This window comes from Bos javanicus, chromosome 10, assembly GCF_032452875.1.
Source record: "Bos javanicus breed banteng chromosome 10, ARS-OSU_banteng_1.0, whole genome shotgun sequence".
NCBI classification, from domain to species: Eukaryota; Metazoa; Chordata; class Mammalia; order Artiodactyla; family Bovidae; genus Bos; species Bos javanicus.
This window is the reverse complement of record NC_083877.1, coordinates 42,707,311-43,268,431: the sequence shown is the minus strand read 5'-3', so window position 1 is coordinate 43,268,431 and position 561,121 is coordinate 42,707,311. Positions and strand designations below refer to the sequence as shown.

The 561,121-nt window shown below is 39.0% G+C and overlaps 8 protein-coding genes, 1 non-coding gene and 1 pseudogene across 22 annotated transcripts; 7 read left to right on the top strand and 3 right to left on the bottom strand.

The window, feature by feature from the left end:
* The first annotated feature begins 19,996 nt into the window (after window positions 1–19,996).
* Window positions 19,997–127,666, top strand: NIN (ninein). Of its 10 annotated transcripts, none has more exons than XM_061430949.1 (32): window positions 19,998–20,169; window positions 20,661–20,713; window positions 29,452–29,655; window positions 40,759–40,840; window positions 54,924–55,093; window positions 71,658–71,697; window positions 73,196–73,386; window positions 77,589–77,735; window positions 78,216–78,383; window positions 78,847–78,983; window positions 79,305–79,445; window positions 79,699–79,873; window positions 83,081–83,191; window positions 83,568–83,657; window positions 85,674–85,812; window positions 87,806–87,927; window positions 89,022–89,527; window positions 90,620–92,764; window positions 94,038–94,163; window positions 94,272–94,341; window positions 97,503–97,718; window positions 100,861–100,974; window positions 103,615–103,737; window positions 105,010–105,123; window positions 105,917–106,063; window positions 110,023–110,202; window positions 111,298–111,447; window positions 112,378–112,425; window positions 113,399–113,500; window positions 118,051–118,251; window positions 121,726–121,839; window positions 123,973–127,666. In XM_061430949.1, the coding sequence occupies exons 3-32, from the start codon at window positions 29,473–29,475 to the stop codon at window positions 124,180–124,182; spliced, it is 6,462 nt and encodes a 2,153-aa protein (XP_061286933.1). In that variant the 5' UTR covers window positions 19,998–20,169; window positions 20,661–20,713; window positions 29,452–29,472; the 3' UTR covers window positions 124,183–127,666. The 10 variants fall into 10 exon arrangements, 9 of the variants coding, with proteins under 9 accessions (XP_061286933.1, XP_061286936.1, XP_061286937.1 ...); XM_061430950.1 differs by having other exon boundaries at window positions 20,001–20,169; window positions 20,576–20,713; XM_061430952.1 differs by lacking the exon at window positions 112,378–112,425.
* A 36,386-nt stretch (window positions 127,667–164,052) lies between these two features.
* Window positions 164,053–195,253, top strand: SAV1 (salvador family WW domain containing protein 1). The gene is made up of 5 exons (XM_061430946.1): window positions 164,053–165,032; window positions 167,285–167,728; window positions 178,575–178,845; window positions 182,145–182,288; window positions 193,841–195,253. The coding sequence occupies exons 1-5, from the start codon at window positions 164,939–164,941 to the stop codon at window positions 194,040–194,042; spliced, it is 1,155 nt and encodes a 384-aa protein (XP_061286930.1). The 5' UTR covers window positions 164,053–164,938; the 3' UTR covers window positions 194,043–195,253.
* A 1,048-nt stretch (window positions 195,254–196,301) lies between these two features.
* Window positions 196,302–270,099, bottom strand: ATL1 (atlastin GTPase 1). 3 transcript variants are annotated; one of them, XM_061430943.1, is made up of 14 exons: window positions 269,850–270,099; window positions 239,813–240,060; window positions 237,680–237,814; window positions 237,131–237,235; window positions 233,065–233,115; window positions 230,782–230,838; window positions 213,253–213,345; window positions 212,050–212,188; window positions 206,334–206,461; window positions 205,167–205,223; window positions 204,087–204,158; window positions 202,582–203,013; window positions 198,496–198,510; window positions 196,302–196,685 (listed from the first exon to the last, which is right to left on the bottom strand). In XM_061430943.1, the coding sequence occupies exons 1-14, from the start codon at window positions 269,881–269,883 to the stop codon at window positions 196,575–196,577; spliced, it is 1,677 nt and encodes a 558-aa protein (XP_061286927.1). In that variant the 5' UTR covers window positions 269,884–270,099; the 3' UTR covers window positions 196,302–196,574. The 3 variants fall into 3 exon arrangements, with proteins under 3 accessions (XP_061286927.1, XP_061286928.1, XP_061286929.1); XM_061430944.1 differs by lacking the exon at window positions 198,496–198,510 and having other exon boundaries at window positions 269,850–270,098; XM_061430945.1 differs by lacking the exon at window positions 198,496–198,510 and having other exon boundaries at window positions 196,614–196,676; window positions 202,558–203,013.
* LOC133256142 (proline-rich proteoglycan 2-like) lies at window positions 269,934–281,004 on the bottom strand. Its single transcript, XM_061430947.1, has 2 exons — window positions 280,192–281,004; window positions 269,934–270,019 (listed from the first exon to the last, which is right to left on the bottom strand). The coding sequence occupies exons 1-2, from the start codon at window positions 281,002–281,004 to the stop codon at window positions 269,993–269,995; spliced, it is 840 nt and encodes a 279-aa protein (XP_061286931.1). The 3' UTR covers window positions 269,934–269,992.
* MAP4K5 (mitogen-activated protein kinase kinase kinase kinase 5) lies at window positions 280,973–407,545 on the top strand. Its single transcript, XM_061430948.1, has 32 exons — window positions 280,973–281,080; window positions 308,452–308,509; window positions 334,158–334,248; window positions 334,700–334,764; window positions 336,921–336,976; window positions 341,193–341,240; window positions 341,617–341,659; window positions 342,048–342,120; window positions 343,996–344,127; window positions 346,050–346,112; window positions 348,115–348,196; window positions 349,373–349,489; window positions 361,914–361,992; window positions 372,708–372,766; window positions 373,973–374,040; window positions 375,723–375,765; window positions 376,389–376,542; window positions 377,450–377,547; window positions 377,714–377,755; window positions 378,626–378,710; window positions 381,390–381,469; window positions 381,768–381,828; window positions 385,006–385,008; window positions 385,092–385,206; window positions 385,540–385,598; window positions 386,660–386,763; window positions 388,455–388,632; window positions 393,102–393,170; window positions 395,803–395,895; window positions 398,534–398,604; window positions 403,175–403,230; window positions 405,931–407,545. Exons 1-32 carry the CDS (start codon window positions 280,973–280,975, stop codon window positions 406,016–406,018), a joined length of 2,541 nt encoding a protein of 846 aa, XP_061286932.1. The 3' UTR covers window positions 406,019–407,545.
* Window positions 407,546–434,401: 26,856 nt separating this feature from the next.
* Window positions 434,402–487,356, top strand: CDKL1 (cyclin dependent kinase like 1). Of its 2 annotated transcripts, XM_061429795.1 has the most exons (10): window positions 434,402–434,730; window positions 435,283–435,556; window positions 461,437–461,558; window positions 474,131–474,203; window positions 477,433–477,523; window positions 478,083–478,283; window positions 478,676–478,758; window positions 481,643–481,699; window positions 482,858–483,013; window positions 484,861–487,356. In XM_061429795.1, exons 2-10 carry the CDS (start codon window positions 435,386–435,388, stop codon window positions 484,966–484,968), a joined length of 1,062 nt encoding a protein of 353 aa, XP_061285779.1. In that variant the 5' UTR covers window positions 434,402–434,730; window positions 435,283–435,385; the 3' UTR covers window positions 484,969–487,356. The 2 variants fall into 2 exon arrangements, with proteins under 2 accessions (XP_061285779.1, XP_061285780.1); XM_061429796.1 differs by lacking the exons at window positions 434,402–434,730; window positions 435,283–435,556 and adding an exon at window positions 458,776–458,882.
* Window positions 487,357–487,463: 107 nt separating this feature from the next.
* DMAC2L (distal membrane arm assembly component 2 like) lies at window positions 487,464–499,127 on the bottom strand. Its single transcript, XM_061429799.1, has 5 exons — window positions 499,039–499,127; window positions 492,047–492,158; window positions 490,952–491,160; window positions 490,214–490,385; window positions 487,464–488,147 (listed from the first exon to the last, which is right to left on the bottom strand). Exons 2-5 carry the CDS (start codon window positions 492,151–492,153, stop codon window positions 488,033–488,035), a joined length of 603 nt encoding a protein of 200 aa, XP_061285783.1. The 5' UTR covers window positions 492,154–492,158; window positions 499,039–499,127; the 3' UTR covers window positions 487,464–488,032.
* Window positions 499,128–499,133: 6 nt separating this feature from the next.
* On the top strand, window positions 499,134–552,203 carry L2HGDH (L-2-hydroxyglutarate dehydrogenase). 2 transcript variants are annotated; one of them, XM_061429785.1, is made up of 10 exons: window positions 499,134–499,413; window positions 504,668–504,783; window positions 505,783–505,934; window positions 516,620–516,751; window positions 529,280–529,442; window positions 530,669–530,703; window positions 538,224–538,391; window positions 539,639–539,796; window positions 540,905–541,036; window positions 550,191–552,203. In XM_061429785.1, exons 1-10 carry the CDS (start codon window positions 499,274–499,276, stop codon window positions 550,384–550,386), a joined length of 1,392 nt encoding a protein of 463 aa, XP_061285769.1. In that variant the 5' UTR covers window positions 499,134–499,273; the 3' UTR covers window positions 550,387–552,203. The 2 variants fall into 2 exon arrangements, with proteins under 2 accessions (XP_061285769.1, XP_061285770.1); XM_061429786.1 differs by lacking the exons at window positions 504,668–504,783; window positions 505,783–505,934 and having other exon boundaries at window positions 499,225–499,413.
* On the top strand, window positions 534,818–536,296 carry LOC133255465 (histone PARylation factor 1-like; annotated as a pseudogene).
* A 44-nt stretch (window positions 552,204–552,247) lies between the features above and the next one.
* On the top strand, window positions 552,248–552,408 carry LOC133256315 (U1 spliceosomal RNA). The gene has a single exon (XR_009739186.1). It is a non-coding gene; the product is annotated as a U1 spliceosomal RNA (small nuclear RNA).
* Window positions 552,409–561,121: the final 8,713 nt, after the last annotated feature.

Sequence of the window (561,121 nt, the reverse complement as noted above, 5' to 3'; positions counted from 1 at the left end):
GCCCAACTGGGGTGGAATTCAAAGGGTCTGTAAACTCTTATGGGAGAAGCGTTTCATCATTTTTTCTGTTATTTCACCTTTTTACATTACGTTTTGTTTCACTATTTCACTTTTATGTTACTAAAAGTGAAATAGCCTTCGATTATTAATGTGAGAAAATTGCCATAGTAATATTAACATTATCCATGGCTTTGTCCCCAGTAGAAATTACTGGTTTTCTGCATCACATTTCAGTTATTGCAAGTTTCTCCAAGTATCATTAAATCTTTAAGTACTTTAAAATCATGGTAGTTAGACCTGAGTAGTTAGGCATGGAGTCTGAGTAGTTAATGCTATATCAGTGCATTATTGCTGCTGCTGCTAAATCGCTTCAGTCGTGTCTGACTCTGTGTGACCCCATAGAAGGCAGCCCACCAGGCTCCCCCGATTACATGCATTATTATATCAAAATTTTTATATGTTTGGAATTTATGCTTCCAAAAATGTCCTTTGCATGAAAACATTTTTTCAGATTATTTTCTTTTGTATATTATTACAATATATTGAATATAATTCCCTGCGTTGTACAGTAAATCCTTGTTGTTTATCTATTTTATGTATAGTAGTTTAAATCTGTAATCCCATACTCTTATTAATTTATCCCTCCCCCCAACCTTTCCCCTTTGGTAACCATAAGTTTGTTTTCTTAATCTGTAAGTATATTTTGGCTTTGTATTTAGATTCATTTTAAATGTTTTTTAGATTCCACAAATAAGTGATATCATATAATATTTGTCTTTGTCTGATTTATTTCACTAGGTTTAATATTCTCTAGGTCTGTCCATGTTACTGCAAATGTAAAATTTCAATCTTCTATGGCTGAATAATATTCCATATATTCTTAAACCAATTGTCTTGATGAGCATTTGGTGTTTCTATGTCTTGGCTATTGTAAATAGTGGTGCTGTGAACATCAGGGTGCAACTGTCTTCTTGAACTAGAGTTTTCATCTTTTCTGGATATATACCCAGGAGTGGGATTGCTGGATCATACGGTGGTTATAGTTTTCTTTTTTTTTTTTTAAGAACCTCCATACTGTTGTCCACAGTAGCTGCACCAATTTTCTTTCCCACCTTAGTGAAGGAGGGTTCCATTTTCTCCACACCCTCTCCAGCATTTATTATTTGTAGACTTTTTGTTGATAGCCATTCTGAACAGTGTGAAGTGATACCTCGTTATGGTTTTGATTTGCATTTCTCTAATATTTAATACTGTTAAGCATCTTTTCATATCCCTGTTGGCCATCTGTATGTCTTCAGGGAAATGTCTATTTAGGTTTTCTGCCCATTTTTTGATTGGGTTGTTTGTTTTTCAATGTTAAGTTGTATGTGCTGTTTGTATATTTTGGATATATATATCAGTCACATCATTTAAATTTAAAATAAGATCATTAGGGCATACCTGGTGGTCCAGTGATTAAGACCTCATGGTTAATGCAGGTGGTGTGGGTTGAATTCCTGCTCAAGGAACTAAGATCCCACATGCCAGGCGGCCAAAAAAAGGAAAAAACAAAACCTCAATAAAATCATTGACAGTTATGTAGTACTTGCCAGGGGAAATATTATGTGTGGATTAAGTCCTTCAATCCTCATAAAAACTCCATGATGTTTGCATTATGAAATTCTTCATTTTACAGGCAGGGAAACTGAGTCATGGAGAGGTTAGGTAACTTGCCCAGGGTCACCTATGTAGTAAGTACCAGCCGCGGGATTTGAACCCAGGCAGTCTGCACAGAGCAGCCTCTCCACAGTGTGCCTCCCAGCAGGCACCACCAATCCAGGACTCTGTAGTTCCACCTGCTGCTTTATGACACGGTATAACTTTACTGATTTCCTATTTTCTGTCCCTTGCTACTAAAATATAGACTATATGAAGACAGAGTTGTTTATTTTGCTCACTGCTGTATCACCAGTGCCTAAAATAGAGATGGGCACCTAGTAGGTCTATAGTAAATATCCTGTGATCATCTTAAACTCTTTAATATTCCCCTAAACTCTTTAATCACTCCAAGAAGTGATCTATTTGTAAAACTGTGAAAGAAAATGAAAATAAGAGGAAACACAAAAATGGGGAAAATTTGGCTCACATAAAATCCAGGAGGAGAAAATAAACTTTATATATTTTGAATAAGAAGTTAGTATTATTTTAAGTGTTTGTAATTCATGTTATCCAGTCCTACATGTCTCAGATCTGGTAGATTATACTGGGAACCATTTAGGAATGATCAAAGGACTCCAGATGGTGTTGTATACCCAGTTGAGATTTGAAATAAAATTTGTGTTAGCACCTGACTACATAATTATGTGTTATGTGATCTTCTCCTGTAATGCTCAGGGGCCAAAGAAAACAGATAGAGGGGTGGGTGCAAGACTGAGGATTTGTTGATTGGCTGTGCCAGCATGTCAAAGGAATAAGGGGGTTGTGTCTAATGAGAAGAGTGTCTTAAATCCATGAAGACTGGGGGCTACTATACAGGAAGATTGAAGACCAATGCTTTGGTAGGACTGAAGATGGGTGGGATGAAGGTGAAGAGGGAGGAAATGTATAGAGCTGAGGTCACAGTGGAATTTCCAAGTTCAGGATTTCAGAGGTGAAGCAGTTCTAAGTGAAGACAAGGTCTTGTAACAGGATAGGAGATATTGATAGCAAGTGAGTAGAGCTCCCAGATGAGTCACAGGACATGAGAAAACTTGATATTATGTGGGTTAGGCACTGATAGATACATTTATCATCTTGGGCAATGATTTGGAGACTGCAAAGCCAGCTTTAAATATCACATGATGTTTAAGTATCACCTTCTCCAACAGTCACCTTTTGCTCAAAAATACTTTACTTACAATAATTCTAAAATAACAATCCTCCCCAAAATAACAAGCTAATTCTAGCATCATTTCAATTTAGTAGGTTCATAATGAGTTTGTGAATTTTGCTTGCTGAAGATTTGATTCTGTTCAAAAAGTTATTTGCAGATAAATGCACACCAAAGGAGGATCCCTTTATAGCTTCAGATTAAAGTCCCTTTTGAGAAGATACTGAAGAATCCATATTTTATTTGATGCTACACACATCATAAAAGATCCTTAGTCTCCAGAAGTCCACGTTCTAAGCCTACAAGACTCTCAGTAAACATGTGAATATCATGCTAAACAATAGCCGGATGGAAAAAAGCACTTAGATCTCCTAGACACCCAATCCATGAAGTGCTCCAGTTACAAATATAATAGGCCAATTTTCAGAGAAACAAAATCTTCACTAAGTATTCTCTAATGGCTTTTGATAAAGATAATAGAAGCTTGAAATTTGATGTAACGTCCAGTGAAGAGTGAGATTTCAGCTTCTTTCACTGTCAGGCGCAGCTGGGGATAGGCTAAGAAATGCTTTGTTTTTCAAGTTTTTCATCCAGTACTAAGCCTGAAACAGTACAGAAAGATATCAGAAATCCTAGATCAACTGTAGCCAGCAAGTAAATAGATTATATTCTTGTTTAGGGAATATTCATAATAAGAGAAGCAATCCATGTGTTTCATTAAAGTCACCTAAAATGATAAGAAATTTTACTGAAGTTGTGCAAAATAGAGATTGTGCAAAAGGTATTCAACCTTGCAAACTTTCTAACCAGGGAATAACTAAACAATTCCTCCTTTCCCCGCTTAAGAAGGCAGAGGGCCGGGCACCTGGGTAGTGTGGGGAAGTTTGAAGTGGAGGAATCCATACTCTAGCTTTTACATGTGAAGTCATTTTTAGACATTTTGTAAAGCTAAGGAAGCAATTTTGCCCTTCCATCTTTCTCCTACTGAATTTTCCATATCTCCAAGACAGATGGAGCACACGCAACAAAACTAACTCAGTGCAGAGGATGCAATCTGGGATATTAAAAATAAAATCTTTTCCAAATCTTCACAAGCTCCTTTAAAAACGCTTCCATCCAAGTGTTAAAGAAGCTAACAGAGGTGTCTAAAAATGGAAAAAAGAAGAGGTGCTCCAAAGGGTTCTTTTTTCAAAACCAGTCAGCATTAATATTTACTTCTCAGAAAGAGCTCTTTGCACAATCAGCAGATATGACCAAATTTAGTCATATGTGGATTGAAAATGATTATATCCCAGAGGGCTCTCCATTAACAATCTTTAAAAATGTTGTAACAAATCCAGAAATAAGACAAATAGTCAAATGTGATTATAGAGTATAATGTTAATATTTTAACAGACCTCAAATAAGCATTCATTTCCATTGCATTATTCAAAAAAATCAGTAAAGAAAATATGGTTAGGTAGATTTTGACATTGTATTCTTTACCCTTACTAACTTTAAACCCTTTATTATAGAAACATTGTAGCTTATATTTTACATTTTCATAATATTTAAGTTTTATATTTTCATAATATTTAAAAATAGGAACCTATCAGTCGTGGCTCCTGGGTTTTTAATTTTCTATGTAAAACTAATTTATTCTGAGCCATATGTAATTTCAAATTTTCTAGTAGTAGATTATCCCCACAAAATTGTGTTCAAATATGGCTATCCCTTTGCCATCATCTGAAGAATGCATCAATATTCAATTAAATGTAAATAAAATAAATTTTTCTTCTTTTCCCCACTGGGACATATAAGTAAATTGTTTGAAATGTATTACTAATGGAAATTAAATGTAAATTACTTATTTCTTAATTTATGGAGTCTCAGAGCACTGGGAACGGATCTAGTTGCTGGGGATACTGCCACGATCGAGGCAGACAAAGCCCATTCAGACTAATAGGGGAGACTGCTAACAGCCCCAGCAGCCCTATAAACAAGGAAATGAACAAACAAGACCGTTTCAGATAGTGATGAGTGCTATGAGTAAGAGGGATCCTGCCAATGGGATGGGGGGTGACTGAGAGAGTGCGAGGGCCAGGGGACAGTGTGGTCAGGAAATCAGAGAAGATGATGTATGGATCAAGAACAGGGTAACCAAAGGAGCCAGCTATGCAAAGAACAGAGGGGAAAGCATTGCAGGTGAAGAGAGCAGCTAATGCAGGAAGGAGCTTGGTGTGTTTGTATGTCAAAAATGTGGCCCCGGGGTGGGGCACATGCGGAGCATGCCGGTGGTGGTGAGAGATGAGATCCAGGTGTTAGGCAGGTTGATTATGGAGTCAAGATTTGGAGTTTATTCTAAGAATAGAAAGAAACCACAGGAATTTACTGCATTTTTTAAAAAGATAACTTTGTTTTCTGTGAGGCACATGGAAGGAACCAGAATGGAGGCAGGGAGATCAGGTAGACTGCCAGGAGTCTTGCAGAGACACCCCTAAGTGGCCCTTAGTAGGTGCTAGCAGTGACCACAGTGGGGATGGTAAGAAGTGTTCAAATTTTGAAGTAAAATTTAGAAATACAGCCTAAGGGGCTTTCTGACAATTCATTGCAGCTCCCCAAACTAAGTTCTCTCTCCTGAGCTACATTTCCCAAGTTTTTCTGAAACAGTTTTAGATCCCAGCACCTTGTTCTCCCCTCCGTAGCCCTCTGCACATTTGTGTGCCCCTCTCAGTGCTCAGGAAAATGCCCCCTCAACTCTCTCAAATCACAGCTGATCCCAGTGGCTTATCCCGTTATCCGTCCCAGGGCGCTGGATGCACCTCAGCTGCTATTGTGCCTGCAGGCCTCAGAAGTGACTCTCCAGACAGCCTTCCCCTGGTCCCATCACCTTACAATGCATACCCTCCAATGGACTCCTACAGAATCCCCAGATGTCATTTCACACCTTTACATAACTCTCCACATACCCAAGACTTCTGCACCCTCTGGGGATCTGTCCTTAGAATGCGACGGCAGCCCCAACCACACTCAGCTGGTGGTTTTGCAGGCAAGCTCAATACCAGGATCTCTGCATGTCTCAGTTACCTTGCAGAGGACAGAGCTACCAGCAGCACGATCATGTAGCTGAGGAAACCAGGATGTAGATGTGTTTTTGCAAATTGCAAAACAACACCCTGGAATTCTCTGGCAGTCCAGTGGTTAGGACTCCATGTTTCACTGATGAGGGCATGGGTGGGATCAATCCCTGGTCAGAGAAGTCAGGCAAAACTCAACTGGTCTCTTAACCTTGTGCTTCTCCAAGAACTGCTACCCCTAAAAGAGTACTCCTCCCCACCCACTCTTGGTAAAGCATTATTTTTAGAACAGGACTCTGGAGCCAGATTGCCTACAATAGGACTCAAGTATCATTACATTTTAGTTTACATGACCTTGAACAAAACATTTAACTTCTCTGTGCCTCTGTTTCCTCCTCTATAGAGGAGAGATAACCTGCTTCATAAGGTGAGGATTATGTGAGTTACTCTGTATAAAGTGCTTTGAATGACATCTGATGTAGAACAAGTGCTACATAAATATGAACTACTAATATCATGGTCATCATTTTCCTGTCTCCCACTGACACATCACCTTCTTATTTGTGCTGCATAACTCCAGCTATATGATCATTGACCTGTTACCAAAAGCCCCTGGGCAGATGTCTAGGTAGGGGAAGATGTTAGGGGAGTGCATAGTGAGGTCATTATTTAAAAAAAAGTTGATGGGCAGACTGATGAGGCAAGTGTCAGGGATGCTAAAGAGACACTTAATACGTTGTGATTAATTTACTCTGAATAATGCATTGAAGTGAAGACATTTTTAAAGCAGTATTTAGATTAAATTACTTACCATTCTGAGGCTCATCTCACTATCCAGGAAGTGTGTGGAGCAGGCAGAGGGGAGCCCGTTCTTTCTGGTTACTGTTGATTTACCTGGGGTTAAAGGTCTGTATCTCAAGCTCTTGCTTTAACCTCATTGTTTTTAGTCACTGCAGTATTTAGGATGTTTACCAGTTTAAGTAGGCTGGCTTTATCTGTGGTAACAACAGTAACATTACATTTCAGCAGCTCAGTGACAAGGTTTATTTCATATATATACATACTCTTTTAGTTGCTTTAAAAAATATTTATTTTCATTTATTTGGCTGCACTGGGTCTTGGTTGCAGCACATGGAGTCTTTGATCTTTAGTTGCTGCCTGCAGGATCTTTAGTTGAAACATGCAAACTCTTAGTTACAGAAAGTGGGATCTAGTTCTCGACCAGGACTTGAACCTGGACCCACTGCACTGGGAACCCAGCGTCTTAGCCTCTGCACAACCAGGGAAGTCTGATAAGGTTTATTTCTTCATCATGCCACAACTTGTCACAGAAGACTTACTTATTGTATTCATTGAGGAACCAGGCTGGCGGAGGCTCCATCTCAGCCTGCTTCCCTGATTATGGGGGCAGGAGTGAGGAAGCCAGGTAAGCCACACACAGGCTTTAAGAAATGCCCAGAAATACCCACATCATGCTGTTCATATTATATTGGTCAAAGCAAGGCATATAGCCATGCCTGGGCTTGAAAGGGAGAGAGTGTATAATCTTCCTGCAGGGAGGTACCCCCAAGTACTCAGGGACAAGCTTCCATAAGGAGTTAACTGAACGTGAACGGAAAACCCATCTGAAATTAGCTGAAACAGTAAAAGGAAGGGGGGATATTTCCTCACCCAACAAGAAGTCTGGAGGTGGATCAAGGCCCAAGTCTGCAAATCCAGCTGTACAAGGAGGTCTTTAGGGGCTCGCGTTGTTTCCATCTTTCTACTTTGCTATCCCCCATCATTATCACAAAATGGCTGGAGCAATATCAGCCATCACATGCCATTCCAATGACATCTGGAGAAGAATAATGATGCTTCCTTCCACTAGCCTCACATTATTGAGAAAATGTTTTCCAGAACCCCCCTCAGCTTCCCTTGGGTCCCATTGGTCAGAATTAAATCTTATGGCCATGTCTTAGTCAGTCACTGACAAAAAGAATTAGACCACCTCCTGGCATGAGGAAAGGCTTATTTTCCCTTCGCACAAACAAGTCTGATTTATATAAGAAACATGCCACTAAACTTAAGAAATCAGAAAAATGTAGTCTAGTTTCACCAACTATGGCAAGCTCCTTTATTCAGAGTGTAAATAAAGAGGGACCACAGTGTCCCCCCGTGAAAAGCTTTCATTTGTGCTTACATAATTATCACAGTGGAATAACTAGGGGCAAATAAAGCAAGCAAAACAGGCATTTAATAGGAAAGGATCATTTACCTAAGGGTCAGGGAAATAAGACACTACTTTGGATTGATATTACATCCGTCTCAAAAGAGTTGACCAAAAGAATTCACCACTCCCTTCTTTGTGACCCCCCACCATAGTCTAAACATACTTTCTTCCTCATTTCACTCACCACACATTATTTGCCTTTATCTGTATACCTGTCTGTCTCCACCTGCAAGACTGTAAGCTCTTTGAAAGATACAGTCTGTTTCAACTATTTACTTTCCTGTGTGTGCTAAAAATAACAATGGATAACATCAGTTAATTGTTCACCAAGTACCAGAGCCCGTTCAGATTCTAAATGAATTAATTCTTAAAATGTTCACAACTGTCTTATGAGGTCTGTGCTGTTATTATCGATATTTTATAGATGAAGCAGCGGAGGTTCAAAAGGTCAAGTCACTTGACCAAATGTACACAACTATTAAGTGAGAGAGTTGGATTTCAAATGGAGGCAGCCTAGCTAGGTCATGCCTCACACACGAGCTTGACAAATGGGCCAACCTAACATACATTAATAAGCAATTTGAAGGTGAGAGAGCATAGGAGGGAAGAACAAGTGCTATTATCTTTTATTGACATGTAGAATCTGAAATCAAGCGTGACAGATGTAAATTCCCTGAGGGTAGAGATCATGTGTGTTTCCCTCATTCAGTATGGTTTCTCTGGCTCTTAGTACAGTCCTGGCACACAGTAGGTCCTCAAATATTCCTGAAAGTGGGGGAGAGAGGAAGGGGGGACTGAGCCAGGGAGGAAGGAAGAGAGATTGAATGAATAAATACAACGAATCCCCTCCTTCCTCTATATTTTCTACTGACTCTTCCTCTTTCTTATTTCCAGGGGTAACTTGGCTTCTGAAATTTACAGCCTCCTATGAAGGAGAGGAGGAAGTCTTGTTCCTAAGTATTAAATGCTCTCAAAGAGAAGAGTTTAAATGGAACATTGTTGCAGGGTACCCAGGCCTATCTGCTGCCCTAAAATTCACTTGGCTTTTGAAACAATGTATCTTATATACAGTAGAATTTTCCTCAACTGAAACATTTTTTTGGAAACATTTTTAAAGAGTTTGGACTTGTGTTTTTTCTTCTAATTGTGTGCTGCTTGAAATGTCAGTGCAACACAGGAATGGCAGTTCCCACGTGGACAAACTGATTAATTTTTAAAAAACCAATGCAAGGCCATAAGCAAATGAGCAGCAATAATTAAGGGCCAGGAAATGGCCACTGTCAGTTAGTGGAATTCTTACTCCAGTAGCCCCTCCACCAGCAATGTGTCCCACTGGGTAATGGGCTGTGAATGCTCAAAGCACTATTTTTCTTCTTTCAGCACCATTATCATAAGACTGTTTTCATCATTCATAGAATTTCATAGTCCATAGAAACAGCCCTACAAATTTGATACATGAGATCTAATTTTTAGATTGTATAGACTCCCCACCCTAGTTTTAATCAGCAAAGTAAAATCATACTGAAACCGAAGTATTGCACTTCTGTCACAAGTGAATTTCAAGTGTTCTTATTCCTAAAAGGTGTCCAAGTTTCTGTCATTGATTTTCTTGTTTTGATTCCTATCCAGAAAGCTAATTTTTAAAAGTGACTCTTTGGTCTAACCTTGAACTAGAACTTCATGAGTCTCTGAATATGTGTTTGTTTGTTCTTTATTCTCAGATTACTTTCTGATTTCATTCAAATGTCTGAGCTATTAGGGTTCTCTAGTGTCTCCTTCAATTTCAGCATATCTAAAAATGAACTCATTGATTTCTTTTCCATCTGGATTTTTCTTCTTGATTCTTTTACTTTGCTGATGGTACCATACCATTCTTCACCCTCTGATCCAGTGCAACACTTTGACCACTTCTGATTGCTCTCATTTTCCCACCTACATCCAGTTAGTTTACAAGTCCATTTGCTTTGATCTCTGGATCCATCCTTTCCTTTCTATTACCACACCCACTGCTCTAAGTCAGTCGCTTATCATCCCCTTGTGGAATATTGCAGTGACCCCCAAACTTACTTCTATTGTTTGTCTCTTATCCCTCCAACCCATCCTTTACATTTCTGCTCAATTATTTTCTAAAAGAGAAGTGTATCATTTCTCCCCTGCTCAGACATCTAAGATGAACAATTTTTTAAAAGCCCAAACTCTTTAATGACATTCAAGACTCTTCTTCATTTACTCCCAGCCTACCTTGGTGGTCTCATCACCTTTCACACCCCACCATTACCCTCATTATCCCTGCACATGTATGCATTTTCCCCAGATTTATTGTGACCTCCCTCAATTCCATCTGTCTGGTAAAATCCAAATAACCCTTCAAGGCCTAGTTCAAATACCCCTCCTTTTATGGAAAGGTGCTCGAACACCAGGCAAAATCAATCACTCCTTCCTGCTCTCGTAACATTTTGTTTATATCATTATATCGTTGTCCTCAGTCAGGTTCCCAGAAGAAGATTCTGAGAGGAAGGTTTGTAGAGTCGGGTTTTACTTAGGGGGTGTTCCAGAAGAGAGAGACTGGCAAGTGAATGAGGGGAGTGGGACAGGGAAAGAGAAGAGACAGAGCATGTGCGAGACTGTGTGAGACCAGGCAAGAGTCCAGGAGCAGCTGCTCAGCCTGATCTGGTGGGATATTAACTGAAGTCCTTCTCCAAGGCAAAGGGAACTGAGCTTTTGTATTCCCACATCGAGCACTCACTGCTAGGAATTAGGCTCCCCAGCGCTTGCTGCTCTCTCAATATGTACCTTGTACCCAGGGGCAGCCACTAAAGAAGAGTCATAGGTGCAGACCAGTGGAAGCAAAACCTGTCAGCTGGTGGAGGGGCACAGAAATGGAGAAAGGGATCCCTGAACGCGCGGGAGGAGGGCAGACGGCGCCAGCTCCTCTTTGTATAGGCTGCCTTGTTTCCACCTAAGTGCTTCCCAGCCCCTGGATGGTGGACCCTAAGGAGTGGAGACCCCTTCTTAGTCATCCTTTTGTCCCCACAGCACAGAGAATATGACTTTGCACCTAGAAGGTGCTTAAATAGCATTTGTTGTTTCAAATTGAATATTCCTTTCCTAGGTCTTATGGAACATTTTGCTACTACTAATCATATAGCTGAGATTTTTTTTCCCCTCCTAGCTGGTTTTAGCTCAATAATAGAAGATATGACTTCTGGGGTTTCAAAACCTAAGGTTCAACTTTTCACCTTGTGCTTTTCTTCCTGGAGCAACAACTTGCTCAGCATATCTCTCCCTAAATTCCAAGACAGGCTGCTTGCTCTGCTCAGTCAAGACTGCCAACCCAAGAAACATTTTTGAAAGATCACAGTCAACATCACTGCCAAGAGAAGAGGTTCTTGGCACACAAAGAACCTGGTTCAATATGAGATGCCAGATGGTGATTTCAACTTCAGCTAAATTCCTGCTGAAAAAAAGTGTTCGAACTGCAGATGAGAAAAGCTTCTATGACAAATTTCTAAGTGCTAGAAGCTTCAGAGGGAAATGGCAAGTGTTGATACAGCCCCCTCCCAACCACATGCACACACACCATAGAACTACTACCTGCATCTGGTAACTAAGATTCCTACAAAGATGGCTTTGCTTAAGAAGACTATCAGCCCTGATATGATTTTTATTTACTAATATTAAAGTATATTATCCAAATCCATTAAAAGAATATACTGTCTGTCTATATGCAGTGTTTTTTCAAAGGAGGTGTCCCTTTAGCATCTGCTGTGAGCTTTTTTGGTATCTGGAGACAATTCTTTCCTCTCCACCAGTAACTCCATTATTAAGCCAATTAATAAACAGTATGTCTCCCCTCTCTGAATGCTTTCACATTAGGAAGGATGTGTGTGAAGTATAAATTGGTGGTGCTCTGCCTGGATGCCCTTGGGTCTCTGACTGACTGCTGCAGGAGGTGGAAAACCCAGCACCTCTGACTCAAGTCAGGGCTAACTCTGAGGTGCAATTTATGCTCCAGAACTTCACTCAGGATTAGGCTGAGGCTGGGACTTTGCCTGCAATTGTACCCTTGGCTGACTTCTCTTCTACTCTCCCTGTCTTGTTCTTCTTTTCCTCCTAACCCTCCCCTACAGGCTTCTCCTAGAGCATTTCTTTAATAAGACTCATGCACACAAATCCTTATCTCAGGGTCTGCTTTTGGGGAACTGACCTAAAATTCTGGGCAGTAGAGAAGTACAAGGCATTTGTGCAAATAGAGGGAAGACAGTTTTTGTTTTTGTCTGGAACAAGGAATGTATGTATGCATACTTCCTTTATTAATCCAAGTCTCAGAAGGAAATAGTGGATAAACTACAATTAGGTATTTGGAGAACAGTTAATAAAGGGACTACTTACAAAGGGGTGAGCTGAGTGCACAGAAGCAAGGGTAGTACCTGCCTGGAAGCTGATACCAGAGGGCACCATTACCAACCCTTGGCTTCACTGGCAGAACTGGTGACAGAGCATTGTGTAGAGTTGGCTGTGCCACAGAGGCTGTGATCTTAAGGGATGCAGCCAGCCTGTAGAGACCCTAGAGGTGGTAGCAGGTGGAGTAAATACCCCAACCTCATATTCTTTCCTCCATCCAATCATTTGCCATTGACCCCGTCAGCCAAACCTAACGGGATGCTAGGTGCAAAGGAGACCCTTAATACAGCACATCTCAATACAGCACATCTCGGTTGGCTTCTTAGGGAATAGAGCAAGTAGAGGAGGCAAAGGGGGCATTTGGAAGGACAAACAGGCACATCTACCTACCCATTCTCTCTTTCTCTCTCTCTCTCTCTCTCACACACACACACACACTTTGCTGTGTGACCAGATACATATAAACAGGCACTCATTTTTTTCTCCCTGTTGACTTCTAGTCCCCCAATCCCCTTTTATTTGTACTTTGGGGGATCCAGAAACAGGTTGCATGATGTGGAGGGGAGGCAGTAGAAAACTTCTCAATAATACAGAAATCAGACAAAGTGCTTTTTTGTTAAAGCTTTGAGCATGGCATCTGGACATCTCATCATAATCCCAAAACCTCATCTCCAAGATGGCTTTTTTTTTTTTTTTTTTTGCAGATTGAAATATGACTCCTAGAACTCACTGCCAAAAGATTTATCATCACATTGACCTCAGTATTCTGGTGTGAAGAGGTCTAGATTATATCTTTAGAGAACCATGCATATTTGGTCCAAATTGAAAACAAAATGCAAATCAAAGATTTATGTTGTTTTTGGTAATGAAGGATCGCATTGCTCTCTCATCAATCCAGGTGCAAAAAATGCCCTCGTTATTCGGTTTACTCCCAAATGTTCTCATTATTGGAGGCGACACTCTCTTCCTATTGGTCTCATTTTCTGTATTTGAAATGGTCATTTTCCCTGCATTCAGCTTTGACTTGGTTCCAAATATAAAACACTGCAAAATGTGCAGAGTGGAAGACAAAAGTCACCCAGTTGTTCCAAAGCCTTTGAGATTAATCATGGAAAACAACACAGCTCCTTGGGATGCCGGCAGGAGCTGATGTGGGCAGGGTGAAGGCTGGAGGATGGAGTGCACCCCTCCCACTCATCCCTGGAGGACAGGCACACACAGCAGCGATTACCTTCTGGGCCTCCAGCCCTCCCTCTCAGAGTCCCCTGCAGGTGGAGGCACAGCTGAGCACAAAACAGGCAGGTGGTGGGGCGGGTGTCAGCAAATGGCCTACAAGGTTGTCATCTCCAAGTGTTAGAAGAGGGCGCACTGGGCTATTGTCTTCTGAAATTTTGTTTTTTTAAATACTTTCAGGTGTTCAAAGGTTTTAGAGGGTGGTAGTTTTTAAGAATATTTTAAAACTGTGTTTCATTCCAAGAAGGTGGTTTGCATCGCCCATGAACCTGCATAGGAGGGTGAGCATAGGTGTGGATGAGCCCAGCCCAGGGGACTGATACGTGATCTTGAGCAAATCGCCAAGCCCTCCTGAACACAGGCTGCTCATCACAACAAGGTGTTGGGTGGGATGAATAAGAACCCTCTTCCTGTTCTAACATTGCACTCCCTGAAACAGCAACCACCAGCCATAGGCAGCTAGTCTGAGTGGAGACGAGCTGCAAAATACACACTAAATTTCAGACTTAGTACAGCCACTTACGTAAATCAGATCATATTGACTACATGTTAAAATGATAATATTGAGCATATATTGAGTTAAATAAAATATAAAAATTTTACTTGCTCATTTTTACTTTAAAAAATATGACTACTAGAAAATTTTGAATTACACATGTAGCTCACCTTCTTTCAACAGAACTGTTTTATTTATTTAAAAACTTTTTTTTTTTTAATGTTTCTGGATTCTCATTTCTTTTGTGTGTGCCTCAGATCTAGAAAACTTAAAGTATTCTTGCTTGGGGGAAAATGCTGTATCATTTTCCATTCAAAGGTCTCTTTCTTTAAAGAAAAAAAAACTGTAGAGATTTCATGTCATGATGACTGAATGTTTAAGAGAGTGTGAGGTGAAGGAATACCAATGGTTCTTAAATTAGAATTTTAATCTCTTCTACTTTGAAGGAAACTGTGTCAGTCTTTAGATCTTACATCTTTAGAACAGTAGAGTATTTCCAGATCCCAGACACATAAAAAAAATATATTTTTCAAGAGTGAAGACCAGCCTCCCTACCCAACCATGCACACACAGGAGACATCTCTTCTTCACGTGAGGTTCAAGTATTTGGAAAGCACCTCAAAATTTAATCTGTGGGCTCCCAAGGATACATGTTCAATAACTACTTCCTTCTGTGCATGAACTGCTGGGTCAAACAAAGAACCGTGGACAGAGACAGGGCATCACATGTGTCTTTGAACTGATGATCTGGGCAGAAAGAGTAGCAGAGGGGAGCTGCCGGGACACTCACGAGCACAGCGGGAGGAGGGTCGCTTGTCTGGGGACAGTGAAGATACATACATTTGTGTGGATCAAGTAGTGTCTTGAATATCAGGAAGAAGATCTAGGACTTGATATGAAAGGCAATGGGTTGAAGGACTTGATAGAAGACACATTTTAGGGAAATCACTCCTCTCTTCTCTGTTATGCTATATACATGTGTGTCCCCGACTCCAGGACCTGACTAGAATCCAGTACCACCTCACAGAGTCCCCTCACTCTCTTCTGTGTGCATAGTTTTGCTTCCCCAAGGCACGGTAACACATTCCTCAAGGGTAAGGACCAAGGCTGAGGTTTCTTTTGAACACCTCTTGACTCCCAGGAGAGTAGTGGACATGGCTGCTGCTGCTGCTAAGTCACTTCAGTCGTGTCCAACTCTGTGCGACCCTATAGATGGCAGCCCACCAGGCTCCCCCGTCCCTGGGATTCTCCAGGCAAGAACACTGGAGTGGGTTGCCATTTCCTTCTCCAATGCTAAAGTGAAAGTGAACTCAAATAGGTGTTTAATGCCTACTTTTTAAAAAATAGTCTTTACAATAGCCAGGACATGGAAGCAACCTAGATGTCCACTGACAAATGAATGGATAAAGAAGTTGTGATACATATATACATACAATGGAATATTACTCAGCCACAAAAAGAAACGAATCTGAGTCATTTAAACTGAGGTGGATGAACCTAGAGCCTGTTATATAGAGTGAAGTAAGTAAACAAAACCAAAAACAAATGTCGTATATTCACGCATATATATATGGAATCTAGAAAAATGGTACTAATGAACTTATGTGCAGGGCAGCAATGGAAACACAGACATAGAGAACAGATTTGTGGACACAGTGGGGAAAGGAGAGTGCGGGATGAATTGAGAGGGGAACACTGAAACATACACATTACCATATGTAAAAATAGACAAGTAATGGGAAGTCGCTGTATAACACAAGAAGTTCAACAGAGTCCTCTGTGACAACTTAGAGGGCTGGGGCGGGTACGGTGGGGTGGCAGGAAGGCTCAAGAGAGAGGGGGTATATGTATACTTCTGGCTGATTCACGTTGTTTTATGGCCGAAACACAACAACACAACATTGTAAAGCAATTGTCCTCCAATTAAAAATAAGTTATTTTTGCTGAATGAGGAAGATAAAGAGAGCATCCTAATTCCTAAGGTACAAATTAGGAAATGTAAATGTAAGTCTGTTTGCTTTCTTTAGAGCACAAATGGGCACAAATGTAAATCTGTTTGCTTTCTGTCTCTTTCCCATCCCTCTTCTGTGTATCCCTTGTTTCTTGCTGGCATATTCTTGGGTTCTTACCATCAATATTTTGTCATGCAAACTCGTGGTCTGGAACCCAGATTTTCCCCTTCCTCCTTTCACCATCCATTTCTTTAGGCCTTTTGGGAGAGAGTGATGTCCTTTTCACCCAGACAGTCCCTGGCTTGGATAATTACTGATAATCTGCTTTATGTACTTGGCTCTCCTTGATGCAGCTCTACTGCTTACACAAACACTGTCCTGATTAGTTCAAACCATCAGAGAAATAAGAAAGACACTAAGTATAGGAGCTGGGAGTTACCACAGTGACAGGAGAGTTTTAGTTTAGGTTTTTTGTTTGTTTTTTACTATTCTGCAATTATGAAATAACATAAAGCCAACTATGACTTTAAGGGAGAGTACACAGTTTGGTTAGAGCTGTAGCCTTTCCTTAATCAGAGAAAGATAACTGCAGATTCCAAGACATTTACGAAGTTTGAATCTCCCACCCTCACTCCCTCTTTTAATTAACTGCTGTTATCTTGACTCTAAATTAATCATTACAGAGTTACTGCAGGAAGACACAAAGAATAACTTTCTTTTCCCTGGACTATTTTTTTAGTTAACTTTTTACAGCTTTTTAACAATCTAAGAAAGCCAATCCAGTACTGGAAAATATAGCAGAAAGCCATTGGGAGGTGTTGACTACAAAAACTTTAAGGCTACTAGGTCCCTGAACAAGGCTCTTCTTAAAGTGAGAACTGGTATCAGTGGAGACAAACTGCAAGAGATAAGGAATGTGGGTTGTGAAGGGCATTAACTCTGGGTAAACATTTACATTTCTTTTAATTTTTTTCTTACATTGCATATAGAGTTGATGCTTGGCCGCTATTTCTGCTGTTATCTTTATTTTTTGTTGAACAGAGAAAATCTCAAGTGATAGCTTCTAAGGTAATTCCCTGCTTTCTTCCAGTGACTCAGTCTGGACCAAGACTAACCTTTCACCCTGTGCAACCTAAATTGCAGGCACATTGTGTTAAATGATTTTCATTGGCAGGATTGTTATTGCAAAGCTACACCACGAAGTAGCCATGCTGCACACTTCCCCCTCCTTTGTAGCAAAGCTGGAAATTGTGTGTAATTTTCAGCATTAACTCCACTCCATTGACTCCCCTTGTGAAAGAGTATATTGTGGTTTTGAAATGACACAATTCCTGCCAATTCTGAGTTTTGTCCATAGGGAACATCTCCTCAACCCCAAGAATCACTGCTGGAAATGAATCAAAGTCTCATCCTTAAGGATTCTTGCAAGTTAAAAAGTGGTGCCTGGGGAGAAAAAAAACAAACAAACAAAGTGATGCCTGGGGAGAGAACTTGTATGGTGAGACTCTCATGGCAGAAACTAGATGAAACAAGAAAAAAAAAAAAAATTTTTTTTTAATCTTATTTTATCGCATAGTTGATTTACAATGTTGTGTTAATTTCTGCTGTAAAGCAAAGAGATTCAGTTATACATACACATATATATATATGTTTTACATATGTATATATGTTCTTTTTCATATTCTTTTCCATTATGGTTTATCACAGGATATTTAATATAGTTCCATGTGCTATACTTAGGACCTTGTGTATCCATCCTGTATATATTAGTTTGCATCTGTTAATCCCAAACTCCCAATCCTTCCCTCATCTACCCACCTCCCCCTTAGCAACCACTAGTCTGTTCTCTATGCCTGTGGGGTTGTATCTGTTTCATAGATATGTTCATTTGTGTCTTATTTTAAATTCCACATATAAATGATATTATATGGTATTTGTCTTTCTCTTTCTGACTTACTTCACTTAGTATGATAATCCCTAGGTCCATTCATGTTGCTGCAAATGGCATTATTTCATTCTGGAAAAAACCCAAAAAACTCTTCATTCTTACCTTCTAGGACTGTTGGCTGTTTTAGTCCCCAGTGAACATATTCTCTTATTTATAACATGATATTTATGTAAGGATTCTGATAACAGGTTAGCTCTTCCCATAACAAACAGTGAATATGTATTTGTATAATTACTACTGAACAGTCATGCATAAAGTAGATGAATGTGTGTGTGTGTGTGTGTGTGTGTGTGCATGTTTGCCCAAGACTATTAAAGAGTGGGGAGAGAGCATGAACCTCTCCTTTTTCTTATTCTCCATGTCCATGTGTTGAGGGAATAGTATTTGGTTTCTAAAATAAAGCTGATCTGCATAAAACAAACCCCAAACTTTATTTTCAGTTATCTGTCAATTCATATTGAGTTGTAAGAAATAATACAAGAGAGGTTCCTTATAGACCTTTCCCCCAATTCTCCCCAATGATAATATTTTGCATAATTGTAATATAATGTCACAACCTGGAAAATGACATCAAAACAATCCTAGGGCCTTATTCAAATGCCAGCAGTTTTATGCTCACTTGTTCCTGTGAGTGTATATTTAGTTCTGTGCAATTTTGTCACAAATGTGATCTGCTTTTGAAGCCTAGCTGTGCCAACTAGCTGTGTGGCCCTGAGCAAGCTCCTTAACTTCTCTGAGGCCTGGTTTCCTCATTTGCAAATGGATGGAATAAGGTTTGGCTCCTAAAGGTGCTGTGAGGATTAGATAAAATCATTCCTGTCAAGTTTCCAGCACACTGGATTCTCAGAAAATGCTAGTTTCTTCCTGTTTACCCCTTGTTCTTTCAGTAGCAAGGGAACATTCTCCAGTTTGCAGCTGAAATGACCAGGCTGGTGGGTTATACTAAATCAGGCGGCTCCTTCTTCGAGATCAACGCATTGAACTCTGCAGCCCAGAGAGAAAAGTGGTGTCACCGCCGGCCCATAGCCAACGCCTCTAGGCCCGGACTGGAGTCGGGTTTGCCTCCAGATCAGAAGTGTAGAGATGGGGGAAGTGAGAAGCAGAGACTCTGGGGGAGCCGGTGGAGTAAGGGTAGGAGGGAAGAGGCTGTAAATACCAAGCAATCACAGGCCTGAGAATTTCCGACTCCAAGGAGTTTCCCTCCGGTGTGGCTAGTGGCAGAGGGTTGGATGTAGCCACAGAAGGAGGGTTGGATGTAGCCACAGAAGGACATGGTGGGCAGGTGCGGAAGCCAGTCTAGATTGGTAGGAGGGTCGCACTCACTGGTAGGGTTCAGGGTCAAGCCTGGAGCTCTTCAGCCTCCCGGGACCCTCTTCTAATGACCGCCAATGGGCGCTCGAGGGCCGAGAAATCCAAGGCCGCCTGGGGCAAAAAAGGCACCTGAATCCCCATTTCACGGTTCCACGGGCTGGAGGCGGGCCCTTTCCCCGACCCGGAGACTTTGCTGGCCAGGTGTCCTCGGCACGGAGGGGTGTGTGCACGAGTTTCTGCAAGGAAGGAAGGGGCAGAGGGTCGACTTCAGGTCGCTGACCTCCCCCACCCGCGTCCCAGCAAGCCCCGGACTTTCAGAGTTCAGATCTCCGAGGCGACCGCCCGAGCGGTCGGGACCCAGCTCCTCCGGGCTTCGGCCGCACGAGGAGCGGTCCCCGTGGAGGAGGGTGGGGGACTGACTCCGAGAGGGCCCGGGCGGTGCCCAGCGCTCCTCCCTCAGCGGCCCCAGCTGCGCGGGCCGCGTAGGAGGAGTCGCGCCCGGGCCGGCGTCGCCCTGGCTCCTCCTCCCCGCGCGGGCCTGGCCCTTCCTCCCCGCCGTCCAAGGCTTCGGGTGGCCGCGGCAGAGCCCGGAGCCGAGCGCGCTGGGTGCGGCCGTCCAGCTGCCACCGCCGCCGCCGCCTCCGAGTCCCGAGTGCCCCCGCGGTCATGGCACCCGCGGCGGCACCGGGCGCCTGAGCTCCGGCACGCGGTAAGCGCGCAGCCGGCTCCCGGGGACCCCAGTCCCGCGGCCTGGGGGTGCTTGGAGGCCTCGTGCTGCCCCCGCGCCGTCGGCGAGGCCCTGCGCGCCCGGGCAGCCCCGGCATCGGGACAGGCTGGGGATCCCCCTCCGGGGCTGCGGCCGGATGGTGGCTGTCGGCAGCGAGGAAGCGGGTGGCCAGGCGGCCGGTGGACCCGGGCGTTAGCGGAGAACCAGGCGGAGAGGGGGCGGCGTGGGAGGCGGAGGAGGGGCCGGTCCCGGAGCGCGGGCGGCGGGGGCGGGTCGGCGGGCGCGGAGGATGCGCGCCGCAGTCCCCGGGAGCCGGGCTTTTGTGAGTGCTGGCCCCTTACATATGGAAATGACGCTCGCTCTGGTCCCCATTCGCGTCCTTTTGAAGGACGCCCGCCCGGAACCCCGGCGCCGGCTGCGAAGTATTGTCCGGCTTCTGGAGCCCTAACAAAGCGTCCCTCCCCGCTTTGCAGAGCACTGGAGGCAGCGGCCGGCTGTGCGGGCGCAACGGAGTGGCCGACTGAAGGTAAGCGAGAACAGCGGGGGCCTAGGTAGCTGCTGCTTCGAGACACAATGGGGTGCCCGAGGTGTCCGGGGGTAGCGATAGGCAGGCGGTCGGGGGCGCATCTGCATCACGAGTTGCGGGGCACCTGGGCGGCGCACCCGCGCTCCGCCCTCGCCTCGCCCTCCGCCGGCGCCGCAGCTCAGCCGGGGCTGGGCACCTCCGCACCCCGCAGGGTCCCCTCCCGCACCGCCGGCTGAAAGCGGCTACTGTGTGCAGGTCCAGGAGCGGACCTGAATCCTGGAGGTAGCAGAAAGGGTGGTGGTTCTGTTGCCTTGTGCCACCCAAGCAGCTCTGTGACTGAGAAATTGAAGGGAAACCTGCCTGGGGGAGCCCGAGGTGTTAGTCTGGACTGAGTCGCGGAGAGCTCTTTAGTAAAGTGGGCATTTTAGAAGGTGTGAGTGATCAGTGCATAGAGAAAGACTTCCCCGTGCGACTGTTAAGAAAACGGGAAGAACAAAATGACGCTCGGTTTATTGCCTGAAACCCTTGACCGCCAGACCCACGGAATGAAGTGTGGAGTGTAGCCGGAGAAGCTTCCAGGGTTCCAGAGTGTGGGCTTCTGCAGCTACCAAACCGGCCCCTGACAAAAGGACAAGGCTGATGGAGACAGTTTACTGCTGAAAGCTCGCTCTGTGAAGTTGAAAGAGAGAGATAGGAAAGGGCGATTTCCCAGCCTCAACCCTGACAAACCCAGGCTTAAGTGTAAATGAAATGCGAGCTGGAAAGATTGTGCTACCGTGTACCTTGTTTCTAGACAGCTTAGCTGTTATGGGATCTTCTGCTTTCTTTACTTGACTGGGGCAGATCCCTTCCTGGTGTCGAGGAACTCCTGACATAAGCTTGTCATAGAAATTAACTCTTGGATTTGTGAAATCAAAATCAATCACCGTCATTGTCTGTTGTGACTGAGGTGATAGCTTTTTTAGGATTAGAATCCCAATAAAGTCCACAGAGGCACTCAGGCTAAGCTTCTGAGACCAGGGAGGGTTCTCAGTCTAAAATATATTAACATAAATTTATGTGTTTACTTGTTTCCTGAGGCTTGACAGTCTGCAAGGACATATTTGTTTGTTTCAGTGTCAGTTTAATTTTGAGTCTTCTTTGGTGGCTAGCGTGTTGGTAATTGACCTGAAATATTGGCAGGTTTTGCTCTTGAGTTGAAGAGGGCTGTGAAAATTCCCAGACTGTTTGTAACACTGACATGACAGGCTGGCTGACAAAACAGTTTATTGTGGTCTCCTCAGCTGTTGTCAGTGTCCTCAGAGAGGTGAAGTGAACTGCTGGGGAGTTTCTTGGCAGATTTGTTTATTTTCAGCTGGTTTCTGGTGATTCCTTAGAGGAAAGCACTCTAAATTGCAGTGTAGATAAAGGGTAGGAGTTACAGATGTTCCAGATGGATTGGACATCAGCAAAGGTATTGCCAAGGCAGGAAGAGGCTTTATAGGGAGCCATCACAGGCATGGTCTTTGCAGTCAAATGTCAGGATCAGTCATTTTTATAATAAGGCACTTGCTCAGAATGCCATGGGTGTCTTTTTTCTTGTTCTTTTTTCATTTTAGATATGTGATGAGCCTTACTATCAAAAGATGTTAACTGTCACAGAGGTGGAGAATAGGGCGCCAATGAATTTTGAACAGCCAGTCTTAATAGGCAACATTTTTATCATAAGTCAAATGTTATTCACATAAATTGTTTTAAATGTCACTGCAAATGACTTTCTAAACTAACATTTCCCCAATCTTGATGCTTCTGTTTTATGTTGATAATGAAAATACATTTTATCACTCTTATACTGATAAAGGGTTGGCATATTTAGTCAGAGCATTTTAGAATGACTCAATCAGCCTGCAGCCTCTTCAGGAGGTTTATTTTTATAGATGTCAATTCATTTGTAAGCCAATAAATTATGTGGTTTGAATTCTGGCTATTGAACTTACATCTGTTGGGCAGGGGCTTGTGGAGAGATTTACTGAAGCTTGCAAGAAGATATTTTTGTCCTATTCACAAATAAAATATAAATTTGAAAGATGGGAATATGCGAATGAGCAACTTTATTTGAAATCAGGACTTTTTTTATTGCAGTTCATAACAGCAATTAACCATTCAAGCTTTTATGGAAAAATTACAAACTATTTATGATCTAATGCTCACTTAAAAAACAAAGCTAGGAAAATATTGTTTATAGATATGAGAAGACAAGAACAAAATGAGGCTATACTCCAGGGAGCCATAGTCAGAGCTGCAGACATTCTAAATTAATTTAAATAAAAGTGGCTCAAGGAGTGAAAGTTGTTACAAGCTATCTCTTTTAGGGGAGTAACAAACATGAACGTCTGTTTTCTACTTCTGAAATTTTACTTAGTAGCTGATTACAGGTTATTGAAGCTACCCTGTGCCAGGCTAATGATTTTATTCCTCCAGCCATCCTGAGTTAAGACTTGATTGGGTAATCCACCTAGCTACTAGGTTTAACAAAAGCTTGGGTTTGTTACATCATTTCAGCAAAGTAAAATACCAAAGCCTGTTATGCTTTAGAATAAATGCTAGTGGGATATCCTTAGTTAATTTTTTTTTTATTGTAGTTAGCAAAGTTTGTTATTTTCTTTCAAATTTAATGTGATTTTTTGCGCTCTGTGGTGACATTTAAGTTTTTGTGTTATATTTTTACATTTCGATTTTATTCTTGCTGATACTCTTCTGCTTTTAGTATCCAGCTAGAAGTGAGGTGCTATCCGAGCTGAGAGGAGACTCTCTGACAGTAATAGGTTTGATGAGCAGCAGTTTTTGGCAGAAATATTCTACATCAATACATAAATGGGGGATGGGGGCGCATTGCTTTTTCTGTTAAGCTTCTGCTAAACTTAAATTTATTCTTATCACTGTGTCATTTTATGCTGAAATTGGTCCAAAATGGAAATCTTTGCAACAAATTAAAGTGTTTGCAGAAAAGAGTGAAGAAAAAGAAGCATTCTAGTTTGACCATTGGTATTATGAGGCTCTGATGTGGCAAACAGTGAAAGCAAAAGGCATGAATGAAAAGCTTAGCCAAAGCAGAGCTGGTCTATGTTCATCACTTTAGTTATAAAATAACTAAATTGGTCACTTAGTGGTCACTGCCTGGGCTATGGACCCCCAACAGCTATGTCTGAACACAGATCCAAAAGCATCTATTATGATACTCAGGGAAAGCTGCTGAGCCAAGAGGGCCATCCAGACATTCCTTGTAGCTGTTCAGCTGCTGAACCATCTGGAGGCGAAATAAAAGGCCTGGGCTAGGGACTCTGGCATTGTGCTCATTTATTATTTGGTTTTCTCTTGCCAGACTTTGTCCCCTTTTCATCCTTTTGGCCAGAGCAGACATTCCCTTTGGCTGGTCTGCCATTCTTACAAGCTCCTTTCTATACCTTGGATGCTGGAAAGTTCACAAGTTCACGGCTCTACTTCATGCTGGCCTTATATTAGGGACTTCATTGTCCCACCCGCACCTCCACCTCACTCTTTTCCAATCCCAGACGGCACTGTGATTTCATCAGCTGGGGTTGCCGAGGGGAGCACAGTGACAGCGGTCTCTGATGGACATCCCTATCAGGGACAGCACATCCTGGCAGCCTTGTTTTGAGTTATTTGGAAGGAAAATGCTCTGAATCGCTCTCATTTTGGGTGGTTGTTGGGTGGTAAATGTTATGATTAATAGCTTGGTGCATCTGCCTCTTATTTAACCATCCCTGGTTAGAACTCCAAAGTATTACCCACACTGGCTGTTTAATTCTAAAGGTGTCATAAGGTTTCTGGCAATTTAATTGAAAAAGTATATGGTAGAGGTCCAGGCTTGTGGCAGCCTTTGTAAAACTGAAATTGTCCTTGGAAATTTGAGGGATGATTTATTACTCAAAACCCAACTTCCTTCATCTCTAAGTAAGATTCCTGTCACTGATGAGTGTCAGCTGGGCTCTCACTCTGGAAAGCATTGAATTACACAGATTAGACATACTTAAGTGTTAACAATTATCTGTTTCTGGACTACGCCCGTTATTGAAGACACAGTGAACATTTTGTGTAAAAATGTATTTCTTCTTTGCCATAAATCCCAAAGCTCCTTTAGAAGATAGAGAATGCTTAGTCTGTGCATCCTTAGAGCCTCATGGGCTATGTGGTTGGTGGTGTTCAGTCGCTAAATTGTACCTGACTCTCTGTGACCCCTTGGACTGCAGTACGCCAGGCTTCACTATCTCCCAGAGTTTGCTCAGATTCATATCCATTGAGTTGGTGATGCTATCTAACCCATAGTTATTCAATAAATGAATCAAAGGATGTAGGGAGGAAGGCACCCCATTCCTCCTCATTCCAATTTGGAGGAGTCTGTGGCCACCAGGTATTATATGATGGTTTCTGGTGCTTGGTACCATACAGCTGGTTAATACATGAAAGTGGAGATGAGAGATTTGTCAATGGTACTGTACCAGAGGTCCCATTCGTGTGCTCTGTGTGCATGTGTAAGGTTGACAGATAGTATAATTTAGTCATACCAGAGTTCAAGTCCTGGGCCCATGGCCATTTTTAGTGTTAAATCATCGGACAAGTAGCTTGACTTTGCCAGGCCCCAGTTCTACATATTAAATGGGAATATGATAGCTACTTTAAAGAATTAGGAGGATTAAATGAGATCATTTATGTGAAGTACTCAGCATGGGCCAGACTTATAGTAAATTCTCAGAAGTTAAAAAGAAAAACAAAAAGTCTTCTGAGCTCTCAACTATAGTTCAGCCTTTCTGCTTTTGTTTGACATTAAATTTATCAAGAATCTGCCTTTGAAAATTGAGGATGCCCTGAACATTACCTACTGCTGTTACCATTTAGTAATATGATATTGCTTATATGCATAATACGCCCCCCACCTGTTCTTGCTTTCTAGAGTATTCCACAGCTCCTGTTTTGATTTTTGGAAGGCAGGACTATGGCTGGTTGATGTATATAAGTTACTCCTCTTCAGTTTACCTCTCCTTTGTAAATTGCAGGTATTTTCTTGGTTGTTTGTACCAATTTCCTCTGGGATTAGCTGCTCTTGCTTGCCATATTTAACACTCAAAACAACCTTCCAGCTGGGTATTATTATTCTCATTCTCTAGACAAGGGAACTTGGGAAAGTATTTTAATAGATTTTCCTCCAAAATCATATTCTGTAGCAACAACAAAATGCAGCTGAAGTTTGTGAATCCTTAATTACTAACTTGTAGAATCAAACTTAAGATGGTCTCCATGGCGCAGTTTGACAGTGAGTGCTTGCCTTCGACGTATGCTTGGTTATGTCTTCTTGTGGAAGAAATAGGTGTTTCAAAGTCTTCGTATGCTGATTTCTATAATGTTCATTCAGGGTAAGTTTCCTTGCAAGGTATCTCGTATACTAACTCCATGATGTTTACTGAGTCCCTGGTATGAAGAATAGACTGTACGAAGCATTGGGAAGCTAGAAAAGAAACTGAAATCATGGACCTTGCTGTTAAAGAAAATTCTGCCAAATGAGGAGAAAAATAATTCTTGCACATGAAATAACTGATGAACATTTGGGGAATAATATCCACCAGTAAAAACCCCTTTTGTGCCAGAAGAGTACTGACAACTTGTCACCATACGTAACATCTTTTGGATGTTTCCATATGATCATTTGTTCTGCAAGGGGGGGGCTGTTTTTCCTGTTAAGTCTAAAGAATGTTTTACGGAGCACAGTTCTTGGGAAGGAGGGAGATGAAATAAAGAGATAAAAAAGGAAAATTGCCATGAGATGAAAGGTTTGAATTAGTGAAAATCCAATGGCCTTGTAAAGAGCAGGATGTGGTAGTTTATCAGGTTCAAAGCCATGAATAAGATTGAGACTTCTTAGTACATTGTGAGGTGTTTTTTCTTTTTAAATTGAAGTACAAATGAATTTATTTACAAAACAGAAACAGACTCACAGACTAGAAAACAAATACGGTTACAGTTGCCAGTGGGTGAATATACTCAAATACACATAACTGTTGTGATTTTTATGGTTCTCTTTCATTGGTTTAGATAGACAAGTTTCCAGCCCTTAAAAGTAATTTTTAAAAGGGGAAGTGTTAGAGTTCTTTCACTTTTGCATTTTAAAAAAATATGCAAAATCAGGAAGAAGCAGAATAGTCTAACTTTTATGAAGTTGATCAGATTCTAGCCTAGGGACTTCCCTGGCAGTTCAGTGGTTAAGACTCCACACTTCCGCTGCAGGGCTCTTGGGTTCAATCCCTGCTTGGGGAACTGAGACCCCATGTGCCACGGGAACTAGCCCCTCGACTATAGAAAGCAGCACCTTTAAAAAAAAAAGTGTATCTTGCCAATATAATTTTTCTTAGGATAAAAAAAGATGTCCAAAAAAATTAAAAATAAATAAATTTTTTAAAATTCTAGCCCAGGGGACTATAAAACGCAGAGACTAAGTCTGAGAGCTATGACAGCCTTGAAAATCCCAGAGCATCTTGGGGATTCTCAACAGATCTTAGTTGATGATGAGATGGGCAGACGCTAAGTGAATTTCATTAGCCAAGCCTTGGCATTGTCTAAATTCCTAACTTTTGTGCTCAGTTGTGTCCAGCTCTTTTGCAGCCCCATGGACTGTAGTCCGCAAGGCTCCTCTGTCCATGGGATTTTCCAGGCAAGAATACTGGAGTGGGTTATAGCTTTGCCTAACACCTTGGTTGTTCCTTTCTGGTGTTTTGATGTTTATGTCACACTCTCAAGTTATTTTGTAAACATTTACGTGGTGATTAGTTAAGCCAACAGACCAACCCTGGGAAGGCAGCCAGAGCTAGCAGCACCATAATAGAGAAACTGATAATTAGGAGAGGAGACCTTGGAGACCAGGAGCCTGCAGCTGAACATTACCTCTATCCCTTTAATGAGCAGCCTAGCTGTTTGATCCATCTTCTGAGTTCACTCAGTTCTGCTGAGACCCTTGGGATGGTCGTTCGCTCTATGTTAGCTTGTCATGTTTTGAACAGTTGTCTGAGGAAAGAAGGCAACCCAGCCTAGAGCAGCACTGATGTGTTCTGGAAGGCTTGTTTATTTTCAGGTCTGGCTGTGTACAACATCTTAATGTGTGTGGTCCCCGTGATTGTAAAGATCTGCCCTATAACATCGCCTCTAAATTACAGTTTTCTGATCCAGGACTTGTTTTACTTAAATGTGTGCTTTTAAAAGTAGAATATTGGTGTGCCGTGGGCTAGCAGAGTAGACATAGAGGGTTACTGGGGAGTGAGTGCAGAGTTTCAGTCATGCAAGATGGAAAAGTTCTAGAGAGCTGCTGGATAACTGCATATATAGTGAACAATACGGTACCATACACTCAAAATTCTGCTAATAGAGTGGATTCCGTGTTATCTTTTTTATCCCAAGAAAAATTATATTGGCAAGATAAATACTTTATTTATTTATTTACTTTTTTAGGGTGCTTTTTATAGTCAAGGGGCTAATGCTACAAGTCGTTTTTGAGATGGCTGAGGTCACCCTCTCAAGGGTATTATGTCTGTCATGTTTGGCTTCCATTGCGTCATGGTGAAGGTACCTTCAGATGCAAATGTTTCAGGCTTTCACTGGAAATCCCAACACAATAGAAGTGAATGATTATGCAAGCAAAAAACAAATTTCCTTCTTCAACTGGAAGGGACCTAGAATTTTACGATATATATTTTAACAAAAATGATTCTGAGAGTTATTGATAACTCTGTGTTTTCATGAATCCCGTGAAAGATGGAAAAATGGAAAGGCTGGAATTGGGGTGGGTCAGAGAGATGGAAAACCTCTTCACCAGGAGTACAGAGGTGAGATGGTCTAGATTGTAGAGGGTCCTAAGATTCTGCATGATTCACTTGCGGTCTATGGTTCTTTCGAATCTCACTGTCTTTCTAAAAGGCTGAAGTGGTGTTTTCCTCTTTCTCTAGGCAACTAGGCCTTACCTAAAGCTCCCTGGGGCTAAAGCAAGCTTCAGGGAATACTCTTCCGGTCACACCTCATGTAATTGCAGCAGTGAAGTTAATTGAGTTGCCATTTTTGAGGAACTCATGTAAGAGGCATTTGGTCTCATGTAAGCAGGGGCAGTTTTGTATCAGACATGATCACCCAGTGCCTCTTTGCTGCAGCCCTCTGGTCTGACTACAAAGAGGGGCAGCTAGGCTGGATGGAGAGAAACAGTTTGGCAGATGGCAACATCTGGCAGGTCTTCTGGAGCTTGCTGTATCGCATGGAGCTCTGCTGTCACTAACAGTCACTTCATTTGGAAGGACTGGATGGCAGGAGTGGCTTTTCACCTTCTCTGAGTCCTGACCACTCTCAGTCTTGCGTTTGACACACTGGCTGCCTGCCTGAGGCTGGGCAGGAGAGAAAGACGCCTTTCTGCCCAGGAGACTCCTTCCTTCTGGTGACCCTGCCAGGACCCAACCTCGTGGGTATGCACCTGGTGTGAGTGTGTGCGGGAGCTCCCCTGGCCTGGCCTGGAGGCCCAGAGGCTTCACTGGGAGGTGTGCAGTGTTACCTCCCTCCCCCGCTGACCCTCACAAGGCCCCGATTGACCAAAACGAGGGGCCCAGGACACACCCAGCGTTCCCAAGGGACTGGCAAGTGTGTGGGCAGCGTGTAAGGGGCGGCAGGACTCCAGCGCTGCGATGATCAGGCCTTGTCTCTGTCCTGTGCAGGTGAGCGCTGCGGGCGATGGGATGGATGAGGCAGAGCAGGACCAGCATGAGGCCCGACTCAAGGAGCTGTTTGACAGTTTTGACACGACGGGCACCGGGTCCCTGGGACAGGAGGAACTCACCGACCTCTGCCACATGTTGAGCTTGGAGGAGGTGGCCCCAGTGCTGCAGGAGACGCTGCTTCAGGACAACCTCCTGGGCCGGGTAAGGCCCGCGGAGAGGCGGGCGGTGGGAAGTGGGTGCGGTTTCTGTGGGGGGAAGGGGTGTGGAGCAAACCACAGGCGCTGCAACTTGTTTCTAACATTCGGCCGTGTGTGCTCTTAGCTGTTAACCTGATAAACAGCGGGGGGCGGGAGGTAGGGAATAGAGTGGAAGCCACACAGCAGTGCAGTTTGCTGCGGTGACCAGGGCCTGCTTTAATTTGTGCTCTGGAGCGCAAGTGTACACTGAGCATCTTAGATGAGAAGAGAAAAAGGTACCGAGGATGTTTTCCAACTCTTTGTGGTGCATTTTATGGACTCCACACTCATCAAGGGAGGGGGCTGAGATTTCCACTGAAGTGAAGGAACTTACAGGGAGAAAACTGCCGTCCCAGGAAGAGCAGCTCACTGTTAGGATGTTTATAAAGTATAAACATAAAGCTCTTTCTTGTGAGGACTGTTTGTAGAATAAAGTATTAATTAAACCTTTCACCCAGGAAATAAGACAGGAAGGTAAATAAATACTGTGCAGATTCATTTAAAACCCAGCATGACTTGCTTCCAGCAGGGCTGTGCATATGTGCTGATGTTAAGTTTTACCTATGAAAACAAATAGTCATGTTCTCCCTGTAGATCAGGTCACAGAGATGAGTAAGAGCCGAAAAGGGTTTCCTCTTGCTATTAGTGGGAAGGATGTCATGACCTGCTAGTGTCCTCCATTCTCATAATTAAAATTGAAAGCATCATTTGTTTGGCTTTGGGTTGAATCTTGCTATTGGTTTTTTGAATGGGTAAGAAGGAAAAATGGGCAGTACTTTCTGAGCTCTGTTGCTGCCATTGCTGACACTTTGTAGATGTTTGTTTTTATCACATGGTATAAATCGAGGAAGCAACTGTGAAGCTCAGCTTTATTCTAGTGACCAAACTTCCTTTTCTTCATTTCATTTTCGCTCTTAACTGAAACATTGGGCAGGTGACCTCAGACACTGGGCAGTGTATTGGCTCTCTGTGATGGGAAATAGGAGTGGTGAGCATCCTGAAGTTAATGTACAGGGGATGATGTTCTTGGGGGGCTTGGCACCATGAAGGTGGCATCTAACAGGACTCATACTTAAAGAAAGGATTAGATTTTTGCAAAAGTGAAACCATTTTTGGTAACTTTGGGGGAGGATTAGCTGCTTATAAATACATGTGATCCCTAAAAAAAAAAAAAAAAAAAGGCAAAAATCTTGCTTTGAAAGCAACCAAAATGGGAACTTTGAGAATTAAACCACTTGCTCCTCATCGTATAAGGCATTCAACTATTTTCTTGTTTTTTTCTCCATCTCAGACACTATTGGAAGCCAACAGAATCTCATTTCCCACTGTGGTTCTTAGGGATCTGAGTCCTTTTGGTATCTGAGGGATAATATCATGCTTCTTAAAGCCAGAGAAGACAGAATATGACTTCAGGTTTCCTTGAGAGCCAGTGAAACACAGAACCCTCTGCTGTAAACAGATTGCTCCTTGGCAGCAGACTGACAGCCCACTCTCCAGATGTTGTGCATCTTTGCCCTCATTTGGCAGACTAAAGCAGTGGACCAGTTATTGATTGATTCGTTAACAACTTGACACTACCAACCCACTTTTAAATTTGCTCTTGGCCTGTGAATAATGAATACCTAAGTGGTCTATAGTGTGATATTTACTTATCCAGTGATAAAAGTTAAATAGATGTATGCATATTGATTTCATGGGGAAGGTCCCTGGTGGTTGTCTTGAGAGCAGAGTTGGCATGAATTAATGCACTACTGTTAAATTTGCATTTTTTATGAAACTGAATTATTCTCAGATGATCACATAAACTGCACCATATGCTGTTAAGATACTCTATATGGTCTACAATTTTAAATTGTAAGGAAAAAAATTCCTTAGACTTCACTGGAGAATTCTAAGTTCTACCATCATGATATATTAAATACAGATCATAAGTTGTAGAATTATAATATTATAATTGTTTCTAATGCCAGCATCTTCCCTCTCTTTAGATGGTATTTATAGAAAAATATGTCAGAGTTAGCAGTGTGGCTTAATAAAAAAGGAGAAAGAATAATAGCATGACAAACCTCTATATATTCCTCTATTCATTAATTTGACAAATGTGTATTGTATGTGTCCCATATGTCAGCACTCTAATGGCCTTTTGGTATGGGTGCAACTTATGTTTATTGTAAACTTTTCCATTAAATTGGCTTTTGAGTACATTAATATCCAGCTTCCTGCATGCTCGTGGTTTTAGTTTTGTCTTTTATATCATAACAAATATAATTTCTTTTTTAAAGAACTGACGCATTTACTCCTTTTTTTTGGCTGCACTGCCTGACTTGCAGGATCTTAGTATCCTAATCAGGGATTGAACCCAGGCTCTTGACCATGAAAGTGCAGAGTCCTCCCCACTGAATCGCCAGAGAATTCCAAGTATAATTTTTAAACAAAACAAAGTAAATAAGTTGTACCTCCTTTGGTATTAGGCTGATTTAATCTTTTTTCTTGAAAAAGAAATATGGTAAAAACATTTCCCCCCTCACCTAAGAATATGAATATTATCTGTTTATTTTTTATCTTAAGATCCATCTTTTGTAACTTCTTGTTCTTTTTTTTTTTTTAAGCCTAATGTTTCTTTTGACCGTTATTAAGGAAACTAACTTAAATCAACTTGCCATTTCTATATACTTTATTAATTGGCCCTCAGATTGCCCTCTTTGCTCTTGCTTTATAACTTGAAGTCTTGTTCCCCTGACCACGGTGGGTGGGCTTCACAGGTGGCGCTTGTGGTAGAGAATCTGCCTGCCAATCCAGGAGACCCAAGAGACGTAGGTTCAGTCCCTGGGTTGGGAATATCCCCAGCAGGAGGAAATGGCGACCCACTCCAGTATTCTTGCCTGGAGAATCTCATGGACAGAGGAGCCTGACAGGCTATGGTCTGTAAGGTCACAAAGAGTCGTCCATGACTGAAGCAACTTAGCGTGCATGCACTTGGTAGTTATCTTGTAAGTGTTTGAAATGCCCAGAGATTGTGGATCCCTGATTTAAAGGAAAGAGGACATTGCTGGTAGGCGTTTCCTACTAGATTATCAAAAGAGCTCTGCTTGTATCTGTGTTATCAGGTAAGCACCTGTCAGGCGGGTCAGACCCCAAGACAAGGGATTCCTCAAGATACTGAGGAAATTACGGACTGATTAGGTAACATTCCTAGTAGGTGAATAGTACTGGGAGTAAGTGCTACAAACATTTAAGAAAGAGAACCATATTAGCTCACTTATTAACCAGGTTTTCATCCAAGCAGTTGATTCCAGTTGTAGGTACTTCCTGTTTATTGTCTTTTAAATGAAGAGTTTCCACATACCTCTCTCCTCCTTTATTAGAAATCAGAACATAAAGATGATAATTTACCTTGCTTTTGTTGAAGCCTTTAGTTAGTTCCAGTTTTAAAAATACATTTTCTTTTCCTCATGGAACATTTTAACTTTAAGACCAAGCTGCCTCCTGAGTTTCCCTGATGTCTTCTTTAATATGAATGTGGATGATAAAGAATTAGCATCTCACACCCTTGACACTCTCTAGAATCAGAACAAACCATATGGCAGCAGAACTTACCCCTGGTCTCCAAAGAATGCCAGACGTATGTGGACTTTGGTCATCAAAGGCACTTTGGAACTTTTGTATTAAAATTTGATAACTGTACAAATGTATAATTCCACCCAGTTTCCCCACTTTTCATTTTCAAGTGCCTGGAGTTCTTTTATAAACATCATGTTTAATTTTATATGTTGATCTGCTGGTTTGCTTCATTGAGCTTTTTAAGATTTCTTTCACTGGGGCGGCAGAGGATGAGATGGTTAGATAGCATCACCGACTCAACAGACATGAATTTGAGCAAACTCCAGGAGATAGTGAAGGATGGAGGAGCTTGGCATGCTGCAGTCCATGGGGTTGCAAAAAGTCAGACACAACTTAGTGAGTGAACAGCAGGAACAATACACATTTTAACCATTTGAAAAGTGGATCAGAAGTACGGCAGTACTTTCTGGTGGTGGTAATTTGTACTTCTGAGGGATATTTTCTGGTTCTATTTTGGTCTTGCGACTTTATGTAAACCATCACTCCATTCCTTTACAACCATGTCATCTGGGGTTGATTTGAACTCCTAAGGATCTATAATTCACATTTATAGACAAGAAGACTTGATTAAGAGATTACAAGACTTGCTACTTTTCTTTATTAATACTTTCTTATCAACCTCACTGCAAAATAGCCTTTGGTATTGCGTACTGTGACCCTCGCAAGGCAGTAATCTGATAAAGTAAGAGCAAAGGGAAGCCCGTTGGAAGGACCTTCCATTCTCAACAAAAGGCAGGAGCAAGTGCTGAAGAGCTGTTCTTTCCTACCTACTCTGTTTCAGTAATGGCCGTCAGTCTCACCAGAGAAAATAGTGATATGATCTGGAATGGTCATTAGGTTTCTACAGTATTCCATTTATACTTTTATGAGTAGCTTCTTGTTTGGATGGAGGGGACTGAAAGTTCTTCAGTGTCCAGCACAGATTTTACACTTCAGTGTCCATCTGTATGACAGAGAAACCTAGAACCCAGAACTTGGAAAAAAGATGATGACTTGTCCAAGGTCAGGCAACTCATTTGAAGCAGCGCTGAGATGGGAACCCAGATTTTCCAGTCCCTGAGTTTGAATGCATCTCTCCTCAGACTGCACATATACAGATATGGATCTCTTTCTCCATCCCCTGCAACTTGCCCTCACCCCCCACCTCCCACCCCTCACCTTCCACCTCTCATGACCTCCACCTCCCACCCCTCACCCTCACACCTACCACATGGAGACCATATGCTGTAGAAGCAGTCTTTGAATCAGACCTGAATTCAGGTACTGATTCCTGCTGCTTTTTAGCCATGTATACCTGTTATCTTAAATACTTTGAGCCTCAGTTTCTTCATCTGTATAATGGAGAAAATAATATCCTCCTTATTAGATTGTGATGAAGTTGCCTTAGATTGTGTGTGTCAGAAGCTGATTTTGGAGCCAGGCAAGTAGATAACTACTGTGTCCTGTGTCTCTCTGTACACTCTCCTCCTCTATCCCTTACACACTGAGAGTAGGTTTTTAATATATGATGATTTCCCAGGAATGGTTTTCTGAGAAAGCTCATTCAAGTGGAGAATGGAATCGCTAGCAACTCTCTTGAGTGGCGGTGGCTTGTATCTATTTCCATCTGTAGGCAGAACTCCTTGGAACTGTCTTGGAGTACAACTTTATATGGTTGCTTTAGGTTTTACAAACCCACCTTTGAAAATGGCCTTGGCCTCTTTCCACGTTGTTTTCAGTAAATGACTTTTAAGCTGCAATAACCCAAATGCTGTATTTAGGAGAAAATATTTTGTAACTGAATCTTTCATTACGAAACCAGGTCTCTCTGTTCTTCTGTGTCATTTCTCTTTGCATAATGTTGTCAATGGTTTTTTCCTCTACATCAACCTTCTGGTGAGTCCGTATTTCTATACCCATTTCAGCTAACATTTAACGTTTTGAGAGTCCTTTCTTTGATTCCTCCTCGTATTAATAGATGTAAATCTCCTACGTGTGATGAGAGTTACGTAGGCCTTTGGTCCAGTAAGTGCACTATGTTGAATCTGGCTTAAGCCCTCTCATCTCGGGTCTGTTTGAAGTGCTGCCTGCTCACATGGGGAACCCTGTGTGCATCTGGTCTCCATGATTGCACGAGACGATTTCATGCAATTTAAGTTCCTCCTTCTGTTTCCTGTTGCAGGGTTTTGTGTGTGTGGTTTGAAATAGCATCTGTTTATTATGCCATGCTTAAATTCTTTTTTTCAGAGAGGCAAATTGTGTTTCTCAAAAAGCATTCCTATGAAATTTGGGGAGGAAGAAAGATGAAGTAAATTTCTATTAAGCATTGGTGACACATGACAGAAAATATCAGACTTGACTAGTCTTCCTGTTAATTTAGTTTGAATGTCATGGTGTTTTTAGTCAGTCAGGTAATTTTCCCATTGCTGCAAACTGCCCTTTGAGGCATACAAGGCATAGGGATGCTTATAAAATGAATGGCAGCAGTTATTATTCAAATGAGGGGGTACCTACCAAGGTATGCATGGCTACCAAAGCTGGTTACCGTTTGAGATTGAATTACATTGAATATTTCTGAAGACTTCTAAATTTTAACAGAACACAATAGTAAAGCTCCCTGGGAGGATAAAAATGGTACTTAAAAATTTCAGGGACTGAACTGAGTGAGCCCTTGGATGCGCATTTCTTCACAATAGAGGGCGTTTATTCACGTTTTTTGGTTCTGAGTTGTGCCCGGAGGGGCTTTTCCACCCCATCAGTAATCATGAGTGCAGATGAAAAATAGCAGTCACCTGCCTCTATTAGAGAATTCTCTTGAAAGATGTGGAATTTACTGCTGTTTAAGGCAGAGGGTCCAATGTCTCTGTCCTCACAAGAAGGAAAATAAAGATCAATTTAAGACTTACAGCTGTTCCAGTTGTTTAATCAGCCTGCCAGGGACTTGTTTTAGATCTGTAGGTTCTTCTTGTGGAGGAAGAAGAGGTTATCCAGGTAGACCATGTTGGACTATGAAGAACCCCTGAGTTAATAATCATGTTTAGTCTTTTATAAACTTTTTTCCTTCTAAAATGTAGCTGATTTAATACATCCTAAGTCCATTTTGGAAACTTTTAAATTCTGCCTGTGAATATCTTGGAGAAGTCAGATGTCAAAAAACTGTCCTTCTTTTCCCTGTTGGCCTACTAGGACCTACTCTTTTATCAGAGCCCCCTACCAGCTTTTTTTTTTTTTTTAAGAGCTGCTGATTGTTTATTTGTTTGTTTTTTTAGCTGGAGGATAATTGCTTTACAGTGTTGTGTTGGTTTCTGCCATACAGCAACATGAATCAGTCATAGCTACGTGTCTATCCGCTTCCTCTTGAGCCTCCCTCCACCCTTCCATCCCACACCTCTAGGTCATCACAAGGTGCCAGGCTGGGCTCCTAGTGTGGTATAGCAGCTTCACGCTAGCCATTTTACACAGTATATCTGTCAATGTTGCTTTCTCAATTCGTCCCAGCCTCTTGCCCCCCAACTATGTCTCCAAGTCTGTTCTCTATGTCTGCATCTCTATTCCTGCCCTGCAAATAGGTTCATCGGTACCATTTTTCTAGATTCCACATATGTGTGTTAATATATGATATTTGTTTTTCTCTTTCTAACTTCATTCTGTATAATAGGCTCTAGGTTCATCCACCTCAGTTCAACTGATTCACATTTGTTCCTTTTTATGGTTGAATAAAAAGGGAACACTTTTGCACTCTGGGTGGGGATGTAAGTTGATAACAGCCATGATTATGGCTGGAGATCCCTTAAAAAACTAGGAATAAAACTACTGTATGACCCAGCAATCCCACCACTGGGCATATACCCTGAGAAAACCGTAATTCAAGAAGACACGTGTACCCCAGTGTTCACTGCAGCACTGTTTACGATAGCCAGGACATGGAAGTAACCTAGATGTCCATGGATAAAGAAGTTGTGAGATAGATAGATAATATATATATTTATATATATATATAAAATCACGCACATACACAGTGGAATTATTTTTTCTTTTCATTTTTTTGTGTTTCAAAACGTTTGCCAGTTTCAGCCTTGTAGTTGCTAATCGACTTTCTTCCCTCGTCCCCCCTCCCACCCTCTAGAATCTGGACTGTAGCTGGTAAACCACTTGAGGGCAGAGGTTATGTATACTCTTGCCTTCGTGTCCTTAAGGACAGGCTTCGTGTCCTGAAGCCTCAGTGTCCGGCTCTACACCTGGTGACATTGTGTAAAGTTGAGGATGTGACCTGGACCAACAGAGGGATCTCCCTGAGAGGTCAGACCAGGAGTGAAGGGGGCGCTGGGACGGGCAGGGGCTGGACTTTGATGAGTCCTGGCAGAAGGTCTGAGTTCTCCTGGTACTCTGTCACTTCAAGACGAGCAGCCTTGGGATAGGACATGCCTTCTCTGAGCCTCTCTCCTTTCAATTTAGCGGAAGGATGCCTGCCTTGAGATAGGGCAGTAAAATTCATCTAATCGCAGGAGCAAAAAACAGGCATAGAGAACAGAAGGGACTTATGGGACACTGTCAAACAGACTAATAACACACTTATAGGGGCCTGTCTGTCCTGGATATTGTGAGAGTCAGCTGGCTAAATGTCCAGGAGAGAATGAACCTACAATAGTGCCCCCAGGACTTGCATTAATATAACTTTCTAGTAACTGAATCTCTTTCCCATTTAGCAGTGGGGGTTGGGGGAGTAAATTTGAGATACAGAGACCCCTGAGTCATCTGAGTGGCTAGTCCTCACTGGGTTGAACTATATTAGGACAAAATTCTGAAGGGTTCTTTCCAATGACTTCTATCAAAACTGCCACCTTGAGAAGACCCAGCGGAGGCCCACAGAATCAGGTATAAAGGATGTGAAAGTCTCAAATCAGGAACCACCCTTTTGAAACAGGAGCCTCCTTCTCTTCAGCTCATTAACTAACTGTGGCAACGAGGGACTCCAGTTTCATTCGGTCATGCCTACTGATTCCCTAAGAGAGAGTAGAATCAAGGAGTTGGGGTCCCCGAACACAGCAGACCAGATCTGCTTTTCTGGTGCTGGGCAGCTGCACAGATCCTGGGGGAGGCAGGCTCCCAGATCTCCTGCTCTCACCCCACCCTGCACTTGGTTGGCTGGGTCACTCTCATGGTCAGTCACTTTGCTTGGCCATTTCTCTGTGAAAGTGGTGAAAATAGTCACCCCATTACTGCCTATTGGTAGTGGCTAGCTTACTGAGTACCTAGCAAGCTCTGGAAGTTGGTGATGGACAGTGAAGCCTGGTGTGCTGCAGTCCATGGGGTTGCAAAGAGTTGGACACGACTAAGTGACTGAACTCAACTGCACAAGTGTTAGGAAGTTTGAGCCACTTTATATAACTCTCATTTTATCTCCCTAAAGCTGTTATGAGGGAGGTGGTAGCAAACATAACATAAAATACATGCAATGCTTTTGGCAAAGTACCTGCCTGACTCCCTGTGACCATTCCTGAGAATATGGAGGCTCTATCACCAGGGCCTAGGATAGGGCCTGGCACATAGCAGTGGCCCAATAAATATGCTGAATGAATCATAAAAATTAGTTGTTCCATAGCCCCACTTTTCAAGAGGAGCAGATTAAAGCTTGGAGAGGTTTAGTAATTGAGCCATTTCACAGAAGCAGGTGAGTGGCTGAGCCAGAGTCAGAACCTCTGGCCAGCTGGCTCCAGCATATAGAGCCTTCGCTCCTCACCCTTCTCCTGCCTACCCTGAGAGGAAGGCATGATCCTGGTAGGAAGTAGTAGATGCCAGTGTGGGAGATGCCCTGAGTAGGAGGGGCTTGGGTATGAGATGTCTGTGAGCTGGCTGGTTGGGAAGATGGTCTTGCCCCTGGCTAACCGAGGCTGGATGCCTCAGTGCCTGAAGCACAGCTGCCACTGGCAAAAGCTGGCCCTCTTTCCTCTCCCCGGTATTTCTGTGATTTGTCAGCTATGAAACCTAATGAGCACAGTTTATAATTCTATGATCTTTTAATCCTTCACTGGCTCCTTAGCAGATGCCCGCCCTTCCTTAATGGACTTCTGCTCTGGCTCCATAAATATGCCGACTTTTAGTCTGTGTGATCTAAAGGAATATGATTTAGAAAGCAATTTCAAGTAATCAAAATGAATGTGGTAGAGAAATCACATGTCCTTTGGGGGAGCGTGGTGAATTGCAAGCATATACAGTTTTATGACACATGAATCTCAGTGGATTCCTCTCCTTTGCATTGATTTGCATGAATAAGACATATGATTTGTTTCCTTTATTGTTTAGATAACTAATGAGGTTTGCCGCTTTTCCACATTTAATTCAGAAGTGGTTTTTATCTGTCACCTATATTTAAACTCCTAGGCAATGTTTTGTAATGATGTCCCAAAGAGACCCACAGCAGCACACATTATGAATTTATCAACTTTGTATTTACATATGGGCTTCTGTATAAATAGGTACCATGTTATTAAACTATAATTATGGTGGGAAGAAATACCATCTCTTGCTTCTGCCCCATGGTGAGATCATGTGAATTTAAGTTATAGAATAATATACTTGGCTATAAAGAAAACCATTTTACTCCTTTAATATCCCAGTTCTGAGTTTGTTTTTTTTTCAAGCATTGTTCAAACCTCCCGCCTTTTTTCTTTTTAATAATGAAAGTTCCGAATGATACCAGCAGTCCCCGTTGTGGACCACACCGAGAGAAGAGGGGCTCTCCCTTATGTGCCAAGGAAACTGATAAGGGTATTTGCAAAACTGTGCTCACAAAACACTAGGTAAAGCTTCAATAACCAATTCTGAGGATTTACTTGAGTAAAACTCAGGTTCCGTCCTACTTCAGTCAAGGTAATTGTATTTTTAAGAATTCGGGAGCATGCTTCCCAAGGTTCTTTTATCCTATGTGTATGCTATTGATTTCTACTTGTTTATAGAATTAGGGGCCTTGGGAGACAAATATCATCTACTTGCCTGAGGCAAGACTGTATTTCAAGTCATCCTTGAAAGGTAGTTTACTCTCTTGTAGAATATCTTAAGAGATGAAAGCGTTTTTGGCACATTGTTAAAAAGGGTCATTTACTTGGAAAATTTTTTCTAGTGTCTAACCTAACATCTTTCTTTTCTGGTCTTGTTCAGAAAAATAAAAGGAACTGAGTTCAAAACCTACCTTCTTCTGAGTTTATAAAGAGGATTTTGCTGTGCAATTTTCCCCCTCAGGGTTGAACAAACGTTGATATTGGTGTTGGTGACACTGGTGTGTAAAATGATCATCCCATTTTCCCTTGAGTGCTTTAGAGAAAAGAAGAAGCGGGAACAAAAACAGGTTCTAGGACCCCCTTCAAGGCTGTCAGGATGCTAACAAATGGTTCTGGAACCTTGTACATGGGTTTGCTTCCTTAAGGCTATGGAAAAGATTTTTAATTGATTTTGAATGGTTTATTTTCAGGTGCATTTTGACCAGTTTAAAGAAGCATTAATACTTATCTTGTCTAGAACGCTATCAAATGAAGAGCACTTTCAAGAACCAGGTAAGGACGCTGACTTTTCTTCTCTTCCTTCTGCTTTAAAATGTGTCCAGGGGAGAATCTGGGGACTTTGAGGCATGTGTGTGAAAGCTTCAGAGTATCTGCCTCCCCCAGATTGAGCAGCTATTTGGAGTGACTTGTCTTTTGACGTGGTCATAAAAGGCGTGCAGCTGTCGCACACTAGGAAGAGCCTCCTCTACCACAGCAGCGAATTAGGGAAGAAATCACTGGATTGTTCCCAGATCTGTCAGATGGTGTGGCAGTAACTCATTCCTGGAATGAGCAGAGTGGAACTGAATGGTCCTTCTTCCCTCCTCATTGCCTGTGAACATGAAACAATATGAACTGGGGCAGAATTTTGTCTGAAAGAAGGGTGGGTAATTTTATTTAGTCCCCGTGAGTGGATAGCCCTGTGTTACAGACAGGACCACATTATAACTGTTTTTCTCTCTCCTCTTGAGTGATCGTTCTTTATGGTCCATGTTGTTCATATTTGTACTTTTAGTGCCCAGTAGGATGCTTAACACACAGTAAGTATTCAGTGAAAACTTAATATTATACTTCATTGATTTTCTTAAGGCACATCATTATTTTATATACTCCTAAAAAAATTTTTTTCTCAGTTATAATGGTAAAATGCCATTGATTATAAGACACATCATAATTTGAGAATGTTCAAATCTAGGAGTGTGTGTGCTGGGGGTAATGTCTTGTAATAGTTAAGGCGAAGTCTAAACAGTGTTGAAATTTAAATTATAATACAGTCTGTTTTTTTTTTTTAATTAGAAGCTAGGGTTAGAGGTTGATTATAAAGGGGCACACAGGGGAATTTTGGGGGTGATGAAACCATTTTTATATCTTGATTGTGATGGTGGCCACAAATTTTGTAAGTTTTTTTCTAACCCACAGAATTGCTCTCTAAACAGGTGAAACTTACTCTGTGTAAATTAGACCTCAATAAACCTGAAAGAGAACACTAAAAATATAGTCCAGTTTTGAGAGTGAGGAGAGATCACTAACATTTTGTTGCTACAAGCAGTCATTCAGTGTGACCTACTTGGAAGCACAGGTGGGAACTCTTGTCTTATCCTCACTGGTGATCCAGGTCATCAGACCTTCTGAAATGCTCCAGATTTGTGTCATATGTATGAACTCTGCGGTTAGCAGTGTTTCGGGTTTGGATTGAGTCTCCCCCTTTTTATTAAGGTTATTGTTAATTCTGACGCTTGCCAGAGCTCTCTTCAAGCCCCTAGCGAGCCTGGGAGGGAGTTTATTGCATCCTAGAGGTTTTCCAGACTAAAAATAGAATTTCTGTAGGTCACCCAGTGCTGGAACCTGGACTTTTGTTCTTACGGGGTCTCACATTTTGTTAGTAGTTTTACTTGTTTAAGGTTGTCATCTTGATAAAAATAGTGTAAGATCTAGGGACCCTAACTAGAGCTATCGTGACATCACCCCATCTATTGTTGTTCATGCGAGCATAGGTAACATACACTTAAACTCAGTGTTCTCTTTGCCCATAATGGGTGTTTATGTCAGTTTGGAATAGGCTGCCCCGATTCTCGTCCTTTTGCTGCTCTTTCTTCAAAACCTGTTCTTGATACCTGCCAGAAAATTGTCATAATAAATAAACAGACCACAAATGTGGAGGGTTCCCTGTAGAACTGTACCATCTTGGGATCTGAATCATAGGATGAGGAGGTAGACAGAGTCTGGTTGAGCTTGGTAACAGTTTGAAAGAAAGGTTTGTAAGTCCAACTCCAGTCAGTGGTTTCAGGTTTATACGTGCGCCTCACTGCTGGGCAGGAGGAGGCATCTTTGGACAAGTCTTCCAGAGGGGTTTTTAATAGCTGACTGTTCCATTCTTTGGGTGGACCACAGCAAACCTTTGTTACAGAGCTGCCCCAAGTCAGTGCAATAAAGCATCAAAGTACTTACTGACAGCATTTCCTCCAGCATGGATGTGACTTCCCGAACATTTGATCTGGAAGGATAAAATCTAGGGGTGAGCCTGTGCCTTAAGAGTGTTTTATCTCATATGAGGCTGAGTCATTCCTTCTTTGTTCCTGAGCATCTCTGCTTTTTCTGACTTTTGCCTGTCACTCCCCGGCCCTTCCAGTTGTTTCTGGGGATCATGCCTTTCTTTTCACTCAAACATTCTCCCACCCACTCAAGTATGTGACTCCACTCCTACAGCCTGCCTGGCTTGGCTAGAGAGAGGCAGAGAAAGAAGGATCAGGACTTAAATGCCGTATATCAAGAGGCCACCTGGGTTCACCCCTTCTTTCCCCTTTATTAACATGGTTCAGTTCAGTCAGTCATGTCCAACTCTTTGCGACCCCATGGACTGCAGCACGCTAGGCTTCCCTGTCCATCACCAACTCCCGGAGCTTGCTCAAACTCAGTCCATCGAGTCGGTGATGCCATCCAGCCATCTCATCCTCTGTCGTCCCCTTCTCCTCCCACCTTCAGTCTTTCCCAGCATCAGGGTGTTTTCTACTGGGTCAGTTCTTTGCGGCAGGTGGCCAAAGCATTGGAATTTCAGCGTCAGCATCAGTCGTTCCAATGAATATTCAGGACCAATTTCCTTTAGGATGGACTGGTTTGAACTGTTATCGACATAACAATCCCGTAAGTCATAGACTGTATGACTGCAGGGCTAGAGTGAATGCTGCCATTTTATCCATGAGCAAACACATTCAAAGAGGGATGTGGATTACGTCTCACAGAGCGGGGCAGAGAGGGATGCTAACCTGTTATCACCAACGGATGGGAGTCCAGGAGGCTTTGGTTTAGGGTGTTCACCCTCAGACGCATGAGCTAAGGGCACCACAGTCTCAGTCAGTGCAGCCTGGCCAGAAAGACTCTCACACGTGGCCAGCAGCAGAAGGAAGGAGCAGAGAAGAGCAAGTTCCACCTAATCGTCAGAGACAGGGGTGTCTATGTCCTCAGCATTACTTGGCTGTTCAGCACTTAGTTCATCTTCCACTGTAAGGGGCCAGGGCTGTGGTCTTTTTGTCTTACATTTTGAGATCAATGGACCTACTGGACTTTGAGAGGAAAATTACTCTTAAGTTAGTAAAAATAGGAGGGCCATAGTGCACAGCCTTTGACACTGATGAGTCATGAATTGGTATTTTGTAACATCCAAAATTTTTATAAATTAAAAATATCTAGTGCTGTACCTGACTATAATATAGAAAATCCAGTGTGATATAGTAGAAAGACCCTTGAACCAGGAATTATGTAATACTGGCATGTGTGTTCAGTGGTGACCAACTTTATGCCACCCCATGCTCCCCTAATTGGGTGGCCTTATATCACTCACCTAGAGACAGACATCTTGGAATGTGAAGTCAAGTGGGCCTTAGAAAGCATCACTACGAACAAAGCTAGTGGAGGTGATGGAATTCCAGTTGAGCTATTTCAAATCCTGAAAGATGATGCTGTGCAAGTGCTGCACTCACTATGCCAGCAAATTTGGAAAACTCAGCAGTGGCCACAGGACTGAAAAAGGTCAGTTTTCATTCCAATCCCAAAGAAAGGCAATGCCAAAGAATGCTCAAACTACTGCACAATTGCACTCATTTCACACACTAGTAAAATCATGCTCAAAATTCTCCAAGCCAGGCTTCAGCAATATGTGAACTGTGAACTTCCTGATGTTCAAGCTGGTTTTAGAAAAGGCAGAGGAACCAGAGATCAAATTGCCAACATCTGCTGGCTCATGGAAAAAGCAAGAGAGTTCCAGAAAAACATCTATTTCTGCTTTATTGACTATGCCAAAGCCTTTGACTGTGTGGATCACAATAAACTGTGGAAAATTCTGAAAGAGATGGGAATACCAGACCACCTGACCTGCCTCTTGAGAAACCTGTATGCAGGTCAGGAAGCAACAGTTAGAACTGGACATGGAACAACAGACTGGTTCCAAATAGGAAAAGGAGTACATCAAGGCTGTATATTGTCACCCTGCTTATTTAACTTCTATGCAGAGTACATCATGAGACACACTGGGCCGGAAGAAGCACAAGCTGGAATCAAGATTGCCGGGAGAAATATCAATAACCTCAGATATGCAGATGACACCACCCTTATGGCAGAAAATGAAGAGAAACTAAAAAGCCTCTTGATGAAAGTGAAAGTGGAGAGTGAAAAAGTTGGCTTAAAGCTCAACATTCAGAAAACGAAGATCATGGCATCTGGTCCTATCACTTCATGGGAAATAGATGGGGAAACAGTGGAAACAGTGTCAGACTTTATTTTTTGGGGCTCCAAAATCACTGCAGATGGTGATTGCAGCCATGAAATTAAAAGACACTTGCTCCTTGGAAGGAAAGTTATGACCAACCTAGATAGCATATTCAAAAGCAGAGACATTACTTTGCCAACAAAGGTCTGTCTAGTTAAGGCTATGGTTTTTCCAGTAGTCAGGTATGGATGTGAGAGTTGGACTGTGAAGAAAGCTGAGCACCAAAGAATTGATGCTTTTGAACTGTGGTGTTGGAGAAGACTCTTGAGAGTCCCTTGGACTGCAAGGAGATCCAACCAGTCCATTCTGAAGGAGATCAGTCCTGGGTGTTCATTAGAAGGACTGATGCTAAAGCTGAAACTCCAACACTTTGGCCACCTGATGTGAAGAGTTGACTCATTGGAAAAGACCCTGATGCTGGGAAGGATTGAGGGCAGGAGGAGAACAGGATGACAGAGGATGAGATGGCTAGATGGCATCACTGACTCAATGGACATGAGTCTGAGTGAACTCCAGGAGTTGGTGATGGACAGGGAGGCCTGGCGTGCTGCGATTCATGGGATCACAGAGTCGGACATGACTGAGCGACTGAACTGAACTGAACTATACATTAAAACCTCTGAGGTCTTTGGTCACCTCATATGTGAAGGTAATTATACTAGAAAATACTTAAAATCCATTCAACTCCAGGATTCAGCTGTGTTGTCTCCTAATATCTAAATGACATCTACGTGTATGAAAAAGCTAGCTCTGTGTTTCTGTAAAATTTCACCCAAAATAAACAAAAGACAGCTATATATAAATAATACAAAAACAAAGCTATAATAGGAATTCAGAGGAAATGGAATTAAGTCATGATTTCCACAGTCTTGGGTTCTGTCATTTCTAACACCTCTAAGGTACAGTGTCTTTATTTTTAAAATTAGAGGGCGTAGATATTTGCAGCATCTTTTTAATTCTGATGTTTATGATTCTAAAACACTTAACAGAGAGTTTTTCCCTTAAAAACTCAACAATGCAGTGAAGGTACTAAAATTCAGATGGAGTCAGAAAAATGGATTGGGGATGTAGGGAATCCTTTGTGGATTCCAAGCTGATTAACATCACCGGTGGCAGAGCTCCCCTGCATCTATGTGTGCAGCTTAATTTTCAAGTTATTTTCCTAAAGTGAGAGAGGGACACCTTCATTATTATTTATGGATTATAGGGTTTGGGTAACGGGCTCCAAGCTACACAACTATAAGCTACATAGTTACATGCCTGCGCTGTCCGGATCCGTTCTCCAGAGACTCCTGTCCTTGTCTGCTGCCTCTTGCAGTAGGTTTCTGTTCTGTGGTAGATGTAAGCATGACGCAGCAAGCGCTTCCTCCCCTCACACTGTTAATGGAAATATATCTTTCCTTTGTTTACCTGGTGAGGGAAATCTCAGGTTTGGAAAAGCTAAACCCTTAGAAAAATAAGGTAAGGCAGATGATTGGGTTTTTGTTTTTTGTTTTTGTTGGTAATAAACATTCTTCACTCCAGAAACTGCCCTATTTCTAATTATTTTCCTTGTACTTTGGAGAAGCTGTGACTATAATAAACCTCCTCATTCACTTGGCAAGTGTGCACCGAAGCAGACAGCAGGCTAGATCTCGGTTTGCAGGGCTTGAAGATTTGTGCTTGCAGCTGTATTCGGGGGCCGGGCCCAGGCCCTGAACTCTGGCTGAGGGCCCTGTGTTTAGAAGATACGCACAGATGGCCAGCAGGAGTGTCCTCTCGTCCTCTCTTCAGTTAAGAACTTAGCCCCTGGTTCCCTTGGTATATATGGGATGCTATCAGCGAGGACCAAAAAGATTTCTTCAAAAGTTAAAAGCAACATAAAGGCACTACCACTAACCACCACCACCATCAAAAGACCGTGTGAGGACTCATTTCCTGAGATCAGAGGGAACTAGAAATGTTAACATCCACTGGTGGTCATGTAAAATAGTGGGACATTCCTGGATTTTTGTAAAACAATAAGCATCAAAAACTATAAAAGTGTTTTTGGCCAATCAATGCCAGATTCAGGTTTTATGCTATGGAAATAATTATGTGTGTGTAAGGATAGTCATTTAAAATAGTTAAAATACTAATATATATATATATATATATCTTGAGCAGAAATTTTTTTGAAAGTAATTTTATTGATTTTTGGTTACACTAGGTCTTCATGGCTACAGCGGCTTTTCTCTAGTTGCAGAGAGCGGGGTCTACTCTCTAGCTGTGGTGTACAGGCTTCTCACTACAGTGGATTCTCTTGTTGCGGAGCACAGGTTCTGGAGCACAGGCTCAATAGTTGTGCCTCATGGGCTTAGTTGCCCTGAGGCGTGTGGGACCTTCTTGGATCAAACCCATGTCTCCTGCACTGGGAGGCAGATTCTTTACCACTAAGGCACCAGGGAAGCCTCAAGCAGAAATTTTTGACCGTGTATTTTGGTTAGGCAAGCTATGATGTACCTGTATAATCAAAGACTAGGCAGCTATTCAGTTGTCCTCTAGAAGAATACTTATTGTTATGACTTTGCAAGGAGCAGGAAGGCACTTAAAAAATATGTGTGTGTGTGCAAAAAGGATATTACTGTTATTTACAGTTAAACAAGTCTGGTGAGAATTTTGGTAATGAAACAGTTTGTTTGGAAGTTGTGCTGACCTAAGTTTATTTCAGTTCCAGTGTATGCGATGCTTTCCAAAGCAGGGACATGAAAATGGTAGTTTTCTGCAGGGAGTCCTAGAGAATTGGCGTGTCCTTTCATGTCAGTGGTGCTAGTGGTAGAGAGCCAGCCTGCCAGCGCAGAAGATGTAAGAGGCTCGGGTTCGATCCCTGGGTCACGAAGATTCCCTAGAGGAGAGCATGGCAACCCACTCCAGTATTCTTGCCTGCAGAATCCCCACGGACAGGAGCCTGGTGAGCTACTGTCCATAGGGTCACAAAGAGTCGGACACGACTGAAGTGATTTAGCACGCATGCCTTCATGTCAGCGCTGTGGTGAAGGGAAAGGAGATGACAAGGAGGAGAAAATGAGGGCACAAATGAGATGAAGGCGGCTTCAGTTCCTGAGACAGACAGGATGCCGTCACTGTGCGTTTGCCAGTAATCTTAGCCTGTCACAACACATGAGGAGAAGGAATGTGCTGCAGGACTGGGGGCTGTGAGGCCTTCCCTGAGCCTGCTCCGTGGGCTCCAGCACCCTGGGTGGGAGGACCCAAGCCCCGGCAGAAGCTACCTGACAGAGTAGTGCCCTTGCCCCACAAAGCTCCTGTGGCTTTCCCTAAACCTCGGGATGTTAGGTACTCCTCATCTCAGTGAGGACTAAGGATCCAGGTCTCTGACTCTAAAGCCCATGGGCTCTTTCCATGAAGCACTGCTGCCCTGGAAAGCATGCAGTCCAGCTGGGCAGGTAAATCTAACAAGTAAAATGTTTGTAGAAAAATATGACCATGGTCAGTATTAAGCATGGAACAATCAGTATATGGGTTGCACTGAATTCACAGGAGAAAAAAGGTCCCATGAAAGTTGTACCAGGTTTGAAAGAAGTCAGTTTTGAGCTGAGCCTTGAACAATGGGGAGGATTCAGTTAGATGATCTGTGAATCTCTGGCTTCTTCCCCCAAATGGCTCAAGAAGCAGGGCCTTCTAACAAGAATTAGTAGGCTGAGCCTCCCAGGAGAAGGTTGGGGAACAATCTCATCATCATTTTCAACTCAAAGAGTTTTTCCTATTGACAGGTCTTCACCTGCTTTAGGGCTTAGATAGATCATCTGGTCAGACCAGTCAGCCCTGGGGGTTAGGCCACACCTATCCACCATCCTCAGCACCCTTGGGCAGAGTGCTAACCTTCCCCTTGACATTTCCCTTCCAGACAAAGCTAATCAGAGCCACCCCATTTTGTGCCCAGAAGACCCTGTGTTCCAGCAGGAAGCATCACTCAGATTGCTAAGAACTGAGTGGAACTGTGGAGACTGAACTGCTAAGAACTTGTGGAGACTGCTCCTAATGTCTTTGCATTCAGCTGTTTAGTTGCTAAGTCATGTCTGACTCTTTACAACCCCATGGACTGTACCCTGCCGGTCTCCCCTGCCCATGGAATTTCCCAAGCAAAAAGACTGGAGTGGGTTGCCATTTCCTTCTCCAGGTTTGCATCTGGGGAGGGGACACTAAAGCTCCAGTTGGCACCTGGAGCTTGTGTGAAGATGCTGGAAGAGAGGCGTGATTGGGGAGTGGGGTGCTAGGGTTCAGGAAGCAGCTGCCTTGGAAAGGGCTGTGTGGACACAAAAATGGGGGTGAGGACCCTGCCTGCAGATAGATGGTCTCTGCAGAGGTGGGGTTGCACTGGGAGGCAGAAGGAATGGATATAATGTCCCAAGGCTTTCCAGGTGTATTTTTTCTCCCCTCCCTCCTTGGAACATCTCCCTCTCCATCCCTTTTCTTTTCCCACCTCTCCCGCTGTACCCTTGTTTCCACTTCTTCTTGGCCTCTCACTCATTCTTCCTCTGCCGGTTGGACCCCAACCCATCAATTCTTCCTGCTTCCCCTCTCCCAGCCCTCCGTCAGCCTCTAGCTCTCTGCCCTGCTTCTGTCTCTCACCCACTTCCTTTGCTGTTGGTTTTCTTTCTGTCTCTGTGTCTTCCTCTGTCTGGGTTTTTCTCCACTTTGCTTCTTCTCTTCCCTTTTCTCTTATTTAGTATCGGGTGTGCACTTACTTGCTCTCTGACTGTGTGATCCCTGTGCAGCAGTGTGTCAGAGTGGGCGAGGAGGTGGGTTGCACAGTGGGGGTGGGAGTGCTCATTTGCTGCACGACTGCCTCTTCCTGGGAAGCTTTGTGGGGTAGAGTGGTAGGGGGAGTCTTGTCCTGAGGTTTACACCTGCTTTATTTTCAAAAAAGTTTCAGGAATCCCGTGAGGTCAGCAGAAATGAAGTCTAGAGGGTCTCAGACGACCCCCTGTCCCCAGGCCCATTAGAAGGGGTGGGGTCTCTGGGAATGAATTCCTAGGATAAGGAGGCAGGAAGCCATGGATTGCAGAAGCAATTCCAAAATAAGGAGATCAGCACCACAAAGGTGTAGCTTTCTTCTTCATCCTGGAAATATCCTCAGGTCATTTCAGGGGAAAGGGAAGTTTGAATCAAAAAGTGATAAAATAGCCATCTTATCCCTCAACGATAACCTCAGATATGCAGATGACACCACCTTTATGGCAGAAAGTGAAGAGGAACTCAAAAGCCTCTTGATGAAAGTGAAAGAGGAGAGTGAAAAAGTTGGCTTAAAGCTCAACATTCAGAAAACAAAGATCATGGCTTCTGGTCCCATCACTTCATGGGAAATAGATGGGGAAACAGTGGAAACAGTGTCAGACTTTATTTTGGGGGGCTCCAAAATCACTGCAGATGGTGATTGCAGCCATGAAATTAAAAGACGCTTACTCCTTGGAAGGAAAGTTATGACCAACCTAGATAGCATATTCAAAAGCAGAGATAGTACTTTGCCAACAAATGTCCATCTAGTCAAGGCTATGGTTTTTCCAGTGGTCATGTATGGATGTGAGAGTTGGACTGTGAAGAAAGCTGAGTGCTGAAGAATTGATGCTTTTGAACTGTGGTGTTGGAGAAGACTCTTGAGAGTCCCTTGGACTGCAAGGAGATCCAATCAGTCCATCCTAAAGGAGACCAGTCCTGGGTGTTCATTAGAAGGACTGATATTGAGGCTGAAATTCCAATACTTTGGCCACCTGATTCGAAGAGTTGACTCATTGGAAAAGACCCTAATACTGGGAGGGATTGGGGGCAGGAGGAGAAGGGGACGACAGAGGATGAGATGGCTGGATGGCATCACCAACTCGATGTACGAGTTTGGGTGAACTCCGGGAGTTGGTGATGGACAGGGAGGCCTGGCATGCTGTGATTCATGGGGTTGCAAAGAGTTGGACATGACTGAGCAACTGAACTGAACTGATCCCTCAACAACTATAACAGAATGCTCTGCCATGGCTGGTGTCTGGTATTTAATACTGGAGTGCGCCTCTGAAACTCTCCTTTAACTTCCCATGTGTGTCCTATGGATGGCACTTCATCCCAGGTCCTAAGCTTGTGTTTTTCATGAAAAGTACTGATGGAATAAATAGTGTTTAGGCTTTGGGGTAACCATTTCAGCTTCCTCTTGTGTCCTCGTTGCTTTGTCTTTGGCCATTGCAAGAACTGAGTGTTCCAAGTGGCCATTCTCATCACACAGGTGCCTGGGGCAGTTCTGGGAGACAGCAGAAAGTGTACACTGCCCTGCTCAGTTAGAGGGAGAAGGGAGAGGAGGTGGGTGGCTGTTGGTTGTTTTCCCTGCCTGCAGCTAGCCTATTCCAAGTGGTCATTCTCATTAACTTTGTATTTCAATTTTTCTTTTATTGTGAGCACAAGATCTTCTGGTCACTTTAAACGTGTGCACTGTGGTTCTTCCTGATTCTGGAAGGTGAACATTGTCACAGCTCTGGAGTCTCTCTTGTTACATCTCATCATGAGCTCTCCAGGAGTCCAAGACTCCTCTAGGCAGTGTGGGCTTGTCTGCTTTCCTTCAAAGCTCACTTGTATTTTTATGTAGTGATGCCAAATAGGGGAAATGGAAAATAGGAAAGAAGGGAAAATGGCTCACAAGCTTGACACTCCAGGTAGAATCATAAATATACATTCAAAGAACTGAAACACTGAAAGTAAAAGCAGTCCTTTATCCACCCCCCCACCACTGATATTTCATGTCCCTCCTTGGAGCTCATGATTGGAGCAGTTACTTAGACTTAGGTTAAAGGAAGCTATATGTACATAATTTCATTTCTTAATAGGTTAAATGACCATGTATTATCTGACATAGAAAAGATTATGTACATTACATCCAGATGTGCTCCTAAAGTAAAGAAACTTTGCCCCAGGGCTGTGATTTGGCAAGTCTTTCTTGGGCATGGTAAGGAAGGGGCAAGGTGTTCTTTAGTTTCAGTGAGCAAGAATGTCTTGAAACCCCCACTGAGGCCTCCTTTTTGGTGGACTGCTGCTGAACACTTGTAAAGCCCTGCTTGAGATGAATAAGGAGAATATTGGAGTTTTCAAACCCTTAACACAGCAATGACTGTTGGCCATGAATGTTCTCTCTAGACCTTACATTTAATGTCTTTCTTCCCCTTCTTATTTTGTAAATATAGTGAGGTTGATGCTCTAAACAGAAAAAAGATATGTGAGTATGTAAGTCTAAAATGTAACTATTTTTAATTGATGTGATTAGTCTGATACTTTATTGTATGATTTGTGAAATTTCTTATGAGGAAACTTTAATACTTCATTTTTCCTTTGCTGTGTTAATATCTTTATTCCTAAAAGATTTTATATTTAATCGATTTCTCTAGAAATTGACTTTGTGATGTATGTACAGTCTGTGAAAGATATTAACTTAGAGTTTACTCAGAATTGGTTTTTATAATTAAAATATAAAGTTAACTTAAAAATTAAAGTTTCTGGCAATGCAAAAATAAGTACGTGTATAAATAAAACAACAAAGGATCCTAGTGTTTCACAATATACGTATTACCTTTCATTGTGTAGGGAAAAAAACTGTTTCAAATCTACCACCGCTCCCTACACAGCATGAGATATTTAGTGGTAAATAACTAGGGCTTCCCTGGTGACTCAGATGGTAAAGGATCTGCCTGTAATGCAGGAGACCCAGGTTCGATCCCTGGGTCATGAAAATCCCCCTGGAAAAGGGAAGGGCAGCCCACCCCAGTATTCTTGCCTGGAGAATCCCATGGACAGAGGAGCCTGGCAGCGTACAGTCCATGGGGTCGCAAAGAGTCATACACGACTGAGCGACTAACACTTTCACTAACTAGGGAACCATTTTATCCACAGATGGGTTTTAGATTAAATCACAGTGGGATTTTTTTTTTGGTTTTTGGTTTGAAACAGTGGCTTTGTCCCACTGCTTTTTTTTCCTCTGAAAAAGTACAGCATATATTAAGAGTTCCTTTGTCACTTCCTTCCCCAGACTGTGACTATCTTCTCACAGTGGGAAAATCCCATGTTCCATTTTCTGATGTTTTATGTTTTCCCTTTAATTTTTTCTAAGCCCCCATCATCACTAAATGGTGTATCTTGTTGTCCTCCACTAAAATTTAAGAATATGTAATAAATTAAGGATGGTTCTACATTGCCTCTTATCTGACTAGCATCTGTGGGTGTCAGCTGCCAACAAGCAGCTCGGGTGTCTGGGCCACTCCTGAACGCTCACAAGCTGACACACTCTCTTCTGATAAAAGGTACCTTCAAATATGCATGTGCCTTTCAGTATACATTTTGTATGCTTGAACACTTTCTGTAAGAGAATCACTCGACCTAATAAAGTGGCTTGACTGGGACTTTGAAAAAGCTGGATATAAATATCGCTAGAATTTATAGAACAAGCATAAATACTTCACTCTGAGCTCTGCTGAGCATTTTCAGGATGTTTCTGAGCACATTTGTGAAATCAGAGCTTATCCCAGAAAAAGGGCCTGGAGGAGTGAGGACAGTTAGTCACATAGGGTCACCAGTCCTCCCGGGGAAGCTTCAAAGTAACCGCTACCCCTTAACACTTTCATGTTAAGGGGTAGGGTTTTATTTTCTTAGTTCTTATCTAATCATCTACCCTAGTTTTGTTGATATGTGTACAGCCCTTACTTAAAAATATACATGTCTGAGTTCAGACATACCTTGTTAAGACTGTCTTTGCAAACAGAACACATATGTTCTCCAGAGAGACAGTATGTCTGTATGGGTGATAAGAACTGAAATCAAAGTCTTGCCAGTCTTATATTTAATGGAATATTTTATTCTCCTAATTCTGTTCAAGATGCTAAAAAAAAAAAGTATCTCTAATTTGACATTCGTAATGAGTGAAGTATTATTGCTTTAAAGCTACCATTATAGAGGAAGATTAGTGTGTGGTGATGGTGGTGGTGGTGGTGATGGTTGGTGGTGGTGAAGGTGGTGGTGATGGTGAAGGTGGTGAAGGTTGAACCTGAGACGTGGTCTGCACAATGCTGAAGCCCTTCTTCAAGGTCAGGAGATGACTCTCCCCTTATATGCACATTCTTTTTTATTTTGCAATGCACAAAGCTCATGAAGAGAAAAACTATATATAATCTTCTTAATGCAGTTTTGCAGTTGCTGTTTTATTCCACAGCTTTTAATTTTATAATGAGATTTTGATGCCAAGTTTCGTGTAAGCAATGAGCTGTCATTAATTGATGAGGATGCACTGTGTCAGTTTCTTTGTTCTCTCATCTTGCTTGTCTGATGGATCAGAAAGTGGGATGGTAACAAAGGAGTCACTGACGTACAAGAGGGGTATGGTCCAGACTAATTGGTGTGAATGCTACCTTTACAGTGCTGATAGAGTGTTCATTTTATCATCATTTTCCAACGTGTCTCTTTGGTGGTATGATCCCTTCCTCTACCTTCCCCTGTGTCTGTGAACAGAGCTTGATAAACAGAAGAACAGATATGACTGCTTGCTTTGTCCTGATCTTAATTCCATAGTTTTAAGCAAATTCCTCACTGTGGGCTCTGCATCTCTCCCACCATATGCTGAGATCTACTCGGGGCACTATAAATCATTTGGAATTAAAGGCTGTGCTGTGCATCTGACCTGCTAGCTCACGGACGCCCACATCCACTGCAACTGGCGAATGGTGGTGGTTTATTTTGGGGCTGGTATATAAGAGGCTGTGTCCGAAGGCTGGGAGTTGTCAGATAGGGACTGAGATTGTCTTGTAATGTGGCCTCAACTCTTGTCTCCTTGCCCAGACTGCACTCTCGAAGCTCAGCCCAAATATGTTAGAGGTGGGAAGCGTTATGGACGCAGATCTTTACCTGAATTTCAAGAATCCGTGGAGGAATTTGCAGAGGTGACTGTCATTGAGCCACTTGATGAAGAAGCACAGCCTTCACACATCCCAGCCAGTGAGCGCAGCGAGGTAAGAAATTGGACCACAGGTGTGGAGACTTGGGGTTACCCACACCCTTGTGGCACAAACACAAGAGGACTGAGGGGCTGATGGCTTTTCTCAGCCACTTTTTTTTTCAACTACATGCTAATCTTCTTACTTGCCTTTTGGATATCTATGACTGCTTTTTCTATTGTTTATATGTTTCATCTCTGTTTCAGCTTTTGAAGAGCTGATGTTTCTGTGCATGTTTTATGTATATAGTTTTTAACACAGTTATTTTTGTATTTATCTGAGGTCTGCCACTTCTAGCTCTTCTTGGGAATCTCTCTCTCCTCCATGGCAGTGTCATTTTCAGTTATGTAAAAAGCTCATCAGCTCCCTCCCCGCAAACTATAAAACAGCTGCAGTGACAGGTAAGAAGTGAAAGCCGTTCTCAGGCATTTCAGGAGCCAGCATCTTATCTTTTGTGGTGGGATAAAGCAGCTTTGCAACTTTGTCCTTGTCACAAGGCTCAGCAATTGCCAGGATTCTTACCAGTTCTGTCGCCCCCAGGCGCATCTGACTCCCCAGCAATCAGATATCCCTCTGCTTCCCTCATCTCCCTCTTTTCATTTTACATTTTGCTATACTCTACCAATAAGGAAGAAACAGTAGCATTTTCTTTTTTTTTTTTTCTTTATGGCTCATTTACCAGCATCCCATTTATAGAACATGATTGAAAGTGCCATGCTGAGCAAGCTCTAAATATTTCTTGCAAATCCCAGCTTAGTCTGGGGATGCAGATATTTCAGATGCTCATATAAGCTGGGAAAGAGACAAAAGAGCCTCAACTTCCTTAAAGTCATCTGTAGATCATAGTTTAAGCAGGGAGCATGTGTGTGTTGCCATTAACTTTCATGTTCAGCTTGCTGATATATCTATGAGAAGCTTGCTCCAATAATGTCCCCTGCAAGCAGATACCCGGCATCTTCAACTTTCTAGAATACCCACAAACCCAAAGGTAACCAGAGAGAGTCCCAGTATTGAGCAGAAATGAGACCAACCACAAGGGCTGCAATTTAGAAGACACATGACTGGTCTGCTAACCAGAAGAGGCTCGCACTGCTTTTTAGAATCAAGTGATACCTGTCCTCACAATAGAAGTGAAGGAGCAGTGGCAGAAATGCGAGTGAGAAGAGAGGAAGAAAAGCAGCTAAAGGGGGTAAGATAGATAGAAGCCACAAAAGTGGTGTGAATAGTGTGGGTGAGCGGTGATGGCTAAAAATGGAAAGACTTTGAGAAGCAACAAGGATGCTACTAAAATGTCACAGCACTGGGGGCCCATGGGTCTGGGGCAGAGGCCTCTACCCATCTTGGTTCAGTCGGTTTCAGACCCTTCCTTGGGTCACTGAGAATTTAGATAGGGCCCTTTCCACAGTAAAGCACATAGGCTCGCACTCACAAGTGCTCCATTTACTATTTCAGGTGAGCAGGTGATCTGCATACTTCAGTCACTGCAGTGTCTGTACTATTTATCTTGCTGACAGGAAGGGTATCAAAATGGCAACAGTAAACCTGTTTCATAGCCCTAACTAGTGTGGAATGTATCTGAGACATGTCTCTGTGAAAAAACTAATTGGTTAAAATAGGGCTTCACACTTGATGGGGGAAGATTTTCTTATTTGGAAAACACTTTTAAGTTGAGTATCTCCTTTCTCCAACTGTTTTCAGTGCTGAGGTACTGTTATTTGGTGCTAAGAAATGAAATGGTTACTTATTTTTTTTGTGAGGCGAGTTTCTAATTACCACCTGGGGATACCCAGAAAGTTCTTGGGCAGAACTGATTTTGTGGCTGGTAGGATATTTCTTATGTCTTTATTTAATTTCATCTACCGATTTCCAATGAGATTTACTGTTTAAAAAGTGCGACTTTGGCTTTATGTGTAAATAAAGTTAAGGGTTGAGGCCAGAGTCTGGGTAAAATCTTGCTGCTTATACTTAGTACAAGGGTATATTGGGAGAATCATTTCACCCCTGATAAACTTCAGCTTCTCTAACTCCTCTAGAAACCTCTTAGGTGTGACCTTTTGACACTATATAGTGTCAAAAGGCTTTGGTGTAATAACCCACCATCAAAGAGCAGCAAATAGAGGACTGGAGAACGTCATTTGTCTCTGTCTGCTCTCCCCAAGGACTCTACTGACTTGACTTCGAGAGTCTGTTATAGCCCAACCAGAAAACCTGTAGCAAATCAGATAACACGTTTTTACCTCCCTCTTTATTTATTGCTAAAAGTGGACTCAAAGTTCATCCCGCTGCTTTCTTATCTAAAAATGAAGTGTTTTGTGAACTAAATGGAGCCTGTTGGTTTTCAGATCGATTCATCACAACATTTACAGCATGATGCATGAGGTTTTTGATGTGCCTGTTGGCAGTAAGACGGGCCGGCTTCCGCTTCGTGCAGTAACCTTGGCTGTGGATCACACGCGCTGCCCTCACGATCTGCAGCATAGTTTCGTCACCATTGGTTTTAACTGCATCTGGTTGTGTCAAGATGGCACTCTGGTTTCCTGGCCAGTTTCTGTGGTCATTTCAGCAATGGAAAGCCACTCTGTTGGTCAACTCAGTTCATCCTCTGGTCAGCACTGGCTTGCTCTAGACACCCTTGTCTCTTCTACAGAAGCTATCTGGGGCTCCTCAGAGTACTGGGGCATCTTCCCTATTCTAGAGTGGCCCTCAGGTGGGGAAGATGGGGAGGGCAATGTTCTCAATGAACTGTGGGGTTTATTTATTCTTAACTTACAAGTTCAGTATCTGTCAGGAGGTCTCTATTTTTTTTTTATACAAACAGCCAGATTGCAGATTTTTGTATGAATAAATGGGGTTTATTACATCTCAAGCTACCAAGTCACTTCTTTCCAAACTAAAATTTTTATTTTGTATTGAGGTATAGCTGGTTAACAATGTAGTTAACAATGTAGTTTTAGGTGGACAGTGAAGGGACTCGGCCATACATATGTATGTATCCATTCTCCCCTAAACCCCGCTCCCATCCAGGCTGGCACATACAATTGAGCAGAGTTCCATGTTCTATACACTAGGTCCCCCATTGGTTATCCATTCTAAATATAGCAGTGTGTCCATGTCCTTCCCAAAGTCCCTAACTATCCCTTCCCCCTGGCAACCATAGTTTGTTTTCTAAGTCTGTGAGTCTCTTTCTGTTTTGCAAGTTCATTTGTATCATCTCTTTTTAGATTCCACCTATAAGGGATGTCATAGGATAGTTCTCCTTCTCTGTCTGACTTACTTCACTCAGTATGACACTCTCCAGGTCTGTCCGTGTTGCTGCCAATGGCATTATTTCATTCTTTTCAATGTCTGAGTGATATTTCATAGTATATATGTACCACGTCTTCTTTATCCTTTCCTCTGCAAATGGACATTTAGGTTGCTTCTGTGTCTTGGCTTTTGTAAACAGTGCTGCAGTGAACACTGGGGTGCATGTTTCCTTTCAGATGTTTTTCTCCAACTATATGCCCAGGGTTGGAATCGCAGGGTCATATTGTAGCTCTATTTTCAGTTTTTTAAGGAACCTCCATACTGCTCTCCATAGTGGCTGTACCAGTTTACATTCCCACCAGCAGTGTAGGGGGGCTACCTTCTCTCCACACCCTCTCCAGCATTTGTCGTTTGTGGATTTTTTGATGATGGCCATTCTGTCAGGAGTTCTTTATTGTACTGCTGGTTTCTTTTTTCTTCCTCTTGGTTGCTTCTGGCCCTTTTGTCTCCTGCCCTTGGGTGTTAAGAATTTCTTCCTTGGGTGTGTTTGTTATCAGGGACTCATATTTCCATGTGGCTTTGCAGTATTAAAGGCAGGAGCGGGCTGGGTCTCCTGTGACATGACTATTTCATGAGGAGCAGTCAGATGGGAAGCTAGAGACAAGTCTGCTTGGTTTGGTTCTAGGTTTCTTTGACTCCTGGGCCCTGGCTCAGGGGTTCCTAGCTTGCCCATAGACTGAAGTTTTTCCTGTCCTCAGACAAGCCTCATTTTTTCTTCTAAAGTGACTTGAGAGTTTTTCTTTTTTTTTTTGATGAAGACCACAGGACCTGAATCTGTTATCAGAAGTTCAATAATGAGGAAGTCCGGCTGTTATTACCCAACAGGAGAATAGTTTTCAGCTCTAGGATGAATCAAGTAATAATCCTCTTTATTTAAGGAGTTTGGAGAGGTGGGCAATAGAATGGAATGGTGTCACAGTTCAGTTCAGTCGCTCAGTCGTGTCCGACTCTGCGACCCCGTGGACCGCAGCATACCAGGCCTCCCTGTCCATCACCAACTCCCGGAGTTTACCCAAACTCATGTCCATTGAGTCCCACCTCATCCTCTGTTGTCCCCTTCTCCTCCAGCCCTCAATCTTTCCCAGCATCAGTGTCTTTTCAAATGAGTCAGCTCTTCACATCAGGTGGCCAAAGTATTGGAGTTTCAGCTTCAGCATCAGTCCTTCCAATGAACACCCAGGACTGATCTCCTTTAGGATGGACTGGTTGGATCTCCCTGCCATCCAAGGAACTCTCAAGAGTCTTCTCCAACACCTCAGTTCAAAAGCATCAATTCTTTGGCACTCAGCTTTCTTTATAGTCCAACCCTCCCATCCATGCATGACTGCTGGAAAAACCATAGCCTTGACTAGATGGACCTTTGTTGACAAAGTAATGTCTCTGCTTTTTAACATGCTGTCTAGATTGGTCATAACTTTCCTTCCAAGGAGTAAGCGTCTTTTAATTTCATGGCTGCAGTCACCAACTGCAGTTATTTTGGAGCCCAAAAAATAAAGTCAGCCACTGTTTCCACTGTTTCCCCATCTATTTCCCATGAAGTGATGGGCCTGGATGCCATGATCTTTGTTTTCTGAATGTTGAGCTTTAAGCCAACTTTTTCACTCTCCTCTTTCACTTTCATCAAGAGGCTCTTTAGTTCCTCTTCACTTTCTGCCATAAGGGTGGTGTCATCTGCATATCTGAGGTTATTGATATTTCTCCCAGCAATCTTGATTCCAGCTTGTGCTTCTTCCAGCCCAGCATTTCTCATAATGTACTCTGCATATGAGTTAAATAAGCAGGGTGACAATATACAGTCTTGTACAGACAATATATAGTACTTCTTTCCCGATTTGGAACCAGTCTGTTGTTCCATGTCTAGTTCTAACTGTTGCTTCCTGACCTGCGTACAGATTTCTCAAGAGGCAGGTCAGGTGGTCTGGTATTCCCATCTCTTTCAGAATTTTCCACAGTTTATTGTGATCCACACAGTCAAAAGCTTTGGCATAGTCAATAAAGCTATGGTGTCACAAGTCACCTCTAAATGTTAGCCTCAGGGTAACTTGTTTCTTTCTAGGAACTCATCCTGTAGAGATACGTTAGCAAACAGTCATCTGAAGGGATAAACAACAATCCCTACCCTGTTTCCCTGGTGGCTCAGATGGTAAAGAATATGCCTGCAAGGCAGGAGACCTGGGGTCAGTCCTTGGGTTGGGAAGATCCTCTGGAGAAGGAAATGGCAACCCACTCTAGTATTCTTGCCTGGAGAATTCCATGGACATGGGAGCCTAGTGGGGCCCCAGTCCATGATGTTGCAAAGAGTCAGATAAGGCTGAGCAGCTGACATACACACAACACACACACACAGAGTTTCCCTCTAGGGTTGCTCCAGAGTAGGGGTGTTGCTAAGGGGGGACATTTCATTCCTAGGCTCTTGGTCTAGTTATGCACAGTGTCCTTTCTGCATCCTTATTTGGAAGGCCTTCTCCCATATATTCCACAGATTACAGGTAATTCTCAGTGGCCACAATTCTCTGAGGTCTACCTGTAACTTCACCATTTTCCTCCCACCCAAGAAAACAGAGATGCTGGCAAGTGAGAGTGATGTGGTGTGTGTGTTAGTCGCTCAGTCATGTCTGACTCTTTACAACCCCGTGGACTATAGCCTGCCAGGCTCCTCTGTCCATGGAATTTTCCAGGCAAGAATACTGGAGTGAGTTGCCATTTCCTACTCCAGGGGATCTTCCCAACCCAGGGATCGAATCTGGGTCTCTTACATTGCAGGCAGATTCTTTAAGGTCTGAGCTACCAGGGAAGCCTGATGTTATGGTAGAGATTGCTTTCAAGCACGTAAAGTTTTTAATATAAGTTACATGCAAAGATCCAAATTGCCCCCATGACCATTCATTGTGTACCAACCATTGTGTGTCATGCTTTGGGTGAGAACCCATGTTATGACTGTGGGATCACATTTTGGCCTCATCCTTTGAATAGAATACATGAGTTCTGTGAGTTATAACACCTTGTTATGAGGTGTTTGGGGTTGTGTTTGACTTTTGTTTCAGTTCACATAAGGTAAAACCCTAACATAAATTGTCAACATTTTAATCATCGCCATCCTACCTTCCCCAGCTTTATTCAGGCAATTTGATTCTTTCCTGATGAAGCAGAAAATACCTAACCTAACTGTTAAGCATGCCTCCCCTACCAAGTTTACTTTACAAGGCCATAAAGCCATTGCACAGGGAAAGACCACTTTAATCCTGCTAAGTTTTTTAGCACTAAAATGATATTTTAGAATTTCAGTTAGAAACCCTGAAGGCAAAATGTGCTAGTTTACAAGTGATGGAAGGTTCCAGCATCAGGTTGAGATGTGCATTCACCTTTCAATTTAGTGTGTTTATCTGACAAATAGATCCCTTGGGAGTCTGACATCTCCTCTGGGGTATTGAAGGGAAAATAGTGACTTTTCTTTGTTCGTAGGATCATTTTCACTCAAGGCAGTTCAGTTGGACATTCTATTCTGAATTAATCCAGACTAACAAAGGACACTTTCTTGATTCCAACGTAAGGTATGATTAATGAGAAGGTTTTGGTGGTGGTAGTTTTTGCTTTACTTTGTGAAGAAACAGGTGAGTTTTTAGATTCCAAGAGTACATACCCAGCCCACCCCCCTTATATGCACATATGCAGTGGCTACTGAACTAACCTTGAATTTTATATTCACTTTTCTCCTAAGAGTAGCTGAAAGTGGGGGAGAAAACTAATTCTTGGTTCTATTCTGTATTATTCAGATGTAGTGGAAAAGGTTGACAATGAATACAGTTGGAGCAGGGCCACTTTGCTTTCTGCCCTCATTCCAAACACGGGACACCTTGTTAACTGTTTTCCTCCACAGGGTATAAATCGGGTCTAGTAAGATTCTTATCGTGAGCCAGAGGCTTTAAACAATGGTTTCTTCCAATTGCAGACAATAGGAGTGTAAGTCAAAGCCTTGCAGTTTAAGTGAGGACCTGAGAGAAAAGTTAAAGCCAATTGCTTCATTCAGCCGAGAATGGACATTAAATCAAGCCTTTGTGTCAGGACTGTGGGAGTGGGAGGATGAGTGGTGGTGGTTGTTTAAAACCAAAAACAGAAATGAAGAACCCCAACACTGATTTTACTGCCCTCCGTAAAATCAAACTTCTTCAAGAAGTGTGAAACTGACTTAAATTCTCCTTATGTTCATTTTCATATATGCATAACTTTGTAGCTGAACTTCATGAATTATTCATTTGTGTTGTATAGAGCAGATATTTAATTTTGGAGCAAACTTCTTAGTAACTTGGAGAAGTTCTGCTAAGAGCTTTTGTAGTCAAACCTGTTTTTCAGTTCCTCGCCTGTTACATTGTTTGTTCTGGTCTTAGATAAAATAAGCAGTTGCATTACTGATGCCATTTGCTTCCATCAAATGATGTGAGATTATCAGGAGAGGTTTCCTTATTCATGGAATTCCAGTGATTCCCTTCATATTTCTTGAGTATTATTAGATCTGGCTATTCTCAGAGATGAAACACTCATTCAAGATGCAAATATAGATCATAAAAGTGATATAGAGACACCCCTTCAAAGCTAATAAGTTGCTTTCATTCTAACATAGACACAGCTCTCAGATTTTCAGGTTTGTTGTTCTGATAAGTCCTCCTGTCTTCATCACAGAGGAGGTTCCTTTGGAATCCAGCCCTCATTCTCACTTCTTTCCAGGTCAACAATTTCTAATACTTATTTTCTAACTAGAAAACAGAATCAACAACACTTCAAAAAAAAATTAACAAGTCAATTTAAGTGATAATAGTAACATTTTTCCAACTATAGCATTAGAAAGTATTTTTCAAATAGGAAAGCAGTATCCACTGTCTGAGAGTGACTCGGATGAGCAGGATACCACAAGCAGATGTATGAAAGAATCCTCTTCCTTTAAGGACTTTAAAATCCAGTGAACTGAAACCAGTCCTCAAACTTGGTAGAAAAGGCTTAAGGCTCAGACTCCTTTAAATTCAGCATTTCTTCACACTGGCAGTACCGCAGGGTGTTTGGCATTGCAGCAGGACTTATCTAAATGTGCATGCATTTAAAAATCATACATTAACTCTTGTTATCCCCAGCACTTACTTGTAGCTTTTAATTGCTTTTAGAGATAAAGGAACTGATTTGCATTCTAGTTGTGACAGCCCTGCAATTGAGCAGCTTGTCCCTGGGTTAAGAGATTAGAGTGTGGGGCTGTCAGGGCGCCCTTCATCGCCCTTTCACCTTCAGATTCTGGAAAGCTAGAGATGAAGTTCTCAAAAGTGTGTCCCTGCAGGGATAGTAGCAGCCTGGCTGGGCACACTTAGCTTCCAGTACCTGCCCAGACCATGGCTTTATAAATATTTAGAGTTGTTAAATAGGCCATACCATAGATGCTAACTTTTAAAAGTGCTAAGGTTTCCATCATAAATATTCTCCTAAACTGATCCTGTTTTTGTGTAGAGACTTCCTGTGCTTTCTTAAGTGTGCTCTTCTTGTAAAATGGATACTATGGCTCAGTTTGTTGGGGGAGCTTTGTTACTTTAATAAATTTCCTTTCTCTTCTCTCTGGGCTTGCAAGACTTTCCCCTTTCCAAAAATAAAAAAATAAAAATCTGCTTAAGTCTGCTGAAATCAGCTCAGCTCAGCAACCTTTGCTGGGAAAGAATAGCCCCATGTGTGCGCCATAATCGTTTTAATTAGCCGTACATTCTGAGGGGCACAGAGGTCTGCACTCAAGCAGATGGCTGCTGGGGGCTGAGGTTGGGCTATTGTGGCCAGGGGCCATGCCAGGCCCACGGGCTGCAGATGCTAGCCCAGCCTCGGGGCTAGCAGCTCCTGGATCCCAGAGGCTTGGGCCATCTGCTCTGCAGTCCAGCAAAGCAGGTGTCCCTCCAAAAGAAACATTCCTGAAAGCAGGGCCGCCTGTATGGCCCGCATGTGCGGACACCCTTGTCCAGCTGTAGGACAGCCTGAGAGCTGACCACAATGACCAGCGTGACTGAGCTACGCAGCCCACAGGGTGGGTGCGGGACTCCCTTTGTCTGCTTAAGTGTGTGGGGGGCGTGGGGGGAGCTGCTTTCTGCAGCAGCCGTTTAGGGCCAGGCAGCTTCTGACCATCTCCCCTCTGTCCACTCTCACAGAGGCTGTTGGCCAGCACACATGACATGCTGAGCCCTGCCAGCTGTGGGGACACTGTTCAGAGTGCGGAGGCCCCCCAAGGAGGCCTCGCTCCTATGCTGAATCAAAGGTTGATTGCTTCATCACAACTAACACGCTCAAAGCTGTCATTTCTACAGTCTCTTCTGTGTTTGTTCTTAAAGCCGATGCTGGTCTGTCTGCTGTTTCTTTCCTCTGCCTTTGTCCTAGTGTTGCACACGCAGGTCATAGGAATAATAACTATAACATTTATTTACTTAACAGACACTTAGGACTTAATTTGTAGCATTCACTGTTTTAAGTACTTTCCAAATACTAGCACACCCTTAGAGGTAGGTACCATTGTTCACTTACCCCTAGGGAAACTGCACGCAGGGATTAAGTAACTGGCCCAGGCTTGCATAGCCCATAAGTGAAGAATCCATCTCTGGAGCCTAAACCCTTTACCACATCATTGTTCTTGCTGAAATATTAACAAGAGCTAACATTTCAAAATCACTGCACATGGTGATTGCAGCCATGAAATTAAGATACTTACTCCTTGGAAGGAAAGTTATGACCAACTTGGATAGCATATTGAAAAGCAGAGATATTACTTTGCCAACAAAGGTCTGTCTAGTCAAGGCTATGGTTTTTCCAGTGGTCATGTATGGATGTGAGAGTTGGACTGTGAAGAAGGCTGAGCGCTGAAGAATTGATGCTTTTGAACTGTGGTGTTGGAGAAGACTCTTGAGAGTCCCTTGGACTGCAAGGAGATCCAACCAGTCCTGCCGGGGTCCAGCCCCGGTGGATCCAGGGGTTTCGAAGGGGAGACGGCATCGACGAGGATCAGGAAACAATTGCTTAATTAAACGTTAATTAAGGATATAAAGAGTGGTTAAATAAGGATAGCTCAGTGAGGAAATTCAGTGGAGAAAAGAGGCTGAAATAAGGATAGCTCAGTGAGGAAATTCAGTGGAGAAAAGAGGCTGAATAATTCAGCCAGAAGGTGAGAGAAAGAACGACATGGGGAGACCAAGTTTCGGTGAACAAGGCCCGCACTTTATTTTCCAAAGTAGTTTTTATACCTTAAGTTATGCATAGAGGATAATGGGGGAAGGGGTAGAGTCATGCAGTAAGCCAGGCTTTCTTCCTGCAAACTTATCATATGCAAAACTTTAGGTGATTTGCATCATCTTCTGGCCTGGAGGCCTGTTAACATTTTAAGAAACTTATTTTTCTCTAAAGGTGATTATTCTAAAGTCAGGCGCCACCATCCAAAAGCATTAGATAAAGTTGCATTCCTATAGGGCAAAGGTGTGGTGGGCTATAACAAGAAAAAGAATTAACTCAAGGGTCCAAGATTACAAACATTAAAGCTACTACTTACACCAATTATATTAATCAATACACTGCCAGGGACACAGCAGGTAAGGGATATGGAAACTTAGCAGCAAACATTGGCCCAACAAGTGAAAAAAACCTTCACCAATACAATTTCTAATCAATCTTTTAACTGCTCAAAGGAATCTGTATTTATACAGTTTAGAACATCTCATCCGCCTCACAGTTGGGAGGCTCTGAGCAATCACATGTGGCCGGAAAAACGTATTCAGGCAGGCTAGAGGACTTCCAAAGGAGTTTATAGGTTGAAACACTATCACACCCAGGAACTTTATTAACTGGAGCTGTAAGTTAACTCTTTTTTCAGAGAGAGGTAGTGGGGGACAGGTGAGAGCACAAAGCAGAAAGTAGGCAGACTCTGGTTTTGGGGGTAGATGCTCGAGAATTTCCAGGGGGACTCCTGAGGCTCGATCCCGCCTTTGCGTATGCTGAGCCTCCTTCCTCATAACCTTTGCTATGGGCGGAGCTCCTGCTCCCAGCACAGTCCATCCTAAAGGTGATCAGTCCTGGGTGTTCATTGAAAGGACTGATGCTGAAGCTGAAACTCCAGTACTTTGGCCGCCTCATGCGAAGAGTTGACTCATTGGAAAAGACCCTGATGCTGGGAGGAATTGGGGGCAGGGGGAGAAGGGGACAACAGAGGATGAGATGGCTGGATGGCATCACGGACTCGATGGACATGAGTCTGAGTGAACTCCAGGAGTTGGTGATGGACAGGGAGGCCTGGCGTGCTGCGATTCACGGGGTCACAAAGAGTCAGACAAGACTGAGCGACTGAACTGAACTGAACTGAACATTTCCTAAGACCCAGGCAGTGCCTCCATGTCCCTATGGGAGGGGGTGGTCAGCCCCATTCTGCACACAGAGCAGCAGAGCTTCACCCTGGCAGTCTCCCCCAGCTACCATTTTGCCTCCAGAGTCAGGAATAGCTGGGCTCCCACAGGACGATTTTTTTTTTTTATTAATATCCATTTGTTCTCCAGGAAGAGGCTATTATAAGATTTCAAGGAAAGAAGTTAAAAATCCTTTTTCATTAATTAGTATGGAGAATACATCCCAGCAATTGCCACCCCTTCCTCTCCCACTTTTCTAGAGGTGTTTATGATTACCTCCCTTCTAACACTCAGGGCAGACCAGTGTCTGGAGGCTACCTGCCAGGCTTTACTGCTGGGGAAACCATCAGCAATTAAAGGACCTGGTTCCAGAGTGATGGCTCTTTTTATTGGTGGTATTCCGGTAGTCCAGAGATCTAATCCCTCTCTCCCCCACCTTCTAACCTGCCTTCCCCTTTCTCTCCCCCTGCTTTTTAATTGGAACTACTGGTTCCAGGCAGTGAGAATGAAAATAAATGAGCTGTGAATGAATTGGATCTGTTCCATCCCACCCTCACCCCCTGAAATTGCAATTTAATAACAAACATTCAGCCACTGTGTGATGTGCTTATCTCCCCTTAAAGGAACAGACCTGTGGGGGAGACTGGGAAGAAGCATAGCAAAACATCTGGGTGGTGAACTCAATCTCCAGTTGAAGTGGTCTTGGGATGAAAATATAGCCCTTAGGATAAGTTTGCTTCCCCTTCTAACAGGGCTGGTCTTAGCTGGATCTGTGCTTCTTACACAGGGCTGTAGAGAAACGCTTGGAAAATCGTTACCCCTGGAGATATTAAAATAAGTTATTCCTTACCTTGTCACCACTCACCCTGAATTTGCGTGAAATCACTTAAATTGCTGTACCTGATGCCATTGGTTAGGCTGAATGAGGGGTGCCTCTTTGGATGACTCTGGTCACAGTCCCCAACGCATGTCTCAGATGAGTGTCCCTGATCTTCCTACACTCTGCTAAATTTAGGAGGCATTGGCACCAGCAGCTTTTGCCCTCCTGGAAGCACCTGGGCCTCCCACTGAGCCTGTTCTCTTGATCACGAGTCATAGTGCAGGAGGACCTTGCTGACTAGCAGAGTGGTACATACCCAGGGGGCAGAAGTTTCCCTTTCCCCCACCCCCAGGTCACAGGGAATTCATTCAGTGAGAATTCGAGGGCAGGTGGGCAAAAGAAGTTGTGAAGTTGTACCTATTTATATGGTATAAACAACATTTATAACAGTAAAGGAAATGAAATTGTTTCCCACATTCCCTCAACTAAATATATATTTATTGTCTCTGTTTCCTTCCAGTCTTTGTCTAATTGTATAAATGTTTTTTTTCCAGTGGCATAGTGTTGATGGCATTTTTGTTGTGGTCTTTCATTTAACATTTCATCAGATGTATTTCATGCTCCAAAATGGTTTTATAATTATATAATGACTATATTATGATGTGTTATTATACTTTATGCCCCACTGTTTTTAAATTGTTTTCAATACTTTTCTTTTACCATCAGAAATCATATGAAATTGGATCAGAAAGCATGAACATTTTCATGGCTTTTGATACATAAAGTCATTTCCTTTAGTAAAAAGTAATATCCATTTGTATTGTTTCCAATAACATTAATAGGTCTATTTTATTTTCTTTCCCAAACAGGCCTATTTTAAATCATAACCTTGTTGGTAATAGGAGTCATATCTTAAATACTTGGCTAATTTAATGGGAACAAAATGATTGCTTGGTTTTAATTTATGCATCTCTGAATGCTACTGAAATGAACCTTTCCCCATATTTAATTGGGTTGCCTCTTATGTGAATTGTCTGTATTCTTTGCATATCTGCTGGAGACTTGGCATTTTCTTACAAATTTTTATAAATAACCAATACCTCCCGAGGACAATCAAATTAATCCTTTAAGTTTAAACATGGTAATGAAAAGAAACTGCAAATGTAAATTTAACATGTGCTACATAAACACATGTCCAAGAAAAATAATATCAAATTTTATTTGCTTATTTAGTGCCAGGCACAATTCTAGGCATTTTTACCCAGCTCTGTGAAATATGTACTACTTTATTCCCATTTTATAGATGGAGAAACTGAGGCAAGAGAGATTAAGAAATTTGCTCAAGCTCAAACCCAGTAGGTAAGCCTGGGTTCAGAGCGAGGTGGCAGTCTGATTCCCACCCTCAATAGTCAGACGTGAGAATCGGGGAGCAGGGGTGGCAGGGAAGTGGGAATCAGATGAGGCACCCAGTTGCATAGATTCATGAGATTTTGGAAATAGTACATTGAAGCCTCTTGCTCCTCTGAACTAATTCATTGTTCACTATTTTTAATGAGTTGAGAAGTGAGAAAATGTAAGAAATATATTTTTCTATAGCAAGACACACACCTTGTTGTGTTGGGAATTGTTGCCAAGCATTTTTTGAAGGTGTGTGTTTGCATTTTTCCAACTATTGTCCCGGCGGCGGCTTGTCCAGTGGCACCTATTCTGCCATGTCTCATTTCATTTCTGCTGTTAAAAAGTCATCCCCTGCATGTGATTCGATAGGTTTTATTTTGACCGATGGTTCTTAGATCACAGAAACCTACTTTATTTTTTTCAGGTGGACTGAATGGATTTCATTTTAGGGTGTTTCCAACTTACATGCTGAATGATGAATTTTCACCATTTTGGGTGCTGCAATAATATGAGCATTTGCTCTGTTGGTTGAGGAAATAAATGTGCAGGGATAGACAGGCAGGATGCTTTTATTAGGAGGCATAAAAATGTATACTTTACAAATAAAAACAATTGATTTCTTCCTAGAAACAATAGTGTAAGAAAAATCTATGGACGTCTATTTCCTCCATTGCTCCCTCCCCACCCCCCAACACATCATCCATTCGTCAGGTTTGCAGTGTGGAAATGTGGGCCAATAAAATTATAATCACAATCAAGTAAAAATCACCTTGTGCCACAGTCCCTAGACTTACCATCCCTTTTAGTGACCTTTAGTTGTAGCCTGTGAGTTGTAGTGAGCTTTTATATTTTGAGTTACAGCCTTTGAATGTCTCTCTATGGCAAGGATAACTTAGCACTGGCAGTTTGGGGTTTCAGGTTAGTGTGGCAAATCTTGGTGAGCTCTTTGAATCGGTGCTCTATGCTGTACCTTTCTGAGTGAAATACAGAGCTGTGAAATCCTGGTAGATGGTTACCCTTCAGTTAAGAAGAGAAGAACAAAATAGATGTGCCTAGGTTGGCTGTAGGAACTTGAACTCGTATCAACTTGAACAAGTTACTAAAAGAAATCAACATTTCACCTAAGAATTGTAGATTGCTCACTGCCGCCATGAGGAATCCAAGCTCCGGAGACGGGAGTTAATTAGGTTTGTTTTCCTGTTCGTTTCAAGAATCTAAGAAATAAGTTCCCCTTGTGCAGTTCAGCCACCAAGGAGAGTGGACTGGTTATTTATGTGTTATCAAAGGCTGTGGTTCAGTCATTAAGTTGTGTCCGACGCTGCGACCCCAGGGACTGCAGCACGCCAAGTTCCTCTGTCCTCCACTATGGAGTTTGCTCAAATTCATGTCCATTGAGTTGGTGATGCTATCTAACCATCTCATTCTCTGCTGCCCCTTCTCCTTTTGCCTTCAATCTTTCCTAGCATCAGGGTCTTTTCCAATGAATCAACTCTTTGCATCACTTATCAAAGGTACCTTCATTCATAAAGCTGGATCTTTGCCGAGACAGCAGGAGGTTTTAAAAGGGGGATACACCTTTCTCAACAGGGTTACCTGACTGCGGTGGTTGTAGAACCTCCTAACAAGAGTAATTAGGAAGCTTACTGATGAGGCCAAAGATCACTGTGTACCTACTCATAGCCACTGGTTGGAAGCAGATTTGTACCATGCTTGGCTCATGGAGCAAGGGCTAGATTTTGGTTCTGACGGGTGCCCTGGGCTGGGTGCTTTTGTGTAATACACAAACTACACCTGTATGCTGTGACTTGGAAAAGACTCAGTAGAACATAGCATGATAAGGGGCAAAATGATCCAGTGCAGATCAGTTCCACTGCTTTTAATGTAGTAATTCACTGATAGCGTACATTTTAACTTGAGCTTTCTAGCCTAGCTGTTCGGGGCTGCACCTCTGTCTCCTTTGTGCCACAAACACACCTGTCTCATTCTTGTCTCATGGGTCAGCAAACAGTCTCTGCTCCTTTCTTTCCACTTGGCTGTCTCCAGCCTACCCCTCAGGTCTCAGTCAGATCTTGCTTCTTTCAGGAAGTCTACCCTGAACTTCCAAGGCTGAAGGATACCCAGTTAGGTACCCATTCTTGAACTCCTCCACAATAGCACTTAATACACTACAATGTTGTTCTTTCTGTTTTCTTGTCTGCATGACTTTGTCAGCATATAATCCTCATGAGAGAAGAGCTATGCTTGTCCTGTTCATGGTTGTTTTCCAAAGATGTAGCGTGATACCTCACACCTATTAAACATTTACTGAAGAACAAACTCATAAATGCATGTGTATAAACTCTTTTCAGTTGATGGATTCTGAATATTGGCTTTGGCCTGATTTTATTGGTTGTGCTAGGTTTTGCTATTGAATAAGTGATGTCAGCTCACAGGCCAAATCCTTGGTGAGATGCTGCAGAAGGCGGTGTGGTGTTTCTTAGGCCTCTGCTCTCTATTGGCTCACTGATTGAGGAGAGCCTGCCTGGATAAATGCACTAGAGGGTCCTGAATCATGCGACTTACTCAGATGATGACATCAGGGCCAGAGAGTGATCTGGTCTTGGAAGAGCAGGCTTAGTTCTGAAGCACACTAACCTCCTCCTCTTGCCTCCTCTAGCACTGGAAGACGCAGCGCAGCGAGGAGTATGAAGCAGAAGGTAGGAACTGAGGGTATGCCGGGCCGGCCTGGGAGGGAAGGGCTGCATTCACAGGGCATTCTCCACAACCCCTTCCCAAAGCCCTTCCCTTCTTCCTAATAGCCCTACCTGCTGGAGGCCAGCTAAGAAGCAACCTGAAGTACAACAGCAACAAAAAATTAATTCCCAGTTGATAGCTCATAGTTTTAAATCATTGCATTTAACATCATGCAAGATATGGCAACTGAGATGTGGAATTTCACTTATAGGTTAATTACTGTCTTATATAGACTTTCACATTAGTCTATAAACCATCCCAAACAATTTACTGGTTAAATGCATCCCTTGACAAGTTTCATGGTGATCTCCTCACCAGCAGATGGCACTGTGGTTCAGCTGACAGATCTCCACCCACTTCACAGCCTACCCTGGATTAACTGTACTTAAGTGTAATTACAAATTCTCTAGGCCTCCAACCTGTAAAGACACAGCAGTAATGGGCTTAATGCCTTTAATAAATAGTAGGGGTAGCACTAAATACTCTTCTCAACCCTCCAAGGTTCTTGGAGGCACACAGTATCATGCCAATAATTAGCTCACGTTTAAGTAATGACTTGACAGAATCTCTAATGTGAAAGTAGAAATCTTAACTAGAAGTGAGAACTTTTCATGGAGAATAAATATTTATTTTTAAATAAGTAGGTTGATCCTTGTATCCTCAAATAGAATTTATCCTTAATATGTGCTTAGTCGCTCAATTGTGTCTGACTCTTTGCTACCCCATGGAAGCCCACCAGGCTCCTCTGTCCATGGAATTCTCCAGGTTAGAATACTGCAGTGGGCAGCCATTCTCTTCTCCAGAAGATCTTCTCGAGCCAGGGATCAAACCCAGGTCTCCTGCATTGCAAGCAGATTTGTTACCCACTGAGCCACCAGGGGATCAACTATCCTTAATATACAGATAATAACTTGTAACCATTTATTTTTTAAGTTAGGTTGCTTGTAGGTCAGAATATTCATGTGTAAAGATTTAGAAACAGTCTACTCTTGAGACTTTTATCATTATTTAATGGTATTTACCATGAAATTATTTCCTTCTCAGTAAAACAGTGCTTAGACTAGAAAGAGAGTAGAGATAATAAAGTCTGGTAGCTATAGTTGAGGTAGGATGTATAAAACTCTTTAGAATGGCTCTCAACCAGCCTTCTCTTTCAATCACACCAAAGCCTAAGCCTGTGCACATTTTTCTTTGAAATAAAACAAACCTAGAACCTTGACGTGACTGCCCTGGAATATTTCTTATAGGGATATAACTGCCAGTGAACGAAAGAGTGCCTGTTGGCCTTCTTTGCGGCCTAAGAACCAATGGTTCTGCTTCATTTGAACTTCCGGATCAAATCAACACTTGGTAGTCTCTTTTCTATAGCATTTATTTTCAAAAAGCGTATTTTTCTTTGAGTATAGATGCTATCTCTGTGCAGTTCTTTTAGGGACAATATAATATATGCTTTTATTTTAGGCCAGTTAAGATTTTGGAACCCAGATGATTTGAAAGCCTCACAGACTGGGTCTTTGGCTCCCCAAGACTGGATAGAAGAGAAACTGCAGGAGGTTTGTGAAGATTTGGGGATCACTCGTGATGGTCACCTAAACCGAAAGAAGCTGGTCTCCATCTGCGAGCAGTATGGTTTGCAGAATGTCGATGGAGAGGTGAGCGTTGCGTTGTATTTTTATTCAGGGATAGTAATCGTGATACAAGCTAACCTGGCCACAGGCTGGACACAGCCATGTTTTGGTTTCCTGCCGCAAGTTACAGAGACTCCATTCTCTTTTTTTCCTGGCAAGTCAGCCATCAGGTTTGTGTCTCTGAGGAGCTCATGTTTGTCGTGGGAAATAAGAACTGACAATAGCTGATAATTACTGAACCCAAACTGTGTGTGCCTCACTGTGCTAAGCATGTTACCCCACATCATTGTCAGACCCCAGCTCAGTGTAGCCATGATGTCAGTCTGTAGCTGTGGCACTCACAGAGTCAGAGGTGAAAAAGCTGTGGAGGCAGGACAAGGCAGAGAGTTCGGGAGAGTTGAGTTGGGGAAATACTTTGAAGCCCAGGCTGATAAGTTTAGTCTTTGGAGAGACAATCTCCATATCATCCCTGGGTTCTTTAGCAGATTACATAATACATGGGAAAAACTTACTTGCTAAGGGTGGTCTGAACTTCTTTTATGGTATATATTGGTGTAAAGAGAGCCATAGATTAGGACACCAGCCAGGAGTCATCACAATAATCTGGTCATGAGGAAATGGAAAAGGGTAGGTTGGCGGTTTTGAAAACGTACAACAGAAGAGTCTTGAAGCAGCCCCCAAGATGCTCTTGCTTGGTAAAATTCTCAACTTTACATTTTCTAAAAAATTAAGAGGGGTGGCAGGACTGGGTGCATGAACAGCCATGAAACAAAAGAATATAATTAATTCAAAGACACGTCTTTCAAAGAGTTGAAAATAAGGATTGAAGGGACTTAGAGGTTAGGGCTACAGTTGTACAAGCTTTGGGAAACTTTGATTATAATGATATTCAAAACCATGTTATCTGCTTGCTCAGAGGATAAGTGGTATTATTTTCCTAAACCAGAATGAGATTTATTATCAAAAGCTTCCAAGTAGCCTAGCTTGCAGGAAAGTTCTCCCTCCTCCTTCTCCCTTGCGTATGTGCCCATTACACACTCTCTGACTACCTTTTAATGGCTCCGCAGTCATTTATTTATCAGTGGTGACTGTTGAGTCATAAAATTAAATTCGTCCTCCTAAATTATAAACCAGTGCAGTGTACAGAACCTTGGGTTGTTTTTGCCAAGAAATATTGCACAAACTTGGAATATTTATCTAAGAACGAATCTTGGAATAAACTGTAGCTGTTTATGGGGAGTTGCTTTTTCTTCTGTGGCCGAGTTTCCAGAATCCAGGAAAAGCAGCAGCACATTTATTCTCCTCTGCTGTGAGGATGAGTGAAGGATTGCTAATTGAATGTAGCTTTTACTTAGTATTTTTCCTCCCTGCCAAAATTATGAAATACTGTGGTGCTTTTGTGCTACTAGCTCTAGGCCACAGCGGAGCTGAAAGTTCATGATGATCTCACCAACACACAGCTTGGAATCCTAGAATTTTACAACTGAAAGCAATTTTAGATTTAGTCACCCCACATTTTATAGATAAAGAAGTCACTGCTGCATGTTGCCATCAGCATGAAGGGAAACTAGATGGACTGTCTTATAGCCGAAGATAGTGCCTGCCTTCCAGAAGCCAAGACGGCTGTAGGGCAGTGAAGGCAGACTATCCCCCTTGTTGTTTCGTCACCAAGTCATGCCTGACTCATGCAGCCCCGTGAACTGCAGCCCACCAGGCTCCTCTGTCTGTGGGATTTCCAGGCAAGAATACTGGAGTGGGTTGCCATTTCCTTCTCCAGGGATCAAACCTGGGTCTCCTGCTTGGCAGAAGGATTCTTTACCACTGAGCCACCTGGGAAGTCTAGAGGCCTGATATGACCCAAAGGCCATGTGACCTACACAATGTTTAAAAATTGAACTATTCGCTATACTTTTTAAAATCAGGAGATTTTTTTCTGAAAATCAGAAGATTTGGCTCCATTTTTCTGGTAATGAGAAACAGCTAGCCCCTTTGGACAGGGCATGCACTCAAATGTTCTGTTCACTGCTTTAAAAGGCTTCCAAGTAGCCTTTTAAATGTCTCAAGACCATCCTGCCTCATTCATTTATATCACCTTCCTGGCACCTCTGGCTATTTCCCAGCTTACACATTGGGAAATCAGCCATCTAAAGACCTGGCTGGTGATAGGGAGGAAGAATGTCCTCAGGGGTCTAGATTCAGTCCTGCATAGGCTGCAGGGTGTGTCCCAGTTGCCCACTGACTAGCATTCTTATCAGGCCAACCCAGTCCATCCGTCCTCTTCTGAATCCACGTTCATTTACTCACCACTTGCCCACACCCCCATGTCTAGATAACTGGCAGGACTCGCTTACTCCACCACTTGGAATGGATCCGGTGATGGGTGTTTAGGCAGTCAGGAAGCTGTACATTGATTTGGCCAAGGTCACAGGGCTAACCAATGTGGAGCAAAATGTTAAAATGTTAAAGGCAAATATGTTGGAATGTTCCAATGTTAAAGGCAAAATATGCTGGTTAGCTTCAGTCATCACTGCTGGATTTTACTGTGACTTCTGGCTTGACAGTCCTGAAAGCCTAGTCCTCTAAGACAGTGTTCTGTTTGATAAAAATGAGACAGAGAATCTAAGTGAGCTTGGCAACCTCTGAATTTTGCCCAAAATATCTTTCCATCTGTTTCTTCCTATGATTCTCTATAGGAACTATTGCTTCTTCCAAAGATTTCCACCCTTTAAAATGGTTTTGTTTTGGAATCCTCTCCAGAGGAACTGGTAGAAAAACAAGAATAGAGACAGATGTTTCCCATTGGATATGGATTGGGAAAAAAAGCATTCAAGATAAAAGAAATGCCACAAGGACTTAGCTGAGGGATAGAATCAACAGTTAGGAGATGACAGGAGTCCCAGCAATAGTCCAGACTTAGGAAATAAATATTGAAAATTTGAGGATTTGTTACAAAGAGGCTTTTGTTAGAAGGGACCCAGTTGCAGGCACTAATGGTAAGTTTGTTGCTTATTCGGTTCCTTGCTACTCAGCAAATTAGGCATTATCTTGTTAGAAATGTAGAATTCCCAGGCCTCAGCCCTAGATTTAACTACATCAGAGTCTGCACTTTAACAAGACCCTCAGGTGATTTCTGCTTTGTACATTGGGGTCATGTCCTATAGAAAAATTTCAGCCCCCCAAATAGGAAGCTGACTGTGAGAATGGAGGGCTTTGCTTTCTTTCCCTGTTTTGTGGTATCTGTGATTCATGTTGCTTTATTCCCTTTTCCATTCCTCTGTGAGTTAGGGAACAAACCATCTCCCAGGCACGCCTCTAGAAGGGACTCTATATGATGAGGACCACTTGATTACTGTCAGAGGGGGCAAAGTAGTCAAGCAGAATTTCCTTCTCTTCACATCTCTCGGAACACTTCTATTGCACACACGTGAAATTCTTCCTATCCAGTCTTCATTTTGATTGTGCAAAAGTATTAAAAGAAATTAAAAACCCCAAACACCACAGTGTGGTTCCAAGTAATGTTCTAAATTCCAAGGCATGGGTTTCAGACCCAAGCTCTTAAATCATTGCAATCTGTCCCAGACCCATTTATGCTAGTTTACAAAATTTCATATAAGCAAAATACCATGTGGAGTCACTATAATATAATGGCTTAATGAATGTCTGTTTTCTGCTGTTACAACACTGGGAAGCTATATCTTTATATTTTTCAGTAATTCTTTAACTCACAAGATAGTGCATAGTAACGTTGAAGATAACCTGTTCTAAGAGTATGAGCAAAAGAGAAAACAGTTAATTTCTAAATTGCAGAAAATTATGAAGATGTTGAAAATGAATTTTGTTTAGTTTATGTGAGGGGGAAGGACAGATTACTAGAAAGGAAAATATATTTAGTGAAGTGAGAATAAAGGGACATGTCATATTTCTGGAGTCCTGGGATCAAGAGTGGTGCCAGTATCTGTTGGCTTTGTTGTTTAATCACTAAGTCATGTCCGACTCTTTGTGACTCCATGGGCTGTAGCCTGCCAGGCTCCCCTGTACATTGGATTTCTCAGGCAAGAATAACTGGAATGGGTTGCCATTTCCTTAGACCCAGGAATCAAACCAGCGTCTCCTGCATTGGCCGGTGAATTGTTTACCACTGAGCCTCTTGGGACTAGAAGTGCGCTTGGGGCTTTGTGGGGTTTTTTTGAGAGAAATAGTTAAGATATATGGTTACCCTTTTCTAGATGCTTGAAGAAGTCTTCCATAATCTTGATCCTGATGGTATGATGAGTGTAGAAGATTTTTTCTATGGCTTGTTCAAAAATGGAAAACCTCTTACACCATCAGCATCTACCCCATATAGGCAATTGAAAAGGCACATCTCCATGCAGGTAAGAAATAAATAGGAAGTGGATTCTTTGGGAGTAAAGTTAAAATTCATTTGAATAATTTCCAGTGAGTTAATCTGCTGTCTGAAGAAAAATACTGAGGAGAAAGAGAAGCAAAAGAAGAGCAGAAATGAAAGACTAAACCACTGGGGAAGTTGGGTTTGAGAAATGACCATAAATTACAGTAGGAAGACCACTAATTATGCCCCTTCCTGTTAGCTGTGGGCCAGAAGGAACCTGATGTTGAGTAGAGATGCATCTCATCTGTATGCAGGATCTGTCTGCCAGGTCAGCTGTTGATCAGTTTTGCATTCTTGACTGACTTGGGAAAGGAAGATCAAAGGGGCCACTTGGCTTTTTATCCTAGCAGTATAAATGAGAGAAGCATGCCTCTGCCCCTTGTGGTCAGGACTGACTGCTTTTGGTCTCGACCAGTATCATGTTGCAACGCCTGAGCTTGCTCAAGTCTCTTTCTTCTTCTAGTCTTTTGATGAGAGTGGACGACGGACCACAGCCCCATCTGCAATGATGAGTACCATTGGTTTTCGGGTCTTCTCCTGCCTGGATGATGGGATGGGCTATGCATCAGTGGAGAGAATACTTGACACCTGGCAGGAGGAAGGCATTGAAAACAGCCAGGAGATCCTGAAGGTGTGGCAACTGAAATGGGAAGCAAATGACAAATTGGGAAGGGTTGAAAAATTCTGTTTGTGATTTGATTTGATTTGATTTCTCCTTAATGATTCTTCTGTTCCCAAGATCTCAGACATAAGAGATAACTTTTCCTACCCCCTTTAACCAGGAGTGTTGCTGACTTCATGTTTTTAACCCCTAAATTATTCACAAGAAATTTCTTAACCGATCTCTTGTTGGTAAAGATTAGAGTTTTGCCATTGTGTTTATTTACAATGCCAGACAGCATTTTTTAAAAACACGTAAATAATCATGTTTTCCTTAGAGAGACCTTAGTTGAATATTGTTCCAAGGCAGCCATTAAATGTAAATATCCAGTTTGTAGATTATAAATTCAGTTCCCCAGGTCTGTATAACCTTCACATTTTCTGCTTTCTGAGGATAGAACTTGTGATTATCTTGAACTTGTTCTGATTTCTAGGCCTTGGATTTTAGCCTTGATGGAAATGTCAACTTGACAGAGTTGACACTGGCTCTTGAAAACGAACTTTTGGTCACCAAGAACAGCATTCACCAGGCAGCTCTGGCCAGTTTTAAGGCTGAGATTCGGCATTTGCTGTGAGTTGAGCAGAAAGCTTACCTGCTCTGTTCCCTTTCCTACTTGTTGAGCAAGTGCTCAGATGCCTGTGGCATGTATTCTTCCCTTCTGAAGGCAGTGGTGGCTAATCGCCTATCATCTCGCTTCTGTGAAAGTGAGGTGGAGCTTAGAGCTGCAATGTAGGCTTTTGAAAAGGGCTGTGGAATGTCTTTGTGTTTTGGAAGGGTTCTGGTTGTCTTGGTTTTGTTTTTGTATAGGAGTAAGCCAGATGAGAGTTTTTTTGGGTCTACTTGTTGCCTAGTAACAGTCTCCCTTATAACTTTGTTTCTTTCTGATTCTAGGGAGCGAGTGGATCAGATGCTCAGAGAAAAAGAGAAGCTACGGTCTGATCTGGACAAAGCTGAGAAGCTGAAGTCTCTAATGGCCTCAGAGGTGGACGATCACCATGCAGCCATAGAGCGGCGGAACGAGTACAACCTCAGGTGTGACGGGCGGGGCCAGGGCCCTCCTTTCCCACCATCCTGGCCCAGAACAGTGGGGTTTTGCCTGCCTGTCCGCCTGCTTGGCCACACCTGGCTGGGGTGACTTAGGTGTGGCCAAGCCTACAGGAAAGCAGGGCTCACTGGCCACTTTCTCAAGGAGCTTCCATCTCTATGACTCTTTCCATTTTTGGTGGCTCTACAGAGGGACCTCTGAGGGACTTGATGGCAGCCTGTCAGTCTTTCCTTCTCACAGGAAACTGGATGAAGAGTACAAGGAGCGAATAGCAGCCTTAAAGAATGAGTTTCGAAAGGAGAGAGAGCAGATCCTGCAGCAGGTGGGCAAGCAGCGTTTGGAACTTGAGCAAGAAATCGAAAAGGCAAAAACAGAAGAGAACTACGTCCGGGACCGCCTCGCACTCTCTTTAAAGGTAATTATCCTCTTAGTTATGTGGTCTGTGTGCCTTCTGGGAACACCACATGAAAAACCACAGCTCTGTAAGAGGACAGGTCTACACAGGGCTCATAAGTCTGGGTCAACACCCGGACATGGTAGAGCCCCAGGTTTCAGGGGTGTCCAGGCTTCTGGTTTGCCAACAGCATATCTTGTTCTTACCTGCTGAAGTGGCAGTGAGTCCTCAGGGCTGTTTGATACCTGGTTGATGGTGTCCCCTTCCTCATCCTTAGCAGATGGCTTTTTTTTCCTTCCATGCCGAGGCCATCCACTTTGTTTCTCTGCTCGCAAATCTACCTTTTCCCTTGCACATCCTCCTCCTCTTTTTTGTGCCTCAGTAGAGGAAGTGATGCTTCTCTTTATGGAGCTCTGACACTGGGTAATGTAGTAGTGTCAGCTGGAGCTGAAGGTGGGCGGGACCCTCTCAGGTCTTGGGAGGGGTCTGGACTCAAGACTGCCTGGTTCCAATCTGGATACCACCACTTACAGAAGACCTTCATCAGGTTACTCAAGCCTGTTTCCTAATATACAAGAGAGTCACCATCATAATACCTACCTCAGAGCATTGATGTGGAGATTGAGTGAGTTGCTACATATACAGTATCTGAAAGTAATAAGAACCTATGGAATAGTTAGTTTTGTTGAGGTTATGAAAGATTCCTGAAACTCCACAAATCAGAGACTGAGCCAATTCTCCCTCCCTAACCATCAAACTGCTTCCTCTCCTGAATTTTCACCCTAATCTCCATCACCACCCTGTGCTGTAAGTCATAGAAGTCACTGTCCTTGGTCATCCTGGATTCTCACTTTCTGAGTCCTGCTGATGCTCTGAAAGTCTTCTCAGATTTATCCCATTTCTCCATTCCCACAGCCTCTGAACAGGTTCGGAATTCATCACAATTTCTCAACTGACGTATGTGCATTCTTTCTTCCATCTATCCAACCTCCCTCCGCCTGGTCACCAGAGTTATCTTACTGCCGCTGCTGCTGCTGAGTCGCTTAAGTCGTGTCTGACTCTGCGACCCCATAGATAGCAGCCCACCAGGCTCCCCTGTTCCTGGGATTCTCCAGGCAAGAACACTGGAGTGGATTGCCATTTCCTTCTCCAATGCATGAAAGGAAAAGTGAAAGTGAAGTTGCTCAGTCATGTCCGACTCTTAGTGACCCCATGGACTGCAGCCCACCAGGCTCCTCCGTCCATGGGATTTTCCAGGCAAGAGTACTGGAGTGGGGTACCATCTTACTGAAGAACACTTAAGAATCATACTATACCCTTTGTAAAAGTGCGGCATGGAAGCCTGAAGGGCCCTGAAAGGGGGTTCATGCTCCTACCTTCCTGATCTCAGGTCTTGCCAGCAACCCCCAAGTCCACGCCCAGCCTCTGCTGCGCCTGCTGCCAGTGATTTCAGTTTCTCAGTGGGCTTGTAGGCTCCTTCACTGCTTTCTCCAACACTGCAGGGCAAATTGCTTATTCGTTTTCATTACACTTACTTTTTTTTCTTGCCAAAAAATAGCATATTTTCTGTCACATCTTAGGTAATTGTATCCATATCTGTCTCCCCTGCCATGGCCCCAGTTGTATGTTCCCTGTGGTCGGCAACAGAAGCTGACTTCTCAGTTTCCAAAGCACGAACACAGGCCCAATTCATAGAGATTGCTCCTGATTGTTTTAACATCTAAATTTAGACATACTTTGAAAGATTAGAATTCTAGAGTTGTCATTTGAGGGGAAGGTAGTTTTCTTTTTTAAACACTTCAAGCACATGCTTTTTTACTCCATGTTAACTGCATAAGGGTGTGAACAAGAATATATGTAAAACATATTGGCTCTACTTAAATGCCCAATGACAGAGGAATGGATAAAGAAGATGTGGTACATATATACAATGGACTATTTCTCAGCCATTCAAAAGAATGAAATAGTGCCGTTCGCAGCAACATGGACGGACATAGACAGTATCAGACTGAGTGAAGTAAATCAGAGAAGGAAAAATATCCTATGACATCCCATATATAGAGAATCTAAAAAGAAATGGTATTAATACAAATGAACTTACAAAACAGAAACAGACTCACAGACTTTGAGAATGACCCTATGGGTGCTGGTGGGAAGGATCGGGGAGAAAGGATAGTTAGGGCGTTTGGGATGGACATGTATACACTGCTGTATTTAAGATAGATAACCAACAAGGACCTACTGTATAGCACATGGAACTCTGCTCAATGTTATGTGGCAGCCTGGATAAGAGGAGAGCTTGGTGGAGAATGGATACACGTATATGTGTGACTGAATCCCTTTGCTGTGTACCTGAAACTACCACAGCATTGTTTGTTAATTGGCTATACCCTAATACAAAATAAGAAATTTTCTACAAAGAAATATATCATCTCTGTATTTTGGCAAGATACGCTTTGAAAATACACAGAAAAAACCCACATTTTGTGGACTTAGGTTGACATGTTATTATAATAATTTAAACATAAATTATGAAAAAACTGTATGTGTAGCTTTTATATCTTTAAACCAGAATCAAATTGTAAATTAAATATAAACGTGTGTATATCATCATTAAATGAGAGTTGTTGGAGCTATTCTGCTTTTTGCAGTTTCTCTGAGTTCTCTTTTGCTGTCAAATAAACATGGCATTCTGCAGCCAGTCTTTCATTTGACATCCTAATGAGAATGCTTTTCATGTCATTAAATTTTCAATTGCAAAGCTGTCAGATAGAAGTACAATGCAAGTCATATATGTAATTTAAAATTTTCAGACAGCCACATTAAAAGGTAAAAAGAAACAGGTGAATTTAATGTTAAATCATTTTAATCTGTAATCTCTAAAACATTCTCATTTTGACTTGTAATTAATATAGAAAACCTGTTTTTGAGCTTTTTTTTTTTTTTCATTTTTGTTCTAAATCCTCAAAATCTGGCGAGTATTTCGTACTCACAGCTCCTCTACCTGGGACTGCTAGTGCCTGCTGTTGGATAGCATGGTTCTGTAGGATCAAGAAAAAGAAGAGGCACGCTTTGGGGTTATAAGATAAACATTGGGTTTTTTTAATATTTACTTTTTCTCCTCTAACGTACTGAAACTTTCTCAATCTAGAGCATTGATTTATGCATGATATAAAATAGTACAACAGCTTCCTTTTCAATCCACGTGATTTCCCCAAATTTCTTCAGGAAAACAGTCGTCTAGAAAATGAGCTTCTGGAGAATGCAGAGAAGTTGGCAGAGTATGAGAGTTTGACAAACAAACTTCAGCGAAATTTGGAAAATGTTTTGGCAGAAAAGGTAAATCTGTTTAAATGTGATTTCCTGAAAGGTAACCCCGAAATGTAATTTACTCAAAAGACCAGAAGCAATGCCACTAAGAAAATGTCTATTATGGAATTACTTATGTGACTAAAGGAAGTTGTCAACTTTTGCAGGGATTTAATTTATACGAGGAAAACTTTGCATAGCACTGAGAAAGGATCTCTGCTTTAGTTGAACACATCACTCTAGAATGTTCTTTCCATCTTCCAGTGGATGGTGTTTCTGTTCAAAAGTCACATTCCTTTCATACTCAAGAGACTGAGTGAACACCAGAAATTGGGGCCTTTGGTATTTTATAGGTCAAAGAAGGACACTTGGGAAAAATGACAACTTTGCACTTTCCATTTTCTAGTTTGGTGACCTTGATCCCAGCAGTGCTGAATTCTTCCTGCAAGAAGAAAGGCTGACGCAGATGAGAAATGAATATGAGCAGCAGTGCCGGGTGAGTGACTGAAGAGAACTTAGTAAGTGGAGGAGTGCCCAACTCAGATCCTGCTTCACCGTTCACCAGCCAAGCGACTGGTAAACGTAACCTGTGGGTATCTCAATTCCTCATCTACAAGGTGACAAAAATAAATGAACCCACAAAATAGAGTTGTTGTGGGGAGTCAAGAAGTACACGTGAAGTGCTTAGAACAGAGCCTGAGACACAGAAAACACTTAACCTAAGTGCTTGCTATTAATGTCATTTAGTATCCTGACATATGAGAGAGTTGTGCAAACTGCAGTTGTCTGTTTTATCTGAGTCAGAAATTGCCAGTAATTAGAGGAAAATAAAGTTTTATTCTAAGAGAAGGAAACTGTGATCATGTTGATATGCTTTTTCCAAAACCAGCCTTTCCTGAGTACAGGCTTACTCTGATATAATTTGCTTTTGTTCTGTGGGGTTTTTTCCTGAATACATTCCTTACTTTATTTACAAGATACAAATAGAGCAGAAAACGCTCAAGTCTTTAAGTAGTAAGTCATTACTACTAGAAGACACAAAAACATCCTAATAAATAAGAATCTTTGACTTTTTTAGAAAAGTAACTCTTCTAAGCTCAGGAATCTGGGATTTTTTTTTTCTTAAACCACAAACACTTGTGTATTTTAACATGGTGAGCATAACTGAGGTCAGCCTGCTTTAGATGAACATAGTACTTGGGCAAAAATGAAGAAAATAATCACCTCCTTATGAGGCTCTTCATAGTCTGCCTTCTCAGGAAATATACACGCAGACTTTGAGAAAAGAAATGAAATATTTGTCACTCTTACAAATACATTTTGGCTCTTGTCTCTAATCTCCTATACTTTCAGTTATATAGATTTTTTTTCTCCTATGCTTTCAATTATTTCATCAGTAAAATCTGTCAGCTCCACCTCCAAAAATTCCCCAAATTCATCCACTTATTTATTTTTTAATAGCTTTTCATAACCATACAGTTCACCAACTTAAGGTATACAATTCAGTCTCTTTTAGTATATTCACAGAATTGTACAACCATTACCATAATAAATTTTAGAACATTTTCATCACCCGCAAAGAAACTCTCAGTCCACCTAGCTGTAATCTCTCCCGTGACCTCCACCCCTAGGCAACTAATGATCTGTTTGCTGTCTGTTTGGTTTTGCCTATCTTTTACATTTCCTATAAATGGACTTATACAATATATCGACCTTTGTGACTGGCTTCCTCCATTTAGCATGTTGTTTTTGAGCTCCATCCATGTAGTACCGTGTATCAGTACTTTATTTCTATTGCTGCATAATATTCCATAACATAGCCATACCACATTTTATTTATCCATTCCTTAGTTGATGGACATTGAGTTGTCCAAATATTGTGAATAATGGGCTGCTGTGAGTAATTTGTGTGTGAGCTCTTCTGTGGACATAGGCTTTCATTTCTCTTGGGTATGTACTGAGGAGTGGAATTGAATCACATGATCACTGTATGCTTAACCTTTGAAGAACTGCCAAATTTTTTGCAAAATATTTGCACCATTTTAATTCCCACCAGCAAGAGAGTTTCCGTTTCTCTCCATCCTTGCCAACAGTTGTTACTGTATGTCCTTTATTTTAGCCATCCTAGTGGATATGAAGTGGAATCTCATTGTGGCTTTGATTTGCATTTCGCTGATGGCTAATACCATTGAGTATCTTTTCATGTGCTTGTCATATATCTTCCTTGGAGAAATGTCTCTTCAGATCCTTTGCTGAATATTTAAATGTGTTATTTGTCTTTTTATTATTGAGTTGTAATACTTCTTTATATATTCTGTGTACAAGTCCCTTATCAGATATATATGGTGCAAAAACTTTTTTTCCATGCTGTGGATTGTCTGTTTACTTTCTTGTTGGTATCCTTTGAAGCACAAAAGTTTTTAGTTCTGATGATGTACAGTGTATCTGTTTTTTCTTCCGTTGCTTGTTTTTGACATCACATCTAAGATTTATATTGGTTTTTAAATTCCAGCTATTACAAGACCAAGTAGACGAACTCCAGTCTGAACTGCAAGAATATCGTACACAAGGCAAAGTATCCAGGCTTCCCTTGCAGAACTCACTGTCAGAAGAACTTGATATTAACAGTGGTTGCATAGAGCCTGACCAGGGTAAGCCATTCAGACACCATCTTTTCAGAGTCTGTGCCTTTGACTTTTGATTTTAAAACCATGGTTGAATGTAAAATTGCAAAATGTTGGCAACCCTGCCTTCTCCGCCCCCACAGCACTACCCCACCCCCACCACCCCAAAAAAGACTTTGGCAATGCTATTTTCTTGAGCTGTTTCACTTGTGGTATGTTTTTTTCATTTGTCCTGAAGTCTTTGTGAGAATACTTCCATCTGATTTTGATACACATCAACAAAGAAATGGAAAAAATCAAACCACAAGGATATTAAAAAAAAAAACAAAACTGGCTACGAGTCTGCGAATCCAGGCCTTGGGAGTGTTAGAATTCAGTCACTGAGTTATTGCTGAATCCTCCCTTTCTAAAAGAGTGCCTGACTGGTATGACAATGTTTTGCAGAGTGAGCCAGCCAGAAACCCCAGAATTTGGTTTCCTTATGCTGGTTGTGCTAAATGCCTGCAAAACAACAAATAAGATAAATAAATGTTGGTGCCTGTGCCTTGGGGAGGATTTTGAGTAATACAGCTGGAAGGCAGAGCTGTTTGGGAACCTCCTATGTTCATTATCAGCTCTTTTCCTCCCTCCTCATATCCTGCCTCTTTCCTCCAGGGTGTTGAATATGAATTTCAGAAAGGATTTATGATAAATTCTTCATTACAAATAGTTTTCCCCACTGCTACTTGGAACAGGAGTACAGGTTCTCACAATGGTTGTTTATTCTTCTCCTTACCTATTTATTCTACAGTAAATAAGGGAGTGAGGACGGAACAGGAAGAGGCTTGAATCTTTTCCTCTAAGTCTGTACTCTGTAACCTTACTGTGGTAAAAGGATGGAGCCCAGCTGATAGGATATATCTCAGAAGCTTTTCTGGGCTTTTCCGTAGATGACCAAGGGCTGGGAGTTCTAATCATGGGTACATGAGGCTGTGCCATCTTGGGATGGTTTATACCCCAGGTATTACTTCTCAGATGGGGAATGCCATGACAGATGTAGAGAAAGCCCAAAGATTGTCAATTCCAGCTGTTAGACTTACACTATTTCTTGCATCTGCCTGTGTCCTTCCACATGAAAACTTTTTTTGAGTCCCCTGCCTTAATATTAGTCCCCTGCCTTAGTATTGGAGAAGGAAATGGCAACCCACTCCAGTGTTCTTGCCTGGAGAATCCCAGGGACGGGGGAACCTGGTGGGCTGCCATCTGTGGGGTCGCACAGAGTCGGACACGACTGAAGCGACTTAGCAGCAGTAGCAGCAGCAGCCTTAGTATTAGATGTAATCATTTCATCTGTGTACTTGCTCAGCCCTCAGCTTATGCTTCACATTTCAATGTCCGTCCCAGTCACCATCGTGGGCAGTTGCACAGGTGGACTCCTATGGAATGAGTTGATAGTTTTCTACCGAATCTGCCTATATCCAGGTTCCTAACCTATGCTCTATTCTTTTTAATAACTTTAGCTGATAATTTAAGATGAGGCCCCACCTGCACTACAGGAAATTAGCATGGTAGTGCTCAATCTTCTGTAATGTTGAGTGGTGGGTTGGATATCTTGATCCATGAAGTTAACACCTCAAAGTGTAGCAAGTATGCTGGCCATTCACCCTCCTGCCACGTTCCTTTCTGCTGATTTGTCACCCAGTATTTGTTGGATGGAAAGAAGGCTGGTTAGTTTGATCATACTGCCTCACTCTGTAGCATTTTCATTAGCAGGAGGTCACTTTTAAGAAACATTTTCCCCATCTGCTCCCACCTCCTGTCCTATTGATTTCTATTAAGGTTTGATACACTGCCTGTACATAAAAAATCTGTTGTCTTTGTTTTTTCTCATTTTCTCTTATGCTTGAAAACAAGAGACCACTCTTGGATTCTGCTGTTTCCTAGTAGGTATCATCTGTTGCAATTTAGGATTCCATAATTAATGCCAGTTGTGTTATTGAAAGAACCTGCAGCCGGGTCAACAGATCCCATGTGTTTTCAGGGCTTGGTTCTGAAGAATGCAATCCACTGAATATGAGCATCGAGGCAGAGCTGGTCATCGAACAGATGAAAGAACAACATCACAGGGAGTTGTGTCACCTAAGACTGGAGCTTGAAGATAAAGTAAGACCTTCTTCTCAATCCTGTTCTCTGATTTCTTTGAGCTCTGACAAGCTTTTGCATGTACGACACTCTCCATTCTTTTTTCTCCCAGAGCAGCACTTTCTGTACATTTCCTCATGCGTCTGGGTGGCTACCAGGAACTCACTTCCTCAGGGTGCTTTCACAGGCCAAGGGGCCTTTGAGGGCTCTTCTTCATAGGAGATTCTTAAAAATGGAATATCTTCAGTCCTAGCCAGCATGGAGCTTAAAGGTCATTACATTATTTCCAACTCATTAAAAAAAAAAAACTTAAAAAAACCCAAAAAAGTACTTTGATACAGCATTACCTCCTAAATTGGGTATAAGTTCTGAATCTTGGTTTTCAAAACCCTTTACCGTATTGCTTTAGGTTATATTAGCAGTCTTCTCTTTTATCATCCTTTGAGTTACTTCATCTTCCAGCCAGACCAGATGGTTTGCTGCTCTTCATCAAACTGTCCTCTTTTGCTCATGCTATTCCATGCTATGTTATTATTTCTTTCTACCTCTTGAAAGTCTACTTAACCTTCAGAGCTTACATCAAATGATACCTCTTATATTCCTGAATTCTCCCAACCAAACATGATTTTTCCCTCCTTGGAGTCCCCAGGTTACATTGTAGGTATTTTTCCTATACACGTTTTTAAATGTTTTATTCTAACTGGTAGTACACTTTCTTTATATTTGTCATAACCATGTCTAGAGAGGGGGCTATGTCTTATCCGACTTGTGTCCCCATGAGGCCTGCAGAGTCGAATACTTGAATATAATTATCTATGTTAAGACTTTCAGTTTGCAGTTGGAAAGGATGCCTGTGAAGAAATACAGTGTCTATGTGAAGGTCTAGTTAGTTTTAACAGAGTTGTTTAGAAACTAATAAAATTCAACCAATTTACAAAGGAAATCAAACCATGCCTGACTTAAACATATCTTATTTAATGTGTTTGAATTGTTACTTTAAAACAAAAATAGGAAAACTGAGAAATGTGTTGTAAGAAAAAAGTCTTTACTGCCCCATCGCCTTTCCATGGCCTTGAGTTGAATAACACTGTGGTGGTTTCACTTTCTGGCTTTAGGTGAACTATTATGAAAAGCAGCTAGATGAAACCAAAGTTGCCTTTGAAAAGGAGCAGGAGAACATGAAGCTCAAGTGTGAGAATGAAGTACACATCTTAGAAGAACAAATAAGTGACCTTAAAAATAAAATTGCAGAACTTCAGGGCCAGACAGAGGTACTCAAGGAGGCACAGCACGTGGCTATCTGCAGACATGAGGAGGAGAAAAAACAGCTGCAAATGAAGTGGGATGAGGAGAAGGCTCACGTGCAGGAGGAGCTGCGGCTGGAGCATGAGATGGCACTCAGGGCTAGGCTGGAGCAGGTGGAGGAAGGCTTTAACAGAGAGAGGGAAAGACTCGTCCAAAATGGCGCCTGGACAGAGGAGAAGGTGAGGGGCTTGACTCAGAAACTAGAACAAGTTCACCAGGAGCAGCTGAAAAGCCTGGTGGAGAAACACATTCTTGAGAAAGAGGAATTGCAAAAAGAGCTCTTGGAAAAACACCAAAGGGAACTACATGAGGGAAGGTAAGAAAGTGGGGAAAGGAGAGGAGGGGACACCAGTCCTCAGGGGCACCACAAGTCCCAGTTAATAAAGGAGACTTTGAAAAACCAGGTGTAAGCGCCCACTTACTGACTAGAATTCTTTTTTAGTTTTTCAACTTGTTTTGTCCTTGTTTAGATATAAGCCTACCTTGGGATTGTTGAAACTTTTTTTTTTTAAGAGGAAAGTTTTTCATTTTTTTTTTATCAGACATATACTTTTTAAGGTTCTGGATGAGGATAAGATTATCACAAATGTGATTTCTTCTTCGTTTAGTCCTGTTGTTTTCTGAGAAAGGCCTTTTATAAGTTATTAGATTCGGGCAAAGTTACATTTTCTCTCGGAGTTATGAAACACTATTTTGTGCTTACTTTCCTCAAGTGAAACCTCAGATGCTTTTGAGGGCTTTGGTGCTTCATACTTTATCTCGGTGGTACTTCATTAAATAGAAAGAAAAACATATATGTATGGTTTATATAACTACATATAGACAGGCAGGGAGTCACTCAGTCTTGTCCAACTCTTTGTGACCCCACAGACTGTAGCCTGTCAGGCTCCTCTATCCATGGAATTCTCCAGGCAAGAATACTGGAGTGGGTTACCATTTCCTTCTCCAGGGATCTTCCTAACCCAGGGATCAAACCTGGATCTCCTACATTGCAGTCAGATTCTTTACCATCTGAGGCACCAGGGTATACATAATTAAAATGAAAGAATTTTATGTATTTCCCATTTAGGGTTTAGGGTAATATGTATTTGAACATTTAATGAGAAAGCATTGTAAGTTTTTGGCTAAAACTCCATAAATATCTGGGAATATGCCAGAGAATTTGGTTTCTAAATCTTCTTTTTAAATGCAGAGAGAGGTAAGTGAGTCTTTTAAATTAATTATGGCCGCCATTGTTTGGCACTCAGAAATGAGATCCCTTCTGAGTATAGAAATAAGTGAAGACCATTTTTTAGAAAACATTTACATTGTTTGCTTGGCTGCTTCTTCTATGCATGGGAAAATGTTTTTATGTTTGCTTCTGGAGTTGATGACAGTTTCAGTAATGCTGTATGTTGACCACATTTAGGGAAAAAATGGAAACTGAGTGTAATAGAAGAACCTCTCAGATAGAAGCCCAGTTTCAGGCTGATTGTCAGAAAGTCACTGAGAGATACGAACACGCCCTGCGGAGTCTGGAGGTGCACTACCGCCACCAGCTGAAGGAGCTCCTGGATCAACAATGTGAGGAGAGGTCCCAGTGGGAGTTTGAGAAGGACGAGCTCACCCAGGAATGTGCGGAAGCCCAGGAGCAGCTTAAAGAGACTCTCCAGAGGGAGAAAGCAACCTCTTTGGTCCTCACCCAGGAGAGAGAGATGCTGGAGAAAACATACAAGGAGCATTTGAATAGTATGGTTGTTGAGAGAGAGCAGCTACTACAGGACCTGGAAGATCTGAGAAAAGTGTCTGAAAGTCAGCAAAGTCTCCTGTCCAACCAGATACTTGAGCTGAAGAGCAGTCATGAAAGAGAGCTGAAGGACCGTGAGCAGATCCTGTGCCAGGCAGGCACTTCAGAGCAGCTGGTCAGCCAGAGGCTTGAACAGCTGCAAAGGGAACATGACCAGGAGAGGCAGGAAATGATGTCCAAGCTTCTGGTCATGGAGAGTGTCCACAGAGCAACCTGTGAGAAGGCAGATCGAGAGAGGGCTGAGATGAGCACAGAAATCTCCAGGCTCCAGAATAAAATCAAGGAGATGGAGCAGGTAGTGTCTCCTCCCTCCAGGCTTCAGAATAGCTGTCAAGTGATAGAAGGGGAGGAGGCAGAAGAAAATGGTGCCATGTCCCTGCTTCAGCAAGGAGAACAGCTGTTGGAAGAGAATGGAGATGTTCTCTTAAGCCTGCAAAGAGCCCATGAACGAGCAGTGAAGGAAAATGTGAAAATGGCAACTGAAATTTCTAGGTTGCAGCAGAGGCTGCAAAAATTAGAACCAGAGTCAGTAATGTCTTCTTGTTTAGATGAACCAGCTACTGGGCTCTTTGGAAATTCAGTGGAACAAACAGAGCCATTTTTACAGCCAAACCGAATCAAACAAGCAGAAGGTGGAACCACACAGCGTATTCTCAGTGACCTACAAGGTGATGAGGTCCGTGACCTCGAAAGTACAGAGACAAGCTCTGGGCAGAGACAGGTCAGAGTGGAGGAGTCTGATGCATCAATAGAGAGTTTTTCTGAGCTTGAAAATAGTGAGGCGACCAGAACTGAAACCTGGGACCTGAAGAATCAGGTCGGCCAGCTTCGGGAACAGTTAATGATCTTACGTGCAGACTGCGATCGAGCGTCTGAAAAGAAACAGGACCTACTGTTTGATGTTTCTGTGCTAAAAAAGAAACTGAAGATGCTTGAAAGAATTCCTGAGGCTTCCCCCAAGTATAAAGTGTTATACGAAGATGCCAGTAGAGAAAATGAATGTCTTCAGGAAGAGCTGAGGATGATGGAGACGCGCTATGATGAAGCACTAGAAAGTAACAAAGAGCTCACTTCAGAAATGTTCAGATTACAGGATGAGCTAAAGAAGGTTGAAGAAATGACTGACACATTCCTTAGCCTGGAAAAGAGTTACAATGAGATCAAAAGAGAAAATGAGGAACTGCATGTTCTGGTTTTGAGACTTCAAGGCAAGATTGAGAAGCTACGAGAAAGAGCAGCGCTGCAGTGTGACTGCTTCTCCTTATGGGAAGCCCATTTAGATAATCTGGAAGTCGGACCTGATGAAAAGGTCTTTGAACTGAACCAAACACTGGATGAGCGTGTACCAAATGTTATGAGCGTGCACCATATTATAGAAGAACATTTGTATCAAGAAAACCAGTACCTAGAACAGGAGAATACACAGCTCTTGGAGAAAGTAAAAGCACATGAAATTGCCTGGCTACACGGAACACTCCAGACACATCGAGACAAGCTTGGAGCACAGAACCGAGTTGTACTGGAGGAAAACACTGCTCTCCTCGGCCTTCAAGACAAGCATTTTCAGCACCAGGCCACCATCGCAGAGTTAGAACGGGAGAAAAAAAAGCTGCAGGAGCTGACTAGAAAGTTGAGGGAAAGAGTCACTGCTTTAGTCAAGCAAAAGGATGTACCTTCTCAAGGAGAAAAGGAGGAAGAGCTGAAGGCAATGATGCATGACCTGCAAATCACATGCAGTGAGATGCAGCAGAAAGTTGAGCTTCTGAGGTAACGTATGCACCTTCTGCACTTCACGGAGTCTCACAGAGCACCTCACCAAATCTAACTCCTGCTGCTTGCGTGCCTAGAGAAACTAACCTGTTAGTCTTCACAAAGAGAGCAGTACTTTAGACTCCTTCTGCTTCTGTGTTGTATTAACAAGTAGAATAACCCAGCCTAGGAGGCATTCCTTCCTCTATAAGAAATCAGTGTTGTTCATTTGGGGGTGAAGGTTCATAATGGAGAGTGTTCGCTGTTTAACCATGTGCATCATTATTGTTTGTCGTCTTTAACTCTTTCCTAGCACTTCATTTGGATGGACAGACTTTTTTCCTTTGGCTAAATGTTATTTTCCTCATTTTGATGAAACAAGTTATGTGAGAATGAATGCCTTTTGTGTATTATTAACTCACTTGGTAGATAAGAACTTTCTTCTTATACTAATATGGGGAAAAAATGTTGTTTCATGGCCTATAGTTTTTCACTTACATCACTTACAGTGCATGCTGATATTCTATAGATATTGGAAATTCATCTTAGAACATACAATTTTTTGAGGAGCTATCAGATTTTAATGTGCTGAAAGAACAAAGACAAATATGATACTAATTTGAACCACTGCTCACTTGACTTTATAAAATATAACAATAGTCTTCTAACAAATTTGGTTCAAAAAAATTGTAGAATTTACATCATGTCTGAAATATCTTAATGATATGGGGGAAAAAAAACAAAATAATTCTAGGTGTAGTCTTTCCTCTTTTTATTTTAGACCGTTCTTAGTTCCAAAAATCATAATGAGATGAAAGAAATTAGAAGGTAACCGTTAGCGTACATGTTTTGGTATGTCCCTTTCATTTATGTAGTGAATTTTCTTTCTCTAGGTACCTTGGGGTTTAAAACTAAAGCTCATACAGCTTAGTGATATGGCTTTTGTCTTTGAGGAGCAGGGAGGACTTGAGACTGAAATACAAAGAGTTATTTGCTCAAAGCAGTATGAGAAAGTCAGCAAGTAGGATGGGTACTGAGTTTCTTTTCTGTCTCAATGCTTAAGTGTTTTGGTCACACTTCCCTAATGTTTTTTAGTAAAATTCTTACTCCCCAAAAGGAATGAGTCACTGTCATAGCTTGATTTCCAAGTACCAAGAGACATACTAATTTAGGCTTTTCTTTTTAACTGGTATGGAATATGGATTTAATTGGAAGTTACTAGAAAGTGTTTTCCAAAGATGCCAGATGATGGCCTTTTTATAACTATTTTTTTAAAATCTCTGTACTGCAGATATGAATCTGAGAAGCTTCAAGAGGAAAATTCTATTTTGAGAAATGAAATTACTACTTTAAATGAAGAAGACAGCATTTCTAACCTGAAATTAGGGAAATTAAGTGGATCTCAGGAAGAAATGTGGTAAGATATATACTTAAATATTCTAAAGGCATTTTTGCAAGCACTGAAACTGTGGTACTTCAGTGTTTAAAGCCTAACTCTTAAGTTATATTTTCATTGTCCCTTTAGGCAAAAAATAGAAACTGTAAAACAGGAAAAAGCTGCAGTTCAGAAGATGGTTGAAAATTTAAAGAAACAGGTAAGAGGTATTTCTCAATGTTTCCTGATTCTAAAATTTTCTTTTTTTAAATTTGAAATTTATAGCACATGCCACTGGAAACGTAGCCAATAACGGTAAGGTTGTAACTCTGAGTTTCAAAATGGAAACTTACCTCATGCTAATTCTAAATTCAGTTTCTATTTTTTGAAAATATATTTATTATTTTCAAAATGTATATACATTATTTCTAGACTCTGGGTGTTTAATACAAGCCATATAATCAGTGGAAATGGGGAGATGATAACCTCTAAACCAAACCTATGAAAAACTAGCTCTATCCCTTATGTGTTTGTTTTTTTTAATTGGTGGAAAATTGCTTTACAATTTTGTCTTGGTTTTTGCCATACAGCAACATGAACCAGTCATAATTTTATATATACATATATATCCCTTCCTTCTTGAGCCTCTCTTCCCTCCCACTATCCCACATCTCTAGGTCATCACACAGTACCAGGCAGGGTCCCTGTTATTTAGCAACTTACCACTAACTATCTGTTTTACACATAATAGTGTATATGTGTCAATGCTATTTTCTGAGTTCATCACACCCTCACCTTCTCCTGCTGTGTCTACAAGTCCATTCTCTACTAGGTTCATTGGTACCATTTTTCTAGATTCCATATATAAGTGTTAATGCACGATATTTGTTTTTCTCTTTCTGACTTCACTCTGTATAAGAGGCTCTAGGTTCATCCACCTCACTACAACTGACTCAGATTTGCTCCTTTTTATGTCAGAGTTATATTCCATTGTGTAAATGTACCACAACTTCTTTATCTGTTCATCTGTCAATGGACATCCAGGTTGCTTCCATGTCCTGGCTATTGTAAAGTGCTGCAGTGAACATTGGTATACATGTGTCTTTGAGAATGGTGGTTTTCTCAGGGTATATGCCCAATAGTGGGATTGCTAGGTCATATGGTAGATTTAGTCTTTTAAGGAATCTCCATATTGTGTTCCATAATGGCTGTATCAGTTTATATTCCCACCAACAGTGCATAAGGGTTCCCCTTTCTCTACTTCCTCTCCAGAATTTATTGTTTGTAAATTTTTTGATGATGACCATTCTGACTGGAGTGAGGTGATAACTCATTGTAGTTTTGATTTGCATTTGTAATAATGAGTGATGTTGAGCATCTTTTCACGTGTTTATTAGCCATCTGTATGTCTTCTTTGGAGAAATGTCTGTTTAGGGCTTCTGCCCATTTTTTGATTGGGCTTTTTGTTTTTCTGATATTAAGCTATATGAGTTGCTTATATATTTTGGAGATTAACCCTTTGTCAGTTGCTTCATTTGCAATTATTTTCTCCCATTCTGAGGGTTGTCTTTTCATCTTGTTTATAGTTTCCTTTGCTGTGCAAAGGCTTTTAAGTTTTATTAGGTCCCATTTATTTACTTTTGTTTTTATTTCCATTAATCTAGGAGGTGGGTCAGAGAGAATTTTGCTCTGATTTACATCAAAGAGTGTACCGCCTGTGTTTTCCTCTCAGAGTATTATAGTTTCTGGCCTTACATTTAAGTCTTTAATCCATTTTGAGTGTATTTTTGTATATGGTGTTAGGAAGTGTTCTAATTTCATTCTTTCACATGTAGCTGTCCAGTTTTCCCAGCACCACTTCTTGAAGAGGCTGTCTTCTCTCCTTTGTATATTCTTGACTCCTTTTTCAAAGATAAGATGCCCATAGGTGCTTGGGTTTATTTCTGGGTTCTCTATCTTGTTCCATTGGTCTATATATCTGTTTTTGTGCCAGTACCATACTGTCTCAAGGACTGCAGCTCCTCGTGTGGTTTTCATTTAGGTTAGCCCCTTCCTCTTTCTTCAGCATGATTAAAAGCAGTAGGTTAAGAATAGAATTTTACAGATATAGAGTACTAGTTAGTCCATGTATATTTTCACAGAATTATGATTTATTTAGATAGTATGTGCCATTCAATGCCCAATTTGTATAATCTCAACAATGTGCAATTGTGTGAAGAAAGGCCATTTGAGAATCAGTCTGAAGCAGTCAAAAGACAAGGACATTCTGGGAAAAGAGTATTTTCAGCATTTGAAATAGACAAGGTGTTAACATCCAAAATATATTTTGTACTCTTACAAATTGCAAAACCCAGTTGAAAACGGATAACTGATATGAATGGTCAAGACAGAAAAAAGGGCACATATAAAAAGAAAGTTAGCCTAATTATTCATTATGGAAGGGCAAATTAAATGTTTCCTGTTTTTGCATATCAGATCAGTAAAAATTAAAGATTGATCTTGTCTGGTATTAAAAGGGAGTGAGAAAATGAATCTACTTATACATTGTTGATAGAACTATAAGTTGGTAGTGCTATGAAGAACGCATTTTGGGGATGTCAATCAAAACAGTAATATATAAACATGCCTTCTAACCCAGCAGCCCCACTTCCAAAAATGAGATGCTAAATACAAAATGCCACCATGTATAAATGAATTTTCCAAAAGATTGTTTTTTTATCAATATGAGAATGGATAAATGCAGTATGGAATGTCTTGCTACATGGAATACCTCATAGCCACATAAAAATATAGCATGTGCCAGTTTCTGAATGCACCGATTTGGAAAGATAAGAGTCTGTTAGATATTATAAGTGGAGAAAGCAGAGTATCCAAACATCTGAAATTATGCAAATTTTCGATCTAAAGAAGAAAAACACTGTGTGTATATGTGTCTGTGAACGTGAAAGTCGCTCAGTCATGTCTGACTCTTTGGGACCCCGTGGAATTCTCCAGGCCAGAATACTGAAGTGGGTAGCCTTTCCCCTCTCCAGGGGATCTTCCCAACCCAGGAATTGAACCCAGGTCTCCTGCATTACAGGCAGATTCTTGACCAACTCAGCTATCAGTGAGGCCCTCATATGGGTTTGTATATGTATCGAAAACAATCTGGAGGGGGATGCATCCCTGTGGACAGTGGCTACCCCTGTGGAGTGGGATTGGACAAGAGTGTCTAATTGACTTTGTCATAATGAGTATGTATTGTGTCTGCTATTAAACGTGTATGTGTGTGTATATATATAAACTATGTACATAGACAGGGTAAAAGAATTAATCTCTAAATAAGCTTTTTTAGCAGAAGTAGGATAACAAATTTTAAACACTTATTTCAATTTTAATTAGATTTCAGAATTAAAAACCAAAAACCAGCAGTTGGATTTGGAAAATATGAAGCTTAGCCAAAAGAACTCTCAGAATCAGAAAGAGCTGCAAGAACTTAATCAACGTCTGGCAGAAATGCTAAGTCAGAAGGACAAAGAGCCAGGGCACAGTGCATGTGAGGAATGGGAACAAGAAAAGTCTGATCTCAAAGAAGAACTGGAACACTGTAAATTGCAGGTATGGTCTACAGCTACTCTATAGCCTTTCTGGACGAAATCCCAATTAAAAAAATAAATGCTTATATTTAATTTCTTATACATTTAAGTCCTAATAATTAAAACAGTGTAGTGTTGGCACATGAGTAGAGAGATGAATAGAAAGTCTAGAACTAGACCCAGATACAAATGAAAACTTAGTATATAGCAAAGATGGGTTCTCAAATCACTGGGGTACAGGTGGACTTTTTAGTAAGTGGTACCTGGACAACTCAGTAGACATTCAGAATTAAAGTCAAAAGACAGCTCATAAACTGGGGGGAAAAATATTTGCATCATATGCCACAACTGCTGCTGCTACTGCTAAGTCGCTTCAGTCGTGTCCGACTCTGTGTGACCCCATAGACGGCAGCCCACCAGGCTCCCCCGTCCCTGGGATTCTCCAGGCAAGAACACTGGAGTGGGTTGCCATTTCCTTCTCCAGTGCATGAAAGTGAAAAGTGAAAGTGAAGTCGCTCATAAACTGGGGAAAAAAATATTTGCATCATATGCCACAACTGCTGCTGCTACTGCTAAGTCGCTTCAGTCGTGTCCGACTCTTCGAGACCCCATGGACTGCAGCCTACCAGGCTCCTCCGTCCATGGGATTTTCCAGGCAAGAGTACTGGAGTGGGGTGCCATCACCTTCTCCGCATATGCCACAAACAGTGGGGCTAATATTCCTACTATGTAAAGAACTCTTAAAAATCAAAGGACTTAGGATCAAAATCTGATAGCAAAATGGGGGGAAATGCATGAACAAAATAGTCACACACAAAGAAAAAGAGATAAAAATGGCTGTCAAACCTATGAAAAAATATTCAAAGTTACTCAGAATTAGAGAAATGCAAATAAAGCAACACTGATATCTCATTTCTCACCTATGAGATTGGCAACAATTTAAAAATATAACAACACATTCTGTTGGCACAAGTTTGGAAAATCAGGCACTTTCATACATTGCTGGTGGGATATAAACTGGTACCATATTTCTGGAAGGAAATTTGGCAATATCTAAGGAATGATGCTAAAGCTGAAACTCCAGTACTTTGGCCACCTCATGCGAAGAGTTCTCATTGGAAAAGACTCTGATGCTGGGAGGGACTGGGGGCAGGAGGAGAAGTGGACGACAGAGGATGAGATGGCTGGATGGCATCACTGACTCAATGGATGTGAGTTTGAGTGAACTCCGGGAGATGGTGATGGACAGGGAGGCCTGGCATGCTGTGATTCATGGGGTCGCAAAGAGTCAGACACGACTGAGTGACTGAACTGAACTGAACAAAATTATATATGTACTTAATTGTATGCTAGCAATCTTATTTCTAGGAATTTACCCTAAAGATATTCCTCCAAAAATATGAAATTCACATGCACAGGGTTGGTTATTCATTGCAGCATTGTTTGTAACTGCAAAGTATTGGAAACAACCTAGATGCCCACACATAGGAGAGTTGTTGGATAAATGCAATGGAGTCACACCATGGAGGAGTATTATACAGGTTTAAAAAAAGAAAAAGAATGAATGAGAAAGATCTCTTGGTATGAAATTATTTCCAGGACACACTAGAAATAGGTGAAAAAGGAAAAGCTGAAAAGCATATCTAAGAGTCTCTCTAGTATGTCTCCAACCATGTAAGAAAGAAGGGGATATTAGACAACACACATGTATTTGTGTAAAAGAAATACAGAATTTTTGGAAAAGAAATACAGAAATGATAAACCAGGTAACTAAAGAGATGCTTCCATATAGGGGGCAAATGGGAAAGGAATGCAAGAGAGGTATGGGAATGTGATAGCAGGGATGAGGAAGGGAGTGACACTTCTGAGAACTTTTTCATATAGTCCGACGCTTAGAACCATAGTCATGTTTCACACTGTCTTCACATAGCCCCTCAAATAAACAAGCAAAACGAATCCAGAAAATAAAGATCAGGGGAGGGGGAACTAAATGGAACACAAACACTAACAAGTGAACCTAACAGTGTTATGAGTGGATAACAACCATGATGTGGAAGAAAATAAGCAATTTAGAAATTAGTATCTTGACTGTACATGGTAAGGTTAAGACAAAAGGAAGTGTACATATATGCTACAATAGTCACTAAATGTATTTCTCATGAGGGTGTATGTTAGTGATTCTGGAACTACTCTGTGTATACCAGAATTGAACAAATAAGTAAATATATGGTAGATAGTAAGAACTGAGTTTCTCATTTTGGGGCAAGGAGGTTGGAAGTGGGGAAACTAGGAAGGCTAAAATGAACCTTCTGATGTTGGATTGGAATTTGAGTTAATAGAATAAACTCATTATTTGTTTAGTGTATAGGCAGATACAGAAATGTAGATGTGTATATATGAATGGAGCACCCAAATATTGGTTTCTGAACCCTGTTCTCCTATATGAGAAACCCGGGCTTCTTGGAGAGATGATTAATCCCAAGGCTGGTGAAGGGTCAATTCAAAATGAGCCTGGAACATCTCATGGTGCCAGAAAGAAAAAGGTACCCCCGAAAAAAATGGGGCATGTCAAAAGGACAGGACGCAACCTGAAGAAGCTCCTAATGGCCAGAGCTGAAATAATTTGATCAACAAAATAAAGCATAGCACAAAATAAGCATAATTATAAAATACAGAATGAAATGAGTATCTGTAGGTCTGTACTGTTAGAATAGGTAAGTAAAGGGGAGAGAAATAACAGCTCTTCCTTACAATAGAATTCCAATTAATAAATGTAGAAGGAAGGAAGGAAATAACAAGTCTTCATTAAGCAAATACCAAAGTAGTAATTGTCAATAAAATCCACTGATAGACACTAAAATTAATAAGCAAATGCTTAAGAAAAAACAGTTTGCATGGTCTCAAAGCATCTGCTCCCCAGAGAAAGATAGTAACTTTACAGTGGAGAATCTTCAAAAATAAACTTAAGAAATCATGTTTATACCATTTTAGTGGAAAGTTTGTTAAAAGATAGTTTTGGTTAGTTCCATTGAGTACAAATAATCTTAAAACAGTATGTCATTGAGTATGTACTATTTTTTCCTTAATGCTGCCTTTTGTGACCTTATTAAGTTTCTCTAGGCTGAATGAGTGTGTTATTTGACTTTTCAATTTTTTTTTCTTAGTCTTCCACTTTAGTGTCTTCTTTGGAGGCAGAACTTTCTGAAGTTAAAATACAGACTCACATCGTGGAACAGGAAAACCTCCTTCTCAAAGATGAATTGGAGAAAGTAAAACAAGTAAGACTGTGTGCAGCTTAGGTGGGGGCAAGGAGATACGTGTGGGAGTCATAGAATAACATGCACCAGATTGTCTTTTTAATTTTAGCCGTTGAGAGTCCCTTTTACTGAATCCTGTTAACTAGCTTATTGCTTAGTGAAGTTCAGGACTTGCAATACAAGTCTAATTTATAAGAGCTCCTATCACTAATTCTCCAAATGTTGTTCTAGTTATATAACTTACGTGTGTTGTAGGCTGACATTCTATTAATTTACTATAAATGAATCCCAGCCATTTCAGTTTAAGAAATGTGTTGCTCTACCTTCGCCCAGCCAGGTGTTAAGGTAATATAAATTTGCCTAAAAAATTGGTGACTTTCTTGCTAATAACTTTAATAACTATTCACCCAGATTTGTGAGACCCAGGTTCTCCCTTTTTCTCATAGTGAGTTTGAGGCATCTATCTTGGGCAGAAGAATAGATTCTAGAGCATTATGAGGGATGTGGTCTCACCTATGAATTTGGCTTTAAAAAGCATATTTCAAAGTTTCAAGCAAAGACCTAATTTTAAGTCCACCTTAAAATTTATATGCTGAACATTGTCCAATTTTATTCTTTATTCTGAATTTTTCAGTGAGTACATGAATTTATCAGTTTATGCAATCTTGATATATAATAGGAGAATTTAGTTTTTCCATTTTATTTGTTTCACCAAAGGAGTACTTTAATACCATGATATCTTTAGATTATAAAATTCTCTTGTGTCTATCCAACCTATGAGCATAAAGGTGTCCTTCTCTGATGCTGAAATAGAGTCTGTACCACTGGGTGTGTTATATTTGCGTTGATCCCTAATTGACAGCCATAAGTCTTGATTTCCTAATAAGATTTTAGACTCAGGGAATTTGTATCTCTTCCAGTGCCTAGTAGAGTACGGGTATCTATTAGGTGCTTTATAAGAACCTTTTCCAGTCAGATGCTGCTATGCAAGGTATAGCTGTCCTGCCATAGCAGAAGCTGTCCGCCCATATAAACATTCCAGAAGTTAAAAGGCCCTTCTGTGTTATATAAGTATTCCAGGACTGTTATTACCAAATTTATCCTAATTAACTTGGGCATGCTTTTCTCCTTTTTCTTTTTCTGTTGTTCAACCTTTCGGACGATAATGATGGGTCCCGTGTCCAAGCATGGGAAATGTATGTGCTGTGATTTTGCCAAGTTATGGATCAAAAGAAAAGGAGCAGAGTTGAGAGTAAAGCAACATGATCAGGACATCATTTTGGCACATTTTTCTTGCATGTGAGCCCTTTTGCTCTTGGTAGGAAGTTGTTCATGGTCCCTGGACTCTTGGATCACAGAAGTAGGATGGTGTCAGCCCATTGTTGCTGCCATACAGCTTGGACCTAGAAAGCACATGCTGCTCTGTATGACATAATCATTTCTTGTTCACAATAGTTTTGTTGTTATTATCTGTTGCACTGAAAAGAAACATGAGTAGCACATGACAGTCTGCAGACACCCAAAATGGTACCAGGCTTTGTGAGGGTCTGGGGATAGGGAGGCAAGGTAGTGAGTAAAGGACAAAAGTCCTTTATTAACCAATGCCCAGGTACATAGATTTTCCTTCATCTTTCTAACTTGTTTAGATTTGTAAATTATGCTGAATTTGTTGCCAGTTGAAGACAAGATTCAATCCTTAACGTCTGTTTTGTTATACTGTTCCAAAAGACCTTCAGGTAAAACGATAAAGGTGGCCATAAAATCATGACAGTAAATAATTGAAAATTGAAAGCCAGGTGAAGCAGAGGGAGATGGAAAACATATGAACTCCAAAAGTGTAAGAAACAGTCTCTTTAAGGCAGTGTTTGTGGGGGGTGGAGACTGCTCCTGCACACCAAGCTGTTTAGCAGTATCTGGGGTCACATTTGGTTTCCACACTGGGTATACGAGGCAGGGAGTGTGTGCTATTGGAATCTAATAGGTAATGCCTGGGATGTTGTCAGCCATCCTACAGTGCATAGGACAGTCCCCCATGACAAGAAATTACCTGGCCCTGAGGGTCAGTAGTGCTAAAGTTGATGATGAAAAGGAACAAAAAGTTTTTGGTTAATCGTGATTCCATAAAATGCAGAAGAAGCAACTATGTCCGTACCAGCAACATTTTCCTAAGCCAGTCAATTTAAGCATCTCCCAAAGTGAAGGGTATGTAAAATGAGCTGAAAAAGACTGGTTGATTTATCTTTAAACTTGCCTTTGTGTTGGTTGATACATTATATGTGGTTGATGCCAATTCTGTATTCTTGATTGAAAAAAGATTTTTTTTCTAGTTAAAAAAGAATGGGGAAAATGTTTTGTCATATGTACCCAAGTTAAATTGATGACAGAATGGCAATATGTCATTTATTTTATACTGAAGGTAAAACAGAAGGCTGGGACCATTGCTTAACAATGTCTGGTAGATTTTTGCCTGAGCAGACATTTCGGCAGTCAATTGGAGAATTGAGAGAAGCAGGGAACATTTTTGTCAAAGTTAATTATAGTCCCCTGGAGTGTATATGTCCTTGGAAATAGATAGGGAAATGGCAACAGCCATGAAAATGTCCTGTCTATAAATACGTTCATGAGATGTGATGGGTGGGCTCATTTGTTTATCCCTTGCAGCTCTGCAGATGTCCTGATCTCTCTGACTTCCAGCAAAAAATTTCTAGTATTCTAAGCCACAATGAAAAACTGCTGAAAGAAAAGGAAGCTCTAAGTGAAGAATTAAATATCTGTGTTGATAAGGTAATAAAAATAAGACTTTACCATCATCATATGGTATGTACCGTAATGAACATTTCTGTAATGCCAGGGGCATATGGGCCCACTGTGTTAGCCTAAAAGTCTCCCGGAACAGCATTTTGCTGGCATTTTGTGACCTTAGAGCTCCTGAAGCCATTAGTTTTTTTTATTTTATTGAAGTATAGTTGATTTACAATATTGTGTTAGTTTCAGGTATACAACAAAGTGATTTGGCTGTGTGTGTGTGTGTGTGTACTTCTTTTTTTGGATTCTTTTCCATTATAGATTATTACAAGATATTGAATATAATTCCCTGTGCCATACAGTAAATCCTTATTTATTTTATATATAGCGGTGTATATCTGTTAGTCCCATACTCCTAATTTATCCCTCCCACTCTTCCTCTTTGGTAACCGTAAGTGTGTTTTCCATGTGTGTGTCTGTTTCTGTTTTGTATTAATAAGTTCATTTGTATTATTTTTTTAGATTTCACATATAAGTGATATCATGTAATATTTGTCTTTGTCTGTCTGACTTGCTTCGCTTGGTATGATAATCTCTTGGCCCATCCCTGTTGCTACAAATGGCATTATTTTACTTTTTTGATGGCTGAGTAATATACCATGGTGTATTTGTATACCACATGTGTATTTATAATCCATAAACATTTTAGGATTATTTGTTCTAGTTCTGTGTAAAAAAGTCATCAATAATTTGATAGGGATCACATTAAATCTGTAGATTCTAAAGCCATGATTTTAACAGGAATCTAGATTAGTTGTTTAATAAATGTTAAATACAGTAATATAAAGATTGTCTCATTTTAATAATTATTGCTACTTGATGTATATTACTTAAATATATCACTAGTTTACTTACATATAACATGAATATTATGTATTTAAGGATCTGAAGCCCATTACATAGTTACTTTTTTTTCTACTAGATTTTCCCTGCCAAATCCAGAAACACTGCTTTTGTTACGTTTGCCTTAATAGACACTCTCTGTTTTCCTATTGTGGCACACTCTTGGGATTTCTAATTGCCTTCCAGCCCTTCATGTCTCACCCACAAAGCATGAGGCAATGAGAAAGAAAAATGGAAATCCCCAAAGAAAAGAGACTTCAAAATTAAAGAAAAGAGAGTCAAGGAAACGTTTGTCTTTTACCTTGCCCCAATCCACTATGTAAAGAGATGGTACTTGATGGAGGCATATGAATTGAGGCTAGACATATTTGCAAAAATGCTGTTACCTCTTTTCTTTTCGTGAAACAGTTGGCAAAATCAAGTCTTTTAGAGCACAGAATTGCTACTATGAAGCAAGAACAGAAGTCTTGGGAACACCAGAGTGAAAGCTTAAAGTCACAACTAGTGGCTTCACAGGAAAAGGTATGTGGACAATTCTTGTTTCATCCACATAGTTAATTTTTTCCTATATCTTCCAGCAGAACTCCAAGTGGAAACAATGTTCTAAGTGGATGTGGTCTAAAAGGGTTCAGAATGATTCAAGTTAACTAATATTTGACACATGTTACAGTATAATAAAATAAGTTGAACAGTGTTTCCTCCAAAGTTCATTATTATGAAATAATCATGAGATTGTCTCATCACTGTGAGATTATTTATTTATGAAAGCTCAAGAATAGTGCACAAAAATGACTTCTTATTTCTAATTTAGAATTAGCATTTCTCAGGCATGTTCATGCCCTATTATAGTTAAAGATATCTATTGACATTCCATTTACCAATTTAAATTTTTAAAAATTGAAATATAAATGAGATATTAGCATGGAGTAGGGTTCTACAAAGATATGGTTTTATTTTAAACTGAGAGGTCCTTTGCAAAACAACACCACAGTCTAAAATGTAACTTCTACAATATTCAGTAAAATTATCTATTGTGATGCCAGCTGGTACTCCTTAGTTCTGTAAGATATCACTTGGTAATACACCAGATGACTGGACCAGCAGTACCTTGCTCAAGGTATATTTCATTATTCTCTTAAATATAACATAACATCCTGTAAAGATACATAATATCCTGGTTTGCCCTGAGCAACTGAAAAGAGCTGGATGCAGGAAGTAGAAACAGAAGGGACTTTGAAGTTCTTTGTCTTAGTTCATTCATACATGCACATGCTATAGCTGAGACCATGAGGATTTGTCATTTGTTCTGACATAGGTTCAGAATTTAGAAGACACTCTCCAGAATGTAAACCTACAAATGTCCCGAATTAAATCTGATCTACGAGTGACTCAGCAGGAAAAGGAAGCTTTAAAGCAAGAAGTGATGTCTCTACACAAGCAACTTCAGAATGCCAGTGACAAGGTAATTTCTTTTCTTTATTGAGGTATGACTTTATACAGTAAAAGGCACACAGTTTTAGTTTATAACTTATTTTTACACATATATATGTACCTATATGTAAATGTGTATTTTACCTAGAATGTGTGTATGTATGTTTGTGTAACCACCTCCTAGCTCAAAATAAAGAACATTTCCAGCACCCAGTAGGCTCTCTTGTGTCCTCTTCAGTTGACAACCCCAAGGGAACGACTTCTCTACCTTCTGTCACCATAGGTTAGGGATGCTTGTTTCTGAACTTCACATAAATGGAACCATCAGTTCAGTTCAGTTCAGTCACTCAGTTGTGTCCGACTCTTTGTAACCCCATGAATCCCAGCACGCCAGGCCTCCCTGTCCATCACCAACTCCCGGAGGTCACCCAGATTCACGTCCATCAAGTCAGTGATGCCATCCAGCCATCTCATCCTCTGTCGTCCCCTTCTCCTCCTGCCCCCAATCCCTCCCCGCATCAGAGTCTTTTCCAATGAGTCAACTCTTCCCATGAGGTGGCCAAAGTACTGGAGTTTCAGCTTTAGCATCATTCCTTCCAAAGAAATCCCAGGGCTGATCTCCTTCAGAATGGACTGGTTGGATCTCCTTGCAGTCCAAGGGACTCTCAAGAGTCTTCTCCAACACCACAGTTCAAAAGCATCAATTCTTCGGCACTCAGCCTTCTTCACAGTCCAACTCTCACATCCATACATGACCACAGGAAAAACCATAGCCTTGACTAGACGGACCTTTGTTGGCAAAGTAATATCTCTGCTTTTGAATATGCTATCTAGGTTTCAACTTTCTTTCCAAGGAGTAAGCGTCTTTTAATTTCATGGCTGCAGTCACCATCTGCAGTGATTTTGGAGCCCAAAAAAATAAAGTCTGACACTGTTTCCACTGTTTACCCATCTGTTTCCCATGAAGTGATGGGACCGGATGCCATGATCTTCGTTTTCTGAATGTTGAGCTTTAAGCCAACTTTTTCACTCTCCACTTTCACTTTCATCAAGAGGCTTTTTATTTCCTCTTCACTTTCTGCCACAAGGGTGGTGTCATCTGCATATCTGAGGTTATTGATATTTCTCCCGGCAATCTTGATTCCAGCTTGTGTTTCTTCCAGTCCAGCGTTTCTCATGATATACTCTGCATATAAGTTAAATAAGCAGGGTGACAATATACAGCCTTGATGTATTCCTTTTCCTATTTGGAACCAGTCTGTTGTTCCATGTCCAGTTCTAATTGTTGCTTCCTGACCTGCATACAGATTTCTCAAGAGGCAGGTCAGATGATCTGGTATTCTCATCTCTTTCAGAATTTTCCACAGTTTATTGTGATCCACACAGTCAAAGGGTTTTGCATAGTCAATAAATCAGAAATAGATGTTTTTCTGGAACTCTTGCTTTTTCCATGATCCAGCAGATGTTGGCAATTTGATCTCTGGTTCCTCTGCCTTTTCTAAAACCAGCTTGAACATGAGGAAGTTCACAGTTCACATATTGCTGAAGCCTGGCTTGGAGAATTTTGAGCATTACTTTACTAGCATGTGAGATGAGTACAAATGTGCGGTAGTTTGAGCATTCTTTGGCATTGCCTTTCTTTGGGATTGGAATGAAAACTGACCTTTTCCAGTCCTGTGGCCACTGCTGAGTTTTCCAAATTTGCTGGCATATTGAGTGTGGCACTTTCACAGCATCATCTTTCAGGATTTGAAATAGCTCAACTGGAATTCCATCACCTCCACTAGCTTTGTTCGTAGTGATGCTTTCTAAGGCCCACTTAACTTCACATTCCAGGATGTCTGGCTCTAGGTCAGTGATCACACCATTGTGATTATCTGGGTCATGAAGATCTTTTTTGTACAGTTCTTCTTGTATTCTTGCCACCTCTTCTTAATATCTTCTGCTTCTGTTAGGTCCATACCATTTCTGTCCTTTATCGAGCCCATCTTTGCATGAAATGTTCCCTTGGTATCTCTAATTTTCTTGAAGAGATCTCTAGTCTTTCCCATTCTGTTGTTTTCCTCTATCTTTGCATTGACCACTGAGGAAGGCTTTCTTATCTCTTCTTGCTATTCTTTGGAACTCTGCATTCAGATGCTTATATCTTTCCTTTTCTCCTTTGCTTTTTGCTTCTCTTCTTTTCACAGCTATTTGTAAGGCCTCCCCAGACAGCCATTTTGCTTTTTTGCATTTCTTTTCCATGGGGATGGTCTTGATCCCTGTCTCCTGTACAATGTCACGAACCTCATTCCATAGTTCATCAGGCACTCTATCAGATCTAGGCCCTTAAATCTATTTCTCACTTCCACTGTATAATTATAAGGGATTTGATTTAGGTCATACCTGAATGGTCTAGTGGTTTTCCCTACTTTCTTCAATTTAAGTCTGAATTTGGCAATAAGGAGTTCATGATCTGAGCCACAGTCAGCTCCTGGTCTTGTTTTTGCTGACTGTATAGAGCTTCTCCATCTTTGGCTGCAAAGAATATAATCCATCTGATTTCAGTGTTGACCATTTGGTGATGTCCATGTGTAGAGTCTTCTCTTGTGTTGTTGCAAGAGGGTGTTACAAGGTAATTTTTTATATTTTGCAAGTCAAAAGACCATGGGTAAAAACATTTTGATATATAGAAAGTGTCTGATTTTAATATATCACAATGCTGCATCTGTTTGCAAATAAATTAAGAATATATGTAGACAGCATATCAAAAAGCAGAGACATTACTTTGCCAACAAAGGTCTGTCTAGTCAAGGCTATGGTTTTTCCAGTAGTCATTTAAGGATGTGAGAGTTGGACTATAAAGAAAGCTGAGCACCGAAGAATTGATGCTTTTGAACTGTGGTGTTGGAGAAGACTCTTGAGAGTCCCTTGGTTGCAAAGAGATCCAACCAGTCCATCCTGAAGGAGATCAGTCCTGAATATTCATTGGAAGGACTGATGCTGAAGCTGAAACTCCAATACCTTGGCCACCTGATGCGAAGAGCTATCTCATTTGAAAGGACCCTGATGCTGGGAAAGATTGAGGGCAGGAGGAGAAGGGGACAACAGAAGATGAGATGGTTGGATGGCATCATTGACTCAAAGGACATGAGTTTGAGTAAACTCCAGGAGTTGGTGATGGACAGGGAGGCCTGGCGTGCTGTGGTTCATGCCGTCGCAAAGAATCGGACATGACTAAGCGACTGAACTGAATTGCTTTTGTCCTACCATAAAAATTGGTGCTAAATTCAGCTACTTTATCTCCTGCTGATACTTTTTTTTAACTGTGGTTTTTTAAAAAAAAACATAATAGTTTCCATTTTAAAAAATTACTTTGGGGCTGAAATGTTTTTCAAAATGAGACTGTACCATTTTTTTTCTTTTTCATGTTTTGGCTTGAAAAGCAAAAGGCTTATCTAGTTGTGATACCTTAAAAAAATTTTTTTAAAGCATCTTTCAGGATCAAAAAAAAAAAACCACTGTGGTAGCTTAAAGCATATTCCTGAGTTCAGGTCTCAATTATATGGATGATACGTGCTTTGGATTCTAAAAAAAGGATATGATTGCATATGTGAAAATGAAAGTAGAGTTTGGCATGTGAACCCTTTCAAGTTAGCTGTGCAATTCAGAGTTCTCTTTGTGTCCTGTGTTTACCAAAAGAATGCTTATATGGATTCAAAGCATAACTTCATAAGAATGAGGTAATCTTTAAGGACACTAGTCTCTGTGCACTTGGGTCCTATGTGGAACTGGGCATTGCCCTACAGTCAGCTTTGCTATTAGATTTGATAGAGCTGTTTTGCCAAAGACCATTTAAAACAGAATTTCCGAACCTTTTTTTAAAATAAAAAACTCAAGAATATTGTTTTACTTTTATCTATATATACCTGTGCTCACTCACATTAGAAGACACTCAAAAAAGAAATCAGCTTGTTTTTTAAGGCTTAACTCTGTTAATTCTCTCTTAAGAACTGGGCCCCAGAAATAGGCATCCATCCATCAGGATTCCATAACCAACAGCAAAGGCTGTCCTGGGACAAGCTGGATCACCTGATAAATGAGGAACAACAGCTACTTTGGCAAGAGAATGAGAGAGTCCAAACCATGGTACAGAACACCAAACCGGAACTCATACACTCCCGGGAGAAGGTAACTTGAAAAGTTGCACGTGGTAGCCTAGGTTTGTAAGTCAATGTTTGATATGATGGCAGTGATTCTAGGGTATGGATTTGAGTATTCTGGTGTGGCAGGCTTATTTTAAGAATGTATAATTTATCATTTACTTGCAATATAATTTTATCATGATATGTTTGTATACTATTTTTTGTATAAGCAGTTCTATATTAAATCTGTGATTTTATAAATGGAAGTGATGTAACCATACATTCCTCCCTCATTCAAATAGGCTAGCCACCAAGACTGGTAGTACAAAATGGCAAAACTAAACTCAAATCTTGTTGGTCTAACTCCTTGTAAGAGGAAAAGTTGCCCCTCTTTAAAGACTCAGCATTTCAAGGTTAAAATGATATTTAAAGATCATTTTTTCAGGGGATGTTTAAATGCTTTACCTCTGCTGAGCAGTCAAGCAATTGTTTTTTTATTTATTTTTAATTGAAGGATAATTCCTTTACAATATTGTGTTGGTTTCTGCCATACATCAATATGAATGAGCAACTATTTTTAACCTATGCTTAAATAAATCTTTTGAGAAAGAACTCTTAGGAGTCAAAGATATTCACTAGAACTCCTACCCTGTGCCAGAAACTGCTATCACTAAAGTTGCAGTGTTAAACAAGACTAAACATGGTTGCTGTCTTCATGGAACTTAGCTGATGTAAATGTACTGTTCAGGTGTGAACAGTCCAATACAGACTCAGAGGAACTGTCACCCCCTTCACTCCTAAAAGTTATGCTCATGTCAGGCACACAGGTGCCTACAGATTATATCTGTTTGCTTGGTGGCCACATTGCTCTATTGACTCTTAGTGCTTTGGCTGAGCCAGAAGTCCCCTCTTCCCTGTCTGATGCTTAGTGTTGGATCAGGCTAAAAATAGATTAACCTAGAAAGGATCTTTTGAAATCCAAAAAAGTAAGCTTCAAAAATTGGCAGACTTGACTGGAAAAAGCTTTTTTAATACAACAAAACCCAAGCACTGAATAAAAACTTGCATTATGTTAGCTTTTTGTTTTTCCTGGCTGGGTGATTATATTAGCATTTCTTCCCCTTATACTGGTTCTTGTTAGGTCCGTCAGCTGGAATCCAACCTTCCTTCTCCTAAGCACCAAAAACATCTAAATTCATCAGGTACTGTGAAGCCCACAGAGCAGGAGAAGTTGAGCTTAAAGAGAGAATGTGAACAGTTTCAAAAGGAGCGATCTCCTACTAATAGGAAGGTGAGTTTTTGAGTTAATACCACGTGGCTATATGCTGACTCTGATGCATCCCTAAATGTATGTTTCTTCCCCCGAGTGCTTCCAAAGAAATGACTAATGGCCTATTTTGCTTCTTCCTTTTATCTGCACTTTTGTCATCTTGTCAAAGCAGTATCATAGTTCTTTTTGATTGAATGATCGCTAAAAAGGAGCAATTTAAGTTTTCATAAAGAAGATGGTTAATCATCTTCAAGGTATATAAACTTTTATAAGTTAGTAAAACATATATACCTGAATATTAGGAACATTTTAATTTGGTTAACTACTGCTGTATAATAAAAAGACAAAACATTCATGTCTCGGTTTCTGTAGGTCAGGAATTTGGAAGCAGCTTAATGGAATGATTTTGGCTCAGGGTCTTTCCTGAGGTTGCTGTCTAGATATTAGCTGAGGCTGCAATATCCGAAGGCTTCACTGGTGCTAGAGATCATCCACTTCCAGATTTACTCAGATAACGTGTTAGGAAGAGGCTTCTGTTCTTTGCTGGCTGATTGCCAGAGGCTCAGGTCCTCCCTACCTGGGCCTTTTCTCAGGATGTCGCAATGAGTGATACAAGAGAGAAATTCCAGAAGACCACGATGGAAACCGTAATATGTTTTATAAACCAATCTCAGAAGTCACACAACATCACTTCTGTATTCTATAAGTCACACAGACTAACTCAGGCATAGTGGGGGGAGGGGACCAGGCAAGGGTGTGACATAGAGATCACTGGGGACCTGCTTAGAGGCTGGCTACCACATGGTTAAACCTCTGTAACATGATTCCCTTTGCTTTGCATTCTTTGTTACATTAAGTTTGAGTTCTAGACCAGTGTTACTGTGGGAGTTCTTGGTATTTGTTTTCCTTTCTTTCTTTTTCTAAACTAAAACTCAAGAGTTTTCACTACAGGCACACCTTGGAGATATTCCGGGTTCAGTTCCAGACAACCACAATAAAGTGAGTCACACAAATTTTTTAGTTTCCCAGTGCAAATAAAATTATGGTTCCATAATTATGTCATTTAAAGTCTAGGTTATATTCAAGTAAACTTTTCAAAAAGATGTTGGGTTTCATCCAGCTGCTCACCAAGGGGAAAGTCAAATGATAGGTTTTAAAATAACAATGAATTTAAGTGTGCCTGGAAAGCATACACCCGAATTCCATTTAACAGTTCTTGCTACTCTCTCAGCTCTTTTGATGGAGGCAAAGATCAGCATTCTAGAATTGTGTCATATGTTTTCTACTTAGCAATATTCTGAATCCTTGAGTGTCCTCTAACTCATTAGATTCTCATAAGATTCTGTACCAAAGAGAATTCCAAAAGTGGATCCTCATAAAACTTTCAAATTTCTTCTTTAAAATTGAGAAAAGAGTTAAATAAATCAGGTTTTGTGTACTCTGTTTTCAGACGTTTTTCCCTACTGCAGATCCATAGTAGATGATCATGAATTCAGTTTAGTGAAATACCAGCATTTCAAAAATTTTTATTATAGTTTCTTTACAATGTTGTGACAGCATCTTTAATAAAATATACTATAAAATATCAAAGTGCATGGCTTGTAGTAGGGATAAATATTATTTCATGGAAGTTTTCTTTTAGTGATGTATACTTACAACTGATTATGCATGCATATGTACTTGTGGGGGGGTGTGGGTGTACTGGGTTGCAAGATAAAATGTATTTCCTACAGTGAGTGGCACTGAAATTTGAAAGCTACCTGCCTTAGGACTCTGTTCTATGTGAGGAGTGGTGATTTAAGCTAGACTAAAATATAATCAATGCACTGAATTATTTGTTGTTTTCCCTTGATGAATGAACTCAGCTTTCTTCCAAGAGTTGAGATTTCTGATTAGTGTAAATTTGTCAAAAAAAAGTAGAGAGATTCAGGTTGTTTTCTTTTTTTTAAGGAAGTTTTATGTTTTTCAACAGGTTAGTCAGATGAAATCCCTTGAACGAGAATTAGAAACAATTCATTTGGAAAATGAAGGCCTGAAAAAGAAACAAGTAAAACTGGACGAACAGCTAATGGAGGTAAGTTTTTAAGGGAAATGACCTTACTGATCTGATCTGATGAAGAATATTTTAATCCATGAATGACCCATTTGTTGAGAGAGGCTAACATAGCATTAAATTCCTATTACGAAAACAGTGAAAATCTAAGTACATTGCCAGGCTGGACTCTTTGGTTTGTCTTACCAAGTTTGATAGATATTTTTGCTAATTACACAGCCAGAGAGATATATACTCCTTCACAGAAGAAGGAATAATAATAATAATGTTGACTATCCTAAAATGCAAGGATTTGTGCCTCAACAAATTCAAGTGGCAGGGACTCTCTGTCCAGTACTGACCAAGAGGCTCAGAGCTCTCTTGCCAATGCTGTGGTTTTAATAGTTTCCTGATACCTCCCCCAGTGTAGTGTTTTATAGATGTGATGTGCTCTGTTACAGCCTATTCGGTTAGGAAGTACATTCCGGGAGTTTAAGAGCATTAGCATTTAGACAGTTAATTTTCAAGTGCAAAGTTGCCATTGTTCATTTCTACATTTGTAACTCAGCACTGCCTTGGAAGAGGTACATCTGTTAAATATAAAAGTGGATTTGTAAAACTTGTCAGCTTGGACATTGAGTTTCTAGTCTAATAGATTGCTTTCTGAACACCGAGTGCAATTATAAAGTTCTGTGTACATTTGAAAAGACCCTGATACTGGGAAAGATGGAAGGCGGGCGGAGGAGGGGACGACAGAGGATGAGATGGTTGGATGGCATCACCAACTCAATGAACATGAGTTTGAGTAAACTCCGGGAGTTGGTGATGGACAGGGAAGCCTGGCATGCTGCAGTCCTTGGGGTCGCAAAGAGTCGGATACGACTGAGTAACTGAACTGAACTTTCATTTTTTAAAGCCCAACTCAGCTGTATTTTTGGAAGCAAACAAGTGAGAAAGAAAAGAAGAAAAGAAATTTAAATCAGCAAGGGTGTAATTATTATCCAAATAGATTGTAAATGTTGATATGTCAAATAAGGCATCTGAATAGTGTCTGGCTCATGAAGACACTTAATAAAGAAATGAATGAATGAAAAAAAAAAAGTTCTGTGTATACAAATATTTTAAAGCCAGAATTATAGGAAGAGAGATATATAAATATTTTCTTTCATGAAGCTGGACACATGCAAAGGTAATTACATTTCAATAGATGCTTGGTTTTTAAATATGAAATATGGGCAAACATATCGCATTTACATTTAAATGACCACTAAGGTTTCTGTCAATTTTATGTTCTCTGATTTATCTACTAATAGGGAGATTAGTGAAACTATATAAAGAATGAATTCCAAACCATATTTGCTTTTCCTTCTGCATATAATAAATGAATTTATTAAAACTCTGAGCTGCAGGCTGTGTTTAGATGTAGATATGCTTTTCTGATGAAATACTTATATACTCTAATGAATGAGATATCTGAAGCCACACATGACATGTCTAGTACCCAGCTGAAAAGTAACAGGGTGTACTTAATCACTGTTAGATCCTCTGCAAATGTCCTTCCAACAGGCTGAGTCTTCTCCCACCTGCTCTCTTTGGCCTCATATGCCCCCTTCTCTCCCAATCATACTTTACATGATTAGTCATCATAAGCAATTTCCCCTCATTACTTTTCTCCCTGATCTAGTAGTAAATATTTGGTAATGGATGAGGGAAATTAAGTGTTCTTGGCACTGGAGCTGAAAAAAGAAAAAGCATGAATTTTTAATTGGAACACTGTAAAGAACACCTCATACACTATTCTAATGAAACTTCCATTGAAATAAGACTGAGCTGTGAACTCTGTGCAGACATATAATTCTTTAGCAGTTTTATTAAATGTAATTCACACACTGCACAATTCATTCATTTAAAGTGTCTAATTCAGCGGTTTGGGTATATGACATTGTGTTTTAAATTATACTAAGTGTGTGTGTGTGTGTGTGTATATATATATATAGAAATATATATATACATGAACGATTAAAATGGCAAATTTTGTTAAGTGGCATTCAGTGGCATTAATTACATTGTCACCATGTCACCACTACTTCTAAAACCTTTCATCACCCCAAACAGAAACTAAACATTAAGCAATAACTCTTCATTTCCCCTTCCCACTGGACCTATAAATTGGATTTTTATTTATGCTGTGATATCTAAAGATTAGGCCAAATTTGAGGATGTACAGTGGTTTTTCACACCATTTTTTTTGCCCAGCTTACCTGGGGATAGGTACATTCCTCTCACTCCAGCATGGATTCTTATCAGGTTTGGGGGAGGGGCAGTAGGCAGTCAGGGAGATAGTCCTACATCAGAATCTTTGGTATCAAGGAATTTAGGGAAAGCTTTCTAGGTGATTCTATCTGATGTATACACTCCCTTGGGGGAAGGAATTTTTTCTCACCCCTATATGATAGTTTAAAATCACTGATTAATATAACACATACCCTTGCTGCTGCTGCTGCTGCTGCTAAGTCAATTCAGTCGTGTCCGACTCTGTGCGACTCCATAGACGGCAGCCCACCAGGCTCCCCCATCCCTGGGATTCTCCAGGCAAGAACACTGGAGTGGGTTGCCATTTCCTTCTCCAATGCATGAAAGTGAAAAGTGAAAGGGAAGTCGCTCAGTCGTGTCTGACTCTTATTGACCTCATGGACTGCAGCTTGCCAGGCTCCTCCGTCCATGGGATTTTCCAGGCAAGAGTACTGGAGTGGGGTGCCATTGCCTTCTCCGACACATACCCTTACCCCAGGGCAATTAAAGATCCCAAATTATTAGACAAGGAAATGGAAGAATTTGCCTCCCACTCCATGGTTTTTTCAACTATATGAGGCAATGTTCCATAAACAATTTGTTTTGAACACTTAAAAAGTTAAAGACTGTTAGCAGTTCTTATAGTTTGGTGTGTACCTCTGATAGCCAATAGTTCAGATACTTTAACAATAAAAATGTTTTATGGTTTATATCCTGCATCTCCACAAGGCAAGGTATTTAACATCAGGTCTATTCCATACTGCACTTGAAATCTTCTGAATTATTGTATTGGAATGAATTGAGGTAAAGAAGCAAGCTCATAAACCAACCAAATTACAATAGATGAGGAAGTGGCTACAAAATTAAGAGCTGTTTGACATTTTAATATCTGTAAAATTTATATACAGAGAAATGTAAATGTTAGTCAAATTAAGTTCCTACTGACTGGAGCATATGTGTTAAGGTATATAATATACCCTGTTTTATACTGTTCTTTCTCTTTATAACTCATATTTTCTTTCTCTAACTCCTGTAATTCTCTTTTGTTTTTGTTTTATCTGTGGCTAACCTGTACCTAGAACTCTGTGGTTGGAACTAGCAGAGAAGGGTGCAGTTCTCTGCCTGAGATAGTGTGTGAAGGTAGAACATTCTCTTTCAATGAATTTCATAGCATGGAGACATCTCATTAAACCCCTTTTTCATGTAATCATTTCTACTACTATGACAGTTAATAAATACTTAAGAGCCAATATTCAATTTCATTTAACTCTGAAATACATCTGTTTACATTTCCATCAGGATTTTCCTCAGTATTTAAAGATGTAGTGAAGAAAATCATCCCACTGATACAAAATCAGGGGATCATAAAGTGGTGGGTTTTCTAAATCTATAACTAGCAATATTTCAAAATGGGTAATAACCCACCTCAGAAATTTAAATTTAAGGAAATGGATAGTGGCTCTGAAGTTTCATGATAACATTTAATTCTAGTTGTGTCTTAGAGGGCCTTTTTCCCTTCTCACATGCCTGGGGGTGCTTCCTCATGAGTTTAGTACTTGGTCATATTTGTTGCATGTCTTCCATTGAGCTCTGTGTCTGCTGAATGTGTCCACAGATGTGAAGTGGCATGCTTCACTGACCAAATGCAGTGCTTTCTTTCCCTTGCCCCACATTTGATTGGCATGTGGTACACGTACCATTTCCTCATTGTCTTGAATAAATCCTTTCATTCCATGTACTTCGATTCCCAAATATTCTAGAATATCACCTATGTCCCAGAATTGCCTGTCTGATAAACTAAGATAGATTAAAATAATTTGAGATGCAAGATGAGATTTTCAAAACAAATTGCTAACTTAGAAAAAAAGTAGTCATTGAACTGCTTTTAAGAATCTTTATGAATGGTAAGTGGCAAAACCCTAGAGCATAACCTCTTTCTGCCCTTTGCCTATTCCACCATTTTTTTTTTAAAAAGAGGGATAATTAAATGTTCTAGTGTGGGAAGGAAAGAGGAAAATCCAGACATATGTGCACCATGTGCCTCATGTTTAATTGTTGCTTAAGATTGAGAAGTACAGTGTAAGTCTAAAACTTTTAAGGCCTGCTTATTCATTAAATGTATTAAATGATTTTTTATTCTTACTTGGGATCATGTGCTGCCTGTTTTCAAGTTATCAGTAAGTCTGAGAGGCCATTAATATGAATCCATAGACTTCCTTTCTCTCTGCCTGCTACTTTCAAGGCAGCTCTGTGACTGAAGGCATGGTAGCTGACTAGGGCTTTTTGCTCTTATTGTCCAGATGCAGCACCTGAGGTCCACTGTGATGCTTAGCCCATCCCCTCATGCTTGGGAACTGCAACTGCTCCAGCAGCAAACCTGTCCAGTGGTTCCCAGGGAGCAGTTTCTGCAGCTTCAACGTCAGCTGCTGCAGGCAGAAAGGATAAACCAGTGCCTGCAGGAGGAACTTGAAAATAGGACTTCTGAAACCAACACACCACAGGTATGACGATCTTTTTCTAATAGTAAACGCAGATCACCTAATTCAATTTTACCTATTTGGAAGTTACACCAGTTCAAAGGTGGGGATGAAGAACCTCAATCTTTTGTCAGTTACACCTTACCTGTATTACAAACCCACAGAACTGCAGTGCTGTTTTGGCTTTGGTCTTGGTTTTTGTAGTGCTACTTTTGAGCTCTCAGCTTCTAAGCCGGGTAATTAAGAGTTCTGGGTCTCATGCAAGTTGCTAAGCGATGATGAAGTGTCAGGCTCACTTGAGCATACTGTGCAATTGACCTAACATTCTTGTCTGATGCCAAAAATATTACAGAATTCAAGTGCAACTCTAGGATATGTATTACTAACAAAGCATCCTGCGTTTTCTTGTACTAGAGGGTGTGGCCTGCTGAGTTCCTTGGAATTCACAAATGGGGACTTTTCACAACTATTAAAGTAGAAAGTGTCATCAGTGACTTTTTTAAGTTGACAAAGTTCATTTAACTTATTTTTTAAATGATCTAGTTTGAAAAACTATTTTTAAGAAAATAAAGTTCTTCTTCCTCTTCCCTTTGAAGTAGCATTATCCCAGCTCACTACCAGACACAATCTTATATTACCTAAGTTTTCAAATAGTTAAATTTTCTTTTTAGTGCTTCATTCACGATCCTCTTCTTTCAGAAGTCTCTTAATTCTTCCTTAGAATTAGGAATAAAATTAAAAACACTCCTTAATTTGCAGAATTCTAGATTAGTTCCTTCTAGTTTGAATAACTCTTCTGTTTTCAAAATGTACCTTGCCTTTCAGGTGACATTTGACAAGGAATTTCCTAACTCTTTTCCTGTAATCTGGTCACAGTGGCTTTGCAAAGTCATATTAGCACCATTAATTATACATTGGAGCAATTTTGTTTTCTTTGCCTACTAGTATATATCTATGCTTTTGCATGATGTAGTTATCATCTATTCTTTCTAACAAGGGCTTAAAATCCATGTTTTTCGAAGCTTCCTACATTCAGTTTCCAAGTACTAAAAGTTAATTCCAGAAGTAAAATTGTGATGGTAGGTACTGGACAGATGCTTCATTATAGAAGTGAATCATAAAACTTGACCTCAGTTTTTAATAGACATTTTAAATCAAATGATCAAAGATCCTACTCATTACTCTCATATATACTACTTTAAACACATGCTCCTCCCAACCCACCTACCAGTGTTTAAAAGTAAAAAGTATCCCTTTACTTCAATTACTTGAGGATTAGATAGACAAAAACTGTTAAGACTTTTGAACTTAAAAAGAGAGAGAATTTCTCCAGCCAGATGGCAGAGTGGACTGCTTATTGCTCTCATGAGAAGGTGACAGCAGGCTCTCTTTGTTTCTGGTAACTGAGCTGACACCGATTTTAAGAATACAGAATGTTGTTAGAATCTGCATGTTGTCTCTGTGTGTGGAGTGATATGATTTCTTCTGCCTTGTGTTGCTTCGCTTGCATATGTAGTATTGATGTGTGCTTTTAAAAATTGTTTGCATTATAAACGTGTGAATTTAGATTCCCCCCAAAAGCATAATCTTGACATCAGGGTGAAGTGTACCACTTGCCTTCTTTCTCTAGGCCTTGCTACCGGAGCAGCGAGCAGTGCATGCAGATTCCTACAGAAGGATTGGGCACCTGTGAAAACTGGGCTGTTATTGATGGCATTTCTTACCATGGCAGATACTCAAATGCACACACCCACACACACCACGCAAATATAGACATAAGCTGAGAAATGTTTTGGAATCAAGTGCTCTTTTAAGTTTTATTATTAAGCCTTTGCAGTATTATGTTTCTTATTTATGTGAATCAAATTCACAAATTTCAGCTTGTTAATTATACCATTTAAAGAGTATGAATTTGAGATTCTTGAAAGGATGTGAATTTCGTGAATCAAATTCACAAATCTCAGCTTGTTACACTTAATTATTTATACTATCTAAAGAGTGTAGCTTTGAGATTCTTGATGTATTCTATATATTTTCTCATCCCATACATTGTAAATATTTTTAACAAAAGGTACTGCTTTTATATATGGAATTTGAAGAAAATCTGGATTATTTATACTGTTTTATATAAGATGTATAATACTTTTTTGACAGGAAAAAGGAAATTTTTGATGGAATAAAATAAATTTTAAATATATGACTGCTTTTGTTTTTCCTCTTTCCCCACTCTTTTGCCATGCCCCATGTTCTTTGAATTAATTATCCAGGTTTTTTGCTTTGTTTTGCTTTTTCTTTTTTTTAAGGCAAGTCGAAATCTGGCATTTTCCATTTATGTTTGAATTTTAAAAAGCCATTGTACCTTTTAAAATATAGGATTTTTAGATGCTCTTAGGACCTGGTTTCTTAAAAATTCTGCGTTAGTCTTTTCCCTACTACAGTTTTTATCTTTAAATTAGTTGCATGGCTTAGTTGTTTCTTTTATGTTTGAATAAATGCTATTGTTTAATACACAAACTGTTGGCTTTCACCTCACATTTGGTCATTCTTTGTGCTTTTTAAAGGACACTTTGGGGTATATTTTTAAGGACAGGTTATGCCATCAGCTACTAACACCTGAGTCTTGCTTAAACATTTGAAGAACCTTTTAATTTAAAGCTTTTAAAGAATCTGAAATTCTTTATGTGAACATTTTGGTAGACCGGGAGAAGGGGTAGTCAGTTGCACTCTAAATCTTGTTCTAGGTCCCTTTGCACTCCAAAACCCACACACACCTTAATCCATCACTGTTGTATAAGGAGAGGAGGAGAAGCCAGCGTCCTTTTTCTGCCCTATTGTTTCATCTAGGAGCTCTTTATGGGGAGAAAATTTTCAGTTTTAAATATGTTCTAATGATAAGTCCATCCTCCAATTCAGGTATTTGCTCCACATTGACAAGTCAAATTAGGAAACCAATAATTAGAAGAACTAGTGGGAAGAGGCTACTAGACACACTAACACCCTCACAGTAACCAGCCATTTCAAAGATAAAAACAGACACACATACTGCAAGCTGACTGGAAATGTTAGGTGATCCTGAATAAACTCAGTTTTTATTCATTTTGTTGTTGAAAGTGCCACAGTATTGCAAAGACCCAAATCACAGATGAAAGGTTGATAACCATATTTTAATTTACTTTGGATACCTATTTTACTATAATAAGTACACATAGATCTTAAAGTATTGGTTTTAAGAATTTTGCTTTATCTCGGGGGAAGATGGTAGCACAGGTAAGAGTCTTTTTTTTATCTTTGATTTCTTTCTCTGATAGGGTTACCTTTCTAACCTGTGCAACCCATGCAGTGTTCAGAACTCCCATTTCATCAGAAATCCACCCTTGCTATTCAAAAGCAAACATTTGCTGTCCTTTCTCTAGGCATCTTATGGGGAAAATTAAATACTAGTGCTTTCTCATGGCATGATTTTCAAATAACAATACAATTTTTTTTCTTTTCCTTCAGGGAAACCAGGAATACCTGGTAACTGTCATGGAGGAACGAATGTTGGAAGTTGAACAGAAATTGAAACTGGTGAAAAGGCTTCTTCAGGAGAAAGTGAATCAGCTCAAAGAACAAGTGAGCTTCCCAGGTCATATCTGCCCACCCATCTCACCTTCTGCTTTAACTCCAGTTTTAAATTCCTTTATTGTTACTAACTTGCTAACTTTTATTGTCTAATAAAGGCAAACTCTATTATAAACTCCTAAATTAGAAGAATTTCTAAAGCATTTCTAATGAGGTTCAAGCCAAATTGAATTTTTATAGATTTTTTTTCCCCAAATAAACAGAAATTTTATGTTTGTAAAAAATGGGGGATAATAAATGTAACTTTAGCTTTTTTGTTTGCAACAACTACGACAACCTCAAAATCTAACTTGTGGCTATAGCCAGACCCCAAAAGGCTCTGTTTTGAATAAAAATCTGGACTCTCAAATTCAGGACCACCAAGTAGGCTGATCCTTCTTTCCTGCTGGCAGCAGGTGTGGCCCGAGTGCTTATAAATTATTTGTGCATCCACTGAAGAGACATAACAGAAAGACTACTTTCTAGGGAATGTTATAACCTCTCTGAAATCTGAGATTGAGACAAACTGTGGCAGGGGGTAGGAGGGTAGAAACTGCCAAGCCTGGATTTTTAGACATGTAGAATCTGAGAAGAATGGTGGACAGGAACTTTCCTGTGTCCTAAATCTTAGTACACAGAATGGAGAGAAAGAGAAAGTCCTGTTCTTACATTTATTGATTCAGTCCCTTAATCATTTATTCAACACATAGTCACTACATGCCAGGTTCTGTTCCAAGTACTAGAAATACTAGCAAAATCCCTGCCCATATGGAGTGTAGTTCACCTACATGGTACTAACCATTTGGCAGTACTTCCAGTAGCAGTTCAAAAACAAAGAAAATGGGTAACATGGGGTGTGGACATCTACAAACACTTTGGCATTAACAGTACATCCTATTCTGGGAGAAGCAAAAGAAACTAGAGAAGGAAGAGTAGACAGTAGAGGGTCTTAGTGCTAAACCACAAGAGTTTGGATTTTGTTGTGTAGTGGATAAGAGTCACTGAAGTGTTTTTTAATAGAAGGGAAAGAGGAAAGGTTATACACTAAAACAGTTTAATAGAAAATAATGTTAGTTTTATGTTAAACCTGCCAGTCACCTAGGTCCTGGGCTTCCATGTGATAGTCTTTAGCATTGCTGTTTGAAATGATATTATGTAAATTAGCCATGCCTTAAGTTTTCTTTATTACCTTAAACCTTCATACTTGTGGATGCATTGCCTGAAACTGGGTGTAAAATGAGGAGTTAAAGGTATAATAAGGGAAAGGGGATTGGAAGATATTAACTAAGGAGACCAAAGATCAAATTATCCTATTCTGCTGAAGAGTGTTCCCACCCTAACCAAGACTATATATTTTAACCATAAAGATTAGAATATCTCTTCTAGACAAGGTTTTATTTTAAAAGGAAGTAACTGCTGAATCTTTGTGTTACAATGCTGCTAAGTCACTTCAGTCGTGTCCGACTCTGTGTGACCCCATAGACGTCAGCCCACCAGGCTCCCCTGTCCCTGGGGTCCTCCAGGCAAGAACACTGGAGTGGGTTGCCATTTCCTTCTCCAATGCATGAAAGTGAAAAGTGAAAGTGAAGTCGCTCAGTCGTGCCTGACTCTTAGCGACCCCATGGACTGCAGCCCACCAGGCTCCTCCATCCATGGGATTTTCCAGACAAGAGTACTGGAGTGGGGTGCCATTGCCTTCTCCATGTGTTATAATACATGAGCTACATTTTAAAATAATCAGTAGGTTGTATGTAGTTATGAACGGGAGACAAGCATCTATTGTTAATAACAGGTAAACAGTTCACAGCCTCAGAAATTTAAATTATAAAAGTATTGTGATATTTTTAGAGAATGAATAAAGAAATAATACCTAGGCTGAAAAATACCTTCACGTTTGAGCCCTCAAATATCAATTTGTTCTTTTATTAGTGATTTCTACAAACAAATTATGCAAAGAAACAGTCTGGAATAAGTGGATTTGTTTTACCTGTATACCTGGTACCAGGTCTGATATTAAAGCTGTATTGTAAAATAAAAGAATATAACTGATAGAAGCCATTTGCCTTTATAAACAACTGTCCTTATGTCAGATCTTTTAAAAGAATAACAGAAATGGAGTCAAGATGTTTCTGGTTCTGTTTCCAGCTCTGCAAGAATACTAAAGCAGACGCAATAGTGAAGGATTTGTATGTGGAAAATGCCCAGTTGTTGAAAGCTCTGGAAATGACTGAACAGCGACAAAAAACAGCAGAGAAGAAAAATTACCTCCTAGAGGAGAAGATTGCCAGCCTCAGTAATATAGTCAGGAATCTGACACCAGCACCACTGACTTCTACACCTCCCTTGAGGTCATAGCCAAGCCAAAGGATGAACAATTGTGCACTTTACTGAAATGGATGGGACATTTCAGATGTTCTCTCAACTGTTGTTGTTGTTGTTGTTTTCTTAGAAACCTTTAGTGGCTTAAAGTTAAGCCTAACCTAAAACTTCCAGGAACAGAATTAAAGTCTCTATTCACTGTAATTAGTTTTTATAAATAGACTGTAATGGAAGTTGCAAACAAATATTTATTTCACTGAACTATTCCCAAGGTTTGAATTTTAAAAAAATATTTTAATAACCAAGAAGGTGATATGAAAACAATTCAAGAATTTTAAAACCCCAGTTTTGAATGAGTTTTTGAAAATTACTATTATGTATAAATTACTATTATGTATATGTTATTATATAAATTGCAGATTTTTAAAAATTGAGATATTATTAATTGATTGTTTTGATCTTTATTTTAAAACCAAATGTATGTCTTCTCATACACTTAAATATGGAAGAGTCATTCTGTTTCTAGTAGTTTGGATTTTTTAATTGTTAGACTTTCTGTTTGGTAACAGAAACTAGAGTCAATAAACACTGAGGTCAGAAAAGGCAGAATTCATAGAACTCTACCTTCTAATACCTATGACAGTATTACCACTCTTGATGTATTACAGATATAAAACTCATTTACTCAACTGCACTGTAAACTAATGTTAAAACTTTACTTTCTTTAAACAATCTTTTTTTTTCCTTCTTAGAAGTTTCTTTGGGAGTTTGTCTTCTAAGAAATGGATAAAGCCACATTCTTAAAACATTTGAACTATAGGGTAAGCACTGAACAAACTGCTTTGGAGTAAACAGCTAATCCTAAAAGAGAGGAAGCAAACCATGTGGATTTTTCTCTCTTTAAGGTCTTGGAGTTGGTGAACTTATATTTGGGGTTTCATCAAAAACTCAGGGAACAACACTTTAAGTCATCTTCCTGAAATACTGTAGGGCTCTTTAAAAATTTGAAATGTATAAAATACGTGACTATTTATTTGTTGTATATTTAGAGCCATAATGGGATTTTTATTTCTACATTTTTAATGAATTTAATTTTCTGGGGAAAGGGCCTTGCTTTTAGAGTTAAAAACCTTTTAACTTATGGAAGAGTTGTTATTTGCTTGTTTGTTTAATGTGGGTCAAAATCTCCATGCTTCCTATTCCTCTGTACCTTGAATCTGATCATAGAATTTCATACTGTAATAAGAACTGGCATGCCATCTGAGGTAAAGGAGCACCAAATAGAATTTTCCAATCAGTCTCAAGACTAGAACATTATAGCACAGTAAACGTTCTGAGTAACTTTTTTCCCCAGGTAAAATCCCGGCTTCTAGCCAGGAATTGGTTGGTAAAGAACTTACTGTGTGTGGGACGCAAACAGAGCTTATCACAGCCACCTATTTGTTTTTGTGGAAGAGTAATTAGATCACAAAAATTCACTCTGCTGTATTAGAGGAAAGTCAAGTCCATCAATTTTTTATAAGAGGTATCACAGCAAAATCAAACACTACCTTATGGGCAGGAACAAAACATGAAGCAAACTGCTAAAGAAAGCTCTATTATCAGAAATCCCCGATTTCCCCCGGAAAAGAATTAATTTTAATCCCTCCCTATAGTTATATTTAAAAACATTTGATATCTGCTGTCATACTTTCCATAATCATTTTTCTCCAGTGCACACATTACTAGTAAACTCAACTACTTGTATGGCATTGACTAACACTTAAAAACTGTGGATAGGCCTAGGTTAAGATCGTAAATAAACTAAGATAGTAAATAAAAAAACACCTGTGGTGTTTTTATGTGATATGCTTTAAGTTATTCAAGGCTTTTGCCATCAGAACTGAAAACCAAGCATATTTCTCAAATAGATGGCTTACCATATGATCACATATGTTGTATTTTTATCTTTATTTTTTACATTATGAAAAGTGTAGGTTAATTTGTTTATTTCTTATAAGTCTGTATTTATATGTATATAAAGTGCTGTACAATGCGTGTAAATATGACTTCTGGAAAGTTTGACTACATTTAGAATCCCTTTATCTAAAATCAAAACGCTGCTCAAATGAAAGTTAATTTAATATCTAGGTGCTTACTTTTTGTTTTACTGAACTTAAAAGACTGGAAAAAAGATCAACACAAGAAATAGAGTTACCTTAAATTTATATATTTGTGCAGCAGATTATTTTTGTAGACTAGAGTGGGAATTTAACTGGCAATTTATAATATAGCTTACAGCTTTTAAAAGAATTTAAAGAAATTAAATTTAAACTATTAAATATTTAGATTTTGCTTTCAGACTTTATAATAGAACTCCTTAAAATCATGTTATATATTTTATAGTCATTTAATTCCTAGTTTATTAAAAGTACTGGTTGTTAAATTCACTTGATTTCTTAAGAACAGTTATTTAAATTAGTTTTAGGAGATAAGATCTTCATTTCAAGGAAGGAGAATCAAGTTTGCCATTATGATAATGTTACCCTTAGAAAGGAGAAATGTGAATAATAAAATCTACATTGTTCTATTTTGCTTTCTTCTGCTTTTTAGAAGCCTGAACTCTTAAGCTCAAATTTGTAAGGGGAGAAAAGTAGATGGGGAGGGTAGAACCAACCACAGTATTTATTTTTCTAAAACTTAATAAACCCAGATTTTTAAAAACTATTGTAAATGTGAATTCTTCCCAGATGCTTCAAATGCATTGTTTATATATTTAACCTTAAACATATGTAGATCACAAAGTCATAGGCTTTCAAGGTATAGGAGGAGTTCTTACAGGTCTAGCATTTTGATAATGTACCAATACCCAGAGTAGGTATTATGATGAGGAACTTTTGGTTTTTTAAGAATGAGTAAAACTTCAATGTGTGAAAATGAATTTTTTATTTTTGTGATTTCTTTTTTTCTGAGTGAAGGAAAAGAGAAATGTGTTGCTATTGTCAGAATCTTAAAGATATTCCCACTCAAGGTAAGGCTAAGTGCTTTGTGATAGTATTAAACAAGTCTTGTTTTGAACGGATTACCAAGTGACTAACTAAAATGGTATAAATTATGCAAGCAATGCCAAAACTAAGTCAAAACCTAATAGCCAAAGCATTCCTTACTTAAAAGTTATTAATTATATCATGTTTGGACCTATTTGAACATCTCAGCCCTGTAAAACATTTTTGGTTTTATGACATATGGATAGCAGTTTAACAATAAATCTATCCCAAGTCAGCTTTTTGTTTCTCAGATTTTTTTTGAATGATATACATTAAATCTGTTCTTATTGGAAGACATTATCACAGCATGATTGAAAGGAACATTAGTTTTGTAAAGGAAAACCTGAGTTCATCTATAGCCATCGCTAGAATTCTTTGCATGTAAAGATAAATATCTGTATGTTTATATTGACTTGGTATATTTCATCTTAGCCATTCTATCCTAGAATTATTTTACCATGAGCTTAAAATGTAAATAAATAATTTTGCAAATATGGCCCTTGTTTTCTATACACCATGAACTTTTGTAAACAGTTTCATATGTTTATCATCGGTTTTTAGAGTGAAAGCATCCAAACATTGCACTAAACACATTTTACAAATGCAGAATCTCTGGAGCTCCCACTCCAGACCTACTCACTCAGAGCCTGCATTTAAACCCCCCTGCTGCCCCGAGTCCCAGAATGATTTGTATGTGATCTAGAGCACTGCTTCTCCATTTCTGTCACAGAATCAACGACCATCACACCAGCCAGTTTGAGATCCCTGTGGTGCTTCATAATTTACTTCTAAAATCCTGACAACCTTGGGTGAGGCCCTACTTGAGATTTTGGTTGCTTCAGGCATGCCTTTATTTCACTTGGCCATATTTATGGGTGATTCATAATTTTCAGTTATTTGCCACTACTGGAAAAAAAAATTGACCTAAAAGCACATTAAGTTAATAATACTGAGTACTGAAATATAGAATGGAAATATTGGCCAAATGAGACCTCACAAGCCATGTTTTATTTATGAAGCTTTTATACCAATCTCACACTGCCTTTATGTTACAGGAACTATTATTAACCCCATTTTACAGGTGAAAAAACTGAAAATTAGCAAAGTTATGACTTACTCAAGGCCACACAGCCAGCTCAGTAAGGAACTCAGGACTCACTAGGCAGGTTTGTCTGTTCTAGTATTTTGCAGTGTAACAGGTATCCATTTCTCCTTCTGGCAAACAACATTTAATTGGTTCAATTAATTGGTATAATTAACAATTAAACCTACCATGCACACTACTCTCTAAAGAAAAACATAAAAATTATTGATTTTCTGTTTATAAACTGGGGTAGTGTAGTGAAATTTATACACACACAAAATAAATAGAAAAAAATTAGATCAGTATGAGAAAACAATCCAGTTTTCTTGATGGACTCAGTGCTACAGGCACCAGGATAAGCAAGATTAGTGTCCTCAGGTATTTTAACACAGAAAATGGGGGAAGTTCTTAACCTAGCATTAAATATAACTGTACTTCATTGTTTTGTAGTCTCTTTTATTCATGTTGCATTGAAAAAAGTCTTACTTTTCTAATATATACCTAATACACATTTTCCCATAATAATGATTGAATTTTGTCCCAAAGACCAATGGTTACTACAAGTCAAAAAAGTGTTTATTCTTTGTTTCGTTTTGCCTCATTTGCAATCAGGAAAAATGACTAATTTTGAAAAATGGACATATTAAAAAATTAAAACTTCAAGAAAGGAACTATAAACTGAATCAGTGAAATAAAGAATAGGTAACAGTGTAAAAATAGAACAGGATACCCTTATGTTAAAATAATATTTAATTCTGAGAAATGATGACATGAGATGTACTTTATTAGCTAAGGCAAAGCAAACACTCTGAATAGTCCTTACAGCCCAGATGAACGTTTACCAATCATTTTTCTTTCCTGTTTGAGTATCTGTCTTTAAGATCTCAAGCAATAAAGATATTAGAATATAGATAGAAGATTATAAAATAGTATTGTATCAGTGTTGATTTACTGAAGTTTATAAGTACTGTGTTTATGTAACAGTATATTCTAAGGAAGTACACACTGAAGTATTTAGGTATAACCATAATGTATGCAAATTATTCTCAAATCATTCATAACAAAATTACATAGAAACAAATCAAGGAAGCAAAATGTTTTTTGAACATAGGTAATGGGTATGAAAGCATTATTTGCATTATTCTTGCAATCTTGAGTTTGAAATTATTTCCAAATAAAATTTGGAAATGTTATCTATAACATTTAAAGTGTTACAGATAGAAATGTTATCTATAACATTTAAAATGCTATAGAAATTTATGAAGTGTGGTACTAGGCACTTTACCTTCCTTACTCATAGCAGCTCTGAAGAGTAGATGATATTTTAATGGTACAGAAGAGGAAACTGATTAGAAACCATCCATAGCAGCCTGTCCACATGTCTGGGGTCCTGAATGTTCATTGGAAGGACTGATGTTGAAGCTGAAACTCCAATACTTTGTCTACCTGATGTGAAGAGCTGACTCATTTGAAAAGACCCTGATGCTGGGAAACACTGAAGGCAGGAGGAGAAAGGGATGACAGAGGATGATGAGATGGTTGGATGGCATCACCAACTCAATGGACATGAGTTTGAGTAAACTCCAGGAGTTGGTGATGGACAGGGAGGCCTGGCATGCTGCAGTCCATGGGGTCGAAAAGAGTCAGACGACTGAGCGACTGAACTGAACTGATGAAAAGCTCGGCATAATCAGATACTTTTCTACTTCCCTGGGCACATAGAAAATGGGGAAACAGGCAGTTGGGCAGACATAAAAGCCAAAAGGAAGCATTAAGAGGGCCTATAAGGTACAGGAGGGGCTGTTGAGCAAATGAATCCCCCACACACACCCACACAAATGACCATCATGAAACAACACATAAAGGTCCAGTGGAGGCTCAGGATCTCTAGTATACAGTGCCCCCTCCTCTATCTCTACACCTAATAGAGCTACACAAGTATTTTTCTTGAGGTGAAAGACACTTTGTCTTTTACTCTCTCTCTCTCTTGCTACCTTGCTGCTGCTGCTAAGTCACTTCAGTCGTGTCCGACTCTGTGCGACCCCATAGACGGCAGCCCACCAGGCTCCCCTGTCCCTGGGATTCTCCAGGCAAGAACACTGGAGTGGGTTGCCATTTCCTTCTCCAATGCATGAAAGTGAAAAGTGAAAGGGAAGTCGCTCAGTCGCGTCCGACTCTTAGCGACCCAATGGACTGCAGCCTACCAGGCTCCACCATCCATGGGATTTTCCAGGCAAGAGTACTGGAGTGGGGTACCATTGTCTTCTCTGCTTGCTACCTTCAGAGATCAGATCAGTAGCTCAGTCGTGTCCGACTCTTTGCGACCCCATGAATCGCAGCACGCCAGGCCTCCCTGTCCATCACCAACTCCCGGAGTTCACGCAGACTCACATCCATCGAGTCAGTGATGCCATCCAGCCATCTCATCCTCTGTCGTCCCCTTCTCCTCTTGCCCCCAATCCCTCCCAGCATCAGAGTCTTTTCCAATGAGTCAACTCTTTGCATGAGGTGGCCAAAGTACTGGAGTTTCAGCTTCAGCATCAGTCCTTCCAAAGAAATCCCAGGGCTGATCTCCTTCAGAATGGACTAGTTGGATCTTGCAGTCCAAGGGACTCTCAAGAGTCTTCTCCAACACCACAGTTCAAAAGCATCAATTCTTCGGCACTCAGCCTTCTTCACAGTCCAACTCTCACATCCATACATGACCACAGGAAAAACCATAGCCTTGACTAGACGAACCTTTGTTGGCAAAGTAATATCTCTGCTTTTGAATATGCTATCTAGGTTGGTCATAATAAGTGTCTTTTAATTTCATGGCTGCAGTCACCATCTGCAGTGATTTTGGAGCCCAGAAAAATAAAGTCTGACACTGTTTCCACTGTCCCCCCATCTATTTCCCATGAAGTGGTGCTTGCTACCTTAGGAAGAATTTAACTCAAAGAAACAGAAACCTGCTCTGGCTAGTCTTAAGTGAAAGGGGATTTACTGTAAGGAATACTACTCAGTTCATGGAACCAAAGGGCAGGAAATAAAGACTTCATGAGGCATTAAAACAAAGACTTTAATGCTCTTCCTTACCTTCCTCCTCCTCTATCCCTATTTCTCATCACTTGGCCTTTTGTTTTTGCTTCTCTGTACCTGTTTATTAAGGCTAGTGGGGTGGGGTTGTTGTTTGTTTCTCCTGCTTTATCTGACTTTCCTGTTTAAGTGCCAGAGTCCAACAATTACTTCCAAGTCACAATTCCAAAATTTTAAGGAATCTGACCAGGCAGTCTTTCCATAATCCAATCAACTATGGCCATTAAGGGTCAGAGTCTTAGGGGTACAAGCTTCAGAGGCCACCACATCACAGGGAATACTCTCACAGATAAGGGGTTAGAGCAGTTAGGGAAATCTAAACTTAAGATGTGTAGACAGTGGGTATAAAAATGACTTTAAAAGGTAGAACCTCAAAGATAGATTTCCCTGTTTACTCACATTTTTTATGGAAGTATAATGGCTAGTCAAAGAGAAGCACCATCTTAAAATGCCTCCTGGTGACAAATGTCATAATTGCTCATGTTATCCAATCTTTTGTTCTTATCCCCTTCCCCTAATCCTTTGTCCTGATTACTACATATTCTCTAGATATCACATATGGAGCTTCATCAAGATGTTCATCCAAGTCACAGAGGGTATAATAAATGTCACCTATCATATACTACTTACGTCACACAATTCTGCAATATCTTATTTCAAATATTGCCAGAGAAAGCAGAAGTTAGATGTCTTTTAAAAAATATAATTAGAGGAAATTTGAATTTTGTATTAAGACCATGCATAAAAGAAATTATATGAATTTTTTCAAGATACCTTCCCTTACTCTTGAAGAATGGGATAGGGGCCCTTCCTATGTGCTCACATGAGCACCCTGTGCATTCCCAGGTAAAGCAGATACCACTCCATGTAACGGCCTGCTGACTTGTCTGATCTCCATTAGACTTAGATCTTTTAAGACAGTAACTGCTGTCTTAGTCACAATGCTGTTCCCAGTTCTCAGCTCAATGCTGGAAACAAACTGGTGGTCAGTATTCATTATACAGATGGAAGAGTGAACATTTTTATTTTGAGAATGTCATCCTGTATGGTTTTTCCAGTAGTCATGTATGGATGTGACAGTGCAATTATAAAGAAAGCTGAGTGCCAAAGAATTGATGCTTTTGAACTGTGGTGTTGGAGAAGACTCTTGAGAGTCCCTTGGACTGCAAGGAGATCCAACCAGTCCATCCTAAAGGAAATCAGTCCTGAATATTCATTTTAAGGACTGATGCTGAAGCTGAAACTCCAGTGCTTTGGCCACCTGATGCAAAGAACTGATTCATTGGAAAAGACCCTGATGCTGGGGAAGATTGAAGGTGGGAGAAGGGGACGACAGAGGATGAGATGGTTGGATGGCATCACCGACACAATAGACATGAATTTGAGCAAGCTCTGGGAGTTGGTGATGGGAAGCCTGGCATGCTGCAGTCCATGGGGTTGCAAAGAGTCAGACATGACTAAGCAACTGAATTGAACTGACTGAGTGGCACTTACAGGAGAGTATAGATGCTAATTGTTTTATGTATATGATTTAATAATAGTATTTATTATTTTTAAAGGATCAAAAAATTTTAAATGTATTAGCGAGAAGTTTAAGAAATTTTTCCAATTAATTTAAAGGAAAAATTATCTTTCAGTGTGATAGAAATTAAGTTGAAAGAGTATGTTTCCCTTTTGGGCTCATAGATCACAGTTTAATAACTCTGACAATAAGTAGTACAAGCCCATGACATTTACTCAGATTAGTGGCTTGTAACAACTGTAACAAGTTAAATATCAGCTTTTTTAAAGAAAAAGGACAAAATTTGAATAGCTTTTTGTTTTTTTTGGTATAGGTGCTTGGCTTATGTTATCTCACATACCTTGCAATGTTTAGTTTTTGCTACTCAATAAATTCCAACATTATCATTTTTCTGCTAGATGCAAAAACTGGAAAGTTGGTTCATTTTCTGACTTCATGAAGTAGGGTTAGCTTCCAGGTTTGTGTCTGGATAGTTAAATATCTTCCTACAACAAAATATCACCACCTGCTTAGATCTAATAATCCCATGATACAAGAAGACTAAGCCACTTCCAACCTGCTCTTTATTTCTAGTCTCCTCATGATACATGTTGGAGAAGAAAATGGCAACCCACTCCAGTGTTCTTGCCTGGAGAATCCCAGGGACGGGGGAGCCTGGTGGGCTGCCGTCTATGGGGTCGCACAGAGTCGGACACAACTGAAGCGACTTAGCAGCAGCATGATACATGTAGATAGAAGAAGACAGGGCAAGGACCAGAGCCACTTCAGAACAATCTATTAAAATTTTCTTCCAAAATAATAAGTAACTTTGCATCTTTCTGAATTCAAAGATGATATGCGTGTGAGCTAAGTTGCTTTAGTCGTGTCTGACTCTGTGAGACCCTAATGGACTGTGGTCCACCAGGCCCCTCTGTCCATGGGATTCTCCAGGCAAGAATATTTGAATGGGTTGCCATGCCCTCCTCCAGGGGATCTTCCTGACCCAGGAATCAAACCTGCATCTCATATGTCTCCTGCAATGGCAGATGGGTTCTTTACCACTAGGATCACCTGGGAAGCACTCGAGGATATACATGCTTTAGAAGAATATTCAAGCATTTGAAAAGAGCACTAAAAAAAAGGGAAAGATTACCCCAAATTCTGCCACTCAATGGTAGCCATTGTTAATATTTTGGTGAACTCTCTTGCAGACAATTTTATGTTTACAGTGTTTACAGATATAATACATGCCTACATTTAAACTTATACAATTTTACATAAATGATACCACACATATATATGTGTATACACACTTATAGACACAAATATACATATGATTTCTTCCACAACGGTTTTCCCCACCTATGTAAAAAATGTCACATTATTTGCCTTAAGTAGTGTAAAACTGGCTTCAAGTTCCTCACTCTGATGTCAGTGATAGGGCATAATTGAATGGCCCTACTCCTCTTTAAGAATGCATAAGACTACCATCTCCTGACTTTTAAACTACCATCCTTCTCTACCCTTGTTTATTGAAGAGTTTAGCACCTGTGTCACTGTCTTCAACAAATATTCCTATCATTTTACTTATTTATTATTGCCTGTGCTTGGTCTTCGTTGCTGTGCGAGGGTTTTCCTTATTTGTGAAGTGTGGGGGCTACTCGTGCAGTGCACAAGCTTCTCATTGCAGTGACTTCTCCTGTTGTGGAGCACAGACTATAGGGCGTGTGGGCCTCAGTAGTTGTGGTTCCCAGACTCTGGAGCACAGGCTCAATATCTGTGGCACATAGTTGTTCCACACATGTGGGATCTTCCCAGACCAGGGATTGAACCCATGTCTCCTGCATTGGTGGGCAGATTCTTTACCACTGAGCAACGAGGAGAGCCCCTCCTATCATTCTTGGTGACTTCAATTTCCATATAAATGACAAGAACAGAGGAAGTAAAGAGCTTAGGCCATAAATAAGTTGGACTGTGAAATGGAGGAAGGAGAATAGGTGGTAGAGGGAGATACGGCCTAGAGAAAAAGACTTTTCAGATAGGAAATGCCTGAATTTAAATGCTGTGAGAAGATGCCAGTAGAAAAGAAAGGAATAACAGAAACAATGGTCATGATAAAGAGAAAAAGATAAGAAAATTGGGGATGTGTCTAAGGTAGAGGTTTAACAAGGAACATGGAGTCTAAGCTAGGTAAAGAGGTCAGTGAGGACAGAAGTTAGATGTGAGTAAGTAGTTGATATACAGAGGCCCAACTGTAAAGGTGGTGATCATCTACAGATTTTGGTATCAGAGTCGGAAGTGTTGTGTCCTAGAACTAATATCCCATGGAAACTGAGCGATGGCTGTATATTGAGACATGACAGAGCCAGTGTTTGGGAGTACAGACTTGAAATAGGGAGTTTGAGGCTCTGAAAGTCCAAGATTTGGAACTGTTTTCTTGTCAGATGCCTGTCCCCATCATTTCATCAAATCTGCCTGCCAATGCCACCGTGAATCTTTTAAAGTTGCCCTATTCCACACAGCCTCCAAAAGTTGTCCTAAAAGAATAAAACTGTATGTCACATATATGCTTAAAATCTTTCAGTGGCTCCCCATGCCCTCAAGCTTAATCTTTGATCTTTAACATGACTTAGGACAGATTATCCAGACAGAAAATCAATAATACAGGGCTTCCCCAGTGGTTCAGTGGTGGAGAATCCACTACCAATGCAGGAGACGTAAGTTCAATCCTTGGTATAGGAGGATCCCATATGCAGAGCAGCTGGGCCGATGTGCCACAACTACTGAACCTGTGCACTAGAGCCCAGGAACCTCAACTACTGGGTCATTGTGCCACAACTACTGAAGCCTGGATGCCCTAGAGTCTATGCTCCACAACACAGTGAGAAACCTGCTCACTGCAATAAGAGAGTAGTCCCCACTTGCCACAACTAGAGAAAAGCCTGCACAGCAATGAAGACCCAGTGCAGCCAATAAATAAATAAGGAAGTACAGGCCTTACATGACACATTAGACAAAATGGACTCAATTGATATTTATAGAGCATTCTATCCAAAGGAGTAGAATACATATTCAAGTGCACATGAAACACTCTCCAAGATTGATCATATGCTGGGCCACAAAGTGAGCCTTAGTAAACTTAAGAAACTTGAAATAATATCAACCATTTTTTCTGACCACAAACCAAAGTAGTCAGAAATCAACTACAAAGAAAAAAATGTAAAAAAACAAAGAAACCAAGCATGTGTTGGATAAATAATATGCCAGTAAACAACCAGTGGGTCACTGAAGAAATGGAAATCAAAAATACCTAGACACATGGAAATGAAAGTGTGATGATCCGAAGCCTATGGGACACAACAAAAGCAGTTCCAAGAGGGAAGTTCATAACAATACAAGCTTACCTCAGGAAATAAGTAAAACCTCAAACAACCGTACCTTACAAATAAATCAACTAGAGAAAGAACAAACAAAACCCAAAGTTGTAGAAGGAAAGAAATCATAAAGATCACAGCAGAAATAAAATAGATGAAGAAAATAATAGAAAAGGTCAATTAAACTAAAATCTGGTTCTCTGAAAACATAAAATTGATAAACCTTTAGCCAGACTCTTCAAGAAAAAAAGGGAGAAGGCTCAAATCAATACAATTAGAAATGAAAAAGGAGAAGTTACAATGGATGCCACAGAAATACAAAAAATGATAAGAGACTACTATAAGCAACTACGTGCCAATAAAATGGACAACCTAGAAGAAATGATACATTTCTTAGAAAGGTACAGTCTCCCAAGATTGAATCAGGAAGAAATAGAAAATATAAACAGACCAATTATAAGTACTAAAAATGAAGCTGTGATTTTAAAAATTCCCAACAAACAAAAATCCAGGACCAGATGGCCTCACAGGCAAATTCTATCAAACATTTAGAAAAGAGTTAACACCTAACCTTATGAAACTATTTCCAAGAAATTTCAGAAGGGGAAGCATTCCAAAACTCATTCAATGAGGCCACGACCTTGGTACCAAAACCAGACAGATACCACGGAAAAGAAAATCATAGGCCAATAGCGGGAGCCGGCATATTGCATATTGAGTGCATATTGCATGTTGCATATTGAGTGCAGCACTTTCCACAGCATCATCTTTCAGGATCTGGAATAGCTCAACTGGAATTGTATCACTGTCGGGAGCCAGGGTGAGGAACTCCGCCCATGACAAAGGTCATGAGGAAGGAGGCTCGGCATACGAAAAGGCAGGATCGAGTTTCAGGAGTCCCCCTGGAAATTCTCGAGCATATACCCCCAAAACCAGAGTCTGCCTACTTTCTGCTTTGTGCTTTCACCTACACCTCTGACTTTACAGGGGGCTGTCCCCCACTACCTCTCTCTGAAAAAAGTTAGCTTACAGCTCCACTTAATAATTCCTGGGTGTGACAGTGTTTCAACCTACAAACTCCTTTGGAAATCCTCTAGCCTGCCTGAATAGGTTTTTCCGGCCACATGTGATTGTTCAGAGCCTCCCAACTGTGAGAGGCAGGAGATGTTCTAAACTCTAAACAGATTCTTTTGAGTAGTTAAAAGATTGATTATAAATTGTATTGGTGAAGGGTTTTCACTTTTTGGGCCAATGTTTGCTGCTAAGTTTCCATATCCCTTACCTGCTGTGTCCCTGGCAGTGTATTGATTAATATAATTGGTGTAAATAGTGGCTTTAATGTTTGTAACCTGGGACCCTTGAGTTAATTATTTTTCTTGTTATAGCCCACCACACCTTTGCTCTGTAGGAATGCAACTTTATCTAATGTTTTTGGAGGGGGGCGCTTGACTTATCACCTTTAGAGAAAAATAAGTTTTCTGAAGAAAGGGTCTTAAAATGTTAACAGGCCTCCGGGCCAGAAGATGATGCAAATCACCTAAGCTTTTGCATATGATAAGTTTGCAGGAAGAAAGCCTGGCTTACTGCATGACTCTACCCCTTCCCCCATTATCCTCTATGCATAACTTAAGGTATAAAAACTACTTTGGAAAATAAAGTGCGGGCCTTGTTCACCGAAACTTGGTCTCACCATGTCGTTTTTTCTCTTACCTTCTGGCTGAATTATTCAGCCTCTTTTCTCCACTGAATTTCCTCACTGAGCTATCCTTATTCTATTACTCTTTATATCCTTAATTAAAGTTTAATTAAGCAGTTGTTTCCTGATCTTCGCCTATGCCGTCTCTCCTTCGAATACCCTGGGTCAGCTGGGACTGGTCCCCGGCAGGCCAACATCACTGATGACATTGATAGGCCACTATATCTGATGAACACAGATGCAAAAATTCTCAACCAAATTTTAGCAAACCAAATCCAATAATACATTAAAAGGAGCATAAACCATAATCAAATGGGATTTATCCCAGAGATGCAAGGATTTTTCAACATCCCAAATCAACCAGTGCGATACATCACATTAACAAAATGAACAATAAAAACTACATGATCATCTCAATAGATGCATAAAAAGCTTTGACAAAATTCAACAACCATTTATAATAAAAACTCCCCAGAAAGCAGGCATAGAGGGAACATATCTCAACATATTAAAGGCATATATGACAGACCTACAGATAGCATCACACTTGATGGTGAAAAGTTGAACGCATTTTCCTCCAAGATCAAGAACAAGACAAGGATGCCCATTCTTCTTTTATTCAACATACTTTTGGAAGGCTTAGACACAGCAATCAGAGAAGAAAAACAAATAGATGGAATTCAAATTGGAAAAGAAGTAAAACTGCCACTGTTTGCAGATGACATACTACTATATATAGAAAAGCCTAAAAATGCTACCAGAAAATGACTATAGCTCACCAATGAATTTGGTAAAGTTGCAGGATACAAAATTAATACACAGAAATCTGTTGCATTTCTGTATACTAACAATGAAAGATCAGAAAGAAAAAAATATCCCATTTACCATCACATCAAAAAGAATAAAATACCTAGGAATAAACCTACCTAAAGAGGCAAAAGATCTGTATTCCAAAAATTACAAGACCTGATGAAAGAAATCAAAGATGACACAAACACATGGAAAGATATACCATGTTCTTGGATTGACTATACTTCCAAATGCAATCTATAGATTCAGTGCAATCCCTATCAAATTACCAATGTCATTTTTCACAGAACTAGAGCTAAAGGTCTTAAAATTTGTATGGAGACACAAAAGACCCTGAATAGACAAAGCAACCTTAAGAAAAATGGAGCTGGAGGAATCAGGCTCCCTGACTTAAGACTACATTACAAAGCTACAGTAATCAAAACACAATGAAACTGGCACAAAAATTGAAATATAGATCAATGGAACAGGATAGAAAACCCAGAAATAAGCTCACACAGCTAGTGTCAATTAATCCTCAACAAAGGCCAGAATATACAATGGGAAAAAAGACAGTCTCTTCAGCAAGTGGTACTGGGAAAGTTGGACAGCCACATGTAAATGAACTAAGAACATATTTAATGCTATACACAAAAATAAACTCAAACAATTAAAGACGTAAATTTAAGACCAGACTATAAAACTCTTAGAGGAAAACATAGGCAGAATACTCTTGACATAAATTGCAACAATATCTTTTTTGATCCATCTCCTAGAGTAATGGAAATAAAGCCAAAAATAAACGAATGGAATCTAATTAAACTTAAAAGTTTTGCACAGTAAAAGAAACCATAAACAAAATGAAAAGACAACCCACAGGATAAGAGAAAACATTTGAAAACAATGCAACCGACAAGGGATTAATCTCCAAATTTTACAAACACCTTATGTAGCTCAATATAAAAGAAAAAAAAAAATGAGCAGAAGACCTCAGTTTGGTTCACTCACTCAGTCATGTCCGACTCATGACAGCATGGACTGCAGCATGCCAGGCTTCCTTGCAGCTGCTGCTGCTGCTAAGTTGCTTCAGTCGTGTCCGACTCTGTGTGACCCCATAGACGGCAGCCCACCAGGCGCCTCTGTCCCTGGAATTCTCCAGGCAAGAACCCTGGAGTGGGTTGCCATTTCCTTCTCCAATGCATAAAAGTGAAAAGTGAAAGTGAAGTCGCTCAGTCGTGTCCAACTCCTAGCGACCCCATGGACTGCAGCACACCAGTCTTCCCTATCCATCAACAACTCCTGGAGCTTATTCAAACTCATGTCTACCGAGTTGGTGATCCCATCCAACCATCCCATCTTCTGTCGTCTTCTTCTCCTCCTGCCCTCAATCTTTCCCACCATCAGGGTCTTTGCAAATGAGTCAGTTCTTCACATCAGGTGGCCAAAGTATTGGAGCTTCAGCATCAGTTCTTCCAATGAATATTCAGGACTGATTTCCTTTAGGATTGACTGGATGGATCTCCTGGCAGTCCAAGGGACTCTGAAGAGTCTTCTCCAATACCACAGTTTAAAAGCATCAATTCTTCAATGCTCAGCTTTCTTTACAGTCCAACTCTCACATCCATAGACGACTGCTGGCAAAACCATAGCTTTGACTAAGCGGACCTTTGTTGGCAGAGTAATGTCTCTGCTTTTTAATATGATGTCTTGGTTGGTTGTAATTTTTCTTCCAAGGAGAAAGTGTCTTTTAATTTCATGGCTGCAGTCACCATCTGCAGTGATTATGGAGCCCAAAAAGATAAAGTCTCTCACTGTTTCCATTGTTTCCCCATCTATTTGCCATGAGGTGATGGGACCAGATGCCGTCACATCTTAGTTTTCTGAATGTTGTTTTAAGTCAACTTTTTCACTCTCCTCTTTCACTTTCATCAAGAGGCTCTTTAGTTCTTCACTTTCTGCCATAAGGGTGGTGTCATCTGCATATCTGAGGTTATTGATATTTCTTCCAGCAGTCTTGATTCCAGCTTGTGCTTCTTCCAGCCTGGAATTTGCATGATGTACTCTGCATATAAGTTAAATAAGCAGGGTGACAATATACAGCCTTGACGTACTGCTGTCCCGATTTGGATCCAGTCTGTTGTTTCATGTCCAATTCTAGCTGCTGCTTACAGAAACCTGCATACATATTTCTCAGGAGGTAGGTGAGGTGGTCTGGTATTCCCATCTCTTTAAGAATTTCCTGCAGTTTGTTGTGATCCACACAGTCAGAGCCTTTGGTGTAATCAATAAAGCAGAAGTAGACATTTTTGTGGAATTCTCTTGCTTTTTCAATGAGCCAACGTATGTTGGCAATTTGATCTCTGGTTCCTCTGCCTTTTCTAAATCCAGCTTGAACACCTGGAAGTTCACAGTTCACATACTGTTGAAGTCTGGCTTGGGAAATTTTCAGCATGACTTTGCTAGCATGTGAAATGAGTGTAATTGTGTTGTAGCTTGAACATTCTTTGGCATTGCCTTTCTTTGGGATTGGAATGAAAACTGACCTTTTCCAATCCTGTGGCCACTGCTGAGTTTTCCAAATTTGCTGACATATTGAGTGTAGCACCTTAACAGCATCATCTTTCAGGATTTGAAATAGCTCAACTGGAATTCCATCACCTCCACTAGCTTCGTTTGTAATGATGCTTCCTAAGGTCCACTTGATTTTGCATTCCAGGATGTCTGGTTCAAAGTGAGTGATCACTCCACTGTGGTTATCAAAGTCATGAAGATCTTTTTTGTATAGTTCTTCTGTGTATTCTTGCCACCTCCTCTTAATATCTCCTCTTCTTAATATCTTCTGTTTCTGTTAGGCCTATACCATTTCTGTCCTTTTTTGTGCCCATCTTTGCATGAAAATTTCCCTTGGTATCTCTAATTTTCTTGAACAGATCTCTAGTCCTTCCCATTCTATTGAAAAGGCAAAAAGATATGACACTGAAAGATGAACTCCCCACGTCGCTAGGTGCCCAATATGCTACTGGAGAAGAGTGGAGAAATAACTCCAGAAAGAATGAAGAGTTGGAGCCAAAGCAAAAACAGTGCCCAGTGTGGATATGACTGGTGATGGAAGTGAAGTCTGATGCTCTAAAGAACAATTTTTGCTTAGGAACCTGGAATGTTAAGCATGTGAATCAAGGTAAATTGGAAGCGGTCAAACAGGAGATGACAAGAGTAAACATCGACATTTTAGGAATCAGTGAACTCAAATGGACTAGAATGAGCGAATTTAACTCAGATGACCATTATATCTACTACTGTGGGCAAGAATCCCTTAGAAGAAATGGAGTAGTCCTCATAGTCAACAAAAGAGTCCAAAATGCAGTTCTTGGGTGCAATCTCAAAAATGACAGAATGATCTCTGTTCGTTTCCAAGGCAAACCATTCAATATCACAGTAATCCAAGCCTATGCCCCAACCAGTAACGCTGAAGAAGGTGAAGTTGAACGGTTCTATGAAGACCTGCAAGACCTTCTAGAACTAACACCCAAAAAAGATGTCCTTTTCATTACAGGGGACTGGAATGCAAAAGTAGGAAGTCAAGAGATACGTGGAGTAACAGGCAAATTTGACCTTGGAATACGGAATGAAGCAGGGCAAAGGCTAACCGACTTCTGTCAAGAGAACGCACTGGTCAAAGCAAATACTCTCTCTCAACAACACAAGAGAAGACTCTACACATGGACATCACCAGATGGTCATTCTGAAATCAGATTGATTATATTCTTTGCAGCCAAAGATGGAGAAGCTCTATACAATCAGCAAAAGTAAGACCAGGAGCTGATGTGGCTCATTTCATGAACTCCTTATTGCCAAATTCAGACTTATATTGAAGACAGTAGGGAAAACTAGTAGACCATTCAGGTATGACTTAAATCCCTTATGATTATACAGTGGAAGTGACAAATAGATTCCAGGAATTAGATCTGATAGAGTGCCTGAAGAACTATGGACAGGGGTTTGTAACATTGTACAGGAGGTGGTGATCAAAACCATTCCCAAGAAAAAGAAATGCAAAAGGCAAAATCATTGTTTGAGTAGGCCTTACAAATAGCTGAGAAAAGAAGAGAAGCTAAAGGCAAAGGAGAAAAGGAAAGATATACACATTTGAATGTACAAGACCTAAATAGACATGTTTCCAAAGAAGACATACAAATGGTGAAGAGGCACACGAAAAGATGGTCAACATCACTAATTATTAGAGAACTGCAAATCAAAACTATAATGAGATATCACCTCACACTAGTCAGAATGGCCATTGTCAAAAAGTCTATAAACAATAAATGCAGGACAGGCTGTGGGAAAAAAGGAAACCTCGTACATTGTTGGTGGGAATGTAAATTGATGCAGCCACTATGGAGCACAGTATGAAGGTTTCTTTAAAAACTAAAAATAGAACTACCATATCAGCCAGCAATCCCACTCCCGGTTATATATTCAAAGAAAACCATTGTTCAAAAGATAGATACATGGATAAATGGTTCATGAATACATGAACCTCAATGCTCACTGCAACACTGTGTACAATATCTAAGACATGGAAGCAACCTAAATGTCCATTGACAGAAGAATGGATAAAGAAGATGTGGTACATATATACAAAGAAATGTTACTCAGCTATTAAAAAGAATGAAATAATGCCATTTGCAGCAATATTGATGGATGCAGACAAGTAAAGTAAGTCAGACAAAGAAGGATAAGTATCTTGACATTGTTTATATACAGAGTATTAAAAATGAGACGAATGAGCTTATTTACAAAACAGAATCAGACACAGATTTAGAAAACAAACTTATGGGGAAAGGTGGTGTGGAGGAATAAATTGGGAGCTTGGGATTGACATATAGAGTACTATATTTAAAATACATAACCAACAAGGGCCTACTGTACAGCACAAGGAACTGTACTCAATATTCTATAATAGCCTAAATGGAGTAAGAATGTGAAAAGAATAGATATATGCATATGTTTAACTGAATTACTTTGCTGTACACCTGGAAACTAAAACAACATTGTAAATCAATATAAAAACTATATTCCAATATAATATTTTTTAAAAGATAAAAGGAAAAAAACAGAGTGGGAGATTAGATTAAAAAACAAGAGTATACAATATCCTGCCTACAAGAGACCCACTTTAGGGCACATGACACATACAGACTGAAAATAAGGGGATGGAAAAAGATACTTCATGCAGATGGAAATAACAGGAGTGGGGAATCACAATACTCATGTCAGACAAAGTAGATTTTAAAGCAAAGGCTATCAAAATAAAGGACACTATATAATGGTAAAATGATCAATATAAGAAGAGAACTTTATACTCGTCAACATATATGCATCTAATATAGGAGCATCCAAATACATAACATATTAACAGATGCAAAGGAAGAAATTGACAGGAATATAATAATAGCAGGAGACTTTAACACCCCAGTCACATCAATGGACAGATCTTCTAGAGAGAAAAACAGTAAGTCAACAGACATCCTAAATGATAAAATAAAACATTTAGACTTAATCGATATTTTCTGGATGTTACATCCAGGAAAAACAGAATACACATTCTTTTCAAGTGCACATGGAACATTCTCTAGGACTCACCATATACTAGGCATAAAACAAGCCTCAACTAATTTAAGAGTACAAAATTATCTCAAGCACATTTGCCTTCTCTGAAAGGAGTCCCAATAAAGCCTTGTCTGAAAAAAAAAAAAAAATCTGTGAGATGAAGCAAAAGGATTTCTTAGAAGTTACTAGCAGTGATACAGGCCTTCCAAAAGAAAACAAGAAAAATCTCAAAAGTCAACCTAACTTACCACTTAAAAGAATTAGATAAAGAACAACAAAGTCAGCAGAAGGATGGAAATAATAAAGATCAGAGAGGAAATAAATAAAATAGAGATTAAAAAATGAAAACAAACAAATGAACAATAAAACCAAGAGCTGGTTCTTTGAAAGGGTAAACAAAATCGACAAACATCTTGCCAGACTCACCAAGAAGAAAAGAGAGAGGATGAAAATAAATGAAAAAGGAGATAAAACAACCAAGACTGTAGAAATACAAAAAAAAAAAGGGGGGGGGGAATACTATGAACAATCATATGACAATAAATTTGGCAACCTAGAAGAAATGGAGAAGTTTCTAGAAATAAACAGCCCACCAAGATTTCATCAAGAAGAAGTAAATAATTTTGAACATAAGCATCACTAGAAATGAAATAGTATCTGTAATTAAAATAAACTCCCTATAAACAAAAGTTTAGGACCAGATGGCTTCACAGGTGAATTCTACAAAACATATAAAAAAAGAACTTATACCAATGCTTCTCAAACTCTTCCAAAATATTGGAGAGGAGAGAGCACTCCCAAAGATGTCCTATGAAGCCACCTTCACCCTGATATCAAAACCAGGTAAAGATACCACCAAAAAAGAAAGTAATAGGCTAATATCTTTGATGAATATAGATGCAAAACTTCTCAACAAAATATTAGCAAACTAATCCAATAACACATAAAAAAGATCATAAAATAATACTTAAATAATGATAAAGTCCAAAGATAAACCAATAGAACATATGAAAGAAAATAAAACTATTAGCCTAGAATTCTTTACCAGTGTTTTGTTTTCAAAAAAAGAAGTGAAACAGATTTTTTCAGACATAAACAAGCTGAAATATTACATCATCAATAGACCTGCATTACAAAAAGTGCCAAAGTTTTACATTAATAGAAAATAATACCAACCAGAAATCTGGTTCTAGCCAAAAAAAAATGAAGAGCACTGAAAATGCCAGCTACATGAGCAAATACATTATTTTTCTCTTGCCGCTGGAGCAAATTAGCACAAATTTAGTGGGTTATACAATACAAATTTATCTTACAGTTCTGTAAATCAGAAGTCCAACACAGGTCTCATTGAACTAAAAGTCAAGATGAAGACAGGGTTGTATTCCTTTCTGGAGCTGCTAGGAGAGAACCCATTTCTTGCTCTTTTCCATTTTCTAGAGGTCACCTGCATTTTTGGTCATGAATCTTTTCTTCCATCTTTAAAGCAAGCAATGTTGAATTTCTCTTATTCTTTTTCCATAGTCATGTCTCCCTCAGATTGTAACAGGGTATAACATATGACTCCATATTAGATCTGTTTCTTTGACATTAACCTTTGTATCCTACTGCTTTTGCTACAAGTCAATCTCTAAAGGGATGTTGCCTATATCTTAAAATATACACAATGACCCACCTCCAGGAACTTGGCCTCCCATGCCAGAGCTTAAGCTGAAATACCTTTGTTTACTCACAGGAAACATCCTGACCAGGCCCACCTATGAGTGGCTGTAGGAAAGAAGAAATTAACACAGGTTCTCTAGAGGTGCTTTAGAGTAGATTCCCTAGGTTCCCAGGGAACCAAGAAATATTTGCAACTATTTATCACCTTTTTCATATTACCTCCTCACCTCCCACTCTTTGCTCCATAAAAGAGTAAAAAATTAGCATCCAAACCCAGGTAAAATGATTCTGAGACACTACTTTACCATCTTCTCAGTCTCTTGGCTTTCTGAATAAAGTCACGATCCTTCGTCCCAACAACTGTCTTCTCGATTTATTAGCCTGTTGTGCAGGGAGCAGTATGAGCTTGGACTTAACATGATTACAGGGGGAGAAGTCCTCTGCTGTTAAAGACTTGTGATTAAATTGGACCCACCTGAACAATCTAGGATAGTCTATCTCAATACCTTTAATAAGATCATGTCTGCATAGTCCTTTTGGCATGTAAAGTAACATATTCACAAATTTGGAGGCTTAGAATATGGGCATCTTTGGGGATTATAAGGGTGCTACCACAGATATAGAAGATTTGAACACTATCAACAAATTTGAATTAACATTTACGGAACATTCAGCCCAACAACAGCAGAATACACATTTTTTTCAAGTGCATAAGGAATATTTACCAAATGGACCATGTTCTGAACCATAAAACAAATCTCAATACATTTAAGGGGATTCAAGTCATATAAAATAAATTCTCTTTTAAAAAACTTTTAAGTTTTTTAAGTATGATGAACTCTCAAAATTCAACAATAAATAAACCCAATAAAAATGGCAAAGATTTGATCAGGCACCAAATAAGATATAAGAACAGCAAAGAAGCACATGAAAAAAAATCTCAACATAATTAGTTATTAGAGAAAGGCTAATTAAAGCTTCAATATGATATCACTACATAAACGTAAAAAATTGTACAACATGAAGGTTGCGAGTTAAGTTTTATTGGGTGCAAAACAAGGACTGCAACCCAGGAGACAGCACCTCAGATAGCTCTGAGAAACTGCTCCAAAGAGGCGGGGGTGGGGGGTGTGTGGGGGGAGGTCAACTAGTCACAAGAAGCAGTCATCATCATGAAGCACTTTAGAGCTTTTATAGATACGAAGTGATACAAGAATTGGGCTCATAAAATTGCTCTTAAAATTATCTATCTGAAGACCTGTTCTGTCAGTCCCTCACCACCGCCCCTGCCACAGCACAGAATGCCTCATTTCTGCTCTCCATCCTGAACTCCTTTCAGGGGGTGTTGAAAAGCAGTAACTGTAGCAGCACATAATTTAATTGTTGTAGAGGTAGGTGGCAAGTCCCAATGGCAAGTGCCAATTTGTAGTTGACAATATCTACTAGAATGGCTAATGAAAAATGACTGAACAAAACAAGTGTGGATAAGGATGTAGAGTAACAGGAATTCTCTCTCACACACACACAGATGGTAAGACGGTAAAATGGTACTTTGGAAAACAGTTTGGCAGTTCCTTAAAAAGTTAAGTATATGTCTACCTTGTCATTACTTTCCTGATATTTAACCATGAGAAATGAAAGCACATGTTCACACAAAGACACATACATGAGTATTCATAGCAGCTTTATTTATGATGGCCAAAACTGAAGATAGTTGAAATGTCCATCAACAGATGAATGGACAAACTGTGGTATGTCCATAGAATGAATATTCTAATAAATATCAATGAGTTATTGTACAAACAACATGAATGAATCTCAAAATAATTATTTCGAGTAAAGGAAATCAGAGAAAGGAATATATATGTATAATTTCATTCATATAAACTTCAATCACCTGCAAACTAAGTTTTCATTCATATAAACTTCAATCACCTGTAGTGACATAAAGCTGACAAGTTGGAAGATTGTGGGAAGGAGTGGAAAGGTAGGATACAAAAGAAGACAAGGAAACTTTTAGGGATGATGGCTATGTTCATCGTCTTCATCATGGTGATGGTCTCTCAGTTTTATACATGTTAAAACTTATAAAATTCATACAATTTTAAGCATGTGAATTTTATGTAAATCATCTCAATAAAGCCACTGAGAAAAAATTAAGGGTAAACCTGATAGAAATTTGTGTTAGAACACAGATGAAAAAAGAATTTGGAAGAATGTGCTAATCACAATCTATGCTCAGGTGTATATAGATCTGCGTAGTATATTTATTTATTTTCTATAATGTTTTTCCAATTGCTTGTCTCATTTTGGGAACAAAATAGCATATTGGGTCTGTTAAGCTTGCCCTTTTACCATGAAATAAGTGAACTGACTCATTGGAAAAGACCCTGATGTTGGGAAAGATTGAAGGCAGGAGGAGAAGTGGACCACAGAGGATGAGATGGTTGGATGGCATCACTGACTCGATGGACGTGAGTCTGAGTGAACTCTGGGAGTTGGTGATGGACAGGGAGGCCTGGTGTGCTGCAGTCCATGGAGTCACAAAGAGTCGGACATGACTGAGCGACTGAACTGAACTGTTATATTTATACCTACCACTTGATGCTTTTCTCTTTTAACTCTAAAACACATGATATGATACTCAACCTAACTCAGAAGACTCAAAAGTGGAACATTTTTCTTCAAAAAATTCAGGTCAAATATTTCTTTCATGCCTTCTTACTCTACTGAAATTCATTAATATTTAACATTGTTAGTATAGAGTTTTGTGGATCTATCAGGTTCAGGATATTTGTGTGAGATGAAAAGAGAGATTGAGGACATAGCCTACACCCTAGAAAAGTTTACAGACTACTTTTAGGAGAAGGGACATGAAGCGAAAATAATACAGATCAGAGAGAGACACTCTCATACACTACTGATGGGAAATTCGACAATTAAAACGTTGAAACTATTTGCAAACTCTTTGCATTAGTTTCTTATTCTGCTATAACAAATTACTACAAACTTAGGGGCATGAAACAGCACAAATTTATTACTTACAGTTTTGGAGATTAGAAGTTCAAAACCAGTCTCACTGGGCTAAAGTCCAGGTGTTGGCAGGGCTGGTTCCTTCTGGAGGCTCTGAAGGAAGATTTCATTTCCTTGGCTTTTTCAACTTCTGGAGGCTAACTGTACTCCCTAGCTCATGGCCCCTTCCTCCAATCACTCGCACCCTCTTGCTTTCATCATCATATCACCTACTTCTTGTAAGTGTTGCTAGAGCTGCTCCAAACCTTTGCTCAAAATCTGCCAACCCCTACCTTTAGCAAGAGTGTCCTTGCTCAGAACCTTCCAATATCAACCTTAGTAGGGGTTAACATAAGTCTTCAAGTTAAATAATTCAGACATAAGAAAGGAAACTACAAACAAAAATGGAATCAGCTGAGACCACGATGGTGACGAATCTCACCTTCAACACACACCAGATATTAAGCACCAGAAAAAGGATTAAAGTGGGTGGCACCCTACACAACAGAAAAAACACTGTCCCTGCCCCAACAAACTTGTGTACATACCTCCCCATCATTACCTTCACAATCCTCATCCTTCCATCTTTACTCTTTAAATATCTCTTGCCAGGTGGGTGAGAAGTTGATCTGTGAACTTAGTTCCCGCTTCTTCATTCTTTGCCCATGAAATAAATCTTGTGCTATGTCAAATCTCAGCTTTGGTTTTGTTTGCGGTTGCTCGAACCTAAACAGAAAAAGAACTCTCCTACCAAGTCAAAAAGCCCCGAGTAGGATAAGTCCTGAGCAGAGTCCACATGACTTAATTCGGTACCTTAGGAACACTTGTAATTAAATTGGACCCACCTGGAAAATGTAAGCTGCTCTTCTCATCTAGAGACTCAACTTACTCACACCTGTGAAGTCCTTTTTATTATGTTAATATGTTCTCAGGTTCTAGGAATCAGGGTGTGGACATCTTTGGGGGTGCCATTATCTAGCCTAATATACTCTTTGACTCAGCTATTCTGCCTCTAAGAGTTTGATCCAAAGAAATGCTTACAGGAATTCAACTATAAGGAGTATTCACATGAGGGACCAAATGTTGATTTGATCCTAGAAGAAGGAATTTCTCCATATCCATAACAAAAGTTACAGTGCTTGTACTTTATTTGAACTATTCAAACCATGGATCCTCAACTATACTCAGTAGTGCCAGTAGTTCAAATATTAGTTATTAACATTGTTACCTAAAGTAGGGTCTGGTTGCTAGCAGTTCAAAAGCCAATAAAGAGGCAAGGTTGGTGGAAAGGAAAATTTGTAGGTTTGCTTTATTTTGGATACCAGCAATGGGGAAGGAGGAGGTGAGGATGTCTGTCCAAAGGTCAACTCCCCACCCCCAACCCGACAATCTGAGGCAAGTACTATTATAGACAGAGTGGGGTGCTACATGCAGAAACAGTACAGTCAGCTCTGACAGTCATCTTGAAATTGGACATTGGCGGTCTGATCAGCATCATCTTGATTAAGTACAGTTAGTCTTCAGTTCCAGGGTTGGTTTGTTTACATTTTTTGAGACCATTTTTCAGAATTATGGCAGCTTATGTCATGGCTTACCATCTCATCATCATCATGTAGTTAACTTCTCCACTGCCCACAGTAGTAGATATAATGGTCATCTGAGTTAAATTCACCCATTCCAGTCCATTTTAGTTTGCTGATTCCTAGAATGTTGACATTCACTCTTGCCATCTCCTGTTTGACCAGTTCCAATTTGTCTTGATTCATGGACCTGACATTCCAGGTTCCTATGCAATATTGCTCTTTACAGCATTGGACCTTGCTTCTATTACCAGTCACATCCACAACTGGGTATTGTTTTTGCTTTGGCTTCATCCCTTCATTCTTTCTGGAGTTATTTCTCCACTGATCTCCAGTAGCATATTGGGCACCTACTGACCTGGGGAATTCCTCTTTCAGTATCCTATCATTTTGCCTTTTCATACTGTTCATGGGGTTCTCAAGGCAAGAATACTGAAGTGGTTTGCCACTCCCTTCTCCAGTGGACCACGTTCTGTCAGAATGTGGGCAGGAATCCCTTAGAAGAAATGGAGTAGCCATCATGGTCAACAAAAGAGTCCAAAATGCAGTACTTGGATGCAATCTCAAAAACGACAGAATGATCTCTGTTTGTTTCCAAGGCAAACCATTCAATATCACAGTAATCCAAGCCTATGCCCCAACCAGTAATGCTGAAGAAGGTGAAGTTGAACGGTTCTATGAAGACCTACAAGACCTTTAAGAACTAACACCAAAAAAACATGTCCTTTTCATTATAGGGGACTGGAATGCAAAAGTAGCAAGTCAAGAAACACCTGGAGTAACAGGCAAATCTGGCTTTGAAATATGGAATGAAGCAGGGCAAAGACTAATAGAGTTTTGCCAAGAGAACACACTGGTCATAGTAAACACCCTCTTCCAACAACACAAGAGAAGACTGTACACATAGACATCACCAGATGGTCAATACCGAAATCAGATTGATTATATTCTTTGCAGCCAAAGTTGGAGAAGCTCTATACAGTCAGCAAAAACAAGACCGGGAGCTGACTGTGGCTCAGATCATGAACTCCTTATTGCCAAATTCAGACTGAAATTGAAGAAAGTAGGGGAAAAGCACTAGACCATTCAGGTATGACCTAATTCAAATCCCTTATGATTATACAGTGGAAGTAAGAAATAGATTTAAGGACTGGATCTGATAGACAGAGTGCCTGATAAACTATGGACAGAAGTTCATGACATTGTACAGGAGACAGGGATCAAGACCATCCCCATGGAAAAGAGATGCAAAAAAGCAAAATGGCTGTCTGGGGAGGCCTTACAAATAGCTGTGAAAAGAAGAGAAGCGAAAAGCAAAGGAAAAGGAAAGATATAAGCATCTGAATGCAGAGTTCCAAAGAATAGCAAGAAGAGAGAAGAAAGCCTTCCTCAGTGATCAATGCAAAGAAATAGAGGAAAACAACAGAATGGGAAAGACTAGAGATCTTTCAAGAAAATTAGAGATACCAAGGGAACATTTCATGCAAAGATAGGCTCGATAAAGGACAGAAATGGTATGGACCTAACAGAAGCAGAAGATATTAAGAAGAGGTGGCAAGAATACACAGAAGAACTGTACAAAAAAGATCTTCACGACCAAGATAATCACGATGGTGTGATCACTCACCTAGAGCCAGACATCCTGGAATGTGAAGTCAAGTGGGCCTTAGAAAGCATCACTATGAACAAAGCTAGTAGATGTGATGGAATTCCAGTTGAGCTATTTCAAATCCTGAAAGATGATGCTGTGAAAGTGCTACACTCCATATGCCAGCAAATTTGGAAAACTCAGCAGTGGCCACAGGACTGGAAAATGTCAGTTTTCATTCCAATCCCAAAGAAAGGCTATGCCAAAGAATGTTCAAACTACTGCACAATTGCAGTCATCTCACACGCTAGTAAAGTCATGCTCAAAATTCTCCAAGCCAGGCTTCAGCAATACGTGAACCGTGAACTTCCTCATGTTCAAGCTGGTTTTAGAAAAGGCAGAGGAACCAGAGATCAAATTGCCAACATCTGCTGGATCATGGAAAAAGCAAGAGAGTTCCAGAAAAACATCTATTTCTGCTTTATTGACCATGCCAAAGCCTTTGACTGTGTGGATCACAATAAACTGTGGAAAATTCTGAAAGAGATGGGAGTACCAGACCACCTGACCTGCCTCTTGAGAAACCTATATGCAGGTCAGGAAGCAACAGTTAGAACTGGACATGGAACAACAGCCTGGTTCCAAATAGGAAAAGGAGTACGTCAAAGCTGTATATTGTCATCCTGCTTACTTAACTTCTATGCTGAGTACATCATGAGAAACGCTGGGCTGGAAGAAGCACAAGCTGGAATCAATATTGCCAGGAGAAATATCAATAACCTCAGATATGCAGATGACACCACCCTTATGGCAGAAAATGAAGAGGAACTAAACAGCCTCCTGATGAAAGTGAAAGAGGAGAGTGAAAAAGTTGGCTTAAAGCTCAACATTCAGAAAACTAAGATCATGGCATCTGGTCCCATCACTTCATGGGAAATAGATGGGAAACAGTAGAAACAGTGTCAGACTTTATTTTTCTGGGCTCCGAAATCACTGCAGATGGTGATTGCAGCCATGAAATTAAAAGACGCTTACTCCTTAGAAGGAAAGTTATGACCAACTTAGCATATTAAAAAGCAGAGATATTACTTTGCCAACAAAGATCCGTTTAGTCAAGGCTATGGTTTTTCCAGTGGTGATGTATGGATGTGAGAGTTGGACTGTGAAGAAAGCTGAGCACCGAAGAATTGATACTTTTGGTTGGAGAAGACTCTTGAAAGTCCCCTAGACTGCAAGGAGATCCAACCAGTCCACCCTAAAGGAGATCAGTCCTGGGCGTTCATTGGAAGGACTGATGCTAAAGCTGAAACTCCAATACTTTGGCCACCTCATGCGAAGAACTGACTCACTGGAAAAGACTTGATGCTGGGAGGGATTGCGGGCAGGAAGAGAAGGGCACGACAGAGGATGAGATGGCTGGATGGCATCACCGACTCGATGGGACATTAGTTTGAGTGAACTCCAGGAGTTGGTGATGGACAGGGAGGCCTGGCGTGCTGCGATTCATGTTGTTGCAAAGAGTCGGAATCTACTGAGCAACTGAACTGAACTGACTGAACTTCTCCACTGGGGTATGGGTGAAAGATATGGCTCAGAATATTGTCTATACCCCTTGTGGAGGAACAAAGGTCCTTCTCTTTGTTTAGTGACTACATTATTATTATTTGGTGTCCTTTGACTGTTTTCCTTTGTTTCTGCATGTTCTCACTTCTGATTAAACTTATTCTTTGGCTAAAGTTTTTCCACAGACAAAAGGCAGACTGAGCACACAGGGGGCAAAGACGATTATTAGTTATTAATCTTGATATTACAATAAAGTTCAGGATTTAGATGGGAGCAGTTTTGTGAAAAATGATGTGTGTGTTTATGGGATGAAAGAAATGGAGACAGTAAAGAAAGGTTGAAATTTTTTCCCCTACATACTCAGTTATTGTAATCTCAAAAATACCTTCAAAGTCGTTGGAAAGATTGATGATACTATTATTAAGAAAATTATTTTGCAAGTGTTTGATTTCCAAAAAAATACAAATAGCTCATACAACTCAATAACGAAAAAAATGAACAATCCAATAAAAAAACGGGCAGCTATTTCTCCAAAGAAGACATATATATGGCCAACAGGCACATGAATAGATGCTCAATACTCCTAGTTATTAGAGAAATACAAATCAAAACTACAATGAAGTACCACCTCCTACTGATCCAAGGGCCAACATTAAAAAGTCTATGATTACAGGGGTAGGAGGAGGGATAAATTGGGACATTGGGACTGACATATACATACTATGATATGTAAAATAGATAACTAATATGGACCTACTGTATACCACAGGAACTCTTCTCAATACTCTGTAATGGCCTATATGGGAAAAGAATCTAAAAAAGAGTAGTCACATTTCTAAACACCTGAAACTAACACAACATTGTAAATCAACTATAGTCCAATAAATGTTTTTTTTTAAGTCGAAATAGCAAATGCTGGAGAGAGTGAGGAGAAAGGGGAACCCTCCTGCACTGTTGGTGGGAATGTAAATTGGTACAGGCACTATGGAGCACAGTACAGAGATTCTTTTAAAAACTAAAAATAGAACCAGCCAGCAATCCCATGCTTGGGCATATATCTGGAGACAAACATAATTTTAAAAGATACATGCAACCCAATATTCATTGCAGCACTATTTGCAATAACCAAGATACAGAAACAACCTAAATGTCCATTAACAGAACACTGGATAAAGAAGATATGGTACATATATACAATGGAATACTACTTAGCCATAAAAAGGAATAAAATAATGTCATTTGTAATATAAATAGTACAAATGAACTTATTTACAAAACAGAAACAGATTCACAGACATAGAGAACAGACTTATGGTTGTCAAGGGGGAGAAGTGGGGGAGGGATGGATTGGGAGTTTGGGATTAGTATTGATAGATGCAAACTATTATATATATGGGCTTCCCTGGTGGCTCAGATGGTAAAGAATCTGCCTGCAAAGCAGGAGACCTGGGTTCAATCCCTGGGTCAGGAAATAGAATGGATAAACAACAAAGTCCTACTGTATAGCACAGGAAACTATATTCCATATCCTGTGATAAATCATAATGGACAAGGATATGAAATATATGTATATGAAAATAGGATATGAAACATCAAAAGGGTATGAAATATATGTATAAAATATATGTATACATATGACCAAATCCCTTTGCTGTGCAGTAGAAATTAACACAAAATTGTAAATCAACTATAATAAAATAAATTAAAAAGATAAAAACTCAAAAAGAAAAATTGTCTTGGCTGCTAGATATGATCATTCAGTTCTATTAATTAATCATGTATGAGATAATTAGGCCCTTGGAAGTAAGTCCATATAGGCTCTAAATTTGGAGTACACTATTATGGAAACCCTGAACATTAATTTGTTTAGAGGCCAAGCAGTACTGTGATTTTATTAATAAAGCATATCAATGAAATACAGTATTTTAATGGTACTATTATAAGGTTTTTCCAGTAGTCACGGATATGAGAGGTGGACCATAATAAAGAAGGCTGAGTGCCAAAGAATTGATGCTTTCTAATTGTGGTGCTGGAGACTTTTACGAGTCCCTGGGATTGCAAGGATATCAAACCAGTCAATCCTAAAGGAAATCAACCCTGAATATTCACTAGAAGGACTGATACTGAAGCTAAAGCTCCAATACTTTGGCCACCTGATGCTAAGAACTGACTCACTGTAAAAGACCCTGATGCTGGGAAAAATTGAGGGAGGAGGAGAAGGGGGTGAGATGGATGAGATGGTTGCATCACTGACTCAATCGACATGAGTTTGAGCAAACTGCAGGAGACAGTGAAGGACAGAGAAGCCTGGCATTCTGCAGTTATGGGATCGCAAAGAGTCTGATACGACTTAGTGACTGAAGAACAACAACAACATTAAGTGATTTGTAATAAAAGTTCCAAAAAAACTTAATAGAAGTTGTAGGACTTTGGAGGTATCTGTGTAATACATGAATCATAAGGAAGCAATCTGTTATTTTTAAGCCATTTATTTACATTATCCTTTAGGTTTCCTTTTCTACTGATTTCGGGGACATTCCCTGCATCCTTTTTCAATGGCTCATTGTTTTTCTGCTTTTTTTCTTTCTTTTTTTTTTTTTTACAATATTCCAAGTCTTTGACATTCCAAGACGTCACATTCCTCAACTTTCTCTTTCCATCACTTCCACCTCTACTACAAGTACTGGCTAGTGGTCATACTTACAAACTCTCATTAAAAACTCTTGAAATTCCCCTCTGACCACAACCTCCTTGTTCATGCCCTCCAATTTCCTGGCTCCACTGAATCTACCCTTTGTCTAAAATGTTATTACTAGTTCCTCAATCCTGATCAGCATGATGTAAACAGCATCACTTGCCAAAGGCAGAGGATCCTGATATTTAAAGTCCTGTTCAGACTTGTCTTAACTAAATGGATGATTTGGGTTAAGTTTTTAAAATACTAAGCTCTTTAAGGAATCTTAAAGATGGATCGACGTGGGAAAACCCAAAGCAAAGTCTGCTTTCTTTAAAAGTTTTGATTTTTAAAGAAAATTGCTTAGGCTTTTCTATATTAAAGAGTTTTTAATATTTACTGACAGTTCATTTTCAACTACTGTTCTAATCCCAAATTTTAAATTGATTAATCTTGGTTTGTTGGATTTCATCCTCACGTTTTTTCAAAAGGGTCACAATGCTGTAGTCCCTCAAGTTTTCATGTTCCATTGCCTTATTTGCTTGAATTGTCAGCACTTATCATGTTAATTTGTTACAAATTATATAGATTTCTTAAGTTCCATCCTTTCCCAGGTACTTCCTCCTAGGATCCTCTTAAATTCCAATCTGGATTAATTGAGTTCCAGCTGTGCAGCTGTGATACTGAGAAATTTATTTCTCTCCTGAGTTAGAGTCACTATTTCTTTAATCTCTATCCTCCTGTTTTTGTTTTGTTTGTTCTTTGTGGGTATGAGACTTAGTTTTTTAGAACTTAGCTTCTGGTAACTTACTATGATAGGATATATGAAAAGTTTACTTTCAGAATTCTTTTATGCCCCCAAATGTCTATTCTCCCCTAATTTTTGACTGACATTATGGGTGGATATGGAGTTAACTAAAACTGATTTCCCCACATTTGTTAGAAGTCATTGTTCCATTGTCTTATTTAGCTGTCCCAGATAATTAAAAACCTGATGCTAATCTGATTCTCATTCCTTTATAATTGACTTTTACTTTCACTGGAAGCTTTTAGGATCATTTTATCCTTGGTCTGAAATTTTACAATGTCACATTAAGACAAGGATCTTTTCTCATCAATTTTGTAGAGCACTTGGGAAATCCATTCAATTGGGAACTTCCTTTCCCTCATCTTTGAAAAAATATCTTGTGTTCCATTTTGATGATGCTCTATTTTCTCTTGTGGAACCAACATTTTCAGGATATTGGGCCTCATATATAGAGCCTATTTCTCTTATCTTTTTCCTCATATTTCACACACCTCTATCTTTTTATTCTGTGGTTTGGGAGATTTTCTTAACCTCTTTTCCTAACTTTCTTCTGAATATTTCACTTGGCAACCCCTATCTTTAATTTCTAAGAGCTCTGTATTGCTTTCTGATTGTTTCTTTTTCATAGCATCTTGTTGTTGACTTATGAATGCAATATCTTTTATCAAATATCTGTTGATGGTAATAAGCATTTAAAGTACTCACCATACCATACTCAGCTATCCTCTGAATTATATGTATTTTCTTTGGGGCCTATTTTTCTGTTTATCTTTTTATCATTCATGTTGAAAATTTTTCTACAATTTTAGTAATCCTCAGTTGTATATTTATGTTTAAGAACGACACATTAAAAAAACACTTGGGAGTCTTAGGGATTGAGGCCTATGGATTGGCAGACTTCCCTTTGAGATGAGTTGTTTATTTTGCAGGAGCTACACTTTAGATTGCCAAGACCTTTGTTCTACGGCCATTTGATTTCTCCAAAAGAGAAAGATCTTTTTTAAGATTCCCTTTCTGGTGAATAAATGCCTAACGGCCTGAAAGTCTATGGTGGATGGAGAGAGGAAGTTTGACTTTCAATTAGTGCCTTTTTCCAGCTCCACATTTCTTTCCTATCTTTAACCGAACCAGTTACTTGCCAGTCCTAAGTTTCTCCTGGATCTCTGGCTTTATATGCTTTCATAAGTATCAATATTTTAGGCTGTGGCTCCCTCTGTCCTACTTCCTCTACTCCCTTCAACCTCTTTTCTACCTTGTCTCAATCCCATCACTCTCTAATTGAAATTAATTGATGTCATGTCTACTGAAGGCCCATCTTGTGTTCTCTTAATAATTATGAGTTTAATCTCCTTTTATTTTTTCATTGTCATTTAAGTGGAGTTCCAGGAGGGAGAGAAGATATATTTATGTGGTCAGACTCTATATGGAACAAGAGACTTTCATTTTTTTCTCTTAAAGCTTTGCATTCTGGCTCTAACTATAAGAATTCTACTTAAACTGCTTTCTTGCAAATATTTCAAACAAATGTACTTTTCATTCCCTCCTTCCCCATAAATATGTTTACCTTGCACCCTCAGGCTAAAGCTTATTGCCCCAGAGGAAAAAAAAATCAGTGGGTTCTTCAAGAAAGCAGGCCACAAGATGGAGAAAAGGTGATACAAAAGAAGTTCCCGTGGAACTTCTTAAATGGAAGTAAAGAGATTTTGGCAGGAAAAAGAAAGTTTCCAGGCTTGAGTAAGAGACGATAGTGTTAAGAGGTTAGTGAAATCCGCACAGCTCTTCAAGACAGACGAATGCTTTCTCTTGATTTCTGTTTGGGAATTTTGCAAATCATCTTTGCACAGGGTCCTGCATCAGCATGGACTGACAACAGCAAAAAAGAAATAATGGTGTGGCTTGTTACATGGTATTTCTGATTATCCCTTGGCTCCCATGTAGTGTAAAAGGGATGCAGGTGTTTTCACAGTAGCTCTACCTCAGGAGACCCCTCATAACAAGAATCTTGGGTAAACTTTTACTGAGTTCTCAAACAAAAAAACTTACTAAAAGCCAAGTAAATATTCATTATTGCAAAGAATAATTAAAGTTGAAAGTGATTGAAGATATAGCCAATGTTGGAAGAAAAAGTTTCCAGAGAGGCAAACAGGCAGAAAGGCCTATAAAGACAGAAAACTGAAGTCAAAAGTTAGCATTGTCAAAAATAAGAGATTCATTTTGGCTAGCTATCACAGTTTTAGAGGACCTCTAAATCCAGGCAATCATAGTATAAAATATACGAACAAGATCAAAGCTTAGTAGCATCAAATCTCCCAGCTTGATTCCTTTTGATCAGACTTGTGATACTAATTTTCCACATTATCTGGGGGTGAGGGATAATTCATCAGACACTAGAGTAGTCTGGGAAGCCAACTTAGTTTTTATACCAAGTATTTATATTTTCACAATCTCTCCTTTATGGGAAATACTTAAAGCTTCTGCTTAAAGGGTACTCAGGAATTGACCCTCCCAGATTTTAAGAGCCAAAACTCTGGAGGGTTAAACAGGATTATTATTACTTCTTCCAGAGACAGATGAAATTTATCTTGTCATATGACCAGGAAGAGTGGGCTCGAGAGTAAAAGAGCCTTTTATTTTATTTTTTTTTAAAGCCCTCCATACTTAGGACTTATTAGCACTTGGAGAAGGCAATGGCACCCCACTCCAGTACTCTTGCCTGGAAAATCCCATGGACGGAGGAGCCTGGTAGGCTGCAGTCCATGGGGTCGCTAAGAGTCGGACACGACTGAGTGACTTCACTTTCACTTTTCACTTTCATGCATTGGAGAAGGAAATGGCAACCCACTCCAGTATTCTTGTCTGGAGAATCCCAGGGACGGGGGAGCCTGGTGGGCTGCAGTCTACGGGGTCGCACAGAGTCGGACACGACTGAAGCGACTTAGCAGCAGCACTTGGTTCTTTCTTGGACAATTCTTCATTAGAAAGTTCACTCTTTTAAATTTTACATGCTTTTAGCAAGAGAAAGTAAAAATAACATAACAACTTTGGCTCTCTTTGAAAAGTAGTAGCTTGGCGCAAAATTTCATTTTTATGCTAACGATGACTTTATATGACGCTGATATTTTAACACTTGCTTTTTAATTAATAATAAATATTAAATAAATAATTAAAATATTTTCTTTATTGCTATGTTTTTAATTAAAAACTGTTCTTTAAAAGATTAAACCTAAATAATGTTTTTTAGATAAAAACATAGCGATAAAGATAAATACTTTTAAAGAAGAGAAATCACCTATATGCCTACTAAGGTAATTGTTTTTATTTTTGTATATTTCATTCTGCCTATGTGGCACAACCCTGCAGGACTGAAAGACACTTTGGAAATCAACTAGTCCAAACTCTAATTTTCATGTGAGAAAACTAAGATTCTCTCCACAGACAATGCAACTGCAAGGGGGAAAAATATCACTATTATGTAATATAATATTAACCCTCTTAAAAGCTATCTTTGGAGAATTACAACTGCAAAATCTAGATTCCTTAATAAAAACTACCAGAAATCCAGGAATTTCTACAAAACAGATGTGAATTCAAAGTGTCTGGACTCATAGATTTGAATTCAAAGCTCACATAATGGTATGCATTGCAACTACTAATGCTGTCTGCAGATTGTTGATCCTGGAAAGCACTCTCCTTGATAAAAAGGCAAATTGCAGATGTTAAAAAGTGCACTTTTGAGGTTTTCTCTCTGATATAACTCAAAGAACTGAAATAGCAGTGAAAAGGGGGGGGGGCGGTGTTCTTTGTTGGGAACATGGACGACTTTCAAAATAACTGTTAGAATCTGAACTTGCTGTTACTGGGACAAGACCCAAAGTTGGAACAGAATACCTCCAGTTCTGAGACATGTCTGCTACTAATCAGGAATAAAATCTGAAGCAAAACATTTATTTTTTCTAGTTTTCCACATTAGCCTAGCTGATCTCAGAATTTGTTTTGAATTTTAAAATTCTATGACTTTTCCTTCCATGAATGTGAAAGGTATCCTGTATTTCCATCTCTGGGAAAACCTCAAGTGTAAAGACTTGGCTCTATTAACAAGGTCTTAACATGCTTTTGTCCTCTTATGCTCCTTAGTATGTCCTGGGAAGAAACCTGGCACTTTTTTGGCGCCCCCTTCCTTCCCTTCATCTCCTGCCTTCATATCCTATCTGTAACAAAACTTCAATGTCTCTCCATTTGTGTTTCATCACGCTTCTCCATTCACATGCTCAACACTTTAGTACTAGGCTTTATATCCAAACAATAGGAACAAGTAACTGCTTTTCTGATGTTCCTCTGAGAGTACAATCTGCTATTCTAATAAGCTTCTATTTTATTCTGTTTTTTTAAATTCAGATATAGCTGAGGTACAATATTATAGGTATACAACACAGTGACTGACAATTTCAAAAGCTATACTCCATTTTATAATTATTATCAAATGTTGGCTCTATTTCTTGTGTTGTATAATATATCCTTGTAGCTTATTTTATACAAATAATATTATGTATAAAATATACACTCCATATTCAATCTGTCAGCAAATCCTGTTGACTCTGTCTTAAAAACATGGCCAAAATCTGACCATTTATCATCATCTCCCCTACTCTTACCCTGGTCCAAGCCAGCAATAGTTTTTGAGCATCCAAAGTGATCTGTTCAAAACATTAACTCAGATTATGTCTTTTCTTTGCTCAAAGTGAAATTCTTTACAATGATACAATGTTCTCTCTCTAACTTCAACTCCCACTACTCTCCTCCTGTGCTCCAGCTACATAGACCTTCTTGCTGCTCCTGCTGCTAAGTTGCTTCAGTCGTGTCCGACTCTGGGCGACCCCGTAGACGGCATAGACAGCAGCCCACCAGGCTCCCCCGTCCCTGGGATTCTCCAGGCAAGAACACTGGAGTGGGCTGCCATTTCCTTACATTTCTTCAAATTGCTGGGAATTTGGTGACTCGCAGGGACTTTGCACTTGCTGTTCATTTTGCCTAGAGTATTTTTCCTTCAGATAGTTGCACTACCAATTTCTTTTGTCACTACAAAGTCTCCTCATGAGCTAGTCATTCTATACTAAGATCACAAACCCTTTTTTCCCCTTATTTTCACCTCAGCATGATCACCATGTAGTAGAGTACATTTTATTTATTTTTCTTCTTTATTGTCTCTCTTCCCCATGAGAGTAGGGATTCTTTGCCTATGTGTGTTAGTCACTCAAGTCGCTCAGTTGTGTCCAGTGCTTTGTGACCCCATTGACTGTAGCCCGCCAGGCTCCTCTGTCCATGGAATTCTTCAGGCAAGAATACTGGAGTGGGTAGCCACTCCCTTCTCCAGGGGATCTTTCAGACCCAGGGATTGAATCCAGGCATTGCAGGCAGATTCTTACCATCTGAGCCATCAGGGAAGCCCCTTAACTATATCTCTGCCTGCAGCTATATCCCAAGCACCTAGAACAGTCTGGAGCAGAGTGGATGCTCAATAAACACTTTTTAGTTATTGAATAAATACTGAGAGATCAGTGTCATGGGATCATAAAGTATATAAAGATGCAGACAGGCACTAGACAAAATGTCTTACTTGTTCATGGCAAAACAAAGTTTTACCATCTTCCTAATCTTGTGTAGTTGGAGGAGGAAATGGCAACCCGCTCCAGTACTCTTGCCTGGAAAATTCCATGGATAGAGGAGCCTGGTAGGCTACAGTCCATGGGGTCGCAAAGAGTCTGCGTGACTGAGCAACTTCATTTTCATTATATAGTTCCTTTTGGAGTAGCAAGTGGCAACCCACTCCAGTGTTCTTGCCTGGAGAATCCCATGGACAGAGGGGCCTGGTGGGCTACAGTCTATGGGGTTGCAAAGAGTCAGACACGACTAAGCAACTAACACACACACACACAATCTTGTGTAAGTAGAAAATTCCTTGCCTTTTGTTAGTTGTTTACATCTCTTGTAAGACAGTTCCCATCTTAGGGAAAGAAAGCACTTTCCATTGTCAAAGCCTCAATTTGGTCACTAGGGGTGGATCCCATGTTATTTTTCAAATGTTATCTTGAACATTTCACACCTTTGCTAAGTTAAATAGAAGAAAGCAGGGTCTATTTTAGATTAAAAATCCCAGTTCTTGAACTTTAGTGCTCAAAATTCTCAAAAACAAAAAGAAAGAAATCTAAGACAGGAGTATTTAACTCTATGAAAGAAATGTTCACATACTGAGGTCTGAAGAAGTCACTCTGGATTGCACACAAGTTTTTACCTTGGCTAAAATGCCATTTGTGGATTATCCAACACATATTGTACATCTGCTTTATTAACGGGCTCATTAACTTCATTAAGTAATCTGGTGACTGAGCAACCAACACTTAACAAGGCTTCCATGATAAGACAAAAATTCAATGTCTCCCTTCCTGGGATGCCAATGCTGTTACTCCTTCAGTGATGACTCCCTTTCTACGTACCAAGGCAATAACAACTTCCTGTGTTCCAAACTGATCTTTTTTTCTTTTGAAACCTTGAAGGAATATATCCCTGACTTACTGAATGTTTTGTTCTGATAAAACTATGCTGAAACTCATGCTTCCCCCTCAGGACTTCCTCAGAGTTACCTGAGAAGCTGTCTTCTGGGCTTGTATTTCCCAGTTTGGCTCAAATAAAACTCTTTTGTATTCCCATGAGAGATTATTTTTTTCCATTGACAACTCCATATTTCCAAGAGGAAATATATGGTAAATAATGATAGTGATAATTAAATAAATCACGCTAATATCAAATTTATCTTACATCACAGATAGTAGAAACACCACTTTGGCTTCTTCCTCCGTTTTTTCCTTTATCAGAAAGACGCACACTCCCTGGCACTAACGGAGTGTTTTCAACAAAAAGAGAGATCTAGATTTCTTTGGGTGCAGCATGAGCGTAAGGGTGGCGTTTCTTCGACTCTACAGGCGTTCTGTGCTATTACGGGCTTGAATTTACCAGCCCCTAAAACTCCAAGAGGGACGTCCTCTTTCGTGGCCGAGGACGCGAATGCATCTTGGGGGGCGTTACCAGCTCCCTCAAGGTCCTGAGAGAAAAATCTGCGGGTAGAGGAGGTTCCTCTGCAGGAGCGCGCCACGGCCTCCTGCGCTCAGTCTGGCACGTTTTGTCCAAAGTGCCCACCAGACCTGCTCCTCGCCGAGCCGGAGTGAAAGCTGCCGCTGCTCCTCCCGAAGACGCCGGGGCAACCCGTTAGCTGAGAGGGCGGCCCCGCGTCCTCTGGCCCGAGCCACGCCCAGGAGCGGGTGGGGGAAGGGCGGCGGCGCTCGCGCTGCGTCGAGCTTCCCAGAATTCCCAGCGGCCGCAGGGAAAGTTTACGGGACGTAGGCGGCGACAGCGGCTGCAGCAGTAGCGGTAACTAGGTGGCCAGCAGAGGACCATGGCCCTAGCGGGGCGTTCCTGGCTCTTCTCTCGGAGTTCTCGGGCAACGACGCGGAGCCGGCTGACTTCCGGGAAGGAACTGACAAGCGATTGAGCGGTGACCGGCGCGCTTAGCGCCCCGAACATGCGGCAGTCCTTGTGGGCAATCCCGGGCTGCGGAGAGGCGGCAGCGGCGGCGGCGGCGGCGGCTCGGGAGGGAAGGAGGCGGTGGCGCCGGCGGAGGTGGCGGCGGGGACCCCCGGCGCCCGGCGCGGAGCCTTAGGGCGGCTGCTTGACGTGGCCTGGGGCCTCGTGGTCAAGGATGCTGTCCCGGAAGAAAACCAAAAACGAAGTGTCCAAGCCGGCCGAGGTGCAGGGGAAGTACGTGAAGAAGGAGACGTCTCCTCTGCTGCGGAGTGAGTGTCGGGCGGGGTGCGCCCACACCTGGCCTGGGCGGCCGCGGGCTACGGGGGACCCGGGCTGGGTGTCCGACGCCGCTCCCCGCGGCTTGTGTTTCCTTTTGGCCTCTGTGATTTTTTTTTTTTAATGCCTGGAGTGATGTTCGTTGTTTGAAAGCTGATAAAGAGTAAAAAACTTAAGTTAGTCCACCTCCGTCCCCCACCCCGCCCCGCACTCCCGGCCCCGTCCCGCCCCTCAAAATCCACAGACTTCCCTTCTGGAAGCTATGTTGTTGGTTTTAATTACTGGAAGAAAGATATTCTTTAGAAAACAAATTGCTCATCCCCTGGTTCTGTAGGAATTAAAGGGATTACACTGGGGCACACGTTTTCCTCTTGTTACGTCGAGATTTGCATTGTGTTTGCAAACACTGCAGTTGTCACTCGCCCTGCTCGAAGTTGTGCGAACGCTTGAGTAGAATTCTTAGTCCAGCTCTGTTGGATGATAACGTCCGGAGGTGAAAGCTGACCGTCGCTATTGTAGCTGCTGCCCAAAAAGTCTCGTCAGTTGTAGATCTCAGGGTTGAAGAGCCAAAAATTATATGTGTTTGGCTGTGTTCATAAGAATTTCTTCAAATAAAACCTCCTAGAAATCCGCCAAAGACTCAAAATAATTTCCATCATACTTTTGGGAAAATTACGAAAAAAGTTGTGTGTGTGTTTATAAACATTTTTTAATAGAGTGCATTTCGCTGAGACTTTACTTATTTTCAATTTAAGTATTTGACTCTAATTTTCCTACTGAATCTTTTGCATTTTTAATTCTTGCTTGTGTGTTCAGAACATTTGTGAGGTAAGGAGCAAGTTTTTTGGTGTTCATACTGAATGCTGGGCCCTTTGTGTAAGTTTCCTTCTTGGAAGCTGGTGACTGTGACTTAAGCATTACCTCATATTGTAATTGGGAAAGCTTTTCATAGAGGTTCCTAGTAATATTTGCCCAAGATCGCACAAAAAGGGGTGGAGAGCATGTTTTTCCATTATAACCACATCATCAACCTTCCAGATTTATCCTTGTATTTGCAATGCTTTCTTACAGAACAGATCGGATGGGTACATCAATAACCTGAAACTTGATTTTTAAAAACTTTTTAAAAGTTTATTTTTCATTTACGTATTTTCTGAGGATTTTGGCCAAGTTTAGGTTAGCTTGCAGTTAGCTTCAGATAAACAATGTTTATCTTAAAATCATGAAATATGTTTGCCACACCTTTTAACAAATAACTTTTGATATATAGTATTTTGTTTTAGTTTCATCAAGTGTTGAACCTTGTTTATTCGGATACTAATTTTTGTCTGCTTGGCTTCTGTTACATATTAATATGCGTGCCCTCTGATACTGTCTACTTAGTGAACTAATAAAATGGGCTCCAGATCCAGTTTTCTTCTTGTTTTAAAGGTGTTTGCATTCTAACCAGGAATGCTTAAGGTGTTTATTTAAGTTTTATATTCAGAAGTACTGTATCCTTAAAGCCATTGCCCTGTTTTCTTCTGTTTTGAATTATAATTGTTCTTAAAGGAGCCATGGTTTTAGACTTGGCGTTTTTTTTTGTTTGTTTTTGAACTGATTCAACGTTTGTGTGTCTCTTTGAAATGAGATTAAAAAATTTTTTTTTAATTTTCATAGCTTAATTTTTAGTTTTTCCATCTTTTGAGTATTGTACTGTTGCTACATAATTCCAAGAGTAGGAATGCCAGATTAATAATTTTTTAATTTTTTTTTTAAAGGAATTCACCTTTACATGTTTGAGAACAGCATTATGTTGTTTCATTTTTTAAATTGTGTTTTACTTAAGAGTTTGGGGAATTTTGGAAATGAAGTACAGTCTGCAAAACAAACTAAAGTTATGCTGGTAACTGTATCCATTTGTTAGATTGTTTACTATTTTTATACATTTAATCATGAGTATTTCATTAATACGTATTTTGTAGTTTAACTTACTGATGTTTCATTATATTATGTTTGGTAGTATGCAGAATATGTTTGATTCTGCTAGAGCATACTTATAACACATTCATACAAATTATAAATTCATTTGAGTGGGAATATGGCAATCAGCCTCAATTTAAAATACCCAGATACTTTGCTAAAGTTTTTAATTGTGTTTTCTTAAGTCCATTGAAATTTTTCATTTTGGGGTAAGATGTAAATAAACAACTTTGGAAAAGCATATGTTATTTACTAGTCATTTTATTCTTTTGTTTTATTATAGATCTTATGCCTTCTTTTATCCGGCACGGTCCAACAATTCCAAGACGAACTGATATTTGTCTTCCAGATTCAGGCGCTAATGCCTTTTCAGCTTCTGGAGATGGAATAGTTTCAAGAAACCATAGTTTCCTTAGAACTCCAATTCAAAGAACACCTCATGAAATGATGAGAAGAGAAAGCAACAGATTATCTGCACCTTCTTACCTTGCCCGGAGTCTAGCAGATGTCCCTAGGGAATATGGCTCTTCTCAGTCATTTTTAACAGAAGTTAACTTTGCTCCCGAAAATGGAGACTCTGGTTCCCGATATTACTATTCAGATAATTATTTTGATGGTCAGAGGAGGCGCCCACTTGGAGATCGTGCACATGAAGACTATAGGTATTATGAATACAACCATGATCTCTTCCAAAGAATGCCACAGAATCAGGGGAGGCATGCTTCAGGTAACTTAAAATATAAATACGACATTAGTTTGTATATTTAGATTTATTAATACTTCATTCAGATGATGTTGTTTTCTGGATTTTCTTGGAAAGCCAACAGATACTCCTAGAGAACTACTACTCTGTTTTGCTAGTCTTACTAAGCCAGCTTGCAAATAATTACTCACCTGCACTGAGGGAAAGAATTTTATGTCCATTAACTCATCTATTTAACTTATTTTATAAAAGCTTGGTACATATCTGAAGTCTATCTAGGCAGTATGAACTTTGAAAACTTAGAGATTTTAATGTCTGTAGTTGGATTGACTTTAGGTTTAGATTTGGTAGAATGGGATGGTTAGGATTTCAGAGAAACTGGACTTAAACCTGGGAAAGCAAAGGCAAATAGGAAGAATTGGGCATGGTAGGTGATACCATGGACAACTGCATCATAGCTTAGCTAGAACTTGCTCTGTTTTGTTTTTAAGAGACCTGTTTTTGTAGTTAAATAATTATTTCCCGGGTTTAAAAAGGCTGATTGTCAAATGGTTGGTTGTGTGTTGTGTCCTTTTGTTCTTTTTGCAATGGGGAAAAATATTTTCCATATAATTTTTTAAACTCTGTTTTCTGTATTTGCTGACTTTGGGACATAGTACAAGGAGCAGAAGAGAGAGGTAAAATGCACAGTTCTACTTTATTCCTAAAGTACTAAGTTACACTAGGTAAATTGAAGCGAGCTGAAAAATCAAACTTTTTCATCTGATTTTTTCCCTAGTAAGTTGTAGGCTTTACAGTTTGGCAGGATAAAAATAAAAAATATCTGATACATTTATACTTCATTCATTTGGTATTAATGTTTACATGTCTAGTATTTTCCCTTTGGTATCTGTGTCCTGATACCTTAATTGGGAAAACAAAACCCATATATGCCGAATGATCACAGACGAGTTAGTTGTTGCACTTTGTGTAAGGGGAGTCAGAAGAGAGATCAGCATAGGCTAGAATGCATAGAGAATCGTTCGTGGAAGAGGTGGGATCTGAACTGTTTTCTTTGAGCTTGGACTTCAGATTGACAGGAGACATAGAAAGGACATTGTAGGTGAAAAATCAGTGAAAACAGCAGATGTGTAAATCCAGGGAACTGTGTAGTTCTGTCTAGTTTGAAGAAATAAATTGGAATAAGTTTGAATAAGGTGGAAAAGAGATTAGTGATGCAACAGCAGGCTATACAATTTAAACTCAGGTCAAGCAGAAGCCGTTGCAGATTTCAAAAGGATGAGATTTTAATTTTATGAAAGCAGTGTTTAAATATTAGTTTAGTAGTTGTACTCGGAATAAATTGCTAGAGGAAAGAGGACCTCAGGTACCAGTGGTGTTAGAGATGAAGTACAAACTTATGATGCATTTGGAGGAAAAATGAGATTTAATTACAAGTTTAGGAAAAAATAAATCACATAAGTTTTGAAAATTGAAGAATAGTCTGGAAAAGATGGCAAAAGCTTTTGTGAAAGCACACATTTAAGTCTCATTGGGATACTGAAGAGGAGAGGTTTTCTAGACATAGAAATAGTGCAATGAAAATAGGTAAGTACCTTTTTTGTTTTTAAAGTGCTTCTAGGTTAAAGGATTGATAGTTGCATACTTTAGTGTTTATTTTGGCTATTTCTAATATCCACATTCAGAAAACTAAGTCATGGCATCCAGTCTCATCACTTCATGGCAAATAGATGGGGAAACAATGGAAACAGTGAGTTGAATGACTTTATTTTTTGGGGCTCCAAAATCATTGCAGATGATGACTGTAGCCATGAAATTAAAAGATGCTTGCTCCTTGGAAGGAAAGCTGTGACCAATCTAGACAGCATATTAAAAAGCAGAGACATTACTTTGCCAACAAAGGTCCGTCTAGTCAAAGCTATGGTTTTTCCAGTAGTCATGTTTGGATATGAGAGTTGGACTGTAAAGAAAGCTGAGTGCCGAAGAATTGATGCTTTTGAACTGTGGTGTTGGAGAAGACTCTTGAGAGTCCCTTGGACTGCAAGGAGATCCAACCAGTCCATCCTAAAGGAAATCAGTCCTGGGTGTTCATTGGAAGGACTGATGTTGAAGCTTAAACTCCAATACTTTGGCCACCTGATACGAAGAACTGACTCATTTGAAAAGACCCTGATGTTGGGAAAGATTGAGGGCAGGAGGAGAAAGGGACGCCAGAGGATGAGATGGGTGGCATCACTGACTCGATGGACATGAGTTTGAGTAAGCTCCGAGAGTTGTTGATGGGCAGGGAGGCCTGGCATGCTGCAGTCCATGGATTGCAGAGTTAGACACGACTGAGCAACTTAACTGATTATCATGTAGTTTTTAACCTTAGAAATAGTTTGTTATCCAGTAGTGAGTTTTTTTATGGAGAAGGAAATGGCAACCCACTCCAGTGTTCTTGCCTGGAGTATCCCAGGGACGGCGGAGCCTGGTGGGCTGCCGTCTGTGGGGTCGCACAGAGTCGGACATGACTGAAGCGACTTAGCAGCAGTAGCAGTAGCAGCAGTGAGTTTTAAAAATAAAGTTCATTTTTATAAATTTTTTTAGAGTAATACCTGCTTGTTATAGGAAATTTGCGAAGTGCAGAAAAGTAAAGGCAAAGCACTCATGATACCAGAGGTTCTTTGTATTTAGTTATTTTGTTCATCTTTTTGCATGACATTCTTTTTGTTTTTTAAACAGTGTTGTGCAGTTTCATATACCTGCTTTTTTACTTGAATGAGTTTCTTAATGTTAAACACTACTTATGTGGTGTTTCAGTGCCCTGTAATTTTCCATTTGGTGCATGTCTAATGGTTAATATTTTAATTATTTGCACTGGATGTCAGTTGCACCATGAGAACTCTTAAGTTGTGGCATGTGAGATCTAGGTCCCTGATCAAGGATTGAACCCTGGTCCTCTGCCTTGGGACTATTAGCCACTAGACCATCAGGGAAGTCCCATTATTTTAAATGTTAGTGAGGACCTGACCTAGTCTGGGATCATTTGGAAAGGGGAGAAGTGGGACATATCTGTATTGAATGGCCTTGGCCACTGATGGTTATTGAGGGATGAAGGGAAGAAGAAAAGAGTCAGATAGGATTAGCAAACCACCTGTCTGTATAAGAGGTGCTGTAAAAATAAATGGTTGATGTAAGTGAATGGATCTACAGATTTCAAGTCTGTACTAAAAATAATAGCTTTATAGCAATCAGTTTATCATTAATAAAGATTGTTGTTCTTCACATTTACCTTTCCCATGTATATTTACCTTTCCCATATATTTTTATGTTGCAGACATCACTGATAGCTCATGACACTTTTATGCCTAAAGTGTGAAGAAATTAGTGATACCAAGTTAAAATCTGATACCAATTTAAAATATTTTAAAATTCTGACTTGAAAAGTATTGAGTAAATACTGTAAAAACTAAATTTCTACTGATCCCATCTTAGGATCCTACTTATGCAATCTGATACAGTTCTTGTAATTTTAATGACAGACTTTAAAACAACTTTTCCCAATTATATCTTAGAAATAAATAAAAGTTAATTGGATATTTTTTCAAATTAAAGAATGTTATTTAAAAAAAGATTTGTATTAATTGCAGCAGTGGTACATGCTTAAGAAATTTCACTTAACATTAATTTGTACCAGGACAATAAGATTAGTATTATACCTTTCAGAAATAAAAATGGTACTGCTTTGCAGGAGTCACTTAAGTGGCAGGGGAGGATTAATAACCTATTATTAACCAAATAGAAAAGCCTAATGGCTGTCTTTTCCAGAGGGAAAAAGTCTGAATATGTAGCTGGAAATTTCTTGAATTCATCTTGAAAAGACTTGAAACTTACTGTATTTTCATATGCTGGAGAGAGTTCAAGAAATTTGAATAAATGGAAAGGAGAAAGTAAGTTTGTGGGAGAGTAAGGATGTGTTCTAGACAGATTTATTTTCACAGGTTTTAAATTTTGATTGCTGTTACTGATGTAATAAGCATAAAAAAGGTATGGAAGAAAAGTTTTGTGACTTGACCATCTGAGCCACAATGGAAGCCCTGAGAGTAGTAATTCCTGCTAATTAGTTATTAAACTTTTAGGAAACACCTTGTCTCAAGGGTTAATTTCATCTTATTGTAGTTAGCAGAAGTACAAAAAAAACAAGTTGTATAATATCTTAAAGGGTTTTAGGACCAGGACGTTCTACATTTAGCTGTGAAATTTGACCTTTAACATTTTGGCCTACATACCAGTCAGGCAGTTACTGTATGTGCCAAAGAAAGGAATTCTGCTGTTAACAGGAAGTCTTTAGTTGGAATACTAAAGGCAAATTGAGTTCCTTTGTTTTGTGCCTAAATAATTTAGTTCTATGCAATTTTAAGTATCAAACTTTTAAATAATATTTTTAAAGACAGCTAAAGAAATCAAGTTATAAACATCCAATTAAAAAGGTCCAGGCTTTACCAAACAAAATACTGGAGTTGTGTTTACTCCAGGAAATGCATAATTATTATTTAACCCTAATCTTCTTTTGAGGATGTGGTAATAATCCTTAGGGGCACAGTTTTACTTGTACTTATTTGGAGAGGAGGAAAAAGGCAGTGGGCTTTGTTTAATCCGTATAATTTATCAACATCTTGATTATAACATGGGATGTAATGTTTAGTATTATCTTGGAGCTCGTAACGTTCATTAGGATTCCAGATTCCATTTCATGCCTGCCAGTGCATGAGATGCAGCAGGCATGGGTTCAATCCCTGGGTCAGATACCCTGGAGTAGAAAATGGCAACCCACTCCAGTATTCTTGCCTGAAAAATCCCATGGACAGAGGAGCCTGGCAGGCTACAGTCCATGGGGTCACATAGACTTGGATGCAGCTGAGCACAGGCACAGAGCTACAGATATTACTGATGATGTTTTATGTTGTAGATAGGCGATGTCCAGTCCTTTTGTACTGTACATTCATCTCCCAATAGGTTTTATAGAATTATGCAAATAATAGTTTGAAAAAATTTTAGTGCATATGGCAGCTTCAGAAAGTAGGAGTGGGGGTTTGTCATGAAACTAAAACTGTTTATAGCTAGCTCCTAAAAGGTTAGGAATCATGGTTTCACATGGTATTGGTAAAGGTGATGAGCCTACTTGGGACTTGCTGGACTTCGTGGCTCCCTTATCAACCTGTCAAGGTTTTAGTTCCTGGACACAAGAAGTTTTATAGGGAGGTCTTTGTGTTTCTTCTAAATATAAATTTCAAGTTTATCATAGTTTAAAAGATCTGGTTTTTGGTACCTACTATTGTTTACATGTAACAGTGCATGTGTTTCTAGATTTAGGCAAGTTCAGTATATAGAAATTAGGATTGACTGAATGAATAAAACTGTCAAGACTTTAATACTCTCCAAGCCTGTATGGTTTTTAATTACTATAATAGCTTTTTGTTTTTAATGCATCATTTAGAAATCTATTTATATAGTTCTCTCTCTCTCTATATATAATATATATACATATTATATAGTTCCAGGGGGACCTCTTTTGGGTCATAATGTTATGGTTCTTATCAATAACTCAATTTGAATACATTGAATTAACTGTGTTGTTGTTGTTAAGTCGCTAAGTTGTGTCCCACTCTTTATGACCCCATGAACTGCAGCATACCAGGCTTCCCTGTCCTTCATTATCTCTTGGAGTTTGCTCAAACTCATGTGCATTGTGTTGATGATGCCATACAACCATCTCATCCTCTATCGCCCCTTTTTCCTCCTGCCCTCAGTCTTTCCCAGCATCAGGGTCTTTTCCAATGAATCTATAATTCTTTCTAAAAATTGCCATCCTTGGTTGTGACTAGTACTACAACATCTTTCGTGATGGAAATTTGCAAAAGTGTAAAACTGTTGCGTGCTTAAACAGCATGATTATAGATATTTCCTATGTGCATGTCTTTAATACGTTGGCTTATTTCTTTTCTGTTTAAATATTTTCTCTTTAAGTACTGGGTTGCTTAAGCTACACTTACTAAATGTCCAATTGCAAATGGCAGAAGCCAAAGTCAGCTTCACTAGAAGGCGTGTTAGCTTTGTTTTGTCTTATAGTCACCATATGTTTCAGAAATATATGATTTTCTTCCCAAAGGGTACTCAGCAAGAATGATTTTGTTTTCTTTCTTGCATTTTCCTTTCTGCCAGAGTACTTCATAGGAGATGTTATGTATTCTGTTGCATCAGATCCAGAGACACATAATGACTGATTTCTCTTTTTGTGATGTTAAGACTGATCATGGGATCCGATGCCATCCCAATTCATCCATCATGATATTCTCTGTCAGCTTTTCACCTAGTGATTTGGAGGCCAGTATTGATTACTGGCTAGATCCATATTTCATTAGCTGTTGCAAGTAGTGATATTCTAAGGTTGTCATTTCTTTATTAGTTGGAATTCTGTAAAGAAGAGTTCTGTAGTGAAGAACCTTGCTTAATTAATTATTCCTTTGTTAGTATTTTGGGTATTCATATAAGACAGGAAACATGCTGGACCTTTCCCTTTACTTACTGTTTTTCAGAATAATTGCCTAACTGCCTCCGGAGGTAACCAATAAGTTTTTCTTTTTAGTATCTTCATGAACTCAAGAATTTTTAAGAAATAAAACATCATGTTTTATTTGAATTTCACCAGTTTTTTCATTAATGTCATTTTCTTTTACAGGATCCAATGCAGAGTACCTCATTACATTTAGTTGTCATATCTCCTCAGTGTTCTTTGGTCTAGAACAACTTCTTAGTCTTTTCTTGTTCTTAATGACCTTGACAAGTTTTGAGAAATACTTGTCAGATGTTTTGTAGACTGTCCCTCGATTTGCATTTTGTCTGATGTTTTTCTCATGATTAGACTGGGCATATTGGTTTATGAAAAGAATACCAGAGGTGAAGTGTCTTCATCATGTCATATAAAGGAGATACATGATCTCTTTATGACATTATTGGTGATGTTAATCTTAAGCACTTGGTTAAGAGTTGCCAGGTTTCTTACTGTAACGAACACTTCATGTTTATTCTTCCAGTTTTTGTCTTCATCATTCTTTCCCTAAGCACACCTATTATCTCTGATTTTTTTAACATCTGTTTTTTGGGGCTCTTGTTTTTCTTCTTTTTGATCTTCCTTCAGGGAGTTAATTGCTTCATTCATTTTTCAATTTATGGCAGTGGCAGAATATTTAATTTCATTTTTTTCTCTGCTTTGGCTCAACATTGTTTTGAATGTTCTTTTTCATAAGTTTTGCACCTTTTTGCCGCTTCAATTTTTCTTACAAAAATTGATGTTATGCTGTCCTTATTATATGTTATTGAATAATTTGGGTTTTTCTCTGCCAATTATTTGAAATTGGCTGCTGTAGTTGCTAGAGAGGTAGGGGATTGAGTAGGGAAAAGGGTTAGGGTAGTGTGTTGGGCTAAGTAGTTTTTCGCAGTACTCTGTTCTTATTTCCACTTCTTTCTTTACTGTTCTTCTACCCCATCTGCTTTTGGCAGTCTTGGTGTATATATATTAGATCTAGGGATTTTACCCCTCTCTCTCTTTATTTTTTTATGGAAATACAGTTGATTTACAATATTGTGTTGATTTCAGGAGTAGAGCATAGTAATTTGTTGTTTGCAGTTGTGTTCCATTATAGGTTATTACAAGATCCTGGCTAGGACTCCCTGTTGTTGTTGTTGTTTAGCCATTAAGTCATGTCTGACTCTTTTGCAATCCTTAAATTGTAGCCCTTCAGGCTTCTCTGTCCGTGGGATTTCCCAGGCAAGAATTCTGGAGTGAATTGCTATTTCCTTCTCCAGGGGATCTTCCCAACCCAGGAACTGAACCCATGTCTCCTGCATTGGCAGGCGGATTCTTTACCACTGAGCCATAATTTGCTGTGCTATATAGTAAATCCTTCTTGCTCACCTAGTTTATGTATAATAATTTGTGTCTGTTAATCCCATACTCGTAATTTTTCCTCCTCTCCCATTTTGGTAAACGTAAGTTTGTTTTCTATGTTTGTGAGTCTGTTTCGGTTTTTGTGTGTAGATTCATTTGTATTATTTTTTAGATTCCACAAATAAATGACATCATATAGTATTTGTCTTTCTCTTTCTGACTGACTTCACTAACAATAGTATTCTCTAGGTCCATCCATGTGTTGCTGTAAATGGAAATATTTCATTCTTTTTTAGGGTTAAATAACATTCCGTTGTGTGTGTTTTATACATGTATACACGCCTTATGCATGTACACATATATTTGTATACACACACACCATATCTTTTCAAGCCAGTTGTCTATTGATGGACACTTGGGTTGCTTCCATGTTGAGTATTATAAATACTGCATTGTGGTGCTTGTATCTTTTCCAGTTAGAGTTTTCCTCTTTTCCAGGTATACGCCCAGGAATGGGATTACTGGATCATATGGCAACTATACTTTTATTTTTTTAAGGAACCTCCACGCTGTGTTCCTTAGTGGCTGCATCAGTTTACAGTCCCAGCAGTGTAAGAGAGTTCCCTTTTCTCCACATACTTTCCAGCACTTACTGTTCATGGACTTCAAAATGATGATTCTGGCCAGTGTGAATTGATACCTCATTGTACTTTTGATTTGCATTTCTCTAACAATTAGCGATATTGAGCATCTTTTCATGTGCCCGTTGGCCATCTGAATGTCTTTTTTGGAGAAATACCTATTTAGGTCTTCTGTCCACTTTTTGGTTGGGTGGGTTGTTTGTTTTAATACTGAGTTGTATCCGTTGTTCATATGTTTTGGATATTAACCCCTTGTTGATTGCAGCATTTGCAAATATTTTCTGTTCTATGGGGTTATTTTCATTGTGTTCATGATTTCCTTTGCTGTGCAAAAAGCTTTCAAGTTTGATCAGGTCCCATTTATTTTTGCTTTTATTTTTTTTTTGGCTTTAGGAGACTGAGCTAAGAAAATACTGCTACAACTTGTGTTGAAGAATGTATTGCCTGTTTTATCTCCTGGGAGTTTTATAGTGTTACATCTGAAACTGATGGTGGGTGAGGCTGGTCCTGAGGCTAGTGCCAGCCCACTGGTGGCTGGAGCCAGGTTCCAATGACGCTGCTGGGGATTCCAGGACCAGTGCTTGTATACTGGTGTGAGGGCCTGGGTCCTAGGCCTTCTGGTGGACAGAGACGTGTCGTGGCGAGACTCAGGGCACAAGAGGCCTGCTGGTGAGTGGGCTGTGTCCCAGCTGGGCTACTTGCTTGACTTGGCCTGAGGTGTCCCAGTACTGGCACTCATAGACTGGTGGGCACGGCCAGGTCCTTTTGCTAATAAGTTAAAAGGAAGATTCCAAAATGACACTTACCAGCACCAGTGGCCTTGAGATAGAACGAATTCCTGAAACATCTGCCACAAGTGTGTGTCCCCAGTTTCCGCCTGCCTCTCGGAGGCTCTCCAAAATTAGCTGGTGGGTCTGACCCATGCGCCTTTCAAATTATTGCTTCTGTCCTGGGTCCCAGAGTGTGTGAGATTTTGTGTGCACCATTTAAGAGTGGAGTCTTTATTTCTTACAGCCCACTGGTTCACCTGAAAGAGAGCACTGCTGGCCTACAAAGCCAGAAGTTCTGGGGACTTGTCTTCCTGGTGAGGAAGCCCAATGTGGGATTCAGATCCCTTGCCCCTTGGGGAGAATCTCTACAGTTATAATTATTCTCTTGTTTGTGGGTTGCCCACCTGGAGGTAAGGGTCTTGACTATATTGCATTTCCACCTTTCCTTCCCATCTTGTGGTTCCTTCTTTATATTTTTAGTTGTAGAAGATCTTTCCTGCTGGATTCTGGTTGTTCTCATCAATAGTTGCTCTGTAAATATTAGTAGTTGTATTTTTGGTGTGCCTATGGGAGATGAGTTCAGGGTCTTCCTACTCCACCATCTTGACCACATCCATTTCATTTCTTTCATCAGTGTTTTGTAGTTGTCAGCATACTGAGCCTGCAATTTTTTGTTTGATATGTAAATATTTAAATTTTTGGAGCTATTATAAGTGGTATAATTTGTTTTCAGTTACTAATATAAAAATATTTAATTGATTTTGTATGTTTACCTTATACTTGGTAAAATTCCTTAATAGTTTTATGGTACAGCCAGATTATTTGTTTTTTAGCCATACTATTTTTAAGAAATCACAAACTAGGAATAGTTTTACAAGTTCATTTTTGCTGTTTTAGATGAAATGTCAAATCTTAACTCTTGAATGAGATGAATTTTTCTTTTCCCCACTTTCCTTTAGCAGTATACATGCTTAATTATCTTTATTAGTAATTAAATATTTGTATGGTCTGGTGATGGAAGCATCAACCAAAAGAGCCTAATTTCATAGATTCTAGTTTTTTTTTTCTCCTTTTGTAATTAAATAACAGTAACATTGACTCAGAGAAGGCAATGGCACCCCACTCCAGTACTCTTGCCTGGAAAAATCCCATGGACGGAGGAGCCTGGTAGGCTGCAGTCCATGGGGTCGCTAGGAGTCGGACACGACTGAGTGACTTCACTTTCACTTTTCACTTTCATGCATTGGAGAAGGAAATGGCAACCCACTCCAGTGTTCTTGCCTGGAGAATCCCAGGGACAAGGGAGCCTGGTGGGCTGCCATCTCTGGGGTCGCACAGAGTCGGACATGACTGAAGCGACTTAGCAGCAGTAGCAGCAACATTGACTAGTTTTAAGAACAATTTTATTTCTAACAGTAAAAATCATGATTTTTAATGGGAGAGTATATAATTTGGATAGTTTTGAGTTTTTCATATGGTATATCTTTTATCTATAATAACTGTTCTGTTTCTTCTCTTTTTCCTCTCAGGTATTGGGAGAGTTGCTGCTACATCATTAGGAAATTTAGCTAACCATGGTTCTGAAGATTTACCCCTTCCTCCTGGCTGGTCTGTGGACTGGACAATGAGAGGGAGGAAATATTACATAGATCACAACACAAATACAACTCATTGGAGCCATCCTCTTGAGCGAGAAGGACTTCCTCCAGGATGGGAACGAGTTGAGTCATCAGAATTTGGAACTTATTATGTAGATCACACAAATAAAAAGGCTCAATATAGGCATCCTTGTGCTCCAAGGTAGAGTATTGACTATTTTAACCCTTTTGTTTGGAGATTGTCTAATGTTAGATTTTGAACTTACATTTTCATCAAAGAGAAAGGTGTCCTGATGTTTGATTTGAAAACTATCTTTCACAGCTTCTGGACTTATGTTTAGTAATGAATGACTTTAATAATTAAAAAACTTTTTAAATAAACCTCAAAAACAGGATCAATATTCTTATGATCAGGTTCTGTTTTAATATGCTAGAATGTTTTTATTAAAGATACCCAGAGATTGAAATAAATAAAATACTCATCTTTTTACATTTAAATTTCTTTTAAAATACAGACCTACCTTTGAATGTGTAGACTCTACTTTTGAATTATAATGATGTCTTGTTGTTTATTCAGTTTACAGATATTTTATGTTCTGTTTCTTAACTGTTGCCAGGTAAGAAAGCAAAAATTGAAACTGTCCAGAACATCTCAGATCTGTTTGATAAATATAGCCAGTGATCTTTTGGGTTATTCTGACTGATGCTGGCCTATCAGTAGATTTCACTGATAGCCAGACTTTTAGCCTTTGAATTCTGTAGCCAGTTGTCAGATATGGCTGTTGAGCACTTGAAATATGATTAATCCAAGTGGAGATGGGTTATACATGTAAAATACACACTGGATTTCAAAGTACATAAACTGTTTAGTAATGAAATTGTAAATGTTTGCAGTTAACGACATTGAGCTCTTAAGAACTGAGCCTTAAAAATGGGTAGAATATCATCAGCATGTTGATAGCTGTTGCTTAGTATCATCTAGCAGAGCACAAATGTTTGGTTAGAGCATACTTTTGCATTTTTTAGAACCATTATAATTATTTTGAAAATACATTTTAATATTATCACCCAGAAAACTAAGCTTTATCATTATTGTATTGTTTTAATCATTTTACATGTTTGGATTTATTAATTCAACTTGGAAAAGCAGGTTTTTTCCAGTGATTCCATTTAGTGGCACTCATTCAGTGTTTATTGAACAAGTGACGTTGTTTTCCCTTCAGAAGAGCCAGATTCAGCACTCTGCATTCGCCAAGCTCTGGCCGCTCTGCCTGCTGTCCCCGCCATCTCAGGCAGGCTGCTGCTACTCTCCTTGGCTTCTATTTTCAGGCCTGTGACATGGGGATGATTTGTCAGTTGTCCCTCCCACCTGATCACAATTCTTAGCCAAGGGCAGGGATGAGTCCCACTTATTTACTGCTGTGTCTCCAGCACCAAACACAGAAATTCACACAGGTAGATGTTTGTTGAATGAATAAATGATAGAAAATGATAGAAATGCGCCCCCTTCCCTGCCAAAAAAAAAGACAGCAAAATGTGGTTACAGTTTGATGTCACCAAATGCAGACTTTCTGGTCCATAGCAAAGTTTGAGTGTATAGTGAGCTTAGTTTTCTGTTTGTCATCATTAATCTTATATTGTAGAATTTAATAGTTTATAAAGCAGTTTTACAGTTTGCCTTTCTCAGCAGCTCTGTAGACTTTAAAAAGGAGAGAGTAAACACCTTTAATCTCAGATAGGTAGTATTAGTAGCTATTTGATTGTCTGTAATATGCTAATTCTTATACATAACTCTTTATTATACTAGGCCATTTAATCCTTAGAACAGTCATCTCTGGTATGAATTTATTCCAGTTTTACAAATCAGGAGGCTAAAGTTTAGAGTAGAGAAGCAGTATTCGTCTACATTCACACAACTTGTAAGTGGCCAGTTTGACTTCAAAGCCTCAGTTCTTTCCCACTTCTGTTCTTTCCCATCCAACTGTGCTATCAAGGAATATTTCACTTTGCACCTATTTATGAAAGAGTGGAAGATAAAATTCAGTACCATTTGCACACTGATCTTTAAATTGTTAACTACAGTGTAATCCAACACTTACACTTTAGTCCTAGTTTAGTACTGGAATGACCTTTTCTGATATACACATAAACGTTTATGTTTGGAGGTAGGCTCTAACAGTTTTGCCTCCAAGTCTGGAATAGGCCAGTTTGCTCTCTCAGAATTCAGTCTTTCACCTTCAAGTGGTACCTTGAACCTTCAAGCTTTCCTTAGCATTTTCCCATGAACAGCTCTCACCCCACCTTGCTGTTCTCCCTCCTTCCCCCAACACGTATAGGCTGTTAGAAATAATTGAAAATGTGGCCTTTTTTATTTTAAAGTCTCTGATTTAAAACAGGCTCTAATCAGCTCTAACTCCCTTACGCTCTTGTAAGGTTGTAAAAGTGGAAAGGAAGTGGTATAGTTAGGTGGATAGTTCAAGCACAGTACTCATTACTACTTTAACATCTATTCCATACTCGCTTTTCAACCTAAAGGAGAAAGAAAATATCCATTCTTAACTTTGAGAAAAATTATCACCTTTTCCAATATAAATTTATAGCTAATTACTTAGTTATTACTAAAATTTATGATTCTAGTTTTAAGCCTCCTTATAAAGGTTATAACTTAGCTCTGAATTTTTTTATAGCCTCTTTTGATGTTGCCCTTGAATAAATATCAGCCAGAAGAAACCTCTTAAAAATATGTAAAGATTAGCTTCAGTTCACTTCAGTGGCTCAGTCTTGTCCAACTGTTTGAGACCCCATGAACTGCAGCACGCCAGGCCTCCCTGTCCATCACCAACTGCCAGAGTTCACCCAAACTCCTGTCCATCGAGTCAGTGATGCCATCCAGCCATCTCATCCTCTGTCGTCCCCTTCTCCTCCTGCCCTAAATCTTTCACAGCTGTAGAGTCTTTTTCTAATGAGTCAACTCTTCACATGAGGTAGCCAAAGTACTGGGTTTCAGCTTTAGCATCAGTCCTTCCAAAGATCACCCAGGACTGTTCTCCTTTAGGATGGACTGGTTGGATCTCCTTGCAGTCCAAGGGACTCTCAAGAGTCTTCTCCAACACCACAGTTCAAAAGCATCAATTCTTCGGCACTCAGCTTTCTTCATAGTCCAACTTTCACATCCATATATGACCACTGGAAAAACCATAGCCTTGACTAGCCGGACCTTTGTTGGCAAAGTAATGTCTCTCTCTGCTTTTGAATATGCTATCTAGGTTGGTCATAACTTTGCTTCCAAGGAGTGAGCGTCTTTTAATTTCTCTATATATCACTAATGACCTATAAGCTTCCAAGAGAAGGTGAATTTTACTTCCCCTGTAGTATAGTTTAAAAAAAAAAAAAGGTGGTAGAAGTTTGGGCAAGAGGCACTTGGAAAAACAAATAGTATTCTTATACTTCTTGTTTTATTTAGGGCCATTATCCTAATGCACATTGATTCTGTTTTCTTAGTGTACCTCGGTATGATCAACCTCCTCCTGTTACATACCAGCCACAGCAAACCGAAAGAAATCAGCCCCTTCTGGTACCTGCAAATCCTTACCATACTGCAGAAATTCCTGACTGGCTTCAGGTTTATGCTCGAGCCCCTGTGAAGTAAGTGAATTTACAGCACAGATTTTTGTTGTGAGTGGAAGGCTGAAGGGAGTCTCTGGGCTGCTTAAACCACACAGCACTGTGTTTTTTCTCAATGATATTGGGCTTTTATTTTAAAAAGGGATATCACAGCTTATAAAGTTTAAAAGTCATTGACTAGAAATAGAAGTTTTACAAACATTTATTGCATCTTCACTTTCTGTTAATGTGCAGACCTAGGCTGTTACATAGAGATGCAGTGAAAAGCTTACCTTCTCGTATGGGTAGGATAACTTGCAAATAAGTGATACAGTGCCTTGTGATAAAAGGAAGGACCTGGGTAAGTTCTAGGTACATAGGTGAACCCAAGCAGGACACAAGGGTGGTGAGGAAATATGTGTGGTGACTCAGGTTCTGGGATGAGATGATATGTGTTCATTGATACCTTAGCTTTGTTACTCTGGGCAGGGTGCTTAACTTAGTTTTGTCCTCTGTTAATTGGAGATAGTAATAGTATCTACTCTTAAGTTTATCAAGTATTCAGTAAAATAATGCATCTAAAATATGTGTTACAGTGTCTTGCACATTAAAAGAACTCTCAGTAAATGATGACTGTTATTTTTGCACTAAAGGTATAGGATAGTGGTTAAGATCAGTCAGGAAGGAAACTATCTGGAAGGAAAGTGTGATTTCTGTCTCCATTACCTACTAACTGAGTGACCTTGGGCAAGTTACTGAACTTAGTTCTAAGTGTTTTTACTCTACTGAAACATAGTGGATAGTAATTTTATCTACCTTACGTAATGTAGTGAAGCTTAAGTGATTATGCAAAATGGTACAGCAGCTAACTTGAGTAAGCCTTAGTAGTAGTTTATTGTTATTATGAGTGAGCAAGGAAAGCTGCCCCCAAAAGGAAAATATATGGGGCTAGTTTTTAAAGATGGCTATGAGTTTGCTAGGCTCATTGAGGATATTTGTAGGGTAGTAGGCAATGGCACCCCACTCCAGTACTCTTGCCTGGAAAATCCCATGGATGGAGGAGCCTGGAAGGCTGCAGTCCATGGGGTCGCTAGGAGTTGGATACGACTGAGCAACTTCACTTTATTTTTTCACTTTCATGCATTGGAGAAGGAAATGGCAACCCACTCCAGTGTTCTTGCCTGGAGAATCCCAGGGATGGTGGAGCCTGGTGGGCTGCCGTCTCTGGGGTCGCACAGAGTCGGACACGACTGAAGTGACTTAGCAGCAGCAGCAGCAGGCAATGTTCAGGGCTTCCCAGGTGGTGCAGTGGTAAAGAATCTGCCTGCTGATGCAGGAGATGCAAGATATGTGGGTTCAGCCCCTGGGTCAGAAAGATCCCCTGGAGGAGGGCATGGCAACCCATTCCAGTATTCTTGGTGGGAAAATTCCATGGACAGAGAAGCCTAATGGGCTGTGGTCCATGAAGTCCCAAAGACTCGGACGTGACTGAAGTGACTGAGCACACGAGGCACTGTTCAATATAATCATGAATAAATGAAATATTTGCCTCAGAGAGCTCTCTTGGAAAACAGAAGCACTCAGATCTAATCCAGTGTGATAAAGATCAGTGACTGATATATACAAAGTGCTGTGATTTCAGAAAAGGGGATGTTTGAAAGTATTATAAATAGTTACTGATAATGCATTGTTTCCTGAACCATCCTGTGCTAAACTTTCAGATATGTTCTCTCATATTATCTTCCCCAAACCTATTTTATAGCTGAAAATAACTTAGTCTATGCTAAGATCATACATATATTAAATGGTAGATTTCAGACTTTTATCTAATTCCAAAGTTCATACTCTTAACTTTTGTTGTTATTATTTTCTTATTTAATAATTATTATCATTTATTAAGTATTAAATTTCTGGTACTTTGCTAGGTATTTTACATATAATAATTGCATGTGTAGAGCTGTTGAAAATTATATAAGGTAACATTTTGTAGCCTTACTCTTTTGCATTTCAAAAACCAAACTACCAGCATAAAATAGGCCAAAGAAGAGTTTTAGAAAGTTTAGGATACTTAGAATGATTACACAATGAATTTGGAATTCAGTTCAGTTCAGTCGCTCAATCATGTCCCACTCTCTGTGACCCCGTGAAACGCAGCATGCCAGGCCTCCCTGTCTATCACCAACTCCTGGAGTCCACCCAAACCCATGTCCATCGAGTCACTGATGCCATCCAACCATCTCATCCTCTGTGGTTTCCTTCTCCTCCTGCCCTCAATCTTTCCCAGCATCAGGGTCTTTTCCAATGAGTCAGCTCTTTGCATCAGGTGGCCAAAGTATTGGAGTTTCAGCTTCAACATCAGTCCTTCCAATGAACACCCAGACTGATCTCCTTTAGGATGGACTGGTTGGATCTCCTTGCAGTCCAAGGGACTCTCAAGAGTCTTCTCCAACACCACAGTTCAAAAGCATCAATTCTTCGGCGCTCAGCTTTCTTTATAGTCCAGCTGTCACATCCATACATGACCATTGGGAAAAACCATAGCCTTGACTAGACGAACCTTTGTTGGTAATGTCTCTGCTTTTGAATATGCTATCTAGGTTGGTCATAACTTTCCTTCCAAGGAGTAAGTGTCTTTTAATTTCATGGCTGCAGTCACCATCTGCAGTGATTCTGGAGCCCCCAAAAATAAAGTCTGACATTGTTTCCACTCTTTCCCCATCTATTTCCCATGAAATGATGGGACCAGATGCCATGATAGTTTTCTGAATGTTGAGCTTTAAGCCAACTTTTTCACTCTCCACTTTCACTTTCATCAAGAGGCTTTTTAGTTGCCCTTCACTTTGTGCCATAAGGGTGGTGTCATCTGCATATCTGAGGTTATTGATATTTCTCCCAGCAATCTTGATTTCAACTTGTGCTTCTTCCAGCCCAGCGTTTCTCATGATGTACTCTGCATAAAAGTTAAATAAGCAGGGTGACAATATCCAGCCTTGACGTACTCTTTTTCCTATTTGGAACCAGTCTGTTGTTCATGTCCAGTTCTAATTGTTGCTTCCTGACCTGCATACAGATTTCTCAAGAGGCAGGTCAGGTGGTCTGGTATTTCCATCTCTTTCAGAATTTTCCACAGTTTATTATGATGCACACCATCAAAGGCTTTGGCATAGTCAGTAAAACAGAAATAGATGTTTTTCTGGAACTCTCTTGCTTTTTCCATGATCCAGCAGATGTTAGCAATTTGATCTCTGGTTCCTCTGCCTTTTCTAAAACCAGCTTGAACATCAGGAAGTTCACAGTTCACATATTGCTGAAGCCTGGCTTGGAGAATTTTGAGCATTACTTTACTAGTGTGTGAGATGAGTGCAATTGTGTGGTAGTTTGAGCATTCTTTGGCATTGCCTTTCTTTGGGATTGGGATGAAAACTGACCTTTTCCAGTCCTATGGCCACTGCTGAGTTTTCCAAATTTGCTGGCAATTTGAGTTCAGCACTTTCACAGCATCATCTTTCAGGATTTGAAATAGCTCAACTGGAATTCCATCACCTCCACCAGCTTTGTTCGTAGTGATGCTTTTTAAGGCCCACTTGACTTCACATTCCAGGATGTCTGGCTCTAGGTGAGTGATCACACCATTGTGATTATCTTGGTCGTGAAGATCTTTTTTGTACAGTTCTTTTGTGATTTTATCTGTAAAGCTGACATCCTTTTGAAACTTACTACTACTCTTCTGTGTTTTTGATGGGCTTCTCTGGTAGCTCAGACGGTAAAGCGTCTGCCTACAATGCGGGAGACCCGGGTTTGATCCCTGAGTCAGGAAGATCCCCTGGCGAAGGAAAGGGCAACCCACTCCAGTATTCATGCCTGGAAAATCCCATGGACCGAGGAGCCTGGTGGGCTACAATCCATGGGGTCACAAAGAGTCGGACACGACTGAGTGACTTCTGTGTGTGTGCGTGTTTTGTGTATTCTTGCCACCTCTTCTTAACATCTTCTGCTTCTGTTGCTGCTGCTACTGCTGCTAAGTCGCTTCAGTCATGTCCGACTCTGTGCGACCCCATAGATGGCAGCCCACTAGGCTCCTCTTTCCCTGGGATTCTCCAGGCAAGAATACTGGAGTGGGTTGCCATTTCCTTTAGGTCCCTACTATTTCTGTCCTTTATTGAGCCCATCTTTGCATGAAATGTTCCCTTGGTATCTCTAATTTTCTTGAAGAGATCTCTAGTCTTCCCCATTCTGTTTTCCTCTATTTCTTTGCATTGATCGCTGAGGAAGGCTTTCTTCTCTGTCCTTGCTATTCTTTGGAACTCTGCATTCAAATGGGTATATCTTTCCTTTTCCCCTTTGCTTTTCGCTTCCCTTTTCACAGCTATTTGTAAGGCCTCCTCAGACAACCATTTTGCTTTTTTGCATTTCTTTTTCTTGAGGATGGTCTTGATTCCTGTCTCCTATACAATGTCATGAACCTCCGTCTATAGTTCATCAGGCACTCTATCAGATCTAGTCCCTTAAGTCTAGTTCTCACTTCCACTGTATAGTCATAAGGGATTTGATTTAGGTCATACTTGAATGGTCTAGTGGTTTTCTCCACTTTCTTCAATTTCAGTCTGAATTTGGCAATAAGGAGTTCATGATCTGAGCCACAGTCAGCTCCCGGTCTTGTTTTTGCCGACTGTATAGAGCAGAATTCTCCATCTTTGGCTGCAAAGAAATAATCAGTCTGATTTCGCTGTTGACCATCTGGTGATGTCCATGTGTAGAGTCTTCTCTTGTGTTTTTGGGAGAGGGTGTTTGCTATGACCAGTGCATTCTCTTGGCAGAACTCTATTAGCCTTTGCCCTGCTTCATTCTGTACTCCAAGGCCAAATTTGCCTGTTACTCCAGGAGTTTCTTGACTTCCTACTTTTGCATTCCAGTCCCCTATAATGAAAAGGACATCTTTTTTGGGCGTTATTTCTAGAAGGTCTTGTAGATCTTCATAGAACTGTTCAGCTTCTTCAAGTCTTAACTGGTTGGGGTGGTCATTTACTATGAATTATTTATTTTTGGCCAACATAAACATTCCCTTACATCTATTTCAGTCTTCTCAGTTTGTAAATTCATGGCTGTTGATATGTGGCCTGATGCAGAGGTAAGATGATATTTCAAGGTTTTGGTCTAAAAGGATCAGTTTTTTCCTCTGTAAGTCAAATTTAAGCCTTGTTAAGTGTAATGTTTAAATAGGTTCTAATTATAGATATTATTCTACAAAGTATAAACAGTGTTTGTCACAAGTCTGGTTTTTATTTGATTTGAAATTCTGTAGACATTTATCCATAGAAGTTAAGGTTTGGTGTCTGAGCTCACCTCCAGAAGCCTTTTTATCTTACAATCCATATAGTGTAGAAATGAGATGAGGAGAGATGGCAGACTTGTCTTCCCCTTTTCCCTCTCTTCTTTCAGTCTTGATAGCACTGACTACTGCTGCATATAGCCTTTGTTCATATGCTGATCCTGTCATATATAATGTGTACATATATTTCTGTTTCCGTAAGTTTGGAAGAATATGTGCCTGTTTACATTTGTTGTTTCTGGGAGTTGATAAGATTGAGCAGGGTTATTCTTTCTATATTGCTATGTCTGCTCTATAGCAATTGTTAGAAATAGCTAAAAAGCTTTCCTTTTGAGGGGAAAAAGATGGTACTTAAATGGAATGCTTTGGTTCTTACGGGGAAAAAAAAAAAAACTTCCAAAGGTTATAGTCTCTTTCAACTCTGGTTCTTTGAACTAGCTATAAAACTATAGGAAATTGGTAGCTTGATAGGGATTGCGTTGAATCTATAAATTGCTTTGGGTAGTATACTCATTTTCACTATATTGATTCTTCCAATCCATGAACATGGTATATTTCTCCATCTATTAGTGTCCTCTTTGATTTCTTTCACCAGTGTTTTATAGTTTTCTATATATAGGTCTTTAGTTTCTTTAGGTAGATATATTCCTAAGTATTTTATTCTTTCCGTTGCAATGGTGAATGGAATTGTTTCCTTAATTTCTCTTTCTGTTTTCTCATTATTAGTGTATAGGAATGCAAGGGATTTCTGTGTGTTGATTTTATATCCTGCAACTTTACTATAGTCATTGATTATTTCTAGTAATTTTCTGGTGGAGTCTTTAGGGTTTTCTATGTAGAGGATCATGTCATCTGCAAATAGTGAGAGTTTTACTTCTTCTTTTCCAATTTGGATTCCATTTATTTCTTTTTCTGCTCTGATTGCTGTGGCCAAAACTTCCAAAACTATGTTGAATAGTAATGGTGAAAGTGGGCACCCTTGTCTTGTTCCTGACTTTAGAAGAAATGCTTTCAATTTTTCACCATTGAGGATAATGTTTGCTATGGGTTTGTCATATATAGCTTTTATTATGTTGAGGTATGTTCCGAACCCCAGGGTTAGTAGAAGGAAAGAAATCTTAAAAATTAGAGCAGAAATAAATGCAAAAGAAACAAAAGAGACCATAGCAAAAATCAACAAAACCAAAAGCTGGTTCTTTGAAAGGATAAATAAAATTGACAAACCATTAGCCAGACTCATCAAGAAACAAAAGGAGAAAAATCAAATCAACAAAATTAGAAACGAAAATGGAGAGATCACAACAGACAACACAGAAATACAAAGGATCATAAGAGACTACTATCAACAATTATATGCCAGTAAAGTGGACAACGTGGAAGAAATGGACAAATTCTTAGAAAAGTACAACTTTCCAAAACTGGACCAAGAAGAAATAGAAAATCTTAACAGACCCATCACAAGCACGGAAATCTGGTCAACCACTTGTAAAAGAATGAAACTAGACCACTTTCTAACACCATACACAAAAATAAACTCAAAATGGATTAAAGATCTAAACATAAGACCAGAAACTATAAAACTCCTAGAGGAGAACATAGGCAAAACACTCTCCGACATACATGACAGCAGGATCCTCTATGACCCACCTCCCAGAATATTGGAAATAAAAGCAAAAATAAACAAATGGGACCTAATTAACCTTAAAAGCTTCTGCACATCAAAGGAAACTATTAGCAAGGTGAAAAGACAGCCTTCAGAATGGGAGAAAATAATAGCAAATGAAGCAACCGACAAACAACTAATCTCAAAAATATACAAGCAACTCCTACAGCTCAACTCCAGAAAAATAAACGACCCAATCAAAAAATGGGCCAAAGAACTAAATAGACATTTCTCCAAAGAAGACGTACAGATGGCTAACAAACACATGAAAAGATGCTCAACATCACTCATTATCAGAGAAATGCAAATCAAAACCACTATGAGGTACCATTTCACACCAGTCAGAATGGCTGCGATCCAAAAGTCTACAAATAATAAATGCTGGAGAGGGTGTGGAGAAAAGGGAACCCTCTTACACTGTTGGTGGGAATGCAAACTAGTACAGCCACTATGGAGAACAGTGTGGAGATTCCTTAAAAAACTGGAAATAGAACTGCCTTATGATCCAGCAATCCCACTGCTGGGCATACACACTGAGGAAACCAGAAGGGAAAGAGACACGTGTACCCCAATGTTCATCGCAGCACTGTTTATAATAGCCAAGACATGGAAGCAACCTAGATGTCCATCAGCAGATGAATGGATAAGAAAGCAGTGGTACATATACACAATGGAGTATTACTCAGCCATTAAAAAGAATACATTTGAATCAGTTCTAATGAGGTGGATGAAACTGGAGCCTATTATACAGAGTGAAGTAAGCCAGAAGGAAAAACATAAATACAGTATACTAACGCATATATATGGAATTTAGAAAGATGGTAACAATAACCCGGTGTACGAGACAGCAAAAGAGACACTGATGTATAGAACAGTCTTATGGACTCTGTGGGAGAGGGAGAGGGTGGGAAGATTTGGGAGAGTGGCATTGAAACATGTAAAATATCATGTAGGAAACGAGTTGCCAGTCCAGGTTCGATGCACGATGCTGGATGCTTGGGGCTGGTGCACTGGGACGGCCCAGAGGGATGGTATGGGGAGGGAGGAGGGAGGAGGGTTCGGGATGGGGAACACATGTATACCTGTGGCGGATTCATTTAGATATTTGGCAAAACTAATACAATTATATAAAGTTTAAAAATAAAATCAAATCAAAATGTTAAAAAAAAAAACTATAGGAAATTAACCACTTAAACTTTTTTCAAATAGATCAGAACTTTCCCAGAATGGGCCAGTGAGAAGAGTTTATTTATAAGTCCTGTTTAAGCAGTAAAGGAGCAAGTATTCCTTTACTGCTTAAAACAAGAGGTCTAGAAACCTTTTAGTTGATGCTAAATTTTTGTCTCTGAAGAGGATTAGAAGTGGTTAATATTGTCTGTCAACAAAAGATGAGTTGTTATCTATGAATTAGATAATGGAGAATCAATTACTTATCTCATCCCAGAGGTTTTAGCCAAAAAATTAGCTTGTTTTTTCTTCTTGTTTAACAAACAATGGACATCATCTAGCTTTCTAAAGTGCTTTAATTCTATCTCTAGCAGTAACTTACCAAAGTAATGTTTGTATATACTTCTAGAACTGGCTTAGAACAGATAATATTCTAATTATTTATTGGTTTAGTAAAGTTAGGTTTCTAAGTTTGATCATAGAAGTCTGTAATGTATTACGTAATTGTCAGCAAGCTAAACTATAGGAGAATATTAAAAGATTTAATCTTTAACAGGAAAAAGAACATCAGGAACATGTTTACTTTGTTATTCCTCACACGCCCCCACCCCAGTCCCCAATAGTTTGTGGCACAGACTATTTTATTCCTGTGTCTATGATCCTGCAGTATCACTGTTGACTCACTTCTGGGTATAGGAGGAAAGGGAGTGGGCATACTGTTACATAAGGCAGGCACAGGGAACTTGGGCTATATACCATACCTGGGGCCTGGAATAGCAGTACTTTCTGGGCTCCTGAAGGCAGCATCCATTGGCGTGTGAACCAGGTTTTTTGGTAGCATTACAGCAGTTGCTATTTGTGTATATAGGCTATTTATAGTACCGTTTGAATAGAATACTGATGTAGGTAAAATATAGCAAAAGAAAAGGATACTGGAGTAGTTTACATCCTATTTTCTGAATGATTTACCTGTACAGAGTATAGTGGCCAAAAGTTAAACTGAAGCAGGTTATTTGGCTCATTAAGAATAGGAATTACATACATTTTTTTTTCTTTAAAAAAGTAAATAGCAGGCATAGGCAGAGGGAAGTCACTATACAGAAACAGCAGGGGCAAGGATTTGGAATGGAAATTGACAGATTGCATACTTTTATTATTTATGGTTTTCCTTAGAGTGCTTTTTCCTCTTCCCAGAGTATTTTCACTAAATACTCTTGATTTTCTTGCTTCTACACAAAATCCTATTCTTGATGCCAAATGCTGAGATGGGAAGTCAGAAAGTTATCTGAAGCTTTTTTCTTTATAAAAACTTGAATGTGTATACAGAATGATGTTGTTTACTTGCAAAATTGAGTCTGACTCTTTTATGACTCCATAGACTATAGCCTGCCAGGCTCTTCTGTCCATTGGATTTCCTAGACAAGAGTATTTAAGTGGGTTGCTGTTTCCTTCTCCAGGGGATCTTCGCAACCCAGGGATCAAACCCACATTGCCTCCATTGGCAAGTTGGTCCTTTACCACTGAGCCACGAGGGAAGCCCAAACATGTCTTAAAAACAAGTTTGATATTTTCTAATATTACTATATTTATTCTTCTCTCTCCTTTTTCTTTCTATAAAGTATCCAGATGATAAATGAGCTTTAACATGCTTATAGTTCACCTGGCATAAATTTAAGCATCTTGAATCAGTAGACATTGCTGAAATGCCCCTTAGCTATGAAATTCAGACTTAAGGAGATTAAGGGTTTTTGTTGTTGTTAGGAATTATGAATTTGTTTCAAACAAATAAGTGAAATCTTAAGCTACATGAATGGCAGAGGTTCTAGGAAATACCTTACAACTATTTCTTCATGGAGACTTTGTATTTTTTGTAGTATTTCTCCAATTTGGCAAATAGTTGGCAAATAGTTTCTTCATGGAGACTCAGTATTTTTTGTAGTATGACTCCCAATTTGGCCAACAATTGGAGTTTCCATCTAAAGAGAATATAACTTATTTTTTATAAACTTAGCTTTCTGTTAAGTTTATCTGTTAGTAAATTTGCAGTGCTCATTAATTAAATTAATAAATTTGGGGTCCAAACTATATTTACCTTGTGATTTTGTGCTTCTGGTATTCTGGTACACATACCCAAGTTGCATAGAAATGTATGTCAACATGCCAAGCACAGTACGTGGCTCATAGTGGCTGCTTTATGTTTGTTTGCTGTTTCCCTTTTTAAAAAAAAAATTATATGATCCCCTTGGAATAAGATGATAAATTAGTTACCAAAGAATCATTGGGTAGGAAATGTTATAAATTATTAAGAATAAATTTATTAGAATTTACAGTTAAAGTTCTTTCCTGTCTGTTCTGCAGTATGATTTGAGAAATATAATATATAGGTATATGCTTTGCTCTAGTTCTTTTTCTAGTCTCAGTAGGTATTAATCATTCAGAACTATTATTCTCATATATCTTGGTCCCTATAGTTTTCTACCTTTATGATCTTTTAGTCACTGAACAATTTTATTTTTATATATATATATATATATACACACACACACACATATACACACACACATATACACACGTATATACATACACACCTCTATAGGTTTCATCCATAAAATAAGATGATTGGATTAGAATGCTGTCTTCAGGTCCCTTTCAATGCAAAGTGTAAATTACCACTTTAGTAGATTGTTGTATACTTCGTCGCAGTATGTGATGTACTTACCCATTGAAAAGGGACTAAAAGCCTTCTGAAATGTATATAAATGTAAACTTACATGAGTCCATCCCCATATCATGCAGTCTTCTACAGTCTTTATTCTCATTCTGAAAAGAGCTGTTCTTTCCTTTCGGCTTGAGTTTTTCTGTTTTTTGTTGTTGTTTGTAATAGCGTATACGCAGCCTCAGGATTATGCAGCCCACTAATGATGGTTCCTTTTCATTTGTTTACCTGCTTAGTTCCTTGTTTGCTATAGTGAACAGTATACCTCAAAAAGCTTTATCAACACTAATGACACAAATGATCTTGCCTATTTTTTTGTACTGTTCTTTGAGGGACAGTATGGTCTAAAGTATTCTTACCTTCCTGACAGTTAACTTTGGATGAACTTAAGAACAGCATGAAATGTGTTCTTCAAAATTACAGAACCACAGTGATTTGAAATCAGTGTTCACTATTACCTAGTGTTAATATTAGAATAACTGATACATAAGATGAACAAAATAGGTATTTTTAAATTGAAATGAAGTAATATTAGCAGATTTTTCCTCTTCCTAAAAAAGTGTATTTAACTAGCAGATAATAACTTGGTTATTTTTAATTGAAGTTTGTGGTTTATTAATTATAGTAAAATTGATACTTATAAAATAGACCAATTTACTAATATAAATATATATTTATGTATATGGTGTGAACATATGTCTGATTGTGTTTTAAAACAGATACGACCATATTCTGAAGTGGGAACTCTTTCAGCTGGCTGACCTGGACACATACCAGGGAATGCTAAAGTTGCTTTTCATGAAAGAACTGGAACAGATCGTTAAAATGTATGAAGCCTACAGACAGGCTCTTCTCACAGAGTTGGAAAATCGTAAGCAGAGACAGCAGTGGTATGCCCAGCAACATGGCAAGAATTTTTAAGTTAATTTTTTAAAAACAAAATTTAAGTTTTTTAAGGGCTTTAAAATATTTTCACAGATTAAAAAACTGCAAATACTTTGGTTAATAAAGGCAGCTTACTTTTTGGAAATTATAAAGTTCTAATTTTACATGTATTTTGTTATTAAAAATATTATTTTATTGAGAAAAAATGAGTTTATCACTTTAAGGGCCAACAATGACACTCTAAATGCTGTATATCTGAAAACTGCTTTGCATATTCTTGATGGAGACAAATGTCATTTAACCAGATATTAAATAGGAAATGATCAGTTGGTAAACTGTCACAATAGTAGTACCTTTCTTTAAAAAACAGAGAAAGAGATAATGTATGCAGTATTTAAAAAGCGTTTACTGCTGTAGTATGGAATATTGTCTGGAATTGGATGGTTTAAGTATTACCATTGTGTAGTTCAAAACAAAACAGGACTTGGAACCTTTATTGTGATACATTTTTATATATAATATATAGGGTTACTCTGCCCTGCCCCCAGCTGTAAAGAACTGTTTTAAAACATGTTGGGAAAATATTTTTTTGGTATGAAAGGGTGAAGGACCTGTAATGTTTCAGGTATAAATTTAGGTAAAAGGCTCCAGCCTGTGTGGGAAAGTTGTGTACAGTACTCAAGAGTTGCTAATGTTACTTCCTTCCTTTGGGCCAGGGCTCTTACGGCATTTAGTAACATGGTTCTGATAAGACTGAGGTCGCTTCCCAACAGCATAGCACGCTGCCATCCTAAAAGACTGGGTTGAGCTGCCAAAAATGACAATCAGGGATTCATTAAGAAATCTTGGTCATTAAATTTGACTGTATGTATTTTTTAATGTTCTAAGAGTTTGTCACAGAAGTTTAAAAGTTGGCATTTTCCTCCCAACTTATTTGCCTTTTGGTTTAGTAGTTATTAAGACACTGTTCATAACTAGCACAGTACATTTGACTGCAGGCAAATTTATGGCACAGCTAGCCTATAAATCTCTACAATTCTGTGAATTTCCACACTTGTTGAAATAGCCGTTCAGTTATATTTACACATGTTGTAAATATGTAAATAAATTTTTAGTTTAGGTAATCTTTCAAAATATAAAGTTCTAGTTAGATATCGATGAATATGAATTATTGATAAAATGTTGAAAATGTTAAATGTTTGGTTTTATATAACAAGCTTATTAAATATATTTTTGTGGAAACTAAATGTGTTGCATTTGAGTCCATGTTTTATGCATAATGCTTACAAAGAGTCTACTTTTCCATTCAGCAGGCCCATAGGCAAAGGAAGCAGAATGAAAGGGGTATCCAAAAATGAAAATAGGCCAGTGGAATTTTATCAGTGGGAAAAGTTATTTCTCAGGCCATGTGATCAAACTTGGCTAAGATGTGAGCTTATATATCTTATGAACTCTCACATACTTTTCCATCTTTACTCTTTACTTAATATTACCATTTCATTTAACTAAAGCTTAGCTATTTCTAAGAAAGTTATAAATTACTCTGTTTTAGAGCTCCTGGATAAGAGGCATTACTTTTTTTTTTCTTTCATTACTGCACATTTTTATCCTCTAAAAAGTATGAAATTCCACTACAGATTTTAGTAATTAGAAATACAATAAAGAATCACTGGTTTAAAAGAACTGGAAGGTACCTAAATGGGATCAGCATACATATGTTAAAATGAAAAGCTAAATCTGTAATGGTGTCAACATTAGAGAAAATGCATTTTGAATTTAAAAAAGAGATAGAAACTTTTCCTCTTCTGTATCAGCGCCTCCCAAACATTTCCAAATTCAGTTGTTTTTAATCTTAGGAACCAGAATAAACTTTAATAATAGTTCACATGTTAAAAGAATAAACCTATGATGAATACATATCTTTGTGTACCAAATGAAAAAATATACAATGCAGTGAAACTCAAATACATATACAAAGTGATTTTTTTGTGCATTTTTGATCAAGAGGTTTATATTCTATATTAAACAATAATATAAAAGAAGCAATATATAGTTTCTGATAAAGCAACTGAAAAGCTCTCTTAGATGTCTTTTATAATAAAAGCTAATGGTATATGTAAGATGGTATAGGTTGAATCAAGCCTATTGAGCTATGTTTTAACAAATGCCTATGTGAAATAATTTAAAAATTCTTCTGTAGAAATTAAATGAGCATATCCAAATGTGGAGTAATATTACTACATGGTTTAACTATAACCCAGTAGTAGTATTTAGTAAATTCAAGCAGAACACATGTACCATTATCATAAATAGACAAATTCTTTAAATTATAATAGCATATTTGAAGACAAAATCAAGAAACTATACATGTTAACAAATGATATAACCATGCATACATATATCTGCTTATTAAACACTGAAGTAAAAGAACTAAGCTGTTGTGCAGTCTTCAGAGGTGCTTGGCATTCTACTCTGTTCTGATGGAAGCACTTTGTATGTTTGCATGGAAACGTAAAACAATATTTAATTGACAATTTGGTCATGCACCTGTGTTTTTTAAATTTGGGGTTACATTTTCTTCTTTTCTGATTGTTCAGTAGATTCTGACTTTGGTGCAGGAAAAGCTTGATGATACAGATGTCTGTGGGTTGCTGCTGCACTGTAAAGCTTGTATAAAGCCTAGAAATAAAATAATCAAGATTATTTTTAAAAATGATAAAACATTTTATTAAATACATAGATATAAATTTTTTCCTTTTAGTGTAATTTATGGTACTATATAAAATTTAGCATGCTAAATTTGGAATCCTTAGTAATCTGTCTAACATATATACTAATAACTAGTATCTCAGCAGTCAAAAGTATTTTCAACTCTCCAGTGTGTTGATAGTACTACTTATGCAGGTTGATCTCTATGGTAAATGTTCTATCCTCGGATTGCATTTTCTTTTACCGTTCCCACCTTTTGGAGGAGAGCTTCCTAACCACTGTATCCCAGGGATGTGGAAAACTCATATTGTGAATATTATTAGTTTTAGAATAATTGTGGGAGCTCATAACTTGTGATTGCCAATAGCTAATTTATTATACACAGGTAGAACACTTGCTATTGGACCTTCCTGAGAGGTTTTTCAGAAAGGGACCACTTTTTATTCTCCATAATTTCCTGATATGATGGGCTTTCTCAAATATGCTCTTTTCCCTTGCTTCCACTAATCAGTTCATAGCTTACAAAACCTTTATTCAGAAACATTACCTTAGAAAGTCTTCCTTCATTAAAACTACCTCTGTCGTTGTTATTTGTCTGTGTAACAGTGTTTGCATCATAGAAATGTTTACATACTGCTTTCTGAAGTGTCCATAAATATTTTTATGTTTTTTTTTAACCCCTCACCTAGTTTCTAAAATTCATTACCTCCTCTGACTTTCACATAATGAACACTCAGTTAAGACCAATTTATCTGATGTAATTCTAGAGTCTTTAAAAAGTCTGAATATTTTTAAAGGCTGAATAAAAGCTTGATATCCTTAAATAGAATTTCCAGGAAATTCCATTCATTTTTATCTTTTTGAGTCTATATGGCTATTTTCTTAACTCTGAATTATACCATCATCAATTTACAAATGCATACTGGCACAACCTTAGTTCTATTTCTGATTCTAATACATGCAGTTTAATCAATGTTTTCTTAAAAGTTCGTATTTTTTCTTAAGATTTGATTTACAAAGTTGAAATTTATTGTTACTGTTTTAGTAAATTCATTTTACTGAATTTTACATAAAATAATTCCTTGTTGACTTATAAATATTAAATATATCCTTGGTATCTGATTGGCAGACATAACCTAGTTATATATAAAACAGCAGAAACCAAGGAAAGAATTACGTACTGTCACTGTAGTTGCTGAAGATCAGTATTGCTTTCTGAAAGTAATGACCTAAATGACTCCACAGAAATAACTTTTCTTATGTGAAAATGATTCCTTCATAGAAACTTAGATTATTCCTCAGATACAGACTTTCTGCACATGTGCAGTGGGAGAAATGAACACTAATTTACAGGTCAGGTCCAAGGTATGCCAAGAAAGTTAGTTACACTACATGCTGGCCTGAAACCTGCTTAAAGTGGTACAGTATCTCTTTCAGAAGCCACAGTTCTAAAGGTTGTAGCTCTGTTTACTCTGCATTACTTAAGTTTCCTCCAGATTTTCATAACTACTTGTTTCACTCTGCAGTAGAGCAAAATGCCCAATGTTAGAGCTTAAGATTTTTGAAAATTTCTAAACATTCAGAAGTAAAATATTCCTGATAATCAATTCTTGTGTTTCATATGCAGATAAAATTATATATCATGTTCAGAGTAAAGTAAATATTTTAAAACCTCTCTACATTGAGACATCCTTTAATGACTAGTTGGTTCATAAAATAAGACAATCATAATGTTTATAAATATACAAATAGTTCTTAATTTAAGAAAAATTTAACTTACCTCATTTGTACTTCCCTGTGGTAAAGGCAGATTAAAGGGGAGAAAAGAGAAGTATATATCCTGCTTCATTAATAGCACTATGATAATCAACCTTATTTACATTAGTAATTTGAGAGCATTTAGGAACAAATACACCTTGAGAGAGGGGACATGTGTATACCTATGGCTGATTCATGTTGATGTATGGCAGAAACCAACACAACTTAGTAAAGCAGTTACTTCAAGTTAAAAATATTTAGACCATATACCCCTGCAGATTTTTTCAATTTAGATTACGTATTTAATCTGAATCTTCTGAAGGGCCCAATTCTATATTTATCACAGGTTTCAGCATCATATTCTAGGAGGGCTTTGGGATTTACCTTAAATAAATAGCCCCTCTTCATCTTTTGAGGTTGAGGGGCTTTTTGAGGCAGTGGCTCAGAGGATCCAATTTTAATTAATTCTTTTCCAGTAGTGCTACCATTTATCAGTATATATCTCAATTAGATTCTTCAAAGACACACAGTATATCCATCAGTTACAATTTGGTTTTAAAGAATATAAACATACTCAATGCTGAGATAATTGTAGCTATCACTTGCTACCTGCAGACCATAAATATTCACAAGTCTTAACTCCAAAATTTTATGAAGAATCTCAACTTTAGTTTCACTAAATTTATTGAAATTTTCATGTGGTAATTGATACTTCCAGAATGAAAGGTGAGATGATTTTTATTCTCGTGTGTTTATAATTGTTTCCCCTGTCCATAATCAGTTACTTGAACAGCAGACCATGGTGACCCTGGGTTGGTTAATTGGACCATAGAGGACAACTGACCCAGAAGCAGCTGATCCAGAAGTTGACCTGGACTCATTTTAGGGCCTGGTACAAATGAATAGTTTAAAGAGACAATCTGAAGTAATCAGATACTGTGTTGAAAGGTTTTACTAAAAGAGACAGTGATACGACTTCAGATGGTCATTTATATATGCTCCTAACAATGGTTCTATGAAGGCCTACAAGACCTTCTAGAACTAACACCCAAAAAAGATATCCTCTTCATAATAAGGAACTGGAATGAAAAAGTAGGAAGTCAAGAGCTTCCTAGAGTTACAGGCAAATTTGGCCTTGGAGTACAAAACGAAGCAGGTCATAGACTAACAGAGTTTTGCCAAGAGAATGAACTGGTCATAGCAAACACCCTCTTCCAGCAACACAAGAGAAGACTGTACACATGGACATCACCAAATGGTCAATACCAAAATCAGAATGATTATATTCTTTGTAGCCAAAGAGGGAGAAGCTCTATACAGTCAGCAAAAACAAGACCAGGAGCTGACTGTGACTCAGATCATGAACTCCTTATTGCCAAATTCAGACGTAAATTGAAGAAAGTAGGGAAAACCACTAGACCAGTCAGGTATGACCTAAATCAAATCCCTTATGATTATACAGTGGAAGTGAGAAATAGATTCAAGGGATTAGATCTGGTAGAGTACCTGAAGAACTATGGACAGGTTCGTGACATTGTACAGGAGGCAGTAATCAAGACCATCAAGAAAAAATGCAAAAAGGCAAAATGGTTGTCTGACGAGGCCTTACAAATAGCTGAGAAAAGAAGTGAGAGGCAAAGGAGAAAAGGAAAGATATACCCATTTGAATGCAGAGTTCCAAAGAATAGCAAGGAGAGATAAGAAAGCCTTCCTCAGTGATCAATGCAAAGAAAGAGAAGACAACAATAGAATGGGAAAGATCTCTTCAAGAAAATTAGAGATACCAAGGGAACATTTCATGCAAAGATGAGCACAATAAAGGACAGAAATGATATGGACCTAACAGAAGCAGAAGATATTAAGAAGAGGTGGCAAGAATTCACAGAAGAACTATGCAAAAAAGATTTTCATGACCCAGATAACCACAATGGTGTGATCACTCACCTAGAGCTAGACATCCTGGAATGCGACATCAAGTGGGCCTTAGGGAGCATCACTGTGAACAAAGCTAGTGGAGGTGATGGAATTCCAGTTGAGCTATTTGAACCTAAAAGATGATGCTGTGAAAGTGCTGCACTCAATGTGCTAGCAAATTTGGAAAACAAAACAGTGGACACAGGACTGGAAAAGGTCAGTTTTCATCCCAATCCCAAAGAAAGGCAATGCCAAAGAATGTTCAAACTACTGCACAATTGTACTCATCTCACACGCTAGCAAAGTAATGCTCAAAATTCTCCAAGCCAGGCTACAACAGTACATGAACTGTGAACTTCCTGATGTTCAAACTGGATTTAGAAAAGGCAGAGGAACCAGAGATCAAATTGCCATCATCCACTGGATCATCGAAAAAGCAACAGTTCCAGAAAAACACCTACCTTTGCTTTATTGACTACACCAAAGCCTTAGACTGTGTGTATCACAACAAACTGTTGGAAATTCTGAGAGATGGGACTACCAGACCACCTGACCTGCCTCCTAAGAAATCTGTATGCAGGTCAGGAAGCAACAGTTAGAACTGGACATGGAACAACAGGCTGGTTCCAAATCAGGACAGGAGTACATCAGGGTTATATTGTCACTCTGCTTATTTAACTTCTATGCAGAGTACATCATGCGAAAAGGCAGGCTGAATGAAGCACAAGCTGGAATCAAGATTGCTGGGAGAAATATCAATAACCTCAGATACGCAGATGACACCACCCTATGGCAGAAAGCGCCTCTTGATGAAAGTGAAAGAGGACAGTGAAACTTGGCTTAAAACTCAGCATTCAGAAAACTAAGATCATGGCATCTGGTCCCATCACTTAATGGCAAATAAATGGGGAAGCAATGGAAACAGTGACATTTATTTTTCGGGGGTCCAAAATCACTGCAAATGGTGATTGCAGCCATGAAATTAAAAGACACTTGCTCCTTGGAAGAAAAGTTATGACCAACCTAGAGAGCATATTAAAAAGCAGAGACATTACCAACAAAGGTCCATCTAGTCAAACCTATGGTTTTTCCAGTAGTCATGTACGGATGTGAGAGTTGGACTATAAAGAAAGCTGAGCACCGAAGAAGTGATGCTTTTGAACTGTGGTGTTGCAGAAGACACTTCAGAGTCCCTTGGACTGCAAGGAGATCCAACCAGTCCATCCTAAAAGAAATCAGTCCTGAATATTCATTGGAAGGACTGATGCTGAAGCTGAAACTCCAATACTTTGGCCACCTGATTCGAAGAACTGACTCACTGGAAAAGACCTTGATTCTGGGAAAGATTGAAGGCAGGAGGAGAAGGGGACGACAGAGGATGAGATGGCTGGATGGCATCGCCGACTCGATGGACGTGAATTTGAGTGAACTCCGGGAGTTGGGGATGGACAGGGAGGCCTGGCGTGCCTAAGTCCATGGGGTCGCAAAGAGTTGGACATGACTGAGCGACTGAACTGAACTGAATGAAACCAAGGGCTTTCCTGGTAGCTCAGCTGGTAAAGAATCCCTCTGCAATGCAGGAGAGCCTGGTTTGATTCCCGGTCAGAAAGATCCCCTGGAGAAGGGATAGGCTACCCACTCCAGTATCCTTGGGCTTTCCTGGTGGCTCAGATGGTAAAGAATCTGCCTACAGTGAAAGAGATGTGGCTTCAATCCCTGGGTTAGGAAGATCCCCTGGAGGAGGGCATGGCAAACCACTCCAGTATTCTTGCCTGGAGAATCCCCATGGACAGAGGAGCCTGGTGGACTACAGTCTGTGGGGTTGCAAAGAGTTGCACACGACTGAGCAACTAAGCACAGCACAACAAAACCAATGCTAGTCAAATGATAGGTTTTAAGTATGAAGTAATCAACAAATACTTGAGTCACAATCAGCTAAATAAAAACTCAACTGTTTTCTCTCAACTTTAGGGATAAGAAAAACACTACCTAATCCATATATTTTTGAAAAATAGTGAGACATTGACTGGAAAACTATTTCTATAGTTTGTATCTGGCCATCTAGACAAACTCTATATAAAATTCTTAAAGTCATGTTTACCTGTATATTTTACTATATCTAACATAGTGTCTGGCACACAGATGGCATTCAAATAGGTGCTGCATTTAGTTGAAGAGAATTCAGTGTTCATACCTGGTCCCACAAGGCTGCAGCCACTTGGTCTATTACAGCTCCCAGCTCTCGGTATTCTCCAGAGTACCGGATGTATGCCCAGGTGCACAGGGTGATAAGGGTCAGTCCCATTATCATATTGCATAGGCTAGCTATGATGTCCAAACCAATGAATCCAGTCACACCAGCAATCACATATGTGATAAAGATGACAACAAACAGTGTGGCTGGGGTACGAGCTGCATGGAAGATATTTTTGCTATCATTGTGCTTGATATACTGGATGTAGAGTTCATCTATTTCAGTCTCCAACTGTTGCAAGTAACGACGGCTAAATTCCTCCCCACCCATCTTCTTTACCCCTCGAAATAGCTTCACAGATTCTTCCTTAAGCTCCAGATGTTTGGTCTGCAGGTCATTAGGGGCCAGAAATGGTTTGTCACCGCCACAGATCTGTATCAAATAGGAAGTATTATTTATGCAGTGCACAGTAAAACTAGCAACTGTATCACAATTTTGCACTTAGCTAGCTGAATCTGTTAGAACACATTAATAATCAGAAGGAGCCAACATTTTATTTTGTCAACCCATATCTTTCCACACTCCATTTCTATCAGGGGAGACTATAAGTGGGACTGGTAACTTTATAGGCGACGTATTAAAGCCTTAATTTTTATTCTCTTTTCAACACAGATTGGAATAGCCATTACTGAGTCCAATTTCCTCAAGGTGAAAAGGTTTCACTGATTTTTGTTTGGAGTCCATGCAGTATTTTCTTCAAGAGACTAAATGGAAACATGTTAAATGTTCATGGACCACTTTTTCAACTTTTTTTCAAAAGTTACAAGGGAAATCTCAATTACCCATACTGTTAACTACGGGTGAGATTTAAATATACATAGGAGACTCTCACTCCATTTCCCCTTTAATTATGTCATAAACACCAGACCATATACTATATTTCCCTTGATTCCAAGGCTCTACCAATTTGGGGTGCAGTTTTGATTTTATAACATTTTCAGTGGAAAGAAAACTCATCACATTAATAGATATACACAATAATCAGTAGATGCATCCTAATTTAGAATGTTACTAGTAAAAAGAGGAAATATAGTACTTAGAAATGTTGGCCCTTGTGGTTTATTTGTTTCTAACAAGTTTTTATACTTAAGATAGAAATTGGACTTGTGGAATACGGGGAGGTATAGTGGAGAGGGTAGCATGTTATTTTAGCTACTTTAGATCTTATAAATACTGGAAAAATCTGTATTCCTCCACCCCTTTAAAAAGAAATATGTTATAGAGAGAATTCATTTAAAATACATTTAAATTTTGCATATGTCATGTTCTCTTGATTTGTTTTTAAAATACTTGAGGAATACAATAAAAAGAAATGTGATACACATAGGCTGAGAAAGCATAAGTCAGAGCCACTTCTGCATGTGTATACAGTGTAACGTGGAAGAAGAATGAGTTCATGGAAGAAATACTGATTTTACTTAAAACGTGATTTAAAATATTCTTACCTCTTCCATTTTTTTATTGTATGTATCCTTGGCAGTTGCCACGGCTGCTAAATTATTAGCTTCTGCTGTGGCCTTTGGACAAAGTACAAAGTATGATGTAAAATGTTATTAGACTTCCACATATATACACACAACATGCAAGAAATATGCAAAAACTCAAGGTCATCAGATAATTTAAAAAGTGCTGAAATACTTGTGTATCTTCTACATTAGTAAAATTAAAATTTCAAAATGTATAAACTATAGCTTACTCAATAAACCATAGTTCAAAAATGAATTTTCATTTGGAAGATTATTCATCTAAAAAATATTTTTAAGCCTTTCACCAAATGTGTGTGTATGTGGGAGAATCTATAAATCCAGACACATGGGAAATAATATATACATTTTATATATACTAATGGGCTTCCCAGGCAGCACTAGTGGTAAAGAACCTGCCTGCCAGTGCAGGTAGACATAAGAAACACAGGTTTGATCCCTGGCTCAGGAGACCCCCTTGAGGAGGGCATAGCAACCCACTTGCCTGGAGAATCTCATGGACAGAGGAGCCCAGAAGGCTGTAGTCCACAGGGTCAGAGTTGGACACGACTGAAACGACTGCACACATGTACTCATACATAAAACTATGTCAACTTTAAAGATTACTACTGATAGAACAGTGTATCACTGATAACATAAAGGAGGCATTAAGATTCAGAAATTTTAAAAAAAAGTATGGGAAAAGCAAGTTTTTCCTTTCTTGAATGTTTATTTGTAGAGGCCACTTGTTTAAAACATGGACCTGCTTTTCTTGTCACATGTATGAATCTAAACCACAGTGAGTCTTTTCTAAACAAATTTAGTACAAAGAGAATGAAGACTCTCTTGTATCTCAGCATAAGTGAGGGTGCTATATGTGTATCTGAAAGTGATTAGATGAATCACTTGCACAAGAGAGTCGTTAATAGAAAAATAATCTGATATATCACTCCATCCATTATTTTTATATGGTGATTTCTGACAGCCAGATTGGAGCATATCTTTAACTTAGCTTTAGTGACAGAATGTTTTAGAATGTCAAGACTCCTGATGAATAAATACCTGTAACATGGATTTGGGATGTGGTAATTCTTCACCTTGATAGATCTTTATATAAGCCTAAAAAAATAGGAAAGAAAAAGACTCATGTTCAAGTAATTCCATTCAATATCTATGTTAAATTGTATTCTGAGGTCTAACGCCTTGACAGTTCAAAAAAAAGTTAGATCTTGACAGTTTCAAGAACTATTATCTTTCTCATACTTTTAATTCCCTCTTTCTTATTATTATTAGTTCTTGTTCCTTTTTCCTGAAAAGCCCTTTGCACACATTTGCCAATCTCAGTCTTTGCAAAGGCTTACCTACCTCACCTCCTTTAAAACTTTCTCAGATCCCTCTGCTAGGAGTAACGTTTTCAGTTACCCACAGGAATCTGTATCTGCTGCTGCCTCAAGCTTTATGGAACAGATCTGTTCAAGGGCCCTGAGTCTCCTACTAAAATTCTATGCTCCTCCATGGTGTTTTATGCAGAGCAAGAATTCAAATTTTAGACAACCTGTCACTTCTTGCTGAGAGTGGTGAAGATAAACAATCACAAAGAAGGTATACAACCACATTTGAAATGACAAAACATCAATTTAAAAATTTGTTATTTTAGTCCTTGGAGCATCAATCCAAAAATCAGATTGATAACTGAAATCTACTATATATGTGCATTGGTTTAAAAAATGTGTTTGGGGCTATCTGACGTAAACAGGTAAATGCAAATTTAAAATATTTCCATTTCAAATTGGCTCTTGGTGAAGAAAGCAGGAAATGTAGAAGAATTTTCTCCAGTAGGAAGGCAAAGTATAACCCATTAGGGAAAATCTTGAGAATGAAGGTAAAATTCAGTATAGGTCATAAGTGAAGACTATGTGACCCTGGGAAACACCTCCTCCCCGTAAAGAGAAGCAAGACTTTTCCAACTCCTAAATACATTTCTGTTTCGAAATAATTTCCCTCAAGATAAAAGGTGACAGTAAAGTTACCTCAAGGAATTTTCTCAAAAAATAATTTCAGAAAGCAAGCTCCTCTTGGGAGTCTAATAATTTTTTAAATCATTTGTATATATTCCTGATACCTTTGCCCCCCATATTTCTATAATTTTCTGTCGTTTTAGGTAGGAACTGCATTCCCAAACGTGTCAAATGTAAATACTCACAAGTGCTCTAGAAATAAGAATGATACCTTGAAGTACTCTACCAGACCTCGGCAGGTGATTTTGTTCCCATTTATCTCTTTAATGTCAAGGCTCTCAGGACTAAGCAGCCAAGGAATGAGGATTTTCAAGTTTTTGATGAATTCATCATCTATTTCTAAAGTAGAAGAAAATTCATCATTATTTTAAAATTGTTAAAGGCTTTCATGGGATACCATAAAACATCCGGTAATTACCTCTATTTTTTCCCCAGTGATAAAGCTATCACTCACCTTCTGATCATCTAAATTACTCCTGAAACCCACTTTTCTCAGGGTGAACCATACTCCTTGCCCAACTCCTATTGCTAGTCTTTCTCGTCTCCACTCCAATTACATATTTATTTTGTCTTTCACCTATAAAATAGCTTTCTTGATATTAAACGATGCATAAATGTTTCACACCCTATTCACATAACCATGTCATGCATTCTGATGCCTTTAAGTCTTGTTCACAGTTTTATACAGAGAGAGTTATAAATGGAAGAAGGGCAGATATTTACTGTCTTATAAGATGTATTCCCTCCAGAAAGTATATCCAAAAGTTTTCTGTGTTTACTGTGCCAATCTTATGAAAAATGTATGGAACTGTGTAAGGTGTGTTAGCTAGTACTCAACTTCAAAAAGAAGTGAAATTAGGGCTTCCTCTAGTAGTGAAACTCAACAACACAAAACTGTAAGAAAAGCAATGGAGGCCTTTTAGCTAGCTGGTCAGAAGTATTCTGAGTTATTTAATACAACTAATGGTGATTGCAGCCATGAAATTAAAATATGCTTATTCCTTGGAAGGAAAGTTATGACCAACCTAGACAGCATATTAAAAAGCAGAGACATTACTTTGCCACAAAGGTCCATCTAGTCAAGGCTATGGTTTTTCCAGTAGTCATGTATGGATGTGAGAGTTGGACTATAAAGAAAGCTGAGCACCAAAGAATTGATGCTTTTGAACTGTGGTGTTGGATAAGACTCTTGAGAGTCCCTTGGACTGCAAGGAGATCCAACCAGTCCATCCTAAAGGAGATCAGTCCTGGGTGTTCACTGGAAGGACTGATGCTGAAGCTGAAACTCCAATACTTTGGCCACCTGATGCGAAGAACTGACTCATTGGAAAAGACCCTGATGCTGGGAAAGACTGAGGGCAGGAGAAGGGGACAACAGAGGATGAGATGGTTGGATGGCATCACTGACTCAATGGAGATGGGTTTGGGTAGACTCTGGCAGTTGGTGATGGACAGGGAGGCCTGGTGTGCTGCAGTTCATGGGGTCGCAAAGAGTCGGACACGACTGAGCGACTGAACTGAACTGGTAACACATAACCCATTTTATAGTATTAGGTTCAAGCTTAGCATTACAAATTTAGCAAAGTAACACAGAAAACAGATATTCAGAGGACTCTTGAACACAGCAATAATTTTTTAAATCATATGTAAAAAGCAGAGACTTGGTATATCCAGAGACTTGGTATCTAAGCAAAGATACCATGATTTTTAAAAACCTGAATTTCAGCAGAGTCACTGAGTTTTCAGGCTTTGGGATTGGTGATTTCTAAGGTCTTAAGGATAAAGACTCAAACCTTATGATTGTATTTTGCATGTTCCCTGCTTGTTACTGAAATATCAGTTTACATAAGAATTTATGGTTCTTTTCTTTTGCTTACTGTTTTATGACATGTATAAGCATGATGTTGGAAATTCTTCCAACATATTTTCCTTCATGTTTTGTACAGCTTTGAAATTTGTGTCCATATTTTATGAGGACTTGGACAGGAGTTTATTCAAATTTATTTTTTTGTTTGCATTGTACCAGTTTTTACTGATAACTGTGCTCTGTATTTGGAGAAGGAAATGGCGACCCACTCCAGTGGGAGCTCTTGCTAACAATATTAGTGGAAGAAAAGTAAATACATGACCCAGAACATCTGCAGACCAGTTCAGATCAATTTGTGGAGGTGTGCTCATCAGCCTTGGCTCACTGCAAGTGTTCAATAATATGTGTGGGTGGATGATTATTCATAATGATTTATGTTTTCATCATTTCTTCAAGAATTTTTGTCACAAGAGTAAAACCTTGCTAGGAATTCAGGATCTAGGTCAAAGAAGTTATCTGTAACAATTGAGGACACGATACATGCTTTATAAGAATTCCACATGGCAGATGCACCTACGGTGTAGGGCTGCTGTGGAAACTAACCAAGGAAGATATTTTTTCAGGATCATTTGACTCTGACAAGTCATGAGAAATACATCTTTAAAAATAATAACCTTGCACTGGGATTTGGCTATGCTTTCTGAAGTCTAACTGGAGCTGTTAAGGAAGCAGCTCCCCAATTTATGATGTGGTTACCTGGTCATTCTACAGGTGGTATTATAACACAGAACCACCTCAGAAAAAGGTTAACTCCTTGTTAATTACAAGATCGGATCTGCTATATGAGGGGACATATTCAGTAGGCACTTGATAAGAACTGGTCAAATGCATCATGAATGAATGTGATTCAGTGCTTTCGGTCCTTTTGATTTCCTAAATGGGAAGTGATTCAACTAATAGCAATTAAATATAATCATAGTAGCATAAGTTTTAAATAACACTGGAAATAGTAAGATAGGATAACAATTATGATAATGTGAGGGACCATGAACAAAAGATAATTATAACAATTACTACTATTGATAAATGAGTTAGAAAATTATTTCTGTAAGTGTATCGAAAGAGTATGTGAGAAACTATCATCAAATAATTTCTGCACAATTGTTTATTCAAGATGTTTTTTCCCCTGGAGGCAACCACTCAGATGACAGCCCTCTGGAGAACAGCTTGGCCAGAAGACAAGACATTCTGGATAGAAATAACCCCATATTATAAGATTCAGGATGGGATGAAAAACTGATGTAGACAGCAGACTCAAAACTGCCCAAGGAAACACTGAGGCACACTAGAGCATTTTGGCGCACAGAGGGATTTAGCAGTAGCCTCATTAAAATGGAACTTTTGACAGTTAACTGAAGCTGCCTTTTATTTCTCTTTCCCTCAGGCTAGCCACTTTGGTAAACTCGCAACTCATGGGTAACTGTAAACCAATTGTGAGTCAATATATGTTTAGATTATGAGTAAAATTTGATGAGGAACAAATCTATTTAAGACTGTGATTTATATCTGCATGATTTATCTTAAACTCTTTCCCTGAATTCTTTCATTGCAAAATATATCTGTTAATTTAAGAACTATAGCTGTGTACTACAGGAAAAGAACAAGGCATACTTTTTTGTCCCAATAAAGGACTGTTGTTGAAGGCCTGCTCCTGCTCTGCCTGCTTATGGCTCTCCAACCCCAGAGAAGAAAGAAAGGCCTTGTGGGAGCCCTCTCTTTATGTAATTTATTCAAAACACATTGAAGCCATTAGGTCACTGCACAGTATTAAGAGGTCTGTGTGCTCACTGGTGGGTTGGAATTCATAAGTGACAGTGAAATTATACAATCTTGAAATCCATGCATTAATATGTGCCTGCCTACAGTTGTCTTTCTGTTGTATAATGAAAAGACAATTTAAAACATGTATAAAAACAATTGCTGATAATTGATAAATTTGTATTAACTACAATGGTAAAATAAAAGGTATCTGAGAGAAAACACTATGGATACATGGGGGAAAAAAACTGGTTTGCTTTTTGAATTTGCCAGTTCCACAAAACTGAACACAAGTTGTTCAGCTGTCATTTTTAAAAGTAATTTTAAAGTCCTTTGAGAACAACTGTGCTGCAAGGCTTGTTATGCCACTGTCTCATTACCCCTGACACAATGCAGAAAGGCCAAAGTAAATTAAGGACATGTTTGAATTTAGTGGTGTACTCAATGCTAGGCTTACAAATAAAAAAGTCAGAAATGTCTTTGTACTGAGGTAGGAGGTGGATTGGAGAAGGCGATGGCACCCCAGTCCAGTACTCTTGCCTGGAGAATCCCAGGAACCGGGGAGCCTGGTGGGCTGCTGTCTATGGGGTCGCACAGAGTCGGACACGGCTGAAGCGACTTAGCAGCAGCAGCAGCAGGAGGTAAATAGGCCTCCCCCAGGATAAAGCAAATGGAGATTCATTCCCTACTGATGGAAACTCCAAGTCAGGAATAGCAGGACAATTAAGGGAAGAGGTTGGGCCTTTCCCAGACCAGGTATTTCTTGTTTGTGAAGTCAGGAGACCTCCCTGAACATACATGTGCAGAAAAGGCTAATTGCAGGCGAAAGGAGGAGCAATGTCAAGGGATGCTTTACCCAGATGCCTCTGCAGTAGGATCCATCTTGGCTAAGAGATGCGTGTGCACATATGGAAGGATCCTGAGGTACACCAAAGATGGACTGCTGCTGCTGCTGCTGCTAAGTCGATTCAGTCGTGTCCGACTCTGTGCGACCCCATAGACGGCAGCCCACCAGGCTCCCCAGTCCCTGGGATTCTCCAGGCAAGAACACTGGAGTGAGTTGCCATTTCCTTCTCCAATGCATGAAAGTGAAAAGTGAAAGGGAAGTCACTCAGTCGTGTCTGACTGTTCGCAACCCCATGGACTGCAGCCTACCAGGCTCCTCTGTCCGTGGGATTTTCCAGGCAAGAGTACAGGAGTGGGGTGCCATTGCCTTCTCCGAAAGATGGACTGTGAACTAGGCAAATCAAAATGACTGGCCAAAGGAAACTTGGAAGAAACGCTCCATAAAAGTAATTCAAATTGCCATGAGGGTACAACTCAGGGACTCTCCCTCTGAGTCTGCTTGTGTGTCCATCCACACATACTGTATTTTTTTTCCCTTCTTGATAAATACTTTCCTCGTTTCACTACTTTCTGTCTTTGTGGGAATTCCCAGGGCCTTTGTCACTGACCACTGGTCTAGTGGATAGGATTTGGTGCTTTCACCACTGCAATCCAGCCCAACCTCTGGCTGGGAACCCAAGCCCCACTCTAAACCATTGCAGGCTGAGGCCATGTGAGATCAGTACTACCTTGGATTAACTGCAAAGCAAATATCTAAAGACCTAATGATTATTAGGAAGGATTAGCTTCTGCTTCTGCAGACTCCTGCCTCCACCTCCTGCTGCCCCCCTTCCCTCTTTTTTTAGACGATTTGAATTGCTTTGGAATCTTAAAACATTAGTCATATCTCTCTGTTTAAGAGATGATTACATACTATTACTTTGAAAAACACTCTGGGGCTTTTGGTTTTTTAAGAAACTAGTCCTCATCCAGAAGATGCTTTCATTATTAGTGAAGTTTTTAATGATTTATAATTAAATTTTTCCGCAGCAGTTTGAAAGAGCTTCACTTCAGTATTATGCAATATTTTTTTCTATCTCTAATTATATAACAATACAAACATTCCAATAATATAGACTTCTATTTTCCCTTTTAATATAAATAAGGAAAATGTAAAAGGAAGATATTAAGGAGCATTTCTCAATGCAGAGGTGAGCAGGAACCTCTGAGAAAGGGTGAGGGTTACTGCTCCCAGGTGAGTGCAGGATTTAGTCTATTTTCTCTGTGTACATATTTGGTACCCATAGAACCCCACAGATCAAGGAGGTGCTCTAGCATGAGCTGGGGATTCTCAATCCCCCTGACAATTTCTAATCAGCACACCTAGATCAGTGAACAAACTAAACTAGCAGCTATAAGCCCAGTGGATAAAATCAGACTTAGTGACATAAACACATTCACTAAAAGACAGACAAACCTTTCAGTTTTCCATCAAAGTTTGGATTGGTAGCTACTTTTAGGCCAGGATGAGGTAGCAGAAAACAGGAAATTTTGGTGAAACAGGAATGGATGTGTTTTCGAACATTCTGTAGTTCTTCATGCTGGTTCCCTGAGACCTGTAGTAAATCATTCTGAAGTTTAAATGACTTTCAACGCAAACTGAACTCCAAAAGAGTTCTGTGGCATTTATATTTGCTATGTCTGGTCACAATGATAAAAAATGACATGACCAGGGCTGATACTAAAAGTTTTGGGTCAATTGCTACATAGCCACATTTACGTATAGTATACATATGGCATTATTACTATAATTAACAAATGTCTACTCTTACTCAGAAGAGCCTTCCAATTTTTTAGTACAAATTAGTGGGATTTTACTCCAGCTAGTTCCTACAAATTCAAATTTTAATTCAAAGTATTCACAAAGACATGAATAGATCATAAGATATTCCTACCTTCTTTTCAGGAGGTACTCAAAGACAGCCTCTTGTCACTTAGTAGGTATACATTTAAATTCTAGAAAGACATCTGGATAGTTGGGTATTTACATATAAGCTAAACTGCCTCCTTTTTTCCTATGTATTAGACAGTTAATAGTACAAATTATCCTAAAAATAACCATAGCCTAAAAAAGTAAGCTTAGAGATCCTGATTATCAAGAGTTCTTTTTTTAATCTCCATTTTTTTCCTGATTACTCATTAGGTATTTTTTTGGATATCTGTTCAACTATTGAATTGTCATGACACAGACAGTTAATAGCCTCCTCCTAATATCACATTCTGTGAACTACTAGCAAAATGTCCTAAGATTGACTTTGGGGATCTTAAAACTTAAATATTTTCTTAAATTGACTTTAAGCCTCTACTAAAACATGAATCCAGATATTTGAACTGTCAATCTCCAACTGATTTAACTCTTCAAATTAAAGATTTTATCTTTAGGAATAAATCATTGTTTTATAGATAGCTACAAAAGAACTCTTTTTCTGAATCATAATTATCGATAATATTTAAAATTGTAATTGACATTTTGTTAAGTATCACTCTTAGTTTGTTCACAGAGATACTATGAAGGTCAAATGAGTTTGTGGCTATTGAGTATCTATTCAAGAAGTCACTCAACAAAAATAATTTTAGATCACTGTTGGGGAAATGTCATGCATCTAGACAGCTAACAAACCTTGAGGCGTTTCTCCAAGAATTTGGAGCCACCGTCAGATCCATATGAAAATTCGTATGGGAAGCTCCAGTCTCGAACAAGAAATATCAGACTCTAAGAGACAATAAGAACAAAGGATTGATAAAGGAACTCTAAATTGCCTCCATCTGTTTTTTACTGAAATATATTAAATGATATTATTGCCATCTGAATAGTGTTCTTCTCCACATAAAGGAATTAAAAAGCAAACATAAAACCTAGGAAAGTTGTTTCTGAGCATTCACTCCTCTCTGAGATCATCCTACCTGTTTCCATTGAATGTGAACAGAAAGCTGCCCCCAAAATGACTAAAGTTACATAGTGCCATTCAGCCAGTTTGAGGCATCTCTGTCAGTTTTCAGGAAGCTTTTTATGAAGATTCAAGTTTTATTTGAAGAAAGTTTTCTCCTTCCATCCGTCTAAATATTTTTCCTCTATTACATCTGTCCCCTTCTCTTCTTTGGGGGTTCTAATCACGCATACCTGGTAGGCAGAGGGGCGGGAATCCAGGTTTTGTGGGGCCTGAAAGTTATACAATCTATGCAGGGGAGAGGGCTCAATAGGAAAAAGGTACAAAAATGGGCTAAAAAGTTGATATTTATTTACAATGAGAAAAATAACAAATTACAAATTTTAAAACACGAATACCACAAATACATTTGTAAAAATCCAGAAAAATAACTAACATACCTTTGTAATACTTTTTTCTCCTACTTTTTGACTGCAAATGCTTTGATCACTTTTTTTTTTTGATCACTTCTTCACATGACAATTTTGAAATATTTTCTGTTAGAAAGCTAATTCAGTCTTTCCTCTAACAAGGCCAAAATTTTTATTGTAAAAATGTTTTTTATTGCTAGTAGTTTAGAAATATTTCAGCTTCACAACTTGTTATTTATAATATCATATTTCTTCATCTGTTAAATTGAGATAATAAGGGAGCCAGCCTCACAGGACTACTAAATGAAACAGTATACAGAAGACATTTCGGACAGTACCTGGAACAAAATGCTATGTTAGCTACTTGATTTGATTTTAATGGCCACATAGTATTTTAGCACATGGACAGAACTAACTTATTTTGCATTCTCCTAGATGTTTTCCAGTTTTTCTAAGTACTATTCTAAGAAATGCATTGATAAACATCCCTGAAGCTGAGTATTTGTTTATATCCAGAAGGATTTTTATCAGGGACTGTGTTCCCCTAATTAGAACAATCATTAGAATCATTTGAGAGGCTTTTAAAAGTACAGAATACTTGGGCCCCCCTCCACACCTACTGCAACCAAGGTAAGAGCAGCTTTCCTTTATCAAGTGCCTATTGTAAGTCAAGCACAACACCAGAATCACACACATGATGTATTTCATGCACTGCTGCCCCAGGAGAGGTTACAATTTATTATTAGTCTTAAAAGAGATATATAAAAATCACCTTCACCCCCCCAACCTGATGTTAATCAAGTAATTTTCCCAAAGCCACAGGCCAGAGTGGAAGAGCTGGCATTTAAACTTGGGAAAATTCCTGCTGCACTGCCTCAAAATTAAGTATAGAAAACATAGTTTACAATCTGACACATTAAAGCATTCTTTCATAAGTTAGATTAACTTATACTTCAATTTTAGTATCTGGAAAAATGCAGGAACTTGAGGGAAAAATTAGAATATTTTAATGAAATTAGCTATCTTTAAAAGTCTAAGCGTTAACATCTCTGGGCTTCTAATTGAGCCTTTTAGTCTTGCCCATTAAAATTGATATTGCTTTTAACTCTCTTTTAAGCTTTTCCATTTTCTTTCCCTTTACAGTTTATCTGTTGAAGAACCTACAAATCTGACCTGGAGAGATTTCCATAACCTGAACCTTGCTGACTGCATAGTCACAGGGCAGTTCAACATGTTCTTTCGTCCTCTGAATTTCCTACAAATTGGCAACTGGATACAGAGTTGTGATCTGACTCTGGTTTTACTTTTTGGCAAGACTCTATGAAGCAGAGTGTTCTTTTATTAGGAGGCACATAGTATATGATTATTTCTCCTTTGGTGAACTTACGTTCAGATCAGATCAGATCAGATCAGTCGCTCAGTTGTGTCCGACTCTTTGCGACCCCATGAATCGTAGCACACCAGGCCTCCCTGTCCATCACCAACTCCCGGAGTTCACCCAGACTCACGTCCATCGAGTCAGTGATGCCATCCAGCCATCTCATCCTCTGTCGTCTCCTTCTCCTCCTGCCCCCAATCCCTCCCAGCATCAGTCTTTTCCAGTGAGTCAACTCTTCACATGAGGTGGCCAAAGTACTGGAGTTTCAGCTTTAGCATCATTCCTTCCAAAGAAATCCCAGGGCTGATCTCCTTCAGAATGAACTGGTTGGATCTCCTTGCAGTCCAAGGGACTCTCAAGAGTCTTCTCCAACACCACAGTTCAAAAGCATCAATTCTTTGGTGCTCAGCCTTCTTCACAGTCCAACTCTCACATCCATACATGACCACAGGAAAAACCATAGCCTTGACTAGACAAATCTTTGTTGGCAAAGTAAAGTCTCTGCTTTTGAATATGCTATCTAGGTTGGTCATAACTTTCCTTCCAAGGAGTAAGCGTCTTTTAATTTCATGGCTGCAGTCACCATCTGCAGTGATTTTGGAGCCCAGAAAAATAAAGTCTGACACTATTTCCACTGTTTCCCCATCTATTTCGCATGAAGTGATGGGATCAGATGCCATGATCTTCGTTTTCTGAATGTTGAGCTTTAAGCCAACTTTTTCACTCTCCGCTTTCACTTTCATCAAGAGGCTTTTGAGTTCCTCTTCACTTTCTGCCATAAGGGTGGTGTCATCTGCATATCTGAGGTTATTGATATGTCTCCTGGCAATCTTGATTCCAGCTTGTGTTTCTTCCAGTCCAGCGTTTCTCATGATGTACTCTGCATATAAGTTAAATAAACAGGTGACAATATACAGCCTTGATGTACTCCTTTTCTTATTTGGAACCAGTCTGTTATTCCATGTCCAGTTCGAACTGTTGCTTCCTGACCTGCATATAAATTTCTCAAGAGGCAGATCAGGTGGTCTGGTATTCCCATCTCGTTCAGAATTTTCCACAGTTTATTGTGATCCACACAGTCAAAGGCTTTGGCATTACGCTACCTTTGCTTAACTGAAGCTCATTCTTCAGGAGATTTCTCATTAAGGGCTCATAGTAACAACATTCTTTGTATTCTTACATGCTAATAACATTTTGTGCCCTTGATAAGTGAAAGTCAATTTTGCTGGATATAAAATCCTTAGCTCACATCTTCTTTCCTTAAGCAGGGACACGTCTTAGTTAGAATTATGGATATTTCTTGTTTCATTACAGTGTAAGTCCCCCTCGCCCCCATGTGTATGTGTGTGTCCTGTGGATTCTTGTGGGGAAAGGAGAGACTCCTGTGGAGGAGAGCATTTAAAAATATCCATATACACTATCTTTAAATAGTCCACTATCTTTAGATAGATGTTCATTCTTGTCAACATTTTTGTCAAAATATGATAATTTGTATTTAGAACATTTCTACCTAAAACATGCACTTTGAAAATAGAGGTTAGATAAGAAGCAACTTTTGCAAAATAGAGGTTCATGAATCAGTGTAAATGAAACCAACTATGTGGATTTGGCTATATTTTGCATTTTTCTTGGAAGAGTTTAGTCTCTTTTCTTGGTCTTTTTCACTGGGCATCTTCCCAAGTCAATCAAATGAGGACCATGTGTAGAATAGGATCAAAGATGAAGTCTTATTTTCTTAAATAAGTACCCTATATCCTACCTACCTCTAGTGTCAAATTCTAAGTTGCTTCCCTAATGCTCCCATCCAGTGCTGCGCTGGTATAAACTGGCTCTCCAACAACATCAACATGCCTTGATTTGTGGCATTTGACAATTTCTGCTGTGCAAATGTGCCTACCATAGCTGATTTCAAGCTACTAACAGTTTAATAACTGGCTTATGTAACTCCTGAATATTTACTAGTTAGCTCTCAAAGTGGTATAAGCCAGCTACAGTACACCCACTGTCCCCATCCCCTCCCTAAATAATTCATATGCTTTACGTTTATCCTGTATGGAATGCTACGAATTTCAGTCCTTATTTCAAAATCCATCCATTGTTCCACACTGCTGAATTTTGATTTGTTCATACATATAGGTCGAGATTTAAAAAGTCAAGAATACAGATTACTCTAACTTTCTCAGATAAAAATTTCTGAAGTCATACTTTAAAAAAATAAATTAAATCCAGTCAGGCAACTGGGGAAAATGATGGACCTACACTTTGCATATCCTTCAAGTGATCATAGGATGAAAATTATGAAAAACATTGAAACTTTTGTTTATTTTCCTTTGAAGACCATTCAAAAGGAGTGCTATAGCACCACTATTAGTGAAAAATGGAAAAAAGTTCAAATGCTCAACAACTGGGAATGGTTATATACATTATGGCATATTAATATATTACATAGCTATTAATATTACAAATGTGTGGAGTGTATCCATACATGTATTAAGTCAGTATAAAAAGGCTTACATGAAAAAATGTTATCTGAATTATAATGCTAAATTTATGTGCACATCCATTATAAATACATGAAAACACTCCCAAACTCCCAGGAAAAAACTGTTCTAGAATCAATGTAGCCAGTGAATACCTGAACTGGTTTAACCGATTTAATCAATCAAGTTCAGTTTTAATTTCAGCTTCAGGTAGTAAGTAAACACTGGAACTCATTTTAAACCCTTCTAAGTAAGTAACACCTCACTTCAACCAACAGCCCACTGGAAGCCAACCAGTGACAGCTTCATGCTTTAAAAGTCAGTCAAGAATTAGAAGAATCACCTCAGAAAACTAACTGAGGCTATGTCAACCCATTGCTAACCTCTATAACCAGACATAAAACATGCTTCTGTATTCAACAACAAAAAAATAATTAAAAAACTGATGTCCACCCATTCTTGTCTCTGTAAACCATGAAAATCCAAGACAAAGCCCCCAACTCTACATAATAATCATTTGTTTTGCTTAATGAAACTCCCAAGTATAACTCTTTTACTAAATTAACCAATAAACCCAGCTCTGGTTTTCGTATCAGGTTTTGAGTGAAGGTCTCATCCTCCAACAATTCTGAAGTCCTACTGAGATAGTTCTGAACGCCCTCCCTGGGCAGTATTCCCTATGAACCTCAGGTTAACATGTGTACTTGCCATGTTCCCTGTTCCCAAATTCCATCTGTTGAAATTTACTTAGAGGTGAATCTGCCTCAACAATGATAAATCTGAGTTCTAATTTCTTTCACTGAGCTCTTGCTGCTGATTAATTTGTTATCCTAGAATTTTTGTTATAAAGACTCAGTGGGTCTTTATATGGGTCATTAGTTCTATGTCTCTGTAAAGGGTAATTCAACCTTTTTTTTGGTAAGTGCACTCATTGAATAAAAAATTATACCTAACTTTTGTATAATGTTATTAGAACTTTTGTTTTAGAGGTTTATTATTCAGTAAATATTTTTGCCATTAATCTGGGTTTTTTTTTGCTGCTTTTCCTTCTTTTGTTTGAAAATTCATACAAAGTATTGTCTTGTATTTTATCTTGAATTGTCTTGTGTCACTGAATGTATAAGGAAGTGCTTTATAAAGAACACAGGCAAAGACCTGTCTTAAGTAGTAACCAGATTAATCAGGATGCTCCAAAGACTAAGGGTTGGAGGTCTGTTAAACCAGGAACAAATTTATGCAAAAGTAGTCGGTCAAGTTTTGCCTTGGGTTCTCTACAACACTTAGAGGCCATTCTCATTCTTGTCAATTTGCAAATTACTTTGTTTAGTCCATAATGTAGGATCAATGACTATCAGATTATTGACTGTACGTAGCACTGTTCTAACACTTGCTTGAGGACCCAGGTGCTCTTCATAAGCACACAATTTGAGCAACTTGTTTGTTACAGGCTTGTGTATATCAAAGCTGCAGTCTTCTCCTGGAAGAATTTCTGCTTCCTATTTGTATTGCATTACAATCCTAATATTTGCATTTACAGTAATAAATTACCCTTAAAAATTTAGAATAACATTGTGTTAAGCTTCAGACATGTCAAAACAAATAATAAAATAAGATGTTCTATAAAAATGAAGATAAAACAAAAAACACTCATTAGTCAGCTCCTTTAATGAGTAAACTGAGGCCTCAAAACAAACTGCTGACTCCGGAAGACTCAATTTCACTCTCTAACCTTCTGAAATTTACCCTACTGACAGTGTATCTCTCTCTGCTCAGTTTTATCTTCACCAATCACTTCACTCCTTCAATACATTCTTTTTCTTCCTCTGACCTCCTGAACCATTTCCTTAGTGATTTTTGCAGGAAAGAAGTAGTCATATTGCCCCAACTGCTTAAAGCTACTATATCTGAAGACTATTGTATAGAAGTTGAATTTAAACACTGGCCTCAGTTATAAGGAATTTCTTTTAGCACAGGAAGACAGAAATTTGCTGCAGAATTCAGGATCCTGTTGCTTAGTATCCTGAATTATCAGTTATTTTCCAACTAAGTTCACTTAATTATTAGTCCCTCTTGTTAGGTTGGAAAAAAATTGTTAGGTTAGAAAAAATTGGTTAAAAGCAGTAAAAAGACCAGGAGAGCATTTAAATATCCCAGCTCATCATAAAAAAATAAGAATAAAAATTTTAATAGCCCTTTAAGGGCAAGAAGTATAGAAAAACACAATGCAAGGCCATTTCAGAAGACTTTCTCTGAGATGAATTGGACATCAACTAAAAATTGTGAACAAAACAAGGATGAATCAATAGGAAACTTTAAAAATAGACTTCAGGAATATTTCAAACAATACTCTCAGTACTTAAATAGCCAAAATAAAGGGAACATTGTCTTCCCTTTTTAAAATGGGCTCAGAGGAGAACGGGATGACAGCAGATGAGATGGTTGGATGGCATCACCAACTCAATGGAAATGGGTTTGGGTGAACTCCGGGAGCTGGTGATGGACAGGGAGGCCTGGCGTGCTGAGGTTCATGGGGTTGCAAACAGTCGGACACGACTGAGCGACTGAACTGAACAGACATAAAATACAGGAATCAGAAAAAAAAAAAACTTGAAAGAGAAATCATCTACTTAGAAATTTACACTTTATGGCTGGCTTTTCAGACAGGCTTTTGTATAGGGACACCTATAGATACTTTAAGCAGAAAATCTGCTGAAAGAACCAAAGTTTCATATTAGCTAAAGATACCTACACTGTACATGATTAAAAAAGAAACTGAAGAATCTCTTTGAGTAAAAGTTTCCACGGATACAGACAGAAAAATGAGAGAATAATCTGTAACAGTCCAGATTGTTGGTGGTGGTGTTTAGTTGCTAAGTCCTGTCAGAGTCTTTTGTGATCCCAAGGACTGTAGCCCCGTCACACTCCTTTGTCCATGGGATTTCCCAAGTAAGAATACTGGAGTGGGTTGCCATTTTCTTCTCCAGGGGATCTTCCCAGCCCAGGGACTGAACCCACATTTCCTGCATTGGCAGGTGGGTTCTTTATCACTGAGCCACCAGGGGAGCCTGAGTCCAGATTAACCCCTTCCAAATTATCATAAATCTTGATTTTTTATACATATAAAAAGGTTAGGTCATGGCAGTTATTAAATCAACAACATGGTCAACATCCAAGACTCAATGTCTTTTATGGCCTATTTCTTGATCCAGTAGTCATGGCTTATCCTCCCTGCCTCAGAGCAGTTGCAGTCTTGTCTAAACTACTTGAAGCATCTACAGATTATGCACTAAGACCACCTTTAAATCCAATGGTACCACATACAAACTGTTGCTAACTGAGAACATCTCACTTTTTTCTGTTAGTCTTCACTAATTAAATGTAAAGACTTTTAAATTATAAACCATCAATGTAATACTTTCAATTCAGAAATCCTACTACCTTTTTCCATTGAAAACGAATTTTATGATTGTGTTTCTGCAGTTCAAGAAGGGGCCACACCCAGTATAAGCATTTTGGACACATTCATATCAATTTTTGACTTAAACTGTTTGTTCATGGGTCTTATCTTAAAAATGTAAAGAGGTAATACTAGGGAGGATATGTAATAGCTACACCAAATCTTGAATCCAGGTTTTCCAATTTTGGGTCCAATAAGTTTATTTGTATGCAAACTATATACAATCCTAAATATGCATATAATGCCATAATTCAGTTCAGCTCAGCTCAGTCGTGTCCAACTCTTTGTGACCCCGTGAATTGCAGCACGCCAGGCCTCCCTGTCCATCACCAACTCCCAGAGGTCACCCAGACTAGTGATGCCATCCAGCCATCTCATCCTCTGTCGTCCCCTTCTCCTCCTGCCCCCAATCCCTCCCAGCATCAGAGTCTTTTCCATTGAGTCAACTCTTCACATGAGGTGGCCAAAGTACTGGAGTTTCAGCTTTAGCATCATTCCTTCCAAAGAAATCCCAGGGCTGATCTCCTTCAGAATGGACTGGTTGGATCTCCTTGCAGTCCAAGGGACTCTCAAGAGTCTTCTCTAACACCACAGTTCAAAAGCATCAATTCTTTGGCGCTCAGCCTTCTCACAGTCCAACTCTCACATCCATACATGACCACAGGAAAAACCATAGCCTTGACCAGACGGACCTTTGTTGGCAAAGTAATGTCTCTGCTTTTGAATATGCTATCTAGGTTGGTCATAACTTTCCTTCCAATGCCATAATTAGCAAGCATTAATTAAATGTCTGCTATATATAAAGTAGGTGGTGTGTATATACTCAGTCATGTCTGACACTTTGGTACCCCATGGACTGTAGCCTGCTAGGCTCCTCTGTCCCTGGAATTTTCCAGGCAAGAATATTAGAGTGGGTTGCCATTTCCTACCCCAGGGTATTTTCCCAACTTAAGGATAGAACCTGTCTCTTCTGAGTCTCTTGCATTAGGAGTCAGATTCTTTATCACTGAGCCACCTGGGAAGCCTATAAAATAGGTGGTCTAGACTAAACAAAGTTAACTGCAAAGGTCCTGCTCTTAACATATTTATAATTTAGCTAGTGGGATGGGATTTGCACATTCAACTATAAGACCACAAGCTACAGTTCAGTAAGCACCTAGCATCAGAAAGAGGACGAGAGGCATTAAGGGGTGGTGGTGAAATGCAAGGGCTTTGAGCCTGTGGCCTAGGTTGAAGGCCAGCTCTGCAACTTAAAGATACATGTGGCCTAGGACAAGTTTCTTAACTACTCTAAGCCTCAGTGTTTCCCCATCAGTTAAAAAAAAAAAATAGAAAGGAATAAAGAAGGAGTAACAACATTACTTATTTTATATAACTATAATGAACATTCATGTGAATCATGTAAGAAATATACTGACCATGGGGCCTGGCACAAAAATAAGAGTTCAATAAAATATTATTATTATTATGTAGGTCTTCCAGACATTTTATGAATCTACATAAGGACACTGGGGGAATCCTGTTCTATACCACTGACCTAATTCTGAGTAGCCAGATGAATATTTTATTCTAATTTCATACAATTCTCAGATTACCTAAATCACTCTCTGGACAGAACATGCGATAAGGCACCTTTCTCAAACTGCTGTCCTTTTCCTCAGCCCCACCAATAGAATGTCTTTTTCTTTCATTTACAGCCCAAGCAGCCAAATAATAGCTTCTCATTTTCTCAGTGAAATCATGGATTTCTCTGGTATCACTTGGCAGTTTCAGTCATCATAGATATTTGACCAAGGATGTTTTGTTTTGAAAATCTGAAGTAGCTGAAATCACTATCAAATTTTATTCCAGAGAGGAACACTCAAATCATGGGAATAAAGGGTCCTTAAATATAATTAAGTAAACCATTGTAGCATAATTCCTGATTTTCCATATGTAGGACCAATTTGGACAGGAAAACTGTGAGAAACAGAAGGTTTATCCTAATATAATAGTACATTATCATAAGCTTCCTCTACTGTTATTTTCTAGCAATCTTCAGTTTAAAACTGGAATGGAGGTATCTATAATTACAACTCCACTGAAAGGAGCATGAAGAATTGAGTTCCACTCTTATTTCACAAAGAGAATTCCAATTGTTTTTTTCCCAGCTTTTGTGAGATATAATTGACATATAACACACTGTGTACATTTAAGGTCTGCAATGTGATTATTCAATACAAATATATATTGTGAAATGATTACTACAACTGAGGTAGCAAACACCTCTGTCATCTTAGTTATGATCTGTGTATACAGGTATGTGGTGAGTCAAATCTATTCCAAAGGTTTAGGGTATTGATGGGCCTCTAAGCATACCAAAATGATTAATAAAAATGCTATGGGAGAAAATTGGGATGAATTAATCCGTTTCTTCTGTATTAGCCACACAACCGAAATACTGATAGCACTCTTACCAATCTATCTCAGGGCATCATGCCCTAGAGAGGTTCAGGAATAACTGGATATATTCAGGGCTTTAGCTTAAAGGGACTAGGGTTCAGGAATATTGTGGCTTGTATCAATATTTAAACTTACTGAAGATTAAACTGATTAAAGTCAGCTCCTGTAGACTTACTTACAAAGATACCCACCATAGAAATGCCACTGGGAAATTACTGATATCTAAAAAACTGGCTCAAGAGAACCTTGAGATTACACATTAGTAAACTGGGAGATGTTTCCATTTCTTTGTAGCCTATATAATTAGAGGACATGAAATGGTTACACAGTAAACTCCTAAGCTGTTGTAGCCAACAGGCACATTTAATAATATAACATTCAGTTCAGTTCAGTTTAGTCGCTCAGTCGTGTCCAACTCTTTGGGACCTCATGAATCGCAGCACGCCAGGCCTCCCTGTCCATCCCCAACTCCCGGAGTTCACTCAAATTCACGTCCATCGAGTCGGCGATGCCATCCAGCCATCTCATCCTCTGTCGTCCCCTTCTCCTCCTGCCCCCAATCCCCTCCAGCATCAGAGTCTTTTCCAGTGAGTCAACTCTTCACATGAGGTGGCCAAAGTACTGGAGTTTCAGCTTTAGCATCAGTCCTTCCAAAGAACACCCAGGATCGATCTCCTTTAGAATGGACTGGTTGGATCTCCTTGCAGTCCAAGGGACTCTCAAGAGTGTTCTTCAACACCACAATTCAAAAGCATCAATTCTTCAGCACTCAGCTTTCTTCACAGTCCAACTCACATCCATACATGACCACTGGAAAAACCACAGCCTTGACTAGATGGACCTTTGTTGGCAAACTAATGTCTCTGCTTTTTAATATGCTGTCTAGGTTGGTCATAGTTTTTCTTCCAAGGAGCAAATGTCTTTTAATTTCATGGCTGCAATCACCATCTGCAGTGATTTTGGAGCCCAGAAAAATAGTCTATCACTATTTCCATTGCTTCCCCATTTATTTGCCATGAAGTGAAGGGACTGGATCCCATGATCTTGGTTTTCTGAATGTTGAGTTTTAAGCCAACTTTTCCACTCTCCTCTTTTATTTTCATCAAGAGGCTATTTAGTTCTTCTTCACTTTCTGCCATAATGGTGGTGTCATCTGCATATCTGAGGTTATTGATATTTCTCCTGGAAATCTTGATTCCAGCTTGTGCTTCATCCAGCCCAGTGTTTCACATGATGTACTCTGCATATAAGTTAAATAAGCAGGGTGACAATATACAGCCCTGATGTACTCCTTTCCCGATTTGGAACCAGGCTGTTGTTCCATGTCCAGTTCTAACTGTTGCTTCCTGACCTGCATACAGATTTCTCAAGAGACAGGTCAGGTCTTCTGGTATTCCCATCTCTTTGAGAATTTTCCACAGTTTTTTGTGATCCACACAGTCAAAGGGTTTTGCATAGTCAATAAAGCAAAAGTAGATGTTTTCCTGCAACTCTCTTGCTTTTACGAAGATCCAATAGATGTTGGCAATTTGATCTCTGATTCCTCTGCCTTTTTCTAAATCCAGCTTGAACATCTGGAAGTTCATGGTTCATGTACTGTTTGTTGAAGCCTGGAGGGGGAATCCTTTTCAGCTTAGGCCTAACATCAAACTTCCTGTTATCATGACATTATAGAACAAGTGAAAACCCTCTCCACCATGTCAGTCCAGCAGACTTGAGAGGGCACGAGTGACAAGCACACAGAGAAAGCTGGAGAGCCACACAAATGGAAAACCTGCCTTTCCTTGGGTAACAAATAACTAATGGCTGACCACTGAGCACAGAACATTAGAGGAAGACAGTCATGCCTGGTATTGAAAAACAGTCCGTAAACAGCTCATTTAATGTGCACTTCAAATAATGTCTAACAATCAGAAAAATTCCTAATAGAGATTTTGACCCAAGGATGTAATCATTTCGTTGTAGAGCTATATGGGACCTGGTGTGCCCTATAACCAAGGAAGAAAAATTCATAGGCCCAAGTACAGACAAATTTCCTACCCACACCTCATGAGGTATTTTTTATCAGGTCCTTACAGAAAACTGGAAATTATTTTCTAATGTCCCTGTCAAATATTTATGGGTATTACATGTTTAAATTAATGGGAATGTATTCATTCTCAACCAAACCTCTTGAAGTCCTAAGGAAGAGGAGCTAAAGAACCAAGTTATTTTAATTATTTTTAAAGAACAATTACATTAATGAGGTAGCTCTTGCTGGACTGTTATACTTAAGATTCAAGTGCTCACAGTGAGCAAGACAAGTGGGAAAGTAAGTCATGTCAGAGAATGCTATGTCTTAATATGAGTTTACTTCTTGTGCTAAATAGTCTACAGCTGGCTTTTATAGGCTCCCTTGGAAGACTTATTAAAATTTGAGGAATTTTACAAGTCAGGAGACAGCATGTCAGTAGCCTGAAATTGGTCACAGTAAAAGTATTTACACCACAGAAATCAGCAAATGCTACAATCAGACCCATCTTCCACTTCTCTCTAGCCAGTTACAAACATCAACCAGCACACCACTGGCTAAGCTTAACATTTCAAAGTTGCTTTTAAACAGAATCCACTTTTAGTTCTCTAAAAGCTTTTAGTTCTCTTTCTAAAAACATAGTTTTAAAATACAATTATAGATATTTTGTTTGTTTGGTATAAATTGACTTTTGGTTTAAAAATCAAGTTAATCTGTTAATTCAGCTATTCATTTCATTGGCTAATTGCCCTCTCTATTGCTGCCTAAGACAGATCTTATTTATTATTTACAGCTTCATTCTGTTTCAGAGTTAAGAATTCTATTTTAAATTTGTCAAATTTAGTTAATATAAATTATTATTTTAAAAATATCACTGCCCATCACTTTATTTTATCTGCTGCTGCTGCTGCTAAGTCGCTGCAGTCGTGTCCGACTCTGTGCGACCCCACAGATGACAGCCCACCAGGCTTCTCCGTCTCTGGGATTCTCCAGGCAAGAACACTGGAGTGGGTTGCCATTTCTTTCTCCAATGCATGAAAGTGAAAAGTGAAAGTGAAGTCACTCAGTCGTATCCGACTGTAGCGACCCCATGGACTGCAGCCTACCAGGCTCCCCCGTCCATGGGATTTTCCAGGCAAAAGTACTGGAGTGGGGTGCCATTGCCTTCTCTGTTATTTTATCAGGCAGTATTTAAAATTTCTCCACAGTTTTATCCAAACAAGTAAAACTGCTATTTTCTCAGAGGAAGAGGATAGGAACAGTGACCAGCTAAAAAAACTGCTGAATTAAACTTTTATTTAAAAGTTATTTTATTTCAGAATTTTTTCTATGTTTTTTCTAATTTAACTGTGAATCATTTTGCTGATATCTTAAATGTTGTTCTGTGATTCGAGTATATTTACATTTTGTATTTTAATTTCATGAGATAAATATTTTTGTTTGAATTTGGTTGCTTTAATCTTAAATTATTAAATAGCTTTGGAAGCCACTTTTACTATTTAATAAGTTTCTCATTTCAATTTCAGATACTTAGATTTATAAGTCAAAACCTGTTCAGAAGTCAATGTTGACTCAATCATAATTTTTTCTTTTGTAATGCCAACAGTTTACAAACAAGTAGTAATCTCAAAGTTTTTTGTATTGTTTGTTTTCAATTCATTGTTTTTTGTTAGTTTTGTTTTACCAAAGGCCTGTTTGCCTATCGATCTATCCACCCATCTGTCCATCAACAGAGCACTGGCTGGTTTCTTTTGGTTTCAGTTTATCTAGCCAAGCATAAGAAGCAGTGACACCTGCTGGTAAGACTGAAAACTCCATTCCAGAATTACTATGGAGTTACCCAATATAAGACACCACCCTTATGGCAGAAAGTGAAGAGGAACTAAAAAGCCTCTTGAAGAAAGTGAAAGCGGAGAGTGAAAAAGTTGGCTTAAAGCTCAACATTCAGAAAACGAAGATCATGGCATCCGGTCCCATCACTTCATGGGAAATAGATGGGGAAACGGTGGAAACAGTGTCAGACTTTATTTTTTTGGGCTCCAAAATCACTGCAGATGGTGACTGCAGCCATGAAATTAAAAGACGCTTACTCCTTGGAAGGAAAGTTATGACCAACCTAGACAGCATATTGAAAAGCAGAGACCTTACTTTGCCAACAAAGGTCCGTCTAGTCAAGGCTATGGTTTTTCCAGTGGCCGTGTATGGATGTGAGAGTTGGACCGTGAAGCAGGCTGAGCACTGAAGAATTGATGCTTTTGAACTGTGGTGCTGGAGAAGACTCTTGAGAGTCCCATGGACTGCAAGGAGATCCAACCAGTCCATTCTAAAGGAGATCAGTCCTGGGATTTCTTTGGAAGGAATGATGCTAAAGCTGAAACTCCAGTACTTTGGCCACCTCATGTGAAGAGTTGACTCATTGGAAAAGACCCTGATGCTGGGAGGGATTGGGGGCAGGAGGAAAAAGGGACGACAGAGGATGAGTTGGCTGGATGGCATCACCGACTTGATGGACGTGAGTCTGAGTGAACTCCGGGAGTTGGTGATGGACAGGGAGGCCTGGCGTGCTGCGATTCATGGGGTCGCAAAGAGTCGGACACGACTGAGCGACTGAACTGAACTGAACTGAACTACCCAATATATGCCAATGAGTTCTGAGGTAGCAAGTTCAGAGAAGAGAAAAATGAAAGCAAATAGCCCAATTATTATACAATACTTCAACTATTAACGTGAAAAATTATTTTTAAAAAGACAACAGAGTCTAATAGGTATTATAAACCACACAGGAGACTGTAAGCAGAGATTCATTTCATTCTATCTCAACTCCTCTCCCCACCTGCTTCTCCAGATCTCAGAGGAGAGACTCACCCTCCTTCACTCACAGCATACCAACATCTTTCCATACAAAGGTCCCTTTTTTTGTTTTACTTTATCATATTTTCCCCAGATTCCCACTCCCATCAACTGTCTGCTCTCAACCACACTCACTCTAACATAAATTATTTTGCATATGAAGAAGTTTTAAATAATCACAAATAGTATCATGTTATAGAACTTGAACTTTCCCTCTACTAATTTAATATAAATTTTAATACTTTAGTCATGTTACTTATACTTCAGGTTCATTGCCTTTGGATGTTGAAAAATATTTCAGAGTATGTCTTTCAACCTATTTTATGTATCCGTTCTTCAAGTGATGGACACCTGTGCTGGCTACAACTTCCTGCTACTAAGGATCTATGAATGCTACAGTGAGTATCCTTATATATTTGCCCTGTTCCACAGAATGGCTGCTACAAGCTGCACTTATTAACCAATAGGGTCTGAGTGTTCCCGTTTATCCAAATTCTAGCAATCATTTGGTATTTATCCCCATATTCCACATTTTGCCTATCTAATGAGTGTAAAAGTGGTATCTCATTTTAATTTTTAACTGATTATCAATAAGACTTAACATTCCTTAGAAAATGTGTTAGTCATTCAGGTTTCCTTTAACAGCCTAACTTTTAAATTAAGTTCAGTTTATCATTTTTTAATTGTTTAGGATTTTTTAAGACTTTTTTTAGAATAGCAAAACTGAGAGAAAGGTACAAAGATTTGCCATAAATATACCACCTGCCCTGACACATGCATAGCCTCTCCTACTATAAACATTATTCACCAGAATAGTATCTTTTTTTTTTAACCAAGAATAAAACTACACTGCTATCATAATCACTCAAAGTCCATGGCTTATTTGAAAGTGAAAGTTGCTCAGTCGTGTCTGACTGTTTGCAAACCCATAGGAATAGTCCATCTCTGGAGAAGGCAATGGCAACCCACTCCAGTACTCTTGCCTGGACAATCCCATGGACAGAGGAGCCTGGTGGGCTACAGTCCATGGGGTCGTGAAGAGTCGACACTACTGAATGACTTCACTTTCACTTTTCACTTTCATGCATTGGAGAAGGAAATGGCAACCTACTCCAGTGTTCTTGCCTGGAGAATCCCAGGGACGGGGGAACCTGGTGGGCTGCCATCTATGGGGTCGCACAGAGTTGGACACGACTGAATCGACTTAGCAGCAGCAGCAGCAGCATAGGTGTGTATTGGTTCCTTTGCCAGTTTTTGATGGTCATCCAATTCTTAACTGCAGTACTTCCTTGCACATTCTATACATTAATCCGTTGTTGACTTTTGACACTGTTAGTACCTTCTACCAATCGAGTCACTTTGTTTAGAGTCTTCCGATAAACAGAAATACTCTATTCTGATATAGTAATATCCATCAATTTTTCACCACATTTTTTGCTGGGGGAGTCTTAGTGAATAAATGTTTCTTCACACTGGTTCAGGACGATATTCTCCAATATTTTATTCTATTAACTTTATACTTTTAAATTCCTTATTTAGTTTTTTAATACAATTGGGGAATCCCTTCCATATATGGTGTTCAGTAGAAATTCAATTTTTTTCTTCAAAAAGTGAGTTAGTTTTTCCAAACCCTCATTTCCCACTGATTTATGATGTGACCACTAATGAATGCAAGGTTTCCATACAGAGAGAGATATTTCTGAATGCTGTTTAGTTTCATCAGGTTTTTTCCCTCATATCTGTGCAGAATTGCACCATTTTCATTGCTATGGTTCTCTAGTATGTATTCAATCCCCCAATTTGGATTTTCTTTTTAAAAACTGACTTAAAAGAGAACTTAATTTTCCCAGATAAGTTATAGAAAAATGTGTTGCATTTCTCAAAAAATTCTGTTATAGTTTTAATTGGAATTGCACTGAGTTTATTGGTTAATTTGAGGAAAACTAGATTCTCCACAACATTAAATCATGCCATCTGGAATCATACTAAATCTCTCTGGCTTATAAAAATTTTTCTTTATGATCTTTAATGAAATTTTGAAAATATTTTCTCCATAAAGGTTTTTATATTTTGGATTTTTCTACTTAACTATCAACGTTTTTTCTTTTCTTTTCTTTCTTTTTTTTTTGCCATTGTGAATGGAGAAAGAAACATGACTCTCTCAATTAATATACCTGGTTATAGTCTTCAGGAAACTCTTATAAGAATTTATTATCATTTAATACCCACTCACCTGAAATGGCTTCAGAAATGTTTCTTCCATTGCCAGCCTGCCATATTCAGTGAAAAGCTACAAGGAAAATCACACATCCGCACACACACACACATGCACCCACACACACAAAGAGAGAAAACTTCAGTATCTTCTTGGCTTTCTTTCACTAATTTTTTTCTTTAGCTGTAACATAATACTATATTATTAAGACTGCAATAATCATTGTAAGTAACTAAGTATTAGATTAAGTAGAGCTACCGTAATCATATATTTTAAAATTAAGGACATAGAGTACATTTTAAAATGAAGTTTCCATTTTAAAGATAACACCTTTATATCTAGAATGTAGGACAATTTTTTTGTGGGGAAGATAAGAGACAAAGAAACATGTGAAATGACCTTTCAAAGCAAAACTTGCATAGATTAGACCAGAGAGCTATAAACTAAGTAGGATAATTTACAAAAATTGTTGCCTGAGGAAATTTAATGGCACAATGGCCTCGATTATTACAAAGGCATACAGATGTTTGAGCAAGCTCTGGGAGATAGTGAAGGGCCAGGAAACCTGGCATGCAAAGCCTGGCATGGAAGTTCATGGGGTCGCCAAGAGTCGGACACGACTTAGCGACTGAACAACAATAACAACAGACATTTGGTTTAAAAGTGAAGAATCAAATAAACCACCTTTTATTTTTTATTGCTCCCAATTGAGATGTACCGTATCATTTTGTTTCACCAGAAATGTAAGGTTTTAGAGAACACAGACTTGAGGTGGTCCCTGTGATTGGGCCTCTGGAGAGAGTTCTGTTCAGACTGGCCAAGTGGGTTTTCCGATATGTACAAAGGAAATGCCACTTTATCACACAAGAGTAGCAAGCTTCAGAGGCACCTCAGAGTTGGGGAAGGGTGCTGACACAGGGGACTTCCCTCCTTTGGCCTTTTAGAGTTGCCCCCAAAGAACTACATTGCCTCTCCTGTGAAAACTGTGGGAATCTAGAAAGCAAATGATAGTACCTAGGTATCTGATTATAGTAATTAAATGAAAGTCTGGAATATTATGTTTAAAAGCTGGTCTGGGGACCAGAATCATTACTCAATTTCATCAGAATCATATACTAACATAATTTGAACTCACAGTCTTTTCTGAGAAAGAATGAGGTGATGTCATTTACAGGAAAAAATTTTAAATGATCTCAAAAAGAGATTGATTACTTACTCAATATCACAGTCCAAAATCAGTCCTTTTTTAGAAATCTTAAACAGGTACTGGACAGTGCCATGTCATTAACTGGCTAGGTTATGACACACACCTAAAGAAGCAGTTGTGCTCACTCAAAGAAACATCTAACAATTATTCAGCATATCGTCTATTTTTCATAACTGATCAGTGTGATGTACCAGAAACATATTTGGGAGTAACGCAAGGTGTGAACTCCAAATAATAGTTCCAGCCTCACAGATCACCCTGTGCTATTATCCTTTGTTATCTGTTACACTGCGTAGGGCCCTTATTGCCAAGATAATATATTAAAAGCAAAATTTTCTGTAAAATAAGCAGAGGGAAACTATCAGAGAAACAATAGGTTTTTCTATTAATATGTAGCTATTAATAACATGAATTGAAAGAGAGAAGAGAGTGTGACAGAGATGAGAACTACCTTTAGGAAATATCTAATCTTCTACTAATTTGAGATTTAAATGCGGCCTGGAGAGTGAAAGAAACACCGAGTCCAATCAGATGATGAGATTTCTATTCCCACTCTGTCACTAACTGGCAACTCATTCTTTTTCAGAAACAATTTCTCATTCATAAAATATTAAGGATAAGTTAGGTGTTCCTGAGGTTTCTTTCAGATCTAAAATAGAATTCTATGAGTTACCATCAGGTGTTCACCCATAGCTATAAAGTGGTCCACAGGAAAAAAATCTAGCATATAACTGATATTATACTAACAATTATTAAATCCTTGACCATAAGACTTCAACTTCACATTTTGGGCCATTTTTAAACCAAAAGTTCTTTTTCCACTCTAACGTGCCATATATTTTCCCATATACAGGGTCGACAAGCAAGTAGCTTTACTGAAACAAAGGACTTTGAAAACTGAACTAGAAAGAACATAAGCATACAGGGTTAGAACAAGAAACCTGGAAATGTGACAACTTCCATTTGGTTATGTTTTTAAATCTTTCTGACTGTTACCTTTTACAAGTACAAGAAGGCCTGACAAAATCTTAAAGTTCTGCTATCCATGCCCAAAAGATTACCAGATATATAAAACAGACTATAAATACTGTTACCTGAAGGTGCTGAAGATCATCCTCTTGGACATTTTGAGATAAATTATAAACCTTGATTAAGAAATAAAATCAAAATGAGAAAATAATAAGCAACAAACTAAGCACTTATTTTGCTATTCTCTATTTTTGAAATATCAATTATCATAAAATCAAACTCTCTCATGTATATTCTTCTATAATGATATTTATAAGACCTTGAGAGAGAAGTAAAGAAAGCCTGAGAGACAGTAAACAATGCATTAATACAATGATCATAAAACTGTTCCAGAAATATAGTAGCCACCTGTTTTGGAGGCAGAATGTTAAAATTATTTCATGAACCTAATTCATCAATTAGTATTAAAATAATCATTCTTATAAGCTTACCAAAATAATAGCAATCTGGATCTTAATAACCCATATATAAAATTTTGTCTTGAAAAATTATATTGGCTTCTTTACAATCAATTATTTAAGTCTATAGAAAATTTCATCACAAGGAAGTTCTGAATATGTTGCTTACATCCTCAGACACATGCTTTATTGCTTCATGAATAGATTAAAGTAAAACTCTTTTTTTTCCTGAGAAAGAGGATAAATATCAGTAACTTCAAAGAAAAGTTAATGATGTTTGTTTATGTACTGATACAAACAGTATACTTTGTGTACTTTTTTCAATAACAGATTACTTCTCAGATAATAATAGTCATTACTAAGGACTTAGCAGATTTTTCAGTGAAAATATTTAATGTCTACAGGAAAAATATACATAAAAATTATTTAAAAGGCAAAAATAATCCATTTTTAATTGACTTGTTAGAAGTTAGATATTAAGTCAGTATTTTAAAGGCTAATTAAATTAAGAAGTATATTTTTAAAAGTTAGTCAATCTTACGGCTACCTCAACAAATAGATCATTCAGACAGAGTATCAGCAAGGAAACATTGGACTTAACACACTAGATCACACTGACTGAACAGATACATAAAGATCATTCTGTCAAAAAGCACAGAATATACACACTTCACAAGTGAACATGAACCATTCTCAAGGACATGTCAGGTCACAAAAAAAAACCTTAATAAATTCAAAGAAGAATGAAATCATATCAAAGCAGCTTCTCCAACCATAATAGTATGAGACCAGAAATCATTCACAAGAAAAAAAATGGGGAAAAAAACAGGAAAATGTGGAGATTAAATAATGTGCTACTGAATAACCAATGGATCATGAAAGAAATAAAAAGAGAAATTTAAAAATACCTAAAGATAAATGCGAGCAGAAATACCACACATCAAAATCCATGAGATGTAGCAAAAATGCTTCTGAGAAGAAGTTCATAGCAATATGGGCCTACCTCAAAAAACAAGAAAATTCCCAAATAAACAATCTAATTTTACACCTAAAGAAACTAGAAAAAAAGAACAAAGCCCAAAGTTTGTAGAAGGAAGGAAATAATAGATGAGAGCAGAAATAAAGAAAATAGAGATTAAAAAATAAAAATATCAATGTAACTAAAAGCTAGTTGAAAAGATAAATAAATTCAACAAGTTGTTAGCTAGACTCACCAAGAGAAAAAGAAAGAGGGCTCAAATAAATAAAATCAGAAATGAAAGAGGAGAAATTACAACTGATATCACAGAAATACAAAAGATTATAAGAGACTACTATGAACAGTTATATGTCAACAAATTGGATGACCTAGAAGAAATGGATAAATTTCTAGAAACATGCAATCTCCAAAAACTGAATCATTAAAAAAGAAAAATCTGAATAAACTGATTACTAAAAAGAGACTTAAACAGGAATCAAAAAACTCCCAACAAATATAAACCCAGGACCAGATGGCTTCAATGGCAAATTCTATAAAACATTCAAAGAAGATTTAATATCTATCTTTCTAAAAACATTCCGAAAACTTTTTCAAATCCTTTTTATGAAGCCAGCATTATCCTGATACCAAAACCAGAGATGGACACCACAAAAAAAGAAAACTACGCCAATTCCCTGATGAATATAAATGCAAAAATCCTCAGCAAAATATCAGCAAACTGAATCCAACAATACATTAAAAGACTAAACAAACCACAATGAGATACCACCTCCTACCTGTTAGACTGGCTATTATTGAAAAGATAAGGAACAGTTACATGTTGGAGAGGATGTGGAGAAAAGGGAACCTTCATATACTATTAGTAGGATTGTAAATTTGTGCAGCCACTAGGGAAAACAGTATGTAGATTCTTAAAAAAGTTAAGAACAGAACTACCATATGACCCAGTAATGGTATTTATCTGAAGAACATGAAAATACTATTTAAAAAGATATATGCACCCTTATGTTCAATATATCACTATTTACAGTAGCCAAGATACAGAAAGTCCTTATGTGTCCAAAGGATGAATGGATAAAGATATAACACATACATGGACACACTGGATTACTACTCAGCCATAAAAAGAAGGAAATACAGCCTTTGTGACAACATGGATGGACTTTGATGATATTATGCTAAGTGAAATGGGTCAGATGGATAAAAACAAATATGTTATTTTACTCATGTGGAATAAGTGAATGAATAAAATAAAAGTGAACTCACAGAGATCAGATTACTGGTTACCTGGGGACAAGAGGGGTGAGGGCTGGGCAAAATGGATAAAAAGGGGTAACTATGTGGCGATAGATGGATATGAGACTTATGGTGCGATCACTGTATTCAGGATGGGGTGTTCCCGTGTATACCCAGGGCGGATTCATGTTGATGTATGGCAAAACCAATACAATATTGTAAAGTAACTAGCCTCCAATTAAAATAAATAAATTTAAATTAAAAAAAGTGAACTATAATATTATACACCTGAAACTTATACTTTTTAAAAAAAAACTAGTCAATCATAGGTTATAATCATGACTTTCATTTTAAAGTTCTTTATAAAAAAGTTCAGTCTTCCTTCTATCCATCTTTTCATTGTCCTAGCTACACATGCCCTGGTTGCCTGTTCACTAGGTCCATTCTCCCTACAGGCTTATGATCTCAGCTTTGATTTACTCATCCTAACCACTCTGCCTTTCCTACCCTTTAAAATTATTTTACCTTTCTTTAATGGTCTGTTTCTTGATCACTTTCTCTTCTTGCTCTTTCTAGTGAATAGAAAATATCTAAAAATTGTCTTAAAATGTTTATGCTGTGTGTGCTATGATCATAGTAAAAGCCTTAAGGGCTTTCAGGACAATTATAAAGTGTACAATAACTTCAAAAACAATACTTAAAAAAAATAGAGAGCGAGAAAAGGAGAGAAAGACATTTACTTTCCTAAATGTACTTTGTGTGTTAGTCACTTGGTAATGTCTGACTCTTTGCGACCCCATGGACTGTAGCCTGCCAGGCTTCTCTGTCCATGGAATTCTCCAGGCAAGAATACTGGAGTGGGTTGCCATCTCCTTCTCTAGGAAATGTACCTTAAGGTACTATAAAAAGTTGTGTGTGTGTGTGTGTGTATACATATATATATATATATAATTTTTACATCTATAAATTTTGTTTCATTAAATAAAACTTAGAATAGGTGGTTACAATGTAACTACATACATTAAAATTACTGAGTTTGAAGTGATGGAAGCCACTCAGTCATGTCCAACTCTTTGTGACTCTATGGACTATAGCCCACCAGGCTCCTGCATCCATGGAATTTTCTAGGCAAGAGTACTGGGGTGGGTTGCCATTTCCTTCTCCAGGGGATCTTCCCGACCCAGGGATCGAACCTGGGTCTCTTGCATTGCGGGCAGACACTTTACTGTCTGAGCCACCAGGGAATTGTAGACTTTAAATAGAAAAAATTACCAATAAGATAATGTTTTCTGGTTAAAGTAGGCAATTTGAAAACTGATCAGAAATTAGATTACAGTAATTAAAAACAATTCTACTCTTATAGAAATAATAAGAACTAGTATGCTAATTGAGTCAAATAATATACATATAATATACATTTCTGTTGTTTGTCTCACTACCACATTTACATACAAATATATATATTCATAATTTTATTTAAAGAAATATCCATCAAAATGGATTTATTTTATTCCATACCTGAATTGAGCTGATCATTGTGCTAAGGGCAAATACTGTGGCAGAATCTCTCAAAGTTGACTGACTATCAAAGGTTCCCTGAGTATCCATCAATAGCACTGCAACCTGTAGGCAAGTAGAGTACATTATTGATATCTTATAGAACATGCAGGGCATTAGGGTTACCACAAAGTTAATACCATAAGGACTAAAGCAAACCATCGGCAATGAATATTTAATAGGTAATTTTTCACACGTGCCATGAATGCCACTGAAAACAGAAATATTAATTTGCTGCTGAATACTGTAATGATTAATTTTCACTGGCAATCCAACAAAACAGAAACAGCATTGCTAATTGATCTGCTGTTCTACTGTCCCTATGATTTTGCCTACTGTGATCAACAGCAAGGAAGCTGGGAACATGAAATAAGATGCTACCCACTTCCCTTTTAAACTTCATGTCAAATGGTCAAAATTAGTTTTTAAAAGAGCATTTTTGAGGATCCTGAAAAGTGGTAACCGCTGGTAAGTGAAAATTCAATTTTCTTTAAGAAGCTCGCATCATACCTTTTTACCATCAGGTTTATTGATAAGGAAGATTTCACTCCATATCTGGATTCCGGTGGTCTCTCGTTCAGACCCGCCTCTCCACGAAAAACCAGTCAATGGTTCATTGTGATCTCCAACCCAATCAACTGATTCCTGTAAATTAAGAAAGTCTATGATACTAAACTAGATATATAGTACAGGTTCTTCTACTCACCTGTACCAGTTAGTATTCCTCTTCAACTCCAGACAAAAGGAAAACAACATATACACATCTATTATACTGATACAATTGCTTTATTTACACATTCAAAAAAATTAATATGGAAGAGCAATCATATGTCACATGGTATGCTACATCCTGCGGATACAAAGATATCATTCCAGATAAGAGGAAGCTCACAGCCTAATAGGGGGGACAGACATGCTAACAAAGCATTATGATGCGATACATGTATGCCAAAATGGGTGTGTATTTTAGACATAACTGGAAGCATATAGAAAGAAACAACTAACTCTTAGTTAAGACATCACAGGAGAAGTGATATTAGAGCTAAGACTTGAATGATGTTTAGGCATTTCCCAGGTGAGCAAACTCAGCAAGGGCATTCCAGAAACAAAGAAATAAAGGTATGAGAGAGAATATTATGTCAAGATATACACAATAAGAATATACACAAATGCTTCTCCAGATTGGGGAAGGAGGGAACAAATGGCAGGAGGATAAGTACCTAGCAATAGGTGTAGAACAACAAAATCAAATCTGTTACACTTTAATTTGAGCAAATACTATTTAACATAAGCAACGTGAGAAGCATTATCAAGTATTTCAATGTTTATTTCACAATTAAAATTATGGTTATGCCTGAAACTACATAACCTGAAAGAATGGAAAGTATTCTAATTTTGTTCATTCAGTTTTCCTACCTGTGTTAAGCAGTGTACTAATGTTGGTATGACAGAAATAGAAAATGGCAAGAATTTTGTTTGTTTTAAAAGCCTGAATGTATTTTGGTCATTCTGTTATTGGTTTGTTTGGAGGCTAGAGATAGAAGATGTTAAAGTTAACATTACAAAGCTGTTCAAAAATATCTCACCTATATAAAAGATTAATCCAAAATGGTTAATTATTATATAAATGCATAACACAAAGTTTCTTTGGGTAGTATGTCTATTCTGCCTCAACATCCATATTTGTATCTGAATTGCTATGGGTAAAAGGGTAGACAAAAATACTGGTATTCTCTCAACTTCTTTCTGTTCCCCCACTCTAATCTCCTATTTATCCTTCTGCTTTTGGTTGGTTGCATGCCCCCTAAAGCCTCTTTTCTATGCCACACTATTATTTCAAATGTAACCACGGTGTTGGTTGCCTTTGGGGGTGGGTTAAAGGTGAGAACTGAGTGGGAAAAGATAACAGAACTTTGTGAGGTTAACAGCAAGATACACTTGATAGGATTTGGGGCTACCCAGGTATTTACATTTCCCCCCACAAAACAGATATGCACTTCAGATGTAACTACATGTAAATGTTACAACAAAAGAAAAAAACTAAATAAATACTGAAATACATAATAATGATGTATATTGAAATATTTATAGGGAAGAATACTGAAGTCAACAATTTACTTTGAAATGAATCAAAAATAAGATAGAGCAATAGATTGAAACAGGGAAGAATAGCTGGATACAACAAAAGTAGTAAAGCAAGATTATTAATGTTATTGGTACAATCTAAGCAGTGCACATCCAGGTATTCACTGCAAGGTTCTTTTAGCTTTGCTGCATGTATGAAAAATGTCATAGTAAATGTTGGGCACAAAATAAGTATAATAAAAATTATGACAAAAGTTATTCGGCATTTTAAACACTAACATGTAAAGTTTATAACTGTATCACTGTACTTGTCTATTTGCAGAAGAATTTTTTAAAATGTGTTACGTTCTAAGGGAAATGTAGCAAAGTGGCTTCAGACAAAGTGGCCTATATAGTTTGGTCCCCAAAGCACCAGAGTTGGAATGGTTACACGATAGCATTTTTAAACTAGTTCATCTTTAGGGAACATAATAATGGAAACATTGGACACTACTATAAATAAAAACACAAACTGATAGAAGCACAGAAATCAGAAAACTTTTTAAACTTCTTCCCTACCTGGTTATACATGTATCTCAACATGAAGTCCATTAGGAAGGATTTTCCTTTTCTAAATGCTCCAGCCACAGATACAGCGACGACTTCCTTGTCCCTGACAGCCTCTGAGAGAAGGATCCGATTTAGAGCAGTTTCATCTAATTCAAAGGAATGGTCATCTTTGACAATGAGGACTTGGACCGGTCCTGCCTTTTTCACTGGCTCCTCCTCCTCGGAGCTCCATTCATATGTCTTTTCTGAAAACCCACCTGTTGAATAAGATAAGAATTTATTCAGAAATCGTCTCAGAACACAGGAAATGTGTATGTACCTCTTGATTCTCAAACATCTGAAACAGGACCACAGTGGAATTTGTTGTTGTTCTGTCGCTAAGTTGTGTCCAAATCTATGAGACCTCATGGAATGTAGCATGCCAGGCTCCTCTGTCCTCCACTATCTCCCAGGGTTTGCTCAAATTTATGTCCACTGAGTCAGTGATGCTATCTGACCATCTCATCCTCTACTGCCCTCTTCTCCCTTGGCCTTCAATCTTTCCCAGCATCAGGGTCTTTTCCAGTGGGTCGGTTCTTTGCATCAGGTGGCCAAAGTACTGGAGCTTCAGCTTCAACATCAGTCCTTCCAATGAATATTCAACATTGATTTTCTTTAGGATAGACTGGTTTGATCTCCCTGCTGTCCAAAGGACTCTCAAGAGTCTTCTCCAGCACAGTATGAAAGTATCAAACTGTGGTGCTCAGCCTCACATCTGTACATGACTACCGGAAACACCATAGTTTTTACTATATGGACCGTTGTTGGCAAAGTGATCTCTTTGCTTTTTAATATGCTGTTGAGGTTTGTCATAGCTTTCCTTGCAAGGCATATCTTTTAATTTCATGACTTCAGTCACTGTTCACAGTGATTGTGGATACCAAGAAAATAAAATCTGTCACTGTTTCCATTTTTCACCCTTCTATCTGCCATGAAGTGATGAGACTGGATGCCATGATCTCAGTTTTTTAAAGGCTGAATTTCAAGCCAGCTTTTTCAGTCTCCTCTTTCACCCTCATCAAGAGACTCTTCAGTTCCTCTTCACTTTCTACAGTGGAATTAGAAATGCTCCTTTTATGGACATATATGCTGTCACTTACATTGTATCTCAGAAACACTTACAGCTCGTCTTTCTCATCAAGTGGCCAAATTAAATAGAATTTTATTTTTAAGAAAGCTCTAAATCAGTGCAGAGATCTCTGTTTATTGAGTGAGAAAAAAAAATCAAAGCAAAGGCCTCCACTTTTGGAGCAAAAGAATAAAATAGCTTTAGTTTACACTTCATCCCTTAGAAATAAGTTTAATTATTCACATTAAGGATTCTTGTAACACTTTTTAAAGCTGAACATGTGTAGGAAGAAATACACAGAGGGACTCAGAATCACATATTCTAAAATTATACTTTGTAGCAATGGAAGTTACAGATAATTAAATTGGGTAGGGCCAGATTATAGAAGCCCTTCAAATCCATGGCAAAGTGGTCTGGATATAATTCAATCAAAAAATAAAAAGCTTTTGAAAGTTAACTTTGTGTGGAGATCTTATAAACAAGGTGGGTAACTCTGGGAAATGACTAAATCTCTTAGTTTCTTCATCCGTAAAACAGAACAGGTACTATTAATAGTATCTATTTAAGAGTTGTTGGAAAGATGAAGGGAGTTACTACATGTAAAGTGTTGAGAACAAGGCTGGGCACACAGAAAATTCATAAAAGTCAGCTATGATCATCATCACTACCACTGCCTTGGGATTACAAATTGAACTAAATATTCCTGGAAGAAGTTTCTGCCTATTTTCTATAAATTTATGTGTGTTTGTGTATGTGTGTGCGTGCCTGTGTGTTTTCAAAGTTTTGTATTTAATTGTCAAAATGCTATTGCTGACAAAGGCCCTATTTTAGAAATCATCCCTAATATATAAGGATTTCTGAACCCTAGACTTTGGTATTTGTAGTATATTATAAAACAACTTCAATGTGTCAAGTGATATATTCTTAGATCCGTAGCCTTTTTAATGTACCTTCATAATGTCCTCCCACTTTGACTCTGGGGTTAGCTAAGTGATTTGTTTTATGACACAGCAGAGGATGTGAGACATGACGCAGCAGAAGCTTGAAAGAGTACTTGTGTGTTTCCATTTTGCTCTTTCACCTCTGCTGTTCATCCTGAGAGTATCCCTAGACTAGTCTGCTGCAGGATGAGAGACACCTGAAGCAGAGGCATACTGCCCAGTTCCAGCCAGGGCCCCCAGCAAGCCAACCCCCAGCCACATGAGGAAGCCCAGTCAAGACGAACAGATTTGCCTAACAACAATTTCAACATGTGATCAATAAATGCCATTCTTCTATGCCCCTGAGGTTTTATGACCATTTATTATGCAACATAACAGGCAATAATTAACTGATACAACCTACAACCCCTTTCTTTAGAAAGGCAGTATAGTGTAGTGGTTAAAAACACAGGCTCTGGAACCAGATGGCCGAGATTCCAATCAAGACTTCCTCATTTCTTAGCTGAGTAACCTTAGGCAAGTTGTTTGACCTCTTTGTGTCTACCTCATAAAGTTGTTGTGAATTAACATACACATGTAATACACTTAGAACCCCGGCTGGTATATGTGTAAGTATTATTACAGACTTAGCAAACTAGAGCCAAATATGTAACTGGCCTTGCCCAAGAAAAACAGGTAAAAATTCCTGTATCAGGCAATCTACCACAGATGCTTTCTTGTGTTATTTATTTATTTCAATACTCCACCAAGTTATTTATTATTATCTGTATTTTTGATATACAAGGAAATTAGGAGTTGGCTTAAGTAACTTTTTCAAGATCATACATACTAGCGTTCACACAGTAATTGTCAATTTGGGATTAGATCCCAGATTGATTTTAGTGGGCACAACTTCTGATTTTAATGCAAGTGTCTCCAATATCTGAGGTCACATTTGTTCTAATTGATGTGGTCTGATAGATACATTTTATGCTATCAGGTTAAGGAAGTTCTCTTCTACTTCTAGTTTACTGTTGATTTTTAAAAATCATAAATGGAAAAATGAATTTTATTAACTGTCTTCTCTGAAGCTATTGAGATGACCATATGGTTTTTCCTCTTTAATCTATTACCTTCCTAAGTCACTTGGTCGTGTCTGACTCTTTGTGATCCCATAGACTGTGGCCCACCAGGCTCCTCTGTCCATGGAATTCTCCAGGTAAGAATACTGGAGCAGGTTGCCATGTAGTGAGTAATATAACTTTTCACTTTTGTATAAATCTAATATTTTCAGGGTGCAGAATATTAATTACACACTATTAGATACAGGTTGCTAAATTTGTTTAGGATTTATACAGCTATATTTATAAATGCATTTGAGCAAACTCTGGGAGTTAGTGATGGACAGGGAAGCCTGGCATGCTGCAGTCCATGGGGTTGTGAAGAGTCAGACATGACTGAACTGAACTGATTCATAAATGAGTTGAGTCTATAACTTTCCTTTCTCATTTTGTTTTTGACTGGTTTATTAACAAAGTTACATTGGCTTTACCAAATGAATTAGCAAATTCTTCCTTTTCTATCTTCAGAAAGAGTAGTAAAGGATTAAATAGTTTTATGACATTTTGATAGGACTTGCCTATAAAACTATCTGGGTCTAGCATTTTCTTTGTGAGATTAATTTGTAACTACTGTCTCAATTTCATTAATACTTATGATGCTATAATTATATTAGTAGTAATAAAGCTTTTTATTTCTTCTTGAGAAACTTTTGGTACATTATATACTTCTAGGAATTTTTCTCCATTGTCTAAAAATTCAGACATTATATCAAAAAAGTCAAAGATGTGAACTGTATCATTAGCCAACCTGACCAAATTTAACATCTAATAATTGCAGAATCATGCATTTTTTAAAGTTCGTATGGGGAATTTACCAAATAGACCATGTACCAGTTCATAAATCAGATCTCAGCAAGCTTGAAAGTATTAAAATAATATATGTTTTCTGACAATAGAGAAATTAAAATAGAAATCAGTAACAAGAGGATATTTAGAAAATTCCTAAATGTCTGGAAATCAGCAGTAAATTTCTAAATAACCTATGAATAAAAGAAGAAATCATAATAAATTAGAAAATGTTGTACACTAAATGATCTAATGACTGTTCTAATCCATTTATCAATTCGTCTATCTACAAACTGATGCAGCAATCCTACCTTATCTTAATCAAAACAGCTTTATGAAAAGTCACTATAAATAGTGGGCAAACCCTTCCTCAGATCAGATCAGATCAGTTGCTCAGTCGTGTCCGACTCTTTGCGATCCCATGAATCACAGCACGCCAGGCCTCCCTGTCCATCACCAACTCCCGGAGTTCACCCAGACTCATGTCCATCAAGTCAGTGATGCCATCCAGCCATCTCATCCTCTGTCATCCCCTTCTCCTCCTGCCCCCAATCCCTCCCAGCATCAGAGTCTTTTCCAATGAGTCAACTCTTCACATGAGGTGGCCAAAGTACTGGAGTTTCAGCTTTAGCATCATTCCTCCCAAAGAAATCCCAGGGCTGATCTCCTTCAGAATGGACTGGTTGGATCTCCTTACAGTCCAAGGGACTCTCAAGAGTCTTCTCCAACACCACAGTTCAAAAGCATCAATTCTTCAGCGGCTATTTTGATCCTTTCCATATGAATATTAAAATCAATATGTTAGTGTGTAGTATCTTATTTATATAGAAGTAGAGAAAATATGACATGTTAGAATCTTGCTTAGAGGAAATTTATACCTGGAATGAATTTAATAGAAAAATGTTTGAAAAATCAAAATCTAACATCCATCTCAAGATGAAAAAGAATGGCAAACTAAATGCAAAGAAAAGGTAAGAAATAATAAAGATAGTATCACAAATCAATAAACTAGAAGATCAAGATTAATTCAATAATCTAAGACCAAAGAAAAAAGAAAAATTCCCACAGATTATCACTATCAGATATTAAAAAAGGTATCACACAGATCTTACATTATATTTAAAAATAATATGAGAACATTATGAATAATTTTTGTTAATAAATTTGATAATTTTAATGAAATAGATAAATAAAAAATAACATCATTTATTTTAAAAACTACACAAGAATAAATACAAAATAGAAATAATCTTATATCTGGAAAATTAGCTAAATTCGTATTTTAAAATCTTCATGCAAAAACAAAACAAAATAAAACTCCAGGCTCAGTTGGTGAGATTCCATGGTAAATTTTTCCAAATATTTAGAAAAAAAAAATGGGCATTTTACACAAACTCTTCCAGAGAACAAAAATAAGGCACCATTCTCAACTTGTTTTGTGTTTTCAGCAAAACTATCATACCAAAACGTGTCAAGAATATTTTAAAAAGGAAAATTATAAGCCAGTGTCTCTTAAACTCAAAAAGTTCTAAAAATACATAGCAATTCAACTCCAGAGACAATAAAAAATCGAATACATCACAACTACATGGTATTTATTTATTAAAGAAATTCAAGGTTAGCTTAATATTCAAAGGCAAGCAATTGGCTATATTAAGTAAAAGGGAAAATAATTTCAACAGATTCATAAAAACAGGTATAAAAATGTAACACTTATTTCTGATTGAAAAGAAACTCAACAAATTAGGAATAGAAGGAAAATTCTCTAATCTGATTAATGGTATCTACAGGTATAGCTAATATTATACTTAGTTTTGAAATAATGAAGATTTCTCTGAAATTAGGGATCTGACATGGATGACTACTTCTAATTAGCATTACACTGAAAGTACTAGCCAGTGCAACAGGTGAGATAATTCACCAAAGATAAAAGGGCGGGAGAACAAGAAATTAAATATCATTATCTACAGATGACATGATTAGGTATGCAGAGAATCCAAAAGAATATATAGATAATTAATAAATTTAGCAAAGTTTCTGGATATGAAGTTGATTTCTTATATGTTATATACTTGCAGCAAAAAGTTACAAAATGAAATTTAGAAAAGCCCTCACAAATATATAATCAGTTGACTTGTTCTTGGTCAATTAATTTTTGTAATAGTTTAACTGGAATATAATTTGCATAACATATAATTTATCAGTTTAAAGGAAATAATCGATTTGATGGTTTTTAATAATTGTGCAAACTATCACCATGATTAGTTTTATAACGTTGTGGTCACCTCCCAAAATACCCACATCCTTAGCAGTCATCCCCATTCTTCCTTACCTACCTCCAGCCCTAGGCAACCATTAGTGTATCAAAGATTTGCCTATTTTGGACATTTCATATAAATGGAATCATACAGTAGGTGATGTGATCTTTTGGTGACTTTTCTTGATTTAGCATAATGTTTTCAAGGTTTATCCAGTACATGTCAGTACTTCATTTTTTATGGTCAAATAATATTCCATTGTGTGAATATACTATACTTTGTTTATCCATTCAGTTGATAGTCATTTAGGTTGTTTCCACTTTTGGCTACAATGAATAATGCTGTTATAAACTTTATGTACAAGTTGGTATGTGTACACATGTTTTAATTTCTCTAGGATGTTCAATTGATTTGTGACAAAGATGCTAAGGTAATTCAATGGAGAAAGAACAGTTTTCACAACAAATGGTACTGCAACAGGATATCTAAATGCAGAAAGTAAACCTAGATATATTACACTCTACACAAAATATTAACTCAAAATGGATCACTAACCTTAAGGTAAATCCAAAACTATTAAATTTTTGGAAGAAAATGTAAAAGAAAAGATTTATGACCTTGTATTTGGCAATGATTTCTTAGATACGATTCCCAAAGCATGACCCATAGTTTTAGTCTCTTTAGGCTGCTACAACAAACCACCACAGACTGGCTAGCTTATGTATAACAATTTTTTTTCATAGTTCTGGAGGGTGGAAGTCCGAGATTAGGGTGCCAGCGTGGTCAGATAAGGACCTTTTACCAAGTTACATATTTCTCATTGTATCCTCACAGGGTGGGAAAGACTGCAGAGTTCTGTGGGATCTCTTTTCTAAGAGCATTACATCCATTCATAAGGTTCCACCCTCATTTCCTCATCACCTCTCAAAGGCCCTACTTTCTAATACCATTTCACTGGGCTTCAGGTTTTCAACATATGAATTTTGGAGAGATGAAATGGTATGGACCTAACAGAAGCAGAAGATATTAAGAAGAGATGGCAAGAATACACAGAAGAACTATACAAAAAAGATCTTCACGACCCAGATAATCACAGTTGTGTGATCAGTGACCTAGAGCCAGACATCCTGGAATGTGAAGTCAAGTGGGCCTTAGGAAGCATCACTACGAACAAAGCTAGGGGAGGTGATGGAATTCCAGTTGAGCTATTTCAAATCCTGAAAGATGATGCTGTGAAAGTGCTGCACTCAATGTGCCAGCAAATTTGGAAAACTCAGCAGTGGCCACACGACTGGAAAAGGTCAGTTTTCATTCCAATCCCAAAGAAAGGCAATGCCAAAGAATGCTCAAACTACCGCACAATTGCACTCCTGTCACACACTAGTAAAGTAATGCTCAAAATTCTCCAAGCCAGGCTTCAGCAATATGTGAACCATGAACTTCCTGATGTTCAAGCTGGTTTTAGAAAAGGCAGAGGAACCAGAGATCAAATTGCCAACATCCACTGGATCATGGAAAAAGCAAGAGAGTTTCAGAAAAACATCTATTTCTGCTTTATTGACTATGCCAAAGCCTTGGACTGTGTGGATCACAATAAACTGTGGAAAATTCTGAAAGAGATGGGAATACCAGACCACCTGACCTGCCTCTTGAGAAATCTGTATGCAGGTCAGGAAGCAACAGTTAGAACTGGACATGGAAAAAAAAAAAAAAAAAAGAACTGGACATGGAACAACAGACTGGTTCCAAATAGGAAAAGGAGTACGTCAAGGCTGTACATTGTCACCCTGCTTATTTAACTTCTATGCATTGTATATCATGAGAAACGCTGGGCTGGAAGAAGCACAAGCTGGGATCAAGATTGCCGGGAGAAATATCAATAACCTCAGATATGCAGATGACACCACCCTTATGGCAGAAAGTGAAGAGGAACTAAAAAGCCTCTTGATGAAAGTGAAAGAGGACAGTGAAAAAGTTGGCTTAAAGCTCAACATTCAGAAAACGAAGATCATGGCATCAGGTCCCATCACTTCATGGGAAATAGATGGGGAAACAGTAGAAACCATGTCAGACTTTATTTTTTGGGGCTCCAAAATCACTGCAGATGGTGACTGCAACTATGAAATTAAAAGATGCTTACTCCTTGGAAGTAAGTATGTATGTATGACCAACCCAGATAGCATATTCAAAAGCAGAGACATTACTTTGCCAACAAAGGTTCATCTAGTCAAGGCTATGGTTTTTCCTGTGGTCGTGTATGGATGTGAGAGTTGGACTGTGAAGAAGGCTGAGCGCCAAAGAATTGATGCTTTTGAACTGTGGTGTTGGAGAAGACTCTTGAGAGTCCCTTGGACTGCAAGGAGATCCAACCAGTCCATTCTGAAGATCAGCCCTGGGATTTCTTTGGAAGGAATGATGCTAAAGCTGAAACTCCAGTACTTTGGCCACCTCATGTGAAGAACTGACTCATTGATGCTGGGAGGGATTGGGGGCAGAAGGAGAAGGGGATGACAGAGGATGAGATGGCTGGATGGCATCACTAGCCTGGGTGAACTCCGGGAGTTGGTGATGGACAGGGAGGCCTGGCGTGCTGCGATTCATGGGGTCGCAAAGAGTGGGACACAACTGAGCGACTGAACTGAACTGAACTGAACTGACAAATATCAGGACCGTAGCATCCATAAAAGAAAAAATTATAAACTAGACTTCATTAATTAAGAATGTCTGCTTTCAAAAGATATTATTTGGAAAATGAAAAGACAAGCCATGGACTTGGAAAAAATATTTGCATATCATATATCTGATTAAGAAAACTTATAGAATTCATAAAGAACTTTCAAAACTCAAGGATAATGAAGAAATACCCAATTAAAAATAGGAAATGGACTTGAACTAACACTTAACTAAGGAAAATATATGAATAAATTGTATTGTACATTATACCTTGAATTTTACTGTATATTATAATTTTTTAAACAATCAAATCCCATTTACATATTATTATTAAACCTGATACATCTAGTAATATATGTGCTGGTAAATATTTAACAATCAGCTCTTAGAGGTAGGTGGGTGTGGAAAAGTCCTGATTTGTAGCATTTGCCAATTTCTGTGCTATAAATACTACCACTATGACCCAATTCAATCTACCAGAGTGACTCACTGAGTGTGGATCTGGGAAAAGATGCACCTGGTCAGCTCTTAAAATCTAGTATGAGCCGACTGTAATGTACCACTGAAATCTAATGAAAGATATTTAAGGCTTGTACAGAAAAATACAAAACATTACTGAAAGAGGTATATATGTGTTCTCAGATTAGAAGGGTCTCCGTAATAAATGTATCAATGCTCCCCTGGATTCTTTGACTGGTTATAATACTGATCAAATTCTCAGCAATCTTTCTAGTTGTTTAACAAGCTTATTTCTTTCTTGTACAAATCCTGTTTATGAAGATTAACTAGCTCATATGGAAAGGCTAAGAGCCAAAAACACAAAGACAACCTTAAAGACAAAGTTGGGGGATTTACACTAAGAGACACCAACAGATACTTAAAACTTACAATAATCAAGGCAGAGTGATATTGTGACAAGGATAAATAAGTAAACAAATAGAGAAGACCAGAGATTTCAGAAACGACCCACAAATACACAAGCAGCTGACTTAAAACAATGTGCAACTGCAATAAATGAAGAAAGTATGATCTTCAATAAATGATGCTAATTCAACTGGATATTCATATAAGGGGGGAAAAATGAACCTTCAACTCTAGCTCTCACCATAAATAAAAATTAATTCCAAATAAATCTTAGATTTAAATGTGAAATTAGAAAATCAGACAAAGGATACAAACAAGCAAATAACAAAAACCACAATATCAAATGATTTCACACATATTAAAAGATATTCAGTTCAGTTCAGTTCAGTTACTCAGTCATGTCCGACTCTTCGCGACCCCATGAATCACAGCATGCCAGGCCTCCCTGTCCACCACCAACTCCCGGAGTCTACTCAAACCCATGTCCATCGAGTCAGTGATGTCATCTAACCATCTCATCCTCTGTCGTCCCATTTTCCTCCTGTCCTCAATCTTTCCCAGCATCAGGGTCTTTTCCAGTGAGTCAGCTCTTCGCATCAGGTGGCCAAAGTATTAGAGTTCCAGCTTCAACATGAGTCCCTCCAGCAAACACCCAAGACTGATCTCCTTTCGAATGGACTGGTTGAATCTCCTTGCAGTCCAAGAGACTCTTAAGAGTTTTCTCCAACACCACAGTTCAAAAGCATCAATTCTTTGGTGCTCAGCCTTCTTTATAGTCCAACTCTCACATCCATACATGACCACTGGAAAAACCGTAGCCTTGACTAGACGGACCTTTGTTGGCAAAGTAATGTCTCTGCTTTTTATTATGCTGTCTAGGTTGGTCATAACTTTCCTTCCAAGGAACAAGTGTCTTTTAATTTCATGGCTGCAATCACCATCTGCAGTGATTTTGGAGCCCAGAAAAATAAAGTCAGCCACTGTGTGTCCACTGTTTCCCCATCTATCTGCCATGAAGTGATGGGACCTGATGCCATGATCTTAGTTTTCTTTTTTTTTTTTTTTCTTCTTTCTCTGATCTTAGTTTTCTGAATGTTGAGCTTTAAGCCAACTTTTTCACTCTCCTCTTTCACTTTCATTGTGAGATTCATTCTCTTGATGAATCTTGCAAATGAAAAGTGAAAAATATATTGATACATTTTTATATAATAGATTTATAAAGTTCAGAGATAACTCCTTTCATTAGCTGGGATGTGAATCTATATTCTCAGATACTGCAGGTGGGAATTTTAATGGACATAGCATCTTCAGGCAGCAATTTGGAACATAATTACAAAAAATACAAATATACATTCTTATTGACCCAGCAATGCCATTTCAGAGTTCATCCTGCAGACAGACTCATACATATTCAAAATACCAGAAGCAATGTTAATCCCCATCAACATGGGACTAATTAATAAACTATGATCCATTCGTCTATGAAGTATAAGGTAGTTATAAAGAATAATGGAGAAGGAAACGGCAACCCACTCCAGTACTCTTGCCTGGAAAATTCCATGGACTAAGAAGCCTGGTAGACTACAGTCCATGGGGTCACAAAGAGTCGGACATGACTGAGTGACTTCACTTCACTTCATAAAGAATAAAGAACCTCATTTGAAACAATTGCCAATGTATTTTATGAAAAAACAATTCAAGGTATAAAACAGTGTGTATTATATAGTATGGTATCATTTGGGGAAAAAAGTGCAGGAGAGTGTGTTTGGCATGTTTGAGGAACAGCAAAGGGTGTATAGGTATCGGCAGCAACTTGGCAAGGGTATGAAGGGCCAGATTATGCAAAATAAGACAGGCAATGGCACCCCACTCCAGTACTCTTGCCTGGAAAATCCCATGGACGGAGGAGCCTGGTAGGCTGCAGTCCATGGGGTCGCTAGGAGTCGGACATGACTGAGCGACTTCACTTTCACTTTCCACTTTCATGCACTAGAGAAGGAAATGGCAACCCACTCCAGTGTTCTTGCCTGGAGAATCCCAGGGACGGGGAGCCTGGTGGGCTGCCATTTATGGGGTCGCACAGAATCGGACACGACTGAAGTGACTTAGCATAGCATAGCATAAGATTTGAAAGGATCTTGGACAGAGTGGATATTGGGGTGAGAGAAAGAGAAAAGGCATCAGTGGATGTTTGTATGTAATTATCCTCTCCAACGTGTAGGTATGGATGTGATATATAACTTTGAACTTGTAGTTTAGATGTCCAAGGTCTTTGAAGAGCTACCAGTAGGCTTACTGAAGAGGAAGGAGATTATATATTAAGTATGATGTAAGCATGCTGTAAAATAAAATAAATATCTGAGTTGTGACTTTAAAATAATGAGGCAGTTTATGGGAAAATGTCTCATTACAATGTAAGCCAATTGCCATATTAAATATTCCTTTTTGGTTAGGAAACTTTTAAAAATATAGAAATATTTTGTTATTAATAGAAATGAACCTGTGTAGTCATAAACATATAATCATTAGTTTGTATCTCATCTAAAGTTAAGAAAGACTTCCTAGCTGAAATCTACTGTACAATCTATATATATATTAATGGTAATCAACATCTACATATAAAACTATTCAGATAGGCTACAACCCAGATGTCTACCAACTGATAAATGGATCCAAAAAGTGTGGATACCCACACAATGAAATATTATCCAGCAATAAAAAAGGCTAAAACATGGATGAACCTTGAATACACAATGTTAAATGAAGGAAGCCAGTCACAAAGGACCACATACTCTATTATTCCATTTATATGAACTGTCCAGAAGAGGCAAGTCTATAGAGGCAGAAAGTGGTTTGGAAGCAGATTAGGGGGTCATGTCTAAGAGGTACAAATTTTCTTTTGGGGGCTAATGAAATGTTCTAAAATTGTGGTAATGAAGGCACAGCTCTGAATACACTAAAAAACCACTGAATTACACATCTTTAAACAAGTGAATTTTATGGCATATGAATTATGTCTGGAAATATTTTTAAAACTATTTAGAAAAACTTAGGTTTCTGTGAAAGAAAAAAAGAGGTCAAAATTGAAAACAGATTGAAATTATCTAGACAGCAGAGATCGTCTTATGTTTCGTAAAAACTTGTAACAGAAGCTTACACAGTAGGTACTCAATAAACATTTTTATGAATTTGATAGAAAATAACCAAAAGATATTAGAATATATAGTATAAGCAAGAACAACAGTTTTACACTTGATTTATTATTCACAACTATATTTTATCTAAGCAATAAATATTATCCTTGTTCTGAAAGAATTCAAAAGTCCTCTGGAATATATGCCAAGTCTCTTTAGCACCAGATTTCAACCCTCTTAAATATGTTTTGCTGAACTAAGCTTAGTTTCAATTCAGAGTACTATGTAAATCTTTAAAAGGCAGGAAACAGGTCAGAAGCAAATCAGATGGGACTCAGCATTTACTATGAGTAATACAAATGTACAGCTTACAAGGAGAGAACCAACAAGTATATATCATTTCACCTTTTTACATATTGAATCTTATACTCAGTAAAGGGGTTTTAGGGACTTTTCTGTTCTATGTGATGTTTTAAATTAATGGAAGCTGGCCACTCAGCTACTGAATTAAGATATGTTGAAAAGGAACTTCAAAAACTTATAGAGAATCATCATTTCAATATACTGAAAATGCTGTGGTGTGTATTTCTAACTTTAATTGTAAACTCTATACTTCATCTCTCCAGCAAAAATCAAACCCCGAAAGATGACTAACTCTGAGTATACTGAAGCTTTTATAGACAAAAGACATAGCACCTAGGAAACTGTCTCTTGGCAACTGAAATTAAAAGGAAATATTATTTCTTCTTAAACTATTAAATCTTTTCTAACAGTAGAAGTTGAAGAATGACAGAGAAAACATTTGAATGAGCACCTGAGACTGACTTTCAAAAATATAGCCAAAGGATATTTACTCAGAAAGGGACAAATGGAGTTGAAGAAACAAACAAAAAAAAGTATTAATTCATAAAATGAATTTTAAGATTGTTTCAGCAAGAGTAGAGATTTAAGTTACAATGAGATGATTACACATAACAGACCACAAAACACTACTATGTAGATTCTCAAATTGTTCTGCTATTAACAACACCTTTGAGGATGAGGGTTACAAGGAATAATGCAGCTCCTGAAACTTGAGAGCTTCGATGAAACAAATTATTTAGCAGGCTGTTTATTTTTACTGAATCCAAAAGCATTCCATAAACAGTAACGTCTCTAGAAGAACAATGTCATCATGATTAGGGCATTTTATGTATATATACATATAAAGTATATATACACATATATTTCATATATTCATGTGTGTACATGAAAAGACTTCAATCCTAAAGGAAATCAACCCTGAATATTTATTGGAAAGACTGGTGCTGAAGCTGAAGCTTCAATACTTTGGCCACCTGATGTGAAGAACCAACTCATTGGAAAAGACCCTGATGATGGGAAAGATTGAAGGCAAAAGGAGAAGGGGGCGAAAGAGGATGAGATAGTTGGATGGCCTCACTGACTCAGTAGACATAAGTTTGAGCAAACTCCAGGAGATAGTGAAGGACAGAGAAGCCTGGCATGCTGCAGTTCATGGGATTGCAGAGTCGGACATGACTTAGCAACCGAACGACAACAAAAAAGAAGAAAAATGAATGGTTAATAGACATAGGGGGAAAAGTTCAGTCTTCTCAGTAACTGAGGAAATGCTAATTAAAAGGAGAATCTAAAAAATAAAAAGAGATAAGCATTTTGCCTTTATAACTTGCAATGGTTAAAAAATATATACGCTCAGAATTAAGAGCATTAAAAAAACACTAAAAACTATACATACCCTTTAATGAAACAGTTCAATTTCTAGGAATTTATCCTAAGGAAATTAATGTCAGGATTGTGCATATGTATTTATTTACATAAAGGTTCATTACAGCATTATTTATTTAACAAAAAATTGGAAACAATCTAAATCTCTAACTCTAGGGTATTGTAAATAAATTATGTCACAGCTATACTCTGCAGAATATGGAGCCATCTGAAAGCATGTTATAGAAAAATACCTAATCATGAGAAAATATGCTCACATATTTTAAGGAAAAAACCAGATGGGAAGTGTTAATTCCAATGAAAGAAAACAAACAAATCCACATGCAGTTATACTGTGTGGTTTCTAAGGAACTGTCTCACCCTTTAATCATCTCTGAGTCAGCTATTTTGAAAATGGGTGGCTACTCCTTCTGCTGAACATCATCCGTGTCATGCTCAGATCTATCTCCACCATTCTAAGCTCTTCTCTATATGGCAGAAACTGGAAGTGTGGAAACTATAGTACAATTCTTACAATTCCTTCTTAGCCGGATTCTGGTTTAGATTTTGCCCATGAAAGGGACTCATGACATTTAGAGGCAAGAGTGAAGAAGAAACCTTTTACTATCTTCTAACAGAGTGGACAGATATATGAGCAGATAGTACCTATGAGGCTTGCAGCATATGTCAAAGGAACAGAACTGCACCAATTCACACAGAGAGCAGCCAACATTTTGAAGGTACTTTGAAGAAATATATGCCTGGACCTTTGGAATGGGCATGGAGTATAAGAATATTTGGTCCCATGTGAATGCTCAACAAAGGGCATTTACTGTTAGAGGAGGTTCTCAAAAGTCAGATGGACAAAGTGACTGACTCATTTTGTGCATGTCAGTCAGCCTCCTACTTCAGCCACTCCTGCTCAGTAGGCCCATAAACTAAATCAGCAAAACACATATGAAGATCTATATTAATACCAGACAAAATAGCCTTTGGGCAAAATGTATTACTCAGAAGAAAGAAGTTCACTATACAAAAGCAAAAGGCTCAGTTCATCAGGAAGATGTAACAACTCCACATTTGTGTGTGCCTAACAATGGCACCCCACTCCAGTACTCTTGCCTGGAAAATCCCATGGACGGAGGAGCCTGGTGGGCTACGTCCATGGGGTTGCTAAGAGTCAGACACGACTAAGCGACTTCACTTTCACTTTTCACTTTCATGCATTGGGGAAGGAAATGGCAACCCACTCCAGTGTTCTTGCCTTGAGAATCCCAGGGACGGGGGAGACTGGTGGGCTGCTGTCTATGGGGTCGCACAGAGTTGGACACGACTGAAGTGACTTAGCAGCAGCAGCAGCAACAACTTAGCTCAAGATCCATAAACAAATCTTAAGGGAATATTAAGAGAAAATTGACAAATCTACTGTTACAGCTTAAAACATCTTTCATAATTTTAAAGTACCTATCAGATATCAGTATCTGGTAGATCAAGCAGTCCAGAAATCAGTTAAGAGTTTGAAAGATATAAGCAAGCCTGAGCTAATCAACATACACAGCACACTGCATCAACAATTAGTAAACAAAAAGTGCTATTCACAGTTACAAGGAATATTTCTAAAAATGAAACATGTAGTAGGACAAAAAACAAGTTTCAACAAAGTTCACAACCAGCTATTCTATGAACCCAAAATGCCCAATATTGCAGCCACTAATCACATATGACTGTTTAAATTAATCAAAATTAAATAAAACAAAGTGTTTGCTTATTATTCTCACTGGCCATACTTCAAATGCTCAAAAGATACACATGGCTAGAAGTTACCACATTGGATAGTACAGATACATTGGGCTGGCCAAAAGATCTGTTTGGTTTTTTTCTGTAAGACAGCTCGAGTAGCACTTGCTTTAACTTCATTCAAGACAATTTTGTTAGACTGTATTATGATAGTAGTCACATCAGTGTGCATTTAAAAAAATCAAAATTGATGAATTTTTGTGTAGCCATTTTACTACTGAAGATGGAAGAAAAAAGCAGTTTTTTCAGCATATCATGCTTTATTGTTACAAGAAAGGTAAAAACAAAACTGAAATGCAAAACAAGATTGGTGCAGTATATGGAGAAGGTGCTGTGACTGATCAAATATGTCAAAAGTGGTTTGTGAAGTTTTGTGCTGGAGATTTCTCTTTAGATGGGCATCAACAATTTGACAATAGATGAATCAAGATATAAATTGAGAACAATCAATTATACCACTTGGGAGACAGCTGACACACTCAAAATACCCAAACCAAGTGCTGAAAACCATTTGCACCAGCCTGGTTATGTTATGTTACTCACTTTGATGTTTGGGTTCCACATGAGTTAAGCAAAAACCTTCTTGACCATATTGCCTCATGTAATTCTCTACTAAAACATAATGAAAAGTTCTGTTCTTAAACTGTGACATGCAATGAAAAGTGGATACTGAACAATCATGTGGAATGGAAGAGATTGTGGGGCAAGTGAAATGAACTACCACCACCCACAGAAAAGGCCAGTCTTCATCCAAAGGTGATGTTGTGTATATGGTAGAATTGGAAGGGAGTCCTCTATCATGAGCTCTTTACTGTTGTTGTTCAGTTGCCAAGTCATGTCTGACTTTTGCGATCCCATGGACTGCAGTACGCCAAGCTTCCCTGTCCCTCACCATCTCCTAGAGTTTGCCCAAGTTCATGTCCATTGCATCAGTGATGCCATCCAACCATCTCACCCTCTGTCACCCTCTTCTCCTTCTGTCTTCAATCTTTCCCAGCAACCAGGTCTTTTCCAATGAGTCAACTGTTCTCATCAGGTGGCCAAAGTACTGGAGCTCCAGCTCCAGTCCTTCCAATGAGTATTCAGGGTTGATTTCCTTTAAGATTGACTGGTTTGATCTCATTGCTGTCCAAGGGACTCACAAAGAGTCTTCTCCAGCACCACAGTTTGAAAGCATCAATGCTTTGGCACTCTGCCTTCTTTATGGTCCAGCTCTTCCAACCATACATGACTACTGGAAAGACCATAGTCTTACTATACGGACCTTCTGGAAAACCAAAAGATTAATTCCAACAAGGACTGCTCTCATTTAGACCCACTGAAAACAGCACCTGACGAAAAGTATCTGGAATTAGTCAACAAAAAACACATAATCTTCCATCAGGATAATGTAAGATCACATATTTCTTTGATGACCAGGCAAAAGCTGTTACAGCTTGGCTGGGAGTTTTGATTCGTCCACCATATTCATCAGACATTGAACCTGTGGATGTCCATTTATTTTGGTCTTTACAAAATTCTCTTTGTGGAAAAAAGTTCAATTTCCAGGAAGACCATAAAAATCACCTAGATTGGCTCTTTGCTCAAAAAGATAAAAAGTTTTGGGAAGAGAGAATTATGAAGTTGCCTGAAAAATGGCAGAAGGCAGTGGAACAAAACTTCAATAAAGTTCTTGGTGAAAATGAAAATTTTGTCTTATTTTTACTTTAAACTGAAGGAACTTTTGGGCAAACCCAACAGAATGTTTCTATTACCATAGGAAGCGGTGCTACTCTACAACATATACTCTGACTAGAATAAAATTAAGTTTGACATTAATAACAAAAATGTACTTTCTATATATTCATAGGTAAAGAAAGAAATCACTGTGAACATTTAAAATACTTCAAACTGATTGAGAATGAATCTACTGTATCTCAATACATGTAGGATACAGCAAAATTTATATTTAGAGAAAATCTATAGCCCTAAATGCATACATTAGAAAAAGAAGACAAGCTCAAAATAAATGAGCTTAGTATCCAACTTGTTAAGCTAAAAAGAGAATACAGAATGAAATCAAAGAAAGTACAAGAAGGAATTGAGAGAGATGCACAAAAGCTAGGTAAATATAAAAAGAAAAAAGGAGAGACTAACAACAAAAAATACAATAAGGAAGATAACAGATTAAAATTAAGCAGGGAAAATAACAGAGAATTAAAAACAATTTCATGCAAGTTGCCAAAATGGACAGAGTCCAAGAAAAATGTAAATTATTCAATCTGACTCAAGAACAAACAGAAAGTTTTATTTATTTTATAACCAATACTGGAAGTTAAATCAATAGTTCAAAATCTTACTCTAAAGAAGACAGCAGGTCCAGATGGTTTAATAGACTAGTTTTCCTAAACTGGATCATTCTAATCTCATACAGGCTTTCCTGGTGGCTTAGTCTATAAAGAATCTGCCTGCAATACAGGAGACCAGGGTTCAATCGGGAAGATCCTATGGAGAAGGAAAGGGCAATCAACTCCACTATTCTTGCTGGGGAAATCCCATGGACAAGAGGAACCTTGCAGGCTACAGTCCATGGGGTTGTAAGAGTTGGACACAACTTAGCGACTAAACCACCACTCTAAACCACCAATCTCATATAAATACTTCCAGAGAATCAAAAAGAAAAGGAAAAAATTTCCCCCTCTCATTTTATAAAGTTACTATAACCTTGATACCAAAGCAGACAAAGAAAGAATAAAAAAAGAAAATTAGTTGTAAACATGTTTGGAAATACCATTAAAAGATTAGCAAATCCAGCAATGTATTAAAAAAGGTAACACAACATGCCTAGCTTGGGTTTATTCCAGGAATGCAAGATCAGTTCAACAAAGATCTTTTAATATAATTAAACATATTAAAAAATTAAAGAATAAAAGTAATATGATTAGCTCAATAATTACAGAAAAGTAGTGATTATAATTCAATATCCAGTGATGATTTCTTAAAAATATTCCTTAGGAACAAAGGAGAGCACTCTTAATCTGATTAAGACAAGAAAAATACATAAAAGGCAAAGATTAAAAGGAATGAATGATTGAATAACAACTGCAAATGATAGGTTTTTTATGTACAAAATCCTAAAATATCAAATGGCAATTTAGTTGAACTAATATGAAAGTTTAGCAAGATTGCTAGATATGAGATGAATATGTAAAGATCGATTGCATCTTATATACTATTAATAGCCATATATATATATATGCTGCTGCTGCTGCTAAGTCACTTCAGTTGTGTCCGACTCTGTGCGATCCCATAGACGACAGCCCACCAGGCTCCCCTGTCCCTGGGATTCTCTAGGCAAGAACACTGGAGTGGGTTGCCATTTCCTTCTCCAATGCATGAAAGTGAAAAGTGAAAGTGAAGTCGCTCAGTTGTGTCCGACTCTTAGCGACCCCATGGACGTAGCCCACCAGGCTCCTCTGTCCATGGGATTTTCCAGGCAAGAGTACTGGAGTGGGGTGCCATTGCCTTCTCTGATATATACATATATATATATACACGAAATTGATACTTGAACAATACAGGTTTGAACTGTGCAAGTCTACTTTTACATGTGTTTTTTTTCAATGAGTACACAGTTGGCTCTCCATACTGGGAAGTTCTGCATCCATGGATTCAACCAACTGTGAATCATGTGCTATGTTTACAATTCAGGCTGGCTGACTGTGTCTAAGCAGAACCCACAAATATGAAAGGCAGACTATGGGACTTGAGCATCTGTGGATTTTGGCTTCTGCAGAAGCTCCTGGAACCAATCTGCCACAGATACTGAGTGATGATTATAGTAGGGGGAAATTCATAATGACAAAAAATAAAAGAATAAAACTATAATAACAAATGACAAACAAGCCCTTCAAGTAAAGTTTTAAAACTACTACAATACATTAAGAAACAAAAGTTAAAAAAATGAAGAAATATGGCATGGATGGGAATATTTAATATAGTAAAAAAACTTGATTCTATCAAATTAATCTACATGTAAAAAATTCCAATGGGGCTTTCCAAAGAACTTGAACACCAAAAGCTAAAAATAAAGAACAAAAAATGATATCAGGCATGTAGAAACCAAATAGCAATATGATAGAAGTAAATCCCTCCTTATCATTTCAGTTCAGTTCAGTCACTCAGTCCTGTCCGACCCCTTGCGACCCCATGAACTGCAGCACACCAGGCCTCCCTGTCCATCACCAACTTCCGGAATTTACCCAAACTCATGTCCATCGAGTCGGTGATGCTATCTAACCATCTCATCCTCTGTCGTCCCCTTCTCCTCCTGCCCTCAATCTTTCCGAACATCAGGATCTTTTCAAATGAGTCAGCTCTTTGCATCAGGTGGCCAAAGTATTGGAGTTTCAGCTTCAACATCAGTCCTTCCAATGAACACCCAGACTGATCTCCTTTAGGATGGACTGGTTGGATCTCCTTGCAGTCCAAGGGACTCTCAAGGGTCTTCGCCAACACCACAGTTCAAAAGCATCAGTTCTTTGACGCTCAGCTTTCTTTACAGTCCAACTCTCACATTCATACATGACCACTGGAAAAACCATAGCCTTGACTAGACGGACCTTTGTTGACAAAGTAATGTCTCTGCTTTTTAATATGCTGTCTAGGTTGGTCATAACTTTCCTTCCAAGGAGTAAGTATCTTTTAATTTCATGGCTGCAGTCACCATCTGCAGTGATTTTGGAGCCCAGAAAAATAGTCTGTCACTATTTCCATTGCTTCCCCATTTATTTGCCATGAAGTGAAGGGACTGGATCCCATGATGTTGATTTTCTGAATGTTGAGTTTTAAGCCAACTTTTTCACTCTCCTCTTTCACTTCCATCAAGAGGCTCTTTAGTTCTTCTTCACTTTCTGCCATAAGGGTGGTGTCATCTGCATATCTGAGGTTACTGATATTTCTCCTGGCAATCTTGATTCCAACTTGTGCTTCTTCCAGCCCAGCGTTTCACATGATGTACTCTGCACAGAAGTTAAATAAGCAGGATGACAATATACAGCCTTGACGTACTCCTTTTCCTATTTGGAACCAGTCTGTTCCATGTCCAATTCTAACTGTTGCTTCCTGACCTGCATACAGTTTTCTCAAAACTCAGGCCAGGTGGTCTGGTATTCCTATCTCTTTCAGAATTTTCCACAGTTTATTGTGATCCACACAGTCCAAGGCTTTGGCATAGTCAATAAAGCAGAAACAGATGTTTTTCTGGAACTCTCTTGCTTTTTCGATGATTCAGCGCATGTTAGCAATTTGATCTCTGGTTCCTCTGCCTTTTCTAAAACCAGCTTGAACATCTGGAAGTTCACAGTTCACGTATTACTGAAGCCTGACTTGGAGAATTTTGAGCACTACTTTACTAGCGTGTGAGATGAGTGCAATTGTGCAGTAGTTTGAGCATTCTTTGGCATCGCCTTTCTTTGGGATTGGAATGAAAACTGACCTTTTCCAGTCTTGTGGCCACTGCTGATTTTTCCAAATTTGCTGACATATTGAGTGCAGCACTTTCACAGCATCATCTTTTAGGATTTGAAATAGTTCAATTGGAATTCCATCACCTCCACTAGCTTTGTTTATAGTGATACTTCCTAAGGCCCACTTGACTTCACATTCCAGGATGTCTGGCTCTAGGTGAGTGATCATATCATTGTGATTATCTTGGTCTTGAAGATCTTTTCTGTACAGTTCTTCTGTGTATTCTTGCCACCTCTTCTTAATATCTTCTGCTTCTATTAGGTTCATACCATTTCTGTCCTTTATTGAGCCCATCTTTGCATGAAATGTTCCCTTGGTATCTCTAATTTTCTTGAAGAGATCTCTAGTCTTTCCCATTCTATTGTTTTCCTCTAGTTCTTTGCACTGATCACTGAGAAAGGCTTTCTTATCTCTCCTTGCTATTCTTTGGAATCTGAATTCAAATGGATATATCTTTGCTTTTCTCCTTTGCTTTTTGCTTCTCTTCTCTTCACAGCTATTTGTAAGGCCTCCCCAGACAGCCATTTTGCTTTTTTGCATTTCTCTTTCTTGGGGATGGTCTTGATCCCTGTCTCCTGTACAATGTCATGAATCCCCGTCCATAGTTTATCAGGCACTCTGTCTATCAGATCTAGTCCCTTCAATCTATTTCTCAGTTCCACTGTATAATTATAAGGGATTTGATTTAGGTCATACTTGAGTGGTTAGGCGGTTTTCCCCACTTGTAATGTTAAATATATATGGATTATGCTCTCTAATCAAAAGACAGTGGTATAATGGATTAAAAAACATGATCCAACTCTGCATTGTCTACAAGAGATTCACTTTAAATCCAAAGATATAGATAGGTTGAAAGTGAAAGGATGGAAAAAGATATTTAGTGTTTCCAGTAAGCAAAGGAGAACAGGGGTGACTATATTAATATACAGACAAAATAGAGTTTAACTGAAAAAGTTTTAAAGAAACAAAGAAGGACTGTATCCATTAATAAAAGGTTCATTATGGTAAGAAGATATAACAATTATAAAAACATATACATCTAATAACAGGCCATCATTTTGATATATGGCAAAACCAATATAATACTGTAAATTTAAAAAATAAAAAAATATATATATGAAAAAAAATAAAGCTGAAAGAAAATTAAAAAAAAAATATGTGAAGTGTTAAGCTGGAGATTTCAATACCCCATACTCATAATGGATTGAACAATCAGACAGAAGATAAGCAACGGAAAAGAGAATTTGAACAACACAGTAAATCAGCTAGATCCAACAGACTTATAGAGAACATTCTACGAAACAACAGAATAGACATTCTTTCCAAATACATATAGGACAGTCTCTAGGATAGATCGTATATTAGACCACAAATTAAATCTTGGCAGATTTTTAAAAGATAGATATCATATAAAATATTTTCCCCAATCCACAGTAGAATGAAGCTAGAGATAAGTAACAGAAGTAAAATTAGAAAATTCACAAATCTGTGGAAATTAAGCAGCATACTCATAAACACCCAATGAATGAAAGGAGAAATAAGAGAAATTAGGAAATGAAATGCAAATAAAAACCACAATGAGATACCACCTCACACCTATCAGGATGGCTACTATTCAAAAAAACCAGAAAAGAACAAGTGTTAATGAGGATGTAGAGGAGGTAAATCCTTGTGCACTGGTAATAGGAATGTGGTACAGCCATTGTGGAATATAGTACGGTAGTTCCACAAAGAAATTAAAACTATTAACTACTATATGATTCAGCAGTTCTAGTTCTAGATACATATCTGAAGAACTGAAAGCAGGGTCACAAAGAGATATATAAACACCCATGCTCACAATAGCATTATTTGCAAATGATAAAATGGGGAAGCAACACAAATGCTTCCTAACAAATGAATGGATAATCAAAATGTGATATATATATAGTCAATGAAATCGAACTGGGGTCTCCTGCATTGCAGGCTGATTCCCTACCAGGGAAGTCCCAAATGAAACATTATTCAGTTTTAAAAAGGAAGAAAATTCTGACATATGCTACAACATGGATAAAACTTGAGGACACTATGCTAAGTGAAATAATCCAGTCATAAAATGATAGATACTTGATTTCACTTAAGATACTCAGAGTAGTCAACAATCATAGAGGCAGAAAGTAGAATGGTGGTTGTCAGGAGCTGGGAAGAGAAGAAATGAGAAGTTAGTATTTAATGGATACAGATGTTTGCAAGATGAAAAGAACTCTGGAGATGGATGGTGGTGGAGGTGGTATAACAACTTAGTACCACTGAACTGTATACTTGAAAATGGTTAAGATAGTAAATTTTATGTTATGTGCATTTTACCACAATTTAAAAAATGAAAAAGAGACATGCAAAAATTTAAAACCAAATATTATAAGAGAAAACTATATAACTTTGAGATAGAGAAAGATTTCTTAAAATACAAAGAGCACAAACCATAAAGAGGAAAATATTAACTTGACTATTTTTAAATATGAAACTTATTTACTAAATATAACATCAAGAGAGCAAAGTCACATCACAAGGTAGCAAAGGACAAAGAAAAAGGAAAAAAAGATAACCTGACAAAAGATCGGCAAAGGGCAAACAGGTACAGAGAAGGAAATGCTATGCTATGCTATGCTATGCTAAGTCACTTCAGTCGTGTCAGACTCTGTGTGACCCCATAGACGGCAGCCCACCAGGCTCCCCTGTCCCTGGGATTCTCCAGGCAAGAACACTGGAGTGGATTGCCATTTCCTTCTCCAATGCATGAAAGTGAAAAGTAAAAGTGAAGTCGCTCAGTCATGTCCGACTCTTAGCGACCCCATGGATTGCAGCCTACCAGGCTCCTCCGTCCAGGGGATTTTCCAGGCAAGAGTACTGGAGTGGGGTGCCATTGCCTTCTCCGAGAGAAGGAAATACTAATGGTTAATAAATGTATGAAAATATACTCACACCTCATTGATAATCAGAACACAGATTCAAACCATACTACTACTACTACTACTAAGTCGCTTCAGTCACGTCCGACTCTGTGTGACCCCATAGACGGCAGCCTACCAGGCTCCCCAGTCCGTCCCTGGGGTTCCCCAGGCAAGAACACTGGAGTGGGTTGCCATTTCCTTTTCCAATGCATGAAAGTGAAAAGATAGTGAGATATAATTTCACATCTATTATAATACCAAGTATGGGGATTATAAGTAAACAAAATACTTTGTGGAAAAAAATATACTCTAAATTTTATTTATTTTAGGTTCTTAAAAATGTAAAGCTAATATATTATTTAGTGATAGATTGTTATATATACAAATATTTACACAAAATATACATATATATATTAATGATATATATTATATCATAGTAATTTATATATATACAAAATAATATTAATTTATATATATATATAATATACATATATATATATTAATGATATATATTAATTCTTGATATAAAATGATCAGGAAATAGGAAACACCAAATTTATGAAAGTATTTATAAGGAGATATTGCCATTAAGGAGCAGCTGACATGTAGTGTGAAAATACTGATAAAGTTCTATTTTTTCAGCTTGGGAGGGGGGATTCACTGTTACACTTTTTAAAACTGAACATCTATGTTTCATTTTTCTTTTGTATATACAGATATTTTAATAGAATAATTTTTATGTAAAAGAGCCTCTAAATTTTAAAATATCCAACTATTTTTTTTTTTTTTACTAAAATTTCTCACAATCTTTTTCCTGATGATCACAGGTTATACTTACAGTCTAGTCACTGGTTTCTGAAGATACAGTCTGCAGAGTTTGAAATGGAGCAAAGATATAACCCAAGAGCTATCAAGACAAGATAAGCAGATATAAAGTATAATATGTATATTAAAAAGTATATACTTTTATATATAAAAAGTAAAGTATAACTCTATATAAATGTATATGAAAAAAGATATAGGAAAGGCAAATTAAGTCAGAATAATGTGGAAGGGAGAATCTGTAGGAGAAGAACATGTATGATCCAATAGAAATATTATTTTGTTTCAGGAGGAACAAGTATATAGAAAATGAGGTAAGTACACAGAGACAGTCTCATTTCAAGGAAAAGAGAATACAGCCAATTGGAAAAGAAAGATCTGGAAATTATTATAATCAAGATTTTTTTTAACCTTTCCTTAAATAACAAAAACCTAAAAATTAATTTTCAACAAATAGATATTTCCTATACTTAGTGTGTGGAGAAGGAAATGGCAACGCACTCCAGTATTCTTGCCTAGAGAATCCCATGGACAGAGGAGCCTGGCAGGCTGCAGTTCATGAGGTCACAAGAGGTGGACATAACTTTGCGACTAAACCACCACCAACATACTTAATGTGAGGCTGAGTTTATTTAAAGAGGCAGGAAAAGCTGACACTAGCTAACACTTTATTGCAAATATTCTTCTTCTAAAGTAATATTGCACTGACAGTTTGTTAAATACAGAAAACTCAAATTTCCATGTGGCATCTCAAGTTTTTAAGCAGCTGTAATTAACAAAAACAAATAAACAACGAATACGCTTCTGTTTTGTTTCTGAGAGTACATAAACTCTAAATCCAACCCGAAAGGCTGCTTTCTGGGCTACTGTTTCTGATAGTCATCTGTCTCCTTTATCTTCCACACTAGCATATTCTTTGCCTTCTTTTCTAGTTCAGGGAGATCAAGTTTATACAGCATTGATTTCTTATACTAGCTTAAGCCTACGCAGGTTTGTTGTAGCACCTGCTGGCTTTCTATTTTAATTCCTTGTCTTTATCACACAGACCAGGTAAACAAACAACCCTAAATTTAAATCCTAGATCTGTAACATAAATTATTCAACCTCTGGTAAGTTATGCTCTCTGAATCTCAGATTACTTATATATCAAGATAAGGATAATAATGCCTATGTTTTACGAACTGACTTTTAAATGCTTAAATTTATACAACCTTTTAGTTCAGTATAGAGTCAGGTACAGGTGGTGGGATTCTCAGTTTTGGAAGCACAGACTTGCTTCCCTTATACGTATGGGTATGATTCTCAACCACCACCCTACTCTGGGTGTCAGCAGAGACACGTTTCTGTTTTCTAGCCTCCATGACCCTTATAAGCACCTAACAGGTCTCTGATCACTCAGACAAAAATAGTATCTGTTACTGGTTCGACAGGGTCCTTATCTGAATTTTAGGTCCCTTGTACACATTTTGCAAGTATCGCTCTTATACTTTTCTTGGAAATCCTGTATTTTCCAATTCTGGATAGTTGACCTTTCCCCTCTGCCCCGTGATTTCTAATTTGTCTGAAAAATATTATTTAGCTAGATGATAAGATCAGTTTACTGTCTTCTTTTCTAAACTATCACCTGTGTTTTTTTCTCATCGGAGACCTCTGCCTTCTATGAGGGCCTGTCTTCTCTATTGCCTTCACACCATGCCCCATTATATATAAAAACATTCCAAAGCATTATGATATAGAATATATAAGACAACTCTAAGTCTTAATCTCAGTTTTTAAACATAGTAAATATTATATCACTTTCACCAAGTTATTTAACCTACCTAAGACTCAGTTTTTTAATCTGTAAACAGGGACTATATCTTGACAACTTAAGAGGCTAAAGATCAAATACAATGATGCAGATGAATGTGTCTTGAAAACTACAATTCTATACAATATTGTATAGAAATGGCAGAAAATATTATCCATTCAGCAAAATACTGGTAGTGACAAAGGATTCCAAGTCAAACTGCCAGAGCTGGAGTCCTAGCTCTATTATTTGCCTTTTAATATGTAAATGAGGACTATAATACCTACTTCACATATTAGCTCAAAGATGTTAGTTATTATTATTATTATTAAATGCCTATTATGTTAGGCATTGTACTAGATGCGGGTGATAAAATGGAATCAAGGCAGACATGGCCAACATATTTGCCAAAAACTTACATCTCTTACTCCATATGCTACATTTTCTAAGTCATGCCATGTACACTTTACAGCAAAGAAATATCTGAGTAGTAAAGCATTTCCACATAAGAAAGATAAGAGTCCACAATTCCACTATCTCTTTTTATGAAATTTCTGGTGAACACATAGTGACTGTGGTATTTCTATTTTTAATTCATCACTTGACTCAAAACTCTTCAGATGACTTCTGGATAAACTATCTGGAATACATTTCAATCAAATGTAAATAGGACAGTGTTTCTCAAAGTTAATATCCAAAGATGATCTGCTTCTCAATAACCTAAAACGCTAATTAAAAGGCAGATTTCTAGACCTTATTTCAGACACAGATTCAAAAGCTCTGGCTGGAAGATGTGGGAATCTGCATTTCTAATAAGTTCCCAATGTGATTTTTATGCAAATCCCATTTGAGAACCACATTCCCTAAGAAAGAAAAAAACACTATGTGAGAAATTTGTAACCAAAGGAAACACTGAAAAATTATGATCCAAAGCTTCTTGAAGAAGAAAAATTTTAGTCATCAGAATAAATTTTCACATGCCTGTCTCTTAATACAGTTGAGTCAAGAGTGTACAGAGATTAAGGCCAAAATTGACTTGAACATACACACCTTAACTGTGAGTGTTCAAAAAATTCCTATTTTGGAGGCCAAGGGAAAGGGAGGAGAAGGAGTATTCTGAAAAAGTTTACCCATATTTCAGAAGAAGCAAACAAAAGCTGCCATTGCAACAGTCATGGCTACTAAAACTGGGATTTGGTGATATCAGATATCAGAAAATGGAACTGCTTTCTCTTAAACTCAGACAACTAAAGACAGATATCTCTGCTCCAGCCCCCCACATCTACCGTAAACCTCTGATAATCCCTCAAATGTAGACTTCGCTTATTTGGGAGTTAAATTGGTCCTGTGACCAATCAGAGGCAAGAGAAAATAGGATCTTTTGATGAAAGATATACAATTTTCATAAAAGGTAACCAAAATAACTAATTAAAATGTAAATTTATACCTCACAATCTGATGGACAGTTATAGAAGAGCTGTCAGAGACACTGAAGAAAGTCAATGAAAGAGCTCTGAACTCCTAGTGGATGTTAACTTTCCCAATAACAATTCAAGCTAATGAAGAAACACTATTCCTCTATCCACTATGCCACATTGGTCTGAAGTCTGCTCTGGTGCTGATAATAAAATGCCCGAAGATGGCAGTGAGTTTGGCACTGTGACTGGAAGAAGTCGGGAGCCCAAAGAGGAAAAAGAAGCCCAACCTGCCCACACTACGGAGTCTGGAGCAGCAGAGCGGGCGGGGCTGCGATTTCTCCTGAATCACTGCACTCTCTCTTCTCCGCCTGCGTGAGCGCCGCCCACCCACTCGCGGCAGCGTGAACCCCCTGGGCCTAGTCTCTCCTTCCCCCTCCCCTCGGCCTGGTGCTGAATCATGAGCCCGATATCTCCAAAAGGTAAAACCTAAGAACAATGCCACCCTTAGCGCTGGCCTGAATGGGGCACCAGGTTGGGGTGGGGCAGAAGGCTGGAAACCACAACTTTGACCCCCTTTCTCCCAAATTCCCTACACAGCCCCCGATTAAAAGGAGTGCTGCGGTGCTATGGGATTCCCAAGCGGCGCCCCTTCTCCCGCCGCGTTGCTCGTGTCTGCAACGCCCGGACCTGGTCCCGGCGCGCTCCGCTTCATTGTTCCAAAGCTGCCCGCCTGCCAGGAGTCCAAGCCCTGCGAGGCCAGCGAGTTCGCAGCTCGTGGGGAAGGGGTGGGGGCTCTCCACTCCACGCCCCTCACCACAGTCCCCTGCCCGGCCTCACCCCTTCCTGCCAACCTCCTTTAGCTAAAGCCAAACCATCGAGTCCCCTGAGGCGACCGGGTGGGTGCTGTCCAAATGCTGGGAGGAGGATGGGGGATGGGGGTGGGGGAAAGGCTGGCGTCTGCGGCCTGCATGTAGCTGCAGCCTTCGCCCTTCGCCCCACAGTGAGAGAGATGCTGCTTCCATGGGTACCGCTTGGCCACGGTTCCTCCCGCCCGACAGGGAGCGGCTCGGCTGTGGCCATCTCCCAGCCCTAGACGCTGGCGCCGAGCAGCCCTCAGCTCTCTTCATTTCCAGAAGCCGAAAGCGGAGGGCCAGTCCCTGTGCGGGCTGCAGAAGTCACCATATGCTACTCACCCCAACTGTTTCTGTCCCTGCGGTTCTTGGCCATGGTGGTCCGGGGACTGGTGGCGGTGAGGCGCTGTCAGTGCTTTCGCTCCTCTCCCGGCTGCAGGTTGCTGGCGGTGGGAGGCTCTATGCCCTCGCTGGGCGCAGTTCCCTCAGACTCTGAGGATGTTGCTGTGGCGCTGGTGGGAAGGAGTGGGGAGGAAAAGGGAGGAGAAAGCGGATGAACCAAGCTCAGCATCACAAGCCGGAGTTCACACAAAAACCAGCGTCACACCCTCCCTACCTTGGCCCACCCCCAGAGCCTGAAGACAGTGACAGACGATGTACTGCAACATTTTCGATGGAAAACACATACAAATAAACAGCACCCGCTTACACACTCTCAAAAAACTTACAGCATTATACAGTCAGAACTACACAGACCAAGATACTGCATGATTCTGCATGTTCAAAAACCAGTTTCCTCCACCAGTTACATATGAGTAGAAATATGCTGGCAACATTTACAGAGCCGAAAAATTAAAATAATCTGCATTTATCTATCAGGCACCATTTCCTCCCTAATTTAAAAGCAAGGTCATGATAGTAAATAGGGTATCATGCATTTTTGTACCTGTATACTGAACAGGCCTGTCTTTTAAAATTGGGATAGCATACTTAGATTAAGAAGATCAAGACTTGGAGAAGGAAATGGAAACCCACTCCAGTATTCTTGCCTGGAAAATCTCATGGACAGAGGAGCCTGGCAGGCTACAGTCCATGGAGTCAACAGGAGTCGGACATGACTTAGTGACTAAACCACCATGTTAAAACCTCTCAAGTTGGACTTCCCTGGCAGTCTAGTGGTTAAGACCTATGCCTCCAAGGCAGGGAGTATAGGTTCGATCCTTGGTTAGGGAACAAAGGTCCCACATGCTGCACAGTGAAGCCAAAAACAAACAAACAAAAAAACAAACAAACAAAAAAGATGAAGACAAATATAAGTTGGAGATTTATCATAATCTGTAACTAACTCCATGTATAATGGGCAAAATTTCCACTCGTTTTACAGAGTTATCATATGGAGTTACATTAACAAATATTCTAAGTCATAACATCATATTATGACAGAGCCTTGGCAATAAAGTTGCAAACAATTTTGAATAGAAATCAAAAGGCAATAAATATTTTAATAAATATTCTCAATCACTCTATTTTCACGAGTTCCTTCCTCTTTACCTATCAATTTCATTTTCAGCGTCCTAGAAACACTGTTCCTTCATGCTACCTGACCCTCAAGATACTGTCATCCCATTCCTCACCTCCTCACTCACTTTTCTCCTGAATCTGGCTGTTGACTATACTCTACACAGATCAGTTCTGCGTGGGAGATTACTGCTAGCTTCGTAATTATCAGATCCTAGATCTCTGTTTATTCCCTCATTATAAGCAATTCTTCACTGTGTTCCCTCAATGTAATTTACTATATGATGGTTTCAGACAGGATCTCCATCTATGCTGCTGCTACTGCTGCTGCGAAGTGTCCGACTCTGTGCGACCCCATAGACGGCAGCCCACCAGGCTCCCCTGTCCCTGGGATTCTCCAGGCAAGAACACTGGAGTGGGTTGCCATTTCCTTCTCCAATGCATGAAAGTGAAAAGTGAAAGTGAAGTTGCTCAGTCGTGTTCGACCCTCAGCGACCCCATGGACTGCAGCCTTCCAGGCTCCTCCATCCATGGGATTTTCCAGGCAAGAGTACTGGAGAGGGGTGCCATCGCCTTCTCCGCCATCGATGCTATTGATTCCCAAATCTATTCATCTAGTCTTAAGCTTTCTTGAGGAAAGAAAATCATCATTCCAAGGCTGAGTCTGTAATTGCCTAAGGCCATCTTCATTTTGTTTTCCTACTGACACTTCAAAATCAATATGTCAAAAACCAAACTCTCTCACTCACCGTTGCCAAATCTTATGCAATCCTATTTCAGTTAATTGTTCTATGACCTCAGAACACTGTAAACCAAGTTTGAGTGAGTGAAGTCGCTCAGTCGTGTCCGACTCTTTACGATCCCATGGAGTGTAGCCTACAAGGCTCCTCTGTCCATGGAATTTTCCAGGCAAGAGTACTGAAGTGGGTTGCCATTTCCTTCTCCAGGGGATCTTTCTGACTCAGGGATCAAACCTGGGTCTCCCGCGTTGCAGGCAGACGCTTTACCATCTGAGCCAAAGGGGACTGTCTTCAATAGAGTTGCATTCCATAAACACTAATGAGCCAATATAGGATGATAGAAATTATCTCACTCCATACCTACAAACCAAATGCACTGAACAAAAACAAGCATGTTCTGCTTTTCTTATATTTCTTTATTATAATTCTCAGCTCATATTCCAGCCTTTCAGGTGAATCCCATTAGAAAGGAGTACAGTAGGGACTTCCCTGAGTCTCAGTTGCAGCTGAAACAGTGGCTGATTTTATTTTTCTGGGCTCCAAAATCACTGCAGATGGTGATTGCAGCCATGAAATTAAAAGACGCTTACTCCTTGGAAGGAAAGTTATGACCAACCTAGACAGCATATTAAAAAGCAGACATTACTTTGCCAACAAAGGTCTGTCTAGTCAAGGCTATGATTTTTCCAGTGGTCATGTATGGATGTGAGAGTTGGACTATAAAGAAAGCTGAGCGCAGAAGAATTGATGCTTTTGAACTTTTGAAGACTCTTGAGAGTCCCTTGGACTGCAAGGAGATCCAACCAGTCCATTCTAAAGGAGATCAGTCTGGGTGTTCATTGGAAGGACTGATGATGAAATTCAAACTCCAATACTTTGGCCACCTCATGTGAAGAGTTGACTCATTGGAAAAGACACTGATGTTGGGAGGGATTGAGGGCAGGAGGAAAAGGGGATGACAGAGGATGAGATGGTTGGATGGCATCACCGACTCGATGGACATGAGTTTGGGTGGACTCCGGGAGTTGGTGATGGAGTCACGCCAGGGAGGCCTGGCGTGCTGTGGTTCATGGGGTTGCAGAGTCGGACACAACTGAGCGACTGAACTGAACCGACAGCAAAGAATACTGGGGCTTCCCTAGTGTTCCAGTGGTTAGGAATTCATCTGCCAAAGCAGGGGACACAGGTTTAATCCCTGGTCCAGGGAGATCCCACAAGCCTTAGAGCAGTTAGGCCCTAGCACCACAACTACTGAGTCCATGAGCTGCAACTACTGAAGCCCTCAAGCCTAGAGCCGATACTCCACAACAAGAGAAGCCACTGAAATGAGAAGCCCGTGCATCACAATGAGAGCGTAGCCCCTGCATGCTGCAATTAGACAAAAGCCCAGGCACAGCAACAAAGACCCAGTACATCAAAAAATAAATAAATCTTAAAAGAAAAATCACAGATCTTTATGAATTGATACATATTGATTTCCAGAATAATACACTATAAAATGGAAAAAAAAACAAAGCACAAATATTCTACCTCCCATATAAGAAAGAAAAGGATATTAAAAAAATATATCTGCTCATCTATGCAAAAGAAATTCAGGGCAAACCAGAAACCAATGAGATCAGTTATCTATAGGAGACAGGTGGGAATAGGATGGAAGCAATGGGAGAATGGGAATAGGGTGGAAAGGATTAGGAGGGCTGATACTTCTCTAAGTGTAACCTTTTTATGTAGCCCACCCACACTGTTAGAACCATGGTAATGGTTCACATTCTCCAAAATAAATAACTAAAATCAATCAGGATATGGGCAGAGGAGTGGAAGGAACTCAAAGTGGAATTACAAATAGTTAAAAAACAAAAAGTGAACCTAACTGTATTACAGGTGAATAACATAACTACACTGACGCATTTTCTAAACCCAAGGAGCTATAGAAAATAGTATTTTGATGGTATGCTACAAGACTGAAGACAAAAACTGTACACAAGCATTGTTCTTTAGTTCATAATTAATTTTTCTTCTAGGACATACGTAGGTTAGCAATTCTGAAGTTATTCGTGTATTCTCTAGAATTGAGTCAATACATGGTGCATAATCAGAGCCAGATTTCTTGCTTTTGGAGATGAAGTTATAATAAGGAAAGGAGAAGGAAGAATGAACCCTATGGTGTTGAATTGGAATCTGAAGTATCAGTATGATACAGTAAAAATACAAATAACAGAATTTTTAAAAAATGGGCAGAGGCTCTAAATAGACATTTCTTCACAGACGACATATAAATGGCCAAGAAACACATGAAAAGACGATTTAACATTTTTAGTCACTCAGAGATCAGATCAGATCAGATCAGATGTGATTTTTAGTCACTAGGGAAATGCAAATCAAAATTTAAACAACTACAACGAGACATCACTTCAGACCGACCAGGATGACAGTAATCAGAAAGAAAGACAATAAAAAGTGTTGGTGAAACTGACACTGCTGGTGGGAATACAGCCACTTTGGAAAACAGTCTGGCAAAATTTAGAGTTACCATATGACCCAGCAATTCCACTCTTAGATAAATCCCCCCCCCTCCCACAAATGAAAGTATCAGTTCAGTCACTCAGTTGTATCTGACTCTTTGCGACCCCATGAATCGCAGCATGCCAGGCCTCCCTGTCCATCACCAACTCCCAGAGTTCATGTCCATTGAGTCGGTGATGCCTTCCTACCAACCATCTCATCCTCTGTCATCCCCTTCTCCTCCTGCCCCCAATCCCTCCCAGCATCAGGGTCTTTTCCAATGAGTCAACTCTTCGCATGAGGTGGCCAAAGTATTGGAGTTTCAGCTTCAACATCAGTCCTTCCAATAAATACCCAGGACTGATCTCCTTTAGGATGGACTGGTTAGATCTCCTTGCAGTCCAAGGGACTCTCAAGAGTCTTCTGCAACACCACAGTTCAAAAGCATCAATTCTTCAGTGCTCAGCTTTCTTCACAGTCCAACTCTCACATCCACACATGACCACTGGAAAAACCATAGCCTTGACTAGATGGACCTTTGTTGGCAAAGTAATGTCTCTGCTTTTGAATATGCTATCTAGATTGGTCATAACTGTCCTTCCAAGGAGTAAGCATCTTTTAATTTCATGGCTGCAATCATCATCTGCAGTGATTTTGGAGCCCCCCAAAATAAAGTCAGCCACTGTTTTCCCATCTATTTACCATGAAGTGATGGGACCAGGTGCCATGATCTTAGTTTTCTGCAGTGGCCACAGGACTGGAAAAGGTCAGTTTTTCATTCCAATCCCAAAGAAATGAAAGTATATGTTCATGCAAAAACTTGCACAGGAATGTTCTAAGAGCATTGCTTTAAGTAGCCAAAAGGTAGAATCAACCTAAATGCCAGTAACTATCAATGGATAAACAAAATGTGGTATATCCATACAATGGAATATTACTTAGCCAAAAAAAAAAGGCTTCCTATTTAATGGAACTGTGACTGGGTTACCTGGGGAAAGTATCTGTCCCTTGGACACTAGGACCTTCAGATCCATCACACCCAATGTTTTAGAGTCAAAGTTGTATAGACAAAAATTCAACTGAATTATTAGGAATAATAATAATTCCTAATAATTACTTACTTCTACCCCTTGATTCCTCAGTTCAGTTCAGTCACTCGATTGTATCCGACTCTGTGACCCCATGGACTGCAGCACACCAAGCTTCCTTGTCCATCATCACCTCCTGGAGCTTACTCAAACTCATGTCCATCGAATTTCCATGTCTCGGGTTCCTAGGCCTGTGCATTCTGAATATGGGGTAGATGGCAATATATATTGGATACTGACTTAAATCCTGTATCATATCCTCATAAGGGTTATCTCTCGGCCAACTGATCCTTCAGCACGACTTTCCACTGTGGTATCATACTAGCTGCTTCTAAGTGATGGGTTTGAGGTAAGATCAGTTCACTTCACGGGCATGACTCCATTACCATACTTCCCATGAGTTTCCTGCTTAAATTTAATGTTGTTTGTGATACATGGTGATGAAATAGTCCATGAATTGTGGTACTAGTAGAAGTTTCCCAAGCAGGGACAGTAAGCCTATATCTGGACTATGTACACATACGACTATAGGTACTGGGTGTTATCTGATGACTCACAAATTGAACAGGGGCAGAATTCCATTGTCAAATGGAAAGGTATATACTGGGGTGGCCTGAGCTGGTCTGGAAGGCTCAAATAAAGTACATAGACTAACTTTCATCGTACCTGCTCCTACTTCTTTGCCACCTTTTTTGAACCATATCTTTGGGTTCAAAAAACATAACAGCCAGTACCTAAAGGGTCGGTAAGCCTGGATCTGGACTATGTATGTATATACTATAGGTATGTACATACATACATAGCTACCCCATGAGGACAAATAGCTCATTCCTCCATAATCAAAAGGATGTGGTTTAATTAAATTGCCACCAGGTGACTGACTGGTCTGTCCAGGGAATAGTATCTTACTAAGGGTCACTGAGGAGCTTCCCTGATAGCTCAGCTGGTAAAGAATCCGCCTGAAATGCAGGAAACCCCAGTTGGATTCCTGGGTCAGAAAGATCCCCTGGAGAAGGGATAGGCTACCCACTCTAGTATCCTTGGGCTTTCCTCATGGCTCAGATGGTCAAGAATCCACCTATAATGTGGGAGACCTGGGTTCAATCCCTGGGTTGGGAAGATCCCCTGGAGAAGGGCATGGCAACCCACTCAGTATTCTTGCCTGGAGAATCCCCATGAACTGTAGCCTGCCAGGCTCTTCTGTCGATGGGGCTGCAAAGAGTCAGACATGACTGAATGACTATGCACAGCACAGCAAGGGTCACTGCAAAGGCAAGTGACTCTGCTATAAGCAAGTTAAATACTGCATAGTGGCAGTAACCTTATTACCCTTGGCAAGTGGAAGTCCATGCCACTGAATTCCCTTTAGCCTCCATTCCTATTGCCACATGGCCCCACTGAACTAGGGTGACTGGGTAGAGGCTGACTGACATTCATAGGACAGATTATCTTTTATATCTGATTATTGGGATGGACGCCCTCTTGTGGGCAGTCAAATGGTTCCCAAGATATTTTCACACTATGAACCAATTTTGATATTCCATTCATAATGTATCTCCCACTGACTTCCTTATTTCTGATCTCTCCAAGTTATTGCCAACTTATTAATTACTCTGCATAAATGAGTATAGAGCCATACCTCAGGCTATCTTTCATTCCTAACACAGAGGACAACCAGATGTTCTATTCAAAACTGTGCCCTCTGGAAAAATTTCTCTTCATCTCTATTTTTCGGGAGAAGGCGATGGCACCTCATTCCAGTACTCTTGCCTGGAGAATCCCAGGGACAGGGGAGCCTGGTGGGCTGCCATCTGTGGGGTCGCAGAGAGTCGGACATGACTGAAGCGACTTAGCAGCAGCAGCAGCAGTAGCTATCAATTCTCATATAAACTTAAAAACCAGCCTGGGGATCAAGGTTACACATCAGATAATCAAACTAGATTTTTAAAAAAAGATGTGAACTGGGTTCCTCAACTCTTTTTAAAACTCCCATCATAATGACCAGATACTGATTCTGAAAGAGATACATGTTCTACTGCTCTCTAGAACAAAAGGAAATTCTCCTATACTTTGAAAACAGTTTTGGCCTCAACAGACAACTGAACCTCATTAGTAACAGAAAGAATAGTTTAACTATTTGAAAATACAAATCATAACGGTGGCCCATGTCTTCCAATATTTAATTGATTTATAGTTAATGAACCTATAAAGCTCAACTACATCAAGTTACATTTTGCAACTAGCTTATGTTGGAAGATTCATCAGATTATAATGCTTAAGTCTATATGTTCCATATTAAATTACTGTCCGTATGCTTTTTTTTGTCACACTTGAGGATTTTGCTTAACCATTCTTTCTTGGTTAGTAAATTGTGAAACTTACCTAGGTAGAAGTTAAAAAATTTTATGTCCCCTGATTTTTTTTTCCCCCTATATTTTGGCTGCACTGTGCAGCATGCAGGAACTTAGTTCGCTGACCAGTAATCTAACCTGTGCCTCCTGCAATGGAGGTGTGATGTCTTAACCTAGTCAGGGAAGTCCCTATGTCCCCCAATTTAAAAAATTCATCCTTGGCTAAAATTGAAACCAGAGGCCAAAGATTATAATTAGCATTTTACTAAAAAACTCTGAAAGAAGGGAAAAACACTAAAAAGCATAGAGCAAACCATATAAGGTAGGTAACAGTAAAACATGGAAGATATTTACACGTCAGATATTAAGACCCAAAGAATACATGACAATCATATCGTTATATTTATTTTTATTCAATATCCTGGCATTGTAAAAACTGGTGGTCTGTAAGAAACTCTTGTGTAAGCTAAATCTTTTTATTGTTATGTAACCTTCCATTTTGAAACCATGTGCTTGTTTAGGATGTAAAATTAAATTTATGCACTATGTTTATTTTATGGAAATTTAATGTGAATTTCTTTACTAACCATGTAATATTTAACACACAAGCTATGACTTCACTGACCTTGATAAAATTAACTATTTAAAATTTTTAAAATTCTCTTGTAGTATAAAGCAGATGTTTTTTCCTTGGAACGGTTGTGTTATGAGTAAAATAATGATTATGGCAGACATTTCTGAATCACCACATAGAACCTTGACTTTTTCCATACTATCCAGCTCTGGGTTGATGGTTAAAGCGTATGTCTCTGCCATTTCTGGCAACATAAAGTATCTGCACTCCAGGATCTTGGTGAAGCCTATGACCTCAAACTTTTTATTGCCTAATTCATATCAAACACTGTGTTTCAAGAATAACATGCCTAAAAGATTGTCAGAAAGATATTTGTTTCAAACAGGGAATTCAGAGTTTCCACTTTAGGAAGGCCCATGAGATAAGTTTTCTTGAACTCTTGGTAACAGGAAAAGATGCACCTCTCATCTCGATCAACTGGTTTACTGTGATCTCAAAAACACTATAAAACTTTCTGCTTCGGCCAATTTGCTGTATTGTTCTGGTATCCCATTTTTCCTTTAACATCATACCTATTTCCTCATTTTTATCTTATGTTATAGTATGCATTTTCTGTATTCTGCCTCAAATTCTCTGAGGAGTAATGCAAGTATTAATAAATTATAGACTAGAAAAAGGATTAATGCTTATAGGGTCAAAGGAGAAAATAAGAATCCACGACAGTAAATAAGTACTAGGATACCAATAGAACATTTGAAAAGATTTTAAGTTATTGAAGCCAAAAGTATTTGCCCACCAAAACAAGAGCCAAGAAGCTTTGAAAGAAGGAACTGTTCTTCAACAATTTTTTCAATGCAGCAAACACATAGGCTTTGTCCATAGAACATGTAAGTCTGAGCTTACTTACGCTCCCTAAATAAGTGCCCTTTGTGCAGAGAGCACGAGAAAATACATATCTTCCCTGTCCTGTTAAGGTGTGAATTTAATTTCTACATTATGCGATTGATTAAAATGACCACCAACAAGGAGTACACTGCTAAGAATGGAATTGAATTGGATATTCAAAGCCACAGGGCAACATCTACAACTTGCTCTTTTGTGATTTTTCAGTCACTAAATGCATTGGCCAAGTGTTAAACTGGCTTTTTTGTTCAAACCTTCACAGGGCTCTAGAAATAACTTTGCCAGTATACAAACTGGTACGGTTATTTCTACCTTCAGAACAAGACTAGAACTGAAACCGCAAAACAGCCTGTGAAATATCAGCCAAATTACTTCCCTAAACTCCTGTTCCATAGTTTGTACATTGTGAAGTATTTTTAAACCTCTTATATTTTGATAACCCTCTTTATAATCCTGTAAGATGCTTTATAAACACTTTCTTGGGTGTCAGATGCAAAATCCTATCCTCTTCAAGCTGCAGATAGGGAGACATTGCCAAATACGATGTCTTTCTTGTCCCGGGTCACATACTGAGGAAGTGGTAGAACCAGAACCAGGTTGTGGTCCCTAATTCTGTCTCAGCTTCTGCAAAGCTCCTGACTCAAATAAAGGAGCAACATCCGCATTGAGACACCGCGTGTGCCCAACTGGGATACTGGCACTGAGACTTCCTAAGAATTCAGACTTTCAGAAATGTCTTGGGAAAACTCATAGAAGACAGGTTGCACAGGTGTGTAGGGAAGCCTCAAACTGGTACCACTGGGAATGATTTGCAGAACAGGACGGTGCAGTAGGGTGTGCCGCGATTTAGTTAACCTGGCACTTCCCCACCTCCTTCCCTGGCGCCCCACTGCCAGCTGACTCCTGGCCCAGTGCCCTCAACGTACCTTCTCTGAACTGGGCGGGGGCCGCGTTCCCGTCTGCCTCGTGCCCACCCTTCTCCCGCCACCCGTCACTCTCTAAGTTTACCTGACAAAGAAGGGGGCGGTTTAGCCGAGGCGCGTCCGCCCACGAATGCACCGGGGGCGTCCCTAACACCCGCGGGTGGGGAGAAGAGCCTGGGCCCGGAGGGACGCGCCAGGCGAGGGGGCGCGGCGGCCCGGCCGGGAGAGTGTCGTGTCCCGAGCAGGCCTCAGGGCGGCACTCTGGCCCCGCGGCCGGCGCGCTCGGGCGGGCCTCTGGGCGCCCGACCCACGCTGGCCGGGAACGTGTCTCCCGGTGACGCAGCCCCGGGTGGGGAACGTGGTGCGGCGGCGGCGGCGACGGTACGCGCCTCAGCCGCCCGCGAGAGGACGTGCGGTGCTGCGGGAGGCGACGGCGGTGGCGGCGGGGGACCTGGAGCGGCCGGCGGGAGCCGGGAAGCAGGACGCAGGCGCGGGCGAGGAAGTAGGTCCCGGGCGCGGCGCTCAACAAAGAGCGGGGCCGCCCCCCTGAGGTATCCTGCCGACCCCGAGCGCCGGCGGGCTGGCAGACCCGGTCCGGCAGTTCGCGGGCGGCCTGGGAGGGGGAAGGGCCGCGGCCGGAACGCGGCGGCGGGGCGCCAGGGACTCTTCCAGGCCGGCTGGTCCGCGGTCCCCGGACGGGCGGAAGGGAAGGGGTTGGGCCGCTCGGGATTGTAGCCTCTGCTTGTCCCTCGTGCAGGCGGAGTTGCGGGCAGAGGCTCCATGTTGGGAAGCGGCGCCTCTCGTCCTCGTTAGCGGGAATCGGGGCGCCGCGGGCAGAGCCGGCGGGGGCCGGGCCCTGAGTGAAGATGGAGGCCCCTCTTCGGCCTGGGGCCGACATCCTGAGGCGTAACCCGCAGCAGGACTACGAGCTCGTTCAGAGGGTCGGCAGCGGCACCTACGGGGACGTCTATAAGGTGAGGCGGGCCGGACTCTCTTCCTGCGGTCAGCTGGCTTCCTGGAATAGGCCACTTTCTGGGGAGTATGAGGAGCGGGCAGGATGCTTTTATTGTTGCATTTCGGAGATGCCGCGGCCGTGGTTCCGTGTCCTCGGTTTCAGGGCACCTTCTATTCACTGCTTGCTCTAATCGCTCCAACAAGCAGAACTAATCACACCTTTGCAAACTACCTTTGTACTGTTTTTGTGGTATAAAGGCTTTTTTCATGTTTATTTATGGTATCCAGGGGAATTCGAATCTGCTTACGGAGTTGCACTTGAAAATGTTCTTGTCTTAGCGTGGAAAAATGCTTCCTGGAAGTCGGGAGACCAGAAAGTATATTGACATTCCGACATTTGCATAAGAAAACTGTTTGATGGATAATCGTGGTTTAAAAAGTCCTGTGAAATCCCTCCTCTCAGTTTTATCTGCAAGCAGTCTAAAAAGTGGCTTGGGCACAGACATTATCATGTGTAGAACAATGCTTTTCCCGGCAGAAGTTTCATTATTTGTATCAGGTGATTCCTTTTTCTACTTTAGCAGTTCCTCTCTTTGGAATTTATAACATCCCATGACCAAGAGTGGTTAAGAGCTGCTGTCCTTTTAATTGTACTTGTTTGCTTTATTTGGAAGGAAAGATGAGGATGTTACTCTCAATTTGAGATCTGAAAAAACATAGAGACGCAAACCCAGTTCCCTAAGTTCACTGAGTTCGTGAAGGATCAAGATGAAAGAGATTGTTTCAGATTGTCTATGCTTTTTGTTTTCTGTTTCAAAAAGGGATCTCTACTGCAACTCATGTGGATATATTGAGGGAAATTTTCTTGGATTTGGAACAGCTTTGTTTATTGGATTTAATCATATTATGTATGCCATTATTCCAAGTAACACTCCTGCTTGTACTTGAAACTGGCCTTGTGTTATACGGTTAATTAACCAGTAGAATCCTCTGGGGTATGTTGTTTTGCACAGGTGGTAATATGGAAGAAAATCATCTTTTCTTCCTAACTTCTGTTTTTGTTAATATCCTCCCTATTAATAGTAACAATAGGTTGTGTTAAGAAGCTCTAACATTTTGATTCTATTGAGATGAAAAGTAAAGGGTAGGATTTTTATTTAAACAAGCATTTGCATCTTCTGTACTAGGTACTGTTCTGTATGGGATGTTGAATTGAAAGGAAGGTTCCAGCTTTTGCCTTGTGAATAATTTTAATTCAAAGTGGATAATTATAATAGAATCCAGAATCCTCTTTATATAGAATTAGATATATAATAAACAAGTTAACTCATGTTTATTCATGATTAGCCATTTTATGGAATGATCTTTAAAAACTTGAAATTCCTATTTGCTTTCTCAGTCCCGCATTTTAGTCTTCTTTTTATGATTCACTATGTATTACTAGTTAATGTTAATCATACAGTTGTTCATCATCAATTCAGCTCATGTTAATACAGTAATCTGAATTCCAGTTCTTGTATATTTTCTCTCCTTCCTACTACAAGAACATTTAAAGTGTTCCCCACAGAAATCCCAAGACTTTTACCATTTTTCTTTATAAATATAACAACTAAAGCAGTTATCTGGAGCGGGGTTTTATCCTTGCCAGGGAAAGCAAAAGGTTATATTAAAGGGGCAGCTAAGATTACTTTTTACCCTGGTGCCTCCCTGCCCTGTCTCTCTTCTACAGTTCCTAAACAGAGGATCAAAGACTGAATATTTATCATACAGCACCTTCAACCTCCCACCTCACACATGATCCCCTTCTCTCATATTCATGCTCCCTCATTTTATGTGTACATTCATGCCACAGCAAGCCAGTTGCTGATTCCTAAACATCCTCAAAATCCTGGTTCCATGTCTTTTGTTTTCCTTTGTTCTAATTACCCGGGATCATCTCCCTCCTAAATTTCCAACTGTTATTATCCTAACTGTCCAGGAAAGCCTTACTCCAATGCTCTTCCAGGAGGCCCTAGACAGACCTTCCCCACTATCTCTCTGGCCTCATTTATTACTCTTCCCCCTCCTTCATTGTCTTCTAGCAACACCGGCCTGCTTGCTCTTTCTTAAACAGAATGTACATCTTCCTACCTTTGTGCCTTTGTTCTGGCTATCCCTGCTGCTCAGAATGGCTTTCCTCAGATAGCCGCATGGCTTGCTCCCTTCCCTCCTTGCTTTTATACCCTCTCAATCTTTTTTTCCTACTTCTTTTCTCTTTGCACTTATTACTCTAATGTTTTACTTATTTTTTCCTTGTTTGTTATCTATCTCAATCCACGAACATACTCCCTGAGGGCAGGAATTTTATCTGTTTTACTCACTGCTCTGTCTCTAATAGTACCTAGAATTGTGCCTGGCACAGAATAAGTACTTTCTGAAACTGATGAACGAATGACTATCAATAATTCTGTCCCCTACTTCTTTGGGCTTATGCTCTTGACATCACAACACTTAAGTTAACATTCAATACTCTATATATTCTTGTAATGCCAATTGTATCCTGCATATGTATTTTTATTACAAATTTCAATTACTTGAGTTCCCTAGGAAAAATATTTCTGGAAAACTATTTCATAGCATATCCATTGTCAATATTTTAAAACCTACAGAATTTTAAGTCTGTGTATTTACTCCTTGATATGCCTAAAAACATGTAACATTCAAACTGTAGCATTGAAGTTTTTAACTCAGAGCATTTAATTTTATTATTTATCACTGTGTTTAGGATGAGCTGAAAATCCTAGGAAGTTTTAGAAGAATTTCAGTCTGTGATGTAAACTAGCAAAATAATTACAGTGAAGCACTGGAAGTGCAGAGTCTTAAACCACTGGACCTCCAGGAAAGTTCTTTATTTCTTTTTCTATCTTATGGACCTGGAGCTTTGAAAGTACCACAGCTTTGAGATTTTTTGGTGAATTATTTTTGTTCTTCAGAGGCACAGATCCCCTCTGAAGCTCCTGTCTTTCTTGAGAATCCCCAGGAGGGCAGAACTCAAACTGGCTATTCCTGGGTTGAAAGAAGACTATTACAAAGATTCTTTTAAATAAATGGGTTAGATTATTGAAGGTGAAAGCAGGAAATAGTGGAGGGGAAAGAAACACAAGGAGAAAAGAAATGTGGTGGAAGATGTATGAGAGATTAAATTTCAAGCAAGCAAATTTTATTTATAATTAACATTAATTTTAAAATCTTCCAACAGAAGGAGGAAGCCTGGAGAGATAGTGTCTCTGCTACCTTCTGTCCATAGTGATCTAGACAATTGTCATGATACAGTTTACAACTAACAGTACAAGTCATTTGGGTAGGTTGCCTTTATCCAAATATTTGTATGAAAGTTGTTCCCAACCTAGGTTCCAGAGAAGTGTTAGTAATCTTTTTTATGGGTTATAAATTTAGAGTGGGTTGATCTCATGTATTCTTTTCTAACCTGTATTGCTTTTTCTGATTGATTATAAAAGTGTGATATATTTAGCTCCAGGAGGACAGGAACAAATGTCTTCTGCTCATTACTGTACAGTAGCAGACAGACAGATGCTCAATAAATATTTGTTGAATGATATTAGTTGTATAAATTAACTGGAGATAAGTAGTTAGTAATTTAATATTAATAGTTTATTTCAGGCATTTTTCCTAAAAGTTTTCAAACCAATATGTTTTAAACATGGCTTTTATAAAATTGATATCATGATGTATTTTTTTTTCTACTTGATTGGAATAGCCAGCATTTTCCCTGATCTTTAAATTGTTGTTGTTATTTAACCACCAAGTTGTGTCCCACACTTTTGCAACCCCATGGACTGTAGACCACCAGGCTCCTCTGTGCATGGGACTTCCCAGGCAAGAATGCTGGAGTGAGTTGCCATTTCCTTCTCCAGGGGATCTTCCCGACCCAGGGATTGAAATCACATCTCCTGCATTGACAGGTGGACTAAATGAGCCCTGGCTTTTAAATAGTCTTCAAAAATACCCCTTTAAAAGATCCATGTAAAAAATCCTTTAGTTAATGATTCTAAGTTTCACATTGTTGTTTTTAATTTTTACAACTTAAAATGTTATAATTTTTGTAGAAATCTTTGTCACATTACTTTTGTGTGTTCTCTGGGTGCTGGATGAACTGGGTCCGCTGTAATGAATCCCTCTTTTATATATACCCTCCCTCTCTCTTCCCCAAGCCAGAAGTCACAATTCTAGAGTGACTTTAGATACTTTAAAGCTTACCCCAGGATCTCATTTTATAAAAACAAAGCTTGATACATCACAACCCTTCTGTAGATATTCATTTATTCAAGAAATACTTCTTTCTGTTTATTTAGGAAATATTTGTTTTTTTTTTTTCTGTTGAGTGCCAACTCTATGGTATGGTATGGGGATGCACACATGAAAAAGTACACTATCAACAGGAACTCATAATTTAGTCAGGAAAGCAGACATGTAAGCAGTCATAATTTGGTAAATGCCAGAATAGAAGTGAAGTGGGAGAAATGCTCAACTTTGTTTTTTTTTTCTGTGGGGACTAGGGAAAGGAGAAGAGGATAGAGAGCTATGATGTGAACCAGGGAAGATTAAAAAGAGTGGGGACGTTAACTGGATTTTAAAAGAATTCAGGGTGATTTCTAGGTGAACAAATGGGAAAGAAATTGTAGGCTGTGGAAACAGTGTGTGCAAATGCCTAGTGGCTTGAAAACCATGATAAATCTCAAGGGATCTGCATCTGCTTTCCAAGTTTGGTTTGACCAAACCTGGCAGAGACTCCATAGATGGGGAGTGCAAGCTATTTACTAGCAGACAGGGCTTCCCTGGTGGCTCAGATGGTAAAGTGTCTGCCTGCAATATGGAAGACCTGGGTTTGATCTCTGGGTCGGGAAGATCCCCTGGAGAAGGAAATGGCAACCCCCTCTAGTACTCTTGCCTGGAAAATTACATGGATGAAGCCTGGTAGGCTCAGTCCATGGGGTCGCAGAGTTGACTGAATGACTTCACTCAGTCATTCACTGGCAGACAAGGACCAGATAATGGACCTTGTATGTCATAGCAAAGAATTTGGACTTCTTCCTGTAAACTGAAGAAACACTTGAGGAGGGAAGCTCTCATAGTGTAGAGGCTGGATTAGACAAAGTTTCTGAAAGTATAGAGACCAGTTACTGAATAATCTAGATTAAAGTTTATGCAAGACGAAATTTAGGCACTGGTATTAGAGATGAAAGGAAATGATAGATTTGCATTGTATTTAGATGATCAAAATTACCTGGTGATCAGTGAGGGAAAAACAGGTAGCCAGTCACATTTAGAATTTCTGCTTGGATGACTGCATTGGTATCACCAATAAAATTAGGAAATACCAGATTTGTGGGTTCTGGATCTTGTGTTTGGTTTTGGACGTATGACGGTACATAGGTGATTATGTCCAACAGATGGTAGAAAATGCAGCTCTGGCCTTAAGAGAGCTGAATCGGGGATACAGGTTTGGGAGTCACTGTCACTTTATGGGATGGTACCTGTGTAGTACAGGTGAGTTTATCTAGAAGATTACATTTGTAAGAGAGCTGAGGAAAGGCAGTAGTCTTAGAATTAGAAGAAAATAATATGTTGAAGGTGTCTGAGAAGAAACAAAAAGTTATAAGAAAGTTCTTTCCATAGAAATCAAGGAGTTTCAAGAACTCATCTCTATCATCCTGAGTCTATTCTTGTTTCTTTCAGCTCTAATTGTGATAAGGCAAATGTTTTCATCTTCCAGAAAATTTAAATCTGAGGTTTTGTGTCATTTCTTTTTATTCTCCTTGTCCACAGATTAAAGTTTTAGAATAATATGGCTTTTAAGGACTGTCTCTCCTGACACTGAATTTCCTTCCATTCTTTATATGCACTCTACTCTGTCCATCAGTTTTTGCAGGTACTATTTCCTTTTCTTAAAACATCCTTCCTCTTGTCTTTCATCTCTCTATCTTCTACTGTTTGCGTTTCTCTTTAAACATTGCATTTCAGGGAGGCCTTTTCTGTCCCTTAGATAAAGTCATATCTGTCTGCAGTAACTTCTTAAATAATACTTATCATTTGTCACTCATCTTTGTTGCTGTCAGTGTTCCTCTTCTGCTCAAAGTGCAAGTCTAGAAATTGTGTTTACCACTGAATCAGCTAACCTGACATAGTGCTTAGCATATATGTAAGTGCTCAATAAAAATGTTTTGAAGGTGTGAGCGACATAGTGGTCATTTGAGTAAGGAATCAGAAAGGTTCATTCAGAGCGGAAGAGTTGAGATGTGAATGGTCAGTAAGAAAGTAGGGGGATGTAGAACACTTTTTGAAGCAGCTTAGCTATGAAGGGAAAAGGAAATGAGATGCAGATGTTTCTTCCACTGTTTCTGTTTTTTTTTTTTTTTCCTTCCATTGAGTCTGATTACAGTTTTTTAGTTATTATTCTTTAAACTTCTCTTATCACCCAATTGACCCAGAAGTGTTGTGAGTTTAGAGAAGGAATTTGACTAAGAAGGCAGTCAAGACAGAATTTGGGAGGAATTGAAAATTTAGAAAGATTACATGCGAAAACTTAGGTTGAAATTGTTGGGGATCAAAAGGTAGGGGAAAATTTTAAACCTCCTTCTCTACCTTTCTTTTTCCTTCCTCTTTTCTTCTCTTCTCTGAAATAGAGTCTCCCTTGATTGTCCCAGTTTTTCCCTATGGGTATGGTAGGATGAGGCACATTGATGAATGGGGAGCTAGAATGGAGCTGGGAAATGACAGGGTGGAAAAGGGTAAAGATTCAACCAGTGTTTATAGAGGGCCTCTTATGTGCCAGACACTGTTCTGGGGTCTTGGAATATACCAGTGAGCAGTGCAGACAAAGATTGTTGCCCTCATGGAAGTTACATTGTAGGGGAAAGAGAGAGTGAATAAACTATAAGCATAATAAATAAGTTGTGTAGGATGTGAGAAGGTGGCTAAAGATGTGGAAAGAAGAAAAAGCTGAACAAGTTAAGGGGTTCAGGGTTGCCAGGGTGAGATCAGGAAGGTAGGTTGAGAAATGATATTAGGATGAGCATTGTAGGCCACATTGAGAAGGTTCAGTCAGTTCAGTTCAGTTCAGTTCAGTCGCTCAGTCTTGTCTGACTCTTTGTGACCCCATGAATTGCAGCACACCAGGCCTCCCTGTCCATCACCAACTCCCGGAGTTCACTCAAACTCACGTCCATCGAGTTGGTGATGCCATCCAGCCATCTCATCCTCTGTCGTCCCCTTCTCCTCCTGCCCCCAGTCCCTCCCAGCATCAGAGTCTTTTCCAATGAGTCAACTCTTCACATGAGGTGGCCAAAGTACTGGAGTTTTCAGCTTTAGCATCATTCCTTCCAAAGAATACCCAGGACCGATCTCCTTTAGAATGGACTGGTTGGATCTCCTTGCAGTCCAAGGGACTCTCAAGAGTCTTCTCCAATACCACAGTTCAAAAGCATCAATTCTATGGTGCTCAGCTTTCTTCACAGTCCAACTCTCACATCCATACATGACCACTGGCAAAACCATAGCCTTGACTAGACGGACCTTTGTTGGCAAAGTAATGTCTCTGCTTTTCAATATGCTATCTAGGTTGGTCATAACTTTCCTTCCAAGGAGTAAGCATCTTTTAATTTCATGGCTGCAATCACAAGGTTAGGTTTGAGTAAAAGACTTTAGGCAAATAAGGAGTTGGCCAAACTGATATCTGGGTAATCAGAGGAAGCCTTAAATATCTCTCTATCTTACTGAATCACCTAACCCTATCTCTTACAGCTAAATTGTAAGCTTAGTGTTAGGAGTTAGAACTGAGACACCATCATTGCCATCATTGCATCTCATTGGCGGGTGCAGGAATACAAGTCATTGTGATTTTAATTAAGTTCAGCAGTTGTATATAACTTACCCATTTCTTATCTTCCCTGGTCATTTTTTAATGCGTGATTTTGAAAATAAAAGATGTGTGTCTGCTCCTACTATCTTTCCCCACTGGTGTTCTCTTTAAATGCTAATAAAATAGACATGGCTGATGGCTCCAAATCTGAAGGTGATAGAGGATGGACATATTAATATATTCTGCCTGTTATTTCTCTGACATTTGCTATCAAAACAATCACTCACTTAAAAAAAAAAAAACTAACAGTACATGTGAATATACTATCCTTTCTGTAACCTGGTAATCTGACATAAGAGATTGTTGGGTTGTTATGTTAGGGTGAGAGAGATTGAATAACTTGCAAAAATAGGTTAACAGCAGGAAATGAGAATCTATTTAAAATGATGTTTTTTATTAAGCTAGTGGATATCTTATTAAAAGTTACTTAATTTGATGTTATTTTAAATATTGTGTAAGGTTACTATTAAAATAACATGTTTTATTCAGATGAAGTGTTCTATTATGGATGTTTACTGTTTTGTAAATGATTTAGTTAAACTCTTTATTTTGTATTTATTTTTCTTACTGTGTAGAAGTAGATTTATGTTATGACTGCCTAAAAAAGATCATGGTTCTGATGGTGGATGTGAAGGTTAGGATCATGGTTAGAGGCAAATGATTTTAAAATTCCTTTCTACTTTCATAGAAATGTTGCAAAAACAATAAAAGTCTTTAAAATACTTTCAACATTGTGAAAATAGACATAAAACAGTGCTATCAGTGGTGCAGGTATATAAATTTCAGTTCCAAAATTAACATTTAGATAGAGCCTAAGCTTTAGGCTTATAATGCATCTAGTGTTCTTATTATTTTTATTTCATAGGTTCAGTATTTTCATTTTAACCATCATTTCCAGTGTTTTTGATGAAGACAAATGTGATAGAATATAGATCAACTTATTAGTAGATTCTTAGTGCAAAGAAACAGAGGAAAACAATAGAATGGGAAAGACTAGAGATCTCTTCAAGAAAATTAGAAATACCAAGGGAACATTTCATGCAAAGGTGGGCTCATAAAGGACAGAAATGGTATGAACCTAACAGAAGCAGAAGATGTTAAGAAGAGGTGGCAAGAATACACAGAACTATACAAAACAGGTCTTAACGACCCAGATAATCACAATGGTGTGATCTCTCACCTAGAGCCAGACATCCTGGAACGCGAAGTCAAGTGGGCCTTAGAAAGCATCACTATGAACAAAGCTAATGGAGGTGACGGAATTCCAGTTGAGCTATTTCAAATCCTGAAAGATGATGTTGTGAAAGTGCTGCACTCAATGTGCCAGCAAATCTGGAAAACTCAGCAGTGGCCACAGGAGTGGAAAAGGTCAGTTTTCATTCCAATCCCAAAGAAAAGCAATGCCAAAGAATGCTCAAACTACCACACAATTGCACTTATCTCACACACTAGCAAAGTAATGCTCAAAATTCTCCAAGCCAGGACTCAACAGTACATGAACTGTGAACTTCCAGATGTTCAAGCTGAATTTAGAAAAGGCAGAGGAACCAGAGGTCAAATTGCCAGCATCTGTTGGATTATAGAAAAAGCAAGATAATTCCAAAAAAACATGTATTTCTGCTTTATTGACTATGCCAAAGCCTTTGACTGTGTGGATCACCACAAACTGTGGAAAATTCTGAAAGAGATGGGAATACCAGACCACCTGACCTGCCTCCTGAGAAATCTGTAGGCAGGTCAGGAAGCAACACTTAGAAATGGACATGGAACAACAGACTGGTTCCAAAGAGGGAAAGGAGTACATCAAGGCTGTATACTGTCACCCTGCTTATTTAACTTCTATGCAGAGTACATCATGAGAAACGCTGGGCTGGAAGAAGCACAAGCTGGGATCAAGATTGCCGGGAGAAATATCAATAACCTCAGATATGCAGATGACACTACCCTTATGGCAGAAAGTGAAGAAGAACTAAAGAGCCTCTTGATGAAAGTGAAAGAGGAGAGTTGAAAAAGTTGGCTTAAAGCTCAACATTCAGAAAACAAATATCATGGCATCTGGTCCCATCACTTCATGGCAAATAGATGAGGAAACAGTGGAAACAGTGTCAGACTTTATTTTTTTGGGCTCCAAAATCACTGCAGATGGTGACTGCAGCCATGAAATTAAAAGACGCTGATCCTTGACAGAAAAGTTACGACTAACCTAGACCTCATATTCAAAAGCAGAGACATTACTTTGCCAACAAAGGTCCGTCTAGTCAAGGCTATGGTTTTTCCAGTAGTCATGTATGGATGTGAGAGTTGGACTGTGAAGAAAGCTGAGCGCCAAAGAATTGATGCTTTTGAACTGTGGTGTTGGAGAAGACTCTTGAGAGTCCCTTGGACTGCAAGGAGTTCCAACCAGTCCATTCTAAAGGAAATCGGTCCTGAATATTCATTGGAAGGACTGACGTTGAAGCTGAAACTCTAATACTTTGGCCACCTGATGCAAAGAACTGACTCGTTTGCAAAGACTCTGATGCTGGGAAAGATTGAAGGTGGGAGGAGAAGGGGATGACGGAGGATGAGATGGTTGGATGGCATCACCGACTCAATGGACATGAATTTGAGTAAACTCTGGAGTTAGTGATGGACAGGGAGGCCTAGCGTGCTACAGTCCATGGGGTCGCAAGGAGTCAGACATGACTGAGCAACTGAACTGAACTGATTTTACTTTTGCTTTCAGAATTTAAGTTTCACTCTAAGCTTTAAATTGTGGCTTCAGATCAAATATGTAGGAAGAGAAATGTGATATTTATTAACTTATTAACAAGTGATACTTTTGTTTTCAGGGCTTTGTTTTCAATTTGAGAATTTAGTTCTAAATCAGATAAATTGGAGCAGTCACTTTCACTTGGCTGCATTGGACTACTTTTGAGTATTTGACATGTTTGAATGTCATTAGGAGGCTGTTGCTTTTCAATTATGTGAAGTACTAATTATGTTTGAGAGTGTAGATATCTCTTTGAAAAAGGCAAGTTGAATTTAGGTCTAACATAACTCCACTTCTGTTAAAGGTCATAATCTCCCACTGAGATTTTGAAAAGATGATGTGGGAAGCCGGCTGATAGCCCAGTCTATCCTTGGAGGTGTTTGGGCCCATGACTCATACTGGCCCCCACCTTCTAACATTTTTATAAAAATAAAATAGGATTAAAATGACTAAGAGTGACTAATGTTTGTTTAGCTCTTTCAAAATCAGTATATTACTTGTTCCTCACAATAGTCCTATGAGATAGGTGGGACAGATGTATTGTCATCTCTGATTTACCCAAAAAGAAACTTACTTTTTGCTCTAGGTGTTACAGTTAATAGGTGGCACTGTGAGGACGTGAATCCGGATCTTCTGACTCCATATTTCTGTTCTTTCTACTAAAGCAAACTGCCTCAGGACTACATCTTTAAATTCATTGCTGTATACATAGCCCTTAACACATTGCCCAGTGTGTAAAAAGCTCTAAACAAATTATGGGCAGATGGTCAGATGAGACTTGGCAGCCTTATCTCTCTGCTAAGAGGTGAGAGACTTTTTGGATTGAATATGCATATAATCTTCAGGTCTCAACATCAACTTTCAGAAGTACTTTTTTCTGATTACCCACCTGGTCATTACTCTTACCCTTAAATTTTCCAAATTGGAGCTCAGGCTTGGTTTGCTTTTACTGTGGAGATTAACTTAGCTCATAGCCATCCTACATATTAATAAGTAAAAGAGAAACGATTCTTGTTCTTGGTTGTTAGACAACCTTCCTGATGTGCCTTCTCTTGTGCTCATTTTGTTGGAAACTTAGACTTATTGTTACCTGGATTAACTGGGTCCCATAGACTAGATTTGGTAAGCTAAGTTAAATAAAATGCTAATTATTTCATGCAGTAGAACAGCCTGCTTTTTGTAGCATTAGCTAGTTACTTCTAGTTGCCTCTAATTTAAGTCATATCCCGAGAAGGATATCTTGTAAACCAATGTGTTACCTCTCACATACATGCATCCTCTTTTTTAGGTGCCTTGTGCCTTTTTGCCCCCTCCCTTCTTTTTTTAACCCTGCCCCTTATCAGTATCAGGAGGAATCCAGTGTGGGCATGACAATATATTTTACTAGACAGAACTTGTAATAAATTATTAACAACTTTTGCATTTTAAGCTTTTTGGCTCCTAAATGTAATAGACAATGGAGATGCTTGGGTTCCCTATAATTTTTTTTTCCCCAGGAATAATTCCCTATTCATTCTGTAGGTTCATGGGTAGGACTTGCCTTCCTGTTTGCCTCTTTCTTCCTTGCCTCAGAATTGATAGCCTTCTTTCCTACATTTTTCAAAAAATAAATTTTAAGTAATAGGTGTTTATTTTAGAAAACTATGATATAGGAATAAATGAAAAATTACATGTACTTCTTTTACTGAAAGATGAAAATTTTTATATATCTTTCAAAACTTTTAAAAAGTCATATTAAGGACACATACATAAATCAGGGCTTCACAGGTGGTTCAGTGGGTAAAGAATCCGCCTTCATCGCAGAGACACAGACATAACACGAATTCTATCCCCAAATTTGGTAGATCCCCTGGAGGTGGGCATGGCAACCCCTTCTCCTGCCCTCAGTGTGCTTGCCTGGAGATCCCATGGTCAGAGGAGCCTTGTGGGCTATAGTCTACAAAGTCACAAAGAGTTGGACATAGCGACTGAGCACACACCCATACACATACATCATAATATGTATTATATGTAAACACATTATATATAGAATATTATGTGGACTATATATTTGATAATATACTTTTTCATTTAACAGTGTGTCACAACTTTTCATGTAACTATATACATTTAATATTTGTATTTTTTCCTTGTATCTGTACAATGTTTAATTCATTATTGCTGAACAAGTAAATCATCTCCAGTGTTTCCTTATTAAGCATACTGTGATCCATACCCTTGAACAAATTCTTTTCGCATATCCTTAATTATTTCTTTAAGTAAATGTCTAGAAATAAGTTTTCTGATTTATGTTAAGCTTTTAGTGAATTTGACCAATTATTTCCCCCCAAAGTTGCACCCACTAACAGTGATTAAGTATTTATATATTCCCTACCTCTTTTTTATTATTAATAATTAATGTATTCCTGCCACCTTATTCTACACTTATATTTTTATGTTTCTTTTTTGCCTACCTTTTAAAATCTTAAGCCCCTTTCTCCCTTTTCCTTTGCCACTAAGGCCTCCTTAATGACAAAGGATACTTAATTCAGTTTAAACAATCCTCTAGAAGAAATGCTCCCTTTGATAAAATCAGTCTGTATTAGGAAAGGACTTCTTTTCAGACACAAGTAAGTATCCTGACAGACTAAGGCTCTAGTGTATCCTGAGATAAAAGTCATTTGGACAGATTTGGGGTCACCCTAACAGTCAGGCCTTAGACTCTGAATATGTCTGCCTGGTAGTGGGGCAAAGCCTGCAATACAGCCTCCTTCAGCGGAGAGGGAGCACCTGTCTAGATTTGGAAGGCAGCTTGGAAATAACTTACTCCACAAAAATTAAGTAATTTGGGAGCTGGCAGGAACCTCTTGCACAGTACATATGTCCCTTACCCTTTTATAAGGGATCGTTTAACATTTAAATAGTAAAGACATGCTATTTTTAGAAGCAGTTGGTTCCTACTTAAGTACTATAAAAAACTTTCCTGTATGGATCTGAAATCTGTCCCATTGAAACTCAAAGCAAGCGGGTAAATCTTTAATTCTTTGCTATTACCCCACCAAATACTACCCTCATACCTAAAGTATACAATGCATAAGGGGCACTGAGTGAATAAATGTTAAAATAATTAATGACTTATCTTTATATTAAATTTTCATCTGGCGAATATGCTATATAAGTGGCTCCCTTTTTTATGATATTTTGTTCACATACATTTGATGATCTTATTGGAAGTGGTTTCCTTGAAATTTATGCAACTTATGTAGTCTACAGTATGTATTTATGACCTCCCTTTTTCCTAAAAAGATTTATAATAGAAGTAAAATGAAGCACTTTACTTTATTCTTGCCACAGGCCGAAGTACTGCATTGTGTTTTGAATATATCACTTTCAACATTTATTTTTGAATTTAAAAAATATCATACCTTTATAGAGATTTGAAGAAAGAATCTAAGTCATCTATACCATGACTTTTGTAATGAATCTAATATTTTAACTACTATCATTTTTGTTGGGCATCAAAGTTTGAGTTCATGGTCAAAGCACATAGCAATCAAAATAGTGGTAAGGGTCTGGAATCTGTATGTAGCATGTTGGGAAAATTAGCATGTTTCATCCATAGATAGAAGGGAGTTTTTCTATTTCTATCTGAGCCATGTTAAAATTAGAACTAGGCCCCCTGAGCGCCATAGGAACTCAACACATACTTACTGAATAAATCAATGAATCTAGATATCTGAAATTTTTCATAGGAGGAATAGAATAAACCAGCGTTATCTCACAGACCAAAACTGGGACCACTGAGGAGAGAGCACCAAATCCTCACCACTAGGCCACCAGGGAGACTGAAGAGAAATTAATAAGAAAGTCACAATTTTGCTTATCATAAAAAGCCTTTATACAACTAAATTTATTCTAAAGATGAATGTATCAAATTGACCAAATGACTTCCATAGACTTTGAATTAGATGATTTCCAAAATTTCCTCCAAACTAAGATTCTCATAGAACAGTATCTCTAGAGTAGTTTTGTTTTTTTTTTAACCTCCCTACCTACTTATTTGTTTTTGTTGAGGAGTAATTGACTTACAAGTCTTCCCGAGTGGCTCAGTGTAAAGGATCTGCCCGCCAAGCAGGAGACAGGTTTGATCCCTGGTCCCTGGAGATCCTGGAGAAGGAAATGGCAACCCACACCAGTATTCTTGCCTGGCTGGGAAATCCTGTGAACAGAAGAGCCTGTCAGGCGGCTATAGTCCATGGGGTCACAATGAGTCAGATACGACTTAGAGACTGAACAGCAACAGCAACAACAATTGATTTACAATATTAGTTTCAGATGTACTGCAGAGTGATTCGATATTTTTATACATTACAAAATGATCACAGCAGTAAGTCTAGTTATCTGTTGCCATACAAATTTATTACACACTATTATTGACTGTATTCCCTATGCTGTACTTTACATCGCTGTGACTTACTTATTTTGTGACTGGAAGTTTATACCTTTTAATCTCCCTCGCTTATTTTACTCATCTCTCATCCCCCTCCCCTCTGGCAACCCACCAGTTTGATCTGCGAGTCTGTTTCTGTTTTGTTTTGTGCTTTAGATTCCACATATAGGAGAAATTAAAGTGTTTGTCTGACTTACCTCACTTAGCACAGTATCCACAAGATTATTTACGTTGTTGCAAATGAGAAGATTTCATTTTTTATGGCTAAGTAATATACTTGTGCATGTGTGTGCACGTGTGTGTGCTTTTGTGTTGTGTGTGTGTGTGTGTATCTCCACTTGGGTTACTTTCATATCTTGGCTATTGTAAATAAATCTGCAGTGAATAGTGGCATGCAGTGTGTAAATTTTTGAGTCAGTGTTCTTGTTATCTTCACATAGATTCCCGGCAGTGATATTCCTTTGTCATGTGTCAGTTCTATTCAATATTTTTGCATTTTTGAGAATCCGTCATACTGTTTTCCACAGTGGCTGCTCCAAGTTACATCCCACCAGCAGTGCACGAGGGTTCCCTTTTTTGCACACCCTTGCCAGCTCTTTTTATTTGTTATCTATTTGGTAATAGCTATTCTGACAGCTGTGACATTGTGGTTTTGATTTGCATTTCACTGATTAGTGGTGCTGAGTATTTTTTCATATGCATGTTGGCCATCTATATGTCTTTTGAAAAGTATTCGGGTCCTCTGCCCATTTTTTTAATTGAGGTTTGTTTTTTTTTTAATCTTGAGTTGTATGAGCTGTTTATGTATTTTGGATGTTAACCTCTTGCTACTGCTGCTGCTAAGTCGCTTCAGTCGTGTCCAACTCTGTGTGACCCTATAGACGGCAGCCCACCAGGCTCCTCTGTCCCTGGGATTCTCCAGGCAAAAATACTGGAGTGGGTTGCCATTTCCTTCTCCAGTTCACGAAAGTGAAAGTGAAGTCGCTCAGTCCTGCCGGACTCTTAGCAACCCCATGGACTGCAGCCTACCAAGGCTCCTCCATCCATGGGATTTTCCAGGCAAGAGTACTGGAGTGGGTTGCCATTGCCTTCTCCGGTTAACCTCTTATGGGATATATTAATTGCAAGTATATTTTCCTAGTCAGTAGGTAACATTTTTGTCTTGTCGGTAGTTTCCTTTGCTGTGCAAAAGCTTCTTAGTTTGATACAGTCTGCTTTTTTTTTTTTTTTTTAATTTTTGATTTTCTCTTGCTTGAGAATATTAAAAAATTATAAAAAATATTAAAAAAATATTGTTGAGATCAATGTCAAATGTGTACTGCCTATGTTTTCTTCAGGGTTATGTTTTTAGGTCTTACATTTATGTCTTTAATCCATTTTGAGTTTAAGATATATGTAGATGGTGTGAGAAAGTAGTCTTGTGTGATTCTTTTGCATGTAGCTGTCCAGTTTTCTGAGCATTATTTCTTGAAGAGGGTGTCTTTTCCCAATTTGATATTCTTGCCTCCTTTGCAATAATTAACCATGTAAGTATGGATATTTGGACTCTCTATTTTATTCCATTGACCTATGTGCCAGTACCATACTGTTTTGATTACTGTAGTTTTATAATATAAATAAATCAGGAAGTGTGATACCCCCAGCTTTCTTCTACTTTATCAAGATTGTTTTAGTTATTTGGAGTGTTTTGTGCTTCCATATTGGAGAAGGCGATGGCACCCCACTCCAGTACTCTTGCCTGGAAAATCCCACGGGCGGAGGAGCCTGGTAGGCTGCAGTCCACGGGGTCGCAAAGAGTCGGACACAACTGAATGACTTCACTTTCACTTTTCACTTTCATGCATTGGAGAAGGAAATGGCAACCCACTCCAGTGTTCTTGACTGGAGAATCCCAGGGATGGGGGAGCCTGGTGGGCTGCCGTCTATGGAGTACACAGAGTCACACACGACTGAAGTGACTTAGCAGCAGCAGTAGCAGCAGTGCTTCCATATATATTTCAGAATTATTTGTTCCGGTTCTGTGAAAAGTGCCATTGGTATTTTTATAAGGATTGCATTGAGTCTGTAGGTAGTATGATGATTTTATTTTGCAGCTTTACTGAATTCATTTATTAGTTTTAATAGTTTTTTGGTGGCATCTTAAGAATTTTCTCTATATATAATATTATGTCGTCTACAAGTATTGATAGTTTTATGTTTCCTTTCCAATTTGGATTCCTTTTATTATTTTTGTTCTCTTATTGCTGTGGCTAGGACTTCCAAAACTGTGTTGACTATAAGTGGTAAGAATGGGCATCTTTGTCTTGTTCTTTATTTCACAGGAAATGCTTTTAGCTTTTCACTGTTAAGTATGATGTTCACTGTAGATTGGCCATATATGGCTTTTATTGTGCTGAGGTATGTTCCCTTTATACTCGCTTTGTTGTAGAGTCTCTATCATAAATGGATGTTGAACTTTGTCAAAAACTGTTTCTGTATCTCTTAAGATGATTGTATGATTTTTATTCTTTAGTTTGTTCATGTGATATATCACATTGATCAATTTGAAGCTATTGAACCATCCTTTATCCCTGGGATAATATCATTTTTTTATAGTGTATAATCCTTTTAATATATTATTAAATTCAGTGTGCTCATATTTTGTTGAGGATTTTTGTATCTATGTTCATCAGTGATATTCTTTAATTTTCTTTTTTGTTGTTGTTGTGTCTTTGTCTGATTTTGGTATGAGGATGGTGCTTGCCTCATAGAATTGGTTCAGAAGTATTCTTTCTTTTTTATTTTTTTTGAATAATTTGCAAAGGTTGGTGTTAAATCTTCTTTAAATACTTAGTAGAATTACTTTTTAAGCTGTCTGATCCTAGAATTTTGTTGGGAAAAATTTTATTACTGATTTAATTTCATTATTGGTAATTGATCTGCTGGTATTTTATGTTTCTTCCTGATTCAGTACGAGTTTGTATGCTTCTAGGAATTTGTGCTTTTTTCCGGGTAGTCCATTTTATTGGTGTATAATTGTTTGTAATATTCTCTTATGATCCTTGGATATGTGTGGTGTCAGTTGTAACTTCTCTTTCTTTTCTGATTTTGTGTCTTTTTTTTTTTTTTTTTTTATTGATGAGTCTGGCTAAAGGTTTATCCGTTTTCTTCATATTTTCAAGGAACCAGCTCTTAGTTTTATTGATCTTTCACATTTAAATTTTTTTTCTATTTCACTTACTTCTGCTCTCATTTTTATTATTTCTTTTCCTTTTCAAACTTTTGGTTTGTTTGTTCTTATTTTTCTAGTTTCTTTAGGTGTATGGTTAGATGTTTGAGATTTTTCTTGTTTCCTGAGGTAGGCTTGTATCTGTATAAACTCTTTTTAGAATTACTTATGTTGCATCCTGTAGATTTTGGATGGCTGTGTTTCCATTTTCATTTGTCTCCAGGTACTTTTTAAATTTCCTTTTTGGTTTCTTCACTGGTTAGTAGCATATGAGAAGGCAATGGCAGCCCACTCCAGTACTCTTGCCTGGAGAATCCCAGGGATGGGGGAGCCTGGTGGGCTGCCGTCTATGGGGTCCCACAGAGTCAGACACGACTGACGCAACTTAGCAGCAGCAGCAGCATATTGTTTAGCCTCTATGTGTTTGTATTTTTTGCAGCTTTTTCCCCTTGTAGTTCATTTCTAATCTAATGTCATTGGAAAAGATGCTTGCTATGATTTTGTTCTTCATGACTGAGCAACTGAACTGAAGTTTATCGAGATTTGTTTTGTGGGCTAGCATCTAATCTATCCTGGAGAGTTTGGTTTCACTATCCTGTACATGTCAGTAATATTTTAGGATTTCTGTTCTTGAATTTTTTTCCTCTGTGTACTCTTCCTAGGTTATCTCATCTACTGGCCTGGATTCAGTATTGTTGATGATGCCCAGACTGCCTCCAATCCATGTTAGTTCTTGAGCTTCAGGAGCTATTAAGTGGCTTACAGGATATTCCATATTATATGCAGTTAGTTTTCTATTGTTGTTGTTCAGTGGCTCAGTCATGTTTGACTCTGCTACCCTATGTACTGTAGCCAGGCTTCCCTGTCCTTCACTGTCTCCCAGAGTTTGCTGAAACTCATGTCCATAGAGTTGGTGATGCCATCCAACCATCTCATCCTCTTCTCCCCCTTCTCCTCTTGCCCTTAATCTTTCCCAACATCAGAGTCTTTTCCAATGAATTGGCTCATCTTTAGGAACCTGAAATGTAAATATGTTCGTATCTGAGCCCCTCATCTATGTACCTTCACTGTCCTTCCCCTTCACCTGTGAAATGTGTCCATCTTGTGTGTTTGTCATCTTAGTGAATGGAATCACAGTGTTTATTCACTTGTACAATCCAGAAAGTAGGAATTATCCTCGACTTGCTGTTCCTTTGCATTTCACATTAAATAGTTTGCTGATTCCTAATGGAGACAAGCTGGAGTGGAGTATAGCAGAGGAGGTAGACAGAAGTTAATGAATTTGCTTTATATTTTTAAAATACCAGTGTTTTCTGAGTTATTGGATGTGAGGAATGTGAAGGAAAGAAATGAAGAATGACCTTGGGTTTTGTGCTTAAGCAACTGACTGGCTGCAGTAAATTTTATTTTACTTGGGAATTTGTGAGGATGAAAGTGTGGAGCAGGGATAATTGAATGTTATATGTTAGGGTTGGCATGTGTGTCAGGTTTCCATGGATTTAGGAGTCTGGAGCTGGGTGAGGAGAGATTAATCCTGGAGATGGTTGTTAAAGCCATAGGACTACATAGTAGAATGTTAGATAAAGAAAAGATGAGACTCTGTTCATAGGGACTTAAATTCAGTAAATAGAGTATCCTAATGGATAGGTAACAGAGGAGTGAGTAACAGAGGCTTAGGTTAATGGCTTCAAGAGAGAAGTATAAAGTATTTTTTTACGAAGAGTAGAAAATCAAACCTAGTGGAGAAGTTGTAGTTTGAGGTTTGTGTAATGATTTGAAAGTAAGGCCCGTTAGTGTGATTTTATAATTTTTTTTCCCAATAACATTTAGCTGTTCAATATCAGTATGGAACTAGTGATAATCAAGTTTAATCAGACAAGGATTTTGCTAGACTAGCATGATAGAGGATAAGAAGAGAAGGAATTTAAGGATGTTTGTAAGGGAGAGATTATAAATGGAGTGGTGGACCATGGAACCCTGACAATTAAGATGAGAGAACTTGAAAGATGTAATTGGTAGTCAAGGGAATGCACTAGATTGGTGAGGGGGAAGAATCACTGGAATGGGAGGACTTTCATCTTCCTCACTAATGAGATAGATCAGATCAGATCGGTTGCTCAGTCGTGTCTGACTCTTTGCGACCCCATGAACCCCAGCACGTCAGGCCTCCCTGTCCCTCACCAACTCCCAGAGTTCACTCAGACTCACGTCCATCTAGTCAGTGATGCCATCCAGCCATCTCATCCTCTGTCGTCTCCTTCTCCTCCTGCCCCCAATCCCTCCCAGCATCAGAGTCTTTTCCAATGAGTCAACTCTTTGCATGAGGTGGCCAAAGTACTGGAGTTTCAGCTTTAGCATCATTCCTTCCAAAGAAATCCCAGAGCTGATCTCCTTCAGAATGGACTGGTTGGATCTCCTTGCAGTCCAAGGGACTCTCAAGAGTCTTCTCCAACACCATAGTTCAAAAGCATCAATTCTTCGGTGCTCAGCCTTCTTCACAGTCCAACTCTCACATCCATACATGACCACAGGAAAAACCATAGCCTTGACTAGACGAACCTTTGTTCGCAAAGTAATGTCTCTGCTTTTGAATATGCTATCTAGGTTGGTCATAACTTTCCTTCCAAGGAGTAAGCGTCTTTTAATTTCATGGCTGCAGTCACCATCTGTAGTGATTCTGGAGCCCAGAAAAATAAAATCTGACACTGTTTCCACTGTTTCCCATTTATTTCCCGTGAACTGGTGGGACGGGATGCCATGATCTTCGTTTTCTGAATGTTGAGCTTTAAGCCAACTTTTTCACTCTCCACTTTCACTTTCATCAAGAAGCTTTTGAGTTCCTCTTCACTTTCTGCCATAAGCGTGGTGTCATCTGCATATCTGAGGTTATTGATATTTCTCCTGGCAATCTTGATCCCAGCTTGTGCTTCTTCCAGCCCAGCGTTTCTCATGATGTACTCTGCATATAAGTTAAATAAACAGGGTGACAATATACAGCCTTGACAAACTCCTTTTCCTATTTGGAACCAGTCTATTGTTCCATGTCCAGTTCTAACTGTTGCTTCCTGACCTGCATACAAATTTCTCAAGAGGCAGATCAGGTGGTCTGGTATTCCCATCTCTTTCAGAATTTTCCACAGTTTATTGTGATTCACACAGTCAAAGGCTTTGGCATAGTCAATAAAGTAGAAATAGATGTTTTTCTGGAACTCTCTTGCTTTTTCTGTGATCCAGCGGATATTGGCAATTTGATCTCTGGTTCCTCTGCCTTTTCTAAAACCAGCTTGAACATCAGGAAGTTCACGGTTCACATATTGCTGAAGCCTGGCTTGGAGAATTTTGAGCATTACTTTCCTAGCGTGTGAGATGAGTGCAATTGTGTGGTAGTTTGAGCATTCTTTGGCATTGCCTTTCTTTGGGATAGGAATGAAAACTGACCTTTTCCAGTCGTGTGGCCACTGCTGAATTTTCCAAATTTGCTGGCATATTGAGTACAGCACTTTCACAGCATCATCTTTCAGGATTTGGAATAGCTCAACTGGAATTCCATCACCTCCACTAGCTTTGTTCATAGTGATGCTTTCTAAGGCCCACTTGACTTCACATTCCAGGATGTCTGGCTCTAGGTGAGTGATCACACCATCGTGATTATCTTGGTCGTGAAGATCTTTTTTGTACAATTCTGTGTATTCTTGCCATCTCTTCTTAATATCTTCTGCTTCTGTTAGATCCATACCATTTCTGTCTTTTATCGAGCCCATCTTTGCATGAAATGTTCCCTTGGTATCTCTGATTTTCTTGAAGAGATCCCTAGTCTTTCCCATTCTGTTGTTTTCCTCTATTTCTTTGCATTGATCGCTGAAGAAGGCTTTCTTATCTCTCCTTGGTATTCTTTGGAACTCTGCATTCAGATGTTTATATCTTTCCTTTTCTCCTTTGTTTTCGCTTCTCTTCTTTTCACAGCTATTTGTAAGGCCTCCCCAGACAGCCATTTCGTTTTTTTGCATTCCTTTTCTATGGGAATGGTCTTGATCCCTGTCTCCTGTACAGTGTCACGAACCTCATTCCATAGTTCATCAGGCACTCTATTTATCAGATCTAGGCCCTTAAATCTATTTCTCACTTCCACTGTATAATCATAAGGGATTTGATTTAGGTCATACCTGAATGGTCTAGTGGTTTTCCCTACTTTCTTCAATTTAAGTCTGAATTTGGCAATAAGGAGTTCATGGTCTGAGCCACAGTCAGCTCCTGGTCTTGTTTTTGCTTACTGTATAGAGCTTCTCCATCTTTGGCTGCAAAGAATATAATCAATCTGATTTCGGTATAGACTATGCCTTAAATCATATCTTTATATTCTTTGTTGATAACTCAAAAGTTTAATTATTTTTTAGTCACATTAAAAATCTTACAGCATGTGGGAAAGTTCATGGTTTACAAAATTGACAACTGCATAGTACTGTTAAAATAGAAATGGTTTAGTTAGGAGGACAAACAGCTTCTTGGTACAAGCAGAAATTTAATGTTTCACTATGCATTAAAAATCCGAGATGGAAGAGTTTGAGTAAAAGTACTTCTCTGGTAGTAAATTGACTTGGAAATATTAAGAGATAAGGGAAGTACCCTGGCAAAGAGGATAGAAAATAAATTTAAATAGGAAGGCTCTTCTATGGATTGTATAGTGACACTGATCCCATTTATTATTATCTTTTTCATCTAATAATTTTAATTCCTGATTAATAAAGAGTTAAATAAACTATAGTGAAATACTTTATTAGACTTTTGGGTGTTTAGTATACCCTTAAGTTTAAGTGTTAGTGTATAGCAATAACCTCTAAGATAAGTGGGAATCAGAAATAATTTAGATCTTCTTGTAGAGGTGTTGTGTTATTTATTAGCTCCTCTTAGAAATGCAGCACAGAATCTTCAAATTCCTGTGTGTTAAAGTTAAGAAACAAAAATACTTGAGAATATCTAGTTTCTTTAGGTGTATTGACACTTAATTTGTCAAAAGGAAATGTTGGGTTTCAAAAACTAGTACTACGTATGACTCCACTGGATCAAAGTGTGAAATTGTATAGTTAATTTTCTGAAAGATCTCTTTAGTAAATTGAATCTGTAAAGTCTCTGTTTAGAAGATCTTTTTTTTTTTTTTTTTGAAAGCCTCTTTGCCTTTCATTATAAAAGAGCCTGGTACTGCTTTCTGTTTTAAAAATCCAGCTGGAAAATTACAGAGTATGAACTTTTGCCCATCGGGTCTTCATTTGGAGAAAACAGAAATATGTCTTCAAAATGGAGACTGACACTTAAGTGTTTATCCTGTCAGTGGAACCTTTAGCTTTTATTCTTTACTTTTTTTCTGTAATGACAAATATATTTTGGCTTATACATGGTGTAGCTGAATTTTAAAATACCATCTTTATTTTATGTGATTCTGTGATTGTTCAAACTTTTCAATGATCTGTTCCTTTCAGAGTCTCTTAGAATCTCTTGGAAACGGTGTCCTTGGTTCCTGCATCTTCATTTTGGGTCTGTTAAATTGAAATACAACATATTTATATTGCTTCTAATCATAAATATTGGCTCAATATGTCTGAAAATATGAATATACTTAATATAATTTTATATGTATTCTTTTAAAAATAGTAGGCTTAATTTTAGTACAGTTTTCTATTTATAGACTTGTTGAGCAGATACATAGTTATATGTATCCACACCTCACCCACCCACCCACACAGTTTCCCCTTTTATTAACATCTTGCATTAAGTGTGGTATATTTATTACAATTATTCAACCAGTATTGATATATTATTATAGTTTGTAGTTTACATGAAGGTTTGTTCTTTATGTTGTACAGTTCTGTGGATTTTGACAGATACATAATGACATGTATCCATTACAGTTTCATACCGAGACTAGTTTCACCATTCTGAAAATTTTCTGCACTTCACCTGTTCATCACTCTTCACCCAAACCCCTGGCAACCATTGTTCTTTTTCCTTTTTCTATTGTTTGTCTTTTCTAGAATATCGTATAGTTGGACTCTTATAGTATATAGCTTTTTCAGACTGATTTTTCTCATTTAATATGCATTTAAAGTTCTGCCATATCTTTTCATGGCTTGACGACTCATTTCTTTTTTGTTGTTGTTTTGTTTTGGGGTTTTTTGTTTAAAGAAATTTTTTTATATTGAAGTATAGCTGATTAACAATGTTGTGATTGTTAGGGACTCAGCGAAGAGATTCATACATACGTATGCATGTGTCCATTCTATGGCTCATTCCTTTTTTTAAATTTTTAATTGGAGGATAATTGCTTTACAGTGTTGTGTTGATTTTTGCCGTACAACAACATGAATAAGCCATGTAAGCACACATATACCCCCTCCCTCTTGAAACTCCCTCCTACTCCCTCTATTTCTTTTTATCACTGAATAATATTCTACTACATGGATATAAAATGCTGAAAGACCTTAGGAACTGGAAAAAGACAAGATGATTCTTTTGGTAAGGACAGGGAGGAAGAGAGGTAGGAATGGTTGTGAGGCTTCTGGCTGTCCTCTTCCCATTTTTCTAAATGTGTTTGCAGTTGGGGGAAGGGTAGCCATTGATAGGGGTGAGGTCAAATGTTTTCTCTTCCTGAGACTTCTCCTTACCCTGTTTACCATGATAGATGAGGAAAATATATGAACTTATCACAAAATATTTGAGACTGCTACTGTAGAAATAATCCTTTTTTTCTTCTACCTTTCTCTAGAAAAAAATCCTTTTTTTCTTCTACCTTTCTGTTTGTGACTGCCTCTGCATCGCTGTCCCCATGCTTTTATTTTTCTCACCATCTATATGTCATTTCTAAAAATATCCCTTCTGACACTATCTTTCCTGAAGTCTTTGTCATTGTTCTGTTCCCTTCCCTTTTCTTTCCCTTTCTCCTTTGGTAATATGACCTACTTAATCTAGCAAAAAAAGTGTAATCATACTGTCCTGTTTTATCAAATGCTCCTTATTTTTTATGTGTATGAAAATTCACATTCAAATCTAATACACTGAAGTGAAAAATGTTCTAGATTATTAAATTGCATTTCCACATATGGTGTGCCACTGGGTGTAATAAAATGAACACTCATATTAGCATCATCTAATATGTTCCTTGGTGGCTCAGATGGTAAAGAATCCGCCTGTAGACCCGGCGCCCTGCGTTTGATCCCTGGGTAGGGAAGATCCCCTGAAGAAGGAAATTGCAATCCACTTCTTGCCTGGAGAATTCGTGAATAGAGGAGGCTGGTGGGCTATATAGTCCATGGAGTTGCAAAGAGTCAGACACGATTGAGTGAATATACACGACAGTATGTCAGTACAATGTTTTTAGACCATTTTGGCAGTATGTGTTGATGCCTTAAACGTTCATATTTATACCCTTAGACCTAGTCATTTCATTAGAATCCATTAAAAAAAAATCTTAAATAATGAAAAAACTATGTATAATATCCTTAATATCTAGCAGTAAGAATGGTTTTATGAACCACTTAAAATTATATATTGCACTGAGAAAATACATAATTTTTTAAAACTAATACAAATCTGTACCTATAATAGAACTTGGCAGACACAGATTTAACATCTAAGCTAGGCATGAGTATGCTGCTGCTGCTGCTAAGTTGCTTCAGTGGTGTCCGACTCTGTGAGACTCCATAGACGGCAGCCCACTAGGCTCCTCTGTCCCTGGGATTCTCTAGGCAAGAATACTGGAGTGGGTTGCCATTTCCTTCTCTAAGGCATGAGTATAAATCCCAATAATTTTTTTTTCAGAGCAATATGGCAATATGTCCATTTTAAATCCACATACCTTTTGACGTAACAATTATGCTTATAGGTTGCCTTACTGATAGACTTTGATATGTGCTAAAATATTTGCTGTGATAATCACTGAAGTATTATTTATACTGTCTGTCCATGATATTTTGTTAAGTGGTAAATATTTTCTCTTCTAGGAATTTACTTGAGGGAAATAATCAAGGCTATGGATAGATATAAAGCTATAAGATATATATATATATTTCTAATTCCAAAATAATATTTAAATCCTAAGTCCTATTAAATCCTAATCCTATTAAAAGTCCATTAATAGCAGATGAGTTAAATTATATGTACCATCAATGGAAAGTTAGTCAGCGTTGCACAATATAAAGAAAGCTGAGCACCGAAGAATTGATGCTTTTGAACTGTGGTGTTGGAGAAGACTCTTGAGAGTCCCTTGGACTGCAAGGAGATCCAACCAGTCCGTCCTAAAGGAAATCAGTCCTGAATATTCATTGTAAGGACTGATGTTGAAGCTGAAACTCCAATCCTTTGGCCACCTGATGTGAAGAGCTGACTCACTGGAAAAGAACCTGATGCTGGGAAAGATTGAAGGTGGGAGGAGAAGGGGCCGACAGGATGAGATGGTTGGATGGCATCACTGACTCAATGGACATGAGTTTGAGTAAATTCCAGGAGTTGGTGGTGGACAGGGAGGCCTAGGGTGCTGCAGTCCATGGGGTCACAAAGAGTTGGACATGACTGAATGACTGAACTGAACTGCAAACCATATTGTAGAAGACTGTGATGACACATCTTGTACAATACATTCACATTTGAGCACACACACACAGGGCAAAAAAGGAAACACGTAGACTAAATGTTAGCTTTTTTCCTCTGGATAGTAAGATACACAATTTGATATTTTTATTTTTTAATGACCTATGACTGTATTTATAAAATATATAAAAACCATGAGTATTTTTTTTAATTGAGAAAAGTTAAGTGTAAGAAAAGACTTGGAAGGAAACCAAAATTTTAAACAGTAGTTGTCCTTCAGTGGTGGGATTAAAGGTAGTTGTGTGTGTGTGTGTGTGTGTGTGTGTGTGTGTATTTTTTCTATATTTTTCCTTACTGGGAAAATTATTATTCTCATTTCATTGGAAATAAAGACTTTATTTTTCAGCTTTGTTAAAAGCCTGATTCATAAGTAGCTAGTTAACAAAGTACCAAGTAACTTATATAGTTGACAGACTTTTTAAAATTTTTATTTTCGTTTTTTTTTAGGCCAGAAATATACATACGGGAGAGTTGGCTGCAGTAAAAATTATCAAATTGGAGCCTGGTATGTATTAAAACTCTCAAAATAATTTTTGAACACTTTTCCCGGATATCCTTCCTTGTTTCCCTTCTTCCAAAAGAGTCTTTTTATGTTGTCAGGGCAGTAGGGTATCTCCAGTATGGTTGTATGAAATTCCATTGGAGGTTGTTCATGAAAGACAAATTTGATGCAGTAGTTTTGTTACTAAATAAAATTTGTAATATGCACATTCAAAAATTGAAAGACACCTTGACAATCTTAAGGTAATTTGCTTTTTAAGATTGTAGTGAAAATTTTAACTTCAGTTTTAGCTTTTATGATAATTTGATTAATAAAGTATTCATTGATTTGGGGGAAATATTTGGTGAAATTCAGGATAATTATATTTTATATGTCAGCCATTCCCTCACTCGTTGATATAGGTTTAATAATTCTGGCCTTAGCATAATGCTTTTTTTTTTTAATATTTCTGTCAAAAGGCTGTTTGTTTTAAAATGTATTAAGTAATTTGCTTTGAAAATAAAACTACTATATAAAACTTGAAGCAATTTTTTATTTTGATATCCTAAAATTTTCTTTTTTTTAAAAATGTTATGTATTTATTGGCTATGCCGGGTCTTTGTTGCTGTGTGCAGGCTTTTTCTAGTTGCAGAGAGCATGGACTGCTCTCTAGTTGCGGTGTTCAGGCTTCTTATGGTGACTTCTCACGTTGCTGAGCACAGGCTCTAGTGTGCACGGCTTAAGTAGTTGTGGCCAGCAGGCTCAGTTGTTGTGGCTCCTGGGCTCCAGAGCACGGGCTCAGTAGTTGTGGAGTACAGGCTTAGTTGCTCCAAGACATGTGGCGTCTTCCCAGACCATGGATCAGACCTATGTCCCTTGCATTGCAAGGCAGTTTCTTAACCCCTGGACCACCATGGAATCTCCTAAACATTTCTAAGGAGAGCATTAGTAACTTTCTTTTTTTTCTCCAGTTTCTTTTTTTTTTCTATACTGTGGTAAGGTACACGTAACATAAAATTTGCCATTCAAACCATTTTTAAGTGTATAAAATACATTCATTATGTTGTGTTACCAAAACAATTATTCATTCCAGAATGCTTTTCATCTGCTAAAACTGAAATTCTATACTCATTAAAAAATAACTTCCCATTCCCATCTTTTTGGCAGCCCTTGGCAGCCAATATTATACTCATTCCAGAATGCTTTTCATCTGCTAAAACTGAAATTCTATACTCATTAAAAAATAACCTCCCATTCCCATCTTTCCAGCAGCCCCTGGCAGCCGACATTATACTTTTTTTTTGTCTCTGTGACTTTGATTATTCTGGGCATTCCCTATAAGTGAAATAACAGTATTTGTATTTTTGTTCCTGGTTTACTTCACTTAACCAAGTGAACCCAGGTCTCCTACATTGCAGGCAGACTCTTTACCAACTGAGCCACCAGGGAAGACCTTAACCAAGTGAAACAGTCCTCAAAGTTCATCCATGTCGTCTCATATGTCAGAGTTTTCATCCTTTTCAAGTCTGAATATTGTATTGTGTGTGTATACCACATTTTACTTATTCATTCACCTTTTGATGGGACACTTGGGCTGCTTCTACATTTTAGCTGTCGTAAGTAATGCTGCTATGAATGTGAGCATATAAATATTTCTTCAAGACCCTGCTTTCAGTGTTTTCAGTATATACCCAGAAGTGGTATTGTTAGATCATATGGTAATTATGTTTTTATTCTTTTTGAAGGACCATCATACTGTTTTCCATAGTGGCTGTACAATTTATATTCCTATCCATAATACACAAGTGTTCCAGTTTCTCCACCTGCTTTCTAATACTTGTAATTTTTCTTCTTTATTTTTATAGCAGCCACCCTAATGGATGTGAGGGGTATTTCATTGTAGGTTTTTTTGTTTTTTTGCATTTCCCTAAGGATTATTCATGTTGAGCATCTTTTCATGTGCATATTGACCACTTGTATATCTGCTTTAGAGAAATACCTACTCAAATCCTTTGCGCATTTTTTAATCAAGTTGTTTTCTGTTGTTGTTGACTTTTAGAAGTTCTCTGTACATTCTAATTAATCCTTTATCAGAAAAATGGTTTGTAAATATTTTCTCTCATTCTGTGGGTTGCCTTTTTACTCTGTTGATGGTGTCTGTAGATGCACAAAACAGTATAAATTTTCATGAAGTCCAGTTTGTGTATTTTTTCTTTAGTTGCCTTAGCCTTTGGTGTCATACTCAAGAAATTGTTGACAAATCCAATACATGAAGCTTTTGCCCTGTGTTTTCTTTGATGAAAGAAACAGTCTTAGGTCTTTATAGTCTTAGATCTTTGATCCATTTTGAGTTTATTTCTGTATACAGTATTAGGTAAGGGTCCAGCTTCATTCTTTTGGCTATGGATATCCACTTTTCCCTAGTATCATTTGTTGAAAAAGCTGTCCTTCCCCATTGAATGGTCTTATTAGCAACCTTGTCAAAAGTCATTTGACTGTATGTGCGAAAGTTTGTTTCTGGACTGACTGTTGTATTCAGTTGGTCTGTATGTCTTTAGAGTGCCTGTATTACACTATTTTGATTTTAGTAGCTTTGTAGTAAGTTTTGAAATCAGGACGTGTGAGTCATCAGTTTTGTACTTCTTTAATATTATTTTGGCTCTTCAAGGTCCCCTGAGATTCCATATAAATTTTGGGGTGGGTTTTTCTATTTTGACAAAAAAGTTTATTGTAATGAGGAGTAATGCTTTTTGACCAGGTGGGCATTCACTTGCTGCTTCATAAAGTTAAACATTGTAGAATAATGGTGTGACCATAATTACGCCAACCAGTTTCTTAATTTGCACAATTAAAATGGTTTTACATTTGAAATACAGTATTTTGATCATTGTGTCTATGGTTCATTATGGAGAAATTACTGAGGTAACATGCGGCATCACTTTAAAAACAAAGTTTCAGATAGGACACAGTATCCTTTTTTCCCTGGAGAATAATAATCTATAATAATACTCTTTTAGAGTCCTCTTACTAAGTTCCACCTAATAAGTGTAAAATAATCTCCAAAATGTCATTAGTACACATTAGAAGAGAATATAACAGAATTATGCATGCATTTGCCTCTTCTTGGGTTACTTGAGCAAATAAATATTCAAGTTGCATTCACGAAACATTTACAGTCCAGATAATGAATGGGCTGAATTTGCAGAGGAAACAAAGATGTTTATCCCTTCTCTGCCTTGAACAAGTAGACTGAGCTCATAGCGCAGTTTCACTTATTTGACTTAGGGGTATATCCTACTTTTGATTATAATTCAGGTCATGAATTAATGAGTATGTTTTTAAAATCCTATAATTCTGACTTCTCAACAAACCTTGAAAAAGAAAGCATACCATTATGTGATGTACTTATTTAACACATAAGGATTAGTTGCTGGGTTCATAAATTAAGGCTCTGAAAGATTGGAATTTCTTACTTCTTGGCTTTAAAGTTGCTGCCTTTGTGTTCAAGTTCACTCATATACAGAGACTGACTAATGTTTAAATTCTCGCCCCCAAAAAGAATAACATAGAAGTCCAGTAAATTCTTGATTTGATGTGATTTCAATGTTTGGCCATTTTAATATTCTTTTAATTACTTACGCTTTGTTCAGTTCTATCAGGTTGTCTTTTTTATTTATTTAAAATTTTTTATTTTTAATGCAATTTTTAAAGATTACACCACATTTACAATTATTGCAAAATATTGGCTATATTCCCCATGCTATACAATACACCTTTGTAGCCTAACTTATACCCAGTGGGCTTCCCTGGTGGCTCAGTGGTAAAGTGTCTGCCCACAATGCGGGAGACCCGGGTTCTATCCCTGAGTTGAGAAGATCCTCTGGAAAAGGACATGGCAACCTACTCCAGTATTCCTTGCCTGGAAAATTCCATGGGTGGAGGAGCCTGGTGGGCTATAGTCCGTGGGGTTACAAAGAGTCAGACACAACTGAATGACTTCACTTCACTTTTATACCCAGCAGTTTATACCTCCCACTCAACCACCCCTATATTGCCACCCCGCTTTGGTAACCATTAGTTTGTCCTCTGTATCTGTGTGTCTACTTCTTTTTTGTTATATTCAATAGTTTGTTTTATATTTTAGATTCCACATATATGTGATGTACAGTATTGGGCTTTCTCTGTCTGACTTATTGCACTTAGCCTAATGCCCTCCAGTCCATCAGTGTTGCTGCAAATGGCAAGATTTCATTCTTTTTCATAACTGAATAGTATTCTTGTGTGTATGTGTTTATACACATACCCTATATCTTCTTTATCCATTCATCTGTTGGTGGACACTTAGGTTGCTTCCATATCTTGACTACTATGAACGTTGGGGTACATGTATCTCTTCAAATTAGTGTTTTAGTTTTTTGGAGATATATCCAGGAGTGGAATTGCTGAGTTACATAGTAGCTGTATTTTTAGTTTTTTGAGAAACCTGTTTTCCATAGTGGCTGCACCAGTTTACATTTCCACCAACAGTGTATGGGGTTCCTTTTGTCCACATCCTTGCCAACATTTGTTATTTGCATTCTTTTTTATGATAGCTGTTCTAAGAGGTGTGCAGTGATATCTCAAGTGGTTTTGATTTGTACCTCCTTGATGATTATTGATATTGAGCATCTTTTCATGTGTTTATTGTCCATCTGCATATCCTCTTTGGAAAAATGTCTGTTCAGTTCTTCTTCCCATCTTTTAATTGGGTTGTTTGCTTTTTTGATGTTGACTTGTATGTGCTGTTCATATATGTTGGGTATTGATCCCTCATTGGTCATATCATTTGCATATATTTTCTCCTATTCAGTAGGTTGTCTTTTCATTTTGTCATTGGTTTCCTTTCCTATTCAAAAGCTTTTATGTTTAATTAGGGAAAAGAATAGATGCATATAATGAAGGTTAAAAGTATTTAACAAAGAGTCAGAAAGTATAAAGAACAGCCAGAGATGAAGAATACAGTAACTGAATGAAAAAATCGCTGGAAGTAATAAAGAGTAGAAAAGTAGAAAGAATAAACAGTAGGTTAAATGATACAGAGGAATGGATCAGTGAGCTGGAAGACAGAGTATTGGAAATCACTACTGCTGAAAGAAAAAAGAATGAAAGGAAATGAGGACCAGCTTGGTGAATTACAGTCCATAGGGTCACAAAGACTTGGACACACTGAAGGGACTTAGCACACACACAGGAAACCTATGGGACAACATCAAGTGCAGTAATATTTGCACTGTAGGAATCCCAAATTATTGGAGGCATTAAAGTTAAAAGCTTCCTAACCTGGGGAAGGAAACAGTCACCTAAGTCCAGGAAGCACAGAGTCCCATACAGAATTTACCCAGAGAGGAACACGCCAAGACACATTGTAATTTAAATGGCAGAAATTAAAGGTAAATAGAGAAGAGAATGGGCTTCCCTGGTAGCTCAGCTGGTAAAGAATTCACCTGCAATGCAGGAGACCCCGGTTTGATTCCTGGGTCAGGAAGATCCCCTGGAGAAGGGATAAGCTACCCACTCCAGTATTCTTGGGCTTCACTGGTGGCTAGCTGGTAAGCCTGCAGTTTGGGAGACCTGGGTTCAATCCCTGGGTTGGAAAGATCCCCTGGAGAAGGGAATAGGTACCCACTCTGGTATTCTGGCCAGGAGAATTCCATGGACTGTATGGTCTGTGGGGTTGCAAAGAGTCGGACAAGACTGAGCAACTTTCACTTTCAGAGAAGAGACTATTAAAAACAGCAAGGGAAAAGCAACAAATAACATACAAGGGAACTCCCATAAGGCTATCAGCTAATTTTTCGGCAGAAACTCTGCAGACCAGAAGGTAGTAACATGGTTTATTTAAGGTAATGAATAAGAAAAATGTACAACCAAGAATACTATATTTAACAAGTCTTTCATTCACATTTGATGGAGAAGTCAAAGCTTTGCATGTGTGTTCAGTCATGTCCAATTCTTTGTGACCCCATGGACTATAGCCTGCCAGGCTCCTCTGTCCATGGAATTTTCCAGGCAAGAATACTGGAGTGGGTTGCCATTTCCTATTGCAGGGGATCTTCCTGACCCAGGATCAAACCCACATCTCCTAAGTCTCCTGCACTGGCAGGCAGATTGTTTACCACTGTGCCACCTGGGAAGACTTACAGGCAAGCAGAAGCTAAGAGTTCAGCACCACCAAACCAGCCTTACAACGAATGGTAAAGGAACTTATCTAGGTTTAAAAAAAAAAAAAAAAGGACACAACTAGGAACAAAAAATTATTTGGAAAGCTCACCAGTAAAGGCAAACATATAGTAAAGGTAGGAAATCATCCATACACAAAACTAGTAGGAAAGTTAGAAGACAAAAGTAGTAAAATCATCCATATCCACAATAAGCAGTTAAGGGATTCATGAAACAGATGTAAAATGTGATATCAAAGACAGTAGTCATGAAGGGAGGAGAGTCAAGTGCAGGGTTTTTAAATTGCATTTGAAACTAAGAGATGAACAACTTAAAACAATCATGTATATGCATAGATTGCTATACAAAAGCCTCATGGTAACCTCAAACCAAAAATCTTTTATAGATATACACACAAAAAAAGAAAAAGGAATTGAAACACAACACTGAAATAGTTTTCAAAGCACAAGAGGAAAGAAGAAGAAGGGGAGGCGGAAATGACCTACAAAATTAAATCTAAAACAATTAGCAAAATGGCATTAAGAACACATATATCAATAATTACCTTAAATGTAAACAGACTAAATTCTCCAACCAAAAGACATTGACTGGCTGAATGGGTATAAAACAAGACCCACATATAAAACAAGACTCCTATGAGAGACTCTAGATGTAAAGATACATAAAGACTGAAAATGGGAGGATAGAATAAGTTATTCCATGCAAATCCAAATCCAATAGGCAAAACACTCTCTGACATACATCACAGCAGGATCCTCTATGACCCACCTCCCAGAATATCGGAAATAAAAGCAAAAATAAACAAATGGGACGTAATTAACCTTAAAAGCTTCTGCACATCAAAGGAAACTATCAGCAAGGTGAAAAGACAGCCTTCAGAATGGGAGAAAATAATAGCAAATGAAGCAACTGACAAACAACTAATCTCAAAAATATACAAGCAACTCCTACAGCTCAACTCCAGAAAAATAAATGACCCAATCAAAAAATGGGCCAAAGAACTAAATAGACATTTCTCCAAAGAAGACATACAGATGGCTAACAAACACATGAAAAGATGCTCAACATCACTCATTATCAGAGAAATGCAAATCAAGACCACTATGAGGTACCATTTCACACCAGTCAGAATGGCTGCGATTCAAAAGTCTACAAATAATAAATGTTGGAGAGGGTGTGGAGAAAAGGGAACCCTCTTACGCTGTTGGTGGGAATGCAAACTAGTACAGCCACTATGGAGAACAGTGTGGAGATTCCTTAAAAAACTGGAAATAGAACTGCCTTATGATCCAGCAATCCCACTGCTGGGCATACACACTGAGGAAACCAGAAGGGAAAGAGACACGTGTACCCCAATGTTCATCGCAGCACTGTTTATAATAGCCAGGACATGGAAGCAACCTAGATGTCCATCAGCAGATGAATGGCTAAGAAAGCTGTGGTACATATACACAATGGAGTATTACTCAGCCATTAAAAAGAATTCATTTGAATCAGTTCTAATGAGGTGGATGAAACTGGAACCTATTATACAGAGTGAAGTAAGCCAGAAGGAAAAACACCAATACAGTATACTAACGCATATATATGGAATTTAGAAAGATGATAACAATAACCCTGTGTACGAGACAGCAAAAGAGACACTGATGTATGGAACAGTCTTATGGACTCTGTGGGAGAGGGAGAGGGTGGGAAGATTTGGGAGAATGGCATTGAAACATGTAAAATATCATGTATGAAACGAGATGCCAGTCCAGGTTCAATGCACGATACTGGATGCTTGGGGCTAGTGCACTGGGACGACCCAGAGGGATGGTATGGGGAGGGAGGAGGGAGGAGGGTTCAGAAAGGGGAGCACATGTATACCTGTGATGGATTCATTTTGATATTTGGCAAAACTAATACAATTATGTAAAGTTTAAAAATAAAATAAAATTAAAAAAAAATAAATAAAAGCTAACCAAAGATCAAAAAAAAAAAAAAAAGAAAGAAAGCCAGAGGAGCAATATTTATGTCATACAAAATAGACTTTAAAGACTGTTCCAGGAGACGAAGAAGGATACTACATAATGATCAAGGTATAAATATAAGAAGATATAATAATTGTAAATATCCATTCACCCACCACAGAAGCACTTAAATATATGTTAAATATTAGCAGACATAAAAGGAAAAATCAACAGTGACACAGTAATAGTAGGAGACTTTACCTTCCCCCCTGCCAACTTTCATCAATGGAAAGATCATCCATATAGAAAATCAAACAGGCCTTCAATGACACATTAGACCAAATGGTCTTAATTGACATATAGAGAGCATTTCATCTGAAAGCTACAGAATACACATTGTGGTGCACATGGAACATCTCCCAGGATAGAGCACGTGCATGGCTGCAAAACATGCCTTGGTAAATTTCAGAAAATTAAAAAAGTATCAAGCATCTTTTCCAACACTATGAGACTAGAAATCAACTATATGGGGAAAAAACAACAACTGCAAAAACAGGGACACATGGAAGCTAAACAGCATGCTACTAAAACAGCCAGTGGACTACTGAAGAAACCAAAGAGGAAATTAAAAATTACCTACGGACAAAAATGAAAACAGGGTGATCCAAACCTATGGAATAGAGCAGAAGCATGTCTAAGAGGATGCTGTTTACTCTTTAAAAATATTGACTTTTCAAATGTTTTAAAAGTTTTCTTCAATTTGTCTACTATCTTTGTACTCTGTTTATGGTACTTTTCTGTGTGGAAGTTTTTTTTTCCTTTTAGGTAAATTTGGCAGTTCTCCTTTATTCCTCTCTTTCTCATATACAGGCTTTTTCTTCTAGTCGGCTCTAGAGCTATTTCACACAGTTTCTTCTAGTTTTTTCCTTTCTCGTACACCCTCCAACACTTAAATGTTTGCTGCATCAGGGACAGTTTTGTGCTAAGGTGTGAAGAAGAGCTTTAAGTACACTTCAGTCACTCATTCATGTCCAACTCTCTGCGACGCCATGAACTGCAGCACTCCAGGCCTCCCTGTCCATCACTAACTCCCAGAGCTTACTCAAACTCATGTCCATTGAGTCGGTGATGCCATCCAACCATCTCATCCTCTTTCGTCCCCTTTTCCTCCCGCCTTCAATCTTTCCCAGCATCAGGGTCTTTTCCAGTGAGTCAGTTCTTTGCATCAGGTGACCAAAGTATTGGAGTTTCAGCTTCAGCATCAGTCCTTCCAATGAATATTTAGGACTGATGTCCTTTAGGATGGACTGGTTGGATCTCCTTGCAGTCCAAGGGACTCTCAAGAGTCTTCTCCAACACCACAGTTCAAAAGCATTGGTTCTTTGACAATCAAGCTTTCTTTATAGTTCCAACTCTCACATCCATACATGACTACTGGAAAAGCCATAGCTTTGACTAGACGGACCTCTGTTGGCAAAATAATGTCTCTGCTTTTTAGTATGCTGTCTAGGTTGGTCATAGCTTTTCTTCCAACGAGTAAGCATCTTTTAGTTTCATGGCTGCCGTCACCACTGCAGTGATTTTGGAGCCCACAAAAAAAAAGTTTCTCACTGTTTCCATTGTTTCCCCATCTATTTGCCATGAAGTGATGGGACCAGTTGCCGTGATCTTAGTTTTCTGAATGTTGAGTTTTAAGCCAACTTTTTAAACTCTCCTCTTTGACTTTCATGAAGAGGCTCCTTAGTTCTTCGCTTTCAGGCATAAGGGTGGTGTCATCTGCATATCTGAGGTTATTGATATTTCTCCCAGCAATCTTGATTCCAACTAGCTTCATCCAGCCCAGCATTTCACATGATGTACTCTGCATAGAAGTTAAATGTTCAGGGTGACAATATATAGCCTTGACATACTCCTTTCCCAATTTGGAATCAGTCTGTTGTTACACGTCCGGTTCTAACTGTTGCTTCTTGACCTGCATACAGATTTCTCAGGAGGCAGGTCAGGTGGTCTGGTATTCCCATCTCTTTAAGATTTTTCCACAGTTTATTGTGACCCACACAGTCAAAGGCTTTGACATAGTCAGTAAAGCAGAAATAGATGTTTTTCTGGAATTCTCTTGTCTTTTCAATGATCCAGTGGATGTTGGCAGTTTGATCTCTGGGTCCTCTGCCTTTTCTAAATCCAACTTGAACATCTGGGAGTTCACGGTTCACGTACTGTTGAAGCCTGGTTTGGAGAATTTTGAGCATTACTTTGCCAGCATATGAGACGAGTAGAATTGTGCAGTAGTTTGAACATTCTTTGGCATTGCCTTTCTTTGGGATAGGAATGAAAACTGACCTTTTCCAGTCCTATGGCCACTGCTGAGTTTTCCAAATTTGCTGGTATATTGAGTGCAACACTTTGACAGCATCAACTTTTACGATTTGAAATAGCTCAACTGGAATTCTGTCACCTCCACTAGCTTTGTTTGTAGTGGTGCTTCCTAAGGCCCACTTGACTTCACATTCCAGGATGCCTGGCTTCAGGTGAGTGATCACACCATCATGGTTATCTGGGTCATGAAGATCTTTTTTGTACAGTTCTTCTGTGTATTCTTGCCACCTCTTCCTAATATCTTCTGCTTCTGTTAGGTCCCTACCATTTCTGTCCTTTATTTTGCCCATCTTTGCATGAAATGTTCCCTTGGTATCTTTAATTTTCTTGAAGAGATCTCTAGTCTTTCCTATTCTATTGTTTTCCTCTCTTCCTTTGCATTGATCACTGAGGAAGGCTTTCTATCTATCCTTGCTATTCTTTGGAACTCTGCATTCAGATGGGTATATCTTTCCTTTTTTCCTGTGCCTTTAACTTCTCTTCTTTTCACAGCTGTTTGTAAGGCCTCCTCAGACAACGCTTTTGCCTTTTTGTATTTGTTTTTCTTGGGGATGATCTTGATCACTGCCTCCTGTATGGTGTTATGAACCTCCGTCCATAGTTCTTAGGCACTCTGTCAGATTTAATCCCTTGAATCTATTTGCCACTTTCACTATATAATTGTAAGGGATTTGATTTAGGTCATACCTGAATGGTCTAGTGGTTTTCCCTACTTTTCTGAATTTTGCAGTAAAGAGTTCATGATCTGTACCATAGTCAGCTCCCGGTCTTGTTTTTGCTGATTGTATAGAGCTTCTCCATCTTCCGCTGCAAAGAATATAATGGCTAGACAGTTTTCCAAAGCTGTTTACTACAAATTCTGTCTTTTATTTGCATGTTTGAAATGCCTCGCTTGTCATGAACTGAATTTCCATTTAAGCATGAGTTTTATTATCTATTTCAGTGATTCCCAACCACTCCCCCCCTCCTATTTGTAGTTCAGGAATATCCTGCTTTTGATTACCCTGACTTTTCATTGTATTTTATAATCTTCATTGCTTTTATTTTTCAGTTATTTCCCATCTGTTTTCATAATTTTTTCCCCAGGAAAGATTCAAGGTCATTTTTATCCAAGGGTAAAAAAAGCCTGTGAGAATAATTTAGAAGACTTAACATTTGACAATGATAAGAATTTTTCTTATTCAGCTCTTCAGGAAAATATTATAGTTCTTGCCACATCAGTTCAGTTCAGTTGCTCAGTCGTGTCTGACTCTTTGCAACCCCATGAATTGCAGCACGCCAGGCCTCCCTGTCCATCACCAACTCCCAGAGTTCACTCAAACTCATGTCCATTGAGTCGGTGATGCCATCCAGCCATCTCATCCTCTGTCGTCCGCTTTTCCTCCTGCCCCCAATCCCCTCCAGCATCAGAGTCTTTTCCAATGAATCAACTCTTCGCATGAGGTGACCAAAGTACTGGAGTTTCAGCTTCAGCATCATTCCTTCCAAAGAACACCCAGGGCTGATCTCCTTTAGAATGGACTGGTTGGATCTCCTTGCAGTCCAAGGGACTCTCAAGAGTCTTCTCCAACACCATAGCTCAAAAGCATCAATTCTTCGGCACTCAGCTTTCTTCACAGTCCAACTGTCGCATCCATACATGACCACTGGAAAAACCCATAGCCTTGACTAGACAGACCTTTATGGGCAAAGTAATGTCTCTGCTTTTGAATATGCTACTAGGTTGGTCATAACTTTTCTTCCAAGGAGTAAGTGTCTTTTAATTTCATCGCTGCAGTCACTATCTGCAGTGATTTTGGAGCCCAGAAAAATAAAGTCTGACACTGTTTCCACTGTTTCCCCATCTATTTCCCATGTAGTGATGGGACCAGATGCCATGATCTTCATTTTCTGAATGTTGAGCTTTAAGCCAACTTTTTCACTCTCCTCTTTCACTTTCATCAAAAGGCTCTTGCCACATAGGCCTTCAAATTTATGGTAGTTCTTGCTATCATGAATAACAGTTTTTTCTTCTCTTTTACTTTCTATTTTGGTTACTGTTGATATTTATGTGAGTCATTATATTGGATTTATTTAGTCTGTGACAGTCTTGCTGCTGCTAAGTCACTTCACTCGTGTCCGACTCTGTGCGACCCCATAGATGGCAGCCCACCAGGCTCCCCCATCCCTGGGATTCTCCAGGCAAGAATACTGGAGTGGGTTGCCATTTCCTTCTCCAATGCATGAAAGTGAAAAGTGAAAGTGAAGTTTGTCTGTTGTCTGACTGTAGCGACCCATGGACTGCAGCCTACCAGGCTCCTCCGTCCATGGGATTTTCTAGGCAAGAGTACTGGAGTGGGGTGCCATTAATTAATATTTTTCAATAGAATTGTCAATTTTAGTGCTTTTTGATGCTCTTTTTGCTTTGATTATAACTGTGTCAAACATTGTAATGCCAACCCTTCTTTCTTGTTTGTATTTATGTATCATATAACAACAGAATAATGCTGTTAAATTTAGGCCTATCATTTTACTTTCTTTTTGGATCATTGGTTTTTAGGTGTTTGTCATGTAATTATCTTTAAATTTTATTTTATAACCGAATCTGAATCTTGCTCTTTCTAGGTCAGTCATTTTAAAATTTAGTGAGATGATTGATCTTCTGTTACAGTGGGTTTTGTATTTAATGTTTTTTGAAGATTTTAAACAAAATATAGCTAGAGGTTTCTTTTACTTTTATTGCTGATAAGTTGAAAAGTAAACAGTTTGTAGTTTTATCAGAGGATGGCATCTAAGACTTTAAATCAGATAAGGGTCTTTTCAGATGAGTCAACTCTTCGCATGAGGTGGCCAAAGTACTGGAGTTTCAGCTTTAGCATCTTTCCTTCCAAAGAAATCCCAGGGCTGATCTCCTTCAGAATGGACTGGTTGGATCTCCTTGCAGTCCAAGGGACTCTCAAGAGTCTTCTCCAACACCATAGTTCAAAAGCATTGGTTCTTCGACGATTAAGCTTTCTTTATAGTTCCAACTCTCACATCCATACATGACCACAGGAAAAACCATAGCCTTGACTAGACGGACCTTTGTTGGCAAAGTAATGTCTCTGCTTTTGAATATGCTATCTAGGTTGGTCATAACTTTCCTTCCAAGGAGTAAGCATCTTTTAATTTCATGGCTGCAGTCACCATCTGCAGTGATTTTGGAGCCCAGAAAAATAAAGTCTGACACTGTTTCCACTGTTTCCCCATCTGTTTCCCATGAAGTGATGGGACTGGATGCCATGATCTTCGTTTTCTGAATGTTCAGCTTTAAGCCAACTTTTTCACTCTCCACTTTCACCTTCATCAAGAGGCTTTTGAGTTCCTCTTCACTTTGTGCCGTAAGAGTGGTGTCATCTGCATATCTGAAGTTCTTGATATTTCTCCCGGCAATCTTGATTCCAGCTTGTGCTTCTTCCAGCCCAGCGTTTCTCATGATGTACTCTGCATGTAAGTTAAATAAACAGGGTGACAATATACAGCCTTGACGAACTCCTTTTCCTATTTGAAACCAGTCTGTTGTTCCATGTCCAGTTCTAATTGTTGCTTCCTGACCTGCATACAAATTTCTCAAGAGGCAGATCAGGTGGTCTGGTATTCCCATCTCTTTCAGAATTTTCCACAGTTTATTGTGATTCACACAGTCAAAGGCTTTGGCATAGTCAATAAAGCAGAAATAGATGTTTTTCTGGAACTCTCTTGCTTTTCCATGATCCAGCGGATGTTGGCAATTTGATCTCTGGTTCCTCTGCCTTTTCTAAAACCAGCTTGAACATCAGGAAGTTCACGGTTCACATATTGCTGAAGCCTGGCTTGGAGAATTTTAAGCATTACTTTACTAGCGTGTGAGATGAGTGCAATTGTGCGGTAGTTTGAGCATTCTTTGGCGTTGCCTTTCTTAGGGATTGGAATGAAAACTGACCTTTTCCAGTCGTGTGGCCACTGCTGAGTTTTCCAAATTTGCTGGCATATTGAGTACAGCACTTTCACAGCATCATCTTTCAGGATTTGAAATAGCTCAACTGGAATTCTATCACCTCCACTAGCTTTGTTCGTAGTGATGCTTTCTAAGGCCCACTTGACTTCACATTCCAGGCTGTCTGGCTCTAGGTGAGTGATCACACCATCGTGATTATCTGGGTCGTGAAAATGTTTTTTGTACAGTTCTTCTTGCCATCTCTTCTTAATATCTTCTGCTTCTCTTAGTTCCATACCATTTCTGTCCTTTATCGAGCCCATCTTTCCATGAAACGTTCCTTTGGTATCTCTGATTTTCTTGAGGAGCTCTCTAGTCTTTCCCATTCTATTGTTTTCCTCTATTTCTTTGCATAATACTTTAAATAATATACTTATTTATAAGTATAAATAATATACTTATTTATATATACATAAGACTTTAAATAATATACTTAAATTTAGGTTTTTAATTTATCAACTTAAGAAATGAAACAGTCATTAGCTGTATAGGTTTAAAGATGTTGAACTTCATAGTCCTTCTGCCTCTTCATCTCCCAGTTTTCAGATGCTTGTTAATTTGTTTGAGGATTTTCGTCTTAGAATTTTTTGATTATACTAGGGCATGCATGTGTATTAGCCTGCATATCTTTTATATCTTTTTTTAAAATTAAGAGATACCAATTATTTAGGCTTAGTTTTATAATTAAATAGATTCAGTCCTCACCATCCTTTCATTCCATGTCCTTGTTGCTTTTTTTTTTTTGAATCAGTTGTTGCCAAGTTGAATCGTATCATCACATTGATTTTCCTGTGACTATCAAGAATAACATAATTTTGATTCACAAATTAATTGTTCTTCTCAAGCTTTCTCTTCCCTCAGTCTTCTCCATTTTGCTAAGCCACTAGCCAAGCCAAAAAAATAGGCATTGTCCTTGATTTCTCTTTCTTTTGTACTTCAGGGTCAGTCTGTCAGCAAGTTTTTTCAACTCAACCTTCAAAACATATACTGAATCCATCTACTTCTTATTGCCATCTTTCCCCTCTAGTCTCTCTGTTTCCTCTCCCAGACCTCCCATCTATCGCCATCTAGTTCCCACAGTGCCACCAGAATGGTCCTTTTAAAATACATATCATATATCATAATGCTCTCCTCCTTAAAACCTTCCTGGAGCTTCAAAATTGCACTTAGAATAAATAATATTCAAACTTTCAACCTTGCTTATGTGATTGGCCCTGTCTACTTCTCTGAGCTCATCATGTATCTTTTTCCCTTCCCTATTCCCTTCTTATTTTTTTCTTTTTTATGTAGTCAGTCCAAAATTAAACTGACTCTTCTTTTCCGCGTGAAGTACTAGTTTTCATGGTCTTTTTCCAGAAGCCCTCCTGGTCATTCAGATTTCAGCTTAAATGTTGTAGCCTCGTAAAGACCCAGTTCTGACTACATAAGTTAAAGTAGTCACTCAGATCTTTGTTATTTTAGTTCTCACATGTCTAGGACATGTGCCTGCGTAACATTTTTCTTATTTCTTTGTATTTGTTTGTTTAATGTCTGTCTCTCCTGGCATGTTAAGAGGCATGAGACTAGTGATCTGTCTTTACTGTTATAGTTCAGCACCAGAAATAGTGTAGGCACATAGAGGACATTCAATAAATACCTTTGTACAGGGGAATATTATAAATGACTTTCTGTTGTCTTTTAAATAAGAATGACCAGTTGACTAGATATAGAATTATTACATCATACATTCTTCTCCTGCCCTCAGAAAATATATAGACATTTTCTGCTTTGAATATTATTAGAATAAAGCTATAAGGCTTGCCTGATTATTTTTCCTCTTGTAGGTAACTTGCTGCTTCTTGCTGAAGTTGCTGCTCAATTGTCTGTGGCACTAATACTACATATCTTCTCTAATCTGTGATGTTTCAGGTCTTATTATTTAGATTTCAATTCATTATTAACAATAATTGTGATTTCAGTAAATTCATTAAATTTATTAATAGTAAATACCTATAAAATTAGTCACCTGAGAAATGTTTTTCTTACAGTTTAAATATACATACTTTTAGTGAATAGTTTCATTTATTTTCATAATCTGTGTTTTAGAATCTGAGAAATTGGTCTTCTGTTTGTGACAGTGATTTTATTCATTTGGGTTATTTCATTATTATATGTTTTATTTGTGGTTTTGTTTTCTTTTGTTTTTGCCTTTAAAAAAATAATTTCTATGTTAATCATAGACTTTTATACCTTTTTTTTTTTTTTTTAGCATTTTCAGAAAAGCCAAAGTAGATGTGTTTTTCACATTTTGCAAACAGAGTTAGGGGAGTTTTATGTGACAAATACGATGTTATAGTATTGAATTTTCCCAACATTTGTTTCCGATGCCTCAAATAATTTCTGGAGACAGCTGTATTTCAAAAATGAATTTTTGACTGTACTATGCAACTTAAAAAAAAAAAATCGCATCAAAGCCAGTATAATGCAAAAGTGCTTCCTTGTATTTATTTAACAGATGAGCTGGTTTAGAATTTTATTTAGACATGAAAAAATAATTATTTGCCAATCTGACTTAGAAAAAAGCCTGCATCTGGTAAAAGATAAACAGTTTTTTTTTTTTTTTAAGTAAATGAAATCTCAGCTGTAACTCAATTATACTTTTCACCCCAGTTAAAAATAGATTATTGAAATTTATAATCATTTTAAAGTCTTGAATGTTATTACAGATTTACTGACTTGTTCCTGGTAATTTAATTGTATAATATTATATTTAAAATTTCACTAAAATAAATGACTTTTGAGACTCTTCTAGTACTAATCCTAAAGTGAATCTTAGGGTTAAGAGCAAAAATAGATTAGCACAGAAAACTATTTTTTTAATTGGCCACAGAAATAATTGATAAGATGAATGAGCATTTTCCCCTATATTTTTGTTGCCCTTTGTATACATATGAAAGCAAATGATTATTTTTAAGAGTGATTTAAGCATTTCTCTATCTTTTTTATAGATAGAAATTTCTCTATCATTTTTATAGTCTATACTTTTTAAATAGAAGCACCATTTTACAAATGGTGACTTAGGTATTTAAAATAAACACTACCAATGATACCATTTTGAGTTTTATCATCTGTTTGGTGAGGCATCAGGGCTGCTCTAGAAAAGCAGGCGGATATTACAATTGTGCATGTCACCCTATTTTCCTGTTTGTGTCTGAATTTCAGCCTACCCTCTAACTCATTTTACAGATGCTCATTTTGCTCAACAAATCTGTAGTTAGTGCCAGCCAATAGCCAGAACAATCCGAGTTTGAGAAAGGTGATCATCATATTCCTCATTTGCCTTCTCAAGTCTTCTCTGCTCACATTATCCCCTTATTATGGTAGAACTACATGATGGTACTTTAAAATTTTCCAAATTATCATTTGTTTAAAACTGTGAGCCTTGCATAGAGGCATGGAATTTCATGAAATCATTACCCAGGGTGCTAATGCAGTATACTTTGTTTACTTGCTTTTTAAAATGCTAAATTGGAAATCTTTGTGAAATAATCCAATATTTATAAATAAAATGGTGAATTAGATGTATTTTACTAGATTAGACAGTTTTCAGATATGTTGGAATCTTTCAGTTCAGTTCAGTTGCTCAGTCGTGTCCAACTCTTTGCAATCCCATGAATCGCAGCACGCCAGGCCTCCCTGTCCATCACCAACTCCCGGAGTTCACTCAAACTCACGTTCATAGACTCAGTGATGCCATCCAGCCGTCTCATCCTCTTTTTTCCTCCTGCCCCCAATCCCTCCCAGCATCAGAGTCTTTTCCATTGAGTCAACTCTTTGCATGAGGTGGCCAAAGTACTGGAGTTTCAGCTTCAGCAGAATTCCTTCCAAAGAACACCCAGGGCTGATCTCCTCTAGAATGGACTGGTTGGATCTCCTTGCAGTCCAAGGGACTCTCAAGAGTCTTCTCCAACACCACAGTTCAAAAGCATCAATTCTTCGGCACTCAGCTTTCTTCACAGTCCAACTCTCACATCCATACATGACTACTGGAAAAACCATAGCCTTGACTACACGGACCTTTGTTGGCAAAGTAATATGCTATCTAGGTTGGTCATAACTTTTCTTCCAAGGAGTAAGTGTCTTTTAATTTCATGGCTGCAATCACCATCTGCAGTGATTTTGGAGCCCCCCAAAATAAAGTCTCTCACTGTTTCTACTGTTCCCCCATCTATTTGCCATGAAGTGATGGGACCAGTTGCCATGATCTTCATTTCCTGAATGTTGAGCTTTAAGCCAACTTTTTAAACTCTCCTCTTTCACTTTCATCAAGAGACTTTTTAGTTCCTCTTCACTTTCTGCCATAAGGGTGATGTCATCTGCATATCTGAGGTTATTGATATTTCTCCCTGCAATCTTGATTCCAGCTTGTGCTTCTTCCAGCCCAGCGTTTCTCATGATGTACTCTGCATATAAGTTAAATAAGCAGGGTGACAATAGACAGCCTTGATGTACTCCTTTTCCTATTTGAAACCAGTCTGTTGTTCCATGTCCAGTTCTAACTGTTGCTTCCTGACCTGCATATAGGTTTCCCAAGAGGCAGGTCAGGTGCTCTGGTATTCCCATCTCTTTCAGAATTTTCCACAGTTTGTGGTGATCCACACAGTCAAAGGCTTTGGCATAGTCAATAAAGCAGAAATAGATGTTTTTCTGAAACTCTCTTGCTTTTTTGATGATCCAGCGGATGTTGGCAATTTGATCTCTGGTTCCTCTGCCTTTTCTAAAACCAGCTTGAACATCAGGAAGTTCACGGTTCACATATTGCTGAAGCCTGGCTTGGAGAATTTTGAGCATTACTTTACTAGTGTGTGAGATGAGTCCAATTGTGTGGTAGTTTGAGCATTCTTTGGCATTGCCTTTCTTTAGGAAAGGAATGAAAACTGACCTTTTCCAGTCGTGTGGCCACTGCTGAATTTTCCAAATTTGCTGCCATATTGAGTACAGCACTTTCACAGCATCATCTTTCAGGATTTGAAATAGCTCAACTGGAATTCCATCACCTGCACTAGCTTTGTTCGTAGTGATGCTTTCTAAGGCCCACTTGACTTCACATTCCAGTATGTCTGGCTCTAGGTGAGTGATCACACCATCGTGATTATCTTGATCATGAAGATCTTTTTTGTACAGTTCTTCTGTGTATCCTTGCCACCTCCTCTTAATATCTTCTGCTTCTGTTAGGTCCATACCATTTCTGTCCTTTATCAAGCCCATCTTTGCGTGAAATGTTCCCTTGGTATCTCTAGTTTTCTTGAAGAGATCTCTAGTCTTTCCCATTCTGTTGTTTTCTTCTATTTCTTTGCATTGATGACTAAGGAAGGCTTTCTTATCTCTCCTTGGTATTCTTTGGAACTCTGCATTCAGATGCTTATATCTTTCCTTTTCTCCTTTGCTTTTTGCTTCTCTTCTTTTCATAGCTATTTGTAAGGCCTCCCCAGACAGCTATTTTGCTGTTCTGCATTTCTTTTCCATGGGGATGGTCTTGATCCCTGTCTCCTGTACAATGTCACAAACCTCCGACCATAGTTCATCAGGCACTCTATCAGATCTAGTCCCTTAAATCTATTTCTCACTTCCACTGTATAATTATAAGGGATTTTATTTAGGTCATACCTGAATGGTCTAGTGGTTTTCCCTACTTTCTTATAAATTTATGTCTGAATTTGGCAATAAGGAGTTCATGATCTGAGCCACGATCAGCGCCCCATCTTGTTTTTCTGACTGTATAGAGCTTCTCCATCTTTGGCTGCAAAGAATATAATCAGTCTGATTTCAGTGTTGACATTCTGGTGATGTCCATGTGTAGAGTCTTCTCTTGTGTTGTTGGAAGAGGGTGTTTGCTATGACCAGTGCGTTCTCTTGGCACTGGAGAACGCACTGGAATTGGAATCTTTAAATATCTTTAAATAGATGTTTAAAACTTTTTTTATTTTTTTTTATTTTTATTTTTTTTTTTTTTGCTTTTAAAAAATATTCAAGTTTAATAATTTATGCTTTACCAATAAGATACATATTTCTACTTTTCTTTTTTTTTTTTTTTTTTTATTTTTATTCTTCCAATTTTATTTTATTTTAAACTTTACATAATTGTATTAGTTTTGCCAAATATCAAATGAATCCGCCACAGGTATACATGTGTCTACTTTTCTATAAAAGGCGTTAGTGGAACATCCCTGATTAAGTCAAGCCAGCGCTGACCCCGTGGTGCCCGGACCTCACCTGCCCACAGCTTCGTCCCATGCCCTCCTCATCTTGTTTCCTGGAAATATAAATGGAAAATGTACAGTAAATTTTTTAAAAGTCAGAAATTTTATAAAGATTTAAACAACCATTAGTTTGCCTTGTTAATGTTCTTGAAAGAAATCCCGAAGTAGGAGGTTTGGCCAAATAGGAGAAGTGTCAACTATTCCGATTAAGTGGTATGTTCCTGCTTTTCAGTATTTACTTCTATTTTAAAAACCTTAATATTTTTTATTTTTAGAAATAATCTGTAAATTTAGATATTGGAACCCTATCTTCACTATTTCAAAAGTTCAAATCTGAATTAGTAGAAGATGTTGATTTTGAGGTCACACCAAAATTTTATTAGTTTTAAATAATACATGCAGAAAACTAATAAAGGGTAAGTAGACATTTTCTGCCATTTAATAGGTAAAAACCACATGGAATGCTAGAGTGTTCTGTTTCACTTAGATTCCAGTTTCTGAACACAGGATAAAATTGGAATGAAGATACTTGTTCAGTTCAGTCGCTCAGTTGTGTCCAACTCTGCAACAGCCTGGACTGCAGCACGCCAGGATTCCCTGTGCATCACCAACTCCTGGAGTCTACTCAAATTCATGTCCATTGTGTTGGTTATGCCATCCAACCATCTCATCCTCTGTTGTCCCTTTCTCCTCCCGCTTTTAATCTTTCCCAGCATCAGGGTTTTTTCCAGTGAGTCAGTTCCTCACATCAGGTGGCCAAAGTATTGGAGTTTCACCTTCAGCATCAGTCCTTCCAATGAATATTCAGGACTGATGTCCTTTAGGATGCACTGGTTGGATCTCCTTGCAGTCCAAGGGACTCTAAAGAGTCTTCTCCAACACCACAGTTCAAAAGCATCAATTCTTCGGCACTCAGCATTCTTTATCGTTCCTACTCTCACTTCCATACGTGACTACTGGAAAAACCATAGCTTTGACTAGATGGACCTCTGTTGGCAAAATAATGTCTCTGCTTTTTAGTATGCTGTCTAGGTTGGTCATAGCTTTTCTTCCAACGAGTAAGCATCTTTTAGTTTCATGGCTGCAGTCACCACTGCAATGATTTTGGAGCCCACAAAAATAAAGTCTCTCATTGTTTCCATTGTTTCCCCATCTATTTGCCATGAAGTGATGGGACTGGATGCCATGATCTTAGTTTTCTGAATGTTGAGTTTTAAGCCAACTTTTTAAACTCTCCTCTTTGACTTTCATGAAGAGGCTCTTTAGTTCTTCGCTTTCAGGCATAAGGGTGGTGTCATCTGCATATCTGAGATTATTGATATTCCTCCCAGCCATCTTGATTCCAGCTATGCTTCATCCAGCCCAGCATTTCTCATGATGTATTCTGCGTAGAAGTTAAATAATCAGGGTGACAATATACAGCCTTGACGTACTCCTTTCCTGATTTGGAACCAGTCTGTGTTGTTCTATGTCCAGTTCTGACTGTTGCTTCCTGACCTGCATACAGATTTCTCAGGAGGCAGGTCAAGTAGTCTGGTATTTCCATCTCTTTAAGAATTTTCCAGTTTATTGTGATCTACACAGTCAAAGGCTTTGGCATAGTCAATAAAGCAGAAGTAGATGTTTTTCTTGCATTCTCTTGCTTTTTCAATGATCCAACGGATGAGAATTTGGTGATCACTTAAAAGTGGGTAGGTATCAGTTCAGTTCAGTCGCTCAGTCATGTCCGACTCTTTGCGACCCCATGAATCGCAGCACCCAGGCCTCCCTGTCCATCACCAACTCCTGGAGTTCACTCAGACTCACGTCCATCAAGTCAGTGATTCCATCCAGCCATCTCGTCCTCTGTCATCCCCTTTTCCTCCTGCCCCCAGTCCCTCCCAGCATCAGAGTCTTTTCCAATGAGTCAACTCTTTGCCAAAGTACTAGAGTTTCAGCTTTAGCAGCATTCCTTCCAAAGAACACCCAGGGCTGATCTCCTGTAGAATGGACTGGTTGGATCTTCTTGCAGTCCAGGGGACTCTCAAGAGTCTTCTCCAACACCATAGCTCAAAAGCATCAATTCTGCGGCGCTCAGCTTTCTTCATAGTCCAACTCTCACATCCATACATGACCACTGGAAAAACCATAGCCTTGACTAGACGGACCTTTGTTGGCAAAGTAATATCGCTGCTTTTCAATATGCTATCTAGGTTGGTCATAACTTTTCTTGCTTTTTCAGTGATCCAATGGATGAGACTTTGGTGATCACTTAGAAGTGGGTAGATGTCAACTATACTTCAATTAAAAAGAAAAGTTAGTGGGTAGGGAATTCCCTGGTGGTCCAGTGATTAAAACTCTGTGCCTTCATTGCAGAGCACACTGATTCTATCCCTGGTCAGGAAACTAAGATCCTAGAAGCCAGATTACACAGCCAAAAACCATCAGAAACACATAGAGAGTTGGGATGGGGAGGGAGGTAGGAAGAAAGTTGAAGAGGAAGGGGACATACCTATACCTATGGCTGATTCATGTTGATGTATGGCGGAAACCAAAACAATATTGTAAAGCAATTATCCTCCAATTAAAAATAAATAATTTGAAAAGAAACACATGGAAGTGAGTAGGTAGATATCCAAAGCATATAGTAACAAAGAGTGATTCTTTATTTTTGTTTCCTTTGTAATTCAGGGCTTCTTGATAAAATGAAGGATGGACTGGAATCTAGCCTGCTTGTTGAAATTACCCTGTATAAATAATAAAATTTAGTATATAATGGAAAAGTTTCAGGCAGATGGGTGAGAACTACTCTAATGAGAGGGCTCAGAGGGAGGAGGAAGGAGAGACAATTCTTTGTATCCATAAGTGGACAGGCAAAGCCTCCACATGGGCAGGTTTTTACGATACTCTTCAAGAATTGCTCCCTCTTGCTGCCTCTGTTGATAATGGGGAATGTGAGATTATTGTCTATTTTGGATTATCTTCACTAATCCCCTTCTCTTTGCAGACTCTTATGTTTAGGGTATATGTAACCATTCATGTGGTACGTGTTTTCTCACTTTTACAAGTAAAAGCTAAATTTTCTGTAAAGATTTTCGCTTAGATTTTGATTGTTTCAAGACTGTGTCCTTTTTGATTTATCTAGTTCTTTAAAATTGTTAACTGAAATATCAATTAATGTTTACATGAAGGGACTGTTGAAAAGAGTGTTTTCATGATTATAAATAAATTTGGTGTTTCATACTTAAATGTGTATATAAACCACATCAGTAATGTTTGATTTTTTTTGAAAAGTATTTTATGACATGGCAAAAATATTATTTTGTTTTGGCTTTCAGTTGAAAGTTGCTGTATAAAGGGGAAATATCTCTGATTTGTGTGAATTTTATTTATTTATCTAAGACCTAATTTCTAAGTTTTTCCTTCTTGATCCTTGTATGTTATTCTAAGATGACTAAGTTAGAGCTAGGGTTTTCATGGTGGCACAGTGGTAGAAGAATACACCTACAGTGCAGGAAGGCTCAGGTTTTAAACCTGATGTTGTTTTGCAAAAGAATATTTCCAAACACTATCTAATAAAAATATCTTAAGGTGATATCTTAATGAGGAACATGTTTGTTTGTATCTTTCTTGTCTCCAACATATAATACTGCTATTGCATTTATTCTGTGTCAGATATTGTACTAAATGCACTCTATCCTCTTCCTCACAACTTTCACACCTGAGAGACTTGCAGTAACAGAAACTTCGGGACATAAGAATCTGTTACAAAAATGGCCAGCAACTGCAGCAGGGAATATTTAGGGAAGTGGTAGATAAGGAAGCCAAAATAGTAGATAAGGAATGAATTTAAATAGTAGGTAATGGATTCAGGTGTGATTCAGAAGAGTTCGGTTGCCCAAGGTTACATTGCCAGTGAATGGCTGAGTCCAGACTTAAATCCAGGTGTGTTAATCCAGACCTTGAGATCTTGTACATTATATTACATTTACATAATATAAATGTACTCATTTATGAACTCCGGAGAAGGCAATGGCAACCCACTCCAGTACTCTTGGCTGGAAAATCCCACAGTGGAGGAGCCTGGTGGGCTGCAGTCCATGGGGTCGCTACAGTCTGACACGACTGAGCGACTTCACTTTCACTTTTCCCTTTCATGCATTGGAGAAGGAAATGGCAACCCACTCCAGTGTTCTTGCCTGGAGAATCCCAGGGATGGGGAAGCCTGGTGGGCAGCCGTCTATGGGGTCGCAGAGTCGGACATGACTGAAGCAACTTAACAGCAGCATACTCCTTTTACTGAAATAAAACACTATTTCTGTGCAAAATGAAGTTTGATAGTGACAGTGTCATTCTAAGCAGCCCATAATGACCATAAAATTCCCATATATAATAAATATTTTATTTTAATATAGCTTTTTCTAATTAACCCAAATAGATTTTTGGTAGACAAATTGGAAAATATAAATAAAAAAAGAAGAGAACCAAATTACTTAAAATTTTACTTATGTATATTTCTTGAGACTTTTTTTTTGCATATGTACTTACATAATGTCTTTTTCACTTAATGTGTCGTGAGCATGTTTTCATAGCTAAACATGTTATAGTAATATCTATGATTTTACCATAAGTCGTTTGACCATTCTTTCATCAATAAATAGTACTGTAGAGAATATTGTCTGTGCATATCTCAAGAAAGTAAATATTGAAGTGAAATTATGAGTTTTAGGACTTCATGCATTTTTATGGCTTCTGACTTTGTAGAAAGAAACTGCAAATGTACATTCTCATTAAAGTATTAAGAATATCTAATTCCTCATTTTTGATACTTGTTGTGAAGGTTTCCTTCCTTCTTCCTATACATAGAAACACAAAATGTAACATGTTGACCAAGTTATTATCATTTTGTTTTTCAGGAGATGATTTTTCTTTGATTCAGCAAGAGATATTTATGGTTAAAGAATGTAAACACTGCAACATTGTTGCCTACTTTGGGAGCTATCTCAGGTGAAAAACACAAAACATCTAATCTCTCTGTGTTTCATACTTCTTTGCCCCATATCCCCTCCCTTTTATGTAAATGCTGTTTTGTATTTAAATTTTTAAAATTGCTTGTCTAAAGTTCTAAAATTTCTCAGATCTTCTTATTGGCTTCTCTGTTATATTAATAATGACAGGTTCATTTATGCATTTTTACCTTATCTGGCAGCCTTAATGAAATACTATGAACGGTTACAAGTAGGTGTTTTAGCTTGTAATACTGATCACATTCTAAACTATTTAAGGTGGGAACAGAGCTAAAATTAATATGCTTTTCTGTATCCTGAAGAAAAATGTCAGGACAATTTCCTGTTGTAATCTATCCTAAACCTTGCTATGCTGAAGAGTGACAATCTTCAAAGTATGTCAGTGGTTGAGAATTACTAGCTAATATAATTTTCTTTCTCTTTCATATTAGTCGGGAAAAACTGTGGATTTGTATGGAATATTGTGGTGGCGGATCACTTCAAGATATTTACCATGGTACTGTTAATTTCTCTCTACGTTTTAAAACTTTTACTTTAATGATTTTTATTTTATGTTTCTAGTCAACAAGAGATACTAACATGTAGATTTACTGTTTTACATTCTGGAGTTTTACATTCTTTTATGCAATACTCTGGAGTATTGCATAAAAGAAATCTAAATTTTATATTTTTTTGGTATTCAGTTAAACTGCTGGAGCCTGATAAAGAAATCCAAGAGTACTTGAAGAATCTAGATTTTACTTTTCAGATGTAGTCTCTAGGAAATCTTAAGTAGTATATAGGGAAGTATTTTATTTACAAACAAAACGGCCTAAACTTCCTTGTAAATTAAAATTGAAATGCAAAAGGTGACTCTCACATAAAGCAAATTATCTGTTTACCTCTTAATGATAACGTGCTGACTGGGAAAACAACTTAATTATTGCTATAATATTTTGTATTAAAATATATAATTTTAAGAATTTGGAATATTTTATTTGTTGTTTAGTTGCAAATCTTGTCTGACTGTCTTGTGACCCTGTGGACTATAGCCCTCCAGGCTCTTCTGCCCATGGAATTTCCCAGACAAGAATACTGGAGTGGGTTGCCATTTCATTATGTTAATTTAGTCAACTTTCCAAATTGAATTGAATTTTCCTTTACATTATTATACTATAATGACTGTTCTCTTTTATTTTACCCCTGTTGTTGATTTTTTAAAAATTATTGGTAGGAAACGGCTCTGTGTCACTCAGTTTAAAATTCTTTTCTGTGATTTTATGAAGAATTATGATCTTTTATGTGAAGACTTTTTATCTAATATTTATAATTTTTATCTACATTTTCACAGGATGAGAACTCAGGATTATGGATTAATAAAACTATGCAGCAGACCTTTTTTTTTTTTTTACTACTTCCCCTTTTAAGCTGAAATAATGGTTTTGAGACATTAATTTTATTTCTTTGTGAAATTGCTGCTTTCCATTATTAAACCTGCTATTTATTGAATTAAATTGAATCTAAAAAGTATTCATCCCTGTAAATAATATATTAGATAGCATAGTAATCAAGAACAACTATACCTATAATAACTTTTAATGAAATTGTTTCCCTTCTTTTACTACTATTTCATCAAGTTACTAAGAGTCAAAATTTTATGTTCCTAAAAGTAGGTATAGATTACCAGTGATTAAAATATGTTGTAAAATATTTTAAATAAAGATTGCATAAAAGTATCTGATTTTGACCTCACTATCAGCAAATGCCACCCCCGACTTCAAATATTTTCTCATGGTATTGGAAGGCATTATTTCCAAAGCATCTAGTTAGGTACTTGCAGAAGGATTTTATATTTCATTAGGGAAAAATCTGGTTGTCACAAGTGACCTGATTACTTTTTGGATTCTTAGGTAAGGTATTGGATCAAGGTCCTTGTTTTGATGGATATAGTAAAGAATAATGCTAAGGGAATAACATCGTGACTTTTTAAAAAAAAGTATGCCTTTTCAACAATCGATTTCTCTTTATGGTCCTATAACATGTATGAAAGTGTGAAAGTGTTAGTTGTTCAGTCATGTCTGACTCTTTGCAACCCCATGAACTGTAACCCGCCAGGCTCCTCCTGTATCCATGGAATTCTCTAGGCAAGAATACTAGAGTGGGTTGCCATTCCCTTCATCAGAGGATCTTCCCACCCCAGGGATCACACCCAGGTCTCCTGCATTGCAGGCACATTCTTTACTGTCTGAGCCACCAGGGAAGCCCTTAACATGTGTATATAACTGTAATTATATATGTTTTTCTCATTTTGGGGCTTTATTTATTTATCTTTAGTTGTTCAGGATTGAGATCATGTCCATTGCTTTGTATAGAACATCTTGTGATATCTGGTACTGTGCTTTGCTCATAACAGGGGCTAATTAGTTTCACTGACCAAAGTCGTTATGAAGCAAATCTTCCATTTTTAAATTGCATTGAAAATTTTTCTACTTTACTTTTTTTTGTTTCCTGATTCTAAGAATAATATATGCTCATGATAAGCCACCCAGTGATATATATATATAGAGAGAGAGAGAGAGAGAGAGAAGTTTTATAATTGCTTGTCATTGTTAAAGTGTTTTTAGTCTGTTGTGTTCAAATGTATAATGATGTGATCTCTTTTTTAATTTCTAGTTACTGGACCATTATCAGAACTGCAAATAGCCTATGTATGCAGAGAAACTTTACAGGTACTATATTTGCTTATGTAGGTAGAAATGCAGTTCTAGTTTCACAGTTGAAAACAGTAAAATGGTGATCTGCCCAAAAGAGAAAGAGTAAACCAAATTTTTCTGTTAACCTCTCATACTGTAATTCTGTAAGCCTCGTTATTTCTTTTGTGAATGAGTCCTGGAAATTCATTTAAGCGAATAGTAGTATACACAGGGGTGTTGTTTGGTGTTCTGCTTTGTAGTGCTTGTCCCTCAATTGCTGCAAAGCAAAGGAAAGTCATAGGTATGAATTGGTTTTCATGAATGAATCATCAGACCTCTCAATTATAACAAGTCCAAGCTTTCCCTTCGAGTTTTATGGCCACAAAAGGAATCTTTTTGCATAAGACATGAGGTCTTTTACCATTTCTCCCAAAATGAGAGTAAAGTTTCATGGCAGTAACCCAGAATGTTATCTGGAAACGTTTGATCTATGTGATATTAATAGATATTATTAATATCAGAATCCCTTTTTATAAGCTCAGTAAACATTGTATTAAGTAGATATTTCTTTCCTTCTTTATTTCAGATCCTGTGAGAGCTTTTAGTATGTTAAAATAGGTTATGAGTCTTCAGTAGGTATACAGAGTATACAGTTTTTCTTCCAGTTTATTTTTTTAGTTCCTTGAAAGATTACTCATTGAAAAAATTAGCAGCTAATTTTGTTCAAATGCTTTAAGGCATCTAAGTTAGGAAGCAGGATGAAGTAGTAGTGGTTGTGTTATTTATTTTTTCAGTTCACAACTGATACTTATTAATTGATGCTTCTGTCTCTACATTTCCTGGATTGTGTAGTTTGTTTAGGAGAGAAATTGATATTCTATATGTTATCCTTCCATATTTTAGAAATTGGGAATTTAACCTAAATTAAGGGAAAGCTCTAGTCATTTCTGAAAGAGTTGGTTTCCACATGCTTTAAAATTTTATTGTTAGATATATAAAAGTAAATTTATATATATAAATAATTTACATATATTTCTATAACAGTCACATTAAAAATCTGCTTTTTTGTATTCACATAAAACACTAATCATGCACTCATAGCAGAGAATTGTTGACAGATTACTGTTGTTAATATTTTAATTTCCAAAGTTCCTTGCTTCTTTAAGTAATGGACAGAGTACTAAATGGAAATAGAAAGCAAAACAGAAATTTGCATTTCCGTTCTGGCCCTGGTATATGACCATTATCTCGTCTGTGGTTTTAGTTCCCTAAGTATAAAATGAGGCTGTGGAAGGGATGATTTCCAAGATACTAGTTTGAATTTTAAAACTGTGTTATGCTGACAAAATTCCTCATCTAGTGTCTGTTGACAGGTGACTGGATAAAAAGGCATGGTTTAGGTAATCCAACAATATATAAAAAGATAATACATCATATACAAGTAGGGTTTATCATAGAAGGCAGTGTTGATGTAACATTCAAAGTCATTTCAAGTAAGTGATTGCATTAGCAAACAAAAAGAAGCAAAACCATGGGATCATCTAAATAGACACAGAAAAAGCATTAACTAAATCCAGTGCTCATTTCTTATAAAAATTCTTAGCATACTTCAAATAGAAAGAAACTAACTCAGCCTGATAAAGAGCACCTATGAAAAACCTACAACTAAATCATACTTAATGGTAAAGACTAGGTGCTTTCCCACCAATGTCAGTCAAACAAGGCAAAGATGTCTGCTCTCACCACTTCTTTTTAACAGATTCTAGAAGTTTGCACAGGACAAAAAGCAAAAGCAGTGAAATAAAAGGCACCTGGACTAGAAAGTAAGAATTCAAGCTGTCTGTATTCACAGACTGCATAACTACATCTTTGTAGAAAATGGAATAGAGTCTACAAAGTAGCTAGTGGAACTAATGAGTGTGAATAGGGAGGTTGCAGGGTTCAAGATTAATATACAGAATCAGTTGGGTTTCCATAGATTAGCAACAATACAATTTATAATAACTAAAATATGACGTTCTTTGGAATATATGTAACAAAGAGGCATAAACACCTGTATACTAAAAACTATAAAATGACTTAGAGAAGTTAAAGAAGACCTACATAAACTGAGAACTTTGCCTTCTGCAGTATTCTTGTATTCATGGGTCAGAACATTTCAATGCAATTAAGATACCATTTCTTCCCAAACTGACTGTAGATTCAATGCAGTTGCAATCAAAATCAAAGGAGGCTTTTTTTTTTCCCTCTAGAAATTGATGAGCTGATTCTAAAATTCCTACAGAAACACAAAGGACCTGGAATAGTCAAAACAACTGTGGAAAAGAACAAAAAAATTTGAGGACCAACAGTAACAATTTCAAGACCTATAAAACTACACTAAATGAAACATAGTAGTAAGCACTGGCATAAGAGTAGATTATGCCAAAAGATTATAGAAATCTAGAAAAACTAGAAATAATTCCACACATATATGGCTATTTTTTGACAAAGGTGAAGCTGCTGCTGCTGCTAAGGCACTTCAGTCATGTCCGACTCTGTGCGACCCCATAGACGGCAGCCCACCAGGCTCCCCGTCCCTGGGACTCTCCAGGCAAGAACACTGGAGTGGGTTGCCATTTCTTTTTCCAGTGCATGAAAGTGTGAAGTGAAAGTGAAGTCGCTCAGTCATGTCCAACTCTTCGCGACCCCATGGACTGCAGCCTACCAGGCTCCTCCGTCCATGGGATTTTCCAGGCAAGAGTACTGGAGTGGGGTGCCATTGCCTTCCCCGACAAAGGTGAAGAGACAATTCAAAAGAGAAGGGATAGGTTTTCCAGTAAATGGTTATGGAATAATTGAACTGTGCTTAGTCACTCAGTCATGTCTGCCTCTTTGTGCCCCTACAGACTGTAACCTACCAGGCTCTTCTGTCTGACCTTGGGGATTCTGCAGGCAAGAATACTGGAGTGGTTGCCATGCCCTCCTCCAGGGGATCTTTCCAACCCAGGGATCAAACCCAAGTCAAACACATGAACTTTGAACCACATTTTGTGACATATGTAAAAATTAACCCTAATCACTTAGGTCTAAATATAAAATCTCAAACTAGAACTTATAGAAGAAAACATAGAAGAAAATTTTGCAATCTTGAGTTAATAAAAGCCTTTCAGACATAAAAATCATGATCCATAAAAGAAAAATTGGACAAATTTGACTTTGTTAAAATTTAAAACTGCTTTTCAAGACCTACTATTAAGAGAATAAAAAGACAAAAAAGGTATTTGCAAAGTATAAATCTGATAAAGGGCTTGTCTCTAGAGTATATAAAGAACTCAAAACTAAATAAATAATAGGAAAAGCACAAATTAAACAAATGGACAAAAGATTTGAACAGATGTTTCACCAAAAGCTGTATAGATGGCAAATAAGGATATGAGAAATATGCTCGATATCATTAGTTATTAGAAAAATATGCATTAAAACCACAATGAGATACCACTACACACCGGTTAGAATGGCTAAAATTAAAAAGACTGACCCTCATAAAGTTGGTGAGTATGTGAGTTAATTGGAACTCTCATACACAGCTAGTTTCAATGCAAAATTGTACAGCTGCTTTGGAAAACCATTTGGCAGTTGCCTAGAAATTTAAACTTGTACTACCATATGACCCAGTCATATCTAAGTTATTTACCCAAGAGGGAAGAATCATACAAATACTTGACATAAATCTTTAGAGTGGGTTTCTATATAATAACCAAAATCTGGAAACAACTCATAACCCAAATATCTATCAACAGGTGAATAAATAAATTCTGTAATAACTGTATGGTGGAATGGTCAGTAATAAAAAAATGAAATATTGATAACACACTAACAAGGAATGTCAAATTAGTATTGTGAATTAAAGAAGATAAAAGAATATTCTGTATAATTCCATTTATATAAAACTCTAGAAACTTTTAAAATTATCTATAGCGACAGTGTATCAGTGTTTATATATGAGAGGAACTTTTGGGAGTGATGAATATGTTCATTATCTTGATTGTGGTGATGATGTTACAGTAAACTATTTCTTGTTTTTATCAGAAAATGAATTCAAAAATCTTAAAATTGAGTAAACATTGATTAGTAAAAAGAAACACATCTAGGTTTTTTCCCCTCAAAAAAAGGACATTGTGGTTTTTCTTATTCAATAAAAATTTAAGTAGAAATTTAGGTGTGAAGTTTGCAGTTTTGCTAATATATACTTTTTTTTTTTAAACTTCAGGGTCTTGCCTATTTGCATACTAAAGGCAAAATGCATAGAGATATCAAAGTAAGTCTGTTTAACTTAATTTAAACTCAGTATGTTTAAGACTCACAGTCACAGGGAACAGATTTGTGGTTTGGGGGGAGGAAGGACTGGAAGTTTGGGATTCACAGGTGTAAACTCTTACATATACGGTGGATAAACAATAGGTCCTACTATATAGTACAGTGAATTATTGATAAACCATAATGGAAAAGAATATTTTTTAAAATGTCTGTATGTGTATTATTCAGTCACTTTGCTGTATAGCAGAATTGGTACAACATTGTAAATCGACTACTTCAATAAAACATAATAATAATAAATAAACTGTTTAAATTGATAATTTTATTGAAAGGAATTTTATGATACTAATTTAATAGCATTTGTATTTTTGCTTTAGGGTGCAAATATTTTATTGACAGATCATGGTGATGTAAAATTAGGTATGTTATTTCAAATTCCTAAAAATTATTTTCCAGAAAAACAGCACTGAAATACTAACCTAGTTGTGTTAGAATAAAAGGAATCCAGAGGTTTGTTTTTTTCCCAATTTAAGTTACTTGTGATGAAAAGTTTTTTAATAACTTTGTTCTTAATAAAGTATGTTTTCATTCTAATAAAGTGCCAATAAGTTATTTTCTTACAATGATTATGTTTTGAACTAAACAGGAAGGGATTTAGGTATTCAATTTATATTTATATTCAATTTATATACATTTCTGTAAGTATTGCTATCTGAATTATTAAAATGATGTCTCTGAGGATGAAATTTAGAAATGTTCGTGATTTTATTGAAAACTAAAATTTTCTGTTCTGTTTTTACCCCACCAGCTGACTTTGGTGTAGCTGCAAAAATAACAGCTACTATTGCAAAGAGAAAATCTTTCATTGGCACTCCTTATTGGTAAGATATTATTATGATTGAATTTTGTCCATTTCATCTCTTTAAGATTAGTGAACAACATTGATGCTTAGTAATACAATTTGTTCTTGACTGAAGCCTGGAGACATTCAGGTTCCTTGACACTATCATAGATCTGATGGATTACAGAACTTTGATACTCATTTTCCTTGTCCAGCATTTCCTGTGTTAAAGTGCCAATAATTCCTCCTGTCCCTGAGATGCTGTGTTTAGAGATCTCATAGGTGGGAGATTTTCAAAAGAAAATTGTGTTATAATCTTGTGTCATTTTATTACCCTTTTTTTTTGATATTGCATCTGTTTTAATCTAGGATTTCATTTGCGTGTTGTTAAAATTTATCATGCATCTTATCCTACCATTAGTTTTTACCAGCCCTCCTGCTTCTACTACATCCTTCCAATTACTGACAAAATAATCTTTCTAAAACACTGCTTTCATTATATCCTTATACACACTTAGGTTGAGAGACACTGTGTCATATGTTTCTGTACCTAAGTGCACATAAAAGTGATCTCTACCTTGTGAATATTCAGTATAAATATAAATTAATTTAAAAATAATAAACACTCAAAACTCCTGAGTAATATCATCTATGCTTTATAACTTTAGATGCCATTTTCATATACCACTGACTGGTGGCTCAGATGGTAAAGAATCTGCCTGCAATGCAGGAGACCTGGGTTCAGTCCTTGGGTTGTGAAGATTCCCTGGAGGTGGTCATGGCAACCCACTCCAGTCTTCTTGCCTGGAGAAACCCCATGGATGGAGGAGCTTGGCAGGCTACTGTCCATGAGGTCACAAAGAGTTGTACATGACTGAGCGATTAAGTACACACAGCAACTCCCAAACAGATAACTCCAACTCAGCTACTCAGTTGACCCTCAGTCCTGTATATTTTCAACAGTTGTCTGGTGATAGCACTACTTCAGTATCCACAGGTATTTTATACTCAGTCTCTTCAGTCAGCCCCTTGATTCTATCCTCCCTGCCACTGCCTTTGAAAAGTCCTTTTTTTTTCCCTCGTGTTTTTCAGATAGTCTTCTAATTCATCTGCCTGATTCTGATTTCACTTCCTCTCACACCATCCTTCATGTTGCCATGAGTTTTATATCATAATTAAATTTTCCATTTTCACAGTAAAGTCGAATCTTTCTCATATAATCAGTAGACCATTCATTATCTAGCCTCTGTCTCTGAGGTTTATTTTCCAAATACTTTCTAGACTCTCTCAAACTGATGAATGACTTTATTTTTTTTTTTTCATATTTTGTCCACCACAGACTGATACTTTTATAAAATAAATTTAAAATAAATTGCTAAAAAAAATGACCATTTATCTGGATAAGAATACTTAGTTTCAGTTTCTGTACTTATCGGAGGCGGATAGCAAACTGCCTATGGCCCTGTATCTACCTATAGATCATACATTGAGTAGCACCATCCTGTCTCCTCTCTGTGTGCCGTGCTGGCCTGTTTCCCTGAATTCGTACTTGTTTCCTCTAACAAAATTGTCCAGGTTCCTCAACCCCCCTCAACTCCCTGCTAATTTATTCTGTGAGTCTCATCTCCTTTGAGGAACTTTTCTCCGACCTTCACAGAGATTTAGGTGGTCTTTTTGTTTTCCCATGCTATAAAACAGTATTCACAAGATTTTGAGAACCAAAGTTTTAGAAGCATGTGTATGTATGTATATGTGGTCTTTATTAAGTTTTTTTCTGTTAATAGTAAAGTTTCTTCTTTTCTAGTAAATGCCTCTAAGCCTCTTTCCCTCCAAGAAGTCTAGTGAATATAACAAAAGAACAAATTTCATATAATTTTTTAAAAACAAAAATGTTATATTTATTGATTCCTTCTAGGATGGCCCCTGAAGTTGCAGCAGTGGAAAAGAATGGTGGCTACAACCAACTCTGTGATATCTGGGCAGTAGGAATAACAGCAATTGAACTTGGAGAACTTCAACCACCTATGTTTGATCTTCATCCCATGAGGTGTTCTCAGTATTTACAATTATGCAGTTAGTAGTAAGGTCTTCAGGGAGAGTGAAGTACGAACAACTTGGGTATTCTAAGCTCATTTCAAAGTATATTGAAATAATAAAAGTATTCTGAGAGACTTAGGAATAATCTCGTCTAAAACCTGTTGCTCTTTCTAACACAGCATAGAGTCTGTCTGAAACTTTTCTTTAAAACAGATTTCCTTTAATAAACATACTAGGATATAGCAGTTATCATTTTAAAAGTTTTAAGTCTTTTTTTTATTCTTCCATTGATTAAAAACATTTCTTTTTTTGTCCTAAGTAGAACTATAAACAAATGATAGAATGCAGATGAGGTTTTAATTTCTGTTCTCATTTGATTTTGTTTCTTTATACTTTGTCTAGGAATGATGAAGAGGTAGATGCTTACTAAATCATTTATATTTTAGAGTATATTATCTTAGAAAAAATATTTGAGAGACTGTGAAGGGGTTTTTAATATTTTGAAGGAGAAGATAAATTGGGCCAAAATTTAAATTTTTAATGTAAATAGTAAAGGTTAAAAAGAAAATCAGCAGAATAGGGGAAAGTATTCTCCCAACATATAATATTAATTATTGATATTTATTACATAGGTAACTCATTCAAAGACTCTAAGAGCAAAAGATAAATTGTTTATGAGCAAGTATCAGATACTAGAGAAACATGGAAAACTATTTAACCTCACAAGTACCTAAAGATGTATAAGTTAGTTCAGGGTGGGGAACACATGTACACCCATGGCTGATTCATGTGAATGTATGGCAGAAACCACCACATTATTGTAAAGTAATTAGCCTCCAATTAAAACACCAAAAAAAAGATATATAAGTTAAAAGATACCTGCTTTTAGCTGGAATGCTGATAAGTACAGACCTTTAGGAAAATAATTTGGATGTTATTTGTTATGAACAGTACAAATGTTGCATTGATTCTATACTTGTGAAAATTATACTTAGGAAATAATTCAGGAAAAGTCTAAGAATCTGCTTTAGGCTTGCAGGGGGAAATCTCAATGTGCAGTCATAAGGGCAGCTAATACATATATATAAACCAAAGCAGCATGGGAAATTGATTATCAGGGAAAAAAGCAGAACATACTGTTACCTATTATAATAATTTAGTAATTGGTTAATATTTAGATAAAGACTGAAAAGAAAAGCAGAAGATTTAAAATAATGTCTTAGGGTGAGAGGAATATAGACTTTGTTCTCTTCAATTTTCTTTTATATATGAATCATTTGATTTTTAAAAAGAAAAGATCTTTGGTATTTAATAAAAAAGACTAAGAAGTTTGCTTGAAAACATTGGAGTTTTGTAGGAAATACTGAAATAAAACTTCCTTTTAAAATCCTTCAGTCTTCTACCCCCACAGTCCATTAAAAAGATTGGTCAAAGGTTAATTCGTGGAGAAGGAAGGTCCTCTTGTAGGTTGATTTCTGTTTCATTCAAAAGGGGAAACAGATAAAGAAGTGGATATGATTTGCCTATTCACCCAAAATAATTGTAGAGGCTAAACATACAACCTAATGTTAGAGTAGTATATCATCTCCGTGTGTTAACACAATGATACACAATTATATAGACTTATGCTTAAGATATAATACTAGTTATATATGTAACAGTATGATAGAAAAAACCTTCTCAAATGTTTAGTTGCTTTGCCTTGTGAATAAGAGCTTATTGGAAATTTAAATATCTTCTCTAGAGCCAGGAGAAATTTTCCATAAGGTATCCAAAATATAAAACATTAATTTCCATATTCCATATCAGTTAAATCTTGAGTACCTACATATGTAATAATCTTGCATAAATTCATTGCAGAATTGATTCTGATTATTGTATGTAATAATAAAAGTGTTTTGTATTGCTCTTTAACTGAAATTTTTATTCCAGGGCCCTCTTCTTAATGTCAAAAAGTAATTTTCAACCTCCAAAACTAAAGGACAAAACAAAATGGTGAGTTATAGATATGTAGATTTATAGAATTTTATGGCTGAAAGAGACAGAGGTTTAATTCCCTTATTTTAAAGATGCTAAAGCTGAAGCTCAGAGCATTAAACAGTTTCCCTAAAGTTACATATCTAATTTACTTGGCAGAGCTATGACAAGGATCTAGGTTTATTTCCTGGTCAGTATTCCATTATAATGTACTGCTTTGGCAGCTTGAATAGGAGATGTAGTGGGGAAATGATTTCAAATGAATACAGTAAGATTTTGGAGACTCATTTTGCCTGTATTCCTTTACTTCCAGTAATTTCATGTTGACTTTCATGAGAAGTAATAGGACACAGTTTCCCAGATACAGTGACACTTAAAATCAATCATCATTGGCTTTTCTCTACCTATTTTCCCTAACATTAAAACAGTTATTACTCATTTGCATCCTAATGTTTTCTCATACAAAGTAAAACAACTTGCCAATTCTTATAGTCCATAAGGATGTCTTCAATTAGATGATAAACACTGAAAATTATTTTTCTGGTAATGTCTTCCCATACATTTAATAAGAGAAACTTATTGTACAAATTAAAGTTTCCAAATTCTTAAATTTAGTGATTCTTTATCTGTTATACATGGATCTCTTGGGAAATCTCGGGAGATATATGAGCCCCTGGAATTATTTATGTGTATTCATTTTCTTCTGGAGGGACAATCCATATTTTATTTCAGATTCTAAAAGGCCTGTCCCCAAAACAAGTTCTAAACTACTTTTTTAATGCTTCATTGGCCTGCCTGTGCATAGTATTATTTAGGAGCCAGGCCATTCTGGGGATAGTACCAGGAATGAAAGGCAAATCACACTGTAGAAGTTAAGGAGTTTATATCCTGCTGCTAGCTGTATTCCTTTGTATTGACACTGTTTTGTTTTGTTTTCTCTTGTTCCTTGTAAGCCTAAGTTCCTAAGCAACTAGAACTGGAGGACTTTATGGCAGGAATGACTGAATATTCATTCAAGGATGAATGACTGTTAGCTAAAATAGCTACATTCATAGTGAGATTCCAAAACAGTTATTACCATTGAAGTACCTTTGCCAGTCTTAGGTACTTTCTCACTCCATGATATGAGGACCACAAACTACCAATGTTATGTAGGGATTTGATTTCCCTAAAGAGAACTGCTTTGTCATTACTGTCATTGGTAATGACTAAGGTTATTCTTTTTGGTTCTTGCCCAGTCTTTGCTCCTGTGAAATCTTGGCAATGGTACAATACCTCTCTTTGTCAGTAATTCATAATCAAAATGCAGTTCCTTTAATTAAGTAATTAATTTTTTATTAGTTCATTTTTTGTCCATGCCACACAACTTGCAGGATCTTAGTTCCCCCACCAGGGACCAAACCAAGGCCCATGGCAATGAAAGTGCCAAGTCCTAGCCACTGTACTGTACTGGCAGGGAATTCCCAGATTCCTATATATCTTCTTTTCCCCATTTCATCAGTATAGGTGGCAGGAAAACTCTGGGTTACTAAGATCACTCCCTCTTCTTTTCCCTTGTTCCTAAGAAATTCAGTGACTTTTTAAAGGTATAAACAGTCTGTTTAATTACCCACCCTACCTTGATGCCACCTAACAATTTGCGTGTAGCAAAACATTTATCTATCATATAAATTAAGCAGTGAGAAAAGGTCATTTTGATTCCTAAGTGGTTATAACACAAGGTTATTAACCTTATAGATGACACACCTACCCATTTCTAGCTTTTAGTGTACATTTTAGAGGTTATATATATTAGTATTCTGTTCACTAATTGTATTTTACTTAACAGCTGAACCTGATATATTTTCCAAGGAAATACTCTGTTTTGGGTTTAGTTTTTTTATTTACATAGAGCTAAGAGGCCTAAGAAAAAAATCATATGTTTTAGTCTTTCTAACTGCTTGTAAGTTAATTTTATTTAGTAACACAAAAGAACTAATATTAGTGAAATATATTTGTACATGTCTCTTTTTATTTGAAGGTCATCAACATTCCATAATTTTGTCAAAATAGCACTAACCAAAAACCCCAAAAAAAGACCAACCGCTGAAAGACTTCTGACTGTAAGTCATTGAATTTATAGGAGTATTTTCTATAGTCATGCATTAGTTAGGCATATCACTAGAACAGCAGCATTTAGGTTTTTAATATAAACGTCTTTTAATATAAACGTGTGTATTATAAGCTTTGTGAGACATATAGTCTGTTGTGTCACCTCAGTTTTGCCACGGTAGCACAAAAGCAGCCGTAGCCAAGCAGCCAAGAAGGGTATGGCTTTAATACCCAATAAAATTTTATTCACAGAAGGAGGCAGTACACCAGATTTTGCTCATGGTCTGTAGTTTGCCCACCCCTGCCTTGGAGAATGGAGAAGGCAATGGCACCCCACTCCAGTACTCTTGCCTGGAGAAACCCATGGACAGAGGAGCCTGTTGGGCTGCAGTCCATGGGGTCACTGAGGATCGGACATGACTGAGCGACTTCACTTTCACTTTTCACTTTCCTGCATTGGAGAAGGAAATGGCAACCCACTCCAGTGTTCTTGCCTGGAGAATCCCAGAGACGGGGGAGCCTGGTAGGCTGCCGTCTATGGGGTCACACAGAGTCAGACACGACTGAAGTGACACAGCAGCAGTAGCAGCAGCCTTGGAGAAAGTCTTTAAAATTTTGCTTTCATCTAAAACTAATTGATTTTCTCTGTTTTGGTTTCTTATGTAAATTTATAGAATGCTCCTGTGTATGTGTTTATAAAATACTTTTATATTAGGAAAAGTTGATTATAACAATCTAAGAAAACTTTGTTTAAATGTTATAAAAATTATGTCTTTCTATACTAACATAATTTTATTGAATTAAATATATGTAAGCATAGACTATACATGTTTTTTTCTTATTGTGATATGGACTTTACCACAATATTTATTTGCATGTGCATAATGACATGTGTAATAAATGTCATTGTTATAGCCAAGGTTGTAATTTGGCAGCCTAATATAGATTAGTTAACTTTACATAGAGAAGTTATTCATATTATAAACTAACCTCACAATAATTCTTTAGCATTATAATATTTAATTATGGATTCTGATTAATATTTTTATAATACATTCTCTATTAGCACTGGTAGGCTTCCATATGCTTATCTCTGATAGTTACTAAATGGAAAAGAACAAATAACAGTTTCTATAAGCCATAGATATAAATGCATACTCATGAAGTTTTGTTTTGTTTTTATTTAGCATACATTTGTAGGGCAGCCAGGTCTCTCTAGGGCCCTGGCAGTTGAACTGTTGGACAAAGTGAATAATCCAGACAACCACACACATTACACCGAAGGAGACGATGATGACTTTGAGGTAAAGAATGTTTGCAATCTAATAATTGAAAATAAATGTTTAATGTGGCCTTAGAGTTTGTTTTTTAATTCACTCTTTTAAGTTAGTTAAAATAGATTTAGTGACAGATCAATTAGCAATGAAGACTTTACTTGTCCTGCATATAATTACTAATTGATAACTTCTCTTAATCCTAGTTCTGGGAAGGAACTAAGATTATGATTCTTCCTTGCACGATATCATTTTATTTACTTAGTTGGTTTGCTTAAGGTTATTAAGCGGTAGGTACAATTAGAATCAGATCTGTGCCTTTATCTTCCCAGAAATCCACAAGTGTTTTCTCTTCTCTTTAGACCTCAGCTTCTGTAGTGAGAGTTTGGTCTTCTCTAAAGAAAAAGGACATCTATTTCCATGTAAATACAGGTTCTAGGAGTATTGCTTTGGACTAAGAGAATGAAAATTTAGCCAGAGCACTTGTACCATATTATTTTTCACTAAAGAGACTCCTTAGAAAGCCATGTGGTCATTTTTTTAGTTTCTCTGTTTACAGATGATTGGTGGTAGTTTAGTCGCTCAGCTATTTCTGACTTTTGCAACCCCATGAACTGTAGCCCACCAGGTTCCTCTGTCCATGGGACTTTGCAGGCAAGAATACTGGAGTGGGTTGCCATTTCCTTCTCCAATACAGATCATTAACAGGATACAAATAATTTTTTTAAATTAAGCTGAAGTTCCCATAGAAGATGTTTTCCAATAAGTATTAAAAATTATTATTTCTTATATAATTACATATTCATAACTATGCTTTCTTCTCTGAAAATATTGTAGAATTATTTGAATATATTATATTTAACAACACAAGTTCTAAATCAGGAATGAGGGACTTCCTGCCCATTGTCAGGTTTATGCCTCTCTATATATAATACAAATGTATTTATTTACCAGTATCTTTTTCTCCTCTTATATTCTGTTTTATTTCTGTCTCTTCATTCTTTCTTATGCTTTTATTTCCCTTTATACCTCTATCTTCAATTCTGGTAAGACTATAGAACTAAGCTTTATGTGTTGTTACTTACTGAAGGAAATCTTCTACTTCATGAACTTAAGTTTTAAATTATTAAGTATCGTGATAACTACTAACAGTCATTGGGTAGTCTTTATGCACCAAGTATTAGGCCAAATAATTTCCATGTTAACTCATCTAATACTCAGAACAGTCCTTTGCAATAAGTACTATTACTATTCCCATTTTACAAATAAGAAAAGAAGAAAGAATACAAGTAATTTCATTTCCCCAAGATCATATGCCTAGCAAGTAGTGGAACCAGGATTTGGATTCAGGCAAACCAACTTTAGAACCTACTCTTAGTTAATATACCGTCACTTTTATATATGTACTTTTTATATAAATAGAAATAGTCATTAAACAGTCCTTACCAACTAGTCATTTTCTAGTATATAACATAACCTTGTCATGTAGTAAGGTACCCTGTAAATATTTTATTGAATGTTAAATGAACTTTAATTGAAAATATTAAATAACCCAGTCAGAAAGATATTTTAAAATTTAAACCATCATTCGCAGACTTGTAATAATTAATGAATTTAATCTCTTAAAAATCAAAATTGTTTTGCTTAAATATAGCATATTACTTGATTCCTCAATTAATGTTTTACTGGTTATGAAAACAACCAAACTCCACTTTCATTCCCCACGATATTTTGCCAGGTTTTCTAAATCTACTCTTACTTTGGAACTGTAATGATATCACCATGCTGTTTAGTCCTTGAAATGCAAAACCTTGCTCCAGGCAATTGAAGAAACAACAGTGGATGACATTGACATAATCCCTGTCTTCAAAGAGCTTACAGAATGGTTTCCATGGAAATTTAGAAATTACCAGCAAACAGTTGATAAGTGTAATAACTGTTATGGAATGGAAATACAGGGTGATATGCAGGCATATTTTTGAGACAGGAAAGGACTCATTGAGGAAGCAGTGTGTAAGCTGAAAACCTGAAGGATTAAATACAGAGATAGTAATTAAGAGACTGATCAGAAGTGTTCTGAACAGAAGGAATAATAGCATGTTTGAAAGCCTTGATAAGAGACATGGTATGCTTTAGGAACTAAAGAAAAGTTAGTCTGTTAGAGCAGAGAAAAAGGAAGAAATTTGGTGGGAGATGAGATTATAAACTAGATATTTCAAGTAAAAATAAATGAGAGCTTTAATCTAAGGGCAATAGAAGCCATTAAAGGGTAAGGGAGTGATATAATCAGATATGCGTTTTTGTTTTTGTTTTTGTTTTTTTAAGATCTCTGACTTTAGATTGATGGTTTCATTCCTCAGGTCCTCATAAGAGACTTTTGAAGTTATCCAGGATAGAGATACTGATATTTTATAGTAGGGTGGTAGGGCAAAGATGGAAAAAAATGAAGTAATTCAAGAATTATATGAGAGACTGGTGACCAAATGTAGACTTGAGGGTGGAGCCTGATAAAAGGATTACTCCCAAATTTTTACTTGAACAGCTGAATAGATATAAAAGTGCCACTTGTTGAGATTGAAATACTAGAGTAAGATCAAATTTGGGAAGAAAGGTGAGTTCAGTTTTATATATGGTAATTTTTATATTGCACAGATTTCCAAGTGGGAGGAAGGCCTAGGACAGCTTCCTGAGATTTCTCCCTTAAATTAAAAAATCTAGTATCCTAAGAGAAATGGCAAAGGAATAATAAAGAGCATTAAGAGACAGAAGGAAAGTTTCAGAAAGAATACTGCCTAGAAGTTACATTAAAGAAATCTTTGGAATTAGGTGTGTTTGACTACTTTAAAAGGATAATTTAAAAATACTAGAGGTGAAGCCAGATTGGAGTGGTTTGAAAGATAAATTTATTTATGAAATTTAGTTGTGAAAGAGGAGAGTAAGATAGAACAGTAGATAAAAGAAAATGAGTTGGTGGTGGATTTGTCTGTCTTCTCAGTTCAGTTCAGTTGCTCAGTCATGTCCGACACTTTGCAACAGCATGGACTGCAGCACGCCAGGCCTCCCTGTCCATTACCAACTACTGGAGTTCACTCAAACTCATGTCCATTGAGTCGGTGATGCCATCCAACCATCTCATCCTCTGTCATCCCCTTCTCCTCCCACTTTCAATCTTTCCCAGCATCAGGGTCTTTTCAAACGAGTCATTTCTTCACATCAGGTGGCCAAAGGATTGGTGTTTCAGCTTCAACCTCAGTTCTTCCAGTGAATATTCAGGGCTGATTTCTTTTAGGATGGACTGGTTGGATCTCCTTGCAGTCCAAGGGACTCTTCTCCAATACCAGGTATTGGAGTTAGGTATTCTTCTCCAATACCACAGTCCAAAAGCATCAATTCTTTGGTGCTCAGCTTTCTTTATAGTCCAACTCTCACATCGATACATGACCACTGGAAAAACTGTACCCTTGACTAGACGGAACTTTGTTGACAAAGTCTCTGCTTTTTATTATGCTATCTAGGTTGGTCATAACTTCCCTTCCAAGCAGTGAGCATCTTTTCATTTCATGACTGCAGTTACCATCTGCAGTGATTTTGGAGCCCCAAAAAATTAAGTCTGACACTGTTTCCACTGTTTCTCCATCTATTTGCCATGAAGTGATGGGAGCAGATGCCATGATCTTAGTTTTCTGAATGTTGAGCTTTAAGCCAACATTTCCACTCTCCTCTTTCACTTTCATCAAGAGGCTCTTTAGTTCTTCCTCACTTTTTGCCATAAGAGTGGTGTCATCTGTATATCTGAGGTTATTGATATTTCTCCTACCTGTCTTCTACCTCGCTGTTTTTTTGGCTATTGATTGATTGTTTTTTATGTGGGGCTAAAAAAGTTTAAACAGCATCTTTATGAAAAGGATCCAATGGTTAGAGATAGAAGAATCTAGAGAAGCAAGATGAATAGGCACAGTCCCTGAAAAGGAAGGAGAAAGTGAGATCTCGATTATAATGAAGGACTTAATCTTGAAGAAACACTTCTTGAAAGGCTTTCTTGGGAAGTGTTGTCTAGAGAGTGGAGTAGAAAGACCTTGAGCTTATCTCCTCCCATCCTTGAGCTCCCCTCCTCCAGTGGGCACACCAATTGCAAGTATCTATGATAATGGCCTGAAGACGAGCATAAAAGATTTTCTACAACTGAAGATATGAAAAATGAACCACAGTGAGATGGGTAGGAGAGGCAGAGACATAATATAGTCAAGACCCACCTCCCTCAATAGGCAGCCCACAAACAGGAGGATAATTACATTTGCAGAATTCTCCCCGAGGAGTGAAGCATCCAAAACCTATATTGGGCTCCCCATCTGGGGTGTCCTACACAGGGAAGATGGGCCCCTTAAAAATCTGGCTTTGAAGGTCATCCTTCAAAGGACTTGTGTGCAGGAGAACTAGAGGACTGTAGGAAACAGACTCTGCTCTTATAGGGCGTGTGTAAAATCTCAGATGCACAGAGTCAGTAATTTGAAAGGAACCCACCTGCAGATCTTGGAGAACCTCTTGGAGTAGCAGGAGACAACTAGTAGTCCCCCTGAAGATACAGATGCTGGTGACAGCTGAATGTAGGAGTTTTTTCTACCACTAGGACACTGATGCTGACAGGCATCATTGTGGAGCCCTCCCTCTACCCTACTAGTGCTGGAGGCTTACCCAGCCACTGGCAGACTGGCGCCAACCCCCAGCTTCCCTGTCTCCATAGCTAGCCACCCTTGAACCTGGCCCTGCCATCAGTAGTGTAGCATAAGCTCTGGGACCCTGCCCCAGGAAGGTCATAGCAGCTGACTGGGCCAGGGGCCAGGCCTACCTACCAGCACGCCCAGTGGTCAGCCTTGCCACAATAGAAGGGCCCAAACAGGCCATATACAGGGCATGCTTAGAGTATAGAGCACTGCTGTCCAGAGGGGTGTGCTGCTGGGTTGCATAAGATAACACTTACATAATGCCACTCCTCCCAAATTCAAGAAACATAGCCAATCTACTTAATACTTAGAAATAAACACAGAGAACTAGGCAAATAGAAACAGAGGACTATGGTCCAAACAAAGGAACAAGACAACCTCAGGAGAAGAATTAAACAAAGAAAAGATACACAATCTGCCTGGTAAAGAGTTTCAGGTAATAATCATAAAGATACTCAATGAATGTAAGAGAGAGATGGAAGAACATAGTAAGAATGTTAACAAAGAATTAGAAAATATAAAGGGGAACCAAATAGAGCTGAAGAATACAATCAGTTCAGTTCAGTTCAGTCGCTCAGTCTTGTCCAACTCTTTGGGACCCCATGAATCGCAGCACGCCAGGCCTCCCTGTCCATCACCAACTCCCGGAGTTCACTCAAACGCACGTCCATCAAGTTGGTGATGCCATCCAGCCATCTCATCCTCTGTCATCCCCTTCTTCTCCTGCCCCCAATCCCTCCCAGCATCAGAGTTTTTCCAACGAGCCAACTCTTCACATGAGGTGGCCAAAGTACTGGAGTTTCAGCTTTAGCATCCTTCCTTCCAAAGAAATCCCAGGGCTGATCTCCTTCAGAATGGACTGGTTGGATCTCCTTGCAGTCCAAGGGACTCACAAGAGTCTTCTCCAACACCATAGTTCAAAAGCATTGGTTCTTCGACGATTAAGCTTTCTTTATAGTTCCAACTCTCACATCCATACATGACCACAGGAAAAACCATAGCCTTGACTAGACGGACCTTTGTTGGCAAAGTAATGTCTCTGCTTTTGAATATGCTATCTAGGTTGGTCATAACTTTACTTCCAAGGAGTAAGCATCTTTTAATTTCATGGCTGCAGTCACCATCTGCAGTGATTTTGGAGCCCCAAAAAATTAAGTCTGACATTGTTTCCACTGTTTCCCCATCTATTTCCCATGAAGTGATGGGACTGGATGCCATGATCTTCGTTTTCTGAATGTTGAGCTTTAAGCCAACTTTTTCACTCTCCACTTTCACTTTCATCAAGAAGCTTTTTAGTTCCTCTTCACTTTCTGCCATAGGGTGGTATCATCTGCATATCTGAAGTTCTTGATATTTCTCCCGGCAATCTTGATTCCAGCTTGTGCTTCTTCCAGCCCAGCATTTCTCATAATGTACTCTGCATAGAAGTTAATTAAGCAGGGTGACAATATATAGCCTTGACGTACTCCTTTTCCTATTTGGAACCAGGCTGTTGTTCCATGTCCAGTTCTAACTGTTGCTTCCTGACCTGCATATAGGTTTCTCAGAGGCAGGTCAAGTGATCTGGTATTCACATCTCTTTCAGAATTTTCCACAGTTTATTGTGATCCACAGTCAAAGGCTTTGGCATAGTCAATAAAGCAGAAATAGATGTTTTTCTGGAACTCTCTTGCTTTTCCATGATCCAGCGGATGTTGGCAATTTGATCTCTGGTTCCTCTGCCTTTTCTAAAACCAGCTTGAACATCAGGAAGTTCACGGTTCACATATTGGGAAGCCTGGCTTAGAGAATTTTGAGCATTACTTTCCTAGCGTGTGAAATGAGTGCAATTGTGTGGTAGTTTGAGCATTCTTTGGCATTGCCTTTCTTTGGGACTGGAATGAAAACTGACCTTTTCTAGTCCTGTGGCCACTGCTGAATTTTCCAAATTTGCTGGCATATTGAGTGCAGCACTTTCACAGCATCATCTTTCAAGATTTGAAAAGCTCAACTGGAATTCCATCACCTCCACTAGCTTTGTTCGTAGTGATGCTTTCTAAGGCCCACTTGACTTCACATTCCAGGATGTCTGGCTCTAGGTGAGTGCACACCATCGTGATTATCTTGGTCGTGAAGATCTTTTTTGTACAGTTCTTCTGTGTATTCTTGCCACCTCTTCTTAATATCTTCTGCTTCTGTTAGGTCCATACCATTTCTGTCCTTTATTGAGCCCATCTTTGCGTGAAATGTTCCCTTGGTATCTCTAGTTTTCTTGAAGAGATCTCTAGTCTTTCCCATTCTGTTGTTTTCCTCTATTTCTTTGCATTGATCGCTGAGGAAGGCTTTCTTATCTCTTCTTGCTATTCTTTGGAATTCTGCATTCAGATACTTATATCTTTCCTTTTTTCCTTTGCTTTTTGCTTCTCTTCTTTTCTCAGCTATTTGTAAGGCCTCCTCAGACAGCCATTTTGCTTTTTTGCATCTCTTTTCCATGGGGATGGTCTTGATCCCTGTCTCCTATACAATGTCACAAACCTCCGACCATAGTTCATCAGGCACTCTGTCTATCAGATCTAGTCCCTTAAATCTATTTCTCACTTCCACTGTATAATCATAAGGGATTTGATTTGGTCATACCTGAATGGTCTAGTGGTTTTCCCTTCTTTCTTCAATTTCAGTCTGAATTTGGCAATAAGGAGTTCATGATCTGAGCCACAGTCAGCTCTTGGTCTTGTTTTTGTTGACTATGTAGAGCTTCTCCATCTTTGGCTGCAAAGAATATAATCAGTCTGATTTCGGTGTTGACCATCTGGTGATGTCCATGAGTAGATGTAGAGTCTTGTCTTGTGTTGTTGGAAGAAGGTGTTTGCTATGACCAGTGCATTCTCTTGGCAAAACTCTATTAGCCTTTGCTCTGCTTCATTCCGTATTCCAAGGCCAAATTTGCCTGTTACTCCAGGTGTTTTTTGACTTCCTACTTTTGGATTCCAGTCCCCTATAATGAAAAGCACATCTTTTTTGGGTGTTCTAAAAGGTCTTGTAGGTCTTCATAGAACCATTCAGCTTCTTCAGCGTTACTGGTTGGGACATAGATTTGGATTACTGTGATATTGAATGGTTTGCCTTGGAAACGAACAGAGATCATTCTGTCATTTTTGAGATTGCATCCAAGTACTGCATTTTGGACTCTTTTGTTGACCATGATGGCTACTCCATTTCTTCTAAGGGATTCCTGCCCGCAGTAGTAGATGTAATGGGTCATGTGAGTTAAATTCACCCGATCCAGTCCATTTTAGCTCGCTGATTCCTAGAATGTCAACATTCACTGTTGCCATCTCCAGTTTGACCACTTCCATTTTGCCTTGATTCATGGACCTGACATTCCAGGTTCCTATGCAATATTTTTCTTTACAGCATTGGACCTTGCTTCTATCACCAGTCACATCCACAACTGGGTATTGTTTTTGCTTTGGCTCCATCCCTTCATTCTTTCTGGAGTTACTTCTCCACTGATCTCCAGTAGCATATTGGGCACCTACTGACCTGGGGAGTTCTTCTTTCAGTATCCTATCATTTTGCCTTTTCATACACTTAATGGAGTTCTCAAGGCAAGAACACTGAAGTCGTTTGCCATTCCCTTCTCCAGTGGACCACATTCTGTCCGACCTCTCCACCATGACCCTCCCGTCTTGGATGGCCTCATGGGCATGGCTTAGTTTCATTGAGTTAGACAAGGCTGTGGTCCTACTGTGATTAGATTGACTAGTTTTCTGTGATTATGGTTTCAGTGTGTCTGCCCTCTGATGCCCTCTTGCAACACCTACCATCTTGCTTGGGTTTCTCTTACCTTGGACGTGGGGTATCTCTTCACGGCTGCTCCAGCAAAGCGCAGTCGCTGCTCCTTACTTTTGATGAGGGGTATCTCCTCACCGCCGCCCCTCTGACCTTGACATGGAATAGCTCCTCTAGGCCCTCCTGCGCCCGCGCAGCCACCACTCCTTGGAGGTGGGGTTTCTCCTCCAGGCCGCCGCCCCTGACCTCGGACGTAGGGTAGGTCCTCTCGGCTGTTCCTGCGCTGTTGCAGCCTGGCGCTCTCGGCCGCTGCCCCTGACCTCGGATGCGGGGTAGCTCCTCTCGGCCGCCGCCCTGCCGCCCCTGACCTTGGACGTGCAGTAGCTTCTCCCGGCCGCCGCCCCTGACCTCATACGTGGGGTAGCTCCTCTCGGCCTTCCTGCGCCGTCACAGCCTGGCACTCTCGGCCGCTACCCCTGACCTCGGTCGTGGGGTAACTCCTCTTGGCCGCCGCCCCTCGGGCATGGGGTCCTCCCAGCTTCTGCCCCTGACCTCGGACGTGGGGTAGCTCCTCTCGGCCGCGCTCTGTGCGCCATCGCAGCCGCCTGCACTCTTAGGGACAACTTAGTGAGTAAACAGCAACAACAAAGTAATATTCCACTGAATATGTATATATCCTTTTTATCCATTAGTCCATCAGTGGACACTGAGGTTGCTTCCATATGCTGGCCTTTCTCTTTTTTTCTTCTGGGATCCCTAGAATGTGAATGTTAGTATACTTGATATTGTTTCAAAGGTCTCTTAAACCACCCTCATTAAAAAAAACCTCTCTTCTCTTTTTCCTCTTCAGCTTAGTAGTTTACTGATCTAGTAGATTTGGTTATATGGAACAGATCAGTAAACTAGAAGACTGAATAGTGGAAATCACCTAAGCTGAAGAGGAAAAAGAGAAGAGAGGTTTTTTTTTAATGAGGGTGGTTTAAGAGACCTTTGAAACAATATCAAGTATACTAACATTCACATTCTAGGGATAGTCACTAAGTTGTATCCAACTCTTTTGCAACCCCATGGACTGTATCCCATCAGGCTCTTCTGTCTGTAGGATTTCCCGGGCAAGAATACTAGATTGGTGCCATTTACTTCTCCAGAGTTTCCCTGGTGGCTCAGACAGTAAAGAATCCACATGCATTATGGAAGACCTGGGTTTGATCCCTGGGTTGGGAAGATCCCTTGGAGAGGGAAATGGCTACCCACTTCAGTATTCTGGCCTGGAGAATTCCATGGACTGTATAGAATCTGTAAAGAGTTGGACACAACTGAGCAACTTTCACTTTGCTTCTCCAGGGGATCTTACCAACCCAGAGATCAAATCCACATCTACTGCATTTGCAGGTGGATTCTTTACCACTGAGCCACCAGGGAAGCCCCAGAATATTACTCGCCCATTAAAAATAATATCTTCCCATTTTTGACACCATGGATGGCTCTAGAAGCTATTATGCTAATGAAATAAGTCAGAGAAAAAGGCGAATACCACATGATCTCATTTATATGTGGACTCGAAGAAGCAAAACAAAATAAAATGAAAACGGACTCAGATACAGAGAAGAAACAAATGTTTGCCAGAAGGGAGGCTGTTGAGTGTGGACAAAATAGGTGAAGGGGATTAAGATGTACAAATATCCAGTTATATAATAAATATATATATTAGGGTTATTTTACACAACATAAAAAGCATCTGGTCAATAACATTAATTTTATATGGGAACAGATGGTTACTACACTTACAATGGTGATTAACTTCTTAAAGTATACAAATGTCAAAAAATTCTGTAGTACATCAGAAGCTAACATAGTATTGTGCATTAATTAATATTTAAACTTAACAAAAAAAGAAAAGAAATACTAATTTCTCTTCTCCAGGGGATCTTCCCAACCCAGGGATCCAACCCAGGTCTCCCACATTGCAGGTGGATTCTTTACCAGCTGAACCACCAGGGAAGCCCATTGAGGAGAATGGATGGGTTAAATGACTAAAGAAATGTTTGAGGGTAACACTGAAGCCTCAGCAAAGATTAATTTTCAATGTGTAATTTTCCTCCAGCAGTCATTGGTACCCAGATATAAACCAGTTAAATTCCTCCAGGGTTGTCATTTTGGTATGCCAGTGTAGAAAAGGATGGCAGGGAGTGAGAATCAAATTTAGGATATATGCAAGAGATCGCTTGAAATTATGGACCACTACATCTAAAGTGGATAGGAAGAAAAGTGAAGATAGAAGAAATGCATAAGGAGAATGAGAAAGTAATGGATTGATGGACTTGAGATTCGGTGTGAATATTTAAAAATTATTGGAGTAATGAGAGAGTAAGCTCAAAGGATGAGAAGTTTGGAGTATGATATGAATTCATATATCAGACCTGATGACAGATTCCAGGGTATGATTTTAATAGTATAGAGTCCATTGAAGTGTGGTAGAATGTTTTGAGAGATAAGGTCAGTAAACTCTAATCCAGCGCAATGGGCTTTTGAGTCCTTTGGTATGATAGTGGGTCTTAAAGTAGAGAAAAAGACATGACCGTTGTCTGAATCATTAGTGAATGAGAGTGAGTCATCAGAAATTTAATAAATAGAGGTTGAACTGAACACATTGTTTCAAAATATCAGGAGCTTATTCAAAAGGGTGGAATAGTAAGCTTTCTCACTTGGTTTACTACAAATCAATCCCTCTCCGTACTGTATTTCTGCTGTCCATACCCTTTTACATACTTAATCAGGTTACTCTTAAAACTGACTCTTGTGATAGCATTCCCTTTCTGTAAAATCTCCAAAAAATTCTTTTGCCAAGAAAATAAAATTGAGAGCTCTAGCCTGACATTCAGAACCTTTCATGATCTGGCTTGCTGCTGCTAAGTTGCTTCAGTCGTGTCCGACTCTATGCGACCCCATAGACGGCAGCCCACCAGGCTCCCCCGTCCCTGGGATTCTCCAGGCAAGAACACTGGAGTGGGTTGCCATTTCCTTCTCCAATGCATGAAAGTGAAAAGTGAAAGTGAAGTCGCTCAGTCGTGTCCGACTCTTCGCGACCCCATGGACTGCAGCCTACCAGGCTCCTCTGTCCATGGGATTTTCCAGGCAAGAGTACTGGAGTGGGGTGCCATTTCCTTCTCCAATGCATGAAAGTGAAAAGTGAAAGTGAAGTCACTCAGTCGTGTCCGACTCTTCGAGACCCCATGGACTGCAGCCTACCAGGCTCCTCTGTCCATGGGATTTTCCAGGCAAGAGTACTGGAGTGGGGTGCCATTGCCTTCTCCGATGATCTGGCTTATCCTCCCTCAAATGTCTTTCCAGCTTGTCATCTCTTCACTTAATGTTCACCACATTCAAATAACCAACTTCAATTCCCCTAAACACTCACAATTTCCTTTTTTTCTTGCATTACTTTGTTCATATTGTTTGTGCTGTCTGAAATGCTTTTCCCACCTTGCTGCGCATTCAATGCCTACTTGTCCTTCAAGGTTTCACATTAGATTACAACTCTGTCATGAAGAATTTCTTTACCCCTTCCAATGGCAGTCATCTCTCCTTCCCCTGGGCATTAATAGTGATTTTAATGACTGCCACTTATTCTTTTCTAGTGTTTTAAGTATTTGTGTATGTTATCTTCCTAGATTATAAGCTCTTTTGAGGATAAGATTTGCATCTGATTTTCCTTGCATCTCTTCAGTGTATATACCCTATACCCTAGGGTTAGGGTATACAGTATAAATGTGTGTGGAATAAATGAATTAACTTTTAAGTATCTCATATTCATTTTTTAAAAAATTTATCCTTCAATTTGCTTTATTAGTAGGTAGTCATGTCTGTCAATAAATAAGAATTTAATTAAAAAGAGAAAGTTTGACCTTCTAACTTTGTCCCAGAAATTCTTTTAAGTGTATATATTATGTTTATATTCACAGCCCCATGCAGTCATTCGTCATACCATTAGATCTACAAACCGGAATGCCAGAGCTGAACGGACAGCTTCAGAAATCAATTGTATGTGTTTGGTATACATTTTCAATTGGTGGTTTTGGAGGGTTGAGCTGGGTGTTCTTGTGGGATTTTTTGTAATAATAAAATCTCAGGCCATCTGTGGCTATATACACATGTAAACAGGATACCTCTGAAATAAAGGTTGCTTTTCTGGTTGTAATGAAATTCCCTTGGTTTACAATTAAATAGTTTTTACTTTCTAATTATAAACGTAATACATGTTCATTGCAGAAAATTTGCAAAAAGAAGAAAGTAGAAAATTAACATTGCCAATAATCACATCACTCAGCACCAGCCCACAGATAATATTTTGTTGAATTTCCCTCAAATTTTTTCACATGTAGTTTTACATGGCTAAGTTTATACTATGCATAAAATTTTGCTTAATATAGTTAGAAGTATTTCCCATATATTAGCCTAGGCTTTGTAACTGTTATATTTAATGGTTTTATCCTCCTGTATTGAGTTGATGTATTGTAGTCCCTATTGTTGGATATTTGGGTTGGTTTCAGTTAAGTCAGATTAGCACCAAGGTGGATATTTTTTTAAATGCATATTTAAAAGGAGAAATTGATTTTTATTCAATAAATTAATCATTGACATAAAAATGTTATATTAACAATATTTGTCATTTTAGCCACATTAATTTGGAAGAACAGATTTACAAAGAATTTTTAGGATGAGTATACTGACTTAAGTGCATAATTGTTTCAAAAAAATTTTTAAGTATTTTACATTAAAATAGGCTCTAAATAAAAAATATAAACCATAATGGAGGAAGATAGTTAGAATGATTGCCGATGTGTATTTTGTTTTCTTGAAACCAAACATTTCTAGCTTTCTGTACACAGCTTTGCAAATCTAGGTCAATGGAGAGTTAGAATGTCCTTCCCATATCTGTTATTTCAGTCGTGCATTTTCATAATTAAACTCATAATTCAAGATTTTCTGTCTTTGTTAGTCCCAGATTGCTGATACTTTTTTATGCTATCTTCTTATACTATCCCCAGCAAACTCTGGGTTTCAAATACCAAACAGAAAAGCAGCTGTTTATTTTTATATTTTAAAATAAAGCTATTATAAAGCTATTTTCTGTATTTTATGCAGCTGTATAGTATTCAATTAATGTAGTGTAAATGTATCTTTCCTTGTATAGCTTTTGTTTCTGGTGTCGTTATTTAGTAACGCCTTCCTGATTTTAAGGTTATAAAAGGATTTTCCTGTTGTTTGTTTTTTTTTGTTTAATTTTTTATAATATCAATACTTAAATCTTTGATATAAGGTATTATTTGCTAAAGATATGAAATATGAATTCAACTTCAGTTTCATTCTAAATATCTACTCATTTGCCTTGATACTATTTATTAAAAACTTAGGTTTTCACTAATAGATTTGCTATGCCATCTTTATTATATACTAAGTTGCCACCTAGATTTTAGGGCTTTTTCTGGAAATTCTATTCTCTTGCATTAATATACTTAGTCCTGTGCCAGTCACATACTTCTGATTGTTATGTCTTTATAATACCTATTAAAATATATTAGAAATAATTCTCCTCCTATTTTCCCTCACCCCCTCCACACAAACACACACACACATATGTTGTTGCAATTCCTTTTTATTATATCTGGCTGTTATATTTTCCTCACATAAAACATAAGAATCAGTCTATTGAGTTGAAAAAAAAAAAAAAAAAAGCACCTCTCAGCATTTTTACTGAGATCTCATAAGTTTGTACGCTAACTTTGGGAGAATTGACATCTTTATAATATTCTGTCATCTTAATCAAAATAAGCTTCCTCGGAGAGCTCAAAGCTTAGTTATTTTATAAGTGTCCAGAGTACTGATTCCTTAGTGGAATTTGCCCTGTGTGCTGCAAGTACCAAACAGAAGATGGTAGAGTTGAAGGTCGTTTTATTGGTCTATCTTTAAATTCTCCCAGGTCTTCTTTTGTGTCCATCAGGAGTGTTTCATAGTTTTGTTTTTGTTAATAGATTTTATACATACCTTGTTAGTTCTGTTCTTAGTTTTCTGTTTCAGCTTTTTAAATTAAGCTAGTAACTTACATACAGTAAAATGTTTAAGTGTACTGCCCAATGAATTTTTAAATTTGTATACACTCATGAAACTACCACCCAGATCAACATTATCAGAATCTCTGAAGGATTCCTCATGCTCCTTCACAATCAACACCTTCCCATCTCCCTGTATCCCCTTGCCTTCCCACTGCCCTGGTTAATCACTATTCTTATCTCATCACTATAGATTGGTTTTTATATGGTCTTGATCTTCACATATATAGGATCAACTAATATACACCTCTTTTGCCTGATTTCTTTTGTTCAATATTATGTCTGTGAAAGTCATTCATGTCATGTGTGCCAGTAATAGTTTATTGTTTTCACTGTAATGTAGTATTTCATTGTATAATTATAGCATAATTTATTCATTCTTCACTTGGCTGGCATTTTATTTGTTTCTAGTTTTGGGCTATTATGATTACTGTAATCATCCTTATTGTGTGTTTTTAGTGGACATAAATAATGGTTATCAGTTCAGTTCAGTCACTCAACTCTTTGTGACCCCATGGAATGCAGCACGCCAGGCTTCCCTGTCATCACCAGCTCCTGGAGATTGCTCAAACTAATGTCCATCGAGTCAGTGATGCCATCCAACCATCTCATCCTCTGTCGTCCCCTTCTCCTCCTGTCTTCAGTCTTTGCCCGCATCAGGGTCTTTTCCAACGAGTCAGTTCTTTGCATGAGGTGGCCAAAATACTGGAGTTTCAGCTTCAGCATCAGTCCTTCTAATGAATATTCAGGACTGATTTCCTTTAGGATGGACTGGTTTGATCTCCTTGCAGTCCAAAGGACTCTCAAGAGTCTTCTCCAACACCACAGTTCAAAAGCATCAATTCTTCAGTACTCAGTTTTCAGATTTGGCCTAACCTAAGACCACCAGAGTATAGTCCAGCAAAGTCAGATTTATTGACTCGTTGCAGTGAGGGAGAACACACACCAGAGGAACCATGGAGCATCTCATTAAATAGGAAAAGAAGAATTAGAGAGTTTGGGGGGAAAGTGGAAATTAAGTAAAATTTAATTAAGTAAAATTAAGTGAAAACTTAGAGCAAAGTAGGGATGTGTGTGAAAAGATCTATACTGTAAAAATAGATTCAGAAGCCTGTTTCTTTGGAAACTTGAAATGTTGTATTCAGAAACTCCTTTAGTTGATGGTCTGTATCTACGTTGGAAATTAAAGCTACTGCTCTCTATCAGTGACTTAAATCTTCCAGGTGAGAGTGGAATGGTTCATTTTAATAAACATGATTTAATAAAGCAAAGTTTCTGACCATCTTTGATTTTAGAGACTGATATTTCTCAATAGGAAAGCAGAGATAATTCAGAGAGGGGATCATCATGTGATGCTTTACCTATGCAGGATATCCTTGGGAGAAACATTGTTTCTTCTTTTGACTTTGCATTTGGATTTGTGTCTGTCTTCCCAGTCTGATGAATGGTCAGGCAGATTACTGTCTCATTCTGATCCAGATATGGGTGTATGACCTGAATTTTCTGTTTTTTAAAAAAAATTTTCATTTGAAAAGCCACTTTTTGGTTGAGTCCAGTTGATACTGAAAGCTCAGCCTCTGTGCACAGGTGCCAAATCAAATCTCAGAGACAGAATTTTGGGTGAGATAGAAAAGAATAGCTGTATTGCTTTGCCAGCCATAGTGGGACACAGAGAGCTCCTGCCCCAACTGTGTGTCTCAACCTGGGAGGAGTTTTATAGCACAGTGGTTCAAGGGTGGGTGAGGTTGCTGGTAAGATTAGAGTGTGTGCAGGGCCTCCACTCCTCTAATTTAGCCTCAAGTAATCTTCTTGATTACTTGATTACTTGTGTGTGCAGGGCCTCCACTCCTCTAATTTAGCCTCAAGTAATCTTCTTGATTACTTGATTACTCTTAATGAAAGTGAAAGTGGAGAGTGAAAAAGTTGGCTTAAAGCTCAACATTCAGAAAATGAAGATCATGACATCTGGTCCCATCACTTCATGGGAAATAGATGGGGAAACAGTGGAAACAGTGGCAGACTTTATTTGGGGGGGGGGGCTCCAAAATCACTGCAGATGGTGACTGCAGCCATGAAATAATAAGACGCTTACTCCTTGGAAGAAAAGTTATGACCACCCTAGACAGCATATTAAAAAGCAGAGACATTACTTTGACAACAAAGGTCTGTCTAGTCAAGGCTATGGTTTTTCCATTGGTCACGTATGGATGTGAGAGTTGGACTATAAAGAAAGCTGAGCACCGAAGAATTGATGCTTTTGAACTGTGGTGTCAGAGAAGACTTTTGAGTGTCCCTTGGACTGCAAGGAGGTCCAACCAGTCCATCCTAGAGGAGATCAGTCCTGGGTGTTCATTGCAATAACTGATGTTGAAGCTGAAACACCAATACTTTGACCACCTGATGCAAAGAGCTGACTCATTTGAAAAGACCCTGATGCTGGGAAAGATTGAAGGCAAGAGGAGAAGGGGACAACAGAGGATGAGATGGTTGGATGGCATCACCAACTCAATGGACATGAGGTTGAGTAAACTCCAGGAGTTGGCGATGGACAGGGAGGCCTGGCAAGCTACAGTCCATGGGGTTGCAAAGAGTCAGACATGACTGAGTAACTGAACTGAACTGAACTTTATCTTCTTGATGAACTAATCTGATTCTTTTAATATACCCTTCTGTGGTATTTCTCTGCTGTGAAGAGTGCTGACCTCTTGAAAAACCTTGAAGACTTTGTTATATGTGTCCCTTGAGGTGGAACCAGGACCCTGCCCCAAGACCTGCACTATTGTTTCCTGGCTATCCCCCTCCCCCATCTTTACATCCCTTCCCTTCCCAGGTTGAATCTGCCCTTTGGAACTCCGGGAACGTGGGGGATGCCCAGAAAGGCTTCTGTGCCCAGCATCCCTATAGGGTCCTGCTTGGTTTCACAGTTACCTAGAAAACCAACTAATTACAAAAAATTGGCACCAAAGGGGATTTGAGAGGTATCAAAAAAGAAAATAACTGCCCAACTATTGGTTTAAGTGTATGATTTTAGATGACTCACAAGTAAATTTTAGCCAGGTATTTGGACTGATACCAAGGGCTGAGGCTACACAGAGCAGTATTAAGAATAAAGACTCTACAGAGGTAACAAGTAGTCTGTCCACAATCCAGAACCTTCAACTGGCAAGGAGGAAGAAAAAACTGTAGCTAAAGAGCTATAGTATGCACATTAAAGTATGAAAATCAGAGTCTTCTATCATCTTGTTCCATTGGACTTGAACAAATGATTCTTTTCATATTGTCATCAGCTTGATACAACACATTTGTGTAGAAATTGCCTTCTTGTAGCCATCTACTTCTGAAGATTGTCATCTCCAGTTTCAGATTTCCTACTGAGACCATCTTCTGTTGATTTGAATTGGCCCATGTCTCTGTAATTAAGACAAATTAAAACAAGGATCATTGCTCTGTTTTACCATTCTATTAATTATTAACAATACCTGGCAAGATTCTATTTATTGAGTTTAGAGAGAAGTTCCCCAGAAGACAGTTTCTGAGTTCTAAATCATAAAAAGATTATTTCAGAGGAAACACTGCTTGGATATGTTTGAATATAAAACTGTGTACTGTACAGGTCTCAGCTATATTAGTCTGTGATGTTGTAGAAACTGGAGTTGGGGGCAGTATTCTTCGATGTTTAAGATACTCAGTTTTGGGTTTATTGAGAGAGAGTTAATGGGCCCCTGAGAAAGTTGACCTCACTTTCATTCAAGCCAAACAAACAAACAAACAAACAAAACCCATTTTAGGCTAAGGAGGTCTAAGAATTTCTAAAAGTTTATCCAAGTTAAGTTTGAAAATTCCATTTGTCCTTTTTATTTTACATGAAGACTAAGAATGATTAAGGTGATAGAGATTTTGAGGAAGATTTATTGTCTCACAAACCTCCTTAGTAATAGTTATAGACAAGTGAGTGTTTACTAGAGAAGTAATTAGAATTTTCCCAGGTAGGAAACAAAAAGTAAGACAACATCTTTTTGGCCATTATTAAGGTTGAGCCTTTTTAAACAACCTTTAAGCCACTCTAATAGATATACAATAACCAAAGCAAAAGCCTTTGTTGTCAGGAAAACTAGTTTGAAAATTTACCTGACGAATAGCATACCCATGTGTTCCTCAACATTGGTATTTGTTAAGCTGCAGGTTGCAACGCAATCCATGACATCAATTCAGATTTTTTTCTAAGGCACAAAATAGAAAACATTCAACTGCATCAGTTGGACTAATAGGTACTATACTATAAAACTTTTGTGGAATTTGTTTGTTGTTTTCTTAGCAATTTGACGGTGTCAAGTACAAATTGAGGGTTTGAATCCCTTTGTGGTTGCCATAACTGTTGACTTTTAAAAAAAATGCACAACATGAGATTTAAGTTTTTTGGGGGGTAAAATGAAGGCTGCAGCCTGGGAGATAGCACCTCGGATAACTCTCAGAAGCTGCTCCAAAAGAGTTATGGGGGAAGGACAGTATATTTACGATTTTGGTTAAGGGGGCATACATGCAATCAAGCACATACTTAAGTAGAAAGTTTCTGCTGGTCTCATGAAGCTTCTGTTATTCACAAGAAGCAGTCATCACCATGAAGGATTTTAGTGCTTTTCTAGGTATGAGGAGATAGAAGAATTGGGCTTTTGAAAATCAGCTTTTAAAAAATACCTGTCTGATGACTTATCCTGCCAGCCCCCTACCCCTACCCTGAGCACAGGGTGCTTCATTTCTGCTCTCCACGTTAAACTCCTTCAGGGGGTGTGCCAGGTCAGCAGCTGCAGCAGCACATGATTTAATCCTTGTAGAGATAGATGTGTGTGTTTTAGCCACTCAGTTGTGATCTGACTACAATCCCATGAACAGTATGTAGCCTACCAGGTTCCTCTGTCCATGGGATTCTCCAGGCAAGAATACTGTAGTTGGCTGCCATTTCCTTCTCCAGGGGATCTTCCCGACCCAGGGATGGCAAGTGCCAATTTGTAGTCAAAAACTGTGATGTGCCTAGATGCATTTTTGTTTTTATTTATTTGGTGTTAACTGAGTTTCTTAGATCTATAAGTTGGTATATTTTATTAGCTGTATAAAATTTGGGACCATTATTTCTTCACTTTTTCTGCCCTAGATTCTCTCTTCTCCTTCTGGGACTCCAATTACATGTTAGACCACTTGATGTTGCTTCATAGGTCACTGAAGCTCTGTTCTCCCTACCCCCTGTTTTTGTTCTCTGTACTTCAGTTTAGTTTCTGTTGCCCAGATTTTAAGTTCGTTGATCTTTTTTCCTGTTGTATTCTGTCTGTTATTTAAGCCTATCAGTGAATTTTATTTCGTATATTGTATTTTCTGGATCTAGACTTTCATTGATGTAGATAGATTGATAGAAAAATAGATAAATGGATAGATGGATAGATGGATGATACATACATGCATACATGTATATACACACATACATAGTTTTTATCTCTCTACTGACAATTTCCATCTGTTTACTTATTGTGTCCATTTTTGCTAATTTCAACAGCTGTGTCACCTCTGAGTCTGTATCTGTTTTTTAAACTGGTTATGATTTTTATTTTTTTTCTACTTACTCTGTAGTCATTTTTTATTGTATCTTGGATGTTGTGATACAACATTAAATGTCTGGCTTTTGACCTCTTTATTTTAAAGAGTGTCTGAAGCATAAATTAGTCCTTTCAAGGCCTGTCTTAGATTTTACTACAATATTCAGCAGTTTCTCCTCTGGGTGGAAATTCATTTCTTTCCTTTTACTGTGTGATCACTAAAATTTGCATTTAGCTCACAGCACTGTGTTAGCTGTTTTCTGACATACCTTGCAGAGTATTGCTTTGCTTGTGGGCAACTTAGTATGCAACCAAAGATTTCTCTAAGGAGACTTCTTGGTATAGTTTTAGAGTTCCTTCTTTGTTCAGTTTTCTCATTTCTGGTATTCTGCCCTTCAAATTCCCACTGTCTCAGAAGCCCCAAACTATTCCTTTTTCCTGTGCCCAGTGAAACTGTCTTTGGGTTCTGTTTTCTTAGAAAGTGAAATCGTTAGTTGCTCAGTCATGTCCGACTCTCTGGAACCCTACGGACTGTAGCTCACCAGGCTCCTCGGTCCATGGAATTCTCTAGGCAAGAATACTGGAGTGGATAGCCATTCCCTTCTCCAGGGGATCTTCCTGACCTAGGGATCGAACCCTGGTCTCCTGAATTGCAGCAGGATTCTTTACTGTCTGAGCCACCAGGGAACCCCTCAATATAGGTATAATAAGTAAAACAGGAATTAGATTTACCCTTCTGCTATAAACTACTAATTACTAACATGTAATACAAATATGTGTGTGCATACAAAGTATATGAAGCAATTATTTTGAAGCAATGGATTACCAGACATCACAGGTTTATAATCTTTCTAGATGGTAGTAAGATCCTTACTCACCCTGGCTTTATAGGGGTAAAGAATCTGCCTGCAATGTGGGAGACCTAGGTTCAATCCCTGGATTGGGAATATCCCTTGGAGAATGGAATGGCTACCCATTCCAGTATTCTTGCCTGGAGAATCCAATGGACTGAGGAACCTGGCAGGCTGTGATAGCTCATGGGGTTGCAAAGAGTCAGACATGAACGACTAACACTTATGCTTATAGTAAGTAACATCTTTTGGAGATAAATGAGGATATATCATAGAAGTCCTCCCCATCTTTGTATTTTACAAGCCAAACACGCAGCCAAAGATACTGCTAGGATTTTTGTTAAAGCGAAACAAAACAACTTGGAGTCTATTCTTTTTTTTAAATTAATTAATTTATTTATTTTAATTGGAGGATAATTTCTTTACAATATTGTGGTGGTTTTTGCCGTACATCAGCATGAATCACCCATGGATGCACATGTGTCTCCCCATCCTGAACCTCCTTTCCTACCTTCCTCCCCTCTGGGTTGTCCCAGAGATCTGGCTTTGAGTGCCCTGCTTCATGCATCAAAGCAGGTCATTTATTTTACATATGGTAATATACATGTTTCAATGCTATTCACTCAAATCATCTCATCCTTCCCTTCTCCCACATAGACCAAAGGTCTGTTTTTTACATCTGTGTCTCTTTTGCTGCCTTGCATATAGGATTGTCATTACCGTCTTTCTAAATTCCATGTATATTTGTTTATATACTGTATTGGTGTTTCTCTTTCTGACTTACTTCACTCTGTACAATAGGCTCCCCACCTCGTTAGAACTGTGGAGTCTATTCTTCTAAGCAGAACAATGATATTGGAGATTCTAGCATTCTTTGCCATAAGTCATGGCTGTAGTAATTTTAGACTTGCATTAAGGAATTTGATTTTTTTTTAAGGAATACTTTTCATGTGATAAAGTAAAATATCTTAAATGTTTATGTTATAAAAGAAATGAAATTGAAATTTTTATTTTCAATTACTGATATTGGTATGGATGGATACAGTTGATATTTCGCTATATGTTTAATGAGAATTTATGAACTTACTTTCTCTAGTAATGTTTAAAGTCTTGAAATTTGCTAATTATATAATTGTTATGGGAAATGATATTTTCTTTCTTTTCTTTCCATATTTACACGTTTTATAATTCATTTCTAGACCTATGTGCCAGTACTTCTTTGACCAAAAGAAAAATACCTTTAACTCATCTCTGTCTCAAATGAGAGAAGTGGTTCTTTGTGAATTATAGTAATGGCTCTTAAATTAAGATTTTTTTTTTATGTTAAGTCATTATAAATAAGCAACTTCTTTTTATTTTATGTTATTTTTGAAAAGTAGAGAATACATTTTATGGAATATCTTTCTTTGAAAATTTTATGACTTAAATGTTTTTGTTTAATGTCATGAATTATGTAAGTGCTCTGTGTTGCTTTATAAATCTTATTTTTAGGGATAAAGATAACTGGATCCTTTTTGAAAGACTTATTTTTAGTGTATTTTGTTTATCAAGATTATATTTAGGAAACTTGTATCTCCACAACGCAAGTGTGTATATTTTAATTTTTTGGTCTTTTAATCACATTGTATTTTAGAATTTTAAAATTCTGTGTACTTTAAGAGTAGGTAATAAGTCATCCTTTTCGCTGATTTACAGAATATTTCATGTAAAAGAAGTTACTCTATTAGGAGTAATTCTAAAATTGGTCTGATTAGGCCAGATCAGATATACATTTAGCAAAATATAATATTAGATTCCTGAATGCCATAGTAATATTTCATTTAACAAATATTGTTATTTTTATATAATTATAAGTAATTTTGGAGGTTTCATCCTGCCATAAATTTGAAGTTTAAATTAGTCTCAATATAGCCTGGATAGAAACATCCTTAAAGTGTTTGCTTTCTCACCTACTTTTAATACACAAATCTTTTATACACAAAATTGCTGTTTAATTTCCTGATTCCAGTCAAGAATTAAGTAGAATTGTTAGGAAAATACCAAATTGTTACTTTGTTTTGGGGTGTTCTGGTAGTAAAAAAAATTAAGAGTTTTTGTCTTTTCCTCTTCTCTTCTCTTCCTCCCTCCCTCCCCAATACAGACGCTTCTCTTTGCATTTTCAGGATTGATCCTTTAAGTTAAAGTTTCTGAATATCTGTTATATTTTACAGTTGACAAATTACAGTTTGAACCTCCTTTGAGAAAAGAAACAGAAGCACGGGATGAAATGGTAGGACTTATGACTTTTAAAGTATTTTACACATTAAAATTTGAAAAAACTTATAATTAGGTATAGTTTGATCAAAGAAAAAAGGAATATACTCTTCAAAGCATTAAGTTTTGATAATGTATTTCACCCATTCCCTGGTATCTCAGACAGTGAATAATCTGCCTATAGTGCAGGAGACCCGGGTTCCATCCCTAGGTCAGGAGGATCCCCTGGAGAAGGGAATGGCAACCTACTCCAGTATTCTTGCCTAGAGAATTCCATGAACAGACGATGCGGTCGCAAAGAGTTGGACATGACTGAGCAACTAACAACACACATTTCACCAATTAAAGTTTGAAAAAGCTTATAGTTAGTTGCATTTTGACTAGGGTACAGTGTGTAAATACCATTTTAACCATCATTTTGACACTTCTAAGTCTTGAAGAATTCACATAAAGTTATTAAATACATGGTATTTGATGCTAAGCTTTAAGCTCTCAGGATCTTTTTACTTACTGATTCTGTTAGGTTTAGAGTGCAATTTTGCACTGCCTTACTGTTTTTTAATATTTATTTGTTAATCTAGCCCCTTTTTTAAAAACCGTTGCTCGTATTTTAGATTACTATTTGGTTAACTCTTTTTCTTATCTAAAAGGAAAGAAACAATAAATAAAGCATGATATTGTTAGAGTTGGCCTAGGTGTTATTCTAACATCTACTTTATTTTTAACCATTAGTAAATGTATGTTTTTTAGAGTAATTATCTTCTGTTAGTGGATCTCTTCATTCTTACATTTGGAAGTGGTGCTCTTCCTACTGTACATATTGCTGGACAATAAATTCTCAGTTTTCATGGTAGTCAGAAAAAATATGGCACCAATAAATTGAAGATAATTGACTAAAACAGTGCTCAGTTCTCTGTGCTAATGGAGTAGTGATGCACGTAATTCAAAGTTAACATTTTTCTGTTTTGCTTTGGAATGTACTAGCATATTGGTAAAGTGGGCTTGTGACATTTTAAGCTGTGTTTATAATCTTTTTTACATTTAAGTCAACTAATAATGAGTTATTGGCATAAATATGTCAAATGACAGCAAGTATAGCTAGAGACTACACAGTTGAAAGCCAAGATGATTAATAATCATGACAAAGTAGTTTTTTGAATCAAATAAAGTGACTAATACCTGTTTTAAGGTAACATGTTTAAACTCTTTTTTACCTTCATAGGGAGTATCATCAGACCCAAATTTTCTGTTACGGTGGAATCCTTTTGTTGATGGTGCAAATACTGGCAAGTAAGTTGTTTTTCTAACATTATTTTACTTGATTGTATAAGAACAGCATTTGGTGGTGAGTGATTTATTCTAATAAATTTTAATTTTTATTCTTATAAAAGTTGTACTATGCCTCTTGTCAGTAAAAACCTTCTGACTTATTTTAATTTCCCAAAGGCAACATGTGTTGATCATTAAGGTTTTAGGGTTTTATTCTCTAAATAAAAATACAGTACGGTAATGTTGGTATACTAAAAGATGAGCTGCATGATGATGTGGGAAGAAGTACCATAGTAGACGTCAGAAAGCCCCAGTTTATCTCTGCAGTGTGATTTCTTCATATTCTAGACGTGTCTTTCCTCAGTGATTAAGTGATGGGGCTGACCTGGGTGAGTTGTTCCAAACCAGTTAGTGCATTGCAATGCCTAGAGAGCTCTTGTGGAAGTACAGATTCCAGGACCCCCACATTAGGATTTCAGGTCTGGGGTTAGCAAAGTATGGCCTGTAAGCCAAATCTGACCCTATTTTTTGTGCATCCCACAAACTAAAATGATATTTACATTTTTTAATGGTTGAAAAAAATCAAAAGGCAAAGTAAATTTGTTACACATGAAAATTATATGAAATTTAAATTTCAGTGTTCATAAATGAAGGTTAGTTGGAACACAGCCATGCTCATAAGTTTATCCATGGCTGTTTTCATGCTTACAACATTAGAGTTCAGTAGTTGTGACCACTATATGATTCATAGAGCCTAAAATATTTACTGTCTAACCCTTTATAGAAAAAGTTTGCCAACCCTTGCTATGGAATATAGTCTTTGGAAGTGGAATCTAAGAATCCTCAAAGCTTCCCAATTGATTGCAATGACTGGATAAATGTGTGAAACCTGTGGGCTAGATCAGTGATTCTCAAATTTTGGTATGCCTGGAAGATCACCTGGAAATTTTGGTAAAATGCAGAATCTGATTGAGTAGGTCTAGGGGGTACACTTTCACTTCTCACTTTCATGCATTGGAGAAGGAAATGGCAACCCATTCCAGTGTTCTTGCCTGGAGAATCCCAGGGACGGGGGAGCCTGGTGGGCTGCCGTCTCTGGGGTCACACAGAGTCGGACACGACTGAAGCGACTTAGCAGCAGCAGCAGGGGGTACATTTATAAAAGTTTCCTTGGGAATTCCCTGGTGGTCTAGGGATTAGGCCTCAACGCTTTTACTGCTGAGAGCCTGAGTTCAATGCCTGGTTGGGGAACTGAGATCCTGTAAGCTGCATGATGTGGCAGAAAAAAAGTTTCCGTGTGTTACTAATGTTGCTGATCTCTGGACCCCACTTGGAGTAATGAAGGGTTTGATGATCCAGCTATTTGAATATATGATTCACTGTGGATTCCAGCTGTAAAATTCTGAATCTTTTTTTAACTGAGTTTAATTTAGTTTTTATTACATATTAAATGTAGCAAAACATAAAAAGTAAAAAAGACTGTGTTCACATTATAAAAGCTCTATTTTATAGTCATACTAACACAGTTTGACAGAATGAGATCTTAGCTCTTCCTGTAGGTTTTAAAGTTACTCTGTGCCGTGATCCAGTTGTCTTTTATATTCCTTGTATAGAAGCAGATTTTAATGCAGATTTAATGCTGTCTCTGTTTTATGTTATGACCACTTAAAACCATCTAAATTGAATTTTTCTCTTTGTGTTAGATCAACCTCAAAACGTGCAATACCACCTCCCCTACCTCCTAAGGTAAGCAACTTAAAGATTTTCAGCAGTAAATCCTTGTTTAAATAATAAATTTTAAAAGTAACTTTATTGAATTTGTTCACAATTCTCTTAAATATATTTTATATATAGTTTTCTTCAAGAGCATATTGTGATGTAAAAATATATTTTAAAATATTTCATGATAAATACAGTATCTTCGTAGCTATTAGAAAAAGGCAAAGATAGATTATTAGTCATTTAAGAAAATGCTTGACCACGTTGAAAGGAAAGGAGTTCATCGTTTACAGTCCTCATTTATTATTACAGTTGGACATTTCACTAGAGTCACACTTCATTAAGTCATTTTCCTTGCTTGTTTCTAGTTATTAAATATTTCATGGATTGTGTATATGATTTTATTGGTTATAAAAACATCAGTTTGGGGCTAGGGCTATTAAAAGTCACATGGCAAGTTCATAGTTGTTTTGAGACAGTAACTAAGCTCTTACTTACCTTACTTACTTGGCTCAGTGAATTGAACTATGTAGGAGAAAGATTAAAAAGGCATATTTTCTCTCCCCAAAGTCTTTGATATATAATAATAACAGGGTTAATGTTTTATGTCCAGATTTATTAAAGTACTTTTATGTCTTATTATCAACTAGCCAAGGATAAACAGTTACCCTGAAGACAACCTCCCAGATGAAGAAAAGTCATCAACTGTAAAACGTTGTCCTGATTCAGAGAACAGAGCTCCCCAAGTTCTCAGAAGACAGAGTAGCCCCAGTTGTGGTCCTGTAGCCGAGACTTCCTCTATTGGTATGGCTAGCAGTATCAGCAGCCCTGGAGTGCATACAGCTAGATACTGTGATCTTGGTAAATAAATCAAAGTGAAAACTGAAAAGAAAGCCATTTTGTTCAAATTTTAAAGACTTTTTTTTTTTCTTTAGTCTTATTACTGTTTAAAACTTTGTGAAAGTTCTTTAAAATTCCACATGGATGGACTATAAATAGATTCAATCCAATCCAATCCCTAATTTGATCCCTTACTAAATATTATAGGATCTAGAAAGATGAATGGATGACCCTGCCCTCCAGAAGTTCATGATCTACAGCAAAAGTTACATCCATGGGCACATAAAATCAGACAAGACATTTTGTTTTAAGTGTCTACTACAATAAGTAACTATATGTAACAGAACACCAGAGCTCTCTGAGGGAGAGAAGGATAGGGTAGAGAGGAGGTAGGCCCTTGGTGAGCCTTTAGTAGTTGGAACCAGTGCTGACAGACTTGCATAGAGATCAAGAAAGAATGAACAAATGCACTGAAGCAGAAAATCTAGCTTGTGTTGGAAGTACAGCCTAGTATATAGAAGTGTGAGCTTTTGAAGGGTGTATACTGGGAAATAGAACTTAAAATGATAGAGCAAAGTTAAACTCCAAAGGCCTTGAATATCTGCATTAGTAGGTCGTGTTTCACTTTTCTCAGAGTATGGCAAGGCATTTGTTGTTTTCATGTATTAAACCACTGCTACAGTTGCAGTGCTACCACTGCAGCATCTAGAGAAAGGCACCAAAAATACTTTAACTCATCTGAAAGTAGAGAATATTTCCTAATGAAGGATCACCCAAATGCAAAACAAGTACTGAGGGGAAAGGGAAATTATTTTTCAAATAAGTTTTTTATTTGTATGGTCATCCAACTTTTAACTGTGATTCTCTTTAGGAAATGGAGATGGTATTTCAAAATTGATTAGTGAAAACACAGAAGGATCAGCACAAGCACCACAGTTACCACGAAAAAAGGACAAGCGGGACTTCCCTGTATGTATAACAGGCATTTGGTGATTAGTTGTAACTAATACTGTATCATATAAGGAGCATAGTCTATTTAATTCAAGACGTGGAATAACTGGACTTCTAAATGTATAAAGTTTTTTTTTTAAGGCTTTAAGAGGTCTTACAGTATTACAAATTATTTTTCCCACAGAAACCAGTTATCAATGGCCTTCCACCAACCCCAAAAGTACTGGTAAGGAATATTTTTATTTGAACCATTTGTCAGTTTTTCTTTAGAAGCTGAAGATTGTTTATTTGCTGTCGAGTATCGTAAGGTGTTGAAAGAAAGGATTCATAAAATACTGAGGCGTCAAATTCATTTGAATAAACCGTGAATCCAATCTTGTACCCTTATTTGAGTCAGTTAGTTAGAGTTGGGTGAATTTCCATTTTTATAAATACGGAGAGTTGAGTTCTTCAACTAGCCTACAAAGGCCAATTTCACTTTAATGTGATGATATTAATAGTATTGTATCCTCTTCATTATGTGGGTTAAATATCTTTCTATGCCTGAAGTCATTTTTACATTGAACTATAAACAGTGGAAAGGAACACAGAAGCTTCTGTTCTCTGGCCTTTCAGTAGATCCTCTCTGTAATGTAGTTCAGCCAGTCATAAGAATGGGTGCCTTTTAAATTGTTTCTTTTTATACAGTAGAAGTTAAGCTTAAATATTAGTCTTTTTGTCTCATCACTATTATGGAGGTAAACTGCAAATATAACTGTTATGTTACTCAATAAAGTCATTGTTTTCATTATTAAATCTTAGTCGTAAAGATAATTTGTGACTTAGGTACCTAGAATGTATCATTGATATATGTAGATGTTTTGGTAAATCTGATATTTTTGCTCTAAAATAGAGGATTACTCAAGGAAAGAGTATGAAACTCTCTTGATAGAAGGAGTTAATCAATATATCAAAATATGAATTTTGTTGTATAGTGAGACCGTAAGTATATGCAAATAAGAGTTAGTTTAGCGTTTCATAATAATCTTCAGCTATTTTCTAAGAATATAAAAATTATCTAATCAAATAACTCAACATTTCTTTCTTTTTAAATAAGATGGGAGCATGTTTTTCCAAAGTTTTTGATGGCTGCCCTTTGAAAATTAATTGTGCAACATCTTGGATACATCCTGATACAAAAGGTAACATTTCTGAAACTTTTATATACCTTTCTAACAAAGTATTTATTATTGGAAAGGATTTTTATGATCACTAAACTGAGGGCTTTTTACTTTAAAAAATACAGCCTAGAGACTAAATAGTATGTGTAACAACCTAAATAGGTAGTTTTGGTTTAAAAGCATTAGAATTTTAGAGCATACAAGAACAATTCCTGATTAAAAGAGATGAAAGAGCGTCACAACTGATTGCAACCATAATTTGGCATTTTTCTTTTATTTACAAAGACAGTACTGAGCCAATTGATAATCTCAGAGTCAAGATATTAGATAATATATTGTGTCAGTGTCCTGAATATCCTGATTCCCTGATTTTGATATATCCTGATTTTGATCATTTTTCTGTAGTTATGTAAGACCTTTTTTTTTTTTTTTTTAAAGAAATTTAAATATTTAGGAATAAAGGGGTATCAGGCTTATAACTTAATTCAGGAAAGGGGGGAACTGTGTGTGCAGAGAGAAGGAAGGATAAAAACAAAAGTAGCAAATGTTGACATTTGTGGAATCTGCATGATATTCAAGAATTTGTTGTATTATTATAATGTTTTTGAAAGTCTGAACTGATAAAGTAAAATTTACTCTTAAAAATTTAGGCTGTGTGATTTTAAAGTGAGGAAGCATAACACATGGGAAAAATTTGGAATCAAATATATATGAGTTGAGTTCCCTAGCTGTCATTACTGTGTGACTTGGAAAAGATACTTAATACCTCTGGTTCTCAGTGTGATCATTTATAACATAAAATACTCATAATACTCACCTTGTTGCAAAGAAGAAAGGAGCCAACCTGGTTGTCTGGGAATTAGCAGAGCTTAGGCAGTGGAAGTTGTTCTGGAAATGTTTGTTTCTACTTCAATGCAGTCATAAAGATAGGTTGTGTAATTATCTGCTTTATGTGCCATAATTAGAAAGTGTAACAGAAAATAATATTAACAGTAAGCAAATTTTTTTTTAATATTTGTAAACTTTTTATTTTTCTAGAAGTTTACACTTACAGAAAAGCTAGAGAAATAGTACAAGAAACTCTGATATACCCAGAATCATCAAAAGTTTCTTTTTTAACACCCTCACCAAAACCATACTATTTATTTATTCATTTTTATTTAAGTATAGTTGATTTACAATATTGTGTTAGTTTCAGGTGTACAGAAAAGTGATTCATTTACACACATACGTATATTCATTCCTTTTGAGGTTCTTTCCCATGTAGGTTATCACAGAATATTGAGTAGAGTTTGCTGGGCTACACAGTAGATCCTTGTTGGTTATCCATTTTATATATAACCAGTACTCTTGCCTGGAAAATCCCATGGACGGAGGAGCCTGGAAGGCTGCAGTCCATGGGGTCGCTGAGGGTCGGACACTACTAAGCGACTTCACTTCCACTTTTCACTTTCCTGCATTGGAGAAGGAAATGGCAACCCACTCCAGTGTTCTTGCCTGGAGAATCCCAGGGACTGGGGAGCCTGGTGGGCTGCCGTCTATGGGGTCGCACAGAGTCGGACACGACCGAAGCGACTTAGCAGCAGCAGCAGCAACAGTATGTGTGTTCATCCTTTTGCCACATTTGTTTTACTATTTTCTATCTGTACGTGCATTTTTTTTTTCTGAATCACTTGAAGGGTGAGTTGCTCCTCTTCCCCTTATCACTTCACCATGCTCCTCTTCCGCTTATACTTCACTTTGTATTTCCTAGGAGCAAGAATCATCTCTTATATAAGCACAGTACTATTATAAAGATCAGAAACTTTATCATTGATATGATACTGTTTTTTAATCCACAGTCCATATGTAAGTTTTTTTAATTATCCCAGGAGTGTCTTTCATTTTCCTCTCTTTTTTACCCCCAAACCAACATCTAGTTCAAGTTCACATGTTGGATTTGCCTATCATGCCTTTAGTCTCCTTTAGTCTGAAAGTTTCTCAACTTTTCTGTCTCACTTGATCATGCCATATTTTGAGGCTGCTTATTTTGTAGAATGTCCCTTAATTTGGGTTTGTCCAATGAGTCCTCATATGTAGATCAAATTATGTATTTTGGGAAGGAATATCACAGAAGTGTTTTTGTGCTCTTCTCAGTTCATCATGTCAGAAGGCACTAGGTATCAAGTTGTCCAAGTGCTAGTGACATTAACATTGACCAGTTGGTTAAGGTGGTGTTCACTAACCTTCTCTTCTGTCAAGTTCCTATTTTTCCCTAAGTAATTGCTTAATTAATTTCCCAAAATAATTGATAGGTAGCTAGCATGGAGATACATTGAAACTTGATAAATATCCTCTTGCTCATCAAGCTTTCACTGACTAGTTTTAGCATACATTGACAATCCATTGACATCTGTTAACAGTTTTACTTCTTTCTCATTTTTTCACTGTGTTTGAATAAGATGACATGTAATGAAAATTTCATTTTAAAAAATTTTATAGTAAGATAAAGCAGAGTTAGTAACAATATATCTACTTTTTAAAAAATGAAGAATTGGGGAAAGAATTAAAGAAGGTAGCATGGGTTTTACAAAATAATTTTTCTTTGGATGGGTGGGTGGCTATCTAATTCTTAATACCATTAAAATATAAGGCCATTATTTTAATGAATGATTTCAGAAAATGTTAATAAATTCTGGTGATTTATCTCAACTATTTTAGATCAGTACATTATTTTCGGAACTGAAGATGGTATTTATACATTGAATCTCAATGAACTACATGAGGCAACGATGGAACAGGTAATTTAGGAGTTTTAACTCAAAAAATCAGCTTGGACTAATTGAATAAAGGAAATATCTTAATTTTAGGTCAATTTATATGGGCCCCAGTTTTAATTTTTATGATTTAAATATTTAAAGTGGTGAAATTATACTCTTTATATGTTCATGTATGAAGATTTTTTTCTGTAAGGTTGTAATAATTTACTGAAAGGTAGAAATAGTTATTTTTCTACTCTCTCAGACTGTTGAAATTTGGAGGTTGAGGGGTAAGGGAATGAAATTGGAGGGTTTTAATTATCTACTTTTTTCTTAATAGTTATTTCCACGGAAATGTACTTGGCTCTATGTCATCAACAATACTTTAATGTCATTGTCAGGTATGTATATGATGAAAATAATATGATAAATAAACCATGGACAAGCAGAGAAATGTAATTCTAATATATATTACTTTAAAGTGTTGTTATTTAGGGTAATTATAATCTAATATAGTTAACCTTAAGGCTTGTAGGTGTTTTTGACCGGTGTAGAATAGGAAGAAACCCTGTTGTCAGTTAAAGCTGTACTTCCCACACATGCCCAAGAGCTACACAGCTGAACGTGACAGTGATTGTCCCCTGAGGCCGTCTCTTTCACAGTCTCTGCTCCTGCCCCCATCCCTGCCTTTCACTGAGAATCAGCAGTTGACGGGAAGGAATCAGAGGATCCAGCTGCTTCCTTCTCTTTAATCTTGAGCCAGTCACCGTCTCTTGTCTCTCGGCCTTAGGTTTCTTTTTTTTTTCATAAATTATATCTATTTTTAATTTTTTTAATTGAAGTGTAGTTGATTTACAATATATTGATTTCTGCTGTGCTATAAAATATTTCAGTTTTCCACATGTATATTCTTTTTCGTGCTCTTTTCCTCTATGGTTTATCACAGGATATTGAACATAGTTCCCTGTGCTCTATGCAGTAGGACCTTGTTGTTTATATATTCCGTATGTAATAGCGTACATCTGCTAAGCCCACACTCCCAGTCCACCCTTCCCCACCACCCCTCCCTGTTGACAACCAGTGAGTCTGTTCTCTACTTCTGTGAGTCTGATTCTGCTTCGTAGATAGGTTCTTTGTGTCACATTAAATCCCACATATAAGTGATTCATATGGTATTTGTCTTTCTCTTTCTGACTTACTTCATTTAGTGTGATCATCTCTAAATCCATCCATGTTGCTGCTCTCAGTTTTCTTAACTGTAACATGAGGAGGCTAGTAACAGTAGCCACCTCACAGGATTGCTGTGGGGGATTAAGTGAGATGTAAAGAGTGCTTAGTGAACTGTGAAGACTTAGAGATGTTCGCTGGCAGAATTCTGAACCAGATATTTATTAGCCAACTTGGACTAAAACTTTATAAAGTCCTAAAAATAATCATAAGGGTTTTGGAGCAGTCTATTCTAATTTTGTTGTTTGTGCTTTTCTTTTTGTGTTTTGTTGGGGATAGACAGGTGTTGTTTTAGGCTTTTTTTTTTTCCAGTCGTTACCTGCCAAAAACAGTTTTCTTACATTTTGGATTTAAGTGGCTACCTAAAGGTTCGCTACTTGCTTTCATTCTGATAGTATAGTTGGCTCTCTGTATCTGCATGTACAGCTTCAACCAACTGCAGATAGAAGTTTTTTTGTTTTTTTTTTTAATTCTAGAAAATTCCAAAAAGAAACAAAACTTGAAATTTGCCAGGCACTGGGTCACTATTTATATAACATTTACTTGTATTAGGTATTATACATAATCTAGAGATAATTTAAAGTATATGGAAGGGTGTGCATAGGTTATATGCAAGTGCTACATGACATCATTTTATATGAGGGACTACAGCAACCTCAGATTTTGGTATCTGCATGGGGGTCCTGGAACCATACTTGTGATGGGACCACTGTACAAGATAGTTGATTATTTTTCTCTTTCCTTAATCCTAATGCTGTCATCTGTTAAAATAGCACTCATGCCTTTCTCCACTTTGAATAACTAAGTTATTTTAACATTGCTTAATTTTTTTTCAGTTTTGTTTGATACTCTGATGATAATATCCCAGCTATTATTTACTGTACTGTCAGACTTTTTGTTATTAAGTATTCCTTTCAGCTACTCATGCTTTAAAACATCAGTGCTGATACAGTTTTAACTCATTATGAATTGTGGCTAATGTAAGAAATGTCATTATCATAATTTTAAGTATGTGTGTGTAAGTATATATAACTTAAACTCTTCTACTAACCATCACCTAGTAGAGATTCTTCAGGAATTTGTGTATTTGAGCTAATGACACTTTTTACAATGAGCATATTATTTGATTCTCCACAAATGTCTTTTTAAAAACTAGGGTCCTCAAATGACTATTTATTCTCTTTGATTTTGAGCCCCCCCAATTTTTTTTTACTTTTATCTAATAAAATATTAATATATCATATTATATTATGAAAATAAACCTAATTCTATTTGAATTAACAATTCTGATTTGTATTCATACAGAGTCACTTTCCTCCAACCACTTTTATATACCTGTCTGTGTGAATAAGCTTAAAAGCCACACAGAGTACATTTTATATATTTATAAAATAACTATAGAAAGGCAGGAAAAAGCTAGCCTATAAATTAGTTATTTCCAAATTCTACTTAAAATTACCTGTGGAACTGAATGAAGATAGGTAGCATTGCTCAATAAGAGAAAACGTTCTGTTTAAGAGTCTGCATTTCTGTGCATGAGTGTACATACATGTACATGTGTTAGCTGCTTAGGTAACTAGTTATATATAAAGGGGTCTGGAGAAAGGAAGGGTGGTATAGTGTTAGGCAGAATGCTGCATTTTGAAAAGATACAGAAAATATTGTGAGGATAAAGTCACTCTTTTTCATGTTTTCTCATAGTAAAATGATAGATACTATTTGGGACTGTTATAGTACCATGTCATATATAGTAAGGAGTCAGATATTTACCATATCTTCCCCTTTTTAATGTGGATTAAATATGTGGTTTTGATATAGAAATCATAGTCCAGTTATCCTGAATAATGATAGCACATACTTGTAGCCCTGTTATATCCTATGGCATATAGTATTAGTTTGCTTTACTTTTCTTAGTATTTCAGTGTTATCTTAACACTTCTTTCACAATCAGTTTTAATCCAAGGTTATGTGGTAGATTATTCATAAGTAGGAGTAGCTCAGAAAGATAATGTAGTGATTATATAGTTTTCCATGTTGTACTGAAATAATCACATGTGCATCATCGTGACTCAGCCTATTTTGCAAAAATGTTTTAACAATTTCTTTTTCTATGTTCACTTCATTAAGGTTTACATATATTCTGTCCAGATCCTCTATTAGTCAGAATATATCTAATTTTGACCTGTTAGTCAAAATATATCTAATTTATGTATTGGGAAACACAATTATCTGTTACTTCCCTAAAACTTATTTTACTTATTATCTTTCAAAGTAGTACTAACTATGTATTTTTGTTTATGTTTTTCTATTTTGCTTGGCTTTTTGAACATGTCTGGATTCAATCATTTTAGAAGGTAATTATTATTTCTTTTGCTTGAAAATTATATTTCTATATTTTAAATAATTCTAATAAAAATAACATGTTTCTCTTTTTTAGGAAAAACCTTTCAACTTTACTCTCATAATCTTATTGCTTTGTTTGAACAAGCCAAAAAACCAGGACTAGCTGCCCATATTCAAACTCATAGGTTTCCAGATCGCATACTACCAAGGTACTAAATATTTTGATTCTGCTGGGAGTGAGGGGAATTAGTGTCTATTTTTAAAGCGACCAGTCTTCTTGCCCACTGAAAAACTTCCTTTGTCTTAATTTTGAAAGGTAGTTTACATTAAAGTAAATGTCATATAGAATTCAAAAGATAAGTGTTTTATGATATAAATTCCCAGGCCCCACTTCAGACCTATGCTATCATATAGTTTGGAGTCATAGTTTAAGACGGTTTTTTTTAAAGCTCCTTGACTAATTCTGATGGAACTGATTCACAGATCACTCACTGTTTGAGAACCACTGTAGTAGAGTACATTTATATTGTCCTGTTTTACAGAAAGTTCGCTTTAACCACAAAGATTCCTGATACAAAGGGCTGCCACAAATGTTGCATAGGTGAGTAAATACTATTTCTCAAACTGAATGGTTAGAACTTTTAACATCTTTAAAATTATCTGTAAAGTTCTTAGAGTATTAAATAAAGGAAGGGAAGCTTTATATTTGTTTTAAATAAGGAGTTAAGGGGCCATTGAAGCACAGGAATGTATAGTGGGACATGGCATAAAAGCGCTTGAAGATAATAGCCCTGACCCGATGCTTTCTCGGAGGACAATATTCCTCAGATTTTTTTAACCACAGTCCCTAAGGCTCTTTCTCTGCTAATATCCTAGCTTTCAGTTAGCACTTACCATTTACTTAACAGTTATTGAGTAGTGCTTTATGAACATTATTATTTCAGGACTCTGGCCAACTCTGAAGTTAGAGGGAGCAGTCCATACAAGACCACTCTCACTTCTGTTACCAATACTAAGTTTACCAATTACAACCTTCATGGTCAGAATTTCACTGATACGACTCAGAAATCGCTGAAAGTGGTTATACTCTTGGCTTTGATTTGTTACAGGGAAAGGATATAGATTAAAATCAGCTAAAGGAAGATGTGCATAGGGCAGAGCCCAGGAAAGATACAAGATGCAGAGCTTCTGTTGTCCTCCATAGAGTGTGGATAGTGTTACTTTTCAGGCAGTGATGTGTGATAATACACAGCATTGCTAACTAGGTAAGCTTACTCAACAACCTCAGTGTTCAGAGGTTTTACTAGGGCTCTATCACGTAGGCATGCTCGACTGCCCACGTGGCTGACCTCAGTATCTAGCCCTTCTGGAGGTCAAGTGATGCTGCATGACCCAAAGCCCCTACCCTAAATTGCATGGTTGGTCTTTATGGCCTGATTATTCCCCATCCTGAGACTATCCAATGTTGTCCAGACCATGGGGTCACAAAGAATCGGACATGACTTAGCAACTGAGCAACAACAATGTATCAGCACTGCCTTTGTAAAGAAAACTGAGTTAGCTTTTGGGTGAGTATAATTCAGTAGTTGCTTTTAGCTAAACGTTATGTTTTCATATAAAAATATTCAGTGTTTTGGGTGTGTCTGTTTTGTTTCTTTCCAGTCAGAAACCCTTACACGGGACATAAATACCTCTGTGGAGCTTTACAGTCTGGAATTGTTTTACTTCAGTGGTATGAGCCAATGCAGAAATTCATGTTGATAAAGGTATATATTCCTTTGTTTACATTGTCTTGTTTAGAAAACACTAATGTATAATTGAACCTAAAATTGTAGAATCCCATTGCTACCAGCCAGGATCATGTTTATAGGTATTTATTTGGTTTAGGGGCTTTTGTGTTCTTAAGACTTTAAAGATTTCATCTTTATTTTATATTAATAAACTTCCAGAAATAACACACTCATAAAGAAGAATGTGGCCAATTCTCTAAAATATATGTTTATGGAAAACTGATCCTTATCATGATCATTTAGATGTAGTCCTTTTTTTAATTGAAGTATTATATTGTGTTTCAGGTATAGAGCAAAGTGTTCAGTTGTATATTTCTTTTTTCAGATTGTTTTCATGATAGATTATTAAAGGTATTAAATATAGATTCCTATGTTACACAATAAATCCTTATTGCTTATGTATTTTATGTATAGTAGTTTGTATATGTAGACTTCTTATTTATCCATTGCCCACTCCCTTTCTTTGTTTTTTATGTCTGTTTCTGTTTTGTATATAGATTCATTTGTATTGTTTTTTAGATTCCACATATAAGTGATATCATGTATTATTTGTCTGACTCACTTCACTAAGCATGATATTGTCTAGGTCCATCCATGTTGCTGCAGTGGCAGTGTTTCATTGTTTTTATAGCTGAATAATATCCCATTGAATATATACAGCACGTCTTATGCCAGTCATCTGTTGATGTGCACTTGGATTGTTCCCATGTCTTGGCTGTTGTAAATAGTGCTGCTGTGAATGCTGGGGCGCGTCTATCTTTTAGTTTCATCTTTTCCAGGGTATTCCGGGAGTAGGATTGCAGGTTCATATGGAAGCTCACTTTTCTGTTTTTTAAGGAACCTCCATAGTGACTATACCAATTTACATTCCTACCAGTAGTGTAGGAGTGTTCTCTTTCCTCCAAACCCTCCTCAGCATTTATTATTTCTAGACTTTTTAATAGTGGCCTTTACGATTTGTGTGAGGTGGTACCTCATTGTAGTTTTGATATGTATTTCTCTAATAATTAGCAGTGTTGAGCATCTTTTCATGTGCTTAGTAGCAATCTGTATGTCTTCTTTGGGAAAATGTCTATTTAGGTCTTCTGCCCATTTTTTGATTGGGTTTTTTCTTTTCTTGATATTCGAGTTATATGAACTGTGTATGTACTTTGGAAATTAAGCCCTTGTTGGTCACATTATTTACAAATATATTCTCCCATTCTGTACATTTTCTTTTTTGTTTTATTTATGGTTTCCTTTGCTATGCAAAAGCTTTTAAGTTCGATTAGGTCCTATTTGTTTATTTTTGTTTTTATTTATTTCTTTATTTAACTTAGGAGACTGATCTAAGAAAATATTGCTACAATTTTTGTGCGTCTTTAAGCTATTTTGAGTTTATTTTTGTATATGGTAAGAGGGAGTATTCTAACCTTATTGATTTACATGAAGCTGTCCCACTTTCATAATGCTGCCTTGTTGTAGATTAGTTGACCATAGGTCTGTGGATTTATTTCTAATCTCTCTATTCTGTTCCATTGATCTGTATGTCTGTTTTTGTGCCAGTAAGAGGGAGTCATTTCTTAGAATCAGATCAATCAAGAAAATGAAAGCCTTTCTGTTGAATTTATTCAGCAACAGAATGAATGAGAAGATTGTTTCTAAATTATGCTCCTTTTTTCTTGCAGCACTTTGATTTTCCTTTGCCAAGTCCTTTGAATGTTTTTGAAATGCTGGTAATACCAGAACAAGAATATCCTATGGTCTGTGTAGCTATTAGCAAAGGCACCGAATTAAATCAGGTAGTTCAGTTTGAGACAATCAATTTGAACTCTGCATCCTCATGGTTTACAGAAATTGGTGCTGGTAAGTGTTTTTTACTTTATGTTAAAGTATTAATGCTTTTGTCTATAGAAGAAGCAGAACAGGTTCAACCTGCATGGGCTTTCTAGTAGAGTTTCCCAAGTAAGCACAGAGGATCATGTACATATAGTTTATTATCTCTGTTTGCCAGAGGCAATTTGATACATACAAAGTATTTTACCAAGAAAAATTTTAGTGATTCCCAGCAGTTAAAAGTCTTAGTTGTTGTCAGTTAATATTTGGACTTACTAAATAAATAAGTTTTCTAAGATAGTTTTCAGATTTTATCAACTTCTCAAGCAAAGAAATTCACTTTTTTTTAAATCAGTTTTTCCCCCTACACTTCCTAAAACCATTGAGTTCTAGTACTTTTCAGACTTAAATAGAAGCTTCTCATGTGTGGCCTCCAAGCATTACCATTTAAAGTTACAGGGAATATTATATCTCTTGCATTTTCTGAGAATGGTTTGTTAGCCTAGAATTTTATCAAACATGTCTCAGTGAAAGCTCTAAAAAGATTGGGAGGTTTATTTTCAAACTTTAAAATTGGAACAAATCAGTCAAGAATTTACGTTAAAAATTAGTAAAATGAAGGTCTTCATTCTGCCCGTTTACTGTTTTTGTTGTACTTGTGTATTGTCACCCCAGGTTTATCAGCCATTTTTACATATGAAGTCAAGCAAGCTTTAGTTATAACTGTTTCATTACTGACCCCTTTTTCTTTATCATCTTGAGAAGAAGTCTATTATAAGTTATCATAAGTTCTTATTAAATATCTTTGGCTTTTGATGATCTTTAGGCTACATTATAAGAACTCTTTATACATCCCAGCTACTGAAGTTAATGTAGAACTGCACTAATGTCACTTTCAGGATAAGAATCAGTATGACCTATTGGTGTCCTAGTAAATGTTCAACAACAGACTCTTGGGCTGCAGAGAAGCCTCGTTTATAGCAGTTGCCTGTTTCTGTGGTATAAACACTCTCACCACAGCCAATTTCAAAATACCAGCTTAATGTCATTTAACTTGCAAAATTTCTGAAAATTTATCAGTCCAGTACAAGCCAGTTCCAGCATGCCTTGGACTATTATCACTGTTTTTGTGCACCAGATGCTAATTTCCAGTAGAATAAAATAGGAATATATTCTTTACCCTCCCCCGATCCTCCACTCTCCCTGCCCCCCCGCTCTGCCCACCCCCACCCCACCCCCCCGCACTCATTTTTCTTTCTAATTTGTTAATGCTTTTGGTTGAGTTAGATGCATACTCTCATGGTATAAGTAACAGGAAGGTGCAAATAGCATTGTTTTATTATCATGAAATATAAGCAAGCCAAATAGAAATGTGTTCCTATTAGATACTTACTGCTAAAAAGAAGGGTTATAGGTCCGTTCATTTTAAAACCAAGATCATGTTTGGCAGACAGCCTCAACTTGTTTATAAGTTGTTCATATATAATAATAGTGTAGAGAAAGTTATTTCATATTTCATATGATTAATGTAAATTTGCAAACCACTTTCTTCTGTATCTTGTATTAGGAGGTTACATTGTTTAAGGCTGGGCATTCAATGAGTCCTTTTGTGAATTTGCAGGGGTGAGGTTCAGGAGTTGTTGTTTGCTTTTTAATGCCAGAGGTATACTGTTCTATCCACTTATAACACAATCTAGGCTAAAATTATGGCAGACCCAAAATTGCTTCCCAAGGAGAGCCAGAACTCTGAGGGTATACATTCAAATCACCCTAAAGCAGAGATTGTCCTTATTAGGTTTCTCCATTTTCACAAATGATTGCTAATCTATCTCCCAGCTATGTTGATTGCTGAGACCATACCTTGACTTGACAGCAGTTTTAACAATTAAAATGAACTCCTACTCCAAGACTCTCTTAGTCTTATTTTGATTAATTGTTGCAGTATCCTTTTCTCCAAGGATGGTGCTTAGTAATTATCATCAGCACACAATAAGATCAGATCAGTCGCTCAGTCATGTCTGACTCTTTGCGACCCCATGAATCACAGCATGTCTGGCCTCCCTGTCCATCACCAACTCCCAGAGTTCACTCAGACTCACGTCCATCGAGTCAGTGATGCCATTCAGCCATCTCATCCTCTGTCATCCCCTTCTCCTCCTGCCCCCAATCCCTCCCAGCATCAGGGTCTTTTCCAGTGAATCAACTCTTCGCATGAGGTGGCCAAAGTACTGGAGTTTCAGCTTTAGCATCATTCCTTCCAAAGAAATCCCAGGGCTGATCTCCTTCAGAATGGACTGGTTGGATCTCCTTGCAGTCCAAGGGACTCTCAAGAGTCTTCTCCAACACCACAGTTCAAAAGCATCAATTCTTCAGCGCTCAGCCTTCTTCACAGTCCAACTCTCACATCCATACATGACCATAGGAAAAACCATAGCCTTGACTAGACAGACGAACCTTTGTTGGCAAAGTAATGTCTCTGCTTTTGAATATGCTATCTAGGTTGGTCATAACTTTCCTTCCAAGGAGTAAGCGTCTTTTAATTTCATAGCTGCAGTCACCATCTGTAGTGATTTTGGAGCCCCTCAAAATAAAGTCTGACACTGTTTCCACTGTTTCCCCATCTATTTCCCATGAAGTGGTGGGACCAGATGCCATGATCTTCGTTTTCTGAATGTTGACCTTTAAGCCAACTTTTTCACTCTCCACTTTCACTTTCATCAAGAAGCTTTTTAGTTCCTCTTCACTTTCTGCCATAAGGGTGGTGTTATCTGTATATCTGAGGTTATTGATATTTCTCCCGGCAATCTTGATTCCAGCTTGTGTTTCTTCCAGTCCAGCGTTTCTCATGATGTACTCTGCATATAAGTTAAATAAACAGGGTGACAATATACAGCCTTGACGAACTCCTTTTCCTATTTGGAACCAGTCTGTTGTTCCATGTCCAGTTCTAACTGTTGAAAAGCTATTTTTTTTTTTTGGAATATTGCCTGAGAAACAACACTTTACCAATTCTGTACATCTGGATTCTTCACTATATATGGATTTTGGAATGTCCACAAATACCCCAAAATAATGTGTAAGATTTTGTGTTTATGCTCAGATGTGCAGTTTTTAAGGGAGAGGATCTATGGGTTTTCCCAAAAGATGTAGTTAAGAATGACTGCTCTAAATAATCTAAAATCTTTGCATGGTTTCACCTAGGCCATTCATGCAATCTGAGTGGCTAAAATAGTTTTACCAAAAATGTTTTGCAAAAATGTCATCACTTACATTAGCAGATGTTTATCAGCCAAGTAGTGAAAGTTGCTTCCTGCAAAGATACTGTTGACAATATTGTTCATTATGTCAACTGGTGTCCTGTTAATAAAGGAACTCCAACCTACACTCACAGTGGAAACAGTATCAGACTTTATTTTTGGGGCTCCAAAATCACTGCAGATGGTGACTGCAGCCATGAAATTAAAAGACGATTACTCCTTGGAAGAAAAGTTATGACCAACCTAGATAGCATATTGAAAAGCAGACATTACTTTGCCAGCAAAGGTCCATCTAGGCAGGGCTATGGTTTCTCTGGTGGTCATGTATGGATGCGAGAGTTGGACTATGAAGAAAGCTGAGTGCCAAAGAATTGATGCTTTTGAACTGTGGTGTTGGAGAAGACTCTTGAGAGTCCCTTGGACTGCAAGGAGATCCAAACAGTCCATTCTAAAGGAGATCAGCCCTGGGATTTCTTTGGAAGGAATGATGCTAAAGCTGAAACTCCAGTACTTTGGCCACCTCATGCGAAGAGTTGACTCATTGGAAAAGATTCTGATGCTGGGAGGGATTGGGGGCAGGAGGAGAAGGGGACGACAGAGGATGAGATGGCTGGATGGCATCACCAACTCGATGGACGTGAGTTTGAGTGAACTCTGGGAGATGGTGATGGACAGGGAGGCCTGGCGTGCTGCGATTCATGGGGTCACGGAGAGTCAGACACGACTGAGCGACTGAACTGAACTGAATTGAACTTACACTCACACCCCAATAACCAGAAAAATTGCTCTCTGATCATAGTTTCATTAGTACTTTTGCTTTTTCTGAATTACTGACTTCTTGTTTGTTTTTTTTTTATCTCAGAGACACTGTGACCCACCTGACTGATCTTGTTTTCATCTTCTCATTGGCTACTATAAAATGCAGAGCAAAATCTAATCGCTATATAACATGCATCTTCCTTCCCCATATTTACCATTTGCTTCATTTTATTTTTGTAATATACCTTTCTGGAACTCTCCGAGGTATTAATTAAATATAGTGTTGAGCCTTTCTCAGTTAGCCTTGCTTAAGACTTTGTTTTTTAAATTGACTTATATACATTTTTTTGAGAAGACAATTACAAAATATAATTTTTTGTGTTAAACTTCAAAGAAAAGAATCAGAATTTGTGTTTCTTTTCTAAGTTCTAATTTTTAAAGCATATTATATAACTGTAACCTTGTTTTCCTTTTCCCTCCAAGGCAACCAGCAGTTAGATTCCATTCATGTAACACAGTTGGAGAGAGATACTGTTTTAGTGTGTTTGGACAGTAAGTACTATTTTAAAGTTTATTCTAAGTATACTACTTGATATACCTTTTCATGAACTAGATTCTAATAGAATCAGTAGATTTTGACTTTCCACCTTAAGTAGCCGTGTTTTATTGATGAAAAACGTAAATTATTTACATATATAGTAATTAATTAATTGATCTGTTTGTCAGTACTGTCCTCTGTGACCTTTTTCTTTATTTTGTTTGGCCTACTTGGAAACATTGTCCAGTCGACCCTCTGTATCCATGGGTTCCACATCCTTTATTCAATCAACCATGGATTGAAAATATTCAGAAAAAAAAATTCCAGAAAGCTCACAAAAACAAACCTGAATTTGCTGAGTGCCTGACAATTATTTATACAGCTTTTACATTGTGTTACTGTATTATAAGTAATCTAGGACCTACTACATAGCACAATATATAACTCAATATTATGTCTAACCTATAAGGGAAAAGAATCTGAAAAGATATGTATATACCCCCACACACATACATGGGCTTCCCCCATAGCTCAGTGGGAAAGAATCTGCCTGCAGTGAAGGAGAGGAAGGAAATGCCAGTTTGATCCCTGGGTCAGGAAAATCCCCTGGAGGAGGGTGTGGCAACCTACTCCAGTGTTCTTGCCTTGAAACTCTCATGGGCAGAGGAGCCTGGTGGGCTGCAGTCTATAGGATCACAAAGAGTTGGACACAACTGAAGTGACTGAGCACACATATATACGTATATATAACTGAATTGGTGTGCTGTACACCTTAAACTTACACAATATTGTAAATCAGCTATATTTCAGTAAAAAATATTATAAAATATTAAACTATGGAGAGATATGTATAGGTTATATGCAAACACTAGGCCATTTTATATGCTCAAGGGACTTGAGCATCCATGGATTTCGATCTCCTTGATGGGTACAGGAACCAATCCCCCATGGATACCAAGGGACAACGATAATTAGAACAGTTTGCGATAACCTTGGGGTAAAATTCTGTATAAACTATTCTGAGAGTTTTTTCATAAATCATTGTAATTAATGAAAAAATAGAAGATTATACTAATATGATCACTTATATAACATAAACTTTTAGAATCCTGTCAGTGTAATATTCTAATTTACAAATAGATTTGAGATCTTTACCTGTAGTTGTAATTCTTTTAATGTAGGGAGAGATGTTATTGATAGATGTATGTTGTGCTATATATGCAGTGAAGAAGCAGAAAAACTTTTAATAGGTTTTTTTCAGTTTTTCAAACAAAGCACTCTGATTCCTAAAATCTGCTTTACTTGAATGCAATGAATCCTGCAAGTAAAATTCTCCCAGACTTGGAATTATATTTGAAACTTGGCAATATTCTCTGTGGTTTGATTCATTCCAGTATTTGAAAATTATTAAAGCTTCTCTTTGATGCTTAGGGTTATTTTTAAAATTGTTTCACTACTGAATTTGCCGTATTTTTGTCTTAATTTCTCTTTTCTAAAGCATTCCCTTTTGGATTTGCCTTATAGACTCATAAAGATCATCTAATATTATAGATAAGTAAACCAAATCCCACAATGTTTCATTTTCCCACTATCCCTTAAGTATTTTTGATTCTTTGAATACTGATAAGATTAGAGTGTTTTTTGGTTACTTTTAAGTGAATTCAGTGAATTCTTTTTTACTCAAAACAAGTAGAAAGCTCAGTACTGATTAATCAGATAAAGAGATGATCAGAATTTAATGGTAATAATGTTTAACCTTTAACATTAAACCCTTAAATACCTTCTGAGCCATCCAAGGATTTATTATTCATTTTGTTCATTTATATATTTTGTCAAAAAATTTTTAAACCTTTGATTAACTAAGCCTTCCATTTCCCAGCTATTCATGGTAAATGGGAAGTTGACTTTCTTCAGTTAGTTTTTTTTCTCTTAAGGGAGCAGAAAAAATTATTTGTCAACTATACAGTATAAAGCAGTTTTACCAAGCAGCAATAGAGATAGGCCTATAATCACAAATCATGATAGACAAATGAGGAAGTTTGCAGAGAGAAAATATCTTGCAAGTCAGAGCTAAGAAGGTTAAATTAAAAAACAAATGGGCGAAAGGGAAATAGAATTATTCACATACACTGTGTATCCCACAGTTTACTGTTTACTGATCACAGTTTACTGATAAAGAAATTGACTCTTGAGAGTACTATCTTTTTGTCCCTCGTACTTCTGTAGAATGTTAGTCACAGACTAAAGTTAAGAATACTGCTATATTACTTATATGTTATGTAATTTGTAAGGGGAAAAAAAATCAACTCGTATTGCTGAATATTTAGGCATCAAGTTAACCACTATTAAAGAAACACTGCACTTTAAAAAAAATCAGAATGTTAGTGTTGAATAACTGTGTTTAAAAAAAAAATAGTAACAGAGCTGCCATTTACAAAGGAGGCCTTACTTGTATAGAACGTATCAATGACAGTTTTTCACTGAGCATGCTTGAATCAAGAGAAACAATTTAACTTTATTAAGGTAAGGTAAAGGTAAAAGCTCATGTATATCCATGTAAAGTATCCATGTAAAATCCATATATCAAGTTACATTTGTTTTAACAAATTTGTATTTCCAGTCTTGACTTGTTTTTTCTTTTTTAAGAATTTGTAAAAATTGTAAATCTACAAGGAAAACTAAAATCAAGTAAGAAACTGGCCTCTGAGCTAAGTTTTGATTTTCGCATCGAATCTGTAGGTAAGTCTCCGTTTTAAAATAATGCATTTAGAGAGCTTGGTTTTTTGTTCCTTCTGTTCTTAACGGTTACCTACACCAGCACGGTCTCATAGGCATTTCTTTGATATAGAAATGTTCTCTGTGTTCGTAAATACAATAGTCATTAATCATACTTGTTAAGCATTTAAAACATGGCTGGTGCTACATTTTAATTTTTTTTATTTTAATTAATTTAAAATTTGATGTAAATAGCCACATGTGGCTTGTTCCTATCATATTAGACAGTGCAGGTCTGGACCATAATAATCTTTTATTGTTGTTTCTTGAATATTTAAAACCTGAAATCATTTCTTAAATTTCCACATATTGTTCCCTTTGCTGCATCAAGTGAATTATACTTCTTCCAGTACTTTCCAAATCATGAAGGTATTTGTGTGATGTGATTAACAGTGTTAAAATTCTTTGCCATGTAAGATTCTAATTGGTGTGTGTTGGTGGTTTTGCTTTTAGGTCTATTTAAATGTAATAGCTAGTTTTCCACAGAATCTGGAAAATACTGCTATGCCATTTGAATTTACTTCCTCGTCAATGAGTGTTTAACTCTGTAATATCATTGATGTTATGATAAAAAAAATTATATTTTATTATTTTTTGCATCCTCACTGATTAATGTCAGTAACTATTTTCCTCAGCGGTAATAGGACTTATGAAAAACTACTGTAGGTGGGAACATTTTGAATAGTCTATAATATGGTTCTACCATAAGTCAAAAACAGTTAATCAAAATTGATTTTTATTTAGGCCATAAAAAATGTGTATTTTAAAATTAAATGTATATAACTTTTAAAAACATGTTTCTCACTATTTAGAAAATTTTCTGTTTGTTTTAATATTTTAATGGTTTCTCAAATGCAGTTTTGCCCTGTCTCAAAGTTTTGCCTTATCCCTCTGGGTAAACATCTCACATATAAATAATTTGCTTATGATTGGAAATTTTAATCTTCTTAAGCGGAAAACCTAAACTTTCTGTAATGCTATGACAAAAGGAATTTTGGAAATAGTTTCTTCTTTTACTCCTTTGTATTCTGGATATTGCATACTAATTCCTAAGATTTAATATTTTCAATAGAGATTCCAACATATAGATCTTTAGATTCTCTTAATTTTAAGTGAAACACACTTGTACCTCAACTTTCTCATATGTGCCGGACGTTTTGGGAAATTTTAGTTGTTATACAAAAGTTTGTTCCTCCTAGGCTACAATCTCTTCTTTCCAGTGAATCTTGGAATAATTCCAAGGATGCTCATAGGGAAAAAGAGTCCTTTTAAGACACCTTTTAAAAATAAAGCCACTACCTGTTTTTTCATTTCGTGGTTAGTGAAATTTGTATAATTTGTCACTGTAAAATTATGTTTATTGAGGTAAATTATGTCTCCAGAATATTTTTACATTAACTTTTTAGAGTCAGTATTCAGTAAAAGGTATAATAAATTTCAATCACTTTCTCTCATCACCTTTACTGGTACAGGGCATATGGCTAACTCTTCAACAATTAAATTGGTTCTTTCCCTCATTCTTACTCCCTCACTCACTCCAGCCTCTGGCCAGGAAAGGACCAGAGGCCCTGCTGCCCCCCACCCCCAAATTGGGATCCCTGCCACTCTGTTTGTAAACCATGAAGTGACCCCATGTGGGTGCCTCAGTGAGTCCAGACCTGTGCTTGGTGCCAGGCAAGACACAGAAATGGACAAGGCACAGGGAGAACAGGTTTCCTTTCAGCCTTCAGCCACCTCAGGGAATTGTGGGAGATGGATGAGGAGCAGGAGGGGACATGGCATGTCATGGGGTGGCCACACTTTGGGCCCTCCTAAAGTGGGTCATTCCTGAATCCAAAGCCATCAAGAAGGTGAGCAAGCTTGGCTCAGATCTGTGAACACTCTTGTGGGCAGCAGGTCCCACAAGCCCAGGGCAATGTTCCAGGGGACTCCAGAGGCCTGATAGGGCTGGGGTAAGAGTGGGGAGTATTGTAGCTGAGAGTGCCTAGCCCCTCCAATAAGAACTGGTTCACAGATCAAAAATATTCATGTATGGTTAAATTTTGAGACAGGTTTATTTTTGAAAATTAATTTTGCATTAGGGAAAATATGAGCATAAATAAAAGATGCTTCCTTAATAGCTACTTCTAAATATATGATAGTATTTAAATAATCAGGTCTTTTATCCAAAAAAGCAATTATATGTTCTTATTATTTTATTTAGCCTTATAAGACAAAATTCATGGGATCACAAAGAGTCGGACATGACTGAGCAACTGAACTGAACTGATAAGACAAAAGATAGTATATGAAAGAAAAATTAATGTGCTGATATCCACTCATCAGAAGCCCATTTTTAAATAAATGCTTGTTATAATATATCTTAAGAAAACTTCTGTGACACTGCCTCAATACATTATTTGAGCTTTGGCATGTCTTAGCCACAAAAATGTTGGGAACTAATGATCTAGACAGTGGAATTTTGCACCAAGTAACCTTATATTATCACTGATTAAAAACAGTCAGGGAAAAAAATAAATAAATAAATAAAAACAGTCAGGGTAAATGTATAATGCAGTGCTCTGTGCCTTATTTTAGTCCTGATCTCCCTTATCCTTTTTAGTATGCCTTCAAGACAGTGTATTGGCTTTTTGGAAACACGGAATGCAGGGTAAAAGCTTCAAATCAGATGAGGTAAGATTTCTCTATCTCCAGTGATTCTCACTAAAGATTTTAATTGTTGCAATATTCATTTTATGCATTTTCTCTCTGAACCAACATTGCTATGTTTAGTGCCTTTAGTGCCGGTAGAACAAAATTGCCAGTGTTTTCCCTTCAAAAAATATCCAGTTTTGTATTTATTCTCAGTGGCCAAAGGAATAGTCAAACATGAGTTTACACAATTTCAGTCCTCTTATTTGTAATTTATAAATATGGTCACTAAGCATGGTCACTAAGCTTACTAAACTTTTCTAAAGGTAATAAGCCTTCTCTATAGTCTACAACTGTGGAGCTTCTTTCTTAATATTATATTTAAAATTCTAAGTTAATATGTGTTGAATCACAGGACTAAGGAAAATCTAAGAAAATTTGCTCACTAAGTATTTATTGCGTACCATATACATTTAGGATGCTGTTGTTATTATAGCATTGAAGACATAATGAATATAATTATGAATAATATCAAACCCTTGTGATGTCTATGTTCCAGGCACTTTACAAATATTAGTTTATTGAAGGCAAGTAGAATAGTAGGGTTTTTAAGTACCATTCAAAGTAAGGTTGGGCTCCCCTGGTGGCTCAGACAGTAAAGAATCCACCTGCAATGTGGGAGACCTGGGTTTATTCCCTGGGTTGGAAAGATCCCCTGGAGGAAGGCATGACAGAGTAAGATTAGATATTGTTCATATTCCCTATTTTACAGGCAGAGAAGTTAAGTAACTTAACGAGAGTTACAGAGCTAGTTCAGTGGCAGAGCCTAGATGTGAAGGGTTTTCAAAAATCTCTTCTACTGAGATCATCAGGATACATTTCATGTAGGAGATAGGACTTAGGCTCCCACCTTAAGAGATTAATTCTAGCAAAAATGTTTCCCATTTGTGTGAGTACCTATGTAGTTCTTTTACACCAAGGTCTCACAAATTTATGGACTTATAACTATTCCCACCTCTTATATGAGTGCAGAATTAGAATGCTACCAAGTAAAAATGACATAAATCAGCTGTCTTCAGTTTATCTAGTTACTGACCTATGTCACTAAATGTCACCAGAATGCTGCATTTAATGAAGCCTACAGGCCTCTTTACTGTCATAAGATTAATTGTCCTTAAGTGCTATTTTCATTATGTCAGTCCTGTGGTTAGAAATCTGTAGAATATACTTCACTGTCAGTTCAGGTCGGTCGCTCAGTCATGTCCAACTCTTTGTGACCCCAGGGACTGCAGCATGCCAGGCCTCCCTGTCCATGACCAACTCCCGGAGCTTATTCAAACTCATGTCCATCAAGTCAGTGATGCCATCCAACCATTTCATCCTGTCGTCGCCTTCTCCCACCTTCAGTCTTTCCCAGCATCAGGGTCTTTTCCAGTGAGTCAGTTCTTCACACCAGGTGGCCAAAGTATTGGAGTTTCAGCTTCAACATCAGTCCTTCCAGTGAACATTCAGGACTTATTTCCTGCAGGATGGACTGGTTGGATCTCCTTGCAGTCCAAGGGACTCAAAAGAGTCTTCTCCAACATCACAGTTCAAAAGCATCAATTCTTCGCTGCTCACCTTTCTTCATAGTCCAACTCTTACATCCATACATGACTACTGGAAAAACCATAGCCTTGACTAGACGGACGAACCTTTGTTGACAAAGTAATGTCTCTGCTTTTTAACATGCTGTCTAGGTTGGTCATAACTTTTCTTCCAAAGAGTAAGCATCTTTTTAATTTCATGGCTGCAGTCACCATCTGCAGTGATTTTGAAGCTCAAGAAAATAAAGTCTGCCACTGTCTCCACTGTTTCTCCATCTACTTGCCATGAAATGGTGGGACCGGATGCCATGATCTTAGTTTTCTGAATGTTGAGCTTTAAGCCAACTTTTTCACTCTCCTCTTTCACTTTCATCAAGAGGCTCTTTAGTTCTTCTTCACTTTCTGCCATAAGGATGATGTCATCTGCATATCTGAGGTTACTGATTTTTCTCCCGGCAGTCTTGATTCCAGCTTGTGCTTCATCTAGCCCAATGTTTCTCATGATGTACACTGCATATAAGTGACAGCCCACTCCAGTGTTCTTGCCTGGAGAATCCCAGGGATGGGGTAGCCTGGTGGGCTGCTGTCTATGGGGTCGCACAGAGACGGACACGACTGAAGCGACTTAGCAGCAACAGCAACAAGCACAGTGACAATATACAGCCTTGATGTACTCCTTTTCCTATTTGGAACCAGTCTGTTGTTCCATGTCCAATTCTAACTGTTGCTTCCTGACCTGCATACAGAGATTAGAAAGTCTTCCTCAGTGATCAGTGCAAAGAAATAGAGGAAAACAACAGAATGGGGAAGACTAGAGATCTCTTCAAGAAAATTAGAGATACCAAGAGAACATTTCATGCACAGATGGGCTCGATAAAGGACAGAAATGGTATGGACCTAACAAAAGCAGAAGATATTAAGAAGAGGTGCAAGAATACACAGAAGAACTACACAAAAAAAGATCTTCATGACCCAGATAATCACGATGGTGTGATCACTCACTTAGAGCCAGACATCCTATAATGTGAAGTCAAGTGGGCCTTAGGAAGCATCACTACGAACAAAGCTAGTGGAAGTAATGGAATTCCAGTTGAGCTATTTCATATCCTAAAAGATGATGCTGTGAAAGTGCTGCACTCAACATGCCAGCAAATTTAGAAAACTCAGCAGTGGCCACAAGACTGGAAAAGGTCAGTTTTCATTCCAGTCCCTAAGAAAAGCAATGCCAAAGAATGCCCAAACTACTGCACAATTGCACTCATCTCACACGCTAGCAAAGTAATGCTCGAAATTCTCCAAGCCAGGCTTCAGCAATACATGAACCGTGAACTTCCAGATGTTCAAGCTGGATTTAGAAAAGGCAGAATAACCAGAGATCAAATTGCCAACATCCGCTGGATCATCGAAAAAGCGAGAGAGTTCCAGAAAAACATCTGTTTCTGCTTTATTGACTATGCCAAAGCCATTGACTGTGTGGATCACAATAAACTGTGGAAAGTTCTTAAAGAGATGGGAATACTTCACTACATCAAATGTGAATTCTGCTTCTTCTGCTAAGTCATCTTGCTTACCTTTTTCTTTTTGGTTTTGCTCTCATCCTTCAATTTGGGCCTAGCTAGAAGGAAATGGCAACCCACTCCAGTGTTCTTGCCTGGAGAAACCCAGGGACGGGGAAGCCTAGTGGGCTGCCGTCTATGGGGTCACACAGAGTCAGACACGACTGAAGTGACTTAGCAGCAGCAGCAACAGAATGATCATAATGTAATATTCAGCCACTCCAGTCCACAGTGATTGGAACATTTCTGAACTTAATACTCTGAAAATCAACTCCACTTAGTATAGCACCAGATTTATTTTCTTGATTCAAGTTCATTAGTTCCAGGACTTGCCTGGTGGCTCAGAATGGTGGTAAAGAATCCACCTGCCAGTGCAGGAGACACAGATTCAACCCCTGATCTAGGAAGATCCTACATTCCATGGAGCAGCTAAGCCCATGTGCCACACCTACTGAGCCTGTGCTCTAGAGCCTGCGAGCCACAACTCCTGAAGCCCGCATGCCCTAGAACCCGTGCTGCAAAACAGAAAAAGCCACCACAGTGAAAAGAATGTGTAACTAGGGAGTAGCCCCCTGTTCACCACAACTAGAGAAAAGCCCACACAACAGCAAAGACCCAGCACAGCCCCCAAAAATGAAATAACATTTTTTTATTTTTAATACTTATTTTATATTTACATTGTCATAGTTTGGATTCCTCCAAAAGCTGACCCTGAAAGAAGGATCCAAGTGGCAAGTAGTTTATTTGTGAGTAGATACCAGAAAACAAGTGGTAAAGTGAGGACTGTAAGACGGAGAAAGGCAGAAAGCCAACAAAAGCATATTTAATAAATCCCATAGGGACTACTGAGGGACAGTGTGGGACATACCTCAGATTTAGCTCACTCTAAGATGGAGACACAAGTGTGTTTACACACCGGCTGCTGGCCCCTGTTAGTGAAGAGTTGCCCCCAGAAGTATAAACTACCCACACTTTGGAATAGTAGCTGTGCCTGTCTGAGCACTTTCTTTAGTTTTGGAGAAGACAGAGCAGAGGAATACCACCAGTACACAGATGAAAGACACTGGTGCATGGGAGTCTGTCGGAGCTCTGCTGAAATCAGGTGGGCCATGGGACGCTACCTCAAGCATCTGCGCTGTAGGGGCTGTGCAGTCTAGCAGACTTATATTCAAATCTTGGCTCTCCCAAGTTACATTAGTTCTCTGAGTCTTTAATAATAGGGGAATGATAGTACATATCATAAAGAGTTCTAAGTAAAGTGCCTGGCCCATACCCCATACATGATGATTTGTTTCTAATAATAAGCAGTTCAGAAAAACTTAACTAAAATTTTTTCCATTTGAAGAATGGAATCAAAAACTATCAAAAACTATGATTCTGATCAATAATTGCTCTAGCTAAATGATTTTTAAATTATTATTTAAATAATATGGGGAATAAGATATTACTGATGGGTGTTTTCTCTCATAGGTTACCCAGGAGATTTCAGATGAAACAAGAGTTTTCCGCTTATTAGGATCAGACAGGTAATAGTTTGGTTGTTTTATTACCAAAGGAGTTCAGCAATTGTATTTTTATTTACACTGTCACCTCTGATTATATTTCAAACAAAACTCTTTTTTTCAATGTGTTTATTTATTTTCTTGAAGTAGGTTGGTTTAGAATATTTATGTTTCATATGTGCAGCTGTGTATTTCTAGTTCTGCACTGTTCAGTGTGCTCACCACCAGAAGCTCAGTTTCCTTCCATCAGCGCACAGTGGACCCCGTTTACCCGTTTCGCTCTCCCTCCACCCCTACCTCTTCCCTCTGGTAGCCACTCTGCATTTACGTGTTTGTTTTTGTTTGGTGTTTTCACTTATTTTTGTGTATGTTAAATGAAACTCTTAGAAGCCTCAGAATCTTAGAGAAATTTCCCCGTATCTTTATTAAGAGAGAAATATTTTAATTAGTCAGTTAAGGAAGCTTTCATTAGTGTGTGAGGATCATGATTCTAGAGATAGTTACTCTCAGCCCAGGCAGAATGTGTTAACACAGATATCTGTGTCCCTAGTTGCATGATACATTTGTGGGTCTTTTATCATTTCTTCCTGGCATGTTAACTTCTGTTAACTGTTACTGCATAAATCCAACGGAATGTGCACCTTGTGACTTTAACTTTATATATCAGAAGATATTTGACTCAGTCTCTGAGCTCGTTCTAAAGCAGAAGGAATTATGTGGTCTCTGTGATCAAAGTGAAAGATAGGTTCTAAAACTATGCCCTCTTATGAAAAAAACTTATACCTTTTGTTCTTCAGAATCTATATTGTATACCTCTACAATGAGTAAAATACCTATTTTTTCCACCAAGAGTTGTTAACTGCAGCAAAAGATCAAGACCTCTGGTCTTCAAGTTCAGTCTAGTCACAATCATTGCTTAAATATTATACACTTAAGGGGAGAATTGGAGTTATACCTCCATAAAAATTTTAAAGAGACTTTTTTAAGGAGAAAAAGGATTTTGGGGAAATGACAGCTACCTTAGTAGTAAAGGGAAGTCCACAGAGCATGGCAACTAGTCCTGCAAAGAAAGAATTTGAAGACCATCTGGTAAATGACTCTAGAATGGGAGGCTCTTTCCTTCTCCAAAAGGAAGGGCTGACAAAAGAATTGTACATCATCCAGTGATCCTGGCACTCCAGTAAAATACAGTAAGAGAAAGTTCCTTTTCATAGAGGATAGGTGTCAGAAGGCATTTCTTATAGTTACTTGTTTCCTTCCTACTCCTCCCTCTAGAATTTTCTCTTTCACCTATTCCCTTTTTTGTCTATATTGTTTTTCCATTTTCTGTCACTGTTTGCCCTAAAAAACTACTTTTCTCAAACCATTGCCTTGTCCTGGTTATCTTCTTACTTGAGAATCTCCTTGATTTTAAGATATGTATCGTAACCAAAGTTTTTGTCTTAATTTTTAAAGAGATTTGTTACACTATATTGTTTAAATATAGGTATTAGTGTCTAGGAGGAAAGAAAACTAACTATAGAATATTAATAATGGGCAGTTGAATTATGGGTAATTTTATTTTCCCCTTCTGTTTTTTATAATGCATAATTCAAGTATATATAACTTTTCTGTTGTTTTCATTTAAAAGGTAATAATATGCTAGTTGTAGGAAATTTCTGCACTAGAAAAATGCACAGTATTATGCAACTCCCCGCTCGCATTTCCCTTTCTAGACTTTTTTCTCTGCATGGGCATATTATTTTTTATTTTGTTCTCAAACCTATCTTCCTACAGTTTAGAACCTATGATAATGACACTTGATTGGTTTTTGGGTTTTCTTCCTATTGGTCCTTTCATTGAACTCTTTCCCTGCCCTTGCTCCAGCGACAAGGGAGATGGCCCCACTTCATAGTTTTTAAAACTATTCTTTTCAGATATCTTAAAGAACTGTGTGAGTAGGTATCTCTTAAAACTCCATTTTATTCTCTTAACCCTTCCTCCAGCCCCTTGTTGTTCATGTATATTCTAAAGCTTTATTATACTTTTGTTTACATGTATGAGTAAGCAAATTTGATTTGGGTTAAAATAAGATGAGACTCTCCTGAAACATTTTCAGTATTTTTGATATCTCAGTTGGTAAAGAATCCCCCTGCAGTGCAGGAGACTCCAGTTTGATTCCTGGGTCGGGAAGATTCACTGGAGAAAGAATAGGCTACCCACTCCAATATCCTTGGGCTTCCCTTGTGGCTCAGCTTGGTAAAGAATCCCCCTGCAATGCAGGAGACTCCAGTTTGATTCCTGGGTCGGGAATATCCGCTGGAGAAAGGATAGGCTACCCACTCCACTTCTTGGGCTTCCCTTGTGGCTCAGCTTGGTAAAGAATCCCCCTGCAATGCAGGAGACCTGGGTTCGATCCCTGGGTTGGGAAAATCCCCTGGAGAAGGGAAAGGCTACCCACTCCAGTATTCTGGCCTGGAGAATTCCATGGACTACATGGGGACACAAAGAGTTGGACACAACTGAGCGACTTGCACTTTAACTTTCACATTCATAAATCCATCAATTCTTACTCAGTTTTGTTTTTAAGCTATAAAACATAAAGCTTAATTTGACTATCTGTTATCTCTGTAATCTTGTGTGAACATGAACAGTGATATTCTTCTCTCCCAGTTTGATGTTAGTATTTGAAGATAAAATCTCTTTTCTTACTCTAACGAGATTTTTGTTTTGATTTAATTGCAGGGTTGTTGTTTTGGAAAGTAGACCAACAGAAAATCCTACTGCACACAGCAATCTTTACATCTTGGCTGGACATGAAAATAGTTACTAAGCAACAGAAACTGGTCTCAAATGACAGGAAAATGAATATACTCCACTGAAAGGAAAAATATCTTGAGGAAATTCAGTACAAACTATACTATGATTTGCTTTAATTGTTATGAGTTATATCTCAAATGATCTGTACTTTAAGGTAGGATTCAATATTTTCTGTAGCTGGAAACAGCTATTCTATCTCTTGCCACTATGTGGTGGTTTTTTTCAAGTTTGCTTAATAAAAGCTATGAGACAAATAGTCCTCTAGTTCCAGGAAACACAGTCTTTTAAAAAAAAAATAATGTTTGTAACAAGGGTGCCATTGATATTTTTAGATAACAACTTGTGATTATCTTCAGATAGGTAAATTTAGTGACAGTTTTCTCATTTTATACCATGTTTTATTCCTTCTTAATGAACATAATTTGATAAAGAAATTATCAGATAAGCCTTTCACTTTTACATTGGCCATTCTGTATGTTTTTGTAAAATAGAATATTTAATCCTTATTTATTAATCTCTTGCTGGAGTGGTGTAATGTATCTAACTTTTAGTAAAGGAGGGTTGCAGAGCAGCTTAAATTTTTTTATAATGTATAAAAATTTTGTTTACTTTTTAAGACTAGTACTTTGAGGGGTTAAAGGCTGTGTTTGGAGGTTCAGTACATACATGCAATTTTATTTAACACAAGTATTTTGTAATATTATTATCCAGAATTGCCTTAAAAGGGAGTTTTCTGTTTTCAACTACATATAGTTGTAGGGGGTCATACAGAAGATAATGATGATGGTCGAAATATTGTTAGAAGGAGTGTGTCTGTCTAGATGTGCCTACCGTGTGTATGTATTCTTGACAAGCAGTATAATATACCTGTGATTTTTTTTTACATTAGGGATAATGCATAAGAAATTAATCTTCATATATATTACCATCCCTAATGTAGAGGGGGAAAGTATTTAACTGCCCATGATATATATTTTACATATACTATGCCAGAGGAGAAAATGTAAAGCAACTACACATGTATTCTTCAGTTTTTTACCATACATAGATCTTCATTTTGAGTAGGTTTAAGAAAAAAAATCTTTAAATGAAATTTAATTCCTGATGGGATAGTATAAAATAAGTATTATAAAAACTAGTATTCTAAAGATAGGAAAGGATAGGGCCATTCTTGAGTTTTCTTCCTTTCTGCTATTGTTAATATTAAAAATTAAAGCATCACATTGGTACCTATTATCTTAATATGTTTAACAGTTACCTTTGAGATGATGAACAAGGGGTTAATAGTAACAAAGTATGGATTCTTTTTGAGCAGGTCCTTGAGAGGAAGACAGTGTAACTATCTCATTCAGTCTGTAGTGATCCCACATAGTAGGTATGATCATCATCTCCATTTTTCAGATGAGGAAATAAGGGGTTAGCAAGGTTGAGACTTACCCAGTTCACACAGCAAGTTAGTGATTGAGCCAGACCATGAGTCTTGTGACTCTGTTCCTTTTGCTATGCAATATGCAAACAATAAAATGTTATGCAAATGAAATATATAAAGTTCTGTCCTTTTAAAATGTATATATGATTTCAGTAAGTGTGTCACTGTTTATTTTGGTTATGTTAAATGGGGCCTCTGGACTGAAGGACACTGGATACGATAGATGTCAGGGAGTCCTACACAAAACAGGAAATAGTCATGTTGTGTTTACAAAGACCAACATCCTCCTCCTCTCTGAATCCTGGCTGCCAGATCTTCCCATCCAACAATATTGGAAGAATCTTCTCTGTGCCATCTGACCAGTGCAAATGAAAAGACCTAAACAGATCCTGACATCAGACATGGCCTGGCTAAACTGCCCAGCTGGGTAACTCTACAATGAAAATCATAGTTAATGTGCCCACCACCTCACGCATGCATCCGGACTTGCAGTTATTCTTTTAGTCCCATGCTATTAAAAATGATTAAACAACCAGGAGTTATGAAACATCCAAAGAAGCCTCTTACATGAGAGAGAGCAAACAATTAGGGGAAAAGCACCTAAAGGAAATAGACTATGAAGAAAGAAAAAAAACGTCAAAAGAAAAAGTATTTTTGGAAAGATGAATTTGCAACTATGAATCAGGAGTTCAGTTCAGGTCAGTCACTCAGTCGTGTCCGACTCTTTGCAACCCCATGAACTGCAGCACGCCAGGCCTCCCTGTCCATCACCAACTCCCAGAGTCCACCCAAACCCATGTCCATTGAGTCGGTGGTGCCATCCAACCATCTCGTCCTCCGTCGTCCCCTCAATCTTTCCCAGCGTCAGGGTCTTTTCAAATGAGTCGGCTCTTCACATCTTGTGGCCAAAGTATTGGAGTTTCAGCTTCAACATCAGTCCTACCGGTAAACACCCAGGACTGATCTCGTTTAGGACTGGTTGGATCTCCTTGCAGTCCAAGGGACTCTCAATAGTCTTCTCCAACACCACAGTTCAAAAGCATCAATTCTTCAGCTTTCTTTATGGTCCAACTCTCATACATGACTACTGGAGAAACCATAGCTTTGACTATACGGATCTTTGTTGGCAAGTAATGTATCTGCTTTTAGGATTCAATCTGTGATGATGTTATTTCTATGCAAAAACTTACCTAAGGTTGAAATCAAACCAAAAATTTCCAGGTATTAACTCCAGGAAACCAAAATGTTATATAGGAAAGAAAAGGTAAATTGTGACCAGTGGCTGAATGCCCTAAAAATGTTAACAGTAAATAATAATCTGCTGCTGCTAAGTCACTTCAGTCGTGTCCGACTCTGTGCGACCCCATAGACGGCAGCCCACCGGGCTCCCCTGTCCCTGGGATTCTCCAGGCAAGAACACTGGAGTGGGTTGCCATTTCCTTCTCCAATGCATGAAAGTGAAAAGTGAAAGTGAAGTCGCTCAGTCGTGTCCAACCCTCAGCAACCCCATGGACTGCAGCCTTCCAGGCTCCTCCATCCATGGGATTTTCCAGGCAAGAGTACCAGAGTGGGGTGCCATTGCCTTCTCTCAATAATAATCTAAACAAGTATATAACATAATTATATTGAGAGAGGATACGGTGGTGTGGAGGTAAAGTGGAAGAGTGGAAATCAACAGAAAATTAAAAATTAAGCAACTTATTCAGTGACATGGAAATAAAATAATCTTCTAAAAAAGAAGGAAAAAGGTTTCTGAAGATAGATGCGGAGGGGCGTGCTTTTTTGTGTGTGTGTGTGACAAACTTATAGGACTATTCAGTTATTTATGTGCGTGCCTACAGTTTTTTTAATGTAAGAGAAATCTTTAAGTAAAAGCATGTTTCTGTTACATGACAGAAACAATATGAATAAACATACAAATTCAGCTTCTTATACTGTACCTTACACATAGTATGTGTGTATTAGTCACTCAGTCGTGTCCATCCAAGTCTTTGCAACCCCATAAACTCTAGCTCAGCAGGCTTCTCTATCCATAGGGATTCTTCAGGCAAAAATACTGGAGTGGGTTGCCATTCCCTTCTCCAGGGGATCTTCCCAATCCCAGGGATTGAACCTGGGTCTCCCACATGGCAGGCGTCTGAGCCACCAGGGAAGCCCTTACGCATAGTAGGTATTCCATAAATATGGACTATAGCTAATGTATGCATAGTGTAGAAGAAGGCCAGTAATTGGGGGGGCAGGGTGGGAAACTGGTTAAGTAAATCTAGAAGGTCTTGTGACAGAAAGCATTTTTATCTTTTTTTTTTTTTTTTGGCTAAACCTCCTGTCCAGCCTTCTCACCCACTGCTCCATTAAGCACCTTGGAACACTGGCCCATAGAGGTCATGATCATTCCACCTTCATTGCTTGACTCATAATAGCTCTCCCATCTGAAATTATGATTTTTCACCAAAAATTTTAATTCTTTATTTCACTCAAGGCACTGGGTTTACTCCACACAAGCCCTAACTTTTACATGACACTTCTGTTTATTTTCTGTTTTCCAGAATTTCTACAGCACATGTAGATTATACATCTCAACATAATACTCAGTTGTCACATACTGGCCAAACTTACTTAGCACTAACTCCTTACCTTAGGCAAATTACCCAACCTCTCCAGGCTTCCATCTCCTTATCTGTTGATTGGAGATCATGGCCACTTTATATGGTTGTTAGGAGGGTTAAGTGAGATCCTTAGCATTTAAGTTTCCTGCTTATGGGAAGGAAAAAGGAAAAAGCTGACTCCCCTGTTTTTCACTAGAAAGTTCACTAAAGGCATAAAGAGTGCATTTTCATTCTTTAGTTATATTCCTCTCAGTATGTCTCTCATTGGTAGACTCATGGAGATCTTTAAATTCTGCTCTTTCAAGTTCCTTGCATGTTTTTTCATTAGAAAAATAGTCAGTACCTTGTGTCAAAGATTCAGGACACTCTTCCATACCAAACATAGCAGCAAGCATCATTTTAAGTTTTACTGAGAATCTCAGACTGTTCTTAATGGATCTTACTTAGGAGAAGACTTAAGAAACATTTGTTAAAAGCTACTGTATTGACATTAGGAATGAATCAAATATTCTCACTCTCACCACTTGTTATTCATTGTACTGGAGGTCCTACCTAGTCAGTTCAATAAAAGAAATCTAAGAAAAAAATAAAAGATTTGGAAAGGAATAAAAATGCCATTATTTGCAAGTAAACTGTCAGAACTGTCAATATAAAAACAATTATATATGCATATACCTGTAATAGACAGAAAATGAAATTTTAGAAGGATACCATTTACAATATAGAAAATCATCAAATGTCTAAGAAAATGAGATGGAAGGTCTCTATACTTCACAGCTGTCACTGTGGACACCAGGGCCATACACGGAGGAAAGGTCACATGAGGACACGGCAAGAAGGCAGGCATCTGCAAGCCAAGGCGAGAGGCCTCGAGGGAAGCCAACCCTGCTAACACCTTGTTTTCAGACCTTTAGCCTCCAGAACTGTGAGACAATGAATTTCTGTCCTTTAAAAAAATAAAACTCTATCACTGAAAAGAATTGGGACCTAAATCCAGATTATGCCATGTTGCTGAATTAGATTTGATATTATAAAAATGTTAGTTGATTGAAAGATTCTGTGTCATACAAGCAGATACTTTATGAAAATTAACAAGTTGATTATAAATTACATAAAAGGCAAAGGGCTAGGAATACCCAAGGCAATCTTGAAAAAGAAATTTGGGGATCTTTACCAGATTTCAAGAGTTATGATAAAGTTGCTGTAGCGACTAAGAAGAGTGACATTGGCATGAAAATAAAAAATGAAATACAACTGAGAGTCTAGAAACAGACCCACATTTAGTCACCTTATGTATAATAGATACACTGCAGTGGAGTAAAAGAAAGGATAGCCTTTTCAATAAATTCTATTGAAAATTTATTGAAAACAATAATGGAAAATCAGATGAATCTTGACTGCAGCTTCACTCAACAAAAATAAATACCAAGTAGATTTTAAATCATCTAAAATATATAAAACTATAATCCTTTTAAAATAAAACATAATATCTTCATGAACTTGGGGTAAACAAAGATTTTTCTAAACAGATCATTAAGACTTTGGCTATAAAAGAAAAAGTTGATAAAATTGACTTAATTAAAATTAAGATGCTCTAAGAACTGTGGTGTTGGAGAAGACTCTTGAGAGTCCCTTGGACTGCAAGGAGGTCCAACCAGTCCATCCTAAAGGAGATCAGTCTCGGGTGTTCATTGGAGGGACTGATGTTAAAGCTGAAACTCCAATACTTTGGCCACCTGATGAAGAGAGCTGACTCATTGGAAAAGACCCTGATGCTGGGAAAGATTGAAGGCCAGAGGAGAAGGGGACGACAGAGGATGAGATGGTTGGATGGCGTTACTGACACAATGGGCATGGCTTTGGGTGGACTCCGGGAGTTGGCGATGGACAGGGAGGCCTGGCATGCTGCGGTTCATGGGGTCGCAAAGAGTCGGACGCGACTGAACTGAACTGAACTGAAGGACACCTTTACAAGAATGAAAAGACAAGCCACAAAATGGAAAAATGGTTTGCATTACATATATGCACAGAAGACCTACCCAGAAGATATAAAGAAGTAAGGCAGAAAACCCAATGAAAAAATGGGCAAAGGATTTTGAACAAGTGCTCCACAAAAGGTAACATCCATGTAGTCAATAAATATGTATTCACTTCCTTATCAGGGAAATGCAAATTTAAAATCCAGTACTTTACACATTCACTGAAATGGAAAAAAAATATAAAACCAACTACAATGAAATTGTGAAGAAACTGGGTTGTTGCACATTGCTAGTGGGATGATGCAAACTTTAGAAAACAGTTTGGCAGTTTCTTAAAAATGTTAAACAGATTCACCATACAACCCAACAATTCCACTACTGGTTATCTGCCCTAGAGAAAACATGTCCATACAAAAGTCTTGTATGTAAATCTCCATAGAAGTGTCACACGAGTGTATGTTTCTCGGTTCTTTGTCTCGTCACAACAAAGATTTGGAGTGACGGACATTAAAGCCTCCTCGGCGTGTCACAGCTCTCGGGTCTTGGATAGACCGTGTTACAGCTCTCAGGTTTTGAATGGACCGTGTTATAGCTCTTAGACAAATCAGTGTTACAGCTCTATTCTGTTTAGAAGATAGCAGGAAAATCCAACTTCGAGGCGTGAGGGCACGTCAATCCAAAGACAGGAGGAGAAGAGCGCCCCAGCGCGGCGGGCGGGTGGGCGGGGTTGGGGGTGGGGGTTGGGGGGGAGCTAGCTCTGGCTCCTCTATATGTTTATCTCTCTCTGGGCCGTCCTGTGTAAATTGGACCAGCCAGGAGTATTGTTTGTTTTACCTGAGGTCCTCACTTCGGTCCTCGGACCTTCTTTTGTTTTATTTTCGCGGGCTTTTCCCTTCCTTGTCTTTTAGCCACCGCCATTTTGGACTCCTTTTCCCTATTCTACCTACCTAACAAAAGCAACCCAAATAATCCACCAACTCGTAAATTAGTCATACGTATGCAATGGAACACTGTTCGGCAATGAAAATGAACAAAGTGCTGATCCATGATACAACATGGATGAACCTTAAAAACATGTTAAGAATGGAAGAAATCAGTCACAAAAGATCACGTATTTTAACAATCCTATTTATATGAACTGTCCAGAAAAGGTGGTCCATAGAGACAGAAAGGAGACTATTGTTCACATGAGGCAGGCGTTAAGGGTGAAGAATGACTGTGAATGGGCATGAGGTTTCTTTTTGAGATGATAAAAATATTTTAAAATTAGATTGTGATGATAGTTGCATGACTGTAAACTAAAAACTATTTATTTACAGACCTAAAATGACTAAATTTTATGGTATATAAAATGTACCACAATAAAACCACACAGAGAACATCCAAAGGATCAATAAACCCTTCAAAAGGTATTAACTTTATTCGTTACCAGAGAAATTAAAACAGTAATGCTGCTACAAAATAAAGTCACACTGCAGTACCATTATACAGCCCCAGAATGACTAAAATGAAATAGCACAGAATGAAGTGTTCATGAGGGTATGGAGCAACTAGAACTCTCATACACTGTTCATTGGAGTGTAGATTGGTGTTACCAAGTTGAAAAACTAAAGATGAACAGACACACCTTAAAATCCAGCATTTCCAACCCTAGATTTGCAGATTCACCTGCAAACAGATTCACCAAAAGACACATAAGACTGTTCACAGCAGCATTATTCATGGTCACCAAAACTTAGGAATAACACAAATGTCCATTGATACGAAAAAAGATAAGTTGTGGTATATTCACAGCTCAAAATGTCAATACTACAGAACCATCAAAAAGAATGAACTACTGAAGGCAACATGGATTTCAATACTCCGGAATTTAAGTTCTTTGTAAGAACTCAGACATTAGGTGTATACTGTATAATTTCACTTAATTGAAGTTCAAGAACAGGCAAACTATAGTATTAAAAATCAGGATGGTTACCTTTGAGGAGGAGTGAGGGAATAATGATTGATATGGGACATGAGGGGATGCTTTTAAGGTGCTGGGTTGTTCCCTTTTTCACTTCTAAGCACCTGTACACTCAAAATTGATGCAGTTTTTTCTGTATGTACTTCAATAAAAGCATTTATTAGAATCTGTGTCAAGACCTTTACTTGGGAGAAATACCTAATTTTAATCCTATGATATAGTTGTTCAGTTGCTAAGTCATGTCCAACTCTGTGACCCCATGGACTGTAGCACACCAGGCTCATCTGTCCTCCACTGTCTCCTGGAGTTTGCTCAAATTCATTGAATGCTGAACATGGTGATGCTATCTAGATCTAATCATCCCATCCTCTGCCACCCCCTCCTTTTGCATCAAGGTCTTTTTCCAGGGAGTTGGCTCTTCTCATTAGGGGACCAAAGTTTTGGAGCTTCAGCATCAGTCCTTCCAATGAATATTGAGGGTTGATTTCCCTTAGGATTGACTGGTTTGATCTCTTTGCAGTCCAAAGGACTCTCGAGTCTTCTCTAGCACCACAGTTTGAAAGCATCACTTCGGTGCTCAGCCTTCTTTATGGTCCAACTCTCACATCTGTGCGTGACTACTGGAAACACCATAGCTTTGACTATACGGACCTTTGTTGGCAAAGTGATACCTGTGCTTTTTAACACACTGTCTAGGTTTGCCATAGATTTCCTTCCATGGAGTAATTTCAAGGCAGCAGCGTCCATCCGCAGTGATTTTGGAGTCCCAAGAAAATACAGTCTGCCACTGTTCCCACTTTTTCCCCATCTATCTGCCATGAAGTGATGGGACTGTATGCCATGATCTTAGTTTTTTGAATGTTGAGTTTTAAGCCAGCTTTTTCACTCTCCTTTTTCACCCTCATCAAGGTTCCTGTTTTATAAGTGAGAAAACCAGAGGTCAGTCATTGTCACAAATTGGGTTTTCTAGAAGGAAACATCAAGATGGAATTAGAAGTGCATGAGATTAATTTTGGGAAATAACGTATGTGAAGACAGAACGGAGGGTGACCAGGGTAGGCAGGAAGACGTGGTGCAGAGTTGACAGGTGTGAAATCAAAAGGGGAGGAAGGAGGACTGGATAGAGCCTGGAACTGCAGTGCAGCTCTAAGAACATCTTGGCCCGTCAATGGGGAGCTCCAGAGCAAATACCCACTTAGAGGAATCCCAATGTGAAAAGGAAACCCATACACAAGAACCCAGTCATTAGCTGGAAGCAGCCCAGGGAAAGTTTGGCCAAAGCTGAGGTGAATTATGGAACTTAACTAATTTCTTGCAGCAGATTCTCTCTCAATGCCTCGCCCACACAGTTATTGAAAAGTTAGGATGAATCTTGTTTAAGTCCAGAGAGCCGCTTTATGCCTGCTTAAATGGGGCCTATCAAGTGTAGCTCAAATATCCAAGAAAACCATTTGAAAAGTATATATTTCTAAAGGAAACATAGTATTTGCAAAAATAAAGATAAGAGTAAAGGGCTTCCAGGCAGAGGAAGTTGTATCCAAAATAAACATCACTGAGAGTTACACTCCTGTATCAATGTTCTTTGGCTGTTTGTTGGTTGGTATGGATTGAATAAAAAGCTGAAAAATGGACTCAGAGAAGACCTAGAGGCAGTAGCCACTAAAGAGTTCCTTTGGGCCCTCAGAAAGAATCCACTTCAAAAGCCTTCTATAGTCTCCTTCATGCAGGAGTCAGGTTCATAGGGAAGAGAATGTTTGACCTAGGTTTGGTTATCCTTGGTCATAGGGGATGTGATGCCTTGAATAATAGTCCCACAGAGCCAGAAACCCAAAGCAGAAGAAGGAATGGATATTGGGCTTTTGACAAGAAGGAGAAATGGATGCTGGGCTGTTAAAAAAACCAGATGGCCTGTATAGTTATAAATAATCACTTCAGTTCAGTCGCTCAGTCATGTCTGACTCTTCGCAACATCATGGACTGCAGCACACCAGGCCTCCCTGTCCATCACCAACTCCTGGAGCTGATTCAAACTCATGTCCATCGAGTCGGTAATGCCATCCAACCATCCCATCCTCTGTCGTCCCCTTCTTCTTCCTCTTTCAGTCTTTCCCAGCATCAGGGTCTTTTCCAGTGAGTCAGTTCTTTGCATCAGGTGACCAAAGTATTGGAGTTTCAGCTTCAACATCAGTCCATCCAATGAATATTCAGGACTGATTTCCTCTAGGATGGACTGGTTGGATCTCCTTGCAGTCCAAGGGACTCTCAAGAGTCTTCTGAACATCACAGTTCAAAACCATCAATTTTTCGGCGCTTAGCTTTCTTTATAATCCAACTCTCATATCCATACATGACCACTGGAAAAACCATAGCTTTCACTATACGGACCTTTGTTGGCAAAGTAATGTCTCTGCTTCTTAATATGCTGTCTAGGTTGGTCATAGCTTTTCTTCCAAGGAGCAAGCGTCTTTTAATTTCATGGCTGCGGTCACCCTCTGCAGTGATTTTGGAGCCCAAGAAAATAAAGTCAGCCACTGTTTCTCCATCCATTTGCCATGAAGTGATGGGACCAGACGCCATGATCTTAGTTTTCTGAATGTTGAGTTTTAAGCCAACTTTTTCAACTCTCTTCTTTCACTTTCATCAATAGGCTCTTTAGTTCTTCTTCACTTTCTGCCATAAGTGTGGTGTCATCTGCATATCTGAGGTTATTGATATTTCTCCTGGCAATCTTGATTCCAGCTTGTGCTTCTTCCAGCCCAGCATTTCTCATGATGTACTCTGCACATAAGTTAAATAAGCAGGGTGACAGTATACAGCCTTGTTGTACTTCTTTTCCTATTTGGAACCAGTCTGTTGTTCCATGTCCAGTTCTAACTGTTGCTTCCTGACCTGCATACAGATTTCTCAGGAGGCAGGTCAGGTAGTCTGGTATTCCTATCTCTTTAAGAATTTTCCACAGTTTGTGGTGATCCACCCAGTCAAAGGCTTTGGTGTAGTCAAAGTAGATGTGCTTCTGGAACTCTCTTGCTTTTTCGATGATCCAATGGATGTTCGCAATTTGATCTCTGGTTCCTCTGCCTTTTCTAAATCCAGCTTGAACATATGGAAGTTCATGGTTCATGTACTGTTGAAGCCTGGCTTGGAGAATTTTGAGCATTTGCTAGAGTGTGAGATGAGTGCAATTGTGTGGTAGTTTGAACATTCTTTGGCATTGCCTTTCTTTGGGGTTGGAATGAAAACACCTTTTCCAGTCCTGTGGCCATGCTGAATTTTCCAAATTTGCTGGCATATTGAGTGCAGCACTTTCACAGCATCATCTTTTAGGTTGAAATAGCTCAACTGAAATTCCATCACCTCCACTAGCTTTGTTCGTAGTGATGCTTCCTAAGGCCTACTTGACTTCAGATTCCAGGATGTCTGACTTTACAGACCATTGATCACACCATCGTGATTATCTGGGTCATGAAGAGTATCTGGGTCTTTTTTGTATAGTTCTTCTGTGTATTCTTGCCACCTCTTCTTAATATCTTCTGCTTCTGTTGGGTCCTTACCATTTCTGTCCTTTATTGTGCTCATCTTTGCATTAAATGTTCCCTTGGTGTCTCTAATTTTCTTGAAGAGATCTCTAGTCTTTCCCATTCTATTGTTTTCCTCTCTTTCTTTACATTGATCACTGAGGAAGGCTTTCTTATCTCTCCTTGCTATTCTTTGGAACTTTGCATTCAGATGGGTATATCTTTCCTTTTCTCCTTTGCCTTTCACTTCTCTTCTTTTCTCAGCTATTTGTAAGGTCTTGTCAGACAACCATTTTGGCTTTTTGCATTTCTTTTTCTTGGGGATGGTCTTGATCCCTGCCTCCTGTACAGTGTCACAAACCTCCATCCATAGTTCTTCAGGCACTCTTGTCTATCATATCTAATCCCTTGAATCTATTTATCACTTCCACTGTATAAACGCAAGGGATTTGATTTAGGTCATACCTGAATGGTCTAGTGGTTTTCCCTACTTTCTTCAAGTCTGAATTTGGCAATAAGGAGTTCATGATATGAGCCACAGTCAGCTCCTGGTCTTGTTTTTGCTGGCTGTATAGAGCTTCTCTATCTTTGGCTGCAAAGAATATAATCAAGCTGATTTTGGTATTGACCATCTGGTAATATCCATGTGTAGAGTCGTCTCTTGTGTTGTTGGAAGAGGGTGTTTGCTATGATCAGTGCCTTCTCTTGGCAAAAGTCTCTTTGCCTTTCACCTGCTTCGTTTTGTACTCCAAGGCCAAATTTGCCTGTTACTCCAGGTATCTCTTGACTTCCTACTTTTGCATTCCAGTCCCCTATAATAAAAAGGACATCTTTTTTGGGTGTTAGTTCTAGAAGGTCTTGTAGGTCTTCATAGAACTGTTCAGCTTCTTCAGCATTACTGGTTGGGGCATAGACTTGGATTACTGTGATATTGAATGGTTTACCTTGGAAATGAACTGTTGTTTTTGAGATTGCATCCAAGTCCTGCATTTCAGACTCTTTTGTTGACTATGATGGCTACTCCATTTCTTCTAAGGGATTCCTGCCCACAGTAGTAGATATAACGGCCATCTGACTTAAATTCACCCGTTCCAGTCCATTTTAGTTCACTGATTCCTAAAATGTTGATGTTTACTCTTGCCATCTCCTGTGCGACCACTTCCAATTTGCCTTGATTCATGGACCTGAACATTCCAGGTTCCTATGCAATATTGCTTTGTTTTGCAGCATCACACTTTACTTCCATCAGCAGTCACATCTACAACTAGGTTTTGTTTTTGCTTTGGCTCTGTCTCTTCATTTTTTCTGGAGTTATATCTCCACTGATCTCCCGTAGCATATTGGGCACCTACCGACCTGGGGAGTTCATCTTCAGTGTCCTGTCTTTTTGCCTTTTCATGCTGATTATGGGGTTCTCAAGGCAAGTGGTTTGCCATTCCCTTCTCCAGTGGACCACGTTTTTTTCAGATTTCTCCACTATGACCCATCTGTCTTGGGTGGCCCTACATGGCATGGCTCATAGTTTCATTGAGTTAGACAAGGCTGTGGTCCATGTGATCAGTTTGGTTAGTTTTCTGTGATTGTGGTTTTCATTCTGTCTGCCCTCTTATGGAGGCTTATGGAAGCTTCCTGATGGGAGAGACTGACTGTGGGGGAAACTGGGTCTTGTTCTGATGGTGAGGCTTAAAATACAAACCCACTCACCAACTGTGAGTGAAATGGTTCATTAAATCATTATGATCTTCAACCACTAGCTCTTTTCTCAGTAATTTTGCTAAGTATAAGATTTAGCACATTCTAAATATGGCATTTAATTTAGGGTATTTAACTTCCTCCTTGTCATGTTTCTCAAATCTAAATCTTACTGGATTACTAACTTCGGTGTGATCATCTTGTTATGACTAGAGGACACAGACAATCCAGGTATCTATTAGTCACTGAGCACCTGCCAGGGCATCCCAGCCATTTGACATTTAAATGCTCCACACAAAGCACTGACTCTGCTGCCCAATATATATTTCTCAGTTTATGCTTTCTGAAAAACTCACAGTGGGTTTCAGTGTCCAATTCCATTCCTTAACGCTCACTTCCAAAGCCTCCAGGATCCCACAGCCTCTGTGCATCCTTGATCAAAGCTATTACTAATACTAAGTAATCGGTAGGCATTTCTGTTCTCTTAAGGATAAGAACAATGACATTTATGTTTGCATCCCCAGCATCTAACAGTTCCTGCCTCATAGTCAGTGAGCAGTAAATGTTTGTAGAATCAGACAACAATACGATGAACATTGTGTTGTCAGTAATGGGGTTACCTGCTCGTGAGTGTAACTCATTCATGGGTATAAGAAAATTTTTCTTTAGCTCGTAGCCTAGCTCCTACAAAATGCAGAAACATTAGAAAAATATGTCCGTTTTCTGAAAATGAGGGAAGTAGTGTGAGTTTTAGAATATAGAGCCTAGGTAGCTAGGCTCAGAGTCTAGGCAAAAAATTGTTTTAAAATATTGAACCTTGATACCTAGGCTCAGAATCTGGTTAGTCAGGGTCTAGGCAACATAACAGGAAACTCCAGTAGGTATTTTACTAGAGGAGAATTAAAAGAATTAACACAGGGAAATGTTAAACAGATATTAGAGGATTGAAAAGACAAAAGTAGGACATTAAAAACAGACAACTGCACTGCAAGAAGCAGTTATCAGTGATAGGGTTAGAGAAACGAAAGGGTAAAGTCTGCGATTACTAGAACCTGGGGAGGGGCTCAGAGAAGACCCACTGTATGAGAACTCTGGCCCTGGGGAGGGTCTGCTACCTGGCTGCCACGGTGCAGCAAGAGCTCAGAGGAAAGTCCCATGAAGTTGGGACTCAGACCTTAAGAGGAGCTGCTGCTGGTACCTTTGACCATGTGTAGTACTGACTCTGGAAGGGCTAAAAGAAGCAGGAGTTAAGGAGAACTTGCACAGTTAAGGAATATCAAGAAACAGGAAGGAGGCTTTTTCTCCTACTATCCATTCTCTAGTGTCTCCAGGAGGTCCGCCCTAACTGCAGTGGATTCTGGAATATACAGTTTGCAGACTTCTAGCCCCAGGATAAAAGGGTTAATTTGGAGCTGAAAACATTAAATAGGCAAATAATATAACTAGGGGCATTGTTTGACCTAGATTATTATGTAGGGGCCACTTTAAATATGATCCCCTAAAGAAGGAATAACATGTCATCTAAAACAATGAAAATGGCAAGAATGTCATTTATTATATGTGTCACATTCCCATAACAATATATTTTCTCCTATCAGTTAAGCTGGGATTTTATTTCATATTTTAAATGTATTTATTTTAGGCTTAGCTGAGCCCGTGCCCACGAGGGCTTTTCTTTGCGGGGAGTGAGGGCTGCTCTCTGGTTGTGGTGCTCTCTCATTGCAGCAGCCTCTCTTGTGGAGCAGGAGCTCTGGGTGCGCAGGCTTCAGCAGTTGCAGCATCCCGGCTCAGTAGTTGTGGCTCATGGCTGTGGAGCACAGGCTCAATAGTTGTGGCCACTGCCTTAGTTACCCCATGGCATATGGAATCTTCCCAGACCAGGAATCTAACCTGTGTCCCCTGCATTGGCAGGGAGATTCTTAACCCACTGGACCACCAGGGAAACTCAAAGTGGGAATTTTAAAAGCACTAAATGTAAGTGTAATGCTTTACACCTATTTTACTGTGGCCCTTTAAACAGAGCTTTTTAGGAAGACTTAAAAAAGGAAAGATATGTGTAATATTTATGGACAACTAATGTCTAAATAAATTCTCTGAAGATTACTTTTTCTTTTCATTTCCATGCAATTCTCTGTACTTTTATACCACTAAGTTTTAGCAGAGCAAGTTAAAACAGAAAGTTTCAGTATCTGGTAAAGCAAGAATGAATTAACAGTCTTGCCATATTTCTTACAGTTAATGAAATAGCATCTAATCCATTCTGATAAGCCAAAACACGGTTACTCAGATAGCCTGCTTTTTTATTGTGGTTCCACAAAGTCAATTGATAAGCTTAAACTGCTCTCAGCCTTAGAAAATGCACATGGATTCTAATGTCTAACATACAGCATATCCTTTGAGAAAGTCTTCCAACACTCAGCTTAATTGGGTATATTTGTATCAGTCCCCTATCATGGGTGTGGCAATGAACTACAGACTTGGAGAGATACAAACATGAGTAAAACAGTCAGTGAGCACAGTCTGATTTGAGATGGACATCGGCAAAACAGCTCTAATCCTGTTAGATTAGATGTTAGACATCGGCAAAACAGCTCTAAACTAGCAATGTAGTGGAGATTGTTTCCAGCTGAAAGATCTGTAAGAATTTTTGTACAATGTGACATTTAGACCTGCATCTTAAAGTTGGTTCCACTTTTTCTGAGACAAGTTGAAGAATGCTTTGCCAATGTCATCTCAATAATCTTTAATATTTATGGAGCATACTATGGCTCCCATTACTAAAGGAAGTGAAAGTGTTAGTCGCTCAGTCATGTCCAACTCTTTGCAAAGCTAAGTCTTGTTTTCCCAACTTGAAACAGTGTGTGTGTGTGTGTGTGTGTGTGTGTGTTAGATTAACACACGTATAGACTCTCCTTTATCAAACTGTCCCTGCTTGATCTTAAGACAGTAGTGATGGCAACAAGACTGTAAAAAACTTGCAGAATTTTTTTTAATTGTTGGTATTTCAATACATAACTCTCCAAAATGCAAATAACTTATAATACCACACTTGGCGCTTGCTTTTGTGGAATTGCCACACTGTATTCTAATTATATTTCTGTCTTGCCCTCTGGAATTAATGCCTGAGAACTGTATGTCAGTGAAACCTTGTATCTACAATATGGTACAGGAAACAGTTACTCAGTAACTGTCTCTATTTTTATTAGTAATTATTTCCCAAGAGAGAATTTCAAGATACTTAAGTAATTCACAAAATCTTAACCTTTATACCACTTATTCTTTAATGTTTCTACTGAGTCTCAGCTTACAGCAGCCCTTGCAGTCCAGTGCTCTTTCTATCAGTTTGATGTCCTTTGGCATCATTTTCTTCCCCCAAGAATTATTTGACACTCTTCCAAGGAACCAGAGAATTCCTGCTTTCTCCTTTCTGCTCCACACCAAAAATCTGCTCTCAAGAGCCTCCATTTATGGCAGCGTGATACTAGAGCTAGATGGTGGTTCAGCACCTCACCCTCCTTTTCGCAGAGGGGAGAGGCCAAGAGAGGGTAATCAACTGCCCAGGAATGTACAGTCAGTTACAAAGAGACAGGATTTGAACTCAGACCTCTTAATGTCCAAAGGAGCGCTCTTTCCAACATATGATGTGGCTTTGTATTAATATTAATATGCCTTAATATCCTAAAATAGCAGTCCCTTTTCAGATATTTGCCTTCTCTCAAGATCAGAAATTAAGCTAAAATAAGAACATGGAACTTTATTTTCAATATGATGCTGAGGGTGTCATAGAGCTCTTCTGAGGTTCCTAAAATTGTAACGTACAGCTGCCTCCATGTCAGCCTTACATCACACAGAAAATGACACATTTAGTTAAGAGAAGTAAGGATAACATCATTGGCATCTGCAATGTGCCAGACACTGTGTTACACATTTTCCGTATGGAATTTCATTTCAAGATAAGTCAATGAGGTAGCTATTACTATCTCTATATGTTTATAATATTTTATATAATATATAAATAAGGTAGAAAAGTGAAGTATATATTTCTCATGCTTGGTGGCTGTCTTTGAAAACACTTACTACATCAAAGTAACTTCCCACATTATGAATCCAAACTCTCTGAGGCAGAGTCCAAACTCCCTTTCCCAGCACCTTTGCAACGAGAGTGCAGGCTCTCCCAACCAGGCTTACCCACACCGGTCTCAGACGAAAAGAGCAGCATGAAGAAGCAAGTGCTGTCCTGAATCCATTTTTCTGGCTCGGATGGTGAAGAGAAGTCTGGTCTTCAGTGGCAGAAATGATGGAGAGTCTTGGGTGCAATGTCATTCGTCTATAGCCCCATTGGCAGCAGCACTGAGGTCTGGCTGAGGCAATCCTGCTTACTGGTTTTGGTATTGTTGCTGGCTGGGTAGGCTCCAGATCTGACTGATTCTCCTAGAGAGTCCACAGACTATTTAATATTCCTTAGTAAATTCTTTGGAGAAGGCAATGGCACCCCACTCCAGTACTCTTGCCTGGAAAATCCCATGGGCGGAGGAGCCTGGTAGGCTGCAGTCCATGGGGTCGCGAAGAGTTGGACATGACTGAGCGACTTCACTTTCACTTTTCACTTTCATGCATTGGAGAAGGAAATGGCAACCCACTCCAGTGTTCTTGCCTGGAGAATCCCAGGGATGGGGGAGCCTGGTGGGCTGCTGTCTGTGGGGTCGCACAGAGTCAGACACGACTGAAGCGACTTAGCAGCAGCAGCAGGAAATTCTTAAATTAGCTGAAGTGGCTTCTGTGGTTGGCAAATAAGATCCCAGTTGACAAATCAAAACCACAGTGAGATACACCTCAGTTCCATTAGGATGAGGACTATGAAAGAGAGTGAGAGAGCGAGAGAGTGAGACACAAAAGGAAGAGAGAGAGAAAGGAAAAGAGAGCATGAGAGAAAGGGAGAGGAGGGAAAGGGAAGAGGAAAGAGGCAGAGGGAGGGGGGAGGGGAATAAAAAGAAAAGATGTCTTGGCAGGATGTGGAAAAATGGGAACCCAGTGCGTTGTTGGTGGGACTGTAAAATGGTAGAGTTGCTGTGAAAAATAGTATGGTGATTCCTCAAGAAATTAAAAATATAATTACCATACGTTCCAGCAAACCCACTTCTGGGTATATACCAAAAAGATTGAAAGCAGGGTCCTGAAGAGATATCTGTACACCTGTATTCATAGTAGAATTATTCACAGTAACTAAAATGTGAAAAGTACCTAGGGTAGTCAAAATCATAGAGACAGAAAGTAGAATGGTGGTTGCCAGGGGCTGGCGCGGGAATAATAGCAAATTGTTCTTTAATGGGTACAGACTGTCCATTTTGCAAGATGAAAAGGGTTCCAGGATGGATGGTAGTGTTGGTTGTACAACAATGTGAAAGCACTTAGTTCTATGGAACTGTCCACTTATAACTCGTTAAGATGGTGTGTTATGTACATTTTACTACAATTAAAAAAAAAAAAAAGCTTGGCAGTACCAAGTGCTCGCATGGATCTGGAGCAACTGGAACTCTCACATGTTCCTGAGAGGAATGCCAAATGGTACAGTCATTTTGAAAAACTGTATGGTAGTATCCCAAAATATTAAACATACATTTACCATACAATCCAGCTGTTCCAATTCTAGGTAGTATTTACCCAAGAGAAATGAACACATATGCCCTCAGAAAAAGTCATTCACAACTGGGGGTCAGGGATGGAGGAAAGGGCAACATGAGGGATGCTTGTGGTGATAGAACTGTAGCTTGATTCGATCAATGTGAATATCCAGTTTACTGTATTATAGTTTTGCAAGAGGTTGTTATTGGAGGAAACTGGGGGGAAAATGTTATGAGATCTCTATGTGTTATTTCATACAACTGCATGTGAAACTACAATTATCTGAAATTAGAAAGGTTAATTAAAAAGAAACTTAAAAAAAAAAAAAGCCCAGACCAATACATGAAGTAATTTTCCTGGTATCACACAACCAAAAAAGCACAGAACCTAGAGATGAGCCTAGAGATGAGTCTAGTTTGTCCTGGTTCATCACATGCTCCTTTCTTAGAGATCATCCCACGGGCAGCATAATGTGGTGGGAAGCGTGTGCTCTACCAGAGGGAAGCACTTGGCTTCCTGAGTGCAAACCCCTGGGAATGGTGCTTAGTTCTCTGAGTGAAGAAAAAAAAATGTTTTTCCTTGACTCGTAAGTGGTAAGAGAGTCTAAATTTACATATGTTGTCAGTATTGAATACAGTTGAATGTAAATGAAATTTCCACCTGAAAACAGTACACAGAGAGTATTAGTATCATAACAGTAATCATTAAAGCCAGCATGGTTATAGCTTTCATTTAACATTCACAGCTTTAAGAAGTATCTGACTTCTATCTTGCAGATGACACAAATGAAGCCTAAGGAAGTAGAGTAACTTGCCTCACAGATGGTTCATAGTAGAGCTGGATTTGATCCCAGGCAGTCTGGCTCCAGAGTTCATGCTCTTACTGGGAGCATCAAGTCAGATGATACTGCAGAAAAATTAACATGCTGCTGCTTAAGGGGAAAGATTTCTTATCACTTAGAGGGGATATTGGTTAATTCATCTTTTTTACAAGGACCTACACATGGATTCATTTTAGATGCCTCACCATATCTCACTACTAATATTTGACAATGAGCCATTCTTATGAAAGCTATTTACAAGAATAGGATTTCCCCATGTGGGTCGTAACTATGATCTTCATTTAATCCTTGGCATGCATGCAGCTTGAAAGTGACTTTATGAAACTATTCAGATCTTTTGGATCAATAAACACCTAAAAATTCAAAGGTTGACATGGACAGTGTATCCAGGGTGCCAGAGGTTTGTGTTTGTACAAAGAGTTATTTAGACATCGATGAATAAGCATCATAAAGTTTCCTTAGAGAAGGGATAATTGAGAAGACTTAGAGTATTAACTCCATTCAAGAAACGTATGCATTTCTAAAAGAAGCTGTGTGAAAAGAGTCTTACTTTAAGAATATTTTTTAAATGCAAATAGTTTCTACTTCCTGCCCCCTTCCTCCACCTTGTCTCACTCATGAATATTTGTTTTGATACCGGGTTTTCTTAAGGCAGATTTACATTTCTTTAACATGTCATTAGAGCTATCTAGTTAGAAGCCACGGAGAAGGCAATGGCACCCCACTCCGTACTTTTGCCTAGAAAATCCCATGGACGGAGGAGCCTGGTAGGCTGCAGTCCATGGGGTCGCTAGAGTCGGACACGACTGAGCGACTTCACTTTCACTTTTCACTTTCATGCCTTGGAGAAGGAAATGGCAACCCACTCCAGTGTTCTTGCCTGGAGAATCCCAGGGATGGGGAGGCCTGGTGGGCTGCTGTCTATGGGGTCGCACAGAGTCGACACGACTGAAGCGACTTAGCAGCAGCAGTTAGAAGCCACAGTATGGTAGAAAGGATACAACTCAGAATTGAGACCCAGGTTCTAGGTCTGTTTGTTATCTAGAACAGATTTGGTTTTTGACTGTGGAAAAAGTCATTTAGAGTTTCTGTTTCCTCAAATGCTGGATTTGCCATCTCTCCACAGAACCTGGTGAAGTATTCTGAGAAGCAAAAAAGTGCAATGCGAATTCCAGCCCTCCAGTTCTCTTATCTCCTTTCCTCCAGGGAAGACACTCGCCAGGAGAGGCAGGCAAGTGGCTGTGAGCGTTGAGACAGTGTTTGATCTCCAGGAAGTCTCCTCTCAGCCTCCAGAGCCCAGTGTGGTGTCTGACTCAGGTCAGCCCCCAGTACAAGTCTGCTTCCCAAACAGCTATTTCTGTGTCACAGCTTTAAGCTGAGGTTCAGAAAGCAATTAATATTCTTTCTTATTTATTGTCTCATAAATTTTTTGGAAATTTATCTTTTTCCTAGAATATAATGATTCAAAAATCATGTAAACCCAGAAATGTCCGCAGATTGCCTATAATTAAGTGTGGTTAGCAGTCATCTGTCCAAAGTGGCACAGAGATGTATACCTTGCAACCTGGAGACTTAGTCCCTGAAAAAGTCTCACTTACACATTATTTTACCCGCTGGTGGCCCAGAGCCAACCACGTAAACCTTCCAGCGTTTCATGTTAATATTGCTGAGCTCTCACAGAATTTGAGTTCGTTGGCAAAGTACTGGTGGTTATTTTAAAATCTGAAAATGCAAAAAAGTATTGATATTGTTAAAAGTATTGACACTGTAGACTCAGAAACAAAGTTTTCAGAAGAAGAGTTGCTTTAAAAGAATGGTTTATCGTATATTAAATGCAATGAGTATTTAAAGGGAAAATACACACAAAATAACTAAGGTTATGTGGATTAGGGATAAAAACATTTTATTCTATTGTTGGTTGTGCCTATATAGAAAGTCAAGAATGATAGGATTTTATTTTATTTAAATTGATCTTCCAGCATTTACACTGATTCTCCTTTGCTATCTCCAGATAAAGGGGAAAGTTATTTACTATCTGGTTTTGTCATGTTTAAGCAGTGATTGGTTGGGAAGAACTGGCTGACACCTGGCTTCTCTTTAGGTTGTTCACAAGATGTTCTTAGTTGTAACTCCATTTTCCAGTGCCAGAGAGTGAGCTTTGAAAACAGATAAGAGTTGGGTTGAAACCTGCCATCAGCCCTGGATAGCTGGGTGGCTTCGTCGATGTGGATCAACCTCTCAGGGCCTCAGCATCTTCTTTAGTAAAATGGGGTATTCGTGGTTAATAATTCTGACCAATTAACAAATCCAATCACAGAAGACTGTTATAAAGATTAGAGATAATGTGAATATTGAGCCTGAAACAGCAGTACTCCTAAAGGATAGTTTTTAACTTTTCTGTATGTGCCCTGGAAACCATTTCTGCTGCTGCTGCTAAGTCGCTTCAGTCATGTCCGACTCTGTGCGACCCCATAGACGGCAGCCCACCAGGCTCCCCTGTCCCTGGGATTCTCCAGGCAAAAATACTGGAGTGGGTTGCCATTGCCTTCTCCAATGCATGAAAGTGAAGAGTGAAAGGGAAGTCACCCAGTCGTGTCCAACTCTTAGCAACCCCATGAACTGCAGCCTACCAGGCTCCTCCGCCCATGGGATTTTCCAGGCAAGAGTACTGGAGTGGGGTGCCATTGCCTTCTCCGGAAACCATTTCCAAATCCATGTAAAGCAGAGAAAGTAAGTTCAAAGTTCCTCAAGCGGCTGTACCATGTCATTTGAAGATCACAGTGACTAAGCTCCCTTTCCCTTACAGGAAACATAAGTGAAGGGGGAAAAGCTTGAAGCATTGCCCTGGCTTTGGCACTCACATGAGGCCTCAGCATTCTGCTCAACCTCACCAAGGTCTGCTCTTCAGAACTGAGAGCCGCACACAGAGGAAGTTGCTGAGCCACTGTGATAAGGAAGCATAATGACAAGACTTAACTTTCCTGGCAACTTGGAAAAAAGAAAGCTTTTTAACCTTGCCTAAGTACTTGTGTCAACTCCCAATGTCCTGTACATTAACTCAAGAATCCTGACAATCACTCCTATTGTGTGAGGTGTATTTGCAAAAGGGTTAGGAGCAAAGGTTCTGGAGTCACACTGCCTTCAGTCTAATCCTCACATCACAACTCACTAGTTTTGTGTCCTGAAACACAAGACTAATCCATTCTGAAACATTTTCCTCACCTGAAACCCAGGATAATATTGATGCCCATCTCCTAGGGCTGTTGGAAGGCTCATTTACAATCTTAGCACAATGCCTGCCATGAAGTAAGTACTAGTTAAATAATTACTGTTGTTGTTGTTTGGCCAATAGTAATTATCTTGCACAAAATCAAACACCAGTAAGAAGGTGGAAATCCTGGTCTTCTGACTCCAAATCCCAGGCTCTCTCTTACCATGCGTTACTCTACTGAATGTTTATTGCTTCGTTAAATGATTAAAATACCACAGTACTGTTTGTTATCCATTGACACTGAAGTATTCTCTCTAATTATGCAGTGCAAATCAAAGATCGCTATAAATAGAAAATAATAATGTTGTTTCACTGTTCTTTGCACTTGCTTGAGCAAAAGAACTCACATATCACACTATGTCTTACCCTCCCAGAAACCCTGCTTCCTGGGAGTTATAATTCTTTGATGTGTGTGCTCAGCCGTGTCCGACTCTTTGTGACCCTATGGACTGTAGCCTGCCAGGCTCCCCAGGCTCCTCTTCTTGGACTTTTCAGGCGAGAATATTGGAGTGGGTTGACATTTCCTACTCCAGGGGATCTTCCCAACCCAGGGATCGAACCCACATCTCTTGCATAGCCAGGTGGATTCTTTACTATTGCACCATCTGAGAAGCTATAATTCTTTAATATCAAAACCAGTTTCAGTCTTGCCAGCTGAAAGGACTGACTGCAATTCGACAGTGTAGAGGTCATACTATCCTCTGTTTTGGGCCAAATGGTGGCATCAACTGTTTATCTCCCTTTCACAGTTGTTCTCTCGTATTTTGCTCCAACTTCCTCCAAATACAACAGCTGGTATAGCTGCAGATCCCACCAGCTTTCTGGTTCATTGCTTAGTTAGCCTTAAATAACTGTATGCTTGCTTCCTACTTCACTTCTGGGCTTGGCAACACTCCAGGCTCCTTGGGTACTGAACCTTGTGAAGTCCGTAAATTAATTTTCCAGACTAGCCTGGAATGAACTTCAGACAAGGTAGCTCTGGAGAAATTCACATTAACTTTTTTCACCTCATTTAAAAATAAATTTTCAAATAGTCAAATAGAAACATTCACCAACATAGACCATATTCTGGGCCTTAAAACAAACCTCAACACATTTCAAAGAATTTAAATCACATAAAAGGATTTCTATGAAAGCAACCAAATTAAACTAGAAATCAACAGCAGAAAGACATTGGAAAAATCTCTTTTAAAAAAAACGGTTGGAAATTAAACAACACAGTTCAAAATAACCCATAGACCAAATAGGAAGTCATGAGGGGAATTATAAAATATCTTGAGCTGAATGAAAATGAAAATACAACATATTAAGATGTCAGGGATGCATATAAAGTCTTGCTTAGAGGAAAAATTATGGCATTAAAGGCTTATATTAGAAAAGAAATCTAAAATTAGTGATTTAAGCTTTCATCTTAAAAAAAAAAAAGCTAGAAAAAGCAGCTAAAAGCAAAGCAAGGAGAAGGAAGAAAATAATAAAAGAGATGAAATCAATGAAATTAAAAGACAATAGAAGAAGTTCAGTTAAAAGCTGTTTCTTTTTAAAAACCAATAAAACTGATAAGCCTTTCTCAAACTGATCAGGAATAAGAAGGGAAAAAAAACCCTCAAATTACTAATATAAAAAATGACAAGAACTTCCCTGGTGGCCCAATGGTTAGGGTGCTGAGTTTCCATTGCATGAGGCAGATGTTCAATTACTGGTCAGGGAATCAAGATCCCTCATGCTTCAAGGCATGGTCAAAAAATATATATAAAAAAAAATTTTGTAAGTACAGAGAGAACACTATTATATAAAGGATAATAATGTAATGCTATTATATAAGAACAACTTTATGCCCATAAATTCAAATATCTAGATGAAACAAATTCCTTGAAAGATGTAAACTCTCAAAGCTCACTCAAGAAGAAATAGATATCCTGAATAATGCATGCTAAGTTGCTCAGTCATGTTCGACTCTTCGCAGCCTTTTTTGAACTGTTGCCCACCAAGTTCCTCTGTCCATGGGATTCTCCAGGCAAGATTACTGAAATGAGTTGCCATGCCCTCCTCCAGGGGATCCTGCTGACCCAAGGATCAAACTCTCATCTGAATAGTACTATATTTTAATAAGGAAGTAAAATTTGTAATGAAAAACATTTCAACAATGAAAATTCCAGGTGACTCTACTAGCAAATTCTACCAAACGTTTAAGAACTAAATAATACCAATTTAACATAAACTTCTCCATAAGACAAAGAAACACTTGCCAACTCATTTTATAGGATCAGCATTACCTTGATACCCAAACAGACAAAAACATGAAAATAAAACAGTAGATATCTCTCAGAAACAAGGTAAAAATTCTTAATAAAATATTATCAGTAAACTCTAGGAATGCATCAAAGTGATAGAACACTATAACCAAGCTTGTTTTATCCCAGGAACATAAGGTTGATTCAACATTTTAAAATCAAAGTAATTCACTATATCAAGAGACTAAGCAAGAAATATCATATTATTATTTCAATAGATGCAGTGAAGTATTTGACAGAATTCACCATACATTCATTTTTAAAACAAAACAAACAAAAAACACCTTTCAGCCAATTGCAATTTTTCCTAATCTAATAAATAGCTTCTCTGTTAGTTCTTTACTGCTGTGTAACAACCCCGAAACATATATACCAAACAATTATTGTCTCACAGTTTCGGGAGGTTAGGAATCTGGGTATGACTTAGCTGGTGCCTGTAAACCAAAGCCTCTCACAAAAGTGAACTTACCTTGTCTGCTGGGTCTACAATGTCATCTGTAGGCTCACTGGAGTAGGGATGGTGGTAGGGAGATCCACTTCCAAGCTCATTCACAAGATGGTTGGCAGGATCCAGTTCCTCACAGAATGCTGGATTGAGTGTCTACTGTCTTCTTGGCTGTTGGTCTCCTCAATTCCTTGCCATAGGGCAGTTCACAGCATGGCATCTGGATTCCCTCAGAGGAAGTGAGTGAGAGAGTACAAGAGAAAACTCAAGGCAGAAGTCATCACCTGTTTGTAACCTAATCTCAGAAATGATATGCCATTACTTTCAGTTCAGTTCAGTTCAGTCGCTCAGTCGTGTCCGACTCTTTGCGACCCCTTGAATCACAGCACGCCAGGCCTCCCTGTCCATCACCAACTCCCGGAGTTCACTGAGACTCACGTCCATCAAGTCAGTGATGCCATCCAGCCATCTCATCCTCTGTCGTCCCCTTCTCCTCCTGCCCCCAATCCCTCCCAGCATCAGAGTCTTTTCCAATGAGTCAACTCTTCACATGAGGTGGCCAAAGTACTGGAGTTTCAGCTTTAGCATCATTCCTTCCAAAGAACACCCAGGACTGATCTCCTTCAGAATGGACTGGTTGGATCTCCTTGCAGTCCAAGGGGCTCTCAAGAGTCTTCTCCAACACCACAGTTCAAAAGCATCAATTCTTCGGTGCTCAGCCTTCTTCACAGTCCAACTCTCACATCCATACATGACCACAGGAAAAACCACAGCCTTGACTAGACGAACATTTGATGGCAAAGTAATGTCTCTGCTTTTGAATATGCTATCTAGGTTGGTCATAACTTTCCTTCCAAGGAGTAAGCGTCTTTTCATTTCATGGCTGCAGTCACCATCTGCAGTGATTTTGGAGCCCCCCAAAATAAAGTCTGACGCTGTTTCCACTGTTTCCCCATCTATTTCCCATGAAGTGATGGGACCAGATGCCATGATCTTCGTTTTCTGAATGTTGAGCTTTAAGCCAACTTTTTCACTCTCCACTTTCACTTAAACATATTTTATTCCTTAGAAGCGAGTCACCAGGTCAAGCCTACATTGAATGGAAGGGCATGAATACCATGAGGCAGAGATCACTGAGGGCCATCATAGAGACTGCCTACAAAAAAATCTAGTTAGTGCCAGATACTTAGCGGTGCAAGATTGGATGTTTTTGTCCTAAGATCAGTAGCAGGCACATAAGCTCTCACCACTCCTATTTGAGGTCACACTGGAGGACGTACTAAGCGCAGTAAGGCAAGGAAAAGAAATAAGCACACCACTCAGGAAGAACAAAAACTGTCCCTATTCAGAGATGACATGATTGTCCACAGAGAAAACCTCAAGGAATTTACAAAAACCTTCTGGAACTTTTAAGTGAGAAAACAGATGACAAATTAGCATATGAAAAACTGCTCAATGTTAGTCATTAGGGAAATGCAAATTAAAACCACGAGAGACCATTACCCATCTTTTAGAATGACTGAATCAAAAGAAGTGAATACCAAATGTTGGCAAAGATGCAGAGTAATTGGGACATTGCTGGCAGGAATGCAAAATGGTACAGTCACTTTGGAAAACATTTTGGCAGTCACTTACAGTAATATATACTTAACATATGACCCAGCAGTACTCCTCCTTTGCATTATTTGCTCAAGAGAAGTGAAAACATATGTTCACACAAAAGACCATACACTAATATTTATAGTGGTTTGGTTTATAACCACCAAAACTGGAAACAACTCAAATGTTCAGTTGGGAATGGATAAATAATATCCAGACAATGGACTACTACTCAGTAATAAAAAGGAAGGAACTAGTGATAAATGCAACAATATGGATGAATCTCAAATCTATTAAGAGAAAGAAGCTTAGTCTCAAAAGGCTATACAATGTATAATTCCATTTATATGACATGCTGGAAGAGGCATAACTATAGAGACAGAAAACACAATTTGCAAACAATTTTGGGGGAGTTCACAGACCACCTCTAGCCCATCCCTGGACCCCATTCATATGCCACTCCATTTTCAAGGCAGCCACCAAACTCTCTCCTCCTAACTGCAGCTCCTTCCTGAACCCTATCCAGATTTACATTTAGTGACATTCTGCTTGGCACAGGATTGGTCCCCACTTCATAGGCAGTATGAAAATATTCTCTCTTCAGCTATTGCTTCCAGGGCAACATCCATCTTGATCCTGCGCTTATGGAATGGAAAAGATGATAAAATACTGAGGCAATCTGCCCAGGGGCAAGTTACCATATTTTGAGATTTCCCCCAGGTCCATTCATTTTCCTTCATTGTGCTCAGACCAGAGCGAGGAGCCAGGTGGGAGAAGGATGTAAATAAGGAATGTAAGACAAGGCTGGCTCTGTGACCCTCCATCTCCCAAGTTATAAGCCCAGCTCTAATGGAACCGTACCCCCCTCCACAGCCCTGCCAGCTTGTGGGAAGGAAGTGTAGACGGCTTCAGTCATCATACTGTCACCATTCCTCCACTTTTCGTGGATCCCTTTCTCTCACTCATTCATTCGTCACCGGCTGCTACAGCACTGACCAGGGCAGACACAGAGGCTGCCCTCAAGGCGTGTACCGTCCCGCAATAGGAGGTCACAGTTATCACCCCGTGTGGTACAGGCTGCGAGGGAAGTGGGAGTGGGGCAGGGGCGTGGGGGGGCAGGGGCGTGGGGGGGCGGGGGCGGGGGCGGCTCCCAGCGCAGGCGTCTTTGCAGCAGACTGCCAGAGCTGCGTTTTCCACGACCTGCTGGAGTTTGCAATCTTGCAGGCCTCCTCTCCCGGGGCAGAAGGCCACGCACAGCTCCTCCCGGGTCCCCAGGGCCGCCCACCCGGGCCTCTCGCCGCACCTAGGACGGCGGCCGGGTCTAGGAGGGACGCCTATGGGCGCGGCGGCCCCGCCCTGGCCAGCCTGGGGCGGAGGCCGGTTCCCATAGGGATCGCGGGCCGGCGGGCTGCGACAGAGCGGGGCCAGAGTCGGCTAGGCTGGAGTGAGGCCGGCGGGGCAGCCGCGGCGCCGTGAGTCCCGGGCGGGGAGGGAGGCGCGGGCCAGGCCGCCACGTGGCGCCGCACGAGGCTGAGCGGCGCCGGCCAGAGCTCGGGTGGGAAGCGGGGGCGACGTAGGAGGGTCTCCCCCGGCCCCGCGCGGCGGCAGGACGGCGTTGCCCTGCTCCTTGCGGGCTCCGGGCCCTACCTCGCGGGGCTGTCCCCTCCTGTCCCGCCCTGCCGCCGCCCCCGCGGGGAGTCGGGCGGTGTCTTCTTGGGGAAAGGAAACGAGACCCGATATTAGAACCGGGGAAGCCCTTAACCTTCCAGGTCCTCCAGCCAGCTCATATGTCTTAGATCGGATGAACCTGACATTGAAAAGATAGTCTTACAACTCGGCTCGTTTCAGGATGACAGGTTACATTTTAACTTTCAGGGTATATACAACAGAGGATTAAACTTGAGTTACCGAAGGCAGCTGACTCGAGGCCGTCGTCTTTGACCGAGTGGCCATGGCTGAGGGGCGAGGGTTTAAGGGACTGGGTTGATTCCTAATTGTGTAACAACTGCAGTCTTCTGTCTTAGGTCCTTGACAAAGACCCATTGTTGAGTGGGGCTGTTCATGCCAATATTTACTAAGCGACATTTTCAAACTATGTGAAGATCCATTTTAAGAATTTATTCATCAATGATGGAGAAGTATGAAAAAATTGGGAAAATTGGTGAAGGATCCTATGGAGTTGTTTTCAAATGCCGAAACAGGGACACAGGTCAGATTGTGGCCATCAAGAAGTTTCTGGAATCAGAAGATGACCCTGTCATAAAGAAAATCGCCCTTCGAGAAATCCGCATGCTCAAGGTAATTTCTTTAAGGTGAATTTTCAGGAACTAAAAAAAAAAAATTACAGTGAGTCATGTTATATGAAATAAATGCCTTGAGATGTGGTCACATCTTCCTTCACAGACTTTGGTCCTCAGTGATACAGATGGGGTATCTGTGCACCAGTCACCAATTGTATAATGAATTAAAAAGTCATAGGTGTGGGGAAAGATGGTCTTCACTTTCAGACTTGCTGTGGGATATTTTATTTTTCTTCCCGATAGCTTCTTTCACATGTCACCTGTAGATCTTGTTCCTCAAGAGTCATCAACTTAAACAGTATAGGAACTTTCCACAACTCAAGTCTGCTGGTGTGCATGATTTTTAAACTTCTAGGCTAGCCTCTATTGATATTCTTAGTCTGTGAAGAGAATTAATCATTCACCTGTTTTCAAACTCCCAGGAAGCTGACAGGTTCTCATTACACCTTGTATTGATCTACTGCTGAGCTTCATAATGTCTTTGTCTTGTCTCTAGAAGAAGGATTTTTCTGTAAGTGAAATAACTGCTTTAAAAATGTTCACTAGTTAGCTCTTGGAGACCATGATACTTGGAGGGGGTGAGTGTTTATTACAAGCTGAAAGTATCTGTTTCCTGAAATGGAAATGAAGAAGGAAAGTATTTTTCCTTCATTTTTTTTATTTCTGTGAAGATGAACTCCAAATCCTGCCCTATGTAGAGTGCGACCTGCAGTGAACATGGTGGAGGTTCTTTCAACAGATTAACTTTCTCTGTTGGGTCTGGTTTTAAACAGGACCTAGGACTTCCCTGGTGGCTCAGACAGTAAGGCGTCTGTCTACAATGCGGGAGACCTGGGTTTGATCCTTGGGTTGGGAAGATCCCCTGGAGAAGGAAATGGCAATCCATTCCAGTACTCTTGCCTGGAAAATTCCATGGACAGAGGAGCCTGGTAGGCTACAGTCCATGGGGTCGCAAAGAGTCGGACACGACTGAGGGACTTCACTTTCACTTTCTGTGTTCTGACATGTGTAACTGACTATCCAACAAGGGAAAAGCAGCCTCGTGGGGGCTGAGTGGAATATCTGGGGAGTCTCCTCTTACCTCTGCTGCTGCTGCTGCTAAGTCGCTTCAGTCTTGTCCGACTCTGTGTGATCCCAGAGACGGCAGCCCACCAGGCTCCCCTGTCCCTGGGATTCTCCAGGCAAGAGCACTGGAGTGGGTTGCCATTTCCTTCTCCAATGCATGAAAGTGGAAAGTGAAAGTGAAGTCGCTCAGTCGTGTCTGACCCTCAGCCACCCCATGGACTGCAGCCTACCAGGCTCCTCTGTCCATGGGATTTTCCCTCTGCTTCTCCCTTTTTTCCAGGGCTCTCTAAATTCTTTCTCCTGTGAATTAAGTGGGTGGGATTATCACTGGACCCCGAATAGGAAGTATCAGGCTGCAGATAAATTAAAATGGGTGGATAACAGGAAAACTTTCTCTCTTTAGGTCTAGGACATTTTTACCAGCAGAATGTTTTCAGTTCGAGAAGACACTTCTGAAGCCCCTGTGCAGTGTTCCCTAGGGCAGAGTGAGACAGCAGTGTTTGCCCATCTCCCTGGACTCCCTGCCCTCCCCCCTCTACACAGGGAAAGAGGGTCTCACGGTTTCTCTGGGGCCCATGGGCGTTTTTCACTTTCTCAGGCTTTCCTAGAGGAGAAGGTGATCACTGAATTTCAACAGGATTCATTTACTCCAGAGAAAAGCCAGTCTGTTTCTAGTGGAGAGATACTCTTTTTCTGATTCTGAAGGTCACCTACAGGTGCCTCTCTGAAGCCTCTCACTATTCTTTAGCAATATGGTATTTACAAGTTTAGTCTCTGAATTAATTCACTTTCTCCAGGATGGGGGCCTCTCCTCGGATCTCTGTGTCAACCACTTGGCATGTAATGTACCTCCAATAAATGTTATTGTTGAATTGAAAAAAAGATGTTAACAAAATAAGCTCCTAGAAACTGTAGGTTGGGACTTCCCTGGTAGTCCAGTGATTCAGGCTGTGTGCTTCCACTGCAGGAGTTGGGGGTTCGATCCCTGGCCTGGGAACTAAGGTCTCATATGCCCTATGGCACAACCGAAAAAGAAAGGGTAGGTGTTGCCAATAAATTAGGAAGTCATATGTGTTTTCTTGAATAACTGAATACTGATGTCCTCTGAAGGATAGGTGTGTACGCAGAACCCTGATTTCAAGGCACACAACACTCCATTCCCCAAAATCAAGGGCACAGCTGTAGACTCCTCTGGTCTGTATGAGGTGATGGGACTAGATTACCAGTAGACTCTGTCCCTTCAAGCCCTAACTTGTCTGAATTCTTGATATTCTTGATAATGGGCGCTTAAATATTTGCTGAATAAATGAATTGAGGGTTGTTAAGTCAAGTCATATTTTTTCCATATATTTATTCAGTAAATATTTATGGAGTCTCATTATACCTAAAATAATGTTTGCATTAAAGTGTACATCCTGTCTTACAGATGTGTAACTGGTGGGAGATGAATTCTCCCTCAGCTCTCACTCCCAGTAGACTAAGTTCCTAGTGGGCAGGGCCTGTGTCATTCACCTTGTGTTCCCATGCCTGGTTTGAGCCCTCTAAATAAAGTGTTTGGAGGCTTGTTTAAACTAGACTTTGAAATGTGGAATGAGAGATAAGGTGTTCAGGGCAGCCAGTCTCTGCTAGGGAGAAAAAAAAAAAAGGTGCATAGTGGAAAGCAGTGTATGGAGGGAACACAGGTAACCCCAAAGTCTTAGCCAAGATTCCTGCTGGGTGCTAACAGGCCTGGGAGAAAAGAGAAGGAAAGGAAGCCAATGTCCATTAAGAAGGGGTGCAAGGAATGTCCTGGAATACAGGTCTGGCCCTGGGATAAGTGATGGTTTGCACATCCACGCACCTGGTCCCAGATGCCCATCCTGCCTTGGGGACATGTTGTTGTCCATGAGAACAAGAAATTGGTGAGGCCTAGGTTCGTGTTTAGGGCCCCGTCTGAGCTGCATTCAAGGCATTGCCCCATTGACCATGGAAGGGGAATACTAACCTGGGCACGAAGCACAGTTCTGTGAACTCAAGGGCTCACTGAGTGTGCATTCCTAGGGTTTTCCTTGCATACCCCCCACAGAGTTGAGGCTGTTAATGACCTTTGCTAAGATCAGGAACTAGGATGACTGAGGCTAAAGGTATCTTAGTGACCTTAGTGGGTGACATTGGTCAAGGGCTGAACCCCAGACTGCCCTTATTGTGATAAGGAAAGTAAAAAAAGCAGATTAAGACCAGATATAGAAGGCTTCAAATGCCAGGCTGAAGAGTTTGGCTTTCACCTGAAAAGAGGGAAACCAGCTAAGATATTTTTAGTAGAAAGTTATCATTTGCAGACTTTTAAATTTCATGAATCAATAAACTTCAAAAAAATATTTTTACAGATTGGGTGGTCAACATTTGAAGAAACTAGTTTATCACCATTACTTCATAAACAAAAGGACATTTTAATATTTTTTAAAAACTAGGAACGATATAACTTTAGGAGAAAGCAGTCTTCCTGAGAGAGTAGTTGACAACTAAGTCAACATCTCTCTGTATATACGTTTCTCTGGTGTGTGAGAGGATACAAGTGTAACAGTGAATGTGTGTATGAGAGAGAGATCATTGCCCCTGTTTTTCCCATTTCACTATCCATTGATGAAAATGTAGACTTCATTTGTTTTGTGCAGCCTAAATGTCTCAAAAGTTAGTACTATGTCTGAGAACAAAACTCCCTGGATCAGATGATGTCTTACTTTTAAGATCTATCTGATACAACAAAATTCTAATACTACAAAAGAAAGGAATGGTCCCTTGGATTTTATATTATAGTAGAATTTGGCATGTATCTATCCTCAGATATGTTTTTAAAACCATTTATTTAATGACTTGAAGCAACTCCTAATAATTGCTATTGGACTCTTTTAAAAATTACAGTTGTTTCCATTAAGCAGATAAGATCATGGGAGTGAACTGTCCAGCAGTCAATTGCTTAATTATTAAGGCAGCACATCTATAGTGTTTCCTGTTCTTGATGTGAAGCATATATGAAGATGTAACCATTCATTGGTAAATGGTTTTAAGGATGAAAATTATTATCAAGAAACCAATTTTGCTAATATTTTTAGAAAACATATTTTTCTGAACATTTGAAACACTTTTCAAATAGTATTACTTCACGCCACTTGGGGAAAAAAAAGTATAACACGTTTTTATGAGATAAATTCAGTATTTGTACTCATAAATTGCTCTCTAAATGTAATCCACTCTTCACCAAGAAGTCCTATTGCAGTCAACCCTTTAATATTTTCATTTTGAATCTTATTTTTTCCAGGTTACATAATTAGGCTTTTAGAAAAATAAACAATGGCTCCAGTTAAAATTAGCTCAGGGACTTCCCTGGTGGTCCAGTGATAAAGAATCCACCTTGCAATGCAGGGGATTGAGCGTTTGGTGCCTGGTCGGGGAACTAAGATCTCACATGCTGAGGAGCTTGTAAGCTGGGGTGCCACAACTAGAGAATCCATGCGCCTCATGGAAAGATCCCATATGACACAATGAAGGTCAGTGTGCCGCAACTAAGACTTGACCGAACAAATACAATGAACAAATACATGAACGAAATAGTCAGCTCATACTCTAAAACAGCAGTGACAGAAATAAAATTATCCTGCAGTACCTGAGCACAAAGCGACTATCCCACCCTTTCTCAAACTCACTTTCCACTGTGGGAAAAAAAGAAGTCAGTATTTTCAGTCAGCGTTTTTTCGTTTATTTTTTAGTATTTATTTATTTATCTGGCTGCCCTGGGTCTTAGCTGCAGCACGTGAGACCTTTTAGTTGCGGCACGTGAACTCTTAGGTGTGGCACGTGGGATCTAGTTCCCTCACCAGGGCTTGAACTCGGGCCCCCTGCATTGGGAACATGGAGTCTTAGCCACTGGCCAACCTTGGAAGTCCCTCAGTCAGTGGTTTTGATGCGACACCTGTGTGTAAGACAGTTGACACGTGTTCATTTGGCGTGAACACAGGGATTTCTGCAGAACGCCTGTCATGTCCCAGGCACTGTTCTAGGTGTCTGTCCTCACAAACGAGAGACTAACAGTAAACCTGCATGTCACGTGGTGAAAAATTAAGCAGGGTAAGGGGTTAAGGTGAGGGAAGGGCTTGCTTCTTTATACAGAGTGGTTAGGGAAAGCTTTCCTGATGAATGACATTTGAAGACATTCCAGAGGAAATGTGAAGGGGTGACTCTTGCAGCTCTTCAGGGGGAAAACGTTCTAGGCAGGTGGAGGGTAGGACAGAGGCCCTGAGGGAAGATCAAGGGATGTGTGCTAGGTGTGTTCTGGTGTGTTGTAGAAGGAGCAAAGAGAAGAGTGTGCCTGAAGCAGGGTAAGCGAGGACGAGAGTCATGGAAGACGATGTTACAGGGGTGAGTGGGTCAGATATGAGGGCCTGTGGGCCATGGTAGGAGCTGTGGATTTTACTTTGAGTGAGATGGGAGTCATCAGAGGGTTTTGAGTAGAGGGGTGCCCAGGCACGTCTTATATCCCAGAAGGGTTCCTCTAGCGGCTGCTTACTCCAGCTTCATGAGCAGGAAGCTCTGTTAGCAGACTTCATGTGACCCAGGTGTGAGGTGATGGGGTTTGCGTCAGAGAGGCAGCAGTGGAGGTGGTCAGATTCAAGATATATTCAGAGAGGAGAGCACATAGGAATCTGATGGTTGGATGAGGAATCAAGAATGACTTGAGTTCTTCACTTGAGGACCTGGAAGAACAAAGAGATCATTCACTGATAGGGAGACCCAGGTGCAAATTTAGGGGAAAGAAAATCAAGAATTCTGTTTTGGAAATGTAATATTTGAGATGCAGACCCACTGTAAAGTGGGTAATTGAATGCACAAGTCTGGCATTCAGGGAATAGTCTGGGGACCTTTCCACCAAGGGGAGCAGAGAGACAAATATCAAAGACTGAGCCCTGGAGCTCCAGCATCTGGAGGTCAATAAGCTGAGGAACCAGTGAAAGAGGTAAGAAGGGGTGCTCTTTGAGGCAGGAAAATTTGAGGTCAATGTCCTTATGAGCTGAGGGAAGGGATTTTCCTGGGGTTCAGTGGTTCAGACTCCATGCTTCCACTGCAGAGGGTCTGATTTCAATCACTGATCTAGGAACTAAGATCCCACAAGCTACATGTGAAAGTGAAAGTCGCTCAGTCGTGTTTGACTCTTTGTGACCCCATGGACAGTATAGTTAGTCCATGGAATTCTCCAGGCCAGAATACTGGAGTGGGTAGCCTTTCCCTTCTCCAGGTGATCTTCCCAACCCAGGGATCGAACCCAGGTCTCCCACCTTGCAGGCAGATTCTTTACCAGCTGAGCCACAAGGGAAGCCCACTAGCTACATGGTGTGGCAAAACAAAACAAAAAAAAGGCTGAAGGAAGCAAATGTTTCAAGAATGAGGAGCATTTGTCAAAGGTCACCTTTTGTACAGACTTAGAATTTGCCATTGGGAGAAGGAAACGGCAACCCACTCCAGTATTCATGCCTGGAAAATCTCATGGACCAAGGAGCCTGGTGGGCTACAATCCATGGGGTCGCAAAGAGTTGGACACGACTGAACGACTTCTGTGTGTGTGTGTGTGTGTGTGTTGAAAATATGAGGGTCATTTGAGATCTTAACGAGAGCTGTTTGAGTAGAAAGGTAGGAATGAAAGCTTCATCAGGGAGGGTTCAAGAGAAGAGCAAAAGAGCAAAGTGAAGACAGTGATAGAGACAACTCTTCTGAGAAGTTTTATTATAAAAGGAAACTGAGAAATGGGGCAGTATGTGCTTAGAAGGATGTGGCATCAAGGGAGAGTGTTTGAAGTTGTTGTTTGTAATATGAAAGAAATGAGTATGCTAATGGAGGGAGAGAATTCCTGGAGCCATGACCTTGGCTCTAGTCAAGGTAACTCACCTTGAGTTGCCAACCTGGACCATGACCAAAAACAGCTATTATAGCATAATAAAAGACCAATTCAGGGATCAGTTAGGAGATTAGGCCACCTCTTCTTTTATTTGGAATGTTGCTAGGTTCGTTCCCTACACTCTCCTTAATCTTTAGGTAACAGGACCCACAGCTATCTTAAAGCTGTTTGGCCTAGAACTTCTTCTACCAGGATATACAGCAGCTGATTTGTGCTATGACCCATGAACCATTCAGGAAAGAATTCAACCCCTTTTGCATAACTAGGGTTCAAACATATAAAGATATTTTGGATAGGAGGTGTGATGGTCATGAGAGAGGCCAGGTTACAGAGAGAGACAACATTCCTGAAAGGAAATCATCTAAAATCAAGAAGGCTGGGATTTCCCTGGTGATCCAGTGGTTAAGAATCCGCCTGCCAGTTCAGGGTACAGGGGTTCAATCCCTGGTCTGGGAAGATCCCACGTGCCGTGGAGCAACTAAGCCTGTGCACCACAACTCTTGAGCCCACACACTCCAGCTACTGAAGCCCATGAGCCTAGAGCCTGTGCCTCAACAAGAGATGCTACTGCAAGGAGAAGCCTGTGCACCACAGTTGGAGAGTAGCCCCCATTTGCCACAAGTAGAGAAAACCCATGTGCAGCAACAAAAACCCTGTGCAGCCATAAATGAAAAAATAAAATTTTGAAATATCCAAGACTACAGATTAGTTTTTTTAAAAAAAAGTCTGGCATCATAGACCTGTGGTGGGAAGTGATCACTGCTTCTACATAAAGCAGGTGGCTGTACTTGAATCCAACCCAGCCCCTTGGGGAACATCTGTGTGTCCAGCAAGAAAAAAGCTGTGTGGTTCTAAGCAAACATGAGTCGACTGGCCCAGAATCATTGGATTACTAAGGTCCCGAGTCTCTGTGTTGCAGAAGCTTCTCTCTGTGGAATGCAAATGATAGAACTATTGGAAGTGGAATCAAAGAATGCCAGCCAGCAGCTATGAGGTGCCGGCAGATGGTACAGTGGCCTTTAAGTAGATCAGACAAACATCAGTCAAAATTTGTGACTACCGTCCTTCCCTGGCGGTTCACATGGTAAAGAGTCCACCTGCAATGCGGGAGACCTGGGTTCTATCCCTGGGTCGAGAAGATTCCCTGGAGGAAGGCATGGCAATACACTCTTGCCTGGAGAATCCCCATGGACAGAGGAGCCCGGTGGGCTATAGTCCATGGGATCGCAAAGAGTCAGATGAGACTGAGTGACAGCACACCACACACCCTCCTTCCAAAAGGTAGAAAAGCTAGAGTGACGACGTGGAGAAGGAATCGTATTCCCATCTGGTGACCCAGTGGTCTTGGGTGAAAGCCCGAGGATTGTTACCTAAGATGCACAAATTACACTTACAACAACCCTAGGAGGCAGGCATTGCTATCCCATTTTACTGAAGGATGTAGGATGGTCAATGACTTGCTGTGGCCTCCTGGTTAGTGAGCTGGATGCACACACAGTTCTGTCGGCCCCCACATCCACGCCCTGCTGCTCCCACGCCTCAGAACACCAAACCCTGCACTCTTTCTGAAGTCTCCCAGTGACTGGTCCTCAGGATTTATCCTGCTCTTGCCTCCAGTGAGCCTTACTTCGGAGACTCATGGCTTTCATGGAAACCTGGGGTTCTTACTGGAATATCAGTTCTTTCCAATTTTTGTTTTTAACCCTATAGATTGTTTTAGTAGGTACACAGTTATGGTTTGCAACCCACAAAGGTGAGGATAAACATGGGGGTAAATGTCCATTTAAAACTTTACTATAAACACTACAGTAAAGCTCATTGATTTTTTTATTGTGTATTTTAATTAATTAATTTATTGATTGCTGCACTGTATCTTCGTTGCTCTGTGGGCTACGAGCTTCTCATTGCCATGGCTTCTCTTGTTGTGGAGCGCGGGCTCCAGGGCACGTGGGCTCAGTGGCTTCAGCTCCCCGGCTCTGGAGCATAGGCTCAGTAGTTGTGGTGCATGGGCTTAGCTGCCCTGTGGCATGTGGGATCTTCCTGGATCAGGGATTAAACCTGTGTCTCCTGCATTGGGAGGATTCTCTACCACTGAGCCACCAGGAAATCCCAGGTTCATTCATTTTCTTTCCCTTAATATATATATTTTAATGAAGCATAGTTGACTTACAATGGTTCAGGTGCACATCAAAGTGATTCAGTTATACATATACACATATATTATTTTTGAGATTATCTTTTGGTATAATTTAATATTACATTATATTATAATATTACATTATAGTGTAATATTATAAAATATTGACTATAGTTCCCTGTGCTATACAGTAAACCTTTGTTGCTTGTTTGCATACCTATTTTTTTTAAATTAGAAATCTATCATTCTATTCATACTAAGAAAAACAAGTAGAATCGAAATGTCATAAATTTTTAAATTAGGCAAAAATCTGTAAGTTTTCTAAAATATATATAGTATACCTACTATTTTTATTTATGTATACAAAAGCTTTTCTAGTATGCTTGATAAAGACTTGAGGAAGAACATCAAAAAAAAAGAAGAGATAGAGAAATTGGAAAACATAAACTAAATGAAATGGGAGCACTAAATATGAACTAGAAAAAGTGAAACAAACTAGATAAAAGTAAAAGATCATCATTTAGTCCAGGTGTTTTTAAACACAGCTACTCATTAAAAACATATCTGGAGCTTTGGAGAAATACCTGGGCATTTGTGTTTTTCAAAAAATTCCAAGATAATTCTGATATGCATCTAGATTTTAAAAAGTTATTACAGGTTTTCCTATTAAATGATAGTTTTGGTGATAAAGGATTCAATTTTTTTCTGTTGACAAATCATGATACAATGGTATGAAGTGAGTAACAGTTACATAATCACAATAGTAGAAGGTGTTTATCAGTTTTCACAATCAATAACCAGACAAAAAATAAAAGTTAATTACAATTGCAAGCCATAATACAAACACGATTAACCTAACAATATAAAATAATTACAAACAATTTGGGAGGTCAAGCAAAGTGATGTGGTGAGTGGAAGTGCAGTTCATTCATTCTTAATGAGCAGTGTCACCGAAGAGGGTGAAAGTTGGTTCTTAGGAATGGGGGTCCTAACTTTTTATTGTGTAAAGCACGTATACATACAGTACGTATACAGATGTACTGTATATTTGTGGAGTTAAAATTTCATTGAGGGATGATTAAGAAAAGCTGTGTAAAAAGACTTCTTTGAGTAACAAATAAGAAAAAAAGGTCCATAGGTATAGGAAGGTAAGAATGCTGACTATGTACTATGTGCCAGAAACATGCTCCCATTTGACTGTAATTACCCACTCCAGTGTTCTTGCCTAGAGAATCCCAGGGACGGGGGAGCCTGGTGGGCTGCCGTCTATGGGGTCGCACAGAGTCGGACACGACTGAAGCGACTTAGCAGCAGCAGCAGCAGACATGAAGAGTAACAACCTACCACATGTTCAGAGCATTCCATTTTTCCCTAGTCTCCTCACTTTCAATAACTTCCAGTGAGGCTGTGGGCTGTGAGGCTGCTTGGGAATAGGAGCCGCAGTTAGGAGCTTCAGTTTCTGATCCGGATCGAAGCTGTTGGGTAACCTTGGGCAAGCTCCAGTGCCTCCTGGAACCCGGCCCACCTTATCGCCATGATTTATGTCTCTGTTTGGCATTGCTCTGCTGACTCACTGCTGAGGGGAGCAGGGTGCTTTGGGGACAAACACCGTACAGCGGTCAAGCACCTTAAGGATGCAAGGGCAGGAAAGCAGAGGTTCAAAAAGAGCAGCAGCAAAGGACAGAGTAGGAGAAAGGAGGAACAGTAGAGAAAGGAGAGAGAAAGGTACAGGCTGGCAGAAGGTGGGCGACCAAGAGGAGAAGCTGAAGGGGCTAGTACTTCACATGGTCTCTCCTGTCTTAAAACATCAGACCAGAAACACTGCTGGGCAGATTACCGTCCTGATGACTGTAAATTGCTGTGGGGAACAGGACAGTCATGGTTCCCTGTTTTTCAGTATTTATTCAGTGCTTAATTCCATGTGCTCTTGTGCCAAGGCCCCATTCCACTGAATGCTGGCAGAGAACCGTGTGAATGCTCGCTAGCATTAGAGTCTAATCAGAGTGTTCGTAATCTCTAAAGGTGTCTGGTCCCGTAGTACTTGTTGAATTATTATTTGAGTAATATTTCCCAACTCAGTAAAAGTCTCCTTGGGAAATCCTGTGACATCTTTAAGAATTTAATCCTGCTGTAGCTAATCGGTGCCATTTCTAGGTCCATTATCTTAATCTTGCTTAATTGGCTTATTTTAAATAGATTAGTAACATATTTCCATAAGTTGTTTTTAACCATGTTCGGCATTCTTATGGTTTACTAACTCCGATGTCTGTGGGGATTCACACTGGTAACGTAAACCAGTGAAACAGGCTGAACGCAAGACAAGACGGAGCAGTGGAGACTAGGGCAAACTGGAGACTGTCTTGTGAGAAGCAGGTGGCTGCATGCTAGTCTTTCTGAGACTTTTTCTTAAAGCCAGAGATCAAAATTTTCTTTAAAATCTCCTGGGTTCTCCCCCATAACTCTTTATTTTGAAAAAAATTATACACACATAAGTGGAAAGACTAATACAATGAATACTTGTGTATCTTTAACAAGATTCATTAATCTAGCTAATTCTAACAGAATTCCACTTCATTTCTACCTCTATCACACACACGCACGCACTTTTTTGGCTGATGCACACACATTTTTCTTAACTATACAGCATGAATCTCCTAGAACAAAGAAATTTTTCTATGTACCACAATATGATTTCCACATTCTAGAAATGTTATCATTGATTCAGTACTATTATTTAATATATAGTCTGTGTTCAAATTTTTTGTATTGTCTCAATAATATATATAATCGTGTTTATGAGAATAAGCATATATACATGTATATTATATGTATATTTTAGTACATGATTAATAACTGAGCACACATTGCATTTAATTGTCATGTTTTTGTAACCTCCTTTAATCTGAAACAGTATTCTTTTCCTTTTAAAAAAAAATATTTATTTATTTGGTTGCACTGAGTCTTAGCTGAGGCATGTGGGATCTAGTTCCCTGACCAGGGATCGAACCTGGGCCCCCTGCATTGGGAGCCCAGAGTTTTAGCCACTGGACTACCAGGGAAGTCCAGTATTCTTTTCTTAATTGGAAGTATAGTTGATTTACAATGTTGTGTTAATTACTGCTGTACAGCAAAGTGATTCAGTTTTACATATATATGTTTTACATATTCAGCTTTACATATATATATATATACACACACACACATTCTTTTTTATATTCTTTTCCATTATGGTTTATCATAGGATGTTGAATATAGTTCTCTGTGCTATACATTAGGACCTTGTTGTTTATCCATTCTGTACACAAAAACTTACATCTGCTAACCCCAATCCTGCCCCACTCCTCCCCCAATACCCTGCCCCTTGGTAACCACAAGTCTGCTCTCTATGTCTGTGATTCTGTTTCCGTTTCGTAGATATGTTCATTTGTGTCATATTTTAGATTTCTCTTTCTACAATGTGATCATCTCTAGTTGCATCCGTTTTGCTGCAAATGGCATTATTTTATTTTTTTTATAAGTAGTATTCCATTGTACATATGTACCACATTTCCTTTATGCATTTGTCCATCAATGGATACACATTTAGGTTGTTTCCATGTCTTGGCTAGGCGTCCCTGGTGGCTCAGAGAGTAAAGAATCGGACTGCAATGCAGGAGACCCGGGTTTGATTCTTGGGTCAGGAAGATCCCCTGGAGAAGGAAATGGCAACCAACCCCAGTATTCTTGCCTGGAGAATCCCATGGACAGAGGAGCCTGGAAGGCTACAGTCCATGGGGTTGCAAAGAGTAGGACACAACTGAACAACTAACACACACACACATCTTGGCTATTGTGGATAGTGTTGCTGTGAACATAGGGGTGAAACATCTTTTTGAATGATATTAATAGTTTTGTCCAGGTATATGTCCAGAAGTGGGCTTGCTGGATCATACGGTAATTCTATTTTTAGTTCTCTGTGGAACCTCCATCCTGTCTTCCACAGTGGCTGCACCAACTTGCATCTCCTCTAACAGTGTAGGAGAGTTCCCTTTTCTCCACATGCTCTTCAGCATTTGTTATTTGTAGACTTTTCAGTGATGACCATTCTGACTGGTATCAGGTGGTACCTAATTGTAGTTTTGATTTGCATGTCTTTATAATTAGCAATGCTAAGCATCTTTTCACATGCTTGTTGGCCATCTGTATTTCTTCTTTGGAGAAATAGGTCTTCTGCCCATTTTTCAACTGGGTTGTTTGTTTCTCATTGTTTAGTTGTATGAGTTATTTGTATATTTTGGAAATTAATCCTTTGTTGGTCACATCATTTGCAATTATTTTCTCCCATTCTGTTGGTTGTCTTTTCATTTTGTTTATGGTTTCTCTTGCTGTGCAAAACCATGTAAGTTTGATTAGGTCCCATTTGTTTATTTTTGTTTTTATTTCTATTGCCTTGGTCTGGGGGAAACACTGACCTAAGAAAACACTGGTACGATTTATTTTAGAGAATCTTTTCCCTATGTTCTCTTCTAAGAGTTTTATGATGTCACATCTTATGTGTAAGTCTTTAAGCAACTTTTGAGTTTTGTGTATGGTGAGAGGGTGTGTTCTAACTTCATTGCTTTACGTGCGGCTATCCAACAGTTCTCTAACTTTTAAATTCTTTTTTCAGTCTTTCATGGTATTGACATTTGGGAAGAGTCCACGTCAGTCATTTTGCCAGATGTGCCTCCACACAAGTCTGACTGTTTCCATGTGATTTGATTCAGGGTAAATGATTTCAGCATGTTTAAGGCTGTTCCATCACACTGTTTCTAATCAGGAAATGCATAATATCATTTTGTCCTGTAACTGGTGCTCTCAGTTTTAATCTCTTGATTAAGATGGGTCTGTCATATTCCTCAATTGTAAAGAAACACTTTTCCCCTTTATAATTAGTAAGTAATCTGTGGGCTGATTCTTTGAAACAGTGTGACTGCCTTATTCCCCAAGAACTGTCACCCAAAGTTCCTTCAGATCAGATCAGATCAGATCAGTCGCTCAGTCATGTCTGACTCTTTGCGACCCCATGAACCGCAGCACGCCAGGCCTCCCTGTCTATCACCAACTCCCAGAGTTCACTCAGACTCACGTCCATCGAGTCAGTGATGCCATCCAGCCATCTCATTCTCTGTTGTCCCCTTCTCCTCTTGCCCCCAATCCTTCCCAGCATCAGAGTCTTTTCCAATGAGTCAACTCTTCGCATGAGGTGGCCAAAGTTCCTTACCTAAATCAATTACAGTGAGAGTTATTGTAAAATGGTGGTTCTCAACAATTCTTGCTATATTCATTAGTTATAATTTTTCTTTAAAAAAATGCTCTTTTCACCCACACTCCTACACCCCAGTACACACAGTTTTTAATATCACTGTGGATTCTGGATTTTTTAAAAATTCAACATGTTATAAACCATCACTGTCATTCTTTTTGAGTCTCAAATACCCAATTGTCACACTTTTGGCTACTTGGGGATCCTTGGAGCCTGCTCCTCAGTCTTACAGATGCCCATCAATCCTTGTATGTGTCTTTACTGTGGGACACAACGAAATGTTCCAGGCTCACCTCCCCCAGCTCTAGAATCGGCTATTTCTCCAAGGAGTCCTCATATCTTTAAGTGAGAGTGAAATCGGACTTTAAAGCAGTGACAAATAATTTTAAAAAAAGTTTTTTTAACAGCAGTCTGGCCAAAGAAAACACATCTACAGACAGTATTTGGCATATAGGCTCAGTTTGGAGCCTTCTGATTATACAGCTTTCATTTTTTGTAGATGTTCATACTGGAGACGGGCAGATCTGACCCTCGAGGTTCATTGCTAATGTATGTAGGTGTTGGGACTTTGTAGAGACTGGTCGTCAGTAGCATGGAGGACAAAGGGGAGCATTCCCTGGCCCACAATGATAGAAACCAAACAAACCCCCTTGTCGTCCTCTCTCCCTATTTATTCAACAAGTGGAGACCTGTTTGATTTTATTTTTACAAGATAACATACTAAATGCAAATAGTAACAGACTCTTCTGTTTGTTTATTAGAAGATTTTTTTGGCTTAGCTCACCGTGTGTTTGTCTAGAAAGATCGTGTTCCTGCTGTGTAGTGAACTCCTAAGCGATAAAGCTGCCATGGTTGTACTTCAAGAACAAAGAAGCAGACATCAACAAACAGACTCCTTACCTTTTAAAAATACCCAATTTGCAAGGAGATTAAGCACATGCCACCATCTGTCGGCACTCTAAATGCTTTTAAACATACCCTGCCACGCACCTTACTCTAGAAAATATCATAGAGCAGGAGAAAGAGGCTGAATAAATGATTTTATAAAGCACATTGATAAGAAATATAATTATACTATTGCTTTTTTGCCACTTGTTTTTTATTTCCAGCCAAAAAAAAAAGTTTATAGGTAGACAACTGTGTTATATATAGTTATCAAACATTCAAACCACTCTAGAAAGTAGAACTTTTTGTATGGAATGAAAATTTTTTTAATGACCAGCTTTGTGTCTTTCACATTAAATTTTTTTAATGTTTTAACTCACCTTTTTATTTGGCAGAAGTGATGTTTTAGACCACAAATTTGCTTTCAACAGGCATATTTCCATGCTAATCATTAATCTTCTTTATTACTTATTAACTTTAACCACACTGTGGTAAAAATGCTTTGGAGTAAAATTGCCTGATAGAAAATCTCTGAATTCCATTTCCCTTTTTGTTAGAAGAGTGAAAGGTGAATTTTTTAAATGAATTATGCTATCAACTTTATATAAAAACCTAACAAATAATTTGTTTTATAACTATCAGTACACTGAAAGTGAAAGTTGCTCAGTCATGTCTGACTCTTTGTGACCCCATGGACTGTATAGTCCATGGAATTTTCCAGGCCAGAACACTGGATTGGGTAGCCTTTCCCTTCTCCAGGGGATCTTCCCGACCCAAGAGTCCAACCTAGGTCTCCTGCATTGCAGGTGGATTCTTTACCAGCTGAACCACTAGGGAAGCCCAAGAATACTGGAGTGGGTAGCCTCTCCCTTCCCCAGTGGACCTTCCCAACCCAGGAATTGAACCAGGGTCTCCTGCATTGCAGGTGGAATCCTTACCAACTGAGCTACTGCATGAATTTTTGGCTGTGTCATGGTTCATTCTCATTTTGATCACATTGGTGCTATTGCTTCTTTCCTAGTACTTTTCAAAAACTTCATTAACCAGTAAAACAAACTGAGCATCTGCTGTGCTCATCCTTAGCCTGCCTGTGATAGGTCTTGAGAGGAAGGCAGAAGAGATCTCAGCCCAGGTCTCTGGCCAGAGGACCTACCTGGCGCATTCTGACCATCCATGCTGTCTACGGCAGACCTAATGTAAATTAACTTCACCTTTCCACCTCTGATTCCAGCTTTTTTAGTTCTCCCTCCTCCCCCACATGTCACACCCATTCCTTTTCTGAAAGTGTTAGTCTCAGCTGTGTCTGCCTCTTTGTGACCCCATGGACTGTAATCTGCCAAGCTTCTCAGTCCATGAAATTCTCCAGGCAAGAATACGGGAGTGAGTTGCCGTGCCCTTCTCCAGGAGATCTTCTAGACCCAGGGATCGAACCCAGGCCTCCTGCATTGAAGGCAGATTCTTTACTGCCTGAGCCACCGGGGCCCCTTCTCTAGCTGTCCCCAAAACTAAGGTGTTAGCCAGGGTATCTACCATGTGTCTCTGGGCATTTAAAGGAAATGTGGGATCAAGGCAGCTTTCCTTTACCAAAAGTGTTAAAGAACAATTCCTCAACAGCACTGTGAGGGGTGTGGAATATTTTCCTCTAGGTCAGAGATGGTGGTGATAATTAAATAGCTTTTAAAATCATGAAAATAGCTCCCCCCACCACAAAGCTGATGTATTAACTAGCTCTCTGAAACTAACTTCAAAATATTTATCTTGGTTTTACAATATAGTGAAGAGACTTATGCAAATCTTTTAAAACTATTTTTTACGGTAAAGTAAAAATCATGTTTACATAAGTAAGTATGCTTATGTAAGAAAACAAGATGGAAGGTGCAGAAGAACGTGCAGTGGAAAAGAAACCTGCCTTATCCCTCAGTCTCCATTCTTATCCCCTGAACAATGGCGGTCTCTCCAAAGGATGCCTGTGCTCATGTAAGGACATGTGTTTCCCTCTAAAACACAGACACAAATATATACTATCCAGTCATTTCTTTTTTACACTTAACACAGTTGACCCTTGAACAACATGGGTTTGAACTGCATGTTCCATGTGTAAGTTTGTAGTCACTTACATGTGAATTTTTTCAATACATATGTTAGAAAAAATTTTGGAGGTTTGCAACAGTTGAAGTAACTCACAGATGACCTGTGTAACCTAGAAATAATCAAAAACAATTATGGAAAAGTTACATGTGTCATGAATATATAGAATATACATAAATATTAGTCTATCCTTACATAAGCATGATAAGGTAGGTGACACTTAATATAAAATTATGTGTTAGTTCTCACAGCTTTATAATTTTGCTTTCAAAAGATCATGTTATGTACAGTATATATCTCTCTCCCTCTCTTATAAAGGGAGAAACTGAATATCAGTCTATCATCTCAGGTAAGTGAATTTTTAAAAAATGTAACAATGTTTCCAATACTGTGTTATGAATATGACTATAATACTGTATGCGATAAACATTTTATAATGGTTCATTCATTAGTATATAGGCTAGGCTACTTTGAAGAAATTCTATCAGTTATACGAGGCTACTATAAAGTGGGGCTTCCCAGTGGTAAAGAATCTATCTGCCAATGCAGAAGACGCAGTTTTGATCCCTGGGTCAGGAAGATCCCCTGGAGAAGGAAATGGTAACTGCAGTATTCTTGCCTGGGAAATCCCATGGACAGAAGATCCTGGCAGGCTAAAGTCCTTGGGGTCATACAGAGTCAGACATGACTGGGTGACTGAACACCACCACAAACCTTGCTGGGTCTCAAGCCCTTGAGAGTATTATCATATGCTGACCTGGGAATCCTTGGGATGTACCCAGGATGAATTATTATAAAGAGGGGGACATCACTTTTTTCCATTCTGGGTGAATATTAACTGATGAAAAATTCCTGCAACAGGATCTATGTATCTGTGACTAAGAGTCAAGTTCAAAAATTGCAGAGGCTTGTGAAAAACATTTTACCAAGACAGCTCTCACTTTCTAAATTTTAATCCTTGTTCTTTTGTTATTTACCACAAATTTGTGGGAAAAGAAGAATGTTTTTGGAAGGAAAACAGGATATGATCATTGAAAAAATAGCCTGTTTCTTTTCTCTAAAGCACAGACAGGATAAATATCCCCCCATTCTCCCCCACAAAGAACAGAGACCAGGGGATAGAAGAGACCATGGATGTAGTGGTCTGTATACTGACCAATCCAGAACATGTGAGTGCTGAGGAGTTGATAGGACAGAGGTTCCAAACCCAGTATCTGCAGGGGCCAGGCAGGTAGGGGAGAAATGATTTGCTTTCATAAACAAATCTTTTATTTGCCTTAAAATATGCAGTTATTTCTATCGCTTATACATTTCCCCACTTTTGATAGAAACTTGGGCATTTAAATATCTCACTTTTAAGAAAATTAATAATGAAAGAGTGATGTTAAAGATCCTTCGTGTCAGGGAGTAGTAGGGACTGTGATAAACTCGGGTATCCAGGGCTTATCTAACATGGACAGCTGCTTCTCGGCCCCAATCCACTGATGCCAGAGACTGCAGGCTCGGCATACATCACCAGCGTTTTCAAGAGAATCTTGGTAACCAAGGCTTTAAAGCAACATTTCCTGATCTGAAAGGTTGGCAACCAGGTCAAAAATCCTTCAGAATGCTAAGGCCAAACATTTGACCTTAGAAGGTGTAGAAAAGCCTGAGCTTATGACAAGGGCTCAGGTTAAATCCAGCGGATAAAACACAGTTCTTTTTTAAAGTCAGAGAAAAACGCTTCACTTTGCAGCATAATAGGAATATTTCAAAATGCAGAGAAAATAAAAAGAAGAGAGACCAAAATAAAATAGCAGCAGCAACGGCAGAAACTTTTATATAAGAGAAACTAAATCTGAGTGTGAGCCAACCCAGGCTTCTAGATATAGAAGAACTGAAGGATGGTGACTGACGTGGGATGAGGCACTGAGATCCTCAAGATTAGGCCAGCACGAATCAGAGTGCTGAGGAATGAGGCCAGGGCTGGGGCTTTGGCTTCACATACTCATAAACAGGAAGGAATTTTAATTAGAAGAGCCCTGAACTACATCTTCATAGTATGTATGGTAATTTAGTCTATTCCATTAAGACTTCTTGTATAATAAACACGTTGAGTAAACCTGTGACGGTCCATCCAGATTGCTGCTTGATTCTTCTCATCTAATTCCTCCCAATGCCCCTAAACAGCCCATTCAGCTTTGAGGTAGAAACATCCAGACTTTCGTCAACGCAAACATTCACAATATTGGAGCTCTGGTCAAGACCTCTAGGCGACCAGTTGCAAACTGGATTCAGAACCACAGGTGCTCCTCTGAGTTCAGCCCCTAGGGTCAGGGGAGTCAATAAGAGAAAGGAGAGAGATGGTTTGGGGATGCTAAATTCATGACATCTGGCTCCTGGTCTCACTGCTGCTTCCAGTGAGGTCACACGAACCCCTTCTCCCCAGCTTGACTTTTCAGCAGCAGCGTCTTCGTGGAGTAAGTGTACTCTTATCACCGTATCTCCATCGTGTTATGTTCTGCTGTTTTCTCTCTTATCTTGGGGCACCATCTTCCCTTTCCCCTTCTCCACTTCCTCCTCATCTACCACTTATCTGGGTGCTGGGCTCCTTGGGCCTCGCTCTTCTCACTCATTCTTCTGGGCATCACTTCTCACCATGGCTTTGCTTACACTCACACTAACGCCCCAGCTTTTATCTTCAGCTCAAACTCCAGCCAACCTGACACCTCTACTTTGGTATCTCAGAGTCCCTGTCAGCCCAGTGTGCCAAAGCTGTAGGTCCTTCCCTTCAAAACCTGCTTTTTCTCTCAGTCATGGCACCACCATCCACCCCATTACACAAACCTTTGATCATCACTCTCTCCTCCATCCCTCAGCTCCAGCCCATCACCACATCCTGACTATCCTAATAATAAAGTCTGTTTCCAAACAGTGCCTGTCTCCCCATCTCCCCTGCCTCTTCTCTGCTCCAAGCTCTCAGTTAGCAGGCTCCTCTAGTCATGTTGCCTCCTCTGAGCCATTCTGTATCCTGCCACCATAGTGAGCTTTAAAACACCCAGATGGTGGGATTTCTGGTGGCTCAGTAGTGAAGAATCTGCCTGTCAATGCAGGAGACCTGGGTTCAAACCCTGATCTGGGAAGATCCCACATACCACAAAGCAATTAAGTTCGTGCACCACAATTACTGAGCCTGTGCCCTAGAGCCTGGGAACAGCAACTACTGATGCCCATGCACCCTAAAGCTCTTGTTTTGCAACAAGAGAAGCCACTGCAATGAGAAGCCTGCACAGAGCAACTGGAGAGTAGCCCCCGCTCACTGCAACTAGAGAAAAGCCCACATAGCAACAAAGACCCAAATGGTATCCATATCACTTCTTGTTAAAATTCATTCCAGTAGCTTCTCATTGCATTTAGGGTGAAGCGTAAATTTCTTAGCATGTCCTTCAGTGCCCCAGAGAACCTGCCTTCTGCCTGTCTCTCTGGTATCGGTTCCACGTGTTTGACATGCAGACCACACCGTCTTGCAGTTCCTTAGGTGGCGTAAGTTCCCTCCTAGCTCAGAGCCAACCCTCTGTCTGGAAAGCCACCATCCCTCTACCATCCCTGCCCTTTTCTGGTCAGACCTTTCTTACCCTCCAGGACTCTGGTTCAGAGTCACTTCCTAAGAACAGTTTCTCTAAGGCAGCCTAGATTCTTGTACACGGAGGGCTCCGTGGCACTTCTCTGCTTAATGCTTGAGCCCCTTGTCCCCTTCGCCAGTGTTTCCCTAGTGCCTTGAACAGCGCCTGAGGCTGAGCAGACACTCCGGAGACCTTTTTTGAATAAATGAACACAGCCAGGACAGGAGCTGTCTCCCAGATATCTGCTGCTCTAGCATGTTTTCAGGTCAACCCAGAATCCTGGCAACCTACAGAGAGTTAATAATTTATTTAAAAATATTTACAAAAAATATTTACAATTTAAGATTTGTGAGTCCTAATTGGGATTTAGTTTTAGTGATTGACTTCTCTAAATGAACACTTTTCTGAAAATAGGTTGAGAAATAAGTTATTGGCTATTTACAGCTATGTAAAGCTTATCTTACGGCAGAAAATAGGAGAGATGAGTGGTTTAAATATCACGTGACACCTTCCCGTGTTGCTGGAGGCATTGTAAGCCCTCTTGAGAAGTAATTTAGCAATCTACGTCACAAACCTTAAATATCTATTAATGCCTCAATGGTATGGTAAAATGTACTCTCACACTCCTGGCGGAGGTCTAAGTGTGTTCCATCCTTTTGGAAAGCAGTGTGGCCATGCCTATTTATGTTGTATTCCTGGGGCTTTCCAACTAACTTCCTAAATGGCCACCTTCCTCAGGAACCACTGGACCACTCCCTGGACCACTCAACACCCTCAAGCCAGGTACCCTTTCCCTGGCTTTTGGTAACACTTACCACGTCTGTAATTACTTGTTGAGCATCTGTCTCCCCTTCTAGTTTCTAAGCTTCATGAGAGTAGGTTTGGTACTTGCTGTATTATCTCTGTATCATTAGGACTATCAGAGTGCCTTATGCATACTAAGATAGATAAATACTTGTTGAATAAAATGAATTGAGATAGTCAGCCTAAATAGAAATAGATTGAACTCCCAATAATATTAACAGGACTTCCTTGGTGGCACATTGGATAAGAATCCACCTGCCAATGCAGGGCACACAGTTTCGATCCCTGGTCCGGGAAGATCCCTGTGGAGCAACTAAGCCCATGTGTCACAACTACTGAGCCTGTGTGTGCTGCATCTACTGAAGCCCGTGAGTCTAGAGCCTGTGCTGCGCAACGAGAGAAGCCACCGCAACGAGAGGCTGAGCACCCCAGTGAAGACTAGCCCCCACGCTGCGACTACAGAAAGCCCATGTGCAACAATGAAGATCCAGCACAACCAAAAATAAAATTAAAAATAATAAAAAATTATTTAAAAATATTAACAGTTAAACTTTCTGGAGAGGATGATGTGGGCTGACACTGCTGCATATGCTTTGTCACAGCAGCCCCTGAGCTTCCTCCTCCCACAAATGGTAAACCTAAAGACGTTAATTAACATGTCCAAGTGAAAGTCACCCAGTCGTATCTGACTCTTTGCAACCTCATGGACTGAATAGTCCATGGAATTCTCTAGGCCGGAATACCGGAGTGGATTGCCGTTCCCTTCTCCAGGGGATTTTCCCAACCCAGGGATTGAACCCAGGTCTCCCTCACTGCAGGTGGATTCTTTACCTGCTGAACCACCAGGGAAGCCCAATTTAAGGTCAATCAGCTAGTAGGCTGTTTATCAAAACGTTATTTATAATGCTCAAAAATTGGAGAGAATCTATATGTTATTAGAATAGCTTACAGTGTAGTTATTAGAATCTGACTTTTCAAAAGGTGTGCAGTAACAGGAGGACGGGTGTAATGTAGTATTTAGTCCATGCAGTTCAGTGGGTCCTGCTGTGACAGTGCTTTCTACCTGCTACACGGCACCCATGGTTCCAGAGTTATACTCTTTTAGATTTGTTGAGCAGGGCCGAGGGGGCCGGACAGAAAAAAATTCATCTGGAAGATGGGCAACAGCTGGGTGAGCAGGTTCTGAAGCGAGAGTGAGGAAGTTCAGTGAGTCTGGGGGAGTTATAAGAGATGAGGCTGCTGCTGCTGCTGCTGCTAAGTCGCTTCAGTGGTGTCCGATTCTGTGTGACCCCATAGATGGCAGCCCACCAGGCTCCCCTGTCCCTGGGATTCTCCAGGCAAGAACACTGGAGTGGGTTGCCATTTCCTTCTCCAATGCATGAAAGTGAAAAGTGAAAGTGAAGTCGCTCAGTCGTGTCTGACTCTTCGCGACCCCCATAGACTGAAGCCCACCAGTCTCCTCCGTCCATGGGATTTTCCAGGCAAGAGTACTGGAGTGGGGTGCCATTGCCTTCTCCGGATGAGGCTGCAGAGGTAAGCAGAGGTCAAGTGGAGAGGATCTTTGGGTTTTACCCTGAGGCAACAGTGCCCCTGGCGATTTCTGCACGTATGAATGTGACAAGTTGCAGGTGCCAGTCTTGGCATCTGAGAAGCTCCAGGTATTTGTTTCAGTAGAATTGAGGACTATATATGGAACATGGAAAATTAAAAGAATCTAAGATTTGAGGTCTTGGCCTACAGACAATTATTTTTCAGAGCTTATAAGAGAATTTCTGCTTTCCCCTAATTGCCTGCTGTCTAAACTGCCTCCCCCCGCTCCACCACTTTAAACTTGGTTGATTGCTTTCTGTTTGAGACATTTGAGCCAGTGCACTTCTTTGGTTGAAACAGTAGTCAGTTCTGTCCTCTTAGAGCAGAACTAACTGTTCTGTTAGTTCAGGCTAAATGTTTCCAGATGTGTGTGTGTTAGTCGCTCAGTCATGTCCAATTCTTTGCAATCCTATGGACTGTAGCCTACTAGGTTCTTCTGTCCGTGGAATTCTCCAGGCAAGATTACTTGAGTGAGTAGCCATTCCCTTCTCCAGGGGACCTTCCTGACTCAGGGATTAAACCTGGGTCTCCCACATTGCAGGCAGATTCTTTCCCATCTGAGCCACCAGGGAAGCCCCTGGTGTCCCATATTCCAGATATGGGAATATAAGTGTGGGGCTTTATAGCTTGGAATGCCTTCTATTCAAAGGCCCAGATGTGGCTAGTGGGCTTTAAGAGTGTCTTGGCTGTTTTATTTTGCTTCATCAAGTGTAATGTCTGGGGCAGGAAGTTCACATCTTGAGGATAGAGGTGTTAGACAAAGAAAATGAGAAAATAATTGGTTTTTTTTGGTATTTTCCTTGCTGGGTTCTTCTTTTCTCATTGTCCATACAAATATACTATACTGTGCAGTTCAAGAACTTCAGTTTTTCTCCTTCTGCCTTTTATCATGTCTGAAATATCTGTTTGCCTATGATTAATACTTCTGTCTATGTATTAAATCACCTGGACAATTTTGGGGGGAAAATAGATGGCTGGCCCTTGCCTAAGACCAATTCAGAATCTCTGGGAGTGGGGCTCGGGCATCCCTGGTTTTCAAAAGTTCCACAACCGAGTTATCTAGTGCTGTATTAACAGAGCTCCCCCAAACTCAGTAGCTTAAAGAAGAATGATTTCTTATTTCTCACAACTGTGGCTTGGCTGACTGCTCCTTCGGCTGGTCTTACTGGAGCTTGCTCATGTAGCTGAATTAAGTGGGGGTGGTCAGCAGGAGCTGAGCTTGGCCGGGACACCTGGGCCCTGCTCTCCTTGTGGTACTGGGTTGGCCAAAAAGATGATTCAGGTTTTTATAACATCTTATGGGAAATCTGAACAAAATTTTTGCCAGTTCTATATTTTCTTGTGGGCTGAGTCTGGGTGGGTCTCATGATTTGCTGTGACCAGTAGAATGAGGCAGAAGTTATATCACCTGATTTCTGAGACTGGAGCCTTAAGAAGCTTTTCAGGCTCTTTTTTGTTCTCTTAGATCACTGCCTGGAGAACTTCAAGCCCTGAAGAACGTTAACCAGTAGTTAGTTTGCTTAGCTGTAGGTATTTCCAATCAGATTATAGACAGAAGGGCCCAGAAAGCCAAGTACAAGATTTATCTCTGCCAACACCAACATTCACTCCTGCCTGTTCTTTCTAGATGCAGCTGGCATGTCAGATTGGAGAGTCTTCTGATTTTTCTGTTTTAAAATGTTTCATCAGCCTAGGAAACCTGATTTACTCATTCATTCACAAATAATGATCAGATGCCTATTATGTACAAGGCTGTGTGCTGGGGGCATGACATCATTTTGAGGAAACAGGAGAACACAGACCCTGATGTCTATCATGAATCTTACATTCTGTGTATCAATTATATCTATTGACAACAGAGTTCATTAAAAAAAATCAATTGAACAAATAGTAATTTTGAAGGATTCCAAAGGATTCATACTTCAGGGAGCTACAGGGGACACTGAACCAGTCTGGGGAGATCAGAAAGACACCTTTAGGAAAGGACACTTGATCTGAGCCTTAAGGATGAGTTCATGTTAACTAACCACTGCCCCCCTCTTTTTCATTCTCCTTTGCCAGCCTTCTCATATCTCTTTGCCTTCACCAGCCACCAGGGTTATGATCATTTTTTACCTGTGTGCGTGTTCAGTTGCTCTGTCTTGTCCGACTCTTTGCAACCCTGTGGACTATATAACCCACCAGGCCTCACTGTCCATGGGACTTCCCAGGCAAGAATGCTGGAGTGGGTTGCCATTTCCTTCTCCAGGGGAATCTTCCCGACCCAGGGATCAAACCTGCATCTTCTGCATCTCCTACAATGGCAGGTGGATTCCTTACCACTGTGCCACCTGGGAAGCCCAAACAGCTCATCAAGAGAAGTTAAGATTGTACCATCTACAGCCTCCTTCAATCCAAGACAAGAATTTTTGTAAAGGACAAACATCTTTCTTCTGTTGAAAGACAGTAAACTGTCTTTCACAACTCCAGTTTAGCACCTCGCTTTTTGTGTTTTCAGCAACTCAAGCATCCCAATCTCGTCAACCTCATCGAAGTCTTCAGGAGGAAGCGGAGGCTTCACCTGGTGTTTGAGTACTGTGACCACACGGTGCTCCATGAGCTGGACAGACACCAAAGAGGGTGAGTGACCCGTCCTTTATAAACAAAACCCAACAAAACACACCAGGGTTGGCGAGGGAAGATGAGCTATGACCCTTTTTCACGGTAGGCAGGGACAGCCAGTGTTTGGTCAGCATACTCTGCTGCTGAGGGGTTGCCAGAAATGTTGGGAAAGGGATCATAACTAGTAATTTTCATGAAGAAAGCAGCAACCATGTTATTAGGTTGAACTTGATTTCTTTGGTATGTTATCTCTACATAGATGCTATATCAGTCTCTAGGAAAGAAAAGGAAGGCTATCAATTATTCCACGCCAGCCTAGGGAAGCATAAGGACTTGGAGGTTGAAAGGAAGACTTCAAAGACAATGGCTCATAGGAAATGTAAGGCTAAAACAGTGTTTTTATAAATATTTTTTAAAACTTATTTATTCTTATTAATTGGAGGATAATTGCTTGGCAACATTGTGTTAGTTTCTGCCATACATCAATGTGAATCAACCACAAGTATGTACGTAGTGAAGGACGGGGAAGTCTGGCAAGTTGCAGTCCGTGGGGTCGCAGAGCCAGACAGGACTGAGCGACAGAACAACAGCAGTATATGTGTTCTCACCCTCTTGAAGCTCCCTCCCCCTTCCTACTGCATCCCACACTTCTCAGTTGTCACAGAGAGCCAGGTTGAGCTCCCTACGTTGACTTCCAACTAGCTATCCATTTTACATATGGTAATGTGTATGTTTCAGTGCTACTCTCTTAAATCGTCCCACTCTCTCCTTCCCCCACTGTATCCACAAGTCTGCTCTCTATCTCTGCGTCAAAATGGTACTGATGAACCTATTTGCAGGGCAGCAGTGTTTTATCTGAAGCAATCCGGGTATCCGGTCTGCAGTATTGGTCAGAGTTTTTTTGGTTACAAATGACAAAAACCTAACTGACGCTGGTGTAAGTGAAAAAGGAAGTGGTGGTGGCTGTAATTGGGAAGGTGACTCTGGAGGCTCTGCTGATCTTAACACGTTTCTAGCACAGACAGCTATGGGGTCGCACAGAGTCGGAAACGACTGACACGACTTAGCAGCAGCAGCAACAGCACAGGCAGCACCTTTGTGTGCAGCAGCAGAAAGTCCTGGTGAGCAGACAGAGCCTTTGTTTGAAAAACCAGCGCAGTGTGGGGGAATCTGTTCCTCTGAAGGGAGCTCCTTGTGAGGGTGAGCAGAATGCAAGCTGGAGTTTGGCTGCTCTCAGCTGGGCGTCTTTAAGGCAGAGCACCTTAGGTGGGGCTTTCTCTTTCCTTTTCTCTCCCTCTCCCTCCCAACTCTTCTTTCCGTATTGGCTTCATTCTGCCTTTCAGGTGAGTCTCCCCTACAGGGTTGATTTTGGAGGGCATATGTGTGCTGTGAGATGGAAGGTGTTAGGAAAGGAAAAGTATGTAGTGGAAAGCATTGCTGTAGGCTTTTATCACCCTGTGTAGACATTCTAGAAGAAAGGAAATTCTAGAAGAAAGTGGCGTCTGCACAGAAGGTCCAGTAGAAGACTGGTTGGCTCAGCTTCAGTGATGCAGTTATCCCTGGAAGCTATCACTGTGCTGGAGGAAGAAGGTAGAATGATTAGCAGGCCCAGGGAGATAGGATTCAAAGTGGGTCAATCAAAGAATACTTCACAGAGGAGGTGGTCTCTGGCTTGAAAGGTAAGGAGACTCCCCAGAAGTCGAACAGAAAAGGATATCCCATCTTCTCCTTTTGCTGTATTCCTGGAAGCTCAGCTTTGGCTGGGGATAATCTGCAGAGTGCACCAGAGATCAGAGTGATGGAAGGGTGCTGCATCCTGACTCTCGTTCGCACTCCAGTGGCTGGAGGCTGAGGCTCACTCAACAAGGCTTTCAAGCCTTGGCCAAGAGCTTGCTCTGCCATGTGGTGGTGGTTATACATGATCCAGCGTGACCTCTGGGCAGATGGGATTAAAGTGGCTCTTGATTTGTTAGTGACCATGGCACAGGCGGCTTTTCTTGTTAGTTTACACAGAGAGAGCCAAGAGGACAGACTTTCTGTCTTCAGAAAGTCACTGATACAGAGAAATTATGTGTTCAAGGAAGAAAACATTTAGTGTGCTGGTATTTGCTCTTTTGACAGCTTGCAAGTGACACTTCGATTAAGCCTACTAGTATAAGTTACTTGTGCCATGGCTAACTAGGGAGTTGTTGCAGAGAATTTGACTAATCATGTTCGATTGAGTCATTTGCCAACTGATTAGTGGGAGGTTGAAAGCAATTGGGAGTCAGTTCTTTTTTTAGCATGTAGTTTAAGCAGAAGAATAAAAAGACAGGACAAGGAAGGATGAGAGTCCTGGAGGCAGATTTTTTTTCTTTTTAATTCTGCTGGCTAAAATCTCCAATATGTGTTCCAGAAAATGCTTTAATATAGAGGTGGGTTAGAGAAGGGACTGTCTGGTAGACACATGTGTGGTTAAGTACAAGCAACTTCATTTCTAAATGACACTGTGCCATGGTTTATCAAATATAAGACTGACTTAAGGAACACCAATAAATGAGCAAGTTTGAAAACTAAGATTTATTCTAAATCAGATCATTATCTATTTACTTTGAAGTTTAAGGATTTTTGTTTGTGTGCATTTTAAAAATAAAAGTAACTTTTCATTATACTAGGTAGGAGTGGCATCCTTGGTGGCTCAGTCTGTAAAGATTCTGCCTGCAATCTGGTAGACCTGGGTTCGATCCCTGGGTTGGAAAGATCCCCTGGAGAAGGAAACAGCAACCTACTCCAGTATACTTGCCCAGAGAATTCCAAGGACAGAGGAGCCTGGTGGTCTACATACGGCCCATGGGGTCACAAAGAGTCGGACTCGACTGAGTGACTAACTTTTGTACTATTTAGGGAAGTGGCATGTTCCACTTTATATTTTAGAAATTTGTACCTGGGAATATAGTGATCACTGGGCAGAGGGGTAAAGAGGCAAACTCAAGGAGGATCAACCTGCCAGATATCTAAAATAAAAAGTGGACCATGCCACTCCCCAGCATAAGTCACTTGGTAGCTCCTCAAAGCTTACTCGGAGAAGGCAGTGGCACCCCACTCCAGTACTCTTGCCTGGAAAATCCCATGGATGGAGGAGCCTGGTAGGCTGCAGTCCATGGGGTCACTAGGAGTCAGACACAACTGAGCGACTTCACTTTCACTTTTCACTTTCATGCATTGGAGAAGGAAATGGCAACCCACTCCAGTATTCTTGCCTGGAGAATCCCAGGGACGGGGGAGCCTGGTGGGCTGCCATCTCTGGGGTCGCAGAGTCAGACACGACTGAAGCAACTTAGCAGCAGCAGCAAAGCTTACTGGTGTGGTGAAAACCCCTAGCATGCAATACAAGGTCTCACTCTGTAAGTCCATCCCACTCCCCACCAGTTTTCAACCCCATGAAATTATTTGCATTCCAGGCTTTAGGATACCTGGTTTGCCTTACCTTCTCTACTCTGCCTGGCAAACTCCTGCTTGTCCTTGGATACAGTCCAAATATGACCTCCTAATGATATCCCCTTTAGGAGAGGTGAGAGTTCCTTCCTCTGGTATTCATTATATCTTCCAGGATTATTTATATTTGCCCAGTAAACTATAAAATATTCAAGGGCAAAAGTTGTATCTTCCTCACCTGTGTATCCTCAGTAATTTCTAGGTTAATTTTTGGCACTTGGTACATTCCCAGTACTCTTGTGTAGTGATTGAGTCAGCAAATCAATAAATTGATCCTTACAAGATGATTTTAAAGAGTAATCAAAACAATGTGTTTTTTTTTTCATTTAAAAATAATTACTTTGATTAAAATTTTCTAAACCTAATACTGTCAAAGGAAATGATCAGTACACTGTTGGACAGAGGGCAATTTGGCAATCAATGGGTCTGCTTCTGATAGGGCTTCCCAGATAGCTCAGTGGTAAAGAATCCACCTGCCAATGCAGGAGACTCGAGTATGATCCCTGGTCGGGAAGATCCCCTGGAGGAGGGAATGGCAACCCACTCTAGTGTTCTTGCCTGGAGAATCCCATGTCCAGAGGAGCCTGGTGGGCTACATATAGGCCATGGGTTTGCAAAGAATTGGACATGACTGAGCGACTGGGCACGTATGCTGCTTCTGATAATTTACTACAGAAAATAAATATATGTGTAAAAGTTTTAGTTATAAAAGTGTCTTTTTAAGTATTGTTTCTAATGAAAAAAATTGGAAACAACTGAAATGTTCAGTGATAAAGGATTGGTTAAGTATAGTATGTCTTTATAGTGGAACACAGTGGTGCTGCTAAGAAACATGCTTACAAGATAAAACAAACATTTACATATTAGAATGTTCATGAGTGGTTGCAAGGTAAAAAAAGCTGTGCTATAATAAAAGTATATATTTCCTTTTTATACAATTTATATGTAGGTAGAAAATTTTAAAAAGTAATATATACATTTTAATAGAGATTATCTGAGTGATGTTTGTATAGATATTTTTCTGTTTCTTTTTTGTTTGTTTGTTTTCTTTATTTTCTCCATGTTCCATGTATTACTCTGGCAATGTTTTAATTATTAAAAATAATTCTTGCTAAATCAGAACCAAAAAACTCTCTACTGTGAATCTGAAGTGGATACTAATTCATCTTCTTGTAATATGTTGTTAACTTTGAACTCATCTGGAAAGATTTTGGAGAAGATTCACATTCATGCTATACTGAATATAATATATATAATGAATATAACTTCAATGTTAGAACTTGCTATAACAGTCAAGTTTATGCCAGAATATGTCCTGTATACATATATAAATATATAAATCTTTATCCATTACTATTCCCTGTGTTGTGTTCACATTGCTTAGATTTGCTCTCAAACAAGTGTATTTCTTATCTTCCATAGGACTTAATATGCTTTTTACTTATTCTGTAAACCATTGGTCTGTCGTCTGTCAAAGTTTTGTAAACAATTGGTTTATGTGTTCTCTCCACAATTTTCTGCCCCTGTTTAAGTGCAGCCAGACACAGTACTTCACCCATTTTTTTCCTGTGCAAATTCCATTTCAACCAGATCCTCTTCTGATTCTCTTAGTTTGTTCAAAGAACATCTGGTGAGTAAAGGGCGTTACTACAAGTTTTTGGTTTCTGACAATGCAATTCCAGAGCTAACCCTAAAAAAAAAATCTCTTTTTTTAATTTTTTTATTTTTATTTTATTTTATTTTTTTAAATTTTATTTTATTTTTAAACTTTACATAATTGTATTATGTAAAGTTATATGCAAATACATATATTTACATATAAATATTTACATATAAATTTACATGTGTAAATACATAAATTTACATATAACAAAAGTTATATGTAAATGTAAATACAATTATGTAACTAATTGTATTAGTTTTGCCAAATATCAAAATGAATCCGCCACAGGTATACCTGTGTTCCCCATCCTGAACCCTCCTCCCTCCTCCCTCCCCATACCATCCCTCTGGGTCGTCCCAGTGCACTAGCCGCAAGCATCCAGTATCGTGCATTGAACCTGGACTGGCAGCTCGTTTCTTACATGATATTTTACATGTTTCAATGTCATTCTTTTTTTTAAAGTGATATATTGTTTGTTGTGAAAATGTTTCAAGCAACACAGAAACATGTAGAAATAAAGTTTGAGAAATAGTTTTCTAATTATTTTTTATGCATTTCTATATAAATACTTAAAGAGATTGTACTCTGTATACTATTCTTCATTTTTAAAGTGTATGTGGGAGCTGTCTCCCTATTCTTAGATTTCTGCTTTTTTATTTTTAATATGGTATAAAATTCCATTGTGCTGACATACCATGGTTTCTTTATTCAACCCCCCACTGATAAATATTTAGATTGTTTCTAGTTTTTCTCTAATAATAAGGTTACAGTAAATAATCACTTGCAAAAATATTTCTATAGAATAAATTTTTTTTTAATTTTTATTGCTTTGGCATGTGAGATCTTAGTTCCCCGACCAGGGATTGAACCTGTGCCCTCTGCGTTAGGAGCACTGAATTTTAACCACCTGACTACCAGGGAAGTCCCTATAGAATAAATTTCAAAGAACATATTATTTCTATAGGAGCTTGACCAGTTTCCTTTCATCCTTGTCTTTGTTGTAGCCTTGTGTAGAAATGAACCTTGAATGGATGTTGATGGTTTGAATTCTTATTATGTGGCAAATATTAGAGAAGCAGTGGTGGAAAGGACAGTTACTCTATTGGGAACCTGGCAACAGATCCATATTCTTTCTTTGTCATCTCTCTTGTCTCTGTTAGTTCTGAAGAAATACTTAAAATGCACTTTGACCTTTTCACTTTCCCACAGCAGTTGTTTAGGTTTCTCTCTGTTCATTTCAATTTTGTTGTCAGGACATTAGGGTCATAGGCCTTCTTTCCCAAAACTTGGAAAGAGAGGTAGAAGCTTGCTTTCTGGGAGTTATTTTGTGAAACCAACACATAATGCATCAGGGCAGAGATACGCAAATCATCCTTAAAAGTGTAGGATGGATGCTGGGCTGATCACGTACGTTTTATCTAAGGACAAGACCCTTCTAATTTGGAGATGGGCACAATTAAACCATCTCAGCCTAAAGGCTATAACCAAACTGTGTACCTTCTTTCATTCCAATTCTTTCCTCACGAAATACCATTCTGATTAGAACTTGAGTGTCTCTATGGAATTGCCTACAAAGAGAACATAAGCTGGCACTCAGAATTTGAAGATGGATGAACAAATTTGTTTTATATATCAGGCTAGTAAATTTGTTTAATATTCACTTGCCACTTTGTAATGGATACTGTCTTAATACACTGACAAAATTTAGTGTCCGTATCTGAAAGCCTGAAGACCATTGTAAAAAGGAGCCAGGCTACTGGCCGCCCTTCCAAACTAAGTGTTCCATTCTCCATGTTGCAATGATGAAATGACTGTTTCCCTCCCCGAACCCCAATCTGTTCTTCACTTAATATTCTCTCATATGCATTTCTATATATGTTGCAGTATAATTTTTAGATCTATTACTAACTGTAAGATATTACATCTCATATTACCATCTAACCATTCCTCCACTGTTGAATAGAGGCCACTTTCAGTGTTTTGTCTGCTAAATGATTCTGCTATCAAAATCTTCCTACAAATAGATGTTTATTCTTTTATATTTTTTCTTTCAAAGTTCTCAAAATATTATTGGCTCATAGGGTTTGTCAAACTGAACCAGTTCATCTTATCTCCAATAATGTATATTTTTTTCCTTATAGTCATACTCCTTTGGTTTCTATTATTATAATATTTGATGAATGATTTCCTTCAAACATAAAAGGAAGAAGTATTAGCAATCCTACACAAACTCTTTCATAAAATATAGAAGGAAGAAGCAATTTCCAAATCATATTATGAGGCCACTATAGCCTGATACCAGAACTAGACAAGGGCATTTCAAGGAAGGAAAATGACAGATGGATATCCTTCATAAACTAGATGCAAAAATCCCTAGTGAATTAAATCTAGCAATATAATGTCAATATATAAAAGAGTGATATACTGTTATTGATATATTAATTTTTAGACATTATCTACAGACTATTCTGATAGATGAGGATTTAGTTTTCAGTTCAGTTCAGTCGCTCAGTCGTGTTCGACTCTTTGCGACCCCATGAACCGCAGCACGCCAGGCCTCCCTGTCCATCACCAACTCCCAGAGTTCACTCAGACTCACGTCCATCAAGTCAGTGATGCCATCCAGCCATCTCATCCTCTGTCGTCCCCTTCTCTTCCTGCCCCAATCCCTCCCAGCATCAGAGTCTTTTCCAATGAGTCAACTCTTCACATGAGGTGGCCAAAGTACTGGAGTTTCAGCTTTAGCATCATTCCTTCCAAAGAAATCCCAGGGCTGATCTTCAGAATGGACTGGTTGGATCTCCTTGCAGTCCAAGGGACTCTCAAGAGTCTTCTCCAATACCATAGTTCAAAAGCATCAATTCTTCGGTGCTCAGCCTTCTTCACCGTCCAACTCTCACATCCATACATGACCACAGGAAAAACCATAGCCTTGACTAGACGAACCTTTGTTGGCAAAGTAATGTCTCTGCTTTTGAATATGCTATCTAGTTTGGTCATAACTTTCCTTCCAAGGAGTAAGCGTGTTTTAATTTCATGGCTGCAGTCACCATCTGCAGTGATTTTGGAGCCCAGAAAAATAAAGTCTGATGATGTTTCCACTGTTTCCCCATCTATTTCCCATGAAGTGATGGGACCGGATGCCATAATCTTCATTTTCTGAATGTTGAGCTTTAAGCCAACTTTTTCACTCTCCATTTTCACTTTCATCAAGAGGCTTTTTAGTTCCTCTTCACTTTCTGTCATGAGGGTGGTGTCTCATCCTATACCATTATTTCCTCTGCTTCCCCTTTCTTCTTCCCCCAAATAGTTACATTAAAATTTCATTAATTCAAAATTCACTGTTACTATTATTATGCCTATGGAAATATTACTTATAGTTGAGCATTTTACCATACTGGAGTTTATTTTTATACTTTTTCCCACAAATTAATATTTGCCTTATTTTTAAAATTTGCTTAGTATTCTTTAACCCTATTGCTAACTTTCCCCACTCTTTTTAATAGTCTCTTAGTATCCTTTTCCACAGGATAATCATATCAGTTAATTTATTCCTTTTCTCCATCCTGATAATGTCCTGCCTTTAGATCCCCATTCTCCATCTGTCTGGCTTGTTCTCCAAGCCTGCTGACCAGCTGTCCTCCTGGGACTTCCCTTTGATGTCATCCTTGGAATCCCCTCTTGGAATTTCTCTAGGGTTGGCTTCACTGCTTCCTGGATGTCTTGTCTTCCTTAATCTGGCTTTGCTTGCTTGTTGTGACCAAGCATCTCTACCTTCAGTTGGTTAAAAGTGGTATAGTCACAGAAATCTAGACCACAGACATTTCTAATGACACCCCCTCACTCCTCCTTGGAGCCAAACTCTTGGGAAGCTTTCATGTTCCTGGGGGTGAAACAGAGTCCCCAAAGCAGGCAGGAGGAAAACCATGTGGAGGACCCACGGGTGCACTCCTCCTTCCCCTGTTCCCACTGGTGGAAGATGGATTCACTCCACCCTCTCTGGAGGGAGTGCCTCTGCTGAGCTGGACTGCAGCCCAGTGGGCTCCAGAGGAACAGATGTCTCTCTCATCTACTGTCAACATGTCTTGTCTTATACTTTTATCTTCCCAAAGATACTGTAAGCTGCCTGAGGGTGAGAGGATGGCTTATATTTCAATTGATCTTTAGTGTAGTTCTAGTTAGATTTTAGAAGAGAGTGAAAATAGATGGGTGTGTTCTATCCACCATCTTAACCCAGAAGTCCTTTGAAACACTTTTTTCAGTTGGCTTCAGGAACACTTCTCCTGAGAGTCATCTTACTTCACTTGAGGACCAACCCCAGTCTTGCTGTGTCCCCCTCCTTTTTCTGATCTCTGCATGTTGAGGGCCTCTGGGCTTGACCTCTTCTTTTTTCTGGATTCACCCCTTAAGTGGCTTCATCCAGTCCTAGAGCTCTAAATTCCATCACTATGCTTATGCTTCCCAAATTGACATCTCCCTTCTGAATTCAGAACTCCCTTCCCAGAGTCTTCCCGTGTATGGCTAAGAAGCATCTCATCCAACTTCTCTTCCCTCCCTGAAATCAGTTCTTCCCCCAGCGTTCTCCACAGTAAGTATGTTAGTCACTCAGTCGTGTCTGACTCTTTGCAACCCCATGGACTGTAGCCCATCAGGCTCCTTGGTCCATGGGATTTTCCAGGCAAGAATACTGGAGTGGGTCACCCTTACCTTCTCCAGGAGATCTTCCTAAACCAGGGATTGAACCCTGGTCTACTGCATTGCAGGCAAATTATTTATTGTCTGAGCTACCAGGGAAGGGTCCTACTATAAACCAGCGACTCAAGCTGACACCTTGGTGTCATTCCTTGACTCTTCTCTGAATCTCATATCCAATCTCTCAGAGAATGCTGAAGACTCTGTTTTTAAAATATGGATTTTTTTTTCTATAAAAATCTGGCCACTTCTCATCACCTTAACCACTACCTCAGATATTGTCCTATGTCAAGAAGCTTTCTAGAGCACCTGGGTCAGATATCAGCACCCTTTCCAGGGCAGCACCCTCTGTACATGCATGTGTATCCAATCCCAATCCAATGCCACGGAAGAGATTCTGTTCTTCTTTCTTTCCACATCTGTCTCTCCCTTATCCGAGAGTGAAAAACTTGACTCCTATCATTGTCATATAAAAAGGGTCTTAGAGATCAGATAAAACACACGGAAAAATCAGAAAGTGAAGTGAGTAGCTGACCCAAGATGGTACTAGGTAGCTTGCACAGAGTTTTTACGTTTGAAAATTGTGTAATAAGGTGCTTAGTGTTAGAGGAGCACTAATGATACACTCGGGGAAGGTGATGCCACCCCACTCCAGTACTCTTGCCTGGAAAATCCCATGGATGGAGGAGCCTGGTAGGCTGCAGTCCATGGGGTCGCTAGGAGTCGGACACGACTGAGCAACTTCACTTTCACTTTTCACTTTCATACATTGGAGAAGGAAATGGCAACTCACTCCAGTGTTCTTGCCTGGAGAATCCCAGGGATGGTGGGCTGCCGTCTATGGGGTCTGTCACACAGTCGGACGTGACTGAAGCGACTTAGCAGTAGCAGCAATGATACACTATTATAATTTACTTTAACATGCTTTTTTTTTTTGCATAATTTCTTTTGGGAACTGTTCTTAGAGACTAGATGCCTGGTTCTGAATAACCATATATGAATACTTTATTACATAATCAAAATATATTCTGTTTTTTTTTTTTCTGGACAAAAAGTGGAGGCTTGGGGAAAGCATGTCACCTGAAATGTCCTTGTCTTAGTTGTGTTTTTCTAGGCCTTTCTTTCTAGACAGGTGAGATTTTTCTGGCATCTCTACCTTTGTGTCATTAGAATAAGGAAGAGAAATTGGAGAAAAGCTACTTCAGCCCAGGAGTGTCCCAGATCTTCTTCCTGGAAGTGGCCTCTTTGTTTCCTCCACATTGTTCCACTGTTACAACATCCCCTTATCTGCCTGAAAGGATTTCCTGAACATCTGGCCTGTGACAACAGTGGCCTCATACCCCCTCCCAGAGGCTGGAAGTGACTTTTTTGGGTCACCTTGACACGAGTACTCAAGAGTTTCCTCCCTAGTATACATATTAGTTCTGGCTGAGGATCACAACAACATTGTTTAATGTTTGATTTGTAAAAACAGTGAGTCTAACTGGTAGGCCAGAGTCTCTGAAATATAAATGTACTCTCTCTGTGGTTCATTTTGCATGCATGCTAAGTCGCTTCAGTCGTGTGACCCTGTGGACTGTAGCCCACTAGGTTCCTCTATCCATGGGATTCTCCAGGCAGGAAAACTGGAGTGGGTTGCCATGCTCTCCTCCAGAGGATCTTCCCCACCCAGGGATCGAACCCATGTTTCTTATGTCTCCGGCATTGGCAGGCGAGTTCTTTACCACTAGCATTCATTTCACTCATCACCTAATATTTAAAAAAAAAATACTCTCAGGGGATTTCCCTAGCAGTCCAGTGGCTAAGACTCCATGCTTCCAGTGCGTGGGGTCCAGGTTTGATCCCTGGTCAGGGAAATAGATCCCACATGCTACAGCTAAAGATCCTGTATGCTGCAACTAATACCCAAGGCAGCCAATAAAATAAAATAAATATTTTTAAGAAGTGCACTCAAAGGAGGTGCTGTTTCCTGATTTGTGCAGAGGACCTGGTGGGCTACTGGTTGCCCTGGTTATGTAAACCTAGAGTCAGGGAGGAAGTGCTAGGAACAGTGGAATAAAGTTTAGATGCTGTGATAGAGGACAGGGCAGGAAGATGTAAGCAGGATGCAACCGGCTACCAGAGAGGAGCCATGTGAGCAAAGAACCAAGCTGCCTGTGTGGGCAAACACACACAGGTCAGTTATTCTGACCTTCTGTTGTGTGGTGTGCAATGCAAACCTCTTCTTTACCTTCAATAAAACCTTCATTACCTTAAAAAAAAGTGCTTCCTCAGGAATCTGAAAAAACCCCAGGCCCATCTGTGGAAGAGGAGTTCTACGTCAAGGCCATTAGTTGGGGCAACTTGAAAAAATAGGCAGCATCTTTTATGCTTGATATTCACTAACTTGCCATCAACAAAAAGCTCCTTATAGCAATGGAACTCCAGTTACCAGGCAGGTTCCCAGTCACCAGGCAGGTTCCCAGTCACAGATGTTTGAGGTAGGTGGCCATCAGTACTTGTTGAAATCCCGCTGGAGCTTCATGGTCCTTTGCTGGAGGCGTAGATGTTGTGTTGCTGCACCTTGCCATCCCTGGAATTCAGCAGTGTTCTTAACACAGGTTTTCTACACTCTGGACCCTCTCCCATGAGTTAGATGACAGTATGTGTCACCTAGGATTTTCCATTACTTAAGTGTGTCTTGGTTTACTTTCTTCTTTTTTGAGTTGAATTCCATCGAAACACTAAAGAATGTATCTGTGTTGCTTTTTTTTTTTTTTAGGGTACCAGAACATCTTGTGAAGAGCATAACTTGGCAGACACTGCAGGCTGTAAATTTTTGCCATAAACACAGTGTAAGTCTCATAATCCCCCTCTAAAAATCAGAAGGCTGCCCTTCACCTGAGGTGGAACCTTTGTACAGAGTTTATATCATACTTTTGTGGAGAAGCTAAAAATGCCAACCTAAGCTATTCCTTCTTGTTCAGGTTTTAAAGATATGTTTATGATTTTAAGAAAGTAGTTTTGTTTATGTTGCTTAGAAACTATCCAGATTTAAGGTAGACTCCTTCTCACTTGGAGTCCACGTTGCTCTGCTGCTGCTGCTGCTAAGTCGCTTCAGTCGTGTCCGACTCTGTGCGACCCCATAGACGGCAGCCCACCTCAGATCAGATCAGATCAGATCAGTCGCTCAGTCGTGTCCGACTCTTTGTGACCCCATGAATCACAGCACACCAGGCCTCCCTGTCCATCACCAACTCCTGGAGTTCACTCAGACTCACGTCCATCGAGTCAGTGATGCCATCCAGCCATCTCATCCTCTGTTGTCCCCTTCTCCTCCTGCCCCCACCCTCCCAGCGTCAGGGTCTTTTCCAATGAATCAACTCTTCGAATGAGGTGGCCAAAGTACTGGAGTTTCAGCTTTAGCATCATTCCTTCCAAAGAAATCCCAGGGCTGATCTCCTTCAGAATGGACTGGTTGGATCTCCTTGCAGTCCAAGGGACTCTCAAGAGTCTTCTCCAACACCACAGTTCAAAAGCATCAATTCTTTGGTGCTCAGCCTTCTTCACAGTCCAACTCTCACATCCATCCATGACCACAGGAAAAACCATAGCCTTGACTGACTAGATGAACCTTTGTTGGCAAAGTAATGTCTCTGCTTTTGAATATGCTATCTAGGTTGGTCATAACTTTCCTTCCAAGGAGTAAGCGTGTTTTAATTTCATGGCTGCAGTCACCATCTGTAGTGATTTTGGAGCCCAGAAGAATAAAGTCTGACACTGTTTCCACTGTTTCCCCATCTATTTCCCATGAAGTGATGGGACCGGACGCCATGATCTTTGTTTTCTGAATGTTGAGCTTTAAGCCACCTTTTTCACTCTCCTCTTTCACTTTCATCAAGAGGCTTTTGAGTTCCTCTTCACTTTCTGCCATAAGGTACCCTCAAAATACTGTGAAATTGGGGAGGGGAACCCCAGATGACTCATGCCTGTTGCACGTATTACGTGGAGTCCCAAGTGTGATGCACACCTGCTCGTGTCTGCATAGGTGAGTTAGGAGTGCCAGGGCTGCAACGAAGCAGCCAGTGGAAACCTCGTGAGCACTCTCAGCCACAGCAAGGCTGGCGGGAGGTACAGTGGACTGCTGCCCAGGTGGTGTGACTTCACAGACACTGGGTAGCCTGCTGCTCCCTTGGCTTCAACACAGCCCACTCCCTGCACGCAGGAAGCCAGACTCCAATATCAGAGCTTCATTTTGGCCCCAAGGGCAGTTTACTGCATTTTGTCATCCTGACAACGTCCAGGGTCAATTTCACTGGTAGGGCTGAAATGCCTTTCTCGAGCTGTTCTAATTTTTTTTTTCCCTCTGAAGCTGCCTTCTCAGAAGGAAATATGAGAGTAGGCAGCACTTCTCCCAGCTGAGCCTCCACCTAGCTGAAGGCTACAATCTGTGTCCAAATGCGTGCGCACCAGGGAGTGTGGATGCCTTATACGTACTGCTCTTCACTGAGAGTGAGGGCCAGCAGTTTGCTGATAGCAGGTTTTAGGAGCGGGGTGGGGGAGTGGGGGGAGTGAGAGAGACGGCAGAAAGGCCCTGGTGGGGAAAAGCAGAGACACTAAGAACAAATATAATGCATACCACAGCTCCCTGGAGAGCCCCTGAAACTGTTTGGCCACATGTGCTTGGGGGGAGGGCTGTAGAAACTTGTAAAGAATTCCCAGAACAGAATAGGAGCACATTCTTGCTTACAAGTACTTCTGACCATCTGTCATCACGATATTCAAGGGTGTACCCATTATAATAATATTTGAAGCCACGAGTAAAAAAGTGGAGATCTCAGGCCCATTAATTGCTGAGAACCAGATCTATTGTAACAAAATAATTCAGAAATTGTCTTCTCCCAATTTTTCCAGAATAATAAATACCCGTGGGGAAACACTGACACCCGGGTCTCACTCTGAAGATCCTTTGGAGTGAGAACTAGGCCAGGCATAAGAGGAACCTCTGTCCTAGCTCCAAATTTTAGAAAGTCAAGAACACCCCAGGGTATCAGCCCTAAGCCAGAGAGGGTCTCTCGGATTGCAGAAGCCTCTAACATTCTCCTCCAGAGAGGAAAACACCAAGAAGGGAAGGTTATTAGAAACCTAAACAGTATTTTGACCCCACTGTTGTTTTTATGTAATTGCTAATTGGTTGTTTTTTATTGTTGTTGAAGATTTGTTCCTTACCAAAAAAAGCACTATTTAATAGGAAAATCATGTGAAGGTTCTTAAGCATTCTTCTAACATCACCCTGTTAAACAATGTCAGCTGTGGTCTGGAAACCACAGGTGATTTGTGTCTAAACCCTGGCAGTGGCGTGGGGGCTACATCCGGTGGGGTGGAGGGGCAGTAAGGAGACTGGATGTGTGTGGGATGGAGCTGACATCTAGTGACTCCCCAGAGGGGGTGCGCTGCCTGCGTTTGTTTATCTTGTGGGGACAAATGTCAGAGCTGGAAGGGAGGTCTCTTGGCAAGCTGCTGCTTCCCGCCCATCTCTTCCTCAGCTTATCTCAGCAGGCCCAGGGCTTGTCCTGTTTACCAGGCGGAATGTGTTCTGTTCTCAGTTAAACAACTGAATTATGAATTCTGCTTAGGCACCAACTTGCAGCTCCTGCAGCCACACTGCAGTCCTCACCCAGAGCCTTTTAACACTTTGTCTATCACCTAAGGTAGCCAGATTAAATACACCCAGTTAAATTTGAATTTCAAGTAAAGTCATAAACACTTTAGTATAAATATGTTCCAAACACTACATGGGATGTACTTCTACTAAAAAATTGTTGTTTATCTTTCTACCCTACTTTCATTTTTCTTTTCACATTTATTGGTCCTTTAGGGCCCTCCAGGAATTGGGGTTGATTCAGGCTATGGTGGTTATGGTACTCGATTTATTTTAGGCTACTGTTTTGTAGTCTGTTATCTTAAAGGTCAGTGAGAGGTTCAAACAGCCTCAGATATTTGCTGGATATTCATGTATTTTATTTAGTCCCTATATTAGGGTTGCTCCTGTTTAATCTGCTCCGGTTTGATGTTTGTGACTAGTGCATACACAGGGATGTGAAGCCAGAAAACATCCTCGTCACGAAACAGTCTGTGATTAAGCTTTGTGACTTTGGATTCGCTCGACTTTTGAGTGAGTATCAAAGTTTTCTTTAGTTAAGTGTCAAAGCTAGAGAGATTTTTAATATGATAAAGGATCTAAGTGCTACAGGAAGCTAGTTCTTGTATATTTAGGGCATAAGCTTGCAAGTTGCAACTACTGAAAACACACATACAGTGGTTTAAAAATGTATATGCTATATGTACATTTTATCACAATAAAGGGCTTACTAATATGTATATTACCCTTCATTTTTTGCTAAAATAGTGCTTTTTAAAACTACTATTTTAGAAGCGTGGCTTTCAATGTTGGCTGTAGATTAGAATCATCTGGGAAGCAATAAACTCTAAAAACCATATTGATACCCCTCTAGGGATTCTGATTTAATTGGACTGGTGTGGGGCTCAAACATCAGTAATTTTTATAAAGGACTATATTCCAGGTGGTTTTCATGTGTAACCAGTATTGCGAAGCACTGATGTAGAAAAACCACAGGTGGGGCACAAGCTTGATTTCTCAGGTCTTCCCCGTCCCCGTTCTGACTCCCTGCTTGCACTGCTCCCTCTGTTTTCCATGTCCCATCACTGGCCAGCTGGACCCAGCGACTACTACACAGACTACGTGGCCACCAGGTGGTACCGCTCCCCAGAGCTGCTGGTGGGGGATACGCAATATGGCCCCCCGGTAGATGTTTGGGCGATTGGCTGTGTCTTTGCTGAGCTGCTGTCAGGGGTTCCTCTGTGGCCAGGAAAATCAGATGTGGATCAGCTCTATCTGATTAGGAAAACCTTGGGTAAGTGCTGGTTTTTGTCCCATCTTTTGGAAACCTGATAGTTTTACCCATGTCAGGGCAGAGCCAAGTTCCTAGTCTCATCCAGTGCCCCTTACAGTCACGAAAGAGCGAAACTCTCAGAGCCTCATTGTAATGGCTCCATGAACGGTGTCCTTTGTAGGTATAGGCCCTGACTGATACAGCACCAATGGGAGGAAACCATGGAGCAGGGCTTGCTAACTGATCTAATGTTTTTGAGAGGATGAAAAACATTGTTTTCCTATTTTTAAAAATTTTTTATTGAAGTATAATTGACTTACAATATTGTGTTAGTTTCAGAAAACTATACCCAGTATTTTATAATATACATATAACTGATCTAATTTTACCTTTCTCTTTCTTCTTGTCCAAAGGAGACCTCATTCCTAGGCACCAACATGTATTTAGCACAAATCAGTACTTCAGTGGGGTAAAAATTCCAGACCCTGAAGATATGGTGAGTGACCTGTTTTGGTAAGAGTTCTGCAGGTCAGAGCTACGTTTACCAGGGTATTTAAGTGGTGATCATTCTCACTCAATGAATATACATGGGGAGTTGCAGTCTAACTAGGTTTTGATAGTTAGGCACCTGCCTGAGCCCCATGGTCCACTTGGCACCAAAAGATCAGTCTAAGAGTGGAAAAGAAAACAGGGGCAAATTCGCTACAAGACCCTGGCCTTCAGTGCTAATTTACAGACAGCTCATAGCAGAGCATAGCCATCATGTTGGACAGGATTGCAGAGCTGCCTGCCCCAAACTCGCCTGTCCATCATTTTCAGCAGCTGAAGCTACAAAGCTCAGAGCTGATCAACTTGTAGAAGATGACTCCTCCAGGAAAATCCAGCATGGTCCAAACCCCTACTCTACTGTGCTCTCAGTCCCAGCCCATGGGCAGAATGGTGATGAACTTGCTTGGCCAGCCTCACTCTGATACCTGTTCTTTTGGCCAATGTGGAGAAAACACATATTTTTCAAAAACGGAAAAAATTTAAAATGTGCATAGTCTAAACCACTTTCAAGAATTTAGTCCAGTGAAACTATTAGATAAGAGTATAAAGATACAGCAAACATTTTTTGATGGAAACATGACATTCTTTAACAGAAATCATTTCCTTTAGAGAATTAATTAAATAGGTTATGGTACGTCCTTACAATAGAAATACCACATAGCTAATAAAAATAATTAGATTCATATGTAATCACCTGATAAAAAAAGGTCTGTAACATATTACTAAATGAAAAAAAGTTATAAAACAGTATCCATAATTTGACATAATTTTAATGAATTTTAAATAAATATACATGTTTACATGTACAAATATAAAATAATATGACAACCTCAAGAAAATCAGGCTATAAAGATTTTTATATTTATGAAATAAATGGCTGCAAGGTATAGTATACCAAAATACTTACAGCGAATGTCTCTTTGTGGTAGGACAATTTGTTTCTTTCTTTATGGTTTTTTTAAGTGTCTTCTAATGAGCCTGTATTATAATCAGAAACATTTCAGAGCACAGTTAAGGTCTATGAAGTCCTGAGTTCCTACTGTCTAAGGAAGGTAGTTTCACACTGAAGTGAACCCTCCTCCATCGCTCAGTTTCCAGGTGGAGGCTCCAGCCAGTTCCATCAGAGCTGTCTGTCCCTGCAAACTCTGGGCCTGTCCTTCAGTGAAGTCTCCCACCTCCCACTGCCCTGCCGCCCTCCTCCGGCAGCACTGGGAATAGGAAAAGTGGGGCAGCGGGGAGCCTTCAAGGCCACAGAAGCAGGAATGACACCTGACATATGGCAGGTGACCCAGGTGCTCCCCTGTGACCTGGACATGCCCAGTGTCACACTAAATATCCCTTAGTGAACTTCCTGTTTGCTCTTCTACCAGAGAAACCTCAGAAACAACCCAGGTTTCATCAGTGTAAAAGGCTTCCCATGGTTTCCCAGAGGTTGTCCTGCAGGGGATTTCCTGTTGACAGAAACACAGGAAGACGCAGCGTGGGGGCTGCACAGGTTGAATATCTGTGCCCGAGTCCCTCTGCCTGTCACCAACCCTGCCCGAAGGAGGCCTGCATGCTTCTGGGGCAGGGAAACCGGCTAAGCAGGCAGGATGGGCCCCTGCCTATCACAGCCAACCAGCTGGCCTCATCCCAGGCGTCCTGGCTGAAACAGCAGACCTCAGTGTCAGCAATGTCAAGGCAGTCTCCAGTGGTGCTCAGATTCAACACACAAAAATAGCAAGAGAAATAGTTTAGCTTTGGGAGTGGAGTGGGCTGCTCTTAAAGGCTCATAAAGATCTGCTTTAGGATTTTATTTTTCCCTGTTGATCTTAGGCAACTCCAAAACTGAGGCTCTTATCTCTTATCAGTGATGAATAACTGCACACTTGGGAATGGGTTGCTGTTGGCTGGTTCCCTGAACTAAGTAACCCTGTGCTCTTAAGCTTGATGGCAGCACCAGGGAACCGCCGTCTTTATACACACGATTCATCTTTGTCATTTATTTTACTCAGCCTGGTTAGCTCTTAGTTTCTCAGTTTTCCTTCTTTTTAGCCTCTTTATCAGTGGTGTGGGCTTCCCTGGTGGCTCAGACGGTAAAGAATCCGCCTGCAGTGTGGGAGACTTGAACTGGCCTGTCTGCCTGACACACGGCATTCCTTCTATTTTATAGTGTTTATCACTCCTGATTGTCGCCTGCCTGTGACCAGAGCCAAATAGCCTTAAATGACCAAAGGGAGATTGATGGATGTCTGCTCAGGAGACTCTTTAAACAGTAGGGTAATCAGGGGGACAGCAGGCTCCTGTGGGAGGAGAGAACAGTGTTTATTCCAGAAAACCAAGAATGTCTGTTCACCTGGGTAGGGAAAAAAATCTTTGTTACATAGCTCCCTTTAGGTAAATGTCAGTAAATGCCATAATTAGGACCCCTTTCTAGAAATGCCAAACATTATTCTGAGACAAGGCAAGTTATATAAATTGGAGCAGAAAACAGGGAAATAACAATTGCTTGACAAGTGTTTTTTTTTTTTTTTTTTTTTCCATTAGTATTCCCTCACCGTTTGCTACCTGAATCTGTTCTTTAGGAAGTAAAGGGGGTAAATGGTTAGGAAGAAAATTTGGAAAAGCGGTTTAGAGGATGGGGGAGAGTATAAGCTTATAAAACATTTTGGAAGTGGGGAAAGAAGGAACTTATGAAACAGACATAGGTGGGAGGTGGGGTGGGCAGAGGGTGGAGGAGGCAAGGAAGGTTCCAGGAAAATGCTTCTCGCACTGAAAAATTCAATCTGAAGTAACTTTATATTTGAATATATGCTGTAAATAAAATCCCTATTTTCTTTCTTTTTCAACAGGAACCACTTGAATTAAAATTTCCAAACATCTCTTATTCTGCCCTGGGCCTCTTAAAGGTAAAATCATGGCTTCCAACAGACCTGGGAGTACAGGGCAGCTGTATCACTGGGGAATCTGAATGATTTATGTCAATCCATGGATTGAAAAGAGTTCCTTTTAGAATTATTCTTCTCACTTGAAAAGTATATGTACTTTTCATTTTTAAAATGAGTCACATAACGGTGAAAACAACTGTAAGTATTTTTCACTTTAACCCTAATATTGTACTTGAAATGTAAATTTTTAAGAGGAGGAATTCTTTTTTTTTTTTTACAAAAAGAATCCTTTTCTTTAAAAAAAAACAAACAAAAAAACCTGTTTAGCCATAGGATTCTTTTAAATAACCAACACTTTAATATATTGAAAGTAGGTTTCAACTTTAAAACTTGATTTCCATACACATTTTCAAAAGTATATAGCCCTTGTGTAAAATGAGGTACCAATTAAAATATTTGCAAGTTAAGGTCAATGTCCCACCCATGATAAAAAGTATTTAGAACATTTACTGATGCATTTATAATTTTAGAAATGAGACAGTTCCTTGAGGCATGTAATTGTGAGATTTAATCTATCTAAGTATGAGCCCTCTAGCCTATGGCAGAGCAAGTAGTTAAGAATGATGTAACATAGAGAGAGGTATGTCTCTTCTCTCTTACATACATGTAACACATAGGCTATTTCTGTAAGAACAAACAAAAAATGACTGATTTTAGAAGACAGAATAGGAGAACTAGAGTGATGAAGAGACTTTGCTACATACTGTATGAAGTTTGTTTTTATCACATGTAGATATTATTTTTTAAATAAAAAAACTAGGTTTTACAAAGTATAGTCAAGTGCCCAAAATGGGTTAGGAGGATTATTCTAGTGAGACAGTGAGGTGAACTCAAAAATCATGTCCTACTCCCTCAGGGCAGAGCACTGAATGCCTCAAGAACAGAACAAGGTGAAGAAAAGGATTTGTTACTATTCCTAGAACTATTTATTAATTCATTATGTGGTTACCCATTCAGGAATGATTGTGGAAGGAATGAAAGTCATGATTGGTGTGTTTTTCTTACTTTTTCCTCCTTTTGTTCCCAACTGAAGAGTTTAATATTTCAAAGAAGAAAAAATGATATTAATAAGTTTATACAGTTTTAGAGAGTAAGAAGAGGGGGTTTTCTGTCTTTTAGGGCTGTCTCCACATGAATCCTGCCGAGAGACTGACGTGTGAGCAGCTGTTGCAGCATTCGTATTTTGACAGTATCAGAGAAATAGTGGATTCGGCAAAACAGCATGAGAAACCAACAAGGAAGACCCTACGACAGAGCCGAAAGCACTTGCCAGGGGTAAAAATGGGGCACTGCTTTACAGAAGCATGCGAGGTTGCAATATCAGATGAGTTCATACCTGCCATCTGGTATAGAGTCTGAATCTATACTTGAGGTGTCGGTTGAGGCTTGCAGTTCCAGCATCCTGTTATTTTTGCATGAGGACACACAGATCACAAGATCTACCAGCCAGGGTCCCAGAGACACTTACTGCTAAGGGCCCTTCTTCCTGAATCCTGAAGATGACCTTGCCTCGTGGCTCCCTGCTGCCACCCAGGGGCCAGGGCTTTTGCTGTGCAGGAGCACAGGTCCCAGACAGAGACAAGGGTGTGAATTCCGCTGAGCATGCTTCTTGTGCTTTGGAAAATGAAATTAAATTTACCCCAGGCGGCTCTCTGTCATCATGTTTACCTTCAGTATTGATTGACATTCCAGCTTTATCTGAAAAAGGAACTGTTTTCCTCCTTGACCCGTTAATCATCAGAGTTGGCTGTGGTAAACGTGGTGATGATTGCTTTCAACGAGAACAGCAGAACAGTACCTTTAACCAGAGCACAGCATCCAGGCTGCACACTGGGAGCCTGTGAAGATTTGTGATTGCTATAAAGTGGGAAGAGTGGCCTTGCATTGTCTTGTCATAAGCCAAGAGCTGTAAAGATTTAGAATGGATTGTAGTTGGAGCCACAGTTAGGATGAGCTGGCTGCTCCTGATTGCTTCTTTCATCTGCTCAGGTGCCCCTTAAGCTTTAAATTATCTTGCTTAGTCTTTCCCTTTGCAGCTTCCATTGCTGAGTGGTATCTGGGTGGTGTTTGTGAGGTTTGGAGGAGAGAAGAGGGTGGATGCTCCATTAGGAACAGGTACAACATGAAACCCAGTGCCCTAAAATAGACCAGAGTTAGGAAGTTAAGAATGCTTTTCATACAAAGCAGATAGACTTTCCCCTCAGAGTTACCTCTTACCTTACTGTTTCTTTGTGTTCAGGAGTACAGCGTCTTGATATAAATATTTTTACTTGAAAGAATAGGGGAACCTCACTAATTTGTATATCGCTTGTAGGTTTGATTTAAAAGTCCTGAAAAGTATTCATTTTTCAGATACCTAAGTCCATATAGTACCATAAAAAATATGTGTTCCCTTGCCTTCATTTGACATTGAGGATGAATTCAAACATTTTCTGGCAGCATTAAAGGAGCAGTTTTGCCTTTTTAAGTAATGTAGTAGGTGGCCAAATCATCTGAGTGCTTCGGACATCAGTTTTCTTTGCTGTAAGACAAGGTATTGGCTTAAATGATCCCTAAGGTCCCAGCAAGCTCTAAAGCGTCTGCCTGCAATGCAGAAGACCTGTGTTTGATCCCTGGGTCGGGAAGATCCCCTGGAGAAGGAAATAGCAACCCACTCCAGTATTCTTGCCTGGAGAATCCCATGGACAGAGGAGCCTGGTAGGCTACAGTTTACGGGTTGCAAAGAGTCAGACATGACTGAGCGACTTCACTTCAAGGTCCCAGCAAGCTCTTAACTCCTGTGAATCTATGCTTTTTTTCCCAATACTGTTAACATGTAGATTTCTCCTTCCTTTTCATATCCTCTCAATTTCCTTTAAAGTACATGTTTTGCTTTATAATAAACAATAAATCTTGAAAAGCAGAGACCAGATTTACAGGAGGCACTGAGCTCCATGTCCATCAATTCCTCCATCTTGATTGGAGCCCCTGAGCTCCAGATGTAAACATTCTTTTTCTCTCAGATCCTGGATTCTATGCAGAAAGAGTATTTCTGTGCTGAAAAAATTGACCTTTTTTTGACCGTGTTATGGATAATGAAAAAAGTGTGTGGCATTGAACGTAACTCTGTTTTGTATTTTCAGTTGCAGTGCCTACCTCAGCTGACCAGCAGCAGCATCCTTCCAGCTCTGGATAACAAGAAACATTGCTATAACACCAAGAAACTTAACTACCATTTTCCAAACATTTAAAGAGCTTGGAGATTGATGATAAAAAAAGAGTTGATCATCAATTTGAATAAAACACACATTTGGTTGAAAACAATCACAACGTTGGAAGAAGCCTCAGGAGAAAATTAAGTAACTAAGTGGGGGAGGCCAAATGGCAAGATGTGAAGGAAAATTCCAGAGGCAGTCTTCCATGCATGACAATGCTGTCCAGAACAGAAGGGAACAACTTCTTTGGATTTTCATTTGTATTTTTATTGTATCTAAGTAGCTGAGCTAATGGACAGAATATAAACTGTATCTACTGTACTTGCCCATACCTCTGGCAAAATAGAGATGCAAAAGAAAAAAGATTTATGCTATAATCGTACCAGATAGAACAGGTGAAAATGGATTACAGAATGCCCATATATTTTTTTTGGATCTCTGTTGCTTTGAGACCTGTCTCCTGCTTCTTCAGATTTTCTCATCATATTTAAGGAGGGTTTTAATTCTTAAAAGCAAAATATTTAAAATTCCATTTCCTGCTTGTTCTAGTTCTTGATTTTTATATATGGAAACGTCTTGAATATTTGAGTCATTCAAAATATTTAAAATCATGTGGGTTATCATAAAAGGACTGTAATTTATCTGCTTATATATTTAATGATGTGTTTATAGACACTTCTTACATATACTTTGGTCTTAACCTTTAGTAAAGGATGCATCTTAGTCATTTTTGCAGGCAAGATAGGTTGACTATAATCTGTCTACATTTGTTCACCCAGTTACCCTTGCAAACAATGGCATGAAGCTTGGCAGTTGACCAAGGGGTAGAACAAGATCTACAGGCTTTGCAGGAACTCAGCCTGCCAGCCTGAAAGTAATTAGTACTCCATTCTCTCCAGTTCTGCCTCAGACCTGGAGACAGAGCAACAGGCAGGACCATATACAGTGATCTGGGTTTTGGAAGAAACTGCTTATAAACTTTCACTTGGATCATAAGAGACATTATGTTTTCCCTGAAATATCTTTTTACACTCTATGTATATGTTGTATATATATGTATACTGCACACACATATGTGTGTGTATATATACCAACCTAACAGCTAAACACTAACAACAATAGGCCAAAGTGATATTATTGAGAATTGCTAGCTTTGTACAGTGGTACTTAAAATGATGACATATAATTAGTTTTGATTTGGCCTATTGCTTCTATTCAAAAAGCTTTTTCATCTTTGTCCCCTGGACATAAGGGCAATATGAAGCAATAAGTCTGTTTCTTATTGCTCAACCCCATTCTTGATTGATGTGCTGCTATTTCCTAGCAGTTCTCAGCCATGGTTTTTGAAGACATATTTTACTGTTTACTATATCTTCAAAACATTTCTTCTGCACTTTAATTTACTGCCATATTAATTTTCTTCATGACAGCATTTGACGGTTTTTACTTACTACACAGTGATCTACCAAATTCTGGCATCTGTTCAATAATTTTGAGTATCCCAGCCAGTTTAATGATAGCCTGAGGCTTCCTGATGTATGTAGCTTCTTGCATAAAGCTGACAGTGGGCTAAATAACCAGTCACAATATAATCTAATTCTTGTTACATAGACTTTGATTCAAATGACAAAGAAGGACATCCAACTTCTGCAGTAGTGTAAATTTTGTATTTTCTTTTTTCTTTACTCCTAACAATGCACCTGACGAGGCAGATGACTGCAACTGCCTAATTTATCCAGTATTTTTAAAGAATCCCATTCAGAATAGAAAAGTGTTGCCAGACTAACTTGTGGCCAATCAGGTGCTTCATCACATAGTAATCAAACAAACCTGAGATAGAAGTGGTCATTTTTTTCTGACTTCTATAAAATGTATGCTTATACTTAACCATATCCGTGATCCTTTCTTTCTTCATCATGGAATCACCACTGTTTCACATGAGACAAACATTTTCTGATTTTTTAAATGACAGTGGCAATTATATTAGTAAATAGTATATCATTTATGGCATGTGCTATTTACATAACCCAGTTTCTAAACACAACTAAAATTCATTTTTCTACTATAAGAGTGCATTACAGAAAGTGTTTATTTTAAAACTATCTCCAGTCAAGGTTATATCTAACAGAATAATGTTCAAACCAAACATATAGACATCCACAAACAAATTGGCATATAACTAACAATAATAGAATCAGGGCCATTTCAAAGAGGTAAAAATAAAGATCTGATTTTTATCTATTTGTGATATTCATTATCACTGAGTTCTAGATATAAAGTGAATTTTGTGCTTACACTCATGGGAAATACTATCCAACATATATGAGGGAATACAAATTAGTTTCTAATTGACGTGTTAAATTTTTCCTCTTTAAGCAGTTTTTAAATTTAAGCAAAAAATAGGTAAAGCTGTGCTGGTCTTCATCATTGTTTCCTCTGGTTTATTGGAATAAGCAAAGTTATTTAAATCCAGCCAAGTATTTAGGTCTAGTTTTAATAAAACACCAGATTAAGCCTACAGACTAGACAAATTAGCCAGAAACTGTTTATTCAGAGAAAGGATGTATGTTACAAAGAGCACAGATATGCAGGATCATGAGAAATGCATGCAAATCCTGGGAAGAATGGGAATGCTCCAGCAACCTCTGATTACTTTGCATAATTGACTCCATCTCAATGAATCTGAAATTTAGCTTTCAGTTTTTCATAATTGTACATTTATAGTAACATGCTTCAATAACTTTAAAATGAAACAAATTACTGTTAAATATCTGTACTATACATTTAAATCATTTTAAAGAACTTAAGTATCTACATCAAGATATTTATATAGATACCATTATAAAATAAATATATTAAAATTAAAAGGGTATATGATTTGCATTTAATATGATTTAGTGTACATAAATTCTTAATTCCAACTTAGTAACTTTAGTGAATCACATCTGAATGTTTATTTTCTACATGATGGACCCTGCTAAAAATGTCATGATATAACATCCTTATAGTTCTGCTGATAACCATATAATATTTGTTGCTGTTAAGGATCAATTTAAAATGACACTCTACACTGAATTAAGATACTTTTTGAAATATTATTTTACTTCAAGTCCAATTTTAGCTCCAGAGAAGGCAGTGATGTCTTAAAGGCTTGAACAATTTTTTCTTTTTCTTTTACTCCAGGAAGATCACTTAGAAACAAATACTTGAGGTTCCTGTAAAAAGAAGAAAATTTTAAAAGTTAATGTAATTTGACCTTTACTCTCATAGCATTAAAAATAAATTTGTTTTATTGGCTTTTTAAGAAAGTACACACAGTACATGTTCATATCATCCTACACATTCAAAATGACTTTTAGAACAGTAGTCCTAGAGTACTACTTTAAATGAAATTCATGCTAGGAACTAATCTAGACTTTGGAAAGTTTAGTTGTTCTGGTTATGTCAATAATTCTGCTGAGTTTTTCCAAATATGTATATTATGGCATAGAACTCCTTTGCATGTTAAATATAAAATATGACATCAGTTGTAGTTATGATTTTTTGAATCTGACACTAAAAGTAAAAACAAAGCAAAAATAAACAAGTGGAAATACATCAAGTTGAAAGGCTTCTGCACAGCAAAGAAAACCATTAACAAAATGAAAAGGCAACCTACTGAACAGGAGAAAATGTCTGCAAGTCATATATCTGATAAGGGGCTAATATCCAAAATATATAAGCTCATACAACTCAACAGCAAAAAACCCTGAACAATGCAATTTTTAAAATGGGCAAAATATCTGAATAGACATTTTTCCAAAGAGGGCATACAGATGGAGAACAGGTACATGAAAAGATACTCTACATCATTATCAGGGAAATGCAAATCAAACCACAATGAGACCGCACCCTACACTTGTTAGAATGGCTGTTATCAAAAAGACTAGAAATAAGCGTTGGCGAGGATGTAGAGGGAAGAGAATCTTTGTGCATGGTTGAGGGGAGTGTAAATTGGGGCAGTCATATGAAAAACAGCATAAAGATTCCTCAAAAAATTAAAAAAGAACTACCATGCTGCTGCTGCTGCTAAGTCGCTTCAGTCGTGTCCAACTCTGTGCGACCCCATAGACGGCAGCCCACCAGGCTTCCCCGTCCCTGGGATCCTCCAGGCAAGAACACTGGAGTGGGTTGCCATTGCCTTCTCCAATGCATGAAAGTGAAAAGTGAAAGGGAATTTGCAGAGTCTTGTCCGACTCTTAGCGACCCCATGGACTGTGGCCCACCAGGCTCCTCCATCCATGGGATTTTCCAGGCAAGAGTACTGGAGTGGGGTGCCATTGCCTTCTCCGTATGATTCAACAATTCTATGTTTCAGTATTTATCTGAAGAAAACAAAAACACTAACTCAACAAGATATCTGCACACCCATGTTCAGGGCAGCATTATTTACAATAGTCAATATACAGAAACAACCTAAAAGTCCACTGATGGGTCAGTGGATAAAGAAAATACGGTATATGCATATATGTAGTACTGAGCCATAAAAAATAATAAAATTCTGCATTAGCAACAAACCAGATAGACCTCGAGGGTATTATGCTAAGTGAAATAAGTCAGAGAGAGAGAGACAAATACTGTATGATCGCCTATATGTGGAAGCTAAAAATAAAGAAGCAAGCTCACAGATACACAAAACAGATTGGTGGTTATTGCCAAGCCGGGGTGAGAAGCAGGAAAATGGGTGAACTGTGTTATGTTTCTGCTTTTATTTTAAATGAAATTGAATTTTAAAAATATGAATCTTAACCTAGAAAGGAAAAGAAACTGGGGAAGTTCTTAAAACAACTCAAGTTTCTGTTACGAGATGAAGCCACAAAGCCTGAACTAATGTAAGAGACAAACAATCTTGTACTTTTGGTTCTAATGTTTAAGATTTCTCAAACTTCCTGTGATGCTGAGGTTATTGGCAGACCATGGGGGAAAAATACTTTAAAGGATGAGGAGGAAGTATAATAGCTGATGTTTACTGAGAGCACCAACAACTTTAATAGGCATCATGCTAGGTGCTTTATGTAATTGATTTTTTAAAAAAAGATGCTTCCTAAAAAATGCAATACAACTATAAGATATTAAAGTTGATAATTTCAACTGTTTTAAAGTATTGTGGCTGAAGGTTAAATCATTTTTTTAAATTCTGTTTTTCAGAATTAAGAAAAGATACCATTTATCAACTGTTTTAAATTCTGATTATTCACCTTAACATGATTATCAAGTTTCCATTCTGACACTAACCACCTACCTGAAATGATGCAAAGCAATGATACCTTTGTCTGTGACATTCCCACATGAAATTATTTCCATTTCCAACATGCTTTTTTGTAAATTTTCAAGTTGGCTAAGTCTCTCCAAACAACCATCCTCAATATAGTGACACTTGCATAGTCTTATTTTTTCAACATACTGTAGGCCTTCTGGAGGGGAAAAAAGCACAGTTTAAGAACCTGCTTTACCATTAAGATGATCAACTGTCCTGGTTTGCCCAGGACTGTTCTGGTGTCAGGACTGAAAGTCCTAAGTCCTAGGAAACCTCTTAATCCCAGGAAAACTGGAACAATTAGTCACTCTATTAACCACACAAAGTATTCACTACATGGATTGTGCTGACAGACAGAGCCATTCTACAGTCAGATGCCCATGCACTGAGGAATAAAATGCCCACACAAGCAGAGGCTGTGTGGATATAATTATTTCTACATTAGTCAGGGTTACTCAATGACAGAAGTTTGACAAAGACAGTTTGACAAACAAGACCTTAAATATTAAGTTGATAAACCACAGCTTGGTTTGGAGAGAAAGGAGAGGAGGGTACTTGTAACCTCTATTTAACTTAAAAATAAATATCATACACAAGAAGATACAAGCTGGATTGGACTGAAAAGGGCGAGAAGGACACCCGTATGACTATAAGAGTTTCAAGTGCAACCAAAGGTCATTGCAAATCACCTGCATTTCCCATAACAAATGGTGGAGGACTTACCCATGTGATCAAATCCGATGCTCATGATACAGGAATCGGTGGCGTCAATCGCCTGAATCTTGTACTTGTCCAGAGGGCCTGTCGGGAGATGGTTGTAGTCCTTCTGCCACCTCTGCTGGCCGTGGTAGCGCACCATGGCCCCGCAGCGCAGCAGCCACTCTGACGCTGCCCTGTCAGGGCCCACGTCCCTGATGCGGTCATGATCCACTCTGTGGGGACGAGGACAAAAGCAGGTAGCTTTAACTATAGTCACTAGCTTCTTAGCTATGTTCACCAACGTAAATATGGAATAGCAACTACTTTTCACTTCACGTGATGAGGGAGATAAATCCATGAAAAGAAAATATTCAATGGTAGCTCTACTTGCTACCATTTTTGCTTTTGTTTTCAAGTGAACACTGTCAAAGCATTTTTTTTTTTAAAATCTGAGTTTATCAGGCAGACATGGGTCTTCATTGACTCGTATGCAGCATAGTAGCTTGACTCCAGGAGATACTCAGTAACTATGTATTGAACGAATGACAACACTTGGTTATAATTTTTATTAATGATAAAAGATTTAAAAAGAGAATAATTTTGAACATTTGTTCAAATTAATGTCCTTAAGTGATCTTTATTAATTTTTACTTATGCCTTTTTCTCTAGTTAGTGGTATTAATGCTGTATTAAGCAATGAGGAGGTTAGTTTTGCCAGTTTCAAAATAAGCATGCCACCAAATAACATTTTTAAAACTTGAATTCACTTGATGGTATTCAAAAGGTTAACTACATTGCTTAAGTCACAGAATAAAATATTCTAACAGTATTGAGCTTTTCTGATTATAAAAATAATAAAAGATCATTTTTAAAAGCTTGAAAGGTACTGAAAGAATGAATAAAAAGAATCACTGAAGTCCTGTAACCCAGTCAGTCACAGTTAATATTTTATAACTTATCTCTTTTTGGTCTTAATTCAATTTTTTTTAAGAAAATTAGGATCATACTGCATACACAACACAAATAACATCTGAAATATAAGAAAACCAAATTAGCCACTGGGAACTCATCGAGCTGAAACAATCCCCATGTTTCTTCACTTTAGTATGGGTAACTTACTTGTTAAACACTGCATTCAACCAGCCCCAGAAGTATCGGGAGTCACGTGACCATGGGAGTTTCTTTAAGCCACAGAGCTGCTGGGAAATTTTTCCAAACAGCATCATTTGCTCTAGACACATAAAATAGTATTCATATTAGATCATCAGTTGGCAATCAGAATCCATACATACAGTAACTTACTTCACAACTTCAGACTCAATGTTCTTGTGATGATAAAGCTGACTCATTTACCCCTCAATAGTTATTCAGCAAGTTACTACTGTTTGTTTTCTTGGTTTCTTTTGCCGCAAAGGAGAGGCCAAATTGGATGGTCTCTATGGTTCCTCCCAGCCTTGACATTAAGTTATACTTGTTCGAGCTTCAATTGGAGTCCGCCTACAGTGGCGCCACCTGGTGTCCATTCAGGTAGTGCAGTTACAGATTTACCGAAACCAGTTCCAGTCCCACGGAGAAGGCAATGGCACCCCACTCCAGTACTCTTGCCTGCAAAATCCCATGGGTGGAGGAGCTTGGTAGGCTGCAGTCCATGGAGTCGCCAAGAGTCCGACACGACTAAGCGACTTCCCTTTCACTTTTCACTTTCATGCATTGGAGAAGGAAATGGCAACCCACTCCAGTGTTCTTGCCTGGAGAATCCCAGGGACAGTGGAACCTGGTGGGCTGCTGTCTATGGGGTCGCACAGAGTCGGACACGACTGAAGTGACTTAGCAGCAGCAGTAGTTCCAGTCCCAATCCACATTTCCAGTATCAAAATGACAAACTAAAATCATCTAAGGGTCAATGTATCAAGGTTAAGACACTTAGATCCAGAAAAGGAGTGGAATCATGGAAATAGATCTTCCTATGACAAGAATTGATGCTTTTGAACTGTGGTGTTGGAGAAGACTCTTGAGAGTCCCTTGGACTGCAAAGAGATCCAACCACCAGGGAATGCCAGGTGTTCTTTGGAAGGAATGATGCTAAAGCTGAAACTCCAGTACTTTGGCCACCTCATGCGAAGAGTTGACTCAATGAAAAAGACTCTGATGCTGGGAGGGATTGAGGGCAGGAGGAAAGGGGATAACAGAGGGTGAGATGGCTGGATGGCATCACCGACTCGATGGACGTGAGTTTGAGTGAACTCTGGGAGATGGTGATGGACAGGGAGGCCTAGCGTGCTGCGATTCATGGGGTCACAAAGAGTCAGACATGACTGAACGACTGAACTGAAGTGAACTGAGGACAAGATTGTAAGTAGCCCCCAGAACAGTGCAAACCAAGAACTATGCCAGGGCAGCTGGGAAAGACTAGACAAGCCACTTAACCTCTCTGACCCTTGGTTTTCTCATTTATAAAATGAGATGATTGGCACAGATGATTTCCAGCTGTAAAAATCCATAACCATGAGTTGAGAAAGTGATTTCGGAACTGGGTCTCAACGTGACTTATGGTGCCAGGTGGAGGGGGGTGAAACACAGACAAATGATACACTGTCTTTGAAGAGCTGACAACTTAATGCAGGGTAGAGTGAGCTAAAACAAGTGACCAGGTAGTTAAAATAAACGATGGAGCCTGAAAAATACCTCAAAAGAGTTAAAGACAAACAAGGATTTCAACAGACAAAGATGCCAAGAAAAGGTAGGTCAGGTGACTAGCTGTGGTGGGAACGTTTAAGACTTATTGTCGTTCAGTTGGCTTAGAACATGGGGGTCATGAGGAGACAGACAATGTACACAGTCCCAACAGGAAGGGTCTCCTGTGATCAGCCAGAGAATTTGGCTTCTGCAGGTAGCTAGCAGTCACTGAGCTTTCAGCACAGAGCACTGGCATGGTCAGAACTATGCTTCAGGAAGATTACTCAGACAGCAGCAGCAAGAATGAGGGCCATTCAGAGATGAGGAAACTGAAGCCCCGATATTAAGTAACTCACTGACACCCTAAAATCCTGGAAGAAGGTGGGGGTATTAATAAATGCGTGTCTTTAAAGGGACTTGCCCAGTGTTTCTGGGCTAATTGTTTGCAATGCAGTGCTGAAACCTGAACCTAGCTTTTGCTCTAATTAGTCAATGGCTCTTTCTTCAGTCCTTGAATGGTTCTAGAACTCAAGAAAAAGAAGAGAACTAGAGAGTCCTGAGAGGGAACCACCTTAGAGCTGAGGAAATGCCCGAGGATGTTGAGGCTGTGAACAATGAGAGCTGAGGTCTGAGGACAGGACCCTGGGGTCATCTACTACCTTCTTCCCTGCTTTTCCGCCATTACTCCGCCTTCATTACTACAAACGTGTCCCCGCGCTATAAATACTTCCTCCCACATTCTCAGATCTTCCCTGCTTTTGATTAAATCTCTCACCACCCGTGCCCACTTCAGTAACTCCTTTGGCTGCCAACCATATTTACAAATTGGGTCTTTCTGAATTCATCTCAGGCTGTTCCCTCCTAGTTCCCTCCTAGAGTCCTCCCTGCCCGCCCCTAGAATCCTATGAAAATCTTTCCCAACCTCAAGACTTTATTCAAATACCACCTCCATCCATCTATTCATTCATGCAATATTTAAAGTATGCAGAGCAAAAGGAAGAGCAAAAATCACACATTCATTTCAATTATTCCTAACACCAGGCACAGCACCATCCCCTAATGCAAGTTAAATAAATACTTGGAATTAACAATCTTCAATGGCTGATGAATTTTCATGCAGAAACAAAGAAACTGTCATTAAGCAGAAAAATTAGAGAAGTATGAAAACTGAAGTCACTTGATTCATTTTGGTCAACCTTATATTTCAGCTTAAGAAAAAGACCAAATTTACTTCAGCTTATGATCTCTAGAAATACTGGATATTATATTCAAAATAATTTAAACATGAAAATTTTTATTTTTCAGTAAACCTAAAAAAATAACTGGTAGGTTTTTGCATTCTCAACTGTAATTTTGTTAAAATTGATACTGGGAATTTCAAATGAATTCAAGCAGCTATCTCTAAGAAAGCTTTCTAGAGGGAAAGAGGAGACCTCTGGTGGTGAGTTGGTGAATTTAACTTTAATAAATTAAAAGAAGGGCTTCCGGGAAGGCTCAGCAGATAAGGAATCTAACTGCAATGCAGGAGACACAGGAGACTCAGGTTTGATTCCTAGATACGGAAAATCCCCTGGAGAAGGAAATGGCAACCCACTTTAGCATTCTTGCCTGGAAAATTCCATGGACAGAAGAATCTGGCAGGCCACAGTCCATGGGGTCGCAGTCAGACACAACTGAGTGACCGGGCACACAAATTAAAAGAAACCACTCAAATTCAAGTTAAAAAATAAACATTACTAAGCTACTGCTGTGATAACTCAGGAATTCAAATTATTTTAAAAATTCTTCTTACTATCATAACATGGCTTGGAGCCGTAAGTTTTTTTTTAAAAGATGTTTCCAAAAGTTGATAGTAAGTTTGTGACTTAGAGAAAGCCAGACCTCTAATGTGTGCCTCAAAATAGGAGATGGAGAGTTCTCCAAGTTGCATAAAAACAAGTTTCTTTTAAACAGTGCAAGTTCTCTTTTTATATATTAAACAAAATTACTTAGGTGGGCTATTCAAAATGATGGCTAACTTAAGGGTCAAAAAGACTAAACTAGCCAACCTGTTCTTGAGGGCAGTGAAAGTGTGGAGAGAAGGGTGAGGTGGTATCAGAATTGGGGAGTTTTCCCCCCAGATTATAACCCCACTTCACTGGAAATCATCCATTACTGATGCCAGTTCTTATTCCTGATGTATCTAGAGTCTAGTGAAATAGAGTGACAGAGCACTTCCTTAGGAATTAGAAGCCAAAGTCACCCTAGGCCAGTATCACTTGACACTCACTGAACTAACTTCTTATGGGTTCTGACCTAGATGGAAGGTGAACATGAATTCTTAGCTTCAGGAGGATGTGGTGGCCAGAAAACACATGTCTCTAGCCAAAGACATTACAGGGTCAATGAATGTAAGGTGAGCTCTTGATTTGAGATAATCGAGATGAAACAAATTAATGTACAGTCAAGACTAGGTGAGAAGCTAAGCAGAGAAAATTTTATAAAAGTACATGTGTATTTTGAGTTCTTTCACTTTGCTAAACTAGGAAGTACAAGCTCAAAGCTCAAAATCACAGAAGAGTAAAACAGTCACTACTATGGACTGATTCATGAAACCCTGACCACAGACCCTAGATTGTAGAATTCTATACTCAACCTAAGGAGCCTGGTGGGCTGCAGTCCATGGGGCCACTGAGGGTCAGACATGACTGAGCGACTTCACTATCACTTTTCACTTTCATGCACTGGAGAAGGAAATGGCAACCCACTCCAGCGTTCTTGCCTGGAGAATCCCAGGGACGGGGGAGCCTGGTGGGCTGCCGTCTGTGGGGTCACACAGAGTCGGACACGACTGAAGTGACTTAGCAGCAGCATACTCAACCTAGTAACAAATCAACTACAATCCTGTGCAATGGTTAAAATAAAAAACAGTGATAGTACCAAAAGCTGGCGACACTGAAAAGGAACTCGATCACTCAACATTGCTGGTGGGAATGTAAAATGGTACAGCCACTCTGGAAAGGAGTTTGGCACTTTCTTACAAAGCTAAACATGTGCTTATCAGATGACCCAGCAATTGGACTCTTGGGCATTTATCCCAGAGAAATAAAAACAGGCTCACACAAAAAGCTGTACACTAAGTTTTATAGCAGCTTTATTCGAATAGTGAAAAAAACTAGAAGTAACTCAGATATCCTCCAAAGGGTGAATGGTTTAAGCATGTTGTGGTACATTCATACCATGAAATACTTCTCAGCAATAAGACAGAATGAACTATCAATACAGGCAACAATTTGGATGGATCTCATGGGATAATGCTAAGTGAAAAAGTCAATTCCAAAAAGTTGCATACTATATAATTTTGTTTATGTAACATTATTGACATGTCAAAATTTTAGAAAGTGAGAACAGAATGGGGAAGAGGATGCCTTGCTGGAGGGATCTTGGTGGTGATGGATCTGTGCTGTAGCTTGCCTGTGATGGATACAACATTCTACACATGGGGAGGTCCCTGGCGGTCCAGTGGTTGGGACACTCTCACTGCCAGGGGTCAGGGTTCTATCCATAGTCAGAGAACTAAGATTCCACAAGCCCCACTGCATGACCAAAAATAATAATAATAAGAATCTATACAGGTGTGATAAAATATGTACAGGACTAAACACACACACAAATGCAAAACAGCTATCTGAATAAGATCCATGGGCTGTTCCTGGTTATGTTGTTGTATCAAACTTTTACAAGATGTTACTATTTGAGAAGACTGGGTAAAGGGTACACAGGATCTCTACTGTTTCTTACAACTGCATGGAAATCTACAATTAACTCAAAATTCAAAATATTAAAAAATTTTCTAATTAAAAACTAAAAAATGAATATCTTATTTTTCATTTGTGATGAACAAGCAGGCAACATTCCACATTATTTTCACAAATAAAGAAAATATGCATAACTATCCAGGTGATAAAAACCATATAAACATAATAAAAACCATCATTTTATTGAGCTCTTAAAGGGCTTCCCTGGTGGCTCAGACGGTAAAGCATCTGCCTGCAATGCGGGAGACCTGGGTTCGATGCCTGGATCAGGAAGATCCTCTGCAGAAGGAAATGGCAACCCACTCCAGTATTCTTGCCTGGAAAATATCATGGATGGAGCCTGGTAGGCTACAGTCCATGGGGTCCCAAAGAGTCGGACACGACTGAGCGACTTCACTTTACTGTGCTTAATCTGATGAGCCTTATCTTGCTCATAGGACAAAAGTCCTATGAGAGGGACCCTACATCACTCATAGTTCACAGAGGAGGGGCTAAGGGAAAGGGGTGACTCCACTTTCCCAAGCTATGTGACTAATAACTGGAGCCAAATTCAGACAGGCAAGTGTAAGTCCTTCCAGCAATAAAGTTAGTGCCCATGGGATGATTAATGGTGTCCGACTCCTTCCCACTCCATGGACTGCAGGCCGCCAGGCTCCTCTCCACAGACTTTTCCAGGCAAAAGTACTGGAGTGGGTTGCCATTTCCTACTCCAGGGGATCTTCCGGACCCAGGGACAGAAACTGCGCCATCTGCATTGGCACTGGAGGCATATTCTTTACCACTGCTCCATCTGCTAAATCCAAATAAAGTAATACAGTTACATCGTTCTATTTTTGTTTTGCTCAGCTGTCCTGACCCTAAAAATTAAAAAAAAAAAAAAACCCAAAAACTTCCATCAAACACTGACAACAGGTGTTAGGCACAGAACTAATCTAACACAGGCCTTTCAGAGATTACACAGCCCGCTTCCCTCATTTTACAGCTAAACAGGGGTGAAGTGACATGCACAGGTGAATCAGTTTCTAGGCCCGCAAAGCATATTTAAAACTACATGTCAGTCCAGTATTAAAAAAAAAAAAGGAAACAGATCGCTAAATGATGGCAGAGACCGAGCCGTCTGTTTCATTTATTCGCTGAATATTTACAAGACCAATAATGAATGACATGTCAGGAGCCACATATATGGATGGCCAGAAAACAGCAGACTATCAGGCGTCGCCATGACAGAGCCTCCGTCTGGAGAAGGGTAGGGCTGGACAGTGCCCTTCAGTGAGCACTTCGCTCTGTAGGAGACTCGTTGGAGACAAGAGGTTCTCCGCAAGGAGCCGCTAGGGACGTGGGGAGGGGCTAGGAAAAGGCGAGGTTGAGAGGGCGGAGCCACGAGAGACGCGGGGAGGGGTCGAGGGGGCGGGGCCTAGCTGGAGGAAAGGAGGGCCTCTGGGCCTGCCCAAACGAGAATTTTCACCATCGTCATCCCCAGACTTTCTCCTGCGGCGCCAAGTCCGCTGTGCTGTGCAGGTCGAGGACGCGTGACTCGCCGGGCCAGATTTTCAGTTAGCCAAGCGATGGGAGAAGGGAAAGGGGAGAGGGTGACCACGACTAGTCCCGCCCCTCTCGGGGCCTAGCTCCTCTACTCACAGCGTCAAAAGGAAGGAGCAAGCTGGCGTCCCCAGCGTCTACGGCGGCGCAGGCCTGCCCTTCGCCCTCCGCCGCGCGCGTCTATTGGCTACTGGCGGCTGCGCCCACGTGGGGCGAAGGCGCTCCCTTCATTGGGCTCTGCTTGGGGGGCGGGTCTAGAGGGCGCTGGGACCCGGGCATTGCAGGTCTCAAGGGCTGGCTTCTAGAGCTTGAGGCAGGGAAAGGGGTGCAGGCGATGGTACCAGCACTGCGTTACCTGGGCAGTGTCTGCGGACGGGCCCGTGGGATTTTCCCCGGGGGCTTCTCCGCGGCGCACACACCCGCGTCGGGGAAATCCCGGCTGTTGTGCCAGGGTGGCCGCAGAGCCAGCACCAGGTGAGTACCCGCTGGCCCGCCCCCCGCGGTCTGCGCTGCCTCTCTTGGAGGTGCCTAGTGCTGGACCTCTGCCTCTGCTCTTCTTCGCTGTCCTCGGCGAGAGAGAAGGTCGGGATCCTGTGAAGCCCGGGCTCCAGCCTCAGATCCCAGGAGCTACCTGCCTGGATCCCTCGTAGGCTTGTGGGCGAGAGAAGAATAAGAAAGGCAGTGTCGAGTAGAGGTCAAGAACAGTCCTGGCTTTGAATACGACTCCACCGCTTCCCATTCAACCCTGGGCGGGTTACTTAAGCTCCTTTAAGGCTCAGTTGTGAATTGGAACCTAGTCTCTCGCGCAAGTGGTCGTTTTGAGGATTACAAGGACCTCACACACTGTAAGCAATCAAATGTGCTGTTTGTTCGCTGGCCTTCCTGATGTTACTTGGAACATCTGAAACCGGTCTTAAATCAGTCAGTTCCTGGCACACACACGGCTGCATAGAGTTGCCGTATGAGAAGCAGCTCAGCTGCTAATCAAACCCTGCAGAATTCAGCGTCCTGTGATTTGAAATGTGGAGATCACGTATGAAATTACCGTTTTTTACCTGCTCTCTGTATGGGGAGCGGTTTATGCGAAGGTTTCAAAGCTGAAAAGCTCTTGGCTCTTTTTCGGGAACTAGCATGTGGGCAACATGAGTGTGAGGAGCTTGGCGGAACAGAGGATGGTGTGGAAAGACACCGGAGAAGGGTTACATCACAGCAGAGGTTTTGCTTTAACTGCACGTGGAATTTTATTCTAAGGGCGCTGGGAGACTTTTAAAGACGTGATTAAATGTTGATGTTTCAAAAGTTGATTCTGGCTGCTGTGTATTAGTGGATTGGAGGGGAATTAGTGTGGAATAGGATTTGTGATTCATCGTGGGGTATGTAGACTGTTCTTTTGGGAACCTTTTCTTAAGGGAAGAAAAGTAAGGTTAGTGAAGGTTTTGTTTATACTTTTTTATTTTGAAATGATTAAAGATCCATAGGAAGTCCCCCTCCCAAAAAAACCCCCACAAAAACCCAGACCAGATAGCTCTCATGTACCCTTCTTCACCCAATTTGCTCCAACGTCTTACCTAACTGTAATAACAGTGTCAAAACCAGGAAAATGATATTAGCACAATCCATAGACCTTGTTCAGATTTTCATCAGTTTTACATACACTCGTTTTTTAAAATTGCTTCACTACTTACAGACTTTATTCTATATAACAGTTAGTATCTTAAAAGATTATTTTGAAAATTGAAATTACATTAGGTAGATAGATTTGGGAGAGAATTGCTTCTTTATAATTTTGAGTTTTCCCGTCCATGAACTTGGCATATCTTTTCATTTATGCATACTCATTTGTTATTTAGGAGCTTCCCAGGTGGCTCAGTAAAAGAATCTACTTGTCAGTGCAGGAGTGGGAGGAGACACAGGTTTGATCCCTGGGTCCAGAATATCCCCTGGAGGAGGAAATGGCAACCCACTCCAGTATTCTTGCCAGGATAATCCCATGGACAGAGGAGTATACTCCGTGGGGTTGCAAAGAGTTGGACATGACTGAGCATGCACACATGCATGCCTTTGTTATTTAATAAAGTTTAAATTTTTCTCTGTGAAGTTCTTTTTCTCTTTAGTTAATTCTTAGATTCCCTTATTGCTTTGTTGCTATGATAAATAGTATCTTATTTTATATTCTTTCAGCTAGATTTTACTTGTATAGAATATGCTTTTTTTTTTTTTTTAATGCTTTTTTGTATTTCTTATCCAGTTTTGGGGATTTCCCTGGTGGCTCAGATGGTAAAGCCTCTGCCTGCAATGCAGGAGACCTGGCTTCAGTCCCTCGGTTGGGAAGATCCTGTGGAGAAGGAAATGGCAACCCTCTCCAATATTCTTGCCTAGGAAATTCCATGGACAGAGGAGCCTGGCAGGCTACAGTCCATGGTGTCACTAAGAGCCGGATGTGATTTGGAAACTAACACTTTATCACTTTAGGGCCTTCCCAGGTGGCTCAGTGGTAAAGAATCTGCCTGCCAAGTAAGAGATACGAGTTCAATCTCTGAATAGGAAAGATGCCTTGGAGAAGGAAATGGCAACCCACTCCAGCATCCTTGCCTGGGAAATCCCATGGACAGAGGATCCAGTCCATGGGGTCACAAAAGAGACAGACATGACTTAGCGACTAAACAACACCAACATCCAGTTTTGGAACCTGAGTCATAGGTACTTCATAAAATGAGTTAGGAAGTCTTCAGCTTTTTAAATTTTTCTGGAACATCTTCGATGATAGAGATTATCCATTCCTTAAAATTTTGGTAAAATTTACACACGTGTGTGTATGTGTGTTTAGGTGGAAAGCCTCTGATGACTAATTTATAGCAATTGATTCAAAACTTCTATTTCTTCTTGTCTCAGTAATTTCGCTTGAGTCCCTCACCCCATTTCATCTATGTTATCAAATTTATTAGCACATAGATCTTCATGATGTTCTTTGATTATGTTTAAGATCATTGTCATGTCTTTACATGTTTTTCCTTATTCTGTTATATATATTTGAGTCATCTCACTTTTCTCATTACTATTGCCAGAGATTTGTCTACTTTATAAATCTTTTCAAATAAAGGATTTTTCTTTGTTATATTTTGTTATATATATGTTTGTTTTATATATTATGTATCTTTATATATTTGTTTTCCTTATTGTATTTAACTTCTTGAGTTGATAACTCATTAAATTTTGGTACAGTAGTATTTTTAGGAGTGTCTCTTGCATGTTAAAGTTCCTGTAACCTTTTTTATCTAAGAATATCTTTATTGAATCCTCATATTTAAATGATACAGTTTAACTCTAGGTTAGAAATCCTTTTTTTCTTCTTGAAACTACTACTTCATTGACTTCTTGTTTTGTTGTTGTTGTTATTGTTTTTGTTTTGTTTACTGTTTTTTTTTTTTGCTGCTTTTGTTTGCTTGTTTGCTTTTTGTCTTTTGCCTACAACGTGCAGCATGTGGGACTTTATTTCCCAGACCTGGGGTGGAAGCCTCACCTTCTGTATTGGCAGTGCAGTCTTAACTACTGGACCACCAAGGAAGTAGCTCTAGTGACTTATGGATTTCATTGTTACAGTTTAGAAATCTGATGTCAAGTGAATTCATATTAAAAAAATTTTTTTCTTATATTGGAGCATAATTGATTAACAATGTTGTGTTAGTTTCAGGTATACAGCAAAGTGATGCAGTTATATACATACATGTATCTGTTCTTTTTCTAATTCTTTTTCCATTATCTTATTACAGAATATTGAGCAGAGTTTCCTGTAGGTCCTTGCTGGTTATGTATTTTAAATATTGCAGTGTGTACCTGCCAATCCCAAACTCCCAATCTATCCCTCCCCCCACCCATCTTACCCCCCTTGGTACCATTAGTTCATTCTCTAAGTCTGTCTTTCTGTTTTGTAATAAGTTCATTTGTACCATTTTTTTAGATTGCCCAATTAAGCAATGTATGATATTTGTCTTTATCTGACTTATTTCTCTTAGTATGATCATCTTCAGGTTCATCCATGTTGCTGCAAATGGCATTATTTCTTCTTTTTAATAACTGAGTAATATTCCATTGTATATATGCACCGCATCTTTGTCCATTCATTTGTTGATGGGCATTTCCGTTGCTTCATGACTTGCTATTGTAAACAGCTCTGCAGTGAACACTGGGGTGCGTGTATTCTTTTAAACAATGTTTTTCCCCAGATATATGCCAAAGAGTGCAGTTGCTAAGACATGTAGTAAGCACATGTTTAGTTTTTTAAGAAAAGGCCATACTATTTCCAGAGTGTCTGTACTATTTTACATTCCTACCAGTAATGTGTGAGTTGTTCCAGTTCTTCTCATCTTCATCAGCATTTGGTGTTATCACTTTAAAAAAAAAAGTCATTCTGATAGGGGTGTAGTGATATGTCATTGTAGTTTTAGTTTGCATTTCCTTAATGACTAAAGGTATATTTTCATGTACTTATTTGCCATGTTTATATCTATCTTCTTCGATGAAATGTTTGTTCATATCATTTGCCCATTCTCTAAATTACTTGTTTATTTCAAGAATTGAGTCCTTTGTCATATATATGGTTTGCAAGTGTTTTCTCCCAATTTGTTCATCTTCTTATCCCCTTAACAGAGTCTTTTGCAGAGCAAAAACTTTTAATTTTGATGAAGTCCAGTTTATCAGTTTTTTTTTTTATGGGTCATGCTTTTGATGTGAACTCTTCAAGTAGCCCTAGATACCAAAGATTTTCTCCTGTGTTTTCTTCTTAAAGTTTAATTGTGGGTATTTGCAGATATTTAAAAACTGAATTTTTTGGTTAGAATAATAGCATTGTGTGTGTGTTTTAAAGAACTCTTTTATAAATAACGTATTGGATATTTACAGATGATGTTTAGAATTTAGACTGAAATAATATAATGCAAGAGGGAGTGAAAAAAAAAAGTGGGCTGAAAAAGTGAAAGTGGCCATGTTCCTATAAAACCTAGATTTGTTGACCGTGAGATCAATGCTAATGGTAATTTTTTAAGCTTCGCACTGTGGAGTTAGACTATACATACCCTTTCTAATTTTTTAAATGATTGTGTAATCAGAGTTATCGTGACTAAAATTGGTTCTGAGCCCATTCCTGGATGACTTATTTCCTTAAGGTTTGATTTTCTCACTGTTTACTTCTAAGCAGAATAAAATAATTATGACTTTTTGCATACTAAGGTGTTAAAGACTTAATGGTAACTTGTCCTCAAAAATACTGCCCTTGAGGGACTTCCTGGTGGTGCAGTGGTTAAGACTCCATGCTTCCAATGCAGGGTATGTGGGTTAGGTCCCTAGGTGGGGAACTAAGATCCCACATGCTGTGCAATGTGGCCAGTCCCCCCACCTGCAAAAACCCAGAAACAAACAAAAAAGCACAAAAGAATACTGCACTTGAATTTTTGACAGTTAGTAGGGGAGAGTGTGATACTTAACCGAGTAACCGCTGATGGAGCCAGCTTATGCAGAGTGTAATGGAGACTTAGAGCAGCTTGGGCAACTAGCCATTCTGCCTGCTGGCTGTAGCTGATTAACTTTTAAAGCCAAATATCACAAAGCCCAGTAAACATTTGATTTTAATGATTACCATTAATAGTTTAATTGTTTATTGGTGATGAAAATGCAAAGTTTGATAAAATCTATTGTAAACATGTGTTACTTTAAAGATGGCTTTCTTTTAAAGCTCATTTGATATAGTCATTATTGGTGGCGGAATTGTGGGGCTTGCCTCTGCCAGAGCACTCATCCTGCGACATCCAGCTCTTTCCATTGGTGTTCTGGAGAAGGAGAAAAATTTAGGTATGTATGTTATGTTGCTTAACCCTAACACCTTTGAGCAAACTCTGGGAGATGGTGAAGGACAGGGAAGCCTGATGTACTGCAGTCCATGGGGCTGCCAAGAGTAGGACATGACTGAGCAACTGAACAACAATAAACCTGAACACCTGCTCATGTTGTCAGTTCTGCATCTTTCAATCTAAATGTCAATGCTAGTGTCCCAGTCTGGATTCTTCAAAAAGCAGAGCCTGGGACTAGAACTTGGGTACTGGATATTGGATACGGGCTTTACTTGTGACTCAGCTGGTAAAGAATCTGCCTGCAATGCGGGAGACCTGGGTTCAATCCCTGGGTTGGGAAGATCCCCTGGAGAAGGGAAAGGATACCCACTCCAGTATTCTGGCCTGGAGAATTCCAGGGACTGTATTAATCCATGGGGTTGCAGAGTCAGACGTGACTGAGTGACTTAAAAAAAAAAAAAAAGGTAATTTGTGAGGTTATTCAAGGAAGCAGGAGTCAGTGGGTGGGGAGAGTAAACAGGGAAGGAGGGAAAATCTTGGGAAGGTGTGTTATCCAGGTTGAAGCTGTGAGCTTGATTCCACCGAGACCTCTGAGGAACTGCCTAATATCTCCCAGGATTGTGCTCATGTGCCCTTCAACTTCTGTCCCTTTGAGGATTGTCCCTAGGGATGTTAAGTCCCTCTCCCCCAAAATTAGAGAACACCCTGGGGCAAAAGGCAGAGAGCCGTATTGGGCCCTTGAAGTGGGTTGCTGGTGGTGAGGGGTGGGTTTGTACCCCAAAGTCATAGCTGAAGTCAGAGATGGGCTGGAGGGACCTGACACACACACTGTGGTTGGCTGCTGGGGAAGCTACCAGTGCTCCAGCTGGAGGAACAAACCCAGGCAGAGTTTTAAATAGTGTCTCTAATAGCTTCAACTCTAACTGTATTCCCCTACTTCTTGGGTTGTGAATGAATCTTGTGTGTACTTTCTGTTAAAGGTATTTCTCTTGTTCCATAGCTGTTCATCAGACCGGACACAATAGTGGTGTCATACATAGTGGGATTTATTATAAACCCGAATCTCTGAAAGCTAAATTATGTGTGCAAGGTGCAGCCCTCATCTACGAGTACTGTAACCAAAAGGGAATTTCCTACAAGCAATGTGGCAAGGTATGGCATTTTACTAGGCCCTTGACTTATTTATAAATAGTGTTTTCTTAGTAATCTTAAATGTTGATTTAAAAAATACCTGGCTTTTCTTTCTTTGTATCCATGTAATTTGCAAAATCTAGATGTTTCATATAAATGGGATCATGCAAAATGTTGTCTTCTGTGATTGGCTTCTTTCACTGAGTATAGTGTTTTCAGAGTTCATTCATCTTGCAGCATGAATCAGTACCTCATTCCTCTTTGTATTCCATTGGATCGATATACCACATTTTGTTTATCCATTTATCAGTTGATAGACATTTGGGTTGTTTCCACTTTTGGGCTACTGTGAATAATGCTGCTATGGACATTCATGTACAAGTTTTTGTGTGGACCTATGTTTTCCTTTCTGTCAGGTATATACCTAGGAGTAGAGTTGCTGGGTCATACAGAAACTATATGTTTAACATTTTGAAGAAGTGCCAAACTGTTCTCCAAAGTACTGTACTATTTTATATCCCCGTCAGCAATTAATGAGGATTCCAGTGTTTTTATATCCTCATGAACACCAGTTATTGTCTGCTTTATTTTAGCCATCATGGAGGATGTGAAGTGCTATATCACTGTGGGTTTTTTTTATAATGAAGCTTAGTAATTAATAATGTTAAGCATCTTTCATGTACTTACTGGCCATTCATTTATCTTCTTTGGAGAGATACCTATTCAGATCTTGTGCCCATTTTAAAATTGAGTTATTTGTCTTTTTATTGTTGAGTTGTGTTATTTATATATTCTGAATATAGCCCTTTATCAGTTATATGTTATTTACTAAAATACTACTAAAATATTAAAATATTTTTATTTTAAAAATAAAATAATAGTAATGATGATATTTAAAATATTGCTAAATATTTTCTCCCATTCTGTAGATTTTCTTTTTACTTTCTTGATGGTATCCTTTGAAGCAGAGACACTTGATTTTGATGAAGTGTAGTTTATCTTTTTTTTTCTTTTGTTGCTTGTACCTTTAGTGTCATATCTAAGAAATATGCCAAACCTTAGATCATGAAAATTTGCTCCTGATTTTCTTCTAATATCAAAGCCTTAATTCTGATGTTTAGATCTTTAGTCCCTTTTCCTCCCCGAGATGAGTTGATTTAATTCTGAGTGGTACAGAATTGGAGCTAGAACAAAGACTGAAGAACAGACTTTGGCAGGATTCTAGGCTGGGTTTACTCTGACCTCACAGCTACGGTAGAAATGGCTAAATGAGAAGAACTAAAGAGAATATGAGCCGCTGTATGATTTCATTTTTTTAAACCTTAACAAAAGTTTGTTTTTAAATGTGTAACAGGCTTCAAGACAGTACTTCATTCTAACTATAGGTGGCAATAGACATGGCAGGGAATCGGGAATGGAATTAAGGATTACCATTGCCTCCAGCACAAAGAACAGCTTCCTTTTTTTTTTTTTTTAATATGTATTTTTATTTTTTGACTTAGTTGCAGCATGTGAGATCTAGTTCCCCCACCAGGGATCAAACCCAGGCCCCCTGCATTGGGAGAGCAGAGTATTAGCCACTAGACCACCAGGGAAGTCCCGAAAAGTGGTGTTTTGTTTTTTTTCCTTGGCTGCACTGGGTCTTCCTCAGCTCACAGGCTTAGTTGCCCTGTAGCATGTGGGATCTTAGTTCTCCTTCCCTGACCAGGGATCAAACCCACATCCCGTGCACTGGAAGGGGGATTCTTAACCACTGGACCACCAGAGAAGTCCCCCAGTTTACTTTTTGACAGATTTCTTAATTCCTACTTTCTCCAGGAGGGCCTTCCCTGCAGCCTTTGCTTTTAGCTTCTCAAGTTTCTTTTGCTTCTCTCTCGCTTTTTGGCCACGCTGTGTCTTGTGGCAGTGCTCTGGCTTTCGTGGTGGGGTGGACACTTCTGTAGCTGCCGTACATGGACTTAGTTGCCCCGCGGCATGCGGGATGGACTTAGTTGCCCTGTGGCATGCAGGATCCTGGTTCCCCCACCAGGAATCGAACCCCTGTCCCCTGCTTTGCCAGGCAGATTCTTAACCACTGGACCACCAGGGAACTCCCCTTCTGCTGCTTTTTTTGTTTCTGCTTGAATGCCCCATCAGCTTCATCCAGCTCCTTGGTCTGCTTCAGGTGCTTCTTACCACCTTTGCAGCTGGCCTACCGCCCCTTCCCAGACCCGGCCACCAGAAGTAAAGCTCCCACCCCACCCCCTACACGTGTTCTACCAGTGTAGGTTCATTTTTTAATTAATTGTGGTATATGATGTAGGGAGGGGGTCCACCTTCATTCTTTTGCATGTGGATATCCAGTTGCCATTTGTTGAAAAAAGTGTTCTTTCTACAATACATTGTTTTGGCACCTGCATCAAAAATCAGTTGAGCATATGTAAGAAGGTGTATTTAGGATTCTCAATTCTATTCCACTGATGTGTGTGTGTCCTTATGCCAATACTGTTTGTCAGTATCTCCAAAAGGGCAGCTGGTATTTTTGGTAGAGATTATATTCAATCTGTAGATCAGTTTGGGGAGTGCTGCCATCTTAGCAGTATTAAATATTGCAAGACATGAAATTGGGATGTCTTCCCATTTATGTTAATTTTCTTTAATTTCTTTCAAAAATATTTTTTATTTTTCATTGTACAGTTATTGCATTTCTTCTGTTAATGTTATTCCTTGATATTTTATTCTTTCTGATGCTTTTGTGAGGAAAATTATTTTCTTAATTTCAGTTGCATTTATTCACTGCTAATGTATAGAATAGGATTGATTTTTACATATTGATCTTTATCCTTCAACTTTGTTGAACTCATTTCTTAGTCTAATAGTTTGTGTGTGTGTGGTGTGTGTATTCCTTAGGACTTTCAACATGCAGGATCATGCCATCTACAAATAAGATAGTTTTACTTTTTTCAACTGGGTACTTTTTTTCTTGCCTAATTTACCTGGGTTCAGTTCAGTTCAGTTCAGTCACTCAGTTGTGTCCAACTCTTTGCGACCCCATGGACTGCAGCACACCAGGCTTCCCTGTCCATCACCAACTCCCAAAGCTTACTCAAACTCATGTCCATTGAGTCGGTGATGCCATCCAACCATTTCATCCTCTGTTGTCTCATTCTCTTCCAGCCTTCAATCTTTTCCAGCATCAGGGTCTTTCCCAGTGAGTCAGTTCTTCACATCAGGTGGCCAAAGTATTGGAGTTTCAGCTTCAGCATCAGTCCTTGCAATGAATATTTAAGACTGATTTCCTTTAGGATGGACTGGTTGGATCTCCTTGCAGACCAAGAGACTCTCAAGGGTTTTTTCCAACATCACATTTCAAAAGCATCAATTCTTTGGCTCTCAGCTTTCTTTATAGTCCAACTTTAACATCCATACATGACTACTGGAAAAACTATAGCCTTGACTAGATGGACCTTTGTTGACAGAGTAATGTCTCTGCTTTTTAATATGCTGTTCAGGTTGGTCATAGCTTTTCTTCCAAGGAGCAAGCATCTTTTAATTTCATGGCTGTAGTCACCATCTGAAGTGATTTTGGAGCCCCCCAAAATAAAGTCTGTCACTGTTTCCACTGTTTCTCCATCTATTTCCCATGAAGTGATGGGACCAGATGCCATGATCTTAGTTTTTGGAATGTTGACTTTTAAGCCAACTTTTTCACTCTCCTCTTTCACTTTCATCAAGAGGCTCTTTAGTTCCTCTTCACTTTCTGCCATAAGGGTGGTGTCATCTGTATATCCAAGGTTATTGATATTTCTTCCAGCAGTCTTGATTCCAGCTTGTTCTTCATCCAGTCTGGCATTTCACATGATGTACTCTGCATATAAGTTAAATAAGCAGAGTGACAATATACAGCCTTGACGTGCTCTTCCTGATTTGGAACCAGTCTGTTGTTCCATGTCCAGTTCTAACTGTTGCTTCTTGATCTGTGTATAGATTTCTTAGGAGGCAGGTCAGTGGTCTTCTATTCCTATCTCTTTAAGAATTTTTCACAGTTTGTTGTGATCCACACAGTCAAAGGCTTTGGGGTAGTCAATAAAGCAGAAGTAAATGTTTTTCTGGAAGTCTCTTGCTTTTTCAATGATCCAACGGATGTTTGCAATTTGATCTCTGGTTCCTCTGCATTTTCCATCTTGAACATCTGGAAGTTCACGGTTCAAGTACCGTTGAAGCCTGGCTTGGAGAATTTTGAGCATTACTTTACTATCGTGTGAGATAGTGCAGTTGTGTGGTAGTTTGAACATTCTTTGGCACTGCCTTTCTCTGAGATTGGAATGAAAATTGACCTTTTCCAGTCCTGTGGCCACTGCTAAATTATCCATATTTGCTGGCATATTGAGTGCAGCACTTTCACAGCATTGTCTTTTAGAATTTGGAATAACTCAACTGGAATTCCATCACCTCCACTAGCTTTGTTCGTAGTGATGCTTCCTAAGGCCCACTTGACTTCGTATTCCAGGATGTCTGGCTCTAGGTGAGTGATCACACCATCGTGGTTATCAAGGTCATGAAGATCTTTTTTGTATAGTTCTTCTGTGTATTCTTGCCACTTCTTAATATCTTTTGTTTCTGCTAGGTCCATACCATTTCTGTCCTTTATTGTGCCCATCTTTGCATGAAATGTTCCCTTGGTATCTCTTATTTTCTTGACGAGATCTCTAGTCCTTCCCATTCTATTGTTTTCCTCTATTTCTTTGCGTTGATTGCTGAAGAAGGCTTTTTTATCTCTCCTTGCTGTTCTTTGGAACTCTGCATTCAAATGGGTATATCTTTCCTTTTCTCCTTTGCCTTTAACTTCTCTTCTTCTCTAAGCTATTAGTAAGGCCTCCTCAGACAATCATTTTGCCTTTTTGCATTTCTTTTTCTTGGGGATTGTCTTGATCACTGCCTCCTGTACAGTGTCATGAACCTCCGTCCATACTTCTTCAGGCACTCTGTCTAGCAGATCTAATTCCTTGAATCTATTTGTCACTTCCACTGTATAATTGTAAGGGATTTGATTTAGGTCATACCTGAATGGTCTAGTGATTTTCCCTATTTTTTTTTAATTTAAGTCTGAATTTGGCAATAAGGAGTATTGATAAGATCAATAAGATCTGAGCCACAGTCAGCTCCCAGTCTTGTTTTTGCTGACTGTATAAAGCTTTTCCATCTTTGGATGCAAAGAATATAATCAAGCTGATTTTGGTATTGACCATCCGGTGACGTCCATGTGTAGAATCTTCTCTTGTGTTGTTGCTTCAGGGTGTTTGCTATGACCAGTGCATTCTCTTGACAAAAGTCTGTTAGCCTTTGCCCTGCTTCATTTTCTACTCCAAGGCCAAATTTGCCTGTTACTCCAGGTATCTCTTGACTTCCTACTTTTGCATTCTAGTCCCCTGTAATGAAAAGGACATCTTTTTTGGGTGTTAGTTTTAGAAGGTCTTGTAGGTCTGCATAAAACCGTTCAACTTCAGCTTCTTCAGCATTACTGGTCAGGGCATAGACTTGGATTGCTGTGATATTAAATGGTTTGCCTTGGAAATGAACAGAGATCATTCTTTTGTTCTTGAGATTGCATCCAAGTACTACCTTTCACACTCTTTTGTTTACTATTATGGCTACTCCATTTCTTCTGAGGGATTCAGTAGTAGATATAATGGTCATCTGAGTTAAATTCACCCATTCCAGTCCATTATAGTTAACTGATTCCTAAAATGTTGATGTTCACTCTTGCCATCTCATGTTTGACCACTTCCAATTTGCCTTGATTCATGGACCTAACTTTCCAGGTTCCTATGCAATATTGCTCTTTACAACATCAGACTTTACTTCCATCACCAGTCATCCACAACTGGGTGTTGTTTTTGCTTTGGCTCCATCTCTTCATTCTTTCTGGAGTTACTTCTCCACTGATCTCCAATAGCATATTGGGTACCTACCGACCTGGGGAGTTCATCTTTCAGTGTCCTATCTTTTTGGCTTTTCATACTGTTCATGGGGTTTTCAAGGCAAGAATACTGGTTTACGAGTCCTTTCTCCAGTGGACCGTGTTTTGTCAGAACTCTCCACCATTATCTGTCTGTCTGGGTGGGCCTACACGGCATGGCTCATAGTTTCATTGAGTTAGACAAGTTTGTGGTCCAGGTGATCAAGACTGGGGAAACAGACTCTTGGAGGGCACAAACAAAACCTTGTGTGCATCAGGACCAGTCCATCTTGGGTGGCCCTACACAGTACCCTCTTCATTCTTTCTGGAGTTATTTCTCCACTGGTCTCCAGTAGCATATTGGGCAATATGCTACTATGGTACAATACAACAATAGAGTGTTGAATTGTTCAGTTGCTAAGTCATGTCTGATTCTTTGTGACCCCACAGACAGCAGTACATCAGTCTTTCCTGTCCTTCACTATCTCTCAGAGTTTGCTCAGTTTCATGCCCACTGAGTCAGTGATGCTATCCAACTATCTCATCCTCTGTTGCCCACTTCTCCTCCTACCTTGCATCTTTCCCAGCATCAGGGTCTTTTCCAATGTGTTGACTCTTTGCATCAGGTGGCCAAAGTATTGCAGTTTCAGCATCAGTCCTTCCAATGAATATTCAGGGTTGATTTCCTTTAGGACTGACTAGTTTGATCTCCTTGTAGTCCAGGGGACTCTCAAGAGTCTTCTCCAGCACCACAATATAAAAGCATCAATTCTTTGGTGCTCAGCCTTCTTTATGGCCCACCTCCCACATCCATACATATCTACTGGAAAAACCACAGCCTTGGCTACATGGACCTTTGTCGGCAAAGTATTGTCTCTGCTTTTTAATACGTTGTCTACATTTGTCATAGTTTTCCTTCCAAGGAGCAAGTGTCTTTTAATTTCATGACTTCAGTCACCATCTGCAGTGATTTTGGAGCCCAAGAAAGTAAAATCTGTCAATGTTTCCACTGTTTCTGTTTCTATTTGCTATGAAGTGATGGGACTGGATGCCATGATCTTAGTTTTTTAAATGTTGAGTTTTAAGCCCTCTTTTCCAATCTCCTCTATGACCTTCATCAAGAGGCTTTTTCTTTCCTCTTCAGTTTCTGCCATTTATCTTCTGTATATCTGAGGTTCTGAGGTTGTAGATATTTCTCTTGGCAATCTTTTTTTTTAGTCTTGGCAATCTTGATTCCAACTTGTGATTCACCCAGTCTGGCATTTTGCATAATGTACTCTGCATAGAAGTTAAATAAACAGAGTGACAGTATACAGCCTTGACTTACTCTTTTCCCAACTTGTAACTAGTCTGTAGCTCCATGTCTGGTTCTAACTGTTTCTTCTTGACCTGCATACAGGTTTCTTAGGAGGCAGGAAAGGTGGTCTGGTTTTCCCATCTCTTTCAGAATTTTCCACAGTTTATTGTGATCCCAACAGTCAAAGGCTTTAGTGTAGTGAGTGAAGCAGATGTTTTTCTGGAATTCCTTTGCTTTCTCTGTGACCCAATGAATGCTGGCAGTTTGGTCTCTGGTTCCTTTGCCTTTTCTAAATCCAGCTTGTACATCTGGAAGTTCATGGTTCATGTACTGCTAAAGGTGGTGCTAGTGGTAAACAACCTACCTGCAAATGCAAGAGACCCAGGAGATGTGGGTTTGATCTCTGGGTCGGGAAGATCCCCTCGAGGAGGGCATGGAAATCCACTGCAGTATTTTTGCCTGGAGAATCCTATGGACAGAGGAGCCTGGCAGTCTAAAGTCCATGGGGTCACAGAGTCAGACATGACGGAAGTGACTTCACATGCATGCAAAGCCTAGCTTTACCTGCGTAGAATCTCTAATGTAGTGTTGAATAGAAGTAGTCAAAGGAGATATCCTTGTGTTCCTGATTTTAGAGAGAAAGCATTCAATCTTTCACTATTAAGTATAACAACAGCTGTGGGTTTTTTTTTAAGATGTCCTTTACCAGACCGAGGAAATTCCTTTCTACCTGTATTGTGTTGAGTGTTTTTAATCATGAAATGGAGAAGGGAATGGCAGTCCACTGCAGTGTTCTTGCCTGGAGAATCCCATGGATGGAGGGGCCTGGTGGACTGCAGTCCATGGGGTCACACAGAGTCGGACACAAGTGAAGCGACTTAGCACAGCACAATCATGAAAACGTGTTGGATTTTCTCAAATGCCTTTCCCACTTTTGTTGAGGCAGTCATGTGGGTTTTGTCCTTTATTCTATTAATATGAATTTATTACATTCATTGACTTTTGGATGTTTAGTAGGTCTTGCATTCATGCAATGAATCTCACTTGATCTTGATATATAATTATTTTTATATGTTGCCACATTCAGTTTACTAGTATTTTGTTCAGAATTTTTGTATCAATATTCATAAGGGATGTTGATATGCAGTTTTTGTTATCTTTTGATGTCTTTGTCTTGTTTGACTGTTAACTGATCTTGTTGAATTAGGTAGTGTTCCTGTTTCTGTGTTTTGGGAGATTTTCTGAAGAATCGGTACTAATTCTTCTTTAAATACTTGGTAGCATTCATGAGGTCTGAGCTGTTAAAAGTTATTAATTCTTTTTCTTTAGTTGTTATAGGTCTATTCACATATTCTTTTTCTTCTTGAGTCAGTTTCAAAACTTTGTGTCTTTCTATGAGTTTTCCCACTTCATATAAATTATCTAATTTGTTGGCTTATAATTGTTCACAGTATTTCCTTATAACTCCTCTCCATGTAATTTTTAAGAATAAAAATTCATTGTTGCCCTTAAAAATGCTATGAAGAATTTTTTAATGATGTGGGAAAATGGTCTTGACATACTATAAAGCAAAAAAAAAGCAAAATGTAGAAGTATATTTACAGTTTTTATGGTTGCATTATGAGGGTTTGTTTGTTACAAAATACTAGTAAACTGAATGTGGCAACATATAAAAAGAATTATATATCAAGATCAAGTGAGATTCACTGCATGAATGCAAGACCTACTAAACATCCAGTCCTTTAAGCCAAAGGAGCCAACCATCATCCACTGAACACCTCTGAGAAATATAGCAGGCCCCATTCCTGCCCATAGGATGATTTTGAGCTCTGTAACACCTGATTCTTTCTGGAGGCTTGAATACTACTTCATATTCCCTCTTCACATCAAATCATGTCATTGCTTTTAACAGTGACTCAGCTCAGATCCAGGGATTAATTTACAGATTGCTGCTTCCAGGCCATGGCAATGTCAGTGTGACTTAATAACCTAATTTCACAGTTTTCCTGGTTTAGTCGCTTATTTTTGAGTCTTTGCCCATCTCCACCTTCTTTGTTTTAAGTCAAGTTTGAAGTCCTTTTATTTCTTCAAATTGAAGTATGATTTAACATGTAAGAATTTTTTTCCTTGTGATGATGGACTTTTAAAAAAATATTATATGATCCCTTAAAAAACATTGTATTTATTTCTTTATTTTTAGCTGGTTCTTTGTTGCGACGCACAGGCTTTCTCCAGTTGCAGAGAACGGGCTACGCTGTAGTGGTGGCGCGCATGCTTTGTGCGGGAGTTTTTCCTGCTGCGCGGCACGGGCTCTCGAGTGAACGGGCTTCAGTAGTTGTGGGGTATGGGCTTAGTTGCCCCGCGGCATGTGGAATTTTTCTGGAGCAGAGATTGAACCCTTGTCCTCTGCATTGGCAGGTGGATTCTTAACCACTGGATCACCAGGGAAGTCCGTAATGAGGGCTTTTAAGATCTACTTTCTGAGCAACTTTCAAATATGCAATTACTAACTATACACAATTGCTAACTATAAATACACAATTACTAACTATAGTCACCATGCTGTACGTTACATCCCTGTAACTTACTTACTTTGTATATGGAAGTCTGTACAGAGTTTGTAAAGGGTTCTTGATATAGTCTGCATATTAGATCCTTATCAGTGATATGATTTACAAGTATTTTCTCTTGTTCAGTGCATTATCTTTTTACTTTCTTGATAGTGCCGTCTGATTCCACATCTGTTTTTAAGGTTAAGGATTTGTTGATTTAAATAACCTTTACACTTTGATTAGAAGTATTACTTCATGGACTGTGATTGACTCCTTGCTATGAAATAGTGATTTTTGAATTCTAATGTACTTGTGAATATCATCTGTGTTTTCCTTTGCTGGTAACTGTTAAGTAAGAAAGTAACTACCTCAAACAGATACTTTGCCCAGAAATAAATATTAATTAGAAAAGGAATCTTGAGTAAAGTTGTTGAATTTTCTGTTTTTCTCCTCTATGACAGAATGCATCAGTAAATAATTTGAAATGTACTTTATTCCAGAAAATAGCTTTCTGTTAGTGATATCCCATTATACTGAATACTTCCTATCTCTCTGATATTCTGTTTTTTGTTTTTTTAATTTAAAGACAAAACAAGCTGTGCTTCATTCCCCTCTGGGATTGAAACAGTGATGGGGATACATATGGCCAAGACACACATAGCAACTGTGATGGCAGATGTGAAAATTGAGGCCACGCCTCACCTTTGTTTTAATGCAGTCTAAAAACAAATATTTTTGGTGGAGAAAGAGTGAAGTCTTGGAGAAAGGGAGAAGTAGATATATGAGGCAAAAAGCAGTTTTTAAAACTCAACCCAGTTTGAATCATACAAAAATTTATGATTTTCTATTGACCTTTATCTTTCATAACTGATGATGTGTTTAACTTTATTCATATTCTTTATGTTTTTTTCTTTTTAAGCTTATAGTGGCTGTTGAACAAGAAGAAATCCCCAGACTTCAGGCCCTGTATGAGAGAGGCCTGCAGAATGGTGTCCAGGGCCTGAGGCTGATCCAGCAGGAGGACATAAAAAAGAAGGAGCCATATTGTAGGGTAAGTGATTCGCTAACCCCACACACATGCTCACAGGGATATTTTCAGCTGGGGCTCAGTCCCTGTGACATGGAGGCTGGGGGTGAGCCTATAGGAAGCAGGAATCATAGAAACAGATAATCTTGTCACAGGAGCATTGAGGTGACAGACACAAGAGGGCACTGCCACAAACTCTGGATGCTGATTTCTTCTTCCCTTTGAGAAACTACCAGGTCCAAAGAGCACAGGCAAAGGCAAGAGAGGTCTGAGGCCCTGTGACATGTTGGGAAAGCACTGAGTGGTGAGGTGTGGTTGGGTCCTAGGGTGTGTAGTGGGAGATAACAGATGAGATTGGAAAGGCAGAGCTAGCCCACATGAAGGGCCTGATATTCATGCTAATACTTTGAAGTGTATCCAGTAGACATGGGTAGCCACTGAAAATTTTTGAGGATGGTGGCTGCAGTATCTGGTCTGCTTCAGGAGGGTGTGAATGGTGGGTTATAGAGTATCTGGCTTAAAGCATGCTATGGGGAAAACCAGATCTTCTTTATTTGTGATGGAGACTTGACCATATATATATAATAGTTGCTCTGTTTATCAGCTTTCCTTGATAGCCTTTTAGAGGCTACTGTCTGATTCCCACGCCACTGACTGTTACAGTGAATTGCTGTATCTCCTGTTTTCCATTCCTCAGGGTTTTGGGTTTTTTTTTTAATTGGAATATAGTTGATTTACAATGTTGTGTTAGGTGTACATCAAAGTGAATTAGTTATACATATACACATATCCACTCTTTTTTAGATTCTTTTCCTGTATAGGCCACTACAGATCTTCCCCAAATATGTGTGTGTATATATATATACAATAAAATAGATAAAAGTACATATAATAATAGTATACGTGTGTATATATATATATATATAAGCAATATGTAAAAATAGATAACTAATAAGGACCTATGGGCTTCCCCAGTGGCTCAGTGGGAAAGAATCCTCCTGCAGTACAGGAGACATGGGTTCGATCCCTGGGTCAGGAAGATCCCCTGGAGGAGGGCATGGCAACACACTCCAGTATTCTGGTTGGGAAAATCCTGTGGAGAGAGGAGACTGGTGGGCCACTGTCCATGGGGTTGTAAAAGGGTTGAACATGACTGAAGCAACTAACCACCACCATGTATCTATTTTGTCTATTTTATTTATTTATATCTTTTATATGTATGGACTTCCCTGGTGGCTCAGACGGTAAAGCATCTGTCTACAATGCAGGAGACCCGGGTTGGAGCCCTGGGTTGGGAAGATCCCCTGGAGAAGGAAATGGCAATCCACTCCAGTACTATTGCCTGGAAAATCCCATGGACAGAGGAGCCTGGTAGGCTACAGTCTATGGGGTCGCAAAGAGTCGGACACGACTGAGCGACTTCACTTTCACTTTATATATATATATTTTAATATATACAGTAGTGTGTATATATCAATCCTGATTTATCCACTCCCGCTTACCCCCTGGTAACCATAGGTTTGCTTTCTACATCTGTCCCCAGTGTTTTAATGACATTATACAATATTTGGACTCTGGGTACCTGTCTTAGTGAGTATGACCTTGAACTCACTGTCAGGCGATGCTTATCAAAAGCTTGCTTTAGAGAAACACTGTTTAAAGAAGAGAGCCTAGATGATCATTCATCCTTCTACCTCTCTCCAGACCACCAGATTGTGGTACCCCTATACTGTAGTGTTTTTCTCTCCCCACCTACTCCTTGACCCCAGATTACTCTCCTTGAGTTGTGTGTTGGTGTTTTGGCATCAGCCTATGGAGAAAATCACTGTGTCACTCACTAAGGCCTCTACTGTAAGAAGATAGGTTCACTGTTGAATAGCATCTTTTTGAGAACACTCAGGAGAAATTTCTCTCAGACCCCAGTTTTAAGTATAATTTTTTCTTCCTGAGCAGTTTCTGTCTATGGACTCTGTAACTGATTGCATTGTCCTGTTTCCCTTGATCCCAAGCAGGACACATTTGTGCCCTACTCTTGCCAAGTAGCTAAAGCCTTAAGCATAAATTTTTATTTTTATGCACTAATTTCACTCTTTGTTTCATCTTGTCTTTTCATCTTTGTTTTCTGTAAGCTCTTATTTTTTGGAACTTGTTATTGAATCCTAGCATATCAGTACATCCAAAATCATCAACTTGATGAATTTTCACGAAATGTGATCAGCATCCAGATCAACAAACAGAACATTACCCGCTTCATTTTGGTTGTTTAATTCACTTATTGATTCTAACAGTTTATCTATGAATTCTTTTTTTTTTTTTTTTGGCCATTTTGCACGGCAGATAGGATCTTAGTTCCCCAACCAGGGATAGAACCTGCACCCCCTGCGGTGAAAGCATGGATTCTTAACCACTGGACTGCTATGGAAGTCCTAATTCTTCTTCTGTGTTTTCTATATACAATCATATTGTCTGCAAATAATGACTTCTAATCCATATACTTGTCTGGTTTAAAATTTAATGCTAGTATATATTGTTTTGTATGTATTTTTGTTTGTTTTTACAAGCTGCTTCAAATCCTTTTACACAAAGACAATATAGAATTAATTTTTCTTAAGTTATCTTTAGTTGTGCAGTTAAGGTTGGATCAAAATATTTGATTTTCTTAAGTAGTATAAAGTTCCCAAGAGATTGGTAGTACCTAGAAATCCAGATAGCGTTGAATGAGTTCTTCCTTGCAGGGAAGGTCATAGCATAGCATCTTTGACTCTAGCATACTTCACCTCTCTCTCCCTTCGGACTCAGAATAGTAAGAGTGTTTTCCTTGTGGGAGCAGATCTTCTCCCTTTTCTTCTCCCCATATAGTTCTTATTTCTCTGAGATGATGAATGAATGACTGATTTTTTAATAAGAAGACTCATTCATTGAATATCTGATTTTGTCTATTTTCTTCCGGCTTTGAGCAAATGCTACATGGGTCTTAAGCCAGGATTGGCAAACTGTGGCCAGTGTGGGCCAAGCCCACAACCAGTTGTTAATGACCTATTAAGCTGTTTTAAATGATTGAGAAAAATTAAAAGAATAATATTTTATGACAGTGAAAATTATATGAAACAAAATTTCAGTGTCACACAAATAAATTTTTATTGGCATACAACCATACTTAATCATTTATGTGTTGTCTGTGGCTGCTTTTGTGCCAAACAACCAACTCGAGTAGTTGGAACCTTAAGCTTCACATGGACAAAAATATTTACTATCTGGCCCTTTATAGAAAAAATTACCAGCTCCTGATCTAAACAGTAGGGAGCCACTGAAGGATTTTGGCAGGAAAATGACATGCAAACTGTGTTAATTAAGGAAAAGTTAATCAAACTCTGGTACACAGGATGAAACTGGTTGTGGGAGAGAGGGGAGCCTTGAAGTGGGAGGTCAGAACCATTTATATATTTATTTTTGGAAGCAGCTTTACTCACTATGACACCACCAACACTACCTATTTATAGTTATTTTTAGAATCAGTTCAGTTCAGTTGCTCAGTTGTGTCCAACTCTGCGACCCCATGGACTGCAGCATGCCAGGCTTCTCTGTCCATCACCAACTCCCGGAGCTTCCTCAAACTCATGTCCGTTGAGTTGGTGATGCCAGTCAACCATCTCATCCTCTGTTGTCCCCTGTTTTTAGAAAACCTGATTCCTTTCTACCAGGCTTTCCTGGTGGCTCAGATGGTGAAGAATCTGCATGCGATACAGGAGACCCTGATTTGATCCCTGGGTCAGGAAGATACCCTAGAGAAGGAAATGGAAACCCACTCTAGTACTTTTGCCTGGAGAATTCCATGGACAGAGGAGCCTGGCAGGCTAAAATCCTTGGGGTCTGAAAGAGTGGGACACAACTGAACAACTAACATTACTACTACTATATATCATAGGTCAGTAATTTCTAGACTTAAGGAAGTTTTGACATACTGTTCTTTATCTCACTGCATTTTCTCTCCCCGCCCCCCATAAAATGGGATCTGACATAAGATGAGCAGCAGTTTGTGGTGGCTGAGAAGTCAGACAGACATAAATTTAAATCTCATATCTGCCTATTTAACAGCTGTTTACCTTAAGTTAAAGTTTTTCTAAACCTCAGACTCCTTGTTTGTAAAATGGAGTTGTTCTGAGAATTAAATACAATAATACATGTAAAGCATCCAAGATATGTTAATCCTCAAGAAGTGATGGTTGTTATTTTGTGCTTTATGTGAGCAGTAATTCTGGTGAATTAAAATGGATTTTTTTGAGATACTTGGGTACTTTTCATGACATCTGATAAGATAACTTTTTTATGTTCTTTTTCTCCTGGTTTACATTTTCCCTTTTTCCTAATACTTTGCTTGTAACTCATTATTTTATTCTGTTTATTTCCTTTAAGCCATGTCAATTCCTCTGTAGAATAAAATAGGCTATTTCAAAACATTGTTGAGAGATCGTAGGATATCTTCAAACTAGGGTTGTGAGTAACTCATATAAAGGCTCGTTTTAGTCAGTTGGGGCTGCTGCAACAAAGTGTGTGCTCAGTCGTGTCTGACTCTTTGCAACCCTGTAGACTGTAGCCCACCAGCCTCCTCTGTTCATGGAGTTTTCCAGGCAAGAACTCTGGAGTGGGTTGCCACTTCCTACTCCAGGGATTTCCCGACCCAGGGATTCAGCTCTCTTCTCTGTGTCTCTTATGTTGTCAGGTGGATTCTTTACCACTAGTGCCATCTGGAAAGTGGACCAGTTAGCTTATAAGTGTCAGGTATTTATTTCTCATAATTCTAGAGGCTAGAAGTCTGAGATCAAGGCTCTGAAAGATTTGATGCTGGTGAAGACCCACTTCCTGGTTCATAGACCATCTTCTAGCTGTGTTCTCACAATACTTAAAGGGTGAGGGAGCTCTCTGGAGTCTCTTTTATAAAGCCACTAATCCCATTCATGAAGGCTCTATCTTTATTACCTAATCACTTCCCAAATGCCCCATCTCCAAATACTGTCACGTTGGTCATTAGGTTTCAGTCTGTGAATTTTGGAGGCCCACAGACATTCAGTCTATAGCAGAACTGGTTGTTTATACTAATGCTGTACTTAAAAAGGAAAAAAAATATTAGTATTAAAGAGATTAGGGAGCTATACACATACGGGGGCAGGAAGTATTAATATTCGGGAAGTCTCTGTTCCTTCTGCTCAGTTTTCCTGTGAACCTAAAACTGCTCTAAAAAATCAAATCTGCTAAAAAAATGAAATTAAACTTGCTTCCCATCTCTTATCTATACAGTGCTTTACAAGAATTATTGAGTGCTTCCTGACTATAAAACAGCTAAACCTGTTTCTGTTTTATTGTTTTGTGTGATTTTGATAGTGTTTGGTTGTGAAACTAAGATGTCAGAATCTCACTGATCTGATTCAAGTATTACCTGGCATTTGAGAATAAAGCAATTTATAACCTCCACCAGAGAGGCATGCTAATTTTTAACATGTGTTTCTGTTTTTATGTACTATCAAGAAACTGTTTCAGACTTTAATATTAGTGTAAAAAAAAAAAAGATATATAAGCCCCTGACCCCACTGTGGATTTGGTCATGATGTAAAAACAATATTGACTCTGGAGTTTGGGAAACAAAGTTTTTGATTTCATGATGGTACTGAAATCTTGGGGATTTGGAAGATTCCAGCTAGTCAACTGAACCAACAGTCATCTGTTGTGTGTCTGATAACTTTAGAAATTGGAAAAAATAATAGAAAAAGAAGGACCCATGGTTCTTTATAAGAAGGACCCATGGTTCTTTATATCATGCCTTACTGTTCAAAACAAAACAGCATTTTGTACATCATAAAGATTAGGGATGAGTCTGGATATTGTTCTGTGCACCTGACCATGTGATCCTCACATTTCTCAGAATGGGGTAGATGAAGTATGTATATATAGTCAAGTTAATTTGACCAACATTTTCTTCTTTACTGTGTGCCCAGCACTACAGTGGGTACTGCAGATGTGAAGGTAAGACATTGTCATGATCCTAAAAGAAGTTAGAGTGTAGCAGAAGATAGTTTTAATATAGTGATAAGTATTATGATAGAACTGATACTCTGTCTTGTACCAAGGCAAGGGAGAGCTTTTAGTTTAATCCAAGAGTTTAGAAAAGTCTTCTCAGAGGTGAGCCCCCCGCTTGAAAGATAAATAAGTAGTGTAACTTCTAAGAGAGGTGTATGTTACCCTTCCCTGAAGCCTCTGCAGTAGTGATCTACTTTATAGAAGGCCGCATTATGGTTGTCAATGTCTAGAATTTTTAGGGGTGACAATATATAGTGGAAAGTATACTTCGGTTTTTCATAAAGGTGTCTTGAGTAAATTTCTCCCTTTTTCCCCCAAATTCACGACCACTACCAGGATTGGGTAGCAGAATTTCCATGGTATAGGGTCTCTTCTCTTTCTTCCAGGCCCTCCATAAAGAAACAGTTTGTCAGGGGAACTCTGAAAATGTTTCTTGTATCAGATCTCTTTAAGAAGAAAATAAAGTGCCCCTAGTGGGAGTATCTGAGAAACTTTGAAACTGCATCTGTAAACTTTGAAGAATGGCTCTTGACAGTGTTCTCTGTGCCTCTCTATCCTGACTGCTTCCTCTGACCATAGGGATGCTGAGCCAACTGCCTTACTATAACGCTATTGGTCAATCACATATTCCTCTAGCCTCCTGACTGACTTCCAACTCTTAGCTTTCCCTGACCCACTTGCCTGGTTCTTTTCCAACCTGACCTGCCACAATATCAGATTTCAAGCTCTGACCTGGTGACCTGGTCCGTGCACGTGCAGTCTGCCGGCTGGCAGATAGCCAGCCTGTCCCCTAACCCCACCCTAGGCCAGAGTGTCAACAGCTTGGCAGCAGTGATTTGTTCCACCTTCCCCCTCATCCACATTCAGGCAAGGCACACCAACATCTCATGAGGAGGGTCAGAGCCAAGACCAGAAAGGGAAGGAAGAAGGAAACCTATTTAGGAAGGGTAAGATTTGGTATATGTTTAAAGACAGCCCTCAAAAATTCATTCAGTCAGTATTTGAGTGCCTTCTGTGTGTGTCAGGCATGTGCTGGATTAGAGGAGTAGAAGATGAATAAGGAGGATATTTGGGATGATAAAAAAAGATTGACACGAGGCACTTGGACACATGTTATTTTACCCCTCTGTTATCATACTTATCACATAGTTCTATGCTATGTAAGAAAGTTTTTGTGACTAAACTCTTAGTATTGTCTTGAATTAGCTTCCAAGGTTGTTGTATCCCAGATACTATTTGTAGGTTGGAGTTGAATTCTACTTATTGGACCTGTGAATTTAGGAATTTCAGGCAATAGAAGTTCTAGTGTAAAATCTTACGTGTGTCTAGAAACAGAAGGAATGATTTCCTATTCTTGGCAAATGCTCTCGAATTCTGGAAGCAAGACTGTCAGGAGAATGATGAATTTTTGCCACATGTTAGGTTCAGCTTGTGAAAAGAGCCTGAGATTATGAGCCTTCACTTTTAGTGCCATCTGGCCATTTGGAAACATTGGTCAGGGTTGAGTGGCAAAATTAAAAGCTTTTAAAGGCCAGACAGGTAAACGCACTGGGCTGGGGTGGAGCAGTGAATACAGATGAGATATTTAATATTATCAGATGTCATTTTAAAACTGTAACAGCAGTGCAGTGCTGCCCAGGAGGATGGCAGCCCTTAAGTCACACTCAACTTCTGGGCTTTAGTTATCCTGGGAACCAGTCTGCCCTCTTAGAGGAAATTGATTGAGAAAACTGATATACTCTTATATACAATAACGCAACAGAAAATTGTGCCATTTCCACGCACTCACCAAAATGTAGTCAGTATTTAGTGTGTGAAATTCTACTCATATCCTTTTCTTCACAATTAGAAAAGGCCTGTGCACACTGAACATTTATTCTGAAAAATTAAATATGTATTGTTGTAGATCATTCATTTATAGAGTTTAAACATGTTTTGAGTGGCAACTGACACACACACATACACACACACTCCAACATAGCAATTAAATACCCAGGCTATTAATTTCTCCATATTACCTAAAGAGAAAGTTTGACTTAACCACTAAAATCTCCATTCAGTAGTTGCAGTCTTGAAGATAGATTCAGCAGCAAATCAGGTCAGTACTCTGAAAACATTGTGAACAACTCAGGGCTCTCACTGAGTGTGCATGACAGATAATATACTACTGGGAAAATCTTAGTGCAGTTTATATAAAGAAATTGGTGATACAGAATCTGACTCATTATCAGATATGGTTCAGATCAGATCAGATCAGTCGCTCAGTCGTGTCCGACTCTTTGCGACCCCATGAATCACAGCACGCCAAGCCTCCCTGGCCATCACCAACTCCCAGGGTTCACCCAGATTCACGTCCATCGAGTCAGTGATGCCATCCAGCCATCTCATCCTCTGTCGTCCCCTTCTCCTCCTGCCCCCAATCCCTCCCAGCATCAGAGTCTTTTCCAATGAGTCAACTCTGCGCATGAAGTGGCCAAAGTACTGGAGTTTCAGCTTTAGCATCATTCCTTCCAAAGAAATCCTAGGGCTGATCTCCTTCAGAATGGACTGGTTGGATCTCCTTGCAGTCAAGGGACTCTCAAGTGTCTTCTCCAACACCACAGTTCAAAAGCATCAATTCTTCGGCACTCAGCCTTCTTCACAGTCCAACTCACATCCATACGTGACCACAGGAAAAACCATAGCCTCGACTAGAAGAACCTTTGTTGGCAAAGTAATGTCTCTGCTTTTGAATATGCTATCTAGGTTGGTCATAACTTCCCTTCCAAGGAGTAAGCGTCTTTTAATTTCATGGCTGCAGTCACCATCTACAGTGATTTTGGAGCCCAGAAAAATAAAGTCTGACGCTGTTTCCACTGTTTCCCCATCTATTTCCCATGAAGTGATGTGACCGGATGCCATGATCTTCGTTTTCTGAATGTTGAGCTTTAAGCCAACTTTCTCACTCTCCACTTTCACTGTCATCAAGAGGCTTTTGAGTTCCTCTTCACTTTCTGCCATAAGGGTGGTGTCATCTGCATATCTGAGGTTATTGATATTTCTCCTGGCAATCTTGATTCCAGCTTGTGTTTCTTCCAGTCCAGCGTTTCTCATGATGTACTCTGCATATAAGTTAAATAAACAGGGTGACAATATACAGCCTTGACGAACTCCTTTTCCTATTTGGAACCAGTCTGTTGTTCCATGTCCAGTTCTCTTGCTTCCTGACCTGCATACAAATTTCTCAAGAGGCAGATCAGGTGGTCTGGTATTCCCATCTCTTTCAGAATTTTCCGCAGTTGATTGTGATCCACACAGTCAAAGGCTTTGGCATGGTCAATAAAGCAGAAATAGATGCTTTTCTGGAACTCTCTTGCTTTTTCCATGATCCAACGGATGTTGGCAATTTGATCTCTGGTTCCTCTGCCTTTTCTAAAACCAGCTTGAACATGAGGAAGTTCACGGTTCACATATTGCTGAAGCCTGGCTTGGAGAATTTTGAGCATTACTTTACTAGCGTGTGAGATGAGTGCAATTGTGTGGTAGTTTGAGCAATCTTTGGCATTGCCTTTCTTTGGGATTGGAATGAAAACTGACCTTTTCCAGTCCTGTGGCCACTGCTGAGTTTTCCAAATTTGCTGGCATATGGAGTGCAGCACTTTCACAGCATCATCTTTCAGGATTTGGAATAGCTCAACTGGAATTCCATCACCTCCACTAGCTTTGTTCGTAGTGATGCTTTCTAAGGCCCACTTGACTTCACATTCCAGGATGTCTGGCTCTAGGTGAGTGATCACACCATTGTGATTATCTGGGTCGTGAAGATCTTTTTTGTACAGTTCTTCTGTGTATTCTTGCCATCTCTTCTTAATATCTTCTGCTTCTGTTAGGTTGATACCATTTCTGTCCTTTATCGAGCCCATCTTTGCATGAAATGTTCCTTTGGTATCTCTGATTTTCTTGAAGAGATCCCTGCTAAGTCGCTTCAGTCGTGTCCGACTCTGTGTGATCCCATAGACGGCAGCCTACCAGGTTCCCCCATCCCTGGGATTCTCCAGGTAAGAACACTGGAGTGGGTTGCCATTTCCTTCTCCAGTGCATGAAAGTGAAAAGTGAAAGTGAAGTCGCTCAGTCGTTCCCGACTCTTAGCGACCCCATGGACTGCAGCCTACCAGGCTCCTCTATCCATGGATTTTCCAGGCAAGAGTACTGGAGTGGGATGCCATTGCCTTCTCCAGAGATCCCTAGTCTTTCCCATTCTGTTGTTTTCCTCTTTTTCTTTGCATTGATCACTGAAGAAGGCTTTCTTATCTCTTCTTGTTATTCTTTGGAACTCTGCATTCAGATGTTTATATCTTTCCTTTTCTCCTTTGCTTTTTGCTTCTCTTCTTTTCACAGCTATTTGTAAGGCCTCCCCAGACAGCCATTTTGCTTTTTTGCATTTCTTTTCCATGGGGATGGTCTTGATCCCTGTCTCCTGTACAGTATCACGAACCTCATTCCATAGTTCATCAGGCACTCTATCAGATCCAGGCCCTTAAATCTATTTCTCACTTCCACTGTATAATCATAAGGGATATGATTTAGGTCATACCTGAATGGTCTAGTGGTTTTCCCTACTTTCTTCAATTTAAGTCTGAATTTGGCAATAAGGAATTCATGATCTGAGCCACAGTCAGCTCCTGGTCTTGTTTCTGCTGACTGTATAGAGCTTCTCCATCTTTGGCTGCAAAGAATATAATCAATCTGATTTTGGTGTTGACCATCTGGTGATGTCCATGTGTAGAGTCTTCTCTTGTGTTGTTGGAAGAGGGTGTTTATTATGACCAGTGCATTTTCTTGGCAAAACTCTATTAGTCTTTGCCCTGCTTCATTCCGTATTCCAAGGCCAAATTTGCCTGTTACTCCAGGTGTTTCTTGACTTGCTACTTTTGCATTCCAGTCCCCTATAATGAAAAGGACATCTTTTTTGGGTGTTAGTTCTAAAAGATCTAAAAGGTCTTGTAGGTCTTCATAGAACCATTCAACTTCAGCTTCTTCAGCGTTACTGGTTGGGGCATAGACTTGGATTACTGTGATATTGCCTTGGAAACGAACAGAGATCATTCTGTCATTTTTGAGATTGCATCCAAGTACTGCATTTCTGACTCTTTTGTTGACCATGATGGCTACTCCATTTCTTCTGAGGGATTCCTGCCTACAGTAGTAGATATAATGGTCATCTGAGTTAAATTCACCCATTCCAGTCCATTTCAGTTCGCTGATTCCTAGAATGTCAACGTTCACTCTTGCCATCTCTTGTTTGACCACTTCCAGTTGCCTTGATTCATGGACCTGACATTCGAGGTTCCTATGCAATATTGCTCTTTACAGCATCGGACCTTGCTTCTATCACCAGTCACATCCACAGCTGGGTATTCTTTTTGCTTTGGCTCCATCCCTTCATTCTTTCTGGAGTTATTTCTCCACTGATCTCCAGTAGCATATTGGGCACCTACTGACCTGGGGAGTTTCTCTTTCAGTATCCTATCATTTTCCCTTTAATACTGTTCATGGGGTTCTCAAGGCAAGAATACTGAAGTGGTTTGCCATTCCCTTCTCCAGTGGACCACATTCTGTCAGATCTCTCCACCATGACCTGCCCATCTTGGGTTGCCCTACGGGCATGGCTTAGTTTCATTGAGTTAGACAAGGCTGTGGTCCTAGTGTGATTAGATTGACTAGTTTTCTGTGATTATGGTTTCAGTGTGTTTGCCCTCTGATGCCCTCTTGCAACACCTACCGTCTTACTTGGGTTTCTCTTACCTTGGGCGTGGGGTATCTCTTCATGGCTGCTTCGGCAAAGCTCAACCATTGCTCCTTACCTTGGATGAGGGGTATCTCCTCACTGCTGCCCTTCCTGACCTTCAACGTGGGATAGCTCCTCTAGGCCGAATAAAACTGAAAGACTCATTGTAGCAGCTGAAAGAGCCTGGAAAAATTAACTCCTCTAAGGAGGAGAATTATTTCCAGATTATAGAGGTTTTCTTATTTAGCTCGTATTATTTCTATTATCTGTTAGACAATTTATATACGTATTCAGTATCAAATTTAGGCACTGAATTGAGAAAGCTTTTATTTTATTTTTCTTTAAGATTATCAGATGTTTGCCAGGAAAGGCTAATTGTGAGTTATCCATCAATATAAACAGCAAAAAAAATTCAGCCAAAGGTCAAATTTATTGGACAATCTGTTGTTTAGTTGCTAAGTCATGTTCAACTCTTAGACCCCATGGACTAGCCTGCCAGGCTTCTCTGTCCATGGGATTTCCCAGGCAAAAATACTAAAGTGGGTTGCCATGCCCGCCTCTAGGGGATCTTCCCGACCCAGGGATCAAGTCTGAGTCTTCTGCATTGGCAGGTGGATTCTTTACCACTGAGCCACCAGGGAAGCCTCATTGGAGAGCCTGTCCTCAGCAGTTTTTAATTATATTGTCTTGGTTCTTTCACAATTCTGTCCCAGGGTCTAATGGCTATCGATTGTCCCTATACTGGCATCGTGGACTATCGGCAGGTGGCTTTTTCATTTGCCAAGGATTTCCAAGAAGCAGGTGGCTCTGTTTTGACCAATTTTGAAGTAGAAGATATTGAAATGGCTAGAGAAAGTCCTTCAAGAAGTAAAGATGGTAAGCTGTCTGTATCTTCTCTGTTGAATACTTGAATTGACTTTATAGAAACTTGGGACTATTTCTGTCTAGGGTAGCATGACATGAGGGTCACCAGGAGGTAGCTACAGTAGGGCACAGAGCTGCAGGCAGGTGCAGAAGCGAAATTAGCTCCCAAAGACTTTCCTATCCAATAGGTTAGACTCAGAATCCCCTGGGGATGCTTATTAAAAATACAGATTTTAGCATCCTCCCAGGGACAGGGGAGCCTGGTGGGCTGCCGTCTATGGGGTCACATAGAGTCAGACACTACTGAAGCGATTTAGCAGCAGCAGCAGTCTTACTGAATCAGACTGTCTGAGGATAGGACATGACTCAGCCATTCTGAAGCCCCCACCTGCAATTCCCCCACTGTAGCCTGTACTTAGAGTTTATTTTGTTTTGCTTTGGGGGCACAGATTTTTTTTTTTTTAAACCAAATAAATTAGTTGTTAAGCCTTAAATTTGTTGTTTGGAAATTTGAAGGGAAAAAGAAGTAGTGCTTGGTTCATTCTTTCTTGACAGGCCTTTAAGGAGATCTGGGCTATCTGAAGCAATCATTTTCCCAGTGTTCTTCTAAATTCTAAGATGATGAGCAAAATTGTTAAATAATTGAGATTGTTAGGTAGGTAGCATAAGCAATCAAATTTATGATGTAAGTAAGTAAATCATATTCTTTACCTGCTATCCATATGCATTATAGGTCTTTAAGATCACATGTATCTGATTGGGAACAAATTTTAGAAATAGTTTATCATTGGAAATTTTGTGTTGTAATAACTCTTGCTTCTCTATCCAACCTAAAATCTGTAAGGATTCAGATAACACTTGAATGACAAGTGTCATAGCGTTCTTCCAATGGAAAAATACATACTGATTTGTGATGGTCCATTTTACAGCATGTTTTCGAGGATTGTGGTTCACGGAAAAGCTGTGCCTTCTAGTGTTGGAGCTGAGGTGGGGAATGGTTTACAGGTTAAATGAATTAAAATGAAATATGCTAAAAAAACATGCCAGAGTTTTATATATTGTCGAATCTTAACTAGTTTAATCTCGTTACTTGGTAAAAAGAAAACTTTAGAATGAAAAGTAGGAGCCAGTCATGGTTATGATGGAGATAATCCTTGAAATTTATGACTAGAATAATATTTCATTTAATGTAGGCCTTCTTTTGCTAAAAATAAATTTTTCACTAATGTTTTTTTCAGGGATGAAATATCCAATCGTTATAAGGAATACAAAGGTAAAGATTCTTTTTAAGAAAATCTTTATTTATGTGTTTGGCTGTGCCAGGTCTTAGTTGTGTCACACAGGATCTTGTAGTTGCGCCTTGCAGGCTCTTGGGATCGTTGGTGTGGTACGTGGGATCTAGTTCTACCACCAGGGGTCTAAACTGAGCCCCTTGCATTGGAAGCATAGAGTCTTAACCACTGGTTCACCAGGGAAGTCCCAAGATTCTTAAGTAAACTTTATCTACTTTATCTACTGTCATCTTCTTCCTTAAAAAGTTGAATTAAACCACAGTGCTGTATTTTACGTCATTGAATGAAATTTGCCTACTGTAAAAGTTATTCTGAGAAAAATCCTTTGGGAACAATGTAACAACTTTCATTCTAGGAAAGGTTTCAACTTGGGAATGTCTTCATCAAGTGATTGTGCCAGCAAAGGATAGGATTATAAGCACTTGGGGTAATGAAAACTGATAGATGTTTTATCGTTTCTGCCTACTTATCTACATGAACTTATTATTAACTCTCTACTAATTATAAGACTTTGGGGACAGGGAGCAGGCTGTGCAGGGAGAGATAGGCTGCTTTTCTTCAGCTTCTCATAGTCTAAAACAAGAATTATTGAATAGCATAGAAGTATTGCATTAGCTGTTTGTTCACCGAACGATCAGAGTTCAGTCAGTCAGGAGAGTAGAGTCATCGATGAGTATATTGTAGGAATTAGGCCTTACACAGTTTTGAAAGTATTTAGGGAGGTGAAAATTCAGAAGGGGAGTTGGTAGATCAGGAGGTATCTCCAGCCAGTTTCTGAGAAGCCAAGTGTGTCCAGCTGCTGAAGTTGGAATTCGAGCAGAAAGCTTTGTCTACACCCAAGTAGTGGGTGCCTTTGTGCTTGGCCAGTAGGATGGGTAGTCAGGAGGTGAGCTGAAGGTGGAGCTATAATTTATCAATACTTGGCAGTGGGTGTTTGGGCCAGAGGTGACCTTCAGAGAATAGTGTGGTTGCTGCTGTACCTCTGCCTCCTGGATCATATGCACTTGCTGTTTGGTCAGCTTTAAGTTAGAAGCATGTAAGGAAGCATCAATCCCAGCATAACCCAAGTGATACCGTAAATCCCCTGCAGTCCCTCCCTTTCCCACTTGGCATCCACTCACACCCCTTATAACTACATTTATGAAATAGAGTAGAACAATTATGCTTCCATCCACAAGGTGCAACTATCTTTCATACACCTGAAGACAAGCTTTCTCTCCAAAAAGGATACAAAGTCTTCTTTCATTGATTGTGAATGTTCATTTCTTTTCTATCTGAGTCACTCTCCCACTTTGAGATCCTGCAATATAAATCCTGAGATAAAAGGTTAACCACTATTTAAGCATCTTAAGTCTCAACTGGAAGTAATTTTTCTTCCTAGGAGACGTGTGGCAACGTCTGGAAACATTTTTCTCATCACACCTAGTAGAAGTGGAGGAGGTGGGGCACTGCTGCTGTCATTTACTGGGTAGAGGCCAGGGAATCTGCTAAGCATTCTACAGTGTGAGAGACAGGTCCCCACGACAGAGAGGCATCTGGTCCCACATGTCAATAATGCTGAAGTTGAAAAACCCTATGTGAGATGATGGGAAGTGGCAGAAATGGGTGTGCTAGTTGTCTGGGGCTTCCACAACATATTACCACACACTGGGTGGCTTAAGCAGCAGAAATTTATTTTTCCACATCTCTAGAAGCTAGAAATCTAGGTCCGGGTGCCATCAGAGTTGGCTTCTGGTGTGATCTCTCTTCTCGGCCTGAGGCTGGCTGCCTTTGTCCTTAAGTGGCCTTTTCTCTGTGCCTGCACACGTGTAGAGAGAGAGTGGGAGAGAGCAGTCTCTTTCCCCTATAAGAACACCAGTCCTATGAGATTAGGGTTCCACTTTACAGACCTTATTTAATCTTAATTATCTCCTTAAAGGTCCTATCTCCAAATACAGTCTCATTGGGCATTAGGACTTCAACTTATAAATTTGAGGAGGACACAGTTCACTCTAGTAACAATGAGGGTAAAGAAAGTGTTGGGTAACTTATAGGCAATTATATTTATTTTAGAATAAGAAAGAAATACCCCTAGCTACTACACTCCTCATTTCTGTCACCAGCCATGTGGTCATAGCTGATATTTATAATTTCCTTCTTCCACTACTCATTCCATAGTCCCTTTGCCCTTGGCAAGCATCTCAGCTGGTAATGGTTCCTAGTTTGCTGGGGTAACTCAAACTTCCATTCCTAAAGTGTCTGTGCGCTTAGCAGCCCTGCTTGTTTTGGGTTGTGGGTTCCATTTTTGGGTTCCATTAACTTTTATAATAGCACGTGGGGAAACTAAAACATATCCCAGGGGAGCTACATTCCAGACATACTTCTCTTTATCATCTCTGAGCCCTCTATGTGGTAGCAACTCAGTGTTTTCTTGAGAGAATCGGTTATCCCACCCAGAACAGTAATTCCTTCTGCCTATTGATTCACTGCCAGGAGGAGCCCAAAGTGACCAGGTATGACAGTATCAATTTCTGACTTAATGGAACCATTGCTTATTTTCTAATGGAAGCATTTTTCCCTTGGAAACCAAGACCTCTAGACCATCAGAACCAAAAATTGTAGGGCTGGGAAGCAAACATTTCATAAGCAGTTTATTATAATAGTAAGGAGCTGCTCCCATTTTCTACCCCTTGATTTCCAGACCTGTGAATCCTGGCTGTGGAAGAAACAACACCATGTATTAGTCACTGGTTTAGAGCATGTAGAGAATCCTGGAAGACATTGCCCCAAGCCTGTAGGTGTGCCAGCCAGCTAGTGCTGTTACTGGATCTTCAAAAGCTCATTCTACTTTTTGTCACCCAGTAGCTTCAGGTTTGTGGGGTAAATGGTAAAATTAGTGCATTCCACAAGCATGAACCTATTGTTGTGCTTCATTTCCTGGAAAATAAGCTCACTGATCAGAAGTAATGCTTTTGAGTAAAATACCGTTAAGAGTGAATAAAGCATCCTGTAAGTTCACAGATGGCGGTTTCCACAGAAGCATTGCAGGTGTAGAAGATGAATTTGTATCCAGAGCAAGTGTCTGCTCCAATGAGGACTAAGTGCTGCCTTTGGTTTTTGATTGAAGTGGTCCAGGGACCATGTCAGTGGCTATGTTGATCTCTGCTGTTGGCCGATTGAGTATTCACCTGTGGCTGTAAATAGATTAGCCTTGGTGAGTAAGTCCATGTTGCTAAACCCATGCATTACCTCCTTGCTGCCATAACCATTTAGTTCATGAAGCCATTGGGTGTGGATGGGGTACCTGGGGAAAGAGGCTAGCTAACATCCACAGGGCAGGTCATCTTGTCCACTGATTATTAAAATTTTCCTCTTCCATGATCACTCTTCAGTGAGCATTCATAGAGAACTCAAATGTCTTTTTTATCCGAACCTGTTTTGAGAGATCCATTCACATACCTTTTCTCCAGAGCTCCTTTTTCTGACCATCCAGCAAATAGTCATTGCACATGAAACAGTATAGATCCATACTTCTAGGACAAATAACCAGGTATGACATTCTGTGTTCTGCCCCCTTGGGAAGATTGCCCTTTACTATAGACCTTCAGGGCCACTCCCAAGTGGGGCGCTGGTGCTGTAGCTGTTCTTTTCAAGTGATGTCAGAATGTTGTGCAGAACCATTTGTCAACCTGGCCTGTATTTTTTTCTTCCTTGGTCAGCTGATCACTTTCCATGGGGCCGAGGGAGCAGGTCCAGAGGGAGGAGATGATTTAGCGGTGGAGGTCATGGGCATTTGAGCCACTTGCCTCCACAACTTATGTGTGCCTGCAGGACCTATACATCTCTGATCTTGTATATTACCACTTCCTCTTGATGACAGAGTGCTGCATACACACCCAGTTTTGTGGCCTGGTGAGTAAGACAATACCCAGTTCATAATGGGTAATTCAAATGGTAACTTGGTGACCTGTGGTCAAGTGTTGGATCAAAGGCAGAAGCCCTTTCTCAAAAGGAGGCTAATTACCTGCAGAGGATGGTGTAACTTTCCTCCCAAATCCTAAAGTTCTGTGCTGTGATTCTTCCTATAGGGACCTACAAAAGTCTCCTTAAAACATCATGATCAGCCACAAACTTGAATTACTGTCAGAGCTGCTGGATCGTGTGGCCCAAGTGGCAGAACAGCCAAGGTGTCCATTCAAAAAAGGATTAAGAAGCAGAATGGTCAGCAGTGGTGGGAAGTGCAGGCCTGGTGGGGAGTAAATCCTGAAAACAGGTCTCCAGTGACTTTAGAAAAGAGATATTAAAAAGAAAATAAGTATAGAAAATCGTTATAGGCATTCTCTGCCTGGAGATTTCTATCACTTCTGGAATTTCTATGAAGAACTTGATCCTGAGAAGTCAGCCAATTCCATTTTCTGCAAACTTTGGACTTCGATCAGTGGGTCTTTAACATAAAATGAACAGAAATATCAGCAAGGCTGATTTTAACCTTCACTGGAGATTTTACCGTGGCCTTCTTGAGTTCCAGGCCATTATTTCTGGTAAATAATAAATAATAGATAATAAAATTCATTTCCACGTGTAGTATTTCAGGGAGTCTCCTGATGAACCAACCTCCTGTATATGTTGGTATAGATGGAGCAAAGAAAAATTGTATAATTGATCAAAATGGAGATAATGTGTTTGCTGCCATCAGATTTTTTTTTTTTTTTTGATTAAAAAACAGATAAGAAGAAAACTGGTCTCTTGAAAAACATAGATGAAAAATGCACAGAAGCAGCCAGAGCATTGGGTTTACTCTTTGGAACAGAGAACCATGAAGATGAAATATAAAGATAAGAAAGTCATGACAAAGACTTTTCACGAGGCAGGCTTGGTTGTCTCAGTAGAGGGAAATGATGCTGGGTATGGTGAGCTCCCTGAAACGGATGCCAGCTTCAAGGGAATTTGCAAGACAATTGTTGAAGCACCAAGTAATGAAGAGAGGCTAAAAGCTTTGGCTCTCATTCAAGAAATGATGACCTTCGTGCAGTTTGCTAGTGATAAATGTGATTATAGAATGAAGTGTAAGTGGGATGGACTTCCCATATTATGGTTCAGACTGTTTTCATAAAGCTGCTGGCCAGCTTTCACCTCTTGCCTATACTCTGCCGACGAGAAGTCTCTTTGCAGAAATTATTGAAGATTGTCTGGCAAACAGGAGTAAAGAGAACACAGACCAACTTGTTGCATGAGTGAGAATTGGCTTTCTTGATGTACAATATTTTAAAGCATTAATGTTAAACCTATGAATTTTGTTTTCAAGAAGTACATAAAACGAACTGATGGAAACATTTACCTAAAACTTTTATAAAGCTTAAAAAAAAAAGGATTAAAAGTCTGTTTCCACCCTTGCCCTAAGAAACGTTTTCACTAAAGTGTGGCATCATGTGATCCAAGATACACAGGGGCCTGTGGGAAACCAGGGGATATGTATTTTATTCAGCTTCTATAGTTGTTACTTTTATTTTGGCATTTTCCTCTAGTATAATTAAATAATATAACTTAAAATTTTAAATATAATTTTAATATATTTTAAAATTATAAAATACAAAAATTTGAGTCAGCTTATCAAGTTGAATATCGATGCATTTATGACAAGCTAAAAAAAATGAATTTTTAAAATAAACTTTTGAGGAGAGGAGTTGCAAACTAAAGATTTATAGGTTGAACATGGGGGAAAGGTCTGTTTCACTTGAATGTGTTAAAGTGTTAGTTGCTCTGTTGCATCTGCCTCTTTGCCACCCCATGGATTTAGCCCCCAGGCTCCTCTGTCCCTGGAATTCTCCAGGCAAGAATACTAGAGTGGGTTGCTGTTTCCTTCTCCAGGGATCAAACCTTGGTCTCTTGCACTGCAGGAAGATTCTTTACTGTCTGAGCCACCAGGGAAGCTTATGAAATAGCAATAACGATGCATGGTTTATTTTTTAAAAGACTTTTATGGTTGAACTAATAATAATAAGTCAATGTAAATTAAAAATTTCCATTTTGGGTGTGAAACTAATGTTACTGAATTATTTAATAATTTTTTCCTTTGAAATCATTCCTCAAGTTTTTAAAAGAACTTCTAAGTTATTGCATTCTGGTACCATTCTATGAATTCTTTTATCTTTACGTTTATCATAAGGCTTATCTTCATTTTATGTTCTAAGAACAAAACAATTGCTGACTTTTCAAGTAGGTAACTAGTAGATTAATATCATGTAAAAAATTTTTTGTACTTCTGGTATATAGTTCTAGATGAACAGAAAAGATATTAACCTACTTACAAGAAGCATTTTTATTTTTGTTGACATAGTCCTTTGACTTCAAGGATCATGAGTTTTCATGAGTTTAGTCTAGCTAATTTGAATTCACTGCAAAGAAGTTTCATTTGATTTTTGTCCGAAGTGTGCTTGTATAACTGTTGAAAAGAGGCTTATCTTGGTAGCTGGGCAAAAATAGGATGAAGACAGAGATAGGATAAGGATAAATCAGTAAAGCCTAGAAAGAAAGAGAACACTGAGGCAGATGAGAACCTCAAGGCTTCAGAAACAGGTCCTCTCAGAAGGAAATCTAGCAATATGAGATTACCTGGAGCGAGAAGGTATTAGTTGTTTCCTCTGTAAGAAATAAAGCAATAGAAATGGAGTATGGTAGGGAATTAGGGTTAAATGAAATAATTTAGGAAATTGAGTCACAAATTGGCTAACCCTATCAGAGTAAAGCAAAAAATATGCAGATGATAATCGCAAATAAAATTTATGAGAAAACATAGCCTAAGATTAGTAGTTTCCTAGTCATTAAAGCAAACCTTGACCATAGTGTGCATTCTCAGTAAATGTGGGTTGAATAACTGAGTTTTGAAAAGTAGCCTCACTTTGCAAAGTAGATACTGATCCGAAGGGAGACCTTGGTTGCTGGGTAGATTACAGGTGGAACTGAGCAAGGGTTGAGTGTGAAGCAACCTGAGAGTAACAGGATAATTACCCCTAGATAAGACAGGAGAAGCTATTTGAAATACAGAGGAGGCCAAGTGAGCCACCTAAATGAAGGTGGCTTCTTCCTGCAATAAGTAGTGAAGAAGTTCCACGGTAGGTCTTTGTGAAAAAGAGCTGTCTGTATGTGGCTTGTTAGGTATCCTCGCTAGGTCAACCACTGTAACTCTAAAGTACAAAATTTAAGGTGATATCCTCTTGTGTGCCATTGCTCTAAGTTTCTACCTTCCAACTAAATGCTGAAGAACTTCTTTTGCTGATACCTGTATTTAATCTCATCTTTTAAAAAGAATAAAAAGATGGGAATTCCCTGGCAGTCCAGTGGTTAGGACATTTTCACTGCAGGGGCCTGGGTTCAATACCTGGTGAGGGGACTAAGATCCTGCAAGCTGTGCGATGCAGCCATAAATGAATGAATGAAGGATCCATATCTGTGCCTTTACTGTCTTTGCTATCACCTATTCTTTCTGCTTCCCACAAGTCGCTGTTCTTTTCTCTTGCCCTAGGGAGAGGAGGTCCGATGTCAGTATGTTGTGACATGTGCGGGACTTTACTCAGACCGTATTTCCGAGTTGAGTGGCTGCAATCCCAATCCTCGAATTGTACCATTCCGGGGAGATTACCTAGTCTTGAAGCCAGAAAAGCGCTATCTTGTAAAAGGAAATATTTATCCGGTAAGTAATGATACATCTGGCTTCCCAGATGGCTCAGTGGTAGGGAATCCACCTGCCAACGCAGGAGACGCAGATTTGATCCCCGAGTCGGGATGATCCCCTGGAGGAGGAAATGGCAGCTTGCTCCAGTATTCTTGCTAGGAAAATCCCATGGGCAGAGGAGCCTGATGGGTAACAGTTCACAGAGTCGCAAAGAATCAGATACGGCTGAGCGACTGAGCGCACACACATACCATGATACCTCTGCTTTCTCAAGACGCTTGTGGCAAAAGGGAATGAAACAAAAACTTTTCCCAGAGTTAGACACAAGAGCTATTTTAAAGGGCTTTTTAGTTCAAGCATTCCACGGGTTTCTCTGGGTTAAATCCCTACATCTTTGTTTTGATATTGTGGCTACCCATACAGTCCATGGAATTTCTCCAGGCCAGAATACTGGAGTGGGTAGCCTTTCCCTTCTCCAGGTGATCTTTCCAACCTAGGGATCGAATCCAGGTCTCCTACATTGCAGGCAGATTCTTTACCAGCTGAGCCACAAGGGAAGCCCTAAATTGACAGTACTTGCTCACAAGTCCTGGAAAGCTTGAGTGTACCACAGGAAGAACAGTGAGGAAAGAACCTGATTCTCCCACCTCTGTCTGGAAAGAGTATTCCTAAGAGAACTTTTCCTTTTAACAAGCCCAGATGCCAACCTTCTTTCTTAGTTCACTTATCTATAAGTGCAAGAAAGGGGATGTGGCCACTCTGTAGTTTCATGGTGTAGAAGACATAGGCATTTAAATGAAAAGCTCATTCTTCTGTCTGGACCTACTGGGTTGAACTACGAGTATTCAGCTATTCAGTGTTTTTGACCTTGCCAAGACTTCCATCATCTTTTCCAACCTGTTACATTCCCACTTGACAAAAGCCTGTGTTATGAAGGTGGGTTTTTTCCTGGCAGCTCTGATTTTACTTGTCAGCAGTGTAGATTCCTAGTTGGGGACGGTAGGAGTGGGGAGTAACCTAAAGTAGGACAGTTTTTTTCTTTACCCAGAAAGAGGAATAGATGGGACAGTGTGCCTCATTGTCATGGCATCAGGTTTCCTGTGTGGCATTTCTAGGCAGAAGCATGTACGTAGAAAAGTATTATCTGAGCGCAGATCACAAGTAAATGCGTGAGAAGAAGGTGTTTTCTATTACCAGTTCAATGTTTGTGTGTATAATAAAATGCAGTATGAAATGGGGCTCTGTTTGCTCTGTTAAATCTGTAGGTCCCCGATAGCCGATTTCCTTTCCTAGGAGTTCACTTCACACCAAGGATGGATGGCAGTATTTGGCTAGGGCCCAATGCAATTCTTGCCTTTAAACGAGAGGGCTACAGACCCTTTGACTTCAGTGCCAGAGATATTATGGATATAATCATCAAGAGGTAACTGCATTTCCTTAAAAAGTGATTTTAAGTGCTTATACTTTTAATATGGGAAATTTTTTCTTTCTTGATATTAGGTTTATTTGGATAAATCTTCATATTTGTGATTGGTATATTGGTTTTTTAAAAAAAATTAATCTGAATTAAGAGGTTTGTGAAATAAGCATAACATTTTAACTACTTCAAGAAAACTCTGATGAGCCAGGGTGATGTCTTGGTGAAAAAAGAGCCAAGAGTGATCCCCCATCTGAGAATCCAAACCTTGTTTTGCTAACCTTTAGTTGAGTTTGAAAAAAAGAAAGTTTCTCTCAAAATCAGTAGATGGTTTACTTTGATAAGATCATTTCAGGCTAGTCACCATGATTTTGAAAACCTCTGGAGAAACTGCTGATAAGCAAGGTTGTTTCTTTTTCTGGAAAATTAGCAATACTGCTACATTGATATGAAGTGCAGATCATTTACTATGGTAAGAAATAACTCACTGAAGTATTTTATCCTTTTAGCGGTGCTGCTCTCTAGAGGGTTTCACATCATCAAAATCACTAGAAAGCTTTCAGAGCTCTACTTGCATTTCACCCTGCACAGATTCTGAAACCAGTTTAGGGTGGGGCTTCCCAGCTGTGTGCTTGTAAAAATACATATGAGCACAGGCTCCCCAGATTCTCACTTGAGAATCACTACTAGCGTATCTGACCTCTGGCTGACTCAATAGAAGTAGGGTAAATGTCCCACACTTTTAATACCCAAATTAAAAAATCTGTAAATGCCTTTTAGGTGTGTTTTAAGAGCAAGTAACATTGCATTAGAAAGCCCTGGTTTTGGCAGGCTTTATAGAACCCTAGTTTTGAAACCAGCACCCCCTGGGAATTTGAATTTGAAAGGTGTTTACTTCTGGAATTTGGAAGGTATTCCTTCGATTAAGTTTCCTTTTAACGTAGGCCAAAAGTTGATTTTCTTTTTAATATGTGGTGTTTTGGACTTCGCCTAGATTTCTGTGGTTCTACCCTCCTCCCCACCACTTCCCCCCACCTGAATCTAATAGTTGTAGAGATGTTTTACAGTAATAAGGAATTCTTTCTCATAAAGATTTTATTTTCTTTGCTTTCAGTGGCTTGATTAAACTGGTGTTCCAAAATTTCTCCTATGGAGTTAATGAAATGTACAAAGCATGTTTTCTCAGTGCAACAGTGAAGCACCTTCAAAAGTTTATCCCTGAAATTACTATCAGTGATGTACTTAGGTAAGGAAAAGCTATAAGGATTGTAAATGCATTCATGACCTCTGTGAACTTGGGAGGTGGGTCTGACTTCGTGATTCTAAGCACCCATGCAGTTAGTGTGTGCCCTGAATTTTTGCGTGATCTCTCTTTCTTAACAAGTTGCTCATTCCCCTTGCAGTTTGGGTGTTGCCGCATCAGTCCCCTTAGTGCTTGAACTAGGTCCGTTTATGATTGTCTAGAGAGACCAGCACTAAGCTGAACTCTCCATTGCAGTTATATTACGATGCCATCTTCACCCTTGTGTCTAGCTATCACTCATAATATAACATCTCACCTGAAAGTTTTTTAATCTCCCTGGCCACTTGTGATTCCAAAGCCTTCTGACTTCAGTTCTGTGCAAGATCATTGATCAGCATGTTACCTAATTAGGTAATAAGCATATTAAAACATTACACTTTAATTGATTCTTAAAACCTTTTAGAAACATAACTCATACCTGCTGTCTTACCTTGCTTCCTATCTACTTATTTTGCTGTTTCTTGGGTCCTGTTGCACTCAAGGATTATTTGCAGAACAGGAGTGGGAAATAGTATGGTAGCAATCAGTTTAAGTCCTTGCTACAGGGGTGTGGGGCAAAGGAAGGACTATTTAAAATTTTTTTATTCTCTTAAAGAGAAAAGGTTTTCTGGACTTAATCTATACTTTGTCCTAAATACCACATAAGCCTATTTCCTTTGTGGTGGTATTTTTAGGGTGCTCACCTTTTTTCCTGAACTGGCCATTTGTTAGGCGTAATCAACCATGGTCTTTGAGGCTCCCTCTTCCCTGAACCGATCCCTCCATGAATCTCTAGAGCACCATGTCTGTCTCCTCAGTAACAGCTGTGGGACTCGCCTGGTGTAAAATGTCAACAGCTCGGCTCTGTATCTAGGAGGAGAGCAGTGATCACGTCAGCTGTCTCCCTCAGGGTAGCGTCCTGGTCTAAATCTGACTTATGTGTCATTCCTAGACCAGCCTCTTTGAATGCTTAGAACTATTAAACCAAGCTAATGTTTTTACTCTTATCTTTCTCACCCCTCCACTCACCTTCTGAAATGGAAGGGATAACAATATCTAGGCTTTATGTTGTTTCACTCACCTATAAATGAAGGCTTTTATGTTTTCAGTGGTCTTTTTTAGCAGTCTTGTTATGTTTTGTATCTGAAAATAGATGGGTCAAATCAAGTGTCTTTTACTCCTGTTAATATTCCTTGGAAAATACAACAGATGGGTGTCGTGAATTCTATACATAAATAGTTGGAATGAATTCACTACCTAAATTTGATTACCACACTTTTGTAGAAGTCTGAGGAAAACTCTTTAGACCAGTGGATTTCATATAGTAGAACTGAACTTGGAGCTTGTGAGTTTTGGTGAATACTCTTGTCTCTGGGAGGAAGGGTGTGGATTTCAGTTACAAGTCTCGTTAGCATGTAGTAGAAAGCACACAGCAGTGTAGGCTGGTGCATGTGGGGACGAGTTCAACTCAGTCCCATGAGAGTTTCTCTCTGGAGAAAGAGAGGCTGAACATAGTCAGCAATTCCATTTGATTCCTGTAGCTATGAAATGCAAGAAATTAGTGAAAAGAAAATCGTAGAAGATATGTTTGATCCCATTTATATGTTTATACCATATTGTATATGGATTTCACATGTAAAAATAAAAACAAACATGGGAGTGATAAATACCTAATTGAAGAGAAAAGTTAACTCTAGGGAAACAAGAGAATGGGATCCAGAGAGTTTGACAGGGCGCTCCTATCATATCTATAATGCTTTATTTCTTAAGCTGTTTGATTAAAAAATTGGTGCTCATTATGTTATTCTCCATACCTGTTAACATGCTTAGAATCTTAAATAATAATCATCATCATCATAAATGATATAATTAGGCTTTCCCACGTTTTGAAGCCCACGTCCTGCATGTCTTGAAACCCGTGTGACACCATAAATGTTCTATCATTAATATTGGAGTGGAAGCATATTAGGCAGTTCTGGATAGTAAAAAAGAACCAAAGCAGCACTTCTAGTTGGATTTTTAGCTCAAGATGGTGTCCTTTAGTTGCACTAGCCTCCAAAGGGGATACAGCTTGACCTCTCATTGCCTAGCCAGAGCATCATGGGCAGTAACTTGCTGGTGAACATTAGACTGGAATATAAAGTGATAGCCTGCCAAATATATGCATTAGGTATACAAACTTCTCATTATTAAATGGTGATCTCTAAGATTCCTAATTTAAGCTGTAAAGCCCTTTAATTTGTTCTGTGATTAATTTTGACATGGTAACCTAACTAGTTTGTATGTGTTAGCGTTGTAAGGTAGAAGGCAATGGCACCCCACTCCAGTACTCTTGCCTGGAAAATCCCATGGATGGAGGAGCCTGGTAGGCTGCAGTCCATGGGGTCTCGAAGAGTCAGACACGACTGAGCGACTTCACTTTCACTTTCATTTTCATGCATTGGAGAAGGAAATGGCGACCTACTCCAGTGTTCTTGCCTGGAGAATCCCAGGGGCGTGGGAGCCTGGTGGGCTGCCATCTGTGGGGTCACACAGAGTCTGACACGACTGAAGCGACTTAGCAACAGTAGCAGCAGCAGCAGCGTTGTAAGGACATAGAACATGAAAACATATTTGCCAAGATCCCCTCTTTTTTCCATGCTTCATTTTGAAAATACCTTCTTGGTAGGTATTTTTCAGGCAAATAAATTTTCAGGCAAGATGTTTTCATCATAAGTGATAGCTAAAGACTATACAATATCATTGTGAAATGCAAGGGTAAAACCCAGAAATTCTGTAATAAAAGTGATCAGACTCTTTTGCAAAAAATGGTTTCTCATTCTTGGTACCATTGACATTTGGGCCAAATAACTCTTTACTGTGGGGGGACTGTCCAATTCATTGTAGGATGTTTAGCAGCATCCCGGGCCTCTACCTACTAGATGCCAGCTGTACTTCCCTGGTATGACAACCGAAATGTCTCCAGACATTGCCAGATGTCCTCTAGGGGGCAAAATCTCCCCTGATTGAGCACTAGTCTAGAGAATGTGGTAGCCTTCACATTCAGTTCAGTTCAGTTCAGTCGCTCAGTCGTTTCCGACTCTTTGTGACCCCATGAATCGCAGCACGCCAGGCCTCCCTGTCCATCACCAACTCCCGGAGTTCACCCAGACCCACGTCCATCGAGTCAGTGATGCCATCCAGCCATATCATTACAAAATTCAAATTACAAAACACCTAAGAGAGTCTGGAGAAAATATAATAAAAAACCCTTTGAAATACTTATTGCTGAGAGTACAAGGAAATAAGGGCATCCCAGAGATGAAAACAAAGGAAATTGAAAACCTAAGAACTAAGAGGAATGCTGATGCTGACCTGGAAGGATAGGGAGCATTTTCTGATTTTGATGTCATATAACTTGAGTTTCATTTCTAATTGATATGTGATTTACTTACAATAAAATATGCAGATCTTAAGTGCTCAATGAACTTTGGAATTATATAAACTCGTATCCACCACCCAAATCAAGATACATTAGGGACTTGTATTTTAATTGCCTTTCAAGTGGTGTAAAGAAAGCCTTGGGTCCATAAAAGGTGAAAAGTTGGAACTGAGATCGCTTTGTAAAGCCAGGGACTCTGGAAGGGCTATACTCTCAGTGAGAAGGAAGTCTAGAAAAAAAATCTGTAAAAATCTAGAATCCTGGGCCTGCACTCACAAACACTTGGAGTTTCAATTTGTACCACCATTTTGATCTAGGAAATATAAGCTAAGTGTAGATCCAGTCTAGTTTGTATCCTGCTTCAAATTAATACTTTTCCCTCTCACTCTCTCACTTTAAACAGACTAGAGTGAATGAAAATCAGGGTTATTTGACCACAAACTGAATATTGTTGATAGCAAGCAGTTAGTTCAGTTCAGTTCAGTCACTCAGACATGTCCGACTCTTTGTGACCCCATGGACTGCAGCATGCCATGCTTCCCTGTCCATTACCAACTGCCAGAGCTTTCTCAAACTCATGTCCATCTTGTCAGTGATGCCATCCATTCATCTCATCCTCTGTCATCCCCTTCTCCTCCCGCTTTCAATCTTTCCCAGCATCAGGGTCTTTTCAAATGAGTCAGTTCTTCCTATCAGGTGGCCGAAGTATTGGAGTTTCGGCTTCAGCATCAGTCCTTCCAATGAATATTCAGGACTGACTGGTTGGATCTCCTTGCAGTCCATGGGACTCTCAAGAGTCTTCTCCAACACCACAGTTCAAAAGCATCAATTCTTTGGTGCTCAGCTGTCTTTATAGTCCAACTCTCACATCCATATATGTTCAGTTCAGTTCAGTTCAGTCGCTCCGTCGTGTCCTACTCTTTGCGACCCCATGGGCTACAGCACACCAGGCCTCCCTGTCTGTCACCAACTCCTGGAGCCTACTCAAACTCATGTCCATTGAGTCGGTGATGCCATCCAACCATCTCATCCTCTATCGTCCCCTTATCTTCCTGCCTTCAATCTTGCCCAGCATCAGGGTCTTTTCAAATGAGTTGGTTCTTTGCATCAGGTGGCCAAAGTATTGGAGTTTCAGCTTCAGCATCAGTCCTTCCAATGAATACTCAGGACTGATCTCCTTTAGGATGGACTGGTTGGATCTCCTTGCTGTCCAAGGGACTCTCAAGAGTCTTATCCAACACCACAATTCAAAAGCATCAGTTCTTCGGTACTCAGCTTTCTTCACAATCCAACTCTCACATCCATACATGACCACTGGAAAAACCATAGCTTTGACTAGACAGACCTTTGTTGGCAAAGTAATGTCTCTGCTTTTTAATATGCTATTTAGGTTGGTCATAGCTTTTCTTCCAAGGAGCAAGCATCTTTTAATTTCATGGCTGCGGTCACCATCTGCAGTGATTTTGGAGCCCAAGAATATAAAGTCTGTCACTGTTTCCATTGTTTCCCCATCTATTTACCATGAAGTGATGGGACCAGATGCCATGATCTTAGTTTTCTGAATGTTGAGTTTTAAGCCAACTTTTCACTCTCCTCTTTTACTTTCATCAAGAAGCAATTAGTAGTTTTGTCTTACTATTAGGAATCCTTTTAAGAGAAATATACATTGAAGCAGGATGATATGCAATCTAGGGTTTGCTTTAAAATAATCCAGTGGAGAAGGGTAGACAAAGAGTGGGGTACAGATGAAACAAAATTGGCTGTGTGTTGGTTATCGAAACTGGGTAATACATACATGGGAGTTCATTATACTCTTCATTTTACTTTTGTACATGTTTAACATTTTCCATTAAAAAAAAAAGGGTGTTCCCAGAATGGTAATATGTGGAGCTTCTGATAAAATGGGAGTTCATTATGCTGTTCATTTTATTTATATTATATATATATCAGTATATTTATTTGTACTGATAAAAGCAAATAAAAGTATATTTATTTTTACCAATAAAAACAAATATAAAACCTTCTGTATAAGGACATAACTTCAACCCAACCCCCACACTATTCCTCCAGATAAAATCCTGCTGAATAGGAACTCACTAGCAAAAGTTACAAAGCACCGTAGTGAGAGTAAGCAGATAGAATAAATACTAGAATTAGACCCCTAACCCTTTAGGGTAATAGTAATATTAGAAACCATAAAGTAAGTATATGCCAGTGAATTTAAAAAGCAAATGAAGTAAACTAGAAAAAGAATAATAATATAAAAAATACCCTAGGCAAATTTAGAAACCACGTAATCAGAATTTCTAGGAATGAAAAATGTAGTTCTTAAATTTTAAAACTCAAATGATTAAGTTAGACAGCTGGTTAGACTGCCTGTAAGAGAAAATCAGTTAATTGGAAGGTAAATCTAAAAAATTGGGAGAACAGTGTTGCAAGCTAAAAATGCATCATGTGCAAATTAGAAAATGAACTTATGGTTGCTGGAGAGTGGGGGAGGGATGGTTAGGGAGTTTGGGAAGGTCATGTACACACTGCTATATTCAAAATGGATAACCAACAGCTAGAAACAAAAAAAACATGAAACACTTTATTTAATGGATTCATAGAACTCTTTCACTCTCGTTACAGAGTACTCATGTTATTCAAGTCCTCACAAAACATTTACATGTCCTTTTGTTGCAGTCCAGTTTGGTTGAATATTAATAATAAAAATACCCTATACCCTTCCATCAAGTTCGGAAATTAAGATGGAATGGTTGACTTGCCCTGTATCACCACTCCCAATTTAAATATGCTCATGTGAACTTCTATTTTTAGGTTAACAGTAGATCCCATGGTAAGTTTTATAAAATACTAAACTGGCCAAAAATGTTAGTGGGCTTCCCTGGTGGCTCAGTGGTAGAGAATCAGCCTCTTAATGCAGGAGACATGGGTTCAATCCCTGGGTCAGGAAGATCTCCTGGAGAAGGAAATGGTCACCCACTCCAGAATTCTTGCCTGGGAGATCCCATGGACAGAAGAGCCTGGCGGGCTATCATCCATGGGGTTGCAAAACAGTCTGACACAACTTAGCAACTAAGCAACAAAGATGTCAGTGGTAGCCTGTCATAGCTGTTTTCTAGCCCACAGGATTATGCCTGACACAGAATAATAAAGCAATAAATACAACACTTCTCAGAAGAATGAATGCCTGTTGTTTCTTCACATATTTAAGGGTCTAAGGCTTGCATTCCTATTAAATTTAGTTACAAATAGGGCAAAATATGTTGATAGAAATAACATTAAACAGTTAAATATGGCTAAATTTGCAAATATTTGCTGAATCATTTGTTCCTTTAGCTATTAAAATAGAATGAAAAATTAAACAATTAAAATTTTCTAGAGAGTAGTCGCATGTATGCTCAGTCATGTCCAACTCTTTGTGACCCCATGGACTATGGCCCACCAGACTCCTCTGTTCATGGGATTTTCCAGGCAAGCGTACTGGAGTGGATTGCCATTTCCTCCCCCAGGGTATCTTCCCAACCTGGGGATTGAACCTGTGTCTCCTGAATTGGCAGGTAGAGTCTTTGCACCCCCTGGGAAGCCTCTGTTGAATACTCTTATGTACACAAATCTAGACACCAGGGCAGAAATAGGAGTGTGGTGCAAGATTCAGTTCTGGCCCTGAAGGTGTTTATGGTTTATTTTACCTAAAACTTCAAGTTATAGTGTTCACCTCAAGATAAGGGGGAATGCCTATATGGAATCATGCAAAGAAAAACCCTGGAGTTTCATTAAGTGCTAAATAGGAAACATGAACACATGAAGAATTTGATAATTTAAACATTTCATATGAAATAGCTACTTTAGTTCAACCTAAATTTAGTTCCTTAGAAAAACCTAATCTTGTATATTGTTTTTTACAGTTTGGATTATAGGTTTTGAATACTTGGGCAGGAATGTAGGGGATGTTGATAAAATAGTTGGTGTTTGTAAGAGGAATAAATAAGTATAGACACATTTTAACTAGTTAATTTGCATTAACTTCTCTTTGCTTAGAAGGAGTAAGGAGAATATACTAACTAAACTTTCTTGGAGAGGAAAGTTTTTTGAACACTCAACATCAGTAGCTGGTCATGCCACTGTGTGCCCCCTCATTTGGCCTTCTGTGAGATAAAAGGAGAGGGACAGGAAAACTCATAGAGATGCTCACAACAGCAACAGGAGTATTATCCAAGAAAAGCGAGAGGAGAGATGCTGTTTTGATGAGTTGAGAGAATTTATAAACACAGAATGTACCTTAAATGGACCATACCCTGGCCAATAATCCTTACCCTAAGAAAATTCAGCTTCCATCCCATTCTGTCTTTTTGGGTTATAGTGATGTATCTGATTCTTACCTGGAAATCTTTACAGCTCAGAAATCTCCTGTCCAGATTCCTTGAGGGCTTCAGTATTACAAATTACTTACTTTTATTATAGAATTTTTCACCTTCATTGTTGTAATTCTTACTTATCTCTTTACAAATGAACTTTTTAGCTGTGTAACTTCAGGCAAGTTACTTAATCTCTCTATTTTCTTTGCTGTTAAATATAAAGTATATCAGCTTCTTAGAGCTGTGAGGATTAAATGAGAGAATTCCTAGCATGGATTAAACAAACACTTGGTAAAAAAAACAAAAAAAGCTATTATTATCATGATCTTTCCTTAGTTAGTCTGAGGTCTTAGAGGGTAGTACTCTCATATTGTTCTTTGTATCTTCCTCATGTGCTTATCTGCATTGGCCCAGCGTCATTCAAAATTGTTTAATATTGTTGCCTGATTTCTTGAGTCTTGATGGTATATAAAAGGCACCTGTTTTCAACTGGGTTTTCTTACATGGTTTCGGTGGAGGTACTTTTGGACTCCAAAAATATTTTATTCAGGTTTTATCTGTAACTTTTTTTAAAACTAAAAAGAAAAAAAATCTAATTTGTAAATGCAAGTGTTATAACGCAGAACTTTTAGTATTAAGGGATCTTACTGTACTAGGCAAGGTAAGGCAACGCAAGGTTTAATCGCCAAATCTTGTCCGACTCTTTCGACTCCATGGACTGTAGCCTGCTAGGCTCCTCTGTCTATGGGATTTTACAGGCAAGAATGCTGGAGTGGGTTGCCATTTCCTTCTCCAGGTCATTTCTCTTTGATTGAAGGTTATCCTGATATTAAAGGCTAAACTGTTAAAAATAAAAACAAACTACAAAACAAGAATTTGCTGCCATTTGCAAATATTTTTCTGCATAAATTTTAATAGTATTCAACCAAAACAAAATACAAAAATACATAGAAGTCTGTAGCAGCTGTAGGAATGTAGCTGACACATACAATTCTTGCTTTCTTTGCTTTGTATCAATCAGAAGAGCCTTATATTCTAATGACTGATTTTATAATAAATTCATTTTGTAAATTCAAATACAAATACATCTACTCGAAGTATGGGTTTATCTGCTACTTTTGTAAAGAACCCATTTCTGTATTTTAGGCTAAGGATGAATGTTTGACAGGCTACAACTGACAGCCTTTGGCTAATTACAAACCAGTTTGGTTTTCACATAATTGTACACTTAAAAGAGTAAAGACTTTATTGCTTTAAGAATACTTTGAAACCACTGACACATATGTGAAGTGTCCTATCTCTCCTAGTCAGATGACTGCCACTCTTGCTTTTGCAGAGGCCCCGCTGGAGTAAGAGCCCAAGCCCTGGATAGGGATGGGAATCTCATAGAAGATTTTGTGTTTGATGGAGGCGTTGGGGATATTGGAAATCGCATTCTTCATGTGAGGAATGCACCTTCCCCTGCTGCCACTTCTTCCCTTGCGATTTCTGGAATGATTGCAGATGAAGTGCAACAAAGATTTAAATTGTAAATAATGAAAGGAACTAGGTATGCATTGTGATCTCCATGTTCAGCAACAAGAATTTACTAACGGCATTCTTTAAGAAAACTGGTTTAAAATGTCATTTTTAGGTATACCATTTAAATAACCACTGAATTTTTAAAATTAGGTAACATAGAAATAATATATTTTTAAAGTCTGTGCTCTTTAAAAAGGTACAGTTGTATCTTTCCTTCTGACTTTGCTAATGATCTGTCCTCATGAGATTTGGCTTTTTTGGAATTTCTGGGAACTGTAGCATGAAAAGTGATTATTCCCTTAACTTTTTAGTTTTATAATATCTAAGTTTCTTTTGTCTTGCCTTGACAAGAAAATATATTGTAGATTGAAAACTTCCTTTTAATTTCAAAGAGTCATAAAAAAAAAAAAGCTCACATTATTTAGAGCAACAGTAATTGGGAATTTTAAATTATTGATTAAAAATACATGAAATTTCACATTTTGAAGTAATTTGAGTAAGATTCTATCTAATCTGTGTTTGTAAAAAATAACTTTGCAAAAGAAATTCAAAGTATTTATTCTTCTCAGTTTCTTACAATTGACCCAGTTAATCTTGGGTCATCCGTAAATCTTAACAACAGTCCTCTATGGGTGTTTTGTTTATTCTTCAGTCTTCTGTGGTCAAAAAAACAGAAGAACTTAGAATCTTGACACTGACATACAGAACTTTGTAATTTAAAATGGTATTTACCTCTTATATCTCTAGTCTTCAGTTACACCAAGGTTCTCAAATGTTGACCCAGATCACTAATGATTCATGCCTACTTGACTTTTCTGGAATCCTATAAACCTTTATGAGGATATTTCTTCATTTTGAGGAAATACCTAATTTTGAGGCATTCACTTTTGTAAACCGCAAAAGTGCCTTACAATCATGTGTATTTCAAGAGTATTTTAAATTGTTGCCCAGTGCCATATTGTCTACTGTGTACTATGTATTATATGTGTGTGGTATCTATTGAAATGATTCTTATAGTTCAGAATGTTAGAAAACAGAAATATAAATGGAAATGTAGTAGAATATGAGGAATGTTTTATTACAGAACCACCAATTAGGTGAGACATTTTCATCCATTCCCTCACATATACTCTCTCCGGATTAATCTTCTAGTCTTAATTTTTTCTTTCCACTCATCTCTAAAACTGTGTGATGGATGAGTTAGAAAAATGAGCATTTTGGTAAATAGGAAAACTTATTTATTTTCTTCCTTTTCACTTCAAGCCAATGATTACATCGATTGAGCTACCTCATTAATTAATTTGAAAGGCTACACATTGTCAGCTCATGTTCCAGAATAGCACATCCAGGTAAATTGATTAGGTAGTTATTTGACACTTGGAATGAGCATACATACTGAAAGCAGTTGGAAAGTATTCACAGAGGAAACAAGCCCTAATGATTCTTTATAAAAACTGGTTCCTCCAAGAAATGTAACACACAGGGTATTTTCTGTTTCATTACAAGACTATTTGGAGATGGAAAATATTCAGTTCTCTATTTTATTGACAGTAAGATTGTATATACACTAAGCTGTGAAAGACTGAAATTATAAAAATAACTATCCTATTTAAAGCAATGCTCATTCCATTTGGATTTTTACTATGCCTCCAAAAAATTGTGAAAAAATTATTGAAAGTGTTTTGAATGTGTAGATTATTCTAGTTGTAAAACATTTTGTATTTGTCAATAGAGTCTTATTGTGGAATAATGCTATAATATTTAAGTTTTTTGTATTTCTAAGACAGAAGAAATGTATATTAATATTAAAAATATTTTATGAGCCTTGGTTTTGTGAACATAATTTTTAGTTTCATAAAAACTCTTGATTCAATATTTGCCTGGCAGGGGAGATACCTACACGAAGGTGGTTTTTCCAGTGTGCAGCTCATCTGTTTTACACTGGATATGCTGATCCTTGCAGTTTCCCCCAATGTGGGAAACTTGGCTGCATAATTTGTGGTAGTGGGGGACTGTGTTCACTTTTTCCCCTGTTTTTTTTTTTTTTTTCTGTTTTAATGATAGAGATCCCTCAATAACATTTTCTAGGGGTCCAGTGGTTTGTGTTTATCTAATACTGAAGATAACCTTTAGTGGATCATCCATTTAACATGGGTACTGAATGGTGGTGAATGTGATACAGGACATGGAGAAATAAAGATTTTTTTTTAAAAATTTCTGATTCATATAAACTTTATGTTTGAAACAGAACTATTGTAGGATTTAGATAGCAGTCAATTAAAAAAAAAGCTTGTACTTGTGTATAATATAAAAATGAGGTAGAGTAGTTTGTATTTTGGGTAAAAAGTGGAGCACTTTCCTACCATGCTGTGCTGTGCTAAGTTGCTTCAGTTGTGTACAAAAATGGCTTTCCATTTGGTAGTGGTGGCAATATCTAGCTGACACCAGTATCATCTTCATACACAGAGTCCCAGGGAACATTATAGTGCTTTCTCCATGGGGAGGGGGGCAATAAATAAATCATCTTGGAATTTTATACAAAATTATCGTTCCTCTTGGGAAGACATTTTTGGTATGCTGTCTCTTACAGGGGATTGAGGTTCTGGTCATGAGACTGTCATAATGGTTATAGGGCAAATGATCTGTCTTGAGTGCCTGCTCCAAGTTCTTTCCGGCAGGTGGACTGTAAGAAGACCAGAGTTAGCTACAGCAATGGACCATGAAAGTGAGTGACAACTACATTTATTGTTTCTTGTGGCATAGTTTTGGTTTGCTACTGACTGGCAGCTCTTGTAGCTTTAAATAAATTGAAGAAGTAGAAGAGAGTAAATGGGAGAAATGTTGAGTAAGCCCTTCTTGAAAATGTTTTTCAGTGGGAGAATATTAGTGGTAAAATTTTTACTGCCTTTTAAAATTTAAGATGTTAAAATTTGAGTTGTCAAATGACTGGGTCATTCAAGTTATCACCTTAAAACCATTCTACATTCTAGAAAGACAAATAAAATTACAATGAGGTGTCACCTCACAGCTGCTAGAATGGCCATCATCAAAAAGTCTGCAAATAATACATTTTGGAAATGGTATAGAGAAATAGGAGCTCTCCTACACTGTTGGGGAGGATTAAATTGGTGCAGCCACTATGGAGAACAGTATGGTTCCTTAAAAAATTAAAAATAGAGCTACCATATGGCCCAGAAATCCTACTCCTGGCCATATATAAAAAAAACAAAAACAAAAACATAACTTGAAAAATTACATGCATCCCAGTGTTCATTGCAACGCTATTTACAATAGCCAAGACATGGAAGCAACCTAAATGCCTGTCAACAGAAGGATGGATAAAGAAGACGTGGTATATATACATGATGGAATATTACTCAGCTATAAAGAAAGAATGAACTAATACCATTTGTAGCAACACGGATGGACCTAGAGATTATCACACTAAGTGAACCAAGTCAGACAGAAAGGCAAATACCATATCACTTTTATGTGGAATACAAAAGGGGGGAAAAGACGCAAAGAACTTATTTCCAAAGTGGAAACAGACAGACACAGAAAACAAACTTATGGTTACTAAAGGGGAAAGGAGGAGTGAGGCTAGTGATAAATTAGAAGACTGCGATTAACATATACATAGTACTATGTATCAGATAGATAACCTACAAAGACCTACTGTATAGCATAAGCAGCTATACTCAATATTATGTAATAAACTATAAGGGGAAAGGATCTGAAAAGAATATATATACACACACACACACACGTGTGTGTGTATAACTGAATTGCTATGTTGCAACAGCTGAAACTTACATGATATTGTAAATTAACTATTAAAAATTTTTACATAAAGTAAATTCTAAAACCAAATAAAATTACTATCAACTTATTATGATAGTATATTAATTTTAACTCACGTTTATGATAAAGTTTTTGTTACATATCCACAGGTTCTCCCTCTCATGGTATTAGTGTATTTAAAACTTATATTTTTTTAACACTTGAAGGAGGTATTTCTAGTGAGGTTGGAATTTTTCATTTAAAGAAAGCAGCTTTTAATTAATGTTTTGAATGAGTACAACATTCATGTAGTTGAAAATTCAAGTCATAAAAAGGTACACAGTGGAAAGTCTCCCTCTCTAGCAACCCAGTTCTCACCCCTGAGGCAATGAAAATTGTCAAAATCTTGTGCAGCCTTTCAGAAATATATATAATAAAACATTGTCTCCATTTTTAAAATACAAGTGGTAGTGTATTCTGTATACTGTATTATATACACCCTGCTCTTTTCACTTTGCAGCATTTCTTGGAGAATGTTCAAGTGGCTTGAACACAGTGGCCAAGTATTTTTAAATGACTTTATAGGTTCCATTCTCTGATTTATTATTTGTTGAACCAGCCTCTTATTCCTACTGATAATTATTTGAATTGTTTATTTCTACTGTGTTTTTCCTTGTTTTGCTGTAACAAACAGTACTGGAATAAATAATCTTGTGCAAAGTCATTTCACATATGACTTTCACATACCTATAGGACATAATCCTAGAATTTATTAGGTCCAAGGGTTTGCAATCTCAAAAACGACAGAATGATCTCTGTTTGTTTCCAAGGCAAACCATTCAGTATCACAGCAATCCCAGTCTATGCCCTGACCAGTAATGCTGAAAAGGCTGAAGTTGAACGGTTCTATGAAGACCTACAAGACCTTCTAGAACTAACACCCAAAAGAGATGTCCTCTTCATTACAGGCGACTGGAATGCAAAAGTAGGAAGTCAAGAGATACCCGAAGTAACAGGCAAATTTGGCCTTGGAGTACAAAACGAAGCAGGTCAAAGGCTAACAGAACAGAACAGTGCGTTGTCAAGAGAACGCACTGGTCATAGCAAACACCCTCTTCCAACAACACAAGAGAAGACTCTACACATGGACATCACCAGATAGTCAATACCAAAATCAGATTGATTATATTCTTTGCAGCCAAAGATGGAGAAGCTCTATGCAGTCAGCAAAAACAAGACCGGCAGCTGACTGTGGCTCAGACCATGAACTCCTTATTGCCAAATTCAGACTTAAATTGAAGAAAGTAGGGAAAACCACTAGATCATTCAGGTATGACCTAATTCAAATCCCTTATGATTATACAGTGGGAGTGACAAATAGATTCAAGGGATTAGATCTGATAGAGTGCCTGAAGAACTGTGGATGGAGGTTCATGACATTGTACAGGAGGCAGTGATCAAGACCATCTCCAAGAAAAAGAAATGCAAAAAGGCAAAATGTTTCTTTGAGGAAGCCTTACAAATAGCTGAGAGAAGAAGAGAAGCTAAAAGCAAAGGAGAAAAGGAAAGATATACCCATTTGAATGCAGATTTCCAAAAAATAGCAAGGAGAGATTAAAAAAAAAAAGCCTTCAGTAATCAATGCAAAGAAATAGAGGGAATCAATAGAATGGGAAGGACTAGAGATCTCTTCAAGAAAATTAGAGATACCAAAGGAACATTTCATGCAAAGATGGGCATAATAAAGGACAGAAATGGTACGGACCTAACAGAAGCAGAAGATATTAAGAAGAGGTGGCAAGAATACACAGAAGAACTATACAAAAAAGATCTTCATGACCCAGATAACCACAGTGGTGTGATCACTCACCTAGAGCCAGACATCTTAGAATGCCAAGTCAAGTGGGCCTTAGGAAGCATCACTACGAACAAAGCTAGTGAAGGTGATGGAATTCCAGTTGAGCTATTTCAAATCCTAAAAGATGATGCTGTGAAAGTGCTGCACTCCATATGCCAGGAAATCTAGGAAACTCAGTAGTGGCCATAGGACTGGAAAAGGTCAGTTTTCATTCCAGTCCCAAAGAAAGGCAATGCCAAAGAATGTTCAAACTATTGCACTCATCCCACATGCTAGCAAAATAATGCTCAAAATTCTCTAAGCCAGGCTTCAACAGTACATGAACTGTGAACTTCCAGATATTCAAGCTGGATTTAGAAAAGGCAGAGGAACCAGAGATCAAATTGTCAACATCCGTTGGATTATCGGGGAAAAAAAAAAGAGTTCCAGAAAAAAATCTACTTTTGCTTTATTGACTATGCCAAAGCCTTTGACTGTGTGGATCACAACAAACTGTGGAAAATTCTGAAAGAGATGAGAATACTAGACCACCTTACCTGTCTCCTGAGAAATCTGTATGCAGGTCAGGAAGCAACAGTTAGAACTGGACATGGAACAACAGACTGGTTCCAAATCGGAAAGGAGTACATCAAGGCTGTATATTGTCACCCTGTTTATTTAACTTCTATGCAGAGTACATCATGTGAAATGCTAGGCTGGATGAAGCACAAGCTGGAGTCAAGACTGCCGGGAGAAATGTCACTAACCTCAGATATGCAGATGACACCACCCTTATGGCAGAAAGTGAAGAGGAACTAAAGAGCCTCTTGATGAAAGTGAAAGAGGAGAGTGAAAAAGTTGGCTTAAAGCTCAACATTCAGAAAACTAAGATCATGGCACCTGGTCCCATCACTTCATGGCAAATAGATGGGGAAACAATGGAAACAGTGAGTGACTTTATTTTTTGAGGCTCCAAAATCACTGCAGATGGTGACCACAGCCATAAAATTAAAAGACACTTGCTCCTTGGAAGAAAAGTTATGACCAACCTAGACAGCATATTAAAAAGCAGAGATATTACTTTGTCAACAAATGTCTGTCTAGTCAAAGCTATGGTTTTTCTAGTAGTCATGTATAGATGTGAGAGTTGGACTATCAGGAAAGCTGAGTGCCAAAGAATTGATGCTTTTGAACTGTGGTGTTGGAGAAGACTCTTGAGAGTCCCTGGGACAGCAATAAAATCAAGCCAGTCAGTCCTAAAGGAGATCAATCCTGAATATTCATTGGAAGGACTGATGCTGAAACTAAAACTCTAACACTTTGGCCACCTGATGCGAAGAACTGACTCATTTGAAAAGACCCTGATTCTGGGAAAGATTGAAGGTGGGAGGAGAAGGGGACGACAGAGGATGAGATGGTTGGATGGCATCACTGACTCAATGGGCATGAGTTTGAGAGGGCTCCGGGAGTTGGTGATGGACATGGAAGCCTCGCGTGCTGAAGTCCATGGCGTCACAAAGAATCAGACACAACTGAGTGATTGAACTGAACTGAAGGGTTTGTGCTTTGCAATTAAGATATTGTCACATTGCCTCTGATGGAGACTGACCAGTTACCAGTCTCACCAACAATGTATCAGAATACACATTTCCCCATATTCTCACCAACACAGTATATAATCAAACTTTCTGATTTGTGCTATTCCAATAGATGGGGAAACAGTGGAAACAGTGTCAGACTTTATTATTTGGGGCTCCAAAATCACTGCAGATGGTGATTGCAGCCATGAAATTAAGAGATGCTTACTCCTTGGAAGGAAAGTTATGACCAACCTAGATAGCATATTCAAAAGCAGAGACATTACTTTGCCAACAAAGGTCCATCTAGTGAAGGCTATGGTTTTTCCTGTGGTCATGTATGGATGTGAGAGTTGGACTGTGAAGAAAGCTGAGCGTCAAAGAATTGATGCTTTTGAACTGTGGTGTTGGAGAAGACTCTTGAGAGTCCCTTGGACTGCAAGGAGATCCAACCAGTCCATTCTAAAGGAAATCAGTCATGGGTGTTCATTGGAAGGACTGATGCTAAGGCTGAAACTCCAGTACTTTGACCACCTCAAGCGAAGAGTTGACTCATTGGAAAAGACTCTGATGCTGGGAGGGATTGGGGGCAGGAGGAGAAGAGGACGACAGAGGATGAGATGGCTGGATAGCATCACTGACTTGATGGACGTGAGTTTGAGTGAACTCCGGGAGCTGGTGATGGAGAGGGAGGCCTGGCGTGCTGTGATTCATGGGGTCGCAAAGAGTCGGACACGACTGAGCGACTGAACTGAAGTGTACTGAATAGGTAAAAAATGATAATTTAAATTTGCATTTTTTGTAATATGAGAAAGTTGCCCATCTTTAATAAGTTTGAGACATTTTATATTCCTTTTCATATCCTTAATGTTTTTTTATTATTACATTTTAGTCTTATAAATTTATAGGAACTCCTTTAGATATTAGGGAGATTAACTGTAGGAAATAAGTTGTAAATATTTTTTCCAGTTTGTCGTTTGCCTTTTAGCTTTACTTATGTTTTCCTTTGGTATACATTTTCAAAACTAGAACTTACCAAGCTACATTTTATGTCATAGTAGTAAGGTCTTTGTACTCTGAAATTATAAGCAGATTACTTTATGGTTTTATTTTTTATATTTAAATATTTGACACATCTGGGAGTTAGCCTAGTGTACAGTATAGGGTATGGATCCAACATGTTTTCCTGGATGGCCCATTTGGTTGGGTAACTTCTTACTAATGTCATTCTTGGATTATTTTCCACATGCATGTGGATCACATTTCTGTTTGTCTAGCCCAGAGATCATAGCTCAGATGCTTGTAGAGACTAGGCAGGTTACATAAAAGGGTGAAGAGTGCCAGGTGGGGAGGCTGCTGCTGCTGCTGCTGCTAAGTCACTTCAGTCATGTCAGACTCTGTGACCCCATAGACGGCAGCCCACCAGGCTCCCCCGTCCCTGGGATTCTCCAGGCAAGAACACTGGAGTGGGTTGCCATTTCCTTCTCCAATGCATTAAAGTGAAAGTGAAGTCGCTCAGTCATGTCTGACTCTTAGTGACCCCATGGACTGCAGCTTACCAGGCTCCTCCATCCATGGGATTTTCCAGGCAAGAGTACTGGAGTGGGGTGCCATTGCCTAGCCAGCTTCAAATGGGATGGCATACTTTTCTAAAGAGGCAGCCACTACCCCGTGCCTACTGATCATTCCCTTGCAGGGCGCATCAGGGCCCAGTATTGCCAGATCTTTGTCAAGAGAAGCTGGAAATCCAGATATTTTTAACATGAAATTTTAAAATATTAACATCAGGTTTAAAAAGGTAAATACAGTTCTGGTTGAACAAAATGTGTCTTGAGACCTGATTTGACTCAGAGAAGGCTCCTAATCTCCTTAGCCAAGAATGAAACTTCCATCTTCACTTTCCTATAAGAAAATACAACCCCAGTCTAATAGTGGGACAGCCTAGCAGCTTATAGCTGGAGTTCAAGAAAAGAGAGAAAAGTAAAGAGGTCTAAATTAGCCAAGGTCTTTGCCCTCACTTATGGAAAGATTCTTTGGAGAAACAAGCATTTCACCATTCTACCTTTTATCCTAATTACATGGGAATGTGGATGTGGCCATTCTTTTTAAAGGAAGTATTTCTTATTTACAGTAGTTTCAGGTGTACAACAATAATTCAATATTTTAAAATATATTTTGCTCTTCTTGAACTTATTACAAAACAATAGCTATATTTCCTTGCTGTACCACATATCCTTGTTACTTATCTATTTGAAAAGGTTCTGGATTCAGTGGATACTTGGATTAGAAAAATGATCTAAGTTTTCCAACTCTGCCATTATGATTTTGCCAAAATGACAAAATGATGCTTGTTTTAACTGCTCTGCTACTGATTTTGAACCGATTTTGAATCGTGGCACACTGTTTTTTTGTACCTTGTTCTTCCTTTCCCTTCCTCCGGGATGGTGGCTGGCAACAATCTATTGTAATTCATGTATGTGCTCAGCATCTTTAGTGGGATAAAATTTATGCTAACGATAAAGTTTCCAGAGTCGTCAATTCAGGAGGGGTTAAGGTCTGGGGATCTTTTGGGGGTTGCTAGTGAGTAGGGCTGGCCCCAAGGGCGGATCCAGGTTTTGTGGGACCTGACACCTCCACACCGCCACAATTTGGAAACACCATTAAGAAAACAATGCAAAAATATGGACAGTTTTACCAAAACGGTATGAAATTTCTGTGAACACATGAGGGCTCGTGCAAGTGAAGGACTTTTAAATTCAAGCTTGATTAACGCTGCCCTCTGCCTTTTTTGGCCCTACTATGCGCCAAGGACTTTCCACTCCTCACCTTCTTCAGTCCCCTCAACACTACGCTATGAAATAGTTACATATACAGAAGAGCCACGTAGAACACAAATACATTAAACATCGTGTCCAGCCTGAAAACCACTTTCTTTTAACTCCCTATATTGCTTCCCACGACTGGAGTTCTGGGGCTTGAGGAATGGCATCGAGTCAGGATTGTCGCGGGAAAGAGTGTGTAAAACGCAGTCAGGGAGCTAGGGAGTGTTTCTGAAACTGGCTCGCAGAGAGCGCCCAGGAGACGTGCACTCCCGAGAGAAGGCCCCCGCGCCCAGCCGGCGCCTCGGCCAGCTCTGCGACGCGCATGCTCCGTGAGGGGCTGCTCCAGCTACTCTGGTTAATGAGCGCGCGGCGGAGGGGGCGGGCCGAGCCGCGGCTGCTGGGACCTGGGCTTGGCGGCGGTCCTGAGGCTCTGTGCGCGGCTGCTGAAGGGGCGGCGGCGGTGGCCGGCACTGTGCGCGCAGGAGTGTGGCTTGCTCGCCCGACGCGCACGCCCGGTCGGTCCTCAGGGCCCTCTGGAGGTGACTCGGGCGGCCCGGGCAGGGCAGCGTTGCCGGTTGGGAGGGCGGAGATGAGGCGATGAGGACACAAGCTGCCGCCGCCTCTGTCCGCCTACTACGGCCGTAGCGGGAGTCGGGGCGGGGGCGAGGCCAGCTGCACCCCCGCCGGGCTGCGAACCCAGACAAAGGAGGAGCAGCAGCTCGAGAAGCGG

What these genes read in the sequence shown, in the direction of transcription:
- SAV1 (XM_061430946.1), top strand. Translation starts at nt 164,939, where the DNA reads ATGCTGTCCCGGAAGAAAACCAAAAACGAAGTGTCCAAGCCGGCCGAG. An exon ending in GACGTCTCCTCTGCTGCGGA is followed by an intron (nt 165,033 to 167,284) that starts GTGAGTGTCGGG and finishes GTTTTATTATAG; the next exon opens with ATCTTATGCCTTCTTTTATC. An exon ending in TATGCTCGAGCCCCTGTGAA is followed by an intron (nt 182,289 to 193,840) that starts GTAAGTGAATTT and finishes GTTTTAAAACAG; the next exon opens with ATACGACCATATTCTGAAGT.
- CDKL1 (XM_061429795.1), top strand. Translation starts at nt 435,386, where the DNA reads ATGATGGAGAAGTATGAAAAAATTGGGAAAATTGGTGAAGGATCCTAT. An exon ending in ATTTTTGCCATAAACACAGT is followed by an intron (nt 474,204 to 477,432) that starts GTAAGTCTCATA and finishes GTTTGTGACTAG; the next exon opens with TGCATACACAGGGATGTGAA. An exon ending in GCCGAAAGCACTTGCCAGGG is followed by an intron (nt 483,014 to 484,860) that starts GTAAAAATGGGG and finishes TTGTATTTTCAG; the next exon opens with TTGCAGTGCCTACCTCAGCT.
- DMAC2L (XM_061429799.1), bottom strand. Translation starts at nt 492,153, where the DNA reads ATGATGCTGTTTGGAAAAATTTCCCAGCAGCTCTGTGGCTTAAAGAAA. An exon ending in TTGAATGCAGTGTTTAACAA is followed by an intron (nt 491,161 to 492,046) that starts GTAAGTTACCCA and finishes TCGTCCCCACAG; the next exon opens with AGTGGATCATGACCGCATCA. An exon ending in ATTGCTTTGCATCATTTCAG is followed by an intron (nt 488,148 to 490,213) that starts GTAGGTGGTTAG and finishes TTCTTTTTACAG; the next exon opens with GAACCTCAAGTATTTGTTTC.
- MAP4K5 (XM_061430948.1), top strand. Translation starts at nt 280,973, where the DNA reads ATGGAGGCCCCTCTTCGGCCTGGGGCCGACATCCTGAGGCGTAACCCG. An exon ending in GATACATCCTGATACAAAAG is followed by an intron (nt 378,711 to 381,389) that starts GTAACATTTCTG and finishes CAACTATTTTAG; the next exon opens with ATCAGTACATTATTTTCGGA. An exon ending in CCAGATCGCATACTACCAAG is followed by an intron (nt 385,207 to 385,539) that starts GTACTAAATATT and finishes CCTGTTTTACAG; the next exon opens with AAAGTTCGCTTTAACCACAA.
- LOC133256142 (XM_061430947.1), bottom strand. Translation starts at nt 281,004, where the DNA reads ATGTCGGCCCCAGGCCGAAGAGGGGCCTCCATCTTCACTCAGGGCCCG. An exon ending in ACCGCCCCCTTCTTTGTCAG is followed by an intron (nt 270,020 to 280,191) that starts GTAAACTTAGAG and finishes CCTTCCCACCAG; the next exon opens with CGCCACAGCAACATCCTCAG.
- L2HGDH (XM_061429785.1), top strand. Translation starts at nt 499,274, where the DNA reads ATGGTACCAGCACTGCGTTACCTGGGCAGTGTCTGCGGACGGGCCCGT. An exon ending in AGAAGGAGCCATATTGTAGG is followed by an intron (nt 516,752 to 529,279) that starts GTAAGTGATTCG and finishes ATTCTGTCCCAG; the next exon opens with GGTCTAATGGCTATCGATTG. An exon ending in TCGTTATAAGGAATACAAAG is followed by an intron (nt 530,704 to 538,223) that starts GTAAAGATTCTT and finishes CTCTTGCCCTAG; the next exon opens with GGAGAGGAGGTCCGATGTCA.
- ATL1 (XM_061430943.1), bottom strand. Translation starts at nt 269,883, where the DNA reads ATGGCCAAGAACCGCAGGGACAGAAACAGTTGGG. An exon ending in ATAAACCTGATGGTAAAAAG is followed by an intron (nt 237,236 to 237,679) that starts GTATGATGCGAG and finishes ACTTGCCTACAG; the next exon opens with GTTGCAGTGCTATTGATGGA. An exon ending in CATTTCTGAAGCCATTTCAG is followed by an intron (nt 213,346 to 230,781) that starts GTGAGTGGGTAT and finishes ATTGTCTCTTAG; the next exon opens with AGTCTGATATTTCTTGTTCG.
- NIN (XM_061430949.1), top strand. Translation starts at nt 29,473, where the DNA reads ATGGATGAGGCAGAGCAGGACCAGCATGAGGCCCGACTCAAGGAGCTG. An exon ending in GACTGGAGCTTGAAGATAAA is followed by an intron (nt 87,928 to 89,021) that starts GTAAGACCTTCT and finishes TTCTGGCTTTAG; the next exon opens with GTGAACTATTATGAAAAGCA. An exon ending in CAGAAAGTTGAGCTTCTGAG is followed by an intron (nt 92,765 to 94,037) that starts GTAACGTATGCA and finishes TCTGTACTGCAG; the next exon opens with ATATGAATCTGAGAAGCTTC.